The sequence below is a fragment of the Pipistrellus hanaki genome (assembly GCF_964339955.1).
Source record: "Pipistrellus hanaki genome assembly, chromosome: 13".
NCBI lineage: Eukaryota > Metazoa > Chordata > Mammalia > Chiroptera > Vespertilionidae > Pipistrellus > Pipistrellus hanaki.
Window position 1 is genome coordinate 43,377,051 of NC_140515.1, and position 576,716 is coordinate 43,953,766.

At 40.8% G+C, this 576,716-nt stretch overlaps 5 protein-coding genes and 1 pseudogene across 11 annotated transcripts; 3 read left to right on the top strand and 3 right to left on the bottom strand.

The window, feature by feature from the left end:
- Window positions 1–39,347: 39,347 nt before the first annotated feature.
- Window positions 39,348–93,506, top strand: LOC311632026 (ubiquitin-conjugating enzyme E2 E1). The gene is made up of 6 exons (XM_084902982.1): window positions 39,348–39,550; window positions 40,662–40,846; window positions 44,773–44,823; window positions 88,565–88,697; window positions 91,528–91,675; window positions 92,725–93,506. Exons 2-6 carry the CDS (start codon window positions 40,695–40,697, stop codon window positions 92,820–92,822), a joined length of 582 nt encoding a protein of 193 aa, XP_084759108.1. The 5' UTR covers window positions 39,348–39,550; window positions 40,662–40,694; the 3' UTR covers window positions 92,823–93,506.
- A 1,246-nt stretch (window positions 93,507–94,752) lies between these two features.
- NKIRAS1 (NFKB inhibitor interacting Ras like 1) lies at window positions 94,753–110,443 on the bottom strand. The gene is made up of 4 exons (XM_084902983.1): window positions 110,292–110,443; window positions 105,460–105,570; window positions 101,795–102,036; window positions 94,753–95,158 (listed from the first exon to the last, which is right to left on the bottom strand). Exons 2-4 carry the CDS (start codon window positions 105,551–105,553, stop codon window positions 94,916–94,918), a joined length of 579 nt encoding a protein of 192 aa, XP_084759109.1. The 5' UTR covers window positions 105,554–105,570; window positions 110,292–110,443; the 3' UTR covers window positions 94,753–94,915.
- A 7-nt stretch (window positions 110,444–110,450) lies between these two features.
- Window positions 110,451–113,626, top strand: RPL15 (ribosomal protein L15). 2 transcript variants are annotated; one of them, XM_084902979.1, is made up of 4 exons: window positions 110,451–110,652; window positions 111,323–111,504; window positions 112,510–112,646; window positions 113,257–113,626. In XM_084902979.1, exons 2-4 carry the CDS (start codon window positions 111,333–111,335, stop codon window positions 113,560–113,562), a joined length of 615 nt encoding a protein of 204 aa, XP_084759105.1. In that variant the 5' UTR covers window positions 110,451–110,652; window positions 111,323–111,332; the 3' UTR covers window positions 113,563–113,626. The 2 variants fall into 2 exon arrangements, with proteins under 2 accessions (XP_084759105.1, XP_084759106.1); XM_084902980.1 differs by having other exon boundaries at window positions 110,618–110,765.
- Window positions 113,627–128,070: 14,444 nt separating this feature from the next.
- On the top strand, window positions 128,071–153,481 carry NR1D2 (nuclear receptor subfamily 1 group D member 2). The gene is made up of 8 exons (XM_084902970.1): window positions 128,071–128,366; window positions 136,109–136,375; window positions 137,301–137,389; window positions 139,482–139,626; window positions 142,198–142,820; window positions 144,504–144,689; window positions 146,912–147,122; window positions 150,073–153,481. Exons 1-8 carry the CDS (start codon window positions 128,351–128,353, stop codon window positions 150,267–150,269), a joined length of 1,734 nt encoding a protein of 577 aa, XP_084759096.1. The 5' UTR covers window positions 128,071–128,350; the 3' UTR covers window positions 150,270–153,481.
- Window positions 153,482–182,717: 29,236 nt separating this feature from the next.
- Window positions 182,718–183,072, bottom strand: LOC311632133 (large ribosomal subunit protein eL34-like; annotated as a pseudogene). The gene has a single exon. The product of its transcript is annotated as a large ribosomal subunit protein eL34-like (transcript).
- A 21,358-nt stretch (window positions 183,073–204,430) lies between these two features.
- THRB (thyroid hormone receptor beta) lies at window positions 204,431–484,926 on the bottom strand. 5 transcript variants are annotated; one of them, XM_084902972.1, is made up of 11 exons: window positions 483,976–484,254; window positions 483,509–483,601; window positions 356,953–357,024; window positions 276,862–276,925; window positions 252,352–252,612; window positions 224,042–224,142; window positions 221,971–222,118; window positions 219,838–220,043; window positions 215,440–215,586; window positions 211,600–211,858; window positions 204,431–209,242 (listed from the first exon to the last, which is right to left on the bottom strand). In XM_084902972.1, exons 4-11 carry the CDS (start codon window positions 276,881–276,883, stop codon window positions 209,001–209,003), a joined length of 1,386 nt encoding a protein of 461 aa, XP_084759098.1. In that variant the 5' UTR covers window positions 276,884–276,925; window positions 356,953–357,024; window positions 483,509–483,601; window positions 483,976–484,254; the 3' UTR covers window positions 204,431–209,000. The 5 variants fall into 5 exon arrangements, with proteins under 5 accessions (XP_084759098.1, XP_084759099.1, XP_084759097.1 ...); XM_084902973.1 differs by lacking the exons at window positions 483,509–483,601; window positions 483,976–484,254 and adding an exon at window positions 484,839–484,926; XM_084902971.1 differs by lacking the exon at window positions 483,509–483,601 and having other exon boundaries at window positions 483,976–484,288.
- Between the last annotated feature and the right edge of the window lie 91,790 nt (window positions 484,927–576,716).

Here is a 576,716-nt window from a genome sequence, read left to right on the forward strand (position 1 = left end):
TTAATTTGCCTTACCTATTTTTTAAAATATATTTTTATTGATTTTTAGAGAGAGAGGAAGTGAGAGAGATAGATAAAAAGCATCCATGAACCCAACTGGTTTGGCTCAGTGGATAGAGTGTCAGCCTGGGAACTGAAGGGTCCCAAGTTCAATTCCGGTCAAGGGCAGGTGCGTTGGTTGCCAGCACATCCCCAGTAGGGAGTGTGCAGGAGGCAGCTGATCAATGTTTCTCTCTCATTGATGTTTCTAACTCTCTATCCCTCTGTCTTCCACTCTGTAAGAAATGCAATTTAAAAAAATGTTTTTTTAAAAAAGCATCGATAAGAGAGAAACATCATTGATTGGCTGCCTGTTGCACGCCCCCTACTGGGGATCAAGCCTGAAACCCAGACATGTGCCCTGACCAGGAATCAAACCGGTGACCTACTGGTTCATATGTTTGTGTCCAACCACTGAGCGACACTGGCCCAGCGTCCCTCACCTATTTTGTAGGCAACAAGCCCTCAGGGGTAATACTGAAAGACAGAAAAGTGAATGCTGGAGTGGGCAACATTCCCCAGCTCTTATTTCCACACCCATCTCTCTCTCTCTTCTCTCCCCACCCCGTATGTATATTCTGGCTTTAATTCCAACCTGAATTCCAGAGGGAGTGACTAATGTGTGTCGTTAGTGGGAACAGTCATTACAGAGAAATTGCAGAGGAGAAAGCTGTGGACTCATTCTGGTGGAGACCTCGGGCAAGTCATTAGCTGCAGTGAGCCTTGATCTCCTCCTCTATGGGCCGGGGCAGAGCTGAGGAACCCCTGGCAGTGTTATCACAACGATTCAATGAGAAAGGAACCGGCACTCAACCAATGGGACTGCGGCTTTGATTGGATCAGTACCAACCGGAGCCTCCGTTATAGCGTGACCCCAGGATTGAATCTGCATGTCTCCCCAAAAGTGGGCCTGCCCAGTAAAAAGGAGTTTGGCACTTGGATAGGTGGAGCGCAGACCGTTGATGAGGAACCCAGGATTCCAGCACATTCTCCTCCAAGGGCCTGTGCAAGAGAGATCTGCTCAAATGCGCTCCTTCTGAGGGAGACTAGAGCGGCCTGAAGGAGCAGGCCTGGGGGACCATGCACTGAATTGTGTGGCCAAATCCCCTGCCACCTCCTCAAGACCCCAGGGGCCTGGAGCCGAAACAGACACTTGACAGAACCGAGCTGTCCCCTGGCTGGCCAGAGACCTTTCCGTACTCGGGCATTTGAATTGGGAAAGCTGGGAGGAGCTGAGCCATAGTGGTGGGGTCCAGAGCTGGGGCTCCAGACTTTGGGAGAAAGGGGAAACCATGAGCAGAGCAGCCCAGGGCAGACAGAGGAGCTGACTCCTTCTCCAGTCCAATTTCTGTCTGCATGTCTCCTCACCACAAACCTCCTCGCCCCCTGGGGCAAGAGAAGGGGGATGCACTCCATGCCTGGGGTAGTAGGCTGAATTGTGACTTCAAAGAACACACGTCCACCTTTTTTTAAAGAGTATTATTAATGAGAGAGAGAGAGAGAGAGAGAGAGAGAGGAAGCTAAACATCAGTTGGCTGCCTCCTGTACACTGCATGCCTGACTGCATCTGGAATTGCACTGAGTGGGAATCAAACCCAGACTCCAACAAACTGAGCCACACCGGCCAGAACAAGGCATGTCCACGTCTTAACCCCTGGAACCTGTGAATGCAACCTTCCTTGGGGAAAGGCCTTTGCAGATGGTAAGGGTCTCAATTTGACCTCACCCTGAATGATCTGGGTGAGCCCTAACTCCAATGACGGAAGTCCTTATAAGAGACAGAAAAGAAGACGTAGAGAAACGCAGGGGGAAACGCATGTGCGTGTGGAGGTAGAGATTGGAATTAGGCTGCCACAGACCAAGGAGTACCCGGAGCATCAGAAGCCTGAAGAAGCCAGGAAGGATGTTCCCTGCGAACCTCTGGAGCAAGCATGTCAAACTCAAAGGCCAAATAAACACAGCATGCGGCCCGCGGGCCACGGGTTTGACATGCTTGCCATCTGGAGGAAGTGCAGGCCTGCCAGCACTTTGAGTTTGGACTTCCTAGAACTGCAAGAGAATGCATGTCTGTTGTTTAAATCCTCCGAGTGTGTGGCAACGTGTAGCTGAAGGCACAGGAAACTAATATGCCTTGCAGATCAGCCATGGCAAAGTTACAGGCAACTTCCTCTTGGCGGAATGATGCCTCCTCTAAACTAGGCTACCTCTGCAAGCTACCTCTCCTTCGTTTTCAGCCATAAATTGAGTTTCCTGCTGTAGCTCCCATAAAACAATAACAGAAATAGCTACCATTCCTGGAACGCATATTATGTGCCAGGAAATTCAGGGTTTTATTCTCAAAGCTTAGAGTTTTTTCTTTAATTCTCAGAAATCCCTTTCCTTTCATCCTGCCCATTTACTTAGCATTCCCATTTTACAGCTGAGTAAGTTGAGGTTCAGAGGAGCCAGCCCAAGCCCTCCAGCCCGGGAGAATGGGAATGTTCTCTGCTTCCACAGCCCCAGTGGCAGAGGCAGGAGAGGAGGAAGCGGGTGGAAGGAAGCCAGAGGGAGAGGTCTCGCTGGCCGCTGCCACATCAGGTCAGGGACGCGTGATGGGTCCAGGCTGTGAGGCCTCACGGCAGCGGAGAGAGCTTCTTCTGAACCCAGGTCCGGACACCACTCACTGGCGGAAGGGCCCTCCCCAGAAGAAAGGAATTGTAATGATCCTCATCTAGTGTCGGGATTAAAGTAGAACATTGGGTTCAGCAAAGCTTGGTCTGAGACAGGCAAGAAGCTGTAAGGCCCCCCCCGAGCCTGCTAATCCTCCTTGAACCCCGGGGGCGTTTCAAAGGTCCTGGAGCTAAAGGTCACCGTCTTAAAAGCGTTTACAATCGCTCTCTCTCTGCGAGGTCAGTCTCCGCCTTTGTCTTTCAAACTGTGCATGTGAAGTACTGCTTACCACACTCACCTGACCAGAAGACTCCAGGAGCCTCGTTAAAAATTTACATTCCAGGGCCTCGCCTTAGACTTACGGAGGGAGGGCAGGCACGGGCACCCAGATTCTTCAGGAAGCAATCCCAGGTGGCTATTCAAATTAGAAAAGGTCAGAAATCTCAACCTGTAACGGACATGCCAAATACCTGGGGATCTTGTTGAAATGCAGGTTCCGGTTCTGCCAGCCTGGTGGGCCTGAGCATCTGCTTTTCTCACAGGCTCCCAGGGCATTCACTGGGCGGCTTCTAGGAGCCACACTCCGGGCAGCGAGAGAAACTGGCACGCACGATGTGAACTGAATGTAAAGGCCTTCGTTATAATCCTCAAGGCCTACCAGTGCTTTACAATGTTAAAAGACTTTACACATTCCTGTTCTTCTTTAAAAATATTTTTTGCCGAAACTGGTTTGGCTCAGTGGATAGAGCGTTGGCCTGCAGACTGAAAGGTCCCAGGTTCAATTCCGGTCAAGGGCACGTACGTTGGTTGCGGGCACATCCCTGGTAGGGGTGTGCAGGAGGCAGCTGATGGATGTTCCTCTCACTTCCATGTTTCTAATTCTCTATCCCTCTCCCTTCCTCTCTGTAAAAAAATCAATAAAAATATATTTTTTATTGATTTTTTTTTTAGAGAAAGAGAAAAGGAGAAGGAGAAACACTGATGTGAGAGCAGACCATCCATCAGCCGCTTCCCTCATGTCCCCCTTCTTCCCCAGGGATCGAGCCTGAAGCCCAGGCAAGTGCCCTGACCAGGAATTGAACCAACAGCCTTCGGTGCATGGGCCTAGGCCTGACCAACTTAGCCACATCGACCAGGGCTCACCTTCATGGTCTTTAGCCAGCAGGACAGTCCTATCAGGTGGACAGCATCCTCTTTGTACATACGTGGTCCCAGCAACACGGCAGCCAGGCTTATAGTGCAAGGGCAATTTCCCACAGGTCCTCATTTATAAGAGGCACGTGCTCACTCCTGCATTCAGTCAGCAAGGAGATGGTGTACCCCCAGAGCGGCTAAGGACTCCCCTGAAGGAGGAAAGGAAGTCTGGCTGCACCATGGTTCTCTCCACCTGGCTGGGGTTTCTGGTCATGGGAGTGCTTTCACATTATGTCATCCCAGATAGGAATTTCCACTCCGGAATCTCCCCGTGAGCTGCGCCTGCCTGTCACTCCCGCCATCTCATTCACAGGCTCGCTGCCCCGCCGAGGAGGCTCTGTCATCACTTCCCCGCGTTTGTGGACTTAGGCGCCCTTTCCCTTCTGCCTGGGTGCATACACTCTTTTTTTTTTTTTTTAACTTTTTACTTTGAAATGATTTCAAATTTTGAGAAGAGCTGTAATAATAAGAAAAATAGTAAAACTATGCAGCCCCTTTGAAAAACATGCTGGCGATTTCTTTAAAAGGTAAACCTAGCCCAGCCGGCGTGGCTCAGTGGTTGAGCATCGACCTATGAACCAGGAGATCAGGTTCGATTCCCCATCAGGACACATGCCCCGGTTGAGGGCTTGATCCCCAGTGTGGGGCGTGCAAGAGGCAGCCGATCAATGATATCCTCTCATCATGGATGTTTCTATACCTCTCTCCCTCTCCCTTCCTTTCTGAAATCAATAATGTGTGTGTGTGTGTGTGTGTGTGTGTGTGTGTGTGTGTGTATCAAAGGTGAACCTAGCAATGTCACTCCTGGGTACATATCCAAAAGAATTGAAAACACATATTTTGGAACACAACTCAAATATCCATCAATGAGTACGTGGATAAACGAATTGTAGTATATATGCATACAATGCAATATTATTCAGCTCAAAAAAAAGAAATGAAGTCCTGATACCTGCTACAATGCAGATGACCCTCAAAAACTAAGATGTTAAGTGTAAGAAGCCAGACATAAAAGGCCACATAACATATGATTTCATTTACATGAAATACCCAGAATAGGTAAATCCTTAGGAAAACAAAGCAAGCTGCTGGTTGTCAGGGATTCAGGGGAGGATGGGACTGGGAAGTGGTTGCTTAGTGGGTATGAGATTTTCTTTGGGGGATGATTCGAATGTTCCGGAACTAGACAGAGGAGGTGGATGCACAACATTGTGAAAGTGTTAAGTGCCACTGAAGTGTACATTTTTAAGTGATTAATTTTATTATGTGAATCTCATCTTAATTTTTAAAAGCTGCACTAAGACTTAAGAGACTATATGTATAGACTGTATTCATTTTCTGAGCCATTTATGCCAACCAAAAATTTCAGCATGTATCCCCTAAGAACAAATACATCTTACATAACTCCGGTATAATTATCAAACTCAGGAAATTTAATATTAATGCAATACTATTATCTGAGCTGCAGTCCACATACAAAATTTTGCCATTTTCCCACTGATGTCATTTACAGTGATTTTCCTCCCAATTCAGGATCCAGAATCATATGATGCATTTAGTTGTCAAGTCTCTTTACTCTCCTTCCTTCTGGGACCGTCTCTCAGCCTTTCGAATTGTTTTTTCCTTGCCCTAGCAGCCTAGCTGGTTTGGCCCAGTGGATAGAGCATCGGCCTATGGACTGAAAGGGTTTGATTCTGGTCAAGGGCACATGCTCAGGTTGCAGGCATGATCCCCAGTAGGGGGGCATGCAGGGGGCAGCCAATCAATATTCTCTCTCATCATTGATGTTTCTAGCTCTCTCTCCCTTCCTTTCTGAAAGGAACAAAAGTATGTAAAAGTAGTAATAATAATAATAAAGTAAAATGGTTTTTCTTTTCTTTTGAGGCTTTCCTCATCTTGCCATTTTGGAAGAGTCTAGGCCCCTTGTTTTGCACACTGTCCCTCAGTGTGGGTCTGTCTGACTCTGTCCTCGAGATTCAATGCAAGTTGTGCCTCTTTGGCGGGAATATCCCAGGAGCGATTTGTCCTCGAGGTGTGGCATCCTTGTGTCCCCTTATGATGAGGTCCACTTCGGTCACGTGGTTCAGGCACCGTCTGCTGGGTTTCTCCTCTGTAATGCTACCGTTTTTCTCTTTGTATTTAATAGCAGAGTGTGGTGTTTTTAATTTCTAACAACACTAATTCAGGAAATTATTTCTCGGCGCCACCTGCTATGTTGGTCCCTCATTCGATCAATCTCTCCTTAGTCCAGGGAGGATATTATATTCACACGGTTTAAGGTGGTCCCTGCCCTCCCAGAGTTCACTGCTTTGTTGGGCTGACAGGTTCCAAAGTCCCCAAATTCTGGAGTACTAAGTCTGTCCAATATGCTAGCTACTTCTTAGGTCAGTTTTGTAAGGAAAACACAGCTGTCTGGGAATCATTTTGGCCATGAAACCCTTGGAAGCACTTGTTAAACTCTCTTGCAAACCATAGAATTAATGGATTTGGAATGTTTAACTACATCAAGCAAAGAATCCTATCTAATATAAGGGTAATATGCAAATTGACTGTCGCTCTGTCACAAAAATGGTGGTGCCCATAGCCACAAGATGGCGGTGCCCAGTCTTCTTGGCCCCACTGGAGTCCCTCAGTCCTCGGGGGAAGAGAGGGTGGCCGCTGAGAGCGGGCAGTGTGAGTGGCCTGGCGGAATGCTTGCTTTGTCGCTGCAGTGACAAGGCAAGAGTTCCGCACCTAGCCAAGGATGGACCTCTGGGCCACAGAGAGCCTCTGAGCAGCAGGCATGGAGTGGCCAGGCCTTGCAGAGAGCTACTGGTGCACAGATTCGTGTATAGGGCTACTGGTCTATAATGATAAAGGGGTAATACGTTGGTTAGACTGTATGTCTTTCCATACGAAGCTGGGGCCAGAGGGAAGCCGGGCTCCCCGGTGCCTGCTGGCAGCTGGAGTGAAGCCAGCCCGGCTCCCAGGTGCCTGTGGGCTGCCAGAGAGAAGCCAGCCCAGGTCCTGGGTGGTGGCCAGAGGGAAGCCGGAGTCCCAGGTGCCAGAGAGAAGCCAGTGCTGGCAGCCAGGGAAAGGAAGGCCTACTCTTGCACGAATTTTTATGCATCGGGCCTCTAGTTGAAATAATAATATACAAGCTAAGTAAGGCACAGATTTTTATTGTAAAACCTGTTTCAATATTTTGTGCTTTTAAAATAATAATTGCTTTTTCCTTGAGCTTACTATTTTTAATGGACTGGTTCTTTGAATGGTTGGAATAAAACTCGATTTAAGAGGAACTGAGAGAACAAATGGCAGGTACCCAATCTGTGGACCTGCTTCAGCTGCTTCCCTGTGACCGCAAAGTGCTGGTTCTTACTCACTTTCCCTGATGGGATTCATCTTTATCGTCCCCAACATACCTTGTCAGCAGGAGGGGGAAAGCATACTGGCAACCATCTATTTTTTATGCAGCTTCCAAGTATGCATCATTCTGTGTCACTTGACTAATTTTGAGTGCTAAAAAATACAATGTAAAATTAAAGGACAGATATTTGAAAAGATAGTTCCCACTCTATTATTTGTTTGATTTGCATAATTTTAGATTGACTTTACTATTAAAATTACCGATTTCGCTGGAAAAAAAAAAATTTTTTTTTTCAACCTAACAGAATGAATACTCCTTTTCTAACCGTTTCACAGCCGCTTGGAACAAACACATGGTCCAGCCATGTTTTCGGTGCCTTTCTCTAAGAAGGACTTGCATCTCGGCCACCGTATACCTGACAGAAACACAGGAGTGAGCAGGCCAAGTGCGAATGGTCAAGGGGTGTTTGAGGACATTGCTTGATAAATTTTTTTAAATGCTTATTTGCTCTCAACCTGCCTTCTCTTAGGTCTGCTTACATTTCAAGATCTGTCAGCTGTGAAGTCGTTTTAAAACTGCATTTATTTTGCCCTTAAGTCAGACATGCTCACCAGAGAAAAGGCAGGTGCAGCCAGTAAAGACATGTTACACACAATCCCATCCAGAAATAATTACATGTAAGTGATTGTATATATGAAATACTTAAGGCATTTTGTGTTCCTTTTCATATGGTAAAAATATATACACATATGTATATTTTTTACATATATCAACTGTCTGTGGGTTCAATCCCTGGTCAGGGCACATACAAAAATCAACCAATGGGAGCGAGGGATCCAAGATGGCTGCGCAGGTAAACACCTAACCTCAGCCTCACACAACAATTTCAATAAAATACAACTAAAATACAAAATGAACATTACCCAGAACTACAGGAAAGTCGACTGACTGGAAATTCTACAATGAGAAGGAAAGAGAAAACCAGAAGGAAAATCAGAGGAGCTATAAAAGCCTAAGGTATGGAGACATGCTGTGCGGAGAGGATGGAGCCAGAGAGGAGGGGGAGGCTGAGTGCCTGGCTGGCGTTCCCTAGAGGGAAGGAGACAAAAGCTCCGAACTGTGCTGAACCCCAGTTCCGACAGCACTGAACCCCAATTCTAGGCCAGACCCCAGGGTCTCAGGCTCATACACAGGGAGCCTGGGCTGTAAGGCGGAAACCCAGGGGAGCCATGAAATAAAGTCCTGGAGGCACGCACATTTTGTGCAGAGGACTTGTGGTTGACTGTGCCGCTGGATTGCCCTCGCGGGAGGGAGACAGGGGCTCCAGACTGCTCTGAACCCCACTTCCAACCCCACTTCCAACTGAACTGAACCCCAGTTCCGGGCTCATTGGGGGAGAGCCTAGACTGATCGGTGGCGGGCGAAACTCGAGGGCGCCTTTCTCTCAGAGGTGCTTGCAGTGAGTACCAAAGGACACTGAGGAACACTGAGACTCAGGAGCCTCAGAGGGCGGGGCTGACGGAAGCCAAGGCTGTAGGCTCCACCCTGAAACTCTGCCCCATCCAAGCTGAACACAGAGACTTTTAAGGCTACCAACTCAGGGAAGCTGCGAAAATGCTGAGACAAGGAAACAGATCACAAATGAAAGAAATGGAGGACAAAAAGCGACTGGATATAGAGTTCAAAACCACGCTTATAAGGTTTTTCAAGAATTTCCTAGAAAAGGCCAATAAAATAAATGAGACCTATGAGGATATGAAAAGGGATCAACTAGAAATAAGGGATCAACAAGAAATAATAAGGGATCAACAAGAAATAAAGAATACATTGTCTGAAATAAAAAATATTATACAGAGTCCTAAAAACAGAATGGGAGATCGCAAGAATCAAGTCAAAGATTTGGAACATAAAGAGCCAGAAGACACTCCTCCACAGAAGCTAGAAGGCAAGAAAATCCAGAAAATTGAAGATAATGTAAGAAACCTCTGGGACAACTTTAAGCAAACCAACATCAGAATTATGGGGGTCCCAGAAGATGACAGAGAACAAGATACCAAAAACATACTAAAAGAAATAGTGACAGAAAACTTCCCCCACCTGATGAAAGAATTAGACTTAAAAGTCCAGGAAGCACACAGAACCCCAAACAAAAGGAATCCAAAGAGGACCACACCAAGACACATCATAATTAAAATTCCAAGAGCAAAAGACAAAGAGAGAATATTAAAAGCAGCGCGAGAAAAGCAGGTAGTTACCTATAAAGGAGCACCCATACGATTGTCAGCTTATTTCTCAACAGAAACCACACAGCCAGTCAGGAATGGCAAGAAATATTCAAGGTGATGAATAGCAAGAACCTACAGTCAAAAATAATCTACCCAGCAAAGTTATCACTCAGAATCGAAGGCCAGATAAAGAGCTTCACTAATAAAAAAAAGCTAAAGGAGTTCATCACCACCAAACCAGAATTATATGAATTGCTGAAGGGGGTTCTTTCGGAAGAGAAAGAAAATAAAGATAAAAATTATGAACAACAGCCGGGACCGGTTTAGCTCAATGGATAGAGTGTCGGCTTGGGGATTGAAGGGACCCGGGTTCAATTCCGGTCAAGGGCATGTACCTTGGTTGCGGGCATATCCCCAGTAGGGGGTGTGCAGGAGGCAACTGATCGATGACTCTCTCTCATCGATGTTTCTAGCTCTCTATCTCTCTCCCTTCCTCTCTGTACAAAATCAATAAAATATATTTTTAAAAAAAATTATGAACAACAAATACATAACTATGAACAAGTGAATCTAAAAACCATGGGAATTAAAAAAAATCTGATGAACAATATTAACTGTTGAATATAATAGAATTAGAGGTATGGAAGAGGAGTGAACTGACGATTCTTGGGGGAAAAGGGAGTGGGGGTGTGGGAAGAGACTGAACATAAACTGGGCACCTATGGATGAGGACAATGGGGGGTGGGGAAAGGGCAGAAGGTGGGTGGGAACCTGGTGGAGGGGAGCAATGGAGGGGGGAAAAAAGTGAGGAACATTTGTAATAATCTGAACAATAAAGATCTATTTTTTAAAAAAATCATATGAATGATTTAATGAATGCATAAATACGTGGAACAATAATCAGATCTCTCTCTCCTCTCTCTCTCTCTCTCAAATTAATAATTTTTTTTGCCCAGCCAGCATGACTCAGTGGTTGAATGTCAACCTATGAACCAGAAGGTCAAAGTTCAATTCCCAGTCAGGGCACATGCTCAGGTTGCAGGCTCAATTCCCAGTAGAGGGCATGAAGGAGGCAGCTAATCAATGATTCTCATCATTGATGTCTCTGTCACTCTCTGTTGTTCCCTCTCTCTTCCATTCTCTCTCAAAATCTATGGAAAATATCCTCGGCTGAGGGATAAAAAAAGATTGGAACAGAGCCAATTCTCATAACTTCTAAAACGCGTTGCTTCCTCAACTTGGGGTCTCCTTGGGGGACCCTGAATTTTGGGCTAGCCAAGATCAGAGCTGGGGGGAACAAGTGCTGTTCTATAGGTCCCACAGGTGCTGTTCTGTAGGCCCCACAGCCCAGCCCACAAAACTCACCACCACCATCAAGACCACCCCAACAGAGAAGACATTCCTCCTCAGCCCCACGTCAGGTGCTCCTCAGACCACACATTGTCCTTTCGTCTGGCCAGGAAAGCTGCCAGGATTGGCCTTTCTTTCTTTTTCTTTTCTTTTTTTTAAATATATTTTATTGATTTTGTACAGAGAGGAAGGGAGAGAGATAGAGAGTTAGAAACATCGATGAGAGAGAGTCATCGATTAGCTGCCTCTTGCACACCCCTTACTGGGGATATGCCCGCAACCAAGGTACATGCCCTTGACCGGAATCGAACCCGGGATCTTTCAGTCCCCAAGCCGACGCTCTATCCATTGAGCCAAACCGGTTTCGGCAGGATTGGCCTTTCTTAACCTTGCTCCTCTGTACATAAATGCCCAGAGCCAGGGAGCCAGCGGGTGTGTGGCGACCTGAGGCTCATCCCCAGGCAGGGTGCCCGCTGTTGGGACAGGAACAATGGCTGTCTTTGCCCCTGAGCAGCATTCCTTCTGCCCTGGCCTGGCAGGAGCCAGGGCCTCGCCCTGCATGTGGCGGATGGGCAGAAAGGTCAGACAGCCCCGGAGGACACACACAGATCTTTGTGGAAGATGCCAGGGCTGCCCCAGGCCACAAAGACCCACGTGAGATCCGTTAGAAAGGGCGAGGGATCTTTCCTCTCAAAGCAAAGTCTACGTCTCAGAGCCGCCAGGGAGTAAGTCCCCAGACGATGCGTGATCCTCTGTCCCTCTGCGGCTGAGTGAGAGGTGGAGAAACCTGTGATTCCTGTGCACAGAGCAGGCCTCGGTCCAGAAGAGTCCACTTTGTTCTCCTCGCGATGGAGCACCAGAAGCAGTGTCTCCAACATGTAGCAGGAGGAACATGCTCTGTGATCACCTTTAATTCGGTAAGGCTTCCCGAGGTAGGCATCCAGAGCCGTCTGCACGTTGCTGACGGCGAGGAGACCCACAGTGTCTCTTTGACGTGGGCCGTTACCTGGAACCTGTTGTGAGCAGGAGGCAGCTGCGGCTACTTGCCTGGACTTGCAGGAAGGAGCCAGGTCTGTGTGGGCAGCATGCCCCCTGGGCAGTCTAAGGCCAGCCCTCTTCAGGATAACCTTCTGCCGACCGGTACCCAGGCCTTCCCCTGGGGAAGAGGCTAGCTCTCCTTCACCCTGTCCCCAGGGTTCAGCCACTAGACTCTTTCCTTTCTTCTCTGCGCCCCCAGCACCGTCCTCTCCAGAGCTGTTTCCCCGCTTCCCTTTCCCCGCTGCCCTCACTGCATGCTCCTTTCATAGGATGCTTTCACCACTCATTTTAGGGCGTCCAACTGGGAGAGCGAAAATATCAGCAAGGATAGGGAAAGAGTTTAAAAAAAAAAATCATAAAATTACAGAGCGGCTGTGGTGAGGATTAAATGAGGTCATATAGAAGGAGTATCTGACCCAAGAAATAAAAGGAATGTAGGATTGCCAAGTCCTGACAGGGGACACGCCAGGCTGAGCTGTCTCGGTAATAATAATGACATCCTCTTCGTGTTCACACAGGAAGGGTCTAACTGCGGGTCTAATCCATGGCTGTCCACAAGAATTGCAATGCAAACCACCGTGTAATAAAATTTCTAGCAGCCACAGTAACAAGTGAAAACAGCCCTCGCCGGTTTGGCTCAGCGGATAGAGCGCCAGCCTGCAGAAGGAAGGGTCCTGGGTTTGATTCCAGTCGAGGGCACATGGCCAGGTTTTGGGCTTGGTCCCCAGTATGGGGCGATCAGGAGGCAGCCGATCAATGATTCTCATCATTGATGTTTCCATCCCTCTCTCCTTCTCCCTTCCTCTCTGAAATCAATAAAAATATATATTTTAGCCAAGACCGGTTTGGCTCAATGGATAGAGCGTAGGCTTGGGGACTGAGGGGTCCCAGGTTCAATTCTGGTCTAAGGCATGTACCTTGGTTGCAGGCATATCCCCACTGGGGGGTGTGCAAGAGGATAACTGATGACTCTCTCTCATCGATGTTTCTAACTCTCTATCTCTCTCCCTTCCTCTCTGTACAAAATCAATAAAATATATTTTAAATATATATATATTTTTTAAATGCTATAAAAAAAGGTAAAAACAAACAGGAAAAACTCATTTTAATAGTGTTTTTTCTTTTTTTAATAATATTTTTTAATCATTTCAGAAAAGGATAGAGAGAAACATCAATGATGAGAAAGAATAATCAATTGGCCACCCCCTACTGGGGATCGAACCCACAACCCATGCATGTGCCCTGACCAGGAATTGGGCAGTGACCTCCTGATTCATAGGTTGACACTCAACCACCAAGCCACACCAGCCCAGCAATCATGTGTTTTTTTAACCAAATATTATCATATAATCAATATCAAAAGTTGAGGAGATCACCCCGGCTGGCATGGCTCAGTGGATAGAGTGTCAACCTGGGAACTGAAGGGTCCCGGGTTCGATTCCAGTCAAAGGTACATGCTCAGGTTGCAGACTTGATCCCAGTAGAGGGCGTGTAGGAGGCAGCTGATCAATCTCTCTTATTATTGGTATTTTTATCTCTCTCTCCCCCTCTGAAATCAATAAAAATATCATTTTTTTAAAAAAATTGAGGAGATAGCTTACAATCTTTCTTTCATATGAAGCCTGTGGAACCTGACATGCCTTTCGCACAGAGCCTGTCTCCGTTTAAACCAGGGGTCCTCAAACTTTTTAAAGTGGGGGCCAGATCACGGTCCCTCAGAGAGCTGGAGGGCCGGACTATATGAACTACTAATTCCTACTGTAACACCTCGGCTGCGCTCACTGCCCAAAAAACCTGGCGGGCCGGCATCAGACTCCTCTGCGGGCCGCATGTGGCCCGCGGGCCATAGTTTGAAGACCCCTGGACCAACCACCTTTGCAGTGGGCGTGCGGACAGCGGCTGTCACCGAGAACAGCGCAGGTCTAACACATCTTTAGTTCATCCCCCCTGCAAGGCTGCAAGGTGAGAACGATCACTATTCCTTTTTCATGAATGGGAAACTGAGGCTGAGCCATTCGGTAACTTGTCAACATGAATAGCAATGATCGGTGGTTTTATTATGAAACAGTACCCTGTTTGAATCCTGGCTTTGCCACTTCTGCCTTCCATGACCTCTGACTTCAAGTCTCCCAGCATCACTGTCACCATCGCTGGATTAAAGGGATGGCATAATACCTCCTAGCAGCATGGTTGCAAGCGTTGGAGATCATGGAGGCGGAGGCCTGTCCAAGGGCCAGCATACTGAGAAACATTGGCAGTTCTGACAGAAAGAACTGGGAAGGACGTCTCTGCTCAGGCTGAGTGAGGAGCTGCTCCCAGTCTGTGAGCCAAACTGACACCTCCTCCTCTTGGCCCTAATGGATGTTGTTAATGGGGGGAGGGAGGGCAGAGGTGTTTAGTCTCGACATGACTTCTGTAAATCCTTGGTTATAAGACTTCTGTTCAACTAGTCTTCAGTTGGTTATTCAGGTTGATTGTTCTATATTTTAGTTGTAATTCCAGTGTGGTCCCGAGAGGAGGTGAGTGTAACTCCCACCTACTCTGTTGCCATCTTGGATCCTGGCTTTTCCTTTTTTTAATGCATAGAAAATGGTCTGGAATGATGCATACCAACCTGGAAACCCTAGCTGCTTTGGATGTGGGACTAGAACTGAGAAAGGTCTAAAGGAGATTTTTCTCCTTGACTAATATACCAGTACTTCTGTTCGGTCTGTTGTCTGTTTTTAACCCTGTGCATTGTCGATGTAAGAGCATCCAAACCTGTAGAGAATTTTTATGAGAGTTTATTCGAGTCAAACTGATGACACGCCAGAAAGCAAGGTCTCAAACGCTCCTGAGAATGACAGTTCTGCGGTTTCTTTACTACGTTGGGAATTAAGGAAAGAATGTCAGGACGATTACAAGGAGGAGAGAGAAAGCAAGGCAAGGAAATCTCTGTGATTGGCTTATAGGATCATTAACAAGGTCACGTGCTCCCTTGAGGGTGGTTATGCTTCCTAGGGATCTGAAAAAATTACTCTGGCACAAGAACCAGAGACCCGGCCTGCTTAAGACAAAGAAAGATAAAGCTTTTTACTAAAAAACTTATAGGTCTGGGATATGACTACTCGTCCGTGACCTGCCCAGCTAGGAATTTATGACCAGATTACCCTGTGAGGTTACATTCAGTCACTTGTCAGACTTGTTACAGAACCCCTTTTTCATCCACAGTGTATATGGATGATTTATGGATTTTTGAAACAATGAAAATGGAGAAGATGAATGGGGGGGGGGGGGGAGGGCAACATACACTTGATGCCACCCCATCACAACTATGAATAGAATTCTCTTCATAGGCAATAACAGGTCTTGGAATATATGAGTTAGTATTACAGGGTCCTCCTCCCCGCCACCCCCCACCCCAACCTGGTAAAATTGGCCACTCATTTCCTCTGATGGAGGAGCTCAGTTCATCTTCCCAGTGACTGTCCTAATTCCAGAAATGAGCAGTATGAAACCACAAGGGGTCCAGGGGGGCCATTGTCATTGATTGGGTAGTCCCAGACAGTCTCAAACCTTAAAGAGAAGTGTCATTACTCATCTGTTATTCCACAACTTATCATGACAAGATTAAAAAGAACTATCATTTGAAGTGGATCATCAAAAAAAAAAAAAAAAAGGAGAACTTGTAAAATGCTTTTGAGTCAGTCTCTGCCCGAGTGCAATATCGTTGGGTGTCTGCTTCTGCCAATCTGTCCTCCTTTCTGGGGAGATTCCATAGTTAGTTCCCAGGCCAGCATTCCAGGGGAAAGAAGGGGCCGTCTGCCTGAGCAGAGCTGCCCCCAGGCGTTGTTTGTGGTTCAGGGCGGGTGTGGCTCCTGATGCAGTGTTTCTCAGGTGGCTGGGTCACAGGCCCAGGGGACTGGCTTTCTAAGGCAGCTCTTGACACCTTTCGAGCTGTACTGAATCGGGATCCTTGTAGGTGGGATCCCCAGTCTACACTTATTTTTAATGTGTTTTTATTGATGACAGAGAGGAAGGGAGAGGGAGAGATAGACACACCCATGATGAGAGAGAATCATTGATCGGTTGCCTCTTGCACACTGGGATTAAGCCCGAAACCCAGGCATGTGCCCTTGACCGGGATCGAACGTGGGGCCCTTCAGTCCGCAGGCCGACACTCTGTCCACTGAGCCAAACCACCGGCTAACCAGTTTCCCCAGGTAATTCTTCTGACTGTCAAGTCTGAGAAATACTGAAGACAGGGCTTGACCGAGATTATGAAGGTCATGTCTGAGGCAGAACCATCAGCCTGTGTGCAGCTCATGAAACGCCCTCCTTTCTTGGGCAGGTAGCTTGACAGAGCCATTCATTTAAATGAAATGATATCATTGCTCCTTTGTTATTGAAATTGAACAGTTTTTTGTTTTGCTTTGTTTTGCTTTTGGAAGTTACACGGTTTTTTTGTTTTTAAGTAAGCTAAGCTGAAAACTGTTAAGTTTTACATGAGATGACGAAGTTTCAAATATTTTTTTTAAAGTCCTCTCTCAAGTCCCTGAATGTTGTAAACCCTTGTGTTTAACCTCCAGATCCTTGTAACCTGTCCCAAAGCCCAGTGGCTAAACCAGAAAGAACAGAACCGACTGTTCTCTTATACACACACACTTAATGACACTTGTCCCGCCTTCAAAGACAGCAGGAAACTCGGGGACAGGAGGCAGAATCAGATCCCGGCTATGACATAGCCTTGTTTGTGGAGCAAATGAAAAAATCATTACATGTTTTATTGCATTTCTGAATCTATTTACAACTGCCTAGTTTGGATTTTCCTTTGAAATGAAAGCCCTGTAAAAAAAAAAAAAAAAAAAAAAATTAATATCGGAGAGGGATACTATATTGGAAGAATGGTAATAGAACTGTAAAAAAAAAATCAAAATAAATTATGCCATTGCTGTTCTTTATGGTTCATTCAATATTCACTTTTTCAAAAATAAAGTAGGGGCCAGCTGGTATGGCTCAGTTGGTTGAGCGTTGTCCTGTGCACCAAAAGGTCACTGATTCAATTCCTGTCCAGGGCACCTGCCTGGGTGTGGGTTCAATCCCTGGTTGGGGCACATATGAAAAGGCAACCAAATGACATCTCTCTCTCTCTCTCTCTCTCCCTCTCTCTCTCTCTCTCTCTCTCTCTCTCTCTCTCTCTCTCTCTCTTTCTCTCTCTCTCTCTCCAAGTATGCCCTCAGGTGAGGACATGGAAAGAAGGAAGGAAGGAAGGAAGGAAGGAAGGAAGGAAGGAAGGAAGGAAGGAAGGAAGGGGGAAGGGGAAGAAAGATCCAGGAAGCATTGGAGGGACTTGACAATGAATGACCCTAAGCAAGCATTCTTATTCTCATGGAGCTGTTATTCTACTTGGGAAGGAAAGAAACAAATATATAGAACACCATGTGGTGAGAGATGCTGTGAAGAAAAATAAGCAGGGTTAGAAAGTAGAGTGGACAGGAGGGTTTTTTTTTGGAGACGGGGAGGGGGGAGAAGGTGTTACTGTTTTAGATGGCCCAGTCAGGGGAGGCCAAGGAGACATTTGAGCAGAAACCCTAAAGAAGGGAGTGAGGCAAGCAGCCACATTGGGGGCAGGGGAAGGAGGGGTAACATGCATCTGTTCTGGCAGAGGGATCAGCAGGGGCAAAGGCCCTGAGGCAGAGGTGTCCTTGGTGCATTTAAGAAGCTGCTAGGACATCAGTATTGCTGGAGTGGAGTGAGCACAGGGATAAGTGGCAGCAGATGAAAGTCAGCAAGGTGTCAGGGAATGCCAGCAGGACCTTACAGCTCTGGATTTAGGTTCTGCTCAGAGCTGGGAAGCCACTGGAGGCGTGTGAGCAGAGCAGTGCCCTGATACAGAACAGCAGGAGGCCCCGGGTGGGAGAAGGAAGACTAGTTAGGAGGCCTTTGCAGGAATCCAGGTGAGAGGTAACGAGCGGCACTAAAGGGCCGCTGAAGGTCGTGAGGAATGTTGGACTCCTGTCTTCCTTCTTGGTTGTTCACTAAAAAGCTGAATAAGGCCCAGCCGGTTTGGCTCAGTGGATAGAGCGTTGGCTTGCAGACCAAAGGGTTCCAAGTTCATTTCAGGCCATGGGCACGTACCTCCATTACCGGCTCCTCCCCAGCCCTGGTCAGGGCTCATGCAGGAGGCAACCAAAACATGTGTTTCTCTCAAATCAATGGGAAAATATCCTCAGGTGAGGATTTTAAAAAAAGAAAGAAAGAAAGAAAGAAAGAAAGAAAGAAAGAAAGAAAGAAAGAAAGAAAGAAAGGAAGGAAGGAAGGAAGGAAGGAAGGAAGGAAGGAAGGAAGGAAGGAAGGAAGGAAGGAAGGAAGGAAGAAAGAAAGAAAGAAAGAAAGAAAGAAAGAAAGAAAGAAAGAAAGAAAGAAAGGAAGAAAAAGAGCCCTGCCATCGTGGCTGAGTGATTGACCTAGGAACCAGGATGTCATGGTTTAGTTCCTGGTCAGGGCACATACCTGAGTTGTGGGGGGAGAGGAGGTGGCAACCGATCAATTATTTTCTCTCGTCTTTGATGTTTCTATCTCTCTCTCCCTCTTCCTTCCTCTCTGAAATAAAAAAAAAATAAAAAATAAAAAGAGCTGAGTAAGAAAAGATTTCTCTAGCAAGCCCACATTGACTGAGCCAACTTTCTATTCAGGGGTGCCCTCTGCCCTGCCTAATTCTGCTCTTCACTTGCCCTTCCAAGAGGAGTCCCCACCTTGTGGGGAGTCACACTCTTTCTCATTCCAGATTATTCCAGCCTTTCCAGGTGAAACAGTGTCACCATCACCCCACCCCACCCCCGGAAGTCCTTCCATTGGAAAGATTCCATTGAATTTTCAAGTCCATCTCCTTAACCACTCGGCCACAGATTCCATTGAATTTTCAGTCTAGTTCTTGAGCTTTTAAAGATAATGTCTCTCCTTGCTCCTAGGAGACAACACCCTCCATGAAGACACGATTTGTAAACATTCAAAAGGACAGAGAACTCAGCTCATGAAGCTGATTTACCTCGAGTATTACTGACTATGGCAAATTGGAGTAAAGCACTTTTGTAAAATCCTAGCCTTAGCCTATTTTCTTATTTAAACCTTTGTTGTTGGAAGCATTACATATGTCCCCTTTAACCCCAGGGACTCCTTCTAGCCTGCCCCACCTGGCACCCTGCCCCAGCCAGCCTGAGCCTATTTGCAGAGGCTATTCAATGAAACAAGTAGGCCTCCCAGGAAGTTCATTCTTTAAAATCATTCTCTGAAGACTGAAGCACTGAAACCATCTCATGGTAGGATTTGAGCCACAGAGAGGTGTTTGAGGCCTAGGTGGGAGTGGGAGGAGATGTCTAATAAGTATCACTAGAGGCCCGGTGCACAAATTTGTGCACCAATGGGGTCTCTCAGCCTGGCTGGTGATTGGGGCTGATCGGAGGCCCTCTCGCCCAGTCCCAATTGGGGCCAATGTGGGCCAGCTGGCCGGGGAGGGACTGCAGGAGGGCTCCAGGGCATGTCCAGCCCGTCTCACCCAGTCCCAATAGGCTGGACCCTAGCAGCAAACTAACCTACCAGTCAGTTGGAACATCTGCTCCCTGGTGGTCAGTGAGCTTCATAGTGACTGGTTGAATGGTTGAATGAACAGTCAAATGAATAGTCAGACACTTAGCATATTACACTTTTATTATATAGGATTAGGCAGTTGCCCACCTTCTTCTCATTCATTTATTCATTCACTCATTTATTGATTTATTCATTCATCCATCAGATTCATTGGATACCTACTATGTGCCAGGCACAATTCTTTTAATTTTTTTTCTAATATATATATATTTTATTTTATTTTTTTAAAATATATTTTATTGATTTTTTACAGAGAGGAAGGGAGAGGATAGAGAGCCAGAAACATCAATGAGAGAGAAACATTGACCAGCTGCCTCCTGCACACCCCCCACCACCAGGAATGTGCCCACAACCAATGCATATGCCCCTGACAGGAATTGAACCTGGGACCCCTCAGTCCGCAGACCAATGCTCCATCCACTGAGCCAAACCAGTTTTGGCTCTAAAATGTATTTTATTGATTTTTTTACAGAGAGGAAGAAAGAGGGGTAGAGAGTTAGAAACATTGATGGGAGAAAAACATCGATCAGCTGCCTCCCGCACGCACACCGCCCACTGGGGATGTGCCCACAACCAAGGTACATGCCCTTGGCCAGAATCGAACCTGGGACCCTTCAGTCTGCAGGCTGACGCTCTATCCACTGAGCCAAACCAGTTAAAGCCAGGCACAGGTTTGAGCACAGGGGTACCGAGACTTAAAAACAAAACCAAACAGATCCTACTTAGGAGAAACTTGCACAGATGGAAAGCCACCTCTCATTCACTGTCCCACAGGTGAAAGGGGCCGTGATGCCCAGAAGCAATGTGGGCTTCTGCAGGGCCCTCACACCACGGACCCCGGAGGCTGTGCTGCGCCTGCCTTCGTCCCCCAGGATACTCTCCCTCCAAACGCAGTGGGTCCTCCCCTGAGATACTCGAGTGCAGGGCAGATCCAATCTGAGTTCCTAAATTGTAGCGGAAGTCATTAAAACTTACATGAAAAGCCAAAACCGGTTTGGCTCAGTGGATAGAGCGTCGGCCTGCGGACTGAAGGGTCCCGGGTTCGATTCCGGTCAAGAGCATGTGCCTTGTTTGCGAGCACATTCTCAGGTGGGGGTGTGCAAGAGGCAGCTGGTCGATGTTCCTCTCTCATCGATGATTCTAACTCTCTATCCCTCTCCCTTCCTCTCTGTAAAAAATCGATAAAATATATTAAAAATAAATAAATAAATAAATAAATAAATAAATAAATAACTTACGTGAAAAGAATTTCTGATCCCTGGGAGGCAGCTCGTGTCTTCACTGGTTTAAAGTGTTTAAAAAATGCTCATCATGTAAATGTGAAGAGGAAAAAAATAAATCCAGGATGCAAATGTGCATAAGACAGAATGATCCCTATCTGGTAAAAAATAATATATATATACACACATGCACATATGGGTGGAGAAAATACTGGAAGGAAATGCAACTAAATGTTTCTGCTGTTATCTCAGGATAGTGGATTGATGGGAGGGTTTTCATGTTTTCTTTCTCTTTTTTTTTAATGTTTTTGTTGGTTTTAGAGAGAGAGCAGTGGAGAGGGAGAGCTAGTCAGAAGCATGGGTGAGAGAGAGCCATCATTCATCGGCTGCCTCCTGCATGCTCCCTGCTGAGGATTGAGCCCGCAACCTGGACGTGTGCCCTGACCAGGAATCAAACCAGTGATTTCCTTCAGCATGAGTCGACACTCAACCACTGAGCCACACAGGTGAGGCTTATCTTTTCTCTTTTTTTTTTTTTTTTTTTCAAATTTCCTATGCTGACTGTGTATTATTACTTCTAATTGTCACTCAGTGGTAACTCTTTGAAACCCAATTTTTTTTTTTTTTTTTTTAATCATTGCTACCCTACCATTCATGCAGTGATGTTTACTCCAACTTGAAAAAAGCCCCATAGAGACACCGAGAAAGCTGCTGTAATTTCCACTGGACTCTCAGCGACAATCTTGCACCATCTTCATTTTATAGATGAGCAACGGAAGTGCAGAAAGGTAAAAAACAGTGTCCTATGTCAGAATTAGAACAGTGCTCCCGGCAGCAGTATCCTCAGAGATAAACAGCAGTAGTGGAACAGTGTCCACCGACTGCTGCTGGTGGGGCTTGTAAAATGCAGATTCTAAGCAGCAACCACGTGTGGCCAATGCTGCTGGTCCCCGGGTCACGCAAGCATAGCAGGTCTTGCCCTAGCTGGTTTGGCTCAGTGTGGACAGAGCGTTGGCCCTCGGACTGAAGGGTCCTAGTTTGATTCCAGTCAAGGGCAAGTACCTTGGTTGCAGGCACAGTCCTAGGCACAGTTGGGGTCCAACCAATCGGTGTGTCTCTCTCACATCGATGTTTCTCTCTGTGTGTCTCTCCCCCTCCCTTCCACTCTCTAAAAATCAATGGGGGAGGGGGGGGGAATATCCTCTGGTTAGGATTAAAAAAAAAAAAAAAAAAAGCAGGGCTGCCGAAACCGGTTTGGCTCAGTGGATAGAGCATTGCCTGCAGACTGAAGGGTCCCGGGTTCGATTCTGGTCAGGTGCATGTACCTTGGTTGCGGGCGCATACCCAGTAGGGGATGTGCAGGAGGCAGCTGATTGATGATTCTCTCATCGATGTTTCTAACTCTCTATCCCTCTCTCTCCCTCTCTGTAAAAAATCAATTAAATATATTAAGAAAGAAAGAAAGGAAGGAAGGGAAGGGAAGGGAAGGGAAGGGAAGGGAAGGGAAGGGAAGGGAAGGGAAGGGAAGGGAAGGGAAGGGAAGGGAAGGGAAGGGAAGGGAAGGGAGGAAGGGAGGAAGGGAGGAAGAAAGGAAGAAAGGAAGAAAGGAAGAAAGGAAGAAAGAAAGAAAGAAAGAAAGAAAGAAAGAAAGAAAGAAAGAAAGAAAGAAAGAAAGAAAGAAAGAAAGAAAGAAAGAAAGAAAGAAAGAAAGAAAGAAAGAAAGAGAAAGAAAGCAAGCAAGCAGGGCCTGGAGTCAGGCTGGGACTTCAGACCCCCTCCTTGTCTGTGTCTGAGTCAGGAGCGTTGATTTGTACCTCGCGGGTGGTCATGAGGACGGGATGGGAAGGTATCCGCAGAGCCTTCAGCACGGTGCCTGCCGCACAGGAGTGCTCCGCGCTTTCCGCAGACCCAGCGTCCACTCTCCGGGTTACACCATCCTCACTCTTCCACGCCGGCCGGCCTTACTGGAACCCATCAATGCCTCTCTTATTCCAGCCGCCCCAGCACCGTCTCCACTCACCCACACGCAGATGTAAATATTGTCCAAGGGGCCTCTGTGTGAGAGAAGGCCCAGGAAAATACTAGGTCTTTCTTTGCCGAAGGAACTTGACTTTGCAACTTTTTAGAAAACGTAAGGGATCATTGGGTGACATGCTTGCCTGGGGGCTGAGGATGAGCCCCCCAACCCCATTTTCCGTGAAGATTTCAGTTTGAAAAATGAGCGCACAGAACCGTGGGTGGAAGAAAAGGAAGCAGGTTCTTGTTTGTGGCACAGGCACTTCAAAGGGTTTCCTCTTGCACAGAAGGCGGGAGAAGGCGGAGGCTGGGAGCAAAGGGGCGGGGGAGGGAGAGGGAAGACGACCCTGCAAGATCCCCTTTGACTGAGGAGCTTTCTCGGTCACTGTGTCCATTCTTGAAGATCCAAACGGATCTTCCCGAGCTAACTGTTTCCCCAGCCGCCAGACATTCTTGGGGGGAGGAGAAACAAGTTAGAATGCACCAAGCACCACGCACCTGAGCGTGCTTTTCCCCTTTTTTTGCTCCAGTTGCAGGTGGTGGGGCAGGGACGGTGGGTGCTGCCCCCCGGGAGGATTGGGACACGTCCCCCTGGCAGGTGCTAGGGCTCAAGCCAGGCATCTGTCTCCGCGATGGCTGTCTCCAGGGGGACGGCCTGGCTTCAGTCAGTCTGGACAGGTCTGGACAGCCTGTTGACAGACGGGTGGTTATAAGTGAGACTGAGACGAGGAAGAGCAAGAGGCCAAGGGTTTCTGAGGCTTCCAGGGGCCTTTTCTCGGCTTCCTTCCCTCTTTCTTCTTGTTTTGTTTCTGTTTTTTTGTTATCCTCACCTGAGGATATTTTTTTCCATTGCTTTTCAGAGAGAGTAGAAGGGAGGGAAGGAGAGAAAGAGAGAGGAGACATCGATGTGAGAGAGACACATCAACAAGTTGCCTCAGGCATGCACACTGACCCAGGAGCGGGAACAAACCAGTAATCCAGGTACGTGTCCTTGACCAGGAATCGAACCCAAGACCCATCAGTTGCCTGGGCAACACTCTAACCACTGAGCAACACTGGCCACAGCCACACCACCCCTTCTTGAACAATGCACCCAGGTGCCCCCAATGAGATGCACAAAGGCTACAAACAGCAGGGGGCAATAAAGGCATGGCATGGCAATGCCAGCATCCGAGGGCACTGCGGTTTTACAGAACACCACCCAGCATGACCTTATTTCACCCTTAGGACAACCTGGGAGGTAGGACTGCCTGGCATCATTCTGTAACCGTGGAAACAAGGGTCGGAGATGAAGTGACTGGGCCCAATCTCACAGCCAGTGAGGTGCTGGATCCCATCGAGGCAACCAAGCATGAAATGTGAACTCAAAAACATGAGAAATTCTAACACAGAAGAAATAAATGTTCCCCAACTTACCATGAAGTTTGATGACATTTATACACTGGTCAGGCCGAGGCTATTTTAGGCAAACCGCTTACTATTTATGCACCTTGGCGAACTTTTCCATCTGCTGCTGGTTGGACAGCTGTTTGTTCATTCCAGCTTTCATTCATTTATTCATTCAACAACTGCATATGGATTGGCTGCCGGGTGAAACCTGAGAGGAGGGGAAAGAAGGCGGGTGCCTGCCCCAGCTGTGAGGCGGAGGCGGGAGGAGAGGAGAGGGGAGGGACACCGGAGCAGCTGCAGTCACAGGGGCGGCCGGGAGGGTCCTCAGGAAGCACCCCACAGGCTACCCCAGGTGGGGCGGGGGAGGGCCCTGCCCCCGGGGTGGAGGGGGGGGAAAACCATGCAGGAAATGGGAGTCTGAGTCCCAGCTTCTGAGGCTGCATCTTGCAACTGGATTCCTTGCCTTCATTTGCTCGAGGTGCACCACAAGGCATTCTCCTAAATCACAGTGTCGGCCTCCTGGTGGGGACTGAAATCCAGTGGATGGAAACCGTAGTCATTGTTTGGGGAGGCTGGGCACCTCGCAGCTGTGGGACTCTGACGTGCCTGAACCTCTCCTGAGCTAAATCTTCTCGTCTGTAAACTGGGGGTCACAGATGCAGCTCCCTGAAAGGCCTATGGGAAAGATTATGTGAAATAAGACAGGTGAAGTGCTTGAACATAGGAAGTAACCAACACATGTCAGTTAGTAATAATTAATAAAACTGCACAGCCCTCCTGCCCCCCGCCCCAACCACCCCATCATCTTTAGAAGCTTTCTTGAAGATCCGAACGCTGGAAGAAATAGGCTATGGAAATTTTTCAAGAAACCATTTTTTTAATAACCATCCAGTCATGATAAAAGATAGTTATAAATTTTTCAATTTTGTGAATACCTTACATCCTGGTGAGATTTGGGTGCCCTCCTCCCCTTCATGGGTTGATGTATATATTTCTATTTTTTTAAATATATTTTATTGATTTTTTACAGAGAAGAAGAGAGAGGGATAGAGAACTAGAAACACTGATGAGAGAGAATCATCAATCAGCTGCCTCTTGCACACGCTCTACCAGGGATGTGCTCGCAACCAAGGTACATGACCCTGACCTGAATCGAATCTGGGACCTTTCAGTCCCCAGGCCAACGCTCTATCCACTGAGCCAAATCGATTTCGGCAATGTATATATTTTTAACTCTCTTTCAAAGATCTTACTGGCTTTCATGTGTTATAATAAATATTTCCAGGGTTAGGATTATTATAGTTAGCAAATTAAACGTTTTGTATTTCTGGTTATTTACTTACTATTTATTTATTTATTTATTACTGATTTCAGAGAGGGAATGAGAGATATAGAAACATCAATGATGAGAGTCATTGGTTGGCTGCCTCCTGCATGCCCCACCCTGGGGATTGAGCCCACAACCCAGGCATGTGCCCTGACTGGGAATCGAACCCTGAACTCCTGGTTCATAGGTCGACTCTCAACCACTGAGCCATGCCATCTGGGCACATATTTACATTTCGGATACTTGAAGCAGAATGGAAAGGCAGTGGGCCAAACCTCCTCGGACTCCAATGGCAAAGCTCTGGGTTGAATGCAGGCAGCAGCCACAGTTTTCTTGACTCTGTGTGGATGTAATGTGCGGGGGCCGGGCTGAGGATTCTGGGGGGTTAGATGCCAGTTGCCAAGAATGATGTCACACCTTGGAGCGGGACAGATGCTCCTCTGAGAGGTTTAACCCAGAGGACCCACTGACAGTCTCGCTTCTTTGCCTTCACCGTGACCTTTAAAAAGAAATCGCACGGTCATCATTGTTTAGGGATAATTCACTGACTTCATTTTCTTGATTCGGAAAGAAAAGGGCGGAAAGAAAAGAAAAAAGAAAAAACATCCAAAACGTGTATTTTTTTTAAATACAGAAACAGCAGCAGAACAGATCCTTCCAGAAACCACATGGTCTGTTAATATTGTTTTAGGACCAAGTGAAGCTATTTGGAAATCAATATTTAAACATTGTTATGAAGCGAGCCATATGTCAAATACAAACAGGACGAAAGGAGTAGAAACGTGCAGCAGAAAATGCCAAATATCTGTTTACGGTGTCACTTCATATGTCTGTTTCCCTCTAGGCAAAGGTTTTTATTATTGTTGATGTGATTCCTTTTATTCTGCTGTCAGTACCACTCGCGCAGGTAAGTAATGAATGATTCTGATTGTTATTTTATATCCATATTGTATGTCTTCCTCTGTAAATGCCTATTCATTTCGGGGTTGTTAAAGTAATAGAATAACATCGGTCTGAAAACTAGAAAGGAAAAAAGAAAAAAAAAAAAAAACGCAGAAAAATCATCCCCTCGATCCCCTCACACAACAGCTGGTATTTCTGCGTCCACCGTGACTTCCTGCCCGGCGCTGCCATCAGGCTGGTTAAGTTCGCAAGCTGCCTCTCCCTCTTGCCAGCCCTTTGACCTTGGCCATGTTGCTTACACTCCGTCTCTCCGTTTCCTCATCTGTACCCTCGAGTTGATAATACCAGTACCTGTTTGTCTCTCACGGTCAGTGTGAGGACAGAAATCGTGAATGGAAAGCTCTTGCCTGGGGCTTGACACGGTGATCGCCCAATCAATGGTAGTTATTGGTGGCGTTACTATTATTTCTCCTGTGGTCCCTTCCCACAACCCTGTAAGTGACAGAGGTTAGAATTGCTTTTGTCACCAAAACCGGTTTGGCTCAGTGGATAGACCATTGGCCTGCGGACTGAAAGGTCCCAGGTTCTATTCCGGTCAAGGGCATGTATTGTACCTTGGTTGCGGGCACATCCCCAGTAGGGGGTGTGCAAGAGGCAGCTGATCCGTGATTCTCTCTCATCGATGTTTCTAACTCTCTATCCCTCTCTCTTCCTCTCTGTAAAAAATCAATAAAAATAAATAAATAAATAAGTAAATAAATAAAACCTTCCTTAAAAAAAAAAAAAAAAAAAAGAATTGCTTTTGTCTCTCATGAGAAGACAAAGGATCAGAGGGGCTAAATGACATTCACAGTTCTGGCTTCAGGCCCAGTGGTGTTTTTAAGATGAGTGAGAAATGGTACATGTTTCTGCTTCTCGAGAGAGGCCTTGTAAGGGACAAACGGTCTCTGCCTCTGATGCGATGCCATGGGAAGTTCAGAGTGTCACCTGTGAATGACGGTCTTGCCAAAAATGTTTGCGTGGAATAAATCACACCTTTCTCTGAAACCTCACACTTGCAGGACCTAAAAGAGGTAGGAGGTCATGTTAAACGGCAGCAAGAGGAAAAACAGCCAAGCAAATCCAGAATGAGGGTCATTCTGCCATACAAACTGGAGTGTCTTTTCAACAAGCCAGGGCATGATTATAAAAAAAAAAAAAAAAAAATGTGGGCGAGGTGGGGTGGTTGGAGGCTGTTCTAGGTTAAAAGAGGCCAAACAAACAAAAGCAACGTACAGGGTCTTAACTAGAATACTGATCTGAACCTAAAAGAAAATTAGAGGCTTGAATATGTACAGAACATTTAGACAATACTAGGGGACTGTTGCTAGTCCTGCCAGGTGTGATAATCGTATGTGGTTGTCTTTTGAAAAAGCACGTTGAAGAATTGAGGCGTAAGTTATCTCAATGTCTATAATTTGAAGTGATTTAGAGAAAAAAATTGTTGAAGCAAATAGGACAAATATCAATTCTTGAATGTCGGTGGAGTGGGTATGTGGGACTCCTTTTGCTACTTTTATGAGTGTTTGAAAATTTTCGTAATGAAATATAAGTCAACAAGCAAAAGGGGGTCTTGTTAGAAAGCAGAAGCTGTGCAATGAAGGTGATCCAGAGATAGCCCAGTGCCATGTCCAAATAGCCACTCGTGATGGGTGACACAGAGCACAGCTTTGCCTCCACAAGTGGGAGTTTCATGCATCTTTCATAAAGAGAGGACACAAAAATCCCACACTAAAAACAAAATAGAACTACTCTGTACTATTAAGGAAAACCTCTCTAGCCATTCCTATAAACTTTATAGTATAAAGGGACACATTGATTGATTGATTGATTGATTGATTGATTGATCAGAGAGAGAGAGAGAGAGAGAGAGAGAGAGAGAGGAGAGAGAGAAACATCAATGATGAGAAAGAATCATTGATTGGCTGCCTCCTGCATACCCCCTACTGGGGATCCAGCCCACAACCCAGGCATGTGCCCAGAATTGAACCATGACCTCCTGGCTCATAGGTGGACACTTAACCACTGACCCACTCTGGGCTATAAAGGGCCACATTTAAATAATCTAGTTTGGGGACTGTATAGCATTTAGATGTGCAATAAATAAGTGATGGGATGGTATCAATAATAATATGTTTATAATGTAAACACACTGGAGCTCTAAGTAAGTTTTTTGTTTGTTTGTTTTTAAGCAAGTTGGGTTGGGTTTTTTTTTGTTTTTGTTTTTGTTTTTGTCTTTTGGGTTTTATTTTGCTCCTCAGTCGAGGATATTTTTTCCATTGATTTTTAGAGAGAGTGGAAAGAAGGAGAGAGAGAGAGAGAGAGAGAGAGAGAGACATCAATGTGAGTGAGACACATCCATTGGTTGCCTCCTACATGGCCCTAGTGCCGGGGATGGAACCTGCCACCCAGGTACCTGCCCTTGACCCTTAGATTGAAAGACTGATGCTCTAACCATTGAGAAAAATACATCAGGGTGGGGGGTTTTTTTGTGTTTTTTTTAATTTTTTTTTATTAAATTATTATCTGTGTACATATTTTAACATTGCCCCCCCCTCCCATACATACCCTCCCTCCCCAGAGTTTTGTGTCCATTGGTTGTACTTATATGCATGTATACAAGTCCTTCGGTTGATCTCTTATCTCCCCCAGATCTCCCTACTCTCCCCGCTGTAATTTTACAATCTGCTTATTGCTTTACTGTCTTTATATCTGACTTTTGGTTTGTCAGTTTATAATGTTCTTTAATATCCATAAATGAGTGAGGCCATGTGGTATTTCTCTTTCATTGACTGGCTTATTTCACTCAGCATGATGTTCTCTAGTTCTATCCAGGTTGCTGCAAATGATGAGAATTCCTTCTTTTTTATGGCAGCATAGTATTCCATTGTGTAGATGTACAGGGTGGGTTTTTTGTTTGTTTTGTTCTTTTAAGAGGATGATTGATAATTTTGATAAAGATTGGTCCATAGCCCTAGCTGGTTTGGCTCAGTAGATAGAGCATCGGCCTGTGAACTGAAGGGTTTGGTTCTGGTCAAGGGCACATGCTTGGGTGTGGGCTCAATCCCCAGTGGGAGGCATGCAGGAGGCAGCCAATCAATGATTCTCTTTCATCATTGATGTTTCTATCTCTTTCTGCTTCTTCCTTCCTCTCTGAAATCAATAAAAATATAAAAACATGCAAACAAAAAATAGGTCCATAGCCAGGGACAGAGCTAAGAAAAGTCTATAGGATTTGAATGCCCTATTCCAGGCTCTGCTCTAAACCACTCAGTTCCAAGTGAGAAAGTTTGAGAAGAGCAAATATACTCACCTCACGTTCATAAAATTCTTTATTTTACTTTCATGCCACGTTCAAGAAAATAGCAAGTTTTCATTTCATTCTCTAGTAGTTTCCAAAAATAACATCTTAAATACATACCTCCTAGACCACCACCCCTCCCTTTCCCTCTCCCCCCTCGCCAAGATTTAAAGACACAACTGGAACTAAATAAGCTCTAAATATTGGAATGTAAAACTCAGTGTTAGATAGGATCCTTCTACTCTCTCTGCTTAAATCACTCAAGGACAGCAGTGCCAAGGAGTGACCCAGAGTTGTGGGTAAGTGGCTTTTTCACTATTTGAGCATTTTTTAATATAAATCTTTATTTTATGTAATTATATGGAAAAACAAAACAAAACTCTGTTTTCAAAGAAAAGTTATGGCTCTCAACCCCTAAATCTAGCAAAAAGTAAGAACTCTCAGAGGAGGACAAATATTGCCCCCAAGTTACCAAGTTCTAAACCTCTTCCCTAGATTGTCATAGGAATCTGAGCAGATGTTGCAGAAAATGACGTTTTCAAACAGAAAGTGCTCCTTATGACAGGTCTATTGCTTCTGGGAATCCAAGGTGCAAATCATATAGGGCAGTGGTCGGCAAACTGCGGCTCGCGAGCCACATGCAGCTCTTTGGCCCCTTGAATGTGGCTCTTCCACAAAATACCACGGCCTGGCCGAGTCTATTTTGAAGAAGTGGCGTTAGAAGAAGTTTAAGTTTTAAAAATGTGGCTCTCCAAAGAAATTTCAATCGTTGTACTGTTGCTATTTGGCTCTGTGGACGAATGAGTTTGCCGACCACTGATATAGGGGAAAGTAATCATGTTAAAGAACCGAAACACTCTCACCCACGTTTTCCACACTTGCCCATATTGTGATTGACACATTTCCCGGAGAAGGTCCCTATGTTTTCAATATCTCTGAAGATCCCCTCTTGCGGTTTCCTTAAGGATCTCTTGATTGAACACTTTTAAGAGGCTGGACTAGTAACTCATGTCCCATCCAGGCAGAAAGAGAATCGATTCCATGTAGGAGACACACATCCTCTGGAACGATCCGTCCCCTGACAGTTTTCCAAACAATTTAAGCAGAAGCATCACATACTTGGGTCCTTCTGACTCACTCAGTGAGAGAGGAACATTTCTGGGCAAAACCCGCACGTCTCCTGACTTACCTGTTCGTTCATGCTCTCTCGGAGGCTCCTGCCACTGTACCAGCCAATCAGCAGGCGTTCCTCAGTCCCGCGAGCTGGGCCTTGGGCTGGAGCTGGAATAAGGCGGTGGTCCTCCTCCCATCTCTTCGCTTACAATTTCTCAACAGACAAGAAACGGTGCCAGACGGCATCGAAGTGAAGTTTGACTGCGAGTAGTCTTCTGATCTGTTAACTCTGGAACAGCCAAAGAAAGCTTGAGGTCATTGAATTAAGTCTTTTGAAAAATACATTAGGGCCGGGACCGGTTTGGCTCAGTGGATAGAGCATCCGCCTGGGGACTGAAGGGCCCCGGGTTCGATTCCGGTCAAGGGCATGTACCTTGGTTGCGGGCGCATCCCCAGTAGGGGGTGTGCAGGAGGCAGCTGATCAATGATTCTCTCTCATCGATGTTTCTGACTCTCTATCCCTCTCTCTTCCTCCCTGTGAAAAATCAATAAAATATATTTTAAAAAAAGAAAAAGAAAAAAAGAAAAATACATTAGGCCCAGATACCATGTGAGATTCAACTGAGGATAGCTACCATTTATCAGGCACTTAGGCCATCCCAGGCACTGGACTAAGCGTTTCTCATTTAACCTTCAAAAATTTCATAAAGCGAGTTTTATTATCCCCGTTTTGCATATGCAGCAACAAGAGCTCAGAGATTGATGGATGCCGGAGAGGTGACTGATAGGAGAGCAGTGTGGGTATGGACTCCGCTCTGTTCGTTCTCTAACCACCCTGAACTTTGCTCCCCACTAAGGTGGGGGAGTGGGAGAAGAACCAGGCAGTGGGGCAAGGGGGCAAGGGCCTCCCCAGCTGTGAGCCTCCCACAGCCACTGGGGCGCCCTGTGGTGATGTCTGACCTTAGCCACAAGCCAAAGTGGTCATGCCCCACCTGTTTTTTGTTTTTTTACTTCTTATTTATTTATTTATTTATTTATTTTTGAGAGGACATTTGTCAAAGCTGAGGACGCTGAAACAAGGAAGGGCCTAGAATAGAAGCAGCAACAGGAGAGAGCCTCGGTGGGAATATGAGCCCAGGCTGGGTTGCTTTGGCTCACTGAGAAGTCAGATAAAATGGGGCCTTGGGACCCTCGCTGGTTTGGCTCAGTGGATAGAGCGTCAGCCTGTGGACTGAAGGGTCCCAGGTTCAATTCCGGTCAAGGGCACACGCTCCGTTGTGGGCTCGGTCCCCAGTAGGGCGTGCAGGAGGCAGCCAATCAACGATTCTTTCTCATCATTGACTTTCTACCTCTCTCTCCCTTCCTATCTGAAGTCAATAAAAATGTTTTTTAATAAAGTGGGGGGGCCTTGGGGACAGGTTCAGGGGGTTAGCCCTGGAGGGGCTGCCACTGGCCATTGTTCTTCAGGTTGCAAGCCTCGTGGGGTCTCTCAGAGCTGGGAGATGTGAACCTGCGGGGGAAGAAGGGGAAAGGAAAGGCTCAGGCATGCTCCTGGGAGGAGAGCATGTAAGACTTCATTTTTCCTCTTCACCAAGATCTACAAAGACTTCTCCAGGCGACTAAAGTCAGGAATGAAACGGAAACATAGGAATCTTAGCGTCTACCCTCATAGTTACATTGGGCAAGTATCTGTCCCCACCTCATTGTGAGATTTAGGGTTGCTTTCAAGTCAGTGAAAGTAACTCAGGAAACAAGGGTAGAAGAAGGGAGGGAGAGAAGGAGGAAAGGAGAGAGGGAAGGTGGGAGGGAGGGAGGGAGGGAGGGAGAGAGAGAGAGAGAGAGAGAGAGAGAGAGAGAGAGAGAGAGAGAGAGAGACTGAGCAGGAATCTGTGCCCAGCCCAATGCCCCCTGCTAAGGTGCTAAAAGACCCTGGCAGGGCCCAGATCTGTGGAAGGCAGTAGGCAGTGCTGGGTGGATAGAACAGAGCAGGCTTACCTCCACGGAGGTTACCCGGCTTCCATAGTCCCTGGCTGCTGCTGCACGCTTGAGCTATAAAGACATGGATTCCACCTTCAAATGGATTTTGCTTCTCCTTCTGTTTTTAAGGTGGAATCAACATAGACGGTGTTTTAGTTTTGCTGTTTGGGTTATCAGCTCTTTGGAATTCTCAGAACTTCCCAGTTCAGACATTTCCATTAGAATGCAGCGCCCCCACCCCCCCAAAAAAGATGTGGATTCCACGAGTCCCCCTCATCTGCTTTGATTTCTCTTGGTTCTGCTGCTAACCAGGCCTGCCCTCAGAAAACTCTTCTCTCGCTCCTCTGGACTTCAGCTTCCACGTCTGTCACTAGAGCAGGGTGCCTGGATGATCTCTAGAGCTCTTCTCGTTGGCCATTCTGAACCCCTGAGGAAGGGCTGGAATCCCCGTCCAGGCTGGGGGTTGGGTGTCACTGCAGGCCTCATCCTGGGGACACTCATACGAACCCACATGTCCCTTGTCAACTGCTTGATGCTGGTGCACTCACACATGTGTGAATGCTGGGACACAGAGGAGGTGGGGACAGGGAAAAGGGACTATTGAAGACCAGTGTGGTTTTTACTCAATACCTTCGTTAATTTTTCTAAAAATATATAGTTATATTGATTTCAGAGAGGAAAGGGGAGAGAAAGAAACATCCACGATGAGAGAGAATCTCATTGATCAGCTGTCACCTGCACCTGGGATAGGGATCAAGCCTGCAACCTGGGTGTGTGCCCTGAACCAGCTAGACCCATGACCTCGTGGTTCATAGGTCAATGCTCCACTACTGAGCCATGCCAGCCAAGCTAATTTTTTTTTTTTTTTTTTTTTTTTTTTTTTACTGTGTGCCTACTAAGTGCCAAGCACTGTTCTAGAATACTTCTAAGCAGGTGCACATTCTGCCATCACGGGATTTAAACTCCCAGAGCTTCAATATTACACAGTGATTAATTAAATAAGCGCAAAGAATTAGGAATTAGGGGCTGCTTCCCTAAGCCTACACTCCTCCATGGCTTCTTTGGAGTTTTCTTGACTTCCCTCGCTCCTTTCCGGCTTTTCTACCAAACTAATCTTTTAAAAATACCCCTCAGGCTAACATGCCTCTGATGTCTCTCCCTCGGACCTTTTATCCTTTAATGAAATCCAGGCTTCTTAGCTCACCGTGGAACCTCCCTGTAAACTTGAGGTACCTACTTTTCATCCTTCTCCCCACCCTTCCCTTTCTGAGTCTTTCAATAAATGCATCTACTTACAGTCTCCCCAGTGACTTCCTGAGATTTTGTGCTTCCACATATATTTAGTTCTTTAAAGAGTGAGTTTTTAAAATGTACTAAACTAGTGCACACTTACTTTAAGAAGTGGAACAATACAGAGACATGTAATGAGTTGGCAATCTCTTCTCGAGGTGACTACATTTACGGGAGAGTCACAAGAATAATATAGAGAACATCGATTTGCCACTTTGTGACATTTCTTGCCCTCTCCTTTGTACACACACACACACACACACACACACACACACACACTGTCAGTTATTTTTCCAAGCTATTTAACTCATTTTCAGATATCAAGGCTCTTTACCCTATGATGAATGTTTCAGTGTGCATTTCCCCAAAGCAAGAATATCCTCAGTATACTGTAGTTATGAACTTCAGGAAATTTCACATTGATTAGACCGTCAATCTAACCTAACTTCCGTACTCATAATTTTTTTCAATTGACCTAGTTACTATATTCTTTATAATATTTTTTTCCCATTCAGTAAAGGATCTGGTCCAAGGATTTTTTTTTTAAAATATATTTTTATTGAGTTCAGAGAGGAAGGGAGAGGGAGAAAGAGATAGAAACATCATTGATGAGAGAGACTCATTGATCAGCCGCCTCCGGCACACCCCACACTGGGGACCCAGTCCACAATCCGGGCATGTGCTCCAACCCAACCGTGACCTCCAGGTTCATTGGTCGAGGACACCCAACTGCTGAGCCACACAAGATGTTGATTTTTTTTTTTAAAAAAAAAGTTTCACAATTAGATAATTAAGAATGTGAAATAACAGTAGTTTCCCTACTATTCCATTCCTCCAAATTCGTATAACTAAATAAGTGTTGTTTAAAAAGAAATAAGAAAAAAAAGAAAAGAAAAACTACACCCCTCCCTCTGAAATGTGTTAAATTCAAGAAAAAGTTTCAGAGATTAATGATCCAAAAATCTCAAACTGCAATCCAGGATACTCCGATATAGCCTGTCCTTATGTTATCAATGTATAGGGGGTTGAAGAAGGAAGTTTGTTTAGAGAATAGGCCATACAGTTTGAGATGCTAAATTATAAATTGAAAAGAACGCTTTCGTATTAAATGCTATCCATTTGTCGGCATCAAACAAACCTTTTCGTCCATGCCTGAGAAAGCATTAGATTTTTATCAAGTCTTGGTGAATTTTGAAAATCACATGGTTGTTCAATGCCTCCATGTGGTAGAAAAAATAAAGTAGCTGCCCTCGCTTCCTGCGATAGCAACATGCAGGACCAATAAAGTCTGACAGTGCTTAGGGAAGAGGTTTTTTCCAAAGGGGCCAGTGTTTTTAAAGAAAGCCTGGGGAAAAAATGACCCGAGTGGAAGATAAAAGCCCCAGATCTCTTTAGGCTGCGGGGAATTGACCCTTCTTTGGGAACCTTCCTTATCTCTCTCTATAGGGAATGGATTTTTCGGGCAGAGAAGCCTCGTAAAATAAGACAAAGTGGACCAAACTCAGAAAGGCTTTATAGAGATTCTTTTAAAATTCCAAACATAATATACTTTTTTTCTTTTGACACAAAAGGAAATCCTTTCTGTTTAGCCTTAAGGTAAGTCTAAAATCTGTATTTTAAAATGTTAATTTGTTTAAAAAAAAGAGAGGGGAAGAGAAAAAAGAAAATGTTAATTTGTTTGACAATATGTTAAAATCCTTGCCCAAGGATATGCTTTTATTTTTTTTAATTATTGATTTTAGAGCGAGGAAGGGCGTGGAAGGAGAGAGAGAGACAGAGAGAGAGAGAGAGAGACAGAGAGAAGACATCAGTTGCCTCCAGCACTCACCCCAACCTGAGTGTATGTGCCCTGATCTTGAATCAAACCCGCCGGCCACCTCTCCATGCACAGGAAGATACTCCGACCAATTGAGCCACACCGGGCAGGCTGCTTGACAAATTTTTGGGTGTGGAATTGGCCAGAGAGAATGGTGGCCTTTACGAAATGTTGAAGTGCAGTGTAAGCAGCAAGGCATCAATAGGAGTGCTCGAAAACGAGACTGGGTTTCTTGCTTTTGAATCAGCTGTCTTCTTTCACCTACCAGGGACCAGGCAGCATCTTGACCTTCAAGTGCTTCTACTTCAAAGTGCTCCATGCTCTGAAGATGGCTTGAGGAAGGGAGTTGGATCATTCTGAGAATCGGGAACACGTAGGTGTTGGTAAAAGCTGAAGCCCACTTCCTCAAAGCCCATGGCTATCACAGTTTTGCACCACTTGGGCCTCTATGACTGGGTGCATCTTTTAAGTGTAAATTCCCATCAAAGCATCAAATAAATGCACTTGCTCCCGAAGCATAGACTACCACAGAGTTGGGGGAGGGGCAGAGGGGCAGTGTTGTGGCATGCCCTTCGCTTTCTTTAGGAGAACACAGCATGAGCATGTACTGTGTATTAAAACTACATCCACACATACGAAATAAATAATAAGGATCTTTTAAAAACATTCTATCGAGCCTTCTCCTCCCCACTGCACCCATCTCCCAACATTGCCAGAACTGACCAAATTTATCAGTGGGCCGCAAGGGCCAGAGCCCAGATTTGGTTATGGATTTACTGCATGACCTTGGGCAAACATACTGGCTTCTTTGCCTTAATTTCTTTATCTGTCACGTGAGGACTCTGACCTCAGAGATACCTCAGGCACCTTCTAGTAAATAAAAGCCTGTGATTCCTTGGCGCTGCCTTTCTCCTCGGTGGCTTCTCGTCCATTCTAAGTCACAAAGACCCCTGTGTCTGAACAAAATTCCCGAGATGTAGGATCAGGGAGGGTTCATGATTTACTTTGCATAACAATTCATAAACCACCTTCGTTACAGATACACACTTGATCCTTTTAGCAACTCTGTGCAGGTATGTATAGATGAGGACACTGGAGCTCAGACAGGTCATTTTAGCTCCTTTTGGCCTTGTCGTTCGTTAATGAGTAGAAAAGCTAGAAGGTGGTGAATGAGTTTTTATTTTTGTGACTGAGACAGTGAGACAACTGTCTATTTAAAATAATCTCACATACAGATTAGTCTTTTGAGAGCAGTGGGTTCTTTTCTAAACCATTTTGAGGTTTTTATTGCCCCTCAGTAGGTCATTCCCCAACCATAAAGAGCTAACCAGGGTTAGGGATAAGAAAGGCCAGAACACACAGGAGGCTAGTGTCCCTCCAGACTGGTGGCTGGGAGCACTTCCCTATTGTGGAGGAGCCCCAGATTCCATGATTTATCTCCCCAGGGGCCAGTCCAACCGCCAAAGCATCAACAATGCAACACAAAGTACCATAGTCAGTTGTTTTACAAAAATATTATTGTGGTTAGTATCCAAGCCCACAGTTTCTGCAGACCAACTGAAGAAAAATTCACCCACCATCATCATCACATCAGCAAATGGAACTTTTTATTTCCTGGTGTTCTCTGTCAGCTCTCATCTCTCTCTCTCTCTCTCTCTCTCTCTCTCTCTCTATATATATATATATATATATATATATATATATATGAATTTTATTTTCTTTTTACTGGTTGTAAACATAGTGGAGACTGGCATTTTAATGCATCAGAAATTCCAGTTTTTGTAAGAAAGTCTCAATTTTAATAACTGTCTTTATTTTCTTCATCCCAACTGAGTTTATTTCATCCTTACACTTGCTTATTGTTTTCTCTTGAACGTATATCTTTCTCATCAGACGCACAAAACATTTACAATCTGGTTTTTAAGGAGGATTTTGTTTTGTTTTCCAATAGCGTACGGCAGGGAATGTCATTGTTTTTATATATTCTACCTGGACTCCTGAAAGCAAACACTATGTCTGCGGATTTATTTTCAAATTTCCTATGTATTTGAGCGACTGAGGGGTTGGTAGCTCTGTCTGCAGGCAGCAGGCTAGAGGCTAAAGTGATAATCAGTATATATATATATTTTTTTTTCCCCAGATAGTGGACTCCATTCTGACAATTCCTAGTATACAGTTTCCTGGTAAGGATTGAGCAAGCAGCCTTCACAATTACTTTATGAATCTTGATAACGTGGGAGTTATCAAGTGCTGAGGGCTAAGAGGGGATTAGGGAGGTGGTGAGAGTGCTTGTTTTCCTGGTTAGTGGGTTTGCCATAGGCTTCATGTCCTGTGTTGTCCTGCGGGTAACTGAAGCCACTGTTGCCATGGAAAAGGATGGCCACTTGAAGGAGATCCTGCAGAGTGGCCCCTGGAAATGGGACTGGGCGGTCTCCTTAAGATACAGACCTCGGATTTGTGGCACTGCACATGTCTCATCCGTGTCCTCCCACTGAAACAACAAAGAAACTGCATCGTAATTTGATGGCTTAATCTTCTTTTGATGCCTTTCTCGTAAAAAAAAAAAAATTAATCTTGGTTAAAAATACTAAATTAGGAACAATTGAGAGGAATTATTGTTTTTAGAATGATGATTTGACTAGCCTTTCTATGGTAACTGAAGAAGGCACAGGAGTCACCAGCAGGCTTAATTCAATCTCCAACCATCAAACTTGGTGTGTAAAGTCAACTGACACCAAAAAAAAAAAAAAAAAAAAATTCCAAATCCAGTCCAATTGAGTAGGAAAAGGTTTATTCCCGGGCATTTCTCACATTGGGGAGCCTGTGACACGTTGTCTTTCGAACCTGTCACGAAATCCTTGGTGTGTCACTTCTACAAAACACCACCCCTCTCTTAAAGTGACGGGAAGGACCTAACCTGTGACCTTGCACGTGCTGGAGCACAAGACCGGTTTGGGGGTTTCAAAGGAAAGCCCGGCCCTGGGATCTTCCCCCCCCCCCCCCTTAAACCGGTCACTTTTTAGGAGTTCCCGCTGCCTTAGCTCAAGTCCTTGCCACCAGATTACCATCTATTTTCCACCCATTTGCCACCCCCCCCCACACACACACAAACACCCCCTTTTTAAAACCCTTTATTGGAAAGAACTTCCTCTGGGGACCCCCGATCGCCTACCGTTCCAATCACTCCCACCGCCCCCCACCCCACCCCACCCCTCGGCCGGGCTTCCCTCTTTCCAGCCCCAGATCCAGGTCCCCCCAAACCACTTGGGGAGAAGATCCCCACCCTGCGCCCGGGTCCCAGGCGCCCGGAAAGGCGCCAGGGGAGCGGGGAGGGGTGAGCGTGGGGAGGAGGGGGCAGGGTTTCCTGGAGCCCCCACCCCACCCCCCGCCCGGAGAGGTGCCGGCGGGAGCGCGGGCGGTGGGATCGGCGGGCGGTGGGGGAGGGGACGGCGCGGGCGGGAGGCGCGGGGGGAGGAGGAGGGGGAGGGGGAGGAGGAGGAGGAGGAGTGTGTGCGGAGCGTGTGCGGCCGGGGGAAGCCATTGCCTGTTTAATAGTTGCTGTTGCTGCACTTCCGCTTCTCTCCCCGGCGAGAGAGAGAGAGAGAGGAGAGACACGAGCGGCCAGGCCCAGCCGCAGCCGCAGCACAGCCGCCGCGGCGGCACGGAGCAGCCAGACACAAAGAGAGAGAGGTACGGGCTCCCCCGCGGCCCGCGCCCCCGGCCCGCCGCCCGCCGCGGGGACACCCGGCCGCCGCCGCCCGGCCCGACCCGACCCGCGCCGCCCGGGCCGCCGGGCGCGGGGCTGACCGGGGGTGGGGAGCGGAGCGGGGCGGGGGGGGGGAGCCCCGGGGGTCCCGGCCGCCCGCGGGGGGAGGGGCGGGGACCCCGGGCCGCGTGGGGGGGGGTGCGGGGGCCGCCCGCGTCGGGGCCGGGGGGGAGGGGGGCATCGTGGCTGGAACTGTCAGCGCCGCCCCGGGAGCCCCCCGCGGGCCGCCCCGGGGGAGGGGGAGTTGGGGGAGCCCCGTTTTCTGCCCCCCCCCTCCGGGCAGCGGGGTGGGGGCACGGGAAGGAACCCCTTGGGGGCGGACGGGCTCATTGTTATTCCTTCGCGGAGGAGGACGAGGCTGGTCCCCCACCCCCACCCCTACCCCCTCCCCCACCCGGGGTGGCGGCCGGCGTGTGAGCCCCCGCCGCGGCCGCGCTGCCCGGGGGGCGGGCGGGAGGCGAGGGCCCGGCCGGCGGGAGGGGCGTCGGGGCGCGGCCCGGGGACCTTGAGCCCGGTCGCCCCTGCCTCCTTCCCTCCCCCCTCCTTTCACCCCCCTCCGCCCCGCGGGCCTCTCCCTTCCCCCCACGGGGCCCCGCTCCGCGCCTCCGTCCCCCCGTTTCGGCTTCCTCTCTCACTCCTCTCCGCCCCTCCTCTTCCCGACCCGGCCAAACTCTGCTCCCGGCCCCCCAGACTCCCGGGAAGCCGGCCCCCGCCGGGACCTCCCCTCCGCGGCTCCCCGCCTCCTCCCGGCCCCGAGGGGAGCCCGGCAGGGTGTGGGCTGGGGGCGAGGGGGAGGCCGCACGCTTCGCTAGCGACCTCTTCCCACCGTGTTTCTCCCCCATTTGGGGCCAAAAAACAAACAGGGCGCGTGTGATCCGCAGGAGGAGCCCGCCCGGGCCCGGGGTCTGGGAGAGGCGGGGAAAGGGGGGGCGGCGGGCGCACCCCCGGCCCAGCCCCCCGACGGCGCGGTCCGCGCTGAGGGCCCGGGGCTGCAGGGCGCCGCGTTCTCTCCGTTTTGTCTCCCTCCCGCTGCAGGGGCTGTTGGCGGGGCGGGGCGGGGGGTTCGCTATGTCGGATGACGATTCGAGGGCCAGCACCAGCTCTTCCTCCTCTTCGTCCTCCCACCAGCCCGCCGAGAAAGAAGCGAGCACCCCCAGGAAGAAGGAGAGCAAAGTCAGCATGAGCAAGAACTCCAAGCTCCTCTCCACCAGCGCCAAGAGGTAGCGTATTACTTTTTATCCGCAGGCTTTCCCCTGTCCCTCCCGAGGATGGTGGGCTTCCGTGCTCCTCACGATTTGTGGGTGCTTAAAAATGAAAAAAGAAAAGAAAAGAAAGAAAAAAGGGGCCTTGAAGAAGCCCTCACTCTTTTTTTCTCCATCGCTGCTTCTCTTTTTTTCTTTTCTTCTTCTAATCATTGTCCACCTGCAGCTGTTGTGACTTGCCTCTCCCATGTCTTCCTGAAGTTTGTAAGAATCCTCATTACTTCTACTGCTGGCCCTTCAATGGGATGTCAAATTACTTGTGCTATTAATCACTAATCTGTGACCTTTCTCCCACCCCCCACCCCCCACCCCCAGGCCCGTCACTGCACTTAATTACTAATACCTGCCCAGACCACTCCATCAAAATGAATTCTGTTCCTCATCTTACATCCTCCTCACCTGTTGCACATCCGATATATATCTATATTTTTTAAATAGACCTTTCTCCCAGAAATCGTATAAGGAATAAACAACTCATGGTAGTGAGTTAAAAAACAGATTTAATAGGTGGAGACACAAGTGTTTCGTGCGGGATTTAAAGAGATTTTTCTGATTTGGAGAGTTGAGGCCAGTGAATGAATCAATCCATGCATGATGCAAAACGGGTAATTCCAGGTTATTTGGGGGTCTCTTCTGTTCTGTTGAAGAGATTCAATTTGCCAAATTTCAGGGAGGCTTAAATTTCTCCATGCTCTTCTGTGCCGTAACACCTTGAGAGTGTGTGTGTGTGTGTTTCGAAGTTGAATTCAAGTGGTGGCTCTTTTTTCTTTGTTCTTTTCCTCCTCTGTCTCTGGAAGGCAGAAGCTACTCTTTTACATCCACCGTCCTTCAGTAATATCCTCTGGTCCCCGTGACCCCTGAAAGAATCTATAGCAGATTCCTGGGAACCCCCATACCTTTCATAAATCCTTACTGCTCTCAGGTGCACAGTCATTAAACTAAAGTGGCAAACCAGGCCGATCGTAAAGAATCCGAATGGTGGGTTAGATAGGGATATCTTTCTTGGGAGAATGTAAAATAAAACGGAACATGAGGCTTTAGATCTCTCTCTCTCTCTCTCCACCGAGGCGTGAACCTGGAACTTGAAAGTTTGTTCTGTCACCTTCCCTGACGTGAAATTTGAAATGTTGGTCAAGTGCTTTGGTCACCAAAACCATGGGCAGGTGAAGGCGTGACTTTGGTTTATTTTAAATAGTGTAGACTGTAGAGGTCTAGACTTGAGAGGCAAGATGCCTTGGCCAGAGTGTCCTCATTTTCAGGGGATTGGTTCGGTTGCATATCCACTTCCCAGGAGTCTAACAGGCCCTCATGGATGAGCCCGTATGCTGGTTCTCCCAGAGCCTGGCACCGACCCTGCCCACTTCGGATGGGGCCTTCCTTACCCCGCCTCTCCTCCATCACCCTCCCCGGGTCTGGGCTCCTGAGAGCCACAGCTTCTGGCCTGACTTGCTTAAGACAGGATATTTGCTTTAGGTCGTCAGTGGTTTTTATAGTTTGCTGACTGTCCCTGCTGTACATTATATATGTTTGGGGACAGAGGCACAGGTTTCAGATCTAAAACAGCCTGCTCTGTGTCAGCAAATTACAGATTTGTCACTAGACAATTTGTCTGCTTATACTAAGGGCGTTAAAAACTTACTTGGAAATGCCTGGGAAAGAGATGGTAGGTGTAGGGGAAAAAGAAAAAAGAAAGAAAGGTGGGAAGCTACAGACAGGAATATTACCTATAAAGTTAATGTCGGGTTTTAGCTCTCTGGATATCTTGCTGAAAGACTAGCTGGTAGTGTTAACGTAGAGCGAAGGTTAATAGTAAAGGTAAAAAGTGGAGAGGGACAGTGTGTCCAGGAAAGAATAAGGGAGACTGATCTTAGACCCTATAGGAGCGACTCTGTGAAATGGATTGATTTGGAAGCAGGTGTTGCCCGTAGAATTGGAAGGAGCTCATATACGGGGGGGGGGGGGGGGGGGGGGGGAGAGAGAGAGAGAGAGAGAGAGAGAGAGAGAGAGAGAACGAGCACAGGGCTAAGCAATGAACGGGGTGACCAAGGTTACCCCCCTGCATTTTGGGAAGTGGTTTCTGGGCCACTGGGAGAGGAAAGCCCCCATCGAGCGTGGTCTGCACAGGAATTACTCTGTGGAGCCTGTGCGAGTGCTTGCTGTAGAGATGAAGCGGAGAAAGCCGTCTGGTTTGACACGATTTCGGTAATAAGCAACTAGTTTTTCACCACTGTTTTGTAGTAGAGGTGGGGTTGACCAGGAGAAACGCAGTCAATGTGTAATATACCAGTTGTGCGAGGGGAGCGGGTAGTTTTTCCTATCTGTGTAGGTCTTCATATATAATCATTCTAATAGGCCGGCAGGTAAAGAATCGGGAAACCTCAGGACTCCAAACTTCTGGTCTAACATACAATAATGAGCCAAATAGCGGGAAATCCAAATATCTCGACCGAAATGCTCCCGGGTAGCGGCAGAATGTAGCAGGGCACAGATAAAAAGATGTCAGTAGGGATTGTAAGCGAACCCCTTTCCAAGGTTGACCAGATCTGTAGGGACAGGAAATGTTCTCCACCAGGAAGGTTTAAAGAACTTTCCAGGTCACTTCCACCTGGGAAAAAGCAGTGCCTCCTAAAACCTGCCCCCCATCCTTCCAGCGGCCTGCCTTCCGACCCGCTGCCACCTTTGGGAAGAGAAAAGGACCATTCTTAGCGTTCAGATTGCCAGGCTTAGAGAGTGTGTCTGTCTGTGTGTTAGGTGTGTTTGTGTGTGTGTGTGTCTGTTTACGGTGTCACCCTGTGAGATGTTTAAGTTAAACCTTAGCCCTGCAGGGCTTTCTAGGAGAGGAGCAGAAAAAGTTATAAAACTAGGAGAGCCCGTTGGAGGGTGGCAGAGGCTTAGGGCCTCACACTTCGCCGTCCTGGGGATGCTCTCAGCGCCTAGGTGAGCGGAGACAAAGGCCGGGGCTCGGGATCGGCCCGGGCGTGGGGGATGGGCCTTTGTGAGGCCGTGGGTCGGTGCCCAGAGGGAAAAGGGGGGGCCCCCGGGGCTGTGTGCAAGGGGGGAGAGGGTGGAGGAGGAAGAGGGCAGAGCCCGGGGAAGTTCGAGGATGTCCGGGGAGAAGGTCCGACGGAAAGGGGGCCGGTGCGGGCGGGCGGGTGCACCTGTGCGACCGCGGGTGCTCGGAGCCCGGCCTCCGTGCAGGGCCGGGCGGGGTGCCGGTGGCAGGGTGCAGACTCCGGGGTGCCGATTCCGGGTTGCAGACTCCGGGGTGCCGGTGACGGGGTGCAGACTCCGGGGCGCGGCAGCGGCGGCGGCGAGCTGGGGAGTCAGCGGCGTCCCGGCCCGCAACTTGGCCGGCGCGGGGCGGGGGCGGGGAAGCCGGGCGGCCGGGAGGGGGGGGGGCACCGAGGGGTCCCCCTAGAGGCCTGCGTCACCCCGGATCCCGGAGGGCCTCGCGGGGAGCGGCCATGTTGGCTTCGTCACTGAGGACACAGGCCGGCCTGGAGGGGGGTGACTGAGGGGGGAGGGCGGGGTGCGGGGTGCGCCCTGCCTCCCAGGCGGGGCTCCCTGGCCCCAGGGACTGGCGGTGCCGGGAAGGTGAGGGCGTCCTGACACTCACTAGTCCGCAGAGGAGCTGCTGGGCTATGTCCTAAATGGAGAACAAACACCAAGACGGGGGGGGGGGGGGGGGGGGGGGGGGGCCTGGGTGCCAGGCGGACTCGAACCCGGGCACAGAGAAGGATGAGAAGGTGCCGGGGCAAAGGGTTTCCCTAAACGCGGGCCCTGAAGCGCTGGCCCCCCTCCCTCCCTCCGCGGAGATCGCCGAGGGTAGGAGGTTCGGGGACCGCCAGGCCCAGCCTGACCCTGTCCTCTCTCCCCCTGACCAGGATTCAGAAGGAGCTGGCCGACATCACTCTAGACCCTCCGCCCAACTGCAGGTGAGCTCCTCTCTCCAGTTCGTTTCTTTCAAGATTCTTCCAACTTTTCCTTGGGTTTTTCTTTGCTATTATTATTATTATTATTAAACTTTTAATCTTTGGGTAATGCTTGTTTCGTGCTAACAGCAAGTCTCAGCTGAAATGTGTTTACCTGAGTGTCCTGTGTTGGTGAGCCTCTGACAATCTCAGTGTTATGGTAAAGAGAATAGATTTATTCAGAGTGGACACTTTGACATAAAACAAAACTGTGAAGTGAATAGGAAGGTGTGCGTTTTCTAATCCTGGATCTTTTCATTTGTCATTAAAGGTGATGCTGGCTTAGAAAATTGCTTTGCTCTCTCAGTGTTGTTCATGCTCTCTCCTGCGAGAGCAGGGTCAGATCAGACACTGGCTCCCTCACACTATGCCCAGTATGTGTGTGTTCGGCTTCAAAACAGTTTGATACTAGTCTTCAAAGGGTTGTTGATCTCTATTCAGAAGACGCATTTTGTTATTTACTGTTGAGTCAAGGTGGAAAACTTGATGAATTGACTAAATCAGCAGAGAAGTGAGGAGACTTAGAATAAGAGCCATTTATTTAAGGAAGTGTACTTGTTTGGTTCTGTAACTCCAGTTGTTTAAAATTAAGTTTAACATTTAACTTCATTCTCCGTTCTCGTGATTGGCATTGGAATGGGATTTGAAGTTTTCGAAGTGTGCTAAACTTACGGGGTTAGAGGAAGTTACTGATGAGAAAAGGCTGTGGTCTGGCTGTTCATAGAATCTGAATCATGTGGAAATAGATTGAAAGCTACATGAAATACTTCGCTTATTAACACTGAGCTTTCTAAACTGGTTAACGGAGTAAACGGGAACATCAATTGTCTTTTTGGTTATGTTTGTTGTTATTGTTGGTCAGGTGTAGGGTGTTCTTTGGTAAAATTTGTCCTGTTTTTTAAGGAAAATCATTTCGGGTGTGAAATGCTCTTCTAATATAGTTTGTAACGGAACCACGCAGTCATTCTTGAGGATTTCTTTCCTGGCTAGTAAGCACCTTTTCAGGATGTTGTGACAGTGGAGGAATGGGTAAAGCTTAGAGCTGTAATATCTCCCTGTTTTGTTTTATTGGAGTCATTCAGATGGCAGCCTGTAGCTTCCCTTGAAGGGTTGTGTTGAATCCATGGGTGTTCCCCCTGCGAGGTCTGTGTTCTCGTTGTTGCTCCTGTTTGGTAGCCTGCCTTCCACGTGTCTCTGGTGAGTCCGTGTCTCTGGTGAGTTCAGGCAGCTGTAGCTGATCAGATTATGACGTTTTTAAAGCATGGTTTCAGAACTAACATTTATCAAAATGTGTACAGCTTTTTTGCAAATAGGTGCAGTCAAATTTAAAAGTTGTAAATAATTTAAAGCTTTTCATGGGATTCATTACTCTTTAGAGATAGGATAAATACACGTTAATTTCACACCGTTTTAGCTGAGTTTACATGTGAGAGGTTTGTGCTGCTGAACATGTGGAACTTTCCCTGGAAAGCTCCTAATTGCCTTTTTCAAGGTGAAACCTTTAAACCTTACCTGTGGTCAGGTGAGTCACCAAACTGGGTGGTTGGTGGTGAGGAGACAAATTTCAACATATTTACACATTGAAGAAATCTTCAATTTCAAAGGAAACATTAGGCATCTTTACTTCGCAAGAGGATGTGTATTATGTTGACTTCTAAAAATAAAGACTGCTGTATTTTCTGAAGACATTTTCTAGGAGGGCTGTTAAAGTAATATGAATCACAATCTCTACTTTCAGTTGTTGTTTTTCTTTTTTGTTTGTTTGTTACACAATCTCTATTTTTGGTTGCCTTAGTAATGTTGACTTAATGGTATCCAGTAGTCCCAATAATCAACATATTTAAATGAGTTTGGTTTTATGTTTTCTGTTGGTATGTTATGGGATTGAATTAATGTTTTTTTCTTTTTTTTAATATATTTTTATTTCAGAGAGGAAAGGAGAGAGAGAGAGAAAGAGAAATATCAATGATGAGAGAGAATCATTGATTGGCTGCCTCCTGCACGCCCCACACTGGGGATCAGGCCCAAAACCTGGAATCTAACCTGGGACCTTTTTGTCCACAGGCAGATGGCTCTATCCACTAAGCCAAACCTGCTAGGGCTGAAATATTTAGTATTTTAATGTACATTATTTTTGGAGATGGAATGGATAATTTAGTGTGGGGATACTTGTTGATGTTAGCTTCCATTTAAAAATGTATGAATTAAATGATACATTGAATGCATGCATGTTTATTTTATTTTTTTAATAATTTTTAAAGTGTTAGCATGAGAGCTTGGTTTGAATGAAATTGTAAATTCGTCAATTGTAAATGGTATTTTGAACTCGTTAAATAACTGGCTTTCAATGAATGTATTTTATGTATTAAACGTTTATAGAACTGCCTTTTTTCGATCAGTAATCAGTGTGCAGTTTTAAATTCAAACACATTTCTTTATTAAAATATTGTAGTTGCTACAAAGTAGCCTCCAACAGTTGAATCAGTGTGAGAAATGCTTCTCTGGAAAATGCACCCCTTGTGTTCACTAATTTTAGCACTTGGCAAAAATATGTGGCTTCGAATGTGCAAAATGCACTTGCTAAATATGTTACCATTTTGAGCACATAAAGTTAAACCTCAGTGTCACATATCATGTTAAGTAGATTTCTTTAAGTGAATATTTTAAAATTGGTTTATACTGCCTTATAAATCAAATTCTTTGATATCTCTGAACTATTTGGTTACATGTGTGTAGGCAGCTAAGTCTCCCAACTCATGTATCTTGCATTTGGTTATGCTTTTCCTCCTGTGTTCTGGCTCTGTTCCTTTAGGAGGGGAAAGCATTAACTACCGTAATGATTTCCTAAAGCATGCCATGTCTTGGATGATAAAATTATGCCTTTTCGGTAGCTGGCGAACTCTGCCATTAGGGTCAGTTTTGCAGCTATTATTTATAGCTTAGGGCTCAAGCTCTGCTAAATTGACTAGTTATAGCTATCTAACTAATCTGTAGACATAAATGTCTGTAGACAGTATGTCTGCACATAATAAATGATGTATTTTTTACCCAGGTCCTTTAAACTTCAGGTTTTACTTAAGCGGATGTCTTTTTATTATGAGGCAACTACTCATATAGTGACTTGAAACCTAAAAATTCAGATTTTAGGATAAAACACCTTTCAGAAGTCACGAACCATTTCAAGCATGGTAGAGAATAAGTTTTTCTTATGACTTTTTTTTTTTTTTTTTTTTTTTTTTTTTTTTTTTTTTTACTAACATTGCCTTCTGTTGCTTATATTTTAAATAGAATGTTAAGCCATTACACAGTAATGTAAGAATGCACCTTTTTAAAAAGTTGAAACAAATTGTGGAGTAAAAAAGTGAAAGATTCCTTCATGACCTCTTCTGATCCTGTCCCTCGCACAGAGATAGTCCTGGTTAGCAGTGATGAGTATCTTCCCGGATAGTTTCTGTGAATCGACATTGTTGTACGTTTGTGGTTTTGCAAATCCTCCTGGAATTAGTGGCAATAGAAAAGGGCGGGGCAAACCCAGGTTTACAGTTGTTTGTACGGAAAAGAATACAATAATAAATAAAGAATAATACCAGAATCAACTTTGTTTCCCGTACTCACTACTGTAAACCTACTTTGCTTCTTCACCCTGTAAGTCCCAGGCTGCTCACCTCGGAATGAAGAGAGATTCCTCGCAGAAGTAAAGGCCTCGTCCAAGTTGAGCATGTTTTAAGTGGCTGTTTACTGTAAAAAATGGGTTCTGCAGACGTTACCCTTTACAGGATTCTAGGTCATCTCACTTGCTGAAAAATGTCCTTTTTCTGTAACTTGAATTCATCTGATGCTACTAAAGCATTGAGGATATCGAGGTGACTTCATCGTCTGCATGCTTGCTTTGTTCTAATTCTTACTTGGATAGCTACCACTGCTGTGTGATTGCCTTTCTGTGCGCAGAGACAGTGTTGAAAAATAGTGAGAACCAGGAGACTCGAGTGTCAGCACAATCAACACAGCACCCAAACCAGGGTCAAGTGGCTGGAAATTAGCTCATTGCCTGGGGCCTGAGTGGATAGGAAGGAAGGAAGGAAATCTATCCAGAAATGAATTGCTTACTAAGTAGGCACTCTCATGTACCAAATGACCATGCTTCTGGATTGTAAAGCTGTACTGCTCTTATTCCTCAAAAAGTTAAATTGAATTACCATATGACCCAGCAATTCTGTTCCTAGGTGTGTGCCCCAAAGGATTGAAAACAGGGACTCAGATAACTTGTCAGTGTTCATAGTGGCAATTAGTCGTAACAACCCAAATATCTATCAACAGATGAGTGGAATGGATAAACAAAATGCAGAATATCCATACAATGGAATTATTCAGCCATATAAAGTAATGAAGTTCCTATACATGCTACAACTATATGAACCTTGAAAATGTTATACTAACTGAAATAAGCCAGACACAAAAGGACAAATATCGTATGATTCTACTTACATGAAATGTCTAAAATAATCAAGTTCCCAGAGACAGAAAGATTAGAGATTTCCAGGAGCTGGGAAGGAGAGGATGGGGAGGTATTTCTTAACAGGTTCAGAGTTTCTGTTTGATGAAAATTTTGGAAACAAATGGTGGTTGATGGTTGCCCAACGCTGTGAATACAATGAAAGGCACTGAAGTTTACACTTAAAAATGGTTCAAGTGGCAAACTTGATGTTATATATTTTACCAGAATTTTTAAAAGGTTAAAAAAAAGAGAGATACTACTATTAAAATGTCATCAGTATTTTGAGGAGAAATGCTTCTGGCTTACGAGGGGCCACTTATAATGGATATTAATGTTAAATTTCTGTCACACGCCATGAGTGCCGTTCTACGTGAAAAATCACCCCCTTCCCGGAGTTCATAACATAGTGAGGGGGGAAGAAATATACTCATGGCTTTGCATAGCGTGTTGGAGTTGTCGATGGAAGGTTGTTTGGAAAGTACTGCACGTGCCACGTTGAAGGTTCAGAGGAGGGCGAGGTTCCTTTGGCCTGGCGGGAAGGGTCCTGGCTGGGCAGCCTCATGGAGATGAGAAGCAGGGGGAAGACTGAGGGGCATCTGCAGTGGAGGGAAGTGTAAGAGAGATGTAGCAGCAGAAAGGCAGAGAGCACTTGTGAAGAAACCTGTGGCTGGGGCGCAAGGAAGAGTGGAAGGATAAACAGACCAGACTTGTTCCTTGTGTCAGGCTGAGGCTTTGAGTGTCATTTTATAGACACCGGGGAATCACTAAGCGTGATCCAGTTAGAGCTGAGCATCTGGCTGAGACAAAGCAGGGGTTGAGTGGAGCTTGGTGGGAACCAGGAGACGTGGAGATTGCTATGACAGTCCAGAGGGGGGGCCAAGAGGACCGTGGGGACAGGTGACGCCATCGGTGTGGAGAAGGGAGACTGGGGAAAGCAGTAGTATGTGGCCACTGGTTTAGATATGGAGCACTTGGATGTTGGGGAAGATGGGTGGTACCCTTAAGAGAAGGAATAAGGTGGGAAGATGAACTGGCTTGAGGGAGGCAAGTCAGATCATCCTCTCCTGGTTATGTGCTTGGTTGAGCATATACAGGAAAAGTGCTTAGCATATTGCTGCCACATATTTAAGTTTATTAGCAATCCGTCAGTGAACTCTCAGGCCTACTTTTAGATTTGATCAGACAAATTAAAAGGTCCCCAAAAGGCACAGGGACCCTGCTTTCTGTCTTTGATTCTGATCCTATGTGCCCCCTCCCCAACTTTTTCAGTTGAGCGACTAAAACAGGAAAACAGCCATCCTTCCTCATCAGCCCTGAGAATTTCCCCATGTCGGCTTTTCTCTCTCACATCCCTGTATTTTGCAGAACCGTCTGGAAGCGAGCTGCATCCCGATGCTTCTGTGTGTGCGGCTTACGTGCATTGGGCTGAGGGGAGCACGGGGCGCTGAGGCCGCAGCTGGCTTTGGGCGTCCACGTTAGGTTTGAAAGTTGGGGTGATAGTTGAACTTCCTGCTGTGGAAGAGGAGGATCGAGAACTGTGCTCGGAGGGGAGTCTACAAAGGAAGGATGGGAAAATAAAGAGGACTGGAGGAAAGGGGAGGAAAGGAGGGGAGAGCTACTAGGATGCCTCAAAAATAATTCAAGAGGATTAAATGTAAAGTGAAGAGCATGCTTTGTAGGCTGAGAAGCAGCAGCAAGTGGAGAGGACAGGAGTGAAACAGGGAGATGCGACGTTTAAAAACACAGCTGTGGAGAAGGTGACAGAATGTGGGACTGAGGTCACACGAGGAGTCTGTGCATTTAGGAAGCCTGTAGCCTGAAGGTTGCGATAGTGACAGTTTTTAGAGGAAGCATTCTGGCCTGGGGAACGCTCCGGCCACTTGTAAAGAACGGAAAGCAGCAGCTCCTGCCCCATTTGATTTGATTTGTTCTTTCTCAGTAGACTCTTATGTTCCTTGAGAGCAAGCATTATGTCTTTGCATCCCTACAGTGTGTCCAAGAAAGAATAAACAATCTGTATTTGTTAAGTCAGACCTAACTCAGGTCTGATGGTTTAGAGGAACATCTTCCTTACCCCCTTCAGAAAATGACGGGAAGAGCCGGGGAACCACCATTGCGTTGTACAGCTGTCCATCGCTGGCAGCCTTGCTAGCTTGGCACCCGGGCAGTTTGGGCAATTTTCACCTTCCCGGAATCACAGCAGCTCTGGAGTGCAGTGCGATCGCACTGCAGGCGAGAATGACAAGAAGCATAAAGAAAATATCAGTACCTTTGGTTCCCATGTTCTGACTTGATATCATTGCTGTTGGCCAACAAGCGAGTGTGGGTCTCGGGGCGCTAAGTACATTGGCCTTCCCTGAGACGGTTCCTAAAATCCTCAAGCTCTTCAGAGCGCTGGTTTCGTTAGAGATGCTGGCACCCGCCGGAGACATCTGACACATTCCCCATCACCAGTGGAGTGAAACGGGGTTTCATAATAAGCCCATTCTTACTCAGCCTCTCGAGGCAGCCATGCTCCGGAGTGAAACAAAAGACCCAGTAGCTGGTGTCAGAACATGCTTCTAATCCTCTGGGAAACCTGCTCTATAGGCGAAGCTTAAAGCTCTTGCTTGAGGACCACAATCCAGGAACATACACGCACGGGATGACGGGTGGCTTTGTGGAGTCTATGCCACAGGACGGAGATGGGGAACCTGCAGAAGGCCAAGGTGATGACTGCCAGGTCAGGAAATCCTGCAGAACCACTGTGTTCCTGTGCAGGGCATAATCCACACGGGGTTATGCCACCTGGGGCAGCATACGGTTCATGGATACTTTAATTAACAGAGTAGTCACAACCTGAATTTATTTATTTATGTATATATCTTTTATTGATTTTTTTACAGAGAGAAAGGGTTAGAAACATTGATGGGAGAGAATCGTCAGCTGCCTCCTGCACACCTCCCACAGGGGATGTGCCTGCAACCAAGGTACATGCCCTTGACTGGAATCGAACCCGGGACCTTTCAGTCTGCAGGCCGACGCTCTATCCACTGAGCCAAACCAGTTAGGGCTCTGTCTGCTTTTAAAGGCCTGCTGAGACGGAGGGAAGTGCCAGGCAAAATAAAGGGGCTGGTGTGGGTATCACCCAGCTCTCACCTGGCCTCCAGCAGCGCATGTGCCATGGGTCACGTCTGACTTGTCTGTAGTGACTTGTGTTGGCACTAAATTTTTTTTTTTTTTTTAAATATATTTTTATTGATTTTTTACAGAGAGGAGGAGAGAGGGATAGAGAGCTAGAAACGTCGATGAGAGAGAAACATCGACCAGCTACCTCTTGCACACCCGCTACCGGGGATGTGCCCGCAACCAATGTACATGCCCTTGACCGGAATCGAACCTGGGACCTTTCAGTCCGCAGACCGACGCTCTACCACTGAGCCAAACCGGCTTCGGCTTTTTTTTTTTTTTTTTTAGAAGTTTGGCAGCTTGAACCTTTATTTTTAGTACTTTTAAAAAAAGTTTTAAGTAGAGAAATAATCTTACCCAGTCAATTTATAGGTTTTGTCATTGAAAAGCTTTCACATCAGGTCCGTCAGGGCATCATCAGTCCAGCCCTGTGAGCCCACCACATCCCCCGCTGGTGTTACTGTCACTCAGTGGGGTGGGCACACTGGTACCGAAATCACCCACCACTGGGTTTGCACGTCCAGTTGCCAGAAGCTGTGATGGTTTCTAGCCGGGGCTGGACGGTTCAGAACCCCCTTCTCTATTGCTTGAGTTGGGGAGCACTGCCACCCGGGCGGCACCATAACGCTCCGATGTGTGTGTGCCCCCTTCTCTCCTACCCCCTCCCACCAGGAGCCCGGAGCTCTGTGCCTCCGCACAGGACCCCTGGGCAGCGAGGACAGTCTGAGGACGGAGACCACGTTTTTGCTCGTGGCCCCACAACCAGACCAGGCTGCCTGTAGGCCCTGCAGCACTGCCTTCCCAGGCCTCATCAAATAGTGATAATCAATGGAGAGGTCCTGCAGGGTCTGCCAGCACTGAGATGATGACCATTATGCGGACTACCGGGACATCAGGTGTTTATATCCATTTAAATTGATAGATGGAAAGTCAATGGGTGATGGATTCTATATGTTCAATAGAAAAAGATTTGAAGTACAATACATTTTCAAATTGCAGAAGATAGAACTCCGCTTGGGATGTTCTTACTCAGGGAAAAGTTTTAGATTGGATACAGCTCAAAAAGTCAGAAAGCAGTGTGATCATATTTATTTAAAATATTGAGTGCTGCGCATTGCTCTGCGTAACTACAGCAGACCTGGCTCCTGGCTTGTGGAATGGGATTTGGTAGGCAGTACAGACAGCAACCAAGTAAGCAGGATTGGTGTGGCGGCCAGTAGGAGAGCAATTAACAGGGCACTGGTGGAGAGAATATTTGGGGGGAGGAGGGGGAGTGCTACCTAGAAAAGGCTTAAAACATTAGGAAAGATGCCGGGACCGGTTTGGCTCAGTGGATAGAGCGTCGGCCTGCGGACTGAAAGGTCCCGGGTTCGATTCCAGTCAAGGGCATGTACCTTGGTTGCGGGCACATCCCCAGTAGGGGGTGTGCAAGAGGCAGCTGATCGATGATTCTCTCTCATCGATGTTTCTAACTCTCTATCCTTCTCTCTCAGCCTCTCTGTGAAAAATCAATAAAATATATTAAAACAAACAAACAAACAAAAAAAAAACATTAGGAAAGACCTGAGAGATGATGAGGAAAAGAGCTTTGTGAAGAGTAGGAAGAACACTCCCGGGGAGGGAAGCACGGACACAGGCCCCGAAGAGGGGAGAGCCACGTGATACAGGGCCACATAAGCCGTGGTAGCACGTTTGGGTTGCATGCATCCCATTTCTTTCAGTGGGAAGCCATTCAAGGTCTTAAAGCAAGGAAGTGACATCATTTCAGTAATGATTTCAAAGTCTTTCCCCTCCTCCATGCCGTGTGGGAGGAAGGCAGAAATAAAAGAAAAGAGACCAGGAAGGAGGGTATTGTTCTATCCCAAAAACCGGTGGTGGTAGCTAGGATTAGGGGGGTGGCAGTGGAGATGAGGGTAAAACACCTGGACCTGTTAGGGATTGCCTGTGGGAGATGAGAGAAAGACCCAGAAAGGCTCTGAGTTTCCCTGGGTTTAGCAGTGAGGTAGATGATGGTGACATTTTGCTAATGGGAAGAAAATTGGAATACGGCTGTGTGTGTGTCTGTGTGTGTTGGGATGAGTCCTTTTTGAATATGTTAGATTTGAGACAGATGCTCTAATGAGGCATCTAAATGAAGGTGTCAAATAGAAATCAGAGATAGGTAGTTGGAGCTTGGAGGAATATTTTGAACTCAGGGTAAATATAAGCTGGTGATGCACATACATTTGGGAGACATCAATTTATAGAGGCTTTTGAATGCCTGGGAATGCCTCTAGCTTACCTAGAGAGCAAACGTGTAGAGAGAAGAGGGCCCAGGATGAGACCTGGAGGTCTAACATTTAGAGGCTGTGTAGTCTGAAGGAGACAGAGAGAAGGAAAATGAGAGAGTTGGTGTCAGAAGACAGTGAGTGGAAAGTGTTTGGAGTTGAGGATCATGAACTCTGAAATAATGAGTGAGCTGGGAAAAGATGAAGATGAGTGAGCAACCATTGGATTCTACACCTTCTAATTTGTTGACCATCACAAGACAGATCCATTGTGGAAGAGATACAAGAGGGGAGGATTTTCAAGAAGGAAAAGGTGTTTACACTTCCAATTAGAAGATTTCATTGTGTTTATTCAAATAAGGTATTAAATGTCTGAATTTACACTGTAGGACAAAATTTCTTGTGTATATAATTACACTAGAGGCCCAGTGCACCAAATTCATGCATCGGGGGAGGGGGGATCTGCCCAGCTCAGCCCAGCCTGGACCCTCTCCAATCCGTGACATCCCTCTCTCAATCCAGGACTGCTGGCACCTAACTGCTCACCTGCCTGCCTGCCTGATGGCCCCTAATTCCCCACCACCACCAGCCTGATCACCCCTAACTGCCTCTGCCTACCAGCCTAGTGACACCTAACTGCCCCCTGCCAGCCTGGTCATCCCTAACTTCCCCAACCCTCTCCCCCACTGGTCTGGTTGCCCTCGTCTGTCCTCCCAACCCCCCACCAACCTGGTTACCCCCAACTGTCCTCCCCGCTCCCCCCACGCTGGCCTAGTCACTCCCAACTGCCACCCCTACCAGCCTGGTTGCCCCCAACTGCCCCCCCTGCCAGCCTGGTCAGTTGTTTGGTAGTCCCTCGCTAACCCCCCTGCAGGCCTTGTCGCTCCACCCAGCCTGCTGTTTGGTTGTTACTGTGAGGGCATTGTGGCCAATTTGCATATTACACTTTTATTAGTATAGATATATATCTTGTGAGAGGCTCTATCATTTTCAGTGGATTCTCAATTTTTTAAATGGTTTCCTCTGTTCTCCTTCCACCAGAAAAAGTTAACTTCTGCTTTACTAGAATCGAGCCGTTGGTGATCTTATGGCTGACATTGTAGAGTGGGTGTCAGGGCTTAGTTTAAAAATACTAGAGTGTGGGTAAACTGAAACATCCATAAATTGCTGGTGCCATCCTTAAAATTCATCATTTGGATTGATGTGTGCTCTGGGAGTGGGTACATGTGTTTACTCTTAACACAGTTTAAGTTATTTATCATATTCAATGTTTTTATCCTTTCAAGATTGGCAGTTATGTTAATACTTCACATCAAACTTATGAGCATCATCTTTCCAGTCTACCAATCATGTCTTATTAATTTGTTTCAGGTTATCCCAGGTACTCTTGGTCTTGCTAGTTTGATAATTCAGCAAGGTTGATCTTGTTAAGACACAAACTTGTAAATTATAGCAGTAAGTTTGGGATAATATGATACCTAGAATTATTATTATTGAATGTGGTTAACAGTTTGATATAAGAAAATGTCCTACATTGTAAATGTTTATTTTAGTACTTCCCATCAGAGCAGTATGTGTACACAGCAGCTTCCGTATAAAAATACAGACACCAGATTCCCATTCACATTGGGAGTGTAGGGGGCTTTGGGTGTAAGTGATGAGAGCTGGTATCTTTTTATTCACATCACAGAAGTTATCAGTCAAGGCACTACATTTTAGTCTCAAAAATGTATATTTTATTGACATTAACTTTCTTTGAAAGTAGGTTCTTTGGGTTATGATTGATATTTTTGACATTTTCAAACAACTCGAAGTTATCTTCTAGTATGCCTTTACAGTAAGTAAATATTTGGAGAAGAAATTATTTATGGCATCTCTTAGTCAAATAACTTTGACAGATTTCTAAGTTAAAATTATGGCAAAAAGTAAGATATTTTTGTATAACAAAGTTTTATATATATATATATATATATATATATATATATATATATATATATATATATATTGATTGATTTCAGAGAGGAAGAGAGATAGAAACATCAATGATGAGAGGGATTCATTGATTGTCTGCCTCCTGCACATCAGACCGAGCCCACAATCCCAGGCATATGACCTTGACCAGAATCAAACCTGGGACCCTTCAGTCCGCAAGCCAGTGCTCTATCCACTGAGCCAAACTGGCTAGGGCTGTAACATGAAGTTTCAAACTTGAATCCTGGCGCTGGAGGTCAAGGGGCGGGGGGGGGGGGGGGCGCAGCCAGTAGATTGTGTCACTTGGGCAAGTGACTCAGTCTGGTAAAGGGACAGCAGAAGCAAAGTTCTGGAAGCACTGAGGCCAGAATGAAGAATTTTTTTAGGATTGGAGAGAGATTCTCCTCGTTCAGAGAGTATTAGTTGGAATTACAAAAGTGCCTCGGGGAATCGAATGATAACATGTGGAACCACCAGTGGTTTGTCTGCACAGGGACTTTGCTTCCCAAGTAACTTACATTTCTCCTCCCACCACTCATATACTCTTCTTCTGTGGGAACACATCTCAGTTTTTTAAAAGTAATTTATTGAACTGGGCTTTAAGGAACATTATTTCTTTGCAGACTTTGCTAGGATACATTTATCCTAATGACAAAGAAATGGTTGAATTGGTGTAGATCTAAAAGAAAACATTAGTTTTATAACAAGCACTCTGAGGGTGTTTTACAAACATGATGGATAACTCTTCTCCAACCTCAGTAAATATTTCAGAACCAATGTATGTTAGGTGATTGCAGTAATGTGGGCGCAGAGGCTGGCAGGACGAGAGCAGTGTCGAGTTACTTATTGTGGCAGATGGTACTGCTTTGGCCTTGGCCCTTTTTTGAGTAACTCTGTGCAAGTCCTCAGAAAGCACAGCTCCATTCTTCAGCTAGACTGGTAGCCTCCTTCCCCCTTCTCTACCAAAAAAAAAATTTCTTCTTTGTAGCTTAGTATGTTTTTTGATGTTTTCACATCTGAAGTGTGCCTATTATATAGTAAACACGTGGACAAAATAAACCCTGTGCTGAGGACTTAATTCTTATTAGAACCGAAATTTGAACTTGGTTTCCATTCTGTCTGGCCACACTACTGGATTCTATGTAGATGTAGAGATTTCGACTACATTTCACTGTAACCTGACAGTTATATATATATTGGGCGGAAGTTCTATATTGTAGTACCTGAAAATTAAAATACGTGATTGAGAAAAGAAAGTAAAAAGCTATTAAGATCTTGGAGCCCAAATTAGTTTCTATAATGGATACTTGTAGCTAGGCAGACTGGATGCCACTTCTCTGTCTCTGTGTCCTGTTTATTATGAAGTGTACTAGAGGCTCAGTGCTCAAAATTCGTGCAGGAGGAGGCACCCAGGACCCGGGCTTCCCTCACAGCCCCGGCTTCATCCCAAAGGTCATTCGGGAAGATATGCAGTCTAATTACATATTACGTGTTTATTATTAGAGATAAGTGAATTTTTCTCCATCTGTTGCCAGATGATCAGTGCTTTGCTTCTCTTCTTTTTCCACAGTCACTTTGAAAGTTTTTTGCATTAAGTCCACTTTTCATTTAAATCCTGATTTAAACTTTCCCACCTGGTAGTGAGCCAGAGCGGTCATCTTCGGTTCTGAAGCTTCTCTGGTATCTGACAAGCCCCTAATGTAGTGCCAGGCTTGAGGAGGATAACACTCACTGATTGTCATTGGACCTGGAGGTACATAAGAGAAATGCTGTCTTGTTTGATGGGCTAATAAGTCAAATCTCAGGATACCTAATGATGTTACTGCAGGCTTAATTTGCATTTTCCTTGCTGTTTGATTGCATTCCTGGTCTTCTCCCACCTTAGTGGCTCCCTTCCCTTCCTGTTTCTTCAGGGAAAAATGGTTAGCTGGGTGACATTTTGTCAGGAATTTCTTATGGACATGCTCACTAGAACCAGAAAGCCAGTTTGTGACACTGGCATTTCTAGAAGAGATACGATTGCATGTACCTAGCCCCTATATGTGAATTATTATGGGCTTAATCTTTGAAGGGATGATTCATTCCTCAACAGGTATTTAGCCAGCCCGGTAGATTAGTAATTATGTTCCTTGGATGGGTTTTTCAAGTGCGCAGCATACTGAGGACACACTTGCATCATGACAACTGTCTGTATTAATAACAGATTTTTGTTCCAGTTAAATCTTATGACTAGTTTTACAAGTGCATCGAGGCCTGGCAGGGTTATCGGTGACTCAGCTGGGGTGGGCGGGACAGTCTCCTACCTGCCCCACCTGTGTTTCCTGCCTGTTTGTCTATGACCAGGCTGAGCAACCAAATCACTGACAGCACTGCCAGCACTTTGGTCTGTGCCTGCCCTGGTTATCTCATTGTGCAGCCCTGAGACTTAAGGTTTAGCTATAACCAGCTGTTCCTCACCATCTATATAGTTAAAGGCCAGCCACCAAAAGTGGAACGACCAGAGACAAGAACCACTATAGCCCCTCACCAGGCTGGCCCCGCCTCTAAGCAAGCGGTTAGGGACAATCAGGTAGGCAGACCAGCAGTTAGGGGCGATCAGGTGGGCAGATGGCCCTTGCAGGGCTGGCCCCGCTCCCCAGCAAAGAAAGGAGGAGGCCCAGGCCACCAGCGGAAACTCTGTGGCCGGTGTGTGGCTGGCCAGCGATCGCCCTGCAGAGGTAGGCTCAGGCCAGCCAGGCCATCACACCCCATGCCTGTTGCCTGCGTAGGGAGGCCACAGGTGGCAGGAGTGGGGGGTTAGGGCCGAAACTGGTTCTCTGACATCCCCAGAGGGATCCTGGATTGCGAGAGGGTGCAGACCAGGCTGAGGGACCCCAACTGGTGCACGATCAGGGCCAGGGAAGGACGTAGGAGAGCTCCAGGGCATGTCTGATCCGTCTTGCTCAGTCCTGGACCCCACCAGCAAACTCACCTACCAGAGTGTCTGCCCCCTGGTGGTCAGTGCATGTCATAGTAAGCGGTTGAGTGACCTTAGCATATCATTAGCATGTTACTCTTCAATTGAACGGATGACTGGGACACCTAGCATATTAGGCTTTTATTATATAGGACTAGTGGCCTGGTGCATGAATCGTGCACATTTAAGGAGAATTAATTAGAGGAAATATTTTAATATTGCTATGCTTTTCTCTCTAATAGAAGTGTCAGAGATGAAAGAAAATTAGTAAAATGTATATGGAAATCTTCCTCCTGTCAGAGTCTGGGACATGCCATGGGACCCAGAGTCAAGTCCCCACCCACCTACGTGCTCCTCAAAATCATGTGAGATCCAGACCTGGCCTACCCTGTCAAGCTCTGCCCAACATGGAGGGGTGGGGGAGGGCATGCACAGCCTCAGGTCCCCCAGCCCGGCACCAGGGCCAGGGGCACAGCTTGAGGTCCCTTGGCCCAGGCTGGGGGGAGGGGGGGTCTCCTGTGAAGCACTGCTGGGGCTGGGGGTGCAGACTGAGGTCCCCTATGAAGCCCCACTGGGTGGTGGGCACAGCCTCAGGTCTCTTCTGATTCCTCGTTAAGGCTTGTTAAGGGAACTCAGCCTCTGCTGTGGATGCAGCCATCTTGTGCTATGGAAACCCTACATCTGCTGTGGGTGCAGCCATCTTGTTACAGAAACCCCACCCCAGCTGTGGGCACCGCTATCTTTGTGATGGCATTACAGTCAATTTGCATATTCCCTCTTTATTAGATAGGACTATATCTGTTATAATATCTAGAAGTTTTGAAAAATTATAGACATGCTACCTGGAATTTGTGTCTGATCCTGTGAAGGGAAGTGAATAACCCTAGTTTGTCTGGACACGATGGGAGGGTTCAAGTGTGACTGCTCCGTAATGCACATGGAGCGTTCAGAGTCCACAAAAACCAGCTTCTTGGTTGTCTTTGTAGTCGCTTCTTCTGACTGTCCACCTGCAGGAAGGTGGCCTGCGTCTGCCAGGATGCTCTGCCAGGAAGCATCAAGTGAGAGCTCGGGCACGGTGAGGGACCTCAGTTGTCTGGGGGGCAGCTTCCCACTGGGATTCCGTGATAGTTAAAGATTGGCCTACGCAGTGTAAAGGCCCACGTCTGTGTGATATGAATTCCTAGAGAGGGTGAATTCCAGTGCCTTGATTTGATGGGTGCTTTTGAGGAGTAATAATTTTGCCCCAATTCTTCATTTTGGTAGCTGAAATGTTTGGACTACAGGGGACATGGACGTGAGAAGCTTAATAAACACATTGGAGTAGTGATACTAATCATTCTCAGATGTGTATTGGGAACTACAGTTAGTAAAACTCTTTTGATTTGTTTCTTACGCTCTAGAAATGACATAAAATGATGTAATGCAGCATACCTTAAAGCAGTACATCAGGTTTGGGCTGCTTTGATAAGAAATTACATTTCTTACAAGAAGGGAAGTTTTCTTATGAAGGGCCAGTTTGTCATGCTATTTCCCCCTTCTGAGCGGATAATAAACAGTTTAGACAGGGACTCTATCCATTATAGAAAAATTACATGTTATCCAAATTTCTTGAGGGGAGAAAATTTCAGTGCAGACATAACATGGTGATTTGTTCAAAGGGAAACACCACCAATAATATAAAACAATCAAGTAATTTATATTTTACTTTGAAATGAATCTTAGTAATTATGGTAAAATCACATGTGTCCAATATTCTGTGTGTTCACTTTACTAAACAATGAAGCAACAGTAGAAAGCCTGATTTATGATATTCTGGGCAACTCTAGTTTACCTTTTTTTAGACACTTGCCTGTAGTCTGGCTCTTAAATGGTGAAGCTGTCCCATGGCTTCTTACACATCTCTTTACAACATTTGTCACACTCAGTTATGGTGTTTGTCACCAACAAAGTTCTTGAGATTCTGATTGTTTTCATTTTATTCTTGTGCCGGACAAGAATACATATACAGCCCTAGCCGTTTGACTCAGTGGATAGAGTATCAGCCTGTGGACCAAAGCGTCCCAGATTCAATTCGGGTCAAGGGCATGTACCTCCATGGCAGGCTCCTCCCCAGCCCGGGTCCTGGTTGAGGCTTGTGCAGGAGGCAACCAATCAGTGATGTCTCTGACATCGAATTTTCTCTCCGTTTTTCCATCTCTCTTTCACTCTCCCTAAAAATCAGCGGGAAAATATCCTCAGGTGAGGATTAAGAAAAAGAAAACATGTACCAACCTTTAGGTTGAGAAAACCCACAGAACAGAAGGAAGAGCAGCGTGAAGAAGGATGTGGTGGAGGCAGGCGGGGGTGGTCTGGAGCTCCTCATGGGACCACCACTTCTCTCTGTCCCTTACCTATTCTCCACTCAGGGAGATGCCTAAAAAGTGCCAATTATTACTGAGTCAAGCTAGTGATTGATTAGAAGTATTTGTGTAGATTTTAATATAAATCACTGGAAAAATTGTCAAGTTGAAGTGATTAAAACACAAAGTCAGTTTTAATCTTTTATTGGTTAAAACAAAGGCAATTTGTTACTTTATGTTATTTTTTTTTTAATCCCCACCCAAGGATATATTTTGATCATTTTTTAGAGAGAGAGGAAGGGAGAGGGAGAAGAAAAAAACAAAACAACATTGAGCCCGGCCTGTGTTGCTCAGTGGTTGAGCATTGACCTGTGAACCAGGATATCACAGTTCGATTCTGGTCAGGGCACATGCCTAGGTTTCTGGCTTGATCCATAGTCGGGGATGTGCAGGAGGAAGCTGGTCAGTGATTCTCTCTCATCATTGATGTTTCTATTCTCTCTCTCTCTCCTCTCCTTTTCTTTCTGAAATCAATAAAAATACATTAAAGAACAAACAAAGAAACCACATTGATCAGTTGCCTCCCATATGCATTCAAACCAGGGATTGAACCCCCTCAACCTTTTGTGTATGGGACAACACTCCCACTGACTGAGCCACCTGGCCAGAACTAATATTTTCAATATAGGCTTAATCTTAAGAAAATATACAACATACCCCTAAAAATTTACATCAGGTCCACAATATGAGACGGTGGGATCAGTATTTGGATGTTTGCAATACTAGCCGAAGCCTTTGCTGGTAAAGGTTTAGAAGTTGCTGCATGATAGATAAAGTTTCTTTTACAGTAAAATATTAGAGTGACAGCCACCATCGGGGGAAAAAAAAAAGATTTGAAAAAATTTGATCTCACTATAATGGTCCTGAGCATTTGTGTCTGTGTGCATAGCACTGAATTAGATTGTGTGGAGATAGAAAAGTGTAGGGGATAGATACTCTCGGCATCAGATGAACACAAAACCACTACTGAACAAGACAATATGTGTAAGATTCATTATGACCTAAGATACACGTTTGTCTGTAATTTTTCATCATAATTCCCCTTTCACCTAAACCTGATGTCCTGGATAGCGGTGATTTCCAGCTCTGTCCCTGCCCCAGCACCCCCGAGGAGGAGAGAGAAGCCTGTCTGTGACTGGGGCTTACTTTCAGGGAGGAAGTCAGGGGAAGGGAGAGAGCCAGTTTGCTTGGGACGGGGACAGAAGCCCTCCAGCCATTGGGACTGGCTGTGATGTGTAGGGGTTGGTAGTAACCTGAGGAGCAGTCTCTGCCTCTTTTCTGGAGGTTAAATAAGGAAAAGAAGTGCTGAAATAAGAGTGTTTGTAGATTTAGGGAATAGAAGGAAAAGGCAGAGAGGCCTTTGAAGGATCTGAATTGAGCTCATGAGACTAAAGGAAAAAATATGAGAAGGGAATGGAGTCTAGAAGACACTATCTGTATATATGTATATATATACTTGAAATTACATATTTCTTGAGGTTAGAAATGGAGTCTTGTGTTCCCCCACAGGTTTAATTTGCTATTTAGTACAAATAAGAAACATTTGAAAAAGAAGCAGAAAAGAGAAAAGGGGAAATCTCTTCTCCAGAGAGTTTGAGGCCCATAGGAGCAGAGATTGATGGGCTCCGCCGGGCCTGGGTTCCCAGGAAGAGGGGCCCCCAGAGTCCGCTATTTTAGAACCGCTGCGGGGAAGCCCTGGCGTTGTAAGGATACGGAAGTACTTGGCACACGTTTCTCTTCCTCCTCCTCCTCGCCAGCTAGCCACACACCTGGAATTTTGACTCTAGAATAATTTAAAAGATCCTTGTCAAGAAAATATATATGGGAAGCAGTCACTGCTTTTCTGGCCCTTTAGGACCCTTTGCAGTCACACACCGCCGTAATGATGCTCCGGTCAACAATGGGCCGCATAAGTAACGGTAGTCCGCAGGATGATAATGGAGCTGAGAAATTCCTCTTGCCCGGTGACATTGTGGCCATCATGTCCTGTTGCGAAACATTGCTCACATGTCTGTGGTGATGCTGGTATAAACAAACCTCCTGCACTGCCATCATATAGGAGTATAGCACATACACTCATATACAGCTATATTCTGGGTAATAAATGACTGTACTACTGGTTCATGTATTTACTACACTTTTTATTATTTTTGAATGTACTCCTTCTACTCATAAAAAAAAGTTTGCTGTAAAACTGTGCCGGGCTCACCGTGTCTCTTGACGGATTGCATCATTTTCTCTTGTGCTTGACTTAATCTCGTGTTGCCTGTACAGTACATGCGGTACAGACGTGTAGCCTAGGAGCAGCAGCTGAAGCATATCGCCTGTGTGTTGTGTAAGTGCAGTCTGTGATGTTCGCACGACGCCAAAATCACCGAACGACACTTCTCTCAGGACGTACCCCTGGTTAAGCGGCACATGACTATTTCTTAAATGCAGGTGCGTGGTCTCTGGGTCGTGCTTAGTTCAGTGAGCCTTTCAGGATGGTTTTCAAATGTATCCTGGACCTTTCCAAGAAATCTTCTAACATCCCTTTCACAGGACCATCAGTGGTATAGAGAGCCTCAGTCATTACATATTAAGTGATTCTGGGTTCACAAATGTCAGTGGCCTCTTGTCCAGTCCCTTACACACGAAAATAAAAATCACCAGTAATGATGAGTTGCAAGGTTTATTCCATCCAGGAGTAGTTTTTGTTTTGTTTTGTTTTGTTTTGTTTTGTTTATAGGTGGAAATCATCTGTTGGTTCTAAAAACATGTACAAATTTAAATATATATATATATATATATATATATATATATATATATATATATATATATTAGGGAGGCGAGGGCAGGCTGGGAGGGGACAACAGAGTGGAGGGAAGAGGACATATATAATACTTTCAATAATAAATAATTTAAAAACAAGCAAAAAAAAAATATTTTTTTAAATTGATTTTGGAGAGGAAGGGCACCAGAGAGAAATATCAGTGATGAGAGAGAATCATAGATCGGCTGCCTCCTGCACGCTGCCTCCTGGAAATCGAGCCCGAAGTCCTGGCATGTGCCCTGACCAGGATCGAACCGTGACCTCCTGGTTCATATGTTGACACTCAACCACTAACCACACCGGCCAGGCATGTACAGATCTTTAGGTTTAGAAAGCCCACAGGACGGAAGGGAGAGCAGTGTGACTAAATACTGTCGTTGTCTGGAGCTTCTCATGGGAGAGCAGTGGTTACGAGCACCGCTTTTCTCTTTGCCTTGCCTCATTCCTCTTGGATGGAGAACCCACCCCTGCCTGGGACTTCCTTGCTGGTCGCTCTCTCTCCCTGTGTCATGCAGGAGGTCATGTGTGGCACCCCACAGTTGGAGCATCAGCAGACCACAGCATTGGATTCCCACGGAGGGCGTGGTGAATGGGACAAGGACAGCAGTCATAGCTAAGTCCTGTTAGGCATTCACTATGGGTCAAGCTTTTTTCTAAGGGCTTTAAATGTAGAAACTCATTTAAAATTTAAACCTTCACTATTGGTGGATCCTATTGTCCTCATTTTACAGAGGATGAAGTCAAGGCCTAGGTAACTATAGTTAGTAAGTGGAGGAGCGAGGAGAGTAGCCCAGCCAGCCTGGCTCCAGGGCCGGTGCTCTCAGCCCCTGGCTGTGGAGCTCAGTGTGGTACCACTTCTGTTACTAGTGAAGACTCTACGTTGCAGTTTACAACATTCCAACTCATTGCAATGGAAAAGATGAGATTGTTGCAAGGATGTGCGAGTACATGACTGATAACACAAGAACTGAAATGTTCTGGGTACCAGGAACAGAAGCCGGGCTCCTTCCATCTCTCTTCTGCTTCTCTCTGCAAGTTTCTCACATTGCAGCTGGCTCCCCACAGCCTGCCTGGGGAGCATGGCCACAGCCGCCCAGAGACAAACAGGCCTTTTCCTTTCTCCCAGACCTTAGGGTGAGGGGCCGCTTAGTGCAGCTGGATTGACCTCTATACCAGCTAGTTTGACAGTTAAATCAAAAGGCTCCGAGCGACACTAATGGTGACAGTTAATTTAACAAAATGGAAACTGGTTCCCAAAGGAAGAAACCTTAGCAGGATAGCTTTTGATGAACTGGCCATTTGAGTTTCCTCAGTCCTCTCTGCTCTGTGGGAACAGGGGCCGAGTTAGGCACCTAGCACAGTGCTCAGAAAATGGTAACTGCTCCACTCTGTTACCGCTATGTCCCTCATATGCTGGGGGAATGAAGGGATAAAGAATAATTTTCAGGAGAAATAACACAAAAATAAAATCCTATTTTCTGAGCATTGTCCAGGCATAGATACAAATAGTGCACTGGAGCAGAACGTAGGGTTTTAGCAAGGGAGAAGAGACTGGATTTTTGCTGGGGTATGGAGACCTCTATAAAGGAGAAAAGTAAAAATATTAAAGCTTATTTTATCTCTGTTGCACCACATGTCCTTTTGTCTGTTTTTTACTGTTTCTTTTTCTCTCTCTTTCCTCAATGTCTGCATGTCTCCCAGTACTTCCTCTTATTCTCTGTCACTCCTACCTCTCAGCAGAATATAAAATGTGGATACTTCTATTTTTTAAATACAATTTTTGTGCTGCTTGTTTTTAATCTAAAAAAAAAAAAATGAGTAGTGTGTGATATGAAATATGCCTCCCTCCCTTGAAAGTGCAGTATTTGATAGTCTACATAAACAAGGTAAGAATTTAACAGACAATCCCACTGGGGAAGATTTGTTTCCTAGACGCCGCTGAAGCACCTACATTAATGAATTTAATTTGGTTTGTTATTTTAGATAAATGGTTTCCCTGCATTTTTAGAATATTAATAGCGTTAGGTTGGAAGATACAAACAAGCAGTGATTCAGAAAGCCACATGAGGTCTGGAAGCCAGTAGTTAAACAACATGTTAAATCTAAGGCCATGGAGAAGGGTGTTGGGAGACAGTTAGCAAGGCCAGAGGGAGGTGAACAGCATTGTAGGCACAACACCGAAGAGGCTGGTTTAAGATGCCAGAAGTTTCACATCAAAAAACTTGAGCTTCAGTTGTTTTTCTTTCCCACTTGGCTATCCTTCCTGCTGACTTCAGGCACCTCTGCAGCTTCGCCCTGGAGCTTCTGTGCTAACCTCCTTCCTCTGAGTTACTGTCCCCTTTGAGGTTCGACATGGAGTACTTTTTTCATACAGTGTTATTTTATAAATGCTTTCAGTTAAAAAGAAAAATACACTGAATGGCCAGATTATTAGATCTCTGAACGCATAATAATCTGACCACTCAATGTGTGTGTGTGTGTGTGCGCGCGCGTGTGTGTGTGTACACATACACACACATATACATATATTAGAAGCCTGGTGCATGAAGTTGTGCATGGGTAGGGTCCAGCCAGCCTGGCCAGGGGGCAGGGGACATGGGCAGTTGGCTGGCCTGCCTGCTGGTCGAACTCCTGGTCGAGGGGACAATTTTCATATTAGCCTTTTATTATATAGGATATACACTGAGTGGCCAGATTGTTATGCATTCAGAGATCATGATAATCTGGCCACTAGGTATATATTATATATGGAGAGTTTGCATCAGGGAAAATTTCTTTAAATCCGATGATACCTGGATGTTCACTAAATATAACGCCCGTAGCTTTTTAGTTGCAAGTCAGTATGAATTTGCCTAATATGTGAGCAGAAAAGCAGACCAGAGGCTGTAGCTGTTTCTTCTCTGACTTTGTAATGTGTGGGGACAACATGTATACAAAACTCGGTTTGGGGGGGTGACTGTAGACAGCTGGCTCTGGGTTTTCTGAAGCCTTTGACTTCTGCCCAATCCCAGAAGCTTTCAACATGAGGTGCACAACCCCCTTTCCCTTCAAGTTACGGAATTTCTTTTTCAAATTCAGTTGAATTTAAGTTGAAATTTGCTTTAAGACTTGTATTTCCTACAATTCTCACAAATCAATGTAAGCAGTCACTGCTCCAATTGATAATGTTTAACATTTAGAAAAGATACTGGACTAGTTACACAATGTTTGAACACTTTTAGGCTTTGCATATTGAGTTAATCACTTACTTAAAAGTGCTCACTTGAAGCAATCTAGTACCGTGTTTCCCCGAAAATAAGACATCCTCCGAAAATAAGACCTACTTACAGGTTTCCTTCTGAGTGAACTATAAGGCATCCCCCCGAAAATAAGGCCCCCCCTAGGCTAAACATGAGAGATTTGGTCCACTGATTCTGAAAGAAATGGAGTCACAAGAAATTCACCAGGAAATTCAGGAATTGGATTGTTATGATGATGTTCCAGAAGATGATGACATGATTGTCATTGAATAAATGAGTAAATTCTTGATACTGTAGGATTCACAGTTTGTCTGGTTTGTGTTGACAACTACCGTACTACCATACCTTATACAGGTAATAAATTTCCTTTATTTTCATTTAACAATAAATGTGCACCGTATTCTTCTTCATGGAAAAATAAGACATCCCCTGAAAATAAGACCTAGCGAATCTTTGGGAGCAAAAATTAATATAAGACACTGTCTTGTTTTCGGGGAAACAGGGTATTATGTGTTTTAGGTTTAGTGCATCAGCCCTGGTTGCTGCCTCAGTTATTATAGGGAGTGTTTGAAAGAAATACAGACTCCAGGGCACCCCAGTGACTCATCACCTCCAAGGGGGGGCTCGGGCACCTGCATTAAAACAGCATCTAGAAGCCAGAGATAAGAACCACGGAAGCCATGCGTGCTTTGCATATAGTATACCTCTGTTCTGGTTTATGACGTAATCATAAATTATTAAACAAAACAAGACAGTCATTCAATTTTAGGAACTTTTTATGTTTCAGACTTACAGAAGGAAAATAGGATAAAGATGAGTATAGCTTTATCAATTACTAAACTGTTTGAAGAACCCAGGTGAATTGAGACTGACTTTAATTTCGGTGTGTTCTGTGCATAATCTACAGAAGTAATTCTCAAAATAAAACATTCATTTCAGCATGTGATAGCTTTACACTTCAGTTCATTAGGAAAACAGGCGAAGGGTTCAGTGTCCATTTCCTCTGAGTTTTAAGGTTGTTTCTAATAACCTTTTCAGCTGCTGCTTTTATAATCTGGTTGTAGTACAGACAAGATATGTATTTCAGAAAAAGGTTTTGAGCTTTCACTACTGATGTCAAGATTACTTTTTATCTTACATGGGCCTTTGGGAACATGGACTGTTGAGGATATAGGTGAAATACACTGCAACAGCAAGAACTATGCACTTTAAAGTCTTGTGTCTTTAAAGCACCGTTTTTGTAACTCACGTTAATAAGAGAATCTGGAATCCAGCTAGCAGAATTAGCTATCCATGCATGGGAGACAAGAAACAACTGATTGAGAGTGCCACGTAAAAATGTTTTCTCGTTTCGCTTAGTGGTCACGCCTTCACGTGTGATGCATTCACTCCGTAAGCAGCAGGGATCTCCCACGGTCAGTGTGTATTGGGGGTAGTATATCCTTGTAAACAAAGATGATTAAGTCTGGGCTCTGTTGGCACGCCCAGTCTGGGGAGGAAGAGTTTTTAAAGAAGAATAAAAAGGCCTCTGAATGTTACTCTGAAAATTGCAAGGTGCCTCGATTCTACTGGTCAGAGCAACTTTTTTGTTCTTTCCCCCAAAGAGTGATACTGGCTTTTCTTGGAAATGTCAGAGCTGAAAGGGAACTTAAATCGAGTTCAGTTCCTCATTTTACAAATGCGAGGTGATGTGACTTTTCCTAAAATGGCTCAGCTGAAGATGTGCCATGAGGTATGGTTGGGGATGGGCACCCGTCTTCTGATTCCTCCCCATGCACCAGTAATGCACGACTAAGAAGAACAGAACATACCGGAAACTCGTCAGTCAGCTCACTTTCATTGATCTGCTGTGTGCTTTCGTGCTGTGAGTTGCTGGGGTTACTCACAATGAAGGAGATAAAGCTCATATTGTTAAGTAATTCAGTGTAGAGATGGACAGTTTTTAAAAATCTTTATTGTTGAAAGTAACACATATGTCCCCCATTGAGCTCTTCTAGCCTACCCCACCCAGGCCTTCACCACCCTACTGTCAATGGCCATGGGTTATGCCTATCTTTGGTTGATCTCTTCTCACTTCCCCCTCCCCCACCTCCCCTGCTTTACCTCTGAGGTTCCACAGTCTGTTCATGCTTCCGTGTCTCTGGCTCTATTTTTGTTCATCAGTTTATTTTATTCATTAGATTCCACATATGAGTGAGATCTTGTGACACTTCACTCTCTCTGACTGGCTTATTTTACTTAGCATAATAACTCTCTATATAAAGGAGTTAGTTGGCCCTAGCCAGTTTAGCTCAACGGATAGAGCGTTGGACTGTGGACTGGAAGGTCCCAGGTTTGATTCTGGTCAAGAGCACATGCACGGGTTGTGGGTTTGATCCTCAGTAGGGGGTGTGCAGGAGGCAACCAGTCAGTGATTCTCTATCATCATTGATGTTTCTACCTCACTGAAATCAATAAAAAAAGATTTAAAAAATAAAGTTGTTTAGCATATTGAAATCAGATTGAGTTAAAACCTAGCTTTTCACTTAATAGATATGTAAATTTGGGAGGAGCCTAAATCACTGTGCCTCAGTTTCCTTATCAGTAAAATGGGGATAAGAGTGCTTACCTCATAGGTTTTTAGGATTTAAAAATATATTTTGTGTAAAGCACTTGGAACAGTGTCCAGCTTTTAATAAGCATTTAATACATATTAGCTATCCTAATATATAAAAAACCAAAGGCTGTCTCGACTGAAACAACTGGACAGATGACTGAACAGCAGGCTGGGTGGGGTGACAAGGAGGGCTAGGGAGCAGTTGGGATGACCAGGCTGGCAGTGGGGGCATTTAGGGGCGATCCAGCAGGCAGGCAGGTGAGCAGTTAGGAGCCAGCAGTCCCGGATTATGAGAGGAATCCCAGATTGGAGAGGCTGGGCTGAGGGGATTACCCCCCCTGCATGAATTTTATGCACTAGGACTCTAGTTATTACTATAAAAAGAATTCTTTAAAAAGTTATTCTACTTTCCTTTTATATCCTTTTTCCCTTCCATTTTTATAGATGAGGAAGTTGAAACATAAGATTAAGTTAAGCAACTTACCCATGATCTCACAGCCAGAAGGTTTGGGAGCCAGGACTTAAAAACAGGGTCTAACCAAGTGCTCTGTTTAGATTTAGGGGGCTTAGTCAAAGAGTGCCTACCACCAATGCTAGAAAATCTCTCAAAATTCAAAGCATCCCACGTTATTAGTAATGTGTTAACTGTTAAGATATGTAGCGATACATTTGCTTTCTTCTGAAGAGCGAAGGGACTAAATTTTGGGAATGTTGCCCACTTTATACAAGTCCAACTTGCCATCTATTTTTATTTTTAGACATGGGCTGATCCCAACTTGAAATTCAAAGGATTTGTGATATGCTAAAAATCACAAGTGTCTTGTTTTTTTTTTATAAAGCATTGGACATAATGTTTAGTTGATTGGTTTTGATTTTGCCTTTTGTTTTGCTTTTTAATTAAGGAAGTAGCCCAAACTGATTTGAGTAAGAATGGCTTGTTTGAAAAATAGCTTTTTTTTTTTTTTTTTTTTTTTACCAACCTCAATCTTTTGAGGAACTTTTGACATACAAAGAATTAAATAATATATAGTATATGGTATATTACCAGACTCTGGTAATATGAAGATTGAGAATTATAACTCTAGCATTCTTTTGAAAATTTCCCTTTGTACTTGTTCATTAATGCATTGCTTTATACATCCAAGTTGGTAATTATACATCTCTGCAGAAGAAGCTTTTTGCTGAAACCGGTTTGGCTCAGTGGATAGAGCGTCGGCCTGAGGACTGAAAGGTCCCAGGTTCGATTCCTGTCAAGGGCATGAACCTGGGTTGCGGGCACATCCCCAGTAGGGGGTGTGCAGGAGGCAGCTGATCGATGATTCTCTCTCATCGATGATTCTCTCTCATCGATGTGGGCATGAACCTGGGTTGCGGGCACATCCCCAGTAGGGGGTGTGCAGGAGGCAGCTGATCGATGATTCTCTCTCATCGATGATTCTCTCTCATCGATGATTCTCTCTCATCGATGTTTCTAACTCTCTATCCCTCTCCCTTCCTCTCTGTAAAAAATTAATAAAATATATATATTTTTTTAAAAAGCTTTTAATATTGATTAGTGTCTAATAAGTTATATGTAAAGGCATACTTCTGAGATATTGCCGGTTCCACTCAAGACCACTGGGAATAATCTTTTTGCGGATGGGGGGAATCTTGCCTTCAGTTTGTAAAAAATGCAACATCTGTGAAGTACAATATAGTGAAGCTCAGTAAAATGAGGTGTGTCTGTATTTAATATGGTGTGTGTGTTTTTTTTAAGTAGCACATATTTGAGACCTGCTTCTTTTTCAGTCTGACAATGTTTGCCTTTAAATTGGAACATTTAGACTATTTACATTTAATATTTTTGCTGATGAGACTAGGTTTAGCTCTCACTATTTGTGAGGTTTGTTCTGTCATTTTTTTCACGCTTTTCTTTTTTTTATGATCATACATGCTTTATTGGATTACTAGCTATAATGTTTTAAGTGGTTGCTAATTTAGAGTTTATAGAATACATCTTTAGCATATCACAGTCTACCTTCAATTGAGATTATGCCCTTCTTTATGGTATAGGATCCTTCAGCATTTCTTCCTGTAGCTGATGTGCTGTTGTTACCATAAATTTTATTTCAACATATTAGAATCCCCACAATACTTTGTTATTATTTTGGCTGTAAACAATATATTTTTTTAATTTATTGATTTCAGAGAAAGAGTGAGAGAGAGAGAAACATCAGTGATGAGAATCATTGATTGGCTGCCTCCTGCAAGCCCTCCTACTGGTGATCAAGCCCACAATCTGGGCATGTGCCCTGGCTGGAACCTGTGATCTCCTGGTTCATGGGTCGTTGCTCAACCACTGAGCCACACCAGCCGTCAACACTTAATATCTTAAAGGCATTTAAGAAATAAAATTTATATTGTCTGTAATTTTATTACCATTTTGGTGTTGGTTCTTTGTGTAGTTCCAGATGCAGGCCTGGGATCAATTCCTTCCACTTGAGAGACTGCCTTTGACATTTCTTACTATCAGGTCTGCTGGTGATGAATCTTTCCATTTTTTTATGGCTGAAAAAAAAAATGTTTATTTTGCCTTTGTCTTTGAAGCACTTTTGTTGAGTATTGAGTCCTCAGGTGACAGTTTTTCTCTTTCAATACTTAAGGATGTTGCTCAATTGTGTTCTGGCTTGCAGTTTATGAGACGTCTTTGTTCTATATGTCATTTTCCTCTTAGTTGCCTTTAAGATTTAATCTATCATTGGGTTTTGCAGTTTGATTAGGATCTGCCTTAGAGTAGTTTTCTTCATGTTTCTTATGCTTGGGGATTATTGAGTTTTTTGGATCTATGAATTTATAGTTTTCATCAGATTTGGAAAAATTTTGGCCATTAATTTTTTTTCAAGTTTTTTTTTCCCCTGCTTCCCCTTTGTATATTAAGCTGTTTGACATTCACCGAATCTCTGTTCAAAGTTTTGTTTGTATGTTTCATTTTGAATAATTTCTATTGATGTGTTTTTAAGTTTACCCATATTTTCTTTGCAATGTCTGACATGCTATTACTTTCATCTAGTGTATTTTTTAAAAATCTCAGATGTTTCCCCAACAAGTTTGGCTCAGTGGATAGAGCGCCGGCCTGCAGACTGAAGGGTCCTGTGTTCAATTTTCAGTCAAGGGCACATGCACAGATTGCAGGCTCAATCCCCAGAAGGAGGCGTGCAGGAGGCAGCCGATTGATTATTCTCTTTCTTCATTGATGTTTCTATCTCTCCCTCTCCTTTCTCTGAAATCAATAAAAACCTATTAAAAAAAAAAAAAAAAAAGACAGCCCTGGCCGGTTTGGCTTAGTGGATAGAACATCAGCCTGCGGACTGAAGGATCCTAGGTTTTATTCCGGTCAAGGGCATGTACCTTGGTTGCAGGCACATCCCCAGTAGGAGGTGTGCAGGAGGCGGTTGATGTTTCTCTCTCATCGATGTTTCTCATTCTCTATCTCTTTCCCTTCCTCTGTAAAAAATCAATAAAATATATATATATATATATTTTTTTTTTTTTTAAAAGACAAAGCCCAGATGTTGTATTTTTTACTATCTAGACATTTGAGTCTTTTTATAATTTCCATCACTCCATCTAGCATACTCAGGCATTTGTCTTATCATTTTGAATTTATAGAATAGTTATAACCATAGTTTACTATCTTTGTCCATTAATTTTATTATTTCTGTCACATCTGGATCTTTTTCTCTTAAGTTGATTTTCTCATACTTTCAGACTTTTTCCATTTTACTTTTTTGGGTGCTAGATATTTCTGTATTCTTAAATACTCTTGAATTTGATCAAACCTGCAACCCAGATATCAAACCTATAACCAACAATGTTCTAACTACTGAACACGCTGGCCAGGGCTAGATTTGATTGTTTATTTTTATTGCAGTAGCATTGGCTTATAACATATACATTTCAGGCATGCAGTGTTGTAAATTGACTTCTGTATGTACTACACCATGCTCACCACCAAAAGTTTCCTTGCCATCAAAACCATACAGTTGAGCCCCTTGATCTGCTTCACCCTCCCTACAGGGGAGCAAGCCCACAACCAGGGCATGTGCTCTGACCAGGGGTCTAACTGGGACTCCTGGCTCATGGGCTGATTTTTGACACACTGAGCCTCTCAGATGATATGCCCCAAAATAGCCTCCAAATGTCGAGATAAATTTTAAATAAAGTCTCTTGCTCATTTATATCAGATAAAATGTGTGCATACATACTAATTCTAATATGATTACAGGTCAAGCCACATCAGAAGAATATATTATGTGGTGGTTGTAGTAGGACTTAATGGCTGCGTTGTTACAGACGTGCGTTTCTCCCTTCCGCACACTGCTGTTGGGTTTGCAAATGAAACATTCTGACTCTAATGGGGAGAAAATGTAAATGTCATATATTCATCTCCCACACCAGTTCTCATTTTTAAACATGCCTTTTCGAAAGCAATGCCGTTCAGTCCCGGGCTTCTGGAGGGAGCCACACTTGTAGTTACCAATAACCAAAAAAGCCACATGACTGCCTTTGAAGACAGTATTGTACTGTGCTATCCTGACACAAATTTAAAATCCTATGGGTTGGGGAGTGAAAGAGCCACATGCCGCTGAGAGTCCCAGTTTTATATCACCGCCCTAGATCTTTTTGTTTTGTGCAAGTGTGTTTGGGTGGTTGTGGTTTGGAGTTCCTGTAGGAGAGGAGCGAAGGCATTCTGGGTGGGTGGTGGGGGGCAACGACTGTTGGAGGGCAGAAAATAAAGTCTCTTTCTAAAGGCTTTCTGCGCACGACTTAGTACTTTGATTATTCTAGAGATTGTTACACTGGACCAGAAAATTCATTTCCCTAAAACATGTAACTAGATAAGAGTAAGTATGGTATAGCTTTTAGTTGGACTACAGTGGGTGGTAAATCTCAGATTTAATAAGCTTTATGTTAGAGTCAGCATGCATAAAGGTATCAGATTCTGCCTTTGCCTTCTTCGACTTCCATTAATACCCATCCAGGCCACCCTGGGCCTCACATATATCCCAGCCCTTCCCTGCGGAGCTCCTATTGGCTCTGACAGATTAGCAGGGAAAGGGCTTATAGAGGAGAGGGGAGTCCAGAGGTGAGGGAAGAATCAGAAAAGGAAGGCCATGATTGGCAAGAAAGTTTCAAGAAGGCAAGGCTGAGGAAAGTAGGAGATGCCCCTTCATGTTGAGACAGGGAGGCCGTTGGTAACCTCTAAGAGAATAGTTTCCTGCAGAATACTGAGGTAAAGCGGATTGGGTGTCCGGAGGGCATGTGTGGAGGCAGAAGCAGAAAGCTGGCTCTGAAGGGCAGGAGAAAGCTGGACCGGTAGCTTGGAGAGAGATGTTTAGGAGTATTTCAGGGTTTTTTGTTTTCCTTTTTTGCACGGTGAAGTCTGAACTTTTGTAACCGAGTGTTAGATTCACTGACAAAGGAAGGAGGAGCAGTTTGATCAAGACCACATGTTTGTCTTGGAAAGAAGCACATACATTTCTGAAAAGAAAGGGGGGAAGAGGAGTGGAGATTTTGAGGGACCAAGAGATCCCAAGATAAGGAAGAAGTCCTTAGAAATAACACATTCAGCACTTCAAGAGGTTATTGCCGAAACCTGTGCCTTTCGGTTGCCTTTCAGACCGGAGATGTGTGCCGGCCAAGGCCAAGTTACCCTGGACTTACTGAGGAAACGGTTTGGCTCTCGGCTTCACTCCACCGGCCGAGGTACCGTGCTGGCCTGGTGAGAGAGGCGGGGCTTGCTTGTGGTTTGGTTGCTCTTTGTGGACCTACCATGCCCATCCACGGAAACGGCTTCCGTCTGTGTGCCTCAGGAGTGAGTCGGAGGGCTAGCGGTGCCAGTGGCTGGAAGGGGGCAGTGGCCTTACCTAGGTCTCTGGAGAGGCTGGGAGCCTGGGCCAGCGAGGCTGGGAGTCTGAGACCAGCCCTTTGCTTTACGGAAACTGCTATGGCTACAGAAGCTGGTTCTGGTAAATTTGGAATGTCTTCAGATGGAGGGCTCATAAAAAGCTGCTAATTTCTTGTCTCACCAGGACACTGAAAACAAAATCACCATCTCCCACCACCAGCATTTCACAAAAGGGAGGATATGAAACTTTATGAAAAACATAACATGCTTCGTCCTTTCCCCCTTATTTTTGCCATTTGGTGGAAACTTCGTCTTGGACTGGAATGAACCACTGATTTGCATCGCTGAGGCTGTTCATTTTGGGGACCTCGTGCTAAATACGTGTGCTCCTTTCCACACTTCGCCTCACAGGCAAAGCGAGGGAGCTGTTGTGGTTGAAAACTGGTGCAAGCACATGCGTGAAAGGGAGAGAGGGTTCCTACCCACGTGAGATTTTTATACTGAGCCTGTTTCTAAGCTACCCCCACTTGGGCTCACTCCATTCCTCCCCTTTTACCCATCTTCTAACAATTGACCCTGTGTTTTAGTCATTCCTGTGGGTCTTCTTTCTTAGCTGGGAGTTTCATGAAAGCAGGCACTAGCTCTACCATTTCCGTGACTCTTGTACCCCATACAACATCGAACACACATTAAGGTCTAAATAGGCATTTCCATTGGTTTATTGTGCTAACCCAGTCAGGACTTCTACTCTCACTGCTCCTTGCTTAGCAGCCCCACTGCCAGAGCCACCAGAATGTCCCTCTGCTTCCCCCCACCCCACCCCCCCCCTTTTTTTTTTAATTTATTGATATTTCACAGAGAGGAAGGGAGAGGGATAGAGTTAAAACATCCATGAGAGAGAAACATCGATCAGCTGCCTCCTGTACACACACACACACACACACACACCCCATTGGGGATGTGCCCACAACCAAGGTACATGCCCTTGACTGGAATCAAACCTGGGACCTTTCAGTCCGCAGGCCAATGCTCTATCCACTGAGCCACACCGGTTTTGGCTCTGCTTCCTTTTGAGGCAGCTCTTCTCCAGAACCGTGCCCCGTGTTCAGGCTTTGCACAGAGCACACATGTCAAGGTCTCTGAAAGCGAAGGGTGGCTCTGGGCTGGGGCTGCGGGAGGAGAGGCATCTGCGGGGAGACCCACCCCGGTGCCCAGCTGTCCTCCCGGCGGGGCGGCCGGTGCTGTCTCCTTGGCCGGGCCGATGAACGCCGTGTCCCTGCTCGGGTTTCAGCGGGGGAGGGAGGAGGCTGCACCTCACTGTTTTACTGGCTGCTCTGCTTCTGTCTTTTTTCGCAAAGTCTTCCTCCGTGTGCCTTCTCCTGGCTTCGTGTGGGATTCCCTGTTAATAACATGAAGTGTTTATTAACCAGATGCTAAAATGGCTAAATATTGTGACAATGCCTTTGGCGAACAGAATTCTAGAGCTGTAATTAGTGGTCAGAAATGCACCGGATTTTAGTGGCTGGCCCAAGACTTAACGTTGGCAACTCATCTTGTTCATGCTTAGGTGGTTGGTGTTGAACGTGCCTGCTTGAGAGTCTTTGAACTTGGGAGCCCTGGTTCTTAAAAGGAGCACCACACACCGAGCAGCCAGATAAACGGGTTAAAAGTGTTCGTTTATTTGCTGTAAGGCATGAGCCCAGTTGGTGTTTTTTTAAAAGACTATTAAGCCTGGTGTTTTTAAACGTCTTGAAATAAACGTAGACATTACCTAATGACCACGTACACGGTATTTTTAAACTATATGCATATAACAACAAACATCAAGTACGCTTACTAATGAACAGTAGCTTCCGAACTAAAGGCAGAGTAGTACGTGGTTTGACAGTTTTCTGAAACATTAATAAACATACAAGGTTGCATACATCAATTCACACTTTGTCTATTTAGCAAATAATGGCTTCACTAAGCGCTACAGGCAAGTGTCTGGGCAGGGGCTTGCGCTGTCTGGTTGGCAGAACCACGGGAGGCTGGGCAGGCCGGGGAGAGGGTGGGGTGTTGGAGATGTCGTATTTGTGTGTGTGTGATGTATTCAGAGGCTCTCTGGTTTACTGATCACACTTTAGGGTTGTTGGCATGAAGTGTGTATGATTTCCCAGAAACAGTTTGTTCTCATTATCTCGCTGCTGATCCAGGTTGATAGGTCTCCACAGCCTCTTAATTAGGCTGCTTCATCCATGGAGGGTTGTCTGTGCAGCTTCCTATTTCTGAGTAGCTTGATGTTTTCAGTGTTCGGGGTTTTCCACGTTTTAAAATTGTATTTTTTTTCCTCCCCACTTCACTCCTGTGGCAGCGCAGTTAAAAACTAAATTGCCTGCAGGCACTTACGGTCCTCTATGATCTGTTCCCTTCGTCTTTCCAGTTCCATTTCGGCTACATTCACATCTCTGTACCGAAAGCTCTCCACTTTGGTCCCCGATCCCCTGGAAAATGGCCTGTTTGGCTCTCTCAGCATCTGTTAGATATTATTACACCGTGAAACCTTCCCAGTTCCCTTAGAGTAAATGGCCTGGTTTGCATTATACTATATGTAGTACAGTGGGCGTTAAACTCTGTAGCAAGTCCATAATATGAGGCCAGTATTTTATGCTTGATTTCTGGGAACCAAGTGGATGATCATTTGGTAAAACAGCTCACACACATACCAGGGTATTTTAGAGGAAGTCGAATTGGCAAAAAAGCCATATCACCTGGTCTTAAAATGTTGTCATTTCCATCTTTTCTCTCTTTTAGTTTTTGGTTTTATTAAAACTGTACACCAACATAATTTTAAAAATCTAAGATTTCCCTAAGATTGGTTACAAAGAAACTGTTCCCAGCTGCCTTCCTGCATCTTGCTCTCTGGCGGCAACTACTTGCATCTCTTCGACTGGATTGTTTCGCTAAATAGCTCCCTGATTTTAGGCAGGTACAGCCACACTAGGGCCTAGTGCATGAATCTGTGCGCGGGAGGGGATGGTGGGGGGAAGGGCCGAGGGAGGGCTCCAGGGGTGTTCGGCCCATCTCGCTCAGTCTCGATCTGCCAGACCGCAGCCTCAAGCTAACCTACTGGTCAGACCTCATGGAGGTCAGTGCACATCATAGCAAGCTATTGAGCGGCATTAGCATATTATGTCAATTGGTTGAATGGATGACCTTACACTTAGCATATTAAGCTTTTATTATATAGGACTAGAGGCCCGGTGCATGGAATTTGTGCACGGGGGGGGAGGGGGGGGCAACGGGTCCCTCAGCCCAGCCTGCACCCTCCAATCTGGAACCCCTCGGGGGATGTCTGACTGCCTGCCGGTTTAGGCCTGATCCCTGTAACCTAAGCTGCAGTCTGGCCTCCCTCTGCGGGAGGCGACCTGGTGGATCAGGGGAAGGCACTGCCTGCATTACCTTGCTGCTGCTGCCAAGGCCAGCCTGAGCCTGGGCCCTTCACAACTGCCCGCAGCTGTCTGAGCCTTAGCCCTTTCTTTGTCTGGAAGGTCATCCAGAAGATGCCAGCCCTAATTAGCATATTACCCTTTTATTAGTATAGATTACTTGCTGTTTCCATTTTTGGCAACAACTCTGGATTCACAACAAGGAATGGTGACGATTTAGTTATCTTCCCGCCACCCCCCCTTCCCAGGTACCTTCACCCATACTGTTTATGTTACTGTCACATCATTGTGTACATTACGTGAACATTATTCACAGCCATACAAGGTACCACAGTACCCAACTGTGATCACTTCCTGCATAAATTTTTTTTCTCCTGAAGTTTTTCTCTCCTTTCTCCCTGCTATCTCCCTCCCCACCCCATAGTGTTTCATACTTATCACTAATTTAACTTCAAAGGCTTCCACAGTTGTCTAACCCCCCTCAAAAGACATCCAAATGCACTGGGCATCGTATAGGAATTTCATATATTTTTAAGAAATCTCTCCTGGAGCCTGGCCTGCTGCAGTGTGGACAGGCGCTCTCTGCACGGTCCTTTGGGAGATTTTCTATTCGGTAATCTTCTCTAGAAACCTCAAGTGTCTGAAAAGATCTCTGTTCTCCCCTCGTCCTTGATTTTGTTTGTGTGGGAATGGAGTTTTTATCGAGCACTATTATGAAGACATTGCTCCGGTGCCAGCTCACTCCCAGCGTTGTTGAAATCCAAAGCCAAGCTCATTGATTCCTTGTAGATTATCTTTAAAATCCATGTCCTGGGAAGTTTTCTGAAATTACTTTTTGACCTCTTTATTCCCCTCTTCTGGATTATTTTACTGTTCAAATCTTGGACTTTCTTATGGCCCTTAAATTTTTGTGTATTTTTCTCTCCTCTGCTTTTTACCTGTCTTTTTCTACTTTGATAGATTTCGATTTTTACCCTTCATTGAATTCTGGAAAAAGATTTATGTTTGCTTTCATTTTTAATTTCCAAAGCTCCTTTCCCCATTTTATTGAGATACAATTGACATACAATATTCTGTTAGTGTAAGGTGTACAACATAATGACCACAATAAGTGTAGTTTACATCCATCACTTCTCATACATTTTTTTTTTTCCTGTGATAAAACTTTTAAGATCTAGCTTAGCAATGGTCACATATACAATCCAGTATTAACTGTAGTCAACATGCTATCCATCACATTCCCAAAACTTATAACTGGAACTTTGTACCTTTCTAATGTTTTTAGTTATATTCTTGTTTCAACAGTGCAGTATATTGTCTCTCTGGGTATAAGTTTATTTTTAAATTTTGTTTAATGTTTGTTTTCTCTAATTGCCATCTTCTAGTTTGTTTTGATCGTTATTTGCCATGTTAGAAAGGAACCATGTTCCTGGTTATGTTAGTTAGGGAGCCTTCAGTGTCTTTCCTCTGGGCTGTTCAATTCCCAAAGGGAGCTGAGGGAGACACGGAGTCTGGTTGCCTGGCATGCATCCTCTCCTTTTCAGTCCGTACCTCTGCCCTCGTCCATATTCACGTCCCCTGGTTCACAGACCCTCAGCTTTAACCTTCCCAGAATATAAACCTCCATCTGGCAGGGTTTCTATTGCTTTGTAACAGATTACCACAACTGGAGCAGCTCAAAAACAATACACGTTTAGTACCTACAGGAGTCGGGGCAGAGCGTGGCTGGTGCTCCGCTCAGGGTCTCTGGAGGCTGTGGGCAAGCAGTCAGCTGGCCTGTGCGCTCATCCGTCACTCAGGGTTCTGTCCAAGCTCGCAGAGCTGAGTGCAGTTCCCTGCGGCTCCTGGAGGCCACCTGCAGCTTACGTCATAGCGGATTACATCACAGGCCCGCAGAGCAGCCTTTTTCTCCAGACCGCCAAGGCTCGTATGACATAACCTTTTGTAGAAACCATCGAGGAAGTGCTAGCCCATCAGTGTTGCCTTAGTCTGTTGGTAAGAAGCAATTCACAGCTTCTGCCCACACTCGTGTTGAGATGAGACAGAGCGTGAAGAGGAAGAGATCGTGTTAAAATCCTGCCTATCACAGGGGGTCTGGCTGCTGCTTGTATACCTTAACCCAGTGGTCGGCCAACCGCAGCTCGAAAGCCACATGCGGCTCTTTGGCCCCTTGAGTGTGGCTTGGCGGCGCTAGAACCACTTCTTCAAAATAGACTCGCCCAGGCCGAAAACTGGCTTCTGCGCGCGCATGGGCCACGAAGTTTCAATCGCACTGTGGAAGAGTCCCATGTGGCTCTCGAGCCGCGGTTTGCCGACCACTGCCTTAACCAGTCCTTAGAACCTTTCCCTGCCTCCCTCTCAGCTTCCCCGCGTGCCACACGTTGCGGAGTTGTTAGGGGTTTGTAGTATACCCGGGATCGATACTGGCTTTCTTCACAGCCAGGTTAGGATTCAGCTTCCTTGGGCATGTCCAGTCCTTTCCCACTTGTCCATTTGCCTTCTAGCTTCCAAACTTCCGTTAATGCTGTCCCCATCCTTTTGTGTTTATGCTTTTCTAAAAAAATCCCATTACTGTCATGTTAGTGGTGGGAGAAAAGTTGGTACATTTATTCGGTACATTTATTCCATCTATTATCTTTATGCACATGTTCTGAGACTGCCCCCACACACCAGCCCAATACTTAAGTTATGGGAGGGTTGCTTTTTGTTGTTGTTGTTTTTTGGTGTGTGTGTGTGTGTGTTTTGTTTTTGTTTTCTAAGACAGAAAGAAAAATTAAGAGCTTAAATTTTTCCCACTTATTTTTTAAATCCTTGTATTTTTTTAAAATATATTTTTATTAATTTTTACAGAGAGGAAGGGAAAAGGATAGTGAGTTAGAAACATTTTTAAAAAATATATTTTATTGGTTTTTTACAGAGAGGAAGGGAGAGAGACAGAGAGCTAGAAACATTGATGAGAGAGAAACATTGATCAGCTGTCTCTTGCACATCTCCTACTGGGTAACCAAGGTACATGCCCTTGACTGGAATTGCACCTGGGACCTTTCAGTCCACAGGCTGATGCTCTATCCACTGAGCCAAACCGGTCTTGGCTATCCTTGTATTCTTTATTCTTATTTTCCAGGCATGTATGTGGTCTCTTAATCAGAACTTTTCCTTTTTTTAAAAAAAATCTAAATTATTTATTTTGTAAAGTATGACATATGTCTCCTTTTCTCCCCATTGACTTCTCCGGCCACACCCACCCCCAGCACATGCCCTCACCCCCCTACTGTCTGTCTGTCTGTGTCCATGGGTTACGCTTATATGCATGCATACAAGTCCTTGGGTTGATCTCTGACTCTCCCCCTCCCCTAGGACTTTTCTTATCTCTTGGCCCCTTCTATAGTACCATACTGAACAGGCACCACCTTAGCAGCTTTCTGAGAGTATATTTCCTATGCAATTGGAAATACTAGCTGACATTTTTTGTTATCTAGGGCCCTTTTCTGTTTGGGGAAGGATGGTTTGTACTCCCTTTAGTATTTAATATTAAATGACAGAGTCATTTTAGGAAGCAAATGATACTCACTTGAGGTAGCTTATGCCCTGCATGTGCTAATTTGCAAGATGGTGAAAATCCTGTGGACCTGCTGATCGCCGTTGCCTGCTGCTCAGCTAGATAGGACTGAGACTTACCGGTGAGATTTAGCAGTGGGAAAGAAGGCAGACCTTGCCCTCCAAACCCAGCCCTGTGTTTGCCTTAAGCCATAGCCTCACTGATTCGGTCTCGGCCCTTCGCAAACATAAACAGCCTTCCCTTTGCTCTCCCGGCCAGCTGTGGCCAAGCACGAAGCCAGTGATGCTCTCCCAAGCACAGTCAATAGCTCTCCTCCCCTCCTGACCCCGTGACTTCCCGGTGGTTCTCCGTTTAGGTCCCAGTGGGGAGGAGGGAACAAAGAGGTTGCGGGCCTGAGCTTTTCAGAGCACTGAGCGGGCGATGGGTGGTTGTGTCCTCAGGCGGGGCTGACCTCATTTCAGCACAGGTCATCCCAGTGATGGCTGGGCCTCCCAGTGCCACTGTGACCCAGGAGGGCGCAAAGTGGCTCTCAGCCCCTGGCCTGCGTCCGAGCTGGGGAAGTAGGTGGCATCTTTTATGCCTGCTTTTTTTTGAGCTTTTCCCCCCCTCAACAAAAGAACTGTTCGATTTTTGGGTTTTTTTTTTTTTTTTTTTTTTTTTTGCAATTTAGGAGCATAATATTTGGATGATTATTCCATCAAACTGATGCTTGTTTCCACAAACCATCTTTGGTTTTCATTAAGCAGGGGATTCTCATCATCTTGGCAGTTGTCACCTTATTATTGAAATCCCCTCTGAGTAAGCTGTGTGGTACACTTGGTTTTCAGCTACTGCGTTTCTACAATTAAAGTGAATCCATTTTCGTTTCGGAAATTTTGATATCTATTAGCAGATCACAAGATTTTATTTTCCTGTTTAATTCCAGCTTCCATCCAAAGGTGAGAGAGAAATGAAACAATAAGGAAGGAAAGGCACACGAGTTAATGTGATTCAACCAAACGGGTGTGAGTCCAGAGGCAGAGGATTTATTGGCAGCTCCGTGTGGGCGCCGTGGGAAGAACTGGCTTCAGTCAAAGTTTATGTCTCTCATGCTTAGCACAGCTTATTAGGTGTTCATCCTCAGCCAGCCCTGGCTGAGAGCAAGGTTCCTGGTGTGCGTGGTTTATCACCGAATTTGAAAACATTGTCATGGGATGCTGAACAGTGGTACATATTTTGTGTACAAAAAAGTGGTATATATTTTGTCTGAACAGCTCATAAACATATTAATTGCTGTTATGTGTGAAATTCCCGCTGTGTAGAAACTTAAAACCTGATGTCAGAGAGATTGTGTGTCCACGGCATTCTGTGTAAACATCTACAGAGAGATACTACGTTCTTTCTGGAACAAATTCCACAAAAGCCCTACAGCTCCCATAGGCCTCCAGTCAGCCTTGTGCTTCATGAAGAGAGAAAGCAGATTCCTTTGAAGGTGTATCCACTTTCTGCCGGAGGAAGACACCATTTCCTCCCGAGTTAGGAAAATGGGATTTGGGGTGGGCTTTGTGGGAAGGCCATTCCTGGTGGGCATGATCATGTTGTCTTAGACCTTAAGTTTCTGAGTTAGTTTCCCTCTCATTTGGGCCCATCCTGTTCCCGAACAGCTGCTTAGACAGACTGGCTACTGCTGATGGGGAATTCGTGGTGGGCACCAGCTTGTCTGGGGGTCCTTTCGGTTGGCCCTTGTCTAAAAGGTCTTTCCGGGGGACAGTAGTGTGACTGGTACATCCCTAGAAGTACCACCTTGTATGAGGAGGCACTCTGGCTTAGTTATTGGCACCATGGCGGTGATTGCTCCTCTTTCTAATACAGCACTCCCCATGTCGCTAGCCTGATTGGTCATCTTAGTGAGGTTTTCTGATTTTTCACATTCAGAAATGTCCTCCTGCCACTCACTTCTAGGTTACTAATAGCTACCGTTTTATGAAGGGATGCTGAGGACAAGGGATTTTTTGTTTTCTTTTTCATAAAATTCCTCTGGGTATGCCTAGTAGCCCTCCTGGAGAAGGCAGCTTGCATTCCCTAGAATGTGTGTCTGTGGGAGACCCTGTGGGCGATGGGGATTCTCTTTCGTAGACTGCTGTATTCCTGTTCGTCTAGCATTCTCTCAGAATTTCTTAGAAAAAGTAGAGTAAATGAATGGATTTTGAGTAGTACGTTTATTATAGGAAATATAGATCTGATTGTAGCTCTCTTCCTATAGCATTACCAGGATTGATACTATTCTTACTGCGAAGAATTATAAACAGTGAAGGAGAGAACTAGGTAATAGAAATGGTAATTTAAATCTAGAAGGTTAGGAAAAGTTAGTAGTTATCATCACTTAATGTCATCTACAGCTGACTTCTCAATGTGCCCAGGAATCATCTTGGGAGCCTGCACATTCTGATGCATAAGTCTGGGGTGGAGCCTGAGTCTGCATTTCTAACGAACCCCAGAGGGTGCTGAGGTGCTTTGTCCAGGGAGCACAGTTTGAGGAGCAGTGGTCTGTGGGAATTTAGAGTATCTGCAAGTCTAACTTTTAATAGTAACTCTAGATGATGAATTTTTTATTTTCTGTACCAGACACAGAGCAGTAAAACAAAGATAAGATAGCACTAAATCTGACAACAGGGATTCAAAACTAAGCTTTCCCCTTTACTACTTACCCTTGAACAAATTTCCTTTAAGGCAGAATTCTCAACCTCACTAGTATTCTGACATTTTGGGCCAAGAAAATTCTTTCAGGGGACGGAGCAGGAGGGCACGGGCGGGGCTGTTCAGTGCGTTGTAGGAAGTTAAGCAGCACCCCTGGCCTCCCCCACTAGGTGCCAGTAGCGCCCTCCTCCCTGTTTGTGACATTTTTAATGTCTCCAGACCCTTCAGTCCATAGGCCAACGCTGTATCCACTGAGCCAAATCAGCTAGGGTGTTCCATAGATGATGCTGATGAACAGTGAAGTTTGGAAACCACCAATTTTCTGTACAATCCATAAAACCTTCTTATAGTGACATACCGTTAGACTGACTTTACTCGAGATTTTTCTGGGTCTCTTAGTATCACCAAGCTGACTGAGGAAAAGTGGGTGATTTTGATCTAAGAGTTTAGGTAGCAGCTTGGAATGCTCCTAGCTGTCCTGGGCTTTAGACGGCATTGGTTCCACAGGAAAAGGGGAGGGAGGCTTAGAGTAGCTTTTTACCTTTAAGTCTTAGCTCAGTGGTTCTCAACCTTCCCAATGCCCCGACCCTTTAATACAGCTCCTCATGTTGTGGTGACCCCCAACCATAACATTGTTTTTGTTGCTACTTCAGGTGACCCTGCTAGCGCTTCTCAACCTGTGGGTTGTTGCAGAGCCTAAGACCATCAGGAAACACAGATATTTACATTATGATTCATTAACAGTAGCAAAATTACAGTTATGAAGTAGCACCGAAAATAATTTTATGGTTGGGGGTCACCACACCATGAGGAACTGTATTAAAGGGTCACGGCATTAGGAAGGTTGAGAACCACTGTCTTAGATAATCATGAACTAGACCAAAGAGGACAGTTCATCTTTATATCTACAAAATCTGTGTTAGTGATGTCTTCATCTACCTAGTTCACTTTTCAGTGAAAAAACATCAATGATGGTTTGAGGAAAGTACAGTATAGGGTAGACAGGTGTTTTTTGTCTTTTATTTCTCCCCCTTCCCTCTTCATCTCATCTTTTAAATGTAGGTTTGGACCTTATATCTAACCACTTAAGGGGCATCTTGAGGACAAGGCATTTTTTGTCTTGTTCGTTATTGAAACCCCTAACAGTTAACACTCTGCCTAATACATGGTCATCTAATAAGTGTTTGAGTGAATGAATCCAGTTAATACTAGTCATTTATGTAAAACAGCAAGTTTGCCTGCTTTTTCAGAAATTATTCTATGTATTGACTGGTACATAAGTCTCTCCAAGTAAACACCATTTAGTTGGGCTGATATAGATCCTTATCCTGAAAGCAGCTGTTACTGCTTAGGGTTGAGAAATCTGAGATGAAAATGTGTAAGTTAAACACTGGATGTCATTACCGGTGTTATCGCTGTGCTGTGAAAAGGTATTTTACTAACAACTAAGACCATTCCCCAAACATTTCTCAATATCAGAGCACTACACTTAACTTGTTTGGGAGGATTATTAAGCCCTTCATGGGTCTTGGAGTTGGAAGGAACATATTTTTATTAATGTACATCTGAATACAGAGCACTTTGAACCAACACAGTGCCCTGGAAGGGTAGAATGGCCCAATTACGGTGTAACTAAGTGTAAATAACACTGATTTAACAGGTAAGGGGTAGATTAACGTCCCGACTACACTGTTTAGAGGACCTGGTTATGGAATTTATTATATGTTGAAATGAAAATTGAATAGCTTGTAATTTGATACTTGTCATCGTTTTCCTTCTCCCTCCCTTTTCACATTGTTCACAGTGTGAAAAGTACTGCAAACTATTGTACTCCTCCTAGGGTGAGAGTGGGTCAGAAATGGTGTGCTGTGAGCAACAGCCCGCTGTCATTTGTCACTAATTTATTGTAATTCTTTGTGCTCAGGGTGTTTTCCTTTTTTTTTTTTGGAGTATTGTTTACATTTTCTTATGTGTTGAGAGGTTTTGACAATTGATGGGTTTCTTACTTATTCACAGCTAAGTAGGCTAAGAATGGGCTTACCACTAGTTTATTACTCACCTTACTTGGTCTGAGGCTGGTGGGTTTGGTGCAGTCCTGCATCAGGTTGTATCTGAAAGATACGTCTGTTTTGTGGAGAGAATCCACATGTTAAACAGAAAGGGAGAGGAGAGGGGATCCTTTTCCTTTCTTAATACACTGCGGAAATTGGGAGGTGCCTCCACCTACTTATCCTTTGATATGTTCTTTTCAGTGCTGGTCCCAAAGGCGATAACATCTATGAATGGAGATCAACCATCCTAGGGCCTCCGGGGTCTGTGTATGAGGGTGGTGTGTTCTTCCTTGATATCACTTTTACACCAGAATACCCCTTCAAGCCTCCAAAGGTAAGCGATTCCTCTGATTTACACTAAAGTTTACATATTCCTGTGAGAAGTTATTGAAGCTTTTAAAATTGTTTTTTTTAAATGTTCAAGGATAGCCAAGCAATGTTTTATATTTTTTAATATATTTTATTGATTTATTTTTTTTACAGAGAGGAAGGGAGAGGGATAGAGAGCTAGAAACATCGATGAGAGAGAAACATCAACCAGCTGCCTCCTGCACAGCCCCCACCGGGGATGTGCCCGCAACCAAGGTACATGCCCTTGACCAGAATCGAACCCAGGACCTTCCAGTCTGCAGGCTGATGCTCTATCCACTGAGCCAAACCGGTTCTGGCTAAAATTGTTTTTAATCACACAAAAATAGATTTGTGTATTACACCTTCATGCAACAATTTTCAACCCTTTTCACCTTATGGCACACAATTGTTAAAATCCTGTGGCACACCAAATATTATATATTATATTTTTTGCCTAAATAGATATAATTTTGATTCATTCACACCAGATGGCTTATTGTGTTGGCTGTTGTCATTTTTCAATTTAAAGAAAAAGAGTTCAGTTCCCCTAATATCTATAGATATTGCATGTTTTAAAAATTCTTGTGGCACATCAGTTGAAAATTGCTGTGTTAATGAATCTCTAAGTACATTGGAATGCAAACAAAATACTCCTTTGGGTTGACTTTGCCTCATTTGGCAGAAACCATTTCGAGGAATAAGGGCTTTGTTTGGTCCTGTTACAACTGTCCCCCCATCCCCCTTCCCCCAGCACCGCGGAGGTGACACGGATAGTGCTGATACTGAGTCTACATGTGCAGTTGATTCTAGAGCAACGAGGAGGTGGTTCTGACCCCTGTGCAGCTGAAAGTTCACGTGTTACTTTTGACTTTCCCAGAACTTAACTACTAATAGTGTATTGCTGACTGAAACCTTTATCGATGAACAGTCAATTAACACATATTTTGTATGTTAATATATATTACATAATGTATTCTTACAATAAATTAAAAGAAAATCATAAGGAAATGAAAATATAGTATTTATGGTGGGGGGGGGCACATATAAGTGGACCCACACAGTTCAAACCTACAGTCAAGGGTCAACTGTACTGTTTTTTTCCTGAACATATATATCTATGACAAGTTTATAAATTGGACATAGTAAGAGATAAAGAACTACTAATAAAAGAACAATTTGGCTCAGTGGATCGAGTGTCCTGGGTTTGATTCTGGCCAAGAGCACATGCCTGGATTTGTGGGCTCGATCCCCAGTGGGGGACGTGCAGGAGGCAGCTGATCAATGATTCCTTTTCATCATTGATATTGCTATCTCCTCTCCCTCTTCTCTGAAACCAATACAAATATGTTTTTTAACCCTTTGCACTCCGAACCATTCTGGACATTGGCTACCAGCTACTCAACGCTACTTTGCGAAACGTGCGTTGAATTAACTCAATTCCCCGTAATCACTGATAAACTGCAATGTCCCCTGAGAGGGGACAGCGGAGTGCAAAGGGTTAATTAAAAGAACAATATAACACACTGTAATAAAGCCAGGTTCATATAGCTGTAAGTGAAGAAGGGTTACCTGAACAAGCACTACAGTACCTGACAGCTGATCTGAAAAACCCACCAGATTTTTCACGGTCGGGTGATGGGTACACGGAGGATATGCTAGACAAAGGGATGCTTCATAGCCCAAGCGGGGACGGTGAGATTTCATCACGCTACTAAGAATGGAACATAGTTTAAAACATGAATTGTTTATTTCAGATTTCTCCCTTTAATATTTCTGGGCTGCCGTTGGCCATAGTTAACTGGAGTCATGGAAAGCAAAACCGCTGATAAAGGGGGGAATTACTGTATTTATAGCAATTAATCCACTGTTTTCTGCTCAAAAAGTTTCTGAACAGTTAAAAATCATGTCAAAATGTGCACTGAGTAAATACGGAATATCGTACCAAAGCCTTGGATTCTGTTCCTTGTCATCTTTGGGTGGTGCCAAAATCCGTACCCTCTGGGCTTTAGATTTCTCATCCAGGACAGGTGGACTGCCCAAACCATCTACCTCCTGTGACAGTCAACAACCTGCGATTCTCATTCAGACTGCCAAAAGGAAACCTCTTTTTGGGGATGGGGTAGACTCTTTTATTACAAGAAGTGATTGAATGTCTGTCAATAAAAATAAGTAGTCAGGTTGTAGGTTATTTTTACTTTGGAATGATTCCAGGGTATTACACAAACAAAAATTAGACCAAACAAAAGAACCCAAGATCATGTGACTTATGTCTGTCCCCTCACCTATGGAGACACCATTATAGTGAATTCTGTACAGGATATCTGCAGAGTCTGATGTGAAGGTCAGAAAAGGCAAAAGCAAATATGTCCTAATTTTATTTCAGCTTTTTTGGATATGTGATCATTGTTTACAATTGCCTTTTATGATTCTAACGCTTAGTTTGAGGCCTTGTAGTACTACAAGCTAACACAAGAGGTCAGCAAGCAATTAGCTATTCAAACTTGGCAATGTTATGAATTATTTAAAGCATTACAACTGCTAAAGATGAATTCAAGAAATGTTTAAATGACCTTGATTTTTGTTGAACATTTTTAAGTGGAATTGACAGTCCCTGAGATTGTACAATGAATACTGTTTAATCTCAAATAGTCTCTTAGCCTATCTCTTACCAGCTGTAGTTAGTGTTATTCACCTTTTTGAAAAGTGTTTCTACAAGTTTTTAATTAGGGCCACTCAATTGAAAAGGTAATTTTGTAAAAAGCTTCATTGTTTGATGCTTTTTGTTTAACACTATCTTGTTATTGTTTTTTTAGGTTACATTTCGGACAAGAATCTATCACTGTAATATTAACAGCCAAGGGGTTATCTGCTTGGACATATTGAAAGATAATTGGAGTCCAGCACTGACCATTTCTAAAGTCCTCCTTTCTATCTGCTCACTTCTTACAGACTGTAATCCTGGTAAGGTCAATAATTCTTTACCTTGTTGTATTCTTCCTTTTCTGAAAAACACTTGTTTTTCACATAAACAAATATTATTTTTCTAACACCTTTCAAAGGACAAAAATAGATTTTTTTTTAAAAAAAAGAAATCTTGACTCAAGAGAAATTCACTCTAGTAGTTGAATCAATCTGATTGAAAAATGCAGCAACTTTACCATTAATTGATATGTGTTCTAGGAACAAGGTGTTTTAAACTAAAGACATCATTCTCCCTTGTACACGGTGGGGCAAAAGTAGTTTTGGGGTTATTTATTCTACAATAATTAATAAGAATAAATTGTTACATGTACTCACGACTGTAATCTACTTTTGCCCCACCTTGTATATTTATCTTAAAAAAAAAAAAAAAATCAGAGTTCTAAGTATTGAGCCGTCTGCAGGTTTACTGAGCCCTTACCCTATACCTGATTACTGAGGTGGTCATTTTTGAAAGTGATATTTCTTTGGCTAAACATTTATTGACTACCAGCCTGTGATGTTAGGGGTGGGGAAGCAAATATACAATTAATTATTAAGGATTCTAGTTAGGATTCAGAGAAACACTATACTTCAAGTCCAGGTTCTTGCTGGGTAACAGTGTAGAGTTAAATAGTGTTACATTGCAACAGCCATGAGGACTACACAGTATTCAGGGTCGTCATTGCTGCCACTGAGTGAGTGAGGGGTCATGTGAACACAGCTGGATGTTCACTGTAGTCTGGAGCCTTGAACATTCCAGTTTCTATTGAATTTACCCTAACACATGACGGCAAAAATCCCTCCGTTTGGGTCATGGTTGTTGGGAGGGGAACGGAATGAACGAAGGAGATAAAGCATTCTACTTTGATAATTTTTTGCCATATTCTGAGTAGTTCTTTAAGCTAAAAATACTAGAGAGTGGCATTTCAAAGATGGACTTGATCACATGTACTTGGTACATTTCTTCCGAAGTTGCCAGTAATTTAATTGCCAAAGCTTAAAATATTCTTTTCCTTTCTCCAAAGTAATCTTACATTCTTTTCTTCCAGCCGACCCCTTGGTGGGAAGTATTGCCACTCAGTATATGACCAACAGAGCAGAACATGACAGAATGGCCAGACAGTGGACCAAGAGATACGCTACATAAATTGAGTTTTCACAATTCTTACATTATTTGTCTGTCACAGAGAGCTGCTTATGATTTTGAAGGGGTGGGGGAGGGTGGGAGTTGGTAAAGAGTAGGGTATTTCTATAACAGATATTATTCAGTCTTATTTCCTAAGATTTTGTTGTAACTTAAGGTATCTTGCTACAGTAGACAGAACTGGTAATAGCAACATTTAAATTGTCATTAGTTCTGCAATATAAGCTAAAATGTAGTACAGAGAAGAGTAGACTTTGGATTCGGTTGCTTGTAGTCTGTAAATTTAAGCCAGCTTAATTTTGTGCAGGTTACACACATGGCCATTTCTGTAAAAGTCCTTCCAGACTGCATACTTTTTTGTTTAGAAAAATTGAAACTTGTTTTCCCTTCTTGGGAGGGAATATTGATATTTAACAGTTTTTAGAGATCGTCATCTCATATGTTAAATGGACATGTGGCTTATAAGACTTATAGGTGATGAGTAGTTATGTATTTTATTTTATATGCCAATCTACTTTATTGTGAAAAGAGTAGAGGTTTGAATCAGGACTTGTGAAAACCTGTAGTAAAATACCTTAAGCTGTTAACTGTAAGGCGTGGAATAGGAGTTGCTCAGTGGATTGGTTATATGTTGCAGACTACTTAAGCCTGCATTTGTTACTGTGCTAATAAACAATATTAAAACAACCACCTAACATCCCTGTATTCATTTTCTCTCTTTTAAACTAGATCTTTGCTATAAAGCAACCTAGATGTAATTGCAAACTGAATGGAGTGGTATGTAACGCTAAATTATACAGCAGCCTTGCAGGAGAGATTTTGAGATGTCTTAGAAGAGGTTAATAATTGAACCTGTCACCTTTCAGAAATGGACGCAAAGATGCATCTTTTAAAAAGCATTTCCAAAGTTGCAGATGCTGTGGTGGCAAGTATTATACATGAGAAATGGGTTTTCTCATGGATAGATTAGTGCAGCCACATTGGAGGGCAATCTTGACAGCACCTAAGTGTGCATATCTATAGGATGTCGCAATTCTATTGGTACTACTCCAGAGAAACTCACCCAGGTGCATGCGGTGAAGGTACATACCATTCATTAAGAGTTTAAAAGGAATATGGTAACATTCCAGCATAGATCTAAGTTCAGTAGGAAAAAGCAAAGCTGCAAGATGATCTAGTATATTATCTAAAAATAATTGTAAATGTGTTTATGTTCCTATGTAAAATACATTGGGGGGGGGGAGCTGTAAGTGGGAGAGCAGATAGAGAATGACTTAACCTTATATGAGCAATAATTTTAGACCAAAAAATGTACTTGTGATGAGAAATTTTAAAGAATTATGCAGTGGTAGCACTAGCCTAACCTAAAAGCATCCCATTGAAGATGTTAAAACTTGTTATTTTCTCATTTCTTTGCTGAATAGCTTATTTCATATTTTAATAGTTAACTGCTTTCACATTAAAACCACTAAGTAGCTTGTTTCCTACCTTTAAAATTAGTTATAAAATTGACATTTGCTAAATACAGTGAGCTCTGCTCCTCAGAGCCTGCCAAAAATCTTCAGAGACCCTTAGCATAAACTCAGATATCCAACTTGAAGACTATCTGTACTCCAGTATTTTTATGATACATTTTATCCTCAGGATACATGTCCAGAAAACTATTCTAGGAGGTTTTCCTTGTGGAAAACAGAAGGTTTACTGTCCATATGTGCCTAGCAGTTACCACAGGGTTTTTTCTATTAGCAAGATCTCCTCTAGATAAAATTCAGCTTAGCACTCAAATAGTTTACTGTTTGATCCAATTTGGACACACACAAAAATGCCATTTTATAATCTTAGGCATTAAATGACTTGTGAATTTTTTGGAAACTAAGTTATGTTTGAGCTAAGAATGCACAGTTATATAGAATGATAGCTTATCAGGCAATAATAAGCAGCTTAGCCCACATAATTTAATCGTAGCCTTACATGCATTACATTGCTTCCTTAGGGATTTCTACCAGACCAAAAGTAGCTACAAACGGCCTATTTTAAATATGTTCACAGATACATAAGAGCAATTGCTATTCAACAAACAATTGTGGAACTGATTTTTAGTTCTCAGAACTAGAATTCCCTTTGTTTTTCCTCCCAGGCAGAGGAAAGCTGGACTTGCTCTGGGGCTGGGAGAGTTTGCTGGCTAGGAGAGTGAACGGTTCGATCAGAGTTTTCCGATCTGTAACTGTTACCTCCCACAGCCGCACTTTCTCGCTTTTTGCCCATTGCTGTGCCACTTCAGCATCCACTTGTCTCTGCTCAGAAAGGTCGAGTTTGTTTCCTAATACGACAATTGCTACCTGAAAAGAAAAAGGGATAAAAAGGTCACCCTTTGCCAACATCGTCGGTTCCTAGGCAAAATGGAGAAATAAAATTGTTCCACTTAACCATTTGCTACAACAAAAATGATTCCCATAGGAAACCTGAATGACAAAATAGTAGGACACAAACACGACTCCTTCCGTAGTGCATTTCTGTTAAAAACACAGAGGTTCGTAGCTAAGATATGGAAACTGTGCACGTGCCCATCAGCAGATGAGTGGATAAAAAGCTGTGGTATATTTACACAATGGATTACTATACAGCAGTAAAGAGAAGGCTCTTTTACCCTTTAAGACACCATGGAGGGACCTGGAGAGTATTACGCTGAGTGAAATAAGCCAATCAGAGAGAAGAAAGCATCACATGATCTCACTCGTGTGGAATAAAACAGAATACTAGATCCAGAGACATAGAACCAGGAACAGACAGGCAAATTTCAGAGGGAAGATGCAGATGTTCTACAGGCTGTTTTTCAACATTTAAAATTAGCAACAGGTGAAGTAACAACTCAGAATGGAAGCTAGACTAGGGGAAATTAATATCTAGGATACAAAGATGTACTGAAATATGCCTCCATTTCAGTTTCTCTATAGCTACTGTGTGCTGTTTCCCTTCACCTACTTCAAAATACAGCAGAGGACTCCCAGAGCTGTGAGTTCTACCCCCCTAGAAACTAAGTTCTATGCGAATAGGAGTTTTTGTTCTGTTCACGCTATTCCTAACCATAGAAAGTGACCCGATGCAAGCACTACGTATTTTTGATCACAGGGGCCAATAGGTACATTTTACAATAAATGCAAGGCAATCATTCGCAAGTGCTTCCTACACACCAGGCACCTGTTTCAGGGGATTCAAAACCAGCCGTCACAAGCCCCCGGGAGGGAAAAGGAAGGAGGACAAGCCACCAGGTTTTCAGATACTGACTGTAAAGCCAATGGAACTATCATGTGCACGTGGAGGAAGTGCACCAAGAGCCGTCACAGACTGCTCCTCTGGGGACAGCTTTGAACGAGGAGCTTTGAGCCACTGCTGTGTTCCTTTCTCTAAGGCCGGGCCTCCCGGAAGGAGGGAGGAGCACACACACACTGGAGCTCTGGGTTTCCTGGTAAGTCTCCCATTTCTCAGCAGGAACTGTCTCTCCAAACCCTCCTATCATCCTCACATACATGCCCTAGTCTGACCTCCATCTCTCACTCCTCCCCAATTGTACAGACTGTTCCACTTTGCCCAGACTGCCTGCCTCCAACAGTGTCCCTCCCTAAAAGACCCTAAATCTGTGGAGGCTCTGCTGCTACCTGCTTCCCACCCCCATTCTGTTTGCTCTTCATTACAGATCACGCTTGTGGTCACCCCACACTACTTTCGTCATAATTCCTGATGATTTCACTAGCCATGTGGGTGACCTGCCCAGTAATCTTGTCTCTAAAGATCTTATTCATTTTCCTAACCTCAACCATTCACATGCTAACCATGAACACATCCTAACTCTTAGCATTATAACTGTTCCCCTGTATGAACTCAGTCCGGGAATCCCACTCTGACCTTTCTTCCTAACACCCGACCACAGTGCTCAACACCACAGGGACCTACCTACCACCCACTGGTTCTCCTACCTTAATCTCTGTCCTTCAATCCCTTTCCTCTCAGTTTCTCACCCAGTTTCCCTTATTTTAATTTACTCCATTGCTGTCATTATCATATTGTGTTCACCTGGTAACCCCCCCTATTGTGGTTACATTTACCTCTTCACTGGACTCTGCCTACATCACTTAGTGAACGTGTGTAGAAAAACCCAAATTCATGACCACTGACCTCAGGTGAGGTGGTGGTTTCCAGCAAATATATTACATTTACTCTGGAACCAAGACAACATCTACCTGGCCCTTTTCCCCAACCTCCAACATCTCTTCTGTCCACACTATTTCAGTAAGAAAAAACAAGCAATGAGAAGAGAACTTACACCACACGGTCTTCCAAGCCCAGGCACCCGTGCTCCTTAATCCGGACAAGGATGTCACTCCTGTATCATCCTCTCTTCTGTGCCCATTTTCTTTCTATTGAATCATTCCCGTTGGCACACAGTATGGCTCATCTAAATAACCACAAGCCTCTTTACAAATCCTTCTCCAGCTCCTCTGTTCCCTTTATAAGACAGTATGTTTACCCTTAGACGCAAAACTAGCAAAGAGCTGTTTGTTACTGAAGGCTAGCCATTTCTTTATCCTTTTTTTTTTTTAATTTTAATTATTTATTTTTTTACCTATCTGCAGCATTTGACATAGTTTGATTACTGCTTACTTCTTAAAGTGCCCTGTGTCTTCCTTGCCTTCTGGGACACCCTTATCTCTTGGATTTCCTCTGACCTCACTGGCCACTTAGATTCCTTTGCTGGTTTTGTTCAATTCTCTAGTGGGGTCAATATTTAAGTGCTCCAGGGCTGTAGCATTTTAGCTAAGCACCTTACTACTCACCTTGTCCCTGTCTGTTGACAACAGCCAAAGTGATCATTTTATTTATTTATTTTTTAGTCAATCTTTATTGTTCATATTATTACAAAGGTTCCTCATTTCTTCCCCCCTCCACCAGGTTCCCACCCCACCCTCTGCCCTTTCCCTACCCCCCATTGTCCCCATCCATAGGTGCACAGTTTATGTTCAGTCTCTTCCCGCATCCACCACTTCCTTTTTCCCCGAGAATTGTCAGTCCCAAAGTGATCATTTTAAATCCAAGATGCTCAACCTCAATCATATTAAGGGAAATGAAACTACTAAATTATCATTTTCACCCAGAAGATTCACAAAACCCAATAGTTTAATCACACATTGTTGTCAAGGATGGAGAAAGGTTTTTTCATAACATTCCTATGGAAGGCATTATATTTACTCTGACTCGAGAACCCCTGCTGCTTGATCTTACAGTTATACGCTAAAATGTACGAAATAGTAAATGCAAATGATGATTCATTGTAGGAAGTCCTAGCCAGAGCAATTAGGCAACAAAAATAAATAAAAGGCATCTAAATTAGAGGGGAAAAGTAAAACACTCTGCCCTGGCCAGTTTGGCTCAGTGATTAGAGTGTTGGCCCACGGACTGAAGAGTGTGGGTTCGAGTCCCTGGTCAAGGACCTGTACCTCAGTTGCTGGTTCGATCCCTGGCCCCAGTTGGAGTCAGTGGGGAAGGCAACCAGTTGATGTGCCTCTGACATCAAAGTTTCTTTCCCTCTAAAAATCAATGGGGAAAAGAAAAGGTAAAACTATTTGTGGATGACATTACTTTATATATAGAAAACTCTTAAAGACCACCAACAACTATTAGAAATAAACAATAAAGCTGAGAGGAAGGAAGAGGGAGAGAGAATCATTGATCGGGTGCCTCCTGCATGTCACACACCCCCCACCACCACCATCACCACCACTGGGGATTGAGCCCAAAGCTTGGGCATATATATGACCTTGACCAGAATCACCCAGGTCTTTTAAGTCCACAGGCCTGCGCTTTATCCACTGAGCCAAACTTACTAGGGCAACAACAAACCATTTAAAAGAGAAATGAAGAAAATTTCAGCCGAAACCGGTTTGGCTCAGTGGATAGAGCGTCAGCCTGCGGACTGAAAGGTCCCGGGGTTCAATTCTGGTCAAGAGCGCGTACCTTGGTTGTGGGCACATCCCCAGTGGGAGGTATGCAGGAGGCAGCTGATCGATGTTTCTCTCTCATCGATGTTTCTAACTATCCCTCTCCCTTCCTCTCTGTAAAAAAATCAATAATTTTTTTTTTTTTTAATTTCATTTACAATTACAACAAAAAGAATAACATACAGCCGGGACCGGTTTGGCTCAGTGGATAGAGCGTCAGCCTGCGGACTGAAAGGTCCCGGGTTCGATTCCAGGCAAGGGCATGTACCTTGGTTGCAGGCACATCCCAGGTAGGGGGTTGTGCAAGAGGCAGCTGATTGATGATTCTCTCTCATCGATGTTTCTAACTTTCTATCCCTCTCTCTTCATCTCTGTGAAAAATCAATAAAATATATATTTTAAAAAAAGAATAACATACCTAGGTATGAATTTCACAAAGGAGGTGAAAAGACTTTGCACTGAAAATGAACGGGACCAAAAGTGTTGCCTTTTGAAATAGTGATTTTACACTAAATTCTTCTGAAACGAGACTTAGAAAGAACTTCTGACTCTCTCGTGTCTAAGAGATTCAAAGCTTGCCTCAAGAAGGGGACCTCAGCATAACCACTATAGATGGGAAGACTACAAGCAGGAGTCTGTTAGCTAGATACCTGGTCACATTGTTTCTGAGTTGCCTAGCAAGGTTTTGCCTGCCATGTGTTCCACTCTTCCTCAACTACCTATAAATCACCATTCTCACTTTTCAAATCTAAGATCCTGTTTTCCTCCTCCTTCGTCCAAAAGAAATATGTGCCCCAATGCGCCTCACTGTCTTTGGAATTTACAAGCATATGTGAAGTCCCTGGGTTCATGTATTAAAAATTGGATTTTCTTCTGTTAATCTGTCTCTGCTAATTTGATCGTTAGCCCAGCTAGAAGAATTTTGGAGGTGTAGGTGGGAGGAAGTGTTGTTTTAAACACCCCTGCCCCACTCCCCACTCCCACCCCCCACCCAGCTTTGGAGAGCCAGCCAGGAGAATTCATGGCTGGAATACTGCTTACTCCCTAGACTGCTGCAACTAAGAGATAATGGACATCTGACCACAGTGGGCTGAAGACGGTAAGCATTTTACCCTGTCGGCCTCTGATCTCTGTGTGTGTGGGCTTCGATGAAAGTTAGAAGCAGTAAGAGTCCTTTTGCTCTCTTCTGCGTTTAGATTGACAAGAGAAAATATTTGTGAAATGAGTTTGCTGGGCAAATGTGACTGGTAAAAAAACTTGGTTTGAGTACTATTGTTTTCTATGAATCCAAAGATGTTCCGTTATCTTCACCAGCGGAATGATGTTTATGTATCTGTTGAGCAGCCGAATGGGCCACGGACCCATGCTTAGGGAATCTTAAAACTTATTTTGTTCCAAAGGGGGGAAGCTTGTGATTTCCTGTGGCTTAGAACAGCTGGTGAAAGACAGGGCTCCCCTTCTTTCTTAGGCTAACTCTGCGAATGAACTGTTGGATCAGTGAGGGCTGTATCTTTTGTGTTCTTTATGGAAGCCTTTTGCATCCTTGTTTTGCCATAAAAGGCTTAGTGTTTGAATCGCTATTAAAATCCTACTGTCAATGGCCAAGCGATGGATCCCTTAAACTGGAAAAACTTCTAAACTGAAAAATGTTTAGAGAACTCTCATCCTACAATATATAATAAAAGATTAATATGCAAATAGAATGAACCGCAGAACGACCGATCACTATGATGCACACTGACCACCAGGGAGCACTCAACGCAGGAGCTGCCCTCGGGTGGTCAGTGCGTTCCCATGGGGGAGTGCCACTCAGCCAGAAGCCAGGAGGCAGCTGGTTGATGTTCCTCTCACATCGATGTTTCTGGCTCTCTATCTCCCTTCCTCTCCGTAAAAAATCAATAAAATATAAAAATAAAAAAAATAAAAAAGCCAAATGTTCACATACTGTATGATTCCATTTATGTTACACTCTTGAAATGACAAGGTTAGAGAAACAGAACAGATTAGTGTTTGTCAGGGACAAAGAGGGTGTGGTGATAGGAGAGAAGTGGTGGTGGCTATAAGAGGGTAAAATGAGGAATCCTTCTGGTGATGGAAATGTGCTGTATCTTCACTACATAAATGTCAATGTCTTGTTTATGAAATTGTACTCCAGTTTTGCATGTTGTTAATATTTGGGGGACTCCAGCTAAAGATCTCTATTATTTCTTAAAGCTGCATGTGAATCTACAGTTACCTCAAAAAGTTTAACATAAAAGTGAAATGTAAAAAATCTAGGTTAAGAACATCTAGCCAGCGCTGTTAACCAGTACACCATAGGAGGTGTTCCTAAGTGGTAAGGAGTCAGCCATGTGAAGTTCTGGAAAGAGATCTGCGATAGGAGAGTTCCAGGGATGGGAACCAGAAACTGAGAAGGATTTAATAGGGGAGCAAAATGATCATGTTGGAAAAACAGAAAGTGGACCAGTGTCAGTGGAGTATGGTGACAAAGGAACAGGATGAGGAAGATAAGATGAAAAGGATAGGCCTGGGCCAAGTCATATAAGACTTTATGGACCATGGTAAGGATCTTATTTTCAAGTGTCAAATGAGTAGAGTCCAATCATTAAGTTAAAAAAAAAAATTTATTTTGCAAGGCTGAAGATAAGAATCCTATTTAGCCTAGGAGACACTAAAGAGCCCTAGGAAACAGGGATGCCACACAACAGGAAGTGAACTACCTCTATAGAACTTGAGATACGGAGTCACTAAAATTCAGCTTTTACATGAAAACAAGCAGTGGCAGAAAGTCAAATGCTGGGCCTGACTGAACTCAGTCAGTCCTGTATTTTCTGGGCTAAGGAGGAAAAAAAAAAATAAAGATTATAGATACTGTCAATACAATGTGATGCTTTAAAAATGTTTTAACTGCCCCCCAAATGCCATGCTGCAATTTAAATAGCATTATGATTCATAGGTGGCATTTTTCACATATCCACTTACCTCTTTTTTGTCTTTGAACTTATCGATTTCTTTCTTCAGTAGCTCCACTCTTTGAAAGGATTCAAGATTGTTCACGCTGTACACCAGAACAAAGCCATCAGCAAAGGAGAAATAGTGCTTCGGTAGGTCCACGCCCTCCTGCAGGCCTCTGGTGTCATAAAGGTGTAACTGTTCCTTTACACCCCGATCCGTTTCCACTGAAGCCATGTACACATCTTCCATGGTTTCACAATCTTCCATTCCTGGGATGGAAAATGAATTTCTCTCATAGGTACAAATGTTGAATCATTGTACCAACTAATAAGTATTTTCATGTCCTTTAGACGTTGGCTTTCTAGCTTCCCTATTTGCTACATGAAAGAATCATATTTCCATTACTAACTTCTGTGAAATGAAAGGTAGTTGGTACAGTAAATGACGAAGATGCTTTTTAAAAACATGTCTTCGGTATAGAAATAAAATGTTAGTAATGAATTAATATTATGTATTTTTTAAAAAGTTACTGTAATAAAGAGCCAAAGAGCTGGATACCTAAATTGGGAGATTACAGGCTGGGTTTAAAAACAGCCTCATTAACTAAGTGCTCCCATTTTCATCTCCATCGGAGCCAAGGACAGGACCTGAGGTCAATTTGCTGCCTACCCCCACCCCCTTTTTTTTTTTATACAACTTCCTCTATTTCCAAGGTCTGTTTATGGGACTCAAAAAATTTATAACCTGGCTAGTGTGGCTAAGTGGTTAGCATCGACCTATGAACCAGGTAGTCACAGGTTCGATTCCCAATCGGGGCTTATGCCTGGGTGGCGGGCTTAATCCCCAGTAGGGGGAGGGGAGGGGAGGGGAGGGCAGGAGGCAGCCTATCAATGGTTCTCATCATTGATGTTTCTCTCTCTTCCTCTCCCTTCCTTCCTGTAATCAATAAAAATATATTTTTAAAAATGTTATATGTCCAGTCTGGGCCTGGGCACCAGGCTTTCATTCCCAATCACCTATGGGCACTTTTATGTGGATGTCCTCTAAGTACTCCCAACTAACAAAACGTGTTATCTTTTCTCCCCGTACTTGTTTCCCCATCCAGCTTTCTCCCCGGGATCAGCATCTCCCTGGGCAGTCTGTAGGGTTCTCTTTAAACAAGGAGAGTGTGGGTGAAAGTTATCACACATTAGGCACTCTGCTGCTGAAACTCCTGCTCAACACACTGCCGCCTTCCATGCCCACTGGTGTGTGAGCACCTGAACTGCTGCAACAGTTCAATAAACACCTTGCGTCCTATTTAGACTGCTCAAATGTCAACTCCATGGGTCCTCTCCTGATTATCCCCTTCCCTCCTTTCTGCTCCTACTGTGCCTTTTACAAGTAACACCATTTATTACTTACATCTCCCATATTCGTCCCCTCAACGGCTGGAGTGTAAACTCTTTGGGAGCCAGGACTGGAGCTAATCTATCTTGATAGCTCTGAGGACTAACAAATTAACTTACAGACATAGGAAGTCCTTAGTAAATGTTTGCTCAATGAGTGGATTCGTCATTGATGTCCCAATTTCAGTCCCTTTCTTGCCTGGGTGATCCTTGTAAAATGCATTCCTACTTTGCTTCATTTGTGCAGGTTTGTCTCCAACTATAGACTATAACTCCCTTTAGGCTGAGGAATTAGGAAAATCTGGCCAGTGAAAAAGATGAAATACTAAATATGGCAATATTTAGGGTTCCCTAAAAAATGCCCCATCCAGGTCACCTTATGAAGCCCAAAGTCATAAGTCCTATCCACATGCTTACAGTTTTCAATTAACATTTTAATCCTCTATTCTTATTTACCGTATGAGCAGACAACCTAGGATTTCCAGGTGCTTGAGTAAAAGTAAAAGGGAGACCAAAAGCCAGAAGAGAACACCTTATAGAAAAAAGAATGCAGGAAGAAGGAAACTTACAAAAAAAATTACCCAATATTATACTCAAAGAAATATGATAGTACATCCATAAAATAACAACAGGATATGAAGAAATGAAAACTTAACACAGGGGCTGGAAAATAAAGATAAGAAAAAGACTCAAAAAATGAAACAAAATATTGAAAGAAAACAGGAAAGAAATTAAAAGATTAGATCACTAGTCTGGAAGTTCCAGCACAGAGAAGGGGAAAAGCATCAACAAAATAATTCAGAAATGAAGCACATACATTTCCATACTGAAAGGGCCAGATTTTCTTCATATATTTAAACTAAAGCAGCATATCACAATAGACTGAATATAGAAGAAAGTAGGTATGATAACCCTGCTGGACAGGGTTACGATTTTCAAAAACGTAAATCAGTGCTTTTCTCACTAAATTATTTTGAACTACAATAATATAATTTTTTTCTTTTTTTTTAAAACTCAATGCTTTGATTTCATTGCTTTTTAAAATATATATATATATATATTTTATTGATTTTTTACAGAGAGGAAGGGAGAGAGATAGAGAGCTGGAAACATGGATGAGAGAGAATCATCGATCAGCTGCCTCTTGTACACCCCCTACCTAGGATGTGCCCACAACCAAGGTACATGCCCTTGACGAATCAAACATGGGACCTTTCAGTCCACAGGCTGATGCTCTATCCACTGAGCCAAACCCGTTTTGGCAATAATATAATTTTTCATAAAAAATGTGTTATCTTGGTATGTAACGTTTATTGTTATTATTTTAAGTAATAAGTACTTTTTAAATTTCTGTTTCAATTTCTAATAGAGTAAAAATATAGCCTATATAAACAAAAGCTGTTTGGAGTTTTAGGAGGGTAAAGGGCTTCTTTTGTTTCCCTCTGGGCATAATTTGTCTTTTGCACAGCCATAAATTAAATCTGGAGGTGAAAAATTAGGAATAGTGCAGCATTTGTGGCAGGAGGGATTTAGAGACCAAAAACTTTGAGAGCTGCTAGTACAGGCACCATAATAAAAACCGAATATGATTTACCCAAAATGGCTAAATATTTTGGGATGGTGGAAGAGAAGCAGAGCTCATCAAAATGGTTATTAAAAGTAAAATAGAAATGTGCTCTAAGCCAGCGGTAGGTTGGCGACCACTGCTCTAAGCTACCTGCCTGAGATAAATACTTCAAAGACCTATGTATGATTCTACTTACCTCTCCAGCACAAACCTCATTTACTTCTAATTTGCAATATATGATCTCCTTAAAGCCAAAGGTGCTGTCTTCTTCACCTCTGTATTCTCACAAGGCTGCATCACAGCCTGTTGCCCACAGCAAGTATTTAATAACCACTCAGCTTGATGAATGAATAAATGAATGAGATCATCCAATTCACAAAAGTAGATCATACTGCAGCAAACAGCGGTTTCTTCCATTTTGGAAAGTCATGTTCAACTTATTCTATGTATTCTAAATACACTGAATGTATTCTAAAGTCAGTGCTTCTATGACTCCGAGATATAAATTACAGCAAGCACTCTTAAATTTCACTATCATAAAAGATGGGTGTGGGTTTTTTTTTTTTCTCTCCCCTATTATTTCCTCCCTCAACCTCAGTTGACTTCTATGAATGATCCTTTTGGTCCCTCTGGATTTCTCTTTTGTGTACTGTCCCCCACCTTTAGGGTAGTATGTCCAGCGAAAGACCCCTGGCAGTTCCCAGAACCTACAGAGAGACTAAGAAAAAGAATCTTACCAATAGTGTGATTCCCATAAAGGAGCTGCTCCAAAATTGCTGTTTTCCCCACAGACAGCAAGCCGCACACCACGACTTTGCAGCCCTTTCCCATCTTGTCTCAGGACAGCACTGCAGAGAGAGCAGAATATCCTTAAAACTGTAGGCATTGAAATCAACCTTTCCTTTTTCTGTGTTTAAATGTAATAGTAATACATCCACAGGGGGGATTTCAAATTTAAAAAAAAAAGATATATAGAATAAGGTATACTCTTCCAAACCCTATTCCTAGTCTCCCATTTGCTGCCTTGGCGCAGCCAGTGTTACCAGTTTCTTACCGAGTTTTGCAAGGGTGATCTAGATACATGTAAGAATAGATGTCTCAAATACAGATATAAAGACTCATTTGTAGGTTTTCAAAATTAATAAACACCTTTTATATGGAGACTATTTCAATACTAATGAACTCTATAGAAATCTGAGTCAAATCCCAGATGAAACCAATCCTTGAAAGAGACTCCCTGCTCATCAATATTTACCTGGAAAAATTTAAGGAAACATTAAGATAAAAAAAAATTGGATAAAGAATGGACACGATTTTTAAGAAGTCTTCATGCTATTCATGCTATTGTCAGTCTTGGGAGAGTGAGAAATCGGATTTTGGTAGCCACGTGGGATCTCTTCTCTTTTTTTTTTTTTTTTTTTTTTTTTAAATATATTTTATTGATTTTTTACAGAGAGGAAGGGAGAGAGATAGCTAAAAACGTCGATGAGAGAGAAACATTGACCAGCTGCCTCTTGCACACCCCCTACCGGGGATGTGCCCGCAACCAATGTACATGCCCTCGACCGGAATCGAACCTGGGACCTTGTAGTCCGCAGACCGACGCTCTACCACTGAGCCAAACTGGCTTCGGCATCTTCTTAGTCATACTTTTTGTCATGCTTAATGCTAGAAAAATTGCTGAAACTTATCTTTAAGCTAGAAAGAAAAACTCTTCTCTCCTGGCTTCCTAACATATCCAAGGAAGAGCAAGATCAGGTGACATTTTCTTCAATTTCCCCCAAAGCTCTTACTTTCCAGAAGGCAAGGTACCGGAAGCCAAGGAAAAAAGGCTCATTAGATACAACAGAATATATTCATAAGAGAATTCAAAGTCCGCATTGCCTTTTGCTATTTCCCACCAGCTTCTATGTATCCCAATTCTCTTCTTACCTAGAACTGACTAAACTACATCGACCAGCTACCTCCTGCACACCCCCCACCAGGCACATGCCCGCAACCAATGTACATGCCCTTGACCGGAATGGAACCTGGGACCCTTCAGTCCCCAGGCCGACATTCTATTTACTGAGCCAAACCGGTTTTGACTGGTTACTTTTCTGTGTTTGCATGTGCATTATACATCAATACACTGAAAATATTAATAAATGACTTTCCCTACTTTATTTTCTCAAAGTCTGCAATTTTTATGACCCAATCAGCACTAATCAGCTGATAGGAAAAATAAATTTTTTCCAGGAAAAAAATTTTTTTAAAATATATTTTTATTGATTTTTTTACAGAGAGAAAGAGAGAGGGATAGAGAGTTAGAAACATCAATGAGAGAGAATCATTGATCAGCTGCCTGTTGCACACTCCCCACTGGGGATGTGCCCGCAACCAAGGTACATGCCTCTGAAAGGAATCGAACCTGGGACCCTTCAGTCTGCAGGATGACACTCTATCCACTGAGCCAAACCGGTTTGGGCAAAACACAACCTTTTTATGTAATCAGAAAAAATTTTAATACCGAAACACTATTAACGTCATAGAAAGGTGTTACAGAATCTTATGACATAAACATCACATGGGGAAACTACACTGTGTATTTTTTTTAATGGAAATATGTACTGTGTGCAATACTTTTACTATCTATACATGAGCACATTTACATGCATTAAAAGGGTTTTTGCAAGCAACACTGGACATAATATCATAAGCAGATTCCAGCTTACCATTCTTTTATTCAGTGAATAAATATCTACTGAGGGCTTACCATAGTTCCAGGCATTAGAAACAAACAAAACCAGAAATGATCCCTACCCTCAGGACTCTCAAAATCACTTGGAAATACCAATCCAAATTTTGTAAAACTAAGAGAGAAACGACAAATTAAAAACTGCAAAATTTAATTAATTAGCAGTGGTTATTCACATCGCCAAATTCTCCTTTCCAAATGATTCATCCAGCTCTGTCTGTAGTCATCAACCTTGACTCATTTTCTCTCACACTCCACTTCTGACCCATCAGTAAATCCTCTACGAGGTTGAAACATCCAGGCTGAACCATTTACCACTTCCCATCACTAATGAAGGGGTCTGAGGGACCAACTTCCCTCACCTGGTCTTAAAGACATTCATGACTTCAACCCCCAAACCTGGGTGTATTTACTTGATAAAAAAAAAAAAAAAAAAAAAAAAAAACGTATTCTGCAGCTCTGATTAAACTAAGACCATCGCAGTGGGGAGATCATCCTGGATCATCTGGGTGGACCCAATGTAAGCACAACTGTCTTTATAAGAGGGAGCCAAGCGTGTCCGAAAGGGAGACCTCTGGTCTTTGATCATGAAGAAGGGTCAGGAACCAAGACTACCAGTGGCTTCTAGAAGTTGGGAAAGGCAAGGAAATGGATCTTCCTCTCATGCTTCTAAGAGGAACATGGCCCTACTAGCAACTTGATGTTAGCCTAATGAGATTTCCGACCTACCGAATAATAAGACAATAAATTTGTGCTGCTTCAAGCCAGTAAATTTGCTATAATTTGTTACAGCAGCAACAGGAAACTAATACAACCTCCTCACTAGTCTGCTTCCACTTTCCCCTTTCCCATTAGCCTCAAAACTACAATCCAAATGGTCCTTTAAAAATGTGTAAGCTATTTCCATTTGACAAGAGAAAGAAAAGTCAATTAAAGCCAAACAAGCTTTTATATATAGTAATTGATTTGAGAGATGAAGAGAGGGAGAAACATCAATGAAGAAAGAGAATCATTCATCAGCTGCCTCCTGCACGCCCCACACTAGAGATGGAGCCCACAGTGACCCAGGCATGTGCCCGGACTGGAACTGAGCCGTGACCTCCTGGTTCATAGGTCGATGCTCAACCACTGAGACACACAGGCTGGCCCAAATAAGCTTTGTGTGTGTGTGTGTTTATTTTTTTATTGTTTGAAGGATTACAAATAGTAGTACATATGCCTCTTTTTTCCCCCCTTGACCTCCCCCTGCCTCCCCTACCCCCCCCCCCCTTATCCATTGGTTGGTTATGTTTATATGCATGCATGCAAATCCTTCGGTTGATCTCTTACAGTCCCCCAAATAAGCTTTTGATTTGTATATACAGTAGCTTGCATCTTGTGGTCCTCAATAAATAAATTTATTTTTTGGTTCCTAAAAAAAAAATATGGAAGCCACATAGTTATCCTTCTGCTCAACATCTCGCAGTGTCTGCCAATCTTGTGCCGGTTGGAAACCCAATGTCCTCATAACCTTCACCCGTCTCTCATCTTCTAATTCCCCGTGTGCCTCCCCTCCTCCTGCTCCACACACACACACACACACACACACACACACACACACACACACACCGGCCTTGGCACTTGTCCCTCGGACGGAAATTGGTCTCCACATCTCCACTCTCATCTTTCGGGTCTTCTTGAACACTCCATCCAAAATTGCCACCTCAACACTCCCCATCTCTGACATCCCCCACCATTTGTCTTTACACTTATCATCCAATATTTCATCTTAACTATGCTTAGTGCCCGTTTCCAAGAAAGCCAGTGCTGCTGCCCTAACCACGGCTGCGCCCCCAGCAAGAGGGACCCTGCTTGACACAGGTCAGGCACTTCATAAATATCACATCAATGACCCATGTGAGGGCTCTTACAATGAATGGTAAACCTGACTTTAAAAAAAGGGAGGGAGGTGGGGAGCCGAGACCGCTTTGGCTCAGTGGATAGAGCGTGGGCCTGCAGACTGAAAGATCCCGGGTTCAGTTTGATTCCGGTCAAGGTTGCGGGCACATCCCCAGTAGGGGGTGTGCAGGAGGCAGCTGATGGATGTTTCTAACTCTCTATCCCTCTCTTCCTCTCTGTAAAAAATCAATAAAATATATTTGAAAAGGTGGGGGGCAATAAAATAGGAGATAGGGGCGAAATAACCAAAACCTCTAATGATTTTTAGAAGGTAAATATGATTCTCTCAAAAGTTGGCCACATTTAAACTTAGAACTTGTAGAATTAAACCACACCATTGTATTAAAAGTATAAATACTCTGGAGACGCTGAAAAAGCCAGTAAACCATTTTTTAAAACCATTTTTTTTTTTTTTAAATAAAGAACGCAACACAAAACGCCAGCGTTTTCTCAGCATTTCTTCTTCCCTAAACACGCGCACCTGCCAACCGGGTTTTGGCAAATACATACTGCGGTTTTTCTTCTAAAAAAAAAAAAAATTGTGGTTCTGGCGTAGCCATCCTGGAACCAAGTCCTCACGCAGGAAAGACACGGGATGGACAAGCACTCTCCCTCCCCCGGACCCATTTCGGGGCAAAACCTCCCGTCCCTGACCCTGCAGGGGGCTAACGCTGATTTACCCCCGGGCCCCCAACCCCCGCGAAGCCCCGGGACTAGGAGCGACCACTGGCGGCGGGGGCAGCGGCCAGGGGGTCCGTCGGAGCCTCTCGGGGGCCCCAGCCCTCGACGCCCGTCCCGGGGTAGAAAGGTGACAGCAGTGCCCGCAGCGACACCTCAAGCGAGGAGCCTGCGGGTGCGTGAAGCGACGTACGGGCACCCCCAAACGACACAGACCTGCACCCTCCGCAGACCCAGAGGATAACGGCGCCTTCGCAGCCAGGCTCCCCCGCAAGTTTCAGCGGCTGCAGCCCCGCCCCCAGCTCGCCTCCTCCCCTCCCCGCAGCGGGTCTCGAACGCCCGCAAGGTCTGTCGCCTAGAGGAGCAGAGGGGCGGGGCAGTGGGGGAGACTGCGGCCCAATCCCGGCGGAACTCCGCCCACCAGGCGCTCTGCCGGAACTACATGTCCCATGAGGCTCTGGGAGGCCGCCGCTCTCTTACCGGAAAGAGTTTCGCTGAAGGGGGAGGGGGGAGGGGAGGAGCCCAAGAGGATTGTGGGAGAGAGGCTCTTCCTTTCCGTCTGGCCGCAGCCATCAAGGTAAGCCGTGTTGGAGACAGACGCTATTTCATCCGCCGCTCATCTCCCTCTGCCCGGGCCATCCAGGCTCGTGGACCCTGCGTCCTCAGAGCTCCTCCCGCCCCCTGTGCGGCGTGAGTTTGATTGGGATGCGGGGCAGCGGGGTTACGGAGAGGCGGCGGCCGCCGGGGCGGGCCGGGGGATGGTGTGATGGCGGCGCGAATTCGAGCTGGGCCCAGAGAAGCGTGAAGGAAAGGGAGGCGTGGGGCAGAGGAATGGGAAGCAGGGCCAGGCCTTCCTGAAGCGAGTCGGTCGGTTGGGTAGAGTACATGCTTTTTTCTTAGGGAGTTAACCTTTTGGCGGCGGCGGCAACATTCCCCTGTATTGTCGGCGAGGCCTCTGCAGACCCGGCCGGGCCCTTGGGGATGCCGCCTGCCGCAGTGATCCGCCCCTTCGGGGCCTAAGGCTTGCGCCATTCATTCTTGCAGGGGGTGGGGGTGGGGGTGGGGAGAAAGGCGCCGAGGGCCTTCCTGCGTTGCCCTCTCTGGGGTCGCGGTGGGGGAGGAGGGTTTAGGCTAGAGATGCACTGCGGTTTGTGCAGAGCCATTTTCATCCTCCGTGGATGCCTTGTGGCTGGCGGGGAACTTAAGATGGACGTACGCAGTCATTAATACCCGGTGTTCTCTCAAAGGTAAGCCAAGATGGGCGCTTACAAGTACATCCAGGAGCTATGGAGGAAGAAGCAGTCGGATGTGATGCGCTTCCTTCTCAGGGTGCGCTGCTGGCAGTACCGCCAGCTCTCCGCGCTGCACAGGGCCCCCCGCCCCACCCGGCCCGACAAGGCGCGCAGGCTGGGCTACAAGGCCAAGCAAGGTGAGTGGTCTCTGCCCGGATGTTTGTTTTTTTGTTTTCATTTTTTTATAACTAAGGTATTCTATGTGTACATATCTTACCATTGTGTTCCCCCCACCCCTCACGCACACACCCCACTCCTGTACATGCCCTCACCCCCCAGTGTTTTGTGTCCATTGGTTATGCTTATATGCATCATACATACAAGTCCTTCGGTTGATCTCTTTATTTCTCCCATATCTCCCTAACCTTCCTGCTGTAATTTGACATTCTGTTTGTTGCTTTACTGCCTCTGTATCTTTTTTTAAAAAAATATATCTTATTGATTTTTCACAGAGATGAAGAGAGGGATAGAAAGTTAGAAACATTGATGAGAGAGAGAGATGAGAGAGGATCATCGATCAGCTGCCTCTTGCACACCCCCTACTGGGGATGTGCCCGCAACCAAGGTACATGCCCTTGCCCGGAATCGAACCCGGGACCTTTCAGTCCGCAGGCCGATGCTCTATCCACTGAGCCAAACCGGTCCTGGCTGTATCTATCTTTTTATTCATCAGTTTATAATGTTCCTTATCCATAAATTCTGCCTGGATGTTTGGGTAAAATTGTATTCCACTGGGAAAGCTAGAGGATGGTGAGTAGAAAGAGCAGCTATTGCCCCGATGTCTTCCTTCTGCAGCGACTGTCTTCAGCTATCAACACATTGAAGTTGTTGACCAGTAAATAGACATTTAGCTGCTCTAGCAAGTGTCTTGTAGATTGCAAATTTGCATGAGTCTGGACTAAAGCAAAGTAACTGTGCAGAGTGAGAATGAGAAGTTAATCTCTCTCTGTAGTTAACAAAGGATTTGAAAAATAACTTGTATTTTTTAAAAGTAAATCTCAAACTGATGTTCGTTTTACCATCATGAGGTCTGTAGTATTTGACTTATGGTCTGAATATATTTGATGTAGGAGCAAAAGTGACATGTCATTGAGTCTTGCACTCTATGGTTTTTATAAAATCACCCTAATTTTTGTTTATAGGTTATGTGATATATCGGATTCGTGTGCGCCGTGGTGGCCGCAAACGCCCTGTTCCTAAGGGTGCGACCTACGGCAAGCCCGTCCATCACGGTGTTAACCAGCTGAAGTTTGCTCGAAGCCTTCAGTCTGTTGCCGAAGTAAGTGGCTTTTGAGAAGCAGTTGTATTGGTTACCTCCCAGAGGTGATGTAGACAGATTTGAGCAACTTTTCTGATAGCTAACTTATAGGCAGGTGAGCCCTTTGTGTTTAGATGGGATTTGTGAGTTTCATTATTAACATTGGTTGAGTTTCTGTCAAAGACAAGAATATAAGCCTGTCACTAATTTATATTTGCTCATATTTGTCAGAAAGTGTTTTTTGTGATTAGTGTAAACTTGAAACCAAAGCCTTTCAAGGACAATAAAAAGGCAAAACTATGCAAAAGAGACCATTGTGGCCTGCAGTGCCTAAAATATGCTAAACTTTAAGGTTTTTGTAAGAAGTTTGCTGCCCCCCTTCTTGATTGTGTTAGAAAAAAGGAAAGTTCCAGAATCCTAAATTTTGTTAGCCAGATATCCTTATTCATTCCTTACAGTCATTCTCAAACCCCATTCATTCTATAGGGGCTAATAGTAGGCAATAGTAAGTTTAGCTTTTCATACTTATGGTTGTGTACTATAGTCTGTCTAGTGGTGAATTAAAGAGAATTCTTGGTTCCGAATTTGCTACTAGGGGAATGTGGGAGGCTGACCTTTCTTCCTCTTCTAGGAGAGAGCTGGACGCCACTGTGGGGCTCTGAGAGTCCTGAATTCTTACTGGGTTGGCGAAGATTCCACGTACAAATTCTTTGAGGTTATCCTCATTGATCCATTCCATAAAGCTATCAGAAGAAATCCTGACACCCAATGGATCACCAAACCAGTCCACAAGCACAGAGAGATGCGAGGGCTGACATCTGCAGGCCGCAAGAGCCGTGGCCTTGGGAAGGGCCACAAGTTCCACCACACTATTGGTGGTTCTCGCCGCGCAGCTTGGAGAAGGCGCAATACTCTCCAGCTCCACCGTTACCGCTAATATAAGTAATGTTTGTAAAATTCTTACCTAATAAACAATTTAGGACAGTCCTGTCTCCTTAAAAGTGTTCTTTAATTTGTTAAAACTAGTCTGCAGATTGTTTTACGAATGCATTGTCACATTATAAAAGTTAAAGTGCAATAATGTTTGAAGACTAAATGATGGTGTGTTGCATTACTCATAAGGTAGGCGCTTTTGTCTTGGCTTTCTGTCAGCGATTTTCAACCTTTTTTCATCTCCAGGCACACGTGAACTAATTACTAAAATTCTGCAGCACACCAAAAGTAATGTTTTGCCAATCTGACCAAAAATAGGTTATTTTGATCCATTCTTTTTTAACTTGACAATCTAAGGGGGCTAGAGGTCAGTGCCCCTGACTAGTCAGATCCTGCATGTTTTAAAAATTGTCCCACCAGTGTGCCACAGTATATGATTGAAAATCGCTGTTTTATCTTATTAGGGAGTTTCCTATGTCAGTGTTTGGTATAGGTGTGAAATTCTGTGAGAGTGTAAAACTAGCCAGTAGGTTTGTTGGTGCATGTGATGAAACCTGCAGCTTTATTAGGGTAATGCAATGCTCTGCTTGTTTACTCTCAAGGAGCTGCTTTTTGGAGTTTGAATTTTGCTTGGAAATGTGAAAGATCCATTCTCATGGTCCTGTGCAGAAAAATGAAAGTTAAGTAGGGGGTTCACATTTTTTAGATTAACCCAATAAACTTCTGAAAGAGAAAAGTTTAAAAGAATGCCACCATTTTTTAGGAGAATCGAATGATTGATCCTATTGAAATGGTTCTCTTTAAAATTAAGCATCCTACAATAGTTTACCTAAACAAAACTGGCTTGGTCTCCATAGTACCACTCACTTCAATGTCAAAAGCTAAAAGCCCTGCATTCAATCCCATGACTGAATTTCATGCAAAGTAGTAATAGTAATTACGTTGGTGTATATTGAAACTGATGGAAATTGGACAAATGAGAAGAGAATGAACTTTAAGATATGTTGTGTTATAACTATTATGAACCCGTTAGCCACCTTAAGGGGGGAAATACAATTGACTTTATTTAAGGGTACTTTGCTTAAGTCCATTTAGTCTTACAAGTCATCGTGGGCCAACCCACTATATCCATTATTCCTATAATGTGACTGAGGATAGTTATGTACTGGTGTCAATACAAGGTTAAGGTTTCCAGTCTAGCCTTGGGCATTGTCTACAAATTTTCTCATTCCTGTGCAAACTACCCTCAAAATCCTTACCATTCCACAAACTTCCAGGCCTTCAGTTGTGCCCACCTTAATGTCAAATCATACTACCATGTCATGTTTGCCTCTTAATACAATAGACCAGGCTTCTGTTTCCCAGGGTGAATCTGAGCGAGCAGGAAATACAGAAGAGTAATTGGCTCCAATTTTCCAATTCTGGGTTTGCTGACCTATTAGGTAGTTTGCTTCTAAAATCCTAATCGCTGGTTTTCTTTTTTTAACCAATTTTTCTTACTTTCTTCATGGGTCTTAGAAGGCTTGGTTAAATGATTTCTAGAAAACATGTAGCAAACTCATAAAACCTCTTAAGACCTAAATTCCTTTCCATTCAAATATCAAGCCATCTATTTTGTGTATAGAGGTTGTTCAACTAAAAGAATAAATGTCTGTTAAACTGAAACAAATGGACCTTCTGTTATCTTTTCTCACCTAAATTTCAATGTGCTTTAGAGCAAATGAAATATCCCAACCTGCAATAAGGTATCAAAACATGATGGCAGGAAGTCAACAATATCTAGGAAATTGAGTTTTTCTCTCAGTTCTTTGGTTTTTGCATGAATTAGGAAAATATAATTTCAGACTTTTTCTAACTGTAAGATACTAATTGGGAGAGGGGAGGGAATGTCTCCAAGAATGACTTGCTTGTCCTTGTGACGCTACAGTTTTGTCTCCATACAGCAAGTACCTAACGCCTCTATGATGGAGGAAACACAAGTATTAATGTCTCTCTAGAGGCTTTTTCTAACTGCCCCACGAGCTGTTCAGTTTTTTTTTTTTTTTTTTTTTAATATATTTTATTGATTTTTTTAAGAGAGGAAGGGAGAGATATAGAGAGCCAGAAATGTCGATGAGAGAGAAACATCGACCAGCTGCCTCTTGCACATCCCCTACTGGGGATGTGCCCGCAGCCCAGGTACATGCCCTTGACCAGAATCGAACCTGGGACCCTCCAGTCCGCAGACTGACGCTCTACCACTGAGCCAAACCGGTTTCGGCTCAGTTTTCATATTTTTAGATCACCACATGATTCAAACATAACCAAACTGATTATCACAATTTTCTTTAGAAGTAGAGCAACTGGTTTCCAACAAGATGTAGGTAATTAAAACCCCTTTTGCCAGTGAGCAAACAAAGATGAAGCAACCTAGAAACTAAAGGGGAAAAAAAAGGAAGCAACTTGTTCAGGTCAGCAGTGCCATTCTGGATTCTTATCTACTCTATAAACAGTTTAAATTTTGGTTAGATAATACATGGACATGGCTAGAAATTCAAAATTTATTATAATGATTCTATGGTGAAAGGCTCCCTGTCTCCAAGTTCCCCTTTTGAAGGCAATGTTATCAATTATTTAAAGTTTATTTACCCAAATTGGATATTCCACACCTTGCTGATTTCTTTCACATAGTTACACATCTCCAGTCTTATTTTATATTCATAAAGAGCTTTCTCGTGACTAAGGTATTCCACCAATAGGGATGTACCATATTTGTTGGATGTGGCCCCTGCTGATGAACATGTAAGATTTCTTTTTTTCAGGCCCTCGCTGGATAACTCGATTAGAGTATTATCCGAGTATACCATGGTTGCAGCACGTTCAATCTCCATCCAAACTAATTACCTAGTTTTATTTTTGCACTTTTGAATGTGGCAGAGGTAAAGCCATGTGTACACCACAGCTTTCCTTTTTCCTGAACATACAAGTAAACAATGTTTTCTTGGTAACCTTAAATACATTTAGGTAGGGGTCTTGATGATTTATTCTTGTCTATAGAATGGGAGCAGAAGTGACATATTACTACCCTCCAAGACAGTCAAGAGTTGGTATGCCAATGGGAGCCAGTGCTTCAAATAGGTTGAAGAAAGCTGCTCAATCCCTATCAGATTCCATACGTCAGAAATAGACTTCATTGTGTTAAGCTACTGTATTAGCTGTGTTCATTTTTTTAAATATACTTTATTGATTTTTTAAAGAGGAAGGGAGAGAGAGAAAAATCGATGAGAAACATCAATCAGCTGCCTCCTGGGCACCCTCTACTGGGGATGTGCCCACAACCAAGGTACATGCCTTTGACAGAATTGAACCTGGGATCTTTCAGTCTGTAGGCTGAAGCTCTATCCACTGAGCCATACCAGTCTTGGCACTGTTAATATTGTAACAACACTAGAGGCCTGGTACATGCAATTCATGCCCTTGTGGGGCCGTTCTCAGCCCGGCCTGCGCCCTCCTGCACTCCAGGAGCCCTTGGGAGATGCCAACTGCCGACTTAGGCTTGCTCCACACCACTGCCACTACACTCGCCAGTCGTGAGCCCAGCTTCTGGCTGAGCGACACTCCTGTGGGAGTTCCTACATTGAATGTGTGTCCCCTGGTGGTTGGTGCACATCATAGCAACTGGTCATTCTACCATTTGGTTGATTTGCATATTAGCCTTTTATTATGTAGGGCTAAGTGGGGAGGGGTGTTCCTCAGCCCAGCCTGCACTCTCTCCAATTCAGGACCCCCTTGGGGGATGTCTGACTGCCGGTTTAGGCCCGATCCCTCTCGCAATCGGGACCACTGGCTCCTAACCACTCACCTGCCTGCTTGATCACCCCTAACCGCCTCTGCCTGCTGGCCTGATTACACACTAACTGCCCTCCCTGGTGACCTTATCGCCCCCTAACTGCTCCCCCCTGCTGACCAGATTGCCCCTAACTGCCTCTGTCTCGGCTCCTGCCACTGTGGCTTTGTCCAAAAGGATGTACAGAAGATGTCTGATCTAATTAGCATATTACCCTTTTATTAGTATAAATAGCTTAGTTGGACCCTGCCTAATTCAATAAGTGAAGTTGAGCATCAGTTATATGTTTAATAGTCTTATGTTTGCTTTACAGTGGCCTTCCATTATATTCCTTTGTCCATTTTTCTATCAGAATCCATATACTCTTTTTTTTTTTTTTTTTTTTTACAGAGAGAAAGGGAGGAGAGGGATAGAAACATCGATTCAGGTGCCTCCTGCACACTCCCCACTGGTGATGTGCCCGCAACCAAGGTACATGCCTTTGATAGAATCAAACGTAGGACCCTTCAGTCAGCAGGTTGACACTGTATCCACTGAGCCAAACCAGTCAGGGCAGAATCCATATACTCTTAATACCATGCTATATTAAATGAATTGGAAGGTGGCTACTAGATGATTGATTGTTGCTATGCTTCATTTCTCCCAAGGTTTTTAAAGGTGATTTCATGTAGATTAAGTTCTTGAAAAAAAAATTTTTTAATACATTTTATTGATTTTTTTTACAGAGAGGAAGGGAGAGAGAAAGTTAGAAACATCGATGAGAGAGAAACATCAATCAGCCGCCTCCTGCACACCCCCTACTGGTGATGTGCCCACAACTAAGGTACATGCCCCTGACGGGAATCAAACCTGGGACCTTTCAGTCTGAAGGCCGACGCTCTATCCACTAAGCCAAACCAGTCCCAGCACATTCTTGAAATTTCAGCTGTTCATTATATACTTTCAATTCTAAGCTCTGATTCCATTTCTAAGTTCTTAAATTCCTAAGAAAAATTAGAAGATATATTGTGCGTCAGGCAGACTAGATCAGGCATGTCAAACTCACAGCCCGCAGGCTGCATGCCTTTTATTTGACCCATGTTAGCTTTTGAATTTGACATGCTTGAACTAGATTCTACAATAACAACTCTCAAATCTCATAGAATAGTAAAGGTTTGTTTCTTGCCCTTACCACATGTTCATTTGAGTTGGTCATAGTTGTCACTCCAGAAACCATGCTACAGGAATAACCGCTATCGAGTATGGCAAAGGGCAAAAAGCATGGTACAGCATGTCCGGCCTTTTATAGCTTCTGCTCAGAAGGTTGTCTGAAGCAAGTCCCATGGCTATCCTTGAGTTCAAAGGGTAGGGAAGTGAAATTTCACCATGCCTGGAAAGAGGGAGAAACTGGACTGTCTGCCATCGGGTCATAAAGTGAGGGTGGCTTTCTCGCAGAGGTGCACCCAGCAAATACTGTTTACTGCGCTGGGGCGTGGGATGCAGGGATTTGGAAACGCGGTGACGCAGAGACAGTAGATGGTCATCGGAAGTCTGTTTTTTCCACACAAAGTGTGTTTGACGTGTAGCTTTCATAACAGTATTTGTTGTTACAGATTTTTAAGGTGTAGAATTACTAGGTTTTGTCAGGTTGATACTAGGTTTTTAGAAGTTTTTGACAAAAGTTCTATCCCAATATTACTAACTATAAAAGCTACAACATCTTTTCTAAGAATAAAGGTTTTGGTTTTTAAAAGACCTTTAGTTTGCCACTAGATTCTGTTTGGCCTGCATCCTTTGCCAAAATGTTGGATACTTAAAGTAAGTTTTGTAAATATCACTTGGAGAGAAAAAAAAAAAAAAAGCACAATTTTTTGGATTTGTCCTAAAAGGATTGAGCTGGCCTGACATACCAATAGTGAGGTGACATGCAGCCACAAGCTACATTTTGACAGTTTTTACCTAGTAACCCTCTCCCTACAGTTCCATCATTACCCCCCAGTTCAGCCTTGGGAATGTTGGGTGGACATTTAGCTTATTCATAGATTTTTAGCTATTGTTATTAATGCTGCAGTGAACATCATTATTATGTGTATGGTTTTCAACTTATTTTTATATAGGAAAAATAAATTAGAGACTTTTATTAGGAAACATTGATCAAGTTTCCTTTTAAAAATCTGCTGCAAAGGTGGCATAGTTAGACCGTACCTTTAAAACTCATCATCAGCCGAGACTGGTTTGGCTCAATGGATAGAGCGTCGGCTTGGGGACTGAAGGGTCCCGGGTTCGATTCTGGTCAAGGGCATGTACCTTGGTTGCGGGCACATCCCCAGTGGGGGGTGTGCAGGAGGCAGCTGATCGATGACTCTCTCTCATCAATGTTTCTGGCTCTCTCTCTCTCTCCCTTCCTCTCTGTACAAAATCAATAAAATATATTTTAAAAAAAATACATAAATAAAAAAATAAAACTCATCATCAGAGCATTCAAATTTAATAAAGCAGCTGGAACACACACTTTGCAACACACTCTCAAATCCTGATAAAGGGCATCACCTCACCCCCTCCCAAATTAGATTAAGTCATGTAATTTAATTGGTATGCCATGAAAATCTGAACTGGTTTGCTTGCAATTTTCATTGTCATTTAAAAAAAGGTTTGGCAGTCCTAATTTAGAAACAGTACTTAGTGGTAATGCAATTATCAGTCATTTAATCACTCAGCTGCTTTCTTTGAAACTGTAAACATACTATCCAGGTTCCAGGTGTTGGAACTAAGGAAGTTGCACTTACCAGAAAGGAAAATTCAAGAGTGATCATGCACATTAAAGAGTTCTGTTTATTGGCCGAAGCCAGTTTGGCTCAGTGGTAGAGCGTCGGTCTGGGGACTGAAAGGTCCCAGGTTCGATTCCGGTCAAGGGCATGTACGTTGGTTGCGGGCACATCCCCGGTAGTGGGTGTGCAGGAGGCAGCTGGTTGGTGTTTTGACGTTTCTAGCTCTCTATCTCTCTCCCTTCCTCTCTTTAAAAAATTAATAAAATATATTAAAAAAAAAAAAGAATTCTGTTTATTGGCCCCTAGATGCCATGGATAAGGGTCCTGTTAGAATCCTTTGTTGGGGCAGGGGGGAGAATCTATTGCTGTTGATAACATCCAGCATTAGTATTTTTATTAGAATGAAACTATTTTTAAATGCTCCACCCCTCCCAATTTAGAAGTCTCTAATTCGTTCATTCTTTTTTTAGTTTTTGTATGACATATGTTGGTATAATAACAGCTCATAGATTTTCTCCTCTATATCCTCACTCTACTCTTGTTCTTTGCTCCTCTTCCAGTCAGTCAGTGAGGAGAGAATCCAGACCCCCAAAGTAAGGTCATTAGCAGGACCTAGGGATGTGACCAGGAAGTGCCAATCCCAAAGGTAAAACCATCCACTGGAGAGGCTACCTGTCAACAGAAAAGTTTTTCTAATGTAACCCCTCCTACAATGTAACGGTAGGAATTAATGTCTCAGGCCGCAGTATCAACTGTTTTTATGTGATCCGTAAAATACTTCTGAAGTTCTGAAATGCTTTGAACAACAGCATTACCACTATTTCAAAATGGTGCTCTTTCTCTCATGACTCTTCATGAATGTCACCAACTGTTAGAAAAGCCACTGCCTTTTGCAATAAAATAAAATGCTCATCTCAAGGTCTTGTAAATTTGAAACAGGCTCCAAGTGGGGTTGGGCAGTTGGACTACTTAAGACTCCCTTCACCTACTAGGGCTCTCTTTTTTTAAAATTTATTTTAAAAATATATTTTATTGATTTTTTACAGAGAGGAAGAGAGAGGGATAGAAAGTTAGAAACATCAATGAAAGAGAATCATCTATCAGCTGCCTCTTGCACACCCCCTACTGGGGATGTGCCCGCAACCAAGGTACATGCCCTTGACCGGAATAGAACCTGGGACCTTTCAGTCCGCAGGATGATGCTCCATCCACTGAGCCAAACCAGTCAAGGGTACTAGGGCTCTTAATAGTCACCACTGCCACCACCGTGACACCCCCTTAAATGCTCTATAGTGGAGCTGAGTCTAGGAGAAATTATTTAGTAGAATAAAAAGGTAACAGGAAGGAAGAAATAGGCATGTATCCAACTAGATCATCTAGTTTTACAAGATAAGCAATACTCTCTGGGACTCACTTTGATGCCTCAGGCTAGCTTCTAACTCTCTCTTGTGCCTGTATCTTCCATGGAAAACATGAGAGATAGTACCATGCATTAGCAGGGGAGTGCTTAAAGGCAAGGAAACTAGCTAGAGTCACCTTGCTTAAGGTCAAACTCCTACACTCCCATTTCCTGGTAGGAATCTTGTTGGGCAAGTGGCTTCAAGTCTTTAAGTCTAAAATCTCTCATTATTAAAATAGGTAAAACAATACATCTAGAGCTTGTATTTTTACAGTCCTATCTGGAGAAAAAGGAGTGCTCTGAGAGACTGGATGTCTAGGTCTGATTTCTTAAAAAGAAATCATTTTATGCTTATTTGTGATAGGAGTAACTACCCCCCAACCCCATATGTTCATGTCCTAATACCTGAAACTTGTGCATATGTTAAGTTTACAAAGCAAAGGGGAATTAAGGCTGCAGATGGAGTTAAGATTGCTTGCTGACCAGTTGACTTTGAGATGGGGGGATTATCTGGTTGGGCCCAATGTAATTACAAGGGTTCTTTAAATACAAGAGAGAGGCAGAAGAGCATGAGTATCAGAGAGCCAGCGATGCAGACTCTGTCCGACATCGGTGGCTTTGAAGATGGAAGCAGGGGACAATCAAGGAATGTGAGCAGTCTCTAGAAGCTGGAGGAGGCAAGAAAACATTCTCCCCTAGAACCTCCAGAGAGGAACACAGCTCTGCTGACAGCTTGATTTTAGTTCCGTGAATCTCATGCTGAACTTCTGACCTCTAGAACTGAAAGATAATGCGTTTGTATTGTGTAAGCCATTAAGTTTTGGGGAATTTGTTAGAGCAGCAATAGGAAATGAATCCAGTATTGCTATGCTAACTGCATTCATCGTTCAGTCTCACACAGAAATTATTCTCTCTCCCATCACACACCTCTAGAACTCTAGCTCTTCTATCTGCAGTTTCTTATGAATCACTCCATGCCAGTAGTCCTCAATGCCCTCCAGGGGACATTTGGCAATGAAAGGAGACATTTCTGGTTGTCACAACTGGGAACTGCAGGGTTTGGTACTGGCATCAGAGGGTAGAAGCCAGGAATGCTGATAAACATCCTATAATGCACAGGACAGCCGCACTCCCAAAAAAGAATTATCTAGCCCAAAATGTCAATAGCATCACTCTTGGGAAAATCCTACTCTACACATATATCAGCTTATCTAATATCTAAGATGGGGGGAAAGTGCCTATAGTTAAATAATCCCTATACCTTACCTCCTTCTACTCCATTCTCTCTGCCTTTTGGCGGGGGGGGGGGGGGGGGGGGGGCTTGCTTTATTTATACCATGCATTCTCAAAAGCGTAGGTAATACTGCCCCCACGGGCTTGGCAAATGATTCTCAAGGGACACCCCCCCTCCCCCCCGCTATTACAATAGTTTGTGGCCTTCTAACATTCAACCCCACCAGACAAAATCAACATATACTTTGGAGATATGACCCAAAAAAGTGAGTCATAATCTTTTGCTGGTAATCCATTCCACCTGGTGCCTTCAGTTTGTAAAAAATGCAGAATTGTGAAACTCAATAAAGCGAAGCACAATAAAAGGAGGTATGCCTGTACTTCATTTCCTTCACTAGAGAGAACATAAAAGATATTTTATTTTTTCCCTGGTGGAGGACAATGGAAAAAAAGTTGAGAAACACTGCTTTACACTAAAGTATGTCATTAAAGCCTTCCAAAGATGATCTTTTCTTCTGACCTTATTAGGTTTAAGGGGAACTTAACCATAAGCTGGCAGAGAGTTGTGTTGTTTAGCAAAGAACATTAATGAAAAATGTTTTTGCAAGCTAGAAAATCCACTTTAAAATGTGTATACTGCCGAAACCGGTTTGTCTCAGTGGATAGAGCGTCGGCCTGTGGACTGAAGGGTCCCAGGTTCGATTCCGGTCAAGGGCATATGGTACCTTGGTTACGGGCACATCCCCAGTAGGGGACGTGCAAGAGGCAGCTGATCAATGACTCTCTCTCATCGATGTTTCTATCTCTCTCTCTTCCTCTCTGTAAAAAATCAATATATATATATAAAAAAATGTGTATTGTTATGAATTTTAAAAATGTATATAAAGATGATGTACAAAATTACTGCTCAGCTGCTAACACTTAGTTCAAGGTGTTTTGCCCTGTTTTTACTTCTTCATTTTTCCTAGGAAAGGCCCTTAATTATGCAAAAGGGCTACCAGTTGTATGCCAAAGTTATGAATATATAACCACACATACTAGAACTTCTAAAGTACAGTATTTTTAATTTCATGCCACAAAATTTTGTTTTCTGCTAAGCAATACTTCAAAAACAGTTAATATGGTATAATATTAGCAGCCTAATATTTCTATGAGAATGCAATTTTTGGCCTTTTAAAATTCACATGTTTATGTTATAAATATTAACAATGCTTAAGAGAGGTTTCTAAATTTAGTTCAAAGAATGACAAAGTCTTTGTGTGTTTGCTATTTGCTCCTTTCTTCCTTCCATTTCAGTGCAGAGACACATTTTTTTCACAAAGAAAAACTAAATGTCTTCTCACCTTTCCTCACCCCCAAACAAACTGCTCCTATAAACCAAAACCAAACACCAAAAGTAATTGTATCCATATGTGTTGTCATGGGTGTAAAGTAAGAAGTGGCATGCATCTTAGGCAGCTCTAGGCCATGCTGTCATAATGACATGTCTCTTGTGATACTGGTTCTTTGAATGATTAAATGGTAGTTCAGATATTTGAATGACGTCATTCCATTGCAGCTCCTCTGCCTATTTTGCTTTCATACAGCAAATGTGTTAAAAATTTAAGTCCCAGCTTGAACTTTTCTTTATGCTGAGATCAGCCCTGTGGATTGCTTCATTATACAGTGCCTGCAGGGGTGGCACTTCCGGGCAGGCGCCCAGCACTCTCAGGTCAGCAGGAACTATTTTTGCTCAATTTATAAAGCAAAAGGGATTCGGTTGACTGATAAGGACCAACTCTGCAAGAATTAATGCTAACCACAGTGGTGATTATTCACAGCTTGCCCATCTTCCTGAGAAAATAAAACATTCCCCAGAGATTATGTCTCCTTTATTTTTTATTTTTTTAAAAAAAATATATTTTTATTGATTTCAGAGAGGAAGGGAGAGAGAGAGAGAAACATCAGTGATGAGAGAGAGTCATAGATAGGCTGCCTCCTGCACACCCCTGACTGGGGATGGAGCCTGCAACCCAGGCATGTGCCTTTGACTGGAATCGAACCTGGGACCCCTCAGTCTGCAGGCTGATGCTCTATCCACTGAGTCAAGCCTGCCAGGGCTGTCTCTCTTCTTTAAATGAAAGCATCCAGACTGATGAATGTCTGAGGGAAGGGGGGATATATATATATATATATATATATATATATATATATATATATATCTCAGTGACACAGACAACGGCAGTGAAGGGGTGGGGGTGGAGTGGAGGGGGTCAATGGGGAAAAACGAACAACTGTAATACTTTTAACAATAAATTTTAAAATATATTTTATTGATTTTTTTACAGAGAGGAGGGGAGAGGTATAGAGAGTTAGAAACACAGATGAGAAACATCCATCAGCTGCTTCCTACTGGGGATGTGCCTGCAACCAAGGGACATGCCCTTGACTGAAATCGAACCTGGTACTCTTCAGTCCAGCAGGGCCTACCAGATGACTTTTGAAGACACAGTCACTTCACTCCACAGAGTTATTATTTTGATCAGAGGAATGAGGAAAGTGTAGTAAGCAGAAATCCACTATGAATCATCTGAGAATTGTTACAGACTGGGCCATAGACTCCACGGGGTTAATAAATGAGGCTCCTTGGAATGACAGCAGCAAAAGGCAATCCCACTGCAGCTACAGCGCTCAGGGACTGTCCAAGCCAGATGCCACTCAGCGTCCTCCTGTGGCACTGAGGAGCCCGGCAGGTTTCCAGGGGCCAGCGGTGTGGCTGGGGACTGACCTGGGTTGTAGCTGTATAGCTTCTGATAATTACCCACAAAGCCTCACAGGAAGGAGGTGGCCTTTAAAAAAACCATGAGGCTCATAGACACAGACTTTATTTCATGGAAGACAGGGTCTTATTTCCTTTGCAATGGCTTATTTCCACTTCCATTCGCTTCTCTTTTCAAATTTAAGTGGTAATATCCTCTGTCTTTTTAAAAATACTTTTTATAGGAGCAATTTTAGCTTCTCAACAAAATTGAATGGAAAGTACAGAGTTCCCATATTCCTTTGGTCTCCATAAACACATTAACAACTTCCTGCACAATCAACATCCATGACACAGTGGTATGTTTATTACCACCAATGAACCTATAGTGACACACCATAATCATCCAAAGTCCATAGTTTCTATGAGGGTTCAGTCAGGACATGGATCCACCTTTGTTGTATATAGGTTTCACTGTCCTAAAAATCCTGTGTGCTCTGCCTCTTCATCCTTCCCTCCCCCACAACCTCTGGAAACCAATGATATTTTTATCATCTCCAATTTTTGCTTTGTCCAGAATGTCATATAGTTAGACCTGTACAGTATGTAGCCTTTTCAGAGTGGTATCCTTTTATGATTTATTTTTTGCCTTCTAGTCTCTTCAGATTGGCCTCATTTTACTCATGCAGAAGCAGATGGTGGTTGATACATAAAATGAAAAAGCAAGCAACAAAGTGTAGCCTGGGGAATTCTTGCATCAGCATCTCATAGGGTGATAAAGCCCTGAGGTAGGGAAGAAAAGAGGACCACTGTAGTTAGAGAACTGTGTTTAGGGAGGGACATGAGAGCCGTGTAAAGAGAAGGGGCCATCCTCCTGTGGCAGGTCAAGGTAAGGCACTGGGGTTTTTTCAGAGTGCTATAGGAAGCAATAGGAGGGTTTAAGCATTAAAGAAAAATAACACTCAGGTGTGGCTCAATTGGTTGGGCATCATCCCTGTGTAGCCAAAGGTTGCAGGTTTGATTCCTAGTCAGGGCACATGCCCAGGTTGTGGGTTCAGTCCCCGGTGAGGGGCCTGCAGGACACGCCAGTCCATGTTCCTCTCTCACATGGATGTCTCTCTCTCCCCCTTCCTCTCTCTCTAAAAATAAATTAATGCAATGTTAAAATATGTACACAGATAATTTAAATATTTAAAAAATAAAATAAATAAAAATAAATTAATAAAAAAATCTTTAAAAATTCTTGGGGCACACCAGTTGAAAATCTTTGTTCTAGAGTAATAGCAACGCAGAAGTAGGAAGCACAGAGGTTAAAGACACACTATGAAGGTAGACTAGCTTAGATTTGTTAATGGATTGAACAGGGTATAAAAGTGGAGGGTGGGAGGGGAGAGGAGTGTTGGATATGTGAAAATATCTTACATATTACATTTCCCTCAACATGTTATGCTGAACATTTAAAAAAATTATTTTTATTGATTTCAGAAAGGAAGGGAGAGGGAAACATCAATGATGACAGAGAATCACTGATTGGCTGCTTCTGCATGCCCCTCATTGGTGACTGCAGCCCTGGCATGTGCCCTTGACCAGAAAAGAACCCAGTACCCTTTAGTCCGCAGGCCAACACTCTATCCACTGTGAGCCAAACCGGCTAGGGCTATGCTAAACATTTTGAAAGAGCAATTTGGAAAGAATTTTCCAGTGTATACCCATTTACACCTAAGATCTTAGTATACTCCTATCCATTTTTCCAGCCCTCCATGCATCAGTCCACCTTCTGTTTGTAGTGCATTTAACATTGCCTACACTGCCATCAGTGCCCTTCTCTCTGCCTGCCTCAGCGCAGGTCAATTGGTTCGTTTTTTTCCTTTTGATGTAAAAAAATTTACATTCAAGGTGAAACGCACAGACCTTAAGGATGCATTCACTGAGTTTTTGACACACGAACCCATCTTAAAAATCGGAGATGCCCAAGGGACACCAACGGGGCATACGCAAACGGGTTGCCGGATGTAGAGACCTGGGGCTCGCTCAGAGGAGACATCTGGCACCTTCAGCACATGGGTCTAGATTCAGAATATGAGCTCGGGGTGAAAACACCCGGGGCGTGCGGAGGGAGGAGGAGCGGGCTGTGTCCGCAGGGAGTCCCAGGGCTCAGAGGCCTGTCCGGTGGGAGAAGGGGACCTGCGGGGAGGTCGGGCGTTGGGCTAGCCCCGGCCAAAGTTGGCACAAGGCGGGCTCCTGAAAAGCCAGCCTGCTTGGCGCCGCGGGGCGGGTCTTGGTCGCCATCCGAGGTGACTTGAGGTGTCACTAAGTGCGGGGGAGGGGGCCTGGGAGGGGGCGGCGGCCCGGGTTCCCGGCCCGGCGGGAGGTCGGCCGGCTGGAGGGTAAAGAAGGGATGTGGAGGCGGTGAGGGGGTGGTGGTGGGAGTAATGGAGAAGAGAAGGGAAAGGGATGGAGGAAAGGAGGGGGAGGCGGAGGCCAGGGAAGGGGAGCCGGGGAGGCCGGGAGGCGGGAGGGGCGGAGCTGCCGCAGCGGCCGGCGGGGCGGGCGGGCGGAGGGAGGGGGTGTGCGCGGGTCACATGGTCGCGGCCGCCTCCCCGCCCGCCGCCCTGGCCGCCGCGGAGCGCTGCTGCAGGAAGCCTCGGCGCCGCGCTTTTGTTGTCAGGGGCCCCGCGAGGAGCGCCGCTCGCCGCCCGCCGCCTCCCTCCGCTCTCCCTCTGCAGCCCGCTCCCCGGCCGCCGGGCCCGGCGCCCCGCCCATGAGGGGGCCCCGCGACCACCGCCGCCTCCAGCCCGGGGCGGCGCGGCGCTGAGCGGGAGGCGGAGCCGCCCCCTCCCCGAGGGCGCCATGGAGGTGAATGCGGGTAAGAGCCAGGCTGCGGCGGCGGGTCGGGGGCCGGCGGAGGGGTCGCTCGCAGCCCGCTCTGGGCACTTACGGGGGCGGCGGCCAAGGGGGTGTCCCCCCACAGGGGCGGCGGGGTGGGCTGCCGCGGGACGCGAACCCTCCTCGGTCTGGGTTCCCGCCGCCCCGCGGGCCGCCCCGCGGTGGCCCTCCCGGTTCCCCTCCCGGCTCCCCGCATCGCCGCAGCGCGGCCCGGCGGCGCCGGCCGGCCCCCACCTCACATGGCCCGGCCGCGCGAGCCACGTGCGCGCTGTGTTTACGTTCGGCGGCGCGCGGGCGCCGGTTGGCTGGGCGGGCGCGTGACGCGGCATTACATAATGGGCGGCGGCGGGCGGGGACACGTGAGGCCGCTCGGCTCCGTGACCCACATTCCCCGGGGCCGCAGGGACACGTGGGGGCGGGGGCGGGGGCGCGCGCGCCGGCGGGGAGCTCCGCTGCCTCCCGGGAGGCCCCGCCCCTTGGAAGACTCCGGGCTGTGACGTGGCCGCGGTGCCCTCCTCCCTCACTCCGCGGGGTTTGCACGGCGCGTGCTTGTGCGCGTGCGCGGGCGGAGATTCCCTCCTCTTTCCCCCTCCCCGTCCCCTCTCCATCCGGGAGCGCGCGGCTCCGGGGCGGGCGCGGATGCCGCAGTGCTCCGCCCGCGCGGCGGGGAGGTGACCCCGATGCGGGAGCCGGGGCCTGGCGGGCGGGCGGGCCGCAGACCTTGCGGACGCGGAGGAAGTGCGGGGCGCGGGCGCGCCGCGGCCCAAGGGCGATGATGCTCCCGGGACCGGCTTGGGGGCTCCCCAAACGCGAGACCCTCGGAGGAGTCTTAGGTGCTGAGAGCCGATCCCCGCCCGGCAGACGGGACAACACCCGCCCTCGTGAAGGCAGCTTCACTGTTATAAAAAAAAAAATAAAAAATGTTTTCCTCCAGGACGCGACCTTTCCTATCTGAAGCCATAAAAACCGGCTTGAAATTCTCCTTGGGCTGGGAGCCCTTACTGTAAACGGGTCACACCCGTAGCTAATCATTCAGCCCAGCGTGTGGCCAGGGTGACTCAGGTGGCCCTAAGGGTCATTCATTGTTCATTTCAGTTTTTTTTTTAAGACTCATAAGTTGTTGACCTTGCCTGAACCTGATCAACAGAATTTGGCTTTATCCCTCTTTTTCTTGTTACCTTTCCCGTTACAATGCTATGGGACACTATTTTATTTCTCCCCTTTTTGTTTGCCCATAAAAGATGGCCTTTATGCAAACGCCAGTGAGGTTACAGAAGAAGCCAGTTTTTATTTTTTTTTTTTAAGTTTTATGCTGTCAAAAGAACGCCTTGATAATAGTTGTGTGGTGAATTCTCCAGCAGTAAAAATATAGTCATTTTCTAACTTTTGGTTACCTATGGGTCTACTGAGCCTTTGAGGATATTTTTAAAAATTGGGTAACTTTATGATGGGATTATTAAACTCTTGATAGGATTTGGAGGTGAGCAGGTTCAGCCTCCTCTAACGCAGCATTTAGCATGAATAAATTCTAACAGCTTTGCAGCCTCACATAGGGGGAGGCTCAGGGTGATTAGAAACATTTTCTCTGGTTTGAACCTTTCTGGAACAATATCACATAGTATCTTAATCTTGCTTTTTGGAAATGCCCATAGGAAACTTCCTTCGGAGGAATGTCCCCTTTCTACCCCCCACCCCCGTCCATTTATAGTTCTTACTCTTGTTTTTTGCAAAGTTTTTTTTTTTTAATCGTCATCCTTGTTGCCCTTGGGGCTGTAACACCTATAAATGAACAGGCTCCTGTGGAAATCGTTGGACAGTTACCAAGTTCCAAGTTTGGGAATTCTGCTGCAAATGAATTCTCTGGCAGGCTTAGCTTTTGTAGCATATTGCTTTGCTGACTCAACAGTAACCTTGCAATCAGGATCTTTTCATGTGAACTTTTAAAGCTAGATTTTATCCATTGTGCGGGTAATTTGCAGTTCTTTCTTAAAATTTCTCTTATTCTTTTGGCTCCCAAGTTCAAGCTGTCATAAGCTGTTAGTATATTAACAATTTCTGCCGTTGGAGGGAGTTTTGATAAGTGTTCCCTTTAATTTTCTTCAAATTATAAATGTTGACCAGGGTGGAACAAAATTCACTGCTCACTGGCACACCTCTGACCCTTCCCGTTGGGTTGATATTGTGTTAGTCAATACACGGTTCAACCAGTGATCATTTCATCTGCCCTATAATTCCTGACATACTGTGTCTCTACCCTCTCCATGACTGTTACAGATGTGATATAGAAGTGGTAGAAATTGACTCATATCTTTTTTTTAATCTTTATTGTTCATATTATTACAAAAGTTCCTCATTTTTCCCCTTCTCCACCAGGTTCCTACCCCACCCTCTGTGACTCATACCTTTTTGTCACAGATAGATTTTGATTGTGTATAGTAGGTTCTTTAAATAACTCATTGCATAAACTTACTAACCTTGACTATAATTAATATTTTAAAAGTTAGGAAAATGTCTCCACTTAGTTCATTCATATCTTTACAAATCTGTATTCTGCATTTCTCCAAACATGGAAAGGACATCAGAGGCAGATAAGGGTAAAGAAATGTTCACTTGGAGAGAGAGAGAGAGCACAGTAATGGGAAGAATCAGATGTGAAGTAGGGAAGCTGCCTGACTAAGTCAATGGAGATGAGGCATTCAGGAGGTAATGTGGAAATAAGAACATACAGAGGAACCACTGGGTCATATGACACCTTCAGAATTGAAGGAACCAAGAAAGGAGAGGGAGAGTTAGTTTGTTTGAACTATTCTGATTGGGCTCCAGTATCATGATGGTAAAATAATAATCACCAATATCTGTTGAGCATTTCCTGTGTGCGAGGCCCTTTACATGTGCTACTACTTGGATACTTCACGTTAATTCTGTGAAGTACTGTTTTTGAAAGTTCTGCCAGTGGAAGATGAGGTGCTAATTGAAGTTAAGTAACAGTCAGGCAGTGGGAGAGCCAGGTTTTGAACCCACAGAGTCCACTTGGGGGGTACAAGCTAGCTGCCGTGGATTCACTTGTTTTGCAGTTGGGCAGGGTCATAGGGGGAAAAGGGCGGGTGTCAGCAGGGCCTCCCAATTTCACCATTCCACTTTTTAAATCTTGTTGCTAGTCAATCTGTTTTTATTTCCACACACTAGATTACACTTGCCCTCCCATTCCAGCAATTTACATGGGGTCAAAACCCACTATTTTACAAAATAAGACCTATTCTCTTCTTCTTCACCCTCATTTATTTGTTATCTTAAGTAATCTCTTACATGGTACATCATCCAATAATTCATATATTCTTTAAGTGCCCACTTAGTGTTACCTTGACCGTTAGCCTCTCTTGAGCTGTGCCCTCTGTAGCGCTCTTGTGTGATGTGTATGGAAAATGCTCTGTCACATTGCACTGGGATGGATGGTTAACATAGCTGTTTCCCCAGCTGGCCCCTCAAGCTTCTTAAGGCTGTTTTCTAGAGCCCTGGCACTCAGGACACAGTTGGACGTTTAGTGTTGCCATTAGATCTTCTCTAACATCCTGTAATTAGAAATTACTAATAACCTTTTAAAAAAATATATTTTATTGATTTTTTACAGAGAGGAAGGGAGAGAGATAGAGAGCTAGAAACGAAACGTTGATGAGAGAGAAACATTGACCAGCTGCCTCTTGCACACCCCCCACCGGGGATGCGCCCGCAACCAAGGTACATGCCCTTGACCGGAATTGAACTCGGGACCTTTCAGTCCGCAGGCCGACGCTCTACCACTGAGCCAAACCGGTTTCGGCTACTAATAACCTTTTTAAAAAATGTATTTTTATTGATTTCCAGGAGGAAGGGAGAGGGATAGAGAAATAGAAACATCAATGATGAAAATCATTGGTCACCTGCCTCCTGCATGCCCCCTACTGGGGATGGAGCCCACAACCCCGGGCATGTGCCCTGACCTGGAATTGAACCTTGACCACCTGGTTCATAGGTCGACGCTCAACCAATGAGCCACGCCAGCCGGGCGATTAATAGCCTTTTAAAATGAGAAAACTAAAGCTTCTTGATGGTACAAATGTTTTCATCTAAATTACAAGGCAAACGAGTACAGTCGTGACTTGAACTCAAGCATGCATTCCGAGGATGGGTGGCGGTGGCAGTGGGAGGGTTTTGGTGATGGGCAAGCCTAGAATTGGGGCAAGAAAATCCCAATATCTGCAGGGACAGTGAGTGCATCCCAGGAGGACAAAATTGGATATTGGCTTCTGGCTTGTCTGAAGTTGACCACTGGGTAAGCCCCAGCCTGGGAACCTGGCCCAGCTCCATCATTTTCAACTAAAAATAGAGGAGACTGTGCCTCAGCTAATTTTAGCTTGAGGCATCTAAGAGGCATTTTCTGCCTGTTTCTGGAGGAATTAGGACATGCTGGTTCGGGCATTTTGTCTTTCTTGCTTTATCACCAAAAACTGTGTGTAGAGAGCACGTTAACTAATCCTTGTTTATGAATACCATCTCATTACAATCTTATAAATAACTAGCAGATATTCCCATTTCTAGAAGATGACTTAAGTTTAGAGAGATTGAAAGTGACTTGCTTGCCCAGGACTTCTTAATAAGAGATAATAGTCTGTCCTCTGGATTAGGCAGCCCTAACTTTCAGCCCTGGCCCTGCCATTTAGTACGTAGCTGTACCACTTCACCTCTCTGAGCTCTGAGTTTCTCATCTGTAAAATGGGATACTGGAAATGAATTCACAGGGTTCCTGTGAGGATGAAATGTGACATGATATTGTGTCCTTTCATTCTTGACATTGATTGGATAGTTGGTGACTTAGTTTTCACTTTCCTTTTTTCATTGGGTTGAGGAACTGCCAGATGTACTCTGACCTTCTAGAGTACATCTGGGTTGCTAATCATCATATTGATGTTGGTGTCAGGTAGCAAGAGTAGATGCTGTAAGTGAATCAGTGTAGAAGGTCTTGCTAGGAGAATGTAGCTGCTTCTAGATAGAGCATCTTTTATTCCATGGTGCCTGGCACAGATTTTTGTTGTTGTGAATGATTGTTGAATTCCTAAAGATAGGAATAGATTCTTTTTTTTTTTTTTTTTTTTTTTAGGAATAGGTTCTTAACCGGACTGATAATAACTCAGTAATTTTTCTTAGGTTTAATTTTGGAGCTTTTGCAAAGGAAGGTGTGTTTTGGGTTATACCAAGACCTTCCATTGCCCACTCTGCTTTAAATTAGTTCTTAAGCCATCCGAAGAGCTCAGATTTCCAAAAGTTTTTTTTCTTTTCTTTTTTTTTTTAAGCTGAGGTAGCCTGAAGGAGGTGCCTCCTGAGTATAAATGGCTGACTCAGATGCTGGCCCCAGGAAAGTCTTCTAAGGAAAACGATCACTTTCTCATCTTTTATCCTCTTGAGATCTTCTGGAATTGAATTTTACTACCTAAGGCAGTAGCTTAGAAAGACAAATAGCGATGAGACCTTCCTTTGGGAGTTTATTCAGGACTAAGGATAATATTTTTCTTTATATCCTGAGTGCAGACACGTGAAAGAAGCACCGGGTCCTCTGGCCAGCATGTGTCTGCTTTTTGCACAGGCATAATCTTCAAGACCTCATCCGGAGGGATGCCCAAGAAACAGTCAGTGATCTCAGATTCCTTGATGGGCAAGGAGAATGGATAGATTTCCTCTAGGGATTTTATCTTCATGTCCTTGACCTGGCGGCCCAGCGTGGTGACAGGGATTCATACCTCGTCCTCGACCTTGCCTCCATGAGCTCTGCGGCCTTGGCTCCTGCTCAGACCCCAGCCGTGACCCCGGCCTGGATGTCGCTGCCAAATCCCCCCACCTCCTCTCTGGGCCCTCACGCAACCCCGGCACCATCTTCCATTTGGTCTTTCCTCGGAAAGGAAGCGTGTGTGTGTGTGTGTGTGTGTGTGTGTGTGTGTTTTAAATGACTTAACTAGTATAAAGTGTGTCTTTTATCTAAAGGGGGAAAAAAAAAGTCGGGAGTCATTTATTTCTGTTTAGCAGAGAAAGTTTTATTTCAGAGTGAATGCTTAATTTGCAGTGATTACTTTGGGGATGTGCAAAATTCTCCAGTTACTACTCACTATAGTTATATAGATTGTTGTCAGATGTGGCCTGTTTTACTGGCAACTTCCTAGGAATGTTTTGTACGGTTTGGGCATCTGTCCATGTTATTAGACATGGGGTTCACAGAGACTGAGAAGTAGGTCTTAAAAATATTTATGGTAGGCTTATCGCCTAAAGCATGTACAGAGAGTTAAGAGACGCTCTGCACTGTTAGGTGCTTATGGTCTAGTTGAGAAATAGATGGAAACAGTAGGTTTAAGTAAGAGCTCAGGACAGATGGAAGAGAGATAACTTTGCATCTGATGCACATTGAAAAGCCAATAAATGTTCATTAATCATGGAGGGAAGAGGAAATAAACCACAATACACCTTGTCAGAGAAGATTAGAATTACTTGTTTGGCCTGGGATTTGGAAAAATATTATATTTGGCTATGAGGTTATTACTCTCGCAACATTTTATCTCTTTGAGTGAAGAAGCTTGTAATTATACCCTGAGAATAACTTTTAAGTGTTATTTCTTAATCTGGGAGGTTTATGGTCTCTAAGGCGTCGAGGCCAGTTTTCAGAGGGATTGTGGAAGTTACATTAATGAAGTTGAGAAGAGTAGTTCTGTGAAGAGGGCATTAACTTTAGCCTTAATGTTAAATTCCCTGATAGTCTGCATTCTTCCTTCTAGCTTCTTTAATATTTACCGTAGGCAGAAGAATAAGTAGTGAGTCTAGATTCCGTAAGAGCTGCTTAGAGATTTGTGCCTGTAAGTCAGAAGTAGGTGGAGAAAGGAGAGTGGAACTGGGGTTTAGTGATAGTCAAAGAAGTCTTCCGGGAACATCAAAACAGAGATTCTGGCCGAAACCAGTTTGGCTCAGTGGATAGAGCGTCAGCCTGTGGACTGATAGGTCCCAGGTTCGGTTCCGGTCAAGGGCATGTTCCTTGGTTGAGGGCACATCCCCAGTAGGGGGTGTGCAGGAGGCAGCTTATCAGTGTTTCTCTCATTGATGTTTCTAACTCTCTATCCCTCTCTCTTTAAAAAAATCTATAAAATATATTAAAAAACAAAACAAACAAACAAACAAAAAAAACAGATTCTGGGAGGTTCTCCGTTTTGAGATAAGTTACCTTACTAGAATCCCAGATGTTACAACTGTTCTTGATTAACCTGTGTTTCAGCCAGTGATGGGGGAGGATAGCAAATGATGACTCTCTTTCTAGAATTGTGTCATATAAGGTGTAATGATGGAGACAGAGGACCAGACCAGCTTTCTTCATGGCCAAAACAATTTGTTTGTTTTAGAGTCACTCAGGAAGGTTTTTTCTTCATTTTAGGAAAAGTTGGAAAATGGGAAATCTGGATCTGCATGTGCTCAGAATAAGCCCTCTGAGAGCCTTCTCACTTGTTAAGTCAGTGGGAATTATATGGGCTTTGGACTTTGTGGGAGCAGGAATTGTAGTAGGAAATATGAGAGCTGGTTATTTTTCCTTTTGGGATAAGCTGACATTTAATTAGTAACCAATTTCTAAAGTTAGTGACTTTACCGTTCAGGTTTATAAAAATAGAAAATACATGTCCTGTATCTAATTATCTGATTTCTCTTTTTTTTTCCTAGGAGGTGTGATTGCCTACATCAGTTCTTCCAGCTCAGCCTCCAGCCCTGCCTCTTGTCACAGTGAGGGATCTGATAACAGTTTCCAGTCCTCTTTCTCTTCTGTTCCATCTTCTCCAAACAGTTCTAATTGTGATAACAATGGTAATCCTAAAAGTGGCGATCTGTCCAGTATTGAAGGCATTCTGAAAAATGATCGACTAGATTGTTCTATGAAAACAAGCAAGTCAAGTGCACCTGGCATGACAAAGAGTCATAGCGGAATGACAAGTAAGTTTAGTTTTCTAAAGGTTGATGCCATTAGTTGCAGGTCTAACGGTTGATGCCATTAATTGCAGGTCAGGCTTACTTTATCAACTCTTCATTTGGGGGACCATTATATCTGGGAATATGATTTTCACTCCTTTTCTGAGCAATAACAGTTCAGTAGTTAGGTAAGAAATCAGTGATGGTTTTTAAAGTTACAGCCTCAAGGAGTTGTCATAACTGATTCTTGCCTCGGAGTGAGAGATGAGCTTATGTACTGTGCCTGACCATATGTCCTCTACAGTTAGTTTCCTCTTTTGCCACATTTTCACAGTTACCTTTCTTCCGACTCCTAGTACTGAATCTGGTGTCTGGTACAGAGTACTTAATTGTTATGGGAGGGGGTATCCTTTAATGAAGTTGGCACTAGGAACATTGGGAGTTGGAAATAAAGCAGGATTTGGGATAACCGAATAGTAGTGGAATTTGGACCCCTGAGTGAGTGTGGAGGTAAGATGGGCTGGTATAAGAGAAAGCTCAGGAAGGAATAGCATCTATCTGGTGTGTGGACAGCAGTCTGTGAAGATATTGCTTGCATTTTTTATTGATTGATTTCTCCGTTCTTATCCAGGAGAATGGTTTTCTTAGTTCTGGTTGCATATCTGGTGTAAAGTAACTTTAGACTTATAAAATTTCAGAGTATGTTTAACATCATCAGGAAAGGGCAAAACCAGCTTTCTGAAATATTTTTGGTCCCATAAACTGAGTTTCAAAGAAAACCATGATGTCTTTTGATTTGTTAATTTGGTGTAAGGAATTTTCTTCTACATGATAAAAGTATATTTGTATCTATTTAAAGCACAAATTGGACAAAATAAAATATTCAGTTGGAAAGAAAACAGACTGTTGAAAATCTTCCCTGTCTTTATTGTTTCTGTTTGTGCCTTAGAATTTAGTGGCATGGTTCTCCTGTGCAAAGTCTGTGGGGATGTGGCGTCGGGATTCCACTATGGAGTTCATGCTTGTGAAGGCTGCAAGGTAAAAACATGCTTTGGTCTCTTTAAACTACTGATTCTGGAATTAAACAAGTTGGAGGTGGGTTTGCAGTTTTCACAGCTGATAACCTGGGAGGAGGGCGAAGGAGAACTCAGTTGCTTCTCTTTACCTCTTAAGCGTTTTATGTAGTTATAAACATAACTTGTGTTGAGAAATAGGCTTTCAATCCAGTGAAAGTACTTTTTAAAAAATATTTTGATCAAATTATATTTGCTGTCTCCGTCAAATTTAAATACAGTATTTAAATATGTGCACTAGTGCTTATTCATTAATGCGCCGAGTGCTGCCCTGGGCGATGGGGAGACAGCAGGGAGCAGAACAGGCTTGCTCTATTGGAACTTGGTTTAAACCAGACTTGGAATAGGTCTTATCAGATACATTGTCATTCTGACATGTCAGGTGTCATATGACATGTCATTCTGACATATCTAGGTATCCCTAGATACTTATAAAAGTGTGATGTCTTTACTCACTTTTAATCCAAGTGAGTAAAAGAAGCTTGGATATAAATCAAGTTCTTGGGAAAGTTCATTATACCGGTACTTATAAGTTTAGTTGAATATTTCTTAGAGTGTCCATCAGATAATTCCAAGGGAGAGAGTCTGTACCACCAGCTTACATCCAGGGGATCTCTCTTTGTCTTTCTAAGTCTGGCACAACCCTTTCTCCTGAGTGTCAGAGTTAACTTGGCCAAGGCAGGTGCTCCTGCTCTTCTCTGACTGAAGGCCAGAAGCAGGAATCCAGTTTGGCAGGATACGTTGGTTGAGCAAGATAATGAATATACATGATGAAAGAAGAAATATTTTCTAGGGTGGCTCTCAATGAATTGTGGTTTCTAATTCTTAATGGTCAGGTCACTTAACAAACTGGTCAGTATTTTATACAGATGCAGCAATTGTCCACTATTTTAAAAGTTATTTAAACACTGTCTCCCCCACTCCCCCCTCGAAAATGTGAAGTAATTATGGGGCTAGAGAAACAAAAGCACAAGCCAATAAGTCTTAATTTGTGTATTCTTGATACTTACACATAACTGCTCCATACTCTCTTAAAGGTGTGTCTAGCTCAGATATTGTAGTGTCCAAGTATAGAACCACAGTAATAAAGTCTAAATATGTTGTGTCCCACAAGTACTAATAAGATTCATGAAATGTGTGGTTAGTTATGATATTCAAGGAAACTGTAGTTCAAGTTACTTTCAGTAATTTGTTTCTTGACTTTTTCGTTCTCCTTGGAACTATTAAGCTGGGGATCTTTGATTACCTGTCACAGCACCTGCACTTTCATTCTTTGTTTAGTGAAGGCAGTAATCTGTAGCCTTGCTGGGAACTGTCTTTTCCTGGATCATTAGTTGGTCTCTGGTGTGGCACTTACCTGTTGCTGGCAAGCAACCAAGAACATCGGGCACATATAAGTAGGCCTTGCTGGTGTCAGCAGGCAATGATCTAGGGAAGACCAAGCTTTACTAAATCATCCTTTGTTCCAGTGAGGGGATTACCGTACTAGAGCTATGGAACGTACTTTTCTGTTAACGCTTTGAAAATAGGTCCTATTTCTAGAGTTTTGGAATTTGTATGTGATTAAAGTATGAGCTGGGAAATGTGGCTGCAGGCAGGGCTGGTAACAGGGGAAAGTATAGTACATACAAGGGATGCTTAGAAAGCAGCAAGATTCTGCAAAAAGGAAGAAAGGATGGAGTGCTTGGAAAGTAACAAGATTCTTCAAAAAGGAAGAAGGGGGAGAGGGTTTTCCTTAGCTACCCTGTTTCCCCGAAAATAAGACAGTGTCTTATATTAAATTTTTCTCCCAAAGTTGCGCTAGGTCTTATTTTCAGGGGATGTCTTATCTTTCCACGCGCTAGGTCTTATTTTCGGAGGATGTCTTATTGATACTGGTAAGGATGCAGGCAAATTCCAGGTGTTGAGATTATATTTCCCTGGGGGTCTAAGCCAAAATTATTTCTCAGGTTGTAGCTAGTAATGGATAATTCCATAGTTAGGAATTGGGGGTGGCTACTTGTAAGGAGTTCATCTGGGTGTTTTTAATGAATGAGTACATCTTCCTTTGTTCTTAGGGTTTCTTTCGGAGAAGCATTCAGCAAAACATCCAGTACAAGAAGTGCCTGAAGAATGAAAACTGTTCTATAATGAGAATGAATAGGAACAGATGTCAGCAGTGTCGCTTCAAAAAGTGTCTGTCTGTTGGAATGTCGAGAGATGGTATGTTCCCGGTTTAAAGAGCATTCTTTCTTAGAGCATATGGGCTGGCTTTTATTCCTCAGCATAAACCAGAGCTATAACCCAGTTACCAGTGGCCCTCTCGTGCTTAGGGTGAAGCAGATTTAGAAAACACATTTTAATGCCTTGTAGGATGCCAAATTCATTAAAGTTAAATCTTAGCATCAACATCCCAGGAATAGCTTTGGTTCACTTCTTTCTTTTTAAAAAAAATTATTTTTTTATTGATTTCAGAGAGGAAGGGAGAGGGAGGGAGGGAAACATCAATGGTGAGAGAGATCATTGATCAGCTGCCTCCTGCACGCCCCCTACGGGGGATTGAGCCTGCAACCCAGACATGTGCCCTTGACTGGAATCGAACCTGGGACTCTTCAATGCTTTACTCACTGAGCCAAATCGGCAAGGGCTCACTTCTTTTTTTTGTTTTGTTCTTATAAAAAGATCCACCCCCCCATACAATTTCAATACTTCTCCCCTCCCCCCCCCAAAAAAATTTAGTTTTTCTTTTTTAAAATATTTTTATTGATTTCAGAGAGGAAGGGAGAGAGAGAGCGAGCGAGCAACATCAATAATGAGAGAGAATCATTGGTTGGCTGCCTCCTGCATGCCCCCTATTTGGGGAATGAGCCCTCAATCCAGGCATTTGCACTTGACCGGAATCGAACCCAGGCCGGCACTATCTACTGAGCTAAATTGGAATTCTTCATATAGGAATCCATAGCTCTTTCTTCATAATATCAGCATTGCTGATGAACCCATTTCTCATTATGTGCATTATCTCTGTCATTTTCTCAGCCCTGAGTTGATAATGTGTTTTTAGAATACAGATTCTGAATACATTGAAAGGAGATGCAAAACTAAAAGAAACATTAGGGATTAGTGTAGTAGGGTTAATTAAGAATTGCTAAGAGTGAACCTCATTCATTTATCTAGGGAGGGTCATTTATTTTTATTTTATTTTATTTTTTTAAATTTCTTTATTGATTTAGGTATCACATATTTATCCTCATCCCCCCATTCCCACTCTACACCCCTCCAACGTATACCCCCACCCCCCTGTTGTCCTTGACTACTGGTTAGGTTCATATGTATGCACACAAGTCCTTTGGTTGATCTCTCCCCTTTATTCCCACCGTCCCCCTACTAGGGGGAGGGTCATTTGAACAGTCCCTTAGGTTATTTTATTGACACAGAAGTACAGTATTGCAATAAGGAGCTTCTTGAATAACAGGCTTCCAGCAATTTGATGTTTGGGGTTTTTAATTGCCTGAAAAATTTTTATAGCACTAGAAGTAGTAATCCAAAGTTGATAGATACTGTGATTATGCCAAAGAATAAAAATGGCTATCATTTGTGAAGGGGAGAGGGAGTAGAGGTATATAGAATGTGAAGCACTGTAGAATTGTTTGTTTGATAATGTCAGAGATACACTTAGATTATTAGTAAGGCTTTCTTAAGTTTTTATTATCTTTGTATAAAAGATTAGAGATTTTTTCCCCCCATTCCCTCTAGGATAGGAATGTTGGAGACAGGCACATTCTAAGACTAGTCTCTCAAATAATGGAGGATGAATGATTTCGTTTTTATTTGTTTCATTGATTTTAATCAAAATCCAGCAGGTTGATTTTTCAATAACTGCATTTCTATTGACTGTGCGTTTTTTTTTTTGTTGTTGTTTATTTTTTTTAAGATTTTCTTTTTAAAGAAGCCAGTAAAGAATGGGTCACTTAACATTGGGTCTGCCAAAACTGGTTTGGCTCAGTGGATGGAGCCTCAGCCTGCAGACTGGGGTCTGGGGTTCGATTCCGGTCAAGGGCATGTACCTTGGTTGCCGGCACATCCCCAGTAGAGGGTGTGCAGGAGGCAGCTGATCGATGTTTCTATCTCATTGATGTTTCTAGCTCTCTATCCCTCTTCCTTCCTCTCTGTAAAAAAAAAAAAAAAAAAAAAAAAATCAATAAAATATACTTTAAAAAAAAATTGGGTCTGGTTGGATCTTGAGAATAATGTTACTGAAATAACTTGAGGAAAGTCAGATGTTCAGGGAGTGATTGTGCCTACTAGGTTCCATTAGTGTTAATGGATGTAGGTAGAGAATCCCAAGGTGTCAGCAGGTAATGATCTAGGGAAGACCAAGCTTTAATAATCCTTCGTTCCAGTGAGGGATTACTAGAGCTACGGAACATATTTTTCTGTTAACGCTTTGAAAATAAGTCCTATTTCAAAGTAAGGTGCTGTGTAGTTGTGCTGGTCTGCTTCGGGCTCTGATTTTCATTAGTTAATTTAAAGTTTCGTTTTTAGATAGTGCTTATAAATTACCCAAGAGATAGATCTTCTCCTTAGTTTTGTTTTGGGAGAACAATGGAAAATTCTCTCTCTCCCACTTCCTTTGGTACAGCCAGTAAGTTTAGAATAATTTGTGTTGGAGACATGTAGGTACTCTTTTCTTGCATGGCTAGAGGTCATAGCTAACAAAGATAATTTTTGTGTTATTTTTCTTTATAAACAGGTCTTATTTAGAATATAGATGTTAAATATCTTTTTCTTCAATAGCTGTTCGGTTTGGTCGTATTCCTAAGCGTGAAAAGCAGAGGATGCTAATTGAAATGCAGAGTGCGATGAAGAGCATGATGAACAGCCAGTTCAGTGGTCATTTGCAAAATGACACATTAGTAGACCATGAACAGACAGCCTTACCAGCCCAGGAACAGCTGCGACCCAAGCCCCAGCTGGATCAAGAAAGCATCAAAAGCTCTTCTCCTCCCTCTTCTGATTTTGCAAAGGAAGAAGTGATTGGCATGGTGACCAGAGCCCACAAGGATACCTTTTTGTATAATCAAGAGCAGCGAGAAAACCCAGCAAAGACCATGCAGCCCCAGAGAGAACGGATTCCCAAGAACTTGGAGCAGTATAATCTAAATCATGACCATTGTGGCAATGGGCTTAGCAGCCATTTTCCTTGTAGTGAGAGCCAGCAGAATCTCAATGGACAGTATAAGGGGAGGAACATAATGCACTACCCAAACGGGCATGCCATTTGTATTGCAAATGGACATTGTATGAACTTCTCCAATGCTTATACTCAAAGAGTATGTGATAGAGTTTCGATAGATGGATTTTCTCAGAATGAGAACAAGAATAGTTACCTGTGCAACAATGGAGGGAGAATGCATCTGGTATAGTGAAATCAATTGTTTTTTTGCTCATCTCGTATTAAGGAAAGCTATGGGGGGGAGGGGGTATACCAATTTCAAGGGCGGGAGAGGGGTGTCAGAAAACCTAGGAGATTACAGAATCAATTTTGGGCAATATTTTAGGTCAGATGCTTTTAATAGACATTTGTTGAATGACCTAATTTTACACACAGGTAAATAAGCATGTGATTTGATTGATACTGTGATTGGGATTAAGATTTTATGTAAAACATGGATCATGTAGAATTGGTCCTTTAATTCTTAGAAATCCCTTTCAAAATTTAAGCATTCTGATTAATCACTACCATACTAGCTTTGGGATTTTCTCTTTAAGGACAGAAATTTCTTGATTTCTATTGAAAGAGTTTTCTTTAACCATTATAATGCAAATAGGTCTTTGGATATAGGACATGGAAGTTTTATTGTGTGAGAATTTAGGGATATTTTAATAGCCAGCCTCTCAGGATTTTCTCAGACTTCATCCTATGAGATGAGTTAATGTTATTCATATCATTCAAGTTTTTTTCATCAAATACAACAGTCTACATGAAAGTACAGTATTTATATTCAGCCAAAATTTCATCAAAAGCATCATTACTGCACCATTTCCAGTTTAAATCACGAGGTCCTTTGATAGTGCTTGGTATTTCCCACAGCCAGGTAATTAAAGCCTTCTCTTTGTATTTTCAAAATAGTTGACTTACCTCAATCCTTAGGTTAGGATTTTTTGTCATTTGCAAATATTTGATCCCATTGATCTGAAATGTGATCTTATATTTTATTAGAATTAGTGGCTGCCTTATGGAGGGGAAAAAAAATCATGGTTACAGAATAATTTAATTCCTGGATCCATGGATTTAGTGAAAATTAGAAGGATGATTTTACTAATAGAGATTACAGCACATGCTTCCTAATCTTCTCAGTGTTTTTGTGCTTTTAGCTTCCTATTTTTTTCCTCCCCAATCCTCATTTTGAAGTTGCACCTAGTATCTCCAGTCATTGTTTCCCATTGACTAAGTGGAGGTCAGTGCTTACATCATTGTTTATAAAACAGATGATCAGTGATCTTTTTATTTTTTATTTTTTTTGATTAGTGATCTTTTTTAAAAAACGAGGCATCTCACTATATTTTCCTCTTTGAAATTACGACATTGTAATTGTGACCATTTAGAAAAAAGGGAGTTTTGAAATATTAACTGTGGGCTTGGGTTCTAGGCCTGTGACTTCTAGCTATTTGTTAAGTCACTAACCATCTTAGGGTCTCATTTTCTCATCTAAAAATTGTAATATCTGTCATAATTGATAGGATTGAGAATCAAGCTAATATGTGTGTTTATTTTTAAACCATAAAGCCAGCATAAGGTGGCAGCAGTCTACAAAATAAACCCTTCAATCTGTGCAATGGGTTTTTAAAATAGCTTGTTATGGAGCTCATTTTTCGCTTAGGCTGCCTCTTGCATGGTAGTAACAAGTTAATTGCTATTTAACTTAGGTTACTATGAGGCTTTTTGTCAAAAGGTAGAGTATCCGAAAGAGAAAGTGTTGTTATCAGTTGCACCTGAGGGTTATTTTCATGTTGGTGTTTCCAGTGATTGAGATGTTACTTCTGAAATTTCTTTACCACCTTCTCACAATTAAAGAGTTTTTCTGTTTTGTGCACATTAGGTTTGTCCAATGAGTAAGTCTCCGTATGTGGATCCTCATAAATCAGGGCATGAAATCTGGGAAGAATTTTCAATGAGCTTCACCCCGGCAGTGAAAGAAGTGGTGGAATTTGCAAAGCGTATTCCTGGATTCAGAGATCTTTCTCAGCATGACCAAGTCAACCTTTTAAAGGCTGGGACTTTTGAGGTAGATTTTGTTCATCTTGAGTATGGGTACAGGGCATGTATTTTATTTCCATGCATTTTACTTCTTCTCTAAATGAGTATTTATAGTCCAGAGGCTGAAACTACCAACAAAAGAATGACCTTTTCAGGATCTTGGGGGAGAGGCTAGCTAGGTAAATGCAGTTACTTAAGACTTAAAATATGTATGATCTGTATTCCCAGCATACAAACTCCAGGTTCTAGTATTGCTTTTAGATGTGTAGGTCATGCAGCAGGATGGACACCTATTGAAAGCCTAGCCTGGTGTTGACTATGTACAGAATGATGAGTGTGGTCTTTGTCTTTTAGGAGATTGTAGAGTACAGGGTGGGGCAACAGTAGGTTTACAGTGTGAGTATGCAAGATACAAGAATTCTTTTTTTTTTTTTTTTTTTTTTTTTTACATTTTATAGGTTTATTCTAAATATTTGCTGTGTGTACACCATTAAGAATTTATTCTTGCATTATTACTTGTTATTGCATTTTCCATGCAAACAACAGTAAACCTACTTTCACCCCTCCCTGTATTTGGTGGATGTATCAGACACCTCTTCCGAACCAGCTCGGATTTTCTTGGCCTCATCTCACTACGGAACCCATGGCTGCTTTTCTATTCCAGCTTCTCTTGTGCGATGCCTTCTGCCTGGGCTTGAGGCAGCCACGGTTAGTTTAGTAGGACAAGTTTAGTAGGCAAGTTTAGTAGGACACAGACAGTGCCTCTTGTGCTTAGGTGCGTAGGTGACTCAACTGTCGGCTCCATGGCTTCCCTATTGCTGCTGAGGTATGAGAAGTCTCAGGACTTGATTGGAGCTCACTTACAAATTATTTTAAAATGCAGGGTGTGAGGTGGGAGGTGGGGAGTTGATGTCTGGTGGGTGAAATCTTTGATTCGAGGGAGTAGGGAGCCATCTTTCCATAAAAGTCCCACATGATTGAGCTCTTAGTTTTTCTTAATAAGTGGTGGCTGGCTCAGTAAATATTGCTAATATTTGCTCTCTCTCCTTCCCTTTTCCATTTTCTTTTTCCTTACTCTTGTTTTCACATGTGCCAGTGCACACCCCACATAAACTTTTACCTTAGGCTCTATTTTTTGGGGCACCTGGACTAGAACAGAGAAGAAGCCATGTTCATGAAAGAAATATCTATGGTGTAATTAAAAAATAACACCTACAGGTTAGGATTTTAAGTTTAGAGAAAAACATTACACTTAAGATTTAAAGCCGCAGATATGTCAGTGATCAATTCACCCCCCCCCTTTTTTTTTAAATTGATTAAAGTATTATGGGTAAATCAATTCACTCATTTTTGAAGTTAAGTAACTACAGCCCAGAGAGGTGAAAGAGACTTTTGTTGGATTACCAGTGAATTCGTGACACAGTCAGGGCTGGAACACAAACCCCTAATTCCATGTCTTGGGCTCTTTCCGCTGTATGATTTGTCTTGGGATGGCTGAGTTTTAGGTAGCCCCATCTTCATAGAAGGCTTGCCCTCTTTTGGATTGTCTTGGGTAAAACAAGTCTTTGGTTGGGAGCATTGCAAAGAGAAGGTGGTCAGTGTTCTGCTGATGATGAGGGAAAAATATTTGACATGTTACCATTTAGTATAGTGGAGGGAATGGTTAAGCAATTGTTGCCTGGTTTGGTTCGGATTTTGATTCTAACTTGGTGTGTAGACCACTTGTACTCTAATAGCTGTCTTTGTGGATTATCTCTGGGCTATGATTTCTTGAAATGGTTTAATTAGAGTTCATCTATTGCATATGCCTTGGCTGCATTTGATGTTTTGATATTTCCAAGTGTTACTGTATTGAAATGCTGCTTTTTTATTTAGGGCTTAGAGACTTGTGAAATATACTTGATAGCTTTTAAAGAGTTTCTTTAATGCCTTTGGCCAAGGCCAAGTTTCAAATTTCTTGGCGTTATTGCTTGCTTTAATTTTACATTTGCATTTCAGAATATTTATTGATAAAGTATCACAGGACTTAAGTATTTTGCTACTGGTTGCTAGAAAAAAAAATCTTGGAATATTTATTGCTTTGGTAAAGAATTTGCCTTAAGGAAATGATCCTGGGTAAAATAAACTCAGTTTTTCCTTTACAGCTTTCTTTTATATATAGAATGTTTTTAACTGACTTGAATACTAAAGTATTTCTCAGTACTGGTATTGAACTTCTTCAAGTACACCTAAGTCTTTTTCTTTTCCCAGGTTTTAATGGTACGGTTTGCGTCACTATTTGATGCCAAGGAGCGCACTGTCACCTTTTTAAGCGGGAAGAAGTATAGTGTGGATGACTTGCACTCCATGGGAGCCGGGGACCTGCTGAATTCTATGTTTGAGTTTAGCGAGAAACTGAACGGCCTCCAGCTTAGCGATGAAGAGATGAGTTTGTTTACGGCAGTTGTCCTGGTATCTGCAGGTAAGCAAGCTGGTTCAGAACTGTGCCACACCTACATTATAAAAACCAACGGGGGAGAAGGTAGCAGGTAACAGGGTTACGAATTAATAGCTGTGAGAACGAAGTAGAGAAGTTGTAACTGACCGGGACAGCAGAAAGTCAGTGTGATTTCTTAGGTAGAGGAACGACCACGCATGAACCAAGTGCTGCTTTAACATTACTTCTGCATTGTTATCTGGGTGTATTGGACAGGCGGGTCATCAGCGATAGAGAGGCAGGTGGAGAGCCTGTGAAATAGCTTTAGGGCTGAGGCAGTAGAATGAGCACTTCAGAGACAGGTTGCAGCGGAGGCGGTGGAGGACAATGATGACGACGACAATATCAGAGAAACTGGAGGAAAAAATGAAGGCAGCGGGTGAGGCAGAGCTCTGTGCTAGCAACTCTGCTACTACCGTTATTTGTGTTTTCCACTAGGACCATGGTTTTTATTTTGTTTAATCTCCTTTTGAAAAAGCCTTGTTCTGCTTCTTGACCATAAGAATAATGTGAATTCTTTGAAAAATTGAAAATAGTAAGATCAGCCGAAGCCGGTTTGGCTCAGTGGTAGAGCATCGGTCTGCGGACTGAAAGGTCCCGGGTTCGATTCCGGTCAAAGGGCATGTACATTGGTTGCGGGCACATCCCCGGTAGGGGGTGTGCAAGAGGCAGCTGGTCGATGTTTCTCTCTCATGGACATTTCTAGCTCTCTGTCTCTCTCCCTTCCTCTCTGTAAAACATCAATAAAATATATTAAAAAAAAAACAGTAAGATGAAATAAGAGTGATAATATCACTACCAAAAAGATAACATTAGGAATCTCTCACTATCCATTATGCGCTCTCTCCATTTATCCATTTGCCTGTTTATTGATATATGCTATGTAAAAAATGTTGGCCCTACTAAGTGGAAAACTTGAGAAAAGAATATATGCATTCTTATTTTTGTTATGTTCATATGTGAAGATATACAAGAAATATGCATATATGCACAAGTCTGTGCATTTTAAAATAATATGTTTTCACTTAAATATATGATAGTATTCATGTCACATTTAAATCTTTACTACTTATAAAGGACTGATGTTGTTGTTAAAGCATTATCTAGGCAGGAAAATAAAATTCAGGAACTTCAGATGAGTATTAAATGAAAATTCTTCCTTTTGCTACTCCGAGCCTGTTCTTCAAAGAACTATATTTCTAACTATCTTTCATTTTGATTGTTCTGATGTTTGCTAACCCAACTCTAAATACTATGCTTATACCTCTTTTTATTTACTAGCTATAACTGATAAGTAAAAGTATCCTCTCACTTTCTACAAATTTTATTTTTTCAGTTACTGTATTGGTTTTATTTATAATTTCAACATACTCACATTAAAAAAAAATTCTCGCCGAAACCGGTTTGGCTCAGTGGTAGAGCGTCAGTCTGCGGACTGAAAGGTCCCAGGTTCGATTCCTGTCAAGGGCATGTACCTGGGTTGCGGGCACATCCCCAGTAAGGGGTGTGCAAGAGGCAGCTGGTCGATGTTTCTCATCGACGTTTCTAGCTCTCTATCTCTCTCCCTTCCTCTCTGTGAAAAATCAATAAAATATTAAAAAAATTCTCACCCGAGGATATTTTTCCATTAATAATAATAATAATTATTATTATTATATATATATTTAAAATATATTTTATTGATTTTGTACAGAGAGGAAGGGAGAGAGATAGAAACATCGATGAGAGAGAGTCATCCATCAGCTTTCTCTTGCACACCCCCTACTGGGCATATGCCGGCAACCAAGGTACATGCCCTTGACCGGAATCGAACCTGGGACCCTTCAGTCCCCAAGCCAACGCTCTATCCATTGAGCCAAACCAGTCTCAGCTAATTATTATTATTTTTTAGAGCGAGTAGAACCGAGAAAAGGAGAGGGGGGAGAGAGACAGAGAGAGAGAAAGAGATAGAGAGAAATAACGATTGAGAGAGGCACATAGACCAGTTGCCTCCCACACGTTCCCTGATGGGGCTGGGGTTCGAACCAGATTGTGTGAAATGGCACCATTCGCTTTCAGTTAAAGATTAGGAACTGGTATGTAGGTATGAGACCAAGGCTCATATAGATTTTAGATGTCTTCATAGAGGTTTTGTTGAAGGAATTTAACTTCTATTCTGTAGGAAGAGAATGTGCACAAAGAGGAGATTTGGTGAGGCTGGGGAGAGGGAAGCAGCGGCAGCTAAGGAAGTAGATGTTGGATGTGTCCGAGTTAAACTGCATAGTGTAGAATTTAGTGCATCATTTAGAAGATGAATTTCCACTTCAGGCTGTGTATTCTGTTACAGTTTTATGATCTAGAGGATTATTGTTTTATGATCTAGCTAGATTTATAGTTAGGTTCTTTGGTCTCAAAGTCAAACTATGGATTTTTTTATTTTTATTTTTTAAAATATATTTTCATTGATTTTTTTATAGAGAGGAAGGGAGAAGGATAGAGAGTTAGAAACATTGATGAGAGAGAATCATCGATCAGCTGCCTCTTGCACACATGGTAGCATACAAATGCGGGTATATTCCATGTGAGGTACAATTATATTTCTGAACTACACTATTCATTTTGTTTTGCCAATTAGGATTAGTTCAAATGAGCAGGTGGCATCTCATTTAAAAAAAAATCAGAACCTCTCAACTATTTTGTGAACACAAATACGTAAGCAGAAAAGAATTTTGATTTAGCAAGTGTACAGATAATACATATCTTTATAATATAATAAATAGCTAACAATTTACCACTGGGATTGAAAAACTTTGTCATTTATCTTTTGTCTGTGTTCCAATGTATAAAATCTTGTTTTGAATTCATGAATGCGGTCGATGAACAGGAATTATATGTATATTGAATGTCAATAATACATCCTCTCCTTTCTATTTCTCTATTCCTTACTCTGCATTAGATCGATCTGGAATAGAAAACGTCAACTCTGTGGAGGCTTTGCAGGAAACTCTCATCCGTGCACTAAGGACCTTAATAACGAAAAACCACCCAAACGAGGCCTCTATTTTTACTAAACTTCTTCTAAAGTTGCCAGATCTTCGATCTTTAAACAACATGCACTCTGAGGAGCTCTTGGCCTTTAAAGTTCACCCCTAAGGCCTTTGCTTATTGAACACGAACTGAGTCATACTAACTGTACATTTGTGCTAAGATGCTTATTTATATGTGTATACTGTACCATATGTGGAGATAGGAAGGCCTCTGAGAAACACAAGATTGCAGGCCGTCTCTTTGTCATGCAGTAGCTGTTTGGATTGAGATTTTTGCAGCCATGCTTAGACGTTGACCGCATTTCCCTGATAGACCAATCAGCTGTGTCGCACTTAACTGGAGAAGTTACACTGAATTATAGTTACACTGAATGTTAGACTTTTTCATCTGCCAAAACCAAAAACCATTTCGATCTCCCTGTGGTATAAATATAACACACAGTCCCAAGTATACGAGGACTTAAAAATTAATCCTTTGTGGTGGAAGTTCTATTGTATGATGGAAACTTGATTTTACCACAAGACTATTGGATCTGGTGATTGAAGACGTTGTAGGTGAGATTTCCCTGTCTGTTTTACTCTGCCACTGTTAGTGGAAAAGTGTATGGTCCTGGGCAGGTTAGCTGGTTGTGGAAAAGGAGAATTGACAGGGTTTCCAATGCCCCGCCTCACAGAGATACTAAAAAAAATGTCTATAGAGCATATTTACCTCTTGGGAGATAGGCACTATGTAAATAAGGTAAAATTTTTGTTAGTATAATTGTTCATTATAATATTCTTTGCTGATTTGTAAGCATTTCTTAGAAATGATTTCTTAGTCCACACCAATCTATTCAGGGTTCCTGCATATGTGTGGGGTATCATCCTGGCACACACATATTCAAAGTCTATGAGTACATCAAATACTTAGTATGTGTACATAATCTGTATGTGAATGTAGTTATACATATATTTCTTCACAATATTTTAAACTGTGAAGAACTTTATCATACAATAAACTTAAGAGGTGTCAAAAGACCCAAATTAGGTGCATTTTACCTATTGATGACATAACCATTGCTTTAAATGTTTAGACAGTAGAATATTGAACTTATGCTCTATTTTTGTTGAAGCAGCACTTAATGTAAAAATGCAATAGGCAGTCAAGTCCAAATTTCAGAAAATATGTACTTTAGAGTTCACCTTTGGTAAAAGTTTTGGTTCAAGAGAATAGATGTTTAATAGTTTATTCAGATTCTTACCTTGAGCTAAAAAAGGTAACATTGCTGCCCCTTAGGCACATGCTGCAGCGTGATGGTAAATAATATTTTGATTAGTTCTGAAGAACCAGTCAATGTTTAAGAAAGTTTAATATGTTGGTATGTATGTGTACACACTAGCGGGTGCGCGCAAGTGTGTTCTCAGTCTACTCCCCCCCCCCAAAAAAAACAACACACTACAGGGATTTTATCAAATTAGATTTATTCTATAATTAGGAAAATCATTTAGTGTGTGATTTACAGGTTTAGAAGTAGTATAGTCAAAAACATTTCATTCACCTTTATTGGGTTTTATTAAATAGGTAAGATCAACCACTTTATGGAAGTAGGAAAAATAGCCAAAGTTGAGGATTTTATGTATGTTTCTCTGTTTCCCTAGAAAATAACAATTAATTGTGTGTTTTTTTTTGGGGGGAGGGGAATAAAGATTGCCTTCTATATAATTTTTGGATTATATAAACTTGCAAAAATGAAAAGAGCCCACTTTACTATACTCAGCCTGTTACTCTAATGACGTGAGCAGAATGCCTTATTTTGTAATCTTGTTTAACTTGTAGCTGTGGGTACTTGAGTTCCTGTGGCACTAGTTAAGTAAGTTAAAAATAAAGTTAAACCCTCTCATTATTAAAGAGGAAAGGTGATGGTGATGTCTATAATACAATATAAACCATAATTGTGATTTACCTTAAATAGGTATGACTCTTATGGGATATACAGTATAGTTTTGTGAATTCTTTACATGATAGCATTATCTTTTTATAATTTCCCCCCCCTGAGATAAATGCATAGTTTTATTCTATGGGGAATAGAAACAGCTTTTTGAAATAATACTGAAAACCTCAAAGATCATCTTGATTCTTAATTTTTGCCTTTTGCGTAAGCGTCTTTATAACATGTATCTTTAAGACAATTACTAAGTCTTTAGGAATGTGTAACCAGACTATGTTAGTATTGCTTATAAAACCTTAGTTAGGTTCAATATATACATGTGTATGTCGATGTATAGGTATGTAGATTTGCATTTTGTCTTGTAAAATTTTATTTGAATGAATTCTTCCTGTAGGTAATGGGAAACAAAATTAATAATTCATGTGCCACTCATAGCATTTCTATATTTGAAAATAGCCCAACATTGAAACTTCTAATTCTAAAATTAAACCAGCAGTCTATTACAAGCACATTCTTTGATTGGGTCATTGGTTATAAACTTAACTAAATGCAGAGAAGACAAACCAGTTTTAGGAAACTTCTGAGTCGGTGGGACACTGTTGATTGATTAATATTGTACTGTATGAATTAAGTGATGCTTTAACTCGTGATTTTTACATTTTAAAGTTAAAATATGGGCATTATGTCAGCACACTTAAGGGCATTATGTCAGCAAGCTAAAACTTTCCCCCCACCCTGTGCTTTTAATGTGTCTCTTTACATGATCTGAAAAGAGGATTCAAGCTTTTAGAGAGAAATAGCTGAGGGAAATGGGTAACATCTTCTTGGAATGCAGCTTTTTCTTATGGCAATGGTTTAGTTGCAGATTAAAAAATTAGAAGGATTAAGTGTATAGTTTTCATATCGACATTTCAAGAAATTACCATTGTAACTTGATAAGATATGAGTTATTTTATGTAAACATCATTGCAAGGCAAGGTGTAGAAGCTCAGCTAGATTAATTACTGTGCACGAGAGTAAGTACCTATCTCAACTATTCTTTCTCCTTTCCAATATAAAGTTTGCTGAATGTATAAGAAGAGTTTATCACTTAGGATATAGATTTTTTTTTTTAGGGGTTGGGGGGAGGAGTTCTGTAAAGAAATGACCTATAAGCAAAGATTATCTTGATTTGATCTGAAACAAAACTTGAAGCTGTTCTTGGACTAACATGGAAAAATAAAATGGCTATTGTTTTTAAAAAATGGTAGAAATACATTGTTGACAAGATAAGAATTGAGTTTATTTTCTACAAACTGTTACTGATGAGGACATGGGTAACACCTTCCATGTTTCTGGAAAGTAATCTGTACACGGGGGGGAGGGGATAATAAATATTATTTCTAATCAAGCGTGGTTTTGGTATCTTTCTATCGACATTTTTGTAAGACCATTTAGAATTTATCTTTCACCTTTTCTTGAATGTAGCAGGGTCTCTGACGTAAATCTTTAATTTAGAACGAGAATGTCTGTGCGTAATTTTTGTGTTTTTTTTTTAACAGTTTAAACAAATATTTTTTTTAAATTGATTTCAACGAGGAAGGGAGAGAGATTGAAACATCAATGATGAGAGAGAATCATTGATTGCCTCTTGCAGACCCTGTAGTGAGAATTGAGCCCACAATCTGGGTATGTGCCCTTGACTAGAATTGAACCTGGGACCCTTCAGGCCAACACTCTTATCCACTGAGCCAAACTGGCTAGGTGCTCTTTTTTTAGAAGAAGGTTTTAGAGTTTGTTTAGAGATTCCAGCAAGGGTTGTTTCCTGCAATGCCAGCTGGTAGTGGCTTGCCGTATCTGGCAAGGTAGTCTTTCTGGGAAAGAGTTGTTGAGAGGAGAGGGGGGGGGACTCTATCTCGTCAAGAATCAGTCTTAGCCATGAATGGGATAAGGTGCCTCAGCACCCGCCTCCACTCCACATCCAACATCCTTTCCTAGCGGTTGTGGCCATGCTGGGGAAGTAAAGACAGTTACTTAAGTGGGCATTCCCTGTGTTTGTTTCCCAGACCAGTAACATCTATTTTTCTGGGCATATGAAGTGATGTTAGGTGGAAGAAAATAGGCTTCTTGTTTAAATACATTTGGAAATGCCAGGATAAACAAGGTTACTGAGGTGTCTCTATGTCAACCCTGTTCTCTGTGCATTGTGAATCCTTTGAGGTAGTGTTCCGTGGGATGCAGCATTCCCCAAACTTCCTCCACCAACTTACCCCCTCTTCTCTGCGCTAAGCACTTCTTGGGGCTCCCTGGAAGGGGTGCTTGCAGGAGGGAAAAACAGTATAACTTCCTTTTGGGAGTCGATCACGATGTTGACCATATGCTGTGGGTTATTACATACATTTATGTTGTATTTCGCCCCCCTTTCCTACAGTATAATAGGAAACATTGAGCTAGAAATAAGTGTGTGGTTGATGGAAAATAGGTTAAATGCCTTCTAAATCTGGAAACGCTGTATGAACAGAGACAGCCAATTCATGGATCTGGTTTTAGTTTTTACACTCGGTTGGACCTGTTAACATTTTGGCATTAGCTTCCTTCATTGTTCGTCTGTCTAAAAGTTTATTTAACAACTGGCCAGTGCGCTGGCAGCCATGTGAGAACTGCTCTTCACAGCAGGGAAAGTTGGTTGCCCTGGGGTGGTTTTTCAGACACCAGAGGATCAGAGCCACTTAGAACAACACCGGGTGGAATGTGTGTAGTAGCGAGAAGGCCTGTCTTGAAGGAAGCGCAGAATCTCTCCAGAGACTCTCAGCAGGCACACAGCTGACAGTCAAGACTGACTGGTGACCTCCACCTTCAGATTCCACTGATTTCCAGTAACGTCCTCGGGAGAATCTAAGCAAGTGATAAGAGATGACCAAGTCCACATCCCATGACCAGCGCCTCAAACAAGAAAGCACGGGGAAGGACCTCAGTGTCCTGGTGGCGCTATCATTGCCCACGGTGTGCGTCTAACGTAGGGCAGAAACAGTCAGCTTGGTGCTTCCTGCTAGTAAAAATGACAAGTCCCCAAAAGGGAAGGAAGAATTGCCTGTCTTTTGAGATTTAAATATTCTCAACATTGTCTCAGGATGGAGGATACCTTTTGTGATCCAGTTGTGATTCTGCTTTTCAAGGACCTTAAGGCGGTCTCTTCACCTTTCTGGTTCAGTTCCCTTCTATAAAGTGAGGGATTGGACTGTATGCCCTCCAGCAGCCTTCTAGGGCTACCAGTTGTGGTATGATTTGTAAACAACGCAGCTGAAAAGATTATAGAATGTGTTAGGGGTGCTTGGGGGTGGGGTGACAGATTACCTGTAGCTAAAGGTTGGCAGATTACCCTTGCCTTAACCTGGTGTGACATGGCACACAGCTGGCCACCTGCCCACGGTCCTGGTGGTATGACTGCCTGCTCCTTCGCCCTGCCTCAATGCTCAGGGCTCCTGGTACTTTTGCTCAAGGTCACCTCTCAGGACTCTGGGACAGGATGTGCTCAGGCGGAGGAGTTGTATCGAGGTGTTTCGTATCCTCCTAGGCTCCAATGCCCAGTGAAACCGGGGAAGGTCAGAAAGCACGGGAAATGGTGGGAAAGCCCTGGCACTGAGCTCACTTGTCACTTCTCCAGTGGGTCCTGCATGTTTAGGTGAACAGTTCATGCTCAAGATGAGCTCTCTCCTGCACTGCAGCACCTTCCCATTTCGATCCTAACAAAAATGTCAGTTTTTGTAGTCAAAGAGTGTAAAATATTTTGGAGTTGATTCACTCATTTCTTTCCCTAGTTCTTTTTTAATTCCCTCAAGGAAGTCAGGAACATTTTTACCATATAAAACCAAAAACTTTCATCTATTGACACTTCCAAGACTCTTAGCTGGCAAAGTCAAAAGATTTTTTATAGTGAACACCCACCTGTATTTTGCCATTAACATGCACTTGTTTATTACATATCTATATTTCCATTCATTCATGTTGGGGTTTTAGAAAATGCATTTCAAAGTAAATTGCAGTCACCAATAACCTGCTCCCTAAAATTTTCAGCTTACATATAATTTACTAGAATTGAGTATTAATTTGCAGTTGGTTCTTTTAAAAAAAATTTATTGATTTTTTACAGATAGGAAGGGAGAGAGATAGCTAGAAACATCGATGAGAGAGAAACATCGACCAGCTGCCTCTTGCACACCCCCTACCGGGGATGTGCCCGCAACCAAGGTACATGCCCCTGACCGGAATCGAACCTGGGACCTTTCAGTCCGCAGGCCGACACTCTACCACTGAGCCAAACCGGCTTTGGCTGCATTTTGTTCTTTTGATGCTGATTATGAATTTGGGCCCAGTTAACCATGAGGGATCCTTTCCAGCAAGTGTATATATATTTTCTCTATTGATTAAGGTGTTACATATTTCTTTTTTTAAAAAAATATGGTTTTATTGATTCAGAGAGGAAAGAGAGAGAGAGAGAAACATCAATCCTGCATGCTGCCTTCTGGGGATCAAGCCCACAATCCGGGCATGTGCCCTGACCGGTAATCAAACTGGCGACCTCCTGGTTATTGGAACGATGCTCAATCACTGAGCCACACCACTCGGGCCCAGCACACCCACGAGGGAAAGGTCTGTTTTAGGCCTCCCTCCTTGGCTTGTAGATGTCTGTCTGCTCTTTGTGTCTTCCCATCATCTTCCCTCTGTATGCGTCGGTATCCAAATTTCCTGTTCCCATAAGGACACCAGTCAGCCTGGATTAGAGCTCACCCTGAGTGACTTTGCTGTAACTTAATTACCTCTTTAAAGAGCCCATCTTCAAATACAGTTATGTTCTTAGGTTTAGAACTTCAACATACAGATTTTTTTTGGGGAAGTCACAGTAGAGCCCACAGCACTTGGGAACCCTGGTCATTTGGTTTAAGGGTCTGTTTTTCCCCCAGGTCCCCAATTGTGAGCTTATAGAGAGGTCAGACACTGGGTCTCTCTGGCTTTTATAGCTCTGGTGTCTTAAAAAATGCACAACAGTCTCTCAGCAAATTATTTAAATAGATTGACTATTGATGGAGGAGTTTTCTGATATTTTTTGGAGTTATAAAATTAAAAATTGTTTGTGTGTGTGTGTGTGTGTGTGTGTGTGTGTATGTATGCGTATGTGTGTGTGCAAAGCACACATCTCCTAACTCAGTGTGGTCTCAGGCCTTTGTTGGAGGAAGTCCGATGTAGGACACTGACTGGCTGAGGTCTTACTACCTCGTGTTGCTCTGGATTTCTGAATTGCTTAATCCTGCTGGCTTCTTTTGTGCAGTGGTGTGGATAGTGGGAGCATTCTTCTGGGGTCATAAAAGAGGCTTGGCATGTAAACACTTTCAGAACTTGTTTATTTTCTTCTTTTCTGTCTGAGAGTTCTTGAAAAGAAAACAACAACAACAACAACAACCTTGCTTTCTTAATCGTAGCAGGGCATTCTCGGTGTTTGTATTTTTAGCGCTCAAAGTCAGACTGTAATAAACAGATAACTGTCACTAACAGGTACCACGCTTTATTTGCTAGGGATTTTCGGTTGTTGCTTTTCAGTTTAGTGGGCAGTTGAATTACTGGTTGCCATGGCAAACCTACCCATTGCCCACGCTGCCTGGGCCTTAAAGACTCAGAAACACAGAAAGCATATTTGGCTTTATTCTATAGAGCCGACGTTGTTATAAAACAGAGCAAGTGAATGCCGAATTATGGCAGACATCCTGCTCTGCCTCTCTTCCCTCCCCGCCCTCCTGTGGTTTCTGTGTTTACCAGGCCCCTGAATACCCGTGTTAGAAATTGTATAACTTGGTCTCTGGAGTTCTTTCAAGAAAATAACCATGTTTCTGTCTCCTGTGCAGACCCGTTACCTTTGTTGGTGACATGCTGTGGGAGTTAAGAAGCTCTGGGGCCCTGGCCAAGGTGGCTCCCTCCATTGTTTGCAGCATCGTCCCCAGTACACTGAAAGGTAACAGGTTCGATTCCTAGTCAGGGTACATACCCAGGTTGTGAATTTGATCCCCAGTTTCTCTCTTCCTCTCTCTCCTCTTCTCTCCCCATCTCCCCGCTTTCTAATATCAATTTTTATTTATTTATTTTTATTATTATTTTAAAAATATATTTTATTGATTTTTTACAGAGAGGAAGGAAGAAGGATAGACGGTTAGAAACATTGATGAGAGAGAGACATTGATCAGCTGCCTCCTGCACACCCCCTACTGGGTACATGCCCTTGACTGGAATCGAACCCGGGACCCTTCCGTCCACAGGCCGATGCTCTAGCCACTAAGTCAAACCTGCTAGGGTTCTTGGACAACTTCTAATCCAATGCCTCACCTGAATGAAAGAAGTGTGGTCACATGACAGAAGTTGGTCATTTGTCAAGTCTTGCATTGGAGAAGGAGTTTAACTGCATATATGTCAACCATCCCCAAGACATTTCTCTCTGTCTTTATCTCTCTCTTCCACTTTCCCTGAAGGTTTTTTTCCCCTACGGTTAGGGCAATTTTTAAAAAAAAAAATATTTTATTGGTATTTTTACAGAGAGGAAGGGAGAGAGATAGAGAGCTAGAAACGTCGATGAGAGAGAAACATTGACCAGCTGCCTCTTGCACACCCCCTATCGGGGATGTGCCCGCAACCAAGGTACATGCCCTTGACTGGAATCGAACCCGGGACCTTTCAGTCCGCAGACCGACACTCTACCAGTGAGCCTAACCAGTTTTGGCGAGGGCAATTTTTTTTTTTTTTTTTTTTTAAAAGGTCCCAGGTTTGCACTGCGGCAGGCTCCTCCCCAGCCCAGGCCCTGGTCAGGGCTCCTGCAGCAGGCAACCAATCGATGTGCTTCTCTCACATCGATGTTTCTCTCTGCCCTTCCCTCTCTCTTCCGCTCTCTCTAAAATTCAATGAAAAAATATCCCTGGGTGAATATCAAAAACAACAACAACAAAAGGAAGTGCCAAAGGAACAGAAGACTAGTTCTTGAGGCAGTTTCAATTTCAGGGGAGCCAGAAAGGCCTGGCAGAGCTGGGGACCCATTCTTGGTTATGCCAAGAAATTGACTTACTGGCTCTGCTTGAGAAAACACTGGGAAATTCTGGCAATTTCTCTAGATGGCTGTTCTCACTCCTCTGAGCTTTGCCCATAGCCCTTTGCCCATAGCCACTGAGTGCGTTATGTGACCAAGCTAATTGCAACAGACCTCAGAGCCCAGGGAAGGCTGATTCACTTGATAAGCCCATTTCAGAGCATTCCTTGAGCCTGGGGTGCATCCCTTATCTGCAGAAACTGCAACTGCCTCAAGTTTGCTGGCTATCCAAGTCTGGATTCCGCTTCTTTAATGTTGTTAATTCTCACTCAAGGATATTTTTCCATTGATTTTCAGGGAGAGTGGAAGAGAGAGGTAAAGACAGAGAGAAACATCATACATTCCCTGGACCAGAATTGAACTTGGGACCCTTCAGGCTGCAGGCTGATACTCTATTCACTGAGCAAACTGGCTAGGGCAGTAGTCGGCAAACTCATTAGTCAACAGAGCCAAATATCAACAGTACAACGATTGAAATTTCTTTTAAGAGCAGAAAACCGACTTCTGCGCATAGGCCACAAAGTTTCAATCTCACTGTATGTGTTATTTTGTGGAAGAGCCACACTCAAGGGGCCAAAGAGCCACATGTGGCTCGCGAGCCGCAGTTTGCCGACCACTGGGCTAGGGCATGGAGTCCGCTTCTTATTTTAGTAGTAGTTTATTTATTTGTATTAAAAAAAATTTTTTTACATGCAATAAACATGAATATTTCAAGAAAAACAATTTTAAATATAATAAATTTACACGCAAAAAACATTAATATTTCATGGAAAAAGATTTAAAATATAATATTATCAAAACTATACTAACATAGTATAATATCACAAAAGTTGCAGGAGATATTAAAAATCTGCAAATAACAGGATTACTTATATTCTAAATTTTTTTCTTTTCCTCTGGCTCTATTTTGGTTCATCAGTTTGGATTCCACTTAAAAAAAAAAATTAGTTAAAAAATGTATTTTATTGATTTTTTTTTTACAGAGAGCAGGGGAGAGGGAGAGAGAGTTAGAAAATCAATGAGAGAGAAACATCAATCAGCTGCCTCCTCCTGGGGATGTGCCCGCAATCAAGGGACATGCCCTTGAACTGGAATCAAACCTAGGACCCTTCAGTCCGCAGGCCGACACTCTATCCACTGAGCCAAACCGGTTAGGGCTGGATTCCACTTCTTCTTCTTTTTATTTTTTTAAAATATATTTTATTGATTTTTTACAGAGAGGAGGAGAGAGGGATAGAGAGCTAGAAACGTCGATGAGAGAGAAACATCGACCAGCTGCCTCTTGCACACCCCCTGTCGGAGATGTGCCCGCAACCAATGTACATGCCCTTGACCAGAATCGAACCTGGGACCTTTCAGTCCACAGACCGACGCTCCACCACTGAGCCAAACCGGTTAGGGCTGGATTCCACTTCTTGATGGAAGGAGCTATCAGGGCACATTGCTAGGGAGCAGGTACAGGTGGGGGAGGATTGGTAGCTGTTATTTCAATGGACCACAATGGGGTTGCATTCTTTGTTGGTGAATGCATTCCCCACCTTGTGTATGTGCCATCAGCAGGAACGTTTCCCAGGCTGCTGTGGAAAATGTAAGTGTCGGAGAAACCGGGTGCTATGAATGCGTTGGAGTGACAGAGGTGCCCTGAAAATGAGGATTTTGAGTTCCATTGAGATGGCAAGTCAGCAGTTCGTGAGAAGCTTTTCCTAAAAACTGTTGTGGCCCAAAATTGCTGTGGCATTTGCCTTTGTGAAGTGTGTGTGTGCTCTTCAGTATCTCAGATATAAAATAAGGCCATCCAGTTAGCTCACCTAAAAATGTAACTGCTAGGAAATGCAATCTGTAGGGTATAGCATATACTAATGATTACGGTAAGGTATAAAACTGCTATGTAGAGACAGATCACTTGATAACAAAATGCCACAGAGCAGATGGCTTAAACCCCAGAAATGTATTTCTCACAGTTCTGGAGGCTGGGAAGTCTGAGATCAGGGTGCCAGTATGGTCAGGTTCTGGTGAGGACCCTTTGCTTGGCTTGCAGACACTGTTTTCTCACTGTATTCTCACATGGTGGGGAGGGGGCACAATGAGGGGGGGGGAAAGAAAGAGGAGAGAAAGCTCCCACTCTTTGCTTATAAGGGCACTGATCTCATCATGAGGGCCCCATCCATATGACCTCATCTAAACCTACTGACTTTCCGAAGGCCCCAGGTTGAAATACCACCGCACTGGCATTTAGGACTTCAACATGTGAATTTGGGGGGTGGGGGAACAGGGATGGGACATACAAGCGTTCAGCCCATAACAAGTTACATACAAAGTCAGATTTTCTGGTTTACATTCATTGGGGAGTGTGCACTATGAATGTTTAGAGAGATTTAAGAGTATATCACCTATTTTTAAAAGGCTTGCGTGCGGATAGATAATTAAATCTTGTGTTGTCTCAGAAAAAGAATTGGGAATCATAGGTAAACACCCCGAAAACTATAGAAAACTGGCCTCCGTTTACTATGAGAAAGGCCTTTGGAATTATCTGGGATCTCTGTAATGGGGGAAATAGACTGCTGTGTGAGGTCATAGGCGCCATATCGTTAGCTGGTTCAGACAAAGGCCTTGCTGGCCTTGGTGCAATTTTGTAAGCTTGTGTGTGGGTGTGTTGCTATATTTATTGGCAGGGAAGGCCGGTGTGTGTGTGTGTGTGTGTGTGTGTGTGGGGGGGGTGGAGTGGGGGGTTGCAGAGTTGCACTGAGGTTCCGTACAAGGAGTCTTTTCTAATTCTAGTCCTGACTTTAGATTTGTGAAAGGTAGTTGGTGGAGTGGCAAGTGCATGGGGTTCAGAGTCAGACATATTTGGAGGAATCCTGGCTTTATGATCTGGGGCAAGATACTCAACCTCACTGAGATTGTTTCCACATCTGTAAAATGGGTAGGTTTTTAAGGATTAGAGAAAATATTTGTTGAATACATAGAACAGTTCCTAGCACATTATAGGGGCTAAAAATGGTGATTATTATATATTTAGAATAATAATCATTATTAATTCTTCAACTATATTTTGAAAATGTATTATGCGAACCTACAAATATGCACTTTAAAAAAATACATTTTATTGATTTTTTTACAGAGAGGAAGGGAGAGAGATAGAGAGCTAGAAATGTCGATGAGAGAGAAACACCGACCAGCTGCCTCTTGCACACCCCCTACCGGGGATGTGCCCGCAACCAACGTACATGCTCCTGACCGGAATCGAACCTGGGACCTTTCAGTCCGCAGACTGACGATCTACCACTGAGCCAAACCAGTTTCGGCCACTTTTTTTCTTTTTCTTTCAAGGAGTTTTTTAGTTATTGGGAGACATAAACAATTAAATTAACAGTTTTAGAAATGCTTGTACAGAATATTATCTATAAATACTTATTGAGCATCTTGTGTATGTAGGACATTTTGCTAAGTATTTGGTAGGTGTTGGTAAAAAATACAGTTTTACTGTGCTATGGTTTTCATTGTACCATTAGGGCTAATGTATAGTGACTTCTGCAAGATATTTACCGGGGGGGGGGGAAAGGGGGACCATATAAATAATAGTACACCAGTCGTTTCTGAAGACTGTACCTAGCATGGGGAAATGGGCACCGGAATCCCATTCTTTCATCCTTTGCTAAACCAGCCTGTATGACCTGCTATTTCTCATTTACTCAGCAGGCGGCGCTCTAGCACCAGGGAATTGCAAAGTAACACTTTAGCAAAACAAGGACTTTTGGGTTAATGTTTGTTTTTCAGGCAAAAAAGGGAAAGGTGTTAGAAAAAAATAAACAGTTTATCAGGCATTGCTGCAAAGACACTTGAGGGGAAAGACAAGCTGTCGCTTCAAGGACAGGAAGAAAATTCCCTGCATTTTGTAGACGCAAGAGACGATGGGTGCTTGCCTTATAAGAAAATAAATAAATAAATAAAAATCACAAAATGAGGAGGGAAAGAAAAACAGCGGAGATGAAAGAGAAGATTAAGAACTTAGAAAACAATTGAAATCATCTGCAAGCCAGGATGGAGGAGTACAGCCGTTGGGAGCGGGATGTGGACGGGTATTGTAGCAATGGGAAATAATGACAACTACTGAAATATAATTGAGACTCATTCCAAGTACTCAGATGTACCATTCACGCTCGCTGCCAGATTTCCTGCGTAATTGGTTTCAGCTGCCCAGCCCACATCCAGTTCTTGTTTTGTAGCTTTCAACATTCTGGGGTCTTCAGCACATGGACTTTTGCACCTCAATGACAAGTGCCTGATTTCTGGATCCAAATTGCTTCATTGTTTTCCAGATTTGCATGTTAGGGAAACAGAACAGCTGCTTTAGGAACTAAGTTTTAGTGTAAGAGATTGGGGCAGGAACCGCTAACAAAAGAGAAAACGCATCCACTGTGACGTTGATTGGGTTTTGATTTGCCATGTTTGTTAACCTCTTGTTAGGTCTAGGGAAGATGCTCCCAGTGGAATCTTCACTTCCTCCACTTGGCCATTTAAATGGCTCTTTCAAGAGCTTTACATTCACCTTTTTTTTGTATCAAATTGATGGCTTAGAGAGACTCTTTTTGTAAGGTTGTTCATCCCAAATCACTTCACTTGGCTTCTTCTTTCCTGTAGAGAGGTTTAATCATCCGAATACATCAAAGTAATCTGAAAAAATCCCATAAGACACAACACGATGAGTGACTGTTAGGTTGGTTGTTAGTATCTATATGCAAGAATTGAATTATGTTATCGCAATGGGAAAACTATTTTACATATGGTTCTGAAATTTTGGTATGTACCATTATCGTCTGAGGGCTCCTTAAGACACATTGCTGGGGCCCACTCCAGAGTTTCTGACCCAGTAGGTCTGGGGTGGGATGGGACTGTACCCTCCCGCTGATGCTGGTTGGTGCTCCTTGTCCAGGGACCTCACTCTGAGAACCATCGTCTTACACGTTTGCTGAAAAAAATTTTTTTTAAAAAATTTGATTTAGTTATGATGTTGATGTTCACCCTCCTACCACAATATAGGATCAGGTGAGATATTGAACTACCAGAGGAGGAGGACACAGTGGGAAGGTATTTATTGAGCACCTACTATGTGCCTCCCTTTATTCTGGGTTCTCGACATTCTTTTTTTAAAATATATTTTATTGATTTTTTACAGAGAGGAAGAGAGAGGGATAAAGAGTTAGAAACATCGATGAGAGAGAATAATCAATCAGCTGCCTCTTGCACACCCCCCATTGGGGATGTGCCCGCAACCAAGGTACATGCCCTTGACCGGAATCGAACCCGGGACCCTTCAGTCCGTAGGCCGAAGCTCTATCCACTGAACCAAATCGGTTTTGGCGGTTCTTGACATTCTTAATCTTCTCACTTAATCGTCTCATACTCTTCCTACTCAACGTGTGTGGAACTCGAGCCTTAAGTCTTGAACACTACTTAACGTGTGTTGATTCCTACCTGCTCCACTTCTTAGCCTCAGTTCAGCCTCGGGTTCAGTCTTGAAGGCAAAGTAGGGGGAATTTTTTGAAGGCAAACATCTATCAAGCGCTGAACTGGAATTTGGGCCTAGGTGAGCTTGACTGCAAAGACTGCACATATGCCAGAGAAGGACTTCAAAACATTCCTCACTGTTCCATTTATTGAATTTTCACAGATTTCAGTTCATAGGAACCTTACCTGACTGACCACAAGCAAACTCCTTAATTTTTAGACCTAAGTGTCTCCATCTCTAAGGGGATCAGTACCCGTCTCTCTCGTAGGGATTAGGTGTACTGATGTGTGTTGGAGCGCCCGGAATAGGGTCTGGCACACAGTAGGTGCTCATTACAGCTGAACTTCCTTTCCTTTCCTTAAAACATGCAAGTATTGAATCCAAGTCCATCTTAGAAATAAGTGAGAAAGCTATGACTAAGGCAGAGACAACCAGATTCTGACTTGTCCTAGTGGGAAGGACGGCAGCCATTCTGTTTGTCAGCCAACCAGACCTACGTGAGTCTCCTAGAATTCTCCAGACGGAGCCTACTGTCGCATTTGCCTCCTGTTGCCCAGGCCCTCTGATCACTGTGGCTGGCTGTCCAGAACACCTGCTCTCACCAGCGTAACCAAACGGACTGGATGCTCTCCAGGTGAGTTGCCCAGGAGCCCAATGTATTCCAACTCCGCTCTTGGTTTGAAATTCCATCAACTCCTCCCCACGCCTTCCCATTGAAGTTTCCTTATCTCTGTTATTTCAGACTCTGTTTCTTTTGACTAATTTTGATCCTGGATGTGAGTCACATTCTCCTGCTTCTATGCATGTCTACTCATTTTAAAATTAGATGTTGACAACCAAAACTGGTTTGGCTCAGTGGATAGAGTGTCAGCCTACGGACTGAAGGTTCCCGGGTTTGATTCCGGTCCAGGGCATGTATCTTGGTTGCAGGCACATCCCCTGGTGTGTGTGTGTGTGTGTGCAAGAGGCAGCTGATCGATGTTTCTCTCTCATTAATGTTCCTAACCCTCTATACCTCTCTGTAAAAAAATCAATAAAATATATATTTTTAAAAATTAGATATTGACATCATGAAGGATGCTTGGGTGCTTGAATTTTGCTGTCTAAACAGAAAGTCGGCGTTTGCCTCTAGGCAGAAAACTTATGTGTGGATCAGCATAGTCTGCTCTAGGCTTGTTTGGAGGCTTTGCTTATTTTGGTCCAGAGTAGCCTTTGCTCTATTATTAGAGCGTAACACTTCTGGGCTCACTCCGAATGGCCTTGTACTCAATGAGTCTTCACTCTGGCTGGGGAGAGCGCAAAACATCTTCCAGCCCTGAATGGGTTCTGGGAGTTGCTCAGGTTATAGCTACCTGACAGCTGTCCTGTGTTTTTTTGTTTTGTTTTGTTTAAAAATAAGTTTAAAAAATATATATTTAATTTATTTTTTTACAGAGAGGAAAGAAGAAGGGTAGAGGGTTAGGAACATCGATCAGCTGCTTCCTGCACACACCCTACTAGGGATGTGCCCACAACCAGGGTACATGCCCTTGACTGGAATCGAACCTGGGACCCTTCAGTCCAGAAGCCGACGCTCTATCCACTGAGCCAACTACCCAGGGGTAAATATATTTTTATTGATTTCAAAGAGGAAGGGAGAGGGAGAGAGATAGAAACATTAATGATGAGAGAGAATCAGTGATTGGCTGCCTCCTGCATACCCCACATTGGGGACCAAGCCTCCAACCCACACCTGCCCTGATTGAGAGTCGAATCATGACCTTCTGGTTCATAGGTCAATACTCAACCACTGAGCCATGCCGGCCAGACAGCTGTCCTGTTTTGGCTTTGTGGAGCTTCACCTAAGTGTGTGCAGATTAGTATTCAAAGACTCAAGAAGACCCCTCTTCAGATTTCTGGGAAACTTTCTCGGCAAAGCTCCCTCCTCTCTGGACTCTTCCCCATAAATTCCAGCCTCCCCAAGCACCTGTATTTGTCTCCTCAACTCAATGCATCTCCCACTTTCTATCTGGATTCCTTTACTTGCACCGAAGTCCAGAAATTGCCTCCAAGCAGAAAACCAGGGCAATTGTAGGGAGGGGTCACCTTGTTGATTTCCTTCTCTCGGAGATAACAGTCCTGCTCAGGCTGCTGTCCACTGTTTCATATATGTTGTCCAGGTTTCTAGTAGTTTCTAGTGGGAAGGTGTGACCTGTACCATTTCCTACTCCATGGGTTGATGCAGCAATCTGAACACTTTCACTTCGTGGATTCCTGCCTGCCCCACTTCTGAGGCTCAGTTCAGCCACCATCTCCCCTGGGAAACCTTTTGGGTTCCCATCAGTCTGGCTTAGTGCTCCTTCACCAGCTTATTTATGCTCCTCCCTGCCCCTCCCTCTCCCCTCCCCTCCCAGGACTGTGAGTGTTTTACGGCATGGATTGCAATATCTCAGGATCTTCAGCCCCTAGCATGGCACTTAGAACATGGTAGTGCCCAATAAATACTCATTGACTAAGTGGAACAATTACAGGGAAAATTGTGTGTTTTGACTTTAAGGTCTGCCAAGAGTGCTCCCCATTCATTTTCTACTTCTAAGTCTCCTTTTCCTGGTCTTTCGAAAGGAGAACAAATTACTATATCCGTCCCCAACCCCAACCTTCACAGGAAACATGGTGGAATTCTACTCTAAGTCATGGGTATCATGTGGCAGAAATGATCAACTAACTGTCCATTAAGGTGTGTGGTCTTGCCATAAATAGGGTTGCCAGATTTAGCAAGCAAGCAAACAAACCATCATGAAAAACTAGAGTCCCAGTTAAATTTGAATTTCAGATGCAATATTTGGGATATGCTTATGCTAAAAAATGATTTTTTTCTCCTGAGCAAGTTTAACTAGGTGTCGTGTGTTTTGTCTGGCAGCACTACACTGGGAAGCAGCTGCTCAGCCAGGATGCTTTTCTCACCAATGGAACATGGTGAGACATGACGTGTGATATGTGATGCGCGTCACTTCCTGGCTAAGGTGGTCCTGGTGTGCGGTCTCCACCCTCTCTTTCCACTTCGGTGGATTTTGCTAAGTTGTTGCACTGCCTACTTGATACCTCCAGTCGTATATGTCAAGGTGCCGCAAACTCCACATGTCCAAACCGGAATTCGTGGTTTCCCCCAGCGCCATGCTGGTTCTGTGTTCTTCATCTCAGTGAATGGCACAACCATCCATCCGTTCTCCATGCCTCCTTTTTCTCACTCTCAGTATCCAATCCACTATCAATTCATGTACATTTTACCTCTTAAATGTCTTTATCAGTCCAACTTTTTCCATTTTCATTGCTACCACCCTGGTCCAAGATATTAATATATTTCCTATGGACTACTGCAATTGCCTACATTCTACGTTTGTCTATGCAGCCAGAGTTGGCTAAAACTCTCAATGGATTCCCATTGATCTTAGGAAAGGGATGGGAACAAGGAATGTGACCAGCAAGCCCTGCCTGATCTGGCCTTGGCCTACATTTCCAGGCTCATTTCAGGTCACGCTCCCTCCTGTTCTGAGTTCCAGCCATACTGGTCCACCTCCACGTCCTTGAATACTACACACAGTCTTCTCCAAGAGCCTTTGCACAGCCATGTCCTTACAGGTCTTAGCAGAGCAAATCCTTATTATTTTTAAAATTTTATTTATTTATTTAAAAATAGGTTTTTATTGATTTTAGAGAGAATGGAAGGGAGAGGGAGGGAGGGAAGGAGACAGAGAGTGAGAGAGATAGATAGATAGAGCTAGATAGAGAGAGAGAGAGAGTGAGAGAGAGAGAGAGAGAGAGAGAACACCATTGGCTGCCTTCTACTGGAATAACCATCTATCCATCTTGCATGCACACCCCCTACTAGGGATCAATCAAGCCTACAATTCAGGCATGTGCACTGATTTACAATCAATCAGTGATGTCTTGGTGCACGGGTTGATGGTCAACCAACTGAACCACAATGGCCAGGGCTCCTTATTCTTTTTTGGGATTTCAGGATTCGGGTCAATCAGTTCCTCTTCAGAAAATCTTTCCTGACTTTCCTAAACCAATTCCCACTCTTTTGAAAGCTCATGGTAGAAAGTAGCACTTTTTATTATTATTTTTTTTTATAGCCCCTGCTATAGTAGTGGTTTTATTTATCTGTGTGGTTCTCTGATTTAATATTTGTTTTCTCACCTATTATTTCTGCGAGGACAGACCATATCTCTTTCCTTTAGAGCTTACCACTAGATCTTTGGTAAATATTTGTGTCAGGTAGGGATCCAACTGAAATGTTTTCTGAATGAGTATCCTGTTGTCCCCAAGACATTCCTTGAATAATCCTTTCTTTCCTTACTGGTGTTCAGTACTATTATTATCTGAATGTATTCTGATCCATAATGGATCTTTTTAAAAATTTCCTATTATCTTTCATCTCCCCCTTTGTCTATTATTGTATATCTTAAAGTTTTTTTTTTATATTTTTAAAAATTTTTATTTCTGGTAGATTAAGTACCACATACCGTTCTTCCATTTATTTATTTAATTATTTATTTAATTATTTATTTATATATTTAATCATCACCCAGGGATATGTTTATTTTTAAAAAATTCTTTAATAATAAACATGTGTTAAAGTTGTTTTTTCTTTTGTTAAATATCTTTATTGATTTCACAGGGAAAGGGGGAGAGTGATATAAACATCAATGATGAGAATCATTGATTGGCGGCTTCTATATCCCCCCACCCCCCACTGGGGATTGAGACCAAAACCCAGGCATGTGCCCTTGGCCAGAATAGAACCTGGGCCAAAACCGGTTTGGCTTAGTGGTAGAGCGTCGGTCTGCGGACTGAAGGGTCCCGGGTTCGATTCCAGTCAAGGGCATGTACATTGGTTGCGGGCACATCCCTGGTGGGGGGTGTGCAGGAGGCAGCTGGTCAATGTTTCTCTCTCATCGACGTTTCTAGCTCTCTATCCCTCCCTCCTTCTCTCTGTAAAAAAAATCATATATATATATATATATATATATATATATATATATATGTATATGAATAGAACCTGGGACCTTTCAGTCCGCAGGCTGACGCTCTAGCCACTGAGCCAAACTGTCTAGGACAAACGAGCAACCTTTTGGCATATGGGATGCCGCTCCCACCAACTGAGCCACCTGCCCAGGGAGTTCTTACTTTTAAAACATTGCTTGGCTCTCCTCGAACATTTTCTCATTTGGAGAATCAGTCAGTCAGATTTCATTAAGGAGTCATTTGGGACTTTGGTTGGGTTTGCAATGAGAATTTATGGGTTACTTTGGGAAGAAAATGACATCTTTACAATTATGAAAGTTTACATCTGGTGGCATGAAAATGTCTCTCCCTTTATCCAGGCCATCTTCTGTACTTTAGAATAAATTTTTATAGTTTTAGTCATATCAATCGTGGACATTTCTTTTCAAGTGTATTTTTAGGCACTTTATATGTTTTGTTGCTATAATGGATAGAATTTTCTAAAATGACAATTTCTAACTGCTTATTGCTGGTAATTAAGCAAATGTTTATCTTTTTATCTATTGTTCTTTTAAGTGGCTAAATTGGTGGATTCAATTATTTTGATAGTTTTTAAGTTAGAAATTTCTAGGTTGCTTTTAAAAAAAATATATTTTATTGATTTTTTACAGAGAGGAAGGGAGAGAGCTAGAGAGCTAGAAATGTTGATGAGAGAGAGACATTGACCAGCTGCCTCTTGCACACCCCCTACCAGGGATGTGCCCGCAACCACTGTACATGCCCTTGACCAGAATTGAACCTGGGACCTTTCAGTCCGCAGACTGATGCTCTACCACTGAGCCAAACCCGTTTCGGCTCTAGGTTGCTTTTTACCGTGTTTTTGCTAGATTTCCTAGCATTTTATATATATATATATATATATATATATATATATATATATATATTATTGATTTTTCACAGAGAGGAAGAGAGAGATAGAGAGTTAGAAACATTGATGAGAGAGAGACATCGATCAGCTGCCTCTTGCACATGCCCTACTGGGGATGTGCCAGCAACCAAGGTACATGCCCTTGACTGGAATCGAACCTGGGACCTTTCAGTCTGCAGGCCGACGCTCTATCCACTGAGCCAAACCGGTTTCGGCAGCATTTTTTTCTTTATTTCCACTACATATTTTATATTTGTTTTATTAAATTGGCTACCATCTCACCCTGACTGGTGTGGTTCAGTTGATGGAGCATTGCCCCATGCACCAAAGGGTCGCCAGTTCAGTTCCTGGTCAGGGCACATACCTAGGTTTCAGGTCTGATCCTGTCTGGGTGCATATAGGAGTCAACCAATCGACATTTCTCTCTCACATAAAAGATTTGCCTGGATCTGGTCTTTTTATGATTCTGCCTTTTATATCACTTCGTGTGTGTGTGTGTGTGTGTGTGTGTGTGTGTCTGATATGCTGTGAGATTTTTCTCTAGAGCTGAAGCACAGAAAAGTCATAGCTGATTTGCCCATTTGAGCCTGCCTGCTTCCTGTTAATCAAAGTGTGATTTAGACAGACCAAGTCTTCACCTTGAGGCTCCTCCTGGGCTGACAGATGGCTTCCTCTCCTCTTGTTTGAAGGGTGGAAGTAAATTTGTACAAGTTTATTGAGAGCCAGAGAGTACATTTTTTTGTCCGGAGAAGGCATATTAAATAATTACAAGAGTTGAGACACGCGCGATTCAAGTGCAAGAGAGAGTGTCGCTAATTAATTTGAGACTGAACCTGCAGGAAGCGCTTGAATGGAAGTGTGAGTCAGCACAGCCATTAATTAATCTGAGGCTGGGCTCTCTTTTAAAGGGAAGATGCTGATTTTCAAGCCAGCGCAGAAAAAGAACAGTTCAGCGTTGGGTTGAATCTATGCCACCTTCTAGGCTCTGTTCGGTTGAACTGGGGAAGTGATTTGTTAGAGGGTCCTTATAAAGAACCCTCTCTTTATTCTATTCATTATTAAAAATTAAATTTATTTTATTACCAAAGCTAAAACAGTCAATTAAGACACGGAGGCTTAAATAACAATTCCCTATGGGTTGGCTGGGCATTGTAGGGTGATTGGGTGAGCTTTTTTTTCCCACTGGAAGATCCTGAGATTTTAGTATCTAGACTAGTATCCCTGCGAACAAATATGTACGCCATTAGCTCGCCAGTAGCTCTCTGCCCGATGCCTCATCCTCCTATAGCTCCCCCCCCCCTTATAGCTGGCTGCTCTGCCCCCACCTGTAGCTCTCCACCTAATCCTCCTGCTGATCCGTGATCTGATTGTTATGCGGTCGGATTACGCTTCACAGTGTAATGACCATTTGCATATTACATCTTATTATATAGGATGTCCTTTCTCATGGGCTGTTCAGTTTCTCCCCAGAAGGATCTTTCTATCCCCTGCTTTGGGGTTCTCCACCTTGGCTGTGGGAGTTCTGGGGGCTTGTCTAGGAAAGGGAGCGAGAAGGAGCTCTCAACATTTAGGAGGCAACTTTCACAAAATCCACCACTTTTGGCCCTGGACAGGTAGCTCATTTGGTTAGAGCATCATCCCGGTATGCCAAAGTTGCAGGTTTGATTCCTAGTTAGGGCACATAAGAGAATCAACCAACGGCCCTAGCCGGTTTGGCTCAGTGGATAGAATGCCAGCCTGCAGACTGAAGGGTCCCAGGTTCCATTCTGGTCAAGGGCACATGCCTGGGTTTCAGGCTCGATCCCCAGTAGGGGGCATGCAGGAGGCAGCCAGTCAGTGATTTTTTTTCTCATCATTGATGTTTCTATCTCTCTCTCTTCCTCTCTTCAATCAATAAAAATATTTTTTTTAAAAATGGAAGCATCTAATCACTGAGGAAAAGATACATTAAAAAAAAACCCCTCAACCAATGAATGCATAAATCAGTGGAACAACAAATTGATGCCTCTCTCTCTCTCAAATCAACAACAAATCCACCACTTTGAACCCTAAGCCTCATCTCAACTGTCCACTATTCCTGGTCTTCACGAGTCTGGAGCCTCCCTGACATATTTTTCCGGAGAGTAAGACATTCTTTCTCTGCAGGGGTCAGGGAGAGGTAGGATCCTGAGCTCTATCCCTTATCTAGACTCAATCAAAACCTGTCTTTCCGTCAGCAATGTAGATGATGATGGGACACCCAAATCAGCCCTTGAGAAGGATTTGTCCCAGCTGCCGTTGGCAGACAGTCTTCAGCTGCCATCCCCTTCATGAACTGCTTCAGCTCAAGGTCATTCCCTCCCTGGTGGCCCACAGCCAGCGATGCATGGAGGCGGGACCCGGTGCGATTTCAGGGAGGAGACATTTGATTATTTTTTGTATTTCTTTTGTGGCTAGCGTTCTATTTAGGTTTATAATTTCTGCTTTATTTCATCTTTTACCTAATTTTTTTTTTTTTTTAAGAGTTTGCCTTTTTTATGTGGAAAGAGTATTTGGCCAGGGGTGAGAAAAGGGGCCATTTTTGTTTTGTTTTATGAATTTTAAGTTGTGTTACCATATGACTTGCATACTTTTTGCTTTTGGAAGCCATGAGATTTTCTTTTTAATGTGATACATGGTTTTTCAAATCTGCCCTATTGTTTATTATGTTTTGTTTATTTGTGGACTTCTGAGGTATACTAGTATAGAAGACTTTTGTTTAATTATGTTTTTCTTTGTTCCTTTTCCTCCTAATGTCTTGAAAGTGACATGTTCTACTTTGGTTCCCTGGAGGTTACCTTTACATTGAAAATAATTAATTTAATTTAAATTTTATAAAGAGAAATATAGCCCAGATGGCCCAGAACTGCCTTTAAAGCCAGGTACTCGATGCTATGTCATTTGGATGACTACAATAGGGGTAACTAAATTCCATAAACTTCATTGAGTTTCTGCTATGTGCTAGACACTGAGCAAGCCCCCCTACAGAGATTGAGGAGATAAATGAGATACTTCTCATTCTCATGAGACTCATCATCTAGTGGTGCAACTGACAAGTAAACAAATTATAACTTTATGTGAAAGGTGATAATAGAGGCACATATAGGGTGGTCCCAATGGGTCATCCCTCCCAGTCTTGTGTAGTGCCCTCCTCTTGAGTCTGGGTTCGTTTAAGCTGTGATTCACTTCTTGACAATAGAACGCAACATAAATGACACCAATTTTTCTTTCATATTTAATCCCTTTGAAATTTTGGGCTGTATTCTGAGAACATTTAAAAAAATATTTTATTGATTTTTTACAGAGAGGAAGAGAGAGGGATAGAGAGTTAGAAACATCGATGAGAGAGAATCATCGATCAGCTGCCTCTTGCACACCCCCTACTGGGTTGATGTGCCCGCAACCAAAGAACATGCCCTTGACTGGAATCGAACCTGAGACCTTTCAGTGTGCCGGCCGACGCTCTATCCACTGAGCCAAACCGGTTTCGGCCTGATAACATTTTTTGACTTATTAATTGCTCCTCAGCTGTATCCACTGTGTTTTTATTTAGTTTTTATGTTTTTCCAACAACTCTAATTGGTTTTTCCCAGTACTCCTTGCATTTTCTACCTGTTTGTTCCATTAACTCTGTTTCTTTTGGTGTGAGTTCTCTTTATTGAATTTAGTACCTAGTTTTCCTATTGTGAGCTTCCTACAAATTTTAAAACATTATTGCTCTGTACTCATCTGGATATTTGAGATTTCCTGTTTTATGTTATACTGCCTCTAATGGAGAGGTAAGATATGATTTTGGTGGAATATTAGTACACAGTGAGATTCTAGAGAGATTCTGAAGTAATTCTGGGTCTCTCTAGCTACCCACTGCACTGTGTGGTCTCTTTCTTTCTTTTTTCATTTTTTTAATTAAGGTATTATATGTGTACATATCTTACCATTGCCCCCCCTCCCTCCTTGTGTAGTCTCTTTCATCCAAGCATCCATTCATTCTTCTTCTTCACTCTGCTTGGCACAGCTGGTGTGGGATGGACATCTGGCTCCTGTTAACCTCACCAGGTACATGGTCAGTCGCCCACCACCTCCCACCCCATCCTTCCTCTAGTCCCACTTTCTTTGTTCACTCCCCCTCCCCCAATCTTTCTTTTGCTACCTCCAAGCTTGAGCCATTCCTGGGGCAGTGCCCACCTTCACCGAAACTCTCTCCCATGCATGAATTATGCAGTGATTTCCTCATTAGGTCTGATTGCATCAGCTTTCTGTCTTTATTCCTGAGATGGTGATCTTTAAGAAAAATGACTTGGGTTCTACAGAAACAATGACCCCATGAAAGATTTTGAGGAGATGAAGAAGGCTGATATCTTTCAGAGTGCAAAGTGATCTCGGAATGTAAAGAATTTCTTTGGGTTGAATTCCATGGAAGCTTGTCACTGACCTATGTTCCTGAACTATGAAACATGAATATTTGAGCTAAGGAATAGTTTCTCTTGATAAATAAACTATTAAGAAATACTTGGAAAAAAATGACTTGGGCTAAAAATATAACCTGGAATTGAGAGCTGGCATGACAGGTAGGACATTCTGATTGTTCATTTCATCTTAGAATTCAAACCTGTTAAAATCATTTTGAAATTTGAGTGTAATACAAATAAATGTGGGACTTGGAATTTAAAAGAGCAATCACATCAACATGGAATGGAGAACATTCAGTTTGGTAGTAATTTGTAAAAAGTTCTAGAGCATTTGGTTTATTACAAGCTTTAAAATTTTTTTAAAAATTCTTTATTGTTTAAAGTATTACATATGTCTCCCCCCCGCCCATTGATATCTCCCCTATTACAAGCTTTAAAAGGTATGATTGTTCAAACAGGTGAAATAGGCCTACATTACATATGTGAGAAAGACACTCCCCATCACACACAGGTGAGACAGACCCCCATCACACACAGGTGAGACAGACCCCCATCACACACAGGTGAGATAGACCCTCATCACACACAGGTGAGACAGACCCCCATCACACACAGGTGAGACAGACCCTCATCACACACAGGTGAGACAGACCCTCATCACACACAGGTGAGACAGACCCCTATCACACACAGGTGAGACAGACGCTCATCACACACAGGTGAGACAGACCCCCATCACACACAGGTGAGAGAGACCCCCATCACACACAGGTGAGACAGACCCCTATCACACACAGGTGAGACAGACCCTCATCACACACAGGTGAGACAGACCCCCATCACACACAGGTGAGACAGACCCCCATCACACACAGGTGAGACAGACCCTCATCACACACAGGTGAGACAGACCCTCATCACACACAGGTGAGACAGACCCCCATCACACACAGGTGAGACAGACCCCCATCACACGCAGGTTCAGACAGACCCCATCACACACAGGTGAGACAGACCCCCATCACACACAGGTGAGACAGACCCCCATCACACACAGGTGAGACAGACCCCATCACACACAGGTGAGACAGACCCCCATCACACACAGGTGAGATAGACCCTCATCACACACAGGTGAGACAGACCCCCATCACACACAGGTGAGACAGACCCCCATCACACACAGGTTCAGACAGACCCCATCACACACAGGTGAGACAGACCCCCATCACACACAGGTGAGACAGAACCCCATCACACACAGGTGAGACAGACCCCATCACACACAGGTGAGACAGACCCCCATCACACACAGGTGAGATAGACCCTCATCACACGCAGGTTCAGACAGACCCCTCATCAAAAACAGGTGCGACAGTCCTCCCATTAAAAAAGAAAAAAAAAAAGTGTGATTGTTGCCTGTAAATGTGATTATGAAGAAAGGTAATGTTACCAAATAATTTCTTCTCTGAAATCAATCAATCTATATTAAAAAGTTAAAATAGGTTTTTATTGCTTTTTTTCAAGAGAGGGGAAAGGAGAGGGATAGAGAGACAGAAACATGGATGAGGGAGAATCATTGATCGGCTGCCTTCTGCACATCCCCTACTGGGGATGGAGCCCACAATCCCGGGCATGTGCCCTGACTGGGAATGGACCCGTGAATTCTTGCTTCAAGGGTCCACGCTCAATCACTGAGCCACACCGGCTAGGCTGAGGTGCTTCTTTGTCAGGCTGTGGTGCCTGAATACCTTTCTACTTAGGGTCCTCCCTTCTGTGGAATTAAAAAAGGCCCAAACTTGCCTTGAAATATATGTGTATGGAAATGTTCATGGAGATACTTGCTATGAGCGTGAAAGGGAATCAGGCATTCATTAGCCTTTATTGAGTTTTGAGAACAGGAAAACTCTTGAGAAGAGAATGAACTGCTGTTAATCTAACGAGCAGAGCAGGAGCTCAGGCCTTCTGAACTTGGCTTTTTCCTAGGTGTCAAGGAGGAACCAAATGCATTCCTTTTAAAAAAAGTTGCTACGGAAAGACAAGACAACCCCCCCCCCCCCCCCGCCTTTGCCCACTGCTCACTGAATATAAAGTCTGCAGCATGGAATTTTGCCTAATCAGCCTTGCTTTCGAAGCTTTCATACAATCAGTAATGCTGGCTTCTTCCGACGCCTCATTTTAATCTTCATGCATTTCTGAAAACTGAAGCTCTGCCCAGTCAGAGACAAGCAACGCTACCCTTTCAAACGCTCCTTTATTTCTTATTTTGGGTTGACTATTTCCAAACATAGACCACTTTCCGCACTGCTTGTCCTCATGGAAGGCTGTATAATCAATCCTCTCAGGGAGGGTTTTATGGGAGAATGTCCATATGTCATCGTTTAGAAAACAGGGTTTTGAGCCAGTTGAGATAGAATGGGTTACATCCAGGCCCCTCTGCAGTCTGAGAATTCCGCTTTTAAAAATATAACTATTGGAGGCAGCATATCAGAGTGGCCCAAAGAGTGGGCTCTGTTGTCAAGAATTTGAATCTCATGTTTGTTCATTACTTTTTATTAGTTTCTTACTGTTACTTTTCCTCCCCAAGACTCAGCTCTGTTCTCTGAAAACAGGAGGTAGCTGGTTTCTCCTGTAGATTTTGATCCAGGTTTTTACCAGGAGGTAAAGATGATTTTACAAGTGAAATGGCTTAGAGCACCTCTTAGCCCTTCCTGGGAGGAGTATCCTTGGTCAGCTCCTGTCTGCGTTCCTAGACCCGTGGTCGGCAAACTGCGGCTCGCGAGCCACATGCGGCTCTTTGGCCCCTTGAGTGTGGCCCTTCCACAAAACACCACAACCTGGGCGAGTCTGTTTTGAAGAAGTGGCGTTAGAAGGAGTTTAAGTTTAAAATATTTGGCTCTCAAAAGAAATTTCCATCGTTGTACTGTTGATATTTGGCTCTGTTGACTAATGTGTTTGCCCACCACTGGCTTAGACCAACTCTTCATTCTTCTCCCAGCCCTCCCTGCGAGGCCGACCTGCATGGACTTGAAGGACTTGGGGCGTTGGTTAGGTTCAGCCGGTGGGAGGCATCGGGGATTTGCAGGGTGGCGAGAGTGAGCTCAGGGAACTTTTTTCTGTCCTCTCTGGATTCTGATAACTCCCTTCTTTCCTTGCCCCTATAGGGGTGGTGAAGGTAGACTTAACCTTCCCCTTGAAGGACATCCATCTTTATAAATAGTGCCTTCATTAAACTCCCCTCCAGTTTCCCAGTTGAGGTTCTACCAGTTTCTTGCTGGGAGCCTGACCCATGCGAGGCTCTCTCCCTGCAGGTCCTTGAGGAGCCCTGGGGATTCAGTCTCAGTTCCAGCTGTCAGTCCTGCCTGGAGCTGCCTGCTCCGTGAGCCAGCTTTGGTTGTTGCTGTTGAAAGAAGGTAGCCTGGTGTCGCTCTGGCTTTCCTTGCACTTTGCTCCCTGATGAGCTGGCATGAATCTCATCCAGTCCATCTCTGGTGCCTGCTCCTCTGGATTCCGGTGCGATCCCAGTCTTTGCCTATGATGCAGGCACCTCCTCGTAGGCCTTTAGCCAAGGGAGGGAGAACCCGGTGCCGCCTGGTGACAAGTCTGTCTTCCTGGGATGTGACCTGGGTATATTAACACGTGGGCACTGCAGGGTGGGTTCAGTGAGAGGGTGAATGGACTCAGTTTCCAGTTGCTTACCATGGCAGGTACTGCGCATCACCATCTAGTATCATCAAAATCATAAATATCGCCGAAACCGGGTTGGCTCAGTGGATAGAGCGTCGGCCTGTGGACTGAAAGGTCCCAGATTCGATTCCAGCCAAGGGCATGTACCTTGGTTGCAGGCACATCCCCGGTAGAGGGTGTGCAGAAGGCAGCTGGTCGATGTTTCTCTCTCATCGATGTTTCTAGCTCTCTATTCCTCTTCCTTCCTCTCTGTAAAAAAATCAATAAAATATATTAAAGAAAATAAATAAATATTTCTTTAGAAAAATCATAAATATCAACAGATCATAAGTACCTTAGGTTCCTCACTTTATCCAAAGCAGTAATCCTTTCCCACTTCTCTAACTTCTCCAACTATTCCTTCCTCTCCTCCCCACCCCCTGACACACTGATACACATAGCTAGGGCATGCTCTGTTTCCAGGAGTGGGGGATATTTAGGATATTTAGGTTATCTCCTTTCTCAATCCCAACATACCATCATCCACAGCCTCTACCTCTCCCGTGCCACCCAGGACTCAAGTCCATATCTGCCAGGAACCAAATGAATAAGACACTTACCCATGCTAGTGGGTGCACAGGTCAATCTTGCAGTCATTCATTGACGTCTGCTTTGTCCCAGGCACTGAGCCTCGGTGAGATGAAGTGCCTGATCCAGGTGTCGTTATTGCCTTATTTGGTCCATCTGCAGTAAAGGGCCACAGACGGTATTCCTAACTTATTTCAAGCCAGAATGAATGATATTCTCAGAAGCTGATGAAGTATACGCAGAAGGAAATCAGGAATTTAGGAGAGAGGACGACAAGTGAACAAAAGAGGGAAGCAAAGAAAAGGAGAGGAAATTGATTTCAACTTGAGTTAGATAAGGGATAGGGAAAAAAACACATTTTGAACCCTGAGCGAGTTCATTTCTGTGTGGTTAGAATTTGTAATGTTGTTTTTATAGTAATTATTTTGTTGACTTTTATTTCCTAGAAGTTAACTGGTGGATCGAATGATATATTATGAATCAAGAAAATGTAAACCGAGTATTGTTTGGACAGTTGATACTTAGGAAGCTGATTTTTGTTGCTTTAAACTTTGACTGAAACACATTTTTACAACCAAATAAGATACCTGTGGGGACTGATGGAAAATATTTGCAAAGTCTTTTGTCCTTAGAGCAAAGCTTTTATTATTATTTTTTTTATTGGTGGAGGGCTTAGCATTAATGTTCCTTTGTTTAAGACTTTAGTTTGGACCTATTACTTTAATATTGACCATCATGATGGAATCTCCAGTAGATTTAACGTTTTAAAAAAATGATTTTTAGAGAGAGAGGAAGGGAGAGAAAGAAAGAAACATCTATGAGAGAGAGAAACATTGATTGGCTGCCTCCTGCATGTGCTTTACTGGGGATCAAACCTGCAACCCAGGCATGTGCCCTGTGCAGGAATTGAACCAGTGACCTCTTTATTTTATTTTATTTATTTTAATTTTAATTTTTTTTATTAAATTATTATTTGTGTACATATTTTAACATTGCCCCCCCCCCCCATACATACCCTCCCTCCCCAGAGTTTTGTGCCCATTGGTTGTACTTATATGCATGTATACAAGTCCTTCGGTTGATCTCTTATCTCCCCCAGATCTCCCCGCTGTAATTTTACAGTCTGCTTGTTGCTTTACTGTCTTTATATCTATCTTTTGGTTTGTCAGTTTATAATGTTTTTTAAAATCCATAAATGAGTGAGGCCATGTGGTATTTCTCTTTCATTGACTGGCTTATTTCACTCAGCATGATGTTCTCTAGTTCTATCCAGGTTGCTGCAAATGATGAGAATTCCTTCTTTTTTATGGCAGCATAGTATTCCATCGTGTAGATGTACCATAGTTTTTGGATCCAATTATCTGCTGATGGGGACCTAGGCTGTTTCCAGATTCTAGCTATTGTAGATTGTGCTGCTATGAACATAGGGGTGCATATATCCTTTCTGATTGGTGTTTCTAGTTTCTTGGGATATATTCCTAGGAGTGGGATTACTGGGTCAAATGGGAGTTCCATTTTCAGTTTTTTGAGAAAACTCCACACTGTTCTCCACAGTGGTTGCACCAGTCTGCATTCCCACCAGCAGTGCACGAGGGTTCCTTTTTCTCCGCAATCTCGCCAACACTTGTCGTTTGTTGATTTGTTGATGTTGGCCATTCTGACAGGTGTGAGATGGTACCGCATTGTTGTTTTGATTTGCATCTCTCGGATAATTAGTGACTTTGAGCATGTTTTCATGTGCCTTTTGGCCTTCCTTCTGTCTTCTTTTGAAAATATTCTATTTAGGTCCATTGCCCATTTTTTAATTGGATCATTCATCTTCCTTTTATTTAGTTGTATAAGCTGTTTGTAGATGTTGGAGATTAAACCTTTATCAGAGGTAACATTTGCAAATATGTTCTCCCACACAGTGGGCTTTCTTGTTGTTTTGTTGATGGTTTCTTTTGCTGTAAAAAAGCTTTTTATTTTGATGTAGTCCCATTTGTTTATTTTCTCTTTAGTTTCCATTGCTAGGGGCAGTATCAGTGAAGAAGTTCTTTTGGCATACGTCTGAGATTTTGTTGCCTGTGGATGCTTCTAGTATTTTTATGGTTTCCCGTCTGATGTTTAAGTCCTGTATCCATTTTGAGTTTATTTTTGTGTATGGTGTAAGTTGGTGATCTAGTTTCATTCTTTTGCATGTATCTGTCCAATTTTCCCAACATCATTTATTGAAGAGACTGTCTTGACTCCATTGTATATTCATGCCTCCTTTGTCAAATATTAATTGAGCATAGTGATTTGGGTTGATAGCTGGGTTCTCGATTCGATTCCATTGATCTATATGTCTGTTTTTGTGCCAGTACCAGGCTGTCTTGAGAACAGTGGCTTTGTAATACAGTTTGAAGTCTGGTATTGAGATCCCTCCTACTTTACTCTTCTTTCTCAGGATTGCTGTGGCTATTCGGGGTCTTTTATTGTTCCAAATGAACTTTTGGAGAGTTCTTTCTAGGTCAGTGAAATATGCCGTTGGTATTTTATGGGGAGTGCATTGAACCTATAGATTGCTTTAGGAAGTATGGACATTTTGATGATGTTGATTCTACCAATCCATGAACATGGTATGTTCTTCCATCTGTTTACATTTTCCTCTATCTCTTTTTTCAGTGTCGTGTAGTTTTCCGCGTATAGGTCCTTTACTTCCTTAGTTAAGTTTATTCCTATATATCTTAATTTTTTTGGTGCGATGGTAAATGGAATTGCTTTTTTAGTCTCTGTTTCCATAAATTCGCTGTTGGTATATGGAAATGCCATAGATTTCTTGGCGTTAATTTTGTATCCTGCTACATTGCCAAATTCATTTATTAAGCCAATTAGTTTTTTAATGGAGTCTTTTGGGTTTTTTATATACAATATCATGTCGTCTGCAAATAAGGATAACTTTACTTCTTCTTTTCCAATTTGGATGCCTTTTATTTCCTCCTCTTGTCTAATTGCAATGGCTAGTACTTCCAGTACTATATCAAAGAGGAGTGGCGATAGTGGGCATCCCTGTCTTGTTCCTGTTCTTAGAGGGAATGGTTTTAGTTTTTGCCCATTGAGTATGATGTTGGCTGTGGGTCTATCATATATAGAATTTTTTAAAAAATATATTTTTATTGATTTTGTACAGAGAGGAAGAGAGAGGGATAGAGAGTTAGAAACATAGATGAGAGAGAGTCATCAATCAGCTGCCTCTTGCAAACCCCCCCCCCCCCCCACTGGGGATGTGCTTGAAACCAAGGTACATGCCCTTGACCAGAATCGAACCCGGGACCTTTCAGTCCGCAGACCGACGCTCTACCACTGAGCCAAACCGGTTTAGGCTGACCTCTTTATTTTTTAAATAAAAGAATAAGACTTTTGTTTTCATTCATCAAAAAAGCTTCATTTTAACATTTATTTAGCTTTCTGACTCTGTGCTTGTGCCTTCAACACTTTCACAACGACTTTCTGCTCCTCAGTAAGGAAAGCACGCTTGATCCTGTTACGGACACATTCAGCACATGTGGATCCACCACAGGCCTTGCTGATGTGCTTTTTCATTTTAGACGATCTCATTAGAATTTTAGGTTTCACAGCACAAACTCCTCAAGAGTCGGCCTGGGCACACACCACACGCAGATTTGGGTGCTTTCCCAACCTTCTTGGTATAAAGGTAAACAATTCTATTACCAGGGGTTCGGGACAATCTAGTTTTGTTAGAGGCTGCGTTATAGGACAGCCTCCAACGGTATATCAAACGCTGGACCATGGTGAATACCTAAACTGAAGTCACCATCCCCAGAAGAGGTCTTGAACCAGTGACCTCTTAGTGTAAAAGACCATGCTCAACCTACTGAGCCACACCAGCCGGGACAGGCTTAGTGAGTTTTTGACAGGCAGCATTCAGAGGTGAAGAAGTGCCTTTTGGCCTCTTGGAATTTCCCCCAAGAATCTGGGCAGCACTGAGTCCATCCATTCCTAAGCACTCAAAGCATTTCCACCTGCAATACCATTTTACTCTGGGCTCTAAAATATAGTGGCTCATGTGTGGACTTTGGAATGAACAAGCCTGGGTTCCAATGCTGGTCCTGCTGTTTACTAGCTTTGTGATCCTGAGAGCTTCGCTCCACTTTCTTGAGCCTTGGTTTACTCGTTTGCAATAAGGGGATAACAATGGTGACCTTCGCACCTTGTCTTCAGGATCAGAATGAATGAAAGTCAGGCTCCTGGGATGATGCCTGGCACAGAGTCGGCGCTAAATTTATGGTTGAAGTTGTTAGGATTATTTTTATCTTCTATTTCTCTATAATTCATTTTCCATGTTTAAATATTGTCTGGCAAGAGCTGGACACCAGGGGAATGCAGAGGGGCTCCTCAAAGGCCTTTGGGCTCCAAAGGCTCCTGGTCGTGCTTGAGAGTAAACTTTTTGAAGAGACACTCACCCAGCCCAGCCAGGGGGCCGGCCAGCTTGTGGAGGTGAGCCAGGTGTGGCCCATCTTCCTGATGAGTTACACATGCTCCCCACCGGAAGTGGTTCTTCAGGAGGTCACAGAGATGAGGGCCTGCAGCTCCAAAGGGCCTGGCTCAGGTTCCTCTCCAAGGCCAGGGTGGCTTACGGGGGTGCCCTGAGTTTTGCCCGGCTTATCCTGGGAGGCTTTAGCACGTCTTGGAAGAGCATGTGGCCACCGCGCCAGTTTTGCATCTTTAAGAGACGGTCTAAGCCCTCAGCTTCTTCGCTGCTAAATCGAGGCCCACACCCTCCAGAGCCACATCGTCAAGGTCGAAATAGAAGCCCAGAGAGAGGTAGGTGTGGCAGGTCCACAAAAGCAGGCTGGCCAGGCGGCTGACGGAGGCCTCCACCTGGGTGGAACAATTCTGACAGATTTGGGAGCTCGTGGTTGTTCAGCAACAAGACGGTAAGGTAAGAAAAACAAAACGGTGTGGCGGTTTGGGGAGGCTGAGGATGGCTGAGGTGGTTCCGAAGGTGGTGACTGGAAAAGAGGTTGGAGGGTGGTGGAGGCTGGAAGAAAGGAGGTGGGAGGCCATGTCCCTGGGTCTATTCGTCCAAACATTGTTGAAGCAAGAGAAAGATCCGGGACCACCGAGGGCACTGCCAAAGGTACGTTTTTTTTTTTTTTTTTTTTTTTTACTGTCTTTCGTTTTTGCTCCTGTGAATTCAACTATGATATAATTGCCATTTGCATGCATGCCATTCCTTTTTGTGATCTCTTTTTCTCTGGTGTTCTGAAGCTTCACCGATTTGTCTTAGGGAAATTTTCTAAAAAATCCACTTTCCTGCTGAGGGTTGTTATCGTTCATCAATTCTGGTAAATTCTCAGCCATGATTTCCTTGACTAGTGCCCCTGCCTCATTATCTGTGTTAGTTCCTTTTGGAACTCCAATTGGACTCAAGTTGGACCTTCTTATATGATTTTCTGTGCTTGAAAGTTCTAGTTTATATTTCTATCCTGTCTCGCTGGTATGCATTCGGGCTCATATTTTTAAAGTTGTCCTTTCCTTAAATACACAAAACCTTGTTCCTCATTGTGTATTGTACACTTCCACAACTCAAGTATTTGTGAGACTGACTGCACGGTTTATTGTTTTTCCCGGCTCTCCACTCATGGCACACTGTTTCTTTGTGTTTTGTACTTGTAGACTGTGCAGTTGTTCTTGGTACTTTGAGGCTTTTTTGAGGTGTGGAATGATGATGTTATGTCAGTAGCGATTTGTGTTTGCATCTGGCATTTGCCTTTCATACTGTTAACGGAGACTTAACTTTAAATTAACTTCTGTATTTGAGGGCCGTGTGTGTGTGTGTGTGTGTGTGTGTGTGTGTGTGAATGTGTGTGTATGTGATATAGCATGAATTTGGATCTCTGTGGTAATGAATGTAAGTTTTTTTTTTTTTATGTGCTAAGGATGAAACAAGAGTTTATTTTCTTTATTTCTCATTTATCTTTCCACGATAGGGTATAGTTCATTTCTTCAACTTGGGTGGACTTGGGGTTATCCCATACAGTGGACTCCCTTTTTGTTTTGTTTGATGGTTTCTTTTGCTGTGCAGAAACTTTTTATTTTGATGCATTTCCATTTGTTTATTTTCTCCTTGGTTTCTTTTGCCCTATGACAGTGATTGGCAAACCCTGGCTCTCGAGCCACATGCGACTCTTTGGTCCCTTGAGTGTGGCTCTTCTACAAAATACCACGTGCAGGCGTGCATGTACAGTGCGATTGAAACTTCGTAGCCCATGTGCAGAGGTCGTTTTTCGGCTCTCAAAAGAAATTTCAATCGTTGTACTGTTGATATTTGGCTTTGTTGACTAATGAGTTTGGGGAACACTTTCCTAGGAGATGTATCCGTAAACTTATTGCTATGAGAGATGTCTGAGATTTTGCTGCCTATTGTTTCTTCTAGGATTTTATGGCTTCCTGACTTACATTTAAGTCTTTTATCCATTTTGAGTTTATTCTTGTGTATGGTATAAGCTGGGGGTATAGTTTCATTTTTTTGCACGTATCTGTCCAATTTTACCAGCACCAATTATTGAAGAGATTGTCTTGATTCCATTGTATGATCTTGCCTCCTTTGTCAAATATGCTGGTTTGGGTCGATTTCTGGGGATTCTGTTCTGTTCCATTGATCTATATGCCTGCTCTTGTGCCAGAACCAGGCTATTTTGATTATGGTGGCTTTGTAGTATAACTTAAAATCTGATATTGTGATTCCTCCAATTTTGTTGTTCTTCCTCAAGATTGATGCAGCTATTTGGGATCTTTTATGGTTCTATATAAATTTTTGGAGTATTTGTTCTAGATCTGTGAAATATGCCATTGATAATAAGGGTTGCACTGAATCTGTGGATTGCTTTGGGTTTTATGGACCTTTTAATGATGCTAATCTACCAACCCATGCACATGTTATATTCTTTCACTTGTTTAAATCTTCCTCTATCTAATTTTTCAGTGTCCTGTAGTTTTCTGAGTACAAGTATTTTACTTCATTGATTAAGTTTATTCCTTAATATCTTAATATTTTTCTTGCAATGATAAATGGAATTGTTTGTTTAGTTTCACTTTCTGAGAATTCATTGGTGGTGTATAAAAATGCCATTGATTTCTGGGTATTATTTTTGTATCCTGCTATATTGCCAAATTCATTTATTAAATCTAATAGTTTTTGGTGGAATCTTTAGAGTTTTCTATGTACAATATCATGTCATCTGCAAATAATGAGAATTTTACTTTCTCTGAATTGCATCCAGCACAGCCAATGGTGAACCTGAGGTGAGGGGGAGGGGGCAGTGAAGGATTAAAGAAAAGCAGACAAGAGAATATAGCTGGGGCCTGGTAGGTCACTGTGCCCGGATAAGGAGACAATGACACAGCCTGTAAGCAGAGTCTTTATTTTATAATCAGCAAAACAAGAAAATGGTCAAGATGTCTTCAGTGTTCTCATGAGTTTTGAATCTACTTAATTACATGCACCTGAGAACTCTATCAAGCTGTACTTGCTGCATTGCCACAGCCCACGGCTCTTAGTTACCTAGGACAACAAGGTCATACCATAAAGTCTCTATGTGTTTCTGGTAATAACCAAGTTTGGGGATTAAAACATCATGCACTGATGGTCTAATTTTAATTTCTAGATATTCACATGATATCTAAAACACTAGTGCTTGCCATAAAGATTTTTAGAATCCTGAATGTTTTAAAAATACTTGCTCATGGTAATGTTCCTTCAGCATGCCAGGAGACCTGAAAGTAGGGACTGGGAGAAGATACAGCCATGAATATAATATTGCATGATTCAAATTTGATCTCTAGTTGTTATCCATCTTCAGGAAAATTCTAATACCATCCCAGGTGATATCGTTTTAAATGGATTTCCCAGAGTGTTGGCCAGTGAAGAAAGAAGGGAGGGGGGAAAAAGTCAAACTTAAATAATTCTAATCTCTACAGAAAATCACTTCCTCATCGAAAATGAATTTTATAAAAAACTGATATAGTCAACAGAACATTTTAAATGGCTGAAGGAAAATCATACACATTTCAGTGTGAACCTCCAGCTGTTTCTCAGTCCTTCGGGGACATTTAGCTCTGAGAAGTACATTGCAGGCATTTGGGAATAATGGATGTTACGGAGGCGTTATGTTCAAAGACATTAAAAATAATCCACTCCCTTAGAAATAAACACCTAACCAAAGCCATTAAGAATTCTCAGGGAGAGGCAGAAATAGCTTCTGTAGTCCCCTTTGCTCTTTAATTTCTATTTCCACCATTTCATTATTCATCATTTCAGTGCAGCGCAGTTCGTCTATTTATTTAAAGCGTGATTCCAGACGACAGGCAACCGTCCCAATGTTCTCTGTCTTGCACAACCCTTTCCGCCCGGAGAAACAGAAATTATATAACTTGTTTTCAATTGTGCAGACTGGGAGGATTCACATGTTCGATTTGGTGAGCTTCCAGGAAATAATTTCAAAGTGTTTATCTGAAGTTTATCCAGACTCTCTTGATCTAGGAGTTAGACAGGAAACCTAGCAGGGAATTGAAAGAAACTAGGTTCTGAAGAGAGGGAACTTTATTAAGTGTAAGAGCAGATTCTGAGCTGAGACACCACTGGGTGTTCACACCTTGGACAGCAGGAGGCCTGATTCTAGAGCTGATGAGATTTAGAAGCTGCATTAATATTGTTATTTGCTCCCATTTACTATTGTTCATTGTTCTGGTGACTGTTGCTTGGTAATAAACGACCCCACTATGTTATGGAATAAACTATTTTATTTTGCTTGTGATTTGGTGGGTCAAGAATCTGGAAAGGGCTCAGCTGGGTGGCTCTCTCATGGGTTGTAGTCAGATGCTCATCATCTGAAGGCTTTACCAGGCTAGGTGTCCATCTGGAGCTTAGCTGGGGTTTTGCCTGGATGTGGCTTCTCCAACTTGGTGAACTTAGGTTACCAAGGGAACTTAGGTTCATACATGGGGGCTGATGTCTCCCAGAGCAGACATCCCAAGAGAACCAGGCAGAATCTGTATGGCTTTTTCTGACTTAGACATAGAGATTACTTCCACTATACTCTGTTGGTTCATTCATAAGTCTACCCAGACTCAGTGGGAGAAGACACATACTTCACCTCTCAATGGGAGTAGTGGAAGGAATTTGTTGCCATTAAAAAAACAACAACAGCTGAAACCAGTTTGGCTCAGTGGTAGAGCGTCGGTCTGCGGACTGAAAGGTCCCAGGTTCGATTCCGGTCAAGGGCATGTACGTTGGTTGCGGGCACATCCCCGGTAGGGGGTGTGCAAGAGGCAGCTGGTCGATGTTTCTCTCTCATCGACGTTTCTAGCTCTCTATCTCTCTCCCTTTCTCTCTGTAAAAAATCAATAAAATATATTAAAAAACAAACAAACAAAAAACAACAACAACCTATCACACTCACATAATCCCAGACATTAAATAAAATATGGATCTCTCTTAATCCTCACAAAATCCTAGGAAGTAGGTGGTATTATTATTATTATTATTATTTTACAGATAAGGAAATCTAATTTGAGAGAGGTTAAATAATTTGCCCTAGGTCACACAGCTAGTGAGTGGTTGAGATGGTATGGGAACCTATAACTGTTTCCAAATGTCTACTGTCTGTTAAGTTGTAAGGTGTATTAAAGGCTCAAACTTTGTCTCAAATGTCAATTATTGCAGCTATTTTAGGCAACTGGATCATTCCACCCAGTATAGAATGTTAGCACATGAAGTGCCAATTGAATATTCTGTCTATCAAAACAAGGAGCATTCCTTCACTTGAAGGTGTAGTCCTTTGCCCTTAGTTAGGGAAGTGTTTGTTGAGGGTTTAGCTCCTTATGTGAGATGCAATCTGGGTGGTATTACTCAGGTTGCCCAAGACAAAGTTAAAATCCTGCATAGTACTAAGGTGAGGTTGGTGCTACCATGATTGCTCTGAGGGTGAATAAATGTGAAACAGATGTGATAATGGTAGGGGGAGGGCCCTATAGCAAAGCTATAACCTGGTCATTGGCTTGTCCAGTGTGAACTATGCCAAGTACCCGTATGGGAAGATATGCGAAGATGGAACTACAGAGAGTGTTTTTGAACCCTTCAGTAGGTGAATGGGTAAATAAACTGTGGTCCATCCAGGCAATGGAATACCACTCAGGGCTAAAAATAAATGTGCTATGAAGCCTTGAAGAGACATGGAGGAAACTTAAATGCACATTCCTAAGTGAAAGGAATAAATCTGAAAAGATGGTATGATTCCAATTATATGACATTCTGGAAAAAGCAAAGCTATGGAGACAGCAAACAGGTCAGTGGTTGCCCAGGGCTAGGGAAGAGGGAGGGATGAGGTACAGAGGAATTTTAGGACAGTGACACTTTTTTGTATGATACTATCACGATGGATATGTTACTATACGCTTGTCCAACTCCATAGAATGTACAACATCAAGAGTGAACTTTAATGTAAACTAGACTTGGGGTGATAATGACATGTGAGGGTAGGTCTATCAATAGTAACAAACATACCACTCTGGTGGGGATGCTGATAAGAGGGGAGACCATGGCTGGGTGGGGACAGAAGGTATATGAGAAATCTCTACATCTTCCATTCAAGTTTGCTGTGAACCTGAAACTGCTCTAAAAAAAATAAAGTTCTATACTAAAAAGTGTAGTGTGCTCTATGGACATACGGCTAGGAAGGCTTTGTGATTAAGGTTTAGTTAGCATGAGCAGGTTCTGTCCTTTGATAGAGACAAATAAGACGAGTTGGCAAAATAAGCAGAGCCTAGTTTGTAATTGTTTCTTTTGCTGCTCACTTTAAAGATGTCCTCTGGTTAAAGCCCTTTACTTGCAGACCACAAAAACCGGGGTTAGGACTGCCAGATAAAATACAGGATGCCCAGTTAAGTTTGAATTTCAGACAAACAATGAGTACTTTTTTAGTATAAATGTTCCATGCAATATTTGGGGCATACTTATACTAAAATTTTCCCTTTGTTTATCTGAGTTTAAATTTAACTGGGCATCCTGTTTTTTATTTGCTAAGTCTGGCAACCCCAGCCTGGACTCCAGTTCCTGTGGGACTTGAGGAGCTAAGAGCTTTCTTCTTAAGATTTAGTTGTCTTTGTATCCACAATGCTTGGCTCTTATTAGGAGCTTAATAGATAATTTAAGCCTCTGAGATGAACAATGATAAATCACTAAAGATCATCTGAAATGTGAAACTAATAAAGGACCAAAATAATGTATTCTTTCCTCTGGCTGAGTTGCTCCCATACACATCCACACAAAACAAAACAAAACAAAACACACGCACAAACACCCCCCCCCCCCCGCCTCCCCCCCCCCCCCCCAAACTTGTGGGTTTGATTCCCGGTCAGGTTATATACCTAAGTTTGTGGGAACCCTGGTCAGGGTGAGTAAGGGGGAGGTAACCAATTAATGTTTCTCACATCGATGTTGCTCTCTCTTGCTTTCTCCCTTCCTCTCTCTTGAATCAGTAAACATATCCTCAGGTGAGAATTAAATAAAAAGATGTATTCTTTCAATAGTTTTAATTTGTCATGGTCAACAATGCTTAGCTTTGATTTGTCCATACTCTCTGAAATTATCACTTCAGATTATCTTGAAAAATTGATTAAAATTCCAAATATGCTTATATCTTTCAATCCTATGTAAGGAATTGAGGATTACTCAGTATTATAGATGATAGAAGCATAATCTTCTTAATGCCTTCAATTTAAAAGTTGTGTACAGTTAAAAAAATGGAAATCTTTAAAAGAAACCATACCCCTTGATATTCTGCCTTCTTAAGCAAAATGAATGGCACTGGCAGATTCTAATCTTGGGCCCTCTGCTACCCTGTGATGTGAACAGTGCCTCTCTATCAACTGGCTGCTGCCTGTCCCCTCTTGACTTCTGTCTCCACAGTGCATAGTCCAGCCTGCTATCACTGGGCTCCTTTGGCCTAGAAAGCCATCCTCTAATTCAAGACCCCTTTTATAATGGCCTCAGATCATGTCCCTGCTGCAGACTTCACATCTGGTCCTCAGGACTCATGTATCTTTGATCTGAGGAAGTTCAATGACTCTCCAGTTCAAGTCTACTCTGTAGCCAGAAGAATGCTCTGGTTCTCTCAGGTGGAATCTGAAATCTGTGGCCTGTGTCTTTTTCCTGCCAGGAACACACATCAAAGTCTCTGAGGGATGACCTTGAAGCTCCTCTCCCTGGGCTCAGCATAAGGGGGAGTGCCTCCCACACCTTCCCATAGGTGGGTGTTTGTGTTACAGCAGAGTTTCCCCCCAAATAAATCCTCAATAATTCTTCTTAAATTTCTACTCTCTTGAGTCTTTAGTATTCTTGATTTGAAGGAAGATGACCATTATTTGGAATTTTCTTTGAAAATGTGTATCTAGTGGGTCTGTCTCACACATCTCCTTTTGGCATTTGATATCTCTCAGAGCCTCAGTCAAAACTTCCAATTTCTCATGTTTTTCCTGCCATTCTGGTTTGAAATGAGTCTATCTTTGTGTCATGCTTCTCTCTTAATTCCCACATCCAATTAGTAAGTTCTACTGATGTTACCTCTGTATTCCCTTTTCCCCCTTCATTGCCAACACTAGACTTTGGCTTTCATTATTTCTTGCGCATCAGCGAGTGGAGAGGTGGCTGTAGTGCCTGGTGGGAAAGTGTTTTTACTCTGGGCCCAGGCTAATTGGGTTTGAGTTCTAGCTCAGCCACTTGGCTAAAGTTATTGAATTTCTCTAAGCCTCAGTTTTCTCACCTGGAAAGTGGAGATAATAACTATTGCATAAAGATGTATGAGAATTACATGTGATAATAAATGTATGGTGCCCTGAACATAATAAAGGCTCAATAAATGTTAGGGAATGTGACTTTTGTTGAAATTGTCTTTGAATTGTTGTCTCCATGTAGTGTTACTCCTCCAGTTCTACTTAGACACAATCGGTAGTAGAATGTTTGCAGAATTGCTAGCAAAATTCCCCTCCTTGACTCTAAGCTGTGCCTGGTGCTCTGCCACACTGACTGAGTTTGACTATGTGGCCTTCTTTGGCCAATGAGACAATAGCAAATATGCCCCAGCAGAGACTTGAAAAGTATTTGCTTCTTGGGACTTGTCCTTTGCTGCCAGGGACCCCTTCTGCTCTCACAGGAAAAAGACCACTCTCCCCATGGAGACACATAGTTCAGTGGATTCATCTGACTATCAGCACCAACCACCAGAGTTAGGCCAGTCTATACCAATAGACACATACAGCTGATTGCAGGCATGAGAGTGAACCTGAGCAGGAAGAGTACGATTGCCCAACTGAGTGCAGCCCAAATGGCCAACTCACTCAAATTTTGAGCTAATAAATTATCGCTGTTTTACACCACTGCATTTTAGGGTGGTTTGTTCCATAGCAATTCTGGAACAGGATTGGCCCTTCAGAGTTATCTGCCTCTGAGGCAATGGGACTTTCTAAGCCCATTTCTTTGACATATATTGCTATCTTCGGGTTATTAGTTCCTTTCGTTGATATAATAGTTCATGCTTGCCTAAGGCTATTCACAACTGAATCTCATTTGAACCTGTATCACTCTCTGAATCAGGTGGGGCACCTGGAAATTTTGAGAGAATTGTCCAAGGCCATCTGCTGAAATACTTGGTTAGGATCATGCTTGCTAGCTTTGATCTATTTACTCAGAAGAAATAAGGATCAGTCCAATGGTGTCATTGTAGGAATCCATTCTGAATTAATGCTCCCATCCATGTAGTATTGTTCATTGTAGGGAAAAAATTACAGCCACTTTCAGGGGCTCATCCATAGAAGGGCTGAATAATTTATGGAACACCCATTTGATGAAATGTACTGATATGGAGAGATCTCCAAAATGCATTTTTAAGTAAAAAAGCAAGTTTCAGAACAATGAATAAAGCATGGTCTCATATGTGTAAAACAAAAACCAAACCCTACATATGTGTAGGAAGATATTGACAAGGACTGTAAGAACACTCTTTAACCAGTTAACTGCCATGCACCAAAATGGAAACCATCCCCACACACCATGATATTTTAATTTAAAAAAATCAATTTGCAATGAATATTATAAAAATAAACTAGTGGCCCAGTGCATGAAATTTGTGCATGGGGGTGGAGGGTGTCCCTCAACCCAGCCCGTACCCTCTCTAATCTGGGACCCCTTGGGGGATATCCAACTGCTGGTTTAGGTCCGAAGGTCTGATCCCACAAGACATCCCTCTCGAAATCTGGGACCACTGGCTTCTAACAGCTCACCTGTTTTTCCTGCCTGATTGCCCCTAACCACTCTGCCCGCCTGTCTGCTCACTCCCAACTGCCCTCTCCTCCTGGCCTGATCACCTCTAACCACCTCTGCCTTGGCCCTGCCACCATGGCTTTGTCTGGAAGGTCTCCTGGTCTAATCAGCATATTACCCTTTTATTAGTATAGATGTTACTCACAATATGGGGGTTCTTGAATATTTTAAGCTGAAAATTTCTACAAAAAATGATTTTAAAGTTGGTCAGGGCTGCCATTTAGGGAAAACATTTTTTTTTTTATAGACACACGTGGCGTGTGGGGAAAGTCTGCTGCTTGTGTCTACACTTATGGCAAACTACACATAGTGGCTAACAATCTCACTTTCCAGTGAGAAGGAGAAGGAAAATTGGAAGTGCTTCATATTTTACTCTGTATAGTCTGAATCTTTTGTAATGGTATCTCTATGTATTTTCTGCATACAGAATAAAAAAACACACAGAATAAAATCCAAAGCATTCCTTAAGGCACATGTGTCAAACACAAGGCCAAATCCAGCCCGCCAGGCCTTGCAATGTGGCCCGCACCGCGCTGTCATCACTGCACTCCGCTGTCAGTTTATGACATTGTCAGCTTATGACTGTTCAGTAAACCATTCGGCCCGCAATTTAGGCTGGATTTTAGATTTTGGCCCCTTCTCTGATTGAGTTCGACACCCCTACCTTAAGGGATCCATTGAGCTGAGATAAAGTTTCTCCAGGTCTTTGAATGTTTCATTGTGCATATCTAATGGGTTCAATCTATTCCCATTCAGTTTCTTGAATGGAAGGTCTTATAAAACATCTATTCCCCCATGCCTTCTAAATGTTTACTACATACATAGATATATGTAGCAAATGAGGCACAAAGTGTTTGAGTTGGGGGCCTTTGTTTACAGAGAGTGTACAATTAGGAAGGTAAAAAAAAAAAAATTAACATACTCTAGATGGTTTGGCTCAGTGGATGGAGCGTCGGCCTGTGGATCAAAGGGTCCCAGGTTTGATTCCAGTCAAGGGCACATACCTCGGCTGCAGACTGCTCTCCGGCCTGAGCCCTGGTTGGGGCATGTGCAGGAGGCAACCAATCGGTGTGTTTTTCTCACATCGATGTTTCTCTCTGCCTTTCCTTCTCTCTTCCACTCTCTCTAAAATTCAATAGAAAAATATCCTTGGGTGAGGATTAAAAAAACCCACCACTAATATTAATATATTCACTGGGAGTCTTGGCACTGGAACTTTTCCGGCACCCTCCTGTGTAAGATGTGGAAGTTGGACTAGATTCTATGATTGCTCCGGTGCCTGTAGTGGAGCGATCATAGAATTGTGTGCTTTTGTTTGAGGCTGTTCAAGATTAAGAAACAAAAGCCATGAAGGGTCAGGGTTTGTATTAGACTCCAAGCCACCGGGACCCAGGAAAGAATTCAACACCTCTTTGGATCACGTGGAAAATATTTCTGACACATGTATTCTCTCTGAATATAAGATTAAGAAAGGTAGCTGGAAACTTGCATTTTTTAATATAATCCTCGGCCTAAAAGCAGACAGCATCAATGGAGAAAGGAAAGGGACAGAAAACCCATCATCAAACTCTGAGAATCCTACAATCAAGGCAATGGATTGTCTGCTCAGAATGAACTCTTAACCCTTGGCTAAACAGGCAAACAAACACAAGAGAGACTAAGAACCAGTTTCAAGGCCAACAGTGGAGAAGGCTTTTTGCCCACTCAGTGGGGATAAAAGCTTTTGAACAAGAGCTCAGGGCTTATAGACGAAAGAAAGGCAACAGAGGGACCTGTGCTGGGGAATAGTTAAAAGCAGAGGCATGGGGTAACAGCTTTTGTACGAGGCACTTCATGTTGAAAAGCCACTCTGAGCAAACTCTGCTTTTTGCTTGCAAGTCAGTGGGGCCGGAAGCTTTAGGAAACCAACAGGCCAATAAATGTAAGCATTGAACCACAGCTCCTTTCACATATGTTGTCCTTCTTTAAAATTTTTTTTAAAATTTAAAAAAAATTTCTTTATTGATTAAGGCATTACATATGTGTCCTCATCCCTCCATTAAACTCTTAAACCATGATGTTTTAATCTACAAGAGATCTGTTAAACAAACAAACAAAAAATAATGTACCCCTTCCCTATTATGAAGTAGCATACACCATGAAGAAATGTCTTTGGAAGAGGCAGGATCGCAAAAAGAGTTAAGGTATGGAATCAGGCAGGCCTGCTGTGTACCTTCGGGCATATACCTTAACCCCTCCCAGCCTCGGCTTTCTCATCTATAAAATAGAGATAGTAATGGTAGCAACCTTGTCAGATTGCCATGAGGATTAAAGGTAATTAATCCTCTAAGTGTTTAGTACCGAACCCGGAGTGTTGTAAGTAAACTCTGAGTGAATGGTAGACATTACGACCATTATTATTTATTGTTTTTATTTTGAGGACTGCTGTGGTGTAGAAATGCAAGACGATTCTGCTGCAGCAATGGCAGAGGGCCATGTTTGGTTACTTTCCTCTGGGCCTTTGGGAGTCTAATATATAGTTAGACAGTCACCCGAGGGTCCTGACTGGTTTGGCTCAGTGGATAGACCATCGGCCTGAGGCTTCAAGGGTCCAGGGTTCGATTCCGGTCAAGGGCATGTACCTTGGTTGTGGGCACATCCCCAGTAGGGGGTGTTCAGGAGGCAGCTGATTGATGTTTCTCTCTCATCCATGTTTCTAGCTCTCTATCACTCTCCCGTCCTCTCTGTAAAAAAAATCAATAAAATATATTAAAAAAAAGAAAAAAGAAAAATAAAAAGAAAAAGAAAATCACCCTAGGAAGGACCAACTCATGTGGGCTCTTCCCTGTGCCTGGGTTTCCTGTAAGTCCAGCCAGCCTCCAGGCCTTTGTTTAAGCACCATTTCCTTCAGGGCCCCTCAGGCCTAATAGGTTTTTTTTCCTTTTCTTTCCCTTTGCCTTTATAGCCCTTCCACAATTGTAATGAGGGGTTATTTGTGTCATAATTTGTTGAAGGTATAAACAGTATATTTTTTTAAAAAGTTAAAAACATGGCTTCCGTCCAAATGTTTAGTGAGCCCATATCAAAGGTTTATCTAACCGGGGAAATGAGAAGAATGCATTTTGTCTGGTGGGAAAGGCACGCTGAAGCAAGTTTGCTGCGTTACAGACAAGATAGGTTAATGCGCACCGAGCAATGAAAGGCCAACCTGTGTGCTTACCGTTCGGACGAGGCCAAGATCATTTGCATCTCTGCTAGACAAAAGTCTATGCTTGCAAGTTAACAAGTAACTTACAGAGCCTTGGTCTTAATCAGTAATTTTAAAAAAAAGGGGGTGGGGTGGGGACATTCTGCCAGAGGATGAAATAGTCCCTGGGGAAGTGGTATGGGCTTTGATATGACTTTGAAAAGACACATGGTCACCTTTGTGCTATAGTTCCAGCATTTGGTTACTTTTCTTAGCAAGTGTCTACTTCCTCCAGTGGAAGGTAAGCTCCATGATGCTGGCCCTGTATGCCCAGCCTTGCACAGGGCCTGCCTGACTGTCCGAACCGAGCCCTCTGGGCTGGGGGTGGGGCCTGTGATGTCATTGTTGCAATGTCTCCTTGGCGATGCCCTCTGGGCTGTGCCTTGGCCCCCTTACTGACGCCAATCCCCCGAGGAGTTGGTCCTCTAAACTCACACCTTGTGCCCTAGATTTTATTTTGGATTTTTGTATGTAAGTATAAAAAGCAGGATTAAGCTATCATTTAATTGTTTTTTCTGGATGCCCTTGGGTTTCATGATCAAAACCACATTTACTTCATAAAAACAAATTGAGTACATACTGTTTTCTATATTTTGGAAAAGTGTTGGTAACAACAAGGGGGTAAGTTGTGGTTTTGAAATGTAACAAATAGTACTTTAGTACCATTTTATTTAGGGCTATTTTGTTTAGTACTATTTTGTTAGTACTGTTTGTTATTTTGGAGCATAAGTTTTTTATAACAGTTTCTGCTTCTGTGATTAGTCTGTTGGTCTGTTTGTGTTCTCTATTTGTGATGGCTCAGTTTATTATTTCACACTTCAACAGCTATTTATAGAGCACTGATAATGATAATTATTAATATGTATTTAGAATATTATCCTTACTTTAAAATAGTTGTTTATGTTTACTGCCAAATCTTTTCTCACCCCTCATTTAACTATTTTTAATAATTTTGTAAATTTTCCTTTTCTTTGGTTAACTGGGATTTGCTTTTACTTTTTGTTCCTTATTGATTTAGAAAAATGTGTTCTTTTAAGCATCACTTGGAGAACACTCTATCAATTTTAACATGGAAATATCATTTCAAAAAATTCTTTTATTAGGGAATATTTTTCTTGATGAAGGAAGTGTTTTTTAATGATATAAAATAAACTACATTTTATTTTGTATTTAGCAGCAAAAAATACTTTTCAAGTCACATAATCATCTTTCATATCTGAACATTCTACATTTTTAGAATGTGCAATGCACAGCTATATAAGAATAAGTACTTTCCATAAATATTTACATGATATGAATCAGTTGTTACCATAAAATAAATCATATGCATACATTTAAAAATACCACTAATGATTCTTGAAAAAATGCATATGGGCTCATCCCTTTGTTACAAAATTAAACATGACAATATGTTTGAACTTTAATGTGGGAAGTGTTTAAACACAAGAATTTTTAATATAATGTGGATCTTTTAAATTCTGTATGCATTTAAAAACCCTGGTTTATGGAGATATGATTTATATAAAATAGAATTTACCCCTTTTAACCATAGAGTTTAATTTACCCCTTTTAACCATAGAGTTTAATCTATACAATTGTGTGACAACCTACCACAGTCAAGATATACCACAGTCAAGATATTTTGCCCCCTCAAAATGTATACATGTTTTGAATAATTAAAATTGTGTGACAACCTACCACAGTCAAGATATACCACAGTCAAGATATTTTGCCCCCTCAAAATGTATACATGTTTTGAATAATAAAAAGGCAGTATTTATTAAAATGCACTCAATTTTTAAAATGTAATAGAATCAGCTGTTAAAGTATGTATACATTTTTTGGGGACACCTTGTATATACTTGAGAGTATTTTTTATTTCTTTCCCCAAATGGCTTTACCATTTGCATTCTCATCATCAATGCATGGAGTGTTCCATTTGCTCTGCATTTTGCTCAGCACATGGTATTGTATTTTTATTTTATTAACTCTAATAAATATATCATGGTAGATTTTTGTGATTTTAATTTGAATTTCTCTAATGCTGAATAATGTAGAATTTTAGATTTTTTTTTTTTTTTTGCCTATGCCTATTAGCCTTCTTCATATTCTTTTTGGTAAAGTGTATAATTTGCTCATAAAAAAGGTAATTTTGTTTCTTACTGTTGATTTTTGAGAGTTCTAAATATATTTTGGATATAAATTCTTTGTTGGACATGTGATTTATCAATATTTTCTTCCAGTTGTAAAGTTTGTCTGATCCTTGCGATTTTCACACTGTTCCTAGTTTCTTTGGCCCAAAGAATTTAAAATTTTTATAAAGACAAATTTGTCAGTTGGTTTTTTTTTATAGCTCCTATTGTTAGTGTATTGCTTAAGAAGAATGACAAAGTTACATATACCTTTCTTTCCACTGTTTAAAAAATAACATTAAAACCATCAGTATACATATTAAATTCCACATTTTCTACCCAATATCTGCTTCCTTTGCTCAAAAATGGGAGAAACTCAGCATGCTTTTCCCTCTTTTCCACCTCTCCTTTCCCCCAACTCGCTCATGTGGTGAAGTAATTCCAGGTTTCTATTATTCTGTATTCTCTTCCAGGTTAATCTTTTGTTCTTGTCCTTGTTTTCTGCTGTGCACTTTGTCTAGACATTTTTTTCCCCCCAGAGAGAGCTCATGGGTAACAAGCTTTCTAAATTCTTAAATATTAGAAAGTATTAAATTTTCTCTCATTCTTAAAAGGCTAAGTAATAATTACACCCTGAAAATAATTTCAAGATACTGTTCCATTGTCTTCCTGCCCCAGTGTTACAGTGAGAAATGCAATATCTTCTGCTCTATTTGTTTATTTTCTTTGGAAGTTTTAGAATTTCCTCTTTATCCTTGGTTTTCTGAAAGGGCCCTTAACAAGTTTAAATTGAAAGTCACGTCACTGGCTTTCTTGTGATCTCTCTAGATCTTTGGTTTCATTGAAGTGCAGCGGGGGGCAGGTTCTGTGGAAACGCATCATCACATTAAGTAAGAAGATGCATTTTGATTTACAAACACACACACTCACACACACACACACACACACACACACACACACACACACATAACTCAATATCTTTTTTTCAGGTCCAAATGTTTAAATACACTTGGATTCCATGTTAATGTGATTCATTGGAAGGATTCTTTCGGTTTGAATTCTCTACTTATATGGAAGGACAAGCTCATTATGTTCTCAAATGTCTGCAAGGAGGATGGTGATAATGGCCCTTCCATGTTTCTAATAAAAACTGAGAATGAAAAAAAAAATTGTGATCTTTTCGACATTACTTATCTAAACACATTACTTAGCAGAAACAATTATGATTGTAGACCTTGGAATAGAGAAATGCTCAGCTTCCAGAAAACCTAGAGAAGACATAAGTGTAAGGCCCTGCCACCTGCCCCATTCCTGCATCTTCTATTGATTTAACCCCTTTATATTCCTTTTAGGTTAACCCTAGAGATCTTTGTCTGGAATCCATCTACATTGAAAGTTGAAAAAGTGATTAAAATTCTTGTGTATGTATGCATATAAAAATGTCTGTAAAGCCCTAGCTGGTTTGGTTCAGTGGATAGAGCGTTGGCTTGCAGACTGAAGGTTCCTGGGTTTGATCTAGGGCACATGCCCAGGTTGCAGGCTCATTCCCTAGTAGGAAGCTTGTAGGAGGCAGCCAATCAATGATTCTCTCTCATCATTAATATTTCTATCTCTCTCCTCCCTTACTCTCTGGGGGAAAAAAAAATATACACACACACACACACACACACACACTAGTAAAAGTGAAAGTGCAAATTGACTGTACCTCTGTGACACCCACCAGCCAATCAGAAGTGAGTATGTAAATCAACCCAAACAAAGATGGCGGGTTAATTTGCATACACAGGCACAGAGCGAAGACTGAAGACGACTGAAGAGGCTTGGCTTCTCCACTGTGGCTGGAGCGAAGGCCTGCATCCTGGGTGCCAGAGGAAAACTGGTGCCAGCAGCCAGGGGAAGGAAGGTCTATTGCACAAATCTTCGTGCAACAGGCCTCTAGTATAATATAAAAATATCTGTAAGGATGTTTATATACTCAAATGTTAACCATGGTTGTCCCCTGGGCCGTGGGTTCACATGTCTGAGGTTGGGTTAACTGAAGTGGAGAAGGAATTCTCTCTTTGCTCCTGGCTTTCCTTTGGCTTTATTCTTGTGTTGTTGCCTCCTTCGTGCTTACAGACAACATAACAAAGTTTGTCCATGGTGCTGGTAGGTGGAGGTTTTGGGGAAAGAGGAAGGGGATGGTGGACAGGTAAAAGCAACAGTGTGGGGGCTGCCATCTTAGGCAGAATACTATACACTAGACCACATGTGTCAAACACAAGGCCCGTGGGCCAAATCCAGCCCGCCAGGCCTTGCAATGTGGCCCGCACCACGCTGTCATCACTGCACTCCGCTGTCAGTTTATGACATTGTCAGTTTATGACTGTTCAGTAAACCATTCGGCCCGCGATTTAGGCTGGATTTTAGATTTTGGCCCCTTCTCTGATTGAGTTCGACACCCCTACACTAGACAGTGGGTTCCAACACTTAATGATCTTTTTCATTATATTTTTCAGTACGCCTTATGATAAGTTTTGGAATTACCTTTTTAATGAAACTAAGAATTAAAAAAAAGTTCAATAAAATTTTGTTGACTTTGAGAATCAGTCATCAGAACCCCAAGGGATAGTTGGGTTCAAGTTAAGAATATACTTCCTCTGAGTCTCTGGGGTCAGTCGTTTTATTTCTATGTGCCAGCGACACTGTAATTTTCAGAATTGTGGTGTTGCCTGCTCCCCTTTCCCACCCCTGCTTTTCTGTCAATATGAGATATCAAGTGCATTTTTTTTCAGGGAGAGAGTTTAGTCTCATTTCTGGAAAGAAATAAGTCTGCACTTGGATGTGAAATGAAGGAATTCTTATGGATGATGAGGTTGATTGCAATCAAAATGTTTTCATGACAAGCTGGATGTCATCAATTTTTGTAAACATGTGACTTATAATCACTATATTGGAGGAAAAAGATGTACCAGCACATTTTAATTATTTATTTATTTATTTAAAAAATTTTATTGGTTGGAATGGAGAGAGAGAGAGAGAGAAAGAGAGAGAGAGAGAGAGAGAGAGAGAAAGAGAGAGAGAGAGAGAGAAAGAGAGAGAGAGAGAGAGAGATCAATCAGTTGCCTCCCATGCACTCCCAGTAGGAGCCCTGATGGGGAATCAAACCTGCCACCTTTCGGTGTGAGGGACGATCCTCCAACCAGCTGAACCACCCCTGCCAGGGTGAGCCAGCACATTTTTAGTCTTGCTTGTAATCCATAGTAATTTAGAGTGGTCAGAAGCTAATCATGCACACTTTTGACAGACATTCAAAATAAGCCATCGACTTAACTCTAAAGCCTCAGGAGGCACCTGTGCAGAAGGAGCGGGGAAAGTCCACAGCAGAACTTCTCAATACAACCCCCTGCCCTGACTATTGTAAGGCAATGGTCCCCCCATAGTCCCCTTCTCATCCCCTTTTCACAGTGGACAGCATGGCTTTTGCTAACACCAATTAAACTAAATAATGCAGGAGAGGGATTAATGCTTTACAAAATATATATTTTTTAAAGTTCTATTTCCTCTTATGAATTTTTGGAGAAGCCTCTGAAAACTGCTTCCTGGCTGTGTTTTTTTTTTTTTTTTTTTTTTTTTGCTACATCATTACTCAAGCTGATTAAGACTAATTTTGGTCAAAATAAATTCGTGTCTGGGCAAACAACCAATGTGCAGAGTCTCAACCAGAGGGAACCAACTCGAGCTTCATGCTGTGAGGGACACTCTTAATCATGACCGCAGCATTCGGCACTATCTGATGAGCCACTGGCTCCGGGCTGTTCCCAGTGTGCCAGCCTAGCCTAGAATTTATTTGCTGTATTTTTTCTCCCTTCAGAGTTGCTCCTTGGTTCTGGCACACCATTCTCTCTGGTAATGGTTTCAAATCAGCCTGATTCACGGCTGCACAGAGAAGATTTTTCTCAGGAGCTAGTAAGAAGATGGTTGAGAAAAACATAGAGAGACAGATGGCAGACTTAATTTTACTGGCTCATCTGCTTTTGCAGGGACTGATTATACATTCTAAGTAAGTGGCACCAGCAGTTGCATTTCACTGTGGTTCATCTCACATGGAGAACCTAAAATACAACACCAGCAAGAGCCTAAAACCTGAGCAAGTGCAGGCAGCAGGCCCCTGAGTACATGGCACGATGTGATCTTGGGCTGGAGCAGAGCTATGAGGTCATTTGCTTGGACACTTCAAGTCTTGCTACTTCATTGCCAGATTTGAGTTTAGTCTTTGCTTGAACACCTTGAGTGGGGGGAACTCTGTTTCACTTTAGACAGTTCCACTGTGACAGAGTTCTTTCTTCTTTTGAGCTGATGTTGATTTCTGAGTAATTTCCATTTATTAATCCCTGCTATGTTATTTGGAAGCAACACAGAACAGATTGATTTCCTCTTCTACCTGGCAGGTATCTTGGACATGAGCTAGAATACCATCTCAAGTCTTCTGCAGGCTAAATGTTCCCAAGTCCTTGGATCATTCCCACAGGAAATGGACTGGATCCTGATTAATGTCAGAAATATATAGGTAGCCCCAACTCATAGTTCTTAGTTTACATGGGGCTGATTATCCTTTTCCCCACCCAGTTCCAGGATTTTAGAGGATTAATTTCAGAGCTAATTAGCAAATCTGTCCTCCTTAGCACAGGGATTGGCTCGAGAATGGGCACATGACTCAGTTTGGGCCAATGAGGATTAGACCCACAATTTTTACCGGAACTGTGGGGCAAAGAAACTCCCCACAATTGAAGTTGTTAAGGCTAATCTTAGTGCTCCTGGGGGCCACCATAAGGTAAAAGGCTATGTGAGCATGAAATCTGTATGAAGGAAATTTCTACAGAGGAAAATCTGCACAGAAAGATGAAAAGAGGCACCTCCTGAAAATACCGAGTGAACACCCAGATCCAGCCATGCCTGAAGCTACCAGGGGTGACAATGTCACCCCTGGGCATCCTAGATATTGCACTCAATAATTCCCTTTAGGCTTAAGCTAGTTTCACTTACCTCTTTGTCAGTCATTACAGAAAAAGTCCTACCATGTGTTCAGGGCAATGGAATTGAGATATATGTTGATAAGATATATTAATATAACTCCATTAATAATATTTTGAGACATTTTGAGATAAGATGAATATAGTCTTTGTGCTACAAAAAGTTAAGTCTTCCCTCCTCATTCCATCTCTGTGGCCCTCTCCCATGAGACTTTTATTTCTCTCTTTCCTGCCTGCCCCCACCCATACCCTCCCAAGGAAATTTGCTTATTCTAGTAGATGTTTATGAAACAAATGTTCCATCCCCATTTCCCTCCCTTTGGAAGCAGTGGAGATGAGAAGGGTAGGCAATACTGGGCCTAGTTAGAACATAATACTTAAAGAAAGAGACAGGAAAATACATCCATTATAATCTTTTTTTTTTCTTTTTTGAATTGAAGCTTATGACTTTATCTATGACCACTATATTCATAATTACAATTTAATATCTGCATACAAAAGCTATGTAAAAATCCATTTTTCCCAAATATACAAATTTTCTTTTTGGATAGTTTAAAACATTTTGATCACAGATTTCAACAGTTTTAGGCTGAAAAAAAAATATTACCAATCTAGCAATATCGCTTAACACTGTTTGCAACACACAGATCTTCTGATGACCGTCAATCTCTTCCTATTCTGTAGCATTTTTCTGATTCTCAGGGCATGAAAACATGATGGTGGGGGGAAGTGTTTTCTCTGAAAAAAGCATAGAGATCCAAATTGGCTCTCTAACTGAATGAAAACGTGAAGTTAGTGGGGGAAAACCCACAGAAAAATGGGGCAATGTCAGCCTATTCACGCCCTGAAATTTTCTGTTCCGACAGTACGTGTGTAATGAAATAGTCTTCCTTTGTCTTACATTGTGCTCCGTAATTTACTTGAGAATCATCTGAATCCTGAGGAGGACAGATCTATGTTTGATTGTCTTGTGCATAAGGTGGGTCAGTTCGAACTCTGTGCAACAGAAAGCCACAAACAGCGTTTTACCTGCACGATATTGCTTTTGAAGGCGGCATACATGAATGTGAACACCACTGGAAATGCACACTTTCTGCATTTGAAAACATTTATACAGCACAGTAAAAATTCTGTGATAAGGCCAAACCTTTTTCCCCCCTAGTCTTTTTTTTTTTTTTTTTGCGCATATTTTTAATGTATATTTTTTTAAGATTAAAGTAAAACGTTTCAATTGTAAAAAATACACACCGGGCAAATCCTTACCTGGATAATAAATATCTACATCACAGTACAATAAAATTTCTTCTCTATAAAATTTAAATATGGATTATAGTCTATCACTATCAAAAGAAACACTATGCTACTCTTTCCATATTATTAAAATAACAGGAAAAATTACGAGCTTATTTGAGAACCTGATGCCATAGCCTTTGGAAAGGGCAGAGATTCAAATGTCCGTGAGCGCTCTTCCTTTTTGAAGAGGAGCTGCAGCTTGGTGACTCACTTAAAATTCAGTTGATGAAAAAGGTTTAGCCTTACAAATGCTGGCTACATTTCAAAGACCATCAGACGGATTTCATAATTTATGACTCATGCAGCAAAAGGTCAACATGACACGGATAGGTTAGAGTTCCACAGAAGAAGAATGTATCACCGACGATGACATGCCTGGAGGGTGCTCAGCAGTTCCGTGGAGGCTGAGTCTGGGGGGTCGGGGAAGGGGCTTAGTGTTGAGGGGCCAAGGCCTGCATACCTGTTCAGGGAAGAGCCAGAGCAGAGCCACGCCTGGTGGTCCACCCTGATGACAGAGCTGCAGACCGAAGAGGTGTCCCTGGGCGCTGGGCTGAGGCATCAACACGGCAAAGCGCGTCATTGAAGACAGAGGCTCATTTGACTAGACAAAGCTCTGAGGTGGCACATGGTGTGTTGAGCAGAATCGTAAAGAGGAAAAGATCTTACTTTTCTATTTCTGAAAATACTGCACATCTAAGTTGAAGAGCAAAGTACACTTGAAGGTAACACACACACACACACACACACACACACGTACACACACACCTCACTCATCCCCAAAAGTTAAGTGATTTATAAATAAGAATCCCAGTTGTACGGTGGTCGCCCCTACTGGGATGTCTCCCCACTGTGAGGGGTTTCTTGATCAGGTCCACACTTGATTCGACAGTCTGGACTGTATAAAAAAGTGTTTTTTTTTTTTAAAAAAAATCCAGAACAAATCCCTCTTAAGTGAGTTTTATGAGATGGAGTCTTGAGATGCACTAAGTTCCTAAATCAGTTACAGAAGAAACGAGCCACTTTGACCAGTAGGGTCATGATCCTTTGAGTTCTCCTAACTTTTCCTTTCTACCTGAAGTGCATTAAGGCTTGTCCTCCTTAGCATAAACAAGGGTACTAGATCAGTGGTTTGCCTGTTTAAGGCAATCATTTAAAGGGCTGAGGACCAAATGTAAATTTACTTGGGGCTGTCTGGATTACTGTAGATATACTGTATCATTTGGCCAATGTCCAATCATGGTTAATCCACAAAGCATTCCAGTTTTGTTTGAGGTCAGGCTCTGTACTTATATTTGAATCTGGGTGTGTCTAATATGTGGGGGAATCTCTGTCAAACAGATTGAGGAGACCTTCCTGGGAAGGTTGATGCCCAAGGAGTCTGTGAACCTTCCCATACCCCACCTGCTTGCCTCCCTCTCACTGCCTTCTCCAGGAAATCTGCCCCACTCCACAAAGCACAGAGTTAGCCCTGGAGCTAGAAGGTGACTAAGGGGTTATGTTTCAGAGTCAACAGAGGGAGCTGAGATGTTAATAAAGCAAAGACTTAAGGAGACTGGCTAGAGGCTGCCCAGAGAGGACGAAACCTTACTTTCTGTAGATAGAGTCAAAGCAGGTAGTCTGCCCATGACCTTCATGTTTACACTTTCATTCTCTTCACCTCCTTCTTTTCCGTGGTTAGCAAGTTCCACGGCGATGCTCTGGTTTCCTTCCCCCAGAAGCCAGTAATTGCTCTAATGCATTAAGCACACACATTTCCTCTCAGATTATTTCCAGTCACTCTTGGGATATTCAATGCCGTTCCTCTTGTGTTTCCAAGGCCGTCCTGTCTTTCTTTACAGAGTTGACGAGTAGTGTGTCAAATTCTTATTTTGAATCGATACCAAATATTTCCGTATATGTTAGGAGGGCCATAATTTTTGTCTAATTAAGGTAGAAATTTATGAAGGAAACTATCCAAAGACCCAGATTTTTCTCCCCTGAAATGAGTAGAGTATTAAGGATTTGAAGGGATTTAGAGTTTATGACTTATTCATCAGGAGCCAAGGTGAGAAAACCAAGACCCAAATCTAACAAGGTCACAAATCTGTCAGTTGACAGAGCACAAGCTAGAACTCTGACACCCTGACTTGGTTTTCACAGTGACTTTCCTTCCTTTGTTTTTAGGTAAATCTCACTGATATGGCTTATTGTCCCCAGGATTTCCAGGATAAGGCAGTACAAGGCAGGCTAAAAAATAGTGTTATCTACTACGCCAGTGAAGAATGAGATACATTCAATTGCATGGGTACATTCTTTGCCCATCTTCTGATGCTGAAGTGATGAGGCAAGGTCACCATTTGTTTTCTGGGTAGAAGCTACTCCACTGTTTGTTATGGGGAGGTGAGATAGGTGGGGAAGGTGAGTGAGGGTTCATGTACATGATCTGTGCGCGCTTTCTGTAGAATATCCCTTAGGGCAATTCTTTAATAGAGACAGAGAGCGTCAGTGGCTGGACCAATCTTTGTTTAGAGATAGTCAAGCCACAGACTCAGAGGGGAAAGAAGACTAGGAAACATTTTTGTGAGGAGAGCAAAGAGCTTGAGGATTCAAGACTAGAAGGAGCATCCTCATACCATCAGTCCATGAAGAGTGCTTTCAGATCACTGTGCTTCCTTCAACTTGGAATGTAACTGCACTAGTCTCTCCTCAGAAGTCCTCCACAGGACTCCAGTTTCAGCTCATTAGCTCTCCTTGATTAGAATATGTAATCCATAGGGAGATCTGTTGTCAGCACAGCAAAGATGCAATCAGGATTAATAACTTTAGGAGTTTGAGAAAGGGTGGATTAGATGTCATTGAAAAAGGACAACTGTAAATAGGCCTAATTTCTATGGAAATGTTCTCTGAGCCTTAACTGTGAAGAAGCCTTCCTATTATGAGGTAATAACATGTGAATTTTTGGAAACTCTTGAGTCACTGACAAAAACTTCTAATTTCTTTGAGCTCGCTGAAGGACATGATTTTCCATGTTGCTCTCAATCTGTCAAGTACCTGCATGGCTTTGAGTCATGCCTTGAATAACTTGAATTAAATCAAAAGATTATAAAAATTCCAGTGAAAGAACCGCTGATTTTGGGGAACAAATATTTCTATACATTCCACGTTAGGCTGCCAGGAGAGAATGAAGAGTGCTGAAGACAGCACTCTCTAGAATGAACAGTACTTGTCCAGATCTTTCCTTAGAAAGCTGAAAGCCACGTCTAACCAAAGGTGGTCTGTGTCCTGCCGACTTGAGCCCTGCAAAAGTCCGAATTGGATCAAGATGAACACATGATCTTAGTTTTAAGGCTTCTTTCGTCTTCTGCTGTGCCATTTTGCTTGCTTGAGTCTCTGACCAGGGACAGATGGGAGCTGGTGGTGGCTTGGTGCTGGTGAATTAATGATGGTCCCCACCCCACCTCCATAGCTGTAGAAACATCAAAGCATTCACATCAAAGGACTGGAGAACAAAATGCAATAGTTGCAAGTACCCGCATTCAAGGGGCAATTTCATCCATGTCTACGCCAAGGACTAGCTCCCTGTACCATCCCTCCCAACACAAAGAAACAGAGGAACAAACAAAAAAAAGATCTAGGCAATGGAATGAAATGACACCCAGTAGTGCTGTAGGAATTATGAGAAGGAAGTCAGCCAGTCTAGTCCTCAAACACTTCCAAGAACAACGGGGGGAAGAGTTCCGTGGGGCATTCCACCTTCATGTGCAGGAAGCGGCTGGCATGGCAGGCTCCGATCATCCGCAGGTCTGTCACCTTCATCAGGAGTTTTGGCCAAAAGTGTGTCACGTGGTGTTTCCGGTAATTGATATAGTGTTCAAAGGCCAGCAGGAAACTATCTTGGTATTTCTCTATCCTCTCCACGCAGGCGAGCCCTGGGCGATCTGAGGGGGCGAAGGAAGATGGATGTTAATTCAGAGGGCGGGAAAGAGAGGGACCGCCTTGCCTGACTCAAGCCCTTTCATGTGAGAGGGGGCAGATCTGAGGACCTTCCAACTCCTAGGAGCGAGCATGGGTGCCACATGAACTCTGGGGCATCGGGCACCAAAATACCAGGACGTGGCATAATTGCTACGAAGGGGACCAATGCTTTGTGCGGCAAATCACCTCTGGTTTAGACAGTCCCCTCCATGGGTGTGGATGGCAATACCTTCCGTGCATGGTCTAACAGGGGTCCTCAAACTTTTTAAAGTGGGGGCCAGATCACGGTCCCTCAGAGAGCTGGAGGGCCGGACTATATGAACTACTAATTCCTACTGTAACACCTCGGCTGCGCTCACTGCCCAAAAAACCTGGCGGGCAGGATCAGACTCCCCTGGGGGCTGCATGTGGCCCGCGGGCCGTAGTTTGAAGACCCCTGGTAAAAGGAGAACCCTCACCTAGAGAGCTGACAGACAAAGCATTCCACGGGAACAGTTTTGGGGTTCCAGTGGCTTCCTGGGAGGAAGAGGCGAATGAGCATGGACATGCACAGAACAGAAAGAAACCGAAAACGGGGGGCCTGGATGCCAAAGGAGGAGCGTTGGACAATGAGAAAACCCCGGGACAACAAAGAAGCACCAGATCCGATCTTAGTTGTTTGCCAGGCTGTGGTGAACTACTCCTTCCCTTCCCTTATATGTCAGTAAAAGTTCCACCTGTAGCTGCCTTGTGTTGGGGGGGCTGTGGGGCTGTGGGTGGGGGTTAAAAGGAAAAGAAAAGGGGATGGGAGCCATCCAGAGTTGCCCTGTGCAGAGAAGAGTAACAGAGCGAAGTTGGAATGAGAGGAGACCAAGAGAATGTAAGGACTGGGCACTCCCCTCACTGTTGTGGGAGGGGACTCAAGGCATTTTCTCAAGAGTGATGAAGAGAGGTCACCAGGGGGTTGGGTGACTGTGGAATGTCCAGGCTGCAAACACTTGAATTACAAAAGTAATTTATAAACCTGGATGAATTCCTCAGCTCCAGGAAGCCTATCCCCCCTTGTCCAGGTCTCCTCAGCTTGCTTTTTGTAGCTCCAATCACATAAATTCACACTCTAATTGTCCAGTGACTGAAGAATCGGTATCAGTAAAAATCTATACAAAGTTCTGCTTAATCCGAAAGGAAAGATTAGGTCTAATTGGCTCAACTCACCCTTCTGAATCTAAAAGTATATGGGCTTTTGGAATCCCCTATTCAGCTCAAATTGCAAATTGTGCATTCTTATTTTGTTTTCCTCCTTCATATTTGATGTTGCTACTCTGTGGATCTACTCACTCCCTCTCTCTCCTGGTTCCCTGTCTTCTCTTTTCCTTTGAATGTGCCAGAAGAATTCTCCACAGGATCCTTTAATTTTTGATCCAAATAGAAACTCAACACAATATTGCTCTCATGTGTTCCTTTAAAGGGATAACCTGGGATTTGCGGGATCAAATGCTGTCTCTTGATGAGACATAAAGATAAAGGTGGTCATATAAATGATGGAGAAAAAGATGAAAGGACATTTGGATGATGCTCAAGTTGTACTAAACCTGTTTATGAAAAGATAAACATTTTTAAAGGTCAAAGACTATTTTTAACTATCTGAGACAAAATTTCTCACAGATATGTCCTGGCCAGAGTGGCTCAGTTGGTTGAGCATCATCCTATATATTAAAAGGTTGCTGATTCAACTTCCTGTCTGGGCATATGCCTGGGTTGTGGGTTCAATCTCTCTCACATTGATGTCTCTTCTCTTCTCTTCTCTTCTCTTCTCTTCTCTTCTCTTCTCTTCTCTTCTCTTCTCTTCTTTCTCTCTCTCTCTCTCTCTCTCTCTCTCTCCTTCCTCTCTCGGAGCATGCCCTTGGGTAAAGATTTTTTTTAAAAGGGAGGTTAGCTAGTGTTAGGTGACAGACCAGCATCAAAGTGAATCTCTCTGCCACATTTAGGAGCTATAAGAAATAACTTCCTCACTATGATTCCGCATTAGTTCAACCTGTCCTTGTATCATAGAAACCTCAGCTAAAAGATTTCCTTGAAACCTCCTACCCCCTCCAGGAATATAATTCCACTTATAGTTCAATTTCTTTATTTTTAAAGGATACTGAAGCCCAGAGAAGCTGGGGTTCCCTCAAGACCACATAGGGAGTTCTCAGAAAAGCTATGTTTTATTTCTACTGAAGGACTGAGGGCCCCAGGGAGCTATAATTCTGGAGTTGAAGAGGGATTAAAAACTCATCAGGTGATGTGAATCAGCACCCACACTCTCTTGACACCCAGGAAAGTGCCTAGGCACACTCACCTGAAGACATCAGCAGGACCGCTTGAAGGAGGGCTACTTCCGTGTCATCCAGGTTGAAAGAAGACAGCGACATGCCCAGGTCAAAGATGGCATCCGACACCACTCCAAGACCCCCATTTTTGAGCTGGCCCCGTGTCACTGCCATCTCCCCATTCAGGGTTAGAGTCTCACTTTCTGGGTCATAGCGCACAGCAGCGCGAAGGGACATGATCTCCATGCAGCAGCCTTTGAGGAGGATTATCTGGTCTTCACATGGCAGCTGAAAAGAACCAGCCCACATCAGCAAAGAACAGGTGGACAAAGGTTAGTCAAGAGCAACATGCGGTATCATAACAGCTTCCTGTGGTGGACACTCGTCCTAAACTCCTTGAGCATGTGGACTTGGTGGCTTTCCCCTTCCTACTTGGCTCCAGACTTTCAACAGTCAAGTTGGTCATAGTCTTCACTGACTTTAATCTCAGGGGTTTGCATTTCTTTGGCGGAAGATACAGATCTCCAACTGGTAGTAAGCAGTTGAGTGAAACTGCTTATATCTCCTTACTCTGGAGTTTGTATTATAACCCAACTAACTGCTTGAAAGCTGTGCTTATGTTAAATTTGCCAACACTTTTGACTTATAGCTCCAGGAATCAACAGATGACACTATGCTTAGCTGGCAACTGTGGTTCTCTTTGTTTTTTGAAGCAAGCTTGTTCCTTGAATCTCTTCAAAAGCACTGGACTAGACAGTCCCTTACAGATGCCTGGTACCCATGAGGCACAGAGATGTAAAAGCTTTGCCCAAGGTCACCCAGGGAGCTAGGGCAGAGGTGAGGCCAGCATTCAGACTTCTGGCTCCTAGGGTTATATTCTCAGTGCTTATGGCACCAGAATTGCTCCACATGTTGTATTTTTTCGTCAATGTGGTGATATCTTTTCTAGTTAATTTGGTTGCTGTATGAATGAGGATTTGTGACAACATAATAACATTAATAACAAACTTTACAAAATAATTTTTCTAAGAAAAATAATTTAAAAAAATCAGAGTTGTATTTTCTGAATAGGGAGAACATTTAATTAAATATACTTATCAAAATAGTTTGAAAGACTGTGGTTTTTTTGTTTTTGATGAATTGGATGTCATACCAAGATTATATGCATCCCCTTATTGAATTTTCACAGCAGTGCACTGAGCTACATATTCTGCTTCCAATTTTATCTATAGATGTGGACATCCAGGCACTGAGAGGTTGAAGAATATGTGAGGGGTGGTCGCATGAGAGTTTTATGAGTGAGGCTAAGATTTGAAGCTCTATCTGTCGGAGTCCAATGCCAAGAGAAGAGAGCACACTCTTTGAAGTACTCTGGATGGGTCTGGGTTTCCATAAACAAGGGAAATGTAAATTATACATAATCTCTATCTCTTCATTAAGCAAGTACAAATTCTTTTTTGGGAAACAGTCTTGGCAGCACCCAAAGTTCAATTTATTATATAAAACTAAAGGTAATACTACTAAATTACATTTAAAACACTGGGTATTTCATCTTTTTTACTAACTCAACCTAGATAGTTCCTTTCTATATAATTTCAAATTTCTTAGCTTTTACTGCAGAATGAGAGTATATATATTATATGTGTGTAAATATATATATAATACATATACAATAAAAATAATATATACTAGTATAATACACATTATACTCTCTCTCTCTCTCTCTCTCTCTCTCTCTCTATATATATATATATATATATATATATATATATATATGTTTGCTTATTTGAAAAAGACTAAAATACGCTCCAAAATTTCAGCAGTTTATCTCTTGGTGGTATTACCATGAACCTTTGCCTTTATCATGCTGTATGAATCTCCAATGAATATGTATTATTTTTGTAATATTCTCTAAATTTTAATAAGTGTTTATTTAAAAAAAAAAAAGACCATCAGAGGAATGAACGCTCCATACCAAATATGGATATAAGTCAGATTCCTTCTCCAGCACTCACCGCCCCCACCTCAGTGCAGCTGGGATAAGAGGGCGGCACACACTCTCTCTCAGCTGGGTCTGGGGGTCAAACACCTCTATCCTGGAGCCCATTGCTCTGTTTTTCGGGGTATGGCTTCTGTGGAGGCTCAAAAATTGTCAATGAGAAGTGTCTCCATCATGTCTGAGATCTGTCAGACTCCAGCTGGGCTTCCATTATTACAAACTCAAGAACACAAATGGGCTGGAAGTCAAGGTGGGGCAGAGTCATTCCCTGTGAGGAAACTCAGCTTCTTTCTAGGTGAAACTAGATTCACGTATTACTCAGTGGCTTGGGTGAGAGGCTCACAGCACTATGTGGTCCTCTCTACCTGGTATTCTTCTGGGTCCCCTTGGAGATGTGAAGAGCAATGGATTGGCACCTGATGGGGTTTATCAAAGGAAAAATTTTTCAGAAAACACAACCCCACTTGATTCAAAAAAGAAGGTAGAGGTAAGATGGTAATGTAATGAATTAAATAATAATAGTATTAATAGTTAAAATTATGAAATACTTATGACCCGGCACTCTCAAAGCACCAACTATCCCATATCAACCTCTCAACATGTCTAAGAGGTAGATCCTATTATGAGTCTCATTAAATATTAGATGACCAGTCCTAACTGATTTGGCTCAGTGGATAGAGCGTCAGCCTGCGGACTGAAGGGTCTCAGGTTCAATTCCAGTAAAGGGCACATGCCTGGGGTTGTGGGATCTATCCCCAGTAGGGGGCATGCAGGAGGCAGGCAATCAATGATTTTTCTCTCATCATTGATGTTTCTATCTCCCTCTCCCTTCCTCTCTGAAATTAATAAAAATACATATTAAAAAAAAGATGAGATGACCAAGGTTGGAAGACATTTAATAACTCATCAAGGATTCTTGCCCATAAGGTTGACTGCAGAACCTATGCTCTCAGCTACCACAGGGCAGAACTGCTAATGTTAGGGATGAGTGTCCCACAGGGCAAGTCTGACATTTGGTAGGTGAGCTTCTCAAGGTGCCCTGAAGATGGGCCAAGAAAGGGTGAGCTTATATGGAAAGAGGGAGTACTTAAGGAGATCTTAAAATCTTTGCTCTGTAAGGATCCTCCTCTATTCTTGAGGATTAAAAGGCAACCACACAGTCATCTTGCTGGGGTATATAAAAAGAATATAGACTAAGACTCAAACCATTGCCCCACATATAGATAAGTTAATCACTTCGACCTCAAAGTTCCCCATCTGTGAAATGGGGTTAATTAAACCACCCTGCAGATCTGTTACAATAATTGTATTTAATGTAGGCAAACTTGAGCATCGTAACTAGGATGTCATAGGTATTGAATAAATGCAAGAATTGCTATTATCTTTTTTTAAAAATATATTTTTTTATTGATTTTACACAGAGAGAAATTGAGAGGGATAGAGAGTTAGAAACGTCGATGAGAGAGAAACATCGACCAGCTGCCTCTTGCCCACCCCCGACTGGGGATGTGCCCGCAACCAATGTACATGCCCTTGACCAGAATCGAACCCAGGACCTTTCAGTCCGCAGGCCAACGCTCTATCCACTGAGCCAAACCAGTTTCGGCAAGAATTGCTATTATCTTTTCCTATGCCTGGAGTCAAGTGGATGAATAGGATCTTTGTTGACCTCACGTGGAGAAGCTAATGAATGCTGACTGAAAGGGTGGGAAAGTATAAACGAAAGAATGCATTTTCCTTTTGAATTGACATTACTTTCATAGGACTAGCCCTCTTAGGTAATATTAAATTATAAATAATACTCAGTATTCCTGGAAATTGATGGATCTATGATGAAAAAAATGCAGAAGAAAAGCAATCATTTCCTCACCTCACAAAACATAGGCAACTTTTTGGCAAAATCCACCACTCTGGTAATTGCTGGTGTGATGATTTTTGTAAAATGGCTGAAGGCTTCCAAGTCAACCTTTCCACCTTCTGGGGCATTTACTATCGGTGCTTGTCCGATATCTTCTGGCTAAGGAGGAGAGATAAAGAGTTAAATGATGAAGCTGAAGGAATCTTTATTTATCCTACTTCTGATGGGGAAGAAAAATCTCTTCTGGACAGCCAATCTGTACAGTTTGCAGTTTGCACCCAGTTTATTAACTAAGTGTAGAGTTGTCCATGTATGTCTCTGAGCAAGGATATATGTCTTGGCCATTGCTGTAATAGGCCTCGGTGATACTGTTCACAAATTGGTGCCTGTGTGTGTGTGTGTGAGAGAGAGAGAGAGAGAGAGAGAGAGAGAGAGAGAGAGAGAGAGAGAGAGAGAGAGAGAGAGAGGAGAAAGAAAGAGAAAGAGAAAGGGAGAGAGAAGAGGAATTTGGGCTCTACCTCTGAAAGCACAAAGGGTGTATACTCACACCAGGTGACATACATTCTGGGGCATTCTCAGAGTGCTGCACATTCTGATGAGTATCTTTGTGTGCGAGGTGGGCTCAGCATGGGCAGTAAGAGAGCGGGGGTGTGGGAGCCCCAGCAGATAGCACCCTGTGGATTCACTCTTGTTTCCCACCCAGCTGGTGATCAGTATCCTGTCTGCTTACAGACTCCAGTTGGAGGAGGTCACAGCAGGCTGAGAAGGTGTCCTAGACTGCCTATAGGAACTGAGCCATGCAAACTTGGCACACCCTCAGGCAGAGTGGGGATTTTACTAGTATTCAATGTCCTGAGGGCACTTATCTGCTATTCACTTGCCTAAGAACAATCCACAGTCTTGCTGCTCAAAGGGTGGTATAGCAGCATGGGTGTCACTGGGGGACTTCTTAGAAATACAGAATCTTAGCTCTCTCTTCAGACTCAATTGTGCAGCATCAACATTGTAGCAAGCCCCCAGGTGGTTGTGCTCCCAATGCCCACTGGAGCTGTCTAGCTCCCTAGCCTAGCATTCGGTGACTGCCATGGTGTGGCCTCCATGCATCTCCTGTGGTCATCACTGCTTCCTGCGTGGGTGATAGAAGCCTTCCTGAGTTGATTGCACTTGTATTTTGTTCTGTCTACACAGACCACACATAGCCAAGTCATTCATCCTGTCTGAGCCTTTTGCTCATGTTCCTTTTTCAAGGCTACCCCATTCAAGTATGTGAGAAATCAGACAGTAGCTCTGCCAGGGGAAAAGCAGGCAGGCAGGCTCTGGTTCCGATGGTCACATTTTATTTTGGGTGAAAAATCCATTCAAAAGCCATCCCTTTGGGAACTAAGGGGTTGGAATAATAACACATGTCAACACACAATACTAATGCCAATAGACAACAATGTTGTTGGTATGGAGGGTTCACTCCAAACCAAATGTCCCACTGCCCCTGGGAGGGTAAAAGTGAGTTACTCTTGGTGGGGAGACTGCTTTCCCTTGACTGGCACCAAAGACGTCTTGCTCCTCTCTCAGTCCACATGGACTCCTCACCATCACTGTCGTCACTTGCAAATTGTTGGTGATTAAATTGAGCATTTGAGTGGATGGAGAAAACTAGAAAATTATATGATGGAAGTGTTTTTGGAAACAGTTGTACAGTGTGGCTTTAGAATTAGGAAAATCTGCATGGCTTTTGCAAAAGTGCTTATTTGCCAATGACTCTTATTTTTCAGCACAAGTAAGAGTTTGAAACCCAGGTGAAATCACCAGTCTCTCTATTTCTGACTTGAGTCCTGGTCTTAGGACAAAAAACAATAAAGAAATTCTTTTGAGGGAGTAAGTTACTTACCCATTCCAGATAAATGAATACTTCTAGCTTTTGTGCCAATATATTTTAATCCCTTTTGATACATTACTATCCTATTATTAGCATAATAGGCCTCCTCAAACTCTATTTCAGAGCAAAATGAGCCATTATCACATGAAAATAAATGAAGTAACATGTATAGCAGTGTTGAAAGCAAAAAAAGGGGTCTTACTAAATAGGAGACACAAATCCTAATGCGTAGAAGCCTATTCAGGACACGAATGCCATTTAGCAAAGCTGACTTTAATGAAGGATTCCTAGTGTCCTTGTAGGAGTAATTCACCAACTAAAAGAGTGAAAATTTCATCCTGAGCATAAGTACTCAATCGAGGTCATTCTTCTGCAAGGAATACTTGTAAATATGTATTTGTAAACTGGCTGAGACATGGGTTAACTGTACTGTCTCTGAGGATATGGGCTGGTGGAGCTGTATATTTTGTTTAATAAATATGTATTGAGTTCTGTTCTGGTTAGCCATCGCTGCGTAACAAACTACCCCAAGATGTAGTGGCTTAAAAACAACACATTTTTACTCTCTCATAGAGTTCTGGGGATTGATAGTCTCAGTTGCATACTTGTTTCTCACTTGGTGTCCCTCAGACAATTGTCATCATATGACACCAGAAGCTGGTGTCATCTGAAGGTTTCTTTACTCACATTTCTGGTGCCGGGTTGAGAACCTCTTCATATGGCTAGCTTGTGTTTCCTTAGAGCATGGCAATTCTCAGGGTAGGTGTACTTTATTTTACATGGCATTTAGCTTCCCTCAGAGAGACAAGGGATCTTCCTCCTCCAAGATAATCAGATGGAAACTACAAGGCTTCTTATGACAGCCTGAGTGGTTACTCTTCCCAAATCCATTGTTTGAAGGAATCACAGACCAGATGCAAGGGGAGAGAAAAATAGACTCTACCTCTCCATGGGAGAATGGGCTGTGTGTACAAGGAGGAAAGAATCTAATGGCAGCCAATTTGGTGAAGAGCTACCACAAATTTCAACACCACGTGTGGCAGAACCTGGTTACAATGCTGAATGGAACATGGTCGGTCCCCCAAGATGCAGGAGCGATCCCAGGCACAGAAAGAGATTGGCTGATAGAAATGAAGTTCATGGTAGAGATAGACGGGACAGTGGAAGCATTCTGATCTCTCCCAGCACCCTTCTAAGGGAAAAATGGCCTAAAGAAGTGGTTATTTGTATTTGGATCAAGAGGGGGCAATTTGCCAAAACCGGTTTGGCTCTGCGGTAGAGCGTCGGTCTGTGGACTGTAAGGTCCCAGGTTCGATTCCAGTCAAGGGCATGTACATTGGTTGCGGGCACATCCCCAGTAGGGGGTGTGCAAGAGGCAGCTGGTCGATGTTTCTCTCTCATCGACGTTTCTAGCTCTCTATCCTTCTCCCTTCCTCTCTGTAAGAAAAATCAATAAAATATATTTTTTAAAAAAAGAGGGGGCAATTTGTAGATCAAGCAGCTACACATAATATACATTTCATGTCAGCTCTTAGAATCATGTTTGCTAACATTGTTGGTGGAAGTCGTCAACAAAGTGAATTATGGGTAAGATTCCACTCTCCCCAAATTTCCTACATACACACACACACACACACCAATCCTGTTATAATGGTGATGTTGAGGTAGGAGGACAGTTATACCATTATACTTTCTTGTTCGGGTGGAAAGGTACTCTCGTGTGCCCTGGAGATAAAAAATAAACTCATCGAATGTCTGATGCAGGGCTCAACGAGATACTCATAAGCCAAGAGCAGGAGTCAGTCTCTGCGATGGTGAAACACCAGCTGGTGGTGGGATGGGTAGTCCATCTGGTGAGGTGGGTGGAGGGCCAGGACTTGGAAGCAGAAGACCTGAGTTGGCCTTGGGCCTGGCTCAGCCACTTTCTAGTAACGTGATAATGGGGTGAGCCACTTTTATAAAAACATCAAACAATGATACTCTAAGGGTCCTGAAAGTCCTGTTTTCTCTACAAGCTCCCTCTTCACCCTCATCCATACTTCCTCTTCACATTTTCCTTCCTGGTCTTGAGAGAATTTAAGCTAAACATTTTGACTTCTACTGACATAAAAATGCATTTGAGATAAGGAATACTTTGTTCTGGGGGTTATTCTGAAGGGAATATTTTGGAGTGAGTTTAGTGGATTAAGTATGTATATAAATGGGCATCTGAGGGAAGAAATGAGCATAAAAGGGAAAGCTGGCAGGCAATGATTTTACTAATTAATTCACGACTAGAAGCAAAAGCAAACAGATAATGTGGCCTTAGGAAATGCTCTGGAATCTAGGGACCCACAAACAGTAGCACTAGGAGGGACTCTTGCTCTCAGAGAGAACTGGATTCCATTCCTGGCTCTGCAATCTCCTGACTTCTCAGCACTGCAGAGTCCTCAGTAAGATGGGCTGGTCACCTCACCTCCCAGGGCTGTGAGGACTAAGTGAGATGAGGCAGAAAGTGCCAACACGCAACCTCTATTCAGCTGTGCTGGGAGCCTCACCAGGAATTTCCGCTTCTGCTTCCAGTGGCTGCCTTGGGCGTTGGTGGCCACGTGGGCTTCAGTGACGGTTTTGATGAGCTCCCACTCCTCGTCGGTGGGCTCTGGCTTGTGCCCGATGGATTTCTGCAGCTCCTCCCGCCGTCTCTTCTCCCGATTCTCCTCAATCAGCTTCCGCTTTGCCAGCCGCTTGCTATCATCCAGTACCACTGGGAGAAGGAGAGAGGGAGCAAAACACACAGATACTCGTAGGCATGTGGCAGACTGCATGTCCCAGGACCAATGGTGTGCAGACGGCTCGGTGGGGCCCACAGAGTGGGTCACACTGGGGCGTTTTCTCCCTGGGCAGCACACTGCCATTGACTAGCCAAATATAAGCCCAGGCACCAAACTCCCAGGGCCTGCCTAGCCAGCTTTTCCAAACAAAGCTATTGAATATTGGGCATCCCAATCACACAGAAGGTGGCCCTAAATAGAGTGAAGCAGGAAGAGGACAAACCCATCCTACCCACAGGTTCCCAGATGAGTCTGTCTAGCCAATCTGAATTCACAAGCAAATAAGGTGCACTCAGAATGGAGTCCCACCTAGTCTAGGTTAACACTGAGTTTTTTATTTTATTTTTTTATTTTATTTTATTTTATAAAATAAATCTTTATTGTTCATATTATTACAAATTTTCCTCTTTTTCCCCCACTCCATTGCTCCCCTCCACCAGTTTCCCACCCCACCCACTGCCCTTTCCCCACCCCTCATTGTCCTCATCCATAGGTGCACAGTTTATGTTCAGTCTCTTCCCACATCCCCCTCTCCCCTTTTCCCTGAGAATCCTCAGTTCACTCCCCTTCCATACCTCTGATTCTATTAACACTGAGTTTTTTTTTTTAAACCTCATTAACATTCGTATCTTTAAGTTCTCAATAGAACAATAAAATGGATACTTCATAATAACAGTTCGTTTTAGTGACACATCTAAGTATTTGGTTCTAGGTCAGTCATTTTCATATACCTTTGTCAGGCATATTGTTGGCAATGGATAAAAGCCTTTAAAAGATAAAGACAATACGCTCAGCAGGAGGTGGGATTAACCCTGGATTTGCAGCCTAACACCCTAACACAACCCTCCTCCTTTTAAAAATTTCCCCCTGCTGTCTTCTTTAATGGGCAAACCAGAACATTCCACAGATATTTTTGTTGTAGCTGAAAGAACCCTGTTAGTCACATAAACATAAGCCATGATGATTTCCTCTTTCAAGGGGGAAAAAAAAAAATCCTTGAAGCATTCCTTTTTTCTTTCTTTCCTTTATTTTTTCTCCTTCCTTCTTTCCTTCCTTTTTTTTTTTTTTTTTTTTTAAACACTAAAGGTTGGAATGCTTCATTGATGTGCAAAAAGTTTATGCCAGGAGAGATCATTAACCTTGATGCCTGGCAAGAGTAGCCACACGTTCAGAATGGCAGTCCTTATTTTATTATTAGAGTAATTAAAGCCGCTGGTGTAAATCCCCTCCTCAGTGCGGGGACGGGGTGGGGGGAGACCCAAATGGCGGCTAATCTCACCACCATATGCCGGGGCACTTTGAAAACTGGGTAGGAAGACTTCAGCTCGGAATGTTTTTAAGGCTAAAAATATAACCACCAACCAACAGCAGGGTGACTCCTGCAATAGCACTCAGTTTCGCATTCTTCAGAAATTTCTGATCACGATGTTTTCTGCCAGTGCCCTGCCTCTGAAAATGGCCACAAAATTAAATTCCTGTCTCTGCTTTTGAAAAAGAGTAGGAGTCATCCATGTGGTTCTACCCACATGAATGTTGTGTGTAAAATTAGACCTTAGCAAAGGTGAATGGACAAGACCTCTCATTTATAATCTTCATTGCGGACAGAGTATTGCAAACAGTCTTGCAAGCATGAAGGTATAATTTAATCGCTTTCCCTCACCCATGGAGACCTGGAGAGTTAGGAGCTGATGAATGAGGGGTTTGGTGGAAAGCACCCAGCAATGACTGCAGGAATGCTGGGTATCTCCCCTCTGTCCACATGGGTTCCTGCTCGCTTTTCTGTTTGGCTGATCTCCTTGAACCAAACCTTTCCCCAATCAACACCCCTTGAATATAAAGCAAAGGAAGAAGAGTACTTACAATCTGTTGCCATGCCAACGTAGATGCATTTTTTAAAGCGACATTCCTGGCACTGGTTTCGTGTAACTTTGTCTATGACACATTTTCCTTCATATTTACAGGAATAGGATGGATGGAGATTTTTCTGAATGGTTCTTCTAAAGAAACCCTACATGAAAAAGAAAGACCCAAGATAACAGTTTCATGTTTTCTAGAAATACATGACTAGAGAATCTCATGTCCACAGAGTTGTGATGGATTGTTTTGGGCCTGTAGCTCTATTTATTCACATATAGGACAGTTGGATCAAAGTGAATCTAAAGAATTCTAAATTTGAACTGAAGAAGATGTCATAGGACTACAGAGTTAATATTTTTTTTTTGACATTTATTCAAGGAAAAGAGGCTAATGGAAAAAAAATCTAGTAGTTGCTTTTATCTTTCTAAACATTGAGTAATAATATAAATAAATTATGTGATTTCATTTCATAGAGTGTCATAATTATGCTGCTAAATAAGCTATGAGGAGATTTGCTGTACTTTTTAATGGAGAATAAAAGAGCTGGAAACTTACTTGCAATACTTTGGTGTCATAATTTAATCATTTAGTAATTAAATGAATGTTACTGCCTTTAGAGATTTAGTTTAGTTCTTGTTTTTAACTTTTGAGATAGCCATGATCAGCTCAGATGGTCCTTGAAACAGCAGTACATGGGGAGTCTGGCCAGCGTAGCTCAGTGGTTGAGCGTCAACCTATGAACCAGGAGGTCACAGTTCGATTCCCGGTCAGGGCACATGCCTGGGTTGCGGGCTCGATTCCCAGTATGGGGCATGCAGAAGTCAGCCATCCAATGATTTTCTTTCATCATTGATGCTTCTATCTCTCTCACCCTCTCCCTTCCTTTCTGAAATCAATAAAAATATATGTAAAAAAAACCCCAGTACATGGGGAGTAGAAAATTTAGGTTTTCTGTCACATTTTCCCCACAGCTCATTGCATTAGGGTTTTCCCTTTCATCATACTCTTTTTCTTAAAAAAAATCCCCCCCCCCCAATTGATTTCAGAGAAGAAAGAAGAGGGGAGAGAGAGAGAGAGAGAGAGAGAGAGAGAGAGAGAAACATCAATGATGATAGAGAATCATTGATCCTGCATGCCCCCTACTGGGTACTGAGCCCAAAACCTGGGCATATGCCCTAACCAGGAATTGAACCAGTACCTCTTGGTTCATAGGTCGATGCTCAACCACTGAGGCACACTACTTTTTCCAGTATCCACAGACATCCTCTCTAAGTTCAGTGTGTTTCTTCCTTTTTTTAAGGCTCGGGAGAACGCCACTCTTAAATTTTCTGAGGATACCATTTAGTTCCAGGCTTAGGTGGCTTATATAACACTCTGAAGGCTGTGTTCTTCCAGAACCTTTCTGGACATGATACTTTATTCTTAGCAAATATACGTAAATATCGTAGGAATTGATAATGGCACAGAGCACTTATTGTGTGCGGCTCATTGCAAAGTGCTGTACACATGTCTTCTATCTCGTCTACAACTTATGACGTAGGGACTCAGTGTCTCCATTGTGGGGTTTGGAAAATGAAGCCTCAGACAGGTTAAGTCACTTGTCCAAAGTCACATGGGAACCACATGCTGGCTCTTGGCCTGGGACCTAGGAATTAGATTCCAAATCAGCAGCAAACAGCCTGTGGCAGAGCGAACCCTGTCTCCTCGAAACACTGGCGATAAAACAGGAGGAGAAATGATAACTTCTTGGGATGATAACATGTCATATCTATGCATTTTAAAACTCAAAGGGAGAACTTTGTTTATTTCTTTTTATTATCTCCCTTTCTAAAAAAAACAGACATCACACTCTCCCAAACATTCATTTAATTATTTTTGATTTGGAAAAAAAAAAAAACTTAGTTCTTGAACATGCCAAAAAAAAAAAAAAAAAAATAGAGAACTACCAGACACCAGGAGGATCACAGGCCAGGAATGCTGGAAACTGGGTCTAATTTGAATGGAAACATAAGGTTGCATTCTGGTGGGAGGGGCCTGGAGCTGGACAGGGCTTTTGAGGGCCCTGGGCAATTACCTTGCAGCCTTCACACGTAATGCAGCGGTAGTGATAGCCCGTGGCCTTGTCACCGCACACCACACATAGCTCGTCCTTGTCTAAGTAACTGGGGATGTACCCTGGGAAGGAGGAAAAAAGAAGGATGTGAGAAAATAATATTGTGTTCAAGTCAAAGACATACTACAGCCAGGAGGATAAGGAGAAAAGAGGAAGTAACATGGTTGAGAGAGGAGGCAAGATAATTATTTTATACACTTTAATACAATTTTTGCTTTAGGATGTATATCTCCTGATCATTGAGATTTTATTATAAAAGGTAAAGTTTTTCCCTGAAAATATACTTCTCCAGTATCTTAACCTTATCTGGCATCTTCTCTCACTCTTACAGAGCTTATGAGGCCCAGGGTTTCAGAATGCCTTGGAAATGAGTGTGCTCACACTTGCTGGACAAGTGGGAACAGACCCAAAGATTGTGGAGCCAGGCTCTGAGACACTGAGTGCTCTGGATTCTGGACAACACATTCTTTTTGTTTATTTTAGACTTTGTTCCTAGAGGGCTTGATTCACTTTGAAATCACGGCACCATGCAAATAAATTGAGAACACTTTATAGCTGGAAAGGTCCTGGGAGATCATCAAGTTCTTTTGAGGTGAACAGGCCTTCAGAAGTTTGGGTTTTCTTAGGGCCACCCTAGAAATTAACAATAGATTCAGGCTCATCCAAGATCTAGTGATCTGGGGAGATGCATGCTCACAAATTGGCTAGACTTGATGCTGTGTGTGTGTGTGTGTGTGTGTGTGTGTGTGTGTGTGTGTGTGTGTGTGTTTTAACTCTGATCAGTAGGTTTAATACAGTGAGACATGACTAAGGAGAGATTAAGGGCACAACTGTTTCCCCACATGAAAATCACTATGTCCAGTCCAGTCTGATTAAGATACCATCACCAGAAGTGAAAATTTGATGTTTGAATTTTACACAACTTGTTCAACTTTCTACTTTGGGCTATAGAGATCACTGTTCATGCCAATCAAAAGAGTCTTTGCTTGCTGGTTATCATTCCCCTTTGCATAACTGTAAACCCCCCAACCCCAAGGTTGCATACCACTATCTGCTAGGTAATGGATGGTACGGTCACTCAAATTTAATAAGAAATATTAACAAAATCTACAGGAAAACTCATTAGGCATTGATTCATTCCAAACACAGTTTTGGGGCATCCACTCATACAAAAAAATGATAAGTAAATTTATGTTTTGCAAATTTGTGTTTTCCAATTTTTTTTTTATAACAAAGTGTTTTACTTGTGTAGTTTTTATTTAAAAAACCCGGACTTGGTAATGAACTAATACACAAATACACCCGTTGTTTTTGATTCATAAAGACTGACCACTAAAGTCTGTTGAAAAATGCTAGTTAAGTCCAGAGCATCCTGACCATGTTCACTATTACCCATCCCGCCCCCCTGCCAATTCTAGTTTGATAACTAACTAGTTCTCTGAACACACACCCCACAAGGAAGCTAAATCATCAGCATGTTTATTTATTATTCCAATTTAAATTGAATCTCCTCAGTTCATTCCATAGCACAGATCCTCCTGAGGTAAGCTTTTTCCCACTGGTACTTCCTTTCCTACGTCATTTCTTTATATACTTCAAAAATCTTGAATGGTTCATTCTTTAGTCTTTTCCAACATATGAATTATGATTCCTTTTACATTTGATTATTAGTATCAGGCACGAAATTTTTCATCATGTTAACCTTTAACCCTCTGGTAAACAATATATCCATCCACCCATCTGTCCACCTGTCCATCCATCCATCCATCCATTTGTCCCTTTATTTAACAAACATGTATGGGCTTCTTGTGTAAGACACTGGGTACAAACTTGAAATAGCATTAACTTAAAAGGTATTCTTTCTTTGAGTCTACAAATTCCAGTTGAGGTGCCCTGGAGACCCCACTTCACAAAATCTTTTCTCAGAACAGCAACTGCCTTTCTTTTTTTAAAAAAATCTTTATTGTTCAGATTATTACACTTGTTCCTCTTTTCTTCCTCCCATAGGTCCCCCCCCACCCCATACCCTTACCCCCGCCACAGTCCTCATCCATAGTTGTACAATTTTTGTCCAGTCCCTTCCTTCATTCCCACACTTCTTCCCCCACTTCCCCTGAGAATTTAGTCTACCCCTTTCTATGCCCCTGATTCTATTATATTCACCAGATTATTCTGTTCATCAGATATTTTTATTCACTTGGTTTTTAGATTCACTTGTTGATATTGTATTTGTTGTTCATAATTTTTATCTTTATCTTTTTCTTCTTCTTCTTCCTCTTCTTAAAGAATACCTTTCAGCTTTTCATATGATACTGGTTTGGTGGTGATGAACTCCTTTACCTTTTTCTTATCTGTGAAGCTCTTTATCTGACATTCAATTCTGAATGATAGCTTTGCTGGGTAGAGTAATCTTGGTTGTAGGTTCTTGCTATTCATCACTTTCAATATTTCTTGCCACTCTTATCTGGCTTACATAGTTTCTGTTGAGAAATCAGCTGACAGTCGTATGGGTGCTCTCTTGTAGATAACTGTTTTTCTCATATTGCTTTTAATACTCTCTTCTTCTGGCACCCCCATAATTCAGATGTTGGTACACCTTAAGTGTCCTAGAGGCTCTTTACCCTATCTTCATATTTTTGGATTTTTTCTCTTTTCTTTTCTGGTTTGATGTTTTTTGCTTCTTTGTATTTTAAATCTTTGACTTGATTCTTGCGATCCTCTATTCTGCTGTTGGATCTCTGTATTTTTTATTTAAGTCAGTGTATGCTTAATTTCTATTATAGTTGGTCCATTTTCATATCCTTGAAGGTCTCACTAAATTTATTGGCTTTTTCTAGAAAATTCTTGAAAAACCTTACAACCATGGTTTTGAACTCTATATCTTGTAGTTTGCTTTCCTCCATTTCTTTCATTTGTGACCGCCTGCTGCCAGACAGTCCAGTTTCTCCCCTTATGAGTCTGGGTCCCCAGAGTCTCACTGGAAACTGGAGTTCAGAGCAGTTGAAAGCTTGTGTCTCCCTCTGTGTTGAAAAAGACAACTGCGTATTCAGTTACCAGCCCTTTCTGTGCGCATGCCTCCGTACCTCTGCACTGTACTTCTGCAGCTCCTCTGAGTCTCAGTGTGCTTTTCTCTTCTCTTCTAGTTGTAGAATTTCCACTTAGCCAGCTTTCCTGTGGTTCTGGATGGTGTCTCTTTTGTCTTTTAGTTGTAGTTTTGAAGTGGTTGTGCAAGGCAACAAGTTCAGGTGTTTACTTATGCTGCCATCTTGGTTTCTCCTAGCAACTGCCTTTCTGTTCTCAGGACTGCCATACTGGGATCTTTGAGCACCTTTGCTTTATACCTTGTCCCTTAGCTAGCTGGGTCCTTGTTGCTTTGGGACAATAGACATATTTATATTTATTCTTGCATTATGTCTTTTTATAAGTAAAGAAATATTTCACAGAACTTTTATTTTTGTCAAGAGTGGGAAGACAAATGTAACTCAAGAAAAAATGAAAGAGAATATATTTCTTTCTGGAAGTGAAAAATATTCTTATAAAATAAACAGTGTGTCTGTGGGTTGAAAAGTTCTAATTAAGAAAAATGAAGTCCAAGTTTTCAAACTCTAGGACACTGCAGGGTAGAGAAGGGAAAGGAGGACTTGGTAAGAGTAGAGTAACTCTACTGCAGTAGGTAGGCCTAGCACACCTGAAAGGATTTAGGCCAGGAAGACTGGTTTCAGTTATTTTTCATTGGAAGAAATTTTGACTTTTGAGATGACCAACATTTATAAACATTCATGTTCTCAATGTTTTTCCTGAACAGAAAGCATTAAACTCTTGTAGATAATTTTTTACACAAACACTTACTTGGTGTTTACCATGGGCCAGAAATGTACTGAATGCTTTACGAATATGACTTCATTTAATCCTCACATCATCCTTATGAGTTAGCTCTATTATTACCCACATTTTATAGATGAGAAACTGTAGCATAGAGAAATTAAGAGATTTCCCTGAGATAACATAGTAAGTGGTGGAGCTAGGGTTCAAACCTAGACAGTAGTCTCCAGAGTCCATGCTCTTAATCACTCTGCCTCCCATGTGATCTTTCTTCACAGCACTTACTGTAGACATAATCTGATAGTTCTCTGTGCTATCATTTAATGTGTGAGTATACTTAATTAAAGGCTATTCCTCACTCAACCATAATCTCCACAGAAGCAGAGGTTCTGTCTAGTTTTTGTTGCTGCTATATAGCTAGCATGTACTCATTTTGTGACCAATAAATATTTGTTGAATAAATAAACCAGTCCTTTTAATAAAAAAAGACTTTCTGAAACGAAAATGTATTAATTTTTAGGGCTAGGGTTGGGCATACTATAGTTTCATGCACAAGAAGGACCTTCCTTCTACCTATCCCTATAGACTCAAATTCTTAGCAGCTGACACAACCTTTCAATCCATAATGTCAATCCTAAACCACTTGATGCAAACCAGCAGGAAAGGGAATAGATGGATATAATGAGCTTCAGTCAAAATCTTAATCACAAGGGTAACACACACTGGCAGTCTACAGTGTTTGGCTTGCAGTGTGTTTAAAAATTTCAGCCAATTTTTAAAACCAGGAGCTTTCACATAAAACCCAGCTTTTTGCTTCTTGTGAAAAAATGGGGAGATCTGGCACTCCCGAGTCCACATTTTCACAGGGTAGCAACAACTCTCTCTCCTAAGAGAGAGTCATACTTGCTAGTCACCCGCAGTCAGCACCAGTCCCTATTGTGCCCCAACTCTGAGGCGAAAAGTCAGTTGCCATTTACGTTTATTCTTGCATCATGTCTTTTAACAAGTAAATAAATATTTCACAAAACTTTTATCTTTGTCAAAAGTGAGAAAACAAATGTAATTCAAGAAAAATGAAAGAGAATATATTTTTTTCTGGAAGTTAAAAAATATTCTTATAAAATAAGCAATGTCTGTGCAGGTTGAAAAGTTTAAATTAAGCAGTCCTTATCAAACACCTGAGCCTCTCTCATTAATATCAGCTCTCTGGTGCTTCCAGGTGTTAGAGTTTTAGAACTCTGGTGCAAATGTGATCATTTTCTGTTTTTAAGAGAGGGGATGGGTGAAAAGCAGGAAGGTTGGAGTTTATAGAAGAATGGGAAAGGGATGGGAGTGGAAAGGGTCACCAGCAATGGGCACCAGCTGCCTCTGATTTTGCTTTAGGAGTGAAATTATGGCACTGGGCTTACACGGAACACCCATAGGTATTTCAGGTCTTGCATGTTTGAGAAAAACATTTGCCTTTTCTTTATCTGAAAATCCATTCAGAACAAGATTCAAGGTTAAAGCTCTAAAAATGTGGGTTCTCAGCTCTTCAGCCTGATGTGACATGAAGGAGAAGGAGTAGCTACATTGTTATCAGGATAACATCATTGCTACTCTAGCTGCACTGGTCTCCCTGCGGGTACACCCTGCAGCCATGTGGGTGTGCACATCACACAATGAAGAAAAGGAAGTTACTGACTTTATGGTGCTAATGATCTAGATGGAGTGGGCGTAACCAAACATAGATGACAAAGAACACAAATTTAGGCTATGGGAATGACCTATAACACATATATGTAAGTAGCATGTTGCAGATACATATGTCTATGTATGTTCAAGTGTACTACTCCATTAAGAAACAGCTCAATCTGAAGAAATCTAAGCTTTTCAATATGAAATCAAAGGAGGAATTTTTCACATTACAAAGGATCCATTACTGTAGATAGTATCTAAATATTAAGTTCTTTTAATGTAGTGGTTCTTGACCAGGTGCGATTTTGACTCCAACGGGACATTTGGCAATATCTGGAGCCATTGTTGGTTGTGTATTATTGGCATCTAGTGAATCGAGGCCAGGGATGTGCTAGACATCCTACAAGGCTCAGGAGAGCCCCCAAATGTCAATAGTGCCCAGGCTGAGAAACTCTGCTGTAATACACATTATAGTATATACTTCCTTTTCTTTTTTTTTTAAAATATATTTTTATTGATTTTTATACAGAGAGGAAGGGAGAGAGATAGAGAGTTAGAAACATCGATGAGAGAGAGTCAACGATCAGCTGCCTCTTGCACACCCCCTACTGGGGATATGCCCGCAACCAAGGTACATGCCCTTGACCGGAATCGAACCCGGGACCCTTCAGTCCCCAAGCCGATGCTCTATCCATTGAGCCAAACCGGTCCCAGCTACTTCCTTTTCTTTTAAAAAAAATATATTTTATTGATTTTTTACAGAGAGGAAAAGAGAGAGATAGTTAGAGAAACATCGATGAGAGAGAAACATCGATCAGCTGCCTCCTGCACACCCCCCACTGGGGATGTGCCCGCAACCAAGGTACATGCCCCTGACCAGAATCAAACCTGGGACCTTTCAGTCTGCAGGCTGATGCTCTATCCACCGAGCCAAACCGATTTCAGCCCTTTTCTTGTAGGTAGTTTGCACACGTGATTTAGTGTCATTGCATAAAACGAGGGACACCACCTTTGAATGTGGTGATGATTAAACAGAAGAGGCTGATGGGCTGTGAGCTGAGCTAGTGACCTGAAGGGATACAGGCTGAGAAAGGCAGGATGCACGCTGGGGTGTGGCTGGCAGTGGGTGGTTGGTGGAGAAAAAGTGCCATTGATTCAGGAATGGAGGGCAGTGTGGCAGAGAGAGGAACACATGGAAAAACTGGCCAAGATTTCTGGAGCTGAGAGAGTGGGCTGAAGCATAAAGCCAGAAAGAAAATGGAACTCATTAGGGAAGGGAAGAGTTGGTGGAACTAGTGTTTGATCTAACAGGACATGGAAAAGGGTCTGACTGTTGAAGAGGAGCCTGTGGGGGATGCAGAGGGCAGGGAAGGACTGCCGCTGAGTGTCTGGAAGCAGAAGTCTTCGAGGGAGACAAGGAGTAAATGGGGAGAAGAGGTCAGGACTATGCGGCGGGGAGTATCTGCAGAGAAAGAGGTCAGGTTGGGGTGACTACTTGAAAGCACATTCTGTTTATCTCCAGGAGAACTGAGGAATTTCATAAAGCAGCTGGTACAGAGGTATAGAGGATGAGGGAAGTACCAAGGACAGCGCATGGTAGGTCAGTCATCATGAGGGTCTGGATAAGGAAGCCTACAGATGCTGAGTGGGCACTGGTACGTAGTATCAGTAGAAGAAAATGGGGTCAAAAAAGGCTGGACTAGAGCACCTGGTAGAGTGGGAAGTAACTCGACCTCAGGCTGAACGCACCTGAATCCTGGGAGCTGAGCACAAAGCTTTGAGTTTGTGGAGAAAAATTCACAAAGGGATGTAAGGTGGTGGACATGAACCTGAAGGCAGGAAATAAGCCGCACCCATATTCTCTCCCACGCCTGCCAGGCATCTGACTTCAGTTACCCATAATGCCTTGGACTCCCGCTCTTAGCTTCCACTGGGAGGAATGGCAGCACATGCTCTAGGTCCTAGGATGAAGTTAGGGCACCCAATGACATCTCTGAAGGGCGTGCCTTTGACAAGAGAGAAAAGAAAGGAAAGAAGAGCCAGTCCATGTTTTTGTCTGAGCTTGGACTTGACTTGGAAACAATTGCTGTTTCTTAGTTTGCTTGATTTTTTCGAGCTGAGAGGCACTTTCATTTAACTTTTGAAGAGTATGTTATGTATTCTACAAAATGGCTCTATTTTCTGGACTGGTGTTGTATCTTAATAATATATGGGTGGCAATGCCTAATTTGAGTCCTAATGTCACACCATCATTCTTACAATTACATAAGCATTGTAGGAAAATCTGCAGTTGCATTAACCTCGTAAGTATTGCATTTTAAAGACATGATGTCTGTGACAGATCTTTGGGTGGAATGATTGTATATGTGTTTAAACTAAAGAAATTCAACTAGAGAGGAAGAGAGGAGTGGGGAGAGAGAGGAAAATGGAGGGAGAAAGAGATGGAGGAACTGAGGTGGTGGTGTTAGGGAGAGTCAAAGAAGAGAAGAGGGGATGGGGAGGGAAGAGGAGGGAAAGTTGAGAAAGAGAAATCGAAATAGTATGAGATCACTTCATATTCAAGTTTATGGTTGGGAATGATTATGCAATGGGACTTATAAATCTTTCTATTTTTGGTTCCCTTTCCTGCCTGCCTTTCACTAGACAGAGTGTGATTCTAGCTTTTAAGGGTACCTGTTTCTCATGCAACTTTTTTCCCCCTTGGACAGACTTTATAACCTCCCCATCCCCAACTCTATGGTACAACAATCCTTCTCTAAGTTTAAAGAGGCCAAGGAAATTCTAATTAGAGATCATATTTCTAATATGAACTTTAACTTCTCTTTTTAATCCAAGCCTTTTGATGTGGGCCACTTCAAACATCCCCAACTTTACCATTTAATTTCCATTTCTAACATCTACCCAAGAATTCACTCAAAGTCCACAGAGCTAGGAACACAAAAAAAGATTTAGATTCCTGTCCCCAAGATTGAGGGGGAATGAAAGCAGATTCAGAAAGAACAGTTTTATGGAGAGTTTCTGCTTCAGTTTTCCATTTTTCTCTCTCTGAAACACAAAGAACCGGAACACGCAATCAAAACCCAACCCAACGGGACATGCACATCCCATTTCCTTGATCCTGGCTCCAAACCAGGACATTCTTTCCCTCTTGGACACGGTCACCAGCTCTGGTGCAAACACACCAGCAACTCTGGGGACGTGCGATTCCTATAAGGATGGCACCCTGCTATGCAGAGAATCCTGTGCAGGACAGGCACTCCAGGGAAGGATTCTGTGTAAACAGACCCAGAGGCTGCCTGGCAAAGCTGCCCGCAGACCAGCCAGCCTCAAGCTGTGTGGGGACTTGGAATGCCATTGGAATTTCTGGTGGAAACAGCCAGCCCCAGTCTCTCCCTTCCCCCCAAAGACATCAATTTTAACTGTGCCGAAACCACCGCCACAAGGAAGACACAACATTCTGGCTGCCAGTTCCCCTCCCCTTCGTCTGATTTCCAAACTGGTCCCCTTTCCTCCTGAAGTCTGCGACCAGAACTGGCTGCAAAGACCGATTTTAACTTAACAAATCATGGCTAGGCTACTGGGAAGACAAAACGATATATATATAAATAAAACAGATTTAAAAAAGGAGCTCATAGATTCTGAGGGATAGTGATGGTGTTTTTAATTTGTCTCCAACTTTTACAAATTAAATACGTGAAAACATGAGAAATGACATATTCATTTGAGAAAACACATATTCACTATATGAGAATATGAGAAAACACTATATGAAAACACTATTCACTATATGAAAATATGAGAAAACACATATTCACTATAGAACATGTGTTTTTTCATATTCTATAGTGAAAAACAAGACAGACATTATATTCTGTATCTCGGCCCTCCTCAATGCGGAAATGACATCGGCTCCCCCACCGATTCTTGAAGCCTTATCTCAAATTTAACTCAATGAACTGAATTCTGACTCCTCAGTGTGTGTTCTCAATGCTTCAGAAGCTTGATGACTTTCCCCCGTCTTGGCTATAAATATAAAAACAGGAAAATTGCACAGAAGGAGTCAAAAGTCATTCTAAAGTCAGTCATTAAGATAACCAGGCCTAACATTAGGTCCTGTATGTAGCTTTTTTTTTTATTCCATTGATGTGTTGTTAAGTACACTTTTACCATTTTTTTTAATCTTATTTTCCTTTTTATTGAATTTATTGGGGTGACACTGGCTAAGAAAATTATGCAGGTTTCAGGTGCCAATTCCACAACGCATCATCTGTACACTGTACTGTGTGTTCAGTGCCCCAAGTCAAGTCTCCTCCCATCACCACTTCTCCCCCACCTACTCCCATGCCAGTTTCCACACTGTTGTCTGTAAACACCCTCAAGAAAACAAGATCATGATCATTCTCTACATACTAGAAAACTCGAATTAAAGGCAAGCAAATAAGCCATCCTTAAAAAATCATAAAAAGTTAAGACAGCTGCATTAGTGAAATGATTATAAAGCTGCAGCGACAGCAATAAACACAGATGAAGCAATTATGAATTTCATGAAAATAGATAAAGATCCAATTGGAATATTGAGGCCTGCCTCACTGGACACCTGCTTATAGTCTTAATTTTCCCTCGAGGAGATACATCTGATGCCCTTCAGCAACAACAAAAATCAATAATGGATCAATATGGATAAGCATGTTGGGCACGACCTTTTGTCCTAAGAGATAGTTGACAGCTGGGTTTAGTTTTACCGGGATTTACTTAAAGACTTGTAACAGTAAATAGTGGCGCATTTAAGAATATTTGCCTGCTTTGATTTAGTGAGTTTGGCAGGTGGCAGTGGCCTTTCAATGGCATATGGCTTTGAGAAATTACATCAATATATGCATCCACAATGTGTCTTAACCTCCAGTTCAATCATCAAATTAATTAGTAAAAAATCCCATTCTAACATCTTATAAGCAAATATTTCCAAGTGCTGGTTGAAGAAAACACAGTGGAAAGACAAAAGAGAGTAAAAAAAAAAACATGGAAAAATTTGTAGGAATTTTTAAGAATAGCTGAATGCCCAAATCGAAAGACAGGCATTAATATTTTCTTATGATCCTACATCACTAAGAAAGGCATATCCAGGCATGTTGAGTGAGGTAATGTTGACTTCTTTTCAAAGATAAATTACTTAGAAGCATAATATTAAATGAAATAGAAAGCTCACAATCTATCTCACATGCTGTGCTCCTTGCAATAAATAAAAAATCCAATGCCCTTCAAAAGGATGTAAAACTAAATGAAAATGAAGATGAACAAGTCTGAATTTGTTTTACGCTATAATCCTCTTCATATTTCATATTTGGAAGCTACAGAATAGCACAGAAAACATGAACACAGTATATGGTAAAAACTAAAGGATTTTAGATTCACTTTATATTTTTTTAGATTCTGTTTAGCAGTTTTTAAAACAGGCTATATTAACTATAGTCACACTAAAAAAGGCAAATGATAATTGTTATAGGAGTCACATCAAATAGACCACATTCTCTTTTAAGATAATTTCACAGAGAAATTCACATTTGAAGATCAATGGGCATCATAAACCTGCAAATTAAGAAACCTGTGAATTGGGTTTCCTATGAAATATCCTATAGATTGTACATGGTACACAGAAAAAAACAAGTTTCTGGTATATTTGCACTAGAATTTAGCTATTTCAGAAAGTATTTTCTAACTTGAAGTTGCCACTAAGTTCCCTAAGAACTACCTGTTTGCCTCTTTGATTTTACTTTCTGGAAATATAAGAAATGATCTATTGATAGGAAATGAAGCAGCATGGTAAAAGCCACAGCCTCTATTAAAATAAATGGATATTGCACTTGTTTAAACACTGGGTATTTTGGAAGATATTTCATGTGAGAGTTCATTTGACATGACTGCAGACATGTCAAACCTTAGGAACACAATGGCAATATAAAATGTTCCGGTTTCTTTTTGAGTGTTAGCTTCTGACCGCGGGGTATGGTTACAAGTAGATTCTTTACAGTTTACATGGATAAGTCAATACACTGAAATGAACATTTACAAATCCTAACATGTCAACATTATGGTCTTGTTTGCCTCACCGAAATATGGTTCTAGTTAACTAAATAAACTTTTAATGTAAAATGACAAGAAAAACTCAAATGAGTTTTTAATCTGAACATGGACTGGGGAGAATGATCCCACTTCAAACGCCGCAGTACTTATTCACCAAGGGGAAGCTTTTTTACATGTTTTCTTTAGCAAAGACGCTGACATTAATCACTTTGGAAATATATATATATTCTCACAGATACATACACACATATATATGCACACATAAATTCCCTCTCTCTCTCTCTCTCTCTCTCTCTCTCTCTCTCTCTCTCTCTCTCTCTCTCTCTGTCTCTACACACACACACAGTCTAAAAAAACAATTCAATCCAACTTCCATATATAAAGAAAAAAGTGTTTGGAAATCTTTGTTGTTCATGGACCCCTTTCAATCACCCAGCAGCCTCTCTTTACTGCTGCTTTTCATTTCAAACACTCAGCACCCAAAAGTCAAACATGTGGCAAAGCTGATGCAAATCGTAACTTTAACACACAACGGAAACTTTTCATACATTTAGGTATCATGGTCCCTACCTTTTTTTTGAGAGTAAGATGGCGACTGCCCTTGAGAAAAAGTAGACTTTTCTTCGGTGAAATAGTCAGGCTGGCTGTATTGATTCAGGGCCATGTCCAAGTCAGAGTCCTTGCTTTTTAGCATGTTTCCAGGGTAACTACAGGTAGAAGGCTGATTCACTGCCCAGGCCTGTTCCATATATATGTTGTTACTGGGCACAGCCTGAGCGCTGCACCCACTGTAACCCGGACTGTCTTCAAAATACGCGTAATAATCAGTGGCCTGCATGTAGCAGTTGCTGCTGGCAGCTGGGTGCACTTCATAGAGTTCTTGCATACAGTAGTTCATTTTTGTCACCCTGGTTCAGCTCCTACTTTACATATACACACACTCTATGCATGCATTCACCAGCCCCATACACCCGGAGAGCCGGGCATATACGCCGAGAAGCGTACATCCATACACATGAAAGGAGGAAGGAAGATGAATAAACACCACCACCAACACGGCAAACCCAGCCTGCCTTACTTTGGAATAGCACCTGATGTGCTAAAATCCTATCTAGATGGAGGTGTCTATTGAGCTCTCCTGCCATTTGAACATATTGGGAAGCAGATTTCTGACTAAGTGAGGTCTTAAGCTGTGAATGCAGCTAATTCCTGGGGAAGATGGCAGGCAGGTAGGGATGACCGTAGTCCAGCTACAGCACTGAGAACAAGGATGTTCCCGTTGCTCTGAAATGGGGGAGATTAATTTTTATAGCTGGTTTTGAATCCCTTTCAGCATGATTAGAAAATGATTACTCATTGTTATGTCATGTTGGTTGACAACTTAAGCATGAAACGTTATAACGACATCTCAGAGACTATCCTTGGATACACAGAAAATCCTAAAATCAATAATTGAGTTTATTAGCCTGAGGACTGACTCCAAAACATTAATCCAGTCATATGAACAACAGTGGCTAAAATCTGTTGTTGAATGCTACTGATCAGCTTTTTAAAACCAGGATCCAACCATTTGCTAATGACACATAGAGTCTCACAGGTTTTTAAAATGGGCCCAGGAAAGCCACATTTGAAAATGCTGCTGGTTTGCACCTGATAATTTTCTACATCATCAGCACTAGTCTACATGAGACCTAACGCTCAACTGCTTATTCTGTCTCTATTGTTTTCTTTATAAGTGCCCCAGGGAGAGCTCAGGGGAATGCCCTTAAGAAGAATACCCCTCTATGTCAGCATTTCCCCCTCTGTTGGCACTTAACAGCACTCTTACCAGTAGTATGTGAAAACTGTGCACACCATCATTTTACTCCCATTCCAATCTGCTTCTGAGACTATCTTGAAACGTAATTGGATTTAATTGTGTTCACGCACTAGACATTTAAAGATAGTGATCCAAATGAGAAAAGAGTTTTCTCGAAGCATCACCACATCTTTGATGTGGTGATGAATTAAGATGTGAACAAGTATCAAATTAGATCATAGTTACTTGCTGATGATTACTAATGGCATTCTCTCCACACGGATGGTGGTTCACATGTGTATATCCACCTATACGTGTGTATTCTTGATGATGAGGGCGGAAGCTGCTTTCTTTGAGCCCAGGGCTGTGGTTGGCAAACTACGGCTCGAGAGCCACATGTGGCTCTTTGGCCCCTTGAGTGTGGCTCTTCCACAAAATACCACGGCCTAGGGGAGTCTATTTTGAAGAAGTGGCATTAGAAGAAATTTACGTTTAAAAAATGTGGCTCTCAAAAGAAATTTCAGTCGTTGTACTGTTGATATTTGGCTCTGTTGACTAATGAGTTTGCCAACCACTGGCCTAGGGAGTCTTCCTCTTTCCTCGGGAGACTCGGTTCGCATGGCTGGGCTTCAGGTGGTGCTGTTGACATTGGGTGTTCCTGCTAGTCCATGAGTGAATGTGTGACTGTGCTGGTATTTCCCTCCCAAGGGACCACAGCGATATAATATGTAATGTCCATTAGTGAGACCTCTGCTTTGGACAGGAAGTTCCAGTTAACTGTTCCAGGTCAGGGACATATGACAGCAGGAAGCAGGTATTATCACCATTCCACAAACATTTACGGGGCAACTGTTAGGTACAAAGCAGGAGGTGGTGGGAGCAGAGGCTGTTCAAAATTCAATCACGGTCCTTGCCACAAGTAGCTTAACAGCAAGTTGTATTCAACATACAGAGTAAAGTAGACCATGGTTGTGCAAGAGAGCCTTTTCGAGCTGAGGCTTTTTTTTTTTTTAAATATATATTTTATTGATCTTTTACAGAGAGGAAGGGAGAGAGATAGAGAGCTAGAAATGTCGATGAGAGAGAAACATCAACCAGCTGCCTCCTGCACACCCCGCACTGGGGATGTGCCCACAACCAACGTACATGCCCTTGACCGGAATAGAACCCGGGACCTTTCAGTCCGCAGACCGTAGCTCTACCGCTGAGCCAAATCGGTTTCGGCTGGAGCTGAGGCTTTTTATGAATGTAGTAAAGGAGCTATCGATTCAAGGGAAGAAGGTGAAAAATGAGAGATAAGCTGTGGATGAGACAAAATAAGGGAAGAAACCCAGGCAAAATCTGTGGACGTTTAGTAATAAGACTCCTTGGAAAACTGCAACTATAAAACAAGTAAAACAGCTATAAAAATGAAAACAACTATGAAAACTAAACAACTATAAACATGAAAAATGGAACTATAAAACAAGTAAAGGAATCTTTTCCAAATTAGTACATTTGAACCAGAAAATAAGTTGCAACATCCTAGAAAGCATGAAAGTCACCAAAGAAATGAAGAACATAGCTAACATTTTAATAGTATTTTTACTCTTTGATTACTCTTAAAACAAAAGATTTTTTTTGGCAGATACGGTATTCACAAGGGTTTTTAAGAACACATACACATAACATTACAATTAACATGTTCTCTCTACTGAAAATGTCAAAACATTCCATTGGAAGCAGTGATTATTTTCTGAAAACCCAAGGAAAAAGGATCCAGGCCTTATGTGTGTATGTGTGTGTGTGTGGTTTTTTTTTGGGTCTGATTTCATTTATTTATCTCAAATTTCCAAAAACTAATCTGAAAATTAACCTTTCAATAAAGCAGTTTTCTTTCCTGGCAAATACACTTGTTCCAAGGCCTCTTTCTGGTTAGGAGTTACATGTTGAATCCATCCAATTCTGTAATTTTGTTCAGCACATTTCCTGGCTCCGTGTCTATTTCATTGAAGGCACAAATCCAAGCAATTTCTTGCTTTTCACCAGCAACAATATCAACTTCAGCCAGAGCCTCAACTTTCATTCCAAAAAAACACGTAAAAACAATTTTTCCAAATTGCTAGATGTACTTAAAAACTCGGAGTTTTATTCTGCCTCAGAACTGGATATAAATACTGCAGTGAAAAAGGATAGAATGTCTCCCCCGAACCCCCAAAATGTTTTCTCTCAATTTTTACAAAACATTTGGAAGACCCTGAGAATCAACAGCATTTTTTTTTTATTTTATTGAATTAGAACCACCCTGAATTCCCTCATAAATCACTGAATAGAAAAACAAGTTTCAAAACAGATTTAAGAGAACCCAGTTTCCACAAACTTATATTTTTTGGAGAAAACAGTACGAAGCTATCTGAAACTCACTCCTTGTACCTAGTGGGGCTATTGTTTACTTACAGTAAATGCATGAAATTCTCACTAGTAGCTGGAAATGGAGTTCAACGCTCACACTGAATTTGAACCACGGCCCCTCCCACCCTGATGGAAGCAGTCACAATGCTGTCACTTGTGATGGAGCTAGCAGGCTTCTTTGAAAAATTCATAAAGTAATTTAAACATATTATGTGTTACAATCGAGGTGAGCTTCAGTAAGATTTCTTCCTTATTTCCCTGCCTGAATATTCTAATTTAGTTAAAGAAAAGCTTACGAGTTATTTGAGCCATAGTGCATCAAATTTCCTGAAATAAACTCAGAAGGCTTTCATAATTATCATTAAAAGTGTTTCAACCAGTAATTATATATTATAGAAATCACCTTTGTCTGTGGCCAGAAGGAAATAGCTTAAAAGATTAAGATGCAATCTTGTTTGGAATACCTCATAGATAAACAACAAACTCTCAGGACTCTGAGGAAGACATGGTTCTCCCCCCCCCCCAACCCCCATTTCCAACTGTGCTGATTCTCAAATAAAGTTCCAGACAGGAATCACTCACAAACTCTAAAGAACCTAAGTGTCACCCTCAGAAATTCTGATTTAATCGATATAGGGTAAAACTTGAGTATTAAGATTTTTAAGAGTTCCTCAAGTTATTTTCATAGGCAGCAAAATTTGAGGCCTGCTAGTCTTTTGAGTGTACGACCTCAGTCCCTTCACCAGAGCCAAGGCATGCTGCCTACATACTCTGTTTTCTTTATTTTCAGTTTAACTGCATATTTCCTTTAGTTCTTTTTTTTTTTAATATATATATTTTATTGAATTTTTATAGAGAGAAAGGAAGAGGGATAGAGAGCTAGAAACATTGATGATGAGAGAAACATCAACCAGCTATCTCCTGCACAACCCCCACAGGGAATGTGCCTGCAACCAAGGTACATGCCCTTGACCAGAATCGGACCCGGGACCTTTCAATCCTCAGACTGATGCTCTATCCACTGAGCCAACCAGTTTCGGCTCCCTTAGTTCTTGAAAGTTTATCTTCCACACTTCAATCTGGCTTCACCTGTCCTTCAGTTATCTAGTCAAGTAGAGGAGACAGGTCAAGGAGACAGACTAGGAAAGAACTAAACGCAAGGGAGTGTGGGACAGCTGTGACCTAGAAACACAGAAAGAATCCGCCTGGAGACTCAGCGGCAGCTTCACAGACGAGGGGGCCTGTGAACTGGCTTTTGCAGAGCATGCAGGACTTCAACAGTGGAGGGCAGAGATAGGAGACAGCTGAACTGATATGTCTTAGGAAGAGTGTTATCAACTCTACTTGTAAAAGGCACATAAAGGAAGATAAACATTAGTCAACGTTAATGCTAGTTTCTATTGTAATGATTGTTCTTACTTTATGTTTTAGGAATAGAATCTCTATGTTTTATTTTTTTAAATTAATTAATTATTTTTTTAAAAATATGTTTTTTTGATTTTGTACAGAGAGGAAGGGAGAGAGATAGAGAGTTAGAAACATCGATGAGAGAGAGTCATCAATCAGCTGCCTCTTGCACACCCCCTACTGGGGATATGCCCGCAACCAAGGTACATGCCCTTGACTGGAATCGAACCCGGGACCTTTCAGTCCCCAAGCCGACGCTCTATCCATTGAGCCAAACCGGTTTTGGCAGAATCTCTACGTTTTAGAGGGCAATGGTCCTTGGGAAAAAGCTTTTGTTTCCCAGTCTCCCTTGCACTAGTATGCTTGTGTGAATAACTTCTGGCCAAGGAGCTATAGCAGAAGAAATGTAAGGTGGTTTCCAGGAAATGGAAAAGTCAGCTGAAAAGGAGAGCTAGTGCATAGCATTTGCTCCTTCATTCCTTCTTCCTGCAGTCTGGAATGTGAATACGATGCCTGGAGCTCCAGACACCATTTTGGTCCATGAGGATGAAAGTCATTCTCTAAAGATGGTAGAAAAATAAGTTCGAAAGAATCTAGGTGCTTAGCCTAAAACTAACACAGCATTGCCATCCTAGTCTAGATTGTCCACCTCTGGATTTCTTTTTCCCTCAAGATAGAGAAAATGCTTCCCATTTAGGGGCCTGGGAAGCTGCTGGAAGGGATGTCCTTATTGTGTTTACCAAGGAGGAAAGCTGCTAGCCATTAGCAGGCCAGACACGTGGAAGTACAAATCCCCAGATGGCTGCAGGACAAGACCTGGCCTTTAGGCTCTGGGATTGAGTCTGTTTTGGTAGAAATTGAAACTCAAAGTCCTCCTCCTTCAAAACATCTGTACTCTGAATTTGTTTCTACTTTTTTTTCTTTCTCTTTTAGTATTTAATAAGAGCTTTTTGACAGCTCTAGCCTATTACAGCTCTACTGAAGGATATTAAAGAGAGGCTTTTGTTCACAATCCAACACCAGCCGAATTTGCTTTGATAAAAATGTTCCTGAAAAAGTGACAAGATTGTTGTGAAGCTTAAGTAATCTAATCTAATGGGAAGTGGTTCGCAGTGCAGGCACTGTATGGAGTAGAGGTAATGTAGGAAACGGGGACAGGGTGTAACTAAGGCACAAAGACAATGTTCAGCACAGCAAATGGCCTGAGTTTAGGTTATGTAAGTGGCGAGAGATGGGAATAAAAGCAGTCCTGTGCCATGTTATGAAGGACCTGTACGTCTTTAAACTTTATCTTGAAACCAAGGGTGATTTCAAGCTGGGCTGGGGATTGGAGAGAGGGGTCAGGTGACATGTTTCTAATTCTTTAGAATCAATTCCTTGGCTGCTATGTAGACTACAAATCGGAAGATCAGAGTCATAGAGATCTTGAAGAGAGATACTCTGGTTCCTGTTTTAGTGATGAGAACTGAGACCTAGAGAAGTGAAGGATTAAGAACTTTCCCAAGATCATGCCGAAACTGGTTTAGCTCAGTGGATAGAGCATCGGTCTGCGGACTGAAAGGTCCCAGGTTCTATTCCAGTCAAGGGCATGTAACTTGGTTGCGGGCACATCCCTGGAAGGGGGTGTGCAGGAGGCAGCTGGTCGGTGTTTCTCTCTCATCGATGTTTCTAGCTCTCTATCCCTCTCCCTTCTTCTCTGTAAAAAATCAATTATATATATATATATATATATATATATATATATATATATATATATATATATATATATATATATATATATATATATAACTTTCCCAAGCTCATAAGGCTGATCAGTGATGATCTGAATGCAAGTTTATTTGGCTGCAAACCCTTCACCTTTTTTTTTTTTTTTTTTAAATAGTGCCACTAAGAATATCAGCTTTCCATGCAGTAAATCTGAAATAGTTATTTACATTTACATCTATGTTCTCTTAAAATCAATGCATAAATTATAGATAAAAGTATAATGCTTATTTCCTGGATATTTAAGTTGATTTAGGGGTCCACAATAAACATATAATATGTTGATTACTAAATTAATGAATGCGAGTGGACAGTGGCTGAATGACCTAAAATTATAATCTTCCAGATTGCTAGTTAATATGCATTTTCTCCATGTAAACAGGACGATGAGTCAGAATACAGGATGTGGCTATAAAATATGGCTCCAGTTTGCTGCCCTTATGCCATTAGTAGCTTACATTGGGGCCCAGGATACTGTAGGGCTAGGATGACCTGACATACAGTGATTCTTCATGGTTTGTCCATTGCCCTCTTTGAGGGGGTCCAACCATGTCAGACAAGGACATTTATATGCTCAAAATATTTCTAAACATTCTTGCTGGATATTTAGTTAATGAAATTCTCTCTTTCAAAAAATATATTTTTATTGATTTCAGAGAGGAAGGGAGAGAGAAAGAGATAGAAACATCAATGATGAGAATCATTGATCCATTGCCTCATGCACGCCCACCTACTGGGGATTGAACCTGCAATGTGGGCATGTGCCTTGACTGGGAATTGAACTGAGACCCCCTGGTTCATAGGTTGATGCTTAATCACCAAGCTACACTGGCTGGGCATGAAATTCTCTCTTGTATATTGAAAATAATATTTGCTCTGATTTCAGCCTAAAGTAAAAATTTGTTTAATCTAAGCTTTCAAGTAATGGATTATAGGACCTCCAATTCCTAGATCCAGTTGTGCTATTTTAAGGCCTCTATTTCACAGCATTTCCAGGGGGATGAAAGAGTGTCTATTAAGGATTTGAATTCTATCAGTGTCTTCACTCCCTGCTTAACTTGAGGATTCTTGGAATTTTTTTCAGCTTTATTGATGTATGATTGATGGATAAAACTGTAAGAAACATGAAGTGTACATCATGATGATCTGACATTGAGGGAAGATTCCTCCTACCTGGCTAATTAGCATATAATTAGCAAATTTCAATTATACAATACAGTGTTATCAATCTTGGAATATCCCGATAGTCCACAAACAATATGCCACTTATCTAATTTTGTCTATAAGTAGTTTTATCCCATGTTCAGGGTCAGCCCTTGTCAGGCAGGGAGGGAAGTGACATTTTCCCTCAGGGCACTGTGGCATAGCCTCAACAATTTGGTGAGCACTGATCCTATTGTACAGCACACAACCTGATAATCCGCACAGTGGTATGTGGTAGTCCTGTTCCTTACTTTTCCTCTCATCCACTTTTCTGCTGTCATCAACCTTTTCATGGTCTCCTTCCATCCCCAATCCTTCCATTGCCTTTATTAGACCTTGTCAAAGGAGAAAGGAATCTGATCTAATTCAGATTCCTTTGGAGATGCTAGAGATCTGACAAAATATCCAGCCAGCAGGTTTGCATTTTGAAAAACCATAAAGGGCAATGATGGGATTATAGGCACTCAGGGTGACCCATGGGACATGTCTTCCAATGGTTACCTGTGATTCTTTATAAGGCTGACTCTCCCAACAATAACTTTTCATCTTCAATGCAATGTCAGTAAGTTAGCCATCCACATTGTACCTGATTTTGTCTGAATATTGGTGGAGAGGGCACAAGGTATCACTTGACCTGGCTGGTTTGGCTCAGTGGATAGAGCATTGGCCTGTCAAGGGCACATGCCTAGGTTGTGGGGTCAATCCCCAGTTGGGGGCATGCAGGAGGCAGCCAATTAATGATTGTCTCTCATCATGGATGTTTCAATCTCTCTCCCTCTCCTTTCCTCTCTGAAATCAATAAAAATATATTAAAAAAGAGATATCACTTAATCTTTACTAAAGTTACAGGCCCTATGCTGAGTGCTTAACATGTATTATCTTTCATTTTTATGAAAAATCTAACAACCGAACATTATTACCCCATTTGAATAAAGTAGACTGAGACAGAGGTTAAAAATTTTGCACTGAACTGGTAAATTAAAGAAGAAGAAGTCACCCTAGGCCTGTCTGAATGTAAAGCATATGACCTTAACATTTAAAACAATTACACAAGTTATTCATAAATATATTTTTAGTATAGAACAATTTTGAATGCAGTTTTATAACTTTAATATTAGCATCGCCCTTTATTCCACTCTTTCAACTTTAAGGGATCTGTTGTTATAAGGGTAGTATGCATTAGGAACTTTTGCTATGCATATTTGTGCACACACAGCTAGATAGACTTTTAAAATTGCAAATGGGATTATACTGTGCTTTATGCATGATTGTTTCTCCATTATGTATTCCTAAAACCACCTCTTAAAAAAATCTTTTAATTTTTCTAGTAGATGCTTTAGATATATCACAATTTTTTGGGACCCTGCCCTATGGATGGACATTTGGATCATTTCCAAAATTTCAGGAACAAAAACAAAGATGCAAAGAAAACGATTGAACTCAGACCCTTGGGGGACTTGTGTGCGTATTTCTGTGGGATAGATATTATAAGAGGGATGGCTGGGTGGAAGCATTGTTGTGATACACTGCTAAATTGGCCTTGGAAAACGCGTGGGCTATCTGCTCAACGGAAATGAAAGTTGGATGAAACAGTGTGTTGGATTTCTGATGTTTGCCTTTCTTGGACATTGCCTTGTTCCCAGTATTTCCATCCCCGCCCCCCACCTCCACTCTAGCTGATGGCTTCTTTTGCCCTCTACCTCTATCTGCCCTGGCCTAGTTACAAGGTGCTCTTCCCTGCCTTTGCAGTATCAAGTCACAGGGCTCTCTTGCATAAGCCAGAAGTGGATAGAAAGCACTTATTCCCATGTTGATGGCTAAGGCTCCGGAGTGCCCTTGAAGTATATGAATTGCACTGGTGCTCTCAGCCGAGACTGCACTCCCTGATGTATGGTGAGTAGGAGCACAGTGGAAAGACGAGATGGATGAGCAGCTGGGCATACTGGTGAAAGGGTTCAAACTTTTTAATCCCCCATCTTCTAAAATATTTATTTATCTGAAGATGTCCTTGTGTTTTATTTAAGGACAAAGGTAGTTATAACCCACAGAAAATGTGCATGTCTAACTTGAAGGATTATAATACGTATAATGATTTGGCTTTAAGCCTCTCATTTTTAGAACACTTTGTTATTTTGGTGAGAATTATACATCACTTAAAATTGTCATCGTTGATTTGATTCATTCTTTTCTCCATATGAAGAGCATGAGCTAATAGTCTGCCCCTTTGCTGACATAAGATATTGTTTTAAAAAACACTTCAACTTGTCTAAATCTTGGAGACTGGATTAATAAATTATATTGTAGTATATCTAGAAGCAAGAATAACCTATTGCCATTGAAAGCCAGGTTTCAAATAATATTTAATGACAAGGGAAAATGTTCATAATATACTGTTTAAGCATTAAAAATGGTATGCCTGTCTTCCTTTTGTTAAGTTGTTTGAGTTCCCTGTCAAAGTTGGAGATTAAACCCTTATTGGGGATAACATTGGCAAATATGTTCTCCCATGCAGTGGGCTTTCCTGTTTTTTTTGTTGACGGTTTCTTTTGCAGTGCAGAAGCTTTTTATTTTATCTCCAACATTTACAGGGAACCCATACAACTCAACAAAAGGAAGATAAACAGCCCAATAAAAAAATGGGCAACAAACCTAAATAGATACTTTTTGAAAGAGGATATAAGGCCAAGAGACATATGAAAACATGCTCAAAGTCACTAATCATCTGAGAGGTGCAAATCAAAACAACAATGTGGTACCATCTCACACCTGTCAGAATGGCTTTCATCAATAAATCAATAAAGACCAAGTGCTGGCGAGGATTCGGAGAAAAGGGAACCTTATGAACTGCTGGTGGGAATACAGACTGGTGCAGCCACTGTGAAAAACAGTATGGAGTTTCCTCAAAAAACTAAAAATGGAACTTCCATTTGACCCAGTGATCCCACTTCTGGGAATATAGCCCAAGAAACTAGAAATACCAATCAGAAAGGATATATGCACCCCTATGTTCATAGAAGCACAATTTACCATAGCTAAGATTTGTAACAGCCTAAGTGCCCATCAGCAGATGAGTGGATTAAAAACTGTGGTACATCTACATAATGGAAAACCACACTGCTATAAAAAAGAAGGAATTCTTACTATTTGCAACAGCATGGATGGAACTGGAGAGCATTATGCTAGTTAAAAATAAGCCAGTCAGAGAAAGATAAATATCATATGATATCACTCATTTGTGGATTATAATGAACAACATAAACCAATGAACAAAAACAGATCCAGAGACAGAGAAGCATCAATAAGACCACCAAACCTCAGAGGGAAGGTAGGGAAGGATGGGGATAACGGGGAGAGATCAACCAAAGGACTTGTGTGCATGCATATAAGCCTAACCAGTGGACACAGACAACAGGGGGGTGAGGGCATGAGTGGGGTGGGGTGGGGAGGTCAATGGGGGAATAAGGACACATATGTAATACCTTAATCAAGAAAAAAATAAAAATGGTATGCCTAATATGTTTCCAAGTATGTAAAAAAACAGATATGCACAGAAAAAAAAGACTAAAATGTAATAAAGACTTAACCCTACTTGTCCTTGGAGGATGGAATTATAAATAATTTTCAAAAATTATTTTTGTTAAACCATTAGAAACTTTTCATAATGAGAGAGAATAACTTGTTAGTGAAATTATTTTGACAACTTTTCTTGTCTTCTTTGGCATCTGAGACTCAATTACCTTGATAAAAACACAGAGCAGATCTACGGAGAAAAGTCAGTGTAATCACCGGGTTGCTGCTTTTCTTTTGTTTGATGCAAGCAGGGAGGTAGGCCAATCTTGCCTTGTTTCTCCCACCAGGTTCCAGTATTTCTGGAAGGTCCCTGGTTGACATCAAGGACAAATATCAAAATATGGAGGTCTGACTATTTATCTGGGCTTAGCAGGGCTGGCTAGAGTCAGCTACAGGAGTGCCTGCATCTGCTAGGATCCATCCTGTGGGTCTGGGGGGACACTGTGGTTTCTGGAGAAGAGTTCAGGAGGGTGTGAAAAGGCCAAGTAGAGAAGTTCTGTACAGCATAAAAGCTTAGAGGATCAGGGCTCCAGGCAAAAAGAATCGGACTCTCAGGAGAATTCAGGTCCCAGAGGGAGGTGTTACCAGGCAGAGTGATGACATAGAACATCTAGTTGGCAATTAAAATAATAAGCCAGGACTAAAGGAAGGCCCAATCAAGAATAGATAGACTCAGGTGGCTCCCCAGGTGAGATGACAAATGCAAGTTTCCCCAAAGTCCACTAGGTGGCAGATCCTTTCCTATACTAAGAATTAAGAGTCATAGTCTAAGGTTCTTCCTGATACTCAGATTCCTGGGCCCCTTTCCAGAGCTTCCAATTCAGGAGTCTGGAGTAGGGCTTGAAATTCTGCATTTCCAAGAAGCTCCAGGTACTGCTAGCGTCACTAGTTGGTGAACTGTGAGCACCACCCAATGCATCATCTCATTCTGGAAACAGAGGAGGTCAGCAGGAGAAGGATGTGGTCCTCAAGGCCAGCTCTCAGTTAAAATCGGGACAAAAATTCTAGGAGGCATAGCATGGAGATAGAGGGTGGCTTGGGAAAGGGAATGGGTTACTTGCTTCTGGCTGGATATAGTGTCTGGTACTAAATCAGATTTGAATTGCGGTCTTTATAGCAGAATGAAAGGTCTTCAGAGATCTCATTCCAGTTAAATATGCTCCCAATAAATTTCATTAGAATGACTGTAGCAGATAGGAGCACACATATATGCAGAGTAAAAAGAAAGCAGAATTCAGACCAAAATGGAAAACAAAACATTAGATGCATTACGAAAATAAATCTAAAGAAAAACACGAAGAACACTATGAAGCACAAATCAGCGATTCTCAAATTATTTAAAAAGAAATATCCTGTTTATTATGCCTCAATACATGGTTCTACAGCAAAAGAATTTACGTAGCTCTGGCCCCATATGACTGACAGGCAGGTTTGATAATACCCAACTGGTCTATACCCTGTTCAGTGAGGTGAAAGTATTGCTTATGCATCTGAATGTCAGTGGCAAATTGCTCTAAAGATTTTTAAAGATTATTCTCAATTTCTGCACTTGCATCAACAGAGTGGGAAAAATCATAGTCTGCAGAAGGATCATAGTCCACAAATCACACTTTACAGGGGCACTGGTGTGGGAGATGGACTTGTTACATAACATTAAGCAGTCAACTTGTTTTTTTGGCTTCTACACTACAGATCCTTAACTTTTTGTACCCTTGATGGCCATTTAGATCTTATCTGTTCCATTTGGGGTCCCTGAAATGGGATTACTTAGATGTTCATTTAGCCCCACTGCTATTTCTTCATGCTAGGACATCAAGGATAGTGTCCCACACATGTAGACACTGAATAAACACTGGTGGGATGAATGAATGAAATTGCAGCCCAGATCTGAGATATCAAGCATGCTTGGGGGCTAGAGATACCCAGGAAATAAACTTCCAGTATAGACGGACATCAAAATAGAACTCTCCTCACAGTGACTATATAGAGGCAAGTGAGCAGAGCAGATGGAGAACAACCAAGTTAAAAAAAAAAAAGAGTGACCAATCACATTGTTTCCTGGCCTCACTGGTAATAGGTGTCCATTGTGAATGACTGGAATTCAGTTAATATGGTTCTTGGGCCATGACAACATAGCTTTCCTGGTGGCATTTTCATACTGAACCAAGGCATTGGCTCACATCCATGCCAAGGTGAACCCTGGTTAGTTTGAAAACTACAGGAGTATTAACCTTAGTTGGTTTCCTTTTAATACTGGAATTTTGAGGACTTTAACATTTACTTGTAATGTCTTATGAAAGAATTCTCCAACTTTCAGCAATAGAGAACTGAACGAATGCAAAATCAACTCTAACCTCCTTGAATTGTCTTGTCCCACCCACACTCATCTGTCCTGCTTCCCATCCCCTGTCCTTACCAGGCACACAGTGTAGCCCGAGGAATTGATGTGATTTAATGATGCAGAACTAACAACAATGATTACAGTAATAATGATAGCTGCTATTTAGGGAGCACTAAATGGGAGGTATTAGACTAAATGCTTAAAAACATGATCTTATTTAATTTGATCAAGAATCACATAAGTTTGCTCAAGAACAGAAATTTGGAAAGACTAGTATTCTAACCCAAATATGTCAGATTCAAAATGTGGTCTTAACCACTGTATTATATATGTACTTAGGGTCTTGGATCCAATAAAGATGCTTTCCTTTTGCTTTTAAGGTATATGAACAAATTGAAAAGTGTATGGTGTGGGGGACTGTAGAGATCCAAGGCCAATATATCTCATAAATGATGGAGCAGAGATTGTCCCTATGATTGAATGAATGAATGACTATAGCTATCAATTGTGAATAAATAAAAATTAGCCAGTGAGTTCCTATATCAGGAGAATACTGCACTTTCTGTTGGCATTTCACTGTACACCAAGGACTGACACAGCTTTGATGCCAGCTCATAAAATTCAAAGACACAATCTGGTTACAAATTCTAAGGCTAAATCTCAATTATATTTCAAACAAATGTGTACATACACACAGACACACCTGTCCTATAGCCTGAATTCTTCGAAAAAATGTATTTTGCTCTTTTTTCTAAATATCTCTTTCAATTTCTCAAATATCCTAAATAATACAGTTAAGGGACAAACACAAATCTTTATAAAGAGAACATGGATAGTTTGGGCTATTCTCCAATCAGAGCTTATACCACGATTTTATTGTTATTTTTAGATATTCCTATTTTCATCTGAAAATGTGTACACTCAACTACCCAGGTCAACTGGTAGTTCCAAGGAGCGATCAAATTGTTTCCAGCAAAACTAAAGAACAATCATTTTTCATTTAGAGGTGTAAATATATGTGTTTCTGTCCCAGCTACAAGAGTATGCAAAAGTTCTTCATGGCTCATACAGAAGAGTCTTTATAAACTTTCATTAACATATCTTGTATGTGATTGCCAAATATTTTTTTAAATATATTTTATTGATTTTTTACAGAGAGGAAGATAGAGGGACAGTTAGAAACATCGATGAGAGAGAGACATCGATCAGCCGCCTCCTGCACACCTCCTACCGGGAATGTGCCCGCAACCAAGGCACATGCCCCTGACTGGAATTGAACCTGGGACCCTTCAGTCCGCAGGCTGATGCTCTATCCACTGAGCCAAACCGGTTTTGGCATGATTGCCAAATATTTAAAGACCCAATTAAGAATTTTATCATGAGTCAAAATCCTTAAATAAAAAATAAAAAATAAAAAGCCTTTTTTTTTTTTTAAAGTGCTAAATTGAGAAAGAATGGGAAATTATATGAACTTGGACATTTAAAGACACAAATTGCTTTCTTGGACATTTAAAGACTAAATTATTATAAGAAGCAAAGGGAGCCCTAAGACAATAAAGCGATCAGCACAAAGACATCTGTCAGGGTGGAGGCGACCTGAGGTAAAGACCAGTTAAGTCGAATGCAATCAGGAACTTAGGCCAGTTTAACATATTTCTTACGAGGTGACCACCTCCTAAAACCATAATCTGGCCTTTCAGGATGATGACACAAGGATTTAATGAGTTAAAAAAAACCCCACACCAAACACCCACAACTTAAAACCTCTCTTTAGAACATGAATTGTCTATTTAGTTTAAAGGTAGCCTCGGAGATCCCATTAGCTGCTGGCACAATTGGGAAAGAATCATACACACGCACATACACATGCACACACATTTCAAAGCAAATGCTTCTATAATGATAGCAATGTCTGTTTTTACTCAGATTTGAAAACAGAATGTAAGCCAAAACTAACAACCTTTCTGCTAATTAGAGAAACGCCAAGTGCCCCAACCCAACACAAAACTGAAATTAACTGCTTTTCTTTGGAATCCACTTATTTATTTATGTTTAAAAGAAGATTGGGGATAAAGAAACTTCATAACAGAATCGTTGGGGAAAACACATGGGCACTGAACGGTGGAATACAGGAAGACTAACCACATGGCTACAACGAAGAAATTTTTCTTTGGCCTTGTTGAAACACTTCATGTGGTCTAGTAAAAATCTGCTTACCTTTACATTTCTTCTCTTCCGTTTGAAAGGTCTGGGCACTTGGGACACCCTGATCATTCACATCGTCATGGTCCAGGTGGAATATGGAGCTAGCCCAAGTGCTCTGGATGAGATGTGGCGATGTCTGTTCATTTTTCAATGTGCTGTGCCTCTCCGAATGGCTCTTCCTATGGAGGCAGGCTTCAGACATTCCTACTAGCTTCCAGTCGTGTTCGTGGTCTGGACAGTGCTTCGGTTTGTCCCAGGCTGGAAGGCCATTTTCTGGAGGGTTGAAAAATACATGATGATGAGCTGTTGGCATTGTCAAGGTTTGGTTGAGATGCACTTCTGGAAGGCAACTTGTTTCTCAATTCTTTTGGGCTGACAGCGTTCACATGCATCTCCGTTTGACGGCAGTGATAAGACGCAGAATTTGTCAGCCTTGGGCATAGGGCCACCACGGTTGAATTGCCAGTCAGACTAATCAACCCATTCCCCCTTATGTTTAGTTCTTCCCTGGGAAGGCTGTACTTTCGCCAGTCTCACTTCCACGGCAGTGTCCCAAGAGCAAGTTCACACCAATTTATGTCACTGCTTAGGTGACCATTTGAGGTTAGGAGGGTTAGGGCTGGTCATGAAGACTTTTCAGATCCTTAGGACATAAAATACCCAGGATTCAGCCTTGTTTGACTTGGGCTTTTCTCAGGCTGACCTGAGGGGCACCCTGTTACTTAAGTGGGACATGTTCACGTGGCTACCTTGAGTGACAACTATGTTCTCCTTCTACCTCTAATGGCCTAAAAGAAGGAGGCTGGATCTTGTAAATGGTTTCACTGTAGTCTCAAATTGGCGATGAGATCGGATGAAGGACAGCAGGTGGTACTTTAGTTTGGGGTGAATTAAGAGCCCCAATGATAGACTGATAAACCCTACATCTCTTTGGTTGAGGTATAGGCAATTAATTATTGATGTATATTATGTTATTGGTTTTTTTTCTATTCACATATGGACTGGAAGTTCAGCCCTCTAAAATATGGGGAAAAATTATATAATGAAGACTTTTTCACATTAACCTTCCCTAGTGAATTTTACCCCCTTAATAAAGATACATGGGTAACATGGATATAAAGTAGAAAGTAAAAACGAGCAAGCTAATACACATATTTGCATAGGCATACACATTAAAAAATATAATCCATCTAGTCATCCATATTTCCAAAAATTCTTGGAAATTTCAAGAATTTCTGTAGAAAAAAATGAAATGGAGGTTTAAACCCTCTCTAAAGCAACTAGATGTCTTCAGTTGATACTGGTCAGGATGGTTTCTCTAAAAGCGTAATCTACTCTCAGTCACTTTTGGAAGTTACATTTATCCTCCAGGGTCTTCAGATTACTGTGTGAAAATCCTGGTACCCACACACTCCCTTTCTATTCCAGGACAAGGCTCTGAACAACCACAACAATGAAGTCCTACACATGATTTCTTTGTCACAGTAAATGGAAATGCTGTGACTCAAAATATCCTACGTTGGCTAGTAAGCAATAATCCCTTAAAAAAAAAATCATACAATATGATAGCTTTTGGATGCAACATTTGCTCTTATTCAGAGAAGAGCCCTGAAAATGCACTCTACAGAGGGCTGCTAGGCGTTGTAGAGGTCAGTGAAACAAACATGGGTCCTTTCTCCTTAGAGTTTATATGGCATTCTTCAATGCATGGTCTGGACTCAACCATGCCAGCCACTGGTACAATTACAGGCACTTACGCTCAAGATCCATTAAAAGAAAACAGATTGAGATCTTGGGGGATTGTATTGCATTTCAGACTCAACATATCTATGTAGAATCCATTCAAATACCCATTATCCATGAGGGTTTGAGGTTTTTATGAGCTAAGTATACAGTTACTGAATGCAAGAGTTAATTCTGGGCCCAAAGAGATTAATTTTGTTTCTACAGACATGAAAAAAGCCTTTTCACCCATGCATGTTTTTGCGATATCTACTTGATTTTCTGGGACTCTCTACGTTCTCAGTAAATTGCATCTGGTTTAAGCAATGTTAAAAGGCATCATGCTATTTTGTAAAACCAACACTTCATTTTTTTTCTACAGAAATTCTCAAAAGTTGGTATTAATATTATCTACCTTGACAGACATAGACATTAAGAAATACAGCCTAACTGGGTCGTCACTGCTCCCTAGTGAGGAGAGCTAATGAACAGACTTGGCTGAGAGATGCTGAAAGGGACTCCATTCAAGGGGGCAATTCATCCTTAGAGTATATACAGCCTTTCCCCTGGGCCAGCAAGAGTGGGTTTTTTTTTTCTTCTAAGCAACGGAGGCTGTAATAGGGAGAAGGTAGGGGATAGGATTGCCTTCCATTTTCCTAAGAAAGGAGGCTGAGATTGTTTGGGAAAAGGGTTTTATTCGTGGGAGGCATTTATAGGCTTATAATTACTGTCTGTAATTACATTCATGATAATGATATTTAGTTGCTTAATTGGCAGGTTTATTGGTTGGGGACACTGCTGGGAAACCTGGGACTGAGAAGTACTGATTGGGTCCTGGGAAAACTATGCAGATTTATTTTTGATTTTCATCCTCCCCAAAACAGGTGTGTGTGTGTGTGTGTGTGTGTGTGTGTGTGTGTGTGTGTGTGGTTATACAGTTCCTATATAGTCCCAAGGAGGGAGAAGACACCTGTTACACCAAACTCCTTAAATCCTGCCTATTGGGTATGCTGTCCTTGGGTCAAATATAAGTTACCTCCACATACGTTTGCTTGGTAATAATGGTTTCCAGGAATTTTCTGTTATTTCTATGTCCAATGGTTATATTCTCTGGTTTCACAAAAACTTAAACCAATGAGATATATTTTTAGAGAGATTAAATTATCAAAGATTAAGTTAGTGATTCTCAAACTCTGGTGAGAATCAGAATCACCCATGGTGCTATGAAAGACCACAGAGAACAGGCTTGTTGAAGTAGGATGGGGCCTGAGCATTGGTATATTTACTAAGTCCTCCAAAGATTCTGATATAATAGAGTTTGAGATCCATGTGGGTAAGAAAATCTAAGGTATGCAGACAAATTATTGGCAAGTTCTGGATAAGGCTGCAATGTCCCTCTCAGACTCTAATGTTTTACCATCTTGAAGTAAATGTGTTATAAGAAAAAATTCATCAATTGTTTAGAGATCGTGTGAAGCATTAAAAGTCAGACTTTAATTGCATATTATCTTATAGAGTACAGGGATAGACTTAACCAAATTTCACTAAAAAATCCTGTTGTTTTGAGCATTAGAGACACAATGTACACAGTAGTAGAAATACATTTTTTTAAAAGGTTTTTTTCTTTTCTTTTTCTTTCTAGAAATGAACGTATCTTGTTACTCAGGCGAAGTATAAATCCTTTGCTTCTTAATGGATCCCAGCTAACACCTGGCTGTTAGTACTTCAAAGTCTAGATACGAAGACTCTTAACCAGTCATGATGCAAATTAATAAATAAGTAAAATCAAAGAAAATAACAAGGTGGGGACACGTGAACTATTATAGAAATAACTTCTACATATTGGCCCCTGTGTCTCGGGGAGTTTAGATGGGAATGACTGCATTTGCATATTCTAGTGGCTTTGAATGACACAGAACTGCTCCAAAGGGTTCTTTTGTGAAGGAGACATAAGCATAAATCTCATTAACATAACTACCTACAGCCTATCTCTGGAAATTTCATTAACGATGATAGAAAATAAATCTGTCCATCAAAAAAGGGAGAATTATATGAACATATTCAAGTATTTCAGGACACCAAAGCAAGCTGTCACCTTAGAAAAGCGCCAAGGCAGAGGAAGTAGGATTAAGACAAAGGGGTCATAAAGGGTCAGCTGAGTAGGCAGGGATTTCAAGGCACTCATTCTAAGAGTGTTTACTTTGCATGAAAAGGCCATCAATATTAGGAGAATGTGTATATAAAATGCTTTGCAAATTCATGCATACAGGGAGTAGGTAGAATTAAAACACTGTGTAGGATCAGGCTATTAAGTATGATGTCTCTAATTTCCACTTCAATTTTTTTTTTACTTCAATCCATACATCTAATGGTTAGCCTTGTTGAATTCTCAGACTATGTACATATCACCCTACTTTTATCCGTGGGGTCATGTAGAACAGGAGATGAATATTTGGGTGAGCATTTACTATGGATCAGGTGGTGAGCTAGACACTTATTCATCTATCTGCATGAACACCCCAGGAAGTACATAATGGTATAATTCTTGATTGACAAGGAACCTAAAATTCAGAGAAGCACTTCATCTGCTCTTTCATATTTTTCCTACTTGCTAACAGACTCGTCTCATTATTTGGCTTAACTTCATGAGTGGTCATTGGCCTATTAATAGCTCTCATTTGATTAGTACTTTGAAAGTTCTTTGTTAAGTATGTTTATTGTCTTATTCAATTTTCCCAATATACTCATTTATATTCACCACTGGTCTCTTAGCTTTCACTCTCAGCCACTGCCAATTAATTGTCTGCACAACAGCCCAAATGAACTTTTAAAAATATACATTATAGCATATTTCTCAGCTGCTTAAAATATTCTAATGACTTCCCATCAATATTGGAATAAAGTCCTAAGGCCCAAGGACTTACCCCTCCTTCCTGCTGGGTCCCTCTTGGAGGCTCTGCCCTTTGCCTACCTGGGCTTCTAACCTGTGAAGCTGATTCCACCACAGTGTCATTGCAGAAGCTCTTCCCTGAGCCTGTGGTACCCTTTCCCAGTCCTTATAGAACCTTATAATTTCCTTATTATTATTATTTTTTTGGTGACAGTGTCTACCCAGCACAACATCTTAATTAGTATTTATGTCCCCTAATAATCTGGGAACTTTGCAAAGAGAAGACAACATCCTCAGCACAGACTCTATGCCTCTTCTTATCTTAAAGCTAATGGTAAGTACAGTGGTGCCTCGCATAAAGAACGCCTCCCACAGCGAACACTGCACACAACGAACTTCATTTCATGATTCATACAACGAACTTCGTTTCACACAACGAAGTCGCCTGAGCTTCCACGACCGCTTTGCCCGAGCTTCCACGACTGCTTCGCCCGAGCTTCCACGATCGCTGCTGATGTATTGCATCCTTCCGCGCAGGCACTGCAGGCAGTCGTTAGTCACTGCGCTTAACTTAAGCACGTATCGCGGCAATCGTTCTTCATTACGAATTAAATCACGCACGTATCACGGCAGTCGTCCTTTTAAGTTAAACTCAATATTTTTTTTTATATCATGGCTTCTAAAAAAAGCAGGACTTAATAGATTGAGGTTTAAAAAGTCATCTTAGCATATTTTATGCTACAGAACGAATTATTTTTTTTAACATGTATTGTTATGGGAAAACACGTTTCACATAACGAACGTTTCGCATAACAAACTTGCTCCTGGAACGAATTAAGTTCGTTGTGTGAGGCACCATTGTAACAAGGAATCATCACTATTAAAATCAGTGCAATGCACATTTTCTACTCCGAGTAGTATTATCTTCCCTTATCTGCTAGTGCAGTGGTCGACAAACTCATTTGTCAACAGAGCCAAATATCAACAGTACAACGATTGAAATTTCTTTTGAGAGCCAAATTTTTTAAACTTCTTCTAATGCCACTTCTTCAAAATAGACTCGCCTAGGCTGTGGTATTTTGTGGAAGAGCCACATTCAAGGGACCAAAGAGCCGCATGTGGCTCACGAGCTGCAGTTTGCCGACCATGGTGCTAGTGCAAATGAAAATGGTTTTGCTTTTTAGAAACAGGACAGTAAGTATGATAGTGCTCTGCTAGTCAAAGTTCAAATTCTGGCTTTGCCATTTGTTAGTTGTGTGAATTTGGGCAAACTATTCTCCCTCTTTAGGTTTCTCTCCTAAATATCTATGACTAGAGGCCTGGTGCATGAATTCATGCACTGGTAGGATCCCTAGGCCTGGCTTATGGGGATTGGGCCAAAACAGGCTCTCCAACATCTGCTGAGGGGTCCCAGATTGCGAGAGGGCAGTTCTCAGGTGATACACCCTGGAATAGGGCTCCCTTCTCTCTGGTTCTGGGTGCGTCACCTGAGAACCACAGCTGCCAAGTCACCACAGCTCAGCAGCTCCTGTGTTGAGCATCTGCCCCCTGATGGTCATTGCACATCATGGCTACGTTGTACAGTCCAACAGTTAGATGGTCACTTAGGCTATTATATATATATAGATACTTGTCTCTATTTCTTCTATAAGGCAAGACTATACCATGTCCTTGCCTGTATTGTGTTGATGGTATTGTGGACAAAAAAGGAGCCACCTGACAAGTTCAGGAAAGGCCTGCATGGCGGTCTTGCAAACTCAAGAGACCTAAAGTAACGCCAAAAGATGGTCTGAAATTAAAAATCTTTAATTAAAAAGCAGTTTCTAGTGGGTAGTCATGTTGTAGGCAAGTATCTTCCTTGACAAAGATCTTTATTGAGCCTATTGTCTTTTTGCATCTAAGATAACAGACTTGTGAAACATCATGGTAACTTGTAACTTCCCTTTTTCTGGACCTCTTAGCGCACAACCAAATGGGCCTTCATGCCAGGAGAGAGCCCACAAATTCCCTCATTGTTATTGAGTTAATTGTTGACTGTTAACTATCCTGTACTCAAGTAAAAGAAGTATGTGTCTATTATTTTAGTTCTTATCCAATCCCAGAGATTTCCCCTGCTTTGCTTTCTCCGGGTCTCTAATCTATCACCAGTGGATTTCCTGTCACCCACTTATGTCTCCTCCTTTGACTATAAAGTATAAAACAAGATGAAAAACTGCCATTCTCCGGAGCATTATCCCAATACATTGAGATTTCACTTCCCGGCAATTATCTACAGTATGGCTCAAATAAGCTAACAAAATTCTTTACAGGTTTGAATATTTTTTATGTTAACAGTATCCACCCCCCCCCCCCATTACTGGACTCTAATTAACTTAATCTGTCTCTCAATTCCCGCAGCTATAGGCACTCACATAACAATGCCAAGAAGTAGGTAGTGTGTGTGTCATTTTAACCAATGAGAAAATAAGGGTGGGGAGAAGTTAACAGGTGATTCCCGTGTTTCTATTTAGAGTGTGTTACAATATGCTATAATTACCAGTTCACCTGTTTAGGTTTGTGAGATTTTTAATAGCTGGGACCATGGCTTGTTTAGGTATGTACCCCAGCATGTAGCCTGGGGCCTGGTCCATTAATGAATGCTCACTGCCTTGAGAGGAATTTAATTAAACTCAGCAGCCCTCTGCATCTCTCTCCCTCTCATTTGCAATCCAGTGGGAAACAGGAATCAATATTTCTCCTCTTTGTGCTTGTTCTATGCTCCAGCTTCTCAGATAAGTGCCCTTGCTCATTACATTCTCTTGGTCCCGTACAGTTTCTGCAAATCATCTCTTTCTTCACTTCTCCTCTTTCCAGGTGCTATGTGTCTGCAACTATTTCAAGATCTGCAGCAGAGGTCCCCAAAGAAACTGGATGCTGTGGTTTGAGAAGAAAATGTTACCCCTTTATTTAGGTTTTATTTGAAAATTTATGGATGGACGGATGGATGGATTGATGGATGGATGGATGGATGGATGGATTGATGGAATACTGAGGAGCATGTAATGTGCTCGAACATTCCATATAGGAGTGTATACTTCCGGAGACTGACTCCGCTGCTTTGCTTCAGAGACTTGATAAACTCGGATCTGCAGAGGCCCTTGCTCAGCCGTTGTCTGGTTACATGAACTGTGTCCTCAGAAATATTTCCTTGTGGGCACAGTCTTGCAAACTTAGCCTCTTTGTTCAGGTAGGCTGTTTTCCATTGCTATATGGTTTTGTCTTTCTTTGACTGGGCACCTGCCACCTAATTCTCCCTCTTGCTGAGACTGGCCTTCTCCGGCCCTGTGTGTGGCTGAATTTACGTTTGCTATCGCCAAGGGTTTCTCTAGTTTCATTGGCAGGGTTTCCCAGTCCATTAAGTGAGTGAGATCTGGGCGCTGCTAAGAGAGAAACAAATCTTTTCCTTATCTAGCTGCTCCAACTTCTCCAGTTTTCCTGTCTATCCCATTAGGCAATCACCATCCCGATGAAAAACAATCATCAGAGCTATAGAAACCTCACATAATTATTCTGAAACTAGACGCTACAATGATAATATCTTGATAATAAGTTAAAACCATTCAATTTTTTTTGACACATGTGCATTTAGAGCCCTTTAAAAAAAAAGTTTAGTGTGAAACACAGTGAAAAGATCATGGTGGAAATGCCACTTGGAAGTTCACTGCATGAAAACATGGCGGTGACCACGCTCATGAGCAACACCTTATAATTATTTAACCACATCCGAAGGCGTTGGCTGCTGGAACACTGACCAGAGCCCAGAAGCCTGGGCGAGTGCTCTCCAGAGGGCACAATGGACTCCTCCCCCAGGAACCGGCGCTCGGTTTTCCATAATTCATACCGATTTGATCAGAGAAGCCTCAGGTTGGATGACTCAAACTTGGAGGTAATTACTCTAAAGGCCGGGGCGATTCCATTTAGGATATTAGAAAAGCTACAGCTGTTGCAGACACATTCCTATTAAAGAGGCACAAATGCACATAAAAGGGAACAGATGTTTGCTGCCAGGATTAGATTTCTCCTGCATGAAAGTTCAGATCATAATATTTATTCTTGTTGCCAGTCTGAACCCACATTTTTGAAAAAACAATAAAACAAAACAAAACCCAAAACAAAACATGAGGTAGCCTATCAGAGCGACCCCATTTTATGTTCCCAAGCTTGAAATACCCCTCGCAACAGTAGGAAATGCATGGGAATCTTTTCTAACTTTGGAAACCCGAACTGGGGCATAATTTGTGGATAAAGAAGAAACGTTGAGAGGTACAATTTCTCAAATGGAAAGACCCTCTGTGACTCTTAGGTGGGCAAGTCAATGTTATACACCACACGCTAAAGGAAGTTTCCTCACTTGGCAGCAAAGCACACATAGTCTTTCCATCACACCCAGGGGTTAACAACATGGACAAAAATATACGCTGGCATCAAAGTCTACAGATTCCTCTTCACTAGCATTTCCCATTGGTGTATTTTTGTGCATATAAGTAACTATGCAGAACTCATTTAGGCAGGAAACGCTTCAAGCTGGGAAGGCTTACTTCTTCCTTTTGATAAGGAGCAGAAATACTATCACAGCATGCACATCTCCTCACTGCCCTCCAGCAGGTAAGCTTTGAGATAGGCCAGGACTCCTTGAGAGAAGAAACTTCTGGGCTTTTCTTCAGGCCCTGAGAATATTGTTAAAGCCATTAACCCACACATCACGAAGTGGGGTCTTAGTGGTATGAGAGCCCCTGGAGGGTATGTTCCCCTGGAGGGTCTGGCTTAGCAGCAACCATACAGCAGAGTTTCTGTCCCAGAAACAGAAATGGTGTGGAGGATTAACTTGTTTCCCCACCTCCTGTCTTGTGGAAGAGAATGTAGCATTGTAGGAGGGTCATACTGCTTGGTGCCACCTATACTATGATGTTTTTATAGTTCAGGAGAATCAAGAGAAGTAGGTGGGATTTCTATTATCCTTTTCATACCTTTTATTATTTTTAAAAACTTTTTAATTGCTTAAAATAGGACTGGTCAGCCTGGGGCTGGAGAAGGGTGTCTGGCAATGGTTCTCCATGGGCCAGCCTCTCTCCAACCTGCTTTCCCCCATCAAGGGCTGGGTGTGTCACCTTGTGCCCTCCATCCTCAAATGGCTGTGTGTCCAAGGCCTGGTTACTGGAAGTGCAGTTGAGAATCTGCAGCGTTTGTATCACTGGGGAGCTCGTTAGAAATGCGGGATTTCTGGCTCCAGAACTGATGGGTCAGAATCTGCAATTTAATTAGATTGTTGTGTGATTCACGTGCACATTGATGTTGGAGGCACTGTGCTACAGACACAGTCTCCATTTAAAGTAGATAGAATTTGTTAAACATGTGGGTTATCCAATTTAAAATATTTACTATACAGAGAGAAGATCTTTCCTATTCAGGAATCAGAGGGGAAAGTAATGTTGGATGGGTTGAAGGTAAGGAACTGAGGATGATGGGTATTTAATGTCTTTATTTCCTAAGTGATTAGCTGATAAATTTGGTTCATTAAATGGAAAAATCCCAAACACCAAGAAATCTGATTAGAATTTCAACTTTTTAAGATTTTCCCATCTAGAGACAACCAGTGAAATAATAAACAATAGCTAATATTTAATGTATACTTCCTATATGTCAGGCACCCATTTTGAACACTTTAAATTCAATCTTCACAAAAACTCTGTGAAGTAGAAATATTATCCTCATTTTTTTATTTTTAAATATGTTTTTATTGATTTTGTACAGAGAGGAAGGGAGAGAGAGAGAGAGTTAGAAACATCGATGAGAGAGAATCATCGATCAGCTACCTCTTGCACACGCCCTACTGGGGATATGCCTGCAACCAAGGTACATGTCCTTGACCGGAATCGAACCCAGGACCCTTCAGTCCCCAAGCCGACGCTCTATCCACTGAGCCAAACCGGTTTTGGCTCCTCATTTATTTTTAGATGAGAAAGTGGGGCACAGAGAGGTTAAACAACTTGCCCAAGGTCACACAGTGACTAAATGATAAAGTCAGGATCTGAACTCAAAAAGGTCTAGCAAACCACATCAGCCCTTTAGCTGCTTGTAGGAAATCAACACCGAATAACTTACATCAGTGGTTCTCAACCTTTCTAATGCCTCAACCCTTTAATACAGTTCCTCATGTTGTGATGACCCTCAACCATAAGTTATTTTCATTGTGACCCTGCAACAGTTCTGAACCTGTGGGTCTCAACAGATATTTACATTATGATTCATAACAGCAGCAAAATTACAGTTAGGAAGTAGCAACGAAAATAACTTTATGGTTGGGGGTCATCACAACATGAAGAACTGTGTTAAAGGGTTGAGGCATTAGAAAGGTTGAGAATCACTGGCTTATATGATCACCAAGGCAAAATAACTAAATTCTATGGACTAGAATATATAATGAGAGGCTTGAAATAAAGAAACTAAAGCTCAGAGTTGTCACTTTCTTACTCAAAGTCACCCAGACAGAGGAAGAGCTGAGATGGGTCTTTTGATTCTTTGTTCCATGATCTTTTAATTGAAAGCATATTGTTTTTAGTAGACCACAAGGATTTATTGCTCAATCTCAACACTGTTCAAATTTTGACATTTTCACTCTATACCTCAAAAACTAAGAGCTGTTTTTCTAATTAAAATGTCTTTTCTTCCAGTAAATTTATCAAATAAGAAACAGCTGTGCACTGAGTGATTCTGTTTCCCAGAGTGACTGCTGTTGAAGATTTTTCAAAAAGTTAATGTTGCCTAGCCAGTGTGGCTCAGTGGTTGAGCATTGACCTGTGAACCAGGAGGTCACAGTTTGGTTTGATTCCCTATTGGTGCACATGCCTGGTTTGTGGGCTTGATCCCCAGTGTTGGGCATGCGGGAGGCCGCCAATCAGTGATTCTCTCTCATCATTGATTTTTCTGTCTATATCTCCCTCTCCATTCCTCTCTGAAATCAATAAAAAATATTTTTTTTAAAAAAATTAATATTTATGGTGGTATGTACTCTGCCTCCAAGTAGCCATCAATAAAAAATATTAAAAAAAATTAATATTTATGGTGGTATGTACTCTGCCTCCAAGTGGCCAAAAAACTTATAAAATGGCAAAAATAAGCAAACAAGTAGAACATCCAAGCTAACAAAGAATTGATTTGTTTTCTAGATGCCCATCTGAAAGGTTAAAAGGACAAGAAATAATTTAGAACTGACAAAAGGATGACTTCATTTTGAGTCTATGAAAGTGACAGCTAACCCATGTAAGAAGGCCTACTATGTGCCAGGATGCATACTGTGTTTTACTCATTACAACAATGGTTGTGAAGGAGATATTGTCAGCCCATTTTTCACAGGTGAGGAAACTTTAGCTGAGAGAGCTAAAGACGCTGCCCAAAGTTACAGATAACCAATAGGAAACTGTTTTCATAACCACTGTACTCCATTCTACAGGCGAGACAATTGCCCAGAGAAATGAATAATTTTCTCACAGGTCACAAAGCCAGTTAAAAGGCAGTGCGGTGCCTGGAAGCTTCCTCAAGATGGGCCAAGCTGCCCTGATGGGAAATCCTATGGAAATTATGATGGGCCATCTCTTTGCCCAAATATTGCTTTGAGAGAGACTCATCTATTTCCTCAGGAAACTTGGCTTCAGAAAGCAAAATCTCTCCTCCAAAAGAATGGAGTCAAAGGGCATGTTTGTTTAGAAATGTAGGAAGGACATTATGTCCAAATGATGTGCCTGATTTCAACCATAAAACTTTAGTGCCTGAGAACATTGATGCTGAGAACTTGAAAGGCATGATTTTTTTAAAGGGAAAAACAAAAAGGTCACAGCTTAAGATACAAACATTTACAGCTTTATGAAAGTCTGGCCTATTTTCTGACCAAATAGTAACCAAAAGAATGAAAAGTATTGGGCTATTAGCTATTATCCTGTTTGGCTGCCATATGTCCACAGATGACAGCTTTGCAGAGCAAACTGAGCTACTGAAATGGTGGCACCAAAGTACTCCTCAACCTAAATACATGTTCTCGTTGCCATGTTTATTTAGAACGATGTGGCAGGTAAAGTGGCAAGTGTCACGAAATGATCCAAACTGGCTACCCCAAGCAGAATGGGCAGTGTACTCCTGGGACTGACTCGTGTACAACGCTCTCAATTCTAGGGTTACATTTACCTGGAAAGATGAGAAAAGGGTGGGGGTGGAGGAAGGACACTGTCAAAGTGAGGAAGGAACTTCCTATATGTCACCTCTGAATGAGGGTAATCTAGTGGATCCATATATTGATTCAAAAGGAGATACAGAGACCGTAGTTATCGTGAGTCCCTAGCGGGCTGTCCTGGGCTGGCAGTCCTCGGCCAGGTGTTCTGCCTTCCTGGGGACAGTTGGGAGTGTCCAGAAGCATTTTTAACTTGAGCGAGTGAGTGAGTGAGTGAGTGTGTGTGTGTGTGTGTGTGTGTGTGTGTGTGTGTGTGTATCCTACTGACATCTAGTGGGTAGTGGCCAGGGATGCTGCTAAATACTTTACAATGCACAGACCAGCCCCCACAACAAAGACGTGTCCATCCCCAACTGTCAATAGTGCTGGAGTTGAGAAAACCAACTTTAGGAAAAATTGTGAGGTGACAGAATTTCTTGGGTTCTCTGATTTAAAGTGCTCTTCCTCTGACCCTGTGCACTGGAGTTCCTTTTTTATAGGTGCTGTCATCTCGTTCCCATAAACCAGTGGGACTGATTCTAGGAATTAGTCTGATTGAATTAATATATTCTGAGGCAGCAGTCATCAACTGTGCTCTGAAGTATGAAGGACTAATAGATGTAGCACTAGCAAGGACACCTGTATTTTAAGTGATTCACTAATTTAATCCGAACTCAGTTCCAATCTGTGAAATTTTAGCGATGGTGCCATATTAACATGGACACTTAGTTTTAGTAGGTGGGAAAGCTGGTGAAATTGACAAAGCATTGCTCATCTTTCGACGTTATGATTTACATAAGCAAATTTGTGATGTGGTTTCACTGGAATATGATCATAAGTACTTTTTTTTATTACAAGCAATCATTTACAGCTGGTACTGATCACAACAGCTTTCCTGCAAGGAAAGAAACTTACTGTGCTCCAAACAGCCTTATTTATTTTCTCTTTATTACTAATATTGACTTATAGGTTTTCTTATGATAGGGCCCAATATTAGGTACTTGAAATATCCCTGCTACCATAAGTCCCAGGCTGTCTTCTATCTGAACTGCTGTGGACCTATATTTGGATGGCAGGTGAATAGGCTTTTATTTAAAGCAAGTTGAAACAGACACAGCATGAACATGAACAAAATAATTAGTAGCAGGGATGTACTTTAGAGTAATTTATTGTCATTTAAAGCCTTAGAAACATAAAGTTTTTATCTTTTTTTATGTCAGAGTATGATGATGCCACATCAAAAATGATCCTCACTTGGCAAAACTCACACTGTGTTGACTTCATAAATCATTGTATATTGTTCCCCATTTTACCTATGTTTTCTGACCACCAACTAGGGTCATGTATGCCAGCTTGTTAGTATGCAGCAATAGTCCATGCCCAGTTTTTAAAGGCAAATTACCTAGCTCAATTGGTCCTCATCCATTGGGCTCTGAGTACTAAAATTCAGAGAATAGTAGGGGCTAAAGGAATCTTAGGGCTCACCCCTGTTCAAACACCTAATTTAAAGAAAAGGAAATCGAGGTCCGAAAAGGTGGTCATATTTGATCAAGGCCATCTGGACAGTTAAAAGCAAAACAGTTATGTGCCTTGAGCACTCCAAGAGTTTGGACTCCTAATATAGAGTACCATCAGAGCCTCCCACCTGACACAGGGAGAGCTGAGACAGTTCAGGATGAAATGGTGAAGTCAGGTAGCGCTCACCTAACAAGCTTCTTATTTCCAGAACAAGCAGCCCCTGTCTTCCATTTCTATAGTCTGTCCTCAGGATGAAGACATCTGCTGATTATTTAGGATAATAGAATATTGGGCTGAAGCATTCAGAGGATTCCTTGTGCCAAGATCTTTGGCAGACTTTCTAAACCAGCTCTGGGGAGTGGCAAAAGATAGATTTCTATGTTGTGGTGGGCAGTTCTGGCAATATGGTATGATGTGAACAAAGGGAATGGAGGACAGTGGCGAAATCTATGAGTACCAAGTAGACCAGACCGTTAGAGAGAGAGAGAGAGAGAGAGAGGCGCGAAAAGGCTAATTAGAAAGAGTGTTTGGTGAAATTATCATTGGACGAGTCAACCTTTCCCAGGTCCAGGAGCCCCATACTCTGGCCAATTTAGTTCTTGTCCTCTTGGTCAGTGCATGTGGAGATCAAAGGCCTTTTCTCAACTAATTTGTCGCACAATAAAAATTCTTATGTTGGGCTGGGGTTTGACAGTGTCAGTAAGCACATCATATTCTTAACCTTGAAAACTTGGAATCTTAAGCAGGTCTCTTTTAATTAAACATGCTATGATCTGTGTAGTTTGAAAGGTGAAAAATGTACCATGGCTACAACTGCCCCTGTCTGGAAAGAGACATGAGACCAATCACAGGCCTGATCAATACATCCTGAGTTTTCTAAGAGTGAAGTGGCTAAGAATCACACACAAAAGGATCTTTTGAAAATTCTTGTCTGAAAAGGCGAGAATGATATAATTAGCTGTATTGTGGAGGCAGGCCAGCAGCAAAAGGCTTGTAGATGCTTTCGTAATAGGTTTTCAGTGGTGTTTTCTTTCACAAACATCCTAAAGGGATACTTAAAATGGATGGACAGTTCTCAAGGACCAGACCTGGAAAATGGAACCAGGGGCCCACTTCTGAATCGCATGCCTATGGCTATTTGATTATGAAATGGGTTGTTCAGGAAAGCTGGATGGCATGGGGTTATGGAATGTATCAAATCTACCCTCTACTGTATTTGAAGTAAGATAACAGGACAGCTGCATTTGTCTCCTTAAGCTTTTCTGGCAGGGATGGTGCATTTGGCCTGGAGATACTGAGGAGATGGTGGTGGTTGATGATGGCATCTACCATTTATTACTTGAGGCTAGCAGTGTTTCAGCCATGATGCTGAGCACATTTATTATTAATTTTAATCCTTACACTAATATTGATATAAAAAATAATTACCTCCATTTCACAGATGGAGAAACCGAGTATTAAAAAAGGAAAGGCGGCCAAAACCAATTTGGCTCAGTGGATAGAGCATCGACCTGGGGACTGAAAGGTCCCAGGTTCAATTCCGGTCAAGGGCATGTACATTGGTTGCGGGCACATCTCTGGTAGGGGGTGTGTGCAGGAGGCAGCTGGTCGATGTTTCTCTCTCATCAGTGTTTCTAGCTCTCTATCCCTCTTCCTTCCTCTCTGCAAAAAAAATCAATAAAATATATTTTAAAAAAATAAAAAAAGGAAAAGCAACTACCCAAGGTCACAGCTAAAGAAGTAGAGTCACGCTGGACCCGAGATGGATCTAACCGCAGGCTTGTACCGTTGGCCCCTCTGTCACATTTTAAAAGTTCAGCAATGCAGATATGGTTTGAGGGCATTAAAAATGGTTGGTGCAGAGATGACTAGAGTGAAGATGATATATACTTTTCTGGTTCAGAGACATATTGTCCTCATCATTTTCCTGGCACCCATGCCATCCTGCACTTAAAAGAAAGGCATAAAAGCAAATAAGAGAAATAAAACAGAGCCTCATAGAAAGGATGAAACAAGAGAGTAAAAAGAAATAGGCAGGCTTCCCAACAAAACAAACAGAAAAATCCTCTGTCCTATTTGGAAATCACAGGACGCAATAAAACAAGAGCTGAGAGACAAGGAGTCAAGGAGGGCCATAGAGAGGTGAGGGTCCCCCCTCACTCCCACATCCCCGGCGGGGGAGAGTCTCGGCCAGAAGAGCAAGGCCTAGGCAGTGTGGGGGATGCAGATACTGTCTTCTTGCTTCTTGTGAGAGGTCTGCACACTCTTCCTGACCTGTCAGCAAGCAGGAGGAGCCACTGTAGCCCTCTGCCCTCTGGTCCCGGGGACCCATGTACCACCTCCGAAGACCTTCCTCTGCTCCGAAAAGGACGCTTTACAATGTAAAGGCCACCAAACCCTGAAGAGGGCTCTCAGCTTTGATGTTTCTCTGTTTACTTTTGTTGGAACCAAACCAGTATTTGTTTGTAGCTCAAATCATTATGATTTAAGACCTTGCGCATTAAACACGCTTCACAGAGTTCTCACCCTGTCAGTTCAATCCTAAATAATAGGAACAACTGAGACATTTTCTACTTGACCTCTCAGTCTCTCAGATGTGTCATTACTCCATAAATTATTCTATCAGGAATTTCCGGGACAAACTTGTTTTCATAGTTCAGATGCATAGGGGGCGGGGCGGGGGGGGGGGGAAGGAAATCATATCAAATTTTCAGATTGTGCATTGAAGAAGCAAGAGCACTCACATTTAGCCCTGGCTGGTTTGGCTCTGTGGATAGAGCATTGGCCTGTGGACTGAAAGGTCCCAGGTTTGATTCTGGTCAAGGGCATGTGCCTGGGTTGTATGTTTGGTCTCTAGTGAGGGCGTGCAGGAGGCAGCCGATTTATGATTCTTTCATCATTGGTGTTTCTCTCTCTCTCCCCCTCTCCCTTTCTCTCTGAAATCAATAAAAATATATAAAAAAGAGAGCACTCACGTTTATTGAGTGCTTGCTAGTGACAATGACTGTACCGTATTACGTACTCAACTAGACTCTGTGCCTGTTTTCTTTCTTTCTTTCTTTCTTTCTTTCTTTCTTTCTTTCTTTCTTTCTTTCTTTCTTTCTTTCTTTCTTTCTTTCTTTCTTTTCCTTTCTTTCCTTCCTTCCTTCCTTCCTTCCTTCCTTCCTTCCTTCCTTCCTTCCTTCCTTCCTTCCTTCCTTCCTTCCTTCTCTCTCTCTCTCTCTCTCTCTCTCTCTCTCTCTCTCTCTCTCTCTCTCTCTCTCTCTCTTCTTTCTTTCTTTCTTTTTAATCTCTGCTGTTTCCCTAGAGCAGTGATTTTCAACCTTTCTTATCTAATGGCACACATAAACTAATTACTGAAATTCTGCTGCATACCGAAAGAGAAAATATATCTTTGCCAATCTGACACACACACACAAAAAAAGGTGTAATTTTGATTCATTCACACCAGACAGCTACTGTTGTATTGGTTGTTGTCATTTTTTAAAATTTGACAATCTAAGGGAAAAGAGATCATTGCCCCTGACTAAATACTCAGGTATTGCATGTTTAAAAAATTACCAGCTAAAAATCACCTAGAATCCAATATCATAGATGTGCTAATGTTAAATCTAATTAGAATTTTCTGTTGAAAGAAACTCAAAGAATTTACTAATGTTCTGATTTATGTCAATGATTTCTTGATCTAATTTGGTGCACAGCATCAAATGATTTAAATCCTCATGAATATTTTCATTATGCATTGAGTATGATAGGCTCTTTTATATTCACTTACATAGACATAATTTTTGAAGAACAATTTTATAATAATACTGAAAGACCTTTTTGATGAAAGGCAGTGCCAGTAGTAATTGGAATTCTGACGGCTTCATTTATAGTTCTATTTAGCTAAATATTATAGGAGTATAATTCCTACTTAGAGTTGAGAAAATTAGAATATAGAATTTATTCATTCAAATAGCTCTTGAGTTCCATAAAAGTAGTACTGAGGAAAACTATAGGCAATTTCTAAAGTTTGAAAAGGCCCAAGAGAAATTATCTATACATCTCTCTATATAAAAGTCTAAGGGACCATTACAACTGAATGACTAGTCTCTATGATGCACACAGACCTCCAGGGGGCAGACGCTCAATGCAGAAGGCCCCCCCCCCCCCCCCCCCCCCCGTGTGCTCTCACAGCCAACCTCCCATGGACAGCCAACCTCCTGTGGTCCCTCCCCCTGGCCGACCCCATAGACCTGATCGCTGGCCAGGCTGAGGGATCCCACCCATGCAGGAATTCATGTACTGAGCCTCTAGTACAATGATATGAGGCAACCTATTCCACTTTTATGAAAAATCTTATGCTTTCTATTTAAAAAAATACAGATATATATCTATAGCAATTTTTTTTTCATATATCTGTGCAGTATGGGAACATTGATCATTTCATCCTGCTCATCAAATATATCAGATTTTTTGTTATTGTTCTTGATTAGTAAAAACAGGCAATGAATTTTATTAAAAAATGCACTTTGGCAGGTAAATGTTTGAACCACAAGATTCAAGAGAGGTGGTGGTGGTAGGGAATAACAGGAGGGTCTTGGCAGAAAGACGAGAACCACAATTTGATGTTATATGAGTAGAATGGAATCTAATGATGGGAAACCAGTGGTTTTTAAAGTTTTCTTTTTATTGGCAGCTGCAGGGGAAACGGATGGTCCAAACACTTAAATCCTCTGTGGTGACCTTGGCCATGTAACTTCACTACACTGGCCTTTGCCTATTGATGTGTAAAATGTGATGATTAGAGAAAGCGACTCTCAGTTCAGCATCAGCATCAAAACAAATGCATCTGCACTCTATCCGCTTGGGGGTTGGACTTGCACAGTGGTGTCCCTTCTATAGCACAGCCAAGTTCTACAGCAAGAATGACCTCACTGCCAAGTGTGGGGAGTGGGGGAGAAGTCAAGAGGGATAAAATGCAATCCTGGGACTTTCCAGTTTGGGTTGAGGATGGGTGGTGGTGGCGGCATAGAAAAAAATAACTATTGGCTCACTGCAAGCAAAATAACTTCACATATCCTTCAGGGACTACATTTTTGTTGGGAAAAATGATCTTCAATTCTTTTGAGGGACCTTGCATCTACATATGTGCAACTGCTGCGGACTTTAGTGGCATGTGGGAGATTAGAGAGGATGATAGGTCCTGATGGAATCCTGGTATGTTAAGGTTGCTGTTTGTGTTAGAAGTTGGGGGAGGGATGTACTGGGCATTCTTGGTGACAATAGGCTTGAAGGAGTTCATCAGAATGGTGATGGTGTGATAATGGTGGTCAATGATGATGATGGTAGAAGTAATAATGATGATGGTGGTGACAATTGAGGTGGGATGGGAAGCAGGGACAATGGGGCTAGGGTTAGGAGTTTAGGAAAAGCTAAAGGTTGTAAAGAGTGGCCTCTTGGAAGAACACAGGAGTTGTTGGTAAAGAAATCATTTCTTCCACACAACTCTTCTGCTTCCATATTTCACTCTATAAAGCCTTGTTCTCTTAATATTTCAATTTCCTGGTCATTTGGCTGCAACTCAGGTTTGGAACATGAAATTGCTCTACAACTAATTGTCTTAGATGTTTCGGGAGTTTTGAGAGAAGATTTTCACTAATCTGCGTGGATTTGGTGTGATTTCATTAACTTGGTCCTTTAATTAACAATGTCTCTCTCAGGAGAACTTCAGGAAGTTAAAGAGGCCAGCGAGGGATGGGAGAACAGAGACAATCAGAGTGCAGGATGCCAGTATTCTTCAGGTAGACTATATGGCAATGTCCGCGATTCTATACTCACTCATCCTACCTAATAAAGAGGGAATATGCTAATTGACTGCCCCGCCCTCAAAGATGGTGGAGCCCACAGCCAATAAGGAGGGAATATGCTAATTGACTGTCATACCCTCAAAGATGGCTGTGCCCACAGCCACAAGATAGTGGTGCCCGGTCCCCTCAGCCCTGTTGGGGTGGCAGGTATGCGGCAAGGGGGCGGGCCTGGCTGCTCTGTGCACCTGCCTCTGGAGTCCCCCAGTCCCCTTGGCCCCCCAGCCACCCAGGGCTGGCCTGAGGTGCAGGCAAGCTTCAGATGGTGGGTGCCCAGCTGCCCAGGGCCACCCGAGGTTCAGGTAACCAGGGCCAGCTGAGGCTTGCACTGCCAACAGTGGCAGCAACAGAGGTTTGATGGGACATCACCTTACCCTGATTGCCAGGTTGCTTCCTGTCCCTGAGGGCTCCCAGACTATGAGAGGGGGCAGGCTGGGCTGAGGGACCTATTCATGTCTTACTTTATGTAAGTGTGGTTTATAAGCCTTCAGATGTTAAGTATTAAAATAATCTAATCTTAAAGTAAGTGGAAGGGGAACTAGAGATGAATTAGTCTTACTTTTTTTTTCTTTAATTGATAAGGAATTCAAGATCTAGATGGATTAGGTAACTTGCTTAGTTATTGTCCTTAATATATGATAAATGACTCCAACAAATAATAGTAAAACATAATATCCACAAAGGGGAACTGGACAATCAATGTGAACAACTGAGTTGCAGATGGAATGCAAGTGGGCAATAAACATGAAAAATATTTTACCTAAAGGAATAATGGGAGATGCAAGTTAAAAAAAACAAACCCACCTTTGCAATTCTCCATTTTCCTTAACTAATGTCTCCATCCCAGCAAGGAAGCAAACCCTGAAGAGGACAGTAAAAGCACATGGGCAACAACAGAGAAAGCTCCCATCAGATCCTTGCAAACATCCCTCTCTTGTACCTGGAATGCACTCAACAGTAATGCCTCGAGGGAAAAAAGACAGCATTACAACAGGGCTCCACTTTGTGTCATATATTAATTTCATGAAGCCAGGTTCAGTGCCAACATAATAGATGCTTGTTTCTGGCCTTTAGGAGTCTGAGTTCTTAGTTTCCTTTCCAACCACGGCCAAAAGCCTCAAACTTTGCTATTTAATATCTTAGGTATTCATATCTTAGAATAAACTTTTTTATGCTGTGAATCATGGCTTTATGCAAAATAGAACTCATTTTAATGCCACAAAGGTTAGCAGAATTCCCCTCAGATTCTCTAGGAAGCAGCACTTAATTCTAGATTAATTAAATATATTAAGGCACTTTCTTCTTTCTTCTTTACAAATCAGTATTTTCAATGAGTTATTTCACACAGTCCTAATTTCAAATTAGTTGAAGAAAGCAATGAGGAAATTTTGGCATGATCTAATTCCATCATAGTTGATATTAAGTAACTCCAGGAAATAATTTTCCATTTGAGTTTATACAAAATATAACTTTAATAAGCAGCGTGTCTGAGGTGGCTTTTTTATTCGAAAATGCTGATTTCTTTAGTTTTAGGAAAATAAATTCAATGTTCTTACTCCTGTTCATGTAAAACAATGGATTTCTTTTCATAAAGGTTATTTGGTTTTCTATACTGCATAACAATAATATTACCTATTATGTTTTTCAAAGAAGAAGTTATGCATATTTGCCCTTTAAATTATTCTCCTAAAGAAAGGGGTTAGTTCTGACATCTTACAACTTTATTATGACCTCCCTTTAGGTTTTAAAAATAAACATATAGTACAAGATCACAGCACAAGAGAGAGAAGAGGCACTTTTTTACTTCATCTACCCACAAAAGAGTCTAAAGTGATAATTTTCTCAGCTGAACCTATTAACATACTAAGCATATGTGTGCATGCAGTAGATTCCTCTTGAAAATAGAACTACTGTTAGTTTTTGCTCTAAGAAGCAAAGCCGGAAAGCAAAAGCTCACTGGGAGGCAGCTGGGTTTCAACTCAGCCTGCAAGGAAAGCATTCGACTTCCACAAGATTGGCTGAAAGCTGGCTTAGTCCAGAATTGTTCTGGAGTGGGCCCAGAATCCTAGATCAATCCTGGATATCAGCTGACAACAGTTAGATGTTCTGGATGACCTTGGACTCTAGAAAAGGAGTCAGCGAACTCTAGTCCTTGGGCCAAAGCTGGTTTGCTACTTGCTCTGTAAATAAAGTTTTATTGAGATACAGACAAGCCCATTTTTATATACATGGCTTTTCATGCTACAATGGCAGAATGGCGTAGTGTGTAAAGCTAGTCTGATTTATAAGAAATCATATTTACTACCTGGCTCTATAAGAATCTAGGATAGATGTTCAGTACCACCCTCTATCTAGACCCAACCTCAAAGCAAGCAAAAACCATTGGATCATCCACTTTTACGCCAAGTTTTACTATGTTCATGTCTCAGGAGGGTCTGTTCTTTGAGATTGTATCTTTGGAGGCTTTTTCAAGGTGTGTGCGGGGGGGGGGGGGGGGGAGGGGGGGGAGGGCCGAGGTGGAGAGGGGGAGAGAGCGGGTGCAGATAATCAAGGAGTAGAGAGTCATTGTGTGTCCCACTTGATCCCACACTGTCCTTGACCAAGGGGCACTTTCCCTTGGTTTTCAGTACTGCTCACACAGGTCTGTGGCTGCAAAGACTTAGGCCACCACTCTTGGTTGAGATTTCCACTCAGAACAGCAAACACATGGAGGCATAGCTAAGCTTAATCTACACAAATTTCCCACTGAATCAGCAGGTTTATGGCATAGAAAGTGCGACATTTAAGTGGGGGAGAGGATTGGCCAGGTCATCAAAGGTGAGAAGGTGATTCTGAGACCCTCACTTCTTATGGGTGTGAAGCATTCTGGCATTCTGTCTTATTGCACCAGGAACACAAGTGTAGCTGGGAAATATACACTGAGTGGCCAGATTATTATGATCTCTGAACACATAATAATCTGGCCACTCAGTATGGACTGACCACAGAATTGGGATTTTAAAATAAGGTTTTTCCATGTATAAGAACTGCATTGCGGGTCGTTAGAAAGAAGCAGAGGACTTACTAGCCAGAGGCTGGGGTTCACTATCTCCTGGTCCCTTGACAAGTCAAGATTTGCAAGCTTTCCCTTCTACATAAGTGCACTGAGTGGCCAGATTATTATGTGCTCAGAGATCATAATAATCTGGCCACTCAGTGTAATGTAATGGTCATTGCATAAGGCTTGTAAACTTCTAGAAGGCTGAGCAGCAACTTTAGATTGCTTCAATTTCTCAGTGCTACTGGGGAATGAATTCTGGGAAGAATTGTCCTGTCCATTTAGTTTGTCACTGGGTGGGGAGGTGACATAAATAGATTATCAGAAGTGAGGGTGTACCCATGACACACGGAAGTCTATGGGTATTGCCCTCCTGCCATAGTAACCAAAAGGGCAGCCACGGCTTGGTGCTGGGCTGCATGGTAGCTGCAGAGGCCATAAAATGACAGTCCATGGTTGATTCCAGTCAGCAGGCATTTTGATGGGCCCATGAGTTTTTGATATTTTTATACATTTATTGTTTACATTTACAGTTGGGGGTATTTTATTTTAAACCCGGATTTCTAACTTTTGAAAAGTCAACATCTCTGGACACACAGGGCTTCATCTCGGCTTGTTAGTGATTGCCTAGAGTGGAGGACTGGCTTCTCTTCAGAGAGAAGAGTTTTGTTTAAACAACCAATCTGTGTCAGGCCTTGGCATATCTGCTTAGTCCCTGGGGCCTTGGGTTTGCAAACCCTACTCTGTGTTGTACAAATAACTCATGCTTTTGCAATCTTATGTTCCTCAGGGGTCATACTGTTGTTCCTCTGTCCCTTGCTAAGAGTTTCTAGCTCACTTTATCTCATGTGGTTGAACCGTATTCCATTCTGATTCTACTGCTGAGTGGAATAAACAGCCCACTTTGGGAAGATGCCTGGACGCTGTCTGTAAGTGTGCAGAGCTATTTATTACATTGATCTGAGTGAATGTAAAGAGAGAATGTATTCAGTGTCGATAGAGACCTCAGGTTGGCTAAATATTAGCCTTTGACAGTAAGTTCTCATTTCCACCCCATCAAGTCTGTGGTGAGGACTCTCATAGTTCCTAAAGATGAGAGCATATTTGTAGACATGTATTCCTGGGATGCATTTTCATTTCATAACACTTGTTGGTTTGGAAATTATTGTTGTTAAGACTCTCAGGTTGGTCTTCTAGACACCTTATGTTCTCAGTAAAGTGGAACAAAAATGGAGACACACCAAGAAAAATGGAAAAGCACAGATACCTGTCATGCTGTTGGGAGTCATAGGTTAGTGATCATTCTGGACCCCTTTTCTCACTGACATCTCCTACAAAGAAAAAGACAAGAAAAAAACACCACAGGTTATAACCTGCATTTTCCATATTTTTTTTTGTTCCAAACAATATCACATGTGTTAATCAGCAAATTTTTACTGTCAAGTCCAAACTGGGGAAGTTGAAGCATAGGGGCTAGGTGATGGGTGGAAGGAATTACACGTGAAGCAGAAAAAAAAAATCCAGGAACAGGGGAAGAAAACCTTATATTTAGTATTCTAGTACTTTAGTATGACTATACTATTACATTACCATAGCATTATTAATATACTAGTATTACTCTTATTCTACTACTACCATTAGTATAGAATTAATAATATATGACTATTACTATAATACTTTAGTATTTAGTAAACTTAGTGCTCTTTTCCTAAAACGAGTTCTAGAGTTTTAAAATGTAATTTTAAAAGTAGGCAGGTGTCTAGGGTCCGTTGCATGGGTCTTGTAACACACAGTGTGGCAGAGAAGATTCTCTCCAGAGCCATGGCTGGGGCCTGGGGCTCACCAGCCAGTCCTGGGGTCAAAGGAGAAAACAAAATCCAAAAAGCTTAATAGTAAAGAAAGCTGAGCTGTTGTTTTTTTTTTGCCAGGAAGGGCAACAAACACAGCAAAGAGCCTCAATGAGTAGTAGGTCAGTTGGGGAGGAGGGTTGGCGCAATGTGTTAGAAGGAGGAGGGGGACTATGCTAATGAAAGACTGGCAATGAACTTGGCAATGAACTCTGTCCAGGAAGGGTGAGTCACAGGCCTGCATGCCACTGGATAGAACAGGCCGGGAAGTCTTTGGCTAGATCCAGTGAGGGCCCTTCAAAGTTGATGGTTCTTTAACAGCTTCAACATTTCAGCATCAATGCCATTGACCAGGAGAATGACATTCAGTTTAGGCTCCTCGGCAAGTGCTCCTGAAATGGAGAAAATGCCTTTCACGTGAGCCATTTATTTGGTTGGTCTGCCGAGAGGCCTCGATTAAGGGCCTACTATGTTCAGCCTTGGCTTTATCTAAAGATAGCACTCCAGCCTGTTCACCAGGGGCTTACAATCTAACAGAGGGAGAGAACCACACTAAAAAACAGATGCAGAAGTGGATACAGGTTTCCCCTGAAGTGTCCTGTTTGAGAAGACGGGGCCACAGAGGGAGCAGAGGCCGTTTCTACCTGGGGTGATCTGGAGAGGCTCCCCACTGGCGGTGACCCGGGACCCAAAGGCTTTTCTTTTCAGCAGGCCTCCCCCGTGTTGTGATTTACTGCTCTATTCTCACCCTGGTACTCCTGAGGCACCTGGGCTGCTCTGCAAGAATGAGCCTTGTGTAGAAAAACGGGGAAATGCCTTTAAATCATGCAGCTTCCAAGCAGGGGACTAATATGACCAATTTAAGTTTGTAAAGCTTCACAGCGGCGGCTGAGTGAAAGCGGACCAGCGAGGGGCCCACAGTAGGTCCGGGGAAGAGATGAAGGTGGCCTGAGCTCCAGTGGTGGCGGTGCAGGTGGTGAATGGAGGGGGGAGGGGAAGGTGTTCAAGTGACATACAGGAGGAGGAAATACTAAGGCAGTGATGAATGTGCTATGAGCATTTAATACTGGAATAAACACCCAAGATGCAAATAGGTTAGGACCACAAGGATCAGTGGTTGAAATTGAGCTTAATTTACTGTGGCTGATTATTTTGTTCTTGGCAAAATGATGAATCTTTACTCCTACCCCACCCACCTCTTTTACTTCAAGCTCAACATGTTCATGATGAGGCTCATTTCTACTCCTCATCCTAACCCATGTCCATGCCACATCATTATCCCCCTCCTCCCCCTCTTCCCTTCTCTTTTCCTTCTCTATTCAGGCAAAGTCACCATGGCATGGAAAGAGTGTAGGCCCAGCCACTGACGAACAGAATGACACAGGGGATGCTAAGAACCCTGGGTTGCATTCCCAAGCTATGTATAAGGCCATTCACTACACAGGGGAATGCATGAATTGCATAGAAACATGCACTTGACACATAGAATTATTCCATCTTTGTGTGCAGGTTTCTGAGTAGTTCCTGTTTCTGCTTTGAGGACTAGGTCAGCAGTGGCAGCGGGGCCCTTGGGGCCAGAGTGGGCTTTAAAACAAACACAAAAGCCCCCTGTGAATATAAAGCAATCTGCTGCCACATCTAATTATTGTCACACTGAGTGAAACTTGGAACAATTTCTAGCCACATAACACAGTGATGGAAAAGTCAAGAAAAAACCAGCCAGCAAAAGTTTTATGAGGCCAATGCTAAAAGAATCAGACTGAGTGTCTGCTCTGTTTATAGTGTATTTTCTTTGTAGCTACCTTTCTCTGCAGGTGGACTATCATCTCTGAATATTTCTAAGAAATGCAAACTAGCCCTAGCTGGTTTGGCTCAGTGGATGGCATCAGCCTGCGGACTGAAGTGTCCTGGATTTGATTCTGGTCAAGGGCACATGTCCGGGTTGTGGACTTAATCCCCAGGGTGAGGTGTGCAGGAGACAGGCAATCAATGATTTTTCTCTCATCATTTCTCTCTCTCTCTCTCTCTCTCTCTCTCTCTCTCTCTCTCTCTCTCTCTCTCTCTCTCTCTCTCTCTCTCTCTCCATTCCTCTCTGAAATCAATAAAAATATGTTAAAAGACAAAGAAGCTAGTCTCTTTAGAGGAAGCAGATGGGTGGCTTAGAAAGAACTTAACAGATGCTCTGTTGGTCGAAGCAAGTAGTTAAAACTGACTCTACTGACACCTGGTGGAGAGTATGTAGCTTTCCTGTGCCAAAGAAAATAAAGTGTGTGTGTGTGTGTGTGTGTGTGTGTGTGTGTGTGTGTGTGTGTGTGTTGAAGGGGATGGAAACACATTCATTATGTCCGGGGAGTTAAATAACTCTGGAGGAAGGAGGGTACCACACAGAACCACCAGATGCCTGAATATATAACTGTGGTTAGTGACTCACTGAGACACGTGCATGAAAAAACCCAAACAAGAATGTGAAAATAAAACATTAGGAGCAAAGCCAATAATTTATTACTAACTTCTTAGAAGTGTTTGGTGATGAATAAGACAACAACAACAAACAAGAACTCACTCTTTCCCCCTACCCCCAAACCCTGGACAGATTCATGAGAAAAGACTTTAGCACCCGGTCACTTGAAAGAGCTAGCTACATCCCAGGATGCTACCTCCCCCAGACTGAGCTAATGCTTTGCTGCCTTTAGAATCCACAGTGAGCTCCTTGCACATTTTCAATTCTGGGATAAAAAGAAGAATCTTCCTAAAAAGGTGTTGGGAAGGCTGATTTGCTCCTAAAATTCCTTGAAGATGAAATAAAATTCTTCTGGTAAATATAGTTATAATTGGTTATTACTTAAATGCCAAGTAGTGGGCGGAGGTGGGGGGAACCACAGTGCAGAGTCCCTACAGAAATATACCCCATAAACTTTACACGGTCTCCATTTCCCCGTCATTGGCTTCTTGTTCGACACTGCCTGAAGAAGGTTCCTTTGGCTAAGTTTATTGGCAAATTTCTATGGTTCCCTGTGAGGTGTTATGTACATACCACAGCACACACTCAGCCTAGACTTAGTCTTTCAATAATCTGTTTTAAGGGTGATTTTTCAGGAATGCACCAGAGCAATTATTAACCCAAGTTTGTAAGAATTAACCCATTATGTGTAGGTGATAAAGGGCTGGGACACAAAATGAGAATTTAGGCTATTATTATTATTATTATTATTATTATTATTTTTAATCAAAGGAACCATAGTCAAGGGATGAGTTAGGGAGTTGGGCTGAGAAGATCTAGGTAGGAAGGTTAAGAAAAAAGAGAAGCCTGAAAGATTCATGTATTTACAAATTTCTTATGGTTTTCCCCCTGAAATTTAAGTTAAATTTAGAATATAGATTTCCTTAAATGTGCTGGCTCTACATGATTCTGATCAGAAAGTGTTCAGTTAAAATATACTTCCTCCTGGATTCAGTGATTCTAGAATACTGACATTTCCAACTTTCTCAATCCATGTCACCCTCGGTATTTCAGTAATTTTTTTTTCACAGTCAAAAGAAATACTTAACCATTGTATTAATGAATTAGGTCCCAATAGCCAAGTAGTATTTGTGTGGTGTCGGACAGTTGTTATGTGTTTTCCTCAAAATTTAAACACATTCCATTGTGTTCCTATGGGTTTTCTGTGACACTCCCAGGGTACCTCGGTATAGTGTTTGGGAAAAATGGCTGCAACAGTTTGGGAAATCAGTGAAAAGTTCAAAGGTGTGGTTTACATGATCTTATTTTGTTACCATTGTAATCAGCTAGTTATTAATAATAGGACGTGAGCAAAGGGAGGATCAGATATTATAAGCAAGGCCATTTGAGCAGCTTCATCAGGAAGATGCAACTTTATTCCCCGAGAACCACTGATCCATTCCTGCAGATTGCTGGAGGAAGGGACGGGACAAAGGGTAAGATAGGTGCAATGAGTCAGGATGATATAGGGCAGGTGCCTGTCAGTTAAACCTGGGAACAAAGATAACTGATTTGAGGGGGTGGGATCCCTGCAAATCCATGAAAAATTGAGAATAAATGATTCCCCCAGACAAAGGAGCTCTTGGCTTTCTTGGTTCTTGTGACTCTTTTGCATTCGCTCGTGTTCCCTCCATAGTCATGTGGACCCCCCACTTGCAAAGAACTGTTAGACCAGCTGGAAACATGTACTAAGCTAGCCTGATGCTGGATTGGACAGTGCCCCAACACGGAATGGAAACTCTGGGTAACAGCTTTAATTCTAGTCCCTCCAAAGACACAGCTGGTGGGATGAAGGGAAATGGGACCTTGGAAACCAGGGATTTAACTCCTTGCAAGTAAATGCCACCCATTCTCCTGTGCAAGTGTCAGACAATTCTTTTTCTCATGACATCGCAAGAAACCCACTTCAACCTGCAATTGGTGGGGATGAAGAGAGCTCCCATTGATATCAATTTCACCCCTTACTCTTTGTGACACCATGGCCATATAATTTGGCCTTTCAACTTCATACAGCTAAGTGAGTCAGCCTGGCTTACTATTTTGGAGTAGAGAATAAGAGAATGAGACACAGAGAAGCTTTGCAGGCTATATAAGCCAGTCTTCAGAACAAATAAGACTTGACCGTCATTCAGAATTTCCTCATGAGCTCCTGTCATTTGAAGAGGTTGTGATAAAGTCTCTAAAAAGTAAAAGAACCCAGTGCTTATGTCATCTAAGCAGGGGGATGCAACAAGTCCCATTAGCCCTGGGAATAATAGGATTGCCCAGGTAGGGGTGTCGAACTCAATCAGAGAAGGGGCCAAAATCTAAAATCCAGCCTAAATCGCGGGCCGAATGGTTTACTGAACAGTCATAAACTGACAATGTCATAAACTGACAGCGGAGTGCAGTGATGACAGCGCGGTGCGGGCCACATTGCAAGGCCTGGCGGGCTGGATTTGGCCCGCGGGCCTTGTGTTTGACACATGTGGCGTTGGCCTGATATTATCATCTTAGGTAAAAATCTGACAAATGGATATGAATTGTTTAATATGCCAGAATACTTATATGTGTGATCTAGAAATGACAGCTTGCCTACTTTTCCATCCTGTTCTGTTCTCAAACTTGGGCAAGCACCTCTAAGTCTTGTTAAATCGGATTGCTAGGCTCCACCACCAGAAATTCTGATTTATCCAGTCTGCAGGTGGGGGTGGGTGGGTGAGCATGAGTTTCTGCATTTCTAACAAGTTCCCAGGTGATCTGACTGTCTATACTCTCCAGGAATCACATGTTAGAAGCTACAGCCTAAACCGCTGGGGAACATGGTAGAGGAAGGGAGGTGCCATGTTGATCGGCTACACCTGTAGCTCAACCAGCACCCACACTTCATTCCAAGGCACAGTCATCCCCGTCCAGAACATCACCAGCGAAAAGGTAGTGCCAAAGCACCAGGCTCTGTTGGTGAACAGTTACCTTCTCAGAAGGCCACCTGTATTTAAGTGGGCACCCTTGAATTTGAGACACTCAAGTCTTCCAGGAATAAAGTGACAATGCGACACCATATATACGGAATTGTACGTTTTCAAAGAGGGTGGCTTTGCACTCTGCTAACATAAGTTTGGGGCACAATCATGAAGGCTTCAGAAAAAGTGGTTCTTAATTCACAGGAGGGAGTTCATGGCAGAATCAGCAGAAGAGACTTGCTCCCCATCTCTAGGGCTGGACCTAGGCATGTGTACCCAGAAAAGGCCTCCCTGCTGATTCCATTGAGAACTTCTCCTCGTGAGAGAAGCTCTTCAGAATGAGCATGAGTGTGGGGATAGGTCACGCCCTGCCACACTCTTGCCTGCTGCTATGAGTCCACATGCATGCTCACTGGTTGGATTCACTGCTGTCTTATGTTCTGTTTGACTTCTACAGGCCTGCAGAGAAGTGTCTTCCCCTGCCTCTTCCTTGGATGGTAGCAAAATCACAGCCAGTGTGGTTTACCCAAGGCACACTGCTAGTTAAAAACCTATTAGCCTCACACTGGAGAACACGTTTAAAAAGTGGCATCTTCACAGTACCAGCAGGTCACCTGCACCTTGTCAGTGGAACTTCTGTACTCAACTCACACTCACCCTCCTCTCCTGCCTCACGTTTTTATGTTCTTAGAGGAGTGGGGTCCCCAGGTCAGTAACATCAGCATGACCTGGGAACTCTTTCTGGAAATGGAGACACTCAGGCTCAGCCCAGATCCACTGTGTCAGAAGCTCTGTGGGTGGGGCGCAGCGGTCTGTGTTCTAACAAGCCCTCCAGTGTGACCCTGCAGGCGGGAGTTCGACAGCTAGTGAACTTAGCATCTTTGCACTTCCCTGCGCATGGCATCGGCGAGAAGGTCTTCCAAAAGTGGGGACCACTCCCTTCCTCTCCCCACCACCTGGCACCATGATCAGAGTAGAGCAGGTACTCAGGGAACATTTATTAGTTACTGAGGCTGGGGCAGCTCTCCTTCTTCCCGAGAGTGGATAAACCCTCCCCCTGCGTGACCAACGCTGCATCTAAATCACTTCCCTTCTTATGGGTTGAATTTTTTCATATTTACATATTAGCTTTCTGTAAATCCTCTCTGAGTGTTTTTTTTTCTTCTTCACATTCCTTTGACTCCAGGAAACCAAAAACAAGGGGCAATGTTTTAGCGAGTGTCTGTTTCCTGCTAGGGGGGAGGGCTTTTCTACATGATAATGATGGTTTTTGTGTGTAGGCAACAGACGTATTTTTATTTGATATTTCCCCCGGTTTTAACTTATTTACTAAAACTCATATTCCTTATTTCATCACCCTGAACATTGCTGCAGCCTTCTTGCAGCATCATAATTATTTTCCGAACAATGGAGCGAGATTGCTGATTCACGTTCGCCTCACAGCTCCAAGCGTTTTTTTCCCTGCTGTACTCGTGCCCGTGCAACACAATGATGGTCTATTCATCCCTCTGAATTAGAAATGCCAGCAGCTCAGATATGCAACCGGAGGGTGCCCTCCCTTTCGTTTATTTAAAGCCTCCCCACAAGTAACACATTTTGAAATATTACACGGCGTTCACTCGGAGCCCTTTCGCTTGGGCAAGGATGGTGAGAGCTTAGCTTTTTATCAGTAGACCCTCACACAATGCTTGGCACACCATCACTATAATTCTCAAAAAAATTGTTTGCACGAATCACATACCCACGTCCAGCTTTATGCTTCTATTCCACTCTGTCCGGTGTAGGGAGAAAGCCTGGCTCTCCCATCCGGAGGCTGATCAGAGGTGGAAGTTTGGATCCAGCCAAAGAATGGGAGTGGATTCCTCAAGGTGTGTGTGGAGGTGGGCTCCATCCAGCCCCGTCCCGGTTGGAACACTGGCTGCCGTGCCCATTCTTGGCCTGGCCGTGGCAGCGAGATATCTGGTTGCCTCAAAACAGCCTTGCCAATAAGCTTTGCCAATAACCTGGCCGGGCCAGCTGAGGTTTCTGTTTCCCAGCTGCAAAGTCAAGCAGGGGGGACTGCCGCGCGCTCCTAAAACTCTCATGGTCAACCTGAGCCGCACGTACAAATCGCCTGGGCAGCTTCACAAAGTCTCGGTGCCCAGGCTGCACCCAAACCAATTAGTGTTTTGCAGCTCAGGCCTCAGTGTTGTAAAGCTGCCCAGGTGATTCGGATGTGCAGCCAAGGCTGAGAACCACTGCCCTAAAGTGGCCTCTGAGATGGTATCCGGGCCACCTCCCTATCCTGGTCTGGCTCCCTGCGGATCTCTTCTCTCACCACAGCCAGAATGGTCTCCTCAGAGTGTAATTTAGTGCATGGCAGCTGCCGCTCAAAACCTCGTTGTGGCTTCTATGATCTGCTCCACTGGCTTTTCACCTCATTGCAGCTTCACAAGCCTCCTTGCTATTCCTCTAACATGTCTAGCAGAGGGTCTTTGCAATGCTAGTGTCCAAGAAATGCCCGTCCCGCAGACACTGCTCAGGTCGCTCCCTATCCTCATGAGACTTGCAAACCTGAACTTCTTGGGGATGCTCACTTTCATCATCCCGGTCCCTATTGGACCTGCCGGTCCCTTCCTAAGGCCCCTTATCCTGCTCCACCCTTTCTTGTCCCCACAGCACGCAGTACCTTTGAACCCACTGCACAGTTCTGTTTTTGTTGTTGCATATTATTTCGTCTCTCTCTGCTAGGAGAGCAGCTCCTTGACATCAGAGGCCTTTGGTTTGCTCAAGTTCTCAACCCATGTTTGGTACACAGGGGCCCTTAATAATACTTGTGAAATGACTAACGATGGTCACCTCGTAGGTGGCGGTGAAAGATACAGCTGAATGGAGGAGGGAAAGCTCAGTGATGCATGAAGAACATACATTTTCTCAAAAAGAACAGATTTTGAGAGGATGCTGATCATTTTTTTCTCTAATTATAAGTTAAGAGATGGGATTGCCAGGCAATGTCTAGATTTAAAAAAAAAATCTCTCTTATGTGATAATCACAAAGTGAATTCGTGGTTATCGAGGGCTGAGCAGTAGGGGTGAGGGTGGTGGGGGATATGTGCAGGGACAGGGGTGACTACTAATGAGTATAAGGGTTCTTTTTGGGGTGAAAAATGTTCTAAAATGAGATTATGGTGATAGCTGTGTAACTCTGTAAATAAACTAAATCCACTGAATTGTACATTTTAGTAGGTGAACTTTATGTAAATGATGTATCAATAAAACTTTTATAAATGCACACTTCAACTCGAAGCATCATACAAAGTGTTAAAAACTAGAACTAAAAAGAAACATAGGCTGTTAATATTTCTTTTAATTTATTATGCATTACATTTAAATTATATGGTCAGGATTAAGACTGGCCCTTTTATAAAATTTTATTTCTAATTTTTATTGAGAGAAAGAGAGAGAGAGAAGAAGAAGAAGAAGAAGAAGAAGAAGAAGAAGAAGAAGGAGGAGGAGGAGGAGGAGGAGGAGGAGGAGGAGGAGGAGGAGGAGGAGGAGGAGGAGGAGGAGGAAGGGTGAGTGATGTATAGAGCAAAACATCAACCAACTGCCTCTTGCATGCCTCCTACTGGGGACTAAGCCTGCAACCCAGACATATGCCCTGACCATGAATCAAACCACCAACCTTTTGGTTCATAGAAGAACATCTAACCACTGACTCACACTGGCAAGGGCTATTAATATTTCTTATCAGGCATGAGGGTTTTCTCTGGCTTCTGTTTGTAATTGGAGGGAAGAGGGCCTTCCTTAGCCCTTATTTGCTGACAGAAGCATTAATTAGTCAATAAATAAATGAAACTTAAAATTCACTCTTAATGCTTAATTTATTTGGATTATATGGCTTTCTCTTAATAAATTCCACACCTCCCCAAATTCTGGCCTTTTTCAGGACTAGCAGTTTTGGAAGGCAAGCAGTTACTTTGTATGAGACTGAGCTTTGGATAGATTTGCCCCTTTTGAACTTGTCAAGAAAAACTCCAGCCATGTTTATGTAACCATCTAATGACTCATTGTCCTGCACATAGAGTTCAGCTTGTCTGCAGCTATGAAATGCGATGCTGTTCGACTAGCAGCCCTGTGAACCTTCCTCTAACTCTCTGACATTGTGACCATCTAGTAACACGTATGGAAGACGATGGATAAAAACTCAAAGAGGCCCATTCTCCCTCCTCTGGGAGCTCAGCAGCACAGCTTAGCAGGCTGTGAAGGGGAAAAACTCCTTTCAACTTTACTTCCGGTTTCTTTGCTCACCATCTTGACACGAGCTTGCTTGAGCACAGAGGGCCTGGTTGGATGAAGGTCAGGAGATTACCCAGAGTCTTGGCTTCCACACTGTCACTGAGGAATCCCTAAGATGTGAGCAATGCTGTGATGTAGAAAGAATTGTGGGGGAAGCTGTGATGTCTCCAGAGAATTCCTAAGGAGGACACAGCCACCATGTCATCAATAACCAGACCATTTGAAAGAAGAGACACTTGAGTTGTTTCCTGCTCAGTGATGAAACAGAGGGTTAGAGGGACAGAGAAAGTTGCCTTCACCCCCCAGCTGGAGAGAGGAGTTAGAATGCTGACCAAGAGCCAGTGCACTCAACTGCTGAGTCATATGGTCCCACCTACTATGTGCAGGTCACTCAACTGGGAGTCAGGGTGGGCACAAAGTGACTAAGCTCTATTCCCTTCCCTCAGGCATGCACTGCCTGGTAGAGGTGACAGAATGGATACAATTCTAATTAAAGGAGGTGGTACTGGTACTCTATCAGAAGTGCAGAGGGCCACGGGAGTATGTGGGAGGGAAAGGGTGACTAAAAAACAGCAAAACACAGATGCTCCATAGATCATCATGCCATCCTTGCCCGGAGGGGGGGGGGTTATGATCAAGATCCAGCTGTGAACTGAGGGTCTTCCAGAATGTGGGTTGTGTGAAGTAGGTAACTGGGCTGAAATCATGCTGACCATGCAGTCTAGATGCTTGAACAGAATATCTCTAGTATATCAGCTTGTTTTAATATCATCTGTACATTTGTCCTAAAAGAAGAATACAATATGTTCCTTACAGAGATGTTATGGGGATTAAATGAGTTCACACAAGAAAAGTGCTTAGGGCATTGCCTTAGGCATAGTAAGACCTCAGTACATGTGAGTTGTCACTGTTATGCCTGTCTCATCATGGATTCTGGATAACCGAGTACTTGCATAGGGTTCTGGTGAGAGAAGAGCTGGCATGTGAGGCTGTGTTCTCTTCATGGGGTAGCTGACATGGGGCAGCAAGCGGGGAAGGGAGAGGAGTGGTCATCAAGCATCATTACTATCTGTTGAGAGCTTGATTTACTTCATGCAATGCTGAAGTTTATAAAATAGGCACAGTATTAGATATACTATTTGTCAGGATACAAAATTTTTTTTACAAAATAATTGGTAACATTAGGAAAGCATGAGATTTCTATCCTCGAGCTAGATGCTGTGTAAAAGAGTTTGGTAAGAGGATCATCTACTTCTCTGAACACAGCAGCACTTGTAAAAATGACTTGCAAGCAGTGTTGTAACAATTAGTGGGTACAAATTGGGTGGTCCCTGTTGGGACTTCAACTAATATTTTCTCAGTGAGAGAACATTTAAATCAATATTTTCACAACTTCTTCTTTCCCTCAAAGAATATAGTGTTGGTCTCAAAATGGATGTGATTTGGAACACTTCAGCTGTACCATCTCTAGAATCATAAAACTTTTTATTTTAAACAAGACCATTGCCTACTCATGGTCATATATGAAAAGGGAAGACATTGGGGCTTGGTCATCAACTGTATTATTGATTCTACCTGCTATTGACAAAAACACATCATGTGATCTTCAGGAAAAATAAATTCATGTGATTTGAAAACAAAGATTTCCAGAAATGAAAGTCAACTACTTTTTAAAACACCAAAGAAATAAAGAGGATCCCATGTGAAATGAATGTGCAACTGGACTACCTCTTCTTAGTTCCAAGACAAAGACCAACTAAACCAGTGGTTCTCAACCTTTCTCTCTCTCTTTCTTTCTTTTTTTTTTTTTATTGGCTTCCAAAAGGAGTTTCGGGTGTGCCCAGATCCTATTCATCAAAATCTGAGTAAGCTCCTTATTTTTTGGTACAAGATTTAGTATATCGAGACCTAGGTGAGTCAAGGTCCTATTTGTTCCTCATTCCAAGCACATGGATTAAGATTTCTTTCTTTCTTTCTTTCTTTCTTTCTTTCTTTCTTTCTTTCTTTCTTTCTTTCTCAACCTTTCTAATGCCACCACCCTTTAATACAGTTCCTCATGTTGTGGTTATGAAGTTATGGTTAATACAGTTATGAAGTAGCAACAAAAATAATCATAAAATTATTTTTGTTGCTACTTCATAACTGTAATTTTGCTACTGTTTGAATCGTAATGTAAATATCTGTGTTTTCCGATGGTCATAGGCTCTATAGCAGTGGTTCTGTCGTGACCCACAGGTTGAGAACCACTAGCAGGGTCGCCTGCTAGTTACATGCATTTCTTTATATCAGCTCTTTAATTTGATGCTCACTACCTCATTTTACTTTCTCTTTTATAAATGAGGATGCTAAGGCTTGGATGTTAAATGTCTAAAGGTAAACACTAGCATGTGGGAAAATGAGGGTTCATGATTATGCCTCCCAACCCTTAAGACAAGTTTGTTCTTGAAGAATCTGAGTTTACATCTTTTTAAAAATTGATTTCAGAGAGAGAAACATCAGTGATGAGAGAGAATCATTGATCAGCTGCCTCCTACATGCCCCCTCCTGGCGATTGAGCCTACAACCAGGACATGTGTCCTGACCAGGAATCAAACTGTGACCTCCTGGTTCATGGGTCGATGCTAAACCACTGAGCAATACTGGCTGGGAAACTTATATCTTTTTTTAATGGAAGGTCCTGACAACTAACATTAATGTCACTATCTTTGAAGACGAAATCTGAGCACCAATTGCACCTTTGGGAGATTTTTTTTTAAACATAGAATTTCTAGCTCAGAATATCAGGCAGGTGAAGTTTTAATACATAGAACACAAGGTTTGGTCTGGTTGATACAAATTATTTGAAAAGTTCACTTTGGATAAGTCTGAAATCCTCTCACACTTATTAGTAAGACACCTATTGCCTAAGTGCAGGCAAACACTTCTTATTAGAGATGAGACATTTTCTGAGTTAGACAAAGGTTCCCTGGTTATTCAGAAAATGAGAAGTTCTATTCATAATCCTTAATCCACTTGATTGAGGATATTATTCCTATCATTTTACAGTTGAGTTCAAGTGTACCAGCTGGGTAGGAGTGTGTGAAAATGAATTGCCCTTGAGTCCTCACATGCTACCAGGTTTAATCCCATTTTGATGCTGCCAGAAAAGTTGATAATGAAGGGATTACCAATGAATACTTTCTTAATAAAGGAAAGGTGTTTTTCTTGAAAAGCCAAGAGATGTATTTGGAAATTTAGGACGTCAGTAGTTGTTCAAAGAAAAGTTTTAGAATAGGACAATGGAAAAATGGCTGGCTGGCTGTCACTTACAAAACCACCGAAAGCTGAGTGCCAGATTGCCACCTATTGACCTTCAGCTCCAAGTCCACCCTTCTGTTCTCTGCTCTGTGATGCTGGGGTTGGGACCTTTGCAAGCTCCTTCCTTTCCTTGAGTCCCAAGCCAGAGGCTTTCTATTGGATTCTGCCAATAGGAGGTGCAAGAGGGCAACTGAAAGGTGAGAAGAGAAGCGCTTCTTCCATCCCTGACTTCATGCCCTCATGAGCACCTGCCAGTACGGGCTGCTGGCTGAGCCTCCTGACTCTTTTAGCATTTCCAGAAGCAGCCTCTGCATCCCTCAGAGGTTCTAGTGCTAACTGGTTGGCTCCCTTTCTTAGTGCCCCCAGCGCCAGCTCTACAGGACTGCTCTCTGAGCTCCCAGGTCCCAATAACCCCATCTCTCAGGGTGACAGCTACTTCTTGCAACTAGGTGACCTCAGTGTTTCTCTTCGCTTTTTGGTGCTCTAGTGCCCATGTGGTAACTAATTCCCTGCACTAAATCCGGTGTGAATTACCTGTGCCATTTCGTTTTCCTGCCTGGCATGTGGGTGGCATGCTTGCAGCACGTATCCATTCTCAACAACAGTGAAACACCAGAAACAATAGCATTGTCTGTGTTCCACTCGGCTTCTGCTTCAGTGAAGGGCAAGAAATGATGATTTACAGCCAAGAACTGAGCATGTGTGAGAAATTATAACCCCATGCTGAAGAGTGGTAGAGTAGAAGGCTTCAAAAGGTCACATTTAAAAAAATGACTTTTAAAGCATAAAAATAACACCTATTCACATGGAGAGGTTTGCAAACACAGGAAGTAGAAAGGAAAAAAAAAAAAAAAGTAAAACCTGTCCTAGAGTTAACCACTAATATTTTGACGTATTCTTTCAAACCTCTTATATATTTGAAAGATAATTTTTAACCAATGCGTGGTCTCTGGCATTTTCACACGACAAGATGAGGAACTCAGCTCTAAGAGGGGTGTGACCTTGCTTCTTCACAAGGAAGACTGGTCTTTTCTGCGTTGGGACTGCATCTCTCTGGCAGGGGCTGCTGACCTGTGACCCAGAAACTAGACAACGACCAAAGCTACAGGCTCCCATCTCTGGAATGTCAGTTATGATCTCCGTTGGGATCATAGAGTGAGTAAGAAGTCAGTACACATCCGGGGGGAATGCTTCGTGAATAACGGGCTGGCTCCTAGGGCAAGTCTGTGAACATTTTGGGAGGAATCAGAATACAGAATACAGAATACAGAAAACAGCAGTCTGCCCTGGAAGGAGTGTCACGTTAGGTCAGAGAGGCAACAAGCCACAGTGTTAAGGGAGAAAAAGAAACTGTATACGTGTAGGTGACATCTAGGAATACAAAGAGAAAGGAGAATGTGTAAATGTGCATACGGAGGATATCTACAGCAGGACACACAAGAAACTATCACCGCTGGCCTATGTGGAGGAAACCTCATGGTTAGGGGGTTGGAGTTGCAGGAAGACTTTTTACTACAGGCTTTTTCAATACATTTTGAATTCTGAACCATGCACAGAACTTAGTGCCTGCTCAAAAGGATAAAATGGATACAATGCGATGAAGCGAAACATAGCAGAAAAAGGTGGGAAAATTTGAGGGAAGATTTAGAGACAAAGAGCATTTTACAAAATTGCTGTGAAGACTAAAGCAAACACACTGTGATAGTGGCATCAATGTAGTAATATAGCGAAGAAAATGAAGTGTAGAGAGACTAGAAAACGTTCTTGACCTATAAGAAGGTGAAAATTGGTCTTCTCTTCTACTGAGTATGACTCTAGAGAACAAGGCTTATGAACTCCTCTGCCCAACGGGGCTAGACATTCATTCATTCAATAGGTGTACATCACTGCCAGCTACCCACGAGGCAATGGGGACAGAGCAGTAAATAAACACAGGACAAAATCCCTGCCCTCATGAGCTTTCAGTCTAGAGGGAGATGGCACAGGCTATTAAAGCAGCAAATGTCACACAGAACCACAGAGAGCAAAGGGGAGAGGAAGTGCGGCTATAAATGTGAGGTCCTGGTGGTCAATAATGGCAGTCAGGAGTGCAGGCCTGACTGTTTCCTTTGTAAAGGAGGCGACAGATATATTGTTCCAGGAGGGGACTGTCATGTGGGTTGTGGGAACAGTTTAGCCAGATCTTCAGATTTTCCAGAGAATACCAGAAATCCAAACATGAACTTGAAATCTTCTGATTTTTGAATCCTGACTCAATTTTTAAATAAAACCACCATGTTGGCCAAATAAAACACATCTTGCTGGCCAAGGCTGGCCTGTGGGGCGGCCAGTTCAAATCTCTAAAGAAATGAGATTGAGTTTTAAAACAAACATATCGGAATTTGTAAGTCCTGTCATCTGATGAAGCTATGCATGTTTTCCATTTCTTCAAACGTTTATGGAACTCTCCACTGAAAACCAGTTGTCTCTGTAGAGCCTTTCTTTCTTTCTTTCTTTCTTTCTTTCTTTCTTTCTTTCTTTCTTTCTTTCTTTCTTTCTTTCTTTCTTTCTTTCTTTCTTTCTTTCTTTCTTTCTTTCTTTCTTTCTTTCTTTCTTTCTTTCTTTCTTTCTTTCTTCCTTTTTTTCTATATAAGAAAACCTGTATCCTTTGGACTTAAATATTGTTTGGACCAAATGTTCGGCTTGGCCCCTGATTAATTCACCAGATTTGATTCTTCAAAACATTGGGTTTTTCTAAAAATCAGATTTATCCTCAAAAGGCTGAGGATGTGTTTAATAATAATAATATACTCTTGGCCTTGAAGGTTGTCCCAAAGAGGAGTTGCAAATATTTAGAGAAAGGGCAGTATTACTAAAATAAATACATTTCCTTTTAAGATAACTGTTGAAGAGGATTGCACTTAAATGTGTAGGAGTCAACGCAAATGGCCTACCCTCATAGGCATTTAGTAAAAGACTCAGTACTTTGGATTCAGTTGACTGCTGTACGGTGTATATGTGTGTGTTTGTTTAGCAGCTCAATTCTTTGAACCCGATTGGATACTATAAAGTAGTTTATTCTAGGGATCCTTGGCATGCATATTTGCCCAAACAAAGGTTTTGTGTCAAACACAACCAGAACATACAGATATCAGATTCTTGTGTGTCCAGCTGTAGCATTTTTATTTTATAGTCTAGCAGCATTTTTATTTTTCTGTGACTGATGGCTTAGTTTCTGTGGTTGGCTAATGACATTAATCATGTAGAATCACAGTGAGGAAGAACGCAGAGCTATTTATGACCCTGTGGCAGCTTGGAGTTTCCTCTTGAGCACCATGTATGAATCAGAAGCCACGAGTTTGCATTTTCGTAATATTTGTGGTAGTTAAGAAACACACACTACACTTGTTATTGTTACTATATTCCCATAGAACTAGAATGTCCCTGGGAAGAGTATAAAAGCGGCATGGAGATGCTCACCAAGGTGCCAACCTCAACAATCCCACTATTGTCAAATGCTTATGTTTCCCTTGCTCTTAGTTAATGAAAGATCTGCACAATATTCATCCAATCAGTCTAGTAGCTATGCTGAAATATAATACCTTAGATCAAATACATCATAACTGTCCATCCATCTGTGCATCTATTCACTTACTCTCTTTATCTTTCCCCCTCTTTCCCTTCCTCTTTCCATTTATTCTTTCATAAAATATGCACTGAGTGCCTACTACAGGTCAACCATTGCTTGGCACAAAATATAAAATAATACACTGTATCTGTTTTTATAGAGCTTAATGCCTTTTGGGAGAGAACAGATATTAAGTGAATTATTCAATTTAATGTAAAATTATAGCTAAGTGTTATAAGGGAAAGGCTAAAAAGCAGGATTTGACTTATGTAAAAAAAAATCTTTGAAGAAGAAGGGATGAGATTCCTATTTCAATTCCAACTTTTTAAAAATTGATTTTAGAGAGGAAGAGGGAGAGATAGGAACATCAATGATGAGAAAACCATTCAGCAGCTGCCTCCTGCATGCCCTACACTAGGGATTGAGCCTGTAACATGGGCATGTGTTCTTGGTCAGAATCAAACCATGACTTCCTGGTCCATAGGTTGATGCTCAACCACAGAGCCATGCTGGCCAGGCTGAACAGGGACTCTTAGTAGGAATTCAGGGCAATGATGATGGCCCATTTGAGGCTGGTCATCTGAATTCACAGGAGCACCAATCAGCCCTGTTCACTGACATTTTTAGCAGGGGTGGCAAAAGCCCTGGGCAGGAAGTAAGGAGCCTGGGTTATGGGTCATGACAGCCATAACTCTGTCATGCGTCTCTGGGAAATGATGAGGTCAGATTAGATGCTTCTCTTCCCAGTCCTACATGTTCCTGGATGACCTCAACTTTCACAAAGAGGCCCCTTAGCTTATCAATATTATTCTGTTGATACTTTACATTTTAAAACGAGATGGAGCTTTATAAGATCTATAAAAAAATACCTGCTTCATTAGAAAAAATAAAACTAGATAATTTATATGGCTATTCCCAATCGACATATCATATATGGAGTCTCTACATTTGAATTAGGGTTGGCAAATTTTACCTGAACAGGATCAGATAATAAATTATTTCAGGCTTTTGGGGCCAAATCATCTCCTTTGCAATGACTCCACCATGCTGTGTAATGTGAAAGCAGCCATAAACAATGAATCAGCGAGCCCAATAAAACTGTATTTATGGGCTACATCTGGCTCTCAGACTGTGGTTTGCTGACCCCTGATCTAAATAGTGGGTCACTCCAGTTTCTTTTATTAGGGGATATTCTTAATTGGCCCCAAGAGTGAAGCACTTTCCCCAATTTACATGCAAGGAATTATGTAATACGTGACACACACTAACCAAGCATGCTGTGAAAGCATACTGGTATACCCACATGGAGCATCTCCCACAATCACCATGAAGCCTTGAGGGTTACAGTCGAGCCCAACACTGAGCCGTTGGGTACTCAGCTTCTGCTAGTTTGGCTCATGGAGTTCCGCAGTTGGGAGCTCAGTCCTGTGGGTTGGCACCTCCAACCCAGAGCAAAACTTGTACTAGTAAACCAGCGAGTCTAGTAAACTGACAAGACACTGACCATTCAAAGGACCACTTCTATAATTCTCTGACACTGAATTGGTACAGTAAGTCAAAACCCTCTCTTTGTATTAATTTATTAACCACAGCATCGGAGAGGTGTTTCTTTGAACAGAGCAGAGAGGGAGTTGAATAGAGGAGAAAGATAGCATGCTAGGATTAGGCACCAAGACTGGGGCCTAGAAATCATTTGGGGGAAGATGAGAGACTTAAAAAGGGCACCCAGCAAGGCAGGCGACGCCGGAGAGCCAACGGAGCTGGAGGGTGAAGCCTGTCTGAGTCTGGGAGACAGGAAAAGGCTGAAGGGTCTGTTGCTTGGTTAGCTCCCCTGGGTGGGCCTGGTTTCAATACCAAAATAAACTTGGGAGAGCCAGAGGGGAGGAAGGAAAGAAACAAACAAACAAGTAGAGCTTCAGTTTACGTTTTCCCCCAACCAACAGTCCCAGCCCTGAACTGAGCTGCCTGAAACTCGAGTTCTTGTGTTTGCTGTCTAACCCTTTCCTGGATGGCTGCTTAGCACACTAGATGGCTAATAATCTCTCGTATGCTTTGCTCCCCAGTTAGGCTAAAAGTCATGTCTTTTGCTTGTGTTGAGTTGTGTAGAGATGCATCATTTCATAAATATTAATAACTCTGAGTCCATCATGAGCCCTGTGATCAGTAACTTGCAGGCTGTACTTAGGCAGTAGATATGATTCTTATTTATTTATTTTTCTTTTTGACAGGAAGTAAGTGAGACATAGAGGGGATAAGAATTAGAACTAAGCCACTAGTAAGTAGTAAATCCAGAATTCTAACCAGGTCATACTGACTCTTGGGTCCCAGCTGTTCGCTTCTCAGAAGTTCAATACCTTTCTAGATATTAGAGTTGAAAAGGACCCCTTCTTATTTTGAGATATGAAAAGGTCACAGAACCCCTGTCTGAAAAGCTAACCTGGCCCCCTGATGCTTCCTTCATGGTTTGACTGCAAAGTCCCGTGCTATTCAAAGTATATACAATAACTCCCCCATATATACCCATCAAAAACAGAGGGCGGGACCTGGCTGGTATGGCTCAGTTGCTTGAGCGTTGTCCTATGTACTGAAAGGTTGGTGGTTTGATTCTTGGTCAGAGCACATACCCAGCCTGGGGTTTGATACCTGGTTGGGGTATGTATTGGAGGCAAATTCTCTCTTACACCCATGTTTCTCTCTTCCTTTCCCTTCTTCTCTTTCTAAAATCAACAAAAATAGAAAAAGTATATTAAAAAAATAAAGTGTGAATGATTAATCACCCTCAGAATTTTCGTTCTGATACTGAAAGGCAGGACTATGTAGTCTTGGGATTTTTCCTACACAAAGACGAGGTGGCCAAGCTGAATGACTGAGGAGTCACTAAGATCACCAGGAACATGAGGTAAAACAGTGCCAGCATGTTTTAAAAGAGAAACACATGGCCCATTGCAATGATGGTATGGCAAGGGGTGAGCTTCCCTAAGCTCAAAGCAAAAAAGTTAATGTAAAAGTGAAACTGAGGACACCATTAGTGCTTGGCCACGAAGTTGACGAAAGCAGAAATGAATTTGTTCCTAACGGCATATGCAAAAGAGAAACTTATCACCTTAAGACCCTGAGAGCATTTGTTTTGATTTGTTTGAGAGGACCTAGCTTTGAATAGTAGAATTAATAGCAGCTTTTAGTCCAAGTTTTCCACAACAAAGTACTACAAATGGAAATTGGCATCTTTTCTTACTTTTCTTCAAAAAAGAAATTTAACTCCTAGAAGTTATTTTCCATATCAGAGTCTAGAAGTTTCGTTTAGTTTTTTTACCTATATCAAAAAGTTCTCAGAATTTGAAGTAAGCTCTTTTATTTAAAGCTAAATGTAAAAGAATTCAGCCATAAGTCTAAATGATTTGGTGTATTTTCATTAATAAGCCCTCGATATTCATCTATTCTATACAAATAAGTAATTAAGCTTTTAGGACAGCTTTAAGCTATGATTCTTATGCCATATTATTTACCTATCTAAAGTATATGCTTCAGTGGATCCTAGTCTATTCATAGATATATGCAATCACCACCACAGCCGATTTTAGAATATTTTTTATCGTCTCATAAAGAAACTCCATATTCTTTAGTTATCATTCCCTCTTTCCCCCCAATTAACCGTTAATCTACTTTCTGTCTCTATAGATTTGCCTATTCTGAACATTTCACATAAATAGAATGGAACAATATGTGGTCTTTTGTAACTGGCAAGTTTATGTTTAAATAATGATTTTTTTTTCCAAAGAGGAAAATATGGTGGGCATGGGAGGAAATGAAGAGAGAGTTCTTTTTGGGAACTTGGGGGTGCATAGTTTTGCTCTGACTAATTTGCCATCTGACTAGTCTGGCCGCCCTGGCATATGTAACACCGGGACTTGTGAACTGCAGGAGGGTGGCAAGATTGCAGACCTGGCTCTTTCACCAAGCTCTCCGTATACATTACACACTGATAATCATCTTAAACTTGACATGCCCAAAACTAGGTTATAAACCTTCCTGTGCCCCCCTAAAACACCCCCAACAATCTTGTTCCACCCTCTGTCTTCCTCATCACTGTGAACGATGATTCTGAATCATTCAGAATCAAAATACTCTTCTCACCTCCATTATTACTATCATCATCTCTCTCCTGGTCTATTACAAGAGCTTGGTCTTAAGTCACTTTCACCTCTGTCCTCAACATTTTGTTCTCAACACTCAGCCAAAGGTGATCCTTGTGAAACATAAATTATGTCACATGGCTCCTCTGGTCCAATTACATATCAGTTCATTTCACCCTTCTGTACAAACCCTACAATGGTTTCCTAAAACACTCCGGATAAAAACCAAAGTCCCTCATGACTCCTGAGTTGATCTCCTGCTGCTCTTCCTATTCACTCCACTCATGTCTTCATCTTCTTGCTGTTCCTCAAACACACCAGCCTCAGCGTTTTTCAACATGCTCTTTCTGAAAAGATATTGTTAAAGATCTTATCTCCATCTTTTCCAAATGTTTGCTCAAATGTTACCGTTTCAGTAATATTTAACTAACCACCTACTTAAAATCACTCCCCCTTTCCTACTTCTGCTCCATAGAGTTTTTCACCTTCTAATATTCCGCATAATTTACTTTTTAAATATTATTCATTGCCTTTTCTCTTCCCCTAGATCAGTGGTCGGCAAACTCATTAGTCAACAGAGCCAAATATCAACAGTACGATGATTGAAATTTCTTTTGAGAGCCAAGTTTTTTAAACGTAAACTTCTTCTAACGCCACTTCTTCAAAATAGACTTGCCCAGGCTGTGGCATTTTGTGGAAGAGCCACACTCAAGGGGCCAAAGAGCCACATGTGGCTCGTGAGCCGCAGTTTGCCGACCACAGCACTAGATTATAACCATTCTAAGGACAGGATTCCCTCCACCCCTGTCACCTCCTATTTTGTTCATTAGTCTGTCTCCAGCATCCATAATAATGCTGGGCACATAGCAGTTACTCTCTATATTTATTTGTAGAATTTATTTTTTTTGTAAGGCTTCTTTTACCCAATGTAAATGGTGGGTTAAAAATAAACATTTCTTCTAGAGTATTTGGGCCTAGAATTGAAAGACAATGAATATTATATAGAGTTTGATATAGAGGAGCCAAGGATTCCATTATTAGTTTCAAACATAATAGAAGATGATATTTCTCTTCAGCTATTTTATGACTTCCAGCCATTTATGTACAACAACTTTGAGTAACAGTCATTTTTGGCATTCTGCCAATCCCAACTTGCCTGCTGGACTGCTTCCAATTTCCTTTTCTCTCCTTTCCTTTTCTTTTCACTCAACAGCTGCCGTGCATTGAGTGTGTATGCCAGACACTTTGCACACATTATTTCATTTAATTGTTATAAAACTACTGCAAATTAGGGAGCATTATCTCTGTTTATCAAGTGATGGGACAGATGCTCAGGGAGGTAAAGTGACTTGTTCAAGATCACATAGCTAACAAGAGAGGGAAAGGAAATTTTTCACCCCTTCTCCCAAGCAGACACTTTAAAAATGATATTGTGATGCCATGAATATGCATAATAGAGCTAACACAAACAATTTCCTTGCATTTAAATTTAGCATTTTACCTTCAATTAGTTTTGAAGGTGAAACTGGGCATGATTTCATAATACATTTTAAGCCATCCCTGTTTTAGGTGGATTAAAATGTATTAATCTGCTACTTGAAAATCACTAAGTTTCAGGTATTTGACACTTGAAGAACCTCCCAAAACAAAAAGCCCGTCATTGCAAAAAATAAAGCCAGATATAGTGCCCTTAGTAGTAATATCATAAAAGCCCACAAGAGGGCAGTCCCCCTCACAGCAGAAGGGCACCACAGCTGGTAGGTGGGTACAAGAGAGTTATGGGTGCTGAGGTAAGCACCCATACCATCAATCAGAGCCATTATTTTATTACTAGTGATCCGGTGCACAGATTCATACACATTGAAAAGAAATTAATTAGAAGAAATATTTTAATATCACTATTCACCCTTTCTCTATAATAGAAGTGTCAACTAAATTCACAATCGATAATGACAGATCAAAACACACACATGTAATTGGCACCAGTGAGAGCTTTATATGTATCTATCATGCATGCGTAAATCAACTTAGCCTTTTATAGATACAGAATAAACCTGCTTAATTAGACCTGCTTCCTGATTTAGCTAAACTTTTTCCAGCCCAGTGAAGCACCCCAACTTCTCTTTCAGATAATTATTAGCAACATAGCAGTAAATATCAGCATGAAGCAGATTATTATTATAGATCATGCAGGAAGAACAAAGAGAAAAATATTAACTGCAGCAGTGTTTGACTATATTCTGAAAAACCTGAAGTTATTTTCAAGTTCTACCATTTCTTGTTTCTTTTTAGTTGGGTCAAGTTTCTAAACTTTCTAAATCTCTGTTTTCCAGCTAATGAAAATAGGATTCTATCGACCTATTCCAAGACTTCCTTGAGGATCAAATGAGATGAGGCACATGAAAATGCTTTACAGATATTTGGTTACAGTGTAAAATGTTTGCATATGGCTATAAAGAAAGTCGTATTTCTGGGATGAAGAAACTCTAAAGAGGCTAGTCGCTAGGGAGAGGAAGTTAGGCGTTGCTATGTGAAGTCATTACCCCTGTGCTCATAGCCACCGTTTCCAGGCTGTGCTGGGTTGTGGGCTGCATTTTGCACCACGGGGTATTGGCAGTATTGACTGTGATTTGGTGAGCTGTTGCTCTGGGGTAGTGGTGTGGCCTGTGTCCCACTTGGGGGAAGCCAAGTTGTTGGTTTGTTGGTGCCAGGTCCATAGTGCCATTGCTTTTTAAATGGCAGGTGTGCATCATGGCAGCTCCTGCGTTGAGCGTCTGCCCCCTGGTGGTTAGTGTGCATCATAGCTACCAGTCAGATGGATATTTAGGCTTTTATATATATGGTAGGTTATTATTTTATAGAACCATTATTAAGATACTTTTAAGTGGTGTAAAGTACGATGAAGGAAATAAAGTAGAATAATGGAACAAAGAATAACTTGAGGGAAAGTTAACAAGAACACTGGCTAAGCAGAGAACTAACCCTTGAAGGAGAAAGTGCCAACTCTGCAGAGATTGGGGAAGCATGTTACAGCTGAAGAAATAGCAGGATCCAAGTGGAATATGATCTTTGCCTGTGTGAGGGACAGGACGAAAGGTCCCTGTCAGCAGAACACAATGAAAGAAGGAGGTGAAGAGGGAGGTGCAGAAGGGCATCAGATCATGCAAGTGACATAGTTGGGATTGGATCCTATGTCTTTCTGACCCAGAGTTTGTGTACTGAATCACTGTGTACTCTGAACTCTGTAGAAAAACCCAAAGGGCACTGATCAAGGCAGTAAAAATGATACTTTTGTTTGAAGAAATTTAGAAAATGCCTCAGTGGCTTTCATGAAATAATTCACCAGAATTCACATGATTTTAGGCCAAACACACACTCCAACCTCAAAGGCAATGAGGCAATTGTTTTCACAATACTGAGGAAAAGTAAGTGGACTCAGCAAACATCAGTGAGATGTAAAAGACATGCATCCTAAAAGATGGGGGGACTTAGGGAATGAAAAGTACCCCCGAGTGCTATAATTCTTAAAAACTAAAAACCAACACAAAACAAAAAACACATGGCAATGACATTCAGCTAAATATGAGATTAGAGAAGCAAGGGTGAAAGGGCCATTGGTGAGGACCATTGGTTTACACATAGAGCATGACTAAACTATTGGCTAAAGTAGAAGTTGTGTTATAAATGTTGACACAGTAAAAATAATATAGCTAATAAAAGCTGAAGGGAGAGGTGGGGTGAATGCAGTTCTTTCTTTTTAAAATATTATTTAGAATGGAGACAATGAAAAAAAGAATGCTCTCATTTTAAAAAGTGTTTTCATTTTGTAGGAATCTTTGAAATCTAATATCCTTTGGGTGAAGAACCATTTAGCCAAAATTCAGCGATTTCTTCAGTTTCTTTTCAGATAAATTCAAGTAAAATTGAATTTAGCACATTTTAAAGTGGCATTTATAATGTGATGACATATTTATAAAATTACTTCTATGCATCCATCCTCCCTTTCTCCTTTTCTCCAACTTTATACATATGCACGGAGAAAAAAATGTAGAAAGAATGGTCTCCAAATGTTAGTGCTGTTTTTTTCTAGATAATAGAATTTGGGATTATATTATGCATTATTTCTCATATATATTTTTCTGTTATATTTAAATTTTTATAGTAAATGCTATATTCTATTACATAAAGTTTAAACAATATACATTAATATGGTATAAAAGCAACATTCTAAATATAAGAAGAAAATAGAGTACCTTCTTACACACTCTAGCACTGGCATGTGACTCCAGTTGTGGATAGGCACTACTGGCCATTGAGACAGACACGGCCCATGTCCTCAGGACATTACACAGTTCGTGGCAGTTACTTAGTCCCCAGAAGGACACAGAATTAAGACAGTATTGACATTTTGCTTCATCACCAATATACTGTCTTAGTCATTCCTCCACAAGTATGAAATGCTGCTTTCTTGCTAATGAATGTTGTTGATTTGACTTAAAGTAATGGAAACATTACTTTAATGGCATTAAAGTAATAAGACTTTAAAGGCATACGACTTTAATCTGTAAAAGAAGACAGATTAAAGTCTTAACGGTTTACTAATGTTATCTCCAGGAAAAGGTCAACACTGCCTCTTAGTCAACAAGAGCAGAAGTCCCCACAGCTTAGCGACATGGATAAATATATATACAGGGTGTTCCAAAAAATGTATACAAACTTTGAATAATTATAAAGGCAGAATTTATTAAAATACATCTCATTTTCAAAATGTAATAGAATCTACAGATGATTATATATACATTTTTTTGGGACACCCTGTATATGTTTCTTGTTTTGATTAATTTCTTATGTTTTTGCTTTCTATATTAAACTCATAAATAAATTTAAATATAAGAAATAAGGCATAATATAAGAAACATATTAGAATTTAAACTAAGAAATAAAGGCCAAAAAATAACCACTTAAATTATTTCTGATTAAGGGTAACAACATCAGCTTTTGTATTTCATCTCTAGTTTATTCAACTTGACAAGAAATTTGAGCAGAGATGTCCATTATATTAATAAGAAATTGAGTGTAAAATTCTTTTTTGATATCTACGTTAATGATTTATACAAGTATGATTTTGCTTCTTTCTTATTTGTTTTCTTTTAAATTATTTTCTTCTAAAACTATTATTTTTTTTCAACATTGAATGTTTCTCAGCATTGATGAATTCAATAATGCTATTTAACTTCTTACAAATGGGTGTTATTTACTCACATTGGGAAATGGAAAATAAATATTTTTAAAAATGTGATAGTATAGATCAGAATTTGACATTTTGGAAACATAAATGATAACAGATGGTTCCATTGAAAATGGCAAAAAAAATTTAAACTGCAACTTTAAGGCAGTATTACATCTTTGTTTTTAACAATTTGTCTTGTTTCCTATCTTTGAAAACAAAAAAGGCCATTAAAAGCATGCATGATGTTCTAGACACTTAACCAGGTTTATTATAGGATGGGGTACAATTTTATTAAACTTTAAACACATTTTAATGAGCTACAGGTACAGTTTGTTCTGCAAAATTACAATGGATTACTCACTCACTGACTCACTTCAGAAATGAAATACAAGTGTTGGGTCAGAGATGAACTGGAAATCCCACCCAATTATCAAAACAACAAGAATGTAAAGGCATCCACACTGTCATTCAATCAAAGGAGCCTGCAGTCTTGGGGCACTAACATTATAAGCATCTATCTATAATGCCATTACTCAGGCTGGTTAGACATGAGATACTTCCTAGCCCTTCCAGCTTGGGCTTATTAGAACTAGCAACTGTGCAATTCTTGCAAGGTTCTGGAAAGGAACTGAATTAGCAGGGAACGATGGGTCAATTAATCAGGACGTGAAGACTTAAGTCAGAGAGTTTCCTAAACTTAGGATTGGCTGATGTGAATTGCAGCCTCACTCCTGTCCTGGATCAGGTGGAGCTCTTGACCAAGTCTTTCTGCCCTTTGAATATCTTGGTACATGTAGAGACTCAACTAGTTTATTTCTAAAGTTGTTTCCTAGCCTAACTTCCTTTGATTATTAAAAACATGGGCTTTCACTTAATCGTGCACAGAAATGTTTCGAATTCTACCGACTCGGGATGCCTGACAAAGTTCATTCGGATGATTCAAGAGAGTTGAGAAAGCTCTTTTTTTTTCCAGAATACCTTCTCCGGGGATGCTCTGGTCTAAGCAATTTTTGTTTGATGTACACTTTCAAAGCATAGGCCTCCCTAGGCACGTGCAATAATAACTCACTCAACACTATTTCCTCTGAGGAAATGGTTTACTGGTGATTTTAATTTATTAGTATATGTGAGTGTATGTTATTATCTGAGTCAGTAAAAAGTTCTTTATACCAAGAGGATATTCAGTTCTAGAGCCAAAGTGCAATTCTCTCTTACAAATCAAACCATCTACTTTATTTATTTATTTTTAAGCCAGGGCATTTAACACTCTTACTTGCATCTACGTGGCTTATGAAAATGCCAAATACATTGGAACTTGTTCTTCTTCTTCTTTTTTTCTATCCCACCTCCCAAGATTGGCAGCTCTAGAAAAGGAGGGACAAGAGGGCGATGAAGACAAGACTTGGACTTCTCTGGAATAGTCATTGCTGATTTTGGCTGAATTTGGAAAGCAGGTGGCTCCCGAGCCAAGGAGTGAGGTTACTAAAGCGCTTTGACAGGGCATAGGTTGGGATTCTCATCTCCTTAGGAAGAGTGCTCTGAACATATTGGAGAGAAATACAATTTTCTCCCAAATTTTCTCAAGTAGAGATCCTTAGGAGAAAAGAAACTCATTGGGCTTCCTTTGAATACCAGGAAGCCCCTAATCTTACCATAATTAGTTAAAAAAAAAAGAAAAAAGAAAAAAGAAAAGAAAAAAGAAAACAGGATTAACTTTCAAGTCCAAAAGAATGTCCTGCATATTCCTACCGCCTAATTTCTCAATCAATTACACAACTGCTTGTCTCAGCATGTACTATGTGTCCTATGACAACAGCACTTTTTTCTTTTTTGAGAAATAAGCTAATTTAATAGTCAGCCTGCAGGCATGCAGGCTCCAGGGAATTTTGTTTCTCAGTGTAAAAGTTGAAGGGCATCATACTTATCACATGGTAAATGATGCCAAGAAAAGGTCTCAAGTTAATGTTTGTATTTTATAAAGACATACATTCTAATACATAGGCAAATTATAGAGTACTTATGTTCAAAGCACAGCTAAAACAAATAATATTTACTTTTATATTTCAAGTGGTTTGTTAAGTGTGAGCCTAATTCAATGCCAGAGAACATTTTCTGGTAACGTCTTGTTCACAGATAGTGGGGGAGCTTGAGTTTAAACTTGAGTTTAAAGTCTTTAACATTTAGATATCCTCCACTAGTAACTACATCATTTAGTTATCTCACTGGAATTTTTTTTTAAAGGAGATAGATCATCCTAAAGATGTCCGGCATTCAAGTTGTTCAGCAGTAAGATTCTTTCTTTGTTGTTTTATCCATTTCATCCTGTTTGTAGTTTTAAAGCTTCTCCCCATTTCAAAATGAAAGATATGGGAAGCCCAGGAAGTAGAAAAGATTCACTCAGAGAAGCATTTATTCAGATGGAGAAAGGGCTGAGGGAGAGAGGAAGTCTGGAACCGCCCTTTCTCCTCCCCCTTCTGCCCACCTATGTCAGCCTGCACAGGAACAGCTGGGACCTCCTGGGGTTCACTGTAGCACCCCTTTGTTCTCATGTCCTGGGAGCTTGTTAGAAATGCAGAATCTCAGGTTCTGCCCAAAACCTGCTGAATCAGGATCTGCCAGCCATTTGCATGTACCTTGGAGTGTGATAAGCACTGGCCTAGGAGGGTGAGAGAGATTTCATACAGAAAGGAGACCAAGTTCTACACCATTGATCCGCAAATTTAGCTGTAACAGAATCACCTACAGGGCTTGACAGAACCCAGACTTCTAGGACTCCACCTCCAGAGATTCTGATTCTGGGATAATAACCCCAAATTTTATTTTTTTTAAAAAATATATTTTTATTGATTTTTTACAGAGAGGAAGGGAGAGAGCTAGAGAGCTAGAAACGTCGATGAGAGAGAAACACTCACAAGCTGCCTCCTGCCCACCCCCTACCGGGGATGTGCCCGCAACCAACGTACATGCCCCTGACCAGAATCGAACCTGGGACCTTTCAGTCCGCAGACCGATGCTCTACCACTGAGCCAAACTGGTCTCGGCAATAACTCCAAATATTCATTTCTAATAAGTTTCCAGGTAACATCCTCAGAAAACTATTGGTTTATGCCAGTGGTTGGCAAACCGCAGCTTGCAAGCCACATGCGGCTCTTTGGCCCCTTGAGTGTGGCTATTCCACAAAATACCAGGTGCGGGCACGCATGTACAGTGCGATTGAAACTTCGTGGCCCATGTGCAGAAGTTGGGTTTTGGTCTGGGCGATTCTATTTTGAAGAAGTGGTTCTAACACTGAGCCACACTCAAGGGGCCAAAGAGCCACATGTCGTTCGCGAGCCACCATTTGCAGACCACTGGTCTATGCTATTGTATCTCTACTTCTTACCTCTCACCTTCCACCTCCTCCCTTATTCATTTCCATTGTCTGCCTTCTCATCTGTTTCTGTCCTCCCCCTTCTAGTTTTCCCTTCCTATGTTTCTCCTTCCTCCCCCTCCTCTCCTTTCTCATCAGCTGTGGGGGGGGGGGAGGGCATAGAGGGGGAAGAGGGACAACAGGGTGAATACTTAGTTTCATCTTGCTGTAGCTATTCATCTTTCACCTCCTTTTAGGCTCTGAGGGTTACAACAGTGATATTCACCAATCTTTCCCCCAGGTGCTGTCAGTTCGTTAGGTGAGATCAAACCAGCACACAAACATCTATAGGATAACGTAGAAAAAGATAAATGCTCTAGTAGTTATCCTACTACAAGGAGAGGACCAGCTACCGTTTGTGTGAATTCTTTGGTTAGGACATTGTATCTCTGAATATATTTTCGACAAACTACAGTACAATCTACTTATAATAAAATGTAGGGAGGGCTGAAACCGGTTTGGCCCAGTGGTAGAGCATTGGTCTGCGGACTGAAAGGTCCCAGGTTGAATTCCGGTCAGGGGCATGTATGTTGATTGTGGGCACATCCCCGGTAGGGGTGTGCAAGAGGCAGCTGGTTGATGTTTCTCTCTCATCGATGTTTCTAGCTCTCTCTCTCTCTCCCTTTCTCTCTGTAAAAAATCAATAAAATATAGTTTAAAAAAAATGTAGGGAGGAACACAGGTCACAGCTAGTTCAGGGGAAGTTGTCCTGGGGAGAACAAGGGAGCACACAGTGACCTCCTTGGCTTGTGGACACTTACCCATGCCCAACCGGAGATACACTGGCCTGGAGCCAAAACCTGGCCTTTCATTTTCCTCCTCCCACTGGGTACCAATGCTCCAGCTCAACCCATGGTCACATACCAGACCCAACACAACCTTCTAGAATAAAGTGTAAATTACTAGACCAGCCAAGTGCATCTTTGTCACGTGCAGAGTTAAAAAGGCCGTAGAGTCAAGTTCATTAGCAACACGGTAAATGGCATAGTGTGGAGCAAGTTTTTTGCTGGGCTGTAATCTGCCATTAGATTCTCCTCTCCCTGCCAGAATGAGAGATACCCAAGAAGATATGCTTCCGTTGAGCCAGCTTGAATAGGGCTGATTCTAGGAAGGCCCAAAATAGCAAGGCTCAGCTCCACCCACCAGGGAAATAAAGATGAACCTGAAAAAGGAAAAAGGATCCAAAGAGATTAGCCAGGAGCACAGAAAAAAAGAGGAGCAGGTACGAAGGTGGGTCCGTGGGATCTGAGGTAAATCAGCAGGAGAGAGGAAGGAGGGGAAGATAGAACCACAGGAAAAAGGCACTTTTATACTGTAGGCTCAGGAGTTCCAACTCTTTACAGAGTCCCCATAAATTCCGTTGGCCCACAAACAAAGCCCCAAGGCAAAAGAGAAAATGGGAATTATTTTTGAGTGGGTGTGACAGAGTTAGGGTTTAGAGGGAGGCATGATGTATCCAGACCTTGTTAGCATTTTCTTAGCTAAAATGAGCATCGAGCAGATCAACATCTTTTCAAAATGTTATGGAAAGGACCAAGGGAAACCCAAAATACAGATATACTGGTAGCACAGGCTTTGGGACCTTTGATTTTCTGACTTGAAGCTCTGAAGACAAAGGACTTATACTTCAGATCATGTGGGTCACAGAATAGCAGGCGACACATCTCGGGCGGTCTCCTGGCACAGACTCTTGAGACAAATTTGCTGCCAGTCATTTTCCCTTAAAAAGAAGTCCATTACTTCATTCTCTTTGGAAGTGAAGCTGGTAACCTAAGGCCTGATGCTGTTGCAAAGGGAAAGGTGGCAAGGAGGAGTTGCCAAGGGTGATTAGCGCAACGTGGCTGCTTTAGGCTGTGGCCTGGATCTGATCAGACTGGAAGTGGCAAAGGGTGTTCATGCCAGTGCCTCATCCTCCTCTGCCTACAAACATCCTGGGCCCAACACCAATCCCTTGCCAGACCTCCAGAGCACAGGGCGCCCTCTGGAGGACAGTACCACACTATTCCATGCTGCACATCTTTTGTGACTGAAGAACCATCTATAACTTTTATGGTCTTATTTCAAATACCAGCCTCATTTTAAAGGCTCTTTTCCCTTTCAAGACTCAGTATCTACTTACTAAATCAAATTTTATATGCCCCGAAGCACCTCTGCCAATTTCTAACACATACTGGGGTAGTCGGTGCATTTGTTCAAGGAATGGGTTGATGATTTATAGTTTTAATTACGCTGGGCAATATCTTCTTCGTTTGATTTATTCTTATGGAGAATCTTTTCTTAAAGGTTGAACTTTAGAAATTCTGTAATTCTTTTCTGGTGGTGCCTGGCAAAACTATAAGTAAAGGTCTCATTATTTCAGATATAACATGGTACAAGAACACAATTAATTGGACAATTAAATTTCTATGAGTCTACAGGGTGGGGCAAAAGTAGGTTTATAGTTGTAAGTATGCAGAACCACATTTTACTCTTGTATTATTACTTATTAATTACTATGTTATTTTCTATACAAACAACTATAACCTACTTTTGCCTCACTCTATTTCAGAATGAACAGTTTCGAGAACTAGGTAAGAAAATAATGGCAAGTTGAAAAGATTATTAGCTGAGATGAATTGTTTTTGACTTTATGGGTAATTTATTGTCATAAGCAATGGCAGAAGATGAAAAGACTCAACAGAGAAAAATGAATTATAATTATTGGAATTGCTCACTGTTGGATAGCAGTGACCTTTATACCAGAGAGCCACACACTTTCAAAGTGTTTCATGCTACTAACATGGCTGGAGGAAAGCCATGTGGCACAGGAGACAGTATACAGATTAAGAAGGAGCTGGATTACAACCCCCACTTAGTTACTGTAGTATAGACAGTTATTTAACCTTTTTGAATTCTAATTTCCTGAACTGTAAAATGGGAGTGGGGGCAGTGATACCAACTCATAAGTTTGTAAGATGAGTAACATTCATTGTATAGTGCTTGCAAACAGTGAGCACTCACTAAGTGAGAGCTATTATGATTATGATGGTCCAGGGGTTGTTGTATTTCAAAGGTAATGCCTACTTACTAGTAATAGAGCTCTATAATTTTTAAGTAGGTAGGATTTAAAATTTCAATATGCACTGTGGTTGGTAAGTGCCTTCAGGATTTTGTCTTAGTTCTGAAAAAGATTGCCAATAATTTATAGTGTGCAGACATGTTACCTTTATTTAAGAGACAATGATACTGCCTTTTTCTTAGTTGGGTATAGTTCTTTTCCCCCTTGGCAAAGGATTTTTTTCTTATTTTCACACTTTATTCAAAACCATGCTCATATGTGTCAAGGGAAGAGAACCAAACTAACTTGCCTTCTGCAAGAATTAGGTCACAATTACACGAGTTTCTCTTTGCCATCACATTCTGTCCTGGTGCAGTTGCATTTTGCTGTGACCGTAAAGAGTGATCTAGATCCTTGGTGGCCAAGCAGTTTCTTTCTTTAAAAAAATTTTTTTATTGATGTCAGAGAGGAAGGGAGAGGGAGAGAAAGAGATAGAAAAATCAATGATGAGAGAGAATCATTGATCGGCTACCTCCTGCATGCCCCACACTGGGGCTCGAGTCTACAACCCAGGCTTGTGCCCTTGACTGGACTCAAACCTAGGACACCAGTCCGCAGGCTGACACTCTATCCAGTGAGCCAAACCAGTGAGGGCTAAGCGGTTTCTTTGAAATACTTCACTGAATTATTTTATTATTTCCACGGAATTATTTTACTATTTATTTTCCCCCTATTAAAGTTCATTGACCTCTCTGGATCCAAAATAGCAAAGAAAATGAAATATTCTGTCTTTAAAAAATAATCATCAGCACCAAATACTTGGTGTTGACTCAGAGTTTCAGATGATTCCATGTATGACATCATCTGAACTCTCTTATCCAAATTCTGTTTACAACTGCAGAACCAGTGGGAAGCACTCACATAAACGTGTAATTTTTTTTCCATAAAAAGAATCTAACAGGTTGCTCTGAATTGAAAACACACACACACACACACACACACACACACACACACACACACACCCTGGTAATTCAATTATCTATATCCATGAGCTGTCAATGATTATTTTAGCATTTTCAAGGGCTGTTAACTTGCAAATACTGGTATTTCATTTTTAAAAACAAATATTGAGCACCTATAATGTATCAGGCACTCTTTTTAAGTGCTTAGGATACATCAGTGACCAAAACAGACACCGCTGCCTCATGGAACTTACATTATAACAGGTGACCATTTGGAAAACTCTTCAATGATATTCGAGTACAACAAAACATGAATTAATAGGTCTCATTCCCAGAGGATTATGGTTATACCAGTAATTGGAGAAATAGAAGAAATTATCTGATCAGAGGCCAAACACACACTCCATGCATCATGCTTAGACCGGTGCCTGTCAGTGATAGAGTAGTCCATGATTCACAACCAAGTAAGAAGACAAAAGGACAATGCTATAGAATATATGGGCAGAATTCCTTATTTGTAATATCAAAATTTAAAAAATGTATAAAAACTGAAATTTTTCCATTACTTATTTGGTGATAAAAGTGGACCTGATTTCATTTGGGAGTTCCATAAATCTCTACTGATTCAACTCGGTGTGTGTTCATGTTTCACTGTAGAAATGTTAAAATATTTGATATGGTACCGGATGTTCCCTCAGATGCCAAAGTAATATCTTCATACCTTCCTAGAACCCCCTCCCCACCAATAAAAAAACCCCACCACATTCTGAAACTTATATGGCAAGGATTTTGGTTAAGGGACTGTGGACCTGCATGTATGTATCTTTGTAGGGTTGCCAATCATATTTTCTTGGATAGGTCTATCTTTTCTTTCTAAAATTATCTTTCTGCTTTTGGAGGCATTAACATATTCTTTCTTTTATGTGGTAATAGCAGATAGTAAACTTTGTTTTTAAATATCTTCATTTGGCAAAATAGAAAGGTTGGCAGTCTTCCATTTCTTTTTAAATGTGATGTTCATCTGTGCAATGTGAAATGCAGGGTGATGCTGACCTAGTCTTGCAAGCCCACTTCCTAGTTCCTCATATTTCACCCTCAACCCATCTGCCCTATTATTTAACCACTGCAACACTTTAAATGGACCCAGTTAAAAGACAAAATAAACTTTACAAAGAAAATATATCACTACTATAAATGGAAAGCCAGTATCATTTGCCATAAACAGGATGTCACTGAAAAATGAATATTTTAGAAACAAAACAAGATCTTTTGGTCTGCCTAAAATCACCTGGGGGATCTAGCACATGCTTCTATTGAACAGGTCCAATATACAGCATTTTAGATTTCTTTCTAGCTGACTGTTAACCTTCATCTCTCCCAGGATAATTTAATTTCCTTTTGTTCTAGCTGTTAAGGGTAAATCACCAAACTCCTTCCAAGTATTTCATATATCCCACAATGATAATCAAATCACATCCTTTTATGTTTTGCTTTGTTTTTTCTCCCTTCGGGCGGTTGTGGTTGTACTTTGATCTCAACTTCTCTAGGGCAGCCTTGGATTTATTTCCCCTTACAAGGGGATAGTTCATGCTTCTCAAATGTGAACATGCGCTTGAATCCTCAGAGTACCTCGTTGAAATGCAGGCTTGGATTCAGCAGGTCTAGGGCAGTCTGAGATTTGCATTTTTTACAAGCTCCCAGCTGTGCTGATGCTGCTGGTCTCAGGACCACACTTTGAGTAGCAAAGGTGTCTTTGGCAATGAGAGTGTCAGAACTGACCGGGAGTGTGGACTAGATTGTCTTTGGAGTTTTTCTCTGTTCTTCTTTGCCCTGTAATTTTAAGGCGTGCTTTCTGAAGAGTGATTGGGAGAGCCTAACCTTGAGTTCTTTTTATTTCCATTCAGTAATTGAGTCTGTGGTAAATTAACTTTTCTTAATCTCCAATTCTCTGCATCTGATGACCCTATATTGGCATACTGTTTATATGGACTTAAATGATAGAATATCCAGAGCAAAAAAATGAAAGTGATAACCAATTAAGGTTAACTGGGGAAGCAAATTAGTGTAACTATTTTTAAGTTCCTATAGATTCACTGTGTTGTCTTTCTTTGTGGGTAACTTCATGCATAATATTATGTAACTTTAAAAAAAATGTTATTCAAGAGATTAGGAATGAATATAGGCATACATATTTAGCAAAACCTTTGTAATGACCACTTTTGATGACTCATTCTTTCTGTTTCCCTTTTCTCTTTTTCCTTCTTTCTAACTTGCCTAGTTCTCTTTTTTTATTATCATAATCAAAAGCATTTCTATTTTGGTTGTGACATACAAAGAGGCTGAAATTCACAGGGTACCTGACTAAAGAAAGTGAGGCCAAGATTCATTACATTTAGTTCACAGCAAAACCACCATATTGTTGCTTTGCCAGTTAGTGGCTATTGGTTAATTTAATTTTAAGAAACACTGTGTACCTAACAGAAATTGTACTGCCAGCAACATTTTCACACAACTATATTGTTTGCTTTTCAACTTGTTTTTCTCTGAGAGGGTGTTTTTATACTCTCTGATCAGGTTTATACTTATATAGTGTACAATACCTAAAGTCTAAATATATGAATGTATGTTAGAATTCAGGCATGAGTCTATCTTTCTTTACCCATCTATTTATCAATTGAGGGGAAAGTGAGAAAGGGCAACCAAGCAAGTGAGCAAGCTTTGGCTCTGGATTCACACTGCAGCCCTTCCACTTGGTAGTGGAATAACGATCATCCCTTTGAGCTTCCCTTTACTCATCTATAAAAAGGAGATAATTAGAGTACGGATCTCACCATGGAGAATTAAGTGATGTAATTCTTATAAAGCACTTCACACAGAGCCCAGTTCATTGAGCTCAATAAAACTATTATTCTAACATCCCATGGGAACAGATACTATTGTTCCTCCAATAGGCTCTTGGGTTTTCTTTTAAGGGGATTTTGTGTCATTGTTTGTAGAATCCTTACTCAGATTTTGGAAATGACTGGGTTTGCCAAGAGACAGAGTTGATTTTTAAATATTTATTGTCTCAATTTATCTATAATAATAAATGCATAATATGCAAATCGACCGAATGGCCAAATAGCAGAATGACCATCTGGGATGACCACACCCTGACACATGCTGATGCCAGGCCAGCCAAGGTGGGTGCCATGCACTTGTTCAGGGGTCCACGCCATCACCCCACGATTACCACACAGAAGGAGGCCCAGGCCCTGGCTGGTGGGCTGCAGTAGGTGGGCAGGGCCTCCCTCTGAGGGGCAATCCATGTGGGAGGAGGGAGGCCCTCTTGGACTGCAAGAGGCACAGGCTAGGCTGAGGGACCCACACCTCCCCAATCCAGTGCACAAATTTTGCACACTGGGCCTCTAGTGTTAAATAATAGTGCCATTTCAGGCGAGTCACAATGTCTTTTGGTCTATTTTTTTTCTCTATCTATACAGTGAAGGTATTGGACTAGATGATCTATAAGAAATATATTTTGCATTGGGACTCCCCTCACATACAAAAAAAGTTTCATAAAATAGTATTTAATTTGCTATGAGGGATGTATTATGATAGTTTCTATTCTTACTTACTATTGTTCATGAAAAAAAAAAAAGGCTAGCTATGACCCCGTCATTCATTTCATGCCCACTATTCATCACAACTTGCAGTTTGAAAATCCTGGGCCCCAGATCTCTATGTTCTTGCTTTTGCCAACAGGAACAACCTCCAAGTCCAGCGGGTTGTGAATAGGACTCTTTCGAGGACTCAAGTAGCCTTCTAATATTTTCTAACCTGAATTTTAGTACCTGCTCCATTCTCAGTTCAGCCCACTCTGTTTTTTTGCTCTCACAGAATGCACTGTTTATGGATTTGTAAGCCGAGACTCAGCGAGTCTAAGTGATACGTTCTTATCAGAGAACGTGACATTGTCCCAGGTCTCTCCTTTGCTTTCCCCAGCGATACAACTTGGTTCCTGGCTGGCAGTCTCCTTTTTCAAATATTTTTGAAACAGGAAGTTTGCATCTTGGGTTTCAACACAAACAGAAATGTTTGTTTGGAAAAGGAATACAGAATGCAGTCATTTGAAATGCACACAAGGACCAATGAAATGTTATAGTTTTGCACAACTGAAAATTAAACATTATTTAAAAAAAAATGTGCTGGCAGCTTGCCCAAAGTATTAATAATCATGTCCAAATTTATGAAACTTTTAAAGTTGAGCAACACCAAATCTATTAATCTCACCTTAATCTATTAATGAGGACACCAAAATGAACAATCTTTGAGGATATTTCTCACTCTTTTGAATAATGTTTCATTTGGAACTCCCCCTCCATCAAGTTAGGCACCTTTGCTGCTACCTTACCTGCTGCTGAAACTTTATTGTTTGATATTTTCTCTTTTGAGGAGAAAAGAAGTCAAGGAAAAAGAAATTGCCAGTGATTCTGAGAGCCCGGTTTCATAGACATCATCACGTCAAACTGTCTTCGGCCACACTGATATTTCTTATTTGGCTCTTTCCTGAGCAGGTCAGAAATGCCTATTTTTGTTCAGGTTTTTGAGAACAACTTAGCTCTGCAACTGAATATTATGGGCTCTTTCCTGCCATCTTCTGCGAACTGCTTAGGAGAAGACAATGAAAGGCAATATATAGCCAATCACCAGAGGACTTTTAACATGACTGAAGAGACCCGGCAATCCCATTTGAGGTTCTGCCTCAGTAGGTCTCACTGCACCTGGAACCCTCTGCATCTGGAAACCACTCTCTGGTGATCTGATGTGCTGAGTAACTGCTGGACTTAGTAGGTACATCCATGGGCTCTGTCCTCACCCTGAAACTGCCATGTTCCCGGGAACTGTAATGTTCAGGAACTACAAGGAAAAAAAGGAATCTGGAAATTCTCCCTATCCTCTTTTTCTCACTGGCCTCTTTTACATCATAGACAGCTTTGAGTTAAGCCGTTCCCTAGCACTTGGAGACTTGTGGCCAAGTTCAATTGTCGTTATTGTATATGACTTCACCTAGTAGTACTGTTTTGTGACAGTTTCTGAACTATCCTCCCAAAAGTTGCCAGCTAGTGTTTTAATAATTGATATTCAAATTGTACAATTGATTGATGAGTGAACTTTTAGGTAATTCATCTGAAAGCTCTCATCAAGAGATTGAAATGATCAAGTCAGTATTCATTCATTTATTCATTCATTCATCCTTCATTGAAGAGTAAGTGCATCCACCAGACATTTATTAAGCACTTACAATAGTGCAATGATTAACAGCCTGAGATCAAGGAGTTCCCGGGTTCAAAGCCAGCTCCATCATTTCTCAACTTTTTGACCTTGAGCAAAGTATCGAACTTTATAAATCTCAATTTCCTTATCTGCAAACAGGAACAATGATGAAACATGCATCATTGGGTGTGGTATGGGAAAAAAAAGCCATACAAACACTTAGGCAGGTGCCTAGAATATGACAACTATGCAGTAAAGGTCTGCCATTATTATTATCATAATGTGTAAGGCCCCAGTCTTAGTCCTGAGGATACAAAAATGGACAAGATTAGAAGATGTAGTGCATAGAAGTGAGAAGCCAAACACCAATTAGACACATTGTAAATGTGTGGGGAGCAGCTGGGTGGATCCCCTGTCTGTTTTGGGCAGGCCAGGAGGGAGAGTGCTGTGTACTCAGGGACGTCTGAATGATACAAGTAAAGTTCTGAAGAAAGATTAATAATAAATGACAGGAGATAATTTATTTCTAGTAAATGTAATTTTAAATTAGGTTGATCCTTGAGATTAGGAGCTTTTAGCATTTTTTAATGTTCCTTTTAGGGTTATGCTTTTTTATGAGCTGAAAGTTTATATACCCTCAAAATTCATAAGCTGAAGCTCTGACCCTGGAACCTTCCTGATGGGATTGGTGTCCTTATAAGAAGAGGAAGACAGGAAACTCTCATTGTCTCTGAGTGCACGCACCAAGGGAAGGCCACGTGAGGGAATAGTGAGGAGACAGCCATCCACAAACCCGGAAGAAGGACTTCACCCGACATAAAATCTGCCAGCATTTTGATGTTGAACTTCCCAACCTCCATAACTGTGAGAAATAAATTTTGGCTTTTTAATCCATGCAATCCACAGTATTTTGTTATAGCAGCCTGAGTTGACTATACATATATAAGCTTTTACCAGCCACGTAGGGTTGATCAACACCTGCATGCTTTCATACACTAATAATCTCTAAAGAAAGCATTAAATATTATTTTCCAGTTTGTTCAAGAAGATTCCTAGAGATGCAAAGATAGAAGGAAATCCCGAAAGTGCTCCATTTCTTTACTGCTCAACCCTGTTATCATCACCGAGCTGAGAAGCAAGAAAGAAATTTTGTGTGCAGCCGACTTAATGCACATGGTTAAATATTTCAGCCCCAACTGGTAGGGTTTTTTCCTTTAAATGTCTCAAAAAGCTGCATTTGGACAAATGGCTAGATCATTTGTGGATACAGCTGAGGAATGTTGAGCCACTCTTAGGCCGAGGTCACCCACATCAAGCTCCACGCATGTCACCAGCAGCTTTGCTTATTCATGTTGAAAGTGGCATAGTTTCAAGGCTTAATACCATGGTGTGATCAGAAGAAATAGAAATTTTATATCTAAACAAAAATTTCTCATCAAGAAAACATCTCTCTCTTCCCATGAAAACACCATTCTTACATACCCTTTTTACCCTGATAAACAATCATATTTGTATGAGGAAGGGGCAGAGTCTACACTTTCTTTCTTTCTTCCTTTCATTCTTTCTTTCTTTTTTTTTTTGGTTAGGGTTAGGGTAGCATTAGAATTAAGGCTAGGATTAGGGTTAGAGCTACGGCTAGGGTTAGGGTTAGGGTTAGGGTTAGGGTTAGGGTTAGGGCTAGGGCTAGGGCTAGGGCTAGAGCTAGAGCTGCAGAGCTTACATTTCTTACCACCAGCCAGGGTGGGATGGGGTGCAGAACCAAAACACAAGAATTGGGTTTAAATGGCCCTTCTTACTTTCAACTTCAATGTGCCCCTGTAAATGAAAAAGTTGAAGGTCAAGTTTGATAGAAATTAAATTTGGGTAAATTCCAATGAATAATAGCCAACATTCATGAGTTGTAGGTACTTCCAAGCAACCTTTTAGAGGCCCTGCAGCTTGTGGTGGGAACCCAGGCTCTTCTTGGCAGTTTCTGGAATATCTAATATAACCTGAAGACAGAATGTGGTGCGGTTTACACAGACCCCTTAGACAGGCCTTCTTTTCATGTCTTTTCTTTGCCACTGAATACCTCTGTTTGGCTTTGTCTCCACCTGGTGCCTTTGGTTTAATGCTCCTTCTCCTTTGTTCAGATCTAAGTCCTGCATAATCAGCATAAAAATCTGAATCCTAGGGCTAAAGAGGACTTAAAAAGTCGCCTCAACCCTATCCTTTCACTCCTGACCCCTTCTCTGCATTAAGTCTGAATTGATTAAAAACAGAAAGGAACCTAGATATTGAGCTTTGTCACCGTATTTTCATGTGCATTATTTGACGCTCACATCCATTCTATGAGAACATAGGCCTAGAGTGGTTTTCCTCATTTACAGAAGCAGAAAGTTAGTTGTTGGGAAGCATAACTTCTCTCAGGCCACAGACCCCTGATTTGTAGGTGACATGAGAATTATCCTCAGAGATTCTGGTACCCCTGTGGAATATTCTTCCAGCTCTTTCTGGTTGGTCCATTTGTGAGAGATAAGAAAACCAACTTTCAGTGGGAGAAATGTTCTAGCTTTCTTCTGCAATCTTCAAGAATCTTTATCATCAGAACTTCTCTTGATGGCCTTTCCGTGTTTTCTGGGTAGTGCTGGGAACACAAAAGTGTGAAGGCAGATCCCTTCCGGCAGTCCCTATGAAGTTGAACTTGATGTTACATTGTAGGAAGACAATTAAAACCTAGGCTCCTGGACTGATTACATCCAGTTCACCTTTGGCTGTCACCTGATAAATCCCCATCCTCCTTTGGCAGGAGGTTAAAAAGGAAACAACAGTAGCCAAAGACTAAGAGGAGAAAAGAACACTTACTCAGAAAACTGCCAAGTACAGAATTTCCTATGCACTTATCTTGGATGTCAGAGCTGCCACAAAAGCTTGCAGCTCTGAAGTTGGGCTGGATAGGATTCCGATTTGGTACATGAATACATCATGGTATCAGGAACACCCGATACACAATTTCCTTCACGTTTAAAGAATGTCTTTTAGTTGGTCCCAGATCGAGAAAACACATTTTCACCCTGGTGGCCAGAGCAGAACAGATTTGGCCCTAGGAACTAAAAGGAAGGCTGGAGAAGGCCAGGAGATGGAGGAAGAAAGCCAGTGGCTGCCAGCCCAGAGGAGACTCAGGTCCTGGTCCCAACCAGAAGCGAGGCATGATTGGCAGTTGTAGAGGGAGGCTCTCTAAATCAACATCCTGAGTTTTCTTTTCCACTGCCTGCATCTGAAACACCTACATTCCTCACTACCTGGAAAACAGGCCCACCTTCTTTTGTTATCAGCTGAGAGCAGGACTTGAAGGCAGTGTTCTAAAATTAGAATCTGCGGGATTCAATCTACCTTCTGATTGTGGGGCAGCATTCTTTTTTAACCCCTTGTTGTTTTTTTGGCGGAGGCACTCTTCCATTAATAGACTTAATACCTGTTTATCCCACTGCTATTAAAAAGTCTTCTGAAAGCTGCCAAAGGATGTTTTTCCCGTGTTCCGAGCAGTGAATAGTCCTGCCTTTTTCTGCCGATATAAGCCAGCCTGTGACTGACTGCCAAACGTAAAATGCCCGGGCTGAACCAAGGACACTAAAGCAGTGTTTCTTAAATGATGGGTCCCAGCCCATGAGTGCACTGGGGCATCCATTTAGACGGGAGCAAGAAGCACCTTTTAAAAAAATGAAATGAAGTCGACTGGAAAGTGCCAGAGTTTGTTGCATTGCCTATGAGTAAAACTTGTTTTGGGAAACTTTTGTTTGAGTTTGCAGGCACACACCACCCCTGGGCTCAATCGTTATGTAAAGTGTATTTCTTACTGTGGGCTGTGGTCATCCATTTGAAAGCCACTGCGCCAAAGCCATGCCAGAAACGCTGAAAGAAGTGACTTGCTGAAGGAAATAGAGCCCTTCTCATTTCTGACTGTGGTCCAGAGGGCTGGCTCAGCGAGGGGAGGGGACGAGGAGACTCACAAAAAATGGACAAGAGTCCAGGATGGGGTTTCAAACTGGAGGCTGGCTGGCCAAATGGGAGGGCTGGCAAACAGACAAACAAGGGCTTTATTATTGCGGCTTATTAGGTCCATGAAGACTAAGGGGTTTTTAAAGAAATTGAGCACATAGGATGGAAAATACCAACAAGGTCTCTGGGCACACAGAGCACACACTTTGAGAGGGGTATTTCACCAACTGCACGGTTGATGATTTGCACAATGTTCTAGACGCTTAGGAAATGCAAACAACAGTTTAAGAGTGATTGCATCTTCTATTAGGTAGAAACATAACGATCTGGTCATTTTCACCTACAAAAATTACAATTTTATATGGTTCTGCCTTCAAAGCAATGGCATTCCAATTTTTCTTCAGGCAAAACTGTGCTGGTTTATATCCACATATTTATCCATCTATCAATTCTTTTTAGGGGGTGATATAGGGGGCTAAGGATTAAAATACAGGTTTGCCTTTCAGAAATGAAGTGAAACTTAAAGTATTGCTTATTTATTTCAGCTGCACTTACAGGAAACCTAATTATTTTGAGGGGGTTGTTTCTTGGTTGGTGGGTATTAAATGGAGTCCAGATTAAAACAACCAAAAAGCCTGTCAATTTTTATTTCATGAAACCTCTCTAAAATATGTTTAAATACCCTGAGTCTGATATCAGTTTCCTTACTTATTGACATGAGTGAAAGTTCTCTTCTCTAACAAAAACTCAGAGTACTGGGCTGTTCCCTAAACCACTGAAAAATGTAGAATCTCTTCAACTTGACCTATTTATTCCTTTATCCCCAGCAAAGACCTCTGGTTTTGATGTCCGCCATAAAACCACTTCCTTATTTTCCAATGCAATACTTAGCTTCTCTCCTGATTTCTAACTCTGGCCGACAGCATTGGTTCTTCTGAATGTCACTTTCTAGTAGAAAAGAAAAGAACCAAGTAGTGTTTCCTTTTTATTTCCTTGGCCTCCCGGAAATGTCTGCAAGGCAACAGTTTCCACGTCTGAGCTGAACGAAAGTGAGCCAAGAAAACCCCCAAAACATTGGCAGGAAGAAAAATATTTGGTTGCTTAGTTATGGTGGGTTTTTTATTTTTATTTTTATTTTTTTAGATATGAAGGAGGGAAAAGAAGGCTTCCAGAAAGTTTACAAAGTTGCTTTGATTCCATGCAATGCACATGTCTCTCTCCGTGGGCCATGCCCTTCTCAGAGTACTGTTTGTCAGGTCCAGGACCCTTTATAAATGTCCGAATTGACACAGAGGCATCTTGCAAACAAAATGTTCTTTCAAGTCGGCCACCTATCCTAGGCATGTCCGCTGTACACATCAAAAACTGTACTCAAAAGGATTTGCAACAAAAAGATTATGACTAAAAACTCCTCCTCAGATACACTCCACGGATTTTAGTCATTAAAAGTGTTCTGACACCGAAACCGGTTTGGCTCAATGGATAGAGCGTTGGCCTGGGGACTGAAAGGTTCCGGGTTCAATTCTGGTCAAAGGGCATGTACGTTGGTTGCGGGCATATCCCCAGTATGGGGTGTGCAAGAGGCAGCTGATCGATGACTCTCTCTCATCGATGTTTCTAACTCTCTATCTCTCTTCCTTCCTCTCTGTACAAAATCAATAAAATACAATATATTTAAAAAAAAAAGTGTTGTGACAATGCAATTCAGTTCCTGTTCTAAGAGACACACTGCACAATGAAGTGGTCAAAATATCCTAATTAAACAGATAACTGAAAAAAACAAAACAAAACATCTTTCTGACAAGGGGAGCCTCATTTTTCTAGCAATTGCTGCTCCTGGGCTAGTGGTAAAGTTGGTCAGAGGATCAGAACTGCAGAGGAATGACTAAGCTTCTTCCCTTCTCCTTGGAGATCCCAGAGCAGTCATCTAGCCCTGGAAGCGAATATGTTTCTGTGCTCTCAAGCACGCAACTGCCTCACCTGATATTGAGTGATGAGAGTGGTTTTATGGCGGACATCAAAACCACCTAGCATTTTGACTTAAGTGTATAGACAAGTTTTGTTCAGAAGTGAAGAAGTTTTCCACTTAACATAGTTACTATGCCATGAATTTTTTTACTTGCAAATTTTACTTTGGTAAGTTTGCTTAGTGCAATAGCACCAAATGGCTATTTTGTACTTTGGAATTTAATTGAGGTTTGCTAGTCTTCCTCATTTTTTTGTCCCACACATATAATTTATTCAATGAAAGTGGGAAAATATCACAGCACAGAGTGTTATGGGACCAGCCTCGGGCTCCTGATATTAGTTCCTAGGCCTGGCTTACTGTGTGTCCTTGGGCCAATCCCTGAACTCCAGCTAGCAGGGTTCCCACCTGTAAAAAGATTGGATTTACCCAGTGCTATCCAGAACTTACTGCGATAATGGCAGAGTTCTACATCAGCACTGTCCAATATTGTAGCCATCAGCTACATGTGGCTATTGAGTACTTGAAATGTGGCTAGTATGATGGATGAACTGAATATTTAATTATCTTTCATTTTATTCATTTATATTTAAATTAAATAGACCCCTGTGGCTAGTGGCTGCAACATTGGACAGCACAGATCAATGATCCAGGTCCCTTCTTATCTAAATGTTATTACTCCTCCTAGCTCAACCATAAATGTAGTACTTTCCTTCCTACATTCACCTTTCCAACTCCAGTCTTTTTTTTTTTTTTTTTTAATATATTTTATTAATTTTGTACAGAGAGGAAGGGAGAGAGAGAGAGAGTTAGAAACATCAATGAGAGAGAGTCATCGATCAGCTGCCTCTTGCACACCCCCTACTGGGGATATGCCCGCAACCAAGGTACATGCCCTTGACCGGAATCGAACCCGGGACCTTTCAGTCCCCAAGCCTACGCTCTATCCATTGAGCCAAACCGGTTTCGGCTTTTTTTTTTTTTTTTTTTTTTTTTTAACCTCACTTAGAATCAAAGATCAGATATGCCTCCACTGCCATTTCAGTTTAGAGTCAAGAGCTTAGAATTAACCAGCAGTATTAACCCACTTCTTGAAATGGAGAAAGGGACCAGGTCTTAAGAGCCTCTTTGATCTTCCATTAGAGCCCAGTTGGAGAGTCAGAGTTATTTGGATGGAATGAAATCTGACATCTATCGAGACAATAGGCAACACTGATGTGGCTTCCTATTTTAGGATAATGTCAGCTTTAGTTAGAAGCCTCACTGTCCAACACTTCTGCTAATAAATATGGCCACATTATCAGAATGGGAAATTCCTGTGCCAAACACTGTCTACTGTCATTCCTACTACATGCCGAGCCTAGGACTGAGTTGTGAGGCTGGGACTGTAAGACCCCATCCTTTCCTAAGAAGAGTCCATGTCCAACAAAAGAGCCTGGCCAGAGGCAGAACATGTCTAACACAGGATAGCACATCCTAGAGCTAGTGTGAACAATGTGCTGTAAGAATATAGAGGAGAGAGCCAATCCTCCCCTCCTTCCTGGCAAACTAGGGAAGGTTTCCAAAAGGAGGTATTAAAGCATCCAGGACGGAGGAGGGCATTTCTGACAGAGGAGCATAGCCACAAGCTCTATGCTTGACTTTGAGAGAGAAACAGCAAGGCTTCAGAGCTGATTTTGCCACCTCTCACCAGAGAGTCCTTTAGCTAAACAATTTCTCAAACAGTTAAAACAAACCAAACTTTTGGTTTTCTGGACTTCTTTCAAGGGACAACTTGCACTTCCTTGATGAATGATGAGAGGCCCTACCCCTTCCAATCCCACTCGATTCCACTTTTTGGACACAATAAAGGAAATTCTAGGGCGTATCAGAGAGAAGAAAGTCTTTTGAAGGCAAGGTCAAATCCATGGGTTGGAGAGGAAGAAAAGAATTTGGAAGAAAAGAATTTGGAAGTTGCATAAATAGTGAGTACTGTCATCTGGAGCATTGGTTTCCCAATCAAAACAAAACCATTCAGTTACCACTAGAGTAACTGAATTTTGGAATATTCACCTTACTCCTGAGAGTCGAATAACCTCCTCTGTGACATAGATATTTTATCTCCAAGAAGAGTTTGCTTTCCTGCCTTTCCCTTTCCTATAGTGAAGTCAGTGGGGCAGGTGGGATAGAAAATGGCAGGTGGGGTTCGGTCTCTGGTGAGCTGCAGAAAGGAACTGCTGCCTTACTGGGATCATCCATTTAATTGCAGCACTTAGTTGCTTGTAGGAGCTGTTGCCCTGCCCTCCTCCCCGCCTTTTAGAAATTTACAGGCTAAATGGAGGAGGATGACACAGACAGGATATTAAGGCCTTATAAACAAATACATACTCATTATAGCTACATGCAATAAATATTTGCTTTATGTGAAAGCCACAGGCCAGGATAAATGGTGGGTGGAGTGCTGGCAGCTTGGACTTGGGGCAGTTAAGTGATGCTGCAGTTCCCTCGCTGGTCTCACCTGCTGTTGATAAACACCCACAGGAGACTTCCAAGCTGCTCTCCTGGGTTCTAGACAGTTGTTCACAAACGTTGCCTAGCATATTAGAATCATCTGGGGAGCTTTAAAAAGTCTGGTCACTCCCTAGATCAATTCTTTAGAAGCTCTGGGGCTGGAACCAGACCTCGATAGTGCTTAAACTCCTCAAGGGATTCCAACATGCAGCGAAGTTTAAACACCTCTGCTTTAGACTGCAGAGCCGTGGTTCCTCATTTTGGAGTTCAAACAATACGGATTTCTGGGCCACTCCAGACCTACTGAGTCACCATTCCTAGGGGAGGATCTTGATCTTTGCTTTTTTTAAAAAATGCCAAAGCCAGTCTGATGTCCATACTTAGTTGAAAACCTCTGTTCTAAAGCACTGATTTTTTTCTCTCTCTCTGATGTGCCTAGATAGATAGATTAAAAAAAAAATGAGGTCCATTGCCCTGGTTGGTGTGGCTCAGTTGGTTGGAGAATCATTAGTACACTGAGTGTCTCGGATTTGATTCTTGGTTACTGCACATGCCCAGGTTGCAGGTTTGATCCTAGGTCAGGGCAAGTTAGGAGGCAACTGACCCATGTTACATTCTCATATCGATGTTTCTCTCTCACTCTCCCTCTCCTTCTTCTTCTCCCTCTCCCTCTCCCTATTTTCCTCTAAAATCAGTAAAAACTACATATGTCCTTGGGTTAGAATTAAAAAATAAGAGTCCATTAAAGACCAAGCCGAGGATATTTACTATTGAGACATCTCTTTTCTTTTTTCATTTGGCTTCAACTTCTCATTAAAGTGTAACACACTTATAGACAAAGAATGTAAGTGCACAGAATGTAAGTGTATAAACTGCTATGAACACCCAGATCCAAACCCTGAAGCTGACCAGTCACTTAGGACCTTCCCTTGCAGACACTGCCCAGCCCCATGGGAACCACAAACCTGGTTTCCAATGTCTCTTCCTCTTTTTAAAGTTTTATTGGTTCCCATTACCCATTTGTAGCGAAGTTGGCCTATTTAGATGTAAATAAGAATCCAGAGATAATAAAGAAGCCAATAGCATTCTGAGGACAAATGGCCCACTACATCTTATATTGCTCTTGCTTGTAGTTAATTAAAACAAGGAAGAAGAAAGGGGGGGAGGGATATGAGGGATATTGTCCTGGATTTTCATCTCTTGTTAGTTATTGCTACAATTTTTTTTAACACTTTATAACACTAACCCTAAGCTTTGTAACACCTCTGCAAAGGTAAGAATTTTCTCTACTTAATAGATGAGAAAATGGACGCTTAGCGAGGAAGCGAGCTGCCAAGATTTGGCTCTAGGCCCCTGTTACGCCGAAGGCCTTTCCCTCCAAGCTGCACACGCTCTCACATTTGTAACCCACTGAGAGTTTAATCTCCTATAAATATTAATACGAAGAAAGGTCTTTAGGCATTCATGCTATGAATTCTGATTATGGATTGTAACTATTTCTTTAAAAATCCTTTGCAAAAATACTTGGTGAGCTGCAATTCTCAAATGGCATAGATGAGTTTTTAGTTAATGTGGTGTTTTTTTCTGATTAAAAAAGTGATTTGTATTCATAGCAGAGTAAGACACACACATAGAAGAATTTCTAAGAATCATGCACTATACATAGGGGTTCTTTAAAAATAAGAAGGCCCGTCCTAAACTGGTTTGGCTCAGTGGATAGAGCCGACATCTGCGGACTGAAGGGTCCCAGGTTCGATTCCAGTTAAGAGCATGTACCTTGTTGCAGGCACATCCCCAGTAGGGGGTGTGCAGGAGACAGCTGATTGATGTTTCTCTCTCATTGATGTTTCTAGCTCTTTATCCCTCTCCCTTCCTCTCTGTAAATTAAAAAAAAGAAAAAAAGAAAAAGAAAAAAAAAGAAGGCCCTTTAAGAGCCCAGCTCTCTAGGAGGAAGGAAGAGTTACTTGATCTTTGGTTGCTTTCTAAGAGATCTGATGTGGATAACTCATTTCTAAGTAGCTCTAAGTGTTCTGGAGTTGGTACAGACTTGGCTCTCCACTCCAGATGGAGAGATGTGCAAGTGTGCAAATGATTTGAAAGGCTCAATGACAATCTGATCTCAGGTTTTCACAGATGACCAGGCTTAACATCATTTCCCCACAATTAAAAACAAAACAAAACAAAACGAAACAAAAAACACTGTTCCTAGGATCAAAGACTTTTATCTACTTGTTGATAGAAATTATGGTGTTTAGAAATTTATCATCAGTACATCTGCACTCTAAACAGAGATTCCAGGAATCCTTGAGGTTTCAGGGCAAGTGTGTCTTCCCCGACCCCTCCTTTTTAAAGAAGCAAACATATCAGGGTTTTTTAGTTTTATTTATTTATTAATTATTATTATTATTATTATTTTAAATATATTTTATTGATTTTTAACAGAGAGAAAGGGAGAGAGATAGAGAGCTAGAAACGTTGATGAGAGAGAAACATCGACCAGCTGCCTCTTGCACACCCCCCACCGGGGATGTGCCCACAACCAAGGTACATGCCCTTGACCGGAATCGAACCTGGGACCTTTCAGTCCGCAGGCCGATGCTCTACCACTGAGCCAAACCAGCTTTGTCTATTATTATTTTTAGAGAGACAGGGAGGGAGAAAGAAAGAGAGAGAGAAACATCAACATCAACTGGTTGCCTCCCATAGATGCCCTGACTAGGGATTGAACCCAAAACCTGGGTCTGTGCCCTGTGCCCTGACTGGGAATTAAAGCCATGACTGTTTGGTGTACAGGATGATGCTCCAACCAACTGAACCACTTGGCCAGGGTAGGTTTTTTTTTTTTTTTACCTTCAAACGCACGGGTTTTATTTATTATTTATTTATTTATTTATTTATTTATTTCAGGAAAAGGAAGCTGTGTATCTTTTTCAATGTATTCCTATTGCTGAAAATATTCTGGGGGATTCAGCAAGAAGGGTTGACATATCCTAGTTCCGTACACAATGGCACAGGAATTTTCTCACTCAGCAATGATTCTGTCAAAAGCCACTGATTACATTTCTAGATCTGTCCAGTCAAAGCAAAAAACAATATTCTCATTATGCCTCAAGGAGGGCAAAACTAAAGCATTTTGCTCCTCCTGGAATTCAGCACGTACTCACAGGATGAAGGAGCTTGAGAGACGAGCGAGGGTTCCCTACCTGAGCTTGAGCAACTAGAGACTCAGGGTGGCAGGTTGCACAGCCCTTTGTTCAGTTACACCACGAATTAGGGAATCAAGAAGTTTATACAGGACCACAGGCATTGTGACTCAAAAGAAAGTAATTTTTCCAGTTGAAACCTCAACATGAATTCTTGTATGATTTACCAATGTCTTTGCCCATTATAAAAAGTGATACTTATCCTTCCATATATTTCCATTATATAGGTTTACCATAAATTTTTTTTCAAACATTCCCCAATTATTGGGCATTCGTTTAGTTTCCAAATTCTTCTTTCTCCTCACCACAGCAATGATGCAATATCATTCTTGTATACACAGTCTTGCATACTGGTGCTTTTATTTTATGGGCTAGTTTCCCAGAAGCTGAGTCATGTAATATATGGTATGTGTGTTTTTGCAATATAGAGTTTGCTAGGTTGCTTTTCAAAGATTCACAAGACCACAGCAGTGTACGAGAATCCCACCCCTCATCTTTCCATATCACAGTTGTGGGTATAACCATTCTTTTAAAATTTTTACCAATTTGATGGAAGAGATGATATCTCGTTGTAATAGCTGAATGAATGGTTACTCCCCCCCCGCCCCCCCCCCCAAAAAAAAAGAGCTATGTCTAAGTTCTAATTCCCAGATTCTAGGAATAATATCTTCTTTAGGAAAAGGGTCTTTGAAGACATAACTAAAGAGGTCATCTGGATTATCTGGTGGGCACTACAGTCAATGACAAGTATCCTTCTGAGAGACCTACAGGGGAGAGATACACAGGGAGGAAAGGAGGGAACCATGTGAAGAAAGAGGCAGAAGTTGAAGTTATGCCCACACAAGCTGGAGAATACCCGAGACCTCAGACACTGTAAAATGCAGGGAAGATTCTCCCCTAGAGCCTTCAAAAGGAGAATGGCCCCGACTTTGATTTCAGTCTTCTTGCTATGAAAATACATCTTGTTATTTTAAATTACCACAAGTTTGTGGTAACTTGTTATGGCAGCCCTAGGAAATGAATACATGTAATCATTGTTACCATAAACTTACGTTTTTCTAAAAAATAATAAGGTTGAGCATTTTTTTTTCATGTGTTTTTACTGGCCATTTAGATTGGCTTTTCTGCAAATTGACTATTCAGATATTTATCCCATTTTTTAAATGTTGGTTGTTTTCTATAAATTCTTATGAATGCTGTAAAAATGCAGATATGAACCTTTTCCACGTGTTAGAAGACATTTATTATAGCTTATGTCTTTGAGTTCCTTTAGGATATGTTTGGTCATTTAGTTAAAAAACAAACAAACAAATGAACAAAAGGAAAAGACATGGCATGCTCATCTTTTCCTTTATCTTTTATAAGTTAGTTTCTGTTGACATTTCCCGACTATGGGCTATAAAAATATTCTTCCTAAATTTTCTCTAAAATGTTTGTGGGGGCACAAAGATGGTCCCCAAAGATGTCCGTTTATACACTCTCATCCTTGGAACCTGTGAAGATGCTACCTTCCATGACAAGAAGGACTTTGCAGACATGATTGATAATACAGATTTTGAGATGGCAAGATTATCTGGAATTATCCAGGTGGGCCCAATCATGAGCGAGTCCTTACTTAAAGCAGTGTTTCACTGGAGTTCCTTAACTTTTGTAGGTATACAATGTCATCAACAAAAAAGTGATATCACTTTTCTGGTTGCATGAAATATGCCAATTATTCTTGCCCCATTAAATTCACTAGAAAATATGAAACAATGATGAATAATATTAGTGAAAGCAGAGGTCCCTACCTATAGAGCAGCGATTTTCATCCTTTTTCATCCTATGGCACACATAAACTTAATTACTAAAGTTTTGTGGCATATCAAAAAAACTTTATTTTTTTGCTGATCTGACAAAAAATTATATATAGTTTTCATTCATTCACACCAGATGAATATTGTGTTGGCTGTTGTCTTTTTTTTTTTTTTTGCAATCTAAGGGAAAAGAGGTCAGTGCCCCCAACTCACTGGCACACTGGTTGAAATTGCTGTTGTAGAAGATTGCACAGGTGATCTCAAATTTCCGTGTCTGTGACCTTTTATCCATGGAACCCTGCAATGCTCTCACACAGAGTCTAGGCTGAGCCATGTCAGTGCTTTGGCCAATGGGATGCTAGCATATCTGATGCAAGCAGAGGCCTGAAAAGTGCTTCTGATAATGGGTTTACTCTTGCTCTTGGTCCCCTGTCACTACCATAAAAGCAAGCCTGGGCTAGCCTCCTGGAAGAGGAGAACGTGTTCAGTAGGGTACAATGTTCCCAATCATTCTGGCAGAAGCCATGATAGATGAGTCCACAGCCAGCCAGATCCAGACATGTGAGCAAGCCCAGCCCAGTTCTCCTGATCCCCACTAACTGTGAGCTACTTATGTCTTCAACATTATATGCCTGTGAGGTTGAGTAGCCGTTCTGCAGCATTTTTGTGATAATACATCATTCATCCACTCTCTTATGCCTGATTTTAATGTAAAGAGCCTTAGAATGTCACCACTTAAAATTTTGTTCTTTGTCAATTTTTGGTGGGTAGTCTTTATCACATTGAAGTGAAACAGAAGCGAACAATAATTAAGGTTTTTGAAATTAAAAATGGCTGGATTTTACAAATGCCTTTTCCACTTGTACTGCTACAATCACTTTTTCCTTTCCTTAATCTTTCTTGGTCATAGTGTGTTATTCTTTTGAGATGCCTCTGGGTTTTACTTGGTAATATTTCATTTAGAAGTTTGTACCTATGTGTATAAGTGAAATTGGTCCATGTTTTCTAGTCTGTATTTTGTTTGTAAAGTTTGGAATAAAGGTTATGCTGGCTTTAGAAAATGATTTGGGGCCTTTCAAAATTGATTAAGGAGCCCACATAAAAGAAAGGACATAAAGATCTGAAAAACATAAGCTACACAATCTAATAGATTTGTGCAGAGAACTTGCATTACAAGACTGAAAAGAAAATTTTAACTTACTTTTAAAAAGTAGATACTTTTATAGGCCATAATCTTAGATCATAAGAAATAATAAAATGACATTACATAAGAAAGCACTGGCTAGTCAATGTTAAGTACTTGAAAAATTCTAGGATTAATAAGAAAAGCAAAATTTAAATTATAAGCTATCTATATCCAATGAAAAGGAGAATATTTATTTCCTCCACAAGCTCATGGAAGACATTTAAAGCTATATTCAGAGAAAAACATATAACTTATGGCTATGATAGTTTTGCTATTAAAAGACTTATAATAAATGCACATCCGAATTTTGTGCATGGGATCTTTAGTACATCTATATACAAAAGGTTGTAAGTTGCTCCATCTCCAGGAATATCTCCTAAATTTACCTGATTTGCTTTCCATTTTCTCAAGATCATAGTCTATCTTTCAAACATATTATATTGAACTTGCTCATACAATTCTTCCCTCCCACAAATTTTATTAATGCATAACAAATATCTTCCATGTATAAACACATCCAGGCATTGACTTTGATGATTACCTGAAAAATCATTTCTATAGGACGTATGAACTGTGGACTGTATATGGTAATGTTGGGCGGGAATGTGTAAGTAGCAATGAAAACCTGGTATTGGGGTTTGTGCTGACAATAGAAGTTGCATGTGTGAGATGAGGTTAAGAGTGATGGTGCAAGTATCAATATTAGCATCTATTTATATATTGATAGAAGTAATGGTTGGTAGTTGATCCCAAACTAAGTTAGACATGACCATTTGCAAGTTGCCTTCTAATTACCAAACAAGAAGTACATTTTCCTAGTAAGGGCAAATTGGTCACAATGGGTTGGAAACATTTTGGTATTTTTAAATCGTGAGATAATGAGGTATGTGAAATGCATACCACAAAAGCCAGGTGTTTCACATCCATTATATCATTTCCCCTGATATCTATTGTGAAAGTATTTATTATAAGCCTCCTCCCCCCTTTTTTACGAAGAAAGAAAGGGTAAAAAAATTCAGGAGCTTGTCCAAGGACACCCAGTTCTATGCAGGATTCAAAATCAGGTTTGCCTTGTTCTAATCTACTATCTCAGAACTTTTTTCTAAGACCAAGTTGGCTCCCAAGAAATCTGAGTCTGTCTCCTCCTCTCATGAACCAACTCCTTCAGAAAGTCTCTTCCCAACAGATAACATACTTCCTTCCTTGCTCATTTAGATGTGCTCCAAGTTAAAACGCTTCAATGATGTTTTTATTTTGTTTGCCCAGAGACTAACAAATCGTTACACACGCTTCATAAAAGAAATCATTTTAATATTAATAGCCGAATCTTTTGGGGATTAAGGGCTTAGAGTTTGCTTTGGCATGAAGAAGGAATATTAGTTACCTGTAATTCTGGTTTTGGGGAGGTTCTTAGCTGTAACAGATAACAGCTCCCTGCATCGAAATTTCCTGGCACATGACAGGAAAGCTCGGATTTCCCTGCTTCTGACCACCCACAGGGAGGAGGCATGAATCTGTCAACAGTGTGGTCTCCTCTATAAAGCTGCCTTCCTCAGAAGTCTCTGGTTCCTCACACTGAGACGCAGTGCTCCAGCCAAGATGATTGGGTTGTCATAAATATAGACTCCCTGAGAACAGAAATTATAACTGGGCTGAGCAACAGGGAAAAATTCTCCAAAACAGAGGAGCATAAGTTTTCTTAGTATTTGCCTGCTCACAGCTGACTAATTTGGCTGCTAGGGATGGAGGTGGGTGAATCACCAAATTTTCAAGGTGAGCAGGGTAGTTGGGCTTGTTTTTTTCCAAGGCATAGCAAATGGTTTCACAACTGGGTAAAGAAAGAAAATGTTAAGTTTAAGCCCTCTGCTACCAGTCCATTGCTCAGAGTTCTTGATTTAACTATGCAGATCATAATATATAGCCTTGAAACTGTGTAGGCTTTTGGAAGCTGATGGAATTTCTAAAGAGATCTAAAATATGTCTGCATGTAAATAGTTTTCTTTTTTACTTCCTACAATTAATTGACACAATTTGGTAATCAATTAGGGAGGTACATAATTTATTATGACTCAGCTAATTACCCTTGCTTATCTGGTTCTTATAAAAAGTCACTTTTTTTTTTTTTTAAAAAAGCATATCTTATTCTCATTTTCCTCATAATAAAGAATGAAAATCTTTTGTGATAGTTCTTAATTGTTTTTATAAATACAACCACCACCAACAAATGATAAACTATTAATGTTGCTTTATTGCTGGGAAGTAATTGGTGATTAAACTAGACAAATGTATATTTATTAATGTTGGCAAGCAAATTTTGATATCCTACACTGTGCCATATGTAAGCTGAATACTATCTTAGACAATGAATTATTTTTATATTCATTAAATAGGAATAACATGATAATATGTTAGTTAAATTTTATTTGGAACATCAAAGGACTATATGTTCATTATAGAAAAAGTAAAAAATATAGACAAGTATAAAAAACAATGAGTAGTCCTGGAACTATCCAGTCCATCTCAACTCAACTTTCTTTCTAGTTTTCTATGCATCTGTTTTATATATAGTTGAATTTATATAGTAAGTTCCAACTTTTATCATTTCCACCTATAATTTCACCATTTTCCTATGCTATAATCTCTTTATAAGTAGTGCTTTTATTGTTTTAAAATAGTCCATTATATAGATATAACATCTATTTAAATTCTCCCATTGAAAGTTATTTGGTTGATTTTCAAGTACAAATAATGCCACAAATAACATTTCTGTGCCAACCTCTGTCCCTGAATTCTGGCTTATTTCTTTAGAAAAAAAATTTCCAAAGTATTCCGAAAGATTCTCAAATTACTGCTTCAAAAAATATGAATATTTGGTGGAGCTCTTGATACAACTGCAAATTGTTGTGTCCCAAATTGTCATGAATTTGCTCTGTCTATACTGCAAGTTTCTTCTGATTCCAGCTGCCTAGAGCTTAGTATAAAATATTGTCTCCAGAGTTTCCAGACCATTTGCCAATGATCTGAGACTACACAATCTAGTATAGTCAGGTTAAGACTGTGAGTATATATTGGAGACCCCTGAAATAGCTTTTGTTGCCATTTGCTGTAGAATTCTACCCATCTGGCCAAAACAAACACACAAACAAACAAATAAAAAAGAGAGGCTGAGTTTTGAAGAAGTTGCAGGCTGTAAGCTTTCAGGAAGGCAAGGGAAGGGATGCTTGGCAGGAATATAAAAGGAGCTTAGGGAGTTGAACTGAATTAGATAGTAAGAAGATAAATACTAATAATGATAGTATTAATAAAAATAATAGCAAACTTGTTACAAATATAGACATATCTGCTATCAAAGTGCTGGCTTTAGAATTTGCGGCTCTAGGAAAGCATTAGGGAATCTTAGGGTACACGATTAGGGTATTATAGAGGTCCCAAGCCTCTGCACAATGTTGAAGTCCTAGACTATAGAATCACCATTGTATACATAACACCCTTATCTTTGAAATATAGATCAGAGCGACTAATCTAATTAGGCAAAAACCACTCTGTTATCTAACTGGGCAGAAACCATTCTGGAGTGAATGAAATCTTTGTTATAAAGCCAAAACCAGAAAAATAAATTTGAGGCATGCAGAACAGGCCTCAAAAAGGAGCATGGCCAACTTTCATTAATAAGTAAATTGTAGTCCTTGGTCTTTTGTTGTGTCTAAGTGTACGTATAACCCTACACTTGCATCTTAAACTCTTGTTCATTTTTTTTGATTCACCATAGTGCAATTATTTGTTCATGGTAAAAACTCAATAAATATTCGCTCAGTTTTAATTGAATATATTGTTTCTTTCTATGAGTTATCTGAATTGGGAATTTTCCATGTCTTTGAAGTGAAATCTATATGTGTTTATGGAATAGATTCATGCCTCTCTTTTGTTTTTGTGCTGCTATCAACCAAAAGTTCTAGAATGTTCCTTCCTTAGAAAAATGTCCATTTTCTTTGCCGTTCAGTTGCCACACTTCAGTTATTCAGGCCCCAGACAGAACCTTTGCACCTGCTGTTCCCTTTGTCTGGAAGGGTTGCTTGTCTCCTCTTTCCTGCTGGCTCTCACTCCTGGGCCAGGTGCAGCTGGGATGCTATTTCATCAGAGAGGCCGTCTCTGGCTCCGCCTCCCTGCACTTGACATTTTTTTGTTATTTTCTCTCTCAGCCTTTTAGCCTTTTCCTAGCATGCATTCCAATGGAAATCATTTCATTTATTTCTGTATTTTAAAAATTTCAGTATATTTCAAACTTTTCAAACTCACGATGAGAAATGTTTTACCCTGATTCATGCCCTCACACATATATAGAAATAAAATGATAGTTTGATGAAATAACACATTTAAGTCTGGGAGAATGAAGTCTAGTTCTTTATTCTATTCTAGTTTGCTCATTAAGCAATCACATAATGGTTTGTGACCCATTAAGTTGATCTTATAACCCATGAAGAACAGGGTACAACCCAAAAAATGTAAGCTCCATGGGATAAGAGAATATATATTTACCTTATTCACTGGTATAGAGTCGAAACTCAATATTTTTTTTAGCAAACCAATACATAAAAAAAACAATACATTAATAAGCAAAATCTTATTAAGTTTATCTTTCTTATTTGGGCATACATGTGCTCTTAAGTGAAAAAAATATATATCCCTAAGTGAATCGCCATTTCTCTTTCTAATAAAATGATTTTCAGAATCCAATCTAATGTTCAGAGCCCAATAGGCATTTCATAAAAGATATTGACATCACTGAATTGGTTAGTAACTCACAGAATTTGAAAATACATTTGAAGACTAGAATTTATACCTGAACTTTTATAATTTATAGGATGCATTATAAGACTGCTCCTTAAATAAACCAGAAAACTCCACTCCCTCATTTAGTGAAGGTTGGGTGGCAAAGAAGCCAGTGAATAAAAGGTAAAAAAGGAAGCTAAGAAAAAAAACAAAGGAAGGTTTCCCTTACACAGACATCTGTCTTTGCTTCCTAAATGCTATTGAAGCAGGGGAGGATGAGCAGGCTGGCTACCCTAAATGGAAGTGTGGGGTCACATTTCTATTCTACTTGTGGAAAAATTTTCTATGTGCTTATTTAAAATCTTTCTTTGCCAATCCAATACCCAATTACGCTGTTACTGTTTGATCTTTGTGAACTAAGAAAAAATATTCTGTTCAGAGTAATAAACTTTTCATGTAATTTAAGAATTGTTGTCTACCTACAAGAATAAACTGACAAATAAAATATATCTAGAGGCATGGAAGCATGCACAGACTGAGAAATCTCAGAGGGAAGGGGCAGGGGAGATGAACCAAAGAATTTGGTGCCTATTGCAGGAAGATTCCTGCAAGCAGCCACCATGGCCGCATGCGTCACCTCCGCCTCCCATCCTGCCCGCGCTTTCCCTCTGGCAGCCACCTTGCTTTCCACTTTCCCTCCCTCTTCCTTCTATGCTATCTTCAGTCTTTACTCCTCCCTCCTTCAATGTATGCAAATTAGCTGCATCTTTATTGGGTTAATTTGCATACTTGCTCTGATTGGTTGTGGGCATAGTGAAGGTATGGTCAATTAGCATTTTCCTCTTTTATTAGTGTAGATATGCATAATCCATGGACACAGACAATAGTGGGGTGAAGGCCTGGGGAGGGTACTGGAGTGGAGAAGATGGGAGTCAGTGTGGGTGGCAAAGGGACCATCTGTAATACTTTCAACAATAAAGATGAATTAAACAAAAAGAATCTCCATGGTAGGAAACTATTTATCGACAATCTGTCTTTTGGGAATGAAATAATGTACTTTCACTTCCTTCACTGAGAGAGAAAGGAAAAGAGAAGAGAGAAGACCGTCTTGTATTCATCTATTCATCATTTTTTAAAAAAATAGGTAACTATTTCTTGGGAGACTTGAGTAACCATTCCTTGCTCTTGAGCAGAACCTCTCCAACATTAGTGTGCATCCAAATCACAAGACGGGCTTCTTAAACAGACTGCTGGCTCCTACACGGAGAGTTTCTTTCTCAGTAGGTGTGGGTGGTGGCCACACAATTTACATTTCTAATTAGTTTTCAGTTGGTGCTGATCCTCCCTGTGTGAGTACCACATTTTGAGACCCACTGCTCTGAAATAATAGATCCCTTGGGAGCAATTTTGTCCCGGAAGTGGACATTTGGCAATGTCTAGAGACATATTTGATTGTCACACTAGGTGTGTGTATGTAGGGGGGTATCTGCTGGCATCTAGTGGGTAGAGTCTAGGGATGCTGCTAAATGTTCTTCAATGCACAGGATAGGTGCCCACAACAAAGAATAGTCCAGCCCCAAATGTCAGTCATGCCAAGGTTGAGAAACCTTGCTTTAAAGGAACTCTTTCTCATGCAGCACTTTGTTTAATAAGAGTTTAAATTACAGGTAAAACAAGAGCTACTCATTGCAGAAGCCTTCAACTAAAGTGAGATGATGTCACAGAAATTAAATTAATTGGGTGGTGTCTCAAGCACATATCTACTGTCATCTATTTCGGTGTTGGTCTGTTTCTCCCACATTCACATGTCCATTACGCTTATAAAACACTGCACAGTCCAGACATTTACTCATCCAAAATGTAAATGAGGACCTGTGTATGGCTGAAGAGGGATGTGAAGGCAGTTGAGATGAATAAACGTTCTTACTCCCCAAGGAGGTGCAATGACAACCTTGCCCCAAACAGATAAGATTACTGGCATACCTTGACTGTGAAAAATGTAAATACCACGCACCACAAAATAATGGAGTTGGAAAGGACTTTGCTATTACCTAGTAGGCTCACTATTTCTGTTTAATATTATTTATCAATACAGAAGAACTTGGTTGGCACCTTGGCAAAGGCTTAAGCAAAATTGAGGATTTAATGATTGCCTTGGGTACCTTCTGGTCTCTCCTCTCCATTTTTCATAAACACTTGCAACCATCTATTTTCAGAATTTATGAAGCCCAGACCCCAAATAAAACCTGCCCTCAGATTAAAAAACAAACAAACTTCATTATCAGGTATGACTTCTATCCATCTTTTCCCAACCCTCCTATTACAGCCAAGACCCTATCTCAAATGGTTCCCGGAAAGAGGTTCCCCATGGTAAAAATGAATCTGTGTTTTTGCTTTTTTTCTCATTTGCCTCTGCATTATCCAGGCCATTTCCAAATCTTGTGGATTATTCTTTCTAAATCTCTCTTCTGGATGTCCCTCAATATTTCTACCTTTATGTTGGTTTATACCAACATCCTTTCTCTACTGGACTATGAACAGGCTTTCCACTGGCCTGCCAATCGTTGGACTTGCCCCCTCTACATATGCTATCCAGAGTGAGGGCTCTAAAGCACATATCAGATCATGTCATATCACTGCCTACAACCTTTTTATTTGCTACTAATAGGTCCAGAGACCTTACGATGACTTATAAGACTCTATTTACACAACCCACTGCTTACTTCTGATATTGTGTTCCCTCTTTTCTCTATTCCCTCAACCTTCCTATCATGCCACAATCATCCTCATTTCTTTTTGGTTTTCATGAAAGTGTCATGCTCTCCCTTAATAGCATACCTTTGCATGTGCTGTTTCCCCTGACAAGAATACTTGAACGCTTGCACCTGTCTTCTGCCCCACATCCCACAGTTACTTCAGGTCTCAGCTAAAATGGTACTTCCCCTGGAAAGTTTTCCTTGACCTCCCAAGTCAGAGTTAGATGCCCCGCCCTTGTGATCTCCAGGCATTTTTTAAAGCTCCTCATTGTGATTATCTTCTGTTATAATTGTCTTTGTCCCCCCACCTCTTCCCAAGACACTAAGAAAGTGGGGTTTCCATGCCTTTTGTTCTCATGTCATCATAGTTCCTGTACTTAGCATAGTATTTGGCACACAGTCAACACTGGCTGTACTTCTTGGTGGGAATTTAATAAAATATATTATCCTAGGAGAGAAGTTAATGAAGCTGGCTGGGGAGATAAAATTTGAGATACAAAAGGAGCCTTTCCTGGGGTGGAGGGTCCTTGAATTCAAACCATGCTGCTGCCTTTTTGTATGTACACACCTGCATTTGTGTGGCAGAATCATTGCAAGACCCAGCCCTCCTGCTAATTCAGAGAGCTGACCGCCTGATGTAGCCTTCAGTAATGTTCTTATTCTTTCCTTTCTATTACATCTAAGTAGATGAAAGTACCATAGGATGGCAGTGTGGCTGGACCATGGTGAGCTAAGGGGAAAAGAATGGGGGTGAGGTCAGTGATGCTAATTTCTCTAGGGTCCAGCAGCCCATGCTGAGGAGCAAAGACTTTATTTTTATCCCAACAGGCAAATTTTAAAGAGTTTAAATCATGGTAGTCACTGGTTCCATCACTCCAGTTTCTTGTTGAAAAACAGATTCGAGAATGAGCCAAAAGTGAAAAGAAAGAGAGGAGTCAATAGACCATTGAAGCATTTCAGAGGGATGATGATGGCCTGACCCAGGATGATGGCAGTGGAGGTGGTGGGAGTGTTCAGATTCTAGGTATATTCGGAAGGTAAAAGATATAGGAGTTGCTGAGAGTTCGGATTTGAGGTAAGGGAAAGTGTAAGTATGATTTCTAGGTTTTTGGATTGAACACCTAGATTAATGATGCTGCCATTTAATGAGATGAGAAGATAAAAATGCCTACTAATTTTCAAGGTCCAGCTCAATTCTCATCTCCTCCATGAAACCTGTCATCAAAGTCATGATTTCTCTCAACACATGGGAAATACTTGCTTTTCTCTCAACAACATGGGAAATCATTGTCCCAACACTCATCCTTTTATGAGTATGCGCTGAACTCCCCAATCTGGCCATGTCCCTTGAAGGCGACATAAGCAATTTCTGGGACAGAGCTTTGGATGAAGTAGGTGCTCCATTATGTGAATTAAATATGATTCACATTGGGGCAAATGCTCTGGAATTGCTCCCTGGAGCTGTCAGCTGCTAAGAGTGCCCTGTCACCCACAGAACTAAATGTCCAGATCCTCCAGCTCATACTCCAATTGGACATTTTAGAAAGCCCATTACCAAAAGCCTTTGAAAACTATGTTCCTTGCTAGAATCTAAAAGACAAGCATTTAACTTCTATTATCGACTCTATGATTATTTAGTATTATCCCTTTTCACTTGGCATATAGTTACTGTTCCTTCCTATTATTAACTATTACCTTAAAATGCAGCCTTGTTTCCTCCTCTATTAAATAGAAATTCAGGATAAGTTTCTCCTCACTGAAATCATTGACTATTTCCAAGTACCTTTCATTCTCTGCAATATTCATTCACACTTTGGTTAGAATGCTTTAAAATCTGTCCAGATACCATACTATTACCTCTCAATTCATCTTAAAAGTTTTTTTAAAATTATAAATCTGGTGTATATTTAGAGTTAGACATTGATTGTAAGGACTTCCCACACAAAGCTAGAATGCTCTCTGTAATAGTCTGAACAGTGAAAAGGAACATAATTATGAAAACCTTCTGTAGGAAGCAGGAATTAGGCTTTGCCTTGTTTTTTTCTTTTTCTTTTTCTTTAAACTTGAGATCTTTGAGAATCACTTAGATGATGATTGTTCATCATCTATTCTAGTACTGGGATAGGCATTTTTTAGACACCCTTTGTCCCTGAATTATCCCAACCACCTTGTGGTAGATTTCACCTCCATCTCACAGCAGAGAGAACACATACTCAGTCTGAGGATACACAACTAGAAGCAACAACACCTGCATCAGACCCAGGGCTCCAGCGATGGGGGAGTGAACCCCTTACGAAAAATCTGGTTCCTGTGTAGCACGTACCAAACTATTTGAGAATTCTTTCTTCAATCAATCCAAGTCAAAAAAGAAAAAAAAGTCACTGTCAGTCCTACTGTCCAAAACAGGAATTCTTTACATGGACTTCATAAGGCTCCACGAAACCGCGGATCTTCTGTGCTAGTTTTGCATTTATATAAATGAATCCTTCTGGGGGAGTCAGGCTATCGTTTTTTTTTTGTTTTTTTTTTGGGTCAGGTTGTCAAAGAGGTCTGTTACTTGCCCTCCCCCCCTCCTTCAAGCATAACCCCCCCCCCTTTCCTAAGGACACACAGAGCAAGTAGCCCCCTCACTCCGTACTTGAGTCCTTGGACTTGAAAACAGCTGCAACCCCTTTTGCATTCTCTTCTCCACCCGGACTACTCCCAGGTCCTCCCACCTTTCCCGTGCAGCACGATTATCTCCAAAGCCTCCGTAACTACGAACACATTCTGGTTGTTTCCTCAAGCGTGACGCCAGAGGGGACTCAGTGTCCCTCCAGGTATGGCACCAGCAACTGATCACAACTTTCTGTTCATACACACATAAGAATAGAAAAATAATTCATTCTTCTCTTACCAATCTCCTTAGAATTGTTAAACTTAAGAAAACACACCATTATAATCTATATCCCCTTTTTATCCTTCCTTCAGTCCCCTCACACCTTGGCCATGACCAAGAAAACCCGAGATCCGGGAGTTATACGTATATTTTGCCTTGCCTTTTAACTCTAATTCAAAATATATGAGAGACACTGCAAAAAAGAAGTTTGTGTCATCTCGCCCCTTAGCAACGATCCATGGGAATTTTAAGAAAAGGTGGACAGGTCTCGACCCCATATTCATTGTTAAAACCTTGGGTGCTCACACACAGAGAACACCAGGGGAGGTTGGACACTTACCCTGCTGTCCTCCTGGCTTTCTGGATCTGCTGGCATCTCCTCGCCCTTCGCATGAGCTTCTGCACTACTTCCCAGCCAGGTGGAATGAAAACTTCCTAAGCAAACACACTGCCTGGCTGCTTGGAACCCGGAGCCACGTCCTGCACTTACGTGGCTGAGCTCCCCCTATTACACATGCTTGAGATGCGCCTCAGAGCCCTGTGCTGACTGACGCCGGGGTGATGTCACGACGGTATGGATTTGGCCACAGAATGCACTCCGCGGCCACGCAGCTCCCACCTCTGCAGCTGGGAGGCGACACCATGCCTCCCACCCGCCACCAGAGCCGGTGTCGCAGCAGGAAGATGAGCGAAGCTCGTGGTAACCGAAACCCCTCGTGAAACGGGACTCCTCTCACACCAGGAGGCTGCCTGGACCACTCACACCTGACAGGCTACCTTATCCGCATCCACAGGCCCTGGGCGAGGAGAACGTTTACTCCACCTCCAGTTCCCTCCCACCAGCCCGGCCATCCTCACTGCGGAGGGGAAAGAAAATAACCCACGGCACTAATTAGGCTGCTTATGACCAGGATGTGGACAGGGATCATTTGCCTTGACATAGGCTTACGGTTCCCATATATCTGAAGTTTCCTTGGCTTTGAGGCCATCAAGGATCAGGGTTGGCAGGCTGCATTTCAAGTGGCTTTTTTTTTTTTTTTTTTTAAGATTGGCATTATTCTGAAAATGCCCCCTATAGCAACCCTGGTTTGCTGCCGGAGTGCCACTCGATGACTTTAATATGCTTTACTGCACTCTGCAGATAGCATGTTTGTGCCGGCGTGTTGGGTCTGGAAGCTGTCTGCATGCCAAGGCAATGCCCCCCTACGTGAAGTCTTACATAAGCCCGACAAATTATCTTCACATGGAAATCATCTCAATGGGCTGTTGTGGAGCCATGAAAATAACTGCTGGTGAACCACCAAGACAAAAGCTGGCTGCGCAAATACTTCAGAAAGCCCCAGTCACATGGCATTTCTTCTGCCAGTGACAGTGTGCCAGGAGATTTGTTAAAGGTACTGGCGTGTTTTCCTTTCTTTTCCACTTCCATCCTTTCCTCCCTCACTCCCTCGATGTTTCCTTCTCTTCCTTTCGGCAGACATGGTTCTTTTCCTCTCCTCCCTCTTCCCATTTCTTCCTCCCTCACTCCCTCCCTCTTGTTCACACCTGCCTGTCCCCTCCCTTCTGGGTGTCCCTGTCCCGCATGTTACTGTTCAGATCCTCTCTCTATTTTTTATCTTTGTTGATTAAAATGTTACAGTTATCCACTCCTTTTCTCCGTTGACCTCCCTCTTCCTCATACCCAGACCAGACTCTTTATTTTATTGTCAACCCACCTGATACTCCTAGATTCAAAATACCCTGCACTCATCATTTATAACCTTCACTTATCACACTCATTTATAACTATCACCTCTCTCCTCTACTTAACAATTCTCAATTTCTTCCCACCGGGTCCAAGATAAAACCTTACTCTTCAGCTTGTACACGAGATGCTCCAGTCCAGCCCGGACTCCCTCCATCCTACCTCCCGCCTTCACAGTCTCCGTCCGCAGCGCACCTCACTACCTCCCAAACAGGCTCTGCCTGCTGTAACTCTGACGGCCGCGCCTCCTGTCCGCTCCTTTTCCCAAAGCCTGAGCCAAGCCCTTCTCTCACCTCCTCAGGCCAAGTTAGTTACTTTCCTCCTCGGGTGAACATTGCATTACAAACATAGTTTTCTGTCTCCTCAAATAGGTTAAGAGGTCCTGGGGCAAAGGTGTTGCTGACTCACCCGCCAGGCAGTTGCTCAATCGAGGTTTGTGGAATGAACTTTGTTTCTCAGAGTTTCTGCTGGATATTTCACAAGTGGGAAGCAGCAGCAGCACAGTACAATACCTACAAGGGTACATGTGCGCCCTGGGCAGTGAGGCTCAATGATTAGAGCATTAGCCTGCTCCCCGAAAGATTGTGGGTTCCATTCCTTGTCAAGGGCATGATTCTGGGCTGCAGATTTGCTCTGTGGCCCTAGCCAGATGCATGTGGTGGCAACCAATCTATGTCTCTCTCTCTCCTCTCTTCTCTCTTTTACTCTCCCTAAAAAAATTGGAAAATATATCCTTGGCTAAGGATTAACAAAGAAATAAAATTTAAATCCCATCTGTGACTTGAGCAAGTTACCTAATCTCTTGGTGCCTCAGTTTCCTCATCTATAAGACAAAAATAATATCATTCAACTCTAGTTGAAGACTAGATGAGTTGCAATATGTAATGTAGTTAGAACACTGCCTGGACACACATGTTACATGTTTGCTAAATAAAATGGAGGTGATTCTGATATCCCATGGCTGTGCGTGAGGAAGAAGGTTTGGGGCATTATCAGGACTGACAATATAGGAGACTAAGTAGATCCTTCATTGGGAACGTCAATGTCTGCCTCACTCTTCCAATCAAAAGGGTAGCCACAAACAACAAGAATAAAACACCATTCTACAAGAAAACAAAAAATTTTTATGGCATGAGCTAGCTGGTTCTGGAAGGTATATAAGAAAAAGAAAAAACAGTTAAGAAAATAAAATTCTTAAGACTATTGTGAGAAAGCACACACTTGTGGCACACTGTTTGTGCCAGGTAAGAAGTTAGAGAGACGTCTTGCACCATGCAATTTAATACGAACAGATGAGCAGAACTCAGAACTCAGAGACAATTCCTTTTGCTTGCAGGGAAACCGAGAAAGCTTCTCTGGGCTGGAATTCTGCAAAATCTTTTACACCTAAGTGTGCCTGCATAGTCTGGCCTGCACACATCCTGCTTTATCCCTTGCCATGCTCTCCTGCATAAGCCTTACGCCCCAGCGGTTCTGGCAATTCTGAAACCCCCCACAGATGCTCACCTCCTTGCCTTTTCCTGGCAGCCACCCTGCCTGGGTGCCCTCCCTCTGCTCCCTATAACTCTCACTTGGTTACCACTCTTCCTGAGAAGCCTTTCATTGCTCTGGGCCTTTCCAAACCCCTATGCTCTCACCCTGAAAGCCCCCTGAGTACACATATTTCTGAAGCACTTATACTGCATCCCACATGTATGCTCACTTGAGAAGTAAACATACAGGTGTGATGCAGAATAAGTGAGCCTTTCAAGAGAGAAGCTGTACCTAAGTCCCCAATGTTTCCTCAGGGCCCAGCACAGAGCCTGGAACAAAGTAGATGCTCAGTCAATGCGCACTGGGTACTTATTGACAGGCAGGCAGGCTGCCCTGTGTTGTAGGGGCAAACGCATTGCCAGGTGCCTGTGGCAGCCATCCTGGGCCTCCCCTGTGCACTGTTGATCAGTGTCATGCTCTGGGCACAGCGCATGTCTGACACAGCTGGAATGATCACATGATTAGAAATTATGTATCTGGGGAAGGAGAAATAGTTAGGATTCCTGAAAAGGGTTACAACTATTGCACACATGATAGCCTGGGCCAAGAATTTATTATAAAAGCTTCTTCGTGAACTTCACCAATGTTTATGACAATTTATTTTAGGTGGAAATACATATTAAAGCCACAACGAGGCACCACGGTACACCCATCAGAAAGATTAAAATTAAGGATTGGTATTACTGAGTCCTGGAGAGGACACGGAGCACTTCAAACTCTCAAACACACTGCTGGGGGCTGTGTAAGGGCATGCAACTGCTTTGGAAAGCTGTTCAGAAGTTTCTAATGAAGTTAAACATGTACCTATTCTATGACTTAGCATTTATACTCCTCGGTATATACCCCTGAGAAATGCTTACAAAAAGACAGCCCCAAACTGGAAATAACCCAAGTGCATACCTACAGGAGAACGAAAAGTTGCAATCTATAATAATAAAAGCATACTATGCTCGTTAGACTGGACAGCCGAATGACCTTCTGGAAGAAGCCTGGGCTGCGAAGGCCGAGACAAGCCACTGTGGCTGCGAGGGTCGAGCCTCTTGCATGAATTTCGTGCATCGGGCCTCTAGTATATTAATATAATTTATGCTACTCAGCAATAAAAAGAATGAAATACTGATCTATGCAACAGCATGTGTGAATTTTTTACATGTCATATTGAGCAAAAAGTGTCAAATACAAATGAGTACATGAGTACTTCTATTTTTCATATTAGAAGTTTAAGAACAGGCAGAAATTCAAATTGATGGTGATGGAAATCAGAATAGTGATAATCTTTGGCGTAAGGGTTTGGTTCTGATGGAGGAGGGGGAAGAGGGCATGAGAAAACCTAGAATGCTGGATTTTTTTTTTTTTTAGCTCCTTCTGAGTAGGGGTTACATGCATATACACCTATATAAAAACTCATAAAGTCTTAAGTACTTCAGCATATGCATGTTACACCTCACTAAAAAGTTATAGATATTGATTGATCAATTGATCACAAGAAATCTAGATGAGTGGAAGGCACAAAACATTTGAAACTTATGAGTATGAACCATATAAACCCTCTTTGGTTCAAGAAAAGAGATCATCACTGAACAAAACCTAGTATACACTGGCTGAATGGCATGGCTGTGGAACAGGTAGAGCAAGGATGTGCCCTTCCCAGGTATAAGGTATGCTTATACGTGTAGCATAACTCCCTTTTGGGGATGGGTGAATAAAGAGCTCAGCTGAACTATCTATATGGGATTTTTGCAACACAGACCTTTTCTCAGTCATAAACCTTTAAGCAAGTCCTTTCCTTGCGTCACACTGTTTGAAAATCATTTCATAAAAATAAGGTTGTGAAAACATATTTTTCATAGTAAAGTTAAAATTCTGAAAAGTATAAGCATAGCGAGGACAGAAAAGGGGAAATAAAGTCTTTAAAATTTTTTTGCAAAGCTTTGCCAAAAAGTGAGATGAGCCAAAGATGATTAAAAAATTTCAAATCCTTGAAACCTACAATGTCTGTCATACCTGCCCAACCGAAAGAAAATAGATGCTTTGGCAAAAGGCATTTTTGCCTCATTACCAAACAGGTAATTCTCCAGATCCCCAGGTGACAATACCACCTGGGGATCTGGAGAATTCCCAGGCTCTTTCAGTGTTTCTCCACTGGGGTATTACAGCATTTGGGACAGAACAAATCTTGGGTGGTGTGCTGAAGGTCCCAAAGGCTAGTAGAATCTCATCCCTCCCATCACTGTGATAGCAACAAAATTCACAAACACTGTTCCTGATTGAGAACCACCACTGATATTTTGACTGGAAACTTGATTGGCACCTGATTGGACTTAATCCACTCTGTATCAGTATTCTGACTGGTGTATCTAGCGTTGAGAAAAATATTACTATCACTACTACTAAAGCATCAGTCAACATTAGGAAAAACATATTTCACTCAAAAGTCCAAAATTTCAGTTCTTTAAGTGACTCATTTAAGTTACCTGCCCAGCTTTGGCTGGCATTCAAATTTGCAACCTGCATATTGAGGTCTATGCCGTAGGAGGGTCAAATGGCCAGTTACTGGTTTGCTTCCCACTCTGTACACTGGGGCTCACCAAATGGATTGCAACAGGAAGAAGCTAGCAAAGATGATGGGGGGGGGGAAGCTCATCCCTTTAAGGCAGGGGTCTTCAAACTACAGCCCGCGGGCCACATGCGGCCCGCAGAGGAGTCTGATCCGGCCCGCCAGGTTTTTTGGGCAGTGAGCGCAGCCGAGGTGTTACAGTAGGAATTAGTAGTTCATATAGTCCGGCCCTCCAGCTCTCTGAGGGACCGTGATCTGGCCCCCACTTTAAAAAGTTTGAGGACCCCTGCTTTAAGGCCTGGAGCAGAGCTTGTCTAAGCCAAGCCACCACCCCAAGTATCCTCTCACCCCCACCTTCCTGGTTCTATTTCCCAATAGAGCCAGGGGCAAAATCATCAGTAGAGGAAAAGAAACAACTCTAGAGTCCATCAATCACGACAAAGTGAATGACTTTAACCAGTTATATGCCCCCAGTCTTCATCGTGTTATACTGGTTGAATGGCTCAACTGGTTATTTACAATGATGAGCTAATAGCATATCCCCGAAGACTCCATTCATCCCGACACCCTATCAGAGCAAACCTTAGAGGTTTGTGAGCTAATGTGATTCTTCTTTTTCTCTTCTGGGAGGAAGGTCTATAGTTTTCATCAGGTTCTTCTAAACCACTAGCCACATGTAGCTATTAAGGATTTGGCATGTGGCTAGTTTGAAGTGAGATATGCTCTACCAGTATGTGTACAATACACCCAGCATTTCAAAAACTTAGCATGAAAATCAGAATGTAGAATATCTCAACAGTTTTATATTGGTATTTGTTTAAATGACATTTTGGATATTGAGTTATAGAAAATGTGATAGCAAAATAAATCTCATCTGCAGTGGTTCCTTTTTACTGTGGTCACTGGAAAATTTTAAATTATATTTGTGACTAGAGTTTTGACTCACATTATATTTTTGGTGGACAGTACTGGATTATAGTCTAAGGGCAGGAAATAAAATTGTTTCAAGAGTTCATTACAAATTACAACTACGGATATATTTTAAAGCATATTGATAAAGTAAGAAACTACAGGTGAATTTGGAGACAAAAGTGTACTTTTGTAAAAATATTGATTTGCAGAGAAACAATGATAAAAAATATAAATTTCACTTTGTCCTCTGAATCACTTAGCCCGGAAAATAAACCAGTGTTGGAAACTTAAACATCTTGATTTTAAAAAAATCAAAACCATAGTTTCCATAGGTTCAAATGGAGGGTTTAAAAGTTCCTGGGAAAAGTAGGTAAATGGGTTAAGTATCTTTGTTGTTCTTAATCTAATCGACAGGCACCAGATAATACAGAGTTTATTGGATTTGCCTTGGGGCCGATCTTATGAGCCCTCATAGGAGTAATTAGGTATTAACGTCTTCCTCAGAGTAACACTTGAAGCTTTTCTCTTTGCTCGGAGCCCCACAAAGGCAGCATTCTGTCTTTTGGTCTTCAGATGTTGGGTGCATCAGAATCTATCCTCCGTGTTTCCTTTTGAATTGAAAGCTAATCGCTTCAGGGTATAGTTTCCCAGATGCAAAAGACTATTAATGTAATTTTTTCCATTGTTGTTATCCATGTTTTGATTCAGCTAGATACAGGGGTCTTCAAACTTTTTAAAGTGGGGGCCAGATCACGGTCCCTCAGAGAGCTGGAGGGCCGGACTATATGAACTACTAATCCCTACTGTAACACCTCGGCTGCGCTCACTGCCCAAAAAACCTGGCCGGCAGGATCAGACTCCCCTGGGGGCTGCATGTGGCCCGCGGGCCATAGTTTGAAGACCCCTGAGCTAGAACATTCTACTGAAAGATATTCCTTTTTACAGAAGCTTATATCTTCTGTGGTTGAACACACTATGTGGGTACAGACTCCTGTTGATTTTATCACAGTCTTGAATCTAATCTGTTACAGAAATGAGCAAAGCCTTTACCTTCATCCCCTTTTCCTCACATCCTACCACATTTTGCAATGCAAGCACCTCTGGGTGCCATTTAATGGGATGGGTCAGTCCTAGGTTGGTACAGGTGGAGCTCATGCAGGAATTTAGCCATAAGTGCGTTTTTCGTGAATGAGCATTGCATTCATGCCTACCTGTCTCCCATTCACTCCACCTCCTATTCCACCCAAAACTTTTACTAGTACACCCAGCATTTCAAAAACTTAGCATGGAAAAACAGAATGTAGAAGTAATCCTACTGCTGTCCAAGATTTCTTTTTTTTTTTTTAAATATATTTTATTGATTTTTCACAGAGAGGAAGAGAGAGGGATAGAGAGTTAGAAACATCGATGAGAGAGAATCATCGATGAGAGAGAATCATCGTTCAGCTGCCTCTTGCACACCCTCCACCGGGGATGTGCCCGCAACCAAGGTACATGCCCTTGCCTGGAATCGAACCCGGGACCTTTCAGTCTGCAGGCCGACGCTCTATCCACTGAGCCAAACCGGTCCCGGCGAGATTTCTATTAAATGATGCCATTCATTTTGATGAGCATTAAGTGGCCCATGATAAAGTTGTCATCATGTTTTCCTTAACAAGTTGACTTGTTCCAACAAACTCATGCCCCAAGCAACCATCGTTCATATATATATATATATATATATATATATATATATATATATATATATATATATATATATATATAATATATATATATATATTTGAATTTTTTTTTTTTTCTCTTTGCTTCCTGGGCCACAGCATTTCTGCCCTTTAAAACTGCAATTGTTCCCCAAGCCAAGATAGAAACTGTTAATTACTCTGTTTTTAAATGTTTTTTTAGGCTGACAACAACAACAATCATACAAGGCAGCTAGCCATGTAGAGTTCAAGGACACTGAGTATGGATTCAACATTCTTTCATTTTAATGTGCATAAGGATCTTGTTAAGGTGTAGATTCTGACTTACTAGACCTAGAGAAGTCCCTGATAGTCTACATTTCTACCTAACTCCTGGATGGTGCCATAACCCACACTTTGAGTAAGAAAGGAGACTGTCTCTAGGATGCCTTCTATCTCCAGTTGTCTATAATTCTGTGTGACCGGAAACCAATAGCTGACATAAGCAGGGCAGACACACCTTAGACCTTTGCTAAAATACTCCAGAAGTCATAGTACCAGTTGTGTAAATGTATCTAAAGAGGGGAATTTAGAAAGTAAGTCTGATAGTCTATCATCAAACCATTTTAGAATCTTGAGGTGGATCAAAGTTACTATCTATTACTTTTTTCAAATGTATATTTAGCTTCTTAATTCATAAGATATCTCAACAAATGAGCCCCCTTCATAACCCAGCTGTGTATCTGATAAAGCTGGGTACAAAACACATATAAGTTTATCCGAAAACTTGTTTCATAAAGCAGCTATCTTGAATCTGTAGGCAAAGAAAGTTTTTGCTAAATAAATATTTGCTATTCACCTTATCTGTTCTGTGAATACAAGTGCGCCCATATAAGGTTTTCTTAATGTGGAATCCCTCTCTCTCATTCCATATCTGATAAGTATAAAAATAATTTATATTAATAGCAAAGAGAACAATTCACAGTTTCTTCCCTCATATCAATTGTTTTTTTAATTCCAAGTATGTCTGCCACCATATAGTTGATGCTGATATTAAATTTTTTGGTGCAGGTAATTTCTTAAAAAAAAGTAGACTAAATAGAAAACAAAAGGAAGCTTATATATTATCTTTCTCATAAGCCCTTTAAATTGGTTTTAAAAAGCGAGGAAGGGAGGATAGATAGAAACTTTGATAAGAGACATCGATTGGCTGCCTCCTGCACGCCCCCTACTGGAGATCGAGCTCACAACTCAGGCAGTGCCCTGACAGGGAATCAAACTGGGGACCTCTTGGTTCACAGGCCAAAGCTCAATCACTGAGCAACACCGGCCAGGCTATATGATCTTTTTATGTACAGTTTTTCTGTCTCTCTTGACTATAGGCAGATAATTTTTCACCATATTAATTCAGTGCTAGGCACATATTATGTGCCAAATACTTTGCTAAGTGATGGCATATAGGGTGTGAGAAGGTGCATAATTTCATCCTTTGGCTCAGCCATGCTCAAGTGAATGGGGGTAGATAGGCCCTTGGCTAAGCATTTGCAACATAACATGCCTATAATATAGATGTCTGTAAAACAGATTGCAGACACAGGGGCATTACTTGGATGGTGATGTTGGCCTCTGAGTTCTAAAGAAATGCACACTTACAAGTCTGTATCTTTGTTAAATTTTCATTATTGATTAATTTCAACTTCAAAGATATATTAGTGTATCAAAATTTAAAAGTAGAAATAAAAATCTGTTTAGATGTATTAAATCACAATACAGCAAATGCTCAGACATGAAACTATACACTGCCTACAATAATAATAAAACAACAACACACACACAAAACCCCCTGTTAAATACTGGAAATAGGTTTTTAGGGACTATTAACACCCCCCTTCTCCTCTTCCATAAAAGTCAAATTTTATTTATTCTTCTAGTCCTAAATCAAATTCTACTCCCTTCACTGAAAGTTTCATAGGTAGTGACCACCACCATCTCTCCATCTTCAGCTCTCATTATTTTACACCAAGACCAATTAATAGCTGCTTACTTGACCCAATCTCAACTCCATCCCATCTGTCACATCATTGCCATAGGATACTTTCTAAAATATAAAACTGGATTAAGTCACTATGTTTAATCATTTTAAATGGCTCCCTGTGACTGTCAGATTGAAATGCAAACACCTTAGACAGACTTCCAGATTTCCATCTGTCTTATCCTTACTGACTGAACTCTATACTTCATCCGTAACAATCTGCCTGCAAATTACATATCGTGCTTCTCTGTCTTGCATGTGCTACTTCCTCTGCTCAACCCCACTGTCCTTACAGTTCCTAGATCACTCCTCTTCACCTTCCCAGACCCAACCTAGGTAAGATAAAACCTCTGCCTTTGGTTTCCACATGTTTAAGTTAGTATATCGCAAAGTTCAGCATGCATCAGGATCATCTGGAGGGCTTGTTAAAGTTTCCTCACAGAGTTTCTGGCTTAGTAGGCCTGGGGAGGGGGCCGGAGAATCTGCACTTTAACAAGTTCCCAGGTGATGCAGATGCTGCTGGTCCAGAGGCCACACTTTGAGAACCCACTTATCTAAAGAATTCTTCATCAAGAAAACTAGACTTTGGTTGCTCACTTTTTCATTCATTAAACAAGTGTTTGTTATGTAAGTATGTGCCAATTCCAGCACTTGAACTAAGAATAGGTATTTTGCACAGAGGTATAAGGATGGTCTCTCTCTGATGAGAAGGAGGCAGGACTGCCTCCAAAATTGTGCAGGCTGGATAGCATGTCCACTGGGGTACTGCAGCTCAGCCAGATATGACAGTCCTGGAAGTCAGAGAAGCAAACCAATGTTTACATGATAGTGTAATATATGCCATGATATGTGGCAATTCCAGCACTTGAACTAGGATAGGTATTTTGCACAGAGGTGTAAGGATGGTCTCTCTCTGGTGAGAAGGAGGCATAATGTCCTTTGAGAGATGAGCAGGACCTCCAAACCCAGATATGAACTGGGAGCAGGGCATCAGGCAAGGCTGCCTAGAGAATGTGATACCTCTGATGAGTCTGGAAAGGTGAAGTGGTTATGTGGAGAACAGTAGGATGGAGATAGGCAGGGAGAGGATGTCACATATGCAAAGATACAGAAATATATGTAATTTGTAAGTAGATTATTATGGCTAAAGTAAAGAATTTAAAAGACTCAAATCACTTTGCCTATAATATGAAGGGCATTCGCTTAATTTAAAAAATGAAGTGTGAAGTATAACACACATGCAAAGACCATATAAAATGATATTACAGACACCCACATACCCATCGTTTAGATTGGCTTTATTTGCTTCATCTCTCTTTATAAGAAATAAAACCTAGCAAAACACTAATTACCTCTCTCCCTATCTCTTTCCTCTCCCGCCCTTCTCTTGCCAAGCTAGCCACTACTTTACAGTTGGCATGTGTTTTTCCCATGCATGTTTTTATGCTTTTACTGCGTAAGTGTAAGGGCAATTACTTTTTAATGAGAGACTTTGTCTAGGACGTTGCAGCAGGAATTGCAATGCTTGCCTCAGCAAACTTCCTGAGAAGACACCTGGAGCAGCAGGCAGCCGATGACAACCAAACCTGCCCTCCTCCAACATTTGCAGGGGAAAAATGGGATTCAAATTGCAATCACAGAGGGTTAGAGTGTCAGTTTTTTTTTCTTTCATCCTGTTTTTTAGTTGTTATGAGCCCAATAGCACCAACAAGGAAAACAGCTGGGAGAAGGAAAAGGAGATAAAATTCAAATTAGGGTATCCTGTCTCTTATTAACAACCATTATTAATACCGGTAGTTTAGTGGTTGAAAAGTTCATGTTGCTGACTTTAAAAAGTCAATGGGGAAAACTATCAATAGATTAGGCTTCAATTATTGATGTTTTCCCCTCCCTCTCATTCTTATGAATAGCAAAATGTGACTACACAGGTTGTATTTTATAAAAACATCTGACCTAGTAAATAAATAAACCTAAACACACACACACACACACACACACACACACACACACACACACACACACTTCAAGAACTTTGGTGCCAGGAAAATCACTTGCCCCAAATCACCAAAATGGAGAAGACATACAATTTCCATCTTGGTACTTTCCATTTGGATAGGCTGACTCATAATGATTTGAAGAAACAGTTCTTTTCAAATGCACACAGAATTGAAAAAAAAAAGTTTTTCAAAAAAGCAAATTCTGCAAACATTGTGTACTTTCATTCCTGCTCTTAGGCACATTAAACTGAATTGGTTATATAAAAAAATCTCTTGCTAAAATGAATTTAATTTGATTAGGAGATTTGCGTGTACATGCAGACAAAGCATGGTAATGTGAATTTTAAAAAATGTCTGGTTATTGAAAATGTTATTTTTTTAAGGAAGTTTTTCCATAGCTTCATTAGGGAACTGAGTTTTTGTCAGTGAGGATCCACACTGGGAATTAAATAGGCCATAGCCCTTGGTTGGGAAATCATTCAAGGAGTAGGCAGTCTATCCTTTCTGAAGAAAAGTAACACAGCCTCAAAAGCTGGAACATTGGAGAAGCTTGAAATTCTTCCTGCTTTGGCCCCACGGGGACCCTCTCTTGCCATTTCCTAGCTCTGTCATTACGTATTTTCCGGCATATAAGACGACCTTTGAAACGAAAAAAAGTCAACCGAAAATCAGGGGCAAAAGACCAAAATTGCACAAAAATTACCTGCAGATCTTGACGGCAAAGTAAGTCTTTTCTTTGAAGTGGGGGGTAGTCTTATACAATGAATATAGGCCTATGCTTTAACTGTAAAATTAGGGGGTTGTTTTATACACCGGAAAATATGGTACTTCCTTTGAAAACAAACTTCTTGCTCTTCCCAGTTTTCTCATCAGGCTCTGGAAGGCAGAGTAGGCTGCTTGGTCCTAATGCCCTGGCCTATGACCTCAACCAACCAAAATAATTACCTTCTATGTTACCGTCAGACTTCTAAAACACACAAATAGAAAATTTAAATAGAGTTGGTTCAAAGTATTTCAGGGGGGGGGGGGGAAGAAAGTGCTTTTCAGAGGGCCAACATGCCTTATTGCAAGGGTCCAGGTACACGGCCAATCATTTGAGACTACCTGACACATGTCAGAAGTGAAACAACTGAATTCACCTGTAGCTTATTTTACAGATGCTATTTAGGCCTGTCTTCCAACCTCAGTCACCAGAGGTTTCGTTCTGCTAGGATAAATGAGAAGGAACCTTGCATTTTATAGGTCACGGAAAAGCATTCAGGTGAGGTAGCAAAGGATTAAAGAATGATAAAGAATCTCCCATGTATTATCAATAGTACATGTCCAAGTAATGCATGAATTGAGTGCATACTTGAGATTTACATTTCCAGAATGCCCATTATCATCCTTTAGCCATACTACAGGGTACAAGGCCCCAAAAGATAGTTGTTCCATTGGCTGGAATTCTCTGAATATCCACCCCCCCGGTTTGGGAAATCACTGAACAAAGAAAGGATTTGAAAAGCAGCTAGTCTCATATTTTCAGAAACTTTGTGTAGTGACCTTAGACCCAACATAGCATTAAGAGAATTTATTGGCATTCTCAGTATACAAGGATGTTCATCAGTATTTTCATTCCTTAAATGCCTAGTTTTTTTTGTTGTTTGACTTTATTTTCTCTGTATAATTTTATACATTTCCATCACTCCAGAAAATCCCCTTGTGCCCCTTCCCAGTTAATCCTCTCTTTTTGCCGAGGTAACCACTGTTTTGATTCCTATCACCATAGGTGAGTTGTGCCTTTTCTAAAACTTTGCACAAATGAAGGAACACAGCAAGAACTCCTTAGTGTCTAGTGCCTCACGTTTATAGCGTCTATAAAAACCACCTCTTGGTTTCCGTATCTGTCAATTGATCTGTCAATTGAATGGTGTGCAGGTATTCTGAGGAGTGGTAGGTTTCCGGGGAGGGGGTGAGGGAGCTGATAAGTCACCTAGACTGGGCATGGGTGAAGAGGAGGCTGAAGAGTGGGGTCTGCGGCACCCTTCTCATCTTCATACAAAACAGCTGTACTTTTCCATGTCTTACAAATGGGGGTTCGCTGACACTTTCTATTTGGGAAAAGGGTTCTTTGTAAAAACCCCCCCACAAAACCCAAAGTTAGAGAGAACCACAGGTTTAGACCGTGCTTGCAGGTCCTTTTTCCCTGTTATTCTATAAATTACAAATAGTGTTTTCTGATATGAGAGCTGTGACTGGTCCCTTGGAGAGAAGGCTGGAAGACAGAGGCAGCCAGACGGGGGCCCCCAGGGAGGGCCTGGGCACTAAGTACTGTAATATTAGTCCTGGTTACCATCAGATAGCGCCACCCCTAACTGAGGCACCTAGACAATGGGCCAGAGGCCCTGGGCCAGGGGAGGCACAAAGACAGCATTCAAAGGCCCCGGCTCCCACAGCCAAGCGCACATTTCTATAGACTCCGCCAGACGAAGGCCCAGCCGGAATGTCACCTTCCAGCCAGGGAACCACTTTTTTCATGGGTAGCTTTTACACTGCTAAAAACAATAAACACAGCAAGGGAAGTGCTGACACAACCTTCACTGCAGAGACAAACTGAAACTGTCGTTATAATAATGTAAACAAGCCAGGTTCCGAATTCTAACCTCGAATTGCAGACGGGGCTGCTGGTTATTGGCAAGCACCTGGGAGCGGACAGGGAGCATTCAGAGGGCCTGTCAATCAAGACAGGGGATCCTCACTGCACAGGTGCTTCCGTCCCATCTGACTTGCTCCAACCAACGGGTGATGTAATTCTTAGGACTTTTTTCACACACAAAAGAGAGACCAAAGAGGACTGTTGGGTCATCATGGAGCACAATTTCCCCCCATAGCAAATGAAAAAATGAGCTCCTCTCTCTCCCTGTCTCATCATTACTCTTTTTTTTTAAAAAAAATATATATATATTATTGATTTTTTTACAGAGAGGAAGGGAGAGAGACAGAGTTAGAACATCGATGAGGGAGAGTCATCGATCAGCTGCCTCTTGTACACCCCCAACTGGGGATATGCCCGCAACCAAGGTACATGCCCTTGACCGGAGTCGAACCTGGGACCCTTCAGTCCACAGGCCGATGCTCTATCTACTGAGCCAAACCGGTTTTGGCTCATCATTACTCTTCTTCGAAGCCCCAAGTGAATTTGTAGCATTCCTTTATTCCAATCATGCTTTTTAAAAAGCCCATTTACTGTTCTATATTCCCCTGAATACCTACAGAATTCAACACTATGTTAAAGGACGACAGCAGCAGTGCCGCCAATTAGAAGACAATTCCCACAGTGCTGCAGAGTGACAAGCATAGAGATCACGAGTCGGCCAACCCCCCAATCAGGTCTGCTATCTGACCTTCTGCTCCATGAAATCACTTGTGGAACTTGGCACCCACGCAGGACGGCCAACGGGAGGGAAACCGCAGGTCTGGAAAAAAGGAAACACAAGAAAATAAATACAAGTGCTTTTTTTTTTTTTTTTTTTTTTTTAAAGTTCCCCAACATCTGCTTAATCTGCTCTTCTTTCTATGTTTAAATAGAGTCTGGTTTCCGAGCTGTCTCTGATTTTGAATAAGCGCAAATAGACTTAGATAAAATCTCATTCCAAAGGGGGAGATGGTTGCCGATGGTTCCAGAGACTCTTTTTAACACGGAGATTATAGTAACACATTAGAGGCAGGGGACGACGCCTGTGAGTCCCAAAGACCTACTTTTCTGTGGACGAGACTCGGGAGTTTTGGATCCTCAGCCTGGGAAAATGACTAAAAGACAGATGTGAATCTGGAACAGTTTAGAAAATGTGCCAAAGAGGGTCCAGTTGGGGCTCAGATAGGCCTTAACAAATAAAAGCTTCGGCTGTGCCCTGTGGTGAAACCACAGGATGTGCATCCAAGCATGACGCTATGGCGCTGTCTAGACTGTGCTAAGTGCGATTTTGTTGGGGACACTTCGCACAGGTATAAACGGTTCAAAGAGGCGGCGAAACAAACCACAGCATCTGCTTGTGCAGCAGACAATGTCTCCAAGTATAGGGACAAGCGAGAAGCTGCTTTTCAACTAACTGTGGTTCCCAAATCTTTGTTGTACAGAACTTAGCAATCAGAAAAACAGAGGTCAATAGGACAAACATCTGGGTTCCTGCTACCCAGAATGGGCTGCTGATAAAAAACTTTTTCACATCTGCTCTTCCTTTTTAATTTTCACATCTGCTCTTCCTTTTTAATTAAAAAAAATAAAACATAGAGTTTAGGTATAATCTCCTTGACAATCCCACTCCAAGGCCAGAACATACAACATGTTTGCATCTTTGTAGCCCACTTTTTCAATGTATTCACATACAATGCCAGTGTTGTATTTTTAATTTATCTATATGATATGAATCTATGCATCTGCGTCTATTCCTCTGCATTTTTGGGTCAGCATTAGGGATGTGAGAGCTAACTGTGTGGATCTCCAGCTCATCCCTTTAGCTGCCACAGTGAATAAATATATGCTCATTGTCCTTTCACCCAACACCCGGTGTTTATGGCCCCATAAAAGCACTTATTATATCATTAAGTGATTGTTGGTTATGTGTGGGTGTGCGTATGTTTGTGTGTAGGTGTGAGTTTTCTCTGCCACTGGACTCATGAGCTTCTCAGGATGTTGCCTTGTCTTGTTTTAACTATTGCTCTTCTGCAGTATGACTTCATTCAGAATCAACAGTCAGTGTGTTAATGGGCAAAATATATTTGTCAAAAATTGATCTGCTTATTATTAATTTCCTCCCCTTTAAAACATCATGAAGGAGCATGAAGGAAGACTTTGGGAACATTTTTATATGTTTTCTTCCAAGTCTCTCTCCACAGATCTTGTCCTAAATCTTCAAACCCCAAGCCATAATATCACCTGGCTGTTTGTTGGACAGTCAGAAACTCTGAGAGTAAGAGTCCAAAGGTGAAGACATTTAAGACACACATTCTCAAAGCATTCTCAAAGGCTGACCTGCCAATGCCAAGAAGAAGCTTGAGTTTGTAATTGTGTTTTTATGGCACATATGAATAAATATATACAATCACCCCTAACATTAATATTTAAAAACAAACAGTGCCTTTTGTATGAAAATAATATTGGAAATTGATTTATTTTTTTGAGGCTATAATTCTGATTTAGACTTTGAAGAATATATGTGAACCTGACTCAAGATAAACAATCTAAAAATTCTCATATAATGATTAATATAATAAGCATTTTTATACTTTACTCAGCACATTTTGTGGGATGGTTTATGGAGCATTCTTTCACCTAATCTCACTTAATTTAATCCTCAAAATCATCATGTGAGGTAGATGTTATCTTTTTATGTTTTTTATTGAATATATATATATATATATATATATATATATATATATATAGAGAGAGAGAGAGAGAGAGAGAGAGAGAGAAACATAAATTGGCTGCCTCCTGCATGCCCCCTACTGGGGATTGAGCCGGCAACTTGGACATGTGCCCTGACCAGTAATCCAACCAGTGATCTCTCTGTACAGGGGCTGACACTCAACCAACTGAGCCACACTGGCCAGGGCAGAGGTAGGCATTACCAATAACCCTATTTTTCAGAGGAGGGAAGGAGAGGCAGAGAAGGGTTTAACATTTTGCTCAAAGTCAAACAGTGAGGAAGAGGCTAGCCAGCAATCTCACCCAGGCAATAGGGTATCACAGGCTTTGTTCTGAATTACTGAGAACAAGCATAGATTGTAAAGATAAAACTGCAGAGAAAGAACCTGAAAAACAATGTCACTGAGGTGGTTTCCAAATTTTGCTATAATACAGACAGACAGCATCTCTTTCAAGGTGTGCCTCAAACTGAGGACAATCCAAATTACAGTACTCCAAGTAGACATATTCAAAGTGATTTCTTAGTGATGAAGGAAATCTGAAGTAGCAAGGTCAAGCCCCAGACCCTTCCAACCTAAACAAAACAATTTTGAATTCTTCTCTTTGGAAAACAGAGAGCTCACGGCTCCAAAGTGGTGGCCCAGTTTGTATACCTAAGATTCAAAGCAAAAATGAGAATTACTTCCTGGGACAACTTTAGCTCAGAGTGTGTGTTCTTTACGCATTTTTAATTGGGGCACAAATATATTAACAGTGTGGTTATTTTGTACTTTCAAAAGAATCTGTTTGTACCTGACTCATAATTATATTTGGAATACATTTATTTCTGGGCATGAAAAAGTTCATTTTGTTAAGCCATCTGACCTGAGCTGAGGTTGGCACAATTTCCCAGGACTGCTCCCAATTAATGCAAATTAAAGGTTAAAGGATAAATAAAGTCCCTTTAACTTGGTTAACTAATATGTTATTTATAAATGTCTCTTTACTTGGTCTATTTTTTCATTCACTAACTATGTCAAAATGAACAGTATGGAAGATATTAGTAAATATATAGTGTATATTTTATTGCAAAGTTTTCATTTTAAAAGGATTACTAATATTGCAAAAAATTAATGTCATATATTATCTATCTATCTATCTATCTATCTATCTATCTATCATCATCATCTATCTATCATCTATCTATCATCTATCTACCTGTGTTGTCTCAGGTCTCTTAAAATGTTATGGAGCCTGAGACAGACTGATTGCATTGCATTAATAGCCTGCATTCTTCACCCTTCCCTATACCTGTCCTTTTGTCATGCAACTTTGCAGTTCTTCTCACCAAAGAAGCTGAGTCTATTTTCCTATCCCTTTGATTCTGGTTTTGGCCAGGTGACTTGCTCTGGCCAATGGAATGTTAGCAGGTCTGCTGCATGTAGATGTTTGCAAAACATGTTTGTTATGTTTAAGTGTTTTCTTTTGCTTCTCTGTAATCACCATGAGAACATGCCTGGCTAGCCAGCAATGGTTAAGAAACATGGAAGGGAATTTGCTCATGTCAGTTGCCTCTGCCAAGGCCATCCTAGATTAGCCTTGACCGGCCAAGCACATACATATGAGAGAAGCCAGGCACAATGAGCAGAGCCACCTAGCTGACCTCCAGCTAACTACAGATGCATGAGTAGGCCCAGCTTGAAGTGGAAGAACCACTCAGCCAACCCTCAGACTCATGAACTTATAAATGCCCCTGTTTCACACTGTGGAGCTTTGAGGTAATTTGTTACTATGCCAGGTAATCCCAGATAATACTTTTGGGCACTAGATGACTGATAAAGGACCTAACTCTGGTTCACTCAAAAAAGAGATGACCACATAGAAGATGATATAAATTAGGTAATAAAATGCAGCAAGTATCCAACAAATACCAGCTGTATCATCAAGAGTTAATCAGGAAAATGTAAACTGGTCTAAGTACTTAAGCAGAAGAACTATAATGAAGGCATTGATTACATAGGCCAAGAAAAAGATGGGAAGACAAATGGAAAAATGAGGCATCCAGGAACTCAGCAATTGCAGGAAATCCCTGAGCTTTAGGGACAAAGAATTGAAATGTTTGATATTAGAGCCCTGGGACCAGAGTCAATCAGCAAAAGCTGAAGGCTCAAAGGTCCTCTGTGATAGGAGCTGAAGTCCTAGAGGAGACACAGTCACCATCAGAGATACTGTCTGAGGCAGAGATTGTGGGGAAGAAATGCCCTGGCTTCTCCCTTCCTTCCATCTTCCCATCTCCCTCCTGTGCTTTCCAATGGCTGAATCCAGATGGAGGCACAGACAGCACAACCTTCAGTGAGCAACCTCTCTGAATACAAGGGAAGGGCAAGAAAAGAACCCAAGGGGTCAACAGGCAAATACACCACCACAATGTGCAAGATATTATACAGGTTTGAGAGCAACATCCATAAAAATAATGAAAATCAGAATAGACACTGGGCTTGAAGGTTAGAAAGCAACTGTGGGAGCAAAGGTGAAGAAGTTATTGGGGAAACTGCAATATCCTAGTTTGGCTGAAAAGGTTGTGTATTTGGGAGGAGGGAGCAATAGGTTACAAAGATGAGAACTTGAAAGAGTTTGGATTCTAACTCAAGCAGGTTGGACTTCTGTTCCGAAGGCAATGGGAAATGAAATGGTTCTGGGCAGAGAGTAATATGATCCAAACTGCACGTTAGGAATATTACACTGATAGAAATTTGATGGGTAGATTGGAGAGCGACAACTAGGCCCAGGGTTTTAATCAAGGGTAGACTTCAGGGAATTCTGAACGCTCCTGGACAAACTGGCAGGACTTTGTATAAGCATTCAGTTTTCAGAGAGACGGCACATAGCTTTCACGTGGTTTTTCAAGGAGTCTATTACTCTTGATCCTATGTAAGCACCAGAAACAGGGAAGTGATTTAGAAAGCTCCTATAATAATTATTTTAATGAGGATCAAACATGTAACAGTGGTAATGGGAATGGCAAAAGCTACACAGATATGAACATTTATAAGGCACTATCTAAACAAATAGAATGTGAACAGAAAGAAATAAGAGCCGGAGGTTACAAAAAGGTTTAACTCTGGATTACATCCACCTGCTATTCCTTCCTTCCTCCCTATATGACAGAGGAGGCAACTCATGCTTCCATGATACTGTAAAGATTTGTAAAATTGAGAAGTTCTGAGATAAACACATGGCATATATATCACCACTGTCCCCCTCCTCTGTTCATCACAGACATTACTAATCAGACACAACCTTTACTGATGACTCCTGAGTCCAAACACAATCTCCAAATCCTTCTCAAATAGCTCCCAGCAGCTACTGCCTTTTCTAGAACAATTGTATTCATTTATTGTATTGATTGCTCTTTAGTTTCATAAAGACAAAATACCAATGATTATATTTGCTGGAATGTATCATATGCTAATATGATCTTTACATACATATTCATGTACATGTGAAATCTTACTACTATGCAATTGGGCCACTACCTAGATCGTAATTACCTAAGTTCATACATCCCCTTAATGGTAACCCAAAGAAATCAACACAGATTTGAATGAAACTGACTTAGGGGGGAAAATATTGCAAACATGAAAACTTATTCCATTATTGAATTATCACAGTAAGGTTTTAAAATCAGCACATGTCATCACAATAAACTACTAGTGTCTTCATTGTTTGGTAAATTCTTAACTCCAATGATAGGCAAGTAGGTATGTAGTATGACCATGAGCCATCCTCTTGTCAAAGTGACCCTTGGATTGGTGTTTGAATGCCACTCTGGCAGTTTTCTAATGTTGGGGTATTTTCTATCTGACATTTGAAAAGAAGTGTCATTATCAGAGTTGCCTTCTATATAGCACCACAATAAAGGCAGATTCAGATAAGCCAGTATTTTTTCTACTTAGAGTTTTAATCATCAAAAAGATAATTACTGTTCATATCAATGTGAAGACTCCCTGTTCACTTCAACTCCAACTCCCAAAGTTTGATCTGTTCATTCCCAAACAAAAGAAATTTTGGAAAATTGTCTATATACAAAAATATTCCCAGCAAAAATTTCTAATGTAAAAAACTCCCAATAGTAACTAGTTGACCATGACCCACAATAAAAAGTATGTTTTAATCCATAACACATGTACCTATAATTGGATGTGTGTGGGTATATCTAACTAAAAAAGAAGTGTCATCAAGTAATATTTTATTTATGTGTGGCACTTTGATATTTTCTGTCCCCTTCTATATTCAATTATATTCTATTTTAAATACTATTTAATTGAAGAAAAGTTAGTAATGACCAGCTAAATTGATTTCATTACCCACTAATAGGGCCCAACAGTCTGAAAAACACCACTGTGGCAAAATGACTAAAGTACTCTGACTTTATTCACCAATGTAAACATATCCACAAAAGACCAATCCAGAGCAACTTAGCAGGGAGAAAAAAAATCTCTTGGCTCTCTCCCTAGTATCCTGGATGAAGCCAAGGTTTACGGAGCCAACTTTTGTACTCGGTGGTTGACAATGACTGAAAACTGAAAGGCGGAGATCAAATCCTCACTCTGCTTCTCAACACATCTCTTCCGCTGGGTAATTTATACTGTGCAAGTATCAAGCTATTCAGTTTTGCTGTCATTTACTGTTCTTTTTCCAACAGCAATGGAAACACAGGATCGGTTTACTGTCTTCTCTCTTTGGTAGAATTAGATTATTCTCCCTGTTGCCCCTTTAAACAAAGATGGCATTCATCTCTGCGGAGAGCCACCGCCAGAGGATCTCCAAACAAAGCGTGGCAGAATCTGGGCGTTGAGGTTGTCAGTCCAGATTATATACCAGAACGGACTTGGGAATGATTCTTTTGGCCAAGTGAACACAATTGGAATTGGAGCAACATAATTAACTGTAAAAACAAACAAACAAGTCAACAATAAAAGGCTCTATTCCTCCCAATTCAGGGGTATCTACTAAAAGGAAGCTAATTAAAAAACCCCAAGATTTTCTCTTTCTAAAAGGAAAAAAATAAGCAGATGCTACAGAGCCATTATATTAGGGGATGAAATCCTTTGGTGGCTTTCTTGCCAGTACTCCAGTACTGAAATATTCTTTCTTACGACTTTGTGACGACCTTGACATTCATCTGCTCACTGTGCACCCTCAGTCTCCACCCCGTGAGTGAGTTCATCAAAAGCCTGACATTTACCACCTTCTTTAATTCAGCATTTCTACTTCTCAGAATACACGATTATGGCTACATACAAAGCTTCAGTGACAAAGATGATCATGTGGCATTATCTAGAGTGGCAAAAGACTCAAAGGAAATACAATTAAATCCTAAAAGTGGTAAACTTTGGGTGTTTGAGTTATTGGTGATTTAAATTTTATTCAGTATATTTACTCATATTTTTCAAATTTTTAAAAATAGAAACAAGAAAAAGGGATTAGAAATAACACATCCATGCTTGATATTGAGACACCAATGAATTTCCAGTAGATTTTCAATAGGCCAAAGGATGCATGTGTTTGGTTATGTCCTGAGAACACTTTTAGGGAGCTCTAGCACCTAACTCAGGTTTGTCAATGGCAAAATGGGGACAAAAATGATACCTAATTCATAGAGTTGTAATGAGTACTAAATTAAGAAAATCAAGTATTAGAAAGTGCCTGGCGCCAAAACCGGTCCCAGGTTCGATTCCGGTCAAGGGCATGTACTTTGGTTGCAAGCACATCCCCAGTAGGAGGTATGCAAGAGGCAGCTGATCGATGATTCTCTCTCATTGATGTTTCTAACTCTCTAACCCTCTCTCTTCCTCTCTGTAAAAAAATCAAAATGTATTTTAAAAAAAAGAAAATGCCTGGCACACGTATGCATGACACGTGTTAGCTGTTATTGTTATTATTATGTTGTCCCAGGAATTTGGAAGATATTTATCTAGTTCCCTCATGAATCCAATGCAAAGGCCCAGGAAAATATGGGTTTGTTCTAAGTGCCCCAAAACTTATTCTCTGCATTTGGAGAGTCAAATGGGGCATAAGAAAAGTTTGAGGGTAATGGATATGCTCATTATGTTGATTGTGGTGATGTTTTAACATACATATGTCAAAACTTACCACGTTGTATATTTTACACTCAGTTTATTTTATATCAACTGGACCTCAAAAAGGCTGTTTTAAAATGATGAAGTAGAGACTATTTTAGACTAGCAATCCCAAGAGAATTTTCCATCAGCAGACCAACACTAAAAGAACCTACTTAAAGACACAGGAAAAAAAAGGTCCGGATGGGAGCTCAGAAATACAGAAAGGAATAGTGAAAAACAAAAATGGTAAATATGCAGCAAATCTAAATGAATATTAATGGTTTGACAATAATTGTAATGTCTTAGTTTTAAAATGCTTGTAAAATTCAAATGCAAGCAATAATGTGATATATGAACACTTTATGGCAATATTTGAAAATGCTGATGAAATGGATAAACCACTAAAAAAATTACCCAAAACAGGAAAAAGATAATAGAAAGGTGAATAATCCTATTTCCATTAAAGAAATAGACTTTGTACTTAAAAATCCCTCACAAAATATTCTCACCTTAAACTATTTCATTGGTGATTTTTCCCAAACACTTAAGGGAACAGCACATCAATCCTACATAGTTCGTTCAGAATATAAAAAAAGGTAGATCATGTCTCATTATATAAAACTAATTGGATGAGGCCAGCAAAGTCTTGAGGCCATAACTACACAAGAATATTACAAGAAAAGAAAATAACAAGCTAATATCTCTTATGAATTTAGGAGAAAAATACTAAGAAAAAAAAATCAACAAACTGAATCCTGATATTTTTAAAAGGATAACATATTATGAGCAAGAGGAGTTTATTCTTGAAATAGGAGGTTGGTTTAACTTTGGAAAATCAATCAATGTAAAGCATCCTATTAACAAGAAAATAGAGAAAAAACATGATTATTTCAGTGGATGCAGAAAATGCATTTATGTATATAAAAGCATTTATGTCATTCAAATCTATTTATGATGAAAACTCCTGCAAAATGGAATGGAAAGGAAACGTTCCCAATCTGATAAAACCCTATAACAAAAAACATCTTAGTGAATGACGACTATTGAAACATTTGCTCTTGGAGTAGAAAAAATGTAAGGATGCCTTCTATAACCAAAATTTAAGGATACCTTCTACAACCAAAATTCTCTGTGCATTCCTGTAGGTCAGTGGTTTACACATTTTCACTTACTATGACCCCAGTAAGAAATACACTTTTATACAGTGATTCAATACACGTACACATAAACCTAAAACATAAATTTTAGAAAACAATGCCCTTACTTTGAGCAATGGTCTCTAATATTTTCCATTTTGTTCAGTTCTAGCCTTCACATATCCTATTCCATTAAAAAATGCTGGTCACTCACTAAGATGGTTTAATGTGTTGTGACTAAGTTTGAAAAACAAGATTCTTGGTAAATATCAGGCACTCAATAAAAAGTTATTGAATAGATAATGGTATACATTTTGCATATCAATCTAATCTCCAGTTCCATAATAGTGTCTATCCTTGTTTTCCTCTTACCCTCTTGCTCATTTTCCCTTTTTAAATTTATGTTAACTTACTATCATGTATGTAACTTTATAAGTTCTCACAATCTTTCCCAGAACAAGGCTTTCAAAAACAGCTTTCAAAGTCACATAGAAAGGAGGGAAAAGGCCCTCCTAAGGCACTGGGTGGCACTTCCCTAGGAATAAGAAGCTCAACGCCTGTAAGAGAGACACCTCCTGTCCCTCACTGTAACGATGTCTCCGGCACAGAAGAGCAGATGGCAACTGTGACTAAGGGACAGGAGCTCACCTCTAACCTTACCGGAACCATGTATACTCTTGCTTTCCATGAAGTTCTCTTGCATTTCTGACAGCTGGGAGAGAGCGAGCCAGCTCGTTCTGAGAAACACAAAGCCACGTTTTCAAAGAGGAACAAAGGGGTCCCGCAGCGGACAATGGAGAATGGTGTGAGCATCTATGTGCGCCGCTGTGATAAAGGACTTCACGGTCTTGAGTTTCCTTTATCTCTGTTTTCAGGGTGTAAAGTCTTTCTCAGGTCATTGAAATGGTGTGTCTGCGGCACAGCGAGCAAACATGTGGGAGGAACCCGTCCAGGCATGTGAGAATCAACCTTATCTTTCTAACACGGGAACAAATTTCACCTCCGTTAAAACTTTCATTTTAAAACATTCTGCCTGGTCCCGTGGAACAAAACTTGGGCCACAAAAGGGTCTTGAGGCACGGTGGGCACGTTGCCATCCTGGCTTATCTTCCCAAAGAAAGAAAAGCCTGTTTTGGGGCCGAGCACGGTGGTCCGACGTGATAAAGTGGTCCTTGTGAGGACAGGGTTGTGGGCTAAAGAGGGATGTGAAAGTGGCTGTCATTCCTTTAGCAAAAAAGGGGTCACCAGGCAGGAGGCATTGAACAGGGCTGAAGTGAATCACTTCTTCCCTGGAAAATGGATCTGAGGCTTTGATTCTGCTTTAGCCCCAAGTGAGCAAGGATGCTCCCAAGGAAATCACCAAAAATGCAAACCAAGATTTACATGCACACATGTCTACAGAAGTATTTGCTTTAGTATGAAATTGAAGCAGCCTGTAAGTTCCACACTTGGGGGGGGGGGGGGCAGAGTGTGCTTTAAAAAAGCAATGGTTCAGTCATTAAAACTAAAAATTACAAAATCACAGTGTGAGAAATAACCACAATCAAATGTTAAATGTAAAAAGATGAAAAACTATACATGCAAAATATGAATTTAACCATTTACACACACACACACACACACACACACACATTATATGCATAGAAAAGGACTTGGAAGAAACACTCCATAATGCCAACAGGAGCCCAATCACTAGCTGATGAAATTAAGAATGAATATTAAATGCATGTCCTCCCACCCCCACCCAAATTTCCATTACAGGCATCGATTTACTCTTACAACTAAATAAATAAAAGCTATTGTAAAACATATAATAATGCATTTCTTTATAAATTCTAGTTTGTTCATTAATTGGTTCATAAGTATCTGGAAACTTTGTTCACTTTCTCTTTAAGGATAACTTCAGGAATTAAATTTCTAACTTAACACAGAGAATAGGAACACGGTTCATCAGTGAGTCTCATGCAAAGTAAAAGTGAAATGTGAGTTCTTACTCCTCTGGACATATTAATATGAAAGAAGACCAACTTAAAGAGAAAATGTTTTCTTATATTTTTTCACGCAGGTTGTATGGACTGAGTTAAAATTGTATTTTATAGTTTGGCCTGTGTGGCTCAGTTGAATGTCAACATATAAACCAGGAAGTCATAGTTTGATTCCTGGTCAGGGCACATGCCCCAGCTATGGGCTCAATCCCTAGAGTGGGGCATGCAGGAGGCAGCTGATCAATGATTCTCATCATTGATATTTCTCTCCCCCCCTTCCTCTCTGAAATCAATAAAAAAATACATTTTAGAAATTATACTTTATAAATAACATTAAAGGTTTAGATGGTCCAGTTGAAAGTCCGCACAGTTAATATAAATGTCACAACACTAATAAATTCCCTTAGTAAAACTCGCCAGTCCTACAGTAACTAATGTCACCCAGCTGGCCAAAGCCAAAGTGAGCAATAGAGTCCACTCTATAGCTATTTGGAAAGGAAATGAGGCAGTCCAGAGAAATGAGGCTGCCAAGGTAGGCCGGGACCAGAGGACAGTCATAATTGATTTAGCAGGCACACCAGCACGTAGGCTAGAGTATCTTCATTTTTCATGTGGGTTCTAGTTACTTTGTCACTTCCCTGAACCGCGCTGGCCAGTAAGTAGGGTGTACCACGGAAGGCTCACTGTTGCACTGGCAGATGCAGGGAGGAAAAACACAGGTTAATCTGTTCTATCATTTATTTCTCTGACAGATAATTCCATGTGGTAAAAAAAGAAATGAAAAGAAAAACTCCTATAAAACCATGTTACTAGCAAGCCACTTAATTAAGAAGGTTTTTTGTTTTTTGTTTTAATTGAAATAAAATCTAATAAGGCAAGTCCATCTGGCAAATTGTAAATACTGAGATTTTTGGCAACAAAGCTACTAACCTCTACTTCTTGCTAAACTGTTAATTTTTTTAAAACAATTTCTCAGTAATGTGGATGGGTGCACCATGTACAATATTGAGAGCCCTGCTCTCAATGAGAGTTTCTAAATGAAGAGTTTTAAAGGGCCTTCCGATGCTATCACATATTGAGTAGAAACAGGTTTACTCTGGAAAGGCACACGAGGCATAAAGAGTCACTAAGACCTGCCCATAGGCTTTTGGTCTGTAAAAGAAAGGCGAACGTTGCCAACATCTTAGAACACCTTCCAGTCCTAGGCTAAGACATTTACTACGGACTTTGGAACTGATAAGTGGGTTATTGAGAGTACACGCTGGAGGAGAGATGGGAAGAAGGTTGTGTTCTGTTTGGGTTTCTGCTCTCCAAGAGTGTCAATTTGTGAGTAAAAGGGAGGAAAGCCATGCTTGCAGGCTGAATAAAGACTTTGGTTTGAAAATGAAATTATAAGTCCCCACGGCTGTGAAGACTTTCCTGGCACCGTTGAGACCAGCCTTTCTGCTTTCTAGGAGTTTCTCATCATTTCCTTCCTTTTACTGTCTCCTAGACTCTCTCACACTACGATGCCCACTTTAAGTCTCTCGAACGCACTGCAAGGTAAATATACTCGACCTCCTTTGTCAAGCTTGTTTAGAGGGTTTGCACAGATTAGGTTGCATTGGCTAGCACATTTCTGCAACCTGTATGCGACTCCTTCTCTAAAGGAAGTCTCATGGAAATGAAGAGAGAAACATCAGTTTTTTGCTCCACCTATTCATAAATTCATTGGTTGCTTCTTGGCGTATCAGGACAATGTTCTAACCAACCCAACAGGGCCAGGAATTCCTGTCCCTTTTATTGTTACAATAGATATTAAATACATATGTCGCTAAAAAAAAATTTTTTTTAAGAGTATATGCTGGAAAGTGAGTCTCCCTAATGCTGACCACCATAAATCAGTAAAACCTGATTTATCCTCCCAGAAATGTCCCTGATCACACATGAAAATATATCCGAATGTTCTCTGTTTCATAGAAGAAGATTCATAGTATCCATCTATCATGCTTATGTTGTTTGGATCTTAATTTGATTGCTAAGAGTTCTGCATTTAGTAATTAAATGAGCTTTCATTTCACATTTGTGTAACTATTATATTTTCCAGTGTGGTGGTGGTTATTTGACTGTGTTGATAGGATATTTTTTTTGTCATAAAGAAATGTTTAATTATTATACACTCAAATATAAATACCTATCTTTTATAGCCCTTGAGTTTTGTATCTTACTTAGAAAAGCCTATGCACTCCAGAGTTATTTTTAAAAACTTGTCTGGTACTTTCATAGTTTATTTTTATGTCAGATCTTTTATTCATTTGGAATTTGTTTTGGCATCAGTAGTGGCTATGTATTCAGTTTTGTTATTCCCCCCAAAAAAGTTAGCCAGTTGACCCAACACGAAAGAATAATCCATCTTTTTCTCATTGTTCTGAATGCCATCTTTATCATATACCAAAATTCCCATAAATATTTACATGATATCTGATCTCTCTTCTCTTCTGCTAATTTGTGTATGTATTCCAATGTTGGCAATGGTTTATCTTAATTTCCTTTGCTTTATAGTGTACTTTCACATCTGAGTTGGACTTGGACTCACTCTTTATCCTCTTTCCACTGCAATTTTCCCATCAATTCTCACATGGTTGTTTTTTTCATAAGAAGATCAGAAGCCACAGAACTGGTCAACCCTTCTTCTAAAATTTTTCTTCTTATTTTATTGAGATCAGATGATTTTATAGATTAATTTAGGAAGAAATGGCATCAATACAAGAACCAAAATCTCTTGACTCTTTCATATTCTTTATGCTCTGACTTCTTCAACATACACAAATAAAATTTAATATTCTTACATTGGGAAGAATTAAGATGACTCTTAAGCATACCACCCCAAAATTCAATGGCTTAAAACAACAACTATTTTATGACCCCCCTCAAGTTCGTGGGCTGGGAATTCAAGCAGGGCTCTGTTGGGTGGTTCTGCTTTCACGTAGTGTTAACAAAGACACCCGGCGATATTCAGCTGTGGCTGGGCTGGTAGTCACATACATGACACCTAGGCGGGGATGACAGGAAGGCTGAGCTCAGCTAGAATTATTTCCAAGAGTGCATAGATGTGGTTTCTCTCGCACAGCAGGTTTAGGGTAGCTGGGATTAGTGGACGGTGGCTCAGGACCAAAGAGCAAGTGTTCCAGAGAACAAAAGGGAAGCCATGTGGATTTTCATGACCCAGCCTTGGAAATCTTATAGTGTCTCTTCCATCAGACACTATTTATTGGTCTAAGTGGTCACAAACCCACCCAAATTCTAAGAGAGAGGACACCCCCCCAACACACATGTCTTGCTGGGAGAAGGTCAAAGAATTTGACTGTTTTAAAACCATCGTATCTTCTGTTAGTAGATACCTAGACACATTTCTCATTACTCATAGACTTTTCTATAATATTCCATTTCTCTCATTTATGCCTCTGGAAATAATGACATGATGCAGAACTGGAAAGCATTTAATATCTTGAAATGAAATTTTCAGTGGAGTTGCCTTTTTTCCCCCATGTAACAAAGGGACAGCCACACCTTCAGCATGACCTAGGCTTTCTCTGTCCATTCTTTCTGCTCCCTCCGTCCGGCCACTTTACAGCTTGCTGGTGTTTCTACCAGGGGTGGCAGAAGCAGAGAAGATCAACCATAATTTATCTATTTAAAAAAATCTTGTTATTTGGCAGCAATTTTGAATGAAGAGGGAAAGGAAATTAAATGAAAAAATAAATGCTTTGAGGATTACTTGTGAAACTCAAGCACTTGCTACAAAGAGTGCCACAGCAAGCTCTTCTCTCTACTCCAATAAGGGGCCTTATTTAAAAAATCGCTAAAGACATGATCCTGTGCACCTTGCTAAGTCATGCTTGTCTCTTCTCAGTTCCAGTGACAAAAACATTTATTGAACATCTGCTGTCCTAGGCACTTTATACATGTTTATTATTGCACTTAATCCTAATAGCTCTTCCAGAGGGGGAGAGAGGGGTTGTTATACCCATTTTATAGCCCCAAACACTGCTGATCAGAGTGATAAACAGCATTGTCCAAGCACTGACGATTCAAAACGCAGCACGGCTTATTTCCCACATCCTTGCAACACAGAAATGTGGCCCCCTTTCCAACAGTATCAGCATCACCTGGGAAACTGTTAGAAATGCAGAACATCAGGCCCCAACCCAGACCTGCTGCATCCATAGCAGAATTTTTAAAAAAAATATATTTTATTGATTTTTCACAGAGAGGAAGAGAGAGAGAGATAGAGAGTTAGAAACATCGATGAGAGAGAATCATCAATCAGCTGCCTCTTGCACACCCCCTACTGGGGATGTGCCCGCAACCAAGGTACATGCCCTTGACCAGAATCGAACCCAAGGTACATGCCCTTGACCAGAATCGAACCCTGGACCCTTCAGTTCACAGGCCGACGCTCTATCCACTGAGCCAAACCGGTTTCGGCCATAGCAGAATTTTAACAAGGCCCCCCTCCCCTGGGTGATGACATTCACCTTCCAGTTTGAGAAGCACTGGCCTGTCTCCCTGGTTTTGCTTTGCAATGTTCCAGTGCACTGGCCTCCTGGCTTTAAAAAAATTACTGATGCCTGAGTTCTTTTTGCCTTCTCGATTTCAATGTAATTGGTCTGGGGTGCAGACCTGGGCATCAGGATTTTTTAAAGGCGCCCCCCGCCCCCACCCCAGGTCGTACAAATGGGCAGCAAAGCTAGAACCACTGCTTCATAGAGCACACTTGGTGCTAAGCTGATCTGGTATCTTGTATGGCTGCTTACCATCATTTGCACACATGTTCTGTGTCCCCAACATGAATATATTCTATATGTCAGCTTTCTTTCCAGAGTGCTTTCCAAGCACTCAGTAAACATTTGTGGCGACTGCTGCTGTTGAAAATGATGGTTTAGTCAGTCTGTGGGGGTGGAGGGGTTGAGGCATTGGTATTTTTTGAAAAAGCACCTCATGTGATCTTACAGTGCTATTAAGGTTGAACATCACTGGGTTGGCTCCTACAGCTCCAGCTGATGGTTGCTATGGAGAGATTGGGGTGGAGGAGTGCCAAACGTTCTGATTTTTGCAGAAGAAACTTAAAACCCTGATTTTTATAATGTGTTGTCAACAAATTTAGATTTTTGAAAAAAAAAAACTGTGTGCAAGTAAAATAAACCACATCTGCAGGCTCTGTGTGTGTGTGTGTGTGTGTGTGTGTGTGTGTGTGTGGTGTGGTGTGTTTGTACCTGTGAAAGGATATAGGAAGCCTAATAGATTTAAGGTCACGCAGTTGGCGATCCATGACTCCTCAAAATGAGATTATTATAAATACCATCACTACTGCTATCTTGGAAAACACACACCATAATCATTGCATAACCATCCAGCTTTCCATTGGGACTAGGGAAGCGAATGAGAAAATGAAGGAAAAACTCCCAACTCTTTTTGTTTCTTATGGTTAGGGCATTTAATTTTTAGAGTAGTTGAAACTACTTTTGAATAATTATTTATCGAGGAGATGGACCTGTAGTATTATGGTGATGGGAAATAAATCAAGGTTTAGCAAGTCAGTCAGGGGCCACTTTGGACCTTAAATTGCTTAAGAATTTCATCCATTGATGCCCTGGCTAGTGTGGCTCAGTTGGTTGAGCATGATTCTGTGCACCAGAAGGTCACCGGTTCAATTCCCAATCAGGGCACATACCCGGTTTGTGGGTTCGATCCCTGGTCAGGTGCGTTTCGGAGGCAAGCAATTGATGTTTCTCTCTCACATCCATTTTCTCTCCCGAGTTAAAAAATCAATAAAAACATATTCAAAACCTGCATAAAAAAGAATTTTATCCAGTGAGAGCCAGCAGCAGGAATATAAGAGTCCAAAGACATTGCAGGACATTACCACATGGAAGGCTAACATCCTCAGAACTCTTAAAGGCTTCTTCTCAGAATGCAGTGCCCAGTCCTCTCAGCCCTGCCGGAGTCCCCCAGCCCTGAGGGGGTAGCCACTGGGGGCGGGCAGCAGGAGCAGCCTGGCGGAATGCTTGCTTTGTTGCTGTAGCTACTAAGCAAGTGTTCCACCGCAGATGGGCCTCTGGCCAGGCTGGAGCACGGATGGGCCTCTGGGCTGCGGAGAGCCTCTGGGTAGCAGGCACAGAGCGGCCAGGCCCTGCAGAGAGCTACTGGCACATGGATTTGTGCACAGGGCTACTAGTTTTAATAACAACAGCTAATTTTCAATAAGAGCCTTTAAGATGGAACTTCCCACAAATTATTTCTAATCCTTACAATGTTCACATGAAGTAGATGTTGGTATTCCCATTTTACAGATGAGAAAACTGAGGCTGGAAAAGGTGAAATAACTTGTTCCACATTACCTATTTATAAGCAAGTTCAGAATTCTGCTTTGACACCTGCCTGAAAACAAGACATAATAATTGGATGTGACTTATACTGTTCCCCAGGGAAAAGGCTATTGATAGTACTCACAGGACAAATTAGAAAGAGAGCAAACAATTAAGAAGTATATGCATATAGGCACAGCCCATGGACATAGACAATAGTGTGGTAAAGACTTTGGGAGGGCAGGTGCTGGGAGGAGGGGGTCAATGGGCAAAACACCAATAAAAAAACAAAGGGGACATCTGTATCACTTTCAACAACAAAGATAAATTTAAACAAAGGTAATTAAGTAAAAAAAAAAGAAGTAAGTCTTGAAAAATTCCAGGGAGAAATATTAAATGTTTTTTAAAAATTACTGTAATTGTGTCAGAGAAATTACAAATAAACAAATTACATCTCTTTGTAGTGAAACAACATATATACCTATGTGTAAACATGCAGAGTTTCCATACCCAAATACCTACTTTTCCTAATTTTATTCACTCTAATATCTTATTTCCACATATGTATAGGATATATCAGAAGTGAAGGATTCTCCATTTCTAGCAAATTAAAGGTAAACTTCCTCATTTAAAAATATATTTCTCAGTCCCGTATTTATATATGTAAAAAAATCACCTCCCTGCCACATTTATTAGTTGACCAGGTTTTATCCAGGAGCATCATTTCCTGCCTTTTCACCAAGAGTTCCTTGGAAGAGAGCACCAGACCTCAGAGAGCCATTGCATCAAGTTCATTCCCTGTGAACTTGGACGTGCTCAGGAGTGTGTGGGGGCAGGCAGAGGGCAGAACGGGCACTCTCTCTGCCCGTGTTTGGAAGCTGACACTCGGCAGGGTGCAAATGATGAATGCCACAGAATTTCCAGCCAACTTTGTGTCACTGGACTTAATAAAAACAAAGGCTTTTCAGCTGCCTGGAGCTGCTTAAACACCATTAATAACGTTAAAGCCATACTGGATTTATAAGGTCCCTGGGCAGTGTACTCCTTGGCCTGCAGATAAGATCCTTTATAAAGAGCAAATCCATTAATAGTCCTTATTGTAAACCAAATGCTACTTTGGGAACCACCAAAAAAAAATGTGGCCATTGTGATCAAATAGCACATGGATGGTCTTTATCACCTAGAAAAATTAGATTTTTAAAAAATATTGATTTTATTTTTAAGAGTTTGAACTTTAAGAGCTTAAATATTATATAGTACCATTACTTATTGGCATCTCGTCTAATAACACACCTTATACTTCATGTGCCTTATATTTTCTCCTTGCTTTTATATGGGATCCACACTCATCGAGGATGGATTTACACATTTTATTTTTTTAAAAAGATTTTATTGATTTTTTTCCAGAGAGGAAGAGAGAGGGATAGATAGTTAGAAACATCAATGAGAGAGAAACATCAATCACCTGCCTCCTGCACACCCCCTACTGGAGTTGTGCCCACAACCAAGGTACATGCCCTTGACTGAATCAAACCTGGGACCTTTAAGTCCATAAGCTGACGCTCCATCCACTGAGCCTTAACCAATTTCGGCTTACACAACATTTTAGACTTGGATTGTAGTTCAGAAGTTCTCTTATTCAATCCTTACATTTTATTATTTTTATTTGGAAGTTCCTATTTTATTAAAAATAGCTTTATAATTCATAATTTTAAAAAATCTTTATTGTTGAAAGTATTACATGTATCCTCTTATTTCCCCATTGACCCCATCCAGCCTGCCCCTATCCCAGGCCTTCACCACCCTATTATCTGTGTCCATGGGTTACATAAGTTCTTTGTCAACCCTTGCATTTTAAAGTGGAGTTGGGAAGGTTCAGAGGGGACAGCTCAGATTATGCAGAGTGATGATGCATTAGTTGCTGAGGACATCAGGCATTGTAAATATGACATAGAGGTTACTTTCCACTAATCTCGATCCTATAAAGACAAGAGCACTGGCAGACACAGACACAGGCCAATGCAGGAAGGAGAGGAGAAGGAGAAGGTGGAGAGGGTGGAGGAAACCAACATCCTATCTACCATGCGAGACACTACAGCAGACACTTTGCATGCTACATCCGATCCAGCTCTCCTGACTCTGCCATGGGGTTTTATTCTCAAGTTGCAAAAGGGGAAATGGAGAAGAAGCTATGCATCCCAGGCCTGCTAGCTGGTGAGTGGGAGGGCTGAGGTTTGAATTCAGGTCTCCAGTGAGTTCCCAGTGCCTTTTATTGCACATGGCTTCCAAATGCAGAAAGGGAGGATGAGAAGAAAATAGTAAAATCAATTTCCATTGTAAGACTTTGAAAGCTAGAAGTCTATTGTTTGTCTGAGCACAATGAGAGAACAGTATTTTACCTCCAGGCTGGGTCACTTTTTAACACTCAGTTTCTCTAAACAACATTTTTCAACAACAAGTTTAAAATGAAACAAACATGTTCTGCGTTCATCTACAATTTGCACTTACCAAACAAAAATAGTTCACCTCCCAGTACACACTTTCTTTCACTGTTTTAAATTGAAAACACAAATAAAAATTCCAGGTCCCACAGCATGATAGAACTGAAGTAACTCAAGCGCTATTTCCCCAACAGTGCAATCACTAGCTATCATTGTTGTTTTTTTTCCTTTTCTTTTCTTTTCTTCTTCTTTTTTTAAAATCTATTTAAGTACTACCTATGTTGTGCTCTGACTGTTGGAGACACAAACTATTTAAAACATCATTCAAACCTTTAGGAACTAACTGTACAAACTAACACAGAAACTGCTTCGTGCATTGGATCCTAAGGCTGGACAACGGGGACTTCTCCAACTTAACTTGTGAATGTATGTTTTGCAGAAAAATAGTAAGAAATAAAATGTGCTAAGTTGAAGTTGAAATATGTTATTAAAACTCAACAGTCATTGCAGCAACTGTTTAGAGCGTAGGGCGTCAGAATATATTTTCCAGGGGGAGTGTTTTATTCCTGAAGTCATTTTAGAACAGGGCAGGAGAATAGTAAAGTGCCAATTTACTTTTTTGTAGGTTTTATGATTGCTTTTAAACTGTCTACAGACAAAGTACCCCTTCATTGTCTGCAGTGCCTGCGAGAGACCATTCCTACCATCTCACCCTTGGTATGCCTCTGCCTGGAATCTTTATTTTGGAAAGAGTATAAATGACTCTTGGTTCTGGCACGCTCCATTATTTCTCAATGCCCTGGGCTCCCACTTGAGCTCCATTGCCTCCGGCTTTGTCGTGGCACAGTGTCAAGATGATCAGGGCAGGGTGTGTGTGAAGCGTGCATGTGCCTGTGTACAAAAGAACGGAAGGAGAAGATTCTACAACGTGAAATGCACCATGCAGCATAGCTAATGATCCACATAATGACTACCTGGGAGGAACATGCTCTTCTTTTCCAGAATATTTTCTAGTGCCACCCCAATCTGGGAAAAACTCTCCTTGAACTAAAAAGAACAATGACAGGGAGTGCTAGGGAATCTCCCCAGGCATAATAACTACACTTAAGGCACCATATCACCATAGCTCCTCAATGCCAGTTGTACTTCTGACAAATTCAGACAGTCTCCAAGGACTCCCCAAGCTGGGATATGGCTTCTTAGCTTTGGCTACTCTGGCTCCAGCTTCTTTACATGGCATTGCTGGTCAAGATCCTCAATGAAGCTATCATTTGAATTTGGGCCATGTTACCAGTGGACTCATCCTTTGAAGAGGCTAATGACTTTACATCAACTAAGCTCTGTTTGCATGTAGTTTGCAAAAGAGCCCCAGGAAAGAAAGACTATTACCCTGTTTCCCCGAAAATAAGACAGTGTCATATTAATTTTTGCTCCCAAAGATGCGCTAGGTCTTATTTTCAGGGAATGTCTTATTTTTCCATGAAGAAGAATACGGTACACATTTATTGTTAAATGAAAATAAAGGAAATTTATTACCTGTATACCGTATGGTAGTTCGGTAGTTGTCAACACAAACCAGACAAACTGTGAATCCTACAGTATCAAGAATTTACTCATTTATTCAATGACAATCATGTCATCATCTTCTGGAACATTATCATAACAATCCAATTCCTGAATTTCCTGGTGAATTTCTTGTGACTCCATTTCTTTCAGAATCAGTGGACCAAATCTCTCATGTTTAGCCTAGAGGGGCCTTATTTTCGGGGGGATGCCTTATATTTCACTCAGAAGGAAACCTGTAAGTAGGTCTTATTTTTGGAGGATGTCTTATTTTCGGGGAAACACGGTATTGGCCCCATTTGATGGAGGAAGAAACAGAGGCTGAGGGAGGATTAAAAACAAAACATTTGCAGAAGGTCAGGGAAACAGTGGGGGATGAAGCTGGAAGTCCAGAACCATTCTAATTTTTAACTCTCTTAACTTTTACAGTATATTTCTGAGCAATAGCTTAAAAATTCCATGAAAGACAGATTCAGTTCCAAAGGCATCAATTTAGCTTAAGATTCAAGTGCAAAATAAAAGGTAGAGAGAGGCATGTCTCTTCCCACCACTCATGAAAATATGTTTACCTAAGAACCCTAGAGACCCCAAGGCAACATCATTCATAGTCTTGGGGCACAAAAAAGAGAAAGGTTACAACTAACTGTACAACTACAAACCATAAGATAATGCTTAAAACATGTTTTCTACCATGTCTTTTTTTGAAAGACTGTTTTCTTTGAAGTACACTTGGTAGAGATTTTATGCCATTATCAGGATAATTAACATGTCTGTAAACTGCATTATTTGTGGATTTCCCTTTAGGTTTACCGTGAAAGCCCTTGTAGAAACTGTCAGTGCTAGGATTATCCACACCCACCCTGTCTCCCAGATCCTAGGGCCGATGGATGACTGTTGTCCACAAAGTCAGAAACTGTCTAGCTTCTTGTGTCTTCCTTAAGGAGAACGCTATTCCCGGCTCCTCACTTGTGTTGAGGAGCCGGGAATAGCGTTAAACAGCAATATGGGCAGAGGCATGGGCAGGCTGGAATTGGGGCACTTTGGAAGCTGATGCCCGATAGAAACCCCTCGGTACTCAGTGGTCCTAAGCCTTGGAAGCGCGGGAGGCATTTGTCCTTTGGTTCCATGTTGAAGAATGGCTTTAAGTTCCTTTCAAGACATTTTGCATTTATGATTCTTGAAATCAGATATAACGTTGTGTTTATGAGATCTTGCGTGAGTGATGCCCATTCTACCTGTTTCTTGAAGGAAAGATAGGTTTAGTTCATGTTCATCATGTCCTTTCTCTGCCGGCCCAATGAAGACCGGAAATGATAGTGTTGCCACTTTCGTTGGCTCCCGTTTTCGTTTTTGAGGTTCTTTCACATACATTTGGACTCCCACAACAAATCTGGGAGACAGACAGAGCAAACACTGCCTTCCATATTTAATAGGTGAGAAAATGGAGGCTGAAAATGTTCAGTAGGAGTTTTGGGTCTGTAATTTAAACACTTCTGCTCCACGGTGTGCTGGTAAAACAGTTCTCAATAAAAAAGCCATAATTTGTAGCATTTGCTGGTTTTCAGGTATAAATAATCCTGCACAGTTACTTCAAACTACCAACATGTTGCTACTTCATGCAGACTTGGGAAGTCCTGTGCAGAATTGGCTCTCTTGAGGCAGTACAAGCTAGCTAGTTCCAGTACAACACAGGATCCTATAACTCCTACTTCAACGTCCTTTATTTGCTATGAGATTAAGTATTTATGGTGTTAAATTAAAACAACCATTTAGCCAAATGTACTGGAAGCCTCAAGACTGTAAGTGCATGGGACACAGAGTTCCCAGAGGGGAAATTCAGCCACAGGCATTTCTTCTGCGTTCACTGATGTGCTCCTGTGCTGATAATCCGACGCTGGCTTCCACGGTATGAACAGAGGGGCTGTCTCTTAAGTGATCCAGGGATCACTATGTCTAATGGAATGAGCCTGAGATCAACAGCTCCTCTCAGTCCAATCTCACCGAGACAGTATCTTTCAGCCAAAGATTTCGGCCCTTTCCATGCCTGGCTGACCTTCCTCATTTTACAGAAAGGGGAGGCCAAGGTCGCTAATCAAGTGACAATCTCAAAGCCACATAGCTTGACTGAATCATGACCAGGGGCTTCACTACTGTACCTGAATGCCTCATGTATCTCTGTGAAAAACAAACATTTCTGAAAAAATGTAACAGGAAGTGCAAGACACCCACTAAAAGCAATATAGGTTTTCAGAAGTGGTAATGCTGTGGGCCAACAGACATCCTATGTCTGTTTTTGCTGTGTTTTTCAGACTTTGCTCCATGGAGCCTCCAGGGGCCTAGGCCCTAGGGGGATTGTCAGGGAAAAAGAAAGAGATAAAGCCTGCAATGGAAAGACTTTGGACCTTCCCATCCAAGTGTGAATTAAAGCAGTCACCTGCTTTATATATTGAGTGTCAGATTAATATTTCTTTAAAGAAAGGATTCTCTGACTTGTTGGAAAACCCCAACCAAGATCAAAGTCTAGGCTGTTAATTTTCAAACAAGTCTCCTTGGGGTGAGATATTGGCTCTCATAAAACAAAGGGAGACCTCTGCCTGCTCCTTTCCCAGGGTCTGGAGAGATAATGTGTGTGCAAACAGACTGAGAAGAATGAAGGTGCATGTAAGCTGAAGACCACACAGATCCTTCTGCCCCAGCCTGACTCACTCTGAAAGCAAGTGGATACCCTGAATGGCGAACCTCCCCGGTGATTTTTCTAACTTCTGACCTCCCAAACGGCCCAGCACTCCAGGCCCTCAGCTGACACCTTGGAGGCTGGCTATGACTCCCGGCTGCCTGAATGAGCACACAAAGGTATCTGCTCTTGTCACACTTGCTGGGGTGACTCTAGCACAGGCCACCCAGACTTTCGATAAGCCCTCTATGAACACAGACAAGGCAGCTGGAAATACTAATAAACAAACACCAGGCTTTCAGTCTGCAAACGCATAGTCGCCTTATCATGCATTTTGGATGGAAAATCAAAGTAATGAAGAAAAACATCTTAATGAGCCAAAGTAATTTAACTATTTCAAGTAGAAAAAAGAGACACAGGGGATATGCTCAATCCAACAGTATAGATTTAATTTGCTCTGCACTGTATTAACTGAGGGTCTACCCAGAACAAATGTTAAATTCTAGTAAGTATTTTCTGAGACAACATTATAAGCAAATAAAGACAGACCTAAACTAAAGTACATATTTTAAAAAAATAAATATTCATCCTGAAGCTACAATGAATAAGTACATAGGAAGGGAATATATATATATTACATATATATATAAACAGTATATATATAATGTTTGTTCCTTTTATGCTTCAAAGTTTTTAAGTATATGTATGTGTAAACTATTTATGTTTGTTTATATGTGTATATACACATTTGTTTTTAACTTAATTTTTCAATTACAGTTTATATTCAATACTATTTTTATTAGTTGCAGGTGTACATCATAGTGGTTAGAGATTTATATAATTTATGAAGTGATGTCTCTTCTGCATCTCATACCTACCTGGCACCACACATAATTAATTACAATATTATTGACTATGTTCCATATACTGTAAACTAAATTTACAAAGTCCTTCTTAAGACTAATGTAATATAAATTCTTGTTTGAATAAAAAGCCTTTAAGACTGATATTATTGTTTAAAAGCAATTAAATTAAAAAATTTCAGGTTATATAAAATAACTGTGAATTAAAGCATGTGTGGAATCCAGATCAGAATGCTATATATATATATATATATATATATATATATATATGGATGAAGACTCAAATATTTTATATTTCTCTAGATTTTAATGAGGATATGAATAAACATAAACAGAAATAAAAAGTATAATGAGACTAAAATTAAGTTTTCCTTTACCAAAGACCTCCTATTTCACTTTCTTCTAAGAGTACAAAAGTAGGTTTATAGTTTCCTATATGGAAAATAATACAATGATTAATAAATAATAATACAAGAATAAACTCTTTCACATACTCACAGCTGTAAACCTACTTTTGCCTCACCCTCTATGTGCACTCAGACAAAATGCTTGAATCATATTGGTTACAAATGATGCAACACACTGAGGATAGTGTTAGTGTCTTGCTAAAAGTTCAAAACACAAGCAGTGATGGAAAATATTTCTCTCTCTGACCCTCAAAGCTTAAATTTCACCACACTTGCCAGGCATGTAAAAAATTAATCTTTAGCAAAGCTAATGTGCTTAAAATAGTCAGTCTATTGTTCTCAACAAGTTATAAACCTGTATTATGAAACTGTTAAACAGTTGAGATACAAAACTCAAACACACGGATTCTTTGACACATATCCCCCCTCTACCCGCCCCCCCCCCCCCTTTACTTTTCTTTTATAAAGCCTCAGATTTTATGACTCAGGGATTAACAGACAAGAAAGAAAAGTAATGCAAACTTCTGCAGGGCAAAGCTAAGTGCTAACAGACATATTTTGAAGGGGCACACAGTGTCTTTCTTTTCAATAATAACTTTAGATGTGGTTGTTTGTCATATTGAGACACTTCATGTTCAAAGATTTTATTAAGATTATATTTAGCTATACTAAAAAGAAGAAAGCTAATTCAAAGAACATGCTTAAATGTCACCAAATTCTAAATTTGCCTAGTCCCGTGTACTACTACTGATAGAAAATAACAAGAGTCTGAAGAATATTCTCAACATTATCATTACAATCCTGAAAAATTGGTATTTTTACTCCACTTTATACACAATCTCAAACCCAGGGATTTTAGCACTGCTGGAATTTGAACACAGATCTTCTCATTTAAGTCTAGTTCTCTTTCCCTTACTCCAGAACTGTTTCAGCATGACCATGTCCTCATATAAAAGAAAATAAGGAGGGGGTGAGAAGAGATTAACCAAAGAATTTATATGCATATATGCATAACCCATGAACACAGATAATAGTGTGGTGAGGTGGGAGGGTTTGGGGTGGAGGGAGTCAATGGGGGAAAAAATGGGACACATAATATTTTCAACAATAAAGATAAATTAGAAAGAAAAAGGAAATCAGGAGATAAACAAGTATTGACTTTCACAAGGATATAGATAAAGTAGGAAAGAATTATTAGTTTTCACAAAGGATAGCTCCTATAACTCATTTTACTAGTAAAGAGGCCTGAACTTATTCTCACTACTTTTAGGAAATTATCTGTGAACATGAAGTAGCCTTGCAAATGGAGCCAAGCTTGGTGAGGGATTAAATCTCTTAGTGCTTTAGTAGCAGTTTTACAAAGTCGGTTTCACAACGGGCTCTAATGGATATATGGACATAGGCAAGTATAATACCTGGACAAAAGTTTGAAGTAACAGTCCCAGGTGCTGGACATCAGACAGTACTTGACTGTGATCCTTGGAAGGAAGGAAACGGAGGAGATAAGCTCCACATTTACCTTGGCTTTCTGCCTAGGGATACTTCTCCAACTGCAGCTCAGGGGAGTGGAATCCAAACAGAGCAGCTGGGTGGAGGAAGCTGAGATCTGGGGGGAGATATGGCAGCCATTTGGGCAGCAGGGTACTAAAAAAGAGCCTGGACGAAGAAAGGACTCCAGAAATATGAATAGGGGTTCCCTTGAGTGTTTAGCTGAATAGTAAACACAGTATATACAAAGCCCAGCCAAAAGAGTGTTCCATGAGCAGAAGGTTGCACACTGTCAGGAGTTGTTGGAATTCCAGAGAAAAGAGACCTTGCTGAAAAGAGACCTTGCTGAACACTCCCGAAATTCAGTTGAGACCCCCAAAAGCAATGTCTTAGAGGGACTACTGTAGTCCTAGAGTAGGGTCCATTCTAGATTTGTCCTAGCAAAGCCAAGCCTTGCCTAGAGTTCATCTGCCAGAAAATTAAGTGACTGCTAGATCAAAACTCACCTTCCTCTAAAGCAGTGGTCAGCAAACTGCGGCTCGCGAGCAACTTGTGGCTCTTTGGCCCCTTGAGTTTTTTAGCAAAGGCCAGCATAGGAGTACCCTAATTAAGTTAATAACAATGTACCTACCTATATAGTTTAAGTTTAAAAAATTTGACTCTGAAAAGAAATGCCAATCGCTGTACTGTTGATATTTGGCTCTTTTGACTAATGAGTTTGCTGACCACTGCTCTAAAGTAGTCATTTAGAGTAGTCATTTGGCTGCTCTAAAGCAGTGGTTGGCAAACTCAGTCAACAGAACCAAATATCAACAATACAATTGAAATTTCTTTAGAAAGTCAAATTTTTTAAACTTAAACTATATAGGTAGGTACATTGTTATTAACTTAATTAGGGTACTCCTAAGCTGGCCTTCGCTAAAAACTCAAGGGGCCAAAGAGCCACATGTGGCTCGCAAGCTGCAGTTTGCCTACCAGGGCTCTAAAGGAAGACAAAGACATCCAACATATTAGCATTGTCACATCCACAATGTCCACCATCAAGTAAAAAATTACTATACTTATAGTCTGGTTTATCTATGAAGTGGGTAGTGGTTTCTACCTGTTCAGTATGTCATTCTCCCACTTCTAAGAACACAAATGGATAGTAAGAGAATCTTTTTCTCCTATGAGAAACAGATTCTACTTGGTTTAGTCACTAGTAGCCAAATGACTACAGGGCATAGAATGTCCTACTTCTTGGTCACAGGGATGGACACATGACCCAAGTTGGACCAATGAGAGTCTTCTTTGGCACATGTTCCCTAAAAAATATGGTCATTCAAACTAGTGATTTGAAAGTGGGGGTGCTGATGGCATCACACATGAAGTAAGTATGTGCAAAAGATGAGGAAGTAGTGATGCAGCCAAGATGGATTTAGTCATGTCAAGAGGATGGATTTAGTCATGCCAAAAGGATGGAATTAGTCATGTCAAGAGGATTTAGTCATTGCAAACCTGGCAGAATGGGATTAAAAAATGTTCAAGTTCTATAGATTATTAAACAATCACAGTTCTGACAGGGCCTTAGAGGCATGTATGGTAGACTGTGTAGATTTTGACTCAGAATGTTACTTCCCAGTGAGAGAATTAACATTTTATAACTGAAAATAGATAGTCCTGGCTCCTTATTAAAGAGCTATATTATCTTGGGCAAATCTTTTACTTTGATCCCCCTTCAAGCCCCCAAACCGGGCCCCATGTAAATTAGATAACAAATTAATGCTAATTTATAAAAGTGACTTGTTCAAGCCAGCAAAGGAAGGGTATAAGATGAGAGCTACAGGCATCTAGTGACCAAGCTAAAGAAAAAAACTCATATGGTTGCCCAATGCCCCAACTAGCTGATTCTTAGACCAATTTCCCTTCCTTGTTTACAGGGTTGAATTAAACCAATTCTATCATCTAGTAATACAGGCTCAAGAGAAACTCAGTGTGAATGAGGCACAGACTGAATTGGGCAAAGATTGTGCACATATTTGGATGAATGTAGTAAAAACTCCTTTTGGTTGCCATCTAAACTCATTTGTTAGTATTACTTGTAAGTCCCATAGTGAATAAGAACTTCCTTTCAGTCTACAAGTAGCTTCTGATTTGTTCAAATGAAATATATGTTAATGGGAAATTCCAATTATATTGGAAGAGAGACAATGTTACTCATTTGTTAGACTTGTGACCAGAGAAAGGTTAGTTCGTATAAGAAGAAGATGAAATTATAAATAAAGACAATGCCAAGCAATCTATAAAAATACTGAATATCTATTTTCTAACCTGATGGCCTCTCAGTTCTTCAAGGTTGAGTGACAACAATTCTAGTAAAATGGGCCATTGAGCCTTTCCTCTTTAAAAAGAAATAAATTGAGAAAGGGCTTCGAGGAGACATGAGGCAGGTGCCAGAGCTAGAAAACACATGAACAGAGAATTTTGAACTAAAAAACTTACCAACATGTATGGGTTCCCCTCCCCACTGGATAATATTATCTTAGGACATTCATTTTATTAATAAACATTTATTTTAATTTGTCTTTTTATTAAAGATAGAGAACATCTTGGGAAAAATAGATAAGCATAAAGAAGATAACAAAATTTTCTAAAATCTTGCAACCAAAACACAACTGTTTTTAAAATTAGGTATATAGCCAAAACACAACTGTTTTTAAAATTAGGTATATAGCCAAAACCACTGAGGTTTGGCTCAGTGGTAGAGCGTGTGGACTGAAAGGCCCCAGGTTCGATTCCGGTCAAGGGCATGTACGTTGGTTGTGGGCATATCCCCAGTAGGGGGTGTCCAAGGGGCAGCTGGTCGATGTTTCTCTCTCATCGACGTTTCTAGCTCTCTATCTCTCTCCCTTCCTATCTGTAAAAAAATCAATACATAAAATAAAATAAGGTATATATTTTTTTCCGGCTTTTCCTTGTTTTAATGCCAGAATCATTTGACAGCATTTTATAAGCATCATCTCATTTAATCTTTATAAGAACTCTATGAGCCAGGTATTATTCCAGCTTCATAGGTATAAGATGCACAACCTGCCTGACTCTGAAGCCTGTGCATTTAACCTCTACACTGCCTTATGTGTGTGTGTGTGTATACATGTACCTTTATATATGCATTTGTGTTCATTTCTACATTCATGAACGCTCACTCTTATAATTGTACACTAAATGTTATAACTATATATAATATTTTGTGATTTATATTTCTCACTTAGAACATAGCAAGCAAAGTTTCCCAGTTAAGTCACAGAAAGCCACACACTGAGAGATAAGAAAGGTCAACTGCTATTCGTCAGGTGTTGAGCTCCAAGAAGGGTGAGCCAGGGGTACAAAAATCTTGAGAATGTTTTCTGACATGAAAAGAAACCTATGTCTAAAGCCAAGAGAAACAGGCGACTCAGAATCCTTGTAGTGGAAAAGTTTGTGAGCTCTAATAGAATGTATTTGGGCATTTGATTATTATTTGTTTTGTCTGAGCTACTTTCCCTCCTCCAGGAGTGGAAAGTACTGCAAAGTAAGTCCTATTCAGCCTAAAGATTGTGTGACAAGTCTCCATAATTCAGAAAGGTGATTCAGCAAGGACACCTGACATATTTATTCTGCTCCGCAATGCTGAGCTCAGGCAATACGTCTTTTATGAATGTGATATATAACTCCTAAGTTTCATCATGCAACTCTATGAGTGATAAATCAACTTGGATCCTCATTGATTCCTGCAACTCAACAGTTCACAACAAATTAATTCTTGTTATCCCTAAACCATGTCATTTCAAGTTCCCACTATACCTCTTTTTGAAAAATCACTGTCACTACCATTATCCCAGTTTTTCTTGCAGAAAATTTGACCAACCTTTTGCTCTCCTATCTTGACTCCTCCCTCCTACCACAATGCATCAAATTCTATCAATTTTTCTTGGCATTGACCTTTTCATTAACTGGTCTATTGTTTCAACCTTGGTCAAGGTCCTTATAACAATCATCACCATTTATTTCATTACAAGAAACATAGATACAGAAAATAAATGGACAGCTGTCAGAGAGGAGGGGGATTGAGTAGCTGGGTAAAAAAGGTAAAGGGATTTAAAAAAAAACCCTCAAAGACACAGACAACAGTATGTAATTAGAAGAGGGAAAGGGGGTGGAGTGAGGTAAAAGAGGATAATGGGAGGATGCATGGTGATGGAAGGAGACTTAATTTTGGATGGTGAACACACAATACAATATACAGGTGATATATTAGAGAACTGTACATTTAAAACCTATAAAGTTTTATCAACCAATGTCACCCCAATAAATTCAATTTAAAAAATTTAAAAAGAAAGAGTGCAGAGTTCAGTCTTAAAAAAAAAAAAAAGCATTAGAGGGAAAGAAGCCACTATTAGTGATTATTCTGGTGCAAGTTTAAACCCGATTGTTCTAGACCAGTGGTTGGCAAACTCATTAGTCAACAGAAGCCAAATATCAACAGTACAATGATTGAGATTTCTTTTGAGAGCCAAATTTTTTAAATGTAAACTTCTTCTAACGCCACTTCTTCAAAAAAGACTCGTCCAGGCTGTGGTATTTTGTGGAAGAGCCACACTCAAGGGGCCAAAGAGCCGCATGTGGCTCACGAGCTGCAGTTTGCTGACCATGATCCTAGACACACAGATATATGTTGAAAGAGGATATTTTTTTATTTGCCTACATTGAACCATCCTTGCATTACAGGGATAAATCCCAGTTATCTTGGTGTATGCTCCTTTTAATGTATCATATTTGGTTTCCTACTATTTTGTTGAGATTATTGCATCTATATACATCAGGGTTATTGGGGAGCACTTTTCTTATATTGTCCTTCTCTGGCTTTGGTAATACAGGCCTCATAAAATGAGTTTGGAAGTGTTTCCTCTCTCCAATTTTTGGAATAGTATGCAAAAAAAAATTGGCACTAATTCTTCTTTAAATGTTGGTGGAACTGACCAGTGAAACCATCTAGTCCTCAGATTTTCTTTGTTGGGAGGTTTTGATTACTGACTCAGTCTTCTTACTCATTATTGGTATGTTCAGATTTACTATTTCTTCATAATTCAGTGTTTATAGGTTGTATGTTTCTATGAATTTATCTATATATAATTGTACAATTCATTGATGTACAATTAAGCATAGTAGTCTCTTATGATAATTTGTATTTGTGTAATATCTATGGTAATGTCTCCTCTTTCATTCATAATTGTATTTATTTGAGTCCTCTCTCTTTTTTTTCTTGACTAGTCTAGCTAAAAGTTTGTCAGTTTTATTTATCTTTCAAAGAGCCACTTCTTAGTTTTGTTAATATTTCCTGTTTCATTTATTTTTGTTCTAATATTTACTATTTCCTTCCCTCTGCTGACTTTGGGCTTATCACAAAGGACTTTCTAATACATTATCTAATCTGATCCTAAAAGACAGATAAGGTAGCAATTATTTGTTCCAATTTTGAAGATAATAAAATTTGACCAAAGCAGCTAAAAGTGGTAGTGAAGTTAATGTAGCTAAAAATTCCTTTCTTCCAAATTAGTAAGCTGAATAAAAATTTCAAACACTGAACAACAATATTCAAACAAAGGAAGAGATACAATCTAGTAAAACAATTTTTGAAAGATTATGATCAGAGAAAGAGAGATACAATGGTGTAGAGATGCGAGAGTAATTACTTTCTATCTCCAAAGTAATTTTAGGAGAGGAAAGCAGCTATGGGAGAGTTGAGGGGAATCATAAAAGCCATATAATGGAGAGGACATTTGTCTGGAGGGACTGTAGGCAATGTGGTCTACAAAAGTTTTTTTTACAGAATGAACTTTCAGAGTAGCAGTCTTGACCTACCACCATGACACCAACTCACCTAAGGAGAATGGGGAGCTGAAACTGGGGAAGAAAGTGCATAGAATAAACTTTATCAAAAGCAAAAGCTCCAAAAACTCTCTCTGAATTATAGCATAATCTGCACAATAGGGACCCCACTGAGAGGTCTAGAAATTATCCCTTTATAAAAATATAAATGCCACTATGACATACTAAATAAAACCACAGATTAAAGCAAAGAGCCTAAATTCATCAACTATTATTGTCCACGTCTACCAGCAATACCCAGTAATACCTAGCCCTCAAACTTAAGTTCTAAGAGAAAATAAATACATCTCAGAGCAGATGGGATGAGAAATATGGTTCATGGATACAATATTTAGGAAAAGGGGTGGTCTAACTGCACTTTCCACATTAACTATGAAAAAAGATAAAAACAAATGGCATAGCAATTATGCAAAAAGAAGAAAAAACATAGGAAAAAAAGGGGAGGAAAAACAGGGAGGGGAGAAAGGTATAGAACAAAGACTGATGAAAAATACATTCTTTAAAAAAAGCCTCTAGAAACAGGGGGAAAAAATTCTACAACAAATTCTTTTCATCATAAAAAACAATAAAAATTTTAATGAAAATAAAGCAAAATTAGATAAAAAGACAGTAGAATGAATAGAACAAAGACAGCAGAGCTCAGTATAAAACTAGGAACAAAACGCCACTTCTATAGTACTAAAATGCATTAAATTAGTGGAAAAAGTTGATAAATTTTGTTTAATGCATTTTTTGCCATCTATGGAGATGACTATATATTTTTATTTGTTTCCTAGAAAATGGACCGATATCCTTAATAAACAAAAATCTTTTGCAAAATAAGAAAATCAGTAGATGAATGGATGAGTATTATGAACAAGCTAGTCACACAAAAATAAGTATTAATGGCCAATAAACACACACATGTGTGTACATGCACACACATTCAAGCTTTTTTTAAAGGAAGGCAAATCACAAAAAAGATTTAGTATCTACCAGAGTGACAAAGATTAAAAACTTTGTTAATTATTGATGGAATGGAAAACCAAGTAATCTAAAAAATTATAGGTATTGGTGCAAAAATGCTCTAAATTTATTTAAGGGCAACCTAAAAATATCTATCAAATATTAAGTGTACCAATTTTTTAACCAAGTAATTACACTGGTGGGAATCTATCACATCACATTTGCTCAAATCTGCAAATGCAAATACATAGATTCAGTGTGCTATTTTAAATTGTACTACTGTTTGAAATACCCCTCAAAAAACAAATACCAGATGGAATCTCTATATACCTATCAATAAGGAACTTGTGAAAGGAATTATGACAAATTTGTATCATGCAATAAAATCAATTTATTACAAAGATATTATTAAAAAAGAAAGTCTCTGAAATTTTAAGTCACAAAGAAAAAATATAAGTACCAAACTTATGGACCTGGGTGGTAGAGAATATTTTATGGACTTGACCTCAAAGGCAAGGGAGGCAAAGGCAAAAATAAATAAATGGAACTATATCAAACTGAAGAGCTTCTGCACAGCAAAGAAACTGACAACAAAACCAACAGGCAGCCAACCAGATGGGAGATGATATTTGCAAATAGTAGCTCTGACAAAGGTTTAATCTCCAAAATACATAAAGAACCCATAAAACTCAAAATCAAACAAATAAACAATCCAATCAAAAATTAGGCAGAGGACCTGAAAATACACATCTTCCAAGAAGACTGGCAATCAGGGAAATGCACATTAAAACAATTAGTTGTTTTAGTAAATGCACATTACTACCTTGCACCAATTAGAGTGGCCATTATCAAAAAGATAAGCAACAACAAATATTAGAGAGGTTGTAGAAAAAAGGGAACCCTCATTCACTGCTGGTGGGAATGAAGACTGGTACAATCACTATGGAAAGCAGTCTGCTGATTCCTCAAAAAGTTAAAAACAGAGCTAACTATCCCATTTCTAGGTATATACCTAAAAACCTCAAAATAGGACCTAACTATCCCATTTCTAGGTATATACCTAAAAAACTCAAAATCACTTATATGCAAAGATATATGCACCCCTATGTTCATTGCAGCATTATCCACGGTGACCAAGAGTTGGAAACAGCCAAAGTGCCCTATGATGGAAGACTGGATAAAGGAGATGTGGGATATATACACTATGAAGTACTACATGGCCATAAGAAAGGACGAAATAGCATCATTTACAACAACATGGATGGACCCTGAGAACATTAGGCGAAGTGAAGTAAGTCAAAATGAAAAAGCTAAGAACTGTATGATTTAACTCATGTGGAATACAAAACTGAAACTTATGAACACAAACAGCAGTGTGGTGATTGCCAGGAGGGAAAAAGGTGGGGGAAGAAAGGAGTCCTAAAATGAGGTGACAGGAGATTTGACTTTGGGTGGTGTGCACGTGGTTTTATATACAGATTTTGTAAATTAGTAGTCCACACATGTTTATGTTGACTAATGCCACCCCCCAAAAAATTAAAAAAAATAAAAATAAAAAGGGAGGTCTCTAAACCATATTAAGATAAAAATGCAAGCTCAAAACAATGAGTATATATAGAGAGAAACAAACAATTTGTTTCTTTCTTCCTTACCATGTACATCCAATCCATTACTAAATCATGTGGACTTTGTTTTTCCAAAAGACCATGAAATGCCTCTATTTTTTTCAACCACATGCAAGTCCAAGCTGCTTTCATTCTTTCTCTTGCACTTCTGCAATAGCCTTGTAACTGGATTCTTAGTAGGTACTTCTCCCCATTTTTACTCAGTCTATGCTCTGGCCACTCTGGGCATCTTCAGTGCCTTGAACAAGCTGTGGTCCTCTTGGTACACACTCTTGGCTTTGTACACTCTCTTGTCTCCGAGTGCAAAATTCTAATTCCCCTCTAATCCAAGTCAGCTGTCCATTCTTCTTTTAGATTTCAGCATAGTGGCCACTTCCTCAAGAAACTCACATGCTTTTTTATTTGTATTTAACTTATAATTATACCTTTATTTGTATGTGATTAGTTTTTATTTCCTCTGCTTAGACTATAATATCTAGGAAAGTTGGTGATGTATCTATTTCTTCTCATCATTGAATCCTCAAGATGATAACTGAGTCAGAAATTAGATAAATAAATCTGTTCCAGCCTATCTATCTATCTATCTATCTACCCTCTATCCATCCTGTAGCTGCATTAAAAATACCTGATAGAAACTATGAACCATGTTTTTGTAGAGATTGGGACTAAGAGCATGGAGAAGAGAGAAAAGTGAAAAGATTCACTTTTTATTTTAAATATTTGCATTTGTTTTCTTTTTATTAAGTGCCCTGAATAATTCAATTTTATCATAACAAAAGTATTGCTTTCTTGGTCATGACATGAGATCAAGTGTATCTTAAAATTTTCTCCGTCAGCCTAACAAAGGTAATTAGTTTCTTAATATCCTATAACTAGGATTATAGTTGTAACACTGCAAAACCTGCATATTCACATGATTTTCTTTTCTTGCCAATTCAATTCAGTTCTATTTCAAGTGTAGAATAAATAGATCTTCTCACACGCATTCTTATGGGTTTGTATACTCATTCATGCAAACACATTCCCCTCCCCCTCATTAAAGGTGTTAGAAATTTTTTCCTGGAAATCTAGTCACATTGTCACAGTCTTTTTATAGAAAGGAACGATATGTATGAAACAAGATTCTCTTGATTTTGATTAATGAACAAAGGAATGGCTTTACCCCAATTCACCTTAGATCATCTTCCCTTGATGGAACTGCCAGTTCCTACAATAATAGTTCCTACAACAACTTGAGAGGCCAAACTCTCAACAACTGGGGAAGAATTGCTTAGATTAATATCTAAGAGATTTTTCTTGATCTCTATTTCCATGTATCCTACTACTGGTCTCCCTTGGATGCCTTTTTAGTCTGGAGAATTATCTCAGCAACAGCAGCAGTAGTAGCAGTGCCAGCAGCAACCTGGTCCACACCAAGTCTTGTCACCTTTAGATGTGATCACCAACATCTTTTCCTTCATCATATTGGGTTGAAGAAATGAGCCTCAGACTTCCTATTTTGGTTTCTAAATGGAGGCACGCTTGGGTTTAGAATACAATCATAGAACAACTCTGTAGAAGAAGTCCTATATGTCAGAAAGAAAATAAGGCCATTTGGTGGTGTTTTCAGAGTTGTTAAATAAGAGGTATGATATTTTCTGGTTATTTACCAAATTCTGCATTCTTATATACTGAAAAGTGTCACATCTCTGAGAACTTCTGAGTCATACATTTATGAGTTGCACATTGCATGAATATAATAGCTCAATTACAACAAAATTTCTAATATCAATATATTAATAATACAATATAATGGAAAATAGAATATCATAATATATATTTATTTATTTAGAAATCTCATTCAGATAATACCCACTAGAACACATGGGGAGAGGAGAATGGTGAAAGAAGGGGCAAATTTAGTAGGACTTCAATTCTGTGAAAATGGTGAAAACCTATAACCTCCTTTAGAGGATGGAAATCATAAAATCATTCAGCCTTAGTATAATTTCCACCCTTGGTATAATTCATCCTTAGTAAAATTAGAGGGTGCCACTCTGATTGCAAAAGCCCAAGGATTAGTCACTTGAATAGGAAAAGTTCCTCTTATATAACCTGTGGAAAGAAGTTAAGAGTACTTTCTAGTACTACTCTAGCACACTAGAAAAAATACATTTAAGAATTTATTGATATGTAACCATTACACTTAAAACCGATGCGTCTATGACCAATGTCATAGTATTAAGATCAGAGGTTACTATTGGGAAGTGATATTGAGTGTGAGAAGGCATGTGGGAGTGAGCCTTCTGGGTGCTGAAAATATTCTAGAACTTGATCTGGCTGGTGACTCTACAGGTGTGCATATATATATATATATATATATATATATATATGTAAAATTATATACTTAACTAGTGCCAATAAAGAGCACTAAGTTAAATATACAATTTTACCTATATGTTCCCCAAAATTCTAGTTTAGCACTTCTTAGTTGGGATTCAGGAATCTGTATTTTAACAATTCCACCAGGTGATTCTCATCATGAGAGAAGTTTGGGAAACACTGTCCTAGAGGAAAAGGGAGGGCCTGGATACACTGTCACACTCTTTAAGTATTGGGGATTGCTCCCTTCTTTTACATTCAACATAATCTGCTTTTTAAATCCCTGGGATTTGAAAACATATATAACAAAAGTGGATCCTAGAATTATATTGCCATTAGAATAAAAGTACTACCATTAGAATAAAAGTATTATCTCTACTTAATCTAAACAAGTCAGACCTACATAGCTTTATGTGATGGTGTAACAGAAAATTGTATGTACCGAGAAGCCAACAAACAGTTGAGACACTTGGAACCACCTGAGCTCATCACCATTCATGAGAAGCGAGGACTCTGTTCCCATGTGGAACTGGCCTACTAAGCTTTTAGAAAATTTTGAGCAAAATCATTATGTGTTAGTCATCATGTGTTTCTCCTTAAATATTAATTCTTATCCTGTAACTAGCAGTTCGCAAACTACTTTCACAACATGCGGCCACAGTAGCAGCTCATTTCCTATTAAGTAACATAATGTACAATGTGACTTTTTAAACAGAAGCCTCCTATATATTCTCTTTAAATACGCATCTTCAGACTATTCAGCCTAGATGTCCTTTCTTCAATAACCTTGACCCCACCCATTCAAACTCCAACCCCCACGGAAACCTTCAAGTGGAGGTTCCCAAGTCTTCTAGACAGAGTCTCTCTCTCCTGAGGCCCAAGATCTCCATTTCTACAACCTGAAACTGTGCTCATTTCCCCCCTGCATCCCAGAGCTTTATCTTCACCCTGTGCTTCTGGTATCACACACTCAAAACCTGAACCAATGCAATGACCAGATCTTTTCCCACCTCCAGTAAGTCTCTTTCGCCATTTCCTTCTACTCTCCCTGTCCTTGTCCTGCTTATAGTGTGCCTTCACCAATATTCAGGGGCCTCCTCCTCTATAACTACTCACTTCTCTGTCTTCATTTACCTATCCACAATTCACCATCAGAGCTATTGTTTCTAAAGGCAGATCTTACCACTTCTGTGCTCACAACCTTCTTTGTACCCCCATCACATGGAATAAAACCCTGATACCTCAGCTCAATATTTGAAGCTATCTACAAGGAGGCCACTGTCAAAATGTTCCAAACTGAACCTTCAAACCATGCTCTACTTCTTCCATATCTTACATTTAGCCCCATTTGCTAACTGGCACTCAACTCCGCTGTGTCCCAGATCTCACCATTCATTCATGTCTTTTACCTGCTGACCCTGAGGACATTTGAGTTTGATGGGTCCTGATTGATTCCAGGAATCCACTTTCTGAACTCAAGGGAGGCTCCTTTCTTGGTCAGCCTGCTCCTCTCAATCATGTATACTTCTCATCTGACTTCTCCCACAAAATGTAAGCCTCTTTCCAGGTGGGGGTCTATGTAATAGTCATCTTGGTAGCTCTCCCAGCAGATGCCCTAGGTTAGTGAACATAGCAGATGTTCAAAGCATGCTTGTTAAGCAAACAGAATCCAATAGAAGACCCCTTTCGCCACCTTGTGATAACCATGAGCAGTGTCTACCCTTCTAGAGTATTCTGAGGAAAATTCTGCTTTTCCTGACCACAGAAAGAAGTTGGTCATGTCAGAAAACATGACCACGAGAGTGTTTTCAAGGCTTAAGGAAGAATACAGTTAATAATAATAATAATAATAATAATAATAATAATAATAATACAGGTTATTAGAGTGGATTAAAAACCAGAGGCAGGAAGCAGTCCATGTCACAGGACTCATTTGCTTGGCAGAAGTCACCCGGAGCAAATGCCTGGAGAATTTAGCAATGCAGAACAGGTCCTGGCTCTGCTGCCCAAATGCAGGTAATGGCTCAAGTAATAGCCATCCGTGGGCAGTCAGTCAAAACCCAGAGTCAAAACTATAAAAGAGCAAGAGCTCCCACAGAGGCAAAATGATCAACTATTGTTAGATAGAATAATACGTGACTGCTGACATTTCACCTTTCAGCATCATGGCAATATTTTAAGAAAGACTTGTCGTTAAGGTTGTCAGAATTTCATTTTAACCCCCTCTTCCTCTTTGAGACTGTTAAAAATTCACTCATGCTGAAACTTGCCTTTCAGGTTCCCAGCCAGATTTCTGCTTTGTTTTTAATTGGTTGTTCTCTAATGGAATGCAAAATGTAATGCAGGAGAGAGGGTTTTTTTCCAAGGGTCCTTCCACAAACTGTTCTCTACCTCAATTCCCTTTTCCTTGCTCGCTCCACTCTGTGTCAAAGATTAGTTTTAACAATAAAAACAACCCAGAAGACACACTCCACTCAGAGAGGATGAAAAGCTTTTGGCAATGTTACTAAAAACAGCTACAGCAATAAGCAATACTCAACAAGTAGAAATCTGTTCAGTTATGTTCACTCCAGCATTCACTCTCATGCGTGTCCATGAGAGATGGCAACAGGTATTAAGTCAACAGGTATTTCTGTTGCAACCCCCTGAATAAAAGGTAACCAATGGCAGTTCAAAAACGTCTTCATAGGCATGGCATAGAGGTGACAATCTGACAGGAAAAGGGAACTAGAGGCATTGTCCCAAGCCTACATATGTAGAGCCAACTGGACTGATTTGGTTTAGCCTGTTTGCTCCTGGCACTCCAAGCTCCCATACCCATCCCCACCCCCCAAGCCATCTCCCACTGGTGAGAAAACACCAGAAAGGGAAAACCCCAATGATTTACTGATCAGTGACTATGTGCCAAGAAGAATGCTGGGCACTTTATAATCATAGGGACCTTGAAGACACCAAGAGACTCTCCTTATCCCTACACTTCAGCTGAAACCTCCTTTAGGTATCACTCCTCATGCATAAATGACTTTAAAATACCCCCCCCCCTTGTTTGTTTTGCTTATCTTAAACACCAGCAGCTGTCCAGCTAGACCTATTATGTTGATCTGCAGATGAGATATTACCATACATATAACAGAGTATTTACTTTAGCAGACATCTCGCCAGCTCTTTAACAGACGTGCTAGGTCTTGCAGGTGCCATCCCTCCCATTAGAGTGGTCCAGAACCTGGGAAAGTGCTATAATTAGCTGCTTATTATTATAAGCATTTCTGCAATACTTTCCATTTGCTAACGGCTTGGCAATCAACTCTACTCTTTATGTCTCACAAGAAATCAGATAGTTCAACACTTGTTAGCTATGTTTTATGGCCCCGCATCCTCAGGCCTAGAGTTAAAAGAAACCAAGGGTTATGCAGCCAGCTCAGGCTGAAGACCAACACAGCTGCTCGGTTTGTCTCCAGCCTCTCAGGCCTGGCTATCCAGCTGCTTCCTAGTCCTTTTTATTTATTTATTTGTAAGCACTTAGAATTGAGAAAATTATAGTAAGAGCACTGGCCTTGATTCTCCATTTTTAGCACTAAGAGCTCACAGCCTGGGCTTTTTTGCCAAGTGTTGCTGGAGTAATAGTGGCAGACTTGAGACAGCCCAGCAGACAATTCCCTCAGCTGATGGAGAAGTCTCTTTAGGGGTAGCCTAGCCCAGCTGGTGTCAGTGGCAGCCAGAGGGATGAGGAATCACAGGCGGAGGAGCAGTGGAGCAGGAGGGGCAGGTGAGTGGGCAGAGCCAGTTGGCCTCGGGAAGTTTCTCTGGGGAGAAATGGGGCTGCTCAGGGATCTGTGTCATGGCCATAAGAATCTAAGGCTCAGGTGGCTCTAGTTTTCCAGGATGGAATAGTTAGCCATTGTCTTAGAAAAAGGGTGACACAATATGATTAAAGACATAAAATACAAAGATAGCTCAGCCCTCGACAAGGTCTTGTGGAGAATGGTCTCTCTCTCCTTGGAGTCTTGCTGTTTTGTCTACCATTCTTGAAATATGCCGTCATCCCCTATTTGTGGCAATAAAAATGTTTATTATCCCATATCATCATTTTATAATCTCTATAACACTTGCTATTAAATCCTGAGACAGTAGTGATTCCTCGTTAAATTTTGTTTTTAAACTGCATCTTCATGGCTCCATAGTATATGTGCAATAATTGCTCAAAACTATTTTTAAACTATGTAACGTGTTGATATTAATATTCCTACCAGTATCAAGAAATATGATGGTCTTAACTTGGAATGTATTCATGAACTGGGTGTCTCTTTCCATTCTAATTCTTAACTTAACTTGTTTTTAATATTCTGTTTACTCCTCTTTAAACAGATTGGGCCAATTGATCCATTTCCCATTTTCACAAACACATACTTTTTCCTCTTGTATTTTTACCTTCCCAAAATACACTATCATCATCATCATCATCATCAACAACAACAACAACTATAACAACATTAGTTGAGGCCTTCTATGTGCCAGGCAATATTCTGAGAATTTTACATGTGCTAACTGATTCTTTTTAAAAATATATATTTTTTAATTGATTTCAGAGAGAAAGGGAGAAGGAGGGAGAGATAGAAACACCAGTGATGAGGGTAAATCACTGATTGGCTACCTGCCACATGCCCCTACTGGGGATTGAGTCTACAACCTGGGCATGTGCCCTGACCTGGAACTGAACCACGACCTCCTGGTTCATAGGTCGACACTCAACCACTGAGCCACGCTGGCTAGACACTGATTAATTCTACATAGTACTAATAGGAACTTTGTAATCTCTGTTTTTCAGCTGTAGATACTGGGGCACACAGAGGTTAAATAAATCACACAAGAGCAGTCATATTGGAATTGGAACATATGCAACCTGGCTCCTAAACCAGACTCCTTACCAGTATGCTCTGCGGCCCTTCCTGGTATCCTGGTGTGTATACAGCCATTTCCAAAGCACTTTATGTGCATCTTTTCATCTGATTCTTACAACCACACATAAGGTTTTGTTTAAACTGAAAACCCCATTTTATTCCTTCCAAGTCTGGAAAAAATATGTAATATTTTACTTTATGGAATCATTAAGGGTTTGCCTTTTCTTTCCAGTTAAAATTCTAGATTTAATGGAGAATTCTAGATTTAATCTAAAGTAACACTATGGACTTCTCCATCTAAAAAAGTTAGTTATATTCAATTGTAAATGATACTCAAATTACTCTCCATGCTTCTGCTTTTCCTATTATAAAGCAAAGACCAACATTTTTCAAGGGGATGTTTTGAACTCTGGCAGAAACAGGGCGTGTATTTAAATAGCCTTAAACGATAACTGCATTTCAAAATCAAATAGTTTAGGTTTTACATATTTATAGTTCTATGGGTAACATTTGTACTTATGTGTCTAGATTTATATATTCCAGGCCAAATTCTAGGAAGGATTTTCAGAGGTTTGGAGCATATACTGCTTGAAATTTATATATTCTTCTGTCCTCCATTCTTAATATGAAGAATTTTTTCTACTTTCTAATATCTCTACTTACATCCACAAGGTTTACAAAAGGATGCATGTGATCAAAATAACTGCTAAATTAATCACTGAATTAATGTTTCTTTCCCTGCTTTTTCATTTATAGTTCTCAAATTCATTGTTCCTAGTTTTTGACACATTATCATTTAAAAAGAAAATTAAGGTGTTTTTTTTTGGTAAGAAACAACTGAACTGAATTTCAAAGGAATATAAATAACACAAATGACACTACTTGAATATATACTGCATTGCTCTTTGAGAGAAACCCTTCCATCCATGACAATTATCTTTCCGATGATCTTTAGGACTGTACAGGGAGGCCATGGAAGAAAAGATCAGTATTTCCACATCACACTGAGGAAATGGAAGTGCTTGATACACTCAAGATCACTTGAAGAAGCAAGCCAGATCCCACCCCTCCTTCTAGCAACTTTCTCTGTACAGGCCTCGCATACTTGTCATGGTAATATTCCCACCTACTGATGGTCCAACAAAGATTCCCCTCAACCCCCCCAAAAAGTATCTTAGGAAAACTTGGGGTTAGTTTCAGTTTTGTGGTCAATAAATGCCTGCCAAGTTTTTTTTTTTAACTTCAACTTCTTCTGACGCCACTTCTTCAAAATAGACTCGCCCAGGCCATGGTATTTTGTGGAAGAGCCACACTCAAAGGGCCAAAGAGCCACATGTGGCTCACGAGCTGCAGTTTGCCGACCATGGCCCTGGACCAATTACATCAGAATTTTCTGGGCAGGACTCAGACATCAGCATTTTTTTTGCCTTCTTTGTTCAGGTAATTCCCAGGTGCAGCCAAAGGTAGAAATACCCAGTTCCCTGTTGAGGGCAAAATGCCATAGTAACCATCACATCATCCAATGGGAGCTTCTTTCTCATGCCCTGTTGGATGGCATCTGTGAGATGAGAAGTCATCTCAGACCCTTGCCTAGAGTTATCATTGTGATGGTACCTTTAAGGTCACTCAGTAGATGAGGCTGCCTTGAGAAGTTGAGTGGGTGGCCTCATTTCCTGGAGTTCACCAAGGAAGAACATTATTCTCCACTGGGTGGAGACCTGAACTTCTGATTTCTTTTCTCTTCATGAGTGATTGCATTTTAATCTTTGACAGCTCTTATTTTTAAACTAGGGGCCTGGTGCATAAATTTCATGCAAGGATAGGGTCCCTAGGTGTGGCTGGTGATCAGAGCCAATCTTTGGTGTGATGGGGGAGAGGGAGCCACTGGCACCCATCTTGGCTGGCCAGGTGCCACCTGTTCACTGGCCCTGCTCATTGCTGTTGGTAGGGGCCTGCAGGCTGGGGGGATGCTCCTGTATTGAGCATCTGCCCCCTGGTGGTTACTATCCTGTTTCCATGAAAATAAGACAGTGTCTTATATTAATTTTTTTCTCCCAAAGTTGCGCTAGGTCTTATTTTCAGGGGATGTCTTATCTTTCCATGCGCTAGGTCTTATTTTCAGAAGATGTCTTATTTTCGGGGAAATACAGTAGTAGTGCGCGTCATAATAACCAGTCATTCCACCAGTTGTTCCACTGTTCAGTCGATTTACATATTAGGCTTTTATTATATAGGATCTTTGTAAAGTCTTGCTAAAAATGTTTGTTTAGTCTGAAATAAAATCATGGAAACAAGCCATTTACCTAATGACTTGAGTTTCACTTCGGTTCTTTTCATTAAAAATCCCATAGTTTCAAAACAATGAATTTACAGTGGGAATGATTCAATGCACCAGCTACAGGAAACCTGTAAATGGAAGCTGGGACTACTGCTTTGCTGGCTATCAATACCAGATAGGAAATGTTGAATGATCAATTGCATTGCCTTTAAAAATTTACCAATTCTTTTTTTTTCTTCCTACTTTAAAGCACAGTTGTGATCAAAACACCTCTTTATGTGATAATAATAATAATAATAATAATAAAAAGACGTGCTTCTCAATCTAGAAGGCAGGTGCCAGAGCAGGAATTATACAACTCAACATAGAGACTCTCACTTCAATTCAGTTTTATGAAGGAAAAACCCCTAAATATTTTAAAACATTTAGTTTTAAATTAAAAGTCAGCTACCATCAAGAGTTATGTAAATTTGATAAAACTTTATGAACTGAGAAAAAAAAGACAGCATTTTGAAGATTATGAAAAAAAAAGTTTGAGGATTAGATTGGCATTTTCAGTGCTTTGAAAACAGACACTGAAGTGGCCCATCAGAGCACTTTATTATGATGGAAGTGATATGCAAATGGGCCAGTTGGTTGCTTAGAGATTTTCTCCAAGTTTCTCAAAGCAGACTCATAATGTAAAACTATATGCAGCCATCAACGGGGACATAGAGACACTTTCCTCTGTCTCTTTCGCTCTCTCTTCCTTTGGCATGAGACAATGAATAAACCAGGAAAGCATATGTTCTTTGCAAACCCAGGGTAATTTTTATCCATGTTAATGTGCCTGACCCAGGGATGGCTATGCATTTTAGCACACTCAGCAAGTCCCTGTTTTGTACAGAAATGACCTCTCACAGTCCTGGGTGGCTACTCTGTTCTCAAAGGGCAAGAGGAGCTCATTTGGTCAGAACAAACCAGCTGCTGGTGGGAAAGAAGTCACCTCTCTGGTCTGTCAACCTGCTGTAATGGTAGCTTCTCCAGAAAAATAAAAATGCACAACAGAGTGGTAATTCAAAGCCAAAAGCATCCTTTGTTGGCACAGTACCTGATTACATGGTGATGGTGAGAATGATGTTGGGTGAGAGTCTGAAAATACTTAGTGGTAAATACTAATAATTAACTCTTTTTTTTTTTTAAAGTGGGGTAAGAACATATAAATGAAAAATGTAGACAATAAAAAACTCAAATAATCGAAAATAGCTCCAAACATCCACACATTATATTTTTGTCAACTGTTTGCTCGCTTCAGTCTACCCAAAAGATACAAGGGCAGCAAAGGTGACCGCATTGAGGATACGACTCCTTTATTCAGGGGTTGACACACTGACAAGAAACATATTACCAAAAGGCAGAGCGAATTGAAAAAGCAGGGCCTTTGCTAAAAAATTGTTAAGAATTTCAAGATAGTACCAGCAAAGCTCTAAACCAAATACAAAGCTCTGTAGTGCATGGCGCCCTATGTGACTGCACAGGAAGCCATCAGCTCTGCCTGATAGTCAGAAACAAGGGAGGCAGAGGCTGCCTACCCCATACGTGGATCTGTTGTCTTCTAGCTGGTTTAACGTCTCTTGGCAGAATGCACACATTTACAGACTCTACAGCAGCTTTAAAAATCAGGTTTCAAATTCTTCCCTGAGTCACCACATCGAAATCTTAAAGACATCACATGACAGCTTCCAACACTAAAGCAAATTACCTTCGCCAAGAGCACCCTTGAGCCCTTGGAATTAATGATCATGACCAAGGTGGTTATTAGTGGATGGTTATGAGGCAACACGTTAGTAAACTAATCGGTGTTCCTGTGCAAATATTTAAAATACTTCCGAGATTATTTGAACTTTAACACTGAGCTAGCCAAACACATTTGTAAACTGAACCCAAGGTTCTAATAAGTTTCGGCCTCTTGGATGACCTTCAATGTGTGGGACATTTTTAGAAAGATTAGCACTTGAGTGGAAACACAGACTGACATTTTCAATGTAAACATGAAAGCTGAACTTTTTAAAATACAAAACAAGATACATGTATCTTTCTCATTCATGTCTATGTGTAAATTTAGTCTATCAAAATACTTGGGGCAAGGACACCATCACTGGAAGATATTGAATAAATGAAGTATAAATGAAGCTTAAAAAGCTTGTGAAAAACATTCAATCAGGTGGTGAAAGAGTTCAAGGTAGGCTGGCAATAGCATATGTGAAACAAAAGAAAGCAAAACAAAACATAAAAACAACTGTTCAAAGAGGCCAACACCACTTGATCTGGCTTTAGAACCAGATTGAATCCCAGCTTCAAATATATTTTCTTTTGAGAGCTTTGGCTGATTCATCTGAAACATGGAGTTGATAATAAAGCCAAACAGTCAGATTGGGTGCTTTCTAGATGTCTCAGTGATCTCTCAAATCTTTAAGTCATACACCTTTAATTATATCTTATTGAGTTGCCCCTTAGATTTTTCACTGGGAAGGGAAGTAAAATTAATCTTGCATGTCCAGTGCTTTCCAAAACTTTATGGTCTATAGGAAGCAACAAGGAAAAACAAAATATTCTCTTGCATGGACAAATACTGGCATAATTATAGGTCTGCTGTTTTGAAAATGAGAGCTGGACGAAATGGTACAGAGACATGAGTAACCCCTAAGTGTCTGAGGCTACAGCACTTACATCTCATTAACCACCAATTACTGCATTCATAATTTAACACAAAAAGGAAAAATACAAATGAGGTGCTTTTTTTTTTTTTAATCCATTTTATCTAAAAGTCAGTGTATCCTTGGCTTCTAAAGACAGGATTAATGCAATAGGTTGAGAAACGGAGTAGATTGAGCAATAAAAACTTTTTGATAACACGTGAGGCTATAAAAATGGTTTGGCTGAATCTCTTAGCCAAAGATAAATAATACCCTGTAGGAGAAAAAGAAAAAAACATTTTCTGGATCATCAGGTCTGGTATGTTTTCAAAGACCTTGCTTTTTGTAATGCATTCGTGTCAAGAGCCATTTTTGCAATTCGTGATTTCATAACACTTTCGCATCCGAAATCTTGTCTCTGTTCTGGCAAGATCATGGTCATTACTTTTGTCAAAAGATAGAATGAAAAATGATCCTTAGTTACTTATTTTTGTAATTTCATTACTATTATTATTATTTCTATTCATATGACCACTACCACTAGTAATGCTGTTACAACTACTGCATCTATAACTGCATTTCTTTTTTATTTGCATTTTTTAGAGAAAGACAGAGGAAGGGAGAGAAACATTTATTTGTTGTTTCACTTAGCTGTGCATTTCTTGGCTGCTTCTTATATGTGTCCTGAGCAGAGACTGAACCTACATATTTGGCATATCAGGACGATGCTCTAGCCAACTGAGCTACCAGGCCAGAACCCATATTTACATTTCTAAATGGCTGTCTGATAAGAGTTCTAGTGAATACCATTTTATTGCTTGCTCCTTGAGTCCCTGGCTGGAGCTCTCTGGTGACTCTCTTAGCTCTATCTCAGTTTAGTATCTAGGCCAGCAGCTCAATATCACTTGGAAGCTTATTACAGATGCAAATTCCAGGCTTCACCCAGACCTACAAAATCTGAAGCTCTAGGGTTGGAGGCCAAGAACATGTGTTTTCACAAGCTCACCCCAACATTCTGATGCTCAACTTTGCAACGCTCTGTGCAACAGAGGAAGTGACCAAGGCGCCAAGAAACAGAGGAAGCAGGGGTGGGAGAGAACTGAGGATGAACACCTGGAGTCACCACCTGCAGGCCTGACCTTGCCTGCTTCAGGGCAGGCTGCCAATGCCACAGAAAGAAAGTCTGGGGCAGGTTTTCAGGAAAGGGAGCTGCTTTTTTCAATATCTACATTTTTCTTCATTTATATCTCCTTACCCCACCTCCATCCCACTTTTTAAAAAATTAGAGTTAATTATTAGTATTTACCACTAAGTGTTTTCAGACTCTCCACCCAACATCATTCTCACCATTACCATGTAATCAGGTACGGTGCAAACAAAGGATGCTTTTGGCTTTGAATTATCACTTTGTTGTGCATTTTTATTTTTCTGGAGAAGCTACAATTACAACAGGTTGTGGCTATCAGCTCCTGCCTTCAGCTTCATGAGGAAAGGCACCACCAGAACTCTCCTCTAGCCATTGCATATCTTTCTGCCTGCTGAATATTGAAAATGATAAGGCTCCTTATTCTTCTCGTCAATGTAGGCATGTCAGATTAAATTAGCTACTGTTCTAAGTTAGTGTTTCTTAAAGTGTGAGGTCTATGCATTTCAGGGTCTCATTGATTTCCAATCCCATCAAATCAAAATCTCTGGGGTTGCAATAAACTCTCAAATGACTTCTATGCAGTGTCAAATTTGGAAACTGTGGTTTTATGTTTTTGGCCTGACCTGAAAGTTTGTGATGAGGTTTCAGAATATAACTTCTAACTCACTGACGGTTCTCCATCCCTCTTTTCTTTCTTTTTCCTTTCTTTCTTTCCCTTCCTTCCTTCCTCCCTCCCCTTCCTTCCCCTTCCCCTGCCCTCCCCTCCCCTTCCCTTTCCCTCCTTTCCCTTTCCTTTCCTTCCTTCCTTTCCTCCCTCTCTCCATGCCTCCCTTTCTTTCTGCAATAACACATTTCCTCAAAAACATAAGAAAATGAAAAGAACACAAAGAAAAAAAATAAATATTACTTGTATTCCTATCACCCACTTTGATGAGTATTCTATATAATAAAAGGCTAACAGGCAAATGGTCCCCAGGCAAATGGTCCCCTCAGGAGTTCGATAGACTGGGAGTTTGACCACTTGCTATGATGTGCACTGACCACCAGGAGGCAGTGTAGAATGAAGGAATGGAGGAAGGCCCTGGCTGGTAGCTTTCAGTCAGGGGAAGGAAGGCCCTGATTAGCCCTGATTGCCAGCCATACCTAGGCACTGGGCCTTTAGTAATTATATAAAATAACATGTTGATTAGATAAAATCTAATGTTGGGATATAAAATCACTACATAATTGTCAATCAAAATATACCATAATATATTTTACTAATCACCTATTATTAAATATCTAGAAGCTGTTGTTCAGATTTTCTGATTTAGAAATAATATTACAGTAAGCATTCAAAAAATATATCTTTGTACTCATTTCTGATGGCTAGCTAAATGACCTTTATGGTCAATTCTGAGATTGAAATTTCTGGTTCAAAATTTATGCCTTCTTTTGAAGTGTTTGACACACATTGCCAAACTGCTTACAAAAGGAGAGTACCAGTTAAGAAAATATTAGGTTGTAAATTGGTACAACCATGTTGGCAATATAGGTATGAAAAAATGACTATATACAGGCCTTTAAACCTGGGATGTTCACTTCATGATATCCAATCTATAGTGACTCTTATCTAAGGAAATATTCACAATAGTAAAAAGTTGGAAAAATCTAAATATCCACCATGTAGGAAAAAAGAAATGAATATAACAGCTTTTAAAATATATGAACTAGATCTATATGTATCAACATAGATCTATCTCAAAACATCATGACATAGCATTGAATAAAATAATCTTGGTAAAAGCATACATACAGAATGGAATTATTTATATAATGTTTTTAAAACCATAAAATACGCTGTTGTGTTTACATACACACAGGAAGTACAAATCCATGTACAGAAAGGAAACCCTAACTTTAATATAGTGGTTAATCTCTAACAAAAAGGCACTGGAGGAGAGCAGTAGGGGTTTTAGCGGGATTCATAATATTTTATCTTATTGTTAAACAGTTTTCCAGCAAACAGGATAAAATGCTCACATCTGTCAACTCTGGAATACAGTTCTCATAATGTGTCTAAGGACCTCTGGGAGACCCCAAATCTCCTGCAGGATGTCCATGAGGTCAAAATAATTTGCGTAATAACATTAAGACATTATTTGTCTTTTCCACTATATTGACATTAACCATGATGGTGCAAAATCAATGGAGGATAAAACTGTGGCGACTTAGCACAAATCAAGGCAGTAGTTGCAACTGTATGAGTCATCACTGTATTCTTCACACCGTGCACTGGCAGTAAAACAAAACGAAACAAATCCGTTTGACTCAAGAATGTCCTTGATGAAGCAATAAAATTATTTCAATTAAATCTCAACACTTGATCACTTTAAAAACTATTCTGAGTGACAAAATAGCTGAAGTGTTGCAAGTTGAAGTATGATGATTGACTTGAGGAAAAGCATTTGTGTGACTAAATTGTGTGCTGAACTACCTGCGTCCTTCATTGAACATTATTTTTCTTGAAAGAATGAGTAAAAGACAAATTATGCTTAGTCATACTTGAGCATTTGGCCACCCTTTTCTCAAATGGGATGGGTCTGTCACTTCAAAAGAAAACAACCAACAGTATGTGTGGTCAAGCCACTGTGTGCTTAACAGATTCTTAATGAAGACCTTTCTGAGACCAGTGGAGATGTGACAAATAGAATGTTGACTGTTATAAAATGAAATGTATCTACCTCTGAAAGATACGCATTGAGTGGACCAGCATTTTCCCAATGGTCAATGCAAGAGGTTACAAAATCATGCATGTGTAATAGATCCACTCAAAGTGCAAGATAAATGAATGGATTTTAATGGAGTATGGAAAGTTCAGTGATATTGATTTTAGATTCCACATTGCAACCACCATTTAGAAACTACCACTTGTTGAATTTTGGTTAGGTCAAAGCAGAATTTTCAGTTATCAGAAAAGTCTAAGACTATATGTGGGGTATAAAACTGAAAGTTGATGACTGTCATCGGGAGCATTGATTTTTTTAAAAAAATAACTTATTGGCTAGTTTTGATTTTCTATTTATTTCACATGAATTTTTAAGTTATTCTGTCACATTACTGAGAGAATCCCTCAGTGATTCTGATTCTAGTTGCATTAGATTGTTAGATTACTTTGAGAAGAATTTAATGTTTAAAATATCGATTCTTTTTTTGTCAAGAAGTATAAACTATTTCCCTGTTAAATCTCATCTTCTTTCAAATTATTTTGTATTTTTTTCAAGGTCATCTTATAGATTTCTTTTTGTATTTACTTCTAGTTATTTTCTATTTTAAGGTTGCTATTTTGATATGTATTTTCCCACCCTTTCTATTTTGCAATGGACTATAGTTAATAACAACACTTCACTTTTGTGTATTTATTTTTATAAGTGGACACCGCAGTGCACTCCTAACAATTTCAATAGAGTTTTAAAAAGTTGATTCTTTTAGCCAGAACCGGTTTGGCTCAGTGGATAGAGCCTCGGCCTGCGGACTGGAAGGTCCTGGGTTCGATTCTGGTCAAGGGCATGTACCTTGGTTGTGAGCACATCCCTGGTGGGGGCTGTGCAGGAGGCAGCTGATCCATGTTTCTCTCTCATGGATGTTTCTAACTTTCTATCCCTCTCCCTTCCTCTCTGTAAAAAATCAATAATATGTTGATTCTTTTAAATTTTCAACAGACAAATGGGGATTAGTTTGACTTCCCCTTCCTGATTATGTCACCTATTTTCCCCCTTTGTCATTATATTTGCTAAACTTTTTATAAAAATACTCAATACTTTTATAATCTTTATCTTGTTTCTTAATTTAATGAAAATCCATACAGAATTTGACAATTAAGTGAAATACTTAATCTTTGCTTCAAATAAATACTCATTACTTTAAGGAATCTTATGTTCTTAAGGATCAACTCTTGTGGGTTTGTTGTTGTTGTTAATCCTCATCTGAGGATATTTTTCCATTGATTTTTAGGGAGAGGGGAAGAAGAGAGAAACATCAATGTGAGAGAAACAAACTGATTGATTGCCTACTGCATGTGCCCTAACCAGGGCCTGGGCCAGGGAGGAGCCTGCAACCAAGGAATGTGTCCTTGACCAGAATCGAACCCAACACCCTTCTGTCAGCAGGCCGAGGATGCTCTATCCACTGAGTCAAACATGCTAGGGCCCAACTCTTGTGGTTTTGATTTGTTATTGCCTTTAAGATTTACTTAATTGAATCTGATGCTATTTTACTTGGGGTTTTTCAACCTCTGTGGTTATTTTATAAGGTTTTTATGACATTTTTTTTTTTAAGGATTTTCCTATATTGTAAAAGAAAAAGAAATTGGAATCATTACATCTTTTTTTTCTCACCCCTAGAATAGTTTACAGCTGTTGAAGATTATAAATTTATGCAAATTATAAGTCACAAAAGAGGGTACATAAAATTAAGATCATAAGGATGAGATATGGTATAAATTCACTCCACTAAATAATCTAGAGAAATATCATAATCATGCAGTTAAAAACAGCAACAGCAACTAGAGTCAGATTTAAACTTTTTTTCTTCCTTCCTTTCTTCCTTCCTTTCTTTCTTTCTTTCTTTCTTTCTTTCTTTCTTTCTTTCTTTCTTTCTTTCTTTCTTTCTTTCTTTCTCTTTTGTTTTTTGTTTTGTTAAATGGGGGCAATCTGAAATGCCCCCATTCCTTCAAATAATAACTTGTAGATAAAGGAATAAGGTTCTTCTTACAAGCAATGAACTAATTAAGTTAACTCTTCTAAGTCTATGTGGGAATAGCCACTGGATTGAGATCAACTATGGCGCTTAATCCATGATATTAACACATCCAAAGAAAGAAAAGGTCAGCTCCTGGAGCATGGCCACCCTAGGTAAATTGAGCTCAGAGAAAACAAACTTTGGCAGAGGGTGTCAGGTAATGTCTTTAGGAAGAATTCATAGAACCCAAGAGCTCTAATCAACTAGTTATGAAAACTGTGTTGTCCAGTGGTGGCGTAGATATTTCCTCAACCCTTACCATGCCTTGGAGAAACGTCTCTCAGCGCTATGACCCTTTGCTAATTCCAAGTTTCTGCATATGAATTCAGCAATCTCTGCTGATTTTGGAAAAATTTTCAGGAGGTACCTAGATCTGTAGATTATAATTTTTTTTCTGCTAGGAAACATTACACCTATGTTTCCATGCAAGATTCATACCCATGGGAATCACCAAAGCATCTGTATGTAATACTGGACCCACCAGCTAAACTGTACTTCTTTCTTTCTAATGTGAAATGCTATTGAGTTAGTGTGGCATTGTTAGAAGGATAACTTAAAATATATTCTAATTTATAAAGGAATAAAGTAATTTGCTCTGAACATTAGAAACAAGTCACATACAACATACCTCACTGTTCATGGCAATTTATCCATGTGGATCCTGACCCTTTTACTGGATAGTTGAGAACTGTTTGCCTGGATAATTCCAACAGCATTTCAATTCCATGAATCTATAGGCTATTTCATTTAGCCATAACTTTCTAATATGGTATAGGAGGATTTCCTCAAGGAGTTATCATTTGGTCCCAATTTATTTTTCCTGATCATTACCATTTGCCAATTGGCCAAAGGTATTAAAGGATTCTGAAAAAATCCTAATTCTTATTCTTGGTAAAATTTGCCAGTTATGGACAACTATTCTATCTTTGGCTCTCATAAGGGAACTCATGGATAACAATATATTATAAAAATATTTGAACTATACACAAGTTATTTGAGTTGGTAAGGTCCATCTTTAAAGTTATGCCTTTTTTTACATGATTAAAAACGTCATCTTAAGAAAGTGAAGATAGGAAGAAATTATTCAAATAAATATAGTAAATATTATTCTGTTAAGTTGAACTATAAATCTGATTTTTTTAAATGAGTGGTAGATATACTTGGACTTACAGGACAAAAACATCAAATTACAGTTTTATCTAATATGTCTCAACCATTATTTGTTCATTAGTCTATTTTCTCTTACAGAATAGAAATGTATCTATCAACTTACCAATACAAGTAAGCCACACTGAAACATATTGGTTTTATTTTTCCCTTAGTTATTCAAACATAAGGCTTTTGAGAAGGGAATGACATTTGTTTTATGATTTCCTGTCATTTGGCTTCTCCTCCTGCATCAGACTGAATGGCACAATATTGTACCATTCTGGTGTTGTGATCACACCAATTTTGACATATGCTTAGTGTTTGGCCTTAAGCACCACTGTGTTACTAGGTTTACACTGGGATCCAAACTTGAGTGCATGTGTGAGCACATGCGTGAGCATGTGTGAGTTTGTATGCAATCACATTTGGACATTTTGTTTTTTGTTAACAGAAACCCAAAGCATATGTTTGAGACCAAGTTTCTCTTTTATTTTTGACACATTTTCTGTAATTAGATTCATTAAAAAATACAACAGCATTAAAAATTAGGAGGGGTGTATTATCAACATCAACTGTGGTTATGGCAAAAAACTTTACAGCAACTAAAATGTGTCTTCTGGACCTACAAGATACATTTTTTTTTTTTTACTTTATACCACAGTTCAAGTAATTACAGAAGAGAGAAAACATTTTCTATCAAGCAAATAAAGATGGTGAAATAACATGGCTTATTTGAACACTAAACTATCCTCTATAAAAATGTCAACCTAACTGGATTACTTCCATCAATGCTGCAAAAATAGAATCAGCAAAATGAGACTTTGATGCTAGCAGTTTAAAAAAAATGTTTTTTGTATTTAATTCTTGTGGTTTATGAGGTTACTAAAACCCTCCATGTAATTATGGTTTGACACTATCTACCATTTTTAAATTTATAGTCTTCTAAAGGAAGTGATGTAAATTGCATTCTTTAAAACATCATTGAACATAATTTAAGTATCCAAAATGTCACAGGGAATGAAATATGATTACTCATAACATGAACAAGTCTCTAGCTACAAATTTAATACCCATGAAAAGCAGACTTATGAAGGCTCAACTCTAAGTTAAATTTGCACAGATGGTATACATTCTGTAGGAATTCAGGTTTGAGTGACATAAAAGGTATTTAGGTATCATTTTAATTTACTTGTTTTAAATAAAGTATGATAGAAATAAAATCAACTATTCTTGGACATAAAAAAATAATACAAACCTGTGTGATAATGACTTCTGGGAGACAGTATAGTGTAGTAACTAAGCAAATGGGCTCTTGATTCATACAAACCAAATTCAGGTTCTGGCTTTGTCCTGTTAGTGTTAGCTGTATGATTGTGGACAATTGACTAACATTCACCCTACAGTTCCCTGAGCTGTACAATGAGAATATTAATAATAATATCTAGTGTATAACATGGGCCATTGTAAAAAAAATTAAGTGAAATAATCCATGAAAGCGCTTTGTACAATGCCTGACAATAAAATATTAGAAACCTCCAAAAGAAGAATTGAATCTAATCTTTGGAATAAAAGGCAGATGCAGAGATCCTTGCTTCTATGAAGGTTGCATTTTATATAACACAAAATTCATATTAGGGAAATTTGTACTAGCGATCCTTGTGAATACCCTTTTGCCAATACAAAGCTTCATTAAGTGAAAGTAAAATTCAAACCCCTTTCAATACTTAAGAAGTCTTCCCATTCCAATAAAAAATTGCCTGAGTTAGCCATTATATTTACTTAGTGGTAGGCAAATTTAGGTTTTGTAATGACCCACCCTTCTATAATTTCATGAATGGATAAATGTACTTATTTGAAATATAAGGTCAAAACTGCAAATGCTAAAACAGAACTAAAAATTATTTAAATACCTTTGAAAACTGCAGCTTTTCTTGTTTTGTTAATTCCAAAACATTAAATTAAGAGTCTTTGCCTTAACGATCTACATTCCTATAAAGGCAGCTCTGATTTAGAGTTTGCTTCACTTTGTGCTTTTTTTGCAGTGACTGGTGTAGGAATATAACACAGAGGGCCTCTCATCATCAATGAACTTGTCCAGGTTAAATGGCCCTGGGGGTGCTGAGTTGGCAACATTTTCTATTCTCATCTTCCTTTGGCCATTGGCTGAGAGGGTGGCAGGGGTTAGCAGTTCAGTCTGCTGCTGCTGTGAAGCTGGTGTTTCTTCTGTGAAGCTAATTGGAACTGCAACATTGGCCTCATTATCATCTTGCAAAACCCCTCTGAACTAACTAGCTCAGACAGCCTTGCTTATATGCTAAAATCAAAGGCAGATGATTGAAAGAATGATGGACATAGAGGTTGGGTCATTTTGTAAATATCAAAGAATATAAGATCAGAGCACGATTCATCTACAGATACCAATTTGGTTATCAAATTGACGACTTTTCAAATTTACCACCAACATAGTAAAACTGAGGAGAAATGAGCCAAAAGAGATCTCTGAGATGTTTTACTTCGAACAACCATATGTTTTTCTCCTTACTGTGGTCATGTTTAAGTCACATGGCCAAGCAAAATGCTCTGGGGTTGATTTTTTTTTTTCAAGCTCAAGGACAGCGAACCACTGTGCAATTAATTGGATTGCTCTTGATGTCACCTGATTGTGTTGTGAAGATTACAGTCATGGTTCTTGCCACCATCACTTCTTTGAATGACTTGGGCAGCATCTTAATTGTTCTTCCTCTTTCCTACCACATCCCTTTCCATTCTGTCATCAGTGTTCATCTACACAGAATCATGCCTTTGTCTCTTGCCCTTCAGTGACTCTCCATAACCCTTTAGGTAAAAATTCTTGTTCTCAACAAGGCTCACGTGACCTAGGGTTATCTTGCTTACCTCTCAGGCATAATTTTGCACAACTCTTTCTTTCTCTCTATGCTTCTGCTCCACTAGCATCTCAGGACTCAGTTCCTTTGCTTTTTCCCATCTGAGTAACATCATACCTTCCTTGCTTCATATAATTAAATCTTCCTTCTTCACTGCTTCTTACTGACCAATTCCTTTTAATTTAAGGCTCAACTAAACAGGAAAGTCTGTTGTGACATCCTTTTGCTATACTCTCCCATAATAGTTTTGCTAAAATATAGTAAATTGACCAATGGGTCTTCCTAGCTGGGGAGGCAATCTAAGAGCAGTATTCCTGAAAATAGAGCTGTTCCAGACCCCTTGACAAAAGTACCATGGTAGAGCAGAAAGAATATCAAATCACTAAGACTCCCACCTATTGGTGTGTAGTGTTGGGGCAAATAATTTCTTTCTGGTTTTACAATAAATATTTATAAAATGGGCCTAAATTACCTCCTAGGCCTCCTCTAGATCTAAAATGTAATTGGGTGAGTTTGATGTCATATCCCAAATCAGTTAATAGTTATTTCCTGAGCAAATTAGTGCCCCCTAATTTTTTTTTATTGCAGTGAGCAAATAACTTGCCAGTAAAGAAAAGCTAGAACAAGATCACCAACAACAATATGTATTAGCTACACTTCAAAAAGGAAGTCATTTTAGCTTTGACACCTTTCCAATTGGATGCCATTGAGTATGTATTATATGCTGGTTCATCATACTTGTTTTCCTTGTTAAGTCTTACTGCCACTTGGACCACTGGTTGTATAATTATCCAGTTTCACAAATGAGAAAACAGAAATCTAGAGGAATTAAGTAACTTAGTCATAATCATAGGATTGGTTATGTGACAGAGTCAGACTCAAATTCTGGTTGCCCATGTCCTTTCGATAATACTGTTCTGCTGTCATCTGACCGTCTGAGTTGCAGTCAGTTTTCTAAAAATTTGTCCTATTCTTCACCCATTTTTTTCTCTGCTCTCACCCAATTTACTGTTATTTAATTTTATCCAAAGTTAGCCATTGCTTAGATTCTACCCTTATATTTCTGCAACCCTCCCTATTTCCCTACCATTGTTTGCACATTTTTGTGTACAGATACACAAACATATCAAAGGGATAATATATATATATATATATATATATATATATAGCTTCCTTGAGCATTACTTGGTTGAGTAAGCTACAACTATGAGACTTTTAAAAAATACTTTATTTGCCCATAATTTTTTTATTTAGATCCTCCACACCTACCACTGAAAATTTAGTTAATCAAACTGGACTTATAACCCTATACTAAATTCCAGCACCATTTGCAAAATGTCTTCTTAGTTGAGATTATGTTGTACTAAATAAAAATATTGCGTTTTAAAAATATAATTTTTCTTATCCAATTTTATAAGGCAATGAATCTCCAACTTCAACACATGCACACACACACACACACACACACACACACACATCACTGAGAACACTTGTGAAAAATGTTGATTTTTTTAGTGTCATCCTCCAAAGAGTTTGATTTAGTAAGTCTAGGATGGGTTCCAGGAATCTTTAGTTTAAACAAGCTCACTATGTGATTCTTATACAAATATTTTATGACCCACTCTTTGAGAAATCAAGAGAAAAATCCATGTTTTTCACTTAGGCCAATGCCCTAAATTTTCTAGACTTGTAGACAACTTCTGGAACTATAGTTTCCTTATAGTTACAACAAATTTAACACCAATAGTAATAGCTGTTTAATCATCCAACAAATATTTCTGGAAAGTTTACATTAAGCTAGGATGGCAAATATCTAATAGATGCAATAATTGCCACATCTTTCATCCCCTATACCTCCAGTACCCATGGCAGCCATCATTTATTAATCATGGCATTCTTGTCAGTTGAATCTGGATCTATATCTTTGAAACCACTCACAATCAATCCTAGAGCAATAGCTAGGACAGGACCATTGGTCCTTAACCATAGGACAATGAAATAGAAAGAAAGAAAGAAAGAAAGAAAGAAAGAAAGAAAGAAAGAAAGAAAGAAAGAAAGAGAGAAAGAGAGAGAGAAAGAGAGAAAGAAAGAGAGAAAGAAAGACTTAAATCATGATTGAGAGATATCAGGCAAATTTAGAGCTCCTCACTCTTTCCTCCTCAACAAACATCATGCATCACCTCTCCCAGCTTCCTGGCAGGCATTGCTATCCCAGACAAGCAAACAGGCTGATAGTAGCAGACAGAACCAAAGGTCCACAGATAAGGTGAGGAAGCCAACCCACTCAAGAAACCTTCAATGTATTGGAATATAGGACCCTGTCTTTCTTCTTTTTCCTTATCTCTCTCTCGTGCCTAAGGACACCCTCTCAATAGTAAGCCAATTTGGGCTTCCTTCCCTAGATGCAGAAAAAGAATTCTACTTAGGGTTCTAATTGTGATGAAACCTTATTATTTTTTTTTTTTACCATAGTTGTAGGATCCTCCTTTTTTCAATTTATAGTTGAGATTCATAGCAGTCAAATGATTTACCCAAAGTCACTTAAAGTTAAAAGTAGATTTCAGGTATTTGGACTCCTAATTTGTTTCTGCTCATAGATTTAAGAACTTTGATGTAATTAGTCACATGGCACAGTCCAGTAATTTTTCCAGTAATTCTGATATCATATCTTGATCATATTTACATATCACTGCTTCTATCTTTGGAGAATCTTTCATTAGCTCAGGCTTAATGGAGAAAAATTTAATAAGCTTTGTAGACAGCAACTCTACATTATTGTAAACCATACACCTTTAATCATAGTTTAACCTATTTCTGCAGAGGTGGAAAGATCACTTCATAATAGTGCACCGATGAAGAGTAGGTTGTTTGTTTTTTAAAATTTCAGCCATGGAGCAGTTTGGAGGGGTAAGAAGAATAAGAGCATTGAAGCCAGACATACTTGGCCTTAAATCTCAGCTCCATCTCTTCCTAGCCATGTAACGTTATGCAAATCACTTAACTGCTCTGAGAATCTGTTCCCTTATCTATAAAATGATGAACTTATTTACCTCATAGATTTGCTCTGGAGGTGACATTAATTAATGGGAATAAAAATGACATGGGTACATACCTGGTTTACAACAGGTACTCAGCGAATGTTAGCTGCTTCTCCTCTTTCCTTTGATTTACACATGTTACCTTGTAGAAGTAAGGTGGGCTATTCTCTCACCTTCATGTCTCCCAGGACTGGCTGTATTTGTAAGGTCCCATGGAAAATTAAAATGAGGGCCACTTGTTCAAAAGTTAAGAATTTTGAGATGGCGTCAGGAGAATAGTAAATCAAGTGTGGGTCCTTTAGAGCATGGGGTCCTGTGTGCCTTCTCAGGTCACATACCCAATTGCCCAGAATGAAGGTTCCATGTATTATGATCATCTGACTTGGGAAAGGATATGGATGTGATCTGTGCCATAATTATGGAAGAGCTGCCATTTTTCCAATCCTCTGGTAGATGTGGAGTTGTGAGCTGGAAGAAGCCTAGCCAGCTCTACACTGCCTGCTTGTGAACTTTGTGTGACAAACAAACAAACTTCTCTTTACTTCACTGTTACATTTCTGACATTTTTTTTTAAATGACAAAACAGGAGGGAAAAGAAGGATGTGTATGAATTCCCTTTTCTTTTAGCTGCTGCCGGAGAATTTGCACATCCCCGGCGTCCACGGAACTTACTTTTGGGACATGGCCATATTGGTAGGTTCTACTTTGAAGAGTTAGAGGCTCACATCTCAACCTTCTCTATAATCCAACAATGAAGAGGGGGCATAGAAGACAATCTCCAAAGGTGGCCATCATCGCTTTCTTCCTTCCTTATATGCACATGTCACCCTTCCGCTCCCTTTGTGAGTAAGAGACAGTCAATTTCTCCTCCCTTTTTGGGGTAGCCTTGTAACTTGCTCTGACCAATAGAATGTGGAAGAAGTGATGTGCTGGGTCCTGGCACTTGTCACCCCAAGGCTTTAAAAGATTGGTAGCTTTTCCTTCTTTCCTCTTGGCAGCCAGTTTCCGTGTGAGACGTCTGGCTGCCCTCAAACCACAACAATGTGAGGAAGTGAAAATTCAGCTATGAGGTGAGGACATGTGAGGAACACTGGGTCATCTGACAACTGAATGAAACTGTCTTAGAGCTTCCAGGCCTGCCCAGCCACAGATGAATCAGGCTGAATGAGTGACCTCCAACCAACCCCAAATGGAGCAAAGGAATGGCCCAACCAACCCTACCTGAAATCCTCACCCATAAAATTGTGAGAAATAGTAAGTCATAGCTATTAAAAGCCACTAAGTTGGTATGGTAGTTTGTTATATAATAAGAAATAACTCAAATACCTTGGGAAGTGGGAAATCTATAGAAGAAAGAAGAACATTTATGAGGTACAGAAAGAGGATTGAGGAGAATAACCCACTCTGCTCCTGCTTCACCTGGCTCATGCAGCCTCATCCTTTGAATTTTTTTACAAAGGGGTTCTAACGACCCTATCTCCATAGGCAACTAAATTATGCTTTTCCAAGAATTAATCTGCAAACTAATTAATCTTGGAACAAACTTGTTTAGAGGTTGGCAACTTATTCAATGCGCTGCAGCACTCATCCCTGACCTCCATGTGACATAAGCATCAATATTCCGTTATGTGTCAGACTATTGCTTTGTATATAAAGCAAACATGTAATACCAGGTTAGTCCTATGCAATTCTAAGGAGCTGAGTCATAGTGCTTTATAATTGTCTGTGACTATATTTAGTGTAGTGTAACAAGTGTGATTATGAGTACTTTTACATTAATTAAAGCTGTTTTTTAAGTCTGGTTTCATTGTAAAAGAATACCCAGGTATACAACTTACTCAAAGAGAGCTTTTATTTACTTTAAAACCAAAGTTCTCAGGAGAAAATTCTCTGTGCCTTAGTTTCCTATCCAAAAGACAGAAATAACCCCTATCTCATACGATTACTGTGAGAAAAAATTTGCATAGTGCTGAAGTACACAGATTTCTTTTTAAATTTTTTTTTTTTTATTTAAAATTCTCCATAGGAGACCATTCTTTTTTTTAATATATATATTTTATTTATTTTTTACAGAGAGGAAGGGAGAGGGATAGAGAGCTAGAAACATCGATGAGAGAGAGACATCGATCAGCTGCCTCCTACACACCCCCTACTGGGGATGTACCCGCAACCAATGTACATGCCCTAGACCAGAATCGAACCTGGGACCTTTCAGTCCACAGACCGACGCTCTATTCCCTGAGCCAAACCGGTTTTGGCAAAGTACACAGATTTCTATGTGGATCTGAATTCCTACATTGCTCATGAATAGCTATGGGACTTGGGCAAGTTCCTCTGGGATTCAGTTTTCCTATCTGTAAAAATGAGGATAATAATGTAATTTGTTTATTAGAGTGGTTATAAGGATGAAATGAATAAAGATAAAGATAAAAATGAAGATAAAGATATATCTAATTTAGAATAGCCTGACAGGGAATAAACACTATGTATTAACACCTTAGTCCTTATGGTTAAGTAAAGAACTTGCACATTATGTGTTGTCTACATCAGTGGCGGCTACAGAAGCCACCACAGTTCACAGGTCACAGAGCTGGGCTGAATATCTACTCACTGAGGAAGTACTCTGGAAATGAGTTTCTAAATAAGGGTCTGGCAGCCACTTACTCTTTGATGGTTCACCTTCTTCTACTAGATATGAAGTATAGGAAAACCAATTGTTTTTTTGTTAGCAGAATTACCACTGTCAAAGTTGACCACATGAGTCATTCACTTTGCTTCCACCAGGAACTCACTTTCAGCAGAGAGGCAAACCATAAAAGCGCCCGTACTCAAGATGCTCTAAGTTGAGTCCTGCCCCAAGTTCCTCTCACAAAGCAGGGAAGTGCACTGATTTTTAGATTCATTGTCTCTGGTTGGGTTAATTCCATTCTGTGTCCTCCGAAGCGTGCTCTGTACCAGCTAACAAGGAAATTTTTGGTCCGAACACTTCATTTGAATCATAATTAATACAGAAGACGATTAAAAGAAACTCTCAGCATTTTGGCCATTTTATCAGATAAAAGGGCCTCTTTTGTCCCCATAATTTACACTCTGCAAAAGAAAATATACCCATATGGAGTACGCTTGTGAATCAGAAACAAAGCCAATGCCCAAAATACAAATCAAAAACACTGCCTAGAACAACAGGCCTCAACTAATGAATTAAAATGATTGCTGGTTTCTTTAAAATATTAAGCCCATCGATGTTTGCCAAAAAACCCTTGGCTAGCTGAGGGATTCAAACTGCATTGTTCAGCGAGAGACTGAAATCTCTCCATTCATCATTGACATGTGAGAGACAAGACAAGGTTTTTGACAAAAAGGGAATGAGGTGCCAGATGGTTTCCATCTGTATCTCATTGATTGTACAATGAAAACCCACCTTCTCTAGTCAGAAGGCTATGCGATACGTGGAGAATGAATACCCAGGGTTTTTAAAGAACCATAATCGCCCCTTCCCAACCATAGATGTATAAATATTAATGAACACAATCTGGTTCTAAGCAAATTTAGCATGAACTTTTAGCAACCCTCCCTCGACAACTTCCTCCCTTTTTAACGAAATTAAGTTTCTGAGTTCGGGGATTAAAAATAGCAAATCCTGCAGTGAAGTTAGATCTGTGACTGAGGAAAAGCTCTCCCTTCCAGCGAGGAACCAGTTAACACAGCTCACACCACTGCCTACTTTTTATAACCAAAAAAAAGGGACTTATGTGAATGACTGTTTAGCAAGTGAATAGTGGCATAGACAACTGATACAAATAGCAGGAAATGGATTATTAATCTACCATTTATGCCATGCCTATTTATAAAAGAAATTGAGCAAACTTAGAGATTATGACCAGCAATACCAGGAGTTGTTAAACAACTCAATTTCTGCAAAACCCTGTACTACATCATATATTGAACTATTGGACCTTGGGGAAAAAAATTATATTCTCTACCTATCTATTTATCTCTCTCTCTCTCTACAGATACACACACACTTACACACATACACACACACACACACACACACACACACACATAATTTCAACTTTCCTGTAAACTTGGAGAGTGTTGAGAATATTAAAATAGTTATAATTACTAATATTTAACAGAACATATTAACTGCCTCTCTTGGATGTTTGAACTCGAATCATTAGTATTGTAATATCTCTAACCAAGAAGAGTTGGTTAGTTTTCTTCCATCTTGACTCATTCCCAGAGGCTTTTATTAAAAATATGAGAAAAAACTAAGGTTTGAAAAATTTCCATTAATTTCTTCCTTTGCCTCATTCCCTTTCAGTTCAAACAAGGAGGAGTTGCATATTTTCCTTAGCTTCTGTGTCTTTTTTAATCTGCTAAGGCAATTCATTTTTCAAGAAGCATATTTAGTATTTCACCACTGTGTTTCCCCGTGAATCAAGTGGTCAGAATCTTTACATGAAAATGTCATTATCAGCTCAAGGATATTATGAAAAATTAAATCCATATTCTCAACTTTGGTCCTTCATGTGACTGGAAGGAAATACTATTTTTCCTCTCCCCCTTATTGATTTCATTCTTAATAAATACATTTTTTATTGAGTACCTACTATGTGCCTGTTATTGGATTACTGAAGATATTACTATTCCTTAGGCACAGATATTATTTCAGAGCCATCCTTCATATATTGTAAAGAATGTTCTTTATCATACAGTACGTAGTAGCTTCATGTAGACCAAGTATATAAAACTCAAGGCCAGGGGTCTGCATGCCTTATTTAAATGAATAAATGAGGCATACGACCCTCCGGCTCTGAGTTTGACATGCTTGATGTACACAGTTCATGGGTGCCTCCATCTCCAGTGGTCAAATTTATCTCTTATCCCTTTTGGAATAAGCTCTCAGCAGGATTACTTGCCAGTGTCACCTGCAATATTAATATTGGTGCTTGTTTAAGGTTCGGCTTCATCAGCTCTTGACAAGCTTCCTTTTACCTTTCCTAGCCCAATCTGGTTGACCCAATTTGGGTCAAGGATGAGCTGAAGCTTGCAAAGAAAATGCTGAGTATGTCAAAATGAATTTTTGGTTTTATTCAGAGCAAGAAGAACAGGAAGAGCCAGGCCTATGGCTCAAGCCAGATGGTGCAATGCTAGCATAAGACTATTAGTGTAGGACAAACAGGAAGGAAAACAATCCTTCTCCTTATTGCTTTTGTAATTTCCATCAAGAAGAACGATCTTCAAATTGTAAAGAAGGGACCTTAATTGATTAACTTTAGTTGTAAACTGAAACAGTGAGTTTGAAAGTAAGCACTTAGTTCTGCTTAACTTAGGGGAATTAGATCTCCAAAAGTAATGGGGGTGGGGGGGTGGGTGGGAAACAAGCAAGCAACAAAGCAGCATTTTTCATATATGTATGAAAAAAATAAATTTTGTACTCACTATCAAACGAGAGAACTGAGGGCAGTGGGGAAGAAAGATAGGCATGGGAGACAGTATCAAATCCATAATAACCATAATTCTAGGAGTTATATTTAAATACACGATCTATGAATACTATTGAAAGTGATGAGGTAATGAATAATGGGTAGCATGAGCTTGGGGAGGGGGAACAAACAAATATATATGTGATATGTGCCATATAACATACTATATTATGTTATTGTATTGTATACATATAAGCATCAAGATAAACCAATGACTTTACATGCTTATTTCAGCAAGGTGATTGATAAAATCTTGCAAGATACCCTGGAGTAAGATGGTAAGATAGATAAGGTGAAAAACTGTTAATTAATTAGTCAATGTCAATTGAGAAGATGGTATGTAGAAATCTGCTATTGAACTCTGTCCCATCAAAGTTTTTACTGATTTTGGTAAAGATAGAAAGGATTATCATCATAGTTGAATGGTTGTGGACAGTTGAGGTAATGTAATAATATTTCAAAACTAACATGAACACTGGGTCAAAGTGAATCAGATAAAATTTAGAGAGCAAAAGGTAAAGTGCTGAATTTAATATAAAAATAATTAGAAAATACAGGGCACAAGGTTAATCTGGGTGACAGAAGGAAAAAAAATGTTGAATCATCTAAATGATATGGTGGCAAATATGAAAAATAAAATTTAATAAGAACTTAGAGTAATAGAACACTAGCTGACTTTGAATATAAAGTGAATTATAGAATGAATGATGCAGAATTGCAGATTCCTTAAAGGAAGGCAGAAGAATGAAAGAGGGAAGGGAAAACAAACATGAATTCTGACACAGAAACTGACAAACTGTCCAATAAAACAGAATTTGGTTTATGAAAATTAAAAAATTTTGGTTTTTGAAAGCCTTGGCATTGATGACCAAAGGGGAGATAATGGACTACTTAAGAAATTATACTAGTGCATAATTATGCTAGAGAGAAATGGGCATTGGGGGTGATGAGATATGACTAGTATTTCACAAAAAGCAAGTATCAATGGTAAATAAACACAGGAAAAGATACCGTATCATTGAAAATCAAGGCAATGCTTCTTTAGACCACAATAAGATACATGTTTAGATGGGTGAAATTTAAGAGTCTGAAAATGCCAAGTTTAAAAAGCAACAAGATCTCTAATACACTGCTGAAGGGAGAGTTAATTTTTTCTACCACCTTGAATTACATGGTAAAGAATGTATTTATCCTCTGATCCAGCCATTCCACTCCTAGAGAACTCTTATTCACATGCACAAAGAGATATGTGCAAGAAAGTACACAGCAATATTGTTTGTAATAGCAAATCACTAGACATAAACCCTCTAAATAGGAAATAATCCATAAGTCCATCTATACAATAGCAAATAAGTAAAGTAGTATGTTCACACAACAGAATGTATATCTGGGGTAAATGAACAAATTCTAGCTTTATATACTAGACCAGAGACCCTGTGCACAAAATTCATGTGTAGGGGAGGGGGGTATCTTCAACCCAGTCTGTATTTTCTCCAATCCGGGACCCCTTCAGGGATGTTGACTGCCAGTTTATACCCAATGCCAAGGATCAGCCTAAACTGGCAGTCGGACATCCCTCTCACAATTCAGGACTGCTGGCTCCTAACTGCTCACCTGTCTGACTGCCTGATTGCCCTTAATGGCTTCTGCCTGCCTGCCTAGTAGCCCCTAACTGCCCCCCCCCCCCTGCTGGCCTGGTTGCCCCTCACTGCCCCCCTCTGCCAGCCTAGCTGTCCCTCACTGCTCCCCCTGCTGGCCTGGTCGCCCCATGCAACCTGCTGTTTGGTTGATGTGTGAGGGAGTCCTGACCAATTTGCACATTACCCTTTTATTAGTATAGATCAGTGGTCGGCAAACTGCGGCTCATGAGCCACATGCAGCTCTTTGGCTTCTTGAGTGTGGCTCTTCCACAAAATACCACAGCCTGGGAGAGTTTATTTTGAAGAAGTGGCATTAAAAAAAAATTGGCTCTCAAAAGAAATTTCAGTCGTTGTATTGTTGATATTTGACTTTGTTGACTAATGAGTTTGCTGACCACTGGTATATATTGATAAATTTTAGAAGTACAAGTGTGAATAAAAAAGCAATTTGCAAGAAAGTATATATAACATGCTATTATTTTTATAAAGCCCACTGATAAACAACATTTTAAAATATATATTATTTAGGGAGATATATACACACAATAAAACTAAAAATATTGCAATAAAAATTAAAATTCGTAGCAGTATATCACAGTGAAGGAAGGTAAAATCAGCAAGGAATGCTATATATTCAATATCACCAGCAACTGCAAAGTCCTGCTTCTTAAAATGAGCATTGGTTTAGTGGAAGATTTAACTCATTGTTAAGTTTCATAGCCTACCTATACGTTATAACATGTAAATTTATTTATAAACTAGAAGCCCGATGCGTAAAATTCATGCAAAAGTAGGCCTTCGCAGCCGTGGCGACTGCCTGGATCCCTCCCTTGCAGCTGCAGGAGGCTTTATCCAGTCTAATTAGCATATTATACTTTTATTATTCTAGATAAAATGAATTAAGGATAGAAGGCAGGAAGAAGAAGAAGAAGAAGGAGAGAGAGAGAGAGAGAGAGAAAGAGAGAGAGAGAGAGAGAGAGAGAGAGAGAGAGAGAGAGAGAGAGAGAGAGAGAGGAGACACCCCAAGGAAGGCAGGTCTTGTTAACCCCATCAAGGTCACTCAGGTAGCACTGCCATGAGATCAAAGTGCAAAGGAATGTTTTGCTTTTTTCTCTGGACCTCAAGTGGGTTATCAGTCAAGATATAGGTTAAAATTTTTTTTTTTCTGGAGATGGGCTGGTTTGTCTGACTTGCCATTAATTTCATGTCAATAGGGCAAAATTACAGAGATACACTTTCCAATTAAGGTCAGGGAACATCTCTACCATATTCAGTATTATTTAACTATAACAGTAATATCATATTCAATCCTTAAAACCATGTTTTATGAGACATATTTGACAAACCAGAGAGTTTCTAGAGGAAGTTAATAGACATTAGGATGTCAAAAATCCATCTCATATAAAAATGGCTAACTGAATTTGAATGGGAGATATTCAGCTGAGAGAAGAGAGAGGTTAGGAGAAATGTGATAGCTGACTTTAAAAATTAAAAAGAAATTCTGTCAAGTTTAAAAAGTGTTAGCTTTATTCTGCATATAGAATGGCCACCCACTACCAAGGGATAGAAATGTATTGAAGCTGATTTAAGCTTTGAAAATTAAAATATCAGCTCACAGCAGCCAACAAGATGACTAACGCTGGGTGGTGGCCTATTATAGTTGAAGGTTTACCTTTTTTATTCTTTTAGTTATGTTGAAGAATATTATTCTTTTTTAAAAGAAAAGGTTTAGAACCACCCTTTCCTTATGACGGATTATATTTTATAACTCGTACTATAGGCTTAGTATATTTTTGGTAAAAAAAATCTAATCATACTATATCATAATTACCTTGAGGTCACTTATATCATTTATTTTTTATTCCTTCTAACTCAGTTCCAGAGATAGCGGTAAAAAAGAATGAGTCTCTGATCTTTGATAACCATCTAACTTTATAGAAGTTACTTAATTTCTTTGAGCCTGAGTTTCCTCATCTGTAGAACAATATTTCTTTGTGGTAGGCTGTGTCCTTTCTCAGTGTGTCCTATTCCTAGTCCCTGGAACAGGTGAATGGATAGATTACCTTGTATGATAAAAGGGACTCTGCAAATATGATTAAGTTAAGTCTTGCATCATGAGAAGATTAACCTGGATTATTTGGTGAGGCCAGTATAATCACAAAGGTCCTTATTAAGAAGAATGCAGGCCGGGCTGGTGTGATTTAGTGGTTGAGTGTTGACCTATGAACCTGGATGTCATGGTTCAATTCATGGTCAGGGTATGTGCCCAGGTTACAGGCTCAATCCCCAGTGTGGGGCATGCAGGCAGGAGGTAGCTGATCCTTAATTCTCTCTCATCATTGATGTTTATCTCTCTTCCTCTCACTTCCTCTCTGAATAAAAATATATTTTTTAAAAATATATTTTTTAGCTGAAGCTGGTTTGGCTCAGTGGTAGAGCGTTGGGCTGCGGACTGAAAGGCCCCAAGTTCGATTCCAGTAAAGGGCATGTACATTGGCTGTGGGCACATCCCCAGTAGGGGATGGTCGATGTTTCTCTCTCATCAACGTTTCTGGCTTTCTATCTCTCTCCCTTTCTCTCTGTAAAAAAATCAATAAAAAATATATTTAAAAAATATTTTTTAAAAAGGATGCAGGAGGAATCAAAGGCAAAGATGTTGGAAAGGGTTTGGAGTGATGATGGAAAGAGTTTGGAGTGATGAGTTTGGAAGATGGAGGAAGAAGCCATAAGTCACGGAAGCTGGCAACTACTAGAAACTGAATAAGGAAAAATGGACCCTCTCTCTAGAGCAGTGGTTCCCAACATGGGGCACACACCCAACAGAGGGGCAATTTGATTGTTAAGGGGGGCAATTTGAGAATGGGTTATTAACAGTGATTTTTTTTGCACTTCTTATGGTTCTAGGGGCCTCGTATACAATATATAAATATACATTTTGACATATTCAATATTTATGCATTTCAGTTCTCTATTGTATGTTTCAAAACTTTATTTGCTATTTTTCATATCACTTCATATTGTTATTATTTTTAACAATTTCTTAGTAATTTCTTTCTCAGTACTTCGACTGTCCTTTTGTTCTTTTATTTTTCTCTTTCATTGCTGCCATGTTCTTTGGAAGCTTATTTAGACCAAGTTAATGGCTTTTTAGGCTTCCTCCACATGAACAGGAGTTCACTTTTTGAATAATAAGAATTAGATGTCATAGGGAGGGGGGCATCAGGTGGGACATGGCCAAGAAAAGGTTGGATACCACTGCTCTAGAGGCTCCAGAAGGCACCAGGCATATAGACCTCTCGACTATAGTCCTGAGTTCTGACCTCTAAACCTTAGATCATATATTTGTATTATTTTAAGCCACTAAGCTTGTGGTAATTTGTTACAGCAGCAATAGAAAATGAATACAAGCATCTCATAGGGTTTTTTTTTTTTTTGTGTGTGTGTTTTTCTTTTTTAATGGGGATCAAATGAGACAATGCAGTAAAAAGTTCCTGGCTTCTATTACTGTTATCATCCACCTAATCTACCCAAAACGAAGGCTCAAATGCGCAATTAACTGTATTTGTGTGACTCTCGGTTATTTTCGCTCTTAAGCCATTTTTAATGCCTTCATATTTATTAATGAGGCTGGGAAAGGATTCTCAATAGGAGTTAGGAGCTCATGGCCAATAATGGTGAGGGTCCTGATGAGTGTTCGATTTCTCAGAGCCCTATTCCTCAGTCATAATTAGAGGCTAAATGCTTACAAACTCTAAAATTCAATGACTATATGCTTACTTGTGTAGTCCAATAAATGCTTTCTGAGTTCACTCCCTCTCCCTCTCTTCTGGTTTAACCTGTAGCTAGTTTCCAAATTATCTAGTGCCAACTACCCCTAGGTATCTTTGCTTTGGGCACCGATTAACCAGACAGACAGGCCTACTTCCATGATTAAAACAAAAAAGGAAGATGAAAAGAGGGTGAACACTTCTTAGCTTAAGATTATGTTTAAAAAAAGGTATTCAATGTTGTACAAAGAATGTTTTTAGCAAAAAATATCCTAGCTTTAAGAGTTCATATAGATCTCCCCTGGGTCCCTCTGTCTTTAATTCAAGGCAATCGCTTTCAAGAACAGGGTTGGCTGGCCATCCTCGCCAAGTGTTCTGTCCAGGTTCTTATCCCCCTAAGAGGCAGGATGTTTGACACACTTTCTTTGTTACCAAAGGTGTAGATAACAGTACATGGGGATCAAAAATGACCAAAATAGGACCGACACCAAAGCACTGTTGAACACAACCTTCCTTTCACATCTCTGCCTTTTCCAACTCATCATGGAGAGAAAGTCTGTGACAAAGCTTTGCCATTTATAAATTATTCTGCAAATGTAAAGCATTTTAAAAAAAAAACACCAAAAAAAACCCCCACTCAATGTGGGGGTCAAAGGTCATGCTAAAGACTCAGGACTCGGACAACACTCAGCTGACAGAGACAGAGGAACAGTTTCTTCAACATGAAAAAAACCCAGAAAACTTTGCAAGATAGTTTTGAGAAAAGAATAGATCTTTGCCAGCTAGTGAAAATAAAATAAAAAAATTGGGGGGAGAAAAAATATGCATTGGCAGAAAAGCATTCTCTACAAATACTGAGACATTAAAGTGTCTGGCATGTAGTTGGGGGGACAGAAAACTCCAGAAAGAAGACCAAGGTCAGATGCTGTAGGGCCTTATATGCCATGCTGGGCATCTGAATTTTACTGTGTAGTGTTCAGCAATCAAAGAGACACCTATCATCAGGGATGTGGCATATTCAAATTTGTTTTTAGAAAAAAAAAATACTGGTAGAGGTATCCAGAATCTTGGTCTTAGTCTAGGCCTGGGATAGGAGCTATGGGAAAGCATGGAGATAAGGTGTCAAGCAGCAGCCTCTCATTGAAAACCAACTGGATGTTGGGGAGAAGAGATCTACAATGACCTGATAGTTTTCAGCTTGGCTGAGTAGGAACATGCTGACATCACTGGCCAAGCCATTGAAACCAATAGGGGAGGGAAAGAGAAGCAGGTTTAGAACCAGAAAAACTAAACTTAGAATACTAGGCAAATGAAAGGTGAAGAAAAAAAATCAGAACACTGGGGAACAGAACCACTTAGGCAAAGCGAGACAAAGGAGACAGGACATGTGTGGGTAGAGGACACAGGAGGAGATAAAAAAGAATGGTCAAAGGAAGCAAATGTAGAGAGATGGACAGGGAGGGGGTTCTGGTTAGCTGTGCCAAGTACATCAATGAGTCTAGTAGATCAAGGACATAAATAGGTACAAAACCCCAAGACCTCAGAGCATGCCCACGTGGAGATGAACATTTTTTCTCTCACTAACTTGATTGCTCTCTCAACACTTGGATACAAGTTCAGTGTCTTGGCTGCAAGGAATCAGGGGAATGAGGCTTGCCCATATTCTCATGATACTAGAAGGCATAGCCCTGCACAACCACTCAAAAACTGAAAAGGAATCATTTCCCACAGTATTGAAAAAGCAAGATTGGAAACCGTAAGTCCTGTGGGCTCAGGAAGAAACCAAAAGCATATAGCATGCACACCACAGATGCTCCACTGGTCTCCTCCTCCCCAGGCCCTCCAAACTGTTCAGGAAGAATAGATGATTAGGCCTCGTATAATTAATTCTCTTTCACAGAAGTAGAAATTAATTGCAGCTTCAGTGACTAGACAAATCAAAGAACTCCATAAGTGCTTAAACATACAATAATCATTAAATGTGCCCTTAAGAACAGTGAGAGAAAGCCAGGGCAGGAGAGAATTAAAAATGACACTTATGTACTGAGAAGGGGATTAGATAGACCCCAGGGTGAGTCAGAAAACAATAGGATCCCTGTTTGAGGAAAAAGAAGAGAAAGAACTAATATTGGAATAACATGGTAGTGTGTATCTAGGAGTAAGTACAGGGGCTTGTGCTGTTCTCATAAGAATATGCAAAGGAGAGCAAAAGAGAAATAATAACAACAACACAGAAGAAAGAATAATGACAGGAGACTGTATCACAGGGGGGAAAGCCCAACACTGAGGGGGAGTGTAAGAACTGCAGGCACCATTCTGGGTTCTTTGTCTAAACAAGATGGCATCGCTTATAAACACACAGCAGTTGACAATGCAAGCTTTGTTCCATGACTCAACCATGTAAGACAGAGTCTAAACTCAAAAGCCAGGTTTCTTTAAAAAAAATTACATGTATATAAACATAGATATAATATATGTATATAAATATAATGTACTAGTATATTATACACATGTACACATGTATTCATTTCTGTTTTTTGATTTTTAAAAAATATATCTGCTTGAGTACATTAGAAAATGAATGAGAGCAACTGGTGTTTTTTAGCTTTACTCTGAGTCTCATTGTCAAAAATAATAACAATTCAAATTATCAGGAAAGCATTCCATATCATTGACCTTGAGCATTGATTCTGAGGTTGCAGTTCTATGCTTAGCACATCCATTATGCACAGGTTGGGTGGCCTGTCAGATCACGTTCATCTTGCTATCTCTGTCTAGCTTCCTTGAGCTGCTCCGGGCATTTTAAGTATAATCATAATAATATGAACCTGCTCACATTATGATCAAAGTATCAACTAGTCAATGGTAAAAATGAATACCTATAGAAACATTCCCAGTTCTCAGATATGGTTAGTATAGTTTCAAACCATTACAAAGGGTTGATTCTAAAGAGATTATTCAGTCCCTATATCAATTCTATGTATATGAACTAGGTACTTTATGCATTAAGCATAAAAGGCTATCAGATCTTTGTTATTTCTGTGGGTTTATACAAGGGTCCTGCAGTCTATATGCCCCAAGCCAGAAAGGAAACACAAAGAGGTGAACATACTTTTGTGCTCCCCAAACAAATGCTCCTAGTAGGAATTGGGTTTACATCCTCTGAACTCCTATAGAAATCTGTCGCCCCGATGAACTGAATCATCTTCACCTTAAATAGTTTTTATTTATATTAAGACCTCAGCTCTCCCACTATTTTGCAAACTCTTCAGGAGCAGAACTGCACTTTAATACAGTATATAAATGGCAATTAGTCAAGGGCTTCACACTTTCATAAGAGGCCTTCAGATGCACTAGCTCACTTGGTTTTCATGAGTGTGTCAGCACATTCTACTCACTTCCTACATGATTAATGAAAATCAAGAAAGGCTAAGTGACTTGAAGTTTACATGGCTTCCAGCTTGAATCCTGAGTCAGGAATTAGGCACATCAATCTACTCCCCAACCAGGCCATCTTCCCCCCCCCCACACACACACACTAAGCTTTTGCTTCCCCTCCCCCACATGCTACCTTATACAGCTGGTGATCAGCCAGGCGCCCATTATGAGAAGGATGTCTGGAGAGAAGAACAAAGGAACAGAAACATAAAGCCATTAAAAAAAAGAAGAGATGGAAGCCAACTGATCTTCATGTTTCTCTAATCTGACAAGCCCTGGAATGCTGTTGCTAAACATGCAAAGCCTCGGATCTGTTCATCACCCTAGGGGAGCTGGGCAGCATTGCCATTGTCAGAAAGAAACAAAAAGAATGTGTGTGTGTGTGTGTGTGTGTGTGTGTGTGTGTGTGTGTGTCGGTGTATGTGATGGTGTGTGTGTCGGTGTGTGTGTGCGCACATTGTACACTTGGAGAGGTAAAGTGGCATTGTAAGGTCTATAGAATCCCTGGTGTTAGAATGGGGGAGCTCTGGGAGGGCACCTCTCAGGAGTTGCTGGAGAGGTCCTCAGGCAGAAGGCCTGGGCCTTCTGGGAATGTTTCTGGCAAAATGACCTTCCCCTTACCCAGTCCCAGAATACAAACATAGAAGAGTGATATTTTGGACCAGTTATTAGCACTGGGTAAGAAGGTAGGTGAAAAGGCAGATACTCTTGTATTCAGAGGGGCAGGAGGTTATAAGTCCCCCAAAGACAGGCAAGGGTGGAGTTTTAGATAAGGATCCTTAGAAGCGAAGCCTAAGATAATTCCTGTACAAGCCAGGGCTCTTCGGGAAACATATGTGGGAGTGAGGGAAGCATGATAGGGCAGGCGAAAGGTAAGAAGAATGTGTCAGAAGTCTAGCATGATTCCAATGGCATCTTAGAGGTTGTCCTGAGGGTGACTGAGCTACTGGGGACTGAGGCATCATACCTCTTCACCAGCCAGTCATTGGCCAAAGGCTTCCCAGGCTTCTTTGGATGAGGCAAATGTCATCAGTCAAGTGCATTTCTACAGAGGAGGGTGTAGACGTGAGAAGCTGGTAGCCAACACCCACGGCAGCTGGAGGATAGGTACACCAGCCCAATGAAGGGGATCTGAGTGTGGAACTAACAGCACCTACTACAGGTACCTTTTCACTCCTAGAGGAATCTGCTATGGAGGTGGCCTAATTTAGGGGTAGATGTCCTCTTTTGGGAAACTTTGGGCAACATGGGGGAGCCAATCTTCTGCTTGGGATCATGCTATGTTACTTCTCACTTTATGAACCATACACATACAGTTCTGTAGTCTTAAGCTTCAGCAAATCTTGCTAGCCTGTAACTATGTATGTTGGTGTCTTTTGGTGTATCACTGTCTCTTCGTGACAATGCATGCAAAAGACCTTAAAAATCTGCTTTCTTCCACCAAAACTCTATTTGTACATCTCAGGGACAGTGGGCTCAATAACTCCCAAAGGCAGCCAAGTCTATTTGGCTATTAAGTTAATCATTACTTCTTTAATATAAGTAAAAATCTAATTCCCTGAAATTCTCATTCACCAAAGTCATGGAAAGGAAGTCTAATTCTTAAATACCTCTCTTCCATAGGCAAAATATCCATAGTTCAGATTATTCCACAAATTGTATGTGATCTCAAATCTGCTCACCCATCTGGTCCCTGCCCAATGGAGAAATTCCAGTTCATCTATGACCCTGTTAAAAAATGTACCCAACTGCCCTAACTGGTTTGGCTCAGTGGATAGAGTGTCAGCCTGCAGACTGAAGGGTCCCAGGATAGAGCATCGGCCTGCGGACTGAAGGGTCCCAGGTTCTATTCTGGTCAAGGGCATGTACCTTGGTTAGGGGCATATCCCCAGTAGGAGTGTGCAGGAGGCAGCTGGTCGATGTTTCTAATTATCCTTCCCCTTCCTCTCTGTAAAAAGTCAATAAAATATATTCTAAAAAAAGGTTACCCAACCTCCTGGTATGACTCACATGAAGAAGAATAGGACTATTTTTGTTCTATACACAACAGTTCAATTAATAGAGTCTAAAATTAACTTCATGATTCAACTAAGCTCTACTACAAGTCCCAACATACCGCTGATTAATACCAACTTGTAAACAATGAATCTAAATATTTTGGCATACATTGTCTGTCTCATCTGATCCCTAGTTTCTAGATTGATTTTTTAAACTTAATTATAGTTCTTTTATACCTATTCAATAATAGTTCATATTGTTAGAGTTGGCCCATAATTCCAACTTTATATTACCTCTTTGGGTTCTAATTCTGCTTCTCAAAGTATATGCTATGCTTTCAAGCTTCATGTCAACCACAACTCAGATAAATATGCAATCTATATCCTTACTAAAATTACTCATTAAAAAACAGTACCTTGATAAGGCCAAGGGTGGGTCCTCATAGCCTATAATTAGAGACCACCCTCCCAGGAGCCACAGAAGTTCTCACACGGTTTCATTCATGCTTCTTCTAAGACCCTGTCTAAACCTAACAATGAATTTCCTCTTTCAGATATGTACTTCTGATAACATGGAGTTTTGAAGAATGCAAAAATATTAACTCATAAATATTTGCAATTACATTTGTTTAAGACATAATACAGCTGACAATACTTTTATGGGGGAAAAATACTCTGCAGAAAAAAGGCCAAATGTAGAGTATGATTTAAGAATAGAAATCATTTTCTTTCCTGTAGAGCAGGATAAATCTGGGGATGCCAAAAGGATGATAACAGAGCCCTTGCTGGGGACACATAGAAATGAACTGTACTGAGAGAAATGGTGATCAGTGGGAAGAGAATGCAAGAAGACTAAAGGACAACACTATGTTTCTATTGCTGTATAAGAAATTACAACCTTAGCAGCTGAAAACCACAAAATTTATGATCTAACAGTTCCATGGGTCAGTCTCCTGGGTTAGACTATTTCAGCTCTTTGCTTAGGACCTCACCAGGCTAGAATCAAGGTGCTGGCTGGGGTTGCAAACTCATCTGAGGCATGGGGTCCTCTTCCAAGCTCAGTGATGGTTGGGGTGGAATTCAGCTCTTTGTATTGCAGCACTGAGGTCTGCATTTTCCTGCTGGCTGTCAGATGGGGGCTGCTGTCAGCTCCTAAAGGCTCCCACTACCCCCTGGCATGGGTCCCTCTCCTCAATATGGTAGTTTGCTTCTTCAAGAACATCAGCGGAATCTCTCTGTCTTCATTCTGATAAGATGGAATCTTAGGTGCAGCGGTGAAGAGAGTGACAATGCCTGTCCACAATGAAGAGAGGACATGCCCAGCCGGGGTGGGGACCTTGCAGGACATTCTTGATGTCAGGCTGCCACAATGACTAACATGGTGAGGCATTGTGAGGACCGGTAGTAGGAGAGGGACATGGGGAGGCCCTCTGTGCCCTGCTTAGGAGTTTGAACTTTATCTGGAATGCAATGGGGGCACACTGACATCGATGAATGCCCACTGACATTGACAGATGCCTCTCCCTTTGGGGAGACACAGGAAACTGTCACAAGGGGCAGGGGCTAAGAAAGTATTCCAGGAAGCATAGCGCCCCAAAAGAATATCACTGAATGAAAGAAGGCAAGGAACATAAAGCACAGTCGAGTCCACATCTACACTTGAATCACTTGTGAATGCTTTATCACCTCACTTGCCTCCAGAAACTGTGAGAAAACCAAACCACACCTTGTTGTCTACTGCCACCGTGATCAGGTGTGCCCTCCACATCCCAGACAGAAAGAAAACAAAAATACTCTGCATCATTAGAGAACCATCTCCAAACAGAAACATCCTCTCTGACATTGATCCTCGCCCCCCCTCCCCAACCAAAATGTCTTGAGCCCCATTCCTGTAAGCTGCTGGCTCCCTCAAAAAAAACCCCAAAACACCTTTATCTCTGACATTTGGAATACAGACACCAGCAGGGATGTGAGGACCCACACAGATGGGACAGCATGTGAAGAAATGTGCTTCTCCCACCAATGACAATTTGGAGCAGATTAACTATAATGTCATGTGTCTCCCCTCCCCCCCCTTTAGTATCTTTCATTGTGAGTATCTAGTTTTTCTAAAGGCTGGTACCCTTCCAAACATGACAAATAAAAACATTCTAATATTTTCCATTCACAAATATGTCCATAAATACCATGTAAGCATGAGAACAACCATCATGTTTATTCTTCAATATAAAAATGACAGCAGCGAAAGGTTGCTTTCTACGGGCCAGGCACCATTCCCAGAGCTTCGTATCCTCACCCTCAGATGACGAAACGACGGCATGGAAAGTTTAAGTCACTGGTTGGAGATGACACAGGTAGTCAGTGGTGGAGCTGGGATGTGAACCCAGGGAACAGTCTGCAATACCTCAGAGCGAAAACAGACACCTGCTCCTCTCTTTAAGGCAGCCTTTGAGGCACCCAGTAATGACTGCTGACCACCAATGACTGAGGTGGCAGAATCCAAAGTTTAAAAAAACTAAGATCTAAACACTATTGTTACAGAAATGAGAAGCACAAAAACAGTGGGATAAATAAATCCAAGAAATAGTTCTTAAAAATAAGTAAAATAAACCTCAGAATTATAAAATAAACCAAGATCTAAAACTCTTAGAAATTATTTAAGAGAAAACTGTGTTCAACTCTATGCTTAGTATTTTTAAAATGTTAACAAAATGACAATTTTAAGATCTACATGAATTACCAACATTGATACAAGTGGAAAAGTAGACACACTGAAAACAATCCACAACAGATAGAGACAATCTTAAAAAGTTGTAAAAGCATTATCTGGTTCAAAAAATAACCCAAGCATAGAAAATTCTACAGGAAACTTCTTTCAAATTCTCAAAAAAATTATATATATATATCTTTCTAGGCTTTGGATCTATGGGAAATATATATATATTTCCCATAGATCCAAAGCCCAGAAAGATAAAAACTTCCCAATCATTATATGAAGTAACTATTATTTTGATGTCAAAACTAACAAGATAGCATAAAAATTCAACCAAAGGCCAAATTATTATGAAAATTGATGCAATAATCTGAAACAAATACTGAACACAGCAGTGAGTAAAAAAAAATTTCATCATGACCAAGTAGGCTTTACTCCAAGAATAAAAAGATGATTACATATTGGGAAATCTGTGATTATAGTACACCATTTTAATAGATCAAAGGCAAAAATTACACAACAATTAAACAAATATGATACTCTGTTTTAAATCTACTCTGTTTCAAGTCTAACTGCAAACAATTCTAATGGGATACTTACAATATCTTTACAATATTTATATTATTATTCTCATATTACAGCTTTAAGAAACTGAAAATGGAAGAGAACAAATAAGGCCCTCAGCATTATACAATTCTAAGAGAAAGAGGGGTACTTTGAGCCAGGTCTGTCTGGTCAGAAATCTTATACTTTGCCTTCCATTTTATGTTCCCCTTATAGATTATAATTTATCAAAAATAATAAAAAATAACTTAATAACATTTCAAAATCCTGTTATTAAAAAAAGAACTCTTAGCACATTAGAAATGCAATAAAATTTCTTCAACGTGATTGGAAATACCTATCATAGCTGTAAAAAATCAGAAGTAAGATAAGACTAGAAAACCCTAAGTAATTGTAACATTGTTATAGAAATTCTGGCTAATGCTATAAGACATAATTCTAAAATAAGAGGTATGAGTTTTTGACAAGTAATAGAATTATTCTTTGTTATAGCATGTTTTCTACTAGGAAAATTTAGAAAAATTAGGTGAAAAGGGTTGTTATTAATAAAGTAATATATATATATATATATATATATATATATATATATATATATAACTTTTATATAACAGCAATGAACAATTAGAAAACAATAAAAATATCCCAAATATAATCAAATTAAAAATATATAATACATAGGAATAACTTTAAAATATGCAGGACTTGTGTGCAGAAATATTTTTTTCTGTTACATTGAATAAAATTTGAAAAAAAACCAGAATCATTTTATGTAATGATTAAACATTTTAAAGATGTAAACTCTTCCAAAATAGCTAATAGTTTATACATAATTCTACTGGATACTCAAAATTCAGAACACATCAGAATCTTTTAATATAAAAATTAATTCCAACATTCACCTTGAAATATTCTCAGGTGATAATTGCTAGAGCATATTTAGAATACAGCATAGTGAAGGGCTTGTCATATTAGAAATGAGAATGTGCTATACAACATATAATATAGTTTCACTATAATAATCAATAGATGGTTAAAAATGAAATAGAAAGTCCAGATATGGAAAAGTATTTACCAACAAAATTAAAGATAGATTGAATCAATAAATGGTGTTGAAATTATTCAATATGTCAAATTATACAATATGTCAAATTGAGATAGATTAGATATTAAATTAAAAAGTAAAATTATAAAGGATTATGAAAAATAAAATTATTTATTAGGTATTTGTCCAAAGAATTTCCAAATATAAAAGTAGTTAAATATATCACAAAGTAATTATAGATGTGATTGCAGTAATAACCATGAAAAAAAAAAATCCTATATCTGATATATAGCACAATGTTCAAAATTAAAAGGCAAACACCAAACTAGGAAAACAATTCCCAGAGATACGACATGCAAAGAATCTTTAAGAGACAGTTAAGTAAGCAAAATATTAACATAATGGATAAAAGGGCAAAGAACATGGATCAACAAGTAACAAAAGAATTACTATATATATATATATATCCAATAAGGATTCAAAAAGAATTTTAAATGATTAGTGATTCATGCTGCTGAGTATGAAGAGAGACAGACAATCTCATGCACTGCCAGTAGGAGTGTAAGTGAAAACCTTTGGCCGTGTCCAAGAAGAACTATAAAAATGTTCATGCCCTTTGATTGTACCTACTGTTAGGTGGAGGCAATTAAGAAGATGGCAAAAGATGAAATGCAAGCCTATTGAAGTAAGACTGCCTCATTCATTCTGAGAGGAAGCACAAACATTCAACTCTATCTCTCCATCCCAAAGTACAATACTAGACAGTCATTAAACAATCATGTTTTGAAGAATACTTAAATGTTATAAGAAAAATGCAAGCAGTTGAGTGAACATAAGTAAGATATAAAACTATATGCAGACAATGGCCCCGATTCTGTAACGTAACAGTAGATGAAGGGGAAAACTTGTTGGGAAAAAATATACCAAAATGTTACAATGGCTATCTCTGAGTATTAAAATAGGCAATTTTTATTTTCTACTATTCACAGCAAAATGAAATTTATTTTATAAAGAATAAAAATAAACCAAAGCCTGATAAGAAAAAATAAGAAGCTGGACACATTGGACATGACCTTCTCAAGAGATGAAGAAGTCTACCTTTTGTGTTCCTCTAATTTTCTTGCAGGATCTCAGGGAAAGGGTGGAGTGGGTATCTCAGAAGCCACTTCAGCTCCTAAAAGGAGTCATCTCAGAAGCCATCTCTCCATCAGATCTGGCTAATTCCTTCTCTGCCCCTTCGACTCTGGCCTCTTCCTGCTCAGCTCAGCTCTGCCAGCCTCCACTTTCCTCCCACTCAAAGTCTGGCCACAACAAAACAATCTCAACACAGGAAGCAGGTCTGGAAGGAGGTCAATGTGCTGAGTGATTACTGAGGGAATGATGTGTGTTTCTGCAGAAATGCCTTCTGCCTCTGCTAAAGTATCATTGCATAACACTATCCACACTGGAAAGACTGTTCTCAAGAAACGTACACTCTTGAAGTTTTCCTGCACAGCTCTACTGCCATGATGACATCAGCAGTCCATTTGTCCTTCACCAGCACAATTCAGGGAGCTTTACTGCAACTAGTCATTCAGTCTTGCAATGATATTCAGCAGATATTTACTTGGTGCCCTCTAGGGCTCTGGGAAATATAATATGGGTGGGAGAGACAGAATAAAAGGGTCCCCAGAGATGTCCAAATCCTAGTCCTGGAACCTGTGACTATGTAACATTACATGGCAGAAGGGACTTCATAGATGTGATTAAGGTAAAGATCTTGAGATGGAGAGCTTGCCCTGCATTATATGGGTGGATCCAGTATAATCACAAGGGTCCTTGTGCAGAAAAGATTCAGGAGAGTCAAGAGAAGGAGGTGAGCCAAAACCAGTTTGGCTCAGTGGATAGAGTGTCAGCCTGCGGACTCAAGGGTCCCAGGTTCGATTCCGGTCAAGGGCATGTACATTGGTTGTGGGCACATCCCCGGTGCGGGGTGTGCAGAAGGCAGCTGATTGATGTTTCTCTCCCATCTATGTTTCTAGCTCTCTATCCCTCTCCCTTCCTCTCTGTGAAAAATCAATAAAATACATATTTTTAAAAAAAGAAGGAGGTGGATGTGGAAAGAAGGATTCATATGTCAGTGGTCACCTAAAAGGCACCATAGGATTTTGAACTATAAAGGGACAAGCAGTTGCTTCATGATGCCTAGCAAGATTGCTGCAGGTTTCAAAGAAAATATTTGTCATCAAAGTGAATTCATTCAGTAAGCATTTATGAAGAACCTACTAGATTGCAGTGACAGAGCCACAAGGGAAAATACCCCTGCCTGCTGGTGGGGTGAAGTTTCACGGAGGAATAGCAGTATCAGCCTGAAGAGTATCAAGCTAGTAAATCATTCAGACAACCAAAACAGGACAGAAATAGGTCAGAGGCAAGGTGGTTTAGTCAGGTATCTCTCAGAGACAAGAAACAGAACCCCAATTTTCAAAAGCTAATCGGAAAAGTAGCTTTCATGGAAGAATCCTGAGGCAGCCTCAGACTCTGAAGCAGAGAGAGAGATGTAAGAGCCAGGGAGTTCAACTCTGCCAAGATGCCCACAGGGTCTCCACCTTTCAATTTGCTGGTCCCTATTTCTGTCTTTCTCCCATAAGCATGACCAATTACAGCGTGGCTCCTACTAGCTCTGCAAAGCCATTGGGGAATGCGCACTGTCCAGCCAATTGTCCCTAATCACATGGACCAGAAGAACCTTGATGTCAAAATACACCATAACTGAGCTTTTCTCACGTGCTTCCCAAGGTGCTTTTGAGTTCAACCAAACAAGTGATCAGATTCTTTGGGAAGCTACCTTGACTTCTATTGAACAGCTTTTCTGTTTTAGAGCATTGAAAGCCATTAATTATATACCATGATCAGAACCATGTAATAAAAAATATGTGGAAGCAAAAAAGACTGGAGGGAAAGACACTAAAATCCTAAGTTATATTTGGGAAATGCAATTATAAATGGTTTTTATAGCATCCAGTTTCCAAATGTTTCGTAATGTAAGTCAATATTTTAATAATGAAAGCTTGTATTTATATATTTAAAAATTATGTTTAATTTTTGTGATTGCCTAGGTGTTTCTAATTCTGAGAAGTGACTAATTAACCCATATTTTAGTGATGAAAATAGCAATTCTTAAAATATTTTCTTTCTTGATATAAGAAAATATAAAATATATAATTTTCTATTTATAATAAAATATAAAACTGCTATTAATTGGGAATGCCTTAGGATCTTGAGAAATTAAGGAAAGTCAAGTAAATACCATCATAATCTAATTTCAACAAAAATAGAGGTTAACCTAACTTGCATATATGAAATAATCAGTATAATCACATATAAACACAAGTCAGGGGTCAGAATGTTGTTGCAAAATTCTTTAAAAATTGTACATTAGTTAAATATTACTCAGTCTTAAAAAGGAAGGAAACGCTGACATATGCAACAACATGGATGAACCTTGAGGACATTACACTAAGTGAAATAAGCCAGTTACAAAAAAAGACAAATACTGTATGATTCCATTTATACGAGATACTTAGAGTAGTCAAATCATCAAACCATAAAGACCGAAAGAAGAATGTTGGTTTTCAGGGGCTTGCAGGGGGGAAATAGGAGTTATTGTTTAATTAGCATAGAGTTTCAGTTGTGCAAGAAATGTTCCCGTGAAGGATGGTGGTGACAGTTGCACAATAATGTAAGTGTACTTAATACAACTGAACTGTACACTTAAAAATGGTTAGGATAGCAAAAAGAAAAAAAAAAGTTTTCAATAGAAAAAAATGTTATAGCTTAACTCTGAGAAAGGCAATAATGCCCATAGAGATTAAATAATGAAATTTTCAATGTTGATCACCTTAGATTAATTATGTATAAACAATTTTCAGGGACAAATGCTATCAATTAAGAAAGCTAATCTATACACATAAGCAAGCCTTTCCCTGGTTTGTTCCATCAGATGGAGAAGTAGACTTATTATATGGTAGTTGTTTTTTTTTTAATTAAAATAGACTTGTTTGCCTCCCATCTTGCCAGGGCCACAACTTGCGAGTCCATTTCTTGAACTAAGGCACACTCCATTTAAGTACCTGTCATGAGATTACAAGCATGAAAAAATAAAAATCTTAGTCTTTGAAAGTTTACAACAAATTCAGGTGACTTGACTAAATGTACATTAAAAGGGTCAAGAGTTGTTGTGGGTACAAAAATCTGATATTTAAATACAGGAAGTTCCCTTCAGAGAAGAAAAGACCTACTGCTGGCTTTGGAGGGAAGGAGAGTGCCAACCAGTGGATGACAGTGAAGGGCAATGTGACATCATTAAAAATAAATGACAGAGCATATTCACCAATCAAAAATAATGTAAACGCCCCTATGTTCACAGCAGTGTTATTTACAGTAGCCAAGATCTGGAAACAGCCCAAGTGCTCATCAGCAGATGAGTGGTTAAAAAAACTGGTACATTTATACAATGGAATACTATGTGGCTATAAAAAAAAGGAGGAGGGCTTACACTTTTGACAGCATGAATGGACCTGGAGATCATTATGCTAAGTGAAATAAGGTAGTCAGAGAAAGACAAATACCTTATGATCTCAGAATCTGATGAACAAAATAAGCTGATGAACAAAAGAGAACCAGAGGAGTGGATTCATGGAACAGACTGACAAATGTCAGAGGGGTGAGGGGTGAGAGAATGGATAAAAGAAGGTGAATAGATTAGCCTAGTGGTCGGCAAACTGTGGCTCGCAAGTCACATGCGGCTCTTTGGCCCCTTGAGTTTTTAGCAAGGGCCAGCTTAGGAGTACCCTAATTAAGTTAATAACAATGTATATAACTATATAGTTTAAGTTAAAAAAATTTGGCTCTCAAAAGAAATTTCAATCATTGTACTGTTGATATTTGTTTGGCTCTGTTGACTAATGACTTTGCCAACCATTGGAGTAGCCAAAGAACATATATGCATAGTCCATAGATATAGACAACAGAGTTGTGAAGGCCAGAGGAAGGGGTGTGGTTGGGGTCTGGGTGGAGGTGGAAAAAGTCGGGGGTTGGGGGAGAATGGGGGACATCTGTAATAGTATCAATAAAAAATTTTTTTTCAATGACAGAGGAGTCCACACATAGACAGACCAGGGAGGTGTGAGTTTAGAGACTGGCAAACAAACCAGCCAAAACCAGGTCAAAGACAAAGGTAAGACAGAAGGAAGTGAAAGCAGGATCAACTTGAGTTTGAAGGCAAAGGCAGAATTCTGAATTTGGTAGAGGGGAGTCATAGGAAGGCACATGGCTAACAGAGGCATTACAAAGCAGTGGTTGCAAGTCAGTCAATGAAAAGCAAGGAAAGGGCACAGGGAATCTAAAAGTTCTTTAGAAACAATGATTGCAAAGTCTTGAATGTAAGCTACTTAGGTATGTTTCATTAGAAGCATGGTGAACAGTCTACACAGTCTAATGATTCTGACTGTTTTCAAAGGTTCATGTCTGTATGACCCATTTCTGAAATCGGGGCAGGCCCCTGTCACATCAGAACTCAGTGTGCCACACTAACCATCCCCAGGAACATGCGATGGCTGGCTGCCAGAAATGGGATTTTTGACAGGAAATTCTCAGAACCAAGAAAGTCATGGTGGCAAACACTCCTGGAGAGCAGCAGTACTCTATTCTAGCTCAGCAGGGAAATGGTTAAATTGTTCTCCCTGCTTATGAACAGATCAACATTTAGTTCAACAGCTCCAATTTGCTGTGGAATTTTTTACTTTATCTTCTGAAAACCAAAAGTGGTTTCTGCATAATGCTTGTCTACAAATGCGTATTGGGGGTAGAGAGGTAGGTAAAGATTTCTGAAAATCAGATAGCCAGTTTAAAGAATATCAGCCTTATCTTTTAGCTAAATAGTCTCTCTATATAGATATATTATATTTCATATATATCTTAAAGGAAGCAATATGTTGGTGAGACTTTCTGCATAAATACTAGTTTTAGAAATTTTGTAATAATAGGGGAAAGAAGATTAAGTTTGGATGAATAATAGGAGCTTTAAAAAAAAAGATCCTAGTTTGGCTTTTAGATTCTTAATGGGACTGCTTTGGTTTAAAACTAATAATTATAGAGGTAGAAATAAGAGAATCCAAGCACTCAAATGGACATCATAAGAATGAATGAGCGAATAAAGGAAGGAGAGAGGAAGAGAAGGAGGGAGGAAGGATGGAAGGAAACTAGAATCCTTTGAACAAAGTATCACAGCTTGATTATTTAATATTCTTACTTATACAAGAGAAAATCTTATTAATTCTTTAAGTAACAAAACTTCCATGGGTATGCCTTAGCTTAGGAAGCATGTAATATTTATTTATAGTCTGAAAAATCTTGGTATTAAATCTTGAGGAATAAAGGCTGAATACTCAATGATTCCTTCAGAGGGACACTTAACTGTTCAGAGAGTCATATAGCAAATATCATATTTACACATTGTCAGCCCTCACAAAAGCTGATCTTAATGTCCCAACATTTATTCTGTTTCTGAACTTTCAGTTACAAGTTTCAAAGTCTGAAAGGTACTTTATTACAAAATATGCCTTTGTGTACATATTCTACAACTTTTTGAAGCATTCTTTACTTTTATCCTTTAAAATGTTCTGTCTGATTTATCTATGAGGTCTTTGGTCTCAATTTATGACACTTATCTCCCCTAAAATAAGTTTCTGAGTTACACAATGTATTTCATCCTTTTGTGCAAACTAAAACAGGTGTTATAAAATAGTAGATAAATGAAAAACTGGGTTTAAGAACAAGACCAATAACTGACCAATCTATAACAGGCTCAGCTTTTTTTTTTGAAAGAGAGAGAGATTAAGGTGCATGCAGTCAAGTGGAATGAAGGTCACTGAACAAAATGTTGCAATCTTAAAGTGCCATCGGCATGTGAACCGTGTTCAGCAGCAGCTTTGGAGTAATTCAAGGGACTCTCTCTATTCAGTTTCATCTCATCTCAAATCACTCATAAATGAACATTCTGATGGTATGTTACATTTGCAGCAAAACACTGTAAAAAAAAACAACTAGGAGAATATTTTTCTTTAAATAAAAATACTTAATATAACATTTTAAAATTTGGCCCCCAGCTTTTGTGAGTGGAAAAGTGACCGAAAACTCAACATTCCACAATTGGTTTCTACATGACAGATAGCAGCTCTGACAAGTCTCTCTGTGAGTTACTCATTATCCTCCTGCTGATGATATTTCAATGGCCAAAGGCTTTCAGTTGGAAAATTTCTGATTTTCACTGGAAAGAGCAGAAAGTCGCAAGCCACACACATGCCCCACATGTCCCTGTCAAAACCAGAAGGCAGTGTTCCTTGTCCGGGGACCTCCCTTCATCGTCCACCCGCTCCTGACCTGCTGTGTTCCTGTTGGCAATGACAGGTCCTTGCAAAGCAAACAGCTCCCCGCGCTGCATGGAAATGCTCATGCTCTCAGACCGTATTCCAAGTACAAAACTCCCGGAGAGTCATTTGGGGAGTGAATCAGACTTGCAGCCAATAAGCACAGAGCTGACCTTTAAACCCCAGCCTTTAATAGAGCACTGGGTTATTTCACTGTGTGTTTGCTCAACAGTCCCAGGGTCACAGGGTCTGCGCTCACTGAGGTGGGGCGAACCTGAAAATCTTGCTTCCAGCTCCCACATTGCCACTGATAGCAGAGGGTCCGGGGCTGGGCTAGGAGAGGCCTCAATCCCCAATCTTAAGGGCACCCTGGACCGCAGGCTGTTTGAACACATCCTTTAGCATCTAGAGATCATTGGAGTACAGAAGTCTGCTGACTAGCACTCAGCTACCGGCTTTGGAAGGAATGAGAGTCTCGGGGAACCAGGAGTGGAAGCATTTTTGTTGTCTGTTTTTACCTTGTCACTGTGCCATACGGAGTGCTAGATGTTGAGGTAAAAGATGAACTCAGTAATACGTATCCTTTTTAAAAAAAATATATTTTTATTGGCTTCAGAGAGGAAAAGAGAGGGAGAGAAAGATAAAAACATCAATAATGAGAGAGAATTATTGATTGGCTGCCTCTTGCACACCACACCCTAGGGATGGAACTAGCAACACAGCTGTGAGTCCTGACCCAGAATTGAACCATGACCTCCTGGTTCATAGGTGGACACTCAACTACTGAGCCATGCTGGTGAGCTCATTCTTTCTTTCTTAAAAACACGATACTGTATTCATCATTGATATTTTTGCATTGATTTCAATATTTTAAAATATTGCATTAAAACAATTTTTATCTTGATTACTTAGTTTTTGGTGCCTAAGGCAAGGGCCTCATTTGCCTCACCCTAGTCCTGGCCTACTCTGTCACCTCACTGTTTGCATCTTACATCTTAACCTAAAAATGGAGGCAGGAGAGGTGGAGATACAGCTTTGGTAAAAGGGAAGAAGAGCTCAGACCACACAAGAAAAACATAATTGAGCATCTGCCATGTGCCAGGTACTACACTAGACATGCTATATACATTCTTTCTAGTCCTCATCTATGAAGAAGGTATACTCAGCTCCAGCTGAGAAAGTTGAAGTTCTGAGAAATGTGGTTTTTTCGCCACCCTACTCCATCCTAGGAACTGGCCCTACAAACTATCCAGCACTCAAGACAGAAACTGGGAGTTGTCCATGATCCCTTCTCTCCAACCCATTGAATCTATGTACACTTGTAACTGTTGGTGGACACCCCCATAGTAAATGGGGGAGTAAAGTGCAAAAGGTGGTCTGGAAACAATGTCCACACTCTTTTTGCTATATCTGCCACCTCTTCAAAGGTTAGTCACCCAGTTGTTTTGATATCCCATTGGCCAGTCACACTATTGCAAGTGCTGCCTGTTGCGCAAATTTATCAAGTACATTTTAGTTTCATCTTGAATACAAGCTCAATCTCTGGCCAAGGATACTCAGGACCCTGAGCACCGGATTCCACTGCCTGGCATCTCACTTGGATGTCTCATGTACATCTCAAATTAACATAACCCGAAACAAAGTTTGTAATCTTCTCCTCAAATGCTGCTTCTCTCCCGTTTCCTCCATCTCAGCACCTGGCATCATCGATCACCTGCTACTCGAGCCAGAAACCTGCAGTTGTCTTTGGCACCTCACTCCTCTTCCCCATCCAAGCCAACACCAACGGCTGTCCATTGAAATAGTAAAATCAATATCAACTACAACAACATTTATTAAAGCATTCACTACGTGCCAGGTACTCTTATGATGCATATAGGGCATTATTAACTCATTCCATTTTCACTAACTCTATGATGAGATGATTCTTCTTCTTATCTCCTATTTACACCTAAAACGTGGCATAGAGAACTAATTTTCCCATGGTCATATTGTTAGTAAGAGAGGGAATTAGTATTCTAACCTAGAACACATATTCTCTTGTTGTTCTACACTGTTCCCTGCTACTTAGCAGTGATTTCCAAGTGTTTTCAAACATTTTTTAAAAATTCTTTATTGTTTAAAGTATTTTATATAGCCTGGTTTGGCTCAGTGGATAGAGCGTTGGCTTGTGGATTGAATTGTCCTGGGTTCAATTCCAATAAAGGGCATATACCTTGGTTGCAAGCACATCCCCAGTGGGGAGTGTGCAGGAGGCAGCTGATGTTTCTCTCTCATCGATGTTTCTAACTCTCTAGCCTTCGCCCGTCCTCTTTGTAAAAAAAATCAATAAAATATAAAAAATAAAGTATTATATATAGTATTGCAAAAGTCTTCTTTTCCCCCTATTGAGCTCTCCCTGGCCATCCCCACCCCCAGCACATGCCCTCAACTCCAAGTGTCTGTGTCCATTGGTTATGCTTATATACATGCATACAAGTTTTTTGTTTGATCTCTTACCACCCTCCACCCTTCCCTGCCTTCCCTCTGAAGTTTGGTGGTCTATAGAACACATAATCTTAACCATAGTTCACCTTATTGGTTTTCCACTTCCCCATCATAGTCTAAGCTACCATCATTGCTCACTTAGGCAACTATAAAAGCCTCCTAAGTGCTCATTTTGGTTCTATTTCTACCTTACTTTTACACATTAATTTTCATGAAGCAGTCAACATAATTTTTAAAAAAGTTATTATCAGATCATGTCATTTCCTCAAAACCATTCAAAACTATTTTCTAAATAAAATTCAAACTCATTAATGTGACCTACAACCTCCTATGTGAACTGGCTCTTTCTCTCTTCTTTGTCTCCTATCCTCCTCCACCTCATGTATTACCTGTCTAGTCCACTGGCCTTCCTGCCCTTTCTTGGACTTAATCAAACTCTTTCCTGCCTTTGCACATGCTGTACCCTTTGCCAGCATGCTCTTCTCCCTCTCTGGATGGCTCCATCTAGTCCTCCATATATCTCAGGGTACTTCCCTGAGCCCTCAGCCTAAAATAGGTCTCCCTAGTAGTCCCTCTTAGCACCCTCTTCTTTCCCTTCATAGCAATTTAAGGAGATTATAACTCTACAAGTTATTTGTATTTGTACTTGTTTATTGACTGTAAGCTCCTTGACACACAGTCAAGGTTTGTTTCATCCGCTGCCTTAACTCCATCTTCTAGACCAGACCTTGGAATATAGACAGAGCAATTATTTATTCAGTGAGTGAATTAATCCTGGAATAGCTCTTTTAAAAACTTCTTCAAATTAACCAAGAAGGCATTTACATAATCAACATCATTGATTTTAGAAAGAGGGATCCTTAAAAAGAATATACAAATATATACATATATATTACACACACACACACACACACACACACATATATATATATATATATAATATATACACATATGTAGGTATTCTACTTTATTTCTAACATGTGAATAAAAATTATTTTTTTAAAATATATTTTATTGATTTTTTACAGAGAGGAAGGGAGAGAGATAGAGAGCTAGAAACATCGATGAGAGAGAAACATAGACCAGCTGCTCCTGCACACCTCCTACCGGGGATGTGCCTGCAACCAATGTACATGCCCTTGACCAGAATCAAACCCGGGACCTTTCCGTCCACAGGCCGACGCTCTATCCACTGAGCCAAACCGGTTTCAGCTGAATAAAAATTATTAAAGCAAATATTCAATATTTGGAAAATACATAGAAAGAAACAATAAAAGAAAATCTTTAAAGAATGCTATTTTGAAAGATTTTTAAAATTGATTTTTCGAGAGAGAGGACGGAAGGGGGAGAGAGGGAAACATCAATTGGCTGTGTCCTGCATATCTGAACCTGCAACACAGGTATGTGCTCTGATTGGCAATCAAACTGTCAACCTCTTAGGTGTACAGGGCAATGCCCAACCAACTGAGCCACACCAGCCAGGGTTCTAAAGAATGATTTTTAAAACCTTGCAGTATATCCAGCTTTTAAAAAAGTTCTTTTGTTGTTATGACTATCAGTCCCAATAAGATGAGAATGAAACTCTCAACTGTTCTTATTTAATCCCAATATAGAGTAGTGTTCCATAAATATGTTAATAATAAACTTTGGACAGTTTCGATCACATATCTTTTTACTATTTCTCATAATTTAGAGATTGATTTTTTTTTTAATTGGTGCCAAATCTCTCATCAGAAAACAGCTGAACGATCTATTTTACATGATTTTCTATGGCCCGGCTATGTCACAGATGTTTTAGGAACAAAGTCAGATTCTCTATGTCTCTGTATAATAGGCAGTTACGTGGCTTGAGACCAAGGTACTTGTTCTTTAGAATTTCAATACTTTAATAAAAATAGAAAAGAAATTACTTCAATACTGGAATAAAAAATGAAAGAAAAATTTTGCAAATCACATATATCTAATAAGGAACTTACAATTAGCATATATAAAAAATTCAATAATAAAAATAAAACACAATTTAAAAATCAGCAAAGTATATGACAGAACATTTCTCCAAAAGAGGCCACAAGGGATATGAAAATCAGAACTCCAACAAGATTCTACTTTATATCCACTATAATAGTAATAATAATTAAAAAATAGAAAATATTGTTGAGGATGTGGAAAAATTGGAACCCTTATGCACTGTTGACAGAAATGTAAAATGGTGTAGCACTTTGGAAGACAGTCTGGCAACTCCTCAAAAACAGTCTGGTAAAAATAAAGTTACCATATGACCCAGCTATTTTTCTCCTAGGTATATACTAAAGAAAAATGAAGGCATATGCCACCTAAAAACAGGCACACAAATGTTCATAGCAGCACTGTGCATAATAGCCTAAAGGTGGGCCAACCCAAATGTCCATAAATTAATGGATGGAAAATAAAATATGGTATACCAATAAGATAAAATATTATTCAGCAATAAAAAGAAATAAAATACTGCTACATGACTAAAACTTGGAAATGTTAAGTGAAAAAAAAGGCCAGTCACAAAAGACCAGCTGTTGTATGATTTCACATATATGAAATGTCCAGACAGGCTGATTCATAGAGACAGGCAGTAGATTAGTGGTTGCCTAGGGTTGGGACAGGGCAGGTAAGAAGGAGGAGTGATTGCTAACAAGGACTGGTTTCTTCTTGGGGTGATACAAATAATATAAAATTTGACAGTGATGATGGTTGCACAACTCTGTGGATATAATTTTAAAAATCCACTGAATTGTATTGTACGCTCTTTTAATGAGTAAGTTGTATGGGATGTGAATTGAATCCCAATAAAACTGCTGTAAAGAAATAATAAAATCTAGTTTTTACTATAATTTAAAATTAGAAGTAAGCGTGGCATTTACAAGAACAGGTACAGCTTAACCAAAGAGTTTTTTAAATTGCTTTCAAGCACATTTATGATCTCCCTTTGCTCTTATAATTCATGGTCTTCTCTCTCTGTCATTGTTTAAAGGCAAGCTTTAAATCATAGGGCCAGGCTGACAGAATTGTATGTAGAGTGGGACAAATTGTACAAGATCATGATTTTAGAGTAAGGAAAAACTAAGACCCATAGAGAATAAAATTCCCCGCCCCCCCCCCCCCCCAAGATCATAAAAGCAATGAGAATTAGAGTTTTCCAAACCAAAGCTTTATTTTTAAGTTTTCAACAGCACCATACACAATATAGAGTACTGAATGGCATTTTCCAAGACAGCCTCAGGCCAGAGGTCTACGCAACTAAGTTTCACATGTAGATAAGGAATTTCCACTCAAAGTATGAAGACAGCAAGGATGAAGTCCACACAGTGATTGCTTCTTCTGAAATAAGCCTTGCCTGCGTACTTGGCCATGTGCTAGCCATTGTTGGATTAAAGATTTATTTTCTTAAGGACAGCAGAGATTAGGAAGTTTAGGTTTGGGTTCCTAAGTTTAGCTTTGGGAAGTTTAGTTTGGTCTTCATCAGTGTTGGGAACTTGGACTAGTTGCCTCCCTTATTCAGATCTTAAGCAGCATGGAAGGCATTATAAATAGAATGTTCTTGGTTCTGAATTTTCTCTTCAACCTTCCCAGCAAACCCTTTCTTTGTCTATCTTTCCTTCCTCCTCTTCCCAACTTGCTCTTGAGACCCTGAGAGATCTCACCCAATTTGGGAGCTTCAATTATCCCATGTGTTCTGTGGGCACCAGTGAGAAATGTGAATTAAAAGATGATTTTGTTTCATAATGTTACTGAGAGTTGAGGCTGCAGCATAACTTTATTAATCATAGTTCATTTAAAACATCAGTAGTGGTACAATACTTAATAATCAGATGGTTCAATCTGTTCCAATAAGAATTTTGACCCCAAAGTTCATTTTTACTTCTACATTCCTTTGCTACTCCCCTTTCTTATTTTCCTCTTTCAGAAAGTCTAAACTGCCTAAGAGAATTCTGGCTTCCTTCCAAGGGGCTCTTTTATTAACAGGTAGAGAAGAGAACTGTATTATAAAATTCAATGAAATAGCCCATTTGTCTGGATGAGGAGTAGATATGGATGTGCCGTCGGGCCCAGGCCTGCTGTAAGTAAGATGGAGAACATGAGGCTAGTGTTTTGAAATCTCTAGTATTGCTCTACTCTCTGAAATATATTTTTAAATCATTTTATCAAGCTGCTTCACTGAATTTCTCTGCAAACGATTATCTTCTCACTGAAGTCAGTAAAAAAGAAAGCATGCAGTCTTTTTAGGTTCTTAGAGTAGGGCATTTAAAAATAAATGGAAAGTGTTTATAAAGCTTATAGGAATGCGTTCACTCAATCTGCTTTGGTTGTCACCAGATAGAAACAACCTTGAAAGTAAACCAAGTTCCTCTCCATTCTATGGGACTAGGAAATAGAGTTTTGCCCATGATAGTGATAAGGGTATTTAATTGCCTTTCTCTCATTCAGTAACCTGTTTGTACTCTTTCTAGGTTGATTAATAATACTCTTAGAATTTTTATTCATTTGATGTTAATTAGTATCCATTATAGGTGGGGAGTAAGGTGAATTGAGAATTCATCTAATACCTGTCATGTTTGTTATTCCAGAAATAGTTTTGAGAGAAAGATGATGAAACAAGTGCAACTTGTGTTTGGAATTTTGGTGTCACCAATTGTCAAATCCCACCTGTGTCAATAATTTATTGAACTATACTCTATTTGGAAGAAAGCTAGAGAGGGAAGGAAGGACATCTCAATAGGAAAAAAAACAAAACAAAACAAAAAAACCTGAAAATATTTTCTAGTCCTATACTTCTCTACAATAGCAGGTCAATTTCCCAGTGAGGATATACCAGTATGCGTTTAGAGAAAGGTTGGGCACATTTGGAAGCTACATGAACTCTTCAGGGTCATAACAGTGGCTATTATTCAGTCAATGCATCCATTTTTAAAGCAGGATTTTTCAGACATTGATGAATCAGCTGGGCATCTTGTTAAATGCAGATTCTGGTTCAGAACATCTGGGAGGGTCTGAGACTATTTCCAACAAGTTCTCAAGGGCTATCTATGGAATTGATCCAGAACCCACATCAGAATAGTAAGGTTCTAAAGAAATGCAGCAAGGTGAAGGAAAAGGAAAGCATTTGAGGCTAAGTGACAGTCATGGTGGGCTGATGCCAGATTAATTATTTCAGCATAATTTTTCATTCCTGAAAGATGAAGCAGTTGAATTTGATTGACTGTTTTCAAGCTCTCTTCAAACATGTCTAGTAGGCTCAAGTCTCTGTAATTTTTACAGAAGATGGAAATTATGGCCTGTAGTTTATATTCAATTGCCTTTGTGTATTTTTTTTAAAGAAGCTTTCTTCTCCCCCATTGCAATTTCATTGCCTCTCAGGGTGTTAAACATTTTCAACTCTTTAGGCAACTCAGTAGGGTACTAGTTAATGGATTGACTGCTAATAATTTAGCTCTTAGTTTCAACTTCCTCCATCAAATCTTTTATAAATGGTAAAGTTGACTGAGTCAATCATCTCCTCCTACCCCCACAGTGCAGTAAATACTGTATCAGTAGCTTGAAAGAATGAATGCTACTTTTGAACACCCAATTTACTACTGGGAGAATTAGACTCATATTGTTCCAAAAGAAAGATCAAAGATCAAACTCCAAACCAGTAGAGCCTCAGATGTATAATGTCCATATAGTATGGCTATGAATCCTCAAGTATGTTATAAATATTCTAAAAGGAAAACAAATCAATATACCCAATTTACATACTTATTACATACATATTGAGAACGTATTTACTTGTATTTGGGGGGTACGATTTTTACTCTCAAAATGCATAACAAAAGAGTTAATTTTTAGCCATTCAATTCTAAGAAACATTTAAACCACATGAATCAGACGGTGCCTAACATCCTACTTGCTATCCCCATTACTTTGCTCCCACTTCCCCTAAAAAGAATATTATGCTATGTGCTTTAAGGAGATTTCATTTAACACATTATCTTAATGGCATTTAGAATGTATTATCTGGTGAACTCTGTCATTTGAACAGCAAAATGAAAAAGTTAAAATAAAGCCTTATCTTTGTGACTTATCTATCTAAAATGGAGCAGAAATTTCTTTCCTTATTTTATATTACTCTGGAAAAATGAATCCAATGGTTTAAATTATAAAACTAATATCAGCAGGCAGGGGTATCATAGAGTTCAGAGATGATCAGAAAAATTGCATTGAAAAACAATTTACTCTCAATTACATGCAATCATGATGGGTGTTGCGATGTAGAAAAAAATTTAAATTACTGTGTTAGTTTTATAATGATCATGAGTTTTTTTGCACCAGATGTTTCTCTTTTTTAACAAATATTTAAATATTTAAAGAACTATCTTTTGTTCCTTTAACTTACACCCTAATATAAGTGGGAATAACATAAAAGTTTTATTTTACATTTCACTAAATAATTGTTGGTTACCTTAAAAGTTCATTATTTGGTTATGAGATCATACCTTGGAAATTATTCTTTAGTTATGATTCAGTGTCAGTGCTAACATTTTAGTGGTCCCATCTAGAGCTTCCTAGTTCCAGAAAATGAGGAACAGGTACAATGTGTAACAAGTGCTTCCTGCCATCTTTGTTTCCATTTCCTCAGAGTCCATCTCCCCCCCTCCTCAAATGTCACAATTTCAGTTGTTAAGTATTCCATTTGTTCCTCTTATAGGCTTATTTGTATTTTAGCAAAAGATTCCAGAAGATTGAAAAATTTTAAAGACCCAATGTAGGGGCTCTCAGATTAGAGACTCTAACAAAATTTGGTTTTAAATTGTGCATATCTTTTCAAATATACCATTTTCTAGGCAACAGGTAGATTCTCAAATAGTTCTCTAATCCCTAAAAGTTTTAGAGCCACTGCTAATAAAATAACTTAAATGACCAACAAGTAATTTTAATTCATCAGAATCACTTTGGAAAGATGGACCCCAGTCTTAGGGCTTGGAGTGAGGTAGGTCTGGGTTCAAGTCTGCATTCTGCCAACCCCTCACTTGGCCACCTCAGGCAAGTTACTTCTCTGAGCTATAATTTCTTTCTCTATAAAGTGAGGATAAAACTAGTGCCTACCTCATTGGGCTGTTGTGAAGATTAAGTGTGTTTGCAGAGACATTGTCATGTAGCTGGCACACAATATATTCTCAGTAAATAGTAACTACTCCTATTATCACTATTACTGTTATTTGCATTATAAAATACACTGTGAATACTAACTAATAAGGCAGATTATTCTAATACTTCTTCCAGTTGTCTAATAAAACAGAGATGTGGCTAAATAACAATGATCAAGTTATCTTTGACCAAGCCAGAGCTAAATATATTTGTTCTCTAGAATGATCTGATCTTCTTTAACTATAGGATATATAATCTAATGACATGGAATAACTTTGGGTTTTAAAGATTCACTGTCCTTCCAAGAGTTTACTAAATTGTAAAACAGCTGGGTTTTCATACAGCAAGCAAGGGATTTATAGTCACCTATGTCCAAGAGAACATCTTTTTTTGAAAATGTGGTGCCTGCTCCAATGGCTATTAATAGGACTTACCAGATATTATAATACATCTATAGCACAGATTGGCATAATTTTCAGGAACAATGTCCAATGCCATGCAATAATGTTCACCAGACATTAAGCAAAAAAAGGCAATACACAAAATTATGTGAGGTCTGATCCCATTTTTGTACAATGATGGCACAGAAAAATGCCTAGAAGGAAATACATTATTTCAAAGGTAGTGACAAATGGTAGGTAGAGAATTGATGGTTGAGTTTCTACAATGAGCATTTATTCTTTCTGTGATCAGGATAATAAAAGGTATTAAAAATAAATGGTTAATAATGAAAAACTTGTTAGCAGTGTGATAACCTGGATAAGGTCCTGGAAGGCAAGGAGCCGAGTTCCAAGGCCAAGACTCAGGCATATTGAAATGATAACCACAGACAAGTTATCTCCCGCTTTTAAACCAAATATTACTCTTTGGAATTGAGAAGGCTTCAATAAATGATCTCGATATTTCTTTCCAGTCAGACACTCTAAAATTCCAGATATGTGGCCACATGTGGCAGAAAACTGTTTTGTTTTTCAAGCTAGTCCACAAATAGTAAGTGGGGCCACAAGAGTGACACTGGAATGGCATCTTTTTCTTTTCAATATTTCCTGTCTGGTTGATTTATTTTTTAGAATAATAAGTTTCTTATTCATTTGATAATTTAAAATTAAAAGGAAAAAAATCATTTGAAATGGGTAAAGGGTTTAACATAAATATGGGCTCACAAACAAATTTGAACAGTACCTTAAAATAGGTGAGCATTTTATTTGTCCTAAACAAAATCAATGAAAAACATCACACAATTGATAACCATCATTCTGGAATAAATAACTCAAACAGAGCCGACTCATGGTATGAGAAGTAGGTGGTTTTCTTAAGAAAATTCTTAGGTGTGAAATCCCTTGAATGAAATGGAATGATCACTAGCACAGCATGTGGGGAGCAAGGTATTGCTGAGAGTGTACCCTGGTCTAAACTTTTAAATGCCAGGGAAATATCTACATGATTAAAATTGTGGTAATAAGTAGCAAGCAAATCAGGTTGTTTGAAGCCTCAAGTCCAAAAGGAAAAAAAAAAATACATGTTTTCAGCTGCTACCTTTTGGCCTCGGGTTTAAACCAAATGCACTAGATCCCTCTTTCCATGAGCCCTGCAAAGGAGAGAGGGGAGAAAATTTTTTCCTTGTTGCCCAGATTCTTCCCCTGGAACCAGTGGGCTCTTGGGCTGCCAGTGAGAAGTTTCCTCGAGGTGCTTTTTAAAGGGCATTGAGAGGCTGCAGCAGTGACCCAGAAGCCTGGGAAAAATACCCAGTTTCTCAGGCTACCGGCCCCACCCCCTTCTGGGCAAGGCACCCAGCATGAGTGAAGCTAGCACCTAAAGCCCATCTGCTTCTGCGCATTCGCAAGAACAAATTTCCACCAATGCCATGTAACCCCGCTCCAGTCACTGCTGTTGGGTTACACAACTTGGCTGCCCTCCTGGACGGAGCGAACGCTCATCCCACAGTATCTGCTGGGGCCCGGCTATTGACAAAGAGATTGCTTTGGCCTGATTAGTAAGGACAGGAGCTGCCTTCTGTAGCAAGGGCCAGTTAAGCCGGGAGGAAGGAGTATCTGAAACTTTAACAGAATGTTAAACGGATTAAGATTTCTACATAACTTGTGTAGTAGAAAACATGTTGGAAGCGGGGGAAGGGCTCATTTCTAAGTTCGATAATAATCTTTAAGGACCTTGTGATATTATATTGTATTTTAACAGGCTCAGGCAATTAAGTTACTGCTACATGAAGCAAGTTTAGAAATAATATATGCTGCTGAGGCAGTTTTCACTGTGATTAGAAATTGCTTCAAAAGTATACTTGATTTGGGCTGGGAGACTCACCATAGCCTGGTGTCTTACTTCCCAAGAATTTAGATGCTGTCAGTGAATATTGCCAACAATTCTCTAAATATTAATGGGGGGGGGGAAACTACTTATTTAGGTCACATTATCACCACTTAGGCCACTGATGAAGTAATGTGTTAAATACTATCCTTCAAGAAGGAATTATTGACCCTTCAAAAATGCCTTAAGGACTCCCTTAAGAAATAGTTGCATTAACTTGGTAAATATGATAATATGATGCATCTCAACACAAATGCCCAGATGAGATAAGTTTAGGTCATTAAATTTTGACCCAAATAATCAAGGTTATGATGTAGTTATTTCTTAAGTGTCACCTTAATGTTTTATTTAACCTAAGATGAATATTATTACTTTAGCTTCATTTTAATTCATATTTGACCAATATATCTGTTTCCATCACAATTATGTTAAAATATTTGGGTCACTAAGTTTGTAAATATGATGTTTGTAAATAGTATATAGCTAGAGCTTGTATTTTTATGTAATCTGGCAATCTTTCTCTTCAAACTAGAGGGTTCAGTTTTGGTTTTCCCCCCTGCTAACTATTAAACTGATTGAATTTGCTTTATTTCCTTCCCTTGACTTGGAAGTCATTCCATTTCTATGGAAGTTACCCCTAAATTTGTGTACCAACCAAAATCTAAAGAAAATCATTATCTCGATTCTTTTCTAGAATAATACGAAGACTGAAGACAAGTACTTCCAGTTCTTCCTCAGCCCATATTATTATGGGTACAGTAGTCAAGTTCTGTATTATTTCTAACAAACACTCATCAACAACAGTCACTATTACTATTGTTGATTTTACCAACTGTGCTTATTTACATTTCCCATCATGCTAATTTCTTTACTCACTATTTTCCCCTACAACCTACACCATATTTCTTAGTTCAGTTCTCTTCTTATTCTAGTATATCCTTTAATACTTCTTTCAACATAATTAATCCAGTCTTACTTATTTGAATAATATTTTACTTTGTCCTTAATTTTAAAATGTAACTATACTTTAGCAGGTATAAAATTTGGGGATGACAATTTTGCTCAGCATTTTGAAAATCACAAAAGTTAGTTGGCTATTTAATTGTGATTTCTTAGCAAGTAATGTTATCCCAGCTCCTTTATATTCAATTGGCTGCATTCTCAACAGGATGAGTCTTAGTGTGGATTTGATTTTAGTTATCATGTCTAGAACTTAAAGTTTTCTTTTGGTTTGAATTGCTGTGTCCCAGCTGTATGCTCAGTGATTTCATTAGCACTGTTTCCAAGTTTAGTCATATTTTTCTGGTATATCTAGTTTGCTCTTTCTCTAGATGTAAATAAAATTCCATTCATTTATATATTTTTTGGGGGGGTCAAATTTATACTCACACATGGTTTTAAGTATCAATCTGTTGTATAAGATTTGTTATGAAAGATTAGTCTCCCATTACCCCCTCTCATCTCTTCCTTTCTATGGATAGTCACTCAAGCTTTTTTATTTATTTATAGGAAATAAGACTACCTCCATGTTCATAATATGATGACTGTATTACTTGGCCTTTCTGTTTTAGGCAGTATCTGCTTTCTCCCCACTACAGAGGATGAGAACTAGCTCATGTCTCTCCCTGCCCACCACACATGTATACCCTTTAACAAACATGAATTAGTTGCTTTAAGTGTTCCATCTGTTCATTTTCTGTTCTCTTCCTGATATTTCTCTTATTAAAATGTTGGGCTGACTAAATTGATCTTTTACTTCTTTTATGTGTGTTTTTTCTCTCTCCTATTTACCATCATCTTTTTCTTCTCCTTTCTGGGAGATTTTCTTAATTTTACCTTTTACTTTATAGATTGACATGGTTAGACATAACTCATGTTTAATAGGGTACCATCTATTCAATATCTTTAGGTCTGTCTCTTATACTGCTCAGATTTCCAAGAAAAGACTTTTTCAAGTGATTGCCTTGCAAAGTAAAACATCTGGATGCTAGGGTTCTGGAAACCCCATTGCTGGGGGAGAAGGTCTGGGAGTTGTATATTCAGTATATGCACATTTACTTAATTCACACACACACACACACACACACACACACACACACGCTTGCCAAGCTGACTACTACTCTTCTTTAAAAACAGAGTGAGCATTACCTCCTCTGGGAAGATCTCCATGATTTCCCCTGTAGACACCTCAACTGAACCATCTCAAAGAACTCAGGGTTTCCCTCTCTCTTAGCAGATATCCCCCTACCTCTGTAACTGCCTAGGTAGACATCCTCACTCAGAGCCAGCTTTCTGTGTTTTGGGTTTCTGGGCTCTTGGCAGTTACTAGCATATCATAGGCCGGATAGGTTCATGAGTTATTACTTAATTCCTGAGGGAGCCCAGGCAAGAGAGCTGCTTGTACACGCAGGAGCCACACAGGAGCTGGGAAAACACTTCAAACAAACCACAGTGTCATGGGTTTGTGACCTCAACATTAGTCCTACCCCTGATTGTGAAACTCCACCACAAAATAGGGCAACCCAGACAAGCTTTTCCCCCTTACATGTCTGGTTTTTCTTATCATATTTCTATATATAAGTCAGGGGAAGCATTCAATCTACTTCTTAGGAGTATAATTAAATATCTCTGTGAATAATTCCCATTGTTTTGAAATATGACAGTCTCAGATACCTGAAAAAAATCAAAATACATCATTACTAAGGAAAAGTGAGGTATAAGGAAACCAGGCAAGAAGAATACATTCTACTAACTTATTTGGAGGGAAGTGTTGAAGAGCAACCAACTATGAAAGGGTGTCTGAGCTGGTGCAGAGTGAGGTACCAGTAAGGAACAGAAAACAGCTTGGGTAACTTATTTTTATAACTGCCTTACCTATGACAGGCACAATCTGTTAGAGTTTGCACAAAGCTTCAAGAGAGCAAGGGGGCAACAAGCAAACAATCTGATGCAGACTGACATTTCAAGGAATGAGATCAATGTTTTATAGTCATAAAATTTTGAAGTCTAGTAAGTCCAGCCTCCCGCTCCAGGTATGGGTGCTGTCCATGCCCTCGTAGAAGCCAGGAAATACTCCCAAAGCTAAAGCCCTGCCACTATTCCTGGACCACAAAACTGACAAGTTTTACACTCTTCCGTCACAGTGTGACCCACACTGACTTTACCCACTGCTCCTAGTATTGATATCACAGAAGTCTTACACACAAGACACAAGCTAGCTGATTTTCAAATACTATCTCTTTGGACCCTTAGAACAACCCTTTAAGAAAAGTATCATCTCTGTTTAAAGATGAAGGAATTGAGTTACAGAGAGTTGAGAATGTTATTAAGGACACACAGCCAATAAGTGGAGAGGTACAAACAGGGTAAAGGACATGTAAATGTAGTATTTAAGGACATAGAGTGCCTAGATTCCAAAATCTGTTACATTTTTTACTAGCTATGTGACCTTAAGGATGTTGCTCAACCTCTCTGAACTTACTTACTATATATGGTTGTTTGTTTTAAGGATTAAATGAGTTAACGTGCAAAGCATTTGGACAGTGCCTGGTTCTAAAGAAGTATTTGTTAAATACGGTCTATAAAAGGATGAATCAAATCCAAGTTTACCTGGTTCCAATGTATACACTCTTAACAGAGACTCTTCCACACTTTGATTTCTCAAGTGTTTGAAGGCAGTACTACTCCTCTGAAGTGTTTCTCTTCTCCATAATCTCTTCTTTTTTCAATACTCCTTAACATTACCTAGTTGCCAGGATTCTTCCCATCCTTCTAGCTTCCTTCTAACTAAAAGAGTGGGACCCAAAATTGCTTCAACACTTCAGGAGATTACAGTAATCTCTTTAGATTTGAGTAAAACTTGTTCTAATGCAGTAGTTTTCATGCAGGGTGCCCAGACCAGGGAACTCATTCAAGATGTAAATTCTCCAGCTCCAGCTCAGGGCTCCTGAATCAGAAAATCTAGCGGTGAGCCCAGCAATCTGTATTTTTAGTTTTTTCTTGTATTGTTTTATTGATTTCAGAAGAAGGGAGAAGGAGAGATAGAAACATCAATGATGAAAGAGAATCATTGATTGGCTGCCTTCTGAACACCCACTCCCCCCAACTGGAGATGGAGCCTGCAACCTGGGCATGTGCCCTGGCTGGAATCCAACCATGACCTCTTGGTTCATAGGTCGACACTCAACCACTGAGCCACGCCAGCTGGGCGCAATCTGTATTTTAACAAGCCTTCCATGTGATTATGACACAGCTCAAGTTTGAGAACTATTGTTTTAATGAAATTATGGCCACAGTAGGGATGGAGGCACTGCATTGCTTTATCAGCTCATGTTAAATTAATTTTTGGTGGTCTCCTAGGATTTGCACCCCCAATATGTATCTAATGTCATACTGTGGTTTTAAATCCTCTTCTAGGCTTTCTTTCTTTTTTAAAAAAATATATTTTATTGATTTATTACAGGGAGGAAGAGAGAGGGATAGAGAGTTAGAAACATCGATGAGAGAGAATCATCGATCAGCCGCCTCCTGCACACCCCCTACTGGGGATGTGCCTGCAACCAAGGTACATGCCCTTGCCCGGAACCCGAGACCTTTCAGTCCCTAGGCCAACGCTCTATCCACTGAGCAAAACCGGTTTTGGCTAGGCTTTCTTGATTTGAACCTACTGTTCCAGCCTCTCAAAATCTAAGTCCACACTCTTTGTTTAGCATATTGACTCTCCCCTCCAGCTTTGTGACCCCTGAACATTTGATAAACATGTCACTTGTGCCTTGATGGTGGCACCCAAAACATCCACAGAGAGTTGTGGCACAAGGCCAGGGGCCTTCAGCAGATCTTCCTCTACCAGTGCGATGTTATTTAACGAAAGCATGCTGTGCATATGATTGTCCAACATGTGAAATTGCCTATTATCAGCCTGGAAATTTCCTTCCTATCCAGGTGGACACCATGAGAGACTTTCTTTCCTTATGAGCAGAGCAGCTATTGGTATTCTTCTTACATTTCAATTACTTCTACTAATTTCCTACTCTTCCTTCTCCCCCATCCAGGAGAAAATGACCTGGCAGACTAAAGGCATAGCCCTGCTTAGACCAGTTCCTTTTAATTTTACACTAAGAACTTGTTAATCCCACTATTTATCATAGGCAATTAAAAATATATATATATATTGACATCTTATTCATCTTTATTTTTCCATGTCACGTATATCTTTATCTTATATGGTAGGTACTCAATAAATATTTGTAATTTAAATCAATAAATTTGAGTTAGTATAGATTTTGGCACATGAAACTTCAAAACAGAGTACATAAATAAGGACTTAGCACACTCGGACATGTCAAATGCCTGATAGTGCTTTGGGATGACTATAGATCCTGGAAGTCCTTCATAGGCAATTTTAAAACCATTTTTAAAAAAATATATTTTATTGATTTTTTACAGAGAGGAAGGGAGAGAGATAGAGAGCTAGAAATGTCGATGAGAGAGAAACATCAACCAACTGCCTCTTGCACACCCCCTACAGGGGCTGTGCCCGCAACCAAGGTACATGCCCTTGACCGGAATCGAACCCGGGACCTTTCAGTCCACAGACCGACGCTCTACCACTGAGCCAAACCGGTTTCGGCTACCAGTTCTTTTTTGTACAGAATTAGAAATTAAAAGCCAAAGAAGTAATTTTTTTCTGAGTATCATATCAGCCAGTTAGTGGGGTCACCCATATTTATATTCAGGTCTGCCTATCATAATTCACCTGCCGTGTCATATTATACTATTATAGTTGTATGTGGTAGGACAAATCAAAATGTTCAGATGATTTCTGAGACAATGACCCTCTTCACTTACTCTTTAAACCAGAGAATACTAAACTTAGTTATTGATGGTCAAAACAACCCATCATCCAGCTATCGGAATGATAGCATCTTGAAACATCTACAGGGATCTAGCACTTTGGTACCCTTCTAGAAGGATCCCCTAAAGTATGTAGACACACCTGGCCGGCCATAATTCATTTTGTCCTGAAGACTAACAACCCTTACAAAGAAAAGTCAGCTGTGCAAAAGGCTAGAACATAAAACCAATTGTCTCCTACTGTTCTCTCTGCCAATCTTCATAAAGTCAAGTCCTGGGCTTGTTTAAGGGTGATTCATCCGTCTACGGAAGGAGTGCCAAAACCAGCTGTACAGAAGACTTCTTTCCTCACGTCCTTAATTCTTGAGGACCTTGCAGTCACTTAATGTAAAGTAAGAAATTGTGTGCTTCCAGGTTTGGCAGACAGTTGAGAAATAGTGGAAGGGAACATTACTCAGATCTCCTCACAGGCACATTTCAAAAGAGTCCAACCAAACTGATTGACAGAAGACTCAGTTTTACTTGGTGAAATAAGCCACACAGGCTCTGAACTTCAAACAGCAGTTTTGAACTTTTGTGGCCTGTTTGCCAAATTTTCCTATCTCTCTGTGCAGACAAAATATGAGCTTGTCTATGGTTCCCCCACCTGCCTTATCTTCTCATATACTATTTCCTTCCTGTTCTCAGTGTCAAGGAGCTGGCCAAACCCTCCTGATACGATGAGTATTATCATTGAGAAATAAAGTAGACCAAAAGTCCAAATGATAAAATGCACAAATAAACACAATTTTGCCATTTTAAAATATAACAGAAAATATTAACCTCAATTTTATTTTAAGAACCTAGCATTTTCTTGAAGAAGTTATACCTGTTTTGATAAGTCTATTTTTAAAATACTACTAATGATATACACTGAGTGACCAGATTATTATGATCTCTGAACACATAATAATCTTGCCAGTGTGTGTGTATTTATATTTATATTTATATTTATATTTATATTTATATTTATACATGAGGCCAGTGCATGAATTTATGCATGGATGGGGTCAGTCCAGCCTGGCCAGGTGGAGGGGACATGGGCAGTTGGCTGGCCTACCTGCTGGTCGAACTTCTGGTCAAGGGGACAATTTGCATATTAGTCTTTTATTATATAGGATATATATTGAATGGCCATATTATTATGCATTTAGAGATCATAATAATCTGTTCACTCAGTGTATTTATACATAGAGTATCAGGACTCAGAAACCAGAGCAAATAAAAAAGTTTACTGTGTGCTTTATGTGATATTACACTGAAGTTGCCAATCAGAAGATACTCTTATATAGTATCTTTGATTTCCAAATGAATATTCTGATTTACTATTGAGTAGAAAATGAACAAGTCTTCAGAATATGTACATTACCCCTTCAAAAGCACAAAAATAACACCATGAAGATTTAATCCTCAATAAGTATGGACACAGGATAAGACTAGACATGATATTCTGGCTATTATGCTCAGTTATTCCATAGCGGGAAATACTATTCAAATCACAGCTCTCTTTACTGCTAAATCCTGTATCTGGCCTCACAATACTTTTCAAGTACATCAGCTGCCAAAACCTATGTGAGTTGGTACAAAACTATTTGCCATCCTAGTCTTTGTGAGAGATATACCAGAATCTGTAGTATTAGCATCTACTGTCAGGGTTAGGTTTCTTATGTGGAAAATAAATTTTTAAAAAAGCTAACATAATCCAAATATGCAATACTTCCAGCAAGGATTCTGTCTCTGATACATCATTTTAAAATTTTTTCAGTTTTTATTTTTTATTTTTATTTATTTATTTTTTTTATCCATCAGAAGACTGTTGCAAACAATGCATCCTATGCATAGGTAACTGAGGAACTGGAGGTATAGAGAGATGTTCAAGCCCCAAACACTGACAGATGGGCACCATTGATTCAACTGTGTGAACTCATATCAGATTGGTTAAAACATTTCCTTTTCTTACTAATTTTTAAAGTGTGTATATGAAATCCGTCCAAGATGCTGTAGATAGGAGAATGACTTCATACAATGAACTGCACTTTTTAATTGAAAGAACATAACATCTATGATAAGTCACAAAGGAAATCTATGATACTAACATGTGGTTTTCTATAGCTCATGTTCTAAAAACAAAATGTTCTATTTGGCAGGGGCTTCAAAATTTGTCATGTTCTCATTAGTCTTGAGGGTAGCAGTGCTACTTTATACAACTGTAGCCATCATGCAACAGGAAGCAGGAGTCTGAAATACAAAGTTAGGATTTCTTTTTTCCAACAAGCAAAAAAGAAAGAAAGAAGAAGCTAAAATACATTATGGCAAATACAAATATGAGTAACTACAACTTGATATTATTGAAATTAATGTTTTATTTGGTAAAATAAAAACAACTTATAAAAAATGAAACCACAATATTGAGAAATTGTAGTTTATTCCATTTAGAAATAATGTAAGAAATTGTTATAAACTGCTACCACTATAATATCTCTAATATCCTTTCTCATATTGCTCTCAAACTATATATATTCTTAATACATAGTCAACATATATTCAAATTATATACTCATACACACTCAAATTATGTAATTTGAATACACACACACATACTCAAGGGCTGTGTACTAGCAAATAGATTAGTTTGGAACAAGAAAATAGGATAGTTAAAAACAAAGTGATCCAAACCACAAACTTTAACACTTCACTAGTTTTCTCACCTTTTATAGCATTTATAATTCTCCCAAAACACAGCATTCTTTTTAAAAAATATATTTTATTGATTTTTTACACAGAGAGGGAGAGGGATAGAGAGTTAGAAACATTGATCAGCTGCCTCCTGCACACCCCCTACTGGGAATGTGCCCACAACTAAGGTACATGCCCTTGTCTGGAATCGAACCTGGGACCCTTCATCCATAGGCCGACGCTCTAGCCACTGAGCCAAACCGGTTAAGGCAAACACAGCATTCTTAAGATGGATACCATCATTTTATAGAATTTTAATAAAACTAAAATTCTATATAGTTGACATTAGTTACTACAGAAGAAAATAAACATGCTCACTGTTCCTTAAAAAACATATTTGAAGTCATGTTTCATAAAATATCACTTTAGCACACTGGCATCTAAGTAAACACACCAGTAAGCAATCAATCCATCAGAACCAGAGGCCCCATAGATCTGGGGGCGGGGGGGGGGGGGGGGGGGGGGGCGGGGATTCCAAAGGAGCCTGTTAGGACAGCAGGGAAGCTCAGAAGGGGCCCTTAGGTCAGCCCAGCTGCCGAGAGCCGGGCAAAGGCACTTTCAAAGACAAGTCGTTGTCTGGCACAGATCCTGCCTGCCAGCCTGAAAGCACTTCCCTGTAACCGTGTCTCATCCTGGCATTAGCGCCATCCTTCACAAAGCGCCCGGTTTTCACCCCCGAGGACTGGTTCTTTCCCACACGTGGTGAAATCTGACTCGGCAAGGTCTCCGCACACAGACCCGGCCTTGAAGAGTGACATGGTTTTCTTTCCTTCTACAGGGTGTTTAGTATCTTCGGGAGGATTGATGCCACACACACAGACAAGAACACCTTTGGAAGTTACATTATCTGCACTTCTTCCATGCTCATTCAGCTTTCCGGATTTGGAAAAGTAAACGTTTCATGTTAATGTGTTGTCTTAATGGTTACCGTCTTCGATCAGAGGCTGAAACAAAATAGTGAAATGAAAATTTTACTCTTCCAAATCTGCCAAGCTAAGTGAGTATTAAAGAAATGTAAATGATTAAGCTTCAAAATATTTTTTTTTTGTAAGTGTGTAGCATTTATGCTTGTGAAAATATAAAACCTTAAAATTTCAGCATCACTTTTTGGGACAGCCTGTATCTCCCATTTCTTTTCAAGGACTTTGAAACCAGTAAACATGTCCTCTGGCCAGCCTATAGTTGTGTGTGTGTGCGTGTGTGTGCGTGTGTGTGTGTGTGTGTGTGTTTTCCTGGTTTAAGAAGAGCTTTTCTTTAAAGGTGTCTTTTTTTAAGATTGTGAGATATTCTCTGACAGAGCACTGTTTTCTGAAATTGAGTGAAAAATTAAAAACCTTAATTGTCATTAACTTGCAATTGAAGTAATTTTAACATTCAGATGTGCTATTTTGACATTTTATTTGTTTGGGAATCTTACTGGGAGAATATAATAACCTCATGATCGTGGGTTAGAGCAAGGCCTTAGAGAGAAGGAAGGCAGTACGGCAGAGAGATGATGGGGCAGAGGAAGCCGGTAGATGATCCGGCCATGCCTCCTATTTCAATGGCTTGCTCTCTAGTTGGTCCTATACCCATTGCTGGTGAGGGCAGCTCCACTGTTGCCGCTAAAAGCAGCCTGTACCTCGTGAGAACCAAACACAAGTGCAAAGAAAAACAGTGATCCTTGGGTGTAAATGGAGGTTATAGCTAAGGTGCATGGTCATATGCCAATGACAGGAAAGGCTAACTAACATAGTCGATGCTGCTGGTGCCTTCAGCCTATCCCCATGGGCTCCACTTCAGTGCCCCAAAGCTTGCCTTCCAAGTGACCAAAACTGCATTCCTTTGCCTGGAGGTGTGCTCTTGGCTGCCCAAGTCGTAGTCCCGAAATGTCAGGAAGTCAATGGTCTCCGGAGGCAGTCCTCACCTAATCCCTGGCAGGTGAATCAATATGCATCACTTGCCTCTTGGGTGGGGTGACTATGAGGCATATGTTCCTCATTGTCTCCTAGAATTCCCCAATGTGACTAAGCTCCAGGTGCCCACAGTGGTAACTGGTTTGATAACATTCCCTTTGGGGCTGCTGTTACTGCCCTGGTTCCCTTTCCCACTTGTCTATTGGTGTTTTCTTACCCCCCCCCCAAACAAACAAACAAACAAACAAACAAACAAAAAAAAACACCACATTATACAATTTCATCTCGGGGTCTGCTTCTGGGCAACCCAAAGTCTAATGGTAAGTCTTCTGAAGGAATACTGTGCTGGCAGGCACTGGATCCTCAGGTTCCTCTGATGTAAGGGTTCTCTGGGTCCACAGTATCCCTTTCTCAGAGGGGCTAATGTTTTCATGTCCAAGGCCTGAGCACAGAATCACTAGATGCCTCCAAGTGCCACTTCTCTCAGACCATCAGAAACATAACTTCTGGTATATTTCTTTCTCTTCCATTGGCTGGAGAAGCAAAACCACATTTTTTTGCTCAAAAATGCCAGGAAGTGCGACATAATGCCGATTAGTCTCAAATGCCACTAAAGCCAAACTTTTGCTAGAACTCATATAAGCAATAGCCTTGGCTCCAAGAATGGGGTCTTACTCTAGTGCTGGAAAGAGACAAAAGTGAGGAGGAATGGCTGCCTTGGTTCAAATGAAACTTGAACGAATCACCAGTGGGGACTTAAAAACCATAAAATAACAAAAAATAAAAGTTGTTTCAAAATACTGCATAGATAAAGAGAAATGAATTGTAACCCCCCCTCAGGGTGATATTAAAACACTCATGTTCCATGTAATGGAAATTCTGAGACACTAAAAACAACAAAACACGAAGTCCACAAAAAAGCGAAGAGTTGTGAAAGATGTCACAGCAGCAATGTGTTCAAGAGGCTCTCACATGGGCAAAGGGAACATTTAAAAATGGATGTAGCTTGACCCTTTCCAAACAGCCTCAAAATGTTGTCCTGCAGAAACTTGAACCCATCACCTAAGGAAGTCTCTGTGGTCATACAAAAGTCAGACCACCTACCTTGGGGGAGTCTATTCACAGCAAGCCATTCTTAAGAACCTTCCTTTGCAAATCCTCAGAAGCCACTCTTCTCAGATCATAGATTTTTGTTGGGTTTCATCTTTGCAGAGAACATCCTCTCTGGGGCCCTGATTTCTTGTCAGCTGAGTTGAGATGATGGGAAGATCTTCTACCTCAGTTCTTATGTGTGGATAGCTTCTTTTTTTAATTTAATTTTTTTAAAAGGGAAAAGAACAGCATTGCTTTTCTGCCGGACAACCTATTCCCTTATTTATAATGCAGGACAGCAGGGCCTTGTAAGTGTATATTCTGGTTCATCTGAGGACACACGGTTGTTCATTTTAAAATTAGACTCATAGTAATTAAATGAAGACAGCCTACAGCAGGAAAGCATTACTCAGCACCTACTGCTGGACGCTGCACTTCTAGACTCCATTGAACTGGTTTAACACATAGTCCCTGCCCTCTTGAAACTTCAAATCTAGCAAAAGAAATATCCATCTCATTGACAAATATGAGGCTTGGTCAGTGAATGGTGAAGAATATATGTAATACATGACTAACCACGTAACCTTTGGACAAGATGGGGAAGGAAATGTCACTGAAGTGGTATGTTTCAGTCAAGCAGAAGCAGAGAGAATTTGGATCTCAATCCTATTAATTACAGAAGGACATCTGGGATATCCTTAAGTGAAGGATATTGAGATGCTAGGTTGAAACAGAAGCAAAGGAAAATATCTATTGGATTTTGAAGGATGTAAGTTTGAATTTGGATGGCTGAAGAGCATCAGAACAATGGAAGGATGTAGCTGCTATAAAAAAAGAAGGTAGGCAGCTTAAGCCCCACATTCAAAATAGGTGAGAGGGCTACATTTGCATTCAGGAGACCAGAATCCTGGGCAGGTAACCGAACATCTATTATTCTCATTTTCCATAAATCCTGAGGGTTCCCTACAACACACTTGGCCAATCACTGCTCCTTAAGAAGAATTTAAAATAGGACATGACTGGTGTTTATACTGTGGGTTACCCTGAGCCCACAGAGACCCTAGTGATGAGCCAGTAACAAATTGGGGATTACTAGGAGAATTATTTCTCATCTATTATTGAATATTAAGAATTAGCTAAATTCTGTACCTGAGAGGCATATGTCAGGATTCATTTCTTAACACTGAAATTGTTAATTTTCAAAAAAAACATTGCAAACTATTTTACAAAAATAGACTTGTGAAGTTGAAGACAGCCCTACCTAGGCTAATATAAAGGCACACAAATATTTTTTCTTTTATGTGTCCTCAAAATAATACTTATCATTAGTTAGTCTTATTTCTTGATAATCCAAAAGGCATGTGCCCTTTGCACTTCCTTCTTAGAATAAGACATTTTAATAATAATTAAATGTGCCAAAACCAGTTTGGCTCAGTGGTAGAGCATCAGTCTGTGGAATGAAAGGTCCCAGGTTCAATTCCGGTCAAGGGCATGTACCTTGGTTGCGGGCACATCCCCGGTAGGGGGTGTGTAAGAGGCAGCTGGTCAATGTTTCTCTCTCATCGACGTTTCTAGCTCTCTATCTCTCTCCCTTCCTCTCTGTAAGAAAAACCAATAAAATATATTTTTTTAAAAATTTTAAAAAATAATTAAATGTAAGGTTTTCAGAAAGATAAAATGTGGATAGTAAAAAGGAAAAGGTTTCTTTGTTCTTTTCACTTACTTCACTTTTATAATTCATGCCCCTCTTAAATTTCCTTCATGGGAGCTACTTCTATACACCTGGTTGAATATTTGATAAAGCATGTTGATAATTTGGGAAGGGAAACAAACAAAAACATCCTTTTTGACTAAAAAAAGGGAGGGTTGCCCATTGTAGTAAGCAATGATAAGTAGGGTAAACATGAGAAAAATTGGTATTTTTAGTCAAGACATTATGTAATGAGTCATTTATTTAAACAGTCTAAAGCTCTGTAAAATGATTCCAGGAAAATGGCTTCAATATCTCTCTGTCAACACACCAAGACTCAGCGCTCGCCTCTGCTCCCTAACAACTCTACTTTAAACTTTATTTCCCTTCAAAATAAATGAGCACATTAATGATGTGCCAGTAATACCAGGGTCAATCACAAACTCCCAAAACTATGTGTATATCAGGGCCAACACTGATCTACCAAAAAAATCAAAATGACGGTCAAAGACTAAAAGGAAAAGCCAGGGCTAGCAAGATTGAAGACGGCCCCCTAAAAGTGAGAAGGAAATCAGGAAACAGAATTAGGTCAGATAGGAGGGTGGTACAGCTCCAAAAAATAGAACTGGATTACTTCACTACTATAAAGATATTTCCATCCCTTGCCTTCAAAAACAACAAGACAGCGATGTGATGAAATCTACATAAGAATTAAAAAAACAGAGTAGCGAACACAGTTCACCAAACAATCCTTGCTCCCCATTCTATAGTATAGTGTCAGCACTAAAAGGCAACTGTTCAGGAGGGACCATCTCACTCTGCTTCATTTTTGTGGGGACACGTGATTCCTTTTCATCAGTGGAATTTGAGCAAAATGAGTTTGTGTCACTTCCAAGCCAAGGTGGTTAGGAAGTCAGTGAGCTTCTCCACTCTCACTCCCCTCTCAGTGGTCTGATGCAATGAACACATGACTTTGGAAACCATGAGCTGAAGATGGAGGAGCCTGAGACCAAAGGAATTGAGTCTAATCCTGAACCACCGTGGAGCATAGTCAACAATCATCAGAAACAGCAATTTTCAACTTCACATGAGTAAAAACTAAACTTCTAGTTGTGAGCTACTGTGCATTTTTTATTTTATTTCAATGGATAGTGTGTATTTTTTTAACCAATATATGTGGCAAGAAAAAGAAAGTGTTTCAATCACTTGAAATAATGCATTTAAGTTATTTTTGCATGAATTTGTTGGAATTATAGATTTTTAAGACTAAAGTTGGGTTGTCCTAATTACTAGTAGCAACAAATGGCTATTGAGCACTTGAAAGGTAGATAGTTGAAGATATGCTGCAAATATAAAATACACACCCAATATTTAAGATTTAATCCAAAAAAGTAAAATATCTCATTAATTCTTTTCTATTGATTACATATTAATATTTTGAATATATTAGGGGAGATAAAATATTTTAATTATACTCACTGGTTGCCTTTTACTTATTTATAATGTGGCTATTAGAAGATTTTGAACTATATATGTGGTTCTCAGTGCATTTCTATTGGCCTCCTGCTGGGCTAGCAGAGGTTTTTAAAGTGCAACCCACCATCTGTTTTTTTTGTAAATAAAGTTTTATTGGTATACAGCCATGCAAGTCTGTTTACATATTACCTATGGCTGTTTTTCCACTACAACAGCAGAGTTAAGTAGCCTCAACAGAGACTGACAAGCTGAAAATATTTATTTTATATCCTATTTTTAGAAAATGTTTGCCAACTCTTAGGCTAAGAATTATCTGAAGTTATCCTATCTAATAAAAGAGTAATATGCAAACTGACCATACCTCCACTACACCCACAAGCCATGCCCACTATCCAATCAGGAGCAAGTATGCAATGTAATCCAACCAAAATGGCTGCGGCCACAAAGCGAACAGGAGGCTTGGGTTTCCCTGGCACTGTAGGAAGCCAAGCTTTCCCGCACACTCTGGCAAGCCCTAGACTCCACTCAAGGCTACAAAGTTTCAATTATAGAAGATAAATAAATCCCAACAAAAATGGCTGTGGCCATGGAGCAAGCAGGAAGCTTGGGTTTTCCTGGCGATGAAGAAAGCCAAGTTCCTGGCCTGCCTTGGCCTCTGCTGAAGGCTACAAAGTTTCAATTATAGAAGATAAATAAATTGCAAATACCAGAGCCTCCACTTGGGTCTCTGGGGGGCGAGGCCAGCCTGTAAACCACCACAGGCCCCTCACCCAGGCCCCCATACCCCAAGGGAACCCCCACTCTGATCCAGGACACTCTTTAGGGCAAACCAGCTGGCCCCCACCTCTATCCTATCTAATAAAAGAGTAATATGCAAATTGACCATCACCCCAACACACATGATGGCCATCCCCATGTGGTCAAAGATGGCTGCCCCCATGTGGACAGAAGATGGCCACCACAAGATGGCCAGCAGGGGAGGACAGTTATGAGTGATCAGGCCATCAGGGGAGGGCAGTGGGAGGGACTAGGCCAGCAGAGGAGGGAAGTTGGGGGCGACCAGGCCTGCAGGGAAGGGCAGTTGGGAGGGACCCAAGCCTGCATGGGAGAGCAGTTGGGAGGGATTAGGCCTGCTGTGGAAGTCAGTTAGGGGCAATCAAGCTTGCAGGGGAGTGGTTAAGGGATGATCAGGCTGGCAGGCAAAAGCAGTTAGGAGCAATCAGGAAGGCAGAAAGGCGAGCAGTTGGGAGCCAGCAGTCCTGGATTGCGAGAGGAATGTCTGTTGGCCATCCCTTGAGGGGTTCTAGATTGGAGAGGGTGCAGGCTGGGCTGAGGGACACATACACACCCATGCATAAATTTCATGCACCAGGCCTCTAGTCTAATTTATAAACTCCTATCATTTTATGACTAAGGAAATTAAAACTCAGATAAGTCAAAAAAAATTTCCAAAATATTTTTATCCTTAAGTAGGTAGTATTTACATATCACTCTCATTCATTCATTCATTCATTCATTCATTCCCTCATATTCTCTACCATCTCTAATTTTGATCATTAAAGAAATAAAATCCCTATCAGTTTGAAAATCAACACAATACTATATAATCTCAAATCACAATTTTAATTCAATGTAGGCATGCAGAAGTATATTTCCACCTGACACAGAAACTGTAGGCATGTACATGTAATAGCAGAGAACCCTTGAGTAATATTCAGCTACAAATAGGCTGTGAGATGGTCTTTAAGCTTCACTTGAAAAGATTTTAAAGAGGATCTATCATGCAATCTTCTTTCAAATTAAACTTGAAATCTCCCTAAGTGCAGATCTGGTTTGCTAAGAAGATTCATTATTAGAATTAGATTAGAAAAAATTTGCCACATCTTGAAGAAAGTAAAATATGCTCCCTAAGTGCATATCTTGCTTGTTAAGATTATTAGGGTTAAATTAGAAAAAACTTTGCCACATTTTAGAGAAAGTAAAATCTGTTCCCAAAGACTTCACAACAACATTTAACTGCTTCAGTGCCAGCAGCCATCATCTCTCAATGGATTATTCTAAGAGTCTCATTATTTCCCGTCTCTCTCGCACACAGTATCTATCCTAAAGAACTCTTCATGTTACCAAGACAAAGTCCATCTTCCTTATTGTGGTCTGGAAGTGTTCGTCATGTGACTCTTACCAGGTCTAATATCCTCATTTATTGTCCTTTTCATATTAGTCAGACTCTCAGGCTCCTTGCAATTCTTGGGGTCCTTGCTATTCCCAGACACTTCATACTTTAATCCCACTTTGTACATTTACCATGTTTCCCCGAAAATAAGACATCCTCCGAAAATAAGACCTAGCGCATGGAAAGATAAGACATCCCCTGAAAATAAGACCTAGTGCAACTTTGGGAGAAAAAAATTAATATAAGACACTGTCTTATTTTCGGGGAAACAGGGTATATATGGTGTTCTTACTGCCTACAACTCTCTCCATCCCCAACTATTGGTTCTCACTGCACATTGTACTTACTCCATTATAGAACTAATCAATATTGTAATTTATTATTGAAGTATTAATTCTACCACCAGTAGATATAGCTAATATTTGGGAATACTTAACTATGGGTCAGATGTTACATGATTTCATTTACCCTTTGCATTTTATAGATGAGGAAACTGAGCACATACGACAAAGCCAGGTAAAGCCAGAATATGAAACTACGCATACCCACTCCACAGTCCTGGTCCTTCACTCTATGCCCAGTGGTTTTCAATGGGGGTGAATTTGTTTCCTATGAGACATTTAGCAGTATCTGGAGACATTTTTGAATGTTGCAGCTGATGTGTGGGGATGCAACTGGCATCTACTGGGTTGAGGCCAGTGATGATACTAAAACCCTGCACAACACAGGACAGCCCTCCACTGCAAATAATTATTTGGCTCAAATGCCAATATTTCAGAGGCTGAGAAAGACTGTCCTACACTAACTCAATTCCTGTAGGTTGTCCCAGCATACCAGGGCACCTACCCTAGAGCTTGGCATTGAGTAGATGCCTGATGTACATATGATGCATGGATGGATAGATAAATGGATGGATGAATTGAAGGATGGGAAGCAAGTTGGAGGGAGCAATAGATGGATAGACAAACTCCAGAAGAAGAAAAAAGCTTGAAGGCTCAGTTTTTGTGGCAACTTCAATAAAGATAAATCTGATCACATATTCATAATTAACAGTAAATGGGTGCACATAGAGTACATTCCAGATGCTGCCTTCACCTTAGCAACACCTTACATCTACAAACCTATAGAACATGAAATTAAATTAAAAAGCCAATTGAATTTTTTTTTTCCAAGAGGCCTCACAGGGACAAGATATTTTTCAAATCACTTACAGGACAAATTGAGATGTTCACCACCTGCATAGATAATCAACAATTGAATTGGTTTTTTTTTAAAGGCTCTTTTATATAAGGCTCACCTGCTTTCTTTTTAAAAAATAAAAGACATATAATTTAAAAATATATACAGACTGCTATTTTCTCCTATTGTAGCTACCATTCAAATATAAGCACATTATTCTAGATCTCCAGATGCTGGAAGTGGAGTAGAAATTACAGTGAAGCTTAGGTGAAATTCAAAAAAGTAAATAAAAACACATACAATGGAAATTAACCATTTTCTGGCTTATGTAAATTAATACATCTTATCATAAAAAATAAAGTCAAGAAAAGAGATGTTTTATGATTATAATTTACTAGAGGCCTGGTGCATGAATTTGTGCATGGGTGGGGTCTGGCCGCCCTGCCCCAATCTGGGGCAATCCAGCAGGGCTGGCCTAAGGGAAGGGCTGGGGGCCGTTGGCCGGCCAATTCACCTCCTAATAGAACTCCCAAACTCCAGGTGGAGGAAACAATTTGCATATTAGCCTTTTATTATATAGGAGGTTAAAAGTAAACTCAATTTAGCATTATTTTTACATCGTCCCCAAAATAGTTCAACAATGGCAGCGTTAATCAGTGTCGTATACAAATTGATAGTTTTTTTTTGTGGAAAAGCAAAAAAGCTTATGCTTTAGGACTAGAAACTGCTCCTGTGAGTTATCACTTATTATGAAAGATAGTCAGAGGTGAAAAAAAAAATGATACTAGTTTTTTAAAGTGTAACACCATAGACTGTTCCTCACAACCTTTTGTATTAAACTTTAGCTTTACAGACACATACACCCACACATGTACATGCATATTTTTTTTAAACTTTTTAATTATTTATTTAATCTATTTAATCTTCACCCAAGAATATTTTTGAGAGAGAGAGAGAGAGAGAGAGAGAGAGAGAGAGAGATTTGAGAGAAAGAGGAGGAGAGATGGGAAAAGAGACACACGCGGAGAAACATCAATGTGAGAGAGATACGCCAATCAGTTGCTTCCTATATGAGCCCTAAGTGAGGATTGAACTTGCAACCTGTTGGTGTACAGGACAATGCTCCAACCAACTGAACCACCTGGCTAGGGCCACAAATAAATATTTTGCGACCTATTTTCCATCTTGGATATTTATAGCACACACTAGCATAAAAATAGGCTCTGTAAACTCCCACATTATGTAGTTAAACTCCCACGCCATGTCGTCAAACATAACTGGCCATAGGGTATCATAAGTAAATAGTAAAGCAAGTAAAAAGTACAATGAGGCTCTGCCAAAATAGTCAGGATTATGAAGGACTGAAAGTGATGACAACCTTAGTGACATGGGACGCCAGCGTGACTACGGAATTCTCCCTGCGATTTGGAAGCTGGGCATGGGAACCACAGCCAAAGCCCAGAGACAAGCAGTGCCTTTTTCACTCTCTGTGAGAACATGGCACACACCTGTCAGAGGCAGATTCTGCATGTTTGGACGTGCAAGTAGGTGAGACATTTAAGCTTGTGGAAAAGAAATATGAAAAACTGACCCAAACCCACAAATGGCAGAACTGTTATCAATAATTTTTTTTTGAGCGCCCATTCTGTGCAATCATTATTAATGATTATATAAATCTGGGAAAACAGTATTCCAAGAGAAACAAAAAGAGGGGAAATGTATATTTGAGCCATCCTGAGAATTATAGAACAATATATGCCACAAAAATCCGCATACTCAATGGGTTCCTGACAGTCATAACCATACATTATGCCACTAAAACCATGACTATCTTTTCACTCTCCTCATCTCAAACACTCCTGAGCCAACAGAGGAGTCACACAAGTATGTTTCCCAAATTAAGAAGGCATACCTGCTGTTAATGTGCATTCCTTTGTCCAAGCTTTTCCTTTAATCAGCTTATCACTCATGACTTTCTGAATAAATCTCTAAATTCTTGATCACTTGAAGGCTGTCGTTTGGGATGAGGAAGTTGAATGAATAACTTAGTTCAAATTAATCCTTTCCTAACTGCTATGTGTGCCCCATCTCAGCAAGTACACACATGTATATGTATATGTTATCATAAATATTGTTATATTATTATAATGTTATATGTACATTATATATTACTTGAGGCCCGGTGCACAAATTCATGCACGGGAGGGGAGGGGGTGTTCCTCAGCCCAGCCTTCACCCTCTCCAATCTGGGATCCCTCTCAAATCCAGGACTGCTGGCTCCCAACTGCTCACCTGATTGCCTTAATCGCTTCTGCCTGCCAGCCTGATCACCACGTAACCACTCCCTTTCCAGCCTGACTGACTCCTAACTGCTCCCCTGCCAGCCCAATTGCCCCTAACTGTCCTCCCCTGCAGGCCTGGTCGCCCCTAACTGCCCTCCTTTGACAGCCTGGTCACCATAACTGCCCTCTCCTTAAGGCCTGGTGCCCACCCAACTGCCCTCTCCTGCAGGCCTGGTCCCTCACAACTGCCCTCCCCTGCAGGCCTGGTTGCTCCCAACTGCCCTCCTCTGCAGGCCTGGCCCCCCCCCACAACTGCCCTCCCTGCAAGGCCTAGTTGCTCCCAACTGCCCTCCCCTGCAGGCACAGTCACCCCCAACTGCCCTTCCCTAGTTGCCCCCAACTGCCTTCCTCTGCTGGCCTGGTCACTCCCAACTGCCCTCCCTTGCAGACCTGGTCCCTCCCAACTGCCCTCCTCTGCTGGCCTGATAGCTCACAACTGCCCTCCCCTGCTGGCCATCTGGTGTCCACTTTGGGGTGGCCATCTTGTGTGTTGGAGTGATGGTCATTTGCATATTACATCTTTATTGTATAGGATTAGCATATACATATATCATAATATACATATGATTGTATATGTTATATGTATATGTGTGTCTGTCTATACAGTGTAAAAGCTATATTATGCTTCCTAGGACAGAAAGTCAAGATTCTGGGTCCTAATTCCAGACTCTCCGGAGTTGTTATTTGGAAAAATTACCTAAATTCACAATGGAGCTCAGTTTCTTGGTCAATAAAAAAGAGTGCTGCAGGAGAGCTGCCAGTCCATAAAGTCTCCAAAGTCCCTTGAAATTGGGACAGTATGGACAAAAAAACATTAGTATTGGACATAGATCACTATTTTAGCTGTCAGTTGACCAGATTCCTGAGAGGAAGATATGGAAATACACTACTTGTGACTCAGTGATTTGGATAGTCTCCCTCCCCCCAGTACTTACTTAAATGCCATTTGACTAATAAGTTAGGGAACTTAAAGTGGAGAGTGAATATCCTTAATCAGAGACTTACTGGCCGAAACATATTTAATCCCATACCATGGAGATACCAAGAGAATCTTGGGCAAATCACACTGCAATTAAATCACACTAATACACATGGACTACCAAAACTGTAAACAATCACTTCCTCAGGCTAAAATAACTTTATTTCATCTAGGGGGCCATATAAGAGATCCCAACAGGCAGTTCCATTCTATCACAGTATAGACCATTTCAGAATCTCTTTGTATTTCTATATGCATATTGTCTCAAAGGTCACTGGGCTAAATGCTGAACTACAAAATGACTAACAAGGCCAGGCACACAGTAGGCACACAGATTTGTATAGACTGAATGAGGAATCAAATAAGTCATCAAAATGACTTTAAGTTAAAGCAAGAAGTTAACTCGCCACCCATAACTCAACCACCTCAGACACTAGACTAAGCCCTTGAAGCAAAATAGCTGGGGCATGATGCAATCTGGGCAGCAAAGATTCATTTTGGGCAAAAGCAAGTGAGAAGATGACACTTAATTTCAAAATCAGAAGAGAAAGAGAGGCACCACCCCTTCCCATCCTAGATTCATTCTTTGTTTTGTTTTGTTTTTGTTTTTTTAATAATCTTTATTGTTCAGATTACTACAATTGATTCTCCTCCCCCCTCCCCATAACTTCCCTCCATTTGGTCCCCACTCCACTCTCTGCCCTTACCTCCCTCCCCCACTTGCTATCCTCATCCATAGGTATATGATTTTTGTCCAGTCTCTTCCTGTACCCCCACACAGACATCCCTTTGAATAAGTGTTTCCCTGTGCTCATATATGAATTGCTAGGTGCTGGGAATCAAGGATGAATAACCCACAGCCCCTCATCACAATTTGCATGGGGAGACAGCAATGGACACTGAAAACAAACTGCTGTAAGGAAGATAGGAGCTAGATAGAGTAAAACACAAAGCACCAAGGCCACCTGTTCAGGGAGGTTATGGTCACAGTGTCATTTTCAAGTACCTGGCTGGCCTGCCCTCTCAGATTGCTTTAGTGAAAAGCTTGGCCGTGACACTGGATATTTGAGAAAGTCAGCCTAAAGAACATGTCAACCATTCATTCCTCTAGGTTTTCTGTTTCTGCCTTGGGGACAATCTCCAGGATCTCCACTGCTGGACCATGGCTTAGCTTATCTCCAAAGATAAACTCCCACCGGGTTACTTTACATCATTATGCTTTCTGCATATTTTTTTCTCTCTAGGGTTGGTGAAAGTCATGATCATATAAAAACTTTACTTCGTTTTCTGGAGAACTGAAGTTCAAGTATTGGCCATTATATGATTTGATATTTCATAGGAGTATATACTAGATGTCAGGCACCATAGTAAGCACTTTGCCAATGTTATTGAGATATCCTTATAACTTTAATGCATAGTCCAGTTCTCTTTTATTTTTTCCCTCTCTCTCTGAACGTGGCTACTGAGAATCTCAGAGCTAAATTAAATACTCAAAAGCAATAAGTACTTAAGATTTCAGTTTATCTTTTTTGTCCCCTACCAGTTTCATCATTTTGTAGAACTTCTGTACATTTACTCAGGCACGTTTCTGAGAGTCCATACTCTATAAAGAAAAACGAACTCCCATAATCATCTATTGTAACTTCCTTTTAATCTCAATTGTCAAAAATGTTCCCATGACTAGCTAATTTGAAGATAACCCCCCTTGGGTATCACAGCTCAGTCAACTTGAAAACTCAGATAATGCAATATTTCCCATAATCATCTGGTTCAAAATCTGCTTATGCAAGTGGGAAAAGAGGGGCAAAGGGAGAGGGCACAGAGTAACCACCAGGTTATTTCCAATCTACTTCCAAGGTCTATTTGTATCTTGTGTGGGATCCTGACAGTCTCATCTGCCCTTTCCCCAACCACCACTTTTGTAGATCAGCTAGAGATTCTGCTAGAACCTGCTGAGTGAGAAGGCATTGCTATCACCCAGTGATGTTTATTTCCTGGAATTTCACTCTTAGCACTGACATTACCACTGGAATGCATAAAAATTCTGCTGCAACCCAGCACGTTGAAGGTCAAAGTCTTCAGGGAATCAGGTAAAGCAAACTGCTGCTGAGGCATTCCATGTACTCAAGGCAAATGCCCCCAAGAAAAACTCTCAGAAATAACTCTGCATCATCACTAAGCTAAATGGGGCTAGCTTTCATCTTAAAAGAGAGTGAGAGATAAACAAATATTGACCCATATATACATGGCTCACACAAATACAGGCACAGATCTTGGCATGCCCAATTGGTACCCACTTAGGATGCTTAGTCAGGTAATTTGGTGAACACAATGTTTCCTTTATTCAACAAAGATTGACTCAGCACCTACTGTGTGCCAAGATGCTGGAGGATCAAGAGTGAATGAAGCAGTCAAGATACTTTTTCTCATGGACTCCATTCTAGACACAGGAGCTAGGCAATCAATAAAATGAACCAACTGAAATGAACAATTCAGATTGCAAATAAAACCAAGGAAGGGGGCACAAAAACCAGTGTCTCAGAAGGAATGAGGGATGGTCTTGACTCAAGTGGTCAGGGAAAGGCTTTTTAAAAAGGTGACACACAATCTTACACTGGAACGGCAAAAAGGAGCTAAAGAAACCAACCACCTTTACTCTGATTTCCATCACCAAGATGAGCTTAATAAAAAAGAAATGTGCAATCCCACGTGTGGCTCCACACACCCTGTGCTTCAAATAATTGCAACCCACCCACCCCTTCCCCCAAATACACAGAACAAAACAAAACAAAAAAGGAAAGGAATCCACACCTCTTAAGGAAACTTTAAGAAATAACCTTTTCTCAAAGATGCAGATTAAAATTTATTTTAATAGCAGAATTTACTATAAAGAATTTCTAGGGGAGAAACGGAAGGTTTATTACTCTTGGAAAGCCAGTTACTTGATAAAACAAATATTTCAATGTCAATAAAATGATGCCTTTGAATGGCAGTGCCAACAGGAATTGCTTCATAAAATAAAGTTCCATGGCTATATTCAGTTTCATTTTACTTCCATTTGCTGGAGAATAAAAGCAAGTCATATTTACTCACGGATGGTCCTCCTTCTAATGCATAACAAAACTTTGAAAGTCATGAAAATGAAATTCTGATAGTGTCAATTGAACAATCACAAATAATAAATGGATGTGCACCAATGCCTTCCCAGATAATACCCCAAATACATCACTTAGTATTGAATTTCTGGTAGAGTCCATTAAAACACTTGAGCCAAAACTCCTAAAAACATCCACTGCTCAAAACACCGTTTTTCTAAAAGAGAAAAATGTTTCCTAGTCCCTGACTTGTTTCAGAACAAGAGAGGTAAACAAGTGAGTTAGGGAGCAGTCACGGTGAATATTCAGAGTGAATCATGGAATATTTTGACTAAAATGCAAGTTTTACTTTGTAACCCAATGCATGCTATATATCATTACAATATAAATAAGGATGCTCAACTAATAGAAGGCAAAATAATGTAACAATATTGCCCTACCGTCTACATGACCCAATACACCTGTCCCTGCTGTGCTTTAGGTGTGTGAACTTCAAAAAAAAAAAAAAAAGTTCTTTAAAAACAATCTCACTAGCACCTGAGACCAGTAACTTGCTAAGAGGTAGGCTGTTTCAATGTTTGTTTTTTACTGATTAGGGGTCCTGTCTGAATCTTCATGAATTCCAAATCTGTGTGGAGAGGGGAGAGAATGAAGAATCTGAACGTATCTGTTGAGATACATTCTTTCCTTTGACTCACTTTACAAATGGTTATGCCTCTAAACCCTTTACAGTTTCCCACTGGGGGAACATGAAGTCGTGTAAAATCAATAAGTAAAAACTCACCCCAGGCCCCCTCTCTCCCCAACAAACCAGAGGCTTAAGACTTAGCACTAATAATAACCCTACGATGGTCATTGGGAAATCCTTTTCCAAAGTGACCACAGCATAAGGACAACATCCACGAGGAGTAAAAAAACAACTCCCCCAAATGAGTCCTTTTCTGGGGGGTTGGAGTGGGGGCACACAACTGGCATAACTTTTGGCATCAGAAACCACTTCGGGCCACTCCGACAGAGATGCTGCGTCAAAAGAAGAGCGAGGCAAAGAAGTGCGACTCGGGAGCCTGGCGAAATCGCCAGGGACTGGCAGAGGCGGCGGGCACCGGTGACAGCGCACGCCCATATATCAGGATCATTCTCCTTCCCAAACCCGGCAGTTCCGGGGCAGGAGCACAAGGGGGTGGTGGTGGGGGGGTGGGGATGGGGGACCCACAGTCCCTTTAAACCGCACCCCCCTCTCCTACACCCCCGTGTCTGCCAACCTTTTCCGAATTCCCGTGTCACAGAACTTCCTCATCATGGAAACTTCCACTCGGTTCGGCGCCGAGGATGCCAAACTCCATTTCACAAGGAGCCTGTCAACAGCCGGGTTTTGGGGTTTGAGAAGCAGAGCCGCTGCGATGGGAGCGGGAGGGGGGATCCCCGGCCACCCAAGCTCCGCCGCTGCCCACGCCGCGGCTCCGGGGCGCGCCGCTGCCCGGGCCCCGGAGGGCACATCCTCCCGGACGCGGGGCGCAGACACCCACCCGCGGAGGCAGGTACCAGGGCGGCTCACCCCCACCCCCACCCACCCACGCCCGCGCGCGCTCCGCCGGCCGGCCGCACCCCTCCAGTTCCCCGCGACACCCCGCTCGCCATCCTGCCCACCCTTCTGGACATTTGGAACTGTCGCCCCTCCCTTCCCCCCGCACCCCCCCAAAAAAAACACACACAAAAAACACCCCCTCACCCCTGCCTCCGCGCGCGGTCCTCTCGCCAAATCGCCGGGTCCCCGGAGCGGGTCGGGCGGCGCGCCCCTGCCCGGGGAAGGCGGCGGCGGGCGCTCGCCCCGAGCCCGGGGAGCAGGAGGTGTCGGCGCCGGGCGCACTCACATTATCCATGCAAAGTTCATCCCCGCCGCCGCGTCACGGCCGCCCGCCCGCCGGGCTGTGCGCCTTCCTTGGCCGGCCCCGCAGTCTCCACCCCCTCCGCCCCCTCCTGCCGGCGGGCGGCGGGTCCCTGGGAGCGGAGCGCCGGCCGCGGGACAAATGTCAACTCGTCGGGGCGCAGAGGGGCGGCCGCCAAGGGGCCGCGCGGGCCCTCCCTCCCGCCGCCCCCCTTTATCGGCGCAGAGAGCCGGGGACCCCCCCGCCCCAGCCGCCGCAGGCCCCGCCCCCCGCGCCCCCCGCGCGCCCGGCCTGCGCCCCACAACGAGCCCCGGGCGCACGCGGACCGCTGACCTGCTTTCCTCCCCGGCCCTCCCGGCGGGCCGGCTCCGCAGCGGCCACGGTCACGGCCAAGAGCAGGCGGAGCGGCTCCGCCAGGGGCGCAGCGAGGAAATGGCCTCCCGGCCGCCGGTCTCGCCGCTGCCACCGGCGCCGCCCGCCCGGCTGGGGGACTGGGGGACGCGTCGGTCACTCCGGGCTCGCGTACCCCTTCCCCTGCTCCCTGCGTGACCGCCACTCCGATCGGCCGCCTCCACACACACCTGCCGCCCCGGGTTCGGCTGCTCCCCCGCCTCCGATCCCCCCGGTGGTGCCTCCCACCCAAGGGTGCCCCGGACCGGGTGGCGAGGTCGCCCCGGTGGTGTCTGGTGGCCGCGCGTTCACCCACCCGGCTGGGCGTCATTCCTCCAGTCGGCACAGGGGAAGGAATGGGGAGCCGGGACGGGGGCGGGGAGGAGGTCACTTGCAGAAGTGCGGCTGTGTTTTGCCGGCGGGCCGTGCTCCTCCCTTTTTTTTCTTTTTTTTTTTTTCTCTCCAAACAACTTGTGGCATTTGTCGGGCAGACAAGGCACACTGGCTCCTGCGGGGCGTGGGGTGTTCTCTTGCCATCGCCACCCCGGGGGATGGGAGTTTGCAAAAGACCTGGCTGGCCCTCCAGGAAGACACCCTTTCGCAGCACTGGGCATATCCTGGGGTGTGTGTGCTGGGGTTGAGGCACTCCACAGGTTCCAGAAGGGCCGCCCTATGAATTTGTCTTGGCTGGCCCTGGATAGGTACCAATAAAACCGGAAGACAAAAATAATTTATACTCGCAAAATTCTGCCCAGGCAGATGTGAATGTCTAAAGTGTCCCCCCCCCACCCCCACCCCTCCCCCACCACCACCACTCCCAAGTCCTGAAGGCCAAGGAGAAAATGAAGCAGTAAAAATACCGAGGAACCCCCCCAAAACGAAAATGTAGTGGTGGTTCAGAAGCTACAGTTGCAGCAACGCTGTATTGACGACAGGGTGTGACTATTTTCTTGTAGGCAATATTAAACTGATTCCGACTTCATTAGTCAATGTACATTTGTATAGTGTGAGAGAGCTATGACGATTTGTATGAAACCTCAGCTGCCTGGACAATGTATAGATCTTTTTTTTTGTTGAGACTTTTCTGGATTGCCAGGCAGTGGCGTTTGTTTTATTCCAGTTTCTGGGAAGCATCCCACGGAAAGGGGGCGAGAAGCCATCACCCCTGCAGACAGCATTCGCTACAACTGTCAGGAAATTAGGAACTGTGCCAAGCGCCTGATGTACAGAGTTTTCAGGGAGCTTCCGCAGGCAAGTGGAAGACCCCAAGGCTCTCTGGCCAGAGGAGGGACCTCTCCCTCAAAACTCCAGGGATCCTATTTCCCCTCCGTTCTTGGCGACACATCCGTGTTTTCTTCTTTACTCAATAAGGCTGCACATTAGGACTAGCAGGCTTGTGGCTGGTGAGTCGTTCTTTGCAGAGAAGTTCACTAGCCTTGCACCAAAGCTGCCCCGGGATGTTTTGGTTCCTTTGCAGGAAAGCTGTTGGGAGTCTCACCATTTGTTCCAATCAGGGCGCCCCCTGGTGGCGAACTTTGAGTGAAAACGTTGGCCACTGAGGAAAAAAAGCCTGGCCCTGATAAGCCACAAGAGTTGACTAGAGTCAACAACTTTTGTAATAAGGGGAGATGGTGGAGGTGGTGATGGTGGAGGTGGTGATGGTGGTGGTGGTGATGGTGTGTGTGTGTGTAGGTAAGGGTGATGTCAATCTTCCATCAGAAAGGTACATGCTAGGCCTTACAGACTGCTGGAACTTATTTTTTTTTTCTTCTTGAGTATAACTTGGAGCTAAATTCCTTAAGAGGAAATGCGGTACAGAGAATGAAGTATAACAAACACTGTTGCTTCCCTTTGTTCAAACGGCTTTGCCTTTCTGATCTCATTTTGCTTGGAAACTTCTGAACAGAGTAAATTAAAACATTAAATAAATAATGAGGCATGACTCAAACAATTCCTGGGACTGTGATTGTAATAATGTCTCAGAACAATGGGGAGGACAGTTTTAATGCGATGCTATTGAAACAACATGAACTGCCAGGATTCTATTTGAACTGGCCCTCTAAGGGCAGTCTTACAGGCTGTGTGATGGGAAAGAATGCTTACCAATAGACCATGCATGTCTTCCCCTTCCCCTAATTTTACACTAGTGGGGACAATGAAGGAGAATTTTAAGGGGACCTGATGGAAGGCAGTCCTAATCCTGTAGATTTCAGAAGACATAACCAAACTATTTTCATAACCCATGAGCACATTTCACCATAGCTGTCCATCTTCATTGCCAGGATCTGTACATTTCAAGCTGATGATGAATCAGTTTGAGGAAGCAAGACATTCATTCATTCAACAATAACTGAGGTTAGAAGACAAATAAAACGTAGGACCCAAAAGGGCTGGGGTTAGACTGAAGTGAATGAGACCATTGCAAGGTCCAAACCAGTCTTTATTTAAAAAATTAATATGTTGTTCATCATGGACAATGGTTGCAATGAATTTTTATTTTAAAATATTGCATTAAAATATAATTTCTCTTGATTCCTGAGATTATGGACATCCCCTTGAATTTTACATCCAAGGCCTCACTTTCCTCACCCTAGTCCCCACTCTGCTGTGCCCTCATGCTATCAGAGTCTACTAAGAAGTAAAATCCTGTTAGAATTTTCTCTGTATCAAAGATAACATGTATACATTAAGGGACTGGAGGTCAGGAAGTTAAAGATGTGGGTGTGAGGTGAGGGTAAACATCAGGAAGACTTCACAGAACTAGGTAGCATTTGAAGCAGTCCAAGAATAGACCAGATTTTACCAGAAAGTGTTGGAACCAAAGGAATGACCCGAACAGGGACTGGGACCATTACTAGTCTTTCATTTATACCAACAACTACTTCTCGAGCTAGCTACGCAGCTAAATGATCCAGTCCTGGAGATTCTGATTCTTTCTGCTCATCGTTAGTTCCTGGGATTTATTTTGACCATGGAGGGTCTCAGTGATTCTAGTTCATGGCAGATATGAATGTCAAGTCTGTTCCTGCTCTTCAGGAAAGACAGACAGGGGAGATGGCATGTTCAAAATTAATCTGAGAGTGAAGGTGTAATGAGAAACATGCAAACATAACTGGATAGGTGACTGATGGCTTGGAGACCAAGAAGAATGCAAAAGGTGGCTGGGTGGGATTTTGGAGAGAAGTCATAGCAAGGAAAAGACACAGCAGGCTCTCTTTTTTTCAGGGCCCAGTGCAAAATGAAAATGGGGGGTCTTTTATTCGAAAAGGCGGGGGTGGGGGGTGGGGAGAGGGAAATGCAACTCTGGGTACAAAATATAAAGATATCTCCTGTCTTCCATGTTCTCTCTTTGGAATTTGGTATATTTTTTTATTTGAGGTTTAATATCATTCTAAGAAAAATAATCATTTAAAATTATTAGCATCAATTTTACTGTTAAATTTACATCATGCAATACTAGTTTTTAATGCAAACGGAAGGGCATTTGCAAAAATCAATAAAATTACATCATTTGTGTTTTGTAGCCAGTCTGTGCACATGCATTTTGTAGTCTGTTTTGGTCTTATCAGAACTGTGGAATCATCACAAAATTAACGCAATTGTTTTTATTCTACTTCTTATTATGTGCTCATTCTACCAGCACTCTGTCTTGAACTCACTGTACTGATGCGTAAGGAAGAACTGAAAGGAAAAGGAACTATGGGTTGTCCTTTCCTTCAATGTGTCATCATTTTCAGAGTAACTGGTTAGCTAGTACAGGGAAGTAACACAAGTAAGAGAGGACATGATAAAGTTTCCCTCTGGTTGTTGCCTTCACTTTGCATTCAGAGCAAGTTCTGGTTGGAATGGAAAGCACGTAACACACTTGCACCCAGTTTCTGTGTTGCTGACCTTTCACAAGTCATGGGGCCATTGGAATTCTGTGCTCATGGGGCATCAAGAATGCTATGCATGAATGTAGCAGCGAAGAATAAACATGGATGTATGTCATGAGTGCATTTCCTCTGCTCATGCACATGCTCCATTGTCTCATCAGATGTCACTTACAGAAACACAATTCAAAGATAAAAATCACTAGGAATCTCAAGACAGTAAAACAGAGCTTTAAACTAAGTGTCAGGCCTGGTGCAACGGCCCTTCTGAGCATGGGCCCTGTGCAGCTGTACTGACCACATGGCCATTGGTGAAAGCCTCGGGCATGTGGGAGACATTCTGGCATGGCTGGTTATAACAAGGAGTCAGCAATACAGCTAACATTTATTAGATATGTGTTAGGTATCAGGTATTATCCTAAATGCTTCATGCGTTGTTTTTTTTTTTTTTTTTTTTTAATTTTTGCTCAAGAAAAAGTGAAGCAGTATTACTGCATACTCCATTTTCCAGGTGGGGAAGCTGTTAAAGTAATAAAGTAGTCCCAGGGGCATCAATGTCGATATAGCTGTAAAACAAAGTGTGTTGAAAACAATGTTCAGAGTGATAGTTTCTCTGTATGTAGTCTGTATTGATTAACATTCCTCCTGTAGAAATAAACACTATTTTAAATCCTATCTTCATTTATTAGCTTTGCTAATATCATTTATTTTATTGCACTCCATATAAATAGAATCACACAATGTATTCTCTCTTATAGCTGGTTTTTCTCACATTATGTAATGTTTTCAAGATAAATCCACATTACTGTGTGGATTAGATAGTTGTCCTATTTTTAATTCCTATTTGATATTCAATCATGTAAATATATAGTATCACAATTTATTTTTTTTTTCTCCAATTGGTGGATATTTCAGTTGTTTCCAGTTCAGGACTATTATAGATAAAGCAAATTGTTCAATAAAATTCTTGAATAATTCTTTTTGATACATGTATTCATATCTCTTGGACACATATTTAGGAGTGGAATTGCTGGTTATATATTATCTCTTAATCATTCTATCAGAGCTCTGTTGCTCATTCTTATAGTTGTCACAAATAAAATAAAGTCTAATTTGAGTGAATAAATATTAATATCATAAATATGAAAATCCTAAAAAATAATTGATATTCAAGACAACTCTTACCTTATAGAGCAATTATAAGTTCTGCTTGCAGCCACAAATCATGACTATGTACTAAGCCACATACTAAAAGCCTATAAAAAAATATTTTGATGAATTAAAGTGCATTGAGAAAAAGGTGAGTGAAGAAAAGAAGAATACCAAAACATTTTTAAATTAAATAATATTAATTTTAGCTGTCTGAAAAATAGATTTAAGATGCTATTTAATTGCTAATTGAGCTGTAGTAGCCATGTTCTTCAAGAGCATATAAAAGTATAGTATGTTATTAAATTCTATCAGTCACAGAAGAAATTTAGTGGTTTAAGACACAGCTTCCGCAAGCATGTCAATTAAGTGTACTACTTTTTTTTTTAGTTATATAAATATAACAAAATATTTATCAACAATGGAAATGTAATTTTTAAAATTCTGTGAAAATATCCTTTCTGTTTAGGAAGGGAATAAAGTGCTTCTTAGTCATTTTCATGGAATAAATTCTAACTTATCTAGATGCAATAACACATATAATGTAACATTTATGATTATGGGCTATTTTCAGGCCCTGAAATTCTTGAATGAGTCTTATCTGGAGTGACAGTTATAACATTGAATTTATCTGCTTTTGTTAGTTAAATGAGATTCTCAATTTGAGGGCAATATAGGTCTTGTTGACACTTCCTAGCTTCATGTATTATAGCTTTCTTTTACCATCAATTTGCCTCATCCAAAGTTTACACAGCCTTGCATAAAACATTAGTCACAGTGCTCTTGCAGACACAACTGCAGAATGTATTTTGAGCATCCATAAAAGATACAGTTAGGGCAAACAACCAAACCTAGAACTGGCAGAGAGTCCTGAGTTTCCATTTATGCAGGTTAGAGCAAAGCCTTACCCTGAGGTTCCTGACAGCAATGGGCTGGCTAAGGATTTGGGCTCTAAGCTTGTACCTTTTCGAATCATTTTGGACATGTTATGTAGCTTCTCTATGCCTTAATTACAAGGAGAAAACAATTATGCCTGCTTGATTGGGATGTGTGGAGAAAAACTGTAAAAAATAGATGAATAATGCTGGACACAGTGCTTGGTGCATAGCAAGTGGCCGCTGAATATGACCTGTTGTTATTTTGTAAAAACAAACAAATAAATAAATAAATAAATCCACTGATGCTATTTAAAATTGTTTTTTAAATGGTAAAAGCTAAAATCTTATCATGAAAGATTCTTTTAAAACAAATTTACTGTGACAATTTTTTTAATTGAAGTATACTTCTCTCTAAATTAACGCAATAAATATTTATAAATATTTATAATAATATTTATAAATATTATTATATTTATAAATATGGCACTGCTGTAGGCTTTGGAGAGAGAACAGTGAACAGGATGTAAACAGCTTCTGAAAGAGGAGGAACACTCCTATCGTTGGCAAAGATTGAACACAAACCCAAATACATGATTGAAATTAGCTGTGCAGAAACAGTATCTTCTGGAGACAGACTCCTTTACTGATCTCTGAGTTCTAGACTTTAATGTTGGTCTTTTGGAGGAAATGACTCTGTTCTTAGAAAAATCTTTTTCTGAAAATTTTTTTCCTGTAGCATTTCCTAACTGCTACTAAACTCTTAAGTTAGAATGCCTTTCTCTAACATCCAGTTTCTAAAATGTTTGCCTGGAATTCTGGAATTTTCCCCCCAATACCAGTGAGAGTAAAGTCATCCAGAAATCCCCAAATGCTGGATCTGGAGTGAGGCTGATCTGATCTGAGCCATGAAATAACTTGTATTCTCTTGGCCTTGTCATTGATTTCCTGGCCCTCCCATCCATGTGAATAAATATAAGGGATTGGACTATGTAATTGCCAGCTTTTACATTTTGAAACTGAATGCAATTTTATTCCCCACTCAATGAGCAGAGAAAGACATCTATTTGATGGAGAGCTCCTTATTTTTTTAAACAATATTTTGCATTCATTTACTAAATTAAATAGCCGGGAAACTTAATCGTTTAAAGCAGACTTTGATATTATTCTCCAATTTATGGGATAAAAATGAAATAGGCTCAAATTCCATCTGTGATGACAGCTTCTTTCGGGAAGACAGGAAAGCATCTGCTTTGTTTTCCTAACCATGTTAATAGCATTTTCATGAGACAAGTAAGTCAAATGGCAGAACGTTTTTAATTGTTTGTTTGGATAAACTACAGATTGAATTTGCCATACTTTTGGATTTAATTAATGATAAGAGATTCCATAAATTCAGGTCATCAAATGTTCTTTTCTGGTATTTCCTTTAGTAATTCCTACTTATTCTTGCACTCATTCCTGACATTAAAAATAATGTGAACAAAATTAAAGAAGAACTAAATAAGTGAAGATACATTGCAAGCTCATGGATAAGAAGACTCAATATTGCCAACATGTCAGGATTTTCAAAGTTGATATATAGATTCTATGTAATCCCAATCAAAATCCCAGCACATTATTTTGGGGATATTGAGAAACTAGTTTGTATGGATAGGCAAAAGACCTAGAATAGCCAATACACTATTGATACAGTATTAAAGAAGAAGAACAAATTTTGAGAACTGACACTATCCAATGTCAAGACTTACTGTAAAGCTACAGTAATCAAGACAATATGTTACTGGCAAAAGAATAGACAAATAGATAATCCAATAGAATAGAGACAGCAGAAATAGATTTCCATAAACATAGTCACTCACAATTGACAAAGAAGGAAAGGTAATACAACCCAGCAAAAATAGTCTTTCCACAAACGGTGCTGGAACAACTAGACATCTGCATACAAAAATTAAAATTAAAATTAACCTGGACCTTACACCCTTCTCAAAAACTAATTTGAAATGGATCACAGACTTAAATGTAGGATGCAAAATTATAAAAGTCCTAAAGATAACACAGGAGAAACTCGAAATGACTTTGGTCATGCCCAAAACTTTTAGATATAACACCAAAAGAACAAATCATAAAATATAATTGATAAGATGGAGTTCATTAAAATTAAAAACTTCTGCTTTGCCAAAGACAATGTCAAGAGAATGAAAAAATAGAAACAAAACAAAACAAAACAAAAAAAACAACAAGCCACAGACTGGCAGAAAATGTTTGCAAAAGACATATCTGATAAAAGATTGTTATCAAAATATGCAAGGAACTCTTAAAAATCAGCAATAAGAAAACAAACAACCTGATTAAGAAATGGTCCAAAGATCTGAATAGATACATCACCAAAGAAGATATACAGAGGGCAAAGAAACACATAAAAAGATAAGCCATACCTTACGGCATTAGGGAAATGCAAATTTAAACAACAACCAGATATCTACATGCCTATTACACAGGCCAAAATTCAGAACACTAACAACACCAAATGCTGACAGGGATGGGGAGCAACAAGGACTCTCATTAATTACTGGTGGGAATGCAAAATGACACAGCACTTTGGAAGATAGTTTAGCAAAATTAAATATACTCTTACCATATAATTGAGCAATTGAATTCCTTGGCATTTACCCAAAGAATCTGAAAACTTACTAGTATGTCCATACAAAAACGTGCACACAGCTGTTTATAGCAGCTTTATCCATAATTACCCAAACTTGGAAGTATCCAGAATGTTCTTCAATAAGTAAATAAATAAGTAAACAACTGTGGTACATCCACACAATAGAATATTGTTCAGTGCTAAAAAGAAATGAGCTATCAAGCAATTAAAGAACATGAAAGAAACTTAAAGGCATATTCTTACATGAAAGGACCCAATGTGAAAAGGCTACATATTGTATGATTTTAAGTATGTAACATTTTGGAAACGACAGGACTGTGGAGCCAATAAAAAGATCAGCTGCCACTGGTTGGGGTGGGGGGAAGGGATAAATAGGTGGAGCATAGAGTATTTTTAGGGCAGTGAAAAATCTCTGTATGATACAATGCTGGATACATGTCATCCTGCGTTTGTCCAAACCATACTAGTAGAATGCACAACACTAAAAGTGAATTGTCATGTACACTATGGACTTTTAATGATTATAGTGTATCAACGTAGATTCCTCAATTGAACAAATGTAGCACTCCCTCTATTAGAATACAAGCTGTCATGGAGAGACTTAGTTATGCACACTCTCAACAAAGATTTTGAGATGAATGAATGATTTGCCACGTTGGAGTTTTCATGACTCATCAAAAACAGAATACAATACAGAAAACAACGTGTTGTGCATCATTTTTAAAATTTCCACCCAAGGTGACAGGGATAGGTTGATAACCTAGAACGGAAGGAATTACGTCTCTCATCGTATCTAATTTTACCCAATTAGATTTGTGAAAGGCTCTGCAGTGTGTAAACTCTACACCTTGAACCAGAATCAAGATCTCACAGTTCTTGTTCAGTCCCCTTTCCATTGCATTCAGAGTAGGGTTTCAGCAATGAGGTTGATACCAATATTGTGATGCCAAGAGGTCATAAAAATTTGAAAAGGGGGAGGGTGTCATTAGCATTTTTTTTTTTTTTTTTTTTTTTTTTTTTTTAGCGGGTATCTTTCCTTTTAATGCGTGGCTCCTCAGAATTTTTAATATACAGTTTCTTTTGCAAATCTGGAAGTGGAAAATGCCTTAGAATGCAATGATTTCCAAACTTTGGATCAGGAAGTTCCTTTTGATACCTTGGACAATCGTAGGGTACTAGTGCCAGACTAACAATTTACAGGCTCCTGGACCAGTCACATAGTAATACGCTACTTGTGACTGTATCAGTTAGCTTGACTGCCTAACAAATCACTTCCCAAATTAGTGGCTTAAAGCAGAAGCCATTTACTTTCCCACGCTAGTGTGGGTTAGCTGGGCGGTTTCTTAACTTGAGGTTGGATAATCTCTGATCATTTCACTCACGTTTGGTGGTGTGGACTGGTCAGGCTGGGAGGTTAGCTGTGATGGATAAATTTTGCTCCTCATCAGCTGTTTCACATGGTGGTGGTCAAAGAGTCCAAAGGTCATCAAGAGAGCAAGGCCCAAAGCACAAGCACTTTCAGGTCTTTGCTTACGTTACATGTGCCAAAGTTCTATTGGTCAAAGCAAGTCACATGTTCAGCCTAGGTTGGATGGGAGGGAAAATGGGCTCCACCACTGGAGGGGAGAATCAGCAATGTCCTGTTGCTAGGATGTGATTGAGGCAAATGGCTGAGGTTTAGAGGCAAACATGTCCTTTGAGAAGTTCCAAATGAGAACAATCATAGGTCCCTTTCATTCTCCTCTTTTAATTAAGCAACATCCTCCAAGAAGCCTTACCTACCCCTGGTTCCTTGCTTAGCCTAGGGCTGTGGTCGGCAAACTTCTGCTCGCCAGCCACATGTGACTCTCTGGCCCCTTGAGTGTGGTTCTTCCACAAAATACCACGGCCTGGACCAGTCTATTTTGAAGAAGTGGCATTAGAAGAAGTTTAAGTTTTAAAAATTTGGCTCTCAAAAGACATCTCAATCGTTGTACTGTTGATATTTGACTCTGTTGACTAATGAGTTTGCCAACCACTGGCCTAGGGGATTTATCACCATACCACGAATTTTTTACTTTATGCCACATATGCAGGGGAAAATAGACTGAGGCCAAATGATGCAATGTGTTTGCACACAGAACAACAGGGGCAGGGTGTATTCAGCTTATCAAGAAAACTAAAGGAAGCATGCTTTGATTGTCTCGGGGCTCTTGGCAGTCAATGTACCCTGAGTGAGTAGCTTTTTTTTCTTATCCATAAGCATTCACTGAAGGGAAAGTAGGATCTGGAAAAATCATGGTGACCTATATAAAATGATTTCTTCTCTCTTTGTAGAACTTTGACTCAAGTGGGGTAGAAGGACACCTAAAAATATATCCAGATAGATAGATGATAGGTGGATAGATAAGTAGATAGATAGATAGATAGATGATAGATGATAGATAGATAGATAGATAGATAGATAGATAGATGATAGACAGACAGGATAAATAAGGAAGGGTGATGAGTGAAGGCACCTAATTTAGGTGGGGTAGTCAGGGAAGGTGTCTCCTAGTTGAAAGGGACATTTCAGCTAAGTGCTGAGGGATGAGCAGGAACCAGTCAGGTGAAGAGGAGAGGCAGGGGAATTATTCCAGGCAAAGGGATGGCAAAACTCTGAGGCAGATAAATAATTTCTACCAAGAACTCATGTATTCTGTAATGAGCTTTATTCCCTTTTCATGCATATTTTAGCAATTAGATTGTGCTGTCATTGGTTTGTTTGCAGTCTATGATTTGTTTATTTTTGTGTTCAAGTTGGAATAAGTAAATCTGCTGTGAATATAGTTCTTCTTCCATGATCTTGCCAGCCTTTGAAATGGTGTCTAAAATGCCTATTCCCTCTTTCCCCAGGATTTGGTACCGATTGTCATTATTGTGTGACTTTTTCTTAAGAAAGATCATCTTCCTATTTTTTGGAAATATACATTTATTTTCCTTAAAAATCCAAAGAAATGGTATTCGAAAGAAAAGTCTTCCTTGCACCAAAACCGGTTTGGCTCAGTGGATAGAGCGTCGGCCTGCGGACCAAAAGGTCCGGGTTCAATTCCGGTCAAGGGCATGTATCTTGGTTGCGGGCACATCCCCAGTAGGGGGTGTGCAAGAGGCAGCTGATTGATGTTTCCCTCACATCGATGTTTCTAACTCTCTATCCCTTTCTCTTCCTCTCTGTAAAAATCAATAAAATATATACTTAAAAAAAAAAAAAAAAGAAAAGAAAATTCTTCCTTTAGAATTCTTACTTGTCCTTGACCATGCCATTTTGGCCAACTAGGGGAAGAGTGCTTACTCTCATTTATTTTCTCAAATAAGTAAGGGGAGAGCTGTAGGATGTTTATATTATCATTAGAGGCCCGGTGCATGAAATTCATGTTCAGTAAGAAACAATAGCTTTATTTAATTAGCATCTATTATGTGCCAGGCACTCTCCAAACTCCCATTTTCCTACTTATATACAACAATACTCTCAGAGAGAGAGCAGAAGTATTTTTACCTACAGACCAGAAAATGAAGACTTGTAAGAAATTATCCAAGATAATTTGCTTAAACTCTAAGCTATAAGAGTTTAATATACTAGAGGCCCAATGCACAAAATTCATGCAAGAGTAGTCCTTCCTTCCCACAGCAGATGGAACTGGCTTCCCTCTGGCACCAGGGACCTGGGCTTCCCTCGCAACCCCGGCTTCATCCAGAAGGTCCAGTATAATTAGCATATTATGCTTTTATTATTATAGGTGGCAGCGATCAGTGGGAAAAAATGTTTAGGATATATATATATATATATATATATATATATATATATATTATTCAGGATCAAGTCAGGATTAAAGCAATGGGTAAGACAGAACAAAAGAATAAAGTTGCAAGAGAATACACCAGAATGTATCCTGAAAAAGAAAGAACCAACATTTAAATCATTGTGAAATATATAATTTATATTTATTCTGAAGCCCCATCTCAGTTTTTCAGTGTTTTCCTTTTATCATATTGTTAGGTTTGAATAACAAAAAAGTTCAGAAGAACATCTGCTTTAAATTATCACCTTGTTTTAAAGGCTATGCTCTATGAGCAGAATTAAAAGCAGAAGGGTAGCATACACTTCAACCACCAGCTTCTGCACTATTAGGAAAGGGGAGAACACATTGCATGGTGTGTGGTGATGCTGTGCCCTAATTTACAGCATATTAAAGTTAAGAAGAACAAATAAGACAATTTGTAGGAACTAAGGAGCGTGTGGTCTTGAATCATTATAATGGAATGCTTCTTGCACTTGTATTTCTTAGTGAGATTTGGAACACAAAGGAACAAAGGTTTCCTTTCTTCTTGTATCCTAGGTCGAGTTCATCTTTTAGGGTTGCTACATTCTCACCTTTGAAAAGGATAGGGGTCCCGTATGTAAAGTTCAGCCTGCCCTGGTGGCTTTCATGTGCATTTAAAACAAGATTCTAGACCATGGTTTCCCTATCTCAGAACCATAGACATTCTGGGCTGGGTAAATCTTCGTTGTGTTTTGCCTTGTACAGAGCTGAGCAGCATCCCTAACCTCTACCCACTAGATGCCAGTAACACATACTAGTACATCCACCTCTCTCTCTCTCTCCTCCTCCTCCTCCTCCTCCTCCTCCTCCTCCTCCTCCTCCTCCTCCTGGTGCAACCAAAAATGTCTCCAGACTTTGCCAAATGTCCCCTAGGGGGCAAGCTCATCCCCAGTTGAGAACCACTGTTTTTACCTCCCACTGTCAGAGCATTTGAACTTTGCTGTTGAAATGATTTTCTAGGTTAAAAAAGTTGCTTATTGGCATGTTTCAGCATCTTATAGAGAATAGAGAAAAAGATGGAGCTTATTAATAACATGTTATTTAATCCACTTCTATTAAAAACAATTTAATTTAAACAATGTTTTCCTTAAAAAGCGGGAAAAGAAAAATAAAAGTTCTGCAAACATGACATGTCAAGTTAATATATTTCTCTCACAAACTGCCCAATAGATAGAAATGATTGGACCAAGAAATCAGATGATTTTTACAAACGCTGCTGCTACAATTAAAAAAAAAAAAAAAGCACATTCTGTAATTATGGATTACATACAATTATTTTGTTTGGCAGTATTCCCCAAAAGTGTAGCCAAGGAAATTAATAACCTAGGAAATACACAGCACCACTAGTATGTATCTGGATATCTTATATCACCTCATTCCCTTTTATAAATGTCTCTGAATACAGAGCCAGTGTATTTAAATTTGTAATTCAATACTTTTCTCCCAACTTACCCACATGATACTCTATTACTCAGTGGAACATTGCAACATAAAACAATTCATCTTTTCAGAAGACATCAACAGTTATATAACCTAATCAGGTTGAAAGGACTCTAAAATGCAGGTTCATTTTCCCAGGTTGTGGATGAGAGAAAGTAACACATAGTTACTGCTACTGCCAACACCATGGAATTATGAGAGAAGGGAGGACCTGCTTACCCAATGAAGGTCAGCTGACCAGTGATGACAAATTAGCAGGGAGTTGTTAATGTGCTTGCATGACCCCTGGCTCCTTAGCAAAATGTTTATCTCAGACATAAAAGCCTAAGCTAGTGGGATATTCACAGATCATTAGGAATGATGAAAAACCTGTCTGACCCCAACCGAGCCTGGACTTAAGAACCCATTGACTATGGGAGGTAAGCATGAATTAGTTAGTTTATCAAATAAAACTGATATGTTGTTAAGAGAGTCCTCACTAGTATGGTGCCACCCAGGAAAAGATGATGTCGAACAAAGTAGCATAGTAAAATGAGAATTATTTAGTAAGTTTCCTCTCAATTTCTTTCTATTTAAAACATTTTTTTTCTTGCACTGCGTGGTATCTGGATTCAGTAGTTTATTCCTGCTGGGTGTTCAAAGGACATTGCAATATGAATTCAGCATCTGGCATCGTTGGTTTTCTTGGCATGTTAAACCTGGTATTTTTATTGACACAATATTAAGAAAAAAAGTTTTTTTCCATCAGCCATTAGGAATTATTCCCTTGGCAATAACAAATGAGAGATTAGTGCTTGTAGGGTGTGTATACACATTGAGCTTGTAACCCAATTTAATTGAACAAGTATATTCAAACAGAACATATAGCATGATGTTATTTCACCTTCTATTCACTTGTAGCAACCATTTTCCAAGTCACTTTTTAGTAAAATGAACATAATCATTGAAATGATAACTAAGTAGATGGTTGAGTTTTATTTTAGTTAACATACGACTGCTCTAAACAGCCTCTGAGATCTTAAGGCAAAACCCCACAAATGGTGACTTATGTTCTCTACTGGTCTGCTTATTTCTTACCAGGTTTGGTAATCTGGTGTCACATATCTTGTAGAGTTGAAAGAGCCATCTAAGAACAGGTTGAAGGAAGAGGACACGTGAAGGGGTAAAAGTTAGATGGGCAGTGATGAGTGTGTTGGGAAATAATTTGCTGTCATCCTGGCAACAAAGGACCAAACACTCTGAGGCAGTTGTCTACCTATATTGGCTATTCTGCCAGGTATCGTAAGAAGTGATCACAACTATCAGAGAGTTACAGTTAGGGATTGGAATGAAAGGGGCTAAACACCTACCCTGACCTACCTTCTAAGCCTCCAAGCTACTATTCTTGTCAAGTGGTCTTCTTGCCTGTGTTTTAATACCCATGGGGAATGGTATTGTGTTCTAGTCTGGCTCAGTTTGCCATCTGTGTTTATATCCAAATTGAGAAAGAGGAAGACAGGATTGAGGGTAGAATCCACTGGCAAACTGGAAGAAACATCTACTCAGGGCGACACTCCTCCAACTCAACACACATTCATACTGCCTCATATTCCTGGTTAGTCCAATATATATATAAAACACCCTACCCCATTCCTTCCTTATTAGCACATTCCTTCCATATATATATATATATATATATATATATATATATATATATATATATATATATATATATATGCCTGCATCATTCCTCTTATTTAAAAATCTAACAATCTAGTAATAATGATAAAATAATTTTAGCCCGAGATACTTATTCTCAGGGATCTCATCATGCTGACTTCTATTTCATCACTATCTCTTTTATGGATCTACTAGAGGTCTGGTGCATGAAAATGCATGCACTGAACGAGGGTTCCCTCAGCCCGGCCTGCCCCCTCTCATAGTCCAGGAGCCCTCAGGGGCAGGAGGCAACCAAGCCATCAGGGGGAAGGCATTGCTGCTGCCACTGCTGGCAGCACAAGCCTTGGCTGGCCCTGGTTACCTGAGCCTCAGGTGGCCCTGGGCAGCTGGGGTGGCTGAGGGAACTGGGGGACTCCAGAGGCAGGCACGCAGAATGGCCTGACCCACCTTGGGGGCAGTCCTGGCCATGCCATGTGCCTGCCACTCTGGTGGGGCTGAGGGGACTGGGCGCCACCATTGTGGCTGTGGGTGCCGCCATCTTTGAGGTCATGACAGTCAATTAGCATATTCCCTCCTTCTTGGCTGTGGGTGCTGCCATCTTTGTGATGGTATGATGGTCAATTAGCACATTCCTTCCTTATTAGATAGGATGACTGTCCCTTTGGAAATACATTCTAGAAATATTCAGGTTGATTTTTAAGTTCATGTATCAAAAACCATACTTTGTCATCTTTTCTGGAATCAAAATGAGCTATTGATTATCTCAGCCCCAAAGTGAATTTAAGTATTTAAGAGCACCTGCTCACAGACACAAAAGTAAAAATGATACATTTTAGGGAAGTTTTCATCAGAATGGATAGGAATGAGAATGTGTCCCACCTGAAGTTAGCTTTACTTACAGGGAACATTCAGTTGCCAGGGATACTTTACCCTCTAATCATGCCAATCATAGGAATTAATCTTGCAGATCTGTGGTTTTCAAAGTGTCGCCTCCAGATCCATTAGAAATGTAGAATCGTGGACTCCACCCAAGACCTCTTTACTAAATCAGAGTTTCTGGAGGATGAGGCCCAGCTATTGGTTCCTGTGCACACTGACCTTTGAGAACCACCGTGGTAGAAACTAAAATAGAACTGAGATTATAACACACAGCCTTCCAGTGTCCCTAACTTCATGGTAGTGGTTAGGGTGATGGTGATGATCATTTTAATAAATAATCTTTTGTGAACCCAACTGCTCATGTAAGTTTTATGCTATGTATTTTAAGCAGTAGTTCATTTAATTCCCCCTCACAAGAGCCCAACAAAGTACTGTTATTCCCATTTTATAGAAAGAGAATGAAGTCAAGAAAAATTAATCAATTTGCCCAAGGTCAGCCATTAAGTTACAGGGCTGGAAAAATGGTCTGTGTCTAGTTGGTGTCTAGTTGATCTCTCTCTCTCTCTCTCTCTCTCTCTCTCTCTCTCTCTCTCTCTCTCTCTCTCTCTCTCCCTCTCTCTCTCTCTCTCTCTCTCTCTCTCTCTCTCTCTCTCTCACACACACACACACACACACACACACACACACACACACACAGCTCAAATAAAATCCACACTCTTCACTATTATGCCATGCAGCCTTCTAGAATAAGAAAAAAAGAAATACCCCAACTGAAATTTTCTCAAGCCTCCTTCCACTTCTTAAAATAGCTTTGTCCTGAGGACCATGACAGAACAACCCCCCTTGGCCACCTTCTCATCAGCCAGCTATCTTCAGACCCCTTAGCTATGTCCTGACCTTCACTTCCAAGATCCATCAGCACTCTAAGAGATAATTTGAGACTGGTTTTCCTCTCAAGTGAACCGAAATCCTCCATCCCTTCTGTATGCAAAACTAGGCCATTATCATCATTATAAACTACAGTGTTGACGCTGGAAGACACTCTTGCTAGATCTTCCCTACTCGAAGTGAGATACTTAGGCCAGCAGCAGCAGCAGCCTCATTCTGGAAGCTAGTTAGAAGTTCAGAATCTTGAACACCCCACCCCCTACCCCCAGATCTGCTGAATCACCGCCTGCATTTTAACAACATCCCCGGGTGATTCTGTGCACATTAATATTTAAGAAGCACTAATTTGTCTGTACTTAGCCCCTTATTTTACCTGAGGAAATTGAGCCCCAAGGAAATTGAATGACCTATTCAAGGTCAAAAATCTAGTTAAATTAGATCTCTAGTTGAATATGCCTTTCTCCTTTTCCCTGTAGCCTTCAACTATGTGTCATAAAATGCTGTTGCTGCTTCCTATGTTCTGGACTTATGTGGGTTATCACAATTACTCCTTTACCACATTGAATGAGTTCAGTACTGTTATAATTTCTGTGTTGTTGTTTTCTGACAGGGAACTTAGAGAGGTTTAAGTACATGTCCCAAATCATGCAACTTCCAAGTAGCAAATCAGAGATCAGATCCCATGTAGCCCAACTTTGCAATCAGGCTTATAGCTACTGGATATGCACTGCATGTGTACCTTTATCTTTTTCTAGGACTCTACAGCTTCTATCTGTCTGTCTGCTTGTCTGACTGTTCTTCCATCCAACCATCTATCATCTACTAGTATCTATCTATCAATCTATCTATCTATCTATCTATCTATCTATCATCTATCTATGTTTGGAGATTAAAGAATGCATAAATGAAGTCATTCTGTTTGATGTCTCTTTTTCTTTCATTAATCTCAGTGATAGAGGTTCTTTTCTATAGCTGCTTAGAAAAGAAGCAAAGACTCCTTAACATTTACCCACCTTCTCATCCTTTACAGCTCCGGTTTCCTTTTTCCCCAGCCACCTCTCCCATCACCTCAGGAGCTCTGACTTGGCCATCACTGTGACTTAGAGGCTGAGAAGGTTCTGGCTACTGAGGAGGAGGCATAAGAAGCTGTTGCCCTCCCTCCCTGAAGCACTCAAAAGTTAAAGAAAAAAGTGTTGGAGAACAATGGCTAAAGAGCACTAGATAAATAAATTGCCTTTGTGTCCTTTCTTGAAAACCCAGCACGTAAGTGATTGTTTCCAGTAGAAACGTTTGCATTCCAATCAACTTAACATCTGAAATGCAACGGGGAGTAAATTGGAAACAGCCTTGTTTATGTCCCAATACAATGATAAAAGTTCCACTTCTCCACAGCACCTTTAAAAAAGTGTTTAGATGTCTCAGAATAACATTTTTCTTGCAAAAAGCCAGTACATTCTCCTCATCTCATGCACACACATATCAGATAATCAAAAATAATACCAGAAAGCTCAGATTTAGAAAAACTCCTAAATTAGAATTTGATTTTAAAAAATTGAGTTAATCACTCAGTATTATTAAGTTGGTGTTCATTTTTACACACGTTTTCTGAATCTGGGTGTTATATATATAGTGAGATGAATTATACAAACTTTTGCTAGGGTCACTGGCTCTAGACAATAAATAAATACTTTAGAAATTGTTGCTTTGTGAATCACAAATAATATCAATCATTCTGACCTGTTCTATTCCCAAAAGAAAATATTCCAGAATTGTATTAACATCTGAAACAAACTTTGTCTGTTTATTGATGTTCTCCATAAAGAATATTACTTATGTATTCACACACACACACACACACACTCATATACACAATATTTGATTCCAAATATCTTTTGTTAAGCTCCAAAATCCTCAGGGTAAGAAGCCTGTCTTACTCATAGTTTAATTTATCTTATTATGATAATACATGACTTTTTTATTGTCTTAATAAATGTTTGCTGAGCTGAACACCACACCTTAACTACATATATCTGGAATTCTGGTTGTAAATTTTATTTAATGGGGAAGGGAAAAGATTTGTGTGTGTGTGACAGTGGTGGTGGTGGTGGGTGGAACTATAATTTTCAATCTCCTGATTTTTGTGATTTTTAGAGCTGGCCATAATGCTATATAGTTCTCTGATTTTATTTCTTTGATACAAAAAAAAAAGCAAAATGAATGATTGTGATTGAGTCATGCAGCCCAGTTGCTTGCATATGTAATAGGGCTTCTAAATTATGACATAAACACAGCTGCAGTTTTTCAGTCTGAAGCTTTGAGAAGCATGTCGACTGGTTAGTGGGGATATTTGGAGCTCTAAATTTAAGAGTATTATTATAAGCTGTGATAGACAATCATTCCACCTTATTTAAACATTTGAGCAATTGTAAAACTAGAGTGTCTTGCTTAAATATTCAGGTTTCTTATCTATGCCCAAATCTGAGCAAGCAAGTTTAGCTGATATCTCAAAAGAAGACAAATTATATTTTATGGTAAGTCATTGGCTGCTTTATTTTATCAAGTTACCAGAAGATTAATAGTTTTAAAATCATTTCTATTTCAATTATTTCACTGTAAAAATCATTTCAAAAGTCATACAAATGGACATAAATCATGCTTTGTTTTTCACGGCAAATAGTCCCACGCAGGAAAATAGATAAAAATATTTGCATCTATATCTATTTAGATATGTATTCTCTCACTAATTTTTGAAATGCCCTTATTTGAAGAGAAAATATACTTCCAAAGGATAGGCACCTTGTTTGCTAAATTGGTTATTTAAATTAATTTAACAAGAAATACAGTTCATGATTCACACAGTGCTTTCATAAAATTTATATATTCAAAGCCTTCTTTTTAATATTCCTTAAGATGCCTTTCATAGGAATAACTCCTAATTGATGGAAAACCTATAGAACCCTATTTCATGCCAGCAGTTCTTTGAATTACTCAATTAAGGCAAATCAAATCAAGAATGCTTTGCATACTAAATGAAATAGGAATTATTGCTTTCTCTAATACTGAATCAACTAATTCCATAGCAAATTGGAACCAGAGTCCAAGTTATCATTTGACCATTTTTCTATGGCTAGCTAGAGTTATGAAGAGTCTAGAGACAAAAGTCAAGACCAAATAACCTGCATTATAAATGATCTACCTTGTGGTGTAATCTTGGAAAATTATAAATCCAACTTCATTTCCTATGGGTAACCAGTACTTTCATGGGTTACCTTCCACCACTGCTTCGGAAAATTCAGTCTAACCACTGGAGATAACCCAAACAACATTGAACAATAAACATGATTAAAACGAACAAACACAATCAGAATAGGTAAACTGTCTCTTTATCCCAACTGCCTAAAATCAGATTTGGAGAAGGGTTGATGATAATGTTGACTAATTTCTGGTTGTTCTACTCACTATTAAAAATTAAGAATTATTTGTTTATATATTTCCTTAAAAGAAGATATACTTATTTCTAACATTTTTCAGACCACACGGTTAACTTAAGCAACCATAAAAATGTACATTCTCCATTGTTTGATTTTTTTACTTTTTTATTTTCCACAAAATAAATGTACCAAATACATAAAGGGCCAGCAAAACAACATGTTTGACTAGTTCTAGTCAATCCAGCTTTAGCAAAGAGAATAATTGCAGGAAAAATCATATGTGTCTTCAGCAAAATGTATTTGCTTGTAACAAATAAAATATATTCATTATAAAGGCCCTCATTCTAGAGCTGGAAGAAATGATAAAGCTCACCTGGTGGGAACCCTCTTGTTTGGTAGATGAGAAACACTTAAGGCATCAGGCATTAACTTGTCTAGATATTTGTCAATATGCTAGTACATACTGTCTGTCTCCCTGCTGGAACTCCTTGAGTATAGGGGCTCAGTGTATTGGGTCCCCTGCACAAATAGGTCCTCAGTAAATTCTGGTCTGGAAGCTGCAGGAATTCTCCTACTTTGGAATTCCCCTACTTTGCCAGTGAGAAGTCAATGGATACAGCACTTTGGTCATCTCTTTGACCACATTTACTAAAACCGAACACATACCTTCTTGTGACCCAGCAATTCCATTCCTAGGTATATATCCACATAAATCATCCCAGAGCTGGAAGTTACCTACATTTCCATGAAAATATACAAAGAAACAAATTCTGGTATATTCCATACAAGAAAATACAATACAGAAATGAGAACCTTAAATCTGAGGCCACATGATGTTGAGTGAGAAGAAGCTAGACACAAAAGAACACACTCTCGACCGTGAAATTTCTATAAAATCTAAAAGCAGGCAAAACGAATCTGGTGCTAGAATCAGGAGCAAGTTGCGGAGTGGGTGGAAGGGCAGCGAGGTTGGAAGTAGCCGGCGTGGGGGTGGAGCCCCTGGGGTGCTGGCCATGGTCTGTTTCGTTCTCTGGCTGCTGGTGGCACAGGTGTGTGCAGCGTGTGATCATCCTCCCGGCTGCGCAGGTGCGCGTTTATTATATACGCTTTGCACTGCAATGACAGTGACATTGAAGCAATTGCATGGGGGAGGGGGGTGCCCAGGAATGCGTGGGAGAGCCCTCAATCCCATTTTCAAAGTACTTGAGGCTTGGAGCCCTGGCGCTGGGCGCTCACTCTTGCAGAGAAGAGACTTGCCCTGGGTCTGCATTGCGCACCACCTGATGCTCAGCGCGGGAGGGTCAAGTGCGAGACCCGGGAGGGGGGCTAGTGGGCCGCGGGGTCGGGCTCCGAAAGCTTCAGGGAAGGAAACACTGGGGTGTAAAGCCCCCAATGACCCAGGGATTCTCTGTCCTCGAGCCTTAGCGACACCCGGTGCCGTCCTCCTCCGCCTGCGACCCCTGCGTCTCAGCCCGTGAAGTTCACGGCTCCGCCTCCCCGGGCTGGCTGTCACCGATCGTGGCTGCCCAGGTCCCCTCTCCCCGGCGCGGGACTGGAACGGGGGTCGGGACAGGGTTCCAGGATCGTGCGGGAGTCAGTCGTAGGCTCCGCACCCGCCAGGGCTTCGCAGCGGCTGCCGCCCGAGGCCTGGACTCCCGCCGCGGGAGGCGGGGAGGCGCCTGTCCCCGGGTGACCCCGCGGGCGGCGGAGGAAGGGCGGGCTGCCGGCCGCAGCCCTGGGGACCGCAAGGCGGAGGGAGAGGTGGGGGGTGCAACAGGCCAGAATGGGGGCCCCGCTAGTCAGTCCGGCGCCTCCTAGGGGAAGAGGGTAGGAGAGTCCCTTATGGGTACAGAATCGGGGCCAGGGGGGAGAAAGGGGGTTCCTTGGGAGCCCCAGCGGGGACCCCAAAGGAACATCTAGAGCCCAACGCTCCGGAGACTTGGAGGAGAGAGCGCGCGCCTCCTCTCCATCCTGCAAGGAAGGGAGGTGAAGGAAGGAAGGAAGGGGGGATCCCCCGGAGCTCAGAACCTGGGGGTGTTGGCGGGGAGGTGGCTCTGCACCCAAGAGCCTGGGCGGAGGTGGGCGGGGCGGGGGGTGGGGGTGGGGGGCGGAAAGCAGCGAGCGCCGGGAAGCGGGGGGATGGGCAGCAGCAAAGAGCCCAGCGACAGTCACGCGGAGGCTTTCTGGGTCGCCGGGTTTGGCTCTAATGCCCCTGGGCTTTGAAAACCGGTGGCTGCTTGCGCGTGAGTGGCAACGATCCTGGCACAGGCGACCTGATACTCTCCGCCGGCCTGGAGTCACCGGTGCGCAGCTGGGCCGCGGGCTGGCACGTCCTGTGCCCAAGAACCGCCCTGCGCCCATCGCCTCCCTGGTCCCCAGGTCTTGGCACCGACCAGCGCTGGAAGGGGCGCCCAGAGGAGAACTTCACTGGCTCCTCCGGAGGGGCCTCGCCTTCTCCCTGGTCCCCATCTCTGCGCAGGCTGGGGATGGAGGTCTTGGTGCAGGGAGGCGAGGTGGGACCTGGGAGGGATTTGCTAGCGTACCCTTCATTTCTTTCTGAAAACGTAAAAGTTTCGGGTCCCTTGGCCCCACTCCGGGCTCTGACCTCCCAAAGTCCCCCCTCTCCTAGGGTCACTGGAGAGCACCAAGGCCTTGTCCACGATGGTCGCTGGCCCTGCTCCGCAGGCCAATGATGGAAGCGCTGTCAGATGGCCATTTAATTTCCCAGTCATCACAGAGGAGGGGATCCTGCTTAAAGATTTTCAGAGGTGATTTCAATTTTCAACCCAGGGGAAGCCAGGGATAATTCCTGAAAATAGCCAGGACTAAAATCAAAGGAGACCGCAGAAATGGGAGGGTCGCAGGCTTGTGCTCAGGGACCTGTCTCAGCTGGTTTTCAAACAATAACCTGTAAACACTGTTGGGTGGGGGAGGGGAGGAGGGAGGAAGAGAAAGATTTACCACTACATCTCTCCTCTGTTTTTATCCATTTCCTCCACTGGGTCCTATTTTTACTCCACCGAAGAAAGTCATCATCTGCCTGTATCATATACTCAGATTTTCTCCTTAATTACAAGTTTCAAAAAAGAAAGAGAAAAAGACAAAATGGGAAATTTGTTGGGATATTGTCTAGAAACTGGAAGCTATTATAACGATAGTATCAAAGAAAGGTACTGGACTGACTTTGGGAGGCCTGGCATCTTTTTTCTATGACCCCAAGTTTCTGCCTCCATTTCTTCAGTAAAATGTGGGCATTGTCTCAAGCTCTGCTGGTCCAAGTGTCTTTGGGGAGAGGATAAACAACTTGATTCAATCACATTTCCATCAGGGGTATAATTTAATATTTGATTCCTTCCCAGCTTAATGCTGAGGGATGACTGAGCCTATACCTCCTCATTCTAAACCCCCTTTATCTTCTCCTAATGCTCAAAGGTCACTGTGATCTCTGGCAGACAAGCATTGTGTTGCCTTTGCAGCCTTTGCAAACAGAGTGAGGATTAGATGGAAGAGTAGCTGCAGGATTTCTTGGATTTGAGACTCTCACACTTCTCTTTCCATTTTCACTCTCATTAGCACGCAACTTTAAGAGAAGCTGGCCTGGGCACAGCAACACGTTCACACATCATACCGAAATCCATGCTAATCTTTCCCACGGGATGTAATTCAATTGAGTTGACATTCTAATAAAATGCTGGCAAGATGCAATCACAGTTTGCCTGCAATGCATAATTAAAATAGCACTATGCAGAGGCTTAAACCTTAGAGAATGGCTTCCTACATATTGTTGGTTATGAGATTTCAGCGTTTCCATTCCTGGGTGTTAAATAGAACATTGTAAAGCTACACTTTTTTAGGAGAGTTGGTGATCTCCGTTGGCCATTGCTAGGGATGCATTAAAGTCTGCTTTCGGATTTGTCTTGGGGAGTTACTAAATGCCTCTAAACCTACCTTCAGATTTGTATTTGCTGCTGATAGCTGACTGAATACCCTCTGGGTCCTCTTGCTGTCTTCAAATCATATATCTATATCTATATCTATATCTATATCTATATCTATATCTATATCTATATCTATATCTATATCTATATCATCATTTGAATCAACCATCCATGGCATTCTGGGAAATTTTAACTATTTTCTAAAACTCTAAAGACAAAAGGACTTGGATAATGAAACTGAGATTTTGCTGTTGTTTTTCCCCCCAAAGTATTTTATACTGATAGAACAACCTGCATTAGCATTGTCATTGATAACGAACTACAGAAATACCATATAGTTTGGGTTCCTACATTTCGTTTAAACCTCATGATGGCTGAGTGGTTGCTACATTTTAGGCTATGACTTAATCTGTATTCAAGCTGACATGTTGTGTTATGGATGGTATTTGTTTTATGGCTTAGAAGTTCTGAAATGCTGATAAGGAGCTGGAGAAAGACAGTAGGCCCCTTTGTGGATTCCTACATGTTTTAGGTGCTATTTTGATAGTTGTGCGGTTAATACTTATGATATTAACGACCTCTGACTACAGGGATAGAACACCTCAGAAAAAAGGTGGCATTTGTTAGTGGAGCTGGGAATGGTCATATCGTGTATTGGGACTCAAGGCATTTAATTGCTATTGACTCTCACATGAACTCTAAACTGGGTGTATTCTCCAACGCTGAGACAGAACCTGGGTGCCCAGACCAGTGAGGTGGTGAGAACTTAACAGGAAATGCGTTCCCCTGGAAAAGGGAAGCTTGTGTTTGTCTTTGAGCAGAGCTGTTTATTTCGGGAGCCTGCTTCCAGGCAGATAAAACAAGATGCGCTCACCACCCACGACCAGGAGCCATACAGGATAGGGTCCAAGTTCAGTACCTTCAGGGCTCTCATGCTTGATAAGATCCAGGCGTCCTTTGACTGAGATTCTTAGGATTAGAAAACCAATACTCCTTATTTGGGCTTCATTTTCCCTTAGGATTTCAATACAGCACAGAAAGCTGGAACCCTGTTTTGGCTAGGGTGTGGTGGTAGCCACATTCCTTCATGCAGGTTTTTTGGGGATGGTGGCTTCTCCCATCCATGGCTCCTCCTTTTGGCAGGGGCTTGTAATCCTTTGCATGTAGATGGAAGGGGGGAAACAGGGAGGATGGAGCCCAAAGTGATACACAAGCCTTTTGTTCTCTTCTGTTGGCTAGAACTCAGCAATGTAACCCCCCCCTCCCTTGGAGAATCTTGGGGGCAGAGAAAGAAGAAACAAACTACATCTGTGGTGGATATTAGCAGCCTGGGTCACACCATCCCGTTGCTCTAAATGTTATAGTTGTAATAGCTGATACTTATCAGTGCTTTAAAAAATATATATTTTTATTGACTTCAGAGAGAAAGGGAGAGGGAGAGAGAGAGAGAGAAACATCAATGATGAGAGAGAATAGAATAGCAATTGTATTTAAATTTTAATATCAGTAACACTAACTGGAATCATCTAAAGCAAAAGGAAGGAAGGAGTAGCCACTTGCATGCCCCATACAAAGGATCAAGCCCGCAACCTGGACATGTGCCCTAACCGGGAATCGAACTGTGACCTCCTGGTTCATAGGTCAACATGCCTCCACTGAGCCAAACTGGCTGGGCTTTCTTAGTGCTTTTAATGTGCTAAGGGTTTCATTTCCATGTTTTCACTTAATCTTCACAGCAACTCTGGGCTGTGAAAAAAATTCATTCCCATTGTACAGATGATGAAACTGTGTTTGGAGAGGTTAAAAATCTTGCACAAAACTGAACGTCAAATGGGAAGCCAAGATTCCCACTTTAAATGTTAGATTTAATGTCAGGACTTTCCACCAAGCTAGAGAACTGGTGTGGACAAGGAGGAAGAGGCAACAGCTTCCAAGTACCTTCACCAGTTTTGCAAAGAATTGCTACCTCTCTGCCTCCTTCGCCAAGCCTCTCTTTGTAGATGCTGAGAGGAGAGAGGTCTGTGGTAGAATCGGAGGAGAGAGGTGATTAAATCATCTGAAATCTGTTTTAAAAATCTCCATTTTCAAATGCTTTCTGTTTCTAACAATGCTTGACTCTGTGAGAGACACTAGCCCCTTTTTCGGAGCCAACAGAGTAACAGAATGCAACTTGTAACAGACTGGCTGGCCTGCTAAAGTAGCAATTATATTTAAATTTCAGTATCAGTAACATTAGTTGGAACCACCTAAAGTAAAAGGAAGGAAGGGGTATCAGGGTACATTTTCACTCCTAAAGCTGCCCTGGGGGCTAGAAATGGAAAGTTTTATGTGACAGGGTTTTTGTTGTTGTTGTTTTTCCAACTTGAATTTTTCCTCTCTTTTAAAAATTAAGCCAGCCTAACAAAGCCTTATATGTTGGCCAATAGGGCAGTAAATTTAGGAAGTGAAAAAGTGGAGTTTTTCATGGTGTCATAAGCTCATCCACACTGAACTTAAATTTATGACCTAGACTACTCCAGATCTAAGTTCTGCTTTTTTTTTTTTTTTTTTTTTTTTTAATAGAGCAAGTGTGCTATGAATAAAATCACTTTAGGTTTTAGTTTTTGAGATTAAAAAGCAGCTCATAGCATGGGTGTTATTTATTTCCCTTTTGTAGCAATGGAATGTCCTTAACACAAAAATATCATGACCTGAAAATCAGTACTTGGATGTAGAAAGTAAGAAACCATTCACCTTTAATGAAGCCGACATTTTGAAATTCTTTTCAACAAACTCAATGTTTTGGATTATTCTTTTTAATATACACTGATGCCCATGTATCCATAAACTATGACATTCAATTGGTAAAGATATGGAAGCAGGACCCAAGGTATTCTTTAATAAGGTTTCCTAAACTTCCCCCAAGGAGCTCTGTTTATCCTGACCCAGCAAGGCTGCTGCATTTCAATTCTGGGCTTCCTTTGCATACAGAAAAGTACAGACTTGCTGAGCTGAGCCAAATCTGTCGATCCAATTACTGGGTAAGAGAGCTGATTGTCGCTTTAGGCAAAACCTGTAATCTGTAAAACTCTATAGTATCAGTGACAGCTTAGTGAAAGGGAAGGACCAATAGAGTATATATGTTACTTGAGTGATACACAGACGCCTAGTTCTCTCTATAAATACCCCACTTCAAATCTAACATCAAAGAGCAATGAAGGATACAGAGCCTTGAAAATACATGATTCGATATGTCTGCAATAATTTTTTTAGATAGAAAGTTTTACCAATGGAAACAGAATGTCAGCAATGGGTTGTATAAGTTGTTTAATGGAACATTCATTTGAATGCTTTTGTTACCTTTCATAAAATCTGTTTTAGCTACTCTTGTATCTAACTATTTTAGAGACTTTGGAATGTTTGGTAAAGTTTTGTTATTTGGTAAGAGGATGAATTCAAGGATAATGGTTGATTACATTTTATCACACAAAATTCAATAATGAGTTCAATTTAAGACAAAAAAGTTGATCTCTATAAACACAGACTGTGAAGTGAAAGAGGCCAGATACCAAAAATGTACATAGAGCATCATACCATTTATAGGAAATACTAAGGCAGGCAAACATTTATCTATCATATTTGAGGTCAGGAGAGGACATATCTTTGGGGAGAAAAAAAGGCATTGTGGTTGGAAGGGAAAAATGTGGGGTTTTTTGGGGGGGTGGGGCGAAGGGATAGTGTTCTTAATAATGATCTATTTCTTGACCTGGATTCTGGTTACATAGCTATGTTCATTGCTCATTTTTGAACTATATGAGCTGTGCACTTTTTAATATGTGTGTGATAAGCTGATTTAAAATGTCAAAAACATTAATCTCTACAATGTTACATTAGTGTTTTAAGAAAGGAGGGATTCATAAATATGAGCATGGGTGTGTAATTTTGAACCAAATATTAGCTTTCTAGTCACAAAATACAGAGCTAATCAAAAAAATTTTTTTAAAGAAATTGAGATTTCTTCCCATTTCACTTTAAACAGTAATTCCATTTTCCATGCAAAAAGAAAGTTAGTTTAATCTATATTGGATTGCAATGGGAAAGTGAATTCTTTTTTTCTCATGCATAGAAATAAAGGCAAGAATAAAATCAGGGCAGGGTATACTTCAGAAGATATTTTAATTCATGTTATCAGTATATCTTATAAGAAACCTAAAACCTCTGCAAGCAAGGTTTTGCTGGGCCCAGCATTTTTAGTGGTAATGAAGTTTCATGGCCATTATCATGACCATCTGGTAATCAATACCTGGGATATCTATTCCAGTAGAAATGAAAACCCTGGTAAAATGTTTCCATTTATAGGCTTTTTTTTTTTTTTTTTTTTTTTAGAGGTGGGAGCAGATGATAGATAACTCAGTAAATGTATGTCTCCATGGCCCAGCAGCCAACAGTTTCTAAAAGACAATGGCTTAACTTAATTTTTAATTTGCTTTCATTTCTTTTAAGATAACTACAAGACATTCCATGTGAATTTGGCCTCATTCCATACTGGCAAAGCAAATGACTCAATTCTCAACTCTTTATTTTATCCCACCAATGTTTATTGAGGGCTTCCTACATGTCAGGCCATGGGAAAACGGCGATACAGGGAGCATGGGCTTTGTCCTCAAGCCTGCAGGCTAAAGGAGTATTTAACTATTCATTCAACAAACATTTAAAAACTAGAGGCCCGGTGAACGAATTCGTGCACTCGTGGGGTCCAGCCAGCCTGCCCTGATGGGGGCCATAGTGGACGGGCTGGCTGGAGCAAGGGGCTGCAGGTGGTTTGCTGGCCAACCCTGCCCTTGATCAGGGTGGGGGTGCCTGCCCCCTAATCAAGCTGGGGGTGCCTGCTTCAGGGTAGGGCCAATCAGGGTGAGAAGTCGCAGGTGTCTGGGTCATTCTACCATTTGGTGAATTTGCATATTACCCTTTTATTGTACAGGATGACTACTATGTGCCAAGCTCTGTTCTAAGTTCTGAAGATCTTGAGAAAGAAAGGGCAACCTTACAACAATCCCTATCTTTTGGGATTTTCATTCTCCTGGGAGAAGACAAACAATGAACATAATATCTCAAGAAGTTCTCTACATTTAAAGTGTGTCTCTGGTCCACGGGATACAGTAGGCTCTTCAATTCCTGTGTTTTGATTGGAGTGTTTAGTTTAAATTACATTTCCCATTAGTGCACATTTCCTACAGACCAGTACATTCTTCACACTCACAATACCACCATCAAAATCAGGAAATGAACATTGATTTATCACCGCCACCTCCTCTCCAAACTTCAATCAAGTTTTGCAAGTTGTCTCACTGATATCCTTTATACTTAGCAAAGGTCCACTTCAGTATTACTGTTGCCTTTAATTGTTAGGTCTCTTCAGTCTGGAACAGTACTTTAGTCTTTCCTGGATTTCTATGACCTTGACACTTTTGAAAATTAAAGGTCTTTATAGAATTGTTTTTATTTTTTTATTTTTTCCCTGATGCTTTCTCTTATGATTCATATTATGCATCTTTGGCAAGACTATTGCAGAGGTCATGGTGTATTCTTATTTTATTATGTCAGGTAGCACAATTTAATTTGTCCCGCCACTGATGATGCTGACAGTGGTTACTTGATCAAGAAGCTGGGGTGGCTCAGTGGTTGAGCTTTTCAACCTATGAACCAGGAGGTCATGGTTCTATTTCCGGTCAGGGCACATGCCTGGGTTGTGGGCTCGATCCCCAATGTGGGGCATGCAGGAGGCAGCCGGTCAGTGATTTTCTGTCATCATTGATGTTTCTATCCCTCTCCCTTCCTCTCTGAAATCATATATATATGGTGTTTTCCAGGCTACACTAAAGTTACCTTTTTTCTCTGTCATAATTAATAAGTATTTTATAGGGATTGTACTATGGAACCAAGCAAATATCCATTTCTCATAAACTTTGAATTTATTCATTAATTTATTTATATAAATATGGGTTCATGGTTTCCCATTGTAATCAATAGCTTGTAATTAATGATAGTCATAATTCATTTTGCTGCTCAAAATTATTTTGCTGGCTTTAAAACTGGCTTCTGAGTCCCTCTGACATGTCCCCATCTTTTTCTAACCATTTCCTTGCTTTCTGTGCAACAAAAGTTCCAAGTTCATTTACTACTTTCTCTGGTCCAGTTTTGCACTCAGTCATTTCTCTCTTTTCTTCCTTTCTTTCTTCCTTCCTTTCTTTCTTTCTTTCTTTCTTTTTTTCTTTCTTTCTTTCTTTCTTTCTTTTTTTAAATATATTTGATTGATTTAAGAAAGGAAGAGAGAGGAAAGAGAGAGATAGAAACATCAATGAGGAGAATCATTGATCAACTAGCTCCTGCACGAACCCCACTGGGGATTAAGCTTGCAACCTGGGCATGTGCCCTGACTGGGAATCCAACTGTGACCTCCCTGGTTCATAGATTGACACTCAACCACTGAGCAACACTGGCCAGGCTTCTCTCTTTTCTTATATTGGATGCCTTCTTTACTACTCTCAGCCTCTGAGTTCACATGCTGGGCCCTTTTTCTCTGTGGATTCCTCCTCACCCCACTTTTATAGTTACATTTTTTCTCCATTTCCACTATTATTCATTTCTTTTATGAGTCTCCACACAGTGTCATTTTCTGACAGCCTAAAACATCTTATTTTAAATCTGCTGGTGGTTAAGTTTTCACATTTGTTCATCTTGAAATATTTTTCACCTGCTTTCATTTTTTTTTCAAGGCTATTTTTGCTAGATAAATTGTTCATGGGTGACAGCTTTTCCTTCCCCCATTTTATAGATGTAGAATTGTCTTTAGGCTTATACTGTTTCTGGAGAGAACTCACTGGTGATTCTTATCATTGTTCCCCTGAAATATCTATATTTTACCTTCTGGCTTCTTCTAGATTTTTCTTTCATTCATTGGTTTTAACATTGGATTAGAATGTGCCTAGATATAGTCTTTCTTATTATTATTTTTAAAAATATTACTTGGGGTTGATTGAGCTTGTTGGACCAATGGGTTTTCCCCCCTCAGACAATATTTTTTCAATAAATATATTTTTCTGTCCCCATCCCTTCTCTCTTTTTGCAACACTATCTGCAGGTCGACTATCCTGCCTGATATTTTCCCACAAGTCACTGTTTGGTCAGAATTCCAGTGACTCTCAGCCACTCTAGAATCTGTATTCAGCTCATTGCTCTCTGGTTCTTGTCCTCATATGCATAGCTTGGTATTAAGTGAATGACTAATGGAACCTCTGGGAACAGCTCTGGAGCTCCTTCTCCATGTAAACTCCCTCCTCTGCAATACTCTGTCCTGCAGACTCCAGCCACTCCAGCAGCCCTGGAGCCCAGTCTCTCCCCTCAGTTCAGCAAGACCACCTCGCTCTGCTTGCACTGTGGTCTGGAAAGTGCCTTCAGGCAGAAAGTCATGTGAAGGTCACCTTGAAATTTCCCTTCTCTCAGGGACAATAATTAGACTGCCTGTAGTCTAATATCTGAAAATATTACCTCCCCTCCATTATATAGGTGTTTATAGTCAGTAGTATGAATTTTATACCAGTTAGTCTGTTATGGCCAGAAGTGAACACTGAATACATTCTATAGTACGTTAAAAAGTGAAAATGTTCTGCAAAAACAATAGAACAGTATAAGGAAGATGGATAATCCTGGGTGAGTGAGGTATGGAGGTATGATTTTAAAGTACCAAACAGGAAAAGGCATACCGTTCAGCATGACAATTATAAGTAGAGGAATTTAGGCATCTGAGAAGGGGCATCCTATATAATAAAGAGGTAACATGCAAATTAACCCTCACACCCTCACAAGATGGCTGCCTACAACCAGGCTGGCAGGGGGGTTAGTGAGGGATGACCAAACTAGTGGACAGCAGGCTGTGTAGGGCAACCAAGCTGGTGGGAGGTCATGAAGGAAGATCAGGCTGGTGGGGGGCCAAGGAGGCAGTTGGGGGCAACCACAACAGCAGGGGGGGCAGTTGGGGGTGACAAGGACAGCAGGGGGAGCAGTTAGGGTGATCAGGCTGACAGAGGGGACAGTTGGGGTAACCTGGCCAGCAAGGGGGGCGGGAAGTAAGAGACAACCAGGCCAGTGGAGGAGGGAGGGGAGGGCAACCAGGTGGGCAGACAGGTACCAGTGGTCCAGGATTGTGACAGGGATGACTGGACATCTCACAAAGGGTCCTGGATTGGAGAGGATGCAGGCTGGGCTGAGGGACCCCCCCCCTTCTCCTCCCCATGCATAAATTTCATGCACTGGATCTCTAATCTAAATAATCTAGGGGTGTCTGGGAAAACTGAGCAGAGGAAGTCATATCTAGTCTAAGACCTGAAAGATTAGTAAGAACTAATTGGGCAATGGGATGGGATAGGAGTGCACTAGCATGTTTTCTAAGACACTGGAAATAGCATTTAAAAGACTCTGGAGTAGAAGAGGCATCAGAGTACACTGAGTTTGGCAGAGTAAAAATGGTTTTCAGTGGCTGCTGGAGTAATATGGAGTGATAAAGCAGAGACCCAATTACTAGGTGTACCGGTTAATAAAGTGGATTTTTTTTTCAATAGATGGAATTACACATATGTTGATATATGTATGCTAGTTTGTTGTATTAACAACAAGCTTCAAAACTTCATATGTCAAATTTTCTGATGGTGTTAACATTCTAGATATTTTTATGCTTAAAAATGTTGTGCCAAAAAAAGAGCATTTGTGGGAGGTTTTAATTCATTACTTTATTTCAAAGAAAAGTTCTGCTGAAAGTTATCATATACTTTGGGAAGCTTATGGTGAACATGCTCCATCTCAAGATACTTGTGAATGATGGTTTAAGACTTAAGTGTTTTAAAAGTGATGATTTTGATATGAAAGACAAAGAATGTCCAGGTCAACTGAAAAAGTTTGAAGAGCAACAGTGATAAGCATTATTGGATGAAGATGCATGTCAAACTCAAAAGCAACATGCAGAAAAATTAAACGTTACTCAGCAAAAAATTTCTGATCACTTACAAGCAATGGGAAAAATTTCAAGAGAAGGAAAATAAGTGCCACATTAACTGAACGAAAAACAAATGGAAAACTGAAAAGTCATCAGCACAATGTTGCTTCAATAGCATGAAAGAGTCTTTTTTTTTGCATCGAATTGTGACTGGTGATTAAAAGTGGATTTATTTTGAGAATCCCAAATGCACAAAGTCGTGGGTTGATGCAGGTCAACCATCAACATTGACTGCAAGGCCAAATCTCTTCGGAAAGAAGACAATGCTCTACATTTGGTGGGATCAGAAAGGTGTGGTATTATGAGCTTCTAAAACCAGGAGAAACTGTTAATACTGATGGCTACCGACAAAAAATAATCAATTTGACTACACTTTGATTGTAAAACCACCAGAATGGGCCAGAAGACACGGCAAAGTAATTTTCTTTACTTAAAACCACTAGCATACACTTCAAAACCAGTTAAAAACACGTTAAAAGATCTTACCTGGGAAGTATTAACCCACCTGCTATATTCACCAGACCTTGCTCCTTCAGATTATGTTCTGATCCATGGCACACACACTTTCTGAGCAGCACTTCAAAGTGTATGAAGTGGAAAATTGGCTCTCTGAATGGTCTGCCTCAAAACAAGAAAAGTTCTATTGGGACAGTATCCACAAATTACCTGAAAGATGGGGGAATGTGTAGCTAGCAATGGACATTACTTTGAATAAAGCACTTTTGATATTTCTCTTAAAATTATCGTGCTTTCTTTTACAAAATCCACATTATTAACTGGTAAATGTCGATCTGCATTTTTAAGTGGTACACCTACTATACAGGGCTTTTGCATGCTACATTGAGAGGCTTTCACCTTGTCCTATGGGCCTTGGAAAGCCATTAAAGGGTTTTAAGTGAATGAAACTTGATCATAACCTCTGAATCTCCATATCCTCTTCTATAGAGTGTTGAAAATAATGACATCAATTATTTCTTTTATAAATGGATCTCCTTTTTACATGGAGGGGTCAAGTTTTGTAACCATATCAAAAGTCAGTGTCAGATGCCTGATATAAGAGGCCCTTGACAAGATAATGCTTTTCAAACTAGTTTGCGGATCACATATTTCCTGAGAGAGTGATCTCAATATAGTAAAGGAAATTGATGGTGAAACTCTAAAAACAGAACATAAAACCTTTGATTTCTCAATTTCTCTATTAAAAGATGTGAAATATTGAATTATAATAGAAGGTAGACAATTGAATTATGATATTTGTTAGTACATAAAAAATCTAGATAGAGCGAATAAAATGTTTATTCTGAAGGATTAGTAGTATCACAAAAGAGAAGAGGAATAGAATGAAAAAGAAAGCCAACAAATAAGGAATCAGTCTCTTTATTTCCACATCAGATGGGTGACATAGAAAAAAGTTGCTGATTATTATTATTTTTTATTGTACTTTATTTGACTCAATTCAACAATGTTTACTGCATTTCATGGTAGATGCAGACACAATGAAGAATAGGAAAGACCTCCATTTTGGCCTGAAATATCAGGGAAATGGTTAGATCTGGGCTTTATAGAATTCTCATTGTAGGCACTCTATTTACTGGTGAATTCTTTATTTCTGTTTTTCTGTTCTCCCTAGTAGTCCTGACCACAGAAACTTTATGTTAATTACTCCAAAACAAATAGAACCTTATCTGCATACTAGAACCCTGAAGTTGAGCATTCACTTTCCTATTAAAAGAGGCATGGCTCTTTTGTTCCTGGAGAGCCAAGTTCCCCAGCATCTCAGCCAAGGTTCATTTTGCCAATTCCTTGTCAAGTGGCAGACCTTATCTTGACCTGTCTTTATGAAAGTCCTCTGTCTTTGGAAGTGGCTTGGGAAAGCACAGTCTTTAAAAAAAAATTTTTTTTTTATTGGTATCAGAGAGAGAAAGATAGAAACATCAATGATGAGAGAGAATCATTGATTGGCTACCTCCTGAATGCCCCACACTGGGAATTGATCCTACAACCCGAGCATGTGCCCTTGACTGTGCTGGAGCCCAGGATCCTTCAGTCTACAGGCCAACATTCTATTTGCTGATCCAAACTGGCTAGGGTGAAATTACAGTCTTGATCACTAACTTCGTATTTTTTAATCATCATTTGAGGATTTGTTTTATTGATTTGAAAGAGAGAGGAAGGGAAAGAGAGAGAGAGGGAGAGAGAGAGAGAGAGAGAGAGAGAGAGAGAGAGAGAGAGAGACAGAAGAGAAGAAAAAAAAGAGAAGAGAAGAGAAGAGAAGAGAAGAGAAGAGAAGAGAAGAGAAGAGAAGAGAAGAGGAGAGGAGAGAAGAGAAGAGAAGGAAGAAGGGAATAGAGAAACATTGATCAGTTGTCTTCTGCACACATCCTGACCAGGGATCAAACTTGCAACTTAGGCATGTGCCTTGAATGGGAATCCACAACTTTTTGGTTTATGGAACAATGCACCAACCAACTGAGCCACCCAGCCAAGGTTAACCTTGTATTTTAAAAAAATGTTTCCCAGTGAAGGCAATTTTGTTGTTTTCAAATAAAAAAATGCTACAAGTCTCATATATGTCTCACATCTGGGGCTTCCTGAAAAGCAGATAGGTAGTACAAGCATTACATATTCATAGTGATTATACAGGGCTACCGGGTAATGTTTCTTTGGGAAAAATGGCAATTTACATCTAGTGTTTATGAAGGTCTAAAAATACTCCAGGCTCATCCTCTCCCAAGTTGTCAAATCAGACAAAGAGCTTCCTAGAAGAGAGTTTGGGGGCTCTAACAAAACTAGATATAATATTACCCTATGATCCAGAAATCATGCCCCTTAATAATTACCCAAAGGAGCTAAGAACTTATATTTACACAAAAACCTGCACACAGGTGTTTATAGCAACTTTTATTTAACTTTATTTACAATTGCCAATACTTGGAAGTAATCAAATGTCCTTTAACAGGTGAATGGATAAACTATGGCACATCTAAACAATGAAATACTATTCAGCCCTAAAAAGAAATGATCTATCAAGCCATGAAAAGACATGGGGGAGCCGAAACCGGTTTGGCTCAATGGATAGAGTGTCGGCTTGGGGACTGAAGGGACCCGGGTTCGATTCCGGTCAAGGGCATGTACCTTGGTTGCGGGCATATCCCCAGTGGGGTGTGTGCAAGAGGCAGCTTATCGATGACTTATTCTTACATGAAAGCAGCCTCTCTAAAAAGACCGCATATTGTATGATTACCGCTATAAAACATTCTGGAAAAAAGCGAAACTATGCACACTGCCAGCGATTGGGGGGCGGTGGGGGGGAGGGGGTGGGCACGTGAAGGGATGAATAGGCAGACACAGGATTGTTAGGGCAGAAAATAACCTGTATAATTTCATGATCATGGTATGTATATTATATACATGTCATTATACAGTTGTCCAAAACCAGAGAATGGGCTATTTGAAAAGTGATCCATAATGTGAAGTATAGACTCTGAGTCATAATGACGTGTCAATGTGAGCTCATCAATTATAACAAATGTACCACTCTGGTGGGGGATGTAGCTAATGGGGAGGCTATGCATGTGTAGTGACAGGAGGTATATGAGAAAGCTTTGTACTCCCCCCCCCACACACAAAAAAATTCTGCTATAACCTTAAACTCTTCTAAAAAGAAAATATTAATAATAAGACAACACATTGTAATATTTTACCTATGATCTCAATCTTCAGAATAAATATCGTGGGTATTTCCCCTCACAGAGTGTCCTATGTTGTGTCAAAACATGTTCTGATGTGCTGATAGTAAATGTGTTGAAGAGTAAGGGGTGAGGGTGTTTGGGTCTGTCCTGTTTTTAAAAAGATGGCTGAGTTTCCAGTTCGATTCCTGGTCAGGGCACATGCCACATGCCCGGGTTGTGGGCTCATTCCTCATAGGGGTTGTTCAAAAGGCAGCTGATCTATTTCTCTCTCTGAGTGTGTCCCTGCTCCTCCTCTTCCTCCTCCTCTCCCTTTCTCTCTCAAAAAAAGAAAGAAGGAAAGAAAAGAAAAAGAAAATGGCTGAGGGAATGTATAGGTCAGATCCCCTCCCTATGTGATGTCTGCAAAGCTGATACTCTTTGGCACGTTGCCTCTCCAGATTCTCCACATTGAAGAGACTAACGTCTATCTACTGAGCCTCTTCTTAAATTTTAGATGCTTCTTTTTTTCTGGCAAGAGAACATTGGGGTTTCCTAAAGATCAGCAAATATATGTCGAATGATGGAGAAGATGAAAGACAAATGCTACTTTTTCTGTTCATATGCTTCTCCTCTCTTTTGGGACATAAGATCCTCTATAGATCTGAGGAATAGAAACTGTTTATTCCCTTACAAACCCCAGTCATAGATAGGAAGCTGTGAAGAAATTTGTTGGCTCTGGGGAAAAAAGAGTATTGATTACAGGACATGATACTACATTCATGATTGCTATAAAGCTTTTTTGTTTCTTCAAATATATATAATGGATAGTAGTGGGATAATCAACATTTTAAAAATAATATGAAAAGCAGAATTATTTTTCTCACAGAAATTACAGATTGGAGAGAGAAAACAAATAACATACAGATATATTTTTTGAAATCATATATTTTGAAAAGTGTGAGAGCATTTTCTTTTCTTGTCCCTTAGAAACTGAGAATGTTAGCACCTGTAGAAATTATGATTTAGGTACATGCAACCGGGATGGAAAATGTCCCTCAAAATTTCATGTCCTTCCAGGAACCTCAGAATATGATATTAACTGGAAGTAGGGTAAATGACATTAGTTAAGTTGGTGTTTATCGTGCAGTAGGGTGCTGAGGCCTTAGTTCATGTAGTCAGTGTCTTTACAAACATAGGAGAAGAGATACAGAGGGATGATGGTCGTGAAAAAATCCAGTTGGAGCTTGGAGTTAAGCTGATAGAAGTCAAGGAATACCAGAAACCTCAAAAATACAAAACAGTAATGTGATTTCAAATGTCTGGTCTCCAGGACGGTGAGAATATGAATTTTAGCTGTCTTAAGTCATCCCAGTTTGTGATACTTTAGTTATGGCAACCCTAAAAAACTGCTTCATGGACACAGTCATAAGGTATATAGTTGTTGTTTTTTAAAAATATATTTTATTGATTCTTTTTACAGAGAGGAAGAGAGAGGGATAGAGAGTTAGAAACATTGATGAGAGAGAAACATCTATCAGCTGCTTCCTGCACCCCCCCCACTAGGGACGTGCCCGCAACCAGTACGTGCCCTTGACCGGAATTGAACCTGGGACCTCTCAGTCCGCAGGCTGACACTCTATCCACTGAGCCAAACTGGTTTTGGCAGGTATATAGTTTTGAAGGTCATGACCAATGTCCAAATATTGGGAAATGAGTTAGTTCATTGTGGCAGAGCAATAATACTTTATTGCCTTGAAATTTGACTAATATGTGGGCTTTAGAGATACACAGAAAACTCTTTGCTAAGTTACAAATAGCAGTCATGTGCTATGCACACAATATTTACAAGAACCATATATGTATAATCATAGAGGCTTAGAAAAAGATGCTTATTCTTACATAATTGGTAGAACATAATAAAATATTTATTGTTTACTATTTCTTTTAATAAAAGGAATATTTGATCTAAAAGTTTAAAAACAATGAGTCAAAAATAGTTTGATATAAAAATGGTTTGATCTAAAATTCTCTCACATTTTCAAAATATATGATTTCAAAAAATGCATATGAATGTTATTTGTCTTTTCTCTCCAATATGTAATTTCTGTGAGAAAAATTTATGCCTGTGAGAAATTACAGAAGACTTCTGCTTTTTCATATTATTTTTTAAATGCTGGTTATCCCACAAGCATAAAATCTACATAACTACCATCCATTATATATTTGGCTCAAATATAAATTGAGATTTGCACCAAATTTGGTTCATGTACAAGACCTAATGCTTTTTCCCCTTTGTTGTTAAACTTTTGAGCCTGAACTAGTAGCATTCATTGAAAAATGAGACACATGGCCCTTTAAGGAAGTAGGAGTGGTGGACAACTTCAAATTCTATAGGTTATATCGATTCTAAAATGTTCAACTTCCTACTAAGTGGGGCTAAAACAGAGTGAAAAACAAATAGTCGTGGCCAAACAATTTAGGAACAGACATGGAAATGTACAGTTCTTCCATGTGTTTCTTTGTAGAAACTAAACTATAATTAATACCTCGAGCCCACAAAATGAGCTGGATTGGAGGGCTTGGCTTCTGGAGAAATATTTGCAGTGAAAGTTAAGAAGTTGATGAAACAGCTTATTAAACTAGCCTATCCCATATAAATACCATAGTCTGGGCAGTGATGAAATCTTGCTGGAAGATTCCAAGGGAGCTTTCAGAGCCAGGTTCAGTTTTCATTATACAACTGGGGTTGGCCCTTTTTCCGGCCAGCTGACCTCTTTGTGCAAGACGGAGGCCCTCTAGCTTCTCTAAAAAAGAAAAAAATTTTTTTTGCTCCTCTCTCTCCAAGGTTCTTATGGAAATCAGTTTGTCTGATGGGTGAGTCTCAGAAGTACCAATAAAAAGTAATAAGTGTGGAAGAATTAAAATATGATCCAATGCAAGAAGGGATCCTTGCATTGCTGACCATCTCCATGTGTAATGCAGTTGCTATTTATTTGAAGAGCAACACAGGAAGTCATTCTCTTAGTGAACCATCCATTAAGAGTCCGCTTACATGATAATTTATATCCCTTCACAAAACCACTAGTATTTAGAGCAACAAAAGCCTGCAGAGTTTTCTAATCAGATTTTCCTTCTGAACAACTAAAAGAATGTGGATGTTTGGTATAGGTTACTATTCAAAATGCAAATAGTCAAATCATCTATTTAATGATTCCTTCCCCTCCCTCCCTCCTCCCAAGAAAAATGCTATGAATAGGAGGAGGAATGCGAGCAAAGGCTGTTGTTGTTGTGGATTTGGTCATCTTTCCCTCATTGGGAGGGATTCTTCCAAAGGGCAGTGTTTTATAATCATCATTGCAACCATGTCTCAGAGTAATCTTGGTAAAATCTCTCCTAGAGGTTGTTTTAGGAAATGAAAGCACAGAAAGAATAAATAAAGCACCAAAGGAGTAGAAGGGGAAAAGATTCAGATGTATTTGAAAAAAAAAAAAATCCTATATTTTTCTCACCTGTAGATGCAAATAGTGGCTCCTGAACTTCCAGTCTGAAAGACCTAACTGGGTACTACTGGTAGTTATACTTTGGGTGACTTAGACTCTGGGCAGTTCTTGGTGGGCATATACCTCAGGGAGCCTTTGCAGGAAAGGTTTTGCCCCACAGGAATTGGGAGGAGGTCTATGAATGGAAAATTTTGGATCTAAAAATTAATAAGCATCCTTTTGCACAAAGAGGAATCTGAGTCACCAAAGAGACATTTTTCCAGGTAGAAATGCAATCTCAAAATTAGCGTTCTTCATGTGAGAATGTACAATTTCATTTTTCATTTGAATGGCCCTAAAACGCCCATAGTTCCTGGCCTTTTACCTTATTTAATTTAATGCTGCCAGGGGCATATAGTATTCTTATTTGACTCAATATAACAAATAACGATAGAAGGAGTTTCAACTAGAGGGACTGCTACATACTTTTAACTAGTACATTGTGCCAGCCTCTCTCCTAACTTCTTTCCAAGTATTAACTTATTTAATATTCACAGCAACCCACAAAGCAGATGCTATTACTATTATTTGCTGTTTGACAAGTATCACTCATATGTGAAATCTAATGAATAAAATAAACTGTTGAACAAAATAGACATAGACTCATGGAACAGACTGTTGAACCTCAGAGGGAAAGTGGAGGTGGGAAGACAGTGGTGGTGGTGGTGGTGAGAGGAGGGGGGGGGTTGGGACGGGGCGGGGGGGGGAAGAGAGCAACCAAAGAACTTGTATGCATATATGCATAACCCATAGACATGTGGTGAAGGCCTGGGGTGAGGGACTGGGGTAGACTAGAAGGGGTCAATGGGGGGAAAAAGGGACACTTATCATACTTTCAACTGTAAAGATTAATATTATTGCTGATTTTTAGATGAGGAAACTATTAGGGTCACTGAAGGAGGAACACACAAGGCCAACGTGGTAAAGAATTATAAATGTATTAGGTCATCTGGAAAACCAAATGGGCTGAGCCCCAAAATGGCGCCAGCACCCAGGGACAGAGAGTCAGAGATTTTAAAGGACCCTAGGTGGGCATTTTCTGGGTGGGGTATTCTCTGGGTGGTCTGAATCCTAGAAGGTTCGGAGGGGAAGGATAATGGTCTCAGATATTGAGAACATCTCTAATGAATACAAATATCTATGATGAATGCATTAAGCCATCTGTATACCATAGCTACCTAAAGAAGGAATGATCTGCATAAACCATGGACACAGACAATAGGGTGGTGAAGGCCTGGGGCGGGGTTTGGGACTAGAAGAAGGACATTTTTAATACTTTCAACAATAAAGATTTAAATAAGAAAGGAAAAATAATAAAGAAGGAATGATAAAATTTTTAGATGACAACTTCATCCCTCTCCAAATGATTCATTTTTAAAGACTCAAAATCAGGAAGATAAAAAAGAGGACAATAGCTCAAGAAATTAAACAGAATTCTTGTTTGACAGTCATTGAAAACCAGTGAGTGGAAGCACGTGGTGCAATATGTTCTACAAGAGGATGTTTTAAATTTCACGTGCTTGATTGCTTTTAAGGCTCTTCACCCTTTCAATGCTGTTTAAGGAAAAAAGTGTCAGATTGGCATTGGAGTACTTTCCTCACTGCAGGAATACGTTTGAAAAGAGAGTTGCATTTTTTTCATGGACTGTTATATCTTCTTTTAAATGTTAGGAAAGAATCCTCTCCTTGTTCATCTAGGATCTGAATGTTTTCTTTCTGACAATGGATGACAACTCCAGAAGAAAACACAGCTTGGGGGCACAGTTCAAGGAATTCCTATAGTATGTGTTAGTTAGCATTTCCTGCTTGGCATTTATAAATCAGGAAACAAAAGGCACCCTCAGAGGATTTAATTGAGAAGCTTCACAAGGGACTATTTATAGACTGGTGGGCAGGGTTAAAGGAAACAAAACAGACGTGAACTATCAAGATACCAGCATCAGCTGGGGGCCTCTACTGCCTCTAGGCCTGATGGGACGGACCATCAGGGAACTTGGAGGCAGGAGCTGTGGAAGTTGCAGTCCCAGGTAGATAAGCTGTGCTTTCCAGGCCCCTGTATCGGTTGGCTCCCCACTTGGTTGGGGCAAATGGAAGCAGTGGTGGGAGACTGGATGGAGAGCAAGAGGAAGGAAGAAGCCACAGTGACTTCCCCTCTCCGTCTCCTTCCCAGTTCCAGTTCCTGTTGGACTGTCCTGTCTTGGGGCCTGCTACTGCCTGGTAAGCCTGGCCCCTGGCTCATCGTTTCGAAGTGGGTTCTTTCTGTTGCAGATCTCTGGGTTGGCTCTCTGTCCTGTCTGGCTTTTTAGGTCTTTCATCACTTTTGAAATCAATTCAGAGCTTTAATTTCCTCTATTTTAAAACTCATGATGGTGTGTGTTTCCCAGTTAGATATTGATATGTATTTTATATTTTTAATGGCTACTTTGAACAGCATTTCATGTTTCCCTTATAGTTTCTGTAATCTATCGATATATCTTATCTGTTTGGTTACTGCTGGTATAGACAACGACTTTATATCTACGGGCCAGGCGGTAAACTGATATTAATTTAAATGTGTATTGATTCTTTTGTGTTTAAAATGGAGATAATCATATCTGGGAAAAATGCTTACACCTTTTGTTTCTTTTGCTTTGCATATACAATTGGAAAGACTTTAAGTCCTATGTTTAGTTTGATGAGAGTGGTGATAGCAGTGTTCTTTTCTTGATTGTAATGTTAATTGATGTGTCTATAGTTTTTCCATTTTGATGCAATGATTTTTCGTTTTTTTTTAGATACATACCATAGATGCTTACAAATTTAGTAAGTTAATTTATTCCTAGTTTGGGTATTTTAATAAAAAAAAAAAACTGATGATGAACCATTATCATTACTTTCTCAGCATCTACTTAAATAGTCATATAATTGTCCTTGTTTAATTCCTTAACATAGTGTGGATAGATTTCCAGATGTTGAAACTTTCTTACATTATTGGGATAAATGCTGCTTAACCATGACTTAAAAAAAACCCCACCATACAACACTGTTGATTTCATTAGCTAGAAGGTTTTGTTTTATGCATTTATCACTTATTTAATTAACTTTGGATTCATGTTTATGAGTGAATGAGGTATTTAATATTCTTTTGTCAGCTTTTTATCTTGTTAAGGGTTTCATAATTTCAGCTTTTTATTTTATTAGCCTATATTATTTCTGTGTGTTTTATTTCTTTAATTCATATCTTATTATTGCTTTCCTTCTAGTTTTATTGGATTGCTTTATTGCTATTTTTCCAACCTCCTTCATTGTTCACTTTTCAGTATATTTTGTTTTCTGTTGTATACACTTATAAATTTCCTACTGAATATTGCTTTAGATGTGACCCAAATTTTTTGATAAAATGTTTACTTAGTTTTCCTCCTCCTAATGATTTTAGATTTCCTTTATGATTTTTCCCCATTAGTGGAAGGGTTATTTAACAATGTTATTTTGTTTTTATATGCTTGCAGCTTTAAAATTTATTATTTTGTTATTGATTTCCAAGTTTTCCTAATGGAAAGATAATATAGTAGGTATGATAATTGTTTTTAAAAAGAAATATTGAGATTTTCATTGTGGAACTTTACATAATTATTTTTGTAAGTGCTCTATATTTCAAGAGTATATGTTCTCTTTTAGGAGTCAATTCCATAGAGATCTATATGTTAGTGTTTTTTTTAAAATATATTTTTATTGATTTTTTACAGAGAGGAAGGGAGAGGGATAGAGAGCTAGAAACACTGATGAGAGAGATTCATCAACCAGCTGCTTCCTGCACACCCCCTACTGGGGATGTGCCTGCAAACAAGGTACATGCCCTTGACCCTCGAACCTGGGACCTTTCAGTCCACAGACTGACGCTCTATCCACTGAGCCAAACCAGTTTTAGCTAGTTTTAATATTTAAAATTTTTCTTTTTCTTTCTTTCTTTTTTTTTTTTGCTTAATTTATTTGGTTCTGAGAGGGACATATTGAAAACTTCAGTTTCAACTGTTGATGTATCTATTTTCTACTTTAATTCCCTCAGTTGTGGTTCTATTTGAGTTTATATTAGGTGCACATGTTCGTATCTTATATCTTTGATATTTTGTTCGTTTTCCAGCATATAATTTTGTTCTTTATTTTTTATGCCTTGAGTTTTGCTTTGTCTGATATTAACATTGCTACTGAGGCTTATGTTTGATTTGTTTTCTGGCTTATTGCTCTTGATGTTATAAAGATAATCTCCTATTTTGTTTCTGAAGGTTTTGAAATTTTGCCTTTTACATATAAATCATTAATCCATCTGGAATTGTGCATGGTGTGAGATAGGGATCTAATTTTATTTCTCCACAGAGTCAACATTTTTCCTCCCATGGATCTAAAATGTCAGCTCTGTTATATAATGTTTCTACATATATGATGTATTATTTCTAGGTTCTTTTTTGTTAAATGTATTTTTATTTATTTCAAAGAGGAAGGAAGAGGGAGAGAAAGAAACATCAATGATGAGAGAGAATCATTGATTGACTGCTTCCTGCATGCCCCCTACTGGGGATCAAGCCAGCAACCTGGGCATGTGCCCTTGATTGGAATTGAACCCAGGACCCTTCAGTCTGCAGGTGGACACTCTATTCACTGAGTCAAACCATCTAGGGCTCTTCCTGGGTTCTTTATGCAGATCTCTTTGTCTATCTTTGTACCAAATACCTTGGTCTTAATTTACTAGTTTTATTATGAAGTCTTATGTCATGTAGAGAAAAATCCTCAAGTGTTTTGTTTTCCTTCCCAGGTGTTCTTTGTGAGTATCTTGGTCCTTTGCTCTGCCTTGTAAGTTTTAGTAAAAGCTTGTTGAACTGGAGAAAATCTTGAAGTATCTTTTCTTTTCTTTAGAATACCTTGAATTAACATCTTGACAATATTTGAATCTTGTATTCATGAATGTGACCGTTCTCCTTATTTGTTATAGAACTCTTTAATGTTTTTAATTTAAATTTCCGTAATTCTTAACATGACAGCTAGCTATTCACTTGGATCACTGAGCCATCATTGCCAAATTCTTTGTAGGGCTAAAATGATAAACCCTTGACAAAAGGCAATTCCTTGTCTTTAGTGTGTCTTAGTCTGCTTGAAGTACCATAACAAAATACTATAGATTTGTGGCTTCAACAGCAATAACAACAACAACAACAACAACAACAACAACAACAAACTCTTACAGTTTCAGAAGCTGCAAATCTAAGATCAAGGTGACAGCTGATTCCATTTCTGGTGAAAGTCCTCTTTCTGGCTTGTAAACAGCCACTTTCTTTTCTTTTCTTTCTTTTTTTTAAAATATATTTCATTGATTTTCTTACAGAGAGGAAGGGAGAGGGATAGAGAGCCAGAAACATCGATGAGAGAGAAATATCGACCAGCCGCCTCCTGCACACCCCCTACCGGGGATGTGCCCGCAACCAATGTACATGCCCTTGACCGGAATCGAACCCGGGACCTTTCAGTCCGCAGACCGACGCTCTACCACTGAGCCAAACCTGTTTCAGCAACAGCCACTTTCTGACAATATCCTCCACATGGTGGTAATAGAGAGAGAAAGAGAGAGAGAGTGAGAGTGTGAGAGAGAGCTAGATAGAGTGCACAAGAGAGAGCTCACTAGGAGCCAGGGAGCAGGTTCCAACACACACGTGAATTTTCTGGTGTTCTTCTTTTATAAGAACACATCTACATCCTGTGGGATTATAGATGAACTCTTCTAACCTCATTTAACCTTAATTACCTCCATAAAGGCCCTGTCTCCAAATACATATAGTCACATTATAGGTTAGGTCTTCAACCTCCAGTGAATTTTGAGGATATAATTCTGTTCATAGTATAGTGCTACTGGCTCTTCTTGTAGCCTTTTGTTTTGGGGACTAGAGGTATAAGGCACCGTGTAAAGCTAGTGACCAGAAAGGCAGAATCTTGCAGAGTGTTGTTTATTTTTCTTATCACCCCAGGTCCAGTTGAGGGAAGTAGAGAAAGGATGAAGTATTTTTAAATATATATATTTTATTGATTTTTTACAGAGAGGAAGGGAGAGGGTTAGAAAGTCAGAAACATCGATGAGAGAGAAACATCGACCAGCTGCCTCTTGCACCAGGGATGTGCCCGAAACCTAGGTACATGCCCTTGACCGGAATCGAACCTGGGACCCTTGAGTCCACAGGCCGATGCTCTATCTACTGAGCCAAACCAGTTTTGGCAAGGGGGATGAAGTATTGACTTCATTCTTTAAAGCAGGAAGAGTTGTTCTACCTCATGGGCAAAGCATCAACTAGTTATACTCTGGTTTTTCTCCATCAGGTTCCAATAACCTTATAGTTAGAAATGCCTTCCAGAAACTGGCCTTACGTCAATTGTATTAATTTCCAGCATTATTATAAACTTTTCTAATTGCAAAGTTATTTTAGTTGGAAGGCAAAGAGGTTATCTCAACACCATTTTAAATGGTAATACTCAAATTTACTAGTTTTAAGATCAAATAAATTTATTATTTTTGGCCACCAAAAAATACAAACAAAACACCTGGGTGTTGAAATTGGAATTTTTATGAGTGCTTTAAATAAGATCCATATTTTCAGTTATGGCTACTTTCCCTTTTTTATGGGCATATCACCAATACTATTAAACTCCTAGAGGTCAAATAAACAAAGAGAAGCCTGCCAAAATCACATTTTTGATAATGAAATATAAATGTTTTTCAATATTTTACTGTTGTTTCTCATATATATTTTCTTAAACCTTACCTAAGAATATGTTTTTATTGATTTTAGCGAAAGAGACAGGGCGAGGGACAGAGAAATGTCAATGTGAGAGAGAAACATCAAGTGGTTGTCTCCTATATATGCCCAGACTGGGGACTGAATCCACAACCTAGTTATGTTCTCTGATGGAATCAAACCTGAAACCCTTCGATGCCTGAGAAAATGCTCCAACCAACTGAGCCTCATCAGCCAGGGCTGTTTCTCATATTTCTTCCAAGAATATAATAGTTAAATGCTGTCCTGAGGGTCAACTCTTTTGTGGTTTTGATCAATAGTAATTCTTTTGCAATTATATGTGATACAATATGATGATAATTTAATGCCAAATTAATATTTCCATAGTGTTCCATGGTTGATAATAAACAATTCACACAGTATATTCTATCATTTATATTTCAATTATTGAGATGGAGTTCTAAACTGTAAAGAAGTTCTTCCTTTAGGGGCCACAGTTTATAAACTCTTGCAGCCAAGGCTTACCTCATTATAGCCATATATAACATAGTTTTAAGAACAGAGACCTAGGAGTCAGGAACTTCTACTTAACCTTGAATGAATAATTAAACTTTTTGAGTCTTAGCTTTCTAATAAATAAAATATAAATGATAAGAATACCTACCTTATAGCATTTATATGACATTTATAAGATTTATTTAGCCTAGTGCTTGCCATAAATAAACATAAATGATACCAAAGACTACATCAAGTTTTTGTCTAGTTATATGTCCTCTAAAACTGTATTTTCCAAACCAAATGACACAATGTACTAATAAACTGTCTACACACTGAGTCCCATAAGTGAGAAAAAAAGCCAAGCTTAACTATATTTGCCCAGGGGGGTTCTTGGAGGGACTTAGAACATCATACTATAATGAATTATAAATCCCCTAATTGTCTGTACTTTTTATTAGTAAAATATGCCTGCTTCTTGACATCTTTGAAAAAGATGGCCAATCTCACTGCGATGGTGTTATTTGTCCTATATTGAGAATGAAAGTACATACTGCTTTTGAAAACATGACAATCAACCACCATGGATTAGTACTTTTTATTCTAAACCAATTAGGAGAACACAATATCAACTCTTATGAAAAATGAGTTGGGATTTTTTTCCTCCCAGGAATTTAAAACAGTTAGCTCCCATCTCAGTAAAATGGAAGATCTGTGTTATTCAGTGCTATATCCCAGTTGGAATCATAGCATGCTTTCAGTAAGTGCTTGTTGAGAAAATTTTTGGATTCAGCATTATGAATTCTGTTAACAAAATAACCAAAGAGCTCCTTGAGAATTGTAAGTCCCCTACTTGTCTGTATTTTTTATTTATCTGGACTACTTGGGTACTGATCAGATTTAATGATTTGAACCCCTCTCTCAAGGTTAAATATATTATAACTTACTAGATGCCAAGTGCATGAAATTTGTGCACAGGTAGGGTCCCCAGGCCTGGCTGGCAATCAGGGCCAATCAGGGCCTTCCTGTTGCCCACTGAGGCCTTCCTTCTTTCCACACCACGCCCTGGTGGTCAGTGCAAGTCATAGCAAGTGATCAAATTCACTATCTCCCAAACTCTCCAGGGGACACTTTGCATATTAGCTTTTTATATATATAGATATTTATCTATAGTAGCATAAAAAGAGAGGCAGCAGAAGCCTACTCTGTGGTTCTACAGAACAAATAATGGCCTCACTTGTACTTCATGAAGAGATAAAATAAATGGGAGAAGGATCTTGAGTCACCATCTTTTAGATTATCCACATTTTATATTCATACAGTATGCTCATGCCTAATTTATTCTTTTAGGCAACGAAACAGCAAATGTTGGTTTACTTTAATTAAAAAACTACTCAAATTAAACCAACACCATTTAAAGTTACATTACATTAAATGGAATATCCTGCATCATGTAGTAGCTACAACTATACAAAAGAAAGGGAGAAGTGGATAGAAATTAAAAACAAAACAAAACAAAACAAAAAAACCCAACAAAACAAAACAAAAAAACAACAACAACTAGTTACTGATGATTCTCAAATTGATCAACTTTGACACAAAACTTCTTTTATTTGTCAGAGAATTTAGGTTATGCTTTGATATGCCCTGCTGCTTATGTAGACAGATTCATTCAATATTTTCCACCCTCAACTTTCAAGTTTCATAGGGTTTTGAGTTATTTAAATCATATTAATTTGAAAAAAAAGAAATAATCAATGCTGAGTTCTTACAGTACAGCTGAAGCAAAGAAAATAAATTAGAATAATTACTCATGAAGGAAATATTAATATCATTGATAATTTCATACAAAGTTCACCCAATCAGCACTGCAGGACAAAATCTGCTTACCACTACCTATTTTTTTTTCATCCTGAGAGCTGACTGTTTTTGTTTGCTTGTTTGTTTGTTTTTGTTCTTTTGTATTTTAACATGGCTAAACAAAAAAAGAAAATATTTAATGACACATGGAAGTTACATGAAATTCAAATCTCCGTGTCCATAAGTAGAGTTTCATTGGAACATAGCCACAGCTGTTTATTTACATGTCTGTGGCTACTTTCACGTGAAAGTAGAGTTGAATAGTTTTAAGGTATCATGTGGTCCCCCAAAGCCTAAAATACATGCCTGGGCCTTTTCAGAAAATGTTTTCCGTGATTTAGTACATCAATTTTTCAAAACTTTGTTTGTAGGCCGTGTGCATCAGAATTAACTAAGGGGAAAAAATGTAGTCTCCCCTTCTCTCCCTGGGACATTCTCATTCGATGGCTCTCAGCAGGTTCAGGGCTCCAGCTCTGGGCCTGTGAGGGTCTTCTGGGGAACAGGACATCAGAAGGGCTGGACTCACTGACTCACCACAATGGGCATGCTGCAATTTGTCCTTCTAGTAAGTTAACTGAGGCATTACTTACTGTTCACCAGATTTCATCCATTCAATGTATTATTGTAAATAACGAATGACGTTTTCAGAAGGCAGACTTGTTAGTAATGACAGCACACATTTTTCTCAGGATTTACTTTGTTTACATCCTTAGAGCATCTTTAGACACGCTTATGTTAACATGGAAATTTAAATAGGGTAATGTCATTTACAGAGACAAAATCCATAAAGTGACATTACAGATTAAACTACTTGCCAAGGAGAACAGATTAAGTACAAATATTCATTAGCAAAACTACCACCAGTTTCTCATTAATTTAGATTTGAAGTGAGGATGGTGCTCACTCATGAATTATGCCTGGGGCCAGTGCGTGACACAAAAGCAAAGGTGTAACCACATATGCTGCGTCTGCCACTCTGTATTGAGTCTACATTAAGGACTTTTGAACTGAATCGTTTAAAACAGAATCAAAGATGATACTAGATACCTGAGAAACCAGCCTAGACTAAGCTCTTTTTCAATCTCTCTTTTTGGCTCTATTCAATATCTCTCTGACTCATTTTTTAAAAATATATTTTTATTGATTTCAGAGAGGAAGGAAGAGGGAGAGAGAAATAGAAACATCAAAGATGATTGAGATAATTGATTGGCTGCCTCCTGAAAGCCCCACACTGGGGATCGAGCCCACAACCCTGCCATGTGCCCTTGACCCGAATTGAACCTGGGACCTTTCAGTTCACAGGCTGACGCTCTATCCACTGAGCCAAACCGGCTAGGGCTCTGACTCTTTTTTTCTTTTATATGAAAATAGTTAGGCTCTATAATGAAATTGTTATTTAAGTGTTTGTTATTAAAAAAGTTAATTTTAACAAAAAATATTTTCTTAGTGATAGGTCATATAGACAATAAATAAATGTTAAATGACTCAATATGATTTGTATGACTTTTTAAACAGGGGTGCGGGGGGGGGGGATACAAACTTTGTTCTTGTTGTCTTGTTCTAAAATTGAGCTAAAAGGATACCTAGTACAGTTCTGTAGATTTGTTTGGTATTTAGGTAAACATATTTCATTGAGATAACTGTAGATTCACACGCAGAATTATAAAATAATAGAATGATCCTATACACCCTTTACCTAGTTTCCCCAATTGGAAATATTTTTGCCAAACTATAGTGCTATAATATCTTAACCAGTATGTTGACATTGATACACTCCACCTGTCTTATTCTTCTTCCCCAATTGTACTGCAATCCTTTGTATATGTGTTTATTTCTATAAATTTTATCACATATATGAAGTCACTCCTGCTCTTTTATTATTATTATTATTTTTTTAATATATTTTATTGATTTTGTTCAGAGAGGAAGGCAGAGAGATAGAGAGTTAGAAACATCGATGAGAGAGAGTCATCAATCAGCTGCCTCTTGCACACCCCCAACTGGGGATATGCCCGCAACCAAGGTACATGCCCTTGACCAGAATCGAACCCGGGACCTTTCAGTCTCCAAGCCGACGCTCTATCCATTGAGCCAAACCGGTCTCGGCTATTATTATTTTTTTAATTGATGTTTGCCTGATATATCTTTTTCCATTTTAAAACTTTCAACCAACCTGCCTTTAATTGAAAGTGAGTTTCTTAAAAGTAGCATATAGTTGGGTCATTTTAAAATCCATTCTTCAATCTTTGTTTTTATAATTGATGTACTTAAATAATTTGCATTCAGGTAATTATTGATGTGATAGCATTGTCTGCCATTTGACTCAGTTACTTTCATTTTTGGTTCTTCTGGTTCTCATTCCCAGGTCTGCCTCTCTCTCTCAGCTGAAGGTCAAAGCATAGGAAGGATTTCCTGTGAACCATGAGAATATAGAAAGCAGCAAGAAGAGATTCTTCCCTTTAGGTTTCAGAGGGAACCTTGTCCTACTGGCTCCTTGATTTCAAATTTCCAGCCCCCAGAATTGTGAAACAATAGATTTCTGTTGTCTGCAACCGCCCAATCTGTGGTACCTGTCACAGCAACCTTAGGAAACTAATATACCCTATATTTTGAAAATCCCTTCCAGCCACAGGAACATGGTCTAATTATGTATTGAACAACTGGTGGACCACAGAAGTGTTACATTTATAATCTGTATCCAAATTAAGTGCTGCTAGGTATTGTCAAATAATTTCTAGAGGAGGGAACACAGGACAGTAAGGCTCCTTCATGTTTCTTTTTATAATGTGTTTGCTTTGAGCATCTACTTACTGTGATGCATGATTAGAGGTGAAAGCCTTCACTGCTGCTTGGAAAACTTTTATTCATCTCTTGTTGATTTCCTGTCCACCCTCTTAAATCTCTTCCATGCTCTGCGAATTATTAATTTCTTCTTTTCTAAGCAAACTCTCTCCAGATGACCTGCCACCTACTCATTATATGAAATAATAGTTTTATAAAATGAATCACCTCAACTTCTCTCATCATTTCCAAAGAAGTGCTCAAATCTGTATTATATCTGCTCCCACGTATTTGTGCAAACATTTGTCTTTGAAGATAAAACTCTGCATTAGACCAACTGCGCCCATCAGGAGGAAAAGTTTTGGATAGTGGAACAAAGATAATTTGGGTGTATTTATTGGCATGTCTAGACCTCTGGATTTTTCATCCATAAGTGAAGGGTATAGGGTTACATTATCTTGAGGGTTCTTTCCAACCCTAATCATCTAGATCCAATTTTAGGAGATCACTTATGATGACAGTCAACCAAGGGACAGGCTGTACTACTGGAAGAGGGAAGAAGATCTGCCCAAGAGAATTTGGCAAGTCATATGTCATCTTCTTCCATTACTTACACTACTTTCTAGTGGTAAGTAATGAGCAAAACAAGGAATCAAGATGAAATTAGAAATCATTGGAGAACTAGTCAAGGTGACATAGGGGAAATCTATGCATCTAAAATGAGATATAGCCCTAGCTGGTTTGGCTCAGTGGATAAAGCATTTGACTATGAACTGAAGGGTCCTAGGTTCAATTCCCGGTAGGGGTCTGCAGGAGGCAGCCAGTCAATGATTCTCATCATTGATGTTTCTATCTCTCTCCCTCTCCATTCCTCTCTAAAACTAATAAAAATATTAAAAAATAAAATGAGATACAAAAATCAAGGGATTCAGTAACAGTTTCATAGTCATGCATTCAAACACCATTGAGTAGAAATATGGGGCACAAATGAGAGCCACATACATGAAAAGCAACAGGTAAAATAAATATATTAACATTATGTTACTGTTTTAAATCCGAGGATATGTTTTTATTGGGGTTTAGAGAGAAAGAAACATTGATGTGAGAGAGAAACATCAATCAGTTGCCTTCTGTTCGCACCCTGACCAAGGATCCAACCCACAACCTTGGTTTGTATGTACCCTGACCAGGAATGGAACCTGCAGCATTTCTTTGGTGCGTGGGATGATGCTCCAACCAACTGAGCCTGTTAATAATTTCTTACCTTTATTAAATCAGAATATTAAAAAAAAACATAGAGGACAAAAACCTACAGGTGGTTTAAAACACTGTATGTCTATGATATATGTATGTGAATATATATATGTATATATATACATATATATATATACACACACACACACACACACATATATATAATTTGTGTGGGAAAAATATATATATATAATTTGTGTAGTGTTTTATGATTTACCATGCCTTTTTCCTGCAATGTCTTTTTTTTTTTCAAACATTTTTTATTGATTTTTCACAGAGAGGAAGAGAGAGGGATAGAGAGTTAGAAACATCGATGAGAGAGAATCATCTATCAGCTGCCTCTTGCACACCCCCAACTGGAGATGTGCCTGCAACCAAAGTACATGCCCTTGCCCGGAATCAAACCCGGGACCTTTCAGTCCGCAGGCCGACGCTCTACCACTGAGCCAAACCGGTCCCGGCGTGCAATGTCTTATTTAATTTTAACAATGATGCTTTAAAGCTTTCCAACCAATGTTTCCATTTGCTTCCTAGCACACCTGAGGTGTCAACCTGTTTAAAACTAAAATTATAATTCTTCCTTTCTGTACTTGTATTTCTTTATGTATTCCTGAGTTTAAGGAGGGTTATACCAACATTTGTCACATCAGCCTGCCTGAGAGACAATCTAGAAACCTCCCCTCTCTTGTTGCCCAACCTTATATCTAATTAACCATATGCTACCTTTTACATGTCTTAATTCTGAATATTTCATTTCTCCCCATATCATTTTGATGGTTGTACCCATATAATTTCATGCCAAAACTATTAAAATATTCTGGCTCTCCTCTAGTCCTCTAATCCATCCTCTATAATCACCTTTCCAAAGCAAAAATGTATTTTTGATGCTTCCCCATACGAAAATTTATTTTTATTTTTGTCTTTCTGTTAATCCCAATGATATTTTTCCATTAATTTTTAGAGAGAGTGGAAGGGAAAGGGAGAGATACAGAGAAACATCGATATGAGAGACACATCAATTAGTTGCCTCTCACATGAGCCTGCAACCAAGATATGTGCTCTTGATTGGAATCAAACCTGGGAACCTTCAGTAGAGGGCCAATGCTCTATTCATTGAGCCAAAACTGTCTAGAGCTTTTTTAAGTGACTTCACATTTCTTAAACCAGTGCTTTTTTCAGTGTGAATTCAAATAATTGGAACATCTTATCAAAGTGAAGATTCTGATTTAATAGGCCCCAGATTCTTTATTTTGAAAGGTGATGATGATGATATGTGGTCCATGGGCAACCCTACTTTGAGTTGGTGCAGACTAGAGAATAAAGTACACATTCTCTAGAATGACATTCACTTAGCTCTTTTAGATATAGCCTGTGTCTAACTCTTAGTCTTAAAAAATATTTTCCCTCGTCTCCAACGTAGGGTCTCTGATCTAAGTCCTTCATTTATGTCATGTGAAAACAAAACAGAACACACAACTCAGGCTAAAACCCCAAATTTAAAATGTCAGCCACTTTTTTGCCCAACCTCACAACCCCATCCCTCATAGTCAACTTGGACAGAATAGGCAACAGAGTCCCACCTCAGCATCCATTCTGCCCTCTTGTGGCTTTTGCTTTCAAATGACTTCAGGAAAGATTTTTGGTACAGTCTTCACAATTCTATGTATGGTTTGGTCCAATTCCACATGTGGTGTGATGGAGTTGGAAATTGAGGGAAGAAATGCTCAAGTTCCCCAAGGCCAGCACTGGAAGCATGCGACGGCTTAGATTCTTTTGGGGCTGTTCCAGACAGCATTGTGAAGGAGGTGACATCTTTGGGCAGTGATCTTATCTCTCCATTGGAGACCACTGGCCTTTGGTCTCATGTAACTAATGTTGCCATGTTATCTGAGATTTCCCTCAGTTTTGCTCAATGCACCAACCTTCTTCCCCTTTCCCATTATGGTACCTGGGTCAAGTCCTTATCCAGGTCCTATCATACTGTCATACTTTTGTCTATGAGTTCAGTAGTTTTCACTATCATACTTTTGTCTATGAGTTCACTAGTTTTCATTCTAGAAATATTTACTGAGCAACTGCTATGTGCCCACATTTGTGCAAGGTACTGGGGATATAGTGATGAAGGAGGGAGACATAACTCCTAAACTTAATATTGTTTAAAGGCTATAAGTGCAACAGTTAAACAATTGAGGTAAAGTGTCATTAAAACAAACAAAAGAGAAAGACATGGTACTTTGGGAGGGAGTAGCTTACCCCAAGATTTAATATCAAGTGTTACTGTGTCTTGGCTCTCACAGGTATGGCCACTTTAAAAATAACTCCTTTTATTACTGTTATTATTAGTTATTTTTATTTTCAGAGCTCAATTATTTCAACTACATTTGCTTAAGAAAGTTCATTTTGTGTATTAGTCATTTGGTTGTAAAAAGAAACAAACCAGACTTGAATTATTTAAGCAAAGATGAGAAAACCATGATAGGAGCAGGGGGCAAGGTTGAGCAGCCAGCCAGGTACCAAGGGAAAGACAGAGAATAGAATCCTGTACTTGAACATACGCCTCTTTCCTTTTCTCTCCATGCTCCTCATCCATGTTTCTCTGTCCTGTTTATACCTCATACCTTCCGCCGTCAGATGGAAATAGACTCTTTTCCCCAGCTCCAATACAAAAAAGCTCACAGAAACACTCAGTGATCATTTCAGGACCAATCCTGTGTGTCCCTGGGAAAGAGCAGGCAGGCAGCCTCCACTCTGGCTATGTGATGGGGGAGGGGAGAAGGACATAGTTTCCAGGAGAAGGCACGGGTGATGGGCACATAATACTATACACGTCTATTTGCTGTAACTGGCCAACAAACAAGTAGTTTTTCTAAGTTTAAGACATATAGAGTGTCCAAAAAAAGGTACACACCCTTTACAGCTGCTGGCTCAACTGATGTTTTTTTTCTATTCAGATTTAACACAGCGGAATTAATAAAGTGTGTACACACTTTCTGGGGACTCCCTGTATATTGATATTTGGCTTCAGGAATAAGGGATAAAAGAAGCCTTTTTTTAAATATTTTTTTTTTTTTTTAGTAAGTTAAGAAAGCTTGACTAAATATTAGTCCATCTCATCTATACATCAAGGAAGCTATAAAGGGGGTCAAATAATCTCCTTCTTTTGCGCATTCACCCCCTGTTTCACCAGGGTTGGGATGTGGGCAGTGCACCAATTCTTCTGGGGCTGACCATTGATGATGAACATCCATAGATGCTGTGATCACTGAAAGAAGAAAACAAGAATCTTTCTAGCAGAGGGCAGACAAGCAGTCTGGGCAGCGTTTGGACTTGGGCAGATGTTCATGAGAATCACAAATAAAAGAGAAATCAAGTGACAAGTCACAGACCCCACAGGGCAGTTTTGGCAGCTCACTTGTGTGTCTGCCAAACACATGTACTGAGGGATACCTCAGGGACTCAACAGTGTAAGATGGGAAGGCGGAAAGGAATGAAGTCAGGTGCTGGGCACGCAGTCGGGAAGTAGACATTCAGCGCATTGAATTAAAGTCAGATCCTTGCCGTTGAGGCACCTTACAATGTCACCTTGATCAATACACCCACCGAAACAAAATCAAAAAGCTTAAAATCACATCTAAAGAAGTCCATAAACAAGCAAAAATGAACATAGGTTACATTTACCACAGCAAAACCTCAATTGATCATAACCTCAGTTAACCACAACCCTTAATTACCTAGAGTTTTAAAGAAAGGACAAAAAAAAAAAAAATCAGGAAATAAATTGACATCAGTGTCTACTAAGAGTCTAACATTCTACTTCCTTCTCTAATGGTGTTAAAAACAGTTTATGGTGAAAAGTATGTTCAGAATGATTCATTTTAAGCACTGGGATTACTCCAATAATAAATAAAATGTGTCCGTTCTTTAGATTTTTTTTCTTAAGTTAAGCCAATGGGGAAAAAATTAAAGAAGTGTTTAAAGGGAAGGCTTTGTAACCAGAGAAATTAAATGAATCTGAAAAGCAAATTCCTATACATTCTGGTTCATTGAGGCAGCTTTATGCCTGGGTATCAGGGTAGCTTAGATTTTTAATATCATATCAGCTTTTATGCCTTTGGGCTTTGTAGGCAGTTATGGGGACTTCTTGCTAAGATCTGGCTTTTGTGACGTGATTACCCATCCTCTAAAATCCAGCCCTCCAAACGATACGGCTCTCTACCAAGCCCCTCAGTGTCTTGGGGAATTTCCATTGGAAACAAGCAGTTAGTGATAAATGGAGTCCTTTGGGAAATTTCCACTTAGGGGGATCTGATATCTGAATTTTGTTCCTCCAGTGCATCCTCTTGGGGTACTCTCAAGTGTGGCTTAGGGTTATTTGAGCTGCCTCCTCAGATTTATCTCCCTGTTCTATCTGTCTCAGCCCCAAGCTGCGTTGGCAGGTAGTTTGGTAAACCGAGAGAGGTGGCCGAGTAGCCAGCCTTCCTCCCCCCAGGCCTTACACACACACCTATTGGAAATGAGTAATATTACAACAGCCAGGCCGCCCAGCTGCACCAGTGAGAAGCTGTGGGACAGGCTGGAAGCCTGGAATGATCTCCATTCCAAGCCTAGATTGGAACCAGAAGCCCAGAGGAACTCAAGGATGATTTTTAATTCCCCAACTAATTCAGCCTAAAAGCAAGTAAACACCAATAAAATAAGTAAATGAAAGAAGGAAGAAGCTGACATAAATTGTTCCCAAGCTACAGTTATAAAGCTAATTATGGGAGAAACAAAATGTAAAAATGTTAAGCAGGCAGCTCTTCTGGGAGGAAGTAATAGCTCTCTACTAGGCAACTACCCAGAGGATATCTTCAGTTATTTTTAAAAACATGTTATTAAATAGCAGTTTAATTTGTTATCAAATATTACTGTTATCAGCATAATTCTTTCTTATGGTTATAAATGATCTGGTATTGCAGGAGCTATTTAGTCAAACAAAAAATAATGTGGCTTCCATTTTCTACCATGGCAGTTGCTGATAAAACTCTTACATTATTATACTAGATGCTCCTTGCAGGAAGATTCCTGTAATAGGGTTTCCTGCTGAGGTCACGGCTCCACCTGCTTCCTTCCCTTCTCCCTGCCCCGCCTTCTCCCCAGTCCTGAAGCACTTGTGTTCTTTCTACTGTCTTCAGTCTTCGCTCTGGCCTGGATATGCAAATTAACCACCATCTTGGTTGGATTCATTTGCATACTCGCCCTGATTGGCTGGTGGGCGGGCTTGTAGGCCTAAGGAAGGTGCAGTCAAGTTGCATGTTTCTCTTTTAATAGGTAGGATTATATTATATTATATTATATTATATTATATTATATTATATTATATTTATTATATAATTAAGATTATGCAGCTGACTATGGTTTTTTCCCACAGGGAAATCCATGGGCAGATTGACCACAAAAAGCATTTTTCTAAAATAAAAAAAAAAAAATGAATTAAATTCAAACCCTATTCTCACTAGAAGACATTCTTTAATCCTTTACATGCAAATGGAACATCCGTGATATCCCAATCTTTGTCTCACTGATAGTCCATCCAGTGTCTTCCACTGTACTACTTACTGTCAGCGTCCCACCCATATCATCTCAGCTTTCACATTTCTAAGCTCCAGTGATCCTTTCCCTGAGGGTTTTGTCTGGGGCAGATCAGAAATGCTTAGGAGGTAACACTTTCTGGCAGCCTCCCTCAACCAGCCGCTGAGGGAAGCTGGTGGGAAAATAACCCAGCTGCCTCACCCCTCAGTTGGGACAATGCTGAAGTATATTCTACTGTTAGTCAGAGTTCCCCAGAGGGATTGGTCTCTACTTCTCCATATTAGTAACATGAGATCACCTGCTGAATCAACTCTTTACTTCCGCCATATCCTTGTCCCAGTATGTTTTTGAGGGAACTCAACCTAAGCTAGCCATCAAGGGCCCGGTTTCACCCTTTCCATCACCTTTCTCCCTACAACTCCTGCTTCAATCACTCAAGGAGCAACAAGTCTCAGAAAAACTTCTGTCTAAGGTGGGCATGGGAGCATTCCCTGCCTTCCCTCTTCTGGCTTGTCCTCATTACAGCCCATCTGTAACCTCATTCCCTACCTCCAGTTCCTCCCTCACCCCGAACTCCCACCTGTAAGCCACCACCCATCCTGGAAATAACACCTATCGCTAATTCTTGTTCTAAAATATGGAGCTGCCTTGATAAAACAACAGATGGAAAAGAGAGGTACAGATCAACTTCCTGCATACACCCTTTCTCAATTCACCGAGAACAGAATTTCCAAGGGACATCCGGATATCCAGACATTTCCTTTGATTGTCACAGCTGTGATACAAGTAAGCGGGGCAAAACTGATTCTACACCCACCACTCCTCTCCCCCCACTCCAAGATTATAAATTGTTTAAAATACTTTGCTTTAATGCTATGATATATTGCTTCTGTTACTGCTTTCTATTTATACCTCTAGTCCAACAGTTCCCGGAACTGTTGATGCATTGAGCTTAAACCAACTGCTGCAATTCTGGACAAAACTGACAGCTTTTTCTCTGGGTTCTTTAATTAGGAAAGTCTTTAAGGCAAAGAACTGGGTAAAAAAAGTGCATTATTTCTTTCTCATCAGGTACTTTTACATCTAAGTCAGCACTATATTTTTCCTTAATTTGTCCTATCTGTTGTTTGTATTCCTAGGTGGTCATTCTTTAAGTGTTTTGCTCAGTGGGGACTATAACTCTGCCAAAAGCTGTATTTACTCTCATCTGTGTCCCCAACACATGTAATTTTGGACAGATCAGCCACTTTACAAGAGTCTTCCCAAGCAAAGTCTAGGACCACCTGCATCAGCACCAAATGGGGTGATGGTTAAAAAGTAGAGACATCAGGCTACCCTTTGACTGACTCAGTGCAATTTGGGGAGAAGCCCAGTAATTCCTATGTACACATAAGTTTGAGAAAATAGGTTTGGTTTTTCAAATTTGATCAGAGGATGAAGATTATGAAGTTCAAATCTGTTTTCCTTGTCACTCCCTGGACTGAATTCATGGCATTGACAACACTAGTTGACTAGCTAATCAGCTTTCACACTTATTCTAGGAGTGACAAAGACTCAACGCTAATCTTTTCTGCTGGAAAATGGGGGAAAAAAGTTAAAAAATTGTTTCCAAAGAATAAAATGTACCAGTGTTTCCTAATGGAAAAAGTATGACACATGTAAGCATAATACTTTAGGGGGTAGGGGCAGGGCTTATATTTTAATCATTTCAATAGACCATTCCTCTGGGAGCAGATCACTAAGTTCTATTTTTCTGACTTAGATGATGGACAAAAATCAAGGATATTTGTATTGGGAAAGAAATGTTCTTTTTTTCCTTTTTCCTAAAATCAGTATTGTTGATAATATTTACAGTTCAAATCTCATGTAATCTTATGTAGAATGCTCTTGGTTTTTCCATCTGTTAAGATGCTATTAAGTAAACCTGATCTCTTTAGAAATAATCATGATTTCACTTATATGTGGAATCTAATGAACAAAATAAATTAACAAACAAACAAAAAGTGGAAACAGACTCCTAGAGAAAGAGAACAGACTGACAACTGTCAGAGGAGGGGATTGGGGCCTGGTTGAAAAAGGTGAAGGAAGAAAAAAAGCAAACACCCCCCCCCCCCAAAAAAAAAAAAAAAAAAAAAAAAGAAACACAACAAAACTCAAAAACACAACAAAACTCAAAAACACAGATGATTGTCAGAGGGAAAAGGGAAAGAGAGGCAGTAAAAGAGGATAGGGGAGTATAAGTGGTGATGATGGAGATTTGACTTGTGGTAATGAACACACACTACAATATGCAGATGATATAGAATTGTACACCTGAGACCTATATGATTTTATTAACCAACCAGAAGCCCAGTGCATGAATTTGTGCATGGGTGGGATCTGGCTGGCCTGCCCCAATTGGCCCCAATTGGGCTAGGCGGGGTGGGGGGGGTGGAGCAACAGGCAGTTGGCTGGCCTGCTCCGCCTCCTGATTGAACTTCTTTCCAGTCAAGGGGACAATTTGCATATTAGCCTTTTATTATATAGGATGACACTCCAATATATTTAATACCGTATTTTCCGGCGTATAAGACAACACCCTAATTTTGCAGTTAAAACATAGGTTTAGGCCTATATTCGCTGTATAAGACTGCCCCCCACTTCCGAGGCAACACCAGTTCTTTTTTTAATAGACCGCCTCTCTGACTCTGGCCAATTTTCGGTTTACTTTTTTTCGTTTCAAAAGTCGTCTTATACGCCGGAAAATACGGTATATAAAACAGTAATAATCATCATTATTTCCTGGCCCTGGGTTTGGAGGATTTCCAGGCAAGATGGTAGAAGTATGTAACAGAACCACACTTGGCATCATCCGGTGGGATTCATTATGGGCATGTAGAGTATAGCTGGTTCAAGGAAGGGGGGGGGGGGATCTTCTTTTGGGATCCAGTAAGGAGTGTGTTTGTGGTTGTCAGCAGACCATTGTGAGAAAACCTACATGTCTCTGGTCAATAAGCAAATACCCTCTTCCTGGAGTTGGGAACCAGTTGTGATATCAGTGGACCCGTGTAAGAACAGAGCAATATTTATGTCTTTCGGGAACTCCCAGCTTTCAGAGCAAGTGCATAGTACGTACCCATTGCACACATCTGTCAATGACGGGAGATGGCAGCTGCGGCATTTCCCCATAAAATTGTTCTTTGGATATTGTGGTCTGTCCTTACCTTTATGTAAGGCCATCACAAAATGATATTGTCTGTGGCTTGGTACCATTGATTAGAGTCTTTTGTCAGCACTGGTTCTATATGAGAGATGTTTATACTGTAAGAGTTTATTAATAGAAATGATGAGAGGAGAATGGACTCCTGGCACTTGAAATGGTTTATTAAATCCACTGTCTTTCCAGCCTGGTAAGTTATACACTCCCTGTCCTCCAGATCTCTATCGCTTCATACCTCGCCAAGAATTTCCCAAGACGGAAGGTCTGGAAATGCTTCTTTGTCACTTGACTGCCCAGCAGCATGAGTGAATAATATTTTCCACTGGTTTTCTGTTTATGAGTCATTGACTGGAGGAGCATAAACCAATTTTTCAGTTTTTAAATTATTTGAACCTTTTGAGACTCTCCTCCTAATTAGTGTCCATTATGCTTCAAACCCATTTTATGTATTTATTAATAGCAAAATTATTAAATGAAACCATAGTAACCTCTGGAGGAGGAATTCTATTTCTTTTTAAAAAGCAAGTAATTCACTTAACTACTTTTCTAGTCGAATCAAAAGCTTTGACTTTAATAGTTGGAAATTATCATTTAGTAACTTATTTTTTCCCCCCAGCTTTTTAGTAGCTTTGGATTTCCACTTCTACAAATAGTCTGCCAAACTCTTTGAAAACAACTATTTTAATCAACCATTCAGAAGTACTTTTAAACAAGTGTATAGGTCATACACATGGTTTACATTTTCTGCCTTATTCAGTATTTGGACTTCTGAAATGGTACCTTAAAATACCATCTTTGGAAAGCACTTTCCATTCCTTCATTGTGGATATTATAATTAAACTTATTATTACTATTTTTTTGGCTTGGATTTTTAAAACACTGATTTTTTTTTTTTTTTTTTTTTTTTTTTTTTTAGTTCTTCTGCTTCAATTTTATCCTAAACCCAGGCTTCAGATCCCAGCTGAATTTGATAATCTATAAATCCTTACCACTCAAGATGCACCAGCCTCACCTGGGAGTTTATTAGAAATGCAAAATCTCAGGCCCTACCCCAGCCCCGCTGAATCAGAATTGGCATTTTAGCAAGAGTTCATAGGTGATGCTTGTGCTCATTAAATTAGAGAATCTCTGTTCTGATCTAATCCTTCCACTTTATGATGGCATTTCCAAATTAATGGGACTCAGTAGGTAGGTTTTTATAAGTTACTAGAGTCATGATACACAAAATTCGTGCAAGAATAGGCCTTCCCAGAAGGATGTCTGGCCTAATTAGCATATTATGCTTTTGTTATTATAGATGGTATCTTTTGAAGATGCCATAATAATGTGAAGATAGTGACCCCTCATGGAAGAAGGCACCTCGATGGTGACATTTACTGCTGGGCATCCTGCTGGCAGCTCAGATTGTGTTAAGGTTTTAAGAGCTATGACCTGGTGACCCCCATTTATTGAAACTGGAGAAAGGGTTAGAGTGTGTGTGCTGAGGAAGTTCACAGTGAAGAGGAGACACGTAGCTATGACACACCTATTGGCAGTAGAGATATGGGAGTAGGGCAGAGGAGTGATTAATTCTGTGGGTGGAAGGTGGGTCAGAGGACAGAACAAGGCTTCTCAGAGAAGGTGATTTGATTTCAAGCATTTCACCTCAAGGGTAAGCTAGAGGCTGTTCCAGACAGATAAGCATGAAGTCAGTGAGACAGATAGCATCTCTAAGGAAATTCACATGTTTGGGTTTTGGTAAATACAAGGTATGTGTAGTGTGTGTGTGTGTGGGGGGGGAGGGGAACCGTAGGTGGGCAGGAACCCCTGGAAGGATGGGAGATGAGGCTGAATAATAGACACAAATACCCTCAGGTGATAAGGAGCTTAGCTTTTGTCAAAGGGTGTCTGCTAGCTTTGAAAGGTCATTTGGAATGCAGGATAGATAATGAAGTGGAGGTAGATAGGGCAGGAGTAGGTCAAGGGTGACCAATATGGATGTGGCTGTAGTAGCCCAGGTGAGCGACAACGATTGCCTGGCATGAGTTGATAATAGTATGGATGGACGGCTTGGGCTAGAATCCAAAAATAGAAAGGAGGAAGTCATTTTCTCTCTGCCACCAGCCTCTCCTCCGAACCTTGGAAGTCAACATTTCTTTGGTGGGTCTTTACTTATTCAGAGCAAACATCTCCAGGTGTTTGAATTGCTGCTCATATGCCATGGTTTTATAAGACCCCTACAGATAGTACAATTTATATCACATGCATTGTAATGCCAAAGACTTGAAGAAAAGGTAAAATTGAATGGGAAAGGGAACTAAAATTACTGGGTTCCTAGACATGCCAGGTGCACCAACAACATTGGCTCATTTAGTTCCCACAACACTGCCAAATAAGTATTATTCCCTCTATTTTTAAAGATGAAAAGAGAGAAGTCCTGGAGGCCAAGGGTCGCCCCTGTGATAGCAAGCTACTACTAGGAGAATCTGAATTTGCACCCAGAGATCTGAGATTCACATATTAAACTAGCTACACTGCAAATATATTTAGAACAGTTTAAATTAGCACTTCTCCCAAAGTTTCCTGAATATCTAAGGTTACAATCAATTGCCTTCTCTGAGTACCTACCTTGGCTATTGAACAAATTCACTAGAACCAGAGGATAAGCAGAGAAGATGCCTGAGTGATCAGGTAGATTACCCAAAGTCCAATTTCTCTATTTATAAGAAAGTACCTCACAGGCAGTTTGTTTGTACACAATTCTCTCAAGCTGGGTCATCTGTTTTTGCAGCCTACAGATGATTAGAAATAGCAAATTCAGAATGATTGGTAAGGAAGTATAGCTAATAACTGACAAGCTGACATCCAGGGAAGAGAAGGAAAATGTAAAGAGTCATCATTATAACAAATCAAGAAGCCTAGGTAATAGTTTGGTCACTAATATAGAGACAGAAAGTCCCAGAGACTTTTCTTATCCCTGAGGGCAAGACTGTATTATAGCACAATATATAGACCCTAAGAGTCAATGTAAACTTTATCTTCAACCCAAAGGCTAGAGGGTCTCTTTTGATTGAGCCATTCCAGGAGTATGACAACAGGCATTTCTTTTCTGATTAGACATTGTTAGCAATTATAGAAGATTTTTATAGCCGGCTAGGCAAAATCTCTCTCTTAGTAATGCCTGCCAACTGGTTAGTGTTCAGTGCTTTTTGAGCATGACAGTCAATCAAGGATTAGAAGACTAGTGTTACCGGTGTGCAGTGGTAACCAGAAATGCCAGGACTCATTGTCTTCAAAGAGTTGCCTCTTCTTTGTCTCTCACTTCTTTTCTAGCCTACTCTGAGGTGATGCTCCTCTCCTGTCAGGGCAGTCCCATGGCACTTCTGGTCAACCTTGGGAAATCAATTTCTTTTATTTTTAAAAAATATATTGATTTTTTTACAGAGAGGAAGAGAGAAAGATAGAGAGTTAGAAACATTGATGAGAGAGAGACATTGATTGGCTACCTCTTGCACACCCTCTACTGGGGGATGTGCCCGCAACCAAGGAATTGAATCTGGGACCTTTTAGTCCACAGGCCAACACTCTATCCACTGAGCCAAACCAGTTTTGGCGGAAAATCAATTTCTATGGTCACTTTAAGTTGTAAACACAGATACAATCCTGTGATTTAAAGTATTCAAAGACACCAATTGATTATTTCGTGAATACTGGAAGTATGCTTTCTTCCCTCCACCCTCTTACCTTGGAGTAGCAGGCTTTCCCATTCTCTTCATTGCTCATCTCCCCAATTCTATAACTGCTGTTTCCAAACATGGTGATCTAAGCAGGGAGGGGGGAAAGTTAAGGGGGACAGGAGAGTTCTTATTTGACTGAAACCTCCCAACACTGGCTCCCAAGTCTCAAAATTTAATGTGTATATGAATTATGTGTCTATCTCATTAAAGTGAAGATTTTGATTCAAGGCCTGGGTGATAGCTGAGATTCTGCATTTCTAATAAGCTCCCAGATGATAAAGATGGTGCTAGAGTTTGAAGAATCTCCTTTGGACGCACTCACTGCAATTTCTTTAATGCTGCCAATTAATGTAATTAATGCAATTTCTTTAATCCAGCCAACTTCTTTCAACTATAGCCCCTGGTGATTTATACATGATTACCTTTTACTACTGGGGACATTCATCCCAATGCTCACCCCCTTTGGTCAAAATACCCTTCAATATAACTTCAGGTTCCATTTCCACAGGTAATTAATTCATCTGATCCCTGGGTTTCACATACTTTTGACTTTCATTTTGACACACAGTTACTTCCTATGCAGCAACTTGCTGGCAGCCATAGAGCACTGTAGCTTTCCAAAGATAACTTGCATGTCAGGCACCAGCCCCTCTGTCCTGCACATGTAGGGAATGAATATAGAGCTCTCCCCACAGAGCTAAGGAGACTACACACTAGGCTGGGGGGATGGGGTGGGGAAGGGTGCGTGTTTCAACTCTCTCTCTCTCTCTCTCTCAAAAAAAAAAAATTGCTTCACAGTTCTTTTCTCCTTATCCAACAATTTAGTTCCTTTAAGTTCTCAGTCTGGTTAAAGGGTCATGTATCCTGTAACCAGTTCTAGGTATTTATTTGGAAAATTTGCATCTTGGTGATTGGTCTCACAGCTAAATTTGGTATCTCATAAAACCCTTATATTTTCTCTTCTCTGTGACCACTGTTTTGTTTCTATCTAATATGATTTTTTTGAATATTCAGTATTTTCTTGGTGTCCTTTATTCTACCTAAAGTAAAGCATCTAGAAAGGTACCTAGAATCAGACTCCACTTAGAGTCTGGCCAGCCCACAGTTCATTAAGGTGGTGTATTTCTGTCCTTTATATGACTTCATTAACACTCTTGGCAGTTAAATGTTTATGGAAGAAAAAGGGAAAAATAGTAGGAATCAGTGATAAGCATATAATCTTGAGCTTAACTACCTGGAAAATTGAGATACCATTCATAGCACACAAAGAAAATAAAATAAAGATATGATGGTGGTGGGGGTTATGGGTGGGGTGGGGAAAAGTAGTTCCAATTTAGGCATATTGAGATTGAGGTACCAGTGGGACACCTATGTGGAAATGTTTAATACTCAATATGTGGTAAGAAATTAGGGACAGGAACATTCTAGAGGTTAAATCTAGAGATGGAGATTCAAGGGTCATCCTTGTAAAGACAATACCTGAAGTCTAGAGAACAGGAGATATATACAGGTTGAGCATAGAAGATGAAGGTAGCCAGTTGATACCTAACAATGAGGAAGGCTCATACAGATTCCAAGCGAAGGCAACATAGTCTCCAGAACTGGATATTTACCCACCTGACCCAAAGTACTGCTACCGCTAACCTGCCACATTGTCTGAAAGCTACATCAGCAGAATTTCTTAGAATTCTCCAAACAGAGAAATATGCAAGGTGCCACTTAGAAGTAGATCACATATGAGTTTATGATAAAGGGTAAGGAACACATTTACCTGTTTAATAACCATTGCTACCCACTGTCTCCCAGACCAGAGTCTTATGAGGATGATACATGGAATTTTGATGACTTTGAGGAATAAGAGGTCAGTCCTGGATTATTTGGGGGCAAAATATGCTTGGGCCGCTAGGGGTTGGGTAGGCCATGAGGTAGGGACAATGTGACAGGGAGACTCCAGAATTTATTGCTTCCTGGCAATACCATTTATTCAAAATGAGTTTATTTTATTGTTGTTGAGTAATTTAGCCAGTGATTTTATTAAAAAAAAAATGTATGTGTTCTAGTTAAAAATCACTTTAAGGTTACTTTTTTTCCTTTCACCTTTAAGACTTGAATTATATTATTTCTTATTATATACTAGAGGCCCATTGCACAAAATTCGTGCACTGGTAAGGTCCCTAGTGGCTGCTGGCTGCCAGTTGGGCCCTCCCTCCTTTCCCCCAGCGGCCTGGTTGAACCCCTGTTGAGGGGACAATTTGCATACTATTTGCATGCTTTTATTATATAGGACTTGTTATCTATGGTTAAGTGGGGGTGGGAGGCAATGGCCATAAGGACACATATATAATACCTTAATCAGTAAAGGAAACAATGTAAAAAAAAAGAGAAATAAAAGAGAAGCAGAATGGCTGTTTTATTATAAAATATAAGGAAACGGCACAATAGAAACTTGTTTGAAAAAATATCTACGAATATTTGTACATTTTTCTATTTCAGAATGTATTTTTTTTACTTCAGTCTGGTATTAGACATCTCAATTTGGAAATATAAATACCAAATGTAAGTTTTGATTACTTTAACTTTTATGAATGAAATACACAGGATACTCGTAATTTAAAATTTAATAATTACATGAGATAATCCATTTAAAAGCTGCATCACTAAAGTGATATTCTGTGAAATATATATGTAAAGAGTATGCTATTACCCATTTGATTTAAACTCTAAGAGACTGTCACCTTGACTATTTCAGCAGACTAATGGTACATGAATTATATATACATACATGAACTTTACATTAGATATAGCAATAACGTTCTGGAAAATCTTTGTTCAGACTTGTTACATCTTTAAAGAAGAACACGTTCAGTAGCATAATTTCTGGTGGAAACTTTTTTTAGCATTACACAATGCTAAATTGGCAATGTTCGGTAGCTTTTGACATTGACTTAAAATACAAAGATGGCAATCAGAATTACAAGGATTCTTTCGGAGGGTGTGGGGATGTACCAGAGATCACAATAATGTTCCACAAGCTTAGCTTTAAACAAGTTTAAACTTCCCGAAGTTAGTTTCTAACTTCCCGGAGTTAGTCAATATCAAAGAACACCGTTAGGGTTAAAAACACCTATGGGAAAAACTGGGTGAATCAGCATTTAATAAACTGGAACTCCCAGGCAACCTGGAAAATTAGAACATAATGGTTCCTATTCACAATGATGACTCTCAGCATACACGTCTTAACAACTATTTCCTTTATACCTACTCTATGGCAGAAGCTTTAATACAGTTTCTAATGTAATATGTTATCTTATTTAAGTAACAAATATTTCTGTGAAATGAGTTATATTATCATGTTACAGGTGAAACAATGTTGAGAAAGGCTAAAAGTAATTTCCCCAAGGTTGCATTGTGAGGAATAGGTATCTTTTTGTTCTCCTGTATCTCAGGAACTCTTAAGCTCCAAATATGTGTCATGTGCTTATTCTCGGAAAGCTCAAATCCATATTTGATATGTTTTTAAGAAAATAGAGTACTTCATTTTCATGTTCAATCATGTTAGATAAGAATACTTATTTGTATTTACCTATACGTGTGTTTCTCTGTACAAATTTAATGTCATTCTGGTCAATAGTGTAGATGCTGTAGGTTATTTTTTCCCAGTGTTAAAGATGGGATTGGCTGTAGTTATCCATCTAGTGTCTCTAGACATCTGCCTATCAGAATCTTCTAGTAACCAATAGGCTTCTTAAGATGAAAGTTTAGAGATGATATTGGAGCAGTGGCCATGACTTAGCAAAGTTGAGTAATTTTCTCATTGATTCCATTCTCTCTCTTTCCCCTCTTCCCTTTTTTACACGCATGTGTGCATGCATATACACACACACACACAATATTCTCCTTTCCCTTTTTTTTTTCTTTTCTTTCTAAGAGTCTCAAGTTAACAGTGATTTAAAGACCGGGCCCTTGCTCTTGCTTTGTACAGAATGCTTACAGGTTCTAAAAATATATTGATGCCCAGGCCCCACTCTCACAGAGTTTGAGTCAATTGGGCAAGAACAAAGCCTAGGCATTCTATTTCTAAAGGTTACCAGGTGACTGTACGGTACACCCAAGGTTGAGATAAAAAACATCATTTTATTCCATCCTTCTGATCCCCCTGGTAGGTAAGCTTTGCCTTTCTAATTATGTATACCAAGAAATTCACATTTCTTAATACAGCCAGTGAGATCAAAGAATTTTCATAGAAAGATACTTATAACTATTGAAAGAGGAAGGGAAAAGAAAATTCAATTATAGTGGTTAGGCTAAAATTAGAAGGTTTATTTCAGGCTTAGCAGATACTCTAAAGTTCTGCAGGTTTACCAGGAGAGAGGGCTCAGTGCTTCTCACTCAGTTACATAATGTCACATTGAACAAGCTGGACTGCCATATCAAATCTCTCTCTGCTTCCCCTTTTGCCCAATATGTGAGCTATAAACAGGACACCGAAAGGTGACATTTCAGAGTTTTCTCCACATGCATTTTAACATTATAGAAAACAACATTTTCAAATCCCTTTTTTTCACACCCACTCTCTTCCATAAAAATGGACAATAAAAACTCTTAGGCATTTGCCATTTCTATGATTGGGTATTTCCTTTTAATTTCCCTGCCATATATATATATATATATATATATATATATATATATATATATATGCGGGAGGAATAAGAGGGAGATATTAAACAGGCAATATATTTATTTATTTTATTATTATTTTTAATGTATTTTATTGATTTTTTACAGAGAGGAAGGGAGAGGGATAGAGAGTTAGAAACATCCATCAGCTGCCTCCTGCACATCCCCTACAACCTGCAACCAAGGTACATGCCCTTGACCGGAATTGAACCTGGGACCCTTCAGTCCTCAGGCTGAGACACTATCCACTGAGCCAAACCGGTTTCAGCTAAACAGGTAAGATATTTAAGGGTATCTTATCTCTTTCATAGCCTCAAAACAAAAATAATTACCCACATATAAAAGTCTAAATCAGAGCCGTAGATAGGTCAGTTTTATCTAAGACCTGGTATTAGGCTGGCTGTCTCTCCTCCCATTTTCATGTGCTCCCTTTGGCAGAGTCTTCTGTAGCAGATGAAGTAAGAATGTGTAGAGCTGCCAAGATGCTAATCAAGTCCTTGTGATTGTTGTGGTTGTCACCTCTAATTTCAGATTCAGAAACGCAGCCTTATCAGCTCACCCACAAATGATCAGGTTCTTCAGGGGAAGATTAACTTGTTATTGACAAAAGTCACAAGCAGTTAATTTATAAATCATGTCACTCACACGTTAAATGATTATGGCCCAAGATGAGTTTTCTCACTGGGTTTTGCTCTTTTTGTTGTTGTTGTTGTTGTTTATTTATTTATTTTTTTATTACAACTGATGGAATGCCTCTTTCTTATAAGGTAGTTCTTCCCATTAGGTTGGTCTTCCTAACGTGACAGATTATAAATCAGAAATGATTTTGGTTGTCTTTTAGTTACAAAGAACAGAAACCCACTTAAGCCTGTCTAAGTTAAAAAGAGGTTTATAGAAAAGTAATGGATACATTCAGGAAAAACGTGTAGGGAGTGAGGAAAGTGGGAGTTATTAAGCACTTCTTTCATGTTGCATGCTCAGACTAAATGTTCTCTTGTGTCTACAGCTCTCTGCACACCCACCTTTTTGTAATCAGGCCTCCTTTGCTTGCATATGGCCCAACATGACTGCCATCCCATCACGATCTGCAACTCGGAATGCACAAGACCTCAAGGCAGTGGCAGTGCCCATCCCTGCTCAACCTGCTCAGTGTCTAGGCTTCTTAGCGTTTATCTTTCTGAAAGGAGTCTGATTCGCTTAACCTAGTCTGTGGATATTTCCCCAGGCCAAGTGTCCAAGTCTGGCCCAATCACAATCTCCATATCTGACCTAACTCTACTAGGGCTGGGGATTCCATTTCAATGGAGGGAGTGTGGGAGGCAGACAATAGGAGAGCATCTAATATATTAGTGAATATGGGGCATTCTCTAGGCGTTCGTTCTCCCAGTGGGTATAGGAACATGTTGAATGAGGACTGTGGGAATGGGACCAAGCTGTCAGAGAAATAGAAGAGGGTATCCTTACTAATTGCCATTGTGCCATGAAAGTGAGGATAAGGTAGGTAGGAGGGCCCATTGAAAAGGGGCAGCACCCCACAGAATTCCATGCTTCCAGGGTACACAGCTAAAGTGAAACACTGTTGTTCAGAGAGTTATTTTAGCTGGATTGTTTTTCCAGGCCCCAGAAAGCAAGCTTTGTAGAGGCCTTTCAATGTGTTTGAAGGACAGGCAGGACAATGAAACCCACAGAAAGGAAGGTATTGAGAATTTCTGGAAAGGATGCCAGTCACGGGGCATAATGGGTTCAATAGTGGCCCTAAAAAGAAATGTCCAAAGCCTCAACTCTGATATGTGTAAAAGTAATCTTGTTTGCAAATAGAATCCTTATAGATGTAAATAAGGTAAGAAACTTAAAATGTGATCATCTTGGATTAGGGTATGTCCTTAATATAAGGACAACAGATTTCCTTTAAGAGATAGAAAAGGAGAAGACACGGAGAGACACTGGGAAGAAGGCCTTATGAAGATGGAGGTAGAGATTGGAGTTACGTGTCCACAACCGTAGGAAAGCCAGGGGCCATAGTGGCTGGAAGAAGCAAGGAATGATTCTCCTATGGAGCCTTCAGGAGTATGGCTCTTGATTTTGGTCTTTAAGCCTCTAAAACTGTGAGAGAATAAATTTCTGTTGTTTTATGCCAAGGAGTTTGTGGTAATTTGCTATGGCAACCCTAAGAAATTGATGTATGACAGGCAGAGTTCTTCTGGGAAATCCAGTTTGAGCCAAGGGAGATAAGAATCAGGCACCTCAGAGCATGCCTCCACTTTCTTCAGTAGCAGCTCCCAGACCATGAACATAAGGGTGTGAGGCACTGGGGAGAAAGTGGTGGTGGGGGCCTCAGTCTTTGTGAGAATACAGACTCTGAGCAAGAGTGGATGGAAAGGTCTCTGCTCTGTCTTGAGGTGGAAATACTTGATTGTGAAAAGAAAATCCAGGTTCACCCCTTGCCTTGCCACTAGATTCCTGCACTGTACACCCTTGCACAAGGTCCTTGGCCACAGTATAAAGATTTCACAAGATGGCTTCTGCAGGTCCTGTGGTTGAGGCCTTTTGGTCCATGGGCCTGTGTAGTTAGGGAAAGGCAGAGAATCAGGCCTGAGCTTGTAAGATATTTCCTGTGGATTGGTTCCCTCAGCTGGATGTACCAGCTTAATGAATGTATTCCTTCTCCCTACCACCCTCCTGGGATATATCCTTATACAGATCCTCCCCATATCTCAACTACCACCAGATTTGGTTCTTGGGAATTCATTCATAGTCAATGCCTGTGCCTATCTTGGGCTTTTGGGCACAATTTAACTGCTCCAGCCACAGAACCCAATAGGGACATTGCTAGATATTCCATAAGATATATCCTCTTCCAGGCTCAGGGCAATTCAGGAATGCTCCAGGTGACTTTGGCGCCTTATAGTAGTGAGTTACAAATACTAATAACATAGGAGAAAATATCAATTGTTAGGATAATTGATTCAATTTTAGTTACAAAGCAATAATTCCCTAACATATGAGACACATAATGACTTTTCGGTAATACTGAAGTCACACTAAGTGTTTTATGCTGGTCATAAGCAATGTAATGACTGGACCAACACTTATGGTTCTTATTATGATTTTAAGATGACGTTTGCAATAACCCTCTGGAAACTTTGGAAAAAAAAAATGAAGGTTTATTCCTTATTGGACCTGGAAATTACAAAACATACCTGGGACCACACAGCTAGATCATGAGTGGGGGCCTAGGGTTTTTAGGGCTCACTCTTTAATGGTGAATTTAAAACATAAGAGTGTAAATTTAAGGTGCAAAAAAAGAAATGAGTAGCCTAAATGATCAGTGATTGAATTTAACCAAGATCTCTATCGCAAAAGCACCTCAGTGTGGGGAGGTGGCCTGGCTCTTTATCCAGCCCTAAGATTGGCAATGTGTTCATTGCAGACATCAATCTTTTAAGTGGATGCCTCGACAACAATATCTTATGTCAGGCACTGGCATAAAAAAGAAAACAACAGCAATAATTGTCAAAGGTTGCACTATACTATGATATGTAAAAATTACAAACTGCCCTTCTGGTAAACAAACTGCCCAAGTGATAAAACATCCAGTCAATTAAAAAGCAAACATCCTCCGAAGCTGGTTTGACTCAGTGGTAGAGCGTCGGTCTGCGGACTGAAAGGTCCCAGGTTCGATTCCGGTCAAGGGCATGTACATTGGTTGCGGGCACATCCCTGGTAGGGGGTGTGCAAGAAGCAGCTGGTCGATGTTTCTCTCTCATCGACGTTTCTAGTTCTCTATCCCTCTCCCTTCCTCTCTGTAATAAATCAATAAAAATATATTTAAAAAAAAAGCAGCAAACATCCACTAGCTGGCACCTTCTGTTGTAACACAAAATAGTGATCTAAATCCTAGGTGGTAGGAGTGCCTTATTGACCATGAGGATTAAATGAAGACCTGGGCAGAGTCCCTGGCCCAATATCCATAGCTAATGGTTGACCAGTTTACGACAAAACCAGGGTTCTTATTCCCTAAACAGAATTGAACTCTTCCAAGGCATTAACTATAGAGAGTGGACAAAGCACTATTCAAATACTATAAGTGCAGAGTAACCTTAGTTCAGAGAATGCTCTCTGAGCCCAGAAAAATGGTATTAAATTGTAGCTATAACACAATCTAGGTCCTTCATTGAATTGATAATATTGCAGATATTCATTGAACATTTCATAAATCACCTCCTTGTTTTCAAAGACTTTTTGGAGTAGGATTTGGATAATCATCATCTCTCTAAAGAGCTATCCAATAAATTTTAAATGAAATCTTTATTTATTCTATAAGAATTTCTATGATGAGCAAAAAAATAACTTAAAAAATAAAAAAAATCAAGAATTTCAGTTTAATGTTTTTGAGAATAAACTATTCTATGCAATAGTGTTGTTGGAAGAAGCACTAGACCTAGATGTTGAGAGTTCTTAGGACCAAGGAAAGTCTGTTGAGCCTTCTGCTGAATTAATTTTCTAAGACCTGAATTCCAGATCACACTTGTCATCTCTGCCCCATCCTCTAAGATCTCTTAATTGTAAACACATTATCCTCTCAAAGACTTGACTATCTTCATGGTATAGTTGGCAGTCTTTCAGCCAACTTCTAGATCATAAGGAGTTTCAGAATGGGTTATTTTAACAGGATTAAACACCATAATTCCATGACATCTCTGGGACCTATGCAGGACAGATGATACCAATTTTATTTTATAGATAAGGTCATCAAGGCACAGAGAGTTGTATCAGTGTACCAAGATCATTTGGAAGGTACAAGACTGGCATCCACCCACATCTTCTGCCTCCAGCCCAGCCCTCTTTTCCCACACTTTGTTACAACACTTGTAGCCTTATCATTTTCCAGATGTCTGGTGGGACCTTGGATAAGGCCCAATCAGGATAGAAATAGAATGTCCCAACAGCCTCATGTGATGGAAGAACTCAGAGTCCAAATAACTTTGATTTGGAAGAATAATATTTTGTGAACATTAGCTGTAGACTGATATGTAGACTCTGTATAGATAAAAAAGAATCATGTGAAAATTTCTTATTGTCAATGAAAATGCATCTCAATGGCATAACATAGTCAGTCAATTAGCTCAACTCTGTCCAAATTCATCATAATAGTCAATAACCCATTTACTTTTAAGGTAGTGCTTTATTATTGTATTTTTTATTTTTTATTTTATTTTATTTTATTTTAATATATTTTATTGCTTTTTTACAGAGAAGAGGAGAGAGGGATAGAGAGCTAGAAACGTCGATGAAAGAGAAACATCAACCAGCTGCCTCTTGCACACCCCCTACTGGGGATGTGCCAGCAACCAATGTACATGCCCTTGACCGGACTCGAACCCGGGACCCTTCAGTCCGCAGACCGACGCTCTACCACCGAGCCAAATCGGTTTTGGCAATTATTGTATTTTTTAAATAAAGAAATAAATTCTCATTAGAAGAAGAGAAAAATTAAATTTATTTATTTATTTATTTAATTTGGTTTTGTATCTTCCCCTGACCCTGAGGTAATTAACATTTTGGTGAGTATCCTACAAAATACTCCCCCACTCCCACCCCCTACACAAAATACATAGATAGGGCTTTCCTTCTTTGCTACCTTTCTTGAAAAATAAATTATACTATAAACATAGTAAAAAAAAAAAACACAAAAAAACCCAAAACACCCAACCCATAACTTGCTTTTTTTCTTGTAAAAAAATTTGCATCTCATTGTTTTACTTTCCAAAGTTAGAGGGATATTAAGCATTTTTTGTCATGCTTTTAATCACTGTATTGCTATTTTTTGCTCATTTTAATATTTTACTTATTGATATGTTATATAATAGCTTTTAATATATTAGGGATAGTAAACATATGGGTGGCAAATAATTTCTCCCAGTCTGACATACAATACATTTTGTTTATAGAATCCTTGCTACACAGTTTTTTATTTTGATGTACATCAGTCAACGTCTTCTTTTAAAAAAATATATTTTATTAATTTTTTTGCAGAGAGGAAGGGAGAGGGACAGAGAGCCAGAAACACCAATGAGAGAGAAACATTGATCAGCTGCCTCCTGCATAACCCCCACTAGGGATGTGCCTGCAACCAAGGTATATGCCCTTGACCAGAATCGAACTTGTGACCTCTCAGTCCGCAGGCTGACGCTCTATCCACTGAGCCAAACCGGTTTCGGCTCAACTTCTTTTGAGATGTCTAGTTTTGGTGTTAACAGAAGAAGATGTTTATTGCCCTCCCTTAAATTATGCAGAGAATCTCCTATACTTCATTCTTATATTTTTATAATAAAAATATTAGATTTTTAATCTGTATGTTTAATTTTGTTTCCATGTGGTGTGAAGAGGGGAGTCTACTCTTATTTCTTCCACATGAATAGTCAGTTGGGCCAACTGAATTAACTAAATTAACTAACCATCCTTTCCCAGTGAATTGGAATGGTGGCTTTATCACTTCTTAAGTCCCCATTTATTATACAATCTATTTTTTGGACTCTTCATGTTCCCTTATTAATTTATTGGCTCATTTGGTAGCTGCCTTTTCTTAAAAGTTCCCAGAGTTAGAGCTTTTATATCCTTCCAAGTCCTATTTCATGGATGATCTTTTTAGGTAACACATAGTCTCATTTCTGTCTGGAACCTGAAGGACTCAATGTATGTTTTGTTTTTTTTTAGGAACTAGGAGGGGAATTTCAATGTTTTCAACAAAGCCCTCTAGTTCTCTGTGACTTCCAATAAATATTGACAGTCCATCTCAATGTTTTAAAAAAGGAAAAAGGAGAGATTCTCTTAGAAAAATGAGCATCAAGGTACCATATATTCTCTCAAAAAAAAAAAAAAAACTTGTGTGGATGATAACCTTTGGACTTCAGTGTCTAAGGTAAAAAAAAAAGTAATAATTGTAATGACAATAATAATATACAAAAAACAAGGAACATTGCTTTAAATTGTTTTAAGTGAGAAACAATCCCAGCAGTTTTCTCTCTGTCTCTCTTAAGGGCAAATTTCCCCTTCACTCCCACCAGGTATCCTCAGTTTCTATGTAAAAATATATTTTTTAATATGCAGAGATTATGTCCTCTGGAGCTGAAGGTCCTGGTGTAGAAAGCACATGTCTCAACCTTGCTAATTAGAATAGAACAAAAAGGAGCCCGACTTTCACAGTCTTAAATTCTTTCAGGATAGCTTCAAAAAGCGACAGCTTGTAAGACAGCAGTAAGGCCCCTAGCCTTAAAGCTGGCATACAATCCAGCCTGTGATTGTTCTCCACCAGCCTTGCCTGGAGACTCTGGGATTTCTGAATTACCTAACGGTACATTTTTACCACTGCAAAGGTCTGGTGTGCCAATCACTTCTGTCAAAAAGGTTGAATTGGACTTTCTGATTACTCAACCCTCTTCTAGTGGCATGAAAATGTGCATGGAGACTCACATCTAAGGCCCCACCGCTGACTCCTCAGAATCATGAGGACTTTGTGAAATTTATTGCCCACAAGGGACAAAAGAGCAAAGCAGATGGTGAAATTTCATGTTTTTGTCTGGAGAGTTAAAAATACCATCAATCATGTACTTAGAATCTGGCAGGAAACTAAATTTTTGTTATTCCATAAGTTAGAGCAGACAGATTTGGAAGCAAAAGAGCATGGATGCCTACCTCGAGCTAGACATTGTTCATAATAATTGGTTGCCTAGTGCATTGTTAGAACCTCGAACATTCATCTTCAGCTTCCCTTATAGCTTGTGTATGTATTATACAATGCGACCTAAGTTCTACCAGTCAGACACATTAAATGCGAGACCTCAATTTGAAAGTGAACAACTGGAAAAGGAAGTGCCAAGTGGATTCCACTATGGTGACAGCAGAGGCCTCCAGCTTTTGGTGTGACCACGGTTACCAGCCAGAGTGTCTGTCCTTGTAGTGACATTGATAGTTGGCAGTGATCCCTGGTGGCTCACCAGGCCAGCTCTGCCGCAGGCTTTTGGACATTGTTTCCAGAAGATTAGCTTGGGTGTGGCTTTCCACTACTCCCAAGGATTCTTTAAGATCCCTAATATTGTTTTCATAAACTCCTTTTCTGTTTTATAAAGCAGAGATAGCTCCTGTTGCTTGCAGTTCAGAATTCTAAATAAGATAGCACCTATAGCTTTTACTCATGTATACTGGAAGTGAAAAATATTTTAGCTTATCCTTTCTGGTGAAAACTATCAATAAATTTAACCTGACAGAAGATGTCAGAATTACCTCTGGGGCAGGCAGCTCTCTGAACTCCTGGAGATTTTCCCTAGACCCTTGAAGAAACATACAATACAATGGAGTGAATGAGCCCTAAGAACCTTTTCACTAAGAGGGAGCAATCTTTCTCAAAATACCTCATGTGCCACAAATCTGAAAAATGTATGGGATGCAGAGAAAATCCTATTATCTTTCTTTAAATCATCATGAACTACCCAAAGGGTTGTGCATTGATTATTTTTGGTTTCTTCTATATTAGATTGAACAGTTTGACTCCATGTGTGAAGAAGAAGGTGGATAGAACAGATGCTTGTATCTGATGAGATGCTTGGGAAGACTTTGGTGGGCTGGATACTTTCCTCAGTAAAAATTGCAAAATAGAACACACCTATAGGAAAGCATATAAAATATGTATGACTTTCAGAGAATAATAATAAAGTGAACATACATATTACCATTACTCAAAATCAGAATAAAGGCCATTGCCCATAGTCTACTAGCTTCATGGCTGTCTTTGAATGCCCCTACCTTTAAGGATTACCATTACCCTACCCTTTATGGTAGTTATTCTTTCAGTTTTCTTTATAGTTTATCACTAATGTAGGTACCACTGAAAATACTATTTAGTTTTTCCTGTTTTTAAATGTTGTACAATTTTAGCTCATATATTCCTTTGTGTCTTTTCTTTGATGCAACACTATGGTGGTAAAATTTGTTCATATTGTTGGATATGGCTGTAGTTCATTAATTATCATTGCTGAGTAGTGTTCTATTGTGTGATATAGTACTATGTACTTATTAATTCTAGTGTTGATGACCATATGGAAGGTTTCCAATATGTGGCTATTGCAAATAATGCTGCTGTGGATATTTAATTGCATCTCCTGATATACACATGGAAGTGTTTTGTGTATATATGCCAAGCTGTGGGTCTGTATGCCATTATAACTGTATTGTATATTGTTACAAGTGTATTATATATTGTTATAATTATGCCATATATGATTAAAACTATGCTGTATAGTATTATCACAAGCCTACATAAAAATGGGCATACTTTTGAATCACTAATTTCACTTAGAAATTTATCATAAACAATAAGACATTATGTAAGGGTACATGGACATCAAAATGTTGTTCATAAGAGTGAAAAACCCCTCAGAATATCAGGTAATTTTACTAGCGAGGGATTTCTTAAATTTTAATCCACTCACATAATGAAATTCTATTTTGCCATTAAAACTGATTGGGGGTGTGTGTGTGGATACCATGAAATAAAAACAAACTAATGGCCTCTCAGAAATAAGTAGACAAATATGAGAAAGGTCTGATATGAAAAAAAGAGTTCAATTTACCTCTATTAGCTATAAGATATGATGACAAGTGACCTTGTAGCTTTTTGCAAAAATATGTATTGTTGATATACATTTGGAAGAAAACCACCTGATGCTCAGGGTTATCTCTGAGGAAGGACAGCACAGAGACCAAGGAGGTGGGTCTTCACAACCACTGGAGCTCAGAAATCCATGGAATGGGTGGGTGGCACGGAGTGTAAAGTCTGGGTAGCATCCTAAGTGGAGACCATGGCGGGAAATGAAGAAAGGACTTACAGTGCCAGCTATGTCTGTGAATGCAGCATCCATGTGCAAGAATATCTCAGAGGTTACAGGCCCGTTGGGCCTCCCAGCAATTCAGATACTTATCGGTGTAAATAAACAGAAGATTTGGATCCTTTGTTGCCTCCACCCACTAGTATCCCTGCCAAGTTTGTTCTTAGGTTGGATGAAAAACGCAATATTTGTTCGATGGATTATAGGGATCTTGTCTGTTTACCACTGGAACTGAAATATTCCTCTAATCCCCTATCCCTGCAGAGAGGGGGAGACCTTGGGAAACAGGGTAGGGCTCTCCACCTTGGTACTGTTGACATTTGGTTGGGTTATTCTTTTGTGTTACAGGATAGGGAGCCTTGATCTGTAGGGTGTTTAGCAACATCCCTGGCCTCTCTCTGCTACATGCCCCTCCTTGTGACAATCAAAATTGTTTCCAAATATTGACAAATGTCCCCTGGGGCACAATTACCACTGGAACAGGGATGGATAATATTTTTTAAAGTGAGATGATATCTTTAAATAAGAGAAGAATGTTACAAAGCAGAGTGGTCTTACAAAGCAGTGTGATCCTATTTTTATTTGAGAATAAAATGTAGTCTTTGTACAGCTACACCTTAAGTGTTTGATTATGAATGTTGTATATTTTGTTCTATATGTGTTTTGGTATTTTATAAATTTTTGACAGTGGACATTGAATTATTACATTGGAAGAAAAAACATGGATATTTTAAATATTCATATTTGTACATGTGCATAGAAAAAACTTGATATACAACAAAATGGCAATGTTACTGCTTAGTATTATTTTTTTTTCCTGTTTGTTTGTAATTTCTGAACTTTTTACAGTGAACACATTAATTTTGTAGTGATGAACAAGGTGAACAGAAACTATTTCAAACATAAATGCCAGATTTCAACTAATCATTAGATGCCTGCAACTAATTAGGGTCATTGAGTTGCTCAAGCCTTTTGAACTCTCAGACAATGGTTTAATAACCTCTCCTAGTGGAAAATAGATAGTAAGTCTTGCAGATGTTCTCTGCTCAGCTCTTCATACCTCCATCCTAGCCAAAGAAACAGTTCTTATTTTGATGTGAAAATAGGTACCATCCAGTATCAGCGTCTTTAGTTGTTGTCCCCTCAAAATTTATCTACATGTTAACTTTTCTGTCTTTTTTAGTCTGTTTGCTGTAAAGAATGATCTATATATTTTTGAATTCACAAGTTTTTCCTCTTGCTTTTCCTACTAAAATTAAGGAGAGAATCCAGGAAGGAAATAAGGAGGAAAGCTTTTCTTTCTTTGGACTGTAGATTGTATGTAAGATTCCGGATCCAAGATGGGCTGGGAGGGTTTTCTCTACAGGCATATTTTGTTTCTTCTCCCAGGTTTTATTAAATAGAAAATCTGAGGATGGGTAGAGGGAATGTGAAGTTTGACAAAACTTTTGACCTCTGCCATCCTTGCCCTGGTTCTAGTAACTGTAACTATCCACCCAAACACCCACCCCCTGTGATTCTTGTCGGGCTTCCTTCCACAGTCCTCCAGCCCTATCATCACAGTAGTGATCATGTGATTCCAGCGAGGCCACTCACATTCCTTCTGCCTGGAATTAGAATTACACTATGTGAGTGGAGACACACAAGGACAGCAGGTAGTCAAGGATGGACTTTCTAACTGGTGCAGGAGATCCCTGGAGATGCCATGGTTCCAGAGGCATAAACAGCTGTGTATACCTGATTATTTACTCCTTCCCAACTCAGTCCAGCCCCAAGGGTAACTCAAGTTCTCATTCACCATATCTAGACAATGAAAAAAACCCTCACATCAAGCCCAGGCTTATTCCCATAGCAGCACACAGTAGTAGACTGTAGTTATTGCCATCTTTGCTTGGAAATATCTCATTCCTACCAGGTGAAAACATGGTTGGCTGTGCCTTCACATAAGCTTTAACCAGAAGCAAAGAGGTAGTAATTAATATATTGAAGGCCAAAAATGTGTCAGTGGTAAAAATGTGAGATATGAGCAGACCCAGTAGGATTTTCATTGAGTGAAACCCCCCCCCCCCCCCCCCCCGCTCTCCCCTCCCACACACACTTTGGTCTCTATTAAATTAAAGGTGCAAAGCTTGAAACACCATGGACCAAGCTACAGGCACTGCCTTATATAATAAACCAGGAATAATTGGGAATGGAGTGGATGACACCATAATGGCTTTTTTTTTTTTTTTTCTATCTAGAAGATATCTCCAAACAAGAATATTTTTTTAAAATTGTCACTATAATTTCATTAATGTAGGAATAATTTTGAGGTAGAGTCGGTTAACTAGATTTTGGAAAATCTATCAAATCTTACCAAATTACTTCGATTTACTTCTAAAAACAGGACTTCTATATTCCTAAAACTTAGGCTTAAAGTAACCTTAAATTTTATTGCTTTGAATCATTGTAAGGTTTGATGATTTCCTGATGTTTATATTGTTTCTATCATATATACCTGCCTTCAGCTTATATTATACTATAAACCATAAAAGTAAAGATTAATCTCACCATTTTATATATAATAGGCTAAAAACCATAGAGTTGAAATGACTTGCCAACGTCAACCAGCCAAACGACCTGCAAAATTAGAATGAAAACTCACCTTTTGAATTAATTGTTATTTCCACTGATAGTCATCAGTTTACATCAGATGACTCATTAAATTAGCATAATTGAAGCAATACTTCACTAAAAACATTTAGCCCTTGGTACAGTGCTATGAGGAAATGCAGTTGGTGAAGAAATGACCCACTCTCAGGAGCTCCTCCAGCTATTCACAAAAGTATGTAATGATTTCACTGCTGCTCTAAAAAGGGTTTTGAGTACAATCTGAAGATTATGAATAATTGGAAATTGAATACAGCAATTTATTTATATGGTCAGAGTGTATGGGAGGCCTGATGCATGAAATTTGTGTAAGAGTAGGCCTTCCTTCTCCCAGCTTCCGGCACCGGCTAGCCTCTGACACCGGAAACCTGGACTTCCCTTGCAGCCCCAGCTTCATCTGGAAGGTCATCTGGAAGGACATCCAGTCTAATTAGCATATTATGCATATATATGTACAAGGAAACTACTAAAAGTAGAAATAAATAGCAGCCATATGCCCAGACAAAACCTATGAATGAACACTTGACCATATGGTCATCCTATCCATGGGAACTGGAGATATTACTACTGAGGTCAGTGTTTGGGCCTCTGCCTGGCTTGCCCATTCTATCAATGTGATTCAATGGTTGAGCATCGACCTGTGAACCAGGAGGTCACTGTTCAATTCCCAGTCAAGGCGTATGCTTGGATTGTGGGCTCAATCCCCAGTGAGGGGTGTGCAGGAGGTAGCTGATCAAAGATACTCTCTCATCATTGATGTTTCTGTCTTTCTCTTTCCCTTCCTTTCTGAAATCAATAAAAATATAAAATAAAAAAGAAATAGAAGCTTTAAGTGGGCCACCCAGGAAGCACCATCTCCAAGTGCCATCTCTACCTCTGAGAGCTGCAGTCCCCATACCCACCTCTCCTGGCAATAACTCACCTGGCAGTGAAACCAGGCTGCTGCTGGGCATTCTGCCAGCAGGCCTTGGTATTGGTATCTGTTTCTTTATTTCTCCCTGGAAATTACTTTTTGATGTTTCACTGGGATCAGAAACTGTGAGCAAGGTGACCAGTCACAAAACCATCTTTAGAGTCAGTGTTTGAAATTCTGATTCCACCATGTCTAAAGTATACTAAACCAAGGGACAAATGAACTCAATTAGCCAATTGGACTTTAAAAAACCAACAACAACAACAACAACAACAAAAATGAAACACAACAACAACAAAAAACATAAGGGAACTTTTAAATGGAAACCTGAAGATTATATTACTCAGCAGTCAAACATAATAGTAGGGTGACCAACCATCCTGATTTTTAACTAAAATGGCGAAAATTGGGACAAACCAGATGGTTGGTCACCCTGATATCTGTATGTGATAATAGAAGAGGGGAAAGTAGTCAGAAGAAAGTCATTTCATCATTATGAAACCTAAACATGATTTTGTTATATTTAGGTTTATATATCGATCCTAAAAGAATCAGTGTTAAAGTGCTCTTTTATTTCAATCAAGATCCTTAAAAAACTCCCTTAAAAATTGAAGTCCCTTAGAAAAATTGATATAAATTTGGTATAAATTCAGAATCAAATCAAATTTCTTCAACAACAGGGTGCCATTTGACCTACTAGTGCACATAGGGTGACCCACCATCCCAGGTTGCCTGTGACAGAGGAGTTCTCCGATGAGGGACTCTCAGCACTAAAACCAGGAAGTCCCAGGAGATGGGGCTGTTTTATCACCCTACCCATGAACTATTTCTGAAGGAATACTTAAATTAAGTGTGGGAAGAAAATCTTTTTTAAAGTTTGAAATTTGTGGGAAACTGAACCTTCCTTTTACAGAATGAGGAAATGGAGGCCTTGAGGGGGTAGGGCAGTGGGGTCAGCCATGTCACAGAGTCAGATTCACATTTTGAGTCTGTCCAGAGCACCTGGCTGCCAGTCCAGACAATTCTCTTTTGCACCCCTTTGTTTCTCTCTTCCATGGCTCAAACCATTGATTAAAATCACAGTGCGCTAGAAAGGGTATTTCCTTCCAAATTAATGCTAAAGTTGAGAAGGCTTGGAGTCCCTTGTTAACACACCTCTGCTCTTGATTTATGAACCCTGCAACTTTGAGAGGTGGGTGAGGACAACCTGTGGAGCTCCTTGTGTTAGGGTTGGTTGAACTGCTGAATCGCAATAGCCAAAGTTGGTTGAACTGACAAATCCCAGTTGCAAAATCACTTCTGTGGGCCCTGGTTCGTCACAGAGTGATAATGAAGAGATGACAATATGAGTGATGCCATATCCCACATGTTTTCAAGCTTAGGTGTGTTAGAACCACCTCGCTTGTTAAAAACGCGCTGCTGGGCTCCCCCTCAATGTTTATGATTCACTGGATTTGGGGGAGGCTGAGAATATACATTCCTAACAAATTCCCAGGAGATTTTTCTCAGGGGCTATCCTTTGGAAACTATTGCTCTCTCCCAGTGTCCTCCCCCCCTCCTTACCCCCAGTGCAGAATATTTATGTTAGGGGAGAGGCCAGGTCAGATATCTATGTTAACAAATATAATAAACAATGTGAAAACTTAGGATGTACTGCAACTGCCACCTTGGGTGTTCTCTTGTTCATTCTTCCTTCTCTGTGGCAAGCCAGTTGCCATGTTGTGCAAAGCCCCATACAGAGGCCCATGTGGCAAGGAATCAAGGCCTGCCCATAACTGGTGAGCTTAGAGGTGAATTCCTAGGCCCGTGGTCTGCTGCAAACTGCAGCTCGAGAGCCACATGTGGTTCTTTGGCCCCTTGAGTGTGACTCTTCCACAAAAATACCACGGTCTGGGTGAGTCTATTTTGAAGAAGTGGCGTTAGAAGAAGTTTAAGTTTAAAAAATTTGGCTCTCAAAAGAAATTTCAACCGTTGTACTGTTGATATTTGGCTTTGTTGACTAATGAGTTTGCCAACCACTGCCCTAGGCTAAGTTGAGCTTTGAGAAGATTGCTGACCAAGCCAGCAGCTTGACTGCAACCTCCTGAGAGACCCTGAGACAGAACCACCCAGCTGAGGTGCTGTTGTAGTCTGAACCTCACAAACTGTCAGGGAAATAAATGCTTGTCGATTTAAGAGGCTACATTTTGAGGTAATTTATTATTATGCAGCAATATAGACCTGATAGAGTACTAAAATAAAAAATACAGGGGTGGGCAATAGTACGTATACAGCTGTGGGTATGCAAAATAGAGTTTATTCTTGTATTATTTATTAATTATTGCATTATTTATTGGTATCGCAACTGTAAGCCTACATTTACCCACCCCTGTATGTGATGACTAACTGAATGAAAGACCTAGAATTATTATGATTCACATAATAACAATCCATTACAATTAGTGTATCTCAGCTTCTGTGATATTATCTTGCGTGTGACAGAACAACATCTGATATAAAACTGAAACTGAAGGCTTAGAGTTCTAATAGTTCATGGGAATTATTTTTTTAATCTTTTAATTACTTAACCAGTTTAAATAGTTCACTCACTGTAGAAGTTTTGGTTAATTTTTAAAAAATACATAAATACTCATAGCAACTAACAAGGCCACTACTGGCCCAAAAGTACCAAAAAAGTTTAGTTCTTTATCAATAATAACTAAAACAAATGATGTTATTATATATCAATTACACAGATCAAATTATTCAACACAAGCTTATTCTAAAGTGTAAAATTTCGGTCATAATTATACATTAAGACTTAATTAAGATTTAACAATTTGTTATAAAAGTTACGTATCTTGCTTTCACGATAATAAAATTCCTTCTGACAGTTTCAGTTTACCTGCTCTAATATCTAATGTTACAGGTATTAGATTTAACAGCCTTTCTTGTGAAGTTATAGAACTTGCATACTTTCTAATACATTTTAATTTTTTTATATGTTTTATTGATTTTTTTACAGAGAGGAAGGGAGAGAGATTGAGAGCTAGAAACATTGATGAGAGAGAAACATCGACCAGCTGCCTCCTGCACACCCCTTACCGGGGATGTGCCTGCAACCAACATATATGCCCCTGACCGAAATCGAACCTGGGACCTTTCAGTCCTCAGACCGATGCTCTACCACTGAGCCTAACTGGTTTTGGCCTAATACATTTTAATTTTGAGAAGCTACATTCTCTACTGATGAAATTAACTATATAATGAGAACTGTAACATAGTCACAAATATGCCATGTAAATTATTATTATCATTATTTTGGGGATTTTTAAATTGACTTTTAGAGAGTGAGGGAGAGAGAAAGAAACAAAGTTATGAGAGTGACACATCGATCAGCTGCCTTCTGCATGACCTCCACAGGGGACGGAGCACACAACTGGGCAAATTCAATTCCTGACCGGGAGTTGAACCTGAAACCTTTCTGTGTGTGCAGGATGATGCCCAACTCACTGCTCAGGGCTCATGTAACTTCTTGCTCTAAATACATACTATAGTACTTCAGCCCACCTCAGGTTAGATTTTAGAAAAACAACTTAAAGGCTGTTTATTTCTTATACTTGCACTATCTCATAAATTTGCATTCCTTGGTATGTTAATAAATTCAAATTGTGCATTTTTACATTGTTGCAATAGCTCGTATTCACTCTAATTCTTCAAATTTCACAGGTCATCTGGAGTGTGAAAAAGGTCATGACTTTCTTTTGGTTTCTTAAACTTTTTCTTTAAAGATGATATCATAACACATGTAAGTTGATAATAAGATTTGCAGGAGAACTGAGGTTGTTTTCCCCCATCCTTTTATTTTATCAGTATTTTCTACATTGGAGAAATTGGTGTCCATGTCTGGGGTGATAATTTATTTAGCATATGTTGTACGTTAGTTCCAGAGGAAGCTGACCTTGAGATATAGACGAGGGTGTGAAAATGTTACTGGTGGGCACACGTGAGATTAACACCTTTGAAAGAGAAAGAAAGGAAGGTAAAGAGAGGACAGATTAGGGGAGGGAAGGAAGCAGGTTTGGACAAAGGGGAAAGGTGAGCTATGATGTGGTCTCAACAAGGCCTCACTATTATAGTATTTTGGTTTTATTGTTGATATCCTGAATTAATGTCCTAATATAAAATAATAAAATACTTTTACCAACTGAATCAGGCTTAATAGTAACACACCAAGATGCTCTTTATCTTTCTTGTTCTGTGTCATTAATACCGATATATTTTTAATTTCAGTTTTGAATATTAACATAATTTTGATGGGCTTTTGGATTTCTTTATTTTACTAAGAATATGTGATAAATACTGCTGCTAATATTCAAGGTTTTTTTTTCCTCTCTCCTTTTTTAATCCCCAAAGAATTTAGCATATTGAATTCTTAGAAGTAGATTTGTGTTTGTTTTTGATACTTACCTATTCTGTCTTTTGGAAAATTAAAATTTCATGCTTGAGGTGGATGAGAGACTGCTGTGTAATTGAACAACACAGCCATGTAGTTCTGTGAGCAGAAAGAATACTGATTTTAATGGATACTTTTTTTTTTATCATCCAGTGTTTTTTAAATTTATCTATTATAATTGAGCTAGAGTTAGAAAATAAATTCATATTCTGCTCCATTAGTGATATAACTATAAGTTATTAGCTCTAAAAATAGAAATATTAGAAATTACCTCATAGAAATTAACTCAAATATTTTTTTCCTCTCAGAAATTTTTTCCAAAATTTATTTTAAAATACAAATATTATATTTTATTTTCCTTCTATATATCATGTCATTTTTTTAAATTTTCTGACTGATTTTCTATACATATTATTCTATTTTCCATCAGGAAAAAATGTTTTAACTTAGAATTTATAACACTTTAACCCACTTAATTTTAACAGTGATTAATTTTTATAATGGTGGAATTTCCATTAAAAACAATTACTAGACTAAATGAGCATAATTATGTTTATATAATGTTTATTTATAGATTGTTAAAGTTAAATATATTCAGATGCTACATTATATTTAATGACATAATTAATGTACTTGTAAATTTTATTTTGGTATTCAACAGCTCCTTTCAGGTGTATGTATAAATGGCAGAATATATAAATAGAATATATAAATCTGGAATGTCAAATTTAGCCAAGGCACTAATAGCAACATTGAAGAATAGTAGCTTCTTATTTAGAAGCATGGACACTTTTGAGATATTAAATCAACAAGGTTTTTTTTCTTTTTCCATTTTTTATTGTGATAGAATACACATAACATGAAAGTTACCATAATAACCATTTTCAGTGTACAGTTTAGTTGTATCAAATACATTCATAATGGTATGCAACCATTACCACCATCCATTGCCAGGACCCTTTGTATCTTGTAAAACTTGGAGACTCTGCACATTAAACAACCCCCCCCCCCCCCCCGTTTCCCTCCTCCCAACCCCTGGTAACCATCATTATACTTTCTGTTTCTATGTCTCTATGATTTCAACAATGTATTTTTATTGTCAAACTGGTTCCAAGTTTATAAGTTTTCAATCTAAAGTTTAAAATTTGTTTAGCCCTTTTAGAATTGAACACTTTAGTTCTATCAGCCAGAAGACTGGCAAAATATATTTATTTGGCTAGAAAAAAAGTCCTGCCATGTGTCAGAAAATTTCAAATTATTATATAAAAGTGCTTGATTAAAATGAGAACTTTTCAAGATAGTAAAGATAGTAATGATACCAATGGCGCCCTGTGAGATGTGGCACTTGCACGCAGTGCGCATCCTGAACAACCAAAGGTGTCACCCTGGCAAAGAAGGCGAAGACATAAATAGTGCAAACACATTGTTGCGAGGATATGCAGGAAGGGATGTTTTGTATGCAAGACCTTTCATTATAGTATGAAACTGGAAATCCTTTCTTTTTCCTGTAGACAAGTTGAAAATGCGTGAGATTCAAGACTCAGTGATGTCTGCCTATATATTAAACACTTAAAAATGTTAATAAATGTTTTCTATGCTTTTGAGTGAGCAATTTATCTTTAAAGTTTTTCAAAGTATGATATATATATATATATATATATATATATATGTTTATACAGTATATGTAAAGTTTAAATATCAACACTAAAATTTATATTAATGATTAAAAATTCCAGCTTAAGAAATATCTAAGGTTTTTATTTATTACTAGAGGCCGGATGCATGAAATTTGTGCAAAGGGCTTACCCCAGCCCTTGCACCCTTGGATTTGTCCAGAAGGTTGTTCGGCCATCTGATCTAATTAGCATATTATGCTTTTATAATTATAAATACAGAGGTTATAGGCAAATACATGCACATGTAAGGAGAAATCAATGTGTTGTCTTTAAAGATAAAGGAAAGTGCCAGGAAATAGTGAAACAGTAAATTAAAAATATTTTTAATTTTTAAAATTAAAACTATTACCTTAATGCCAGAATTCTAACAATCCCTTTATTTTTCTTATAAAACCTTCACAATGCCAATCTGATAACCAACAGATAATTGTATCTCTAGTATTTGGCACATAAGGTATTCCATATATTTTTATTAAAAATGATAAAATGGAAAATACCATAATATATCTTGTGTTTTTTCTCTTCACAATTCTCACTGTTGTAATTTTGAGAGAAATCTATAATTTACTTCTCTCCATATTCTGTGGTCTTTTCTGCCATAAATTGCCTCCTGAGCTTCTGAAAGATTTTAGAATTTTAAAATTTCATACTATATATATATATATTTTTTTTTTCATCCTTTCCCATATGATTGCCTTAAACTTTTTGCCAACTTAAGCAGTAACTACCTTTTTATCTTACGTATAAATTTCCTGTCTAGTGCTCATGTTTAACTATCTTTTTCTTGTTACTTTGTATATTCCAGATATTGATTGCTCTGTGGTTCTTTTAACCTGCCAATTGTCTGTTACCTTTGTCCATAGGGATTGAATGGAAATTGTAAATTTTGATATAATCAAATGCTTTTTCTTTTGTCCTTATGATTCATATTTTTAGGGTTTTAATTCTGAAGTTCTCTTCCTTAATTCCACTTCAAACCACAAAAGTGTTCTACTTTATCTTCTATTAATAAACTTCAATGTTTTAACTTTCACACTTAGGATTATTATTACATTGTGACGCTATTTTTACGTTAGTCAACTACCCATTTTTAGTTTTCTCCATGGATGAGTTAAGTTTTTTCCTGCACTACACTGGGCAGGTTCTTTTCACTTTTGCTTGTGATTTAATCTTAATAATAAGGTTTTCTTACACACACAATTTTTTCTGGTCCTTATTATTTATTTATTTATTTATTTACTTTTTTTTTTTTAAAGATATCCAAATTTTTGTTTTTATTTTCAAGATGTTATTATTGAATTGCATCAGTTACAGCAGTTTATTAATTTGTTCACTTTCATTGAGTCTTTCAACAGCATGCAATTTAGTGTATATAGAAAAAACCCTATTTTTTCATATTCAATTTTCATTAGTTTACATAATATTAAATTAAATTAAATAATTGCAAAAGAAATAC

Excerpts from the sequence above, each read along its gene's own strand:
- LOC311632026 (XM_084902982.1), top strand. The coding sequence starts at position 40,695 with ATGTCGGATGACGATTCGAGGGCCAGCACCAGCTCTTCCTCCTCTTCG. Across the intron at positions 40,847-44,772 it reads CTCTCCACCAGCGCCAAGAG|GATTCAGAAGGAGCTGGCCG; the intron begins GTAGCGTATTAC and ends CCCCCTGACCAG. Across the intron at positions 44,824-88,564 it reads GACCCTCCGCCCAACTGCAG|TGCTGGTCCCAAAGGCGATA; the intron begins GTGAGCTCCTCT and ends TGTTCTTTTCAG.
- NKIRAS1 (XM_084902983.1), bottom strand. The coding sequence starts at position 105,553 with ATGGGAAAGGGCTGCAAAGTCGTGGTGTGCGGCTTGCTGTCTGTGGGG. Across the intron at positions 102,037-105,459 it reads TTATGGGAATCACACTATTG|GAATGGAAGATTGTGAAACC; the intron begins GTAAGATTCTTT and ends TTTCCATCCCAG. Across the intron at positions 95,159-101,794 it reads AGTTCAAAGACAAAAAAGAG|GTAGCAATTGTCGTATTAGG; the intron begins GTAAGTGGATAT and ends TTTTCTTTTCAG.
- RPL15 (XM_084902979.1), top strand. The coding sequence starts at position 111,333 with ATGGGCGCTTACAAGTACATCCAGGAGCTATGGAGGAAGAAGCAGTCG. Across the intron at positions 111,505-112,509 it reads GGGCTACAAGGCCAAGCAAG|GTTATGTGATATATCGGATT; the intron begins GTGAGTGGTCTC and ends TTTTGTTTATAG. Across the intron at positions 112,647-113,256 it reads GCCTTCAGTCTGTTGCCGAA|GAGAGAGCTGGACGCCACTG; the intron begins GTAAGTGGCTTT and ends TTCCTCTTCTAG.
- NR1D2 (XM_084902970.1), top strand. Across the intron at positions 139,627-142,197 it reads TGTTGGAATGTCGAGAGATG|CTGTTCGGTTTGGTCGTATT; the intron begins GTATGTTCCCGG and ends TTTCTTCAATAG. Across the intron at positions 144,690-146,911 it reads TAAAGGCTGGGACTTTTGAG|GTTTTAATGGTACGGTTTGC; the intron begins GTAGATTTTGTT and ends TTCTTTTCCCAG.
- THRB (XM_084902973.1), bottom strand. The coding sequence starts at position 276,883 with ATGACTCCCAACAGCATGACAG. Across the intron at positions 224,143-252,351 it reads GGAAGAGAAGAAATGTAAAG|GGTACATCCCCAGTTACTTA; the intron begins GTAAGCAGATTT and ends CCTCCTTCCCAG. Across the intron at positions 211,859-215,439 it reads AGTTGCCTATGTTTTGTGAG|CTGCCATGTGAAGACCAGAT; the intron begins GTGAGGAAATGA and ends GGTTCTTTTCAG.